The following is a 412,054-nucleotide window of genomic DNA, read 5'->3' on the forward strand; positions in this document are numbered from 1 at the left end:
CTCACAACACCATATATTCCCTGTCTGGCCCCCGCCTCCCCGCCCCCCACCCCCCCCACTCCGCCCCCCCCCCCCCCCCCCCCCCCCCATCCAGATGTCTGCCAAACTAACTAGATAGTTTAGGGATAAGTTTCGTTCAAGGCAAAACAAAAAGCCCCTCGGCTCTCTGTTGTTCCGTTTCCCTAGCCCATGTCAACTTGCACTTTAGCTTGCCATCCGCCACCATTGTTGACACCTTACAAAAGCAACTCGTCTCGATCACGACGCTGCCCACATTTCCCTTCTACCAATCAGTGTAGATCTGGTGGCAACAGTTGATATTGGCTGTGTTATTCAGGGGAGGCATAATGGTGTTGCAGGTTAACATCCTGCATTGAATATGCAGTCTGGATGGTTGGCCTGCGCTATCTGCTTCGCAAAACCAGCCAAAGCAAGAGAATTGAGTTCGGCTACACAGAGCCACGCACATCTAGAGGCTGCACTTATTTTCAATTTATTTTTGCCCACCATGCGTTTGTTTGAACAATACGGACTAAATAGCCTCTCTAGCACGGACGTAGGCTGCAGATAGAGTTGAAGAAAACGATATCTGTTCGCTGCAGGGGTCTCGTCAGTGACAGTTGGCTGTGCATCTTAACATGGGAGCTGAGTACGGGTCTGGGTTAGGTACAGTAGACGAGCACCCAGGGATATGTTGGGTGAAGGTATCACGAGCTGAAACCCAGGGCGTGTAGTGTTGGCGTTTATTCTTCCTCCATCGCTTATCGAGCTTCTAGAACTCCTCGTGCATATCGTTACAACACATTACCAGGAACATCGCAATAACGCTTACATTAAGATTAAAGCAAACCACCCTGGTCTATTAGCGCTCGACATTTGCCTCCGTTGAATTAATTCAAGAGCTAGGTACTAAAGAATTGGGGAGAGTTGATTGACACAACTTAGATCGAAGCCCAGGAAAGTAATTGTTACGACTGAATACCCCTCCAATTCATAAGTTGTGAGATATAGGACTGTATTGGTAGTTGGCCTCGACCGGTTAAATGGTGAATTGAAAGGTTTTGCTGGCAACCAGGAGGATGGGGCTTCATTCAGTGCTCTTGGCCGGACGGTTTGCGCAACGGCGATCATTGGCTCACCAAGCCGCGATGTGCTGCCGTCTTCCCCACACTTTTCAATTTCGGTAAGTTGATCTGGGGTCAAGCAAAATTATTCTGGATAGGACTGGCTGGAAAATTGCGCAGGCAGGGAAGCGGTCTAGCTAAGGTGGTGTCGTCACCCCCCAAAACTCCATGCCATTGAGAACCTGGTCTACGTACACAGCTTTATGGAAACCGATTCAACTGCGCGGGCCAGTTGCACATGACCGACGACGGCGTTTTGCCGTGCCGTGTCTGAACCGCCTCTCATGCCCGGGTGCATCTCTGTCCCGTATTACCAATGCAATTGAGACTCCGTCTGAGACCTACGAGCCGTGGTTGTCGTCGTGATTGACCATCCACCCAGGCTATGAAGCGGCACAGAAAGTCTGGGGAAAGCTAGCACCGGTGCATCTGCAATGACGGTGCAACATCAACTGCGTCTCAACATAGTCGCCGTGTGAACCGGGCCAAATCCGACGAACCTGTATATAGAGGAGGAGAGGTTACTCTCGGCAGTCGATACCTACATCTAGCGTCTCTGCATCCTACCTGTGGGAAATGCTATAGCGAGGCCTAGTTGCATGTAGGAGACGCTGCCATCGGCTTTCCATCACGTATAGTATTGCTTCTACCTGCTTGAGCACTGGCACTTCACGATGGGCGGTGAGGAAAGCGAGCCCCATTGTTGAATCCGAAATCAGCCGACGACGAATACGCGACGGCAGCCTATCGAGCTCATACATTGGAGGGAAGACTAACGGCTAGTTGGATGTTTCGCATGACACCACGTTGAAGAGATCTCGCGATCCTTCAATCATCCCACATTGCATGAACGAACCGATCTGACCGGTAAACACGACAAGCCAAATTCTGGACTCGCTGAAGCAATAAGGACGGACCTATTGGGGGCTGTAATGGCGTATATAGCATTGAAGACCACGAGGTTCTCTCGCACACATAGTCATGGCTACCCCCGTCTTCTAGAGAGTCGTGTACGTTCGGTATGGTTGCATTTGTGAGCCGCCGTTACATCGAGATGCCATGCGTTTGAGCGGAGTCCTTGACGCTTTAGGCATAGCTATGCCACACCTGTTAGTTGATCAGGGTTGAACCATGCTCTCGTGGTATTACGCGTGCTGCCTATAGTAGTGTACCTACCTCCCTCCCTCCCTACTTACCTACCTACCTACTTTAGTAGGCATATTCCTACATGTGGTAGGTATGTTCGGAGGCAACACGGTATTTTCCTTTGATTTGTCCGAGTTGTTATACCTAGCTTGGATGGTGAGAGAGCTCTCTGGCTGTCCAATTCTGCTTGGCAAGTGTCGGTGCCCGCTTGCTCGCCTGCTCGCATACGGTCAGAAGGCGAATCAGAGATAGGCTAGCCTCCCTTTCGGTCGTGGTGATCGAGATACAGCATTGCCATTAGTTAGTGTACGTTCCTCCTCGGTAACCAACCATCATCCGCCCATTTCCCTTTTCTCTCCTCGGGCATGCACGAGCACTTGTTCCGAGCTCCTAAAACGAATATGGCTTGTTGCGGAGAGCTTTTCTGGGTCTGGACTGATACAATAAGAACAAGGCCGAGTTGCGAACAAAGGGGCCGGACGGGAGCAAAAGTGCCGTTATGGCCCGGCAGGCAACGTGGCGCGCGCCATACCCCCGCAAAGCTCATAATCCGGGGCGGAGAGGGCGAGAGGGCGAGAGGCCTATAAGTCCCTCTACTATGTATCGAACGAAGCTCTAAGTTCCCGGTAGGGCCATACTATAGTATGTAGATAGCGCCTCCAGCTCGACATGTAGAGTAGGCTGTAGGGTAGATGGATGATGCTGCACTTAACGCCAATGTTTCACAGAGCGTATGCCGAGCCGAGTCGGGATGAGGGCCCGGGATAAAACTGATTGGTAGTGAAAGGTTTGATCTGCCTGGTCCTTGCAACAATCATGACCTGTCTCCGCTCCTATGCATGTCCTTTACATATTGCATATAAAGTACAGTAGCTCGAGGCACGACACCTGGCGTAAGTTAGTTACTTTGTAGATTCCTGAGTGCTTAAGTAAGGACGCCACATACAACACTTTAATATACTATACCTAACTATACGTATTTACAGTAAGTAAATAGTGAAGAGCGCCTAGAAACACACCGGGGTGGGTATGCTCCATCTTAGAGGATCGTTTGGTGTGATACCCAGGATATCTACACTACCTACCTACTTACATACATAGTTACACTATTACTAGCACAACAGACTTGTCAAGCGTACCTGGTCGACTTCGACTGTTGTTCACTAGGTGCGCTACCCTAGGACAGGAACTCATTAGTACGATGTTATGCTTCTTCGACTGCGGCCGCTAAGTGGCTAGCATATGCGTTCATGTGTTGACACGTCGTGCAGCATCTACTTACACACAGATGGGATGGTGGATGGTGGCAGTCGAGAGTAAACTGCCCACTAGTATATAATTAGAATGTACAACCAGACCCGGAGCAAGCCACAAGAGATAGTGCAGGGCGCTGTCAAACTGAAACCGCAAGTACTTACCAGTTAGATGGACGTACATACAGACAAGACAGAAAACTTACTTACACTAGTTACACTGCTTACTTACACTACACGCCGACACACACGCGCGTGAGCACAGCTACCATGGTAGAGCGAGTAAGGTAGAGTAAGTAAGTAAGCCTACCTACTTACTTACATGCGGACATATCCGCTAGTACACCTCGCTAATACATAGCACACCACATACCCGCAGTGTCGCGCAGCTGTCATGGTGAGAGTGACTTGCAGGCGGAGAGATATTGCCGTCCCTGGCCTAGCCCTTGCCCGGCGCCGGGAGCGGCCATCGAAATCGGATAGGTCGACGGTGATGCCCGCTACGCCTAGCTTCTTCTCTCGACCGGTCAACGTGGATAGTGGACCTCTGTATACAGTAAGTACAATAGTAGTACGATGATGCTGCGAGAGTGTGCCCGTAGGAAACATTTTGACACCTATGACAAAAGATCAGTCATGTTGCGACCAAGTAAAATGCACAAAACGATCAATATCTTGAAACCATTCGCGATAGCTAAGTATGTTCGGCTGTTCATCTTTGCTTCTTTGAGTCGAGATTCCTCGTTTTGTCTTTCTCTTCTTTCCGGTTCCATACCCCCTTAGGCGTCCTGTGGTACGCTAATCTTTTTTGGTGGGCATCCCGGGATGGTGAGGCAGGGGGTCTTAATCCAGCCATCTTGAAACAAATTGGCCAAGAGTCTGAAGAGCGCACTGAAACACTTGCGGCACAACGTCGGCGACGTTGGCCTCGTTGACAAGATAAGTGCCGCACCGTTTATGGAATAGTTAGAACACTTGGGAATTGATTGGGAAATGCGATGGATGACAATGATAACGATGACAGTGACAATGGCAATGGCAATAGCAACAACTGCGCTCGCTACGGAACATTGGAGTTCGGGTCTATGAATACCTACTTGCATATATCTTCCATCTTATCTTGTTTCATGGACTCGGATTGAACCGACTCAAAGCCCATTCGAAACTTATGTCAGTTCAGAGTGAACCAGGAAGAGACCCGAGTGAAAGGACAACAGCGATTGGTTGACTAATGTATAGACTATCAGCCGTGTCGCTCTCGAGATCGCCTAATAATTCCAACTACGTCTGGAGAGATCCGATTCGAAGCTCAGGTGAAGGAATCCATAATGAAGACTAGTTTACTTGTTTCGCGTTGTTGGTGTTGTATTGCAGCAGGTGAAAAGCCACTTCTTTTCTAGAAACTCGCTGCCGCCATCCCACCGTAGACCTGCTCATGCACGTCAGTTATGGCAGTAAGTAAAGTAGGACCCGCATCATCATCGCCAATGCCAATACTCGATGGCGTAGCTGTGGCTCTCTCTCCAGTAAGCTGGTGGCCACAGTCCCATGACCTGGGCAACCAGCTGAGCTCCATGGCAAGCTTTGCGATTAGGTTGACCCGGTTTGATAGTGGGCAAATACAAGCATGTTGGCTGTAAAGGGCTGATCCAACCGATCTCATCCTGGGGCAGCCCATACATTTTGGAGGGGGAGGGGAGACTACACTAATTTCCAAGAATGCAACTATTCCAACGACGTCTTCAATGTTTGGCTGGATATGCAGAATGCCTTGACGGCCTACAGCCCTCAGCAGCCTACCAAAGTCGCCGTCACAGTGCAGCACGGCATTCATGCTGGGTAACAATTACTACCATCTCTGGATTCTGGGAGCATCTGCACTGTGTAAATGAAGGAAGATAGGACAGAATAGGAATGCTAGGACGATTGGGGAAATTCCTCGCACGGTAGAACATTTTTTTGCAGTCAACCTCCCCCAGTCTTCGTCTAATTGGTGCTTCTCTTTCCGCTTTCCTGTCTCGTGGTCAAATCATGGCGCGTCGGCAAAGTGGCGTCAGCGAGTCATGTAATTCTCTTTATCAAATTCAACTGGGCTTTTCCCCTTCGCTGTCTGTTGCGGGGAGCTGTTTACATGTGCGCACCAGGAGAGGGCTTGTCTGCTCACCAGGAGTTCATATGCCGTGTCCATAATGCGCATAGATATGGAGGGGTTTTGCAATTTCTCCAGCTCATCGTTTACACGACACCGCTGCTGCATATTTGCGGTGGCATCTGCAGGTTCGATGGGCTCGGTAGCAATCAAGTCTTCATCTCAAAGAGCGACATCCATCTGTATGCATCTCAGTCAAGGCTCGGACCCTTCTTGCCAGTGGATCCTCAGTGTAGACTTGCTCTCTAGGGAAATCTCCATGCCTGGCTCATGCACTCTGGAGCCATGACCTGCTCCTATAGCAAGAAAAATAAGACGCGAAAGAGGCGACTTGTTATCAGCTCAAATTAGTCGTTCACGCACAGAGCTAGAGCTCTCTCCTACTACATGTAAGCGATCGTAGTACGGATACTCGCCGTCCATGTGCCCATCATCTGTTAGCTACAGCCGCACGTTATACGGTCGTTGGCAACAATGGCGAGTGACCAGGTGTGGAGTCGCGTGTACATACTTAGCAAAGGGTAAAACCAGTCCTTAGCATCCGAGGCATCTATCTACGGAGAGGCAAAACTAGCTACTGTAGGTAAGGACAAAGCTAGTGAAGCACGTAATCTACATAGTAGAGACCTTTGCCCCGGCGCCAGCGTACACTAACGGTAGTTCTAACTGTTGCCCGCTTCCATGTTTTTGACGTTTGTCCCGGCCGGTTAGTGTGTGCTATTATAAGAGAGGTACAACAATAACAATGTTGTTGATGTGTATTGTGGCGCATGGCCTCACAGGAAGCTTAGAAGGGGGCACGACAGTCGTCTATGTCTATACCAGGAAGCGAATATGGCCACAATCTATGCCGAACAGTTCTGGACCTATCAACGTCTAGACCAAGGTGCGTCTGTATGCTGGCAGGGCTCTGACGCTTTAACATTGTGATTTTCTAACACAGCCATAGGGACATGTGAGACATTACCAACCGACCTGCCCGTTACTGGCGTAGGATGTACCTACCTACCTAGGACACAGGTTACAACATAGCTACATATCTACGTGATAGTACGTGGTATGCCCAACTGACATATCCACCTAGAATAACACCGCGTTATTATTATCAGGGTCGCTTGGCGTCCATGTTCTCAAGCTCAGGCGAGAAACGGCCTACCTACTCTGTAACTACTGTTCAGTATACTATACTACCTACCTACCCTGCTACTTACTATATTACAATACCTAGGTAGGCAGTTCCATACCTACTACTACACTACCGTACAGAGTCAGGGTTATTTAGTTATCACTCCCCTACATAGTAATGTAGTAGTGTAAGTAACAAAGTCATAAAGTAAGTAAGTAAGTACACCTGTAGGAGTTGTGTAGATAGAGCAGACTGTAACCACCGAGAGTCATACGTGTATACCTAGCAACTGTAAGTACGTACATGTACTGACCTAGACCTTGAAACACTCATTCTCCCTAAGCGTTAAGCCCCATAGCGGACGGGCAACGCCACTCTTCATGGTGTAGGGTAGATACTTCTGCCACATCAGTAGCAGGCTAGATCTCCCTCCTCGGTAGGCATGATACCACATAAAGTACTCAGTTGAGGACTATACCACACCTGCAAAAGGGAAAGGGGATAGATACAGTACAATGCTTAGGAGGGCGATAGAAAGAAAGAAAGGCAAGTATAGACATCGTGGGCTAGGCGAGCCAGGGTCTAGTCCACACCCCTCCCAAGGGTACCTTACCTCGACCTTAGCTACTGTAAGTAAGTAGGTATCCACGCCAGACCAGGCTGGCCGGGCCGGGTACACTAAACATGCTGCTAGTGTACGCTACACTACGCTACACGCTGCGCTATACACTGCGCTACACACTTCGCTACAGCTAGCTTCGCCCACGCACATGTTACCCTTGCCGCCCCATCTTATGCTTCACTACTTATACTTACCTACTGAAGTACACTAAACGCTGGCTAACTACTCCAGTTACATAGGTAGGTAGTAGTGTAGCATACTTTATAAGGGAGGTCCTACTGTACTGTACCTAGGTAATGTCACCACATTACATTATTTGCCTACTTAGATATCCATCCGCACATATTCCGCACATGCTGGCTGTGTGCTAAGTAAAGTAAGTAGGTAAGTACTGTGGATGATGTAAATAGGTATGTTCTCTAGGTATCCTATCTTTATCGTATTCCGCCCATGACGCTGGCTGGCTCAGCTGTCTTGTGATGTACATACACATACAGGCTTTGATCTCAGTACCTACATATATGAGAAGATGGTTATGTATGTATGTATGTATGTATGGTGCAGTGTTACTAGGAGGTAGGTATGTCCATACATACTTAAGTTATATACTGACTGTACTTACTTGGGTATGTAGACCAAAGTATCTCCTCCCCTCTGCTAACTAGCTGCGGTACACGGCAGCCATGGGCATGCATATTCGAATCACCACCCTTGCCGGCGGGTTTCCATGCTTCCTGCCTCTGTCCGCTGCGACGCTGGAACGGGGTACATCCCTCCCGTCCCCTGGTCCTGGTCCTGGCCCTGGTCCTGGTCCTGGTGCTCGCCCTCTGTTGGTCTGTCTACGTTGGTCTACCGTCGTCGATGGGGTTGCCAGTCTCAGTGCCCTCTCTCTGCATCATCCCATCATGGCCGGTTTGCCTATGCTTCTGCAATGGGCGAGGTCGTCGCGGGGCCACGGCTGGCAGGGAACTAGGTTCGGACGCTGCCAGCAGAGAACATGCTCAATGCCGCAGTCTTGCGCTAGGTACGTGCTTGGTGAATCGTATCAAACTTCTTTTTGGTTCATCTCTCTGTTGAAGGTTCCGCTGCCAGCGCCGGCCTCGATGTAGGGGTCCCATCTCTTGTTTTTTTTTGGTCTTGACCTACCAAGTACGCTACGCTACTAATGTCGACCAACTCGGCACGCCCTGGACTATATGTGTACTATACTACTACTATTCCATGTGAGGAGGCATTGGTATTTTGTTCTCGTCTTATAGCTCGGGTTCCGCTCTTACTTTTACACCACATTACCACGGCCCCGCTTCATACTTCATATTTGAATCTCACAAATGCCCGTCGACCGTGGATGCTTCAGGTCCCCAACACTTCCACCCCAAGTACCGAAGCAACTCTATACTAGTAGAACTGCGGTCGATACTCGTTCGCGGTTCACGAGGGGGAAGCCCAATTCTGTTCGATATTCTGGTGTTTCCGTATAAGTCAAAGGCAAGGCCTCATCTTTTCGACTCAACAGGCTCCCTGGAGAAACGTCGTGTTGGATTCCTACATACACTCTCCGTACTCGGCAGACGCTCGTCATATACCACCAGCCAAAGAGGGCTCAAGAAAGCGACCGTTCTATCCTACCAACCCTTCGTTTCTGCCTCTTAATTGTTTTGTACGACGGCCATTTATACCCTGATATTATTGGCCCATCACGCAGCATCACATAACGACCCTGGGGATGGTCTGGACTTCTCATTAATCAAAATCTAACGTGAGACGACTTGCACGCGTCCCGACTGATAAGAGTTTAACGACATCACTCGCATCAACGTTCTAATTGACACCGACCCGGACACCACGACATCTTACGCTTTGCGCCGCCAACTTTCCTTAATGGTATGATCGCCCTGGCTGATGATCATCCACCACCAGTATTCATAGGCATCCCCGTCTCGACCCAGCAACAATTACCCTCTCCTACTCGATTCTCTTGAGCGTATATTCGTCTTAAAGCTTTCTTTGAATTCTCGGTTCGAGGAGTACAATAATCTTGGCGAGCTTATTCCATACCTTGCAGTAATCCTGTAGCCCGGTTATTACTGTGAGCTCCCCTCCCCTCCCTCGGGTTCGCATTTTAGATTGGACATCAACGATTAACTTTTCCTCAGTGGCTTTTTTGGATTGTATCTCTTTCTTAGGTCAGTACTCCAACCCCTAAATAAAAATTTTGTTGATGTCGTCTAATTGGTATGGAGATAAAAGCACAAGACAGAGTGTAATCCCAGCATCAACCAGCGCAGGCACCACCTATAGAATATAGGTGACCGTCAGTACGACTTGAATAAGTGTGTTGCACCCATGAACTTTCATTTTACAGCCCGGATTTCATTGTCTTAACAAGGCTATAACTCTGCCTTCCGTCTAGTTACACAGGAATCAGACCAAGGCTAATATGTTATAAAGCTCACCGGATCCTAGAATCGATTCCACCTTCGGTTCGGTTTTGGTACACTTTTATAGGCTAGCATATTCAGGTGTATGTCCATTCACACCATTCACCCATTTCATTGACGGTTATAGACTGCCCTGGTTCTGGCAAAGCACAGGGTGTATTTATGCCTTGAAAGTGCTGAGTACATCGAACGGGGTGTATGATCTTCTGACCGAAGATTCCTCTGTGCATGTAGCACGTCAAGCCCACATAAAGCTAACACATATAACGTAGTCAAGTACCGCGTCTCATTACATTGAGTTCCGGGACCGTCCATTCCTAGATATCTCCCACATACATACAACCAGGGGTATCTCTCATCCAGGTCGTGTGACCTCCTTTTCGAACTGTCGGATCCGATTTACCATTCGATAAACCAACTGTCACCGTCTGCGTGACTTACGGGAAGATGGAATTATTGGAACTCGTTGACAATGAGCCAACAGCTCGCCCATTCCGGTGCGACTGGAACCCCTGCGGCAAGGTATGTCCATTTACTTGCGTTGCTTTTGACCAACCTGAGCTTTATAAGTATCGCAGCTGACTAACTTAACAACTTAAAGAGCTTCAATCGCAAATCAGATTTGCAGCGCCATTATCGTATACATACAAACGATCGACCATACGAATGTACAGCTCCAGGATGCAACAAAAGTTTTATCCAACGAAGTGCTTTGACGGTGCACATTCGAACACACACTGGGGAGAAGCCTCACAAGTGCCAACACCCGGGCTGCGGGAAGCGTTTCTCGGATGTAAGTACTTCATATACTGTGGCTTAAGTAAGTCGCTAACAACGACTAGTCCTCAAGTTTAGCCCGACATCGTCGAATCCATACTGGCAAGCGACCTTATAGGTGTGCGCATGATGGCTGTTTGAAAAGGTAGAGAAGCTTCCTAGATAGGCCTTGAAGGTGACATGCTAACCTTTCTTCCTACTTAGCTTCTGCCGAAAAACAACCATGGTCAAGCACCAACGGCGATCTCATCAGAAGGGAATGCATCTCTCAGAACTCGACGACTGTTCCTCCGAGTCCGACAGCGGCGAGTCTCCTACTACTCCAACTCAAAGGGCAGAGTCATGGGCGCCTTATCATCAGTTACCGTCGCACGTATCTGGCCACCCGCTCCACCGATCTACCACTTTTGGAGACTTTGGGTCACACATGGATGAATATGCTGCCCAGGCCCATTACCCTCATCGTCACAGTATATCTACTAGCGATGGTCATGAATATCAAGAGAGTTCTGTCCCGGAGCAACACAGGGGGATGCATATGCTCAACCGCCTGCAAATACCTCCCAACCCCTATTACGTACCGGAACAGAACAATCCTGCCGTTGCCACAATGAATACAAACTCCATGCAGCAATTCCAATCTAGCCCACCACAGTCTGAGCGGCCGCCGCAAGAGATCACAGGCAACCTCAACGGACCTATGCAGAATGTGCCTAGCCATTATTCTCCCTCTGGCATGGCCCGGGCTCCTTCCTCACAAAGTGGCTACTTCCACCCGGGTCAGTCTCAGGTGGTTGATCAGCAGCTTATGGCTCAAATTCGGCAACAATTGCAGCAGCAATCTATACACTCCATATCGCCAATCCAGACTGTTCAGCCTATGCATGGGGCTCAAGAACAATTCCAACATCAACCCGGTCACCACTCTGGCCAGTGGTATAATGAAATACCATACCAAGCCCCCATGGAGGTGGCCACGATTGGTCAAATCCCGACTTACGGCTCGGTGCTCTTTGACAACTGGGAGTATAAGGCAGAAGATGATCCGACAATGCAAATGCCAAGTGCACGAATTGACAGCATGTAGTCATCGTGACTTAAGTCATAACCTGGCATGCAGCAGTCTACCCTTTCCTTTAAATCCCACTGTCAAGAGCTGCTCGGTCGGTTGAAGTCCTTGTATCATACGTTATCCCGCCGCCATCTTTCTTTTCCACGATTATGGATATGAGTATAAACCGCACGATTTTTTTTTCTCTCCTTAGCCATGCTGCGTCTCTGGATACCCTTACCTTTATCGTCTTGTTTGAACCTCCAGTACCCCTCCCACCTCATTCATTCATTGTTATCCAAATCCGACCGCCTGGCTATATCGCAACCTGAATAGGTTACCTCTCTCCAGTCGACTATTATGAGGCGGCAATCGTCACGGCGGTGTCGTCGAAACTAGCGTCTTCGTTATTCTGAGCGTCACCAATGAGAGTGTTTCGCAGCGAGACCTATATGGGGAGCCGTGACCTTGACTGGCTTGAACGCCCCTTGTCATAGGTGGTCTGTTCCTCTGATATTCGGACGTTCCGGATCGAATGCCGAGTTTGCATGTATCCAACGCACGTGTTTATCCTCTTTGTGACCGCCACGAGGTATTGGCACAGCCCTAACGAATCGGACTAAATGGATATTTCATCTCATCTCTTGATTTTCCGCCATGGAGGGATGAATCCGACGACAATGAATAGCGATCGAAGTATATAATTCTGTGTGCTTTTTATATATACACAAAATACCTGTACTTATACAGAAGAAAAAAAAAAGCAAAAAGGTTCCTGGACCGGTGGGGAGAGGAAGACGTTCGGTTATTCCCCAGCATCCCAATGCATCATGTCAGGCGCATGCGACGAGGTTTTGAAGTTTCCGAAGAGGGGTTAATGTCTGTTGAATTCCGTGGGGAAGAGAGTCGACATTGATTTGGGTAGTTTCATTCGCATGTTTCGGTGTTTCTTGTCTTCCTGTTAGAGGCGAGGTTTAACCAAGGCTCGGGGGTTGGTAGGGGAAAGGAAAGGAAAGGCTTTAGAGGAAATGGAAAGGAAGGAAGAACAAAAATATTTATCAGGGGTCGTTTAGTCCCCAACCTAATACATCTATCATATATCCATATGACAGAACAACCATCTCCCCTCCCTGCGCAGGGGGGCAGATACAATTAAAAGAAAAAGAAATTCAGCCGTCATCCTTTCTAATCTCCCATGTCATGCACGATGGTCGGGCCTAGCGAATAAGAACCAGCTCTACGTCCTTTGTTGCACGAATCTCGCATAATCCAACCTGCGATCTGATTGTCGATAGCCACCTCGTCTCGGATCCATGCAGCGTCGCGCTTTCCTTTGTGTAGCGTCATATAAGACAGGGCTCATAATCATGTATATGGTATGCATAGAGAGAACAAGATAAGACGAGTCGCACGAATTGCGCCCTGTGACTCTCACTGCTTCCGTTCAGTAGACGTGGTTTCTTAGTTGAAACGAGGGGAAGGGAAAGGAGAGAAACAAAACCCCATGGGGGGCCGGTTCGACGTTTTTAACTCTCCATCGGAAGGCGAAATAATCGGGATATGAGAATGGGGATAGATCGGCAAATATAATTACGTGTCTGTCTGTTTGGGGGGAGGGAAGGGAGGGGGGGCGAAAAGGAAAAAAAGGAAAAAAGAAAAAGATAATATTTAATTTTTATGGCGCCTGCTTGCTGCACGTCGCTTCTTTCGGGAGGCTGAGAACTCGATTGAGCGGATTGTGAATATGGAGGCTGCATTAGGTCGGTGTCGGGTGTCGGGTACGTGTAATATGCGGACGCCATGCTCGTCTTATTTTTTGCCACCGGTACTTGCGTCTTGACTTACATAACATACTTAGTTACGTATCTATATCTAGTAAGAAAAATTGGGATGCGTCGTGGTTGAAATCAGGTTGGGAGGTAAGGGCTTAGGTTAGACCTGTACGACTGAAAAGGTGTGAAATGTCTGTATTTTGCGGCGCTAACAAAAATGTCCGGAAATGAGGACCTTTACACAGAACTTTGGTATCGTGTGAGTCGACTGTGTCCTCGTATACAGGCGTGTTAGATAGAGGTAGGCAGATAGATAGACGTGTTGTGCGTTGTTGAACGTTGCTTGTTACGCATGCACGGGGTACAGAGAGGTAGGTAATCCTGACTGTCTCGGGTATTGAGCGATAAGCAGTTGACATCCTTACATCATCATCATTGGACTCCCGCTGATCGCGCAACGCGAAGAATGTCAATATTCGGCATGAAAGCCGAGCAAACAAAACAAAAACAAACAGCGATCCAGTTCCCGACAAACGCCGAACAAGTTCGGGACCCGGTCCGATCCGTGGATCAAAGGCGCCAAGGTAGTGGGGAGGAGCACTCACTGGATATTCGTGATGAATGGAATTGCGCATTGATGGAGTTGAAAAATGAAATCATGGCAGGAGTGTCGATATGGTTGGCTCCAGATATTTGCTATGGACTCACATGAGAGGTGATTGGGGCTCACGATATTGTTTTAATGCGAAGTGTCTAGAGGCGATATGGTATGATCACAATATTACGCCAAGATTCAACGTCGCAATATAGATGCCTCGGTGGAGTATGGCACGGAGATGAGGAAGATCTAGACATATACGTGGCTCGAGTATTGAAGACACTTTCTAGGTACTTGCGTTAATCATATACTCAAACCGTAATAACGATATGTAACTTTATTAGATAGATAAGATGGTATCTGACAAATCCCGAGACTGGCTATATAGCCTATCTATTTAGATGTCCCTCTTCTCCCCAAAGTGTCCGACGTGCTCAGCTTCTTCGAGCTTCTCATCAGCTAGCTTATCGGCCACGGCCTTCTCTTCGTCTGCGCTATGGCCCTGAAGGCCTACCTCAGTAGTAGAAAAGGCGTCCGCGGGGTCTCTATAAGCAGGAATGAAGTTGACAGCGACGGCGTATGTTAACGCTGCGACGAAGAACGCTAGGGGAACCACCATGGCTTTAGGAGTGCCATGAGAATCAGCCGCCACACCGGTCAGAGGCGGAACGACAGCACCACCGGCGACACCGGCAATGATCCAACCCGAACCTCTCTTAGTGTGTTTGCCCAGACCACGCATACCAAGGGCGACAATGGTAGGGAAGCAGATGGACTCGAAGAACAGCACCACGTAGAGCAGCGACATACCAGTCCAACCGTCCTGAGTGATAGAGGGTCCAATGAACACGATACAAGCGATCAAGAAAGCGAGGAAAACCCAACGAGGACGGACGAATCTCATCAGCAATGCACCAAAGAAACGACCGCCTGTGAAGGCACCCTGTGCGCCAGAGAGGAAACGCGCGGCGCTAGCGTCAGTGGACCATGGCTGTGTCTCACGAACGTAGTTGATGAAGTAGGAGGCGATGGCGATCTGCGCACCCGTGTAACAAAACTGCGCACCGGCAGCGTGGAAAAGCCGGTACTGTTTCCAGAAGGGCTTGTCGTCCGCATTGGCATGAGTCTCGCTGGCTTGGTAAGCCATGTCGGCATCCGTAATCTCGGGAATCCGTGAGATGAAGAAGGTGAAGGCGAGGAGGAAGACGAAGATGCCGATAGCCACGTATACCCACTGCACATTCTCGAGAGCAGTCTTGTCATCGAAGGTGAAGAAGACGTAAGACCCTAGCACGGGAGCGATGACAGTGCCGATTCCGTTAAAAGCCTGTGCGAGGTTGATACGCAGTTCAGAATATCTCGGTGGACCGCAGACTGAAAGCGCTCGTTGTTAGTGGTGTGTGTGATTATAGCTTATATGAATTGACCGTTTATCACTCACCAGTAATGTATGGGTTGGCAGCTGTTTCGAGAGAGCCTAGTCCGCTACCGACGATGGCAATGGCGGTACAGAAGCCTCCGAATGATTTTGCCTTGATACAGGGGATCGCAATGAAAGCACCAAGACCTGTTGTCCCATCGGTCAGCCGACTGTATCTCAAGTATCATGATCAAGCAAGGGTGAATACATACCATATAAGAAAAGACCCCACATGAAGGTCGCCCTATAGCCATAATGTCTTAAGATCCAGTTGGCATGGCCAAGAGATGCAAGAGGATAAGCGCTGAGTTGATAGTCAGTTTACCAGCAGTGTGCCGGGGGTATAGAGATGAGACGAACCCGAAGTATGCTCCTTGAAGACCAGCCGATCTCGCTTTGGTAATGTTGAGGGTGTTTTGGAAATGTTTCTATCAATGGCTAGTTAGCAAGATGACGCTGTATATGAAAGGGTTAGAGTTAGGGTTAGGGTTTACATTCAGCGTGTCTAAGAGACCATAGGAGAACCCCCAGAGGAAAACCAAAACTGTCACCAGACAAATCGGGTAGATGGACTCTCGGAGGGTAAGCTCGGCGGCCTTGGTGCGCTTGTTGTCTTTCACTTTAAGCGAGCGGTTCTTGAAGAACTCCTTGAACCCCATCTTGAAGTTGGGCAATGGGTTGATGACCGGACAGAACGAAACCAAGGATAGAGCACGTCACACTTCGACTTCAAGAGTCTTTGATGGAGTGCGATAGGCTCAGAGAGGTAGCCAATGGAGGACCCGATGCGGCAATGTTTGAACAGAGGAGATGAGGAGAATGAGGAGAAGGGGAACGAGGGGAAGATATACCTACGCGGGTAGGTAAAATGGTATAGGGCAGATAATGAAGAATTGGGGATCGCGATGCTCGGGATCTACACGCTTGCGGTTTGCCTGCATCTAAGCGTTGTCACCCTGGACACTGACGAGGGGGTCGACGGCCGGGAGCTACATATTTGTACGCTCCCTCTTCAAGTCGAGATTCTACGAGCCTATCGAACGATGCGAGCCAGGGCTGCGGTGTTGCGATTCGACGGGCTCGATAGACTAGCCGAATGACATAACCTTGACGCTAGTGAGCCAGGTTCTCGCCATCGTACTTAGTGCCTCTGCCTCAATCTCGTGGACATGTCGGGACCGGCATTCTCTCGCAAATTCCCCAGTCTGTCCCCAGTCTGTCCCCAGGTTATGCCTCATCGAGGGGGCGGATAAACGAATAACCAGGTCGGCTCGTGTCACTAAACTAGTGCTTTGGCAGCTTTGGGTAGCAGATTGCCGCCGTTGTTCGAATGGTGGATGGTTGATGGCCGCTGATTCGAGCGACTGAACGACTGGCTGGTTGATCCAAGGTTGGGGAAAGGGGGGTGAGGGGGCTGTTTGTTTCTGGGGATCGCTAACTAACTAGGGAGTTATTCTTGGGGTGTTCTTGGGGGCTTCTGGGGGAATTTCTGGGGCGTCGGTCTGGGGGGGTTTGTGGGGGAGGCCGGGGTATAGCCAGCATCTGCCACCAGTGCCAGCAGCGCCAACCCCCCCAGAACAGGGCCCAGATGCCCCATTGGGGGTAGAGAGACGCCGTAATTGCCCCGAGATAGCTCGACCGGGCTTCGAGCTACCGATGCCGCTAGCCCCTTAGCCCGGCAGTTTTTCTCCGCCGCATTGCTTCTCTTCACGTAATCCCGACAATTTATTCCAGACAAAAAAGTACGTGATGATAATTACCTCCAAGTTTAGTGGGACAACTACTTACATGTACATAGATAGGTAGGTAGTATGGAGTCGTCTGCGATATGTCTGAAATATGCCTGCACTATCAACTGCGGCTTAGTAAGAACAAAAAAGCCTCAAAAGGAACCAGAGACGACGTATGTTAAGATTCCTCATACAACCATACTCGACCAGAAGTGGTTTTATCTTGGCTACCCCTAGATATGTCACGAGACCGGTGAAAAGGCTAGAGCAGAATTCTAGTCACCGTTCTATCGTGTCTAGGTACGCTAGGTACGCAGTCTATTCATCGTCTACTATGTAAGTAAGTACGTTGATTGTGTGTTCCAGGCCTCAGGTACTAACCAATGCACTTGATCCTACGCACTGCATATACTATTAGTGCCAGACTCGCCAGATCAGCAAAATAGTATGATTCACCTTCCAAGCTAAATACTTGTAAATATTTGATCTAGCCTAGTTAGTTTAGAAATAGGAACACTACCGATGGCCGGAAGTGAGCGAAGTTGGCGCGTCATGGCCACCACTCCCGCCCTAGTGCTCGATCTCCTGATCAGCGAAATGGCGCTGCTTCAAGACTAACCTCACCATAGGCGGCGATGTGAGATGTGGGTGTGTAATAATTGTCGGTAAAGGATTCATCCCCTCCCTGGTAACCATCAGATGAGGCTACACACCCTAGCAAACTGGCGTCATTCCTCAACGACCTTACACGCTACTAGCAGATGCCTCGCCCACTTCATTCAATATAAGGTATCTGTCTTTCTTACATGTACGAGTAATGAGATCTTGGTTTCTCTGCTCGTCATCCAATGACAGCCCGTCCCAACAATATTTTAGCAGTTTGGCTAGAGTAATAAACAGCGTCGCGCCGTCATCGTTAGCTTAGAAGCTGCGCGTTTCCAATCTTTATTAGCTCGCCATTCGAATGCGAAAAGGGCCCACGTCCTCATACCAACAAGAGGCTCTCGGCTCCCCCGTATAATCTCACGTCCAGTTTATCGGTCCGATCAGCTAACATGCCAGCTCAAGATAGCCATGCACTTGTCGTTAAGCTGATACAAGCTCCAATGCTGATTGAAGATCAAGGTGCTCATGAATGACTCGAGACACAATATATCGCCGACACCGCAACTCTGCAATACTGCATTGCTCGCACAGTCTCGACCGTATGTCTACTCAATATGCTGAAGCAATTCATATTTCCTCGAGAGATTGTTGTATAGACCTACACAATCCAACTGAGCCTACGATGATCTGTATACATCCTGATTCTAGAGATGGGCGGGATCATCTGTTGATCTATACGAAATGCCCCGTCCGCATACATAATTCCCGGCAGTTTATGCAGGAAAGACCCATAGGACAGGCAATAGGCCAGAACGATATGGAACACCAAGTGTGACACAAAAATGCCGCGAATGATCACAGAGCTTGACACGCCGGGGTGAAGATGAGCAGGTATTCTCAGCATGCAAAAACCTCGTGGCAGTCTTGATGTCCTCAGAGGAACTCATGGACATCATTAATTATCTGGTCATGTTGCGATTAGACATAGCAGCTTTCAAGGGATACATTAAGTTCTCGTAAAAAAAAAAAAAACTCGCACAGTAAATCAGGGTCTGGAGGAAGGCATCTAGTTTACAAAATGAAGTGAGAAATTTGTCTGTAATTAGGTTTGTGGCGACAATTAAGTTGAGTCTTCACAATTTACTCCAGTGCCATCCCAAAATCCCATGTACCCAGAAAAGTCTCTTCTCTCTCTGTGCGTGTGTATGTCTATGTCCTTCTGTGTACGTGTGTTTATGTACACTAACTTCGCTTTTGTTAACGATCACCAAGGTTAACGAATTCTAATACACTTTCAGAGAGGTTCTCCCGCGGGCTTTGTATTTTAGGGGCTTCATCGTTAGAGTTAACATTGCTTCATTTTGTTTACTGAATGATGCCTCCGCGGAGAATAAAATCACAATGCTAGCCAAGTTCTAGCCTTGGCCAGTGCCTTGCATTAGGCTGAGCGGCTCCAAACTATCAAGGATTGGAGAATAAAGCTAGTCTCATATGTGTCACCGATATCCGGAGGGCCAAGAGACTGAGAATTGAGAGCCGTCAGTACTAAGCCGTAAAGATAATTACCTCTTAAGAGCCTCTCAACCAGGCCAAACTAATTTTATGAGCTCTTGTTAAGAGGTCGTACTAAAAGTTAGGGTTGCAAGATAATTATAACCAATTACAGATTATATAAAATAGTCTATTCGTTAATGATTGTATTGACGACACAATATTCCTACCTGTCCCAAACACATAAATTTTCATAGTCAGTATCGGTATCTGGTCCGCTATCACATCATTCTAGCTGTCTTCCTCCGCGTCAAGCGCTTAGTATCGTCCCCGGCTAATCAAATAGCCCTTTCCTTGTGCAGCTAGCTTTCGGCGCGCCCTCGGCCTCAAAGAGGAGCAGCTAAAGCAAGGCCTCCCTCACATATTTGTCAGATAAAATCGCTGCATATATATGGCCTGATGCCGGAGAATTTGTTACACGCGTATAAGCTGGATATGCAGTTCGCCTCACGCTTCGGCCGTACGGAAGGCCACTGCAGGCTGTTCATGATCTTCAAAGACATAGAGGCAATATTGGAAAGTGAGGTTGTACAGACTTCGCGTCATGAAACGAACCAACGAGGCTTAGGCGGTCAGTGTCACGGAACGACATAAGGAGTGCAGTACTATGCCATTGCGCTACCAAAAGGTAACGACGAGTTATCAAGTCGAGGGCTTGACGTCTCTGCACTCATTATATAGTACTGTACTGTAACAGTCAGGGCTGGTAGACCAGTTGTATATAGAGTCGATGCAAGCCACCAAGGTCAAAGACTCGTGCAACCCTAGTTGATCATTGTAATCTGAATAGCTTCAATTCCAAGCCTAGTTACCTGCACTTGTTATAGAATTTGAGCGTGTTATATCGCGCAACGGACTGCAGTCAAAATTTTCCATATGGATGTCTAGTGTCTCACGTTGTAATTTGCGAGCTTGCTACTTTATGAGTATGGAAGCTGAATTATTGAAGTTGAGACTTGTTCTAATCTAAAGATTACCATGTCTCTATTGTTTTGATAACAACGAACCGAAGAAGATCAAAAGTCATGAATACAGTAGAAATTATAGAGATTTGCCTAAGAATCATCCATTATCCGCCATTTCAGAATCTTTCAATACGTTGAAAACCCATCAGATTTCGTAGCTGTTGGTCTTTCATATAAACCAAAATAATTATTGTCATTAACATGTAAGCAGTTCGAGAATCTTCTGTCATGTAATCCTCTATGTACTCATTTCACACCTAGACTAAGAGTGGATACAGTAGAATCAAGTAATTATAGAGCGATGACGGTATTTACCCTTTCAAGATACATATAAGAAGGAGTTTCCATATTCTATGCTATCAAGCTCCAATCAATTGCTTTCTCGGTCCTCTCATAGATGTGTCTATTCCTGATTCATCGCACGGCATTAAACACTCACATATATATATACCAAACATCCTATACACATCTTTTGGGGTCTTTAATATCAGGTCATTGCTATTTCTTTTTTTGATCAATGTCAGGAGCAAAGAAATTGGAAATACATACTTAGAAGGGGTCCTAATACCTTCTGCCCTGATCTCCTGACTCTCACACAGCAATCAAAGTCTTACTCTATACTAATACCCCTGAACGTTTTTGAAAACAACCACCGGGTGGGTGATCCTCTCAACAAATGGCAAATGGCAGAGCTTGGACATCTAAGTTATTCACGCTACAATAGCTTGCTACGGCTGCAAAAGTCTTTGGCCATCAAATTCCTTTTGGGCCTCTAGTGCTTGACTTCGACTCTGTATAAAATTGAACTGCATATTCTGACCACTTAGGTCTCAATGATCAGTTTTATGAAGCGAAGTCTGTATAATCTCACTTTCCAATATTGCCCAATATTGCCTGCATGTCTTGAAAGATCATGAACAGCCTGCAATGGTCCTTCGTACGGCCGAAGTGCAAGGCGAACTGCATATTCAGCTGGCACAGAGGTTGCATGTGTAACAGCGCCCATATGACTGTTCTAAGTTAAACGTCTATGGATGAGGTTATTACTGGACCAATAATATGAAACGTGGTCGTGGCCGAATGTAAAGGTGAATTTATGCAGTGGTGAATGTTGTTCGTGTACATCTTTTGTATACTCGAACGGGTGCCTGTGAACTTTGCATCAAGAAACGAATAGTATGTTTGAGGTAAAATAAATTTAAGGTTTCGTGTACGAGATTGTTTGCAATGCTAATAGGACACATGGCGGCACGTTGTGATGCAGTTTGCCCAGATAGAGAGGGTGATATACACCACTCACATATTGATATGTATAGCCTGTGTCACGGAACGAGAATAGGAGTGTAGTTCCATACCGCTACGCTACCAAAAGGCAAACGACATACGTAATCGGGTCGAGACCCCGTGTCTCTACGCTCAACTATAGTACTGTAACAGCCTGCTTCATGCGAGCAAGTGGTTATTGTCTATTGTTATTACGTGCGCCACCCTTTTCAACATTGCCTGAATTGGTCAAATGAAAGTGTTTAGATGCAGCCTGGTCGAGGTGACTATGCCATTCTCCGAGTGTAACAGTAACTTGCACCTCTCACTGTGACGATTAATAGTAGAGTGCCACCATCCCGCTACCTATCAGTCACCAGGCTATATACAACTACTTTGTTGAATTACTTGGTTAAACATGAAGCAGTAAATAGCGCGGCTTCGTCCGCGCGGCAGATCGTATAGGGAACGCATTACCATCCACTTTCACATAATAGTGAAACCAGTGAAACCTTTTGATTGTGTTCTTAATCTCTGCATTTGCCTGGTGTACTAGCATGTAGTGTCAACTCATGACAAGTCTGATAGTGTGGTACACGCGTGTAATCTTGTTGTTTGGTTTTAACTACATTCACTCCTCATAACAACTCAGATATATGACCACTGCTCAAATGCTCTTTTTGATAGATATCTTAAAACCTATACGAGTGACATTTTGCTGGCTTCCAATCGATACTAGCTCTTCAAGGTTTATTGCTAGAGTAAATTTGGATTGCGTTGCCGAGGCTGTGGTAGCCGGTTATTGAAATAATGATTATCAGGCTCGGCCATAGGCAATCTGAGAAAAACTCGGGGCTGAAAATTTCATGTTGGCGGTTTTACTTGAAGCCTTATATACATAATTTATTTGGGCTCGTGACTTTGTTTATCTCTGATCGACTTTCATGAAGTGGCATTGTTCACCAAGACCATGACTTAAATCAAATAGGACAGTTTCAAACATCTACGCAGAACTTACGAAGACCAACTCAAAGTAGTGAATTTTGTCATTTTACTTGTTTTCGGTGGCCTCTGCATGCTTTTTTTTTTTTTTTTGAACATTTGAGATTGAGATCGCTTGCACTTTCTACGAAGGAGTTATTTAAACTGCTGCTATGAGAGAGCACAGCTTCAGGTCATTGATCAGCCCAAGAAACCGAATCAGACTTGGAGAAGATGTTTACACAATGATCCGATTGATGTGAGCAGCTTGGCCGTACACATGAAACAGGCGAGAAAATGGAATAATGGATTACGTGGGATTCGCACATGTGCACTTAAATCGTACGCGATTCAACTCCAACCATATGCGTTCTTACTCAAAATTTGGAGGTGGCTGAGAAGGAAGCGGCTGGGCCGGCGATGCTAAAAATGCAACCCCGCGTTTTTCGGAGGAACAACGGAGGTTCCATAAGGGTAATCGCCGAAGAAACGGCATAAAGTCCGGAGGGGTAACGTACTTTAATAAGCGATACTGTTTAGTCTATGGTGATGACGGTGGTCGCACAGAACAGCCGACGGCCTTACCGCCGAAAACGAGGATGCAGACTCCCTTGGGTCCCAAGTTACGACCCCGGGACATTACAGCGGTCTGAGCGGTGAAACTCGTTGAAGACGAAAGAAGCACCATCTGACCAATGTCAATCAGCTCTCATCATCATCATGGGGTTTGATGACTGATCCACCTCCTAAGGAACCTTGCTAGCCCCGTCTAGGTAGCTGAGTAGTGCCACGCTATGCCTCCGAAGGGATCCTGATGCTTACTCTTAACGTGGTCTTCCCAGTTTAGCATGCGTAGGTATATGTAATGCTACCCCTCCTCCTATTTACCCAGCTTCTTGAGGGGTCGTAAATGTTGTTATCTCGAGGGAGCGTTCTCGTGAAATACGGTTCGATCTGTAGATACTCAACTTTGAATCGTAACCCAATTCGCAAATTCATCATGCCGAAAGTACTTCTCACAGGTTCGTAGAGACTCCAAGAATGGTCCAACGTCCCAGTACCGCCGCACCTCATGGCGACGACTGTTTCCGTGTGAATGGTCTTCTAAGGCAAACTCAACTTTAGAAACTGGCTGACCAAATTGGATCAAAACAGGTGGATCAGGCTTCATTGCCAGTACGTGAACCAAGTCGATATGCTTGTGAAGGTTGTGTCCCCTACGTTTGGAGGCCTTAACACTAATGAGACTATGTTGAATAGCTCACATCCTCCAACTGCTTTTGAGCCGAGGCCACGAGGTCGTGACGACGGTCCGAAGCGAGGAAAAGGCGAAGATTATCCGCGATGCACACCCAGGTGCAAAGTTGACCACCGTCATTGTTCCCGATATCTCTCTGCCGGGTGCCTTCGATGAGGTAATGCAGACCCCAGGCCTCGAGTACGTGCAACACACGGCATCGCCCTTCCACTTCAAGATCACGGACCCCAAGGAGTTGCTAGACCCTGCTATCAAGGGTACGACATCGGTTCTCGAGGCGATCAAGAAGTATGCGCCGACCGTCAAGCGTGTCGTCATTACCAGCTCGTTCGCCGCCATCCTGGATGCGTCGAAGCTTGGAGACGGCGCGAAGGTATGGAGTGAGGCTGACTGGAACCCAATGACCTACGAAGATGGTATCAATGGAAATCCGGGCCAAACGTACCGCGCTTCTAAGACGTTGGCCGAGAAGGCCGCCTGGGAGTTCGTGGAGAAGGAGAAGCCCAACTTCGACCTCGTCACCATCAACCCTCCCTTTGTCTTCGGACCTGTCGTGCACCACCTCGCCTCGCTAGCCGACATTAACACAAGCAACGGCAACATGGTGGCGCTGATAGCAGGCCGATGGAAGGCCGAAATCCCGCCCACCGGCGTGTACCTCTGGGTGGACGTGCGTGACGTCGCCAAGGCCCACGTCGAGGCCCAGGACCGCCCCGAGGCCGGCGGCAACCGCTTCTTCACAACGGCAGGCCTGTTCACCAACAAGGAGATCGTGCCGATCGTCCGGAAGAACTTCCCGCAACTCGCGGACAGGCTGCCCGAGGACGGCACCCAGGGCGGCGACTACCCCGGCGGCAGCAAGGACAATATCTACAAGTACGACAACTCCAAGACTACGAAGATGCTGGGAATCGAATGGGCTACGCTCGAGAAGTCCGTTACAGACACCATTGGCAGCCTCCTTACTGTCGGTGCTAAATAGATGACCACCTGATAGTGTAAGATAAAAGTAGAAGGGGGGAAAATAAGTAAATTAGAAATAAAAATAAAAATAAATTGAAATGAAATAAGAGAAGATAGAAACAGTGACTGAAATGCGAGGAAGAGGACCTGTATTATGCGAGAATAAGACGGGCACCAAGCCGCAACCATCATAAGAAAGCATATCCCCTCCTCTTTCCTACCAGTTCCGTGCCACTACCATGCATGTATTACACCGCGGAAGCTCCGCGACCCCGCGGAATTTCTTTCCCTACTTTTCTTGCCTTTCAAGGATAGAAGTCGTATTCGTAGATAGACTGTGCCACCCGGGTTACATTCCCCTATATCTTCTCATTGGCCATCCTTCTAGTGAGTCTTCATCTTTCCAAGTTCGAGGAGAGCGATAGCCTGCTATCGCTCCTCGTTGTAACGTAAGTTCTTATTCGATGGAGACGTGCTCTAACATATATCCCAGTGTCGAATCAAATGAGCATCATGCTCAATATCGTCCACCTAACTTCTCTAAGTCTAACTTCTGCGACACTGTAACTGTCTTCGTTTCCCGTTTGTTGTCTGCAGAGCCATGATTGCCTCTGCCTTTCTTGCGACCTGGCGAAGCGACGCCTGGCCCGCCACCGCCAACTCCGCTCCAACTCCCCCAGGATTCTCTTGTCTCTCGCGCGTATGATTCGGTGAGGTCGCGTAATTCTTTGGCTGATATTGAGACTGGAGTAGCTGTAGCAATACCGTGTTGTGTGGAGACTATAGGGCCATCCCCATTGGCTAACGCAGAGGCTGGGAATGTAGGAGACCGTGGCGACGTAGGAGAGACCGAACATGAAGGTGAGTTGGGGTGAGTAGGTGGAGGTGCAGGTAGAGCGCGATTGGGGGGCGGGCCAGCAGGCGTCACGTAGTCCGGTAATTCAAGTGGCCCATCATGTGCACGTGTAAATCTCGTGGTAGATGAGGGCGGCGTGACATTTCCAACTATAGTAGCTGAGCCTGAGTGAATTGAACTTGCCTTATTGGAATCTATCGTAATGATAGAAGTGTCTGGCCCGCTGCTCGAGGAGTAGATACTACTCTGTGGGTATTGGAACGATGGGGGAGGTACCGGAACTGTCAAGATCTGACTGTTTGTTGATGTTGCTGCTGCCACTCGTTTATGTCGAGATTTAGCCTGACTTTGGATGGGGGCTCGGGCCGGTGACGGAGGAAGAGTCTTATCACCTACACCTAGTGATGCTGAGGTCTGTGAGGTTCCCTGTCTCTGCACTGGCTGTAGATATTTTCGATCACTGAGTTTCGCTGGTGGCGTCAGCGGAGCAGGTCTAGACGATGCAGGTGGAGGCGAGGTTATCAGAGGTGTCAGAGAGCCACTACGTGGTCCAGGATAGAGTCGACTGTCGTATGGTGTTAGGCGTAGTCCTAGAGAACTACTCCCTGGGCCCCTTTTTCGTCGATGAAATAGGAAAAGTAAGAGTGCAGTAATTGCTAAGATTGCTAGAACCGAGAATATGCTTATGGCTGCTGTCACTCCGCTCGACAGTCTCGATGAGTCGGTACTGGTTGAGATGGCCGAGCCTGTGCTGGCCGAGCTGCTGGGTACGGCCGGAGTTGAAGGAAGCGAGACGGAAGTTCGTGATGCTAGGCTGGCTGTATGGCTAGGCGTAACGGTATGTAATGAAGTGAAGTCCGTGGGCTTGGTCATGACAATTTGAGCAGTCGAAGGATCAAGATCCAGAGTTTGGGGTGGTAGGCTAGAATTGATTGCAGGAGTCGTAGAAGACGTACAATAATTCATCGATGGGGGCCCAGGATCTTCAATCGAGGGAAAGCCGATACTGCTTAAGATCAGTTTATACCCGATAGTGGCCTGGTGCCTTTCTCTTACTTCTGGCATTCATTAATGATTAGGTCAACATTAGCTGTCATGGATATTAGCAAGACTACATGTCGTTTGGATAGACATAAGACTCACGGCTTTGTCCAATGCCTCCAATATACACGCCACAGTTACTAGAATCGCAGCAGTATAAATCCCAGAGGTACGTCTGTCGATGTTCAGGCTGCTGTAGTTGGTGGCAAGCGTCTCGTACATTGGGAATGAACTCCTCAAAACATGCTGTCACACAAGCAGAGGCGTTCTCTCTGCCAAAATCCGCGGGATTCCTTCGCCGAGATAATGCCCCTGAGCCTCGATGTGACATCCTTTGAACGGCGCAATCTTCCGCGTCTTCCTGTCGATCCATGACAATTATCCCAATGCTGAGCTCTGTCTATGATGAGTATATCTTTATGTGAAGTAAAGATATATAGTCAATGAGAGGCATATTTTGGTATATGGTTGACTGGAGCGAAAGCGTGTGCAGTGACGCGCAATATCACAACAAAACGAGTGTGATCGAAACAAGTCCCTCCGTCTTCGGTCTCTCAGCATTAACGAGAGGATGGAGCAGGAGGCATAAAAGGTGCTGCTGCTTAAAGATGAGAAAAAAGTATGCCCATTCAATGAACGACTCAGGTCAATAAATCAGATAAGCCGTACAGATGCCTATATATCTACCCGTGCTGTCCTCCGTGAAGTGTCATCGTATACCGTAAGAGATTAGGATGATAGTTTACACAACCCAGAAGAACGATCGTCACGATTGCACAGCGTGCCCCGTGGGAAAGATCACGTCGTAGCTGAATAGTCAGCACTTGGAGATAGTGATCGTTACACTCTAGCTGCAACATTCCGCCCTGAACGATAATGGACGGATCAGGCTGTGCGACCACATTATCAGCGATGTGTCTCGTATGGAACATTTGAGAAGACTGCTTCTACCCGTTTTGTGCCTTGGAATGAACGCATGAGGATGCGACAGGTAGGCTCAGAGCGCCACAGATCAAAAGTCCACAACGCTGGACATGTAACAGCCCGCAAGCTTTTAATGGAAAGAATATTTTCTAGAACCAGAAAATTGTTCTTTTAGCAATGATGGGTACGCATTGCATACGATAGACCTTCTGTATCAGCCGAAATGTCACCGCAGGTTCAGTTTCTACATCTCATATCCGCATTCTAGCTCGGAGTTATAAGAATACGAGAATTCCATGTCAAAAGATCATATCCACTATGAAGATTTCCTTCCATGAGAACTCACTGGAGGGAATATTTCGCAGTCACTTGCGCAGCCTGAGACAAAGTGAGCATGCGAACTTGGATTATTGTGGCAAATGAGTGGCGGGAGGGTATTGCATTGTTCAGGTTGACAGGCCATCGACACCGCACCAAAACCCCCGCCAAGGTATGGTGGCCGCTTCGTGCTGCTGTGACAAGACTGGAACAATGCTTTCAAAATGGTGTTCTACACCAAGCCGCACACGGCTCGTCTTGATGCTTCGTGTCTAGAGAGCGGCAAAGCGGACCAAGGGGTGGAACGCAATCTATGGCAGCGATGGTGAAGCCGGTACACAGCAATAACGGATCGACAAGCGCCGAACACCCAATGAATGCTCCGCGTAGACGAGGACAGCAGGCTACTGTAAGACCAAAAGGCCGCTCAAGGGTTCGCCGTGTGCTACAAGTTGCGACAGAGTGTGCTGGAGTGGCCCGATAGCGCACAACGCATTGCAAATAGAGCAGTGAATTGAGCAGAGTCGCCGTCACCTAGCTGATTGTTTGTTGCGCTCTTCGCCCAGTACAACGCAGGATGACACCAAAGAATGACTGCTCATCTTAGCTCTGTGGCGACTCTCGCCGGGTTCACGGGAGCGGATGGTAGGAAATCTCACGTACTTCCCAGGCGAGCAGGCCTCCGCCCAGGTCTGTCTACAATGATCAGCCACACAGTGTACCCTTTTTTTATACCGTAGACGAAATGGCAGTTGCATCGCCACATGAAGTGTTTTACCTCGGAGCCGACACTCGTCCGATTCAAACCTAGGTTAATAGGATGGCTTTAGGTCGACATTTGGGACCTGGGGTTGATGGATGAGCTGGGTTGTTGACAGCTGAACCACTAACGGGACAAGCTCTGTAACAAAGGACTCGAGGTAGCTCATCCAGCTTCGCTCTCTGCAAAAGAGGTCCAGACGAGTATAGAAATACCAAAGCCAGCCAGCCAGTATTTTAGCAGCCCAAGTACATCTATATGATATGCCTATATGTAGGAAGTAGGCTCTCCTCGAGATGATGGCGCACTTCCCACGTGGATTTTTGGCGAAATGTATCCTTCAAACAACATATATATGTATATACTGGTATGTAGGTCAATTCGGAATTCCCGAGGTCTTGGCACTGTCTGCTTCAAACCACCTGTTCTGCCGATTACATCTCCATCGCATTCAGCATTCAAGAACAGGTGCAGTCGGATGATTACCTACTACCTACTTATGTTCGCAAGTAAGTTCATGTGTAAACACATTTCTCAATAAACAAATCATCTTCTCTTGTGAGGATCGGAATCAGAACTCAGTACCTACTGTCCACTACTATCATAGATAGGTGCCTATTATAGGCAGAAGAGTAAGTGCATTGAGAGAGGGGTATCGTCTTCAACTAAAGCGGGATTGGAGCATTATCGATAAGCGTCATCCTCCTGGGGGCTGATGCTGTAATCCCCGTCTTCGCTGTTCCATGGTGCTCTAAGTCCGATTGCCTACCATGATTACCACGACAACTTCATAGCCTTGCTCTTCAACCGTCTTAGTACCTTTGCATGTGCAATCCGAAAACTCAAGACTCAACTGATTGCCGGCGTATCTGGGAAGACACCTAGATTCTCCAGACAGGTCGACGCATGGAACGTGTTGTTGTAACATAGCTCTCTGTGTCCGTTGCTCTTATCGCGCCATCCTGTACTCTGGTTGTTTAAGTTTGGGATGACGCTCCCGAATCCTGAGCCTGTACCGCCAACTTCCACGACGAGCTCCCACCATGGACCCCAATGAGCAGCCCGAGCCCACGCTGCCTCCTGCTGAGCAGGTACGCTGTTCAATTTCAGCCCTTCTTGTACCCGGCATTTCCATGTTAATAGTTGAATAGATGCGGCAGAGGAGGCTCGCGAAGCTGGCCAGTCTGAATCCTGCTCCTGCTCCTGCCAGCCCGGCGCCTGCTTCCGAATCACAAACACCAAATCCAGCCTCTCAATCAGCATCACACTCCTCGCCCTCTCCCTCAAATCAAAGCCAACCAATTCGCATCGCCCCAAAGTCGGCACCAACAAGCTCTTCCCCCCAAAACCCCTTTTCCCAACTTGCGAGCAAGATGGCAGAGTCTGATGAAAGGGCCTCTGTTGACTCAGGTAATACTCGCAGTGCCAAAAGACCCACGACCACTGTTGACGCAGACCCATCAGAAGCCCTTCCAACGAAGAAGGCCCATGCGGCTGCGGCCGGAGAGAGCGTAGAGGACTGGGCAGATCGCGTGCTCAGCGATGTTTTTCTTGTCACTCTTGACGAGAAGAGAAAGACAGACCTGAGGGGTGCCGAGCTCACCTATCTTCCCGAATTGAAGGCAGAGCTTGAGCAGTCCGGAGAGCCCGTCAAACTCACCACATCCTCTATCGATGCCGCCCTTCTCGAAGCCGCAAAATATTGGTCAAAGAACAAAGCGCTTCTCGACTACTTGTTACCCTGCTGGAAGCGAGTAATGAGAGCGAATAGGCCCGCTCGCCGACCATCTCCTGAGAGAGAAGCCGTGTTGCACGAGGCTAAGCGTCTTTGTATGAGCAACTGTGTTTTTGCCCTTACAATGCCGGAATATTTTGGGTAAAGCCTGAGCTGCATGCTTGAATTTGTTTTATGTGCTAATCACTGCTGCTAGACGGGATGGTAACCCCAGCCACGACTCGTTGGTTCCTTACCTTCTTCGAAACCACGATAACGAGGACGGTGTATGCTTAGACTTCTTTACGGAGGCTGTTTCACGTATCAACGAAGACGATACTATCGCGCCGGTTTTCACTGAAGCACTGGCCACAATAAGTAGTCAACTGGCTAAAATGACTATGAACGATAATTATAAGCCTTATATCAACGTGAGATGAGGCTAGAACCACCACAGGTAGCGAGTGCTGATATTGCTAGTGTCTTGTGAACTATTCACGGTTTCCTCCTCTACTTGATGCGCTCGCGCAGCATCCCAACTTCCAAGTCCGGCCAAGACAAGATGCAACGAAGGAGGAATTGGCCCTGGCAACAGAGACAGACACTATTCTTGGACCTTTTTTCCGCATTTCGCCTCTTCAAACTGAGGTGACCAAAACCTACTTCGCCAATCCACGAACAATCGATCCCGGCCATGTTAAATCCTCTCAGGGAGCTTTACAGATGACACTGAAAGCTCATCAAGGGGACTTGATAGGAATCATCAATGCCTTTGTTCGTGCTAGCCCCACTGCTAAGAATAGCACACTCGATTGGTTTGCTTTCAGCTTAAATTCGAACCATAAAAGACGGGCGCTTCAGGTCAAGGCCACTGAGGTTGCCTCGGATGGCTTCATGGTGAATGTTACTGCCGTGTTAGACAAACTTTGTGAGCCTTTCATGGACGCTACGTTCTCTAAGATAAACAAAGTCGATCTCGACTACCTTCGACGAACCCCGCGAGTGGACATGAGCGATGAGACAAAACTGAACGCCGACCAAGCTACATCGGATGCTTTCTATAATAATAAGGTGGATGGATCATCGAACTTTATCTCCGAGGTTTTCTTCCTAACTCTAGCAGCGCACCACTACGGGCTTGGTGCCACAAATTCAAAACTCAAGGATCTTGATAAGGATATTAAGTACGTCGAGAAAGTGATCAAGCAGATGGAGGAGCAATTACCCAAAGTGCAGAACGTAAGCATCCTATCAGTCATTCGTCTAACTCTGGTGTCCATACTAAGCCTGCCAGGACCCCTTTCGATCCACTGTCGTCAAACAGCACATTCAGACCGCTGTAAACACCGTAGAAAAGTATATTGCCCTGAAACATGCTATTCAGGCGGTTGTCCTAGACGAGGGTATGCAGACCTTGTCATTGCAGTTCATGCGATATGTTGCTGTTTGGCTTCTGCGAACTGCGAGTAAATCGGATTATAAGCCTGGAAAGCAGATTAGCCTTCCGCTTTCAGCAGACAAACCTGAGGCTTTTAGCTGCCTACCTGAATACGCTCTACAGGACGTGGTAGAAAACTTCAAATTTGTCTTCCGGTATGTGGCATTTGAATGTTCATTGATTAACATCTAATTATTTATCAGATTCGTGCCAAATATTCTCATGTCAGCAGTTGGAGACGAAATAATTACTCTATGCATTACCTTTCTACGATCGTCAGAATACATCAAGAATCCTTACCTTAAGTCATCTCTGGTCACGCTACTCTTTGCAGGGACTTGGCCAATGTACCACTTGAGCCGTGGTGTGCTTGGAGATTCTCTGATCAGCTCAAAATTTGCTAACGAGCACTTGCTTCACTCGCTAATGAAGTTCTACATTGGTATGTCTAGATAGTCGTCATTTGATTGCTTGCGCTGATGAGTTATAGAATGTGAACACAGTGGTGTTAGCTCGGCATTTTACGACAAGTTTAACATTCGCTACGAGATCTTCCAGGTTATCAAAACGATTTGGCCTAATAATGTATATAAAGAAAAGCTCAGCCGGGAAAGCAGGTAAGTTGAATAAACTCAACAACATAATAGCCTCTAATTATTCCTCTTAGGGTCAATCGACAATTCTTCGTACAATTTGTCAATCTACTTCTTAATGACGCAACGTATTTGTTGGACGAAGCGCTGACAAAGCTTGTCAAAATACACGACTACCAGAAACAGCTCCAGAATCAGGGATTGTCCCCGGAAGAGCTCGAGAAGGTCAGAACAGATTTAGAGCAAGCCGAACAGCAGTGTCAATCGTGGATGCAACTAGTGAACGATACGATGGGGATGATGAAGCTCTTTACCGAGACACTCCGGGACTCTTTCACCATGCCTGAGATTGTTGTCCGGTTAGCGGGTATGTTGAATTACAATCTTGAGTCATTGGTCGGTCCGAAGCGTGGTCAACTCAAAGTTGAGGATGCCAAGAAATACCACTTTGACCCGAAGACACTACTGTCTGATTTTATCGATGTTTATCTCAATCTGGGTCCTAAACCTGAATTCGTCAAAGCCGTCGCTTCGGATGGTCGCTCTTACAAGCCAGCAAACTTCGAAGCAGCAGCCCGCCTACTCCAGACCAGCCTGGGGAAGCCTCCCGAAATGGTCGTCGCATGGAATGATCTTAGAAAACGGATAGCCGACGCCAAGGACGAGTTGGATCAAGCAGAGCTCGACTTAGGCGATATACCGCCAGAGTTCGAGGACCCTATTATGGGTGATCTGATGTCCGACCCGGTTATTCTACCATCGCGACATATTATGGACCGGTCCACCATTGTGCAACAACTTCTTTCAACCCCCAAGGATCCATTTTCAAATGTCCAAATGACGATCGATGATGTTGTGCCGGCAGATGACCTACGGAAACAGATTGAAGCCTGGAAAGCCGAGCGCATAGCACGCGCGAGGGAAAAGGCGAAGTTAGGTGACTCGATGGACACGAGTACTGGATGATTATAAATGCTCACCCACAAGGCTGGATCAACCCAATCTTTTGAGCATCAGCCTGACCGGAAGTCTGTCACATAATGCTGTTGCCGCTGTATAGCGATCCGGTCCCCCTGGCAGTAGAATACTAGTGTTTGGCATTGCTCTCATTATTATCCTTTAGATTAGAGTCCATTGATCATAGAACGGGACAACGGGCACATGCAGCGAGTAATTCATGAATACTCCCTAGAACTTGGCGTATATGCCACCATTGGAGCTGATATGTTCCTAAGCTTTGAATGGCTCAGGTTAGGATTACTAGCAAGATGATTAGTCAACAGTACAATATACCTGATGAGATGAAGAGACGCCTGCGAGGAGTTCACGATAATCATAGCCCGCGCAGCAATTAGCCCATAGGATGGGGCATCCTAAGCAGTAGAAAGTCTTGTTGTGGTGATGTAGTTATCTGCTACCTCTGGTCAAAGGCCCAAGGAACATATGTCGAGTACTGCTTGAGACTCAACCGTAGCCCTGTCACTCCTAACCTCACCCAAGGCTTTATCGGGTTACACAATTACTGTCTCGTTTTACATCGTGGATCCCTGTTCCCGTAATGCATATGATAGATTGTCTCCGCCCATCCCTTAATCCCACACATCTGCACTTTGTACGCTCGCATCATGCTGCCAGAGAGCAGAAGGAGCGAAGTGTTCCCATGAAAATACATGCTCGTACACTCGAGACTAGTTTTCTAACGAAAGAGAAATTGATGAAAAGAGAACATAACTCAAGGTACGTGAACCACGCATTTGTCCGACGGGTTAGAGAGTGGAGCTTTGTTGATGCCCAACTCATACTGCGTCGAGCATGAACTTCCCACGTAATGCACAGATAGTTCATTGGTCGGTTGGACTCATCCTATGTGTTTGTTTATCCTGCTGCCTTGTCTTGCGTCTTGCCTACTGGCTGGCTGATCAGATCATTTGGGAGACGTGCAGCATTGTTTGTTATGCATGGGAATGTGGGTAGGGAAATAGGTATATATATGAAAGAACGCTTCGCTGGTTCCGTGGAGCGCTCAACCTCCTTTCTTGCGGTCCTTCTCATCTGGTTATCCTACTCTTCATTCATACATGTATTGTACACTCCGATCCCGTCTATCGTAATCCGCGCTCTGGCTTTCATACTCATCATCGTGTGTCTTCTTCCAAGCCTAGTCGTTCATAATGCCGAAGTGGCCCTCTTTGGTTCCCCTTGGCCGTCGCCTGCCATTGTTTTCTTCACCAGCTGGTTGAGATACGTCTCCATCGAGCATAATTTGTCCGCCGCAGCTATGTTCGATTTGATATCTCCGCCTTGAGCGACCAGCCTTTCGGTCGCCGTGGAAGGGCCTCGGGCGAGATAATCTCTTAGCATCACGGGTCCTAACTTCCTATGACTGGCGTTAGTCACGACGGAATTACTTGCTCTTCCTTTTTCAGTCGAACTTACTTCGAAGCAGAGGTCTGTGCCATGTCGACTTTGTCTGACATTGTTTCAGTAGCCCGGATCGTATGATGACTTCTAGTTGAGATTGCTTCGTTGTTTTTCGAGTGTTGCTGTTCTCTCTCAGATTCACGCTCTTCAACTATCAGAATCCCAAACACACACACACACACACACACACACATATATATATATATTCATATCCATGTCATCTCAGTCTCATACTCAGCACTCACAACCTACCGAGCGCCTCCGCCCACATCGCATCGCGCCTGCGTCCTACCCTCAGGGCATATCGCGAGCGAACCTAGACGTCAGGCTTTCAGCCTCAACTTTGACGTCATCCTGGTGTCTCGCCAGGTGTCCTGATAGCCACGTCGCCTCCATGTAAAGTGTATGTGAGGGGCTTCACCGAAAATGTTCGCGATCACACCTGTCGAAACGCTGCGCGCAGAATCTGAAGGGACGAACTACTGTTTAAACGCTCTGGCGCATTTCTCTATTACGGCGCGATATCGGGCGCCCGTATCTACCGGTATGTCCGACTCGGGTAAGTCTCCCATGCTGTGCGCGCACCAGTCAGCCTGCTTCCACCGGGCGTTCTCCCGCTGCATGCTTGATTGGGCAGGAATCTATTCATGACCCCCGTGCGAAGCAGAGCAGAGCATAGCAGAGCAGCAGAGAGGTTTGTCCTATGTACATACGGTACGTCTCCGCATGTCAGCGCGGTATCTGCCTTGCGCAGGCGTTACGCAGGCACGTGTGCTCTGCGCCAACACCCCTCCTCCTCGAGTTTGCGCCGCTGCGCAAAACTACAATGAGGGGCAATATAAATATCCCGCGCGGGCAAGACTGCTTTCAGCATCCGGATAGCCACATTGTTCTGTTTCTTCGTACCATTGATATCTACTCGAATCCATCTGTCTGGATTTGGCACGTACCTTGACAAGGAGTATTTTGTTTTAAAATTGACGAACTCATTCTCTTGGTTTCCCCCCTTTCACTTATGGGATAAAAGTGTACCGCAATCTTCCAATCCCAGTCCTTACAGACAGATCGCATGATTACCCCTCCAAGGCTCAAGACACTCTCTAGATTCGCAGCGAACTTCACCGTGATGACTCAACGCTGCCCCTAGAACTAGGCCGTGAACTAGACTAGGAGTTTTCTAAATATCGTTGATGCATTCCCTCCCGCCTCAGAGATGCTTCAAAGACCACGTGATATACTGAAAACTGCCGACAAACTTTTACAAATCACGTCCAGTTTTCCCTCTCGGGATTATCATAATATTCCTACCTCAGGCACTCAGCTCTTTAGACGCGGTCACATACATTGCACTTTCGTGAGTCTTCCCTTTCCTGCCGTGTAGTCATTTCGTGGAACTGGGGTTCATAATTGAGCCAGAGTGTCTCATAGAGGCCTTGTTTCCTGCATCTGACATGCCATTCGAACTTGCGCAGAAGAGAGATGGCTAATAGTGAAATCTGCAGTGGGATAAAACAACAGCGCAGCTTGGGGCTAGGTGGGAGAAGACGAGTTAAGTTGAATCTCAAGTCATTCACCCTCCGTGTACCCGATGTCTAATTCCTGGGCTTGGAGTGCTAACCATAGTGGCATACAGTTGCTAAACGTCGAATCCATAGCCTCAAGCGAAGCATGGTCAAGCATTTGGCCACCGAAAAGAACGTAGTATCTTGTCCTGCTGGTTCGAAAACGAAGGCTAGCTCGACAGCGGTAAGGCATTCATTCAATATATTCAAGTGGCGAGTTGAGTTCAGCAGAGAAGAACTAATAGAGGTACAGACAACACAAGACTCGGTGTATGGCGGCGGGCCATGCCTGAGAGAGATTGGCGTATGCAAGGATAATTTCAATCAAGTGTACGTCGGGCGAGATCAGGGAAGTTCATCCGGGCTTGCTAGAAACACCGATTCTAGTAAGTATTTATTTCAAGACGATAACGCGCTGCAGTATAACGATCAATTAAACAAGGCCTTTAACGCTAGAAAGGTTGTCAAAAGACCGTGAATCAGCTAATCGAGATAGGAATTTTGCATTTCCAAACGGATTAAAGAAACGACGGGGACTACAATTACTTAGTTCTTTCTTTAATCCGTTTGGAAATGCAAAATTCCTATCTCGATTAGCTGATTCACGGTCTTTTGACAACCTTTCTAGCGTTAAAGGCCTTGTTTAATTGATCGTTATACTGTAGCGTGTTATCGTCTTGAAGTTCTTATAGGCGTAATCTGTTCGGTCGATCGTTATATCCCGATGTCTTGAGGTCTTGACGTTCTTGTAGGCATAATGGAAATGCGAAAGCTGACCACAAATGTTATAGTGGAGCGAAATAAAGGGGCTATCGCTGCTCAAAGATCCGAAAACGGCCGAGAAGACCGGGAAGGGGAGAGACGACTGACGCCAGAGGAATACATTACCCGCAGAAAACAGATTGCTGTTGAAAAGGTAATGAGTAGCTTTCAAAGGTGGCTAGACAAGAGACTCGCGATCATTTCCTACACAATTGAAACTTCCGAGGCCTCGGACGGCGCCGGCGCCGGCGCTCGTGGCGCTGGCTCACAGAACAAGGAGGCGGGCAAGAAAATGTCTGGGGGTGCGAGTAATCGACCCAAGCGCCAGTTCTGTGACGACGACAATGCAGACGACCTGCCAGGGGAGGACGACAATGGACAAGATAGGGGAGGAAACAACAAGCGCGCTAAAAAGGGTAAGTCATGTTTCCCAGGCTGCTGGCACCTGTGTGTTTTTTCGAGGTAATTAGAAAATTTCGCGACCGTCGTGCTAACTTTTACTTCGTCGAAGACACTGACCCTGAAGAGGTAAAGCTAGCCTGTCCTTTTCATAAGCACAACCCGAAAGCACATAAGAAACCTGTTTGCATGACGGGAGGATGGAAGTCAATCCATCGGCTAAAGTACGTTTATTGAAACAGAGAACGGCCTTCATTGCATTGTTGCTGATGGAGGATCTTTTGTAGGGAGCATCTATACCGAGTGCACCTGCTACCAAAACACAATTGTGCTAGATGCTGTTCCTCGTTTGCGGACGATAAGGAGCTCCAGGCACATTTGCGAGCTGATGAGCCATGCAAGAAATCGGACATAGTCCCGGAAGAAGGTATTGATCAGGATACGGAGAGAAAACTTCGGGAAAGGAAAAGGCACAACTCGAGCCAAACGGAGACTCAGCGATGGAACGAGATCTACTTACTGCTATTCCCCAGCACGGATCGTAACGCGATCCCAAGCCCATGTACGTTGACTTGGAAGATGTATGAGTGTTGTTTAATGAGAGAATGCTGACGTGTTGGAGATCCCGATTACGACGCAACTACCACACATTCCAGAAATTTCGAACGCTATAAGCGTGTGGAGAAGCGCATTAAGAAGGAGCTCCCGAAGCTCGTAAGAAAGGGAGTAGAAAGGAAATTTGAAAAAGTCGAGGACGAAATGTTGCGTGGCTTTGATGATGTTATTCGTCACTGCCTTGCTGAGTTCTTCAAGAACAACATGTCTCAGGACGAAGGATCCTCAGTGGCCACTCCCCAGACAGCATCGAGGGCCACTACACCAGGCTTGACGTCGCTCGAGGAGCCCTGTGTGCCATCATTGGAGCCAAGTTTCGAGCCTCAACTCGACATCGATTACATTTTCAACAACCCTGACATGATTTTCAGCTGTGACGTCGATCTTTTCAACTACAACCCCCAATACGGCCTAGAAAGTGGTTTAGATGAATATGGCGTAGACAAGGTATCATCTGACTCGGGGTACATGTCGACGACGCTATGATGTGTCTTCGTTGAGGATACTTCTTGGATCATGGTGTAAGACACCGGTCTATAGTTTCTTCTGTCATCAGACTCGTGGAAGCAGTTTCTCCTTTGTGCCGTACCTGTCTTTGAATAGCAAGTTCGTATTGGGGATACTCTGCCTTCAAATCTCTTGTGTTCAATCTGCACCTAGGGTCTAGGTGTCTATATTCCAGGAGTTTATAGATACGCTTCGGTTTACCTCTCGATACGTAACTAGTATAGAATCGAGTAGGGTTTATTTGAGCTTGCAAGTATTTCCATTTCACTTTGAGAGGAACTAGGTGATGATGATGAGGACACGCCATCATGAGAATGAGGGCAAATTTGCCAGTCTGGCATAAGTGATTCAATATTGACCAGAAATTCGTCGAGACAGGAGGTTGCTGTCTAGAAGAGAGTTTCGTATGTTATGCTGCTGCATCTTTTAGGTTTGTGATAAAAACAGGAGTCATTGATGCAGCACGCACATGACCCATGTTGTGGTGTAGCACTGACTGACTAAAGAAGGCAGACGGGACAAGATAAAGGGCGAGCAATGGCACCACCGGTAGGAGGGCTATAAGTGGCCTTTGATTGTCCATTACATGATGAAGGCATGGGAATTAGGATGCGGCTGTACAAATGCGCAAAGGTTGTTGGCAGACCATGTGAACAACTATGTGATGATAATACGTGGTTGTTCTGGTTGGGCGAGGGAGCCAGCTGAGAAGCAGAGAATGGTCCGTCAAGAGCGAGCACTTAGCAACATCATCATGACGGGATAGTATTTGAAGAAACGAACTCAGCCAGACATGGAAAGACACATTACTTACAGTGCCTACATGTTGGTGGATGCCGTCGGTCTGATGAAAGTGAAGTAGGTAGGTACGGTGATGGTTGTTGACCTGTTCTGGCTGGTGGCTTGGTTTGAGACATGTGGCGCAAAAAAGATGAAAAAGAAAGCATATAGGAACGCATGTGACGTACCTACATAGGTATATTCTGATCAAGTTTTAACAAGCTTGACCTACCCGTACATTATCCTTTCACATCACCTACCGTACCTACGTTGCTTCTAATGTACAAAGTAACATTGAAGGACCTTAGCAAGAGGGCATATCTTGGATAGAAAATGTGGTAGGTACCTACCTAGAATCCTTAGGTACAGTGCCGAGGTGCCTTGACGATACCTAGATAACTTATCGCGTGGTGTTTGATGAGTCCCACCACCAAATAGGTATAGACGCACTATAAAACTGCCTACTTAGGTAGCTGCTAGTGTAAAGACTTATCTACATAGGCGTAGTGCTCACCTACACACGGTATGTACTTATCTAAGTAGGTACTCTAAGTACTTTACTGTAGATACCTATGAAGTAGTGCCCCTAGCTGTGAGTAGGTTGACATACCTGTGAGTAACTAATTGCATGTATTGACAGGAAAAGGCAAAGCGTACTAATCTCAAGTAGACGACGGAAAATTACCCGATCCAAGGGATATATCCCCATAGATTTCAGGGGGCGTTTGCACCATTGGTGGGATGTCAGATCCATATATTCTCCTTTCACAGATCAGACACACTGCAGACTGCTTGCTTCAGGTACCTACCTACTTACATATACCTACCTAGATATAGATACCTAGGTATGTCAATGAGTCTTGGGTCTGTGTCGCCCAAGAGTTCAAGACTAGAACTAACTGTCTGCCCAAGTACATAAGGTAGTAGTAGGTATCTAGTACTAGGTATGTATGATTGTGATATAAAGATGAGGTACGTAAGGTACCTAAGTAGGTATATACCAACCAGGCGCTCAGATCAGTTCAGCCATGGTACGCCAACCTGGGACTAGGTAGGTAGTACGTACTAGTGCTAGTGCTGTAGTTACTGGGTAGTACCTTACATATGATACATTGCACATCCTGGTTACTGTATGGAACATCTAGTAGTTGTACCTAATGTACAATACCGTAGGTACATGGTGGTGGCTACAAACCTACATTTGCAGGTAACTATGCCATACTTACAGCTTCAATAATGTACGCTGGCCGAACCATTGGATTAGATAGGACTGCCTGCGCACGGTAGGAGACGACGGGTGCGCGATGCAGACGCAGACAGACAGGCTTGGATATATCGATGGTTTTGGTGTAGGTAAGGAGGTACATACGAAGTAGGTAGATTGGAAAAGTTGCCTACATACAGTAGAACCAACATCCCAAAAACTCGTGATATTCAATTACAGTTCGCGCCAATGTGCGCCCATCTTTAAACTTCGCCTACCGCCAACGCCTGGCTACATCGGCTACATCCTAACATCGAGCTCGATATCGACCCTCTCCCGACATACCTAACCTCTTAATCCTAATCCCTACTCCTATGTAGGTATGCTCTGAACTGCGGTCAATTCTACGTGACGGACCCTCCTGACTTGCGGCATCATTGTTTCTCAATTCGATACCCCCGCCACGTAACCCAAGAAAATAATTTTCCCTTCCTTTTCTCCCCCCTACCTTCGTCACATGTGTGACGTTATCTCGGTCTTATGAACCACCACTCCCTTAGCTAAGCTCAAGCAATCCTCAAGCAATCCGATTTGCGCACAGCCATATCGACATCAGTCGCAATACGAGGAGAATACCATAAAAGGACCTACCGATACCAATGACACCCGAGTGAGATTGACCCCACGAATTCTGTTTGGAACCCCGAGGGTGTCTCGTTTTGTTAGACAGGAAGGAATACAACCTCATCTCGAGCGATCGACATCTCGCTACTGCAGCGCGCACCACCTCGCACCACCTTGCATCGGCACACTGAACATAACACAGCATAATTACAATACAATACGCGCAACCCTACTCGCGAGCGAGCTTGCTTCAAACCACTTGACGTCGCCAACGAGAATCAAGCCGACGCCGCGGCCGCCTCTGCCTCTGCCTCTGTTCCCGTCTCCGCGCATTCCCTCCGTTGTTACCACTCGCTCGCTTGCCTGCAGAAAATACCGAGGCATAGCTTGAACGCTGTCTCCGGACTTGACGCCCGCCTGATGCGGTTGACCGACGCGCAGCCTCTGTGCGACCAACTACTCCAGCTGCCCCAATGCCCTGGCGACCCTTACCTCGTATCGCCTTCGCCGTCGCAACCTACCCCTTCGAAACTAAAGTCGAGAACGAGCTGCCCCTCGAGATTGGCGATGATCTCTATATCATCGAAGAGACACTCGATGGGGAGTGGTTGCGTGGTTACCTACTAGCGCCCCCATCCCTTCTCGCCGGCCTGACATCAGTCAAGGGCCAAACCCTCGAGGCCCGCGTCTTTTCAGGCATATTTCCTCGTAGCTGTGTGGAGATTCGTGAAGTACTAGGAGAGGGCGAAACTACTGAATTACAAAATGGCAGTGCCTTCCTTCAGAGAAGCGGGAGCGATCAGGATGCGTCACAGCGGTACAGCGACTCGGGCAAGAGTGGGATTGCTTCAACTAACGGGAAGCGAGATATAGGCGTGGACGGCAACACAGCAAAAGGCCAGAGTCAATCTCAGTTGGAAAGAGAATCTACGAAACTCACGAAGCTATCTAGGATCGTGGGCACAAATTCGGCATTCCAGAAGCCGCCTGCGCCTGTACCCTTCCTAAGGATGGGAGATGAGTCGCCAGCGTCTATTAACGAACCCCTCATTGACGAAATTGCTTCCTGTCTAAGAGAATGGCACTCTACGAATTTCCACGAATTACTCTTAACCCGACAGTATACGAAACTTGAGAGTGTGTCACAACTTATCCAGACGATCGACTTGGCCAGGCGCCAATTACTGCACAGCCTTCTTACGGATCGTGAAGCTGCTGCTCTACGAGTAAAGACTGTCTGGGACTTGGTACGCGGAAACAAATTGTGCGGCGGGGAAGTTATTGTGCGCGATCCAGCCCAGCGAGGGAAAGTCCTGGTCGGTGATGATTCTGTCATAGAAATTACTAGACTACAGTCTGCCATGAGCCTCCTCGATGAGCCACCTCTGCCTCATGTGGAGTCCATGTCCCTACACCACTTTATGGTGGATGTGAAGAGCTTTGCTGGATCCTCAAACGAGCCCGCTACTTTGGATCTTTATTTGGTGACAAAATCAGTTGGGGGCTCATTGACTACGCTTACGGAGACATTTACGGCTGAGGTGCCGTCTGGTGGCATTATCGGCTACGCGCCACGGGATTCACAAATGCGCACTTTGTTCACAGACCTTACATCGGCTGATATTGGGGAAGGGCCGTCTATGGATTCCGAATTTTATCTTGTTGTGAAGGTCCGCGCACCACAACAGATCATTGCTGGAAAGCCTTCGTCAAGGTCTGGGTCCTTTGGACAATCAACTCCATCTTTCTCCAAAGATAAGCCGCCCTCTTCCGCCGGACCAAAGACTTCTAGGAGAAGTTTGATGTGGGGTTCTACAAGATCAGCGTTCTCTAGAGGAGGACTCAAGCTTGATGCACTTTCCGAACATCCCAACGAGCGACTTCAAAGCAATGGGAATGTTTCGACGCGTGACGGTATAGCCCCTCCGAGTACCGCAGGTTCGGTCTCAGGACGCACTTCCATGGAAGGCCCGCAGCAGGTCCAAATTGCCGCCAATCGGCTGGTTGGCGTGGGCGTGCTCAATCTCAAATCCATAATGAAAGAAGGAGAAGAGTCGGAACAAGTAGTCACTATCTGGTCCCCAAGCTCAGTGGCAAGCCCGGAACCACTCGAAACATCTAAAGGGTGGGACGATCTTATCCGTGATGCACTAGATAGCGAGTCTGGCCATTACGAGAACTCACGAAGGGCAGAGCGATTGCTTATTCATTTCAAGTCTTTTGATCACCCTGATGCAGATATCCTTATTAAATCTACTCCCACGCTGCTATCTGGCATTGACAAGACCAATAAAATGGGGTTCTCAGGGGCACCGACAAAACCACGCTCTGATATCTATATTACTATCAACGAGGCTTTATTAGCTCGACAAAATCTGATATCACGGTATGGAGGTAGCGCCACTTCCATATCCAGCAATATGCTCGGAAATAACCTAGTTGTGTCAGTCAATGTGCGACGTCAGTCTGGGGAGCGAATAGATTCCTGCATATTCCCGTCTTCAAACTCACAACCTTATACAACTTGGACATCTTTTGCTGTCCAACGTGGCGAACGATGGAGCCAGACTTTACGATTATCTCTATCACCCCCTGATGTTACCACCTCCCATGTTGTGCTCACAGTATCAGAACTACCGAATACACCTTTCGCCATGGCGTATCTACCCCTTTGGGATCACCAGGCGTTCATGAGCGACGGCTTGCATTCGCTGCTGTTGTATAGAGTTGACGAGCATACACAGAGTGCGCAACCTGACTCTATGGGCCGAGGCGGATATCTGTCTCTTCCTTGGAGTGCCCGTACTGATTCCTCAGAGGTAACGGGGCCCCTTGCAGTTCTCCGTGTGGAGACGTACCTTTGCAGCACCAGATTCTCCCAAGATCGTACAGTTCTCAGTCTACTAAAATGGAGAGACGGCCCAAAAAGCGAGGTTTCCACTTTGCTACGCCAGCTGATTTTCGTTCCAGAGATCGAAGTTGTCAAACTCTTGAATGACGTCCTCGATGCTCTCTTCAGCATTCTGGTCGAATACCAAGGGAATGACGAGTTTGAGGATTTAGTTTTCACCGCATTAGTGAGGGTACTAGGAATAGTGCATGACCGGCGATTTAATGTGAGCCCTTTGGTCGACCTCTACGCAGAGAATATCTTTAATTACCCATTTGCGACACCTTGCCTCGTCAGGTCGTTTACACGATTACTGACCAAGCCCACCGAGCCAGAGACAGCCCGGAAACTTCGCGCCACACTGAAAGTTGTGCGGCACATTCTCAAGTTTATAACTCATGCACGGGGACAGCAAAAGGCCAAGGAAGCCGGAATTGGGATCACCGGTTCTACTCCTGGCTTCACTAGGCACCTGCAGAGTATTTTTAAGGCTCTCGATTCAATGATGCGTAGTACCGCACCAGTGTTAGTGGGTAGCCAGACACTCGCTGTTCAGCATTTTCACACGTGGTTGCCTGAGCTTGCAGGCTTGCTTACCACCGAGGAGATACTTCATATTGCCATTGACTTTATGGATTCCTGCGCTTTAGTCAAGGGGAAGCTGGTACTTTACAAACTTATACTAATAATTAATTACTCAAAACTGGACCTTTTCTCTCAGCCTGAGCAGCGTTCAGCCCTAAGCGCCAACACAGTCAGGTGGATTGCCCCTCATTGGGGTCAAACTGACGAGGTCACACAGCAATGGAGAGACCAGGTCAGGCTGTGCTGCTCAGTGTTGGCAAGTCAAATCCCCTACCTCAACTCAGAGATTCCTGACTACATACCGAAGATAGTGGATTCGTTCTTGGCCATCCAATCCTCTGAGCAGAAACCAAAGGATAGATTTTCGTTCCTTTTCCCCACTTCATATCCGTTCCCAAGCAAGCCCCTACCAGGAGATCCAGTGAAATTCGACGAAGCCCTAATCGAACTTTCTACCTTACTATCTGCATCATCGAGCTCACCTAATGGGATGCAGCTCGAGCTGTCTGTGGATGACATCACGGCCGTACTGAAGAATACTCTTCAAGTCCACCTGAGCATTTTACAGGGCGAAGCATTCCCCTCGAATTGGCTTAGTGTATATACCTACCACCACAAATCCACCATGAAGATGTTGCAGTACCTCGCTGGCATTCTTCTAGATTCAGCTTTACCTCATCCTGATGATGCCGAAGATTTTGACACAGAACTTTGGCGCTTATTCTTCATGACACTGCTCAAACTCGTAGGGAGTGGATGCTTAGCACTTGAGACTTTCCCAGAGCAGAAGCGAAGGGCTGTCTGGAAAATCGCCGGTGACGTTCGAGAGCATGGTGCTGAACTGCTTAGACGAACCTGGGAGGCCGTCGGCTGGGACACGAGTGCTGATGAACGGATGCGCTATGGACTCTCGAAAATGGGCGGCTACCAAGTCCAGTATGTGCCAAGCCTCGTCGGCCCAATCGTTCAGCTTTGCCTGAGTGTTCACGGGGGTCTTCGAAAAGTGGCAGTGGAGGTCCTGCAAACCATGATCGTCAGTGAATGGACTCTCAGTGAGGATTTATCTGTCATTCAGACCGAGTTGATTGACTGTCTGGATAAGTTTTTCAAAGATCAGGCAATGACCGAGAGCATTATGCAAAAGCTCTTCATTAGTGAGCTACTCGAGTGTTTCAATCCGCTGTCTCGTATTGAGAATGATCCTCTCTATGCTTCTATCAGGGAGTTGATCGACACACTTGACGTCTTCTTGGATTTGTTGGTAGCCGCTCATACTGGCGATATTAATGGAGAAGCTTCCAGCCTTATGAACCGCCTTGAATTAATGGAGTTTCTTCGAGACATGCATAAAGAAGATATTTTTATTCGATATGTGCATCACCTTGCGACATTACAACGTGGCATAGGGTATCATACAGAAGCTGGCTTGGCGCTACGCCTGCATGCAGACTTGTATGACTGGGATCCCACTACGTTAACACCTGCGTTGCCCGAGCCACCTTTCCCAGAGCAATCACATTTTGAACGCAAAGAGCACCTATACTTTGAGATGATCAAACACTTCGAAGATGGAGAAGCATGGAGCAGCGCCCTTGCTGCCTACAATGAACTACGAGAACAATATGAGAGCAATATATTCGATTTCGCGAAGTTAGCAAGGACAGAGAGAGCCATTGCCACGATTTACGAAACTCTAGCCAAGGGCAATAGGCTTTTGCCCAAATATTTCAAGGTTGTGTTCAAAGGTCTCGGCTTCCCCCCCAATATACGGGACAAAGCCTATGTTTATGAAGGTTCGCATAGGGAGCGGGCTACTGCTTTCACAGATCGCATGCAGGAGCAATATCAAGCTGCACATATTCTTACCAACGGAGACGTCGATAGTGAGGTTGAAGGACAGTACCTGATTGTCTCAGCAGTTTCCCCCCATCGCGATTTACGGCACCAAGTCTTCCAGCGCGGTCGTGTTGCACAGCCCATACGCGATTTTCTTCTTTCGAGTAATCCTCAGACATTTTCCGTATCTTCCAAGCGGAACACAAGTGGACCTGTAGAGGAACACTATGCTGAAAAGATTGTCTACACCACTAGTGAAGCATTTCCCACGATCTTGAGACGGAGTGAGATCATCGAAGTTGAGCATATCAGATTAAATGCCAAAGAGACCGCATTGGAAAGAATCGTGCGAAAAACCCAAGAGATGACGGCGGTTGAACGACAGTTGGCAGACAATGGAGGCAATAACGATCTAGCCCAGCTGATGGTTGGTGCAATTAGTGTATCTGTTTTGCCAGAATCGGAATCCAGTGTTGCTTGCTATCGAAAGCTACTGCCTGTTGTTGACTTAGAAGACCCGGACGAAATGAAACCCGAGCTGAGTAATCAGGAAAACGCAATCAGGACCGCACTGATTGATCATGCTATCATGATCAAGCGTTCTCTTACAAGCTTTGTGGGAAGCTCAAATCAGATTCTGGCTAAGGGCTACCAAGATCTGTATCCACGTAAGTAGACATAATGGTTAAATGTATCAACTCCTAATTTGAATTGCAGATTTCATATCAACCTTCGCACCAGAGATAGCCATATTTGCGCCTCCTCAACCACAGGGAGATGCTATCCCTGGGAGTTCGCTGGGCTGGCAACGATCGTCACCTACACGGGAAAGTGGGCAGTTCAAAGGAAATATACGTACTTCGTTGACCAATGGTACCGCCATTGTGGAAGAAGCGTCCACTGTGCAGCCAATAGTCATGCGACAGCACGGCTCTCGACTCAGTTTCCTAGGTGGAAAGCCAAAGAGCTCCCAGCAATCAGGTGGGGAAAACTCTGGTTCAACACTCATGGTAGGAGATGGCAGCGAATCCAATAGTCAATACAGCAAAGAAAACCTAGGCCGGGTATTACGAACGCAGTCAATTGATACCAGTTCAAGCACCAACCATCACTATAGGAGCAGTGTTGATGCTGGACCATTAGCGTCTGTCTCGGACCGTTCGCGCAAGAGTAGGGAGATAGCTGAGTTTCCCGAGGGAGATTTCAGCCGAGGAGAAGGCGGTGTTCTGAGAATCAATTCGGTGAGAAAACGACTGAGTATATTGAAGCTGGGGAAAAAGCCGAGCAGATCTAATGGGATCATGGGCGGCCTGAGCGAAGAGCAATGATCACTGAGGGCAATGCAGAGATGAGTTGTAGAATATCCCCAGCACCTGTCCGTTGATGAACCGCGACTTTAGGCTTTAGGATACCAAAGAGTTTTGATATGAGACCAGTCCAATGGGATGTATACAATAAATGCATAGGCAGCGAGTGCTCTGCTTGAAGCATGGTCGACAGGGGCCGTGTTGTTAGTCCAGGGCGAACATCAAGCACACAGATGGTCCAGTTGGAGAGCTATTGTGTAAATATTAGTGCAAATCTCTTTGTCGGTAAATTATGGCAAACCACATATTGCGCATAGGCTTGTATAACATACGAAACTATTCAAAAAGCTTAATTTGACGTGTTTGTAGAGATACATACGCACTATAGTGCCGGTTACGGTAGATAGGCAATTCTTGAACCCATTTTCTATGACACATAATATCCTTCCTTGGCAACGAAGATCTGGGTTCAGAGAACCATGACCGAGTTCGAGCGACGAGGCTAAAAAGCAAAACCGGGTTAAATAAATTGCGGCATGAAATTGCTTGCATGTATCGTCAGCAGCGGCCGTTTCTCGACAGTTTCTTATTTATTCGCACTCGTACTAAGAACTGGGATAAGCTGCTGACTGACTGACTGACTGACTGATAATCCGGGTCAGCTTGGTGTATGTTAGAAGAGACAGATCATTCAAACCCGGGCTACCGGTGTTTTTTGGATATTATCCTCTTATGCATATTTCCATATATATGTAGTAGGTTAGTGTATCTAGACCGGCGCGAATGATGCAAGTTCTACTGGGAATGACGGAAAACCGTATCGCGTCATTTGCTTCGTGTTTCACTTTTTTTCAAGAGGCGCGCTTGATTTACATTACACGGCGAGCTGAACAGGTAATCGCATTAATAGATAGTACGTAAGCACATGAGGCGAGTATCCGAGATTGACAGCTCTATATTTATATCCGCTGGTCGTGGCATTCCAAATACGGTAAGTACCTATATCTCATCGTCCTACGCTACTGTAGGTCCCTTCAGCCCTGTGGCTATAGGACGTGCTCATGAAACGTATGTTCGAGACGGGATAGTCCGGGTATAGTCTGGGTAGCTGGTGATGGTGGTGGAGCGATGGGAATAATGTGTGATGTTGGTTGAGACGCGCGGCGGTTGCGTTGGTGTTAGGGTTTGATGTGATATGCGAAGATGCGGCGACGGCGAATTTATCACGTTCCTACAATGGTCAATGATCTACTGACTTTGCTGTTCGGAGAAAAGCACGGCGTTGGTATCAATATACTGCAAACGGCGAGGAGATGCCGGATTTCAGTAGTGAATGAAATGATATAATAGTTGAGTAAGACTTTGCTTGGCTTTGCTGATATGTGGTGCCGTTTAATTAGGATGCAGGTTAGTTGAACAACAATCTAGTGCACGATGCGTGCATGTAAGAGGTAGAGAGTATTTAGTCGTCAGATAGACAGGCGAGCTACTTACTACGCGCGCAATTACATCGTAGATATATGTAAGTATGTACAAGAAAAGGGGTGAATAGGTAGCTCCATCGTCGCCGCGGTAATGCAGATCTCCCCTTTCGTCCCTATCTAAGTGGGCAGGTGAAGAAGGCATGTTGGGAAAAATGAGCCTTTTCTTCTCTATATATTTCGACCCCTCAATATCCATCCCTCTCTCTCTCAATTCTCCTCCCTAGCGCTACTATATTCAATACCTACTTCATCTTGCCGTTATTATCGATACGAAGAGATTGAATACTACTACCGGTATGACTCGTATTGAGACTTTGGAGCAATAAACCTATTCCCTGACCAATAGTAAAAGGGGTCCTCAACGACAGTCCTAACAGAGCTAACATGAGGTTTTGCTCGTTAGTGGATGGGGAACCGGCCCTCGTATCATCAGCTAGGGCTCATTGTAGAGTAGCGGCTATCCCGCGTCCCAGCCTAGTGTACCTAGTAGAATGAGCTGAGCTGGTTATTTCGATAGGCGTATTTCTGGGCTTATCATGCAGTAGCGGTCTCACGTCTTCATCACGCTGTCAGATCCCCCATGCGACTTCTCGTTCTGCGTCACTAGTGTAGCCTCAATGTGTCGTGTCGTGTTGGTCTTATCGTGGTGCTGCCAGTCCGACCTTGCTTGAAGCCTGTACTACCTGCGACGAGCGCCGTTGTAAGTAGATACTGTACGAAGTCCCCATCTATGTTGGCATGTTACGGTAGTTTACACTACGCTATCTAGCGCACAGCACAAGTCAGTCAGTCCCTGGTTCTTCATTCGCTCAAGGTGAGTGACACGGGAGGATTGGTGACCTGGTTAGCGAATGGGTGCCACTGGATTGCTGATCTACCGGCTTGGCAGGTCGGGGGTTACAGAGATAAGGTAAGCGGCCCTGAAATGCTGCAGAACGATTTGGGATGGACTTGGGCAGACTTGGTCTAACTCTAACAGAGTCTGACTTGGGAGCGAGAACGAGCACAAGGAGGATCGTCATGGCCGCTAGCGAATTCATCATAGAAGAGGTCTAAGTACAAGGGGTGGTGGTCTTCCAATCTGACACTAGCCCCAGCATGGACATAATACGCAACGGACATGGGTTCGGCGTGGGTTGTGGACATGGTGTCTTGGTTGGTCTGGTTGGTGTCTTCGTGTATTGGTGGGTGTCTGTTGGTTGCAAAGTGGGTGGTGGTGGAATAGGCAGTCCTAGCTAGTACCGAATTACGGCTCCAACAGTCGAGGGTCCAACTGAAATCTTTTTGCCGTGTCGAAATTTGATTCTTCCTCTGTTGTGGAAGCCCGGACTCTTTTATCCCCCCGTACCTATTCAACCGTGGCATGGCATTGTAGTGCAACACTCATTTGTGCCATAGACAGTGAGCTACCGTCACTTTTTCTTCTTCTCTTCTCTTGCGGCTTGTCCGCTTGCCGTTTTCTTTCTGGCTCGTCGATAGCTTGCGTAGTCTGTCTAATACCACCAAGCAGAGGCGCCCCTTTTCACCCATTCATCCGACCATCCACACACAATCCAATCCCTGCTTGTGTAGCTTGAGGGGGTTGTGTGTGATTGTGCCTGTGTCTCCGTTCTTCGAATAAGCCGACGGCACGATTCCATCGCGGCGGCCATTCGGGGCTTCTCGCTTCGGCGCGCATTCGGGGAATCGCATCCCATAACGACCCGACCAATATGCCCAGAAGAGTCTCGTTGGTCTTGAGGAGATAACAGCCACGCTGTATTATAATGCGAAGCCTTTCGAAGCGATTAATGCCCGTTTTCGGCCGCTGGGGGCCTGTGCTCCTTGCGGTCATTGTTGTCTATTATTTAATTCGAGCCCCCATATCTCTCGCTGTATCGTCCGCGCGGCTGAATCACAACGATGGCAACCGACAAAATGTCCAAGGCCCAGCCCTCGGCCCTGCTGGTGCCGCCCAGGACATTCGCGATCAAAATGCACAACAACCCATGGGCGGGCCCAGGCCATACCAAAAACACTACAAACCTGCACCTCCCCGATATCCTGCCCTAGACGACCACTTCCCGTGGTTGACGAAATCAAAAGTGGCGCCGCCCGTCCCTGAACATCACCTTCCGCCGAGCCCGCACGTCGATGAGGCCACACCTCTTTTGATAGGCTTCACGAGCAATTGGCCGCTGCTGCTCCAATGCGTGAGCAGTTATGTCGCTGCAGGTTGGCCGCCCTCTGATATTTACGTGATAGAGAATACGGGCACATTTAGCTCCAATCAGCGGGGCGAACTTTCACTTCAAAATCCTTTTTTTCTTAACCATACCGCCCTTCATCAACTGGGCGTGAACGTTATCATGACACCTACGCTGCTCAGCTTTGCTCAGCTACATAATTTCTATCTACATACAGCCTTGATGCGGCAGTGGCGCTTCTTTTTCTGGGCCCACTCGGATTCTATAGTTTTTAGTGATGAGGACGTAAGGAGGAAGGACCGTGATCACGACTGGGACCACGATCCCTTTGCCACACTGTACGAGCGCTCTATTGGCCTGATGCGCTACCTAAACGGTCCTGAGATGCCGCCATGGGCTACACATTTCTTCGCTTACGACCTTTTTACACTGGTCAACCGGGATGCTTACCTCGACGTGGGTGCTTGGGACACGCACATCCCGTACTACGCGGCTGATTGCGATATGTACCTGAGGCTTCACTGGGCTGGCTACTGGCAACCCCAAAGCGAGGCAGGCTTGGTATTCGATGTCGGTGTCCCAATGAAGGACATTGGGGCTCTATTCCGGCTGCCCGGATCGCACGCTGGCTTCGCTGGCGACCCTGTATTCAGGCCAGCGGATGAGAAGGCCCAACCCCATCGTGAAGCCGAACTTAAGCGCGAGCAGGACATGTGGGGCTGGGTCGAGAAGGAGGGTGAAGCATTCCAGCATCTTATCGAGGTCGCCGAACGCATGCAGAATGTCAAATGGGCTGGAAACAGCCTCTCCAAGGCCACCTGGCAGGGTCGCCAGACTGGTGGCCAGGGTGAGCCCTACTACCGTGACGGTCCCGGTTTCACCGCCGGAATCGAGGAGTTGACCAATGCTGGCCGCCGGGTATTCGCCGAGAAATGGGGACACCGCGGCTGTAATTTGCTCGAGCTAGGAATCGAAGGCAAGGACGAGTGGAAGCTCGACCATGATTGGGACATGACCAAGGAGAGCGGCCACGAAGGCGGCGACTGGGGCAAGGACTGGAGTAAGAATCCCTCGCAACAACTCGCCAACCTCGGTATCGCATAAGCATTGGTTTTCGTTAAAAACAAAATTGTTTTTGGTGCTTTTTATTGCTGCATTTTCTTGCCGCTGCTTTTGATTTTTTTACTCTCCGCAAGTGGGGATTGCTCTATAGAACGCGGACACTGATTCATATGGCTCTTTGCAGTGACAGAGGACCAGTAAACAGGGAGAATGGCTAACGGAAAAGAATCCCAATGGGGTTCTTGATGTGCATTGTTATGCCGAGGGGAGGTGGGAGGCGGTATCAGTCACAAGTGTTTGCACGACTCTGAACGATGAACGAATTGGTCGTTTACCTAGGTATATACCCATGTACCGGTTCTTTTGCAACCGACGATGTATCGAGACTCTGTTCCGTTCAGTGGAGACGTGGTGCGCGAGCAACACGACGGGGATATCCTGATACTCGTTGTGGTACGAGGCGAAGGTTATGGAACTACCCTTCGCAGAACTAGCTTTTTGCCATATTATCAGGTTGGATGAAATCGGGGAAGGAGGTTTCGCATTTGGGGAGTTGAAGATGTTATCCGGCGTTCGACGGTGGTCTTCCTGTGTGTTGGGTCTGTTCCGGTGATAGAATATTTGAGGATTCAAAGGGCAGAAAGAGATTTTCAACTGTATATATTGATTGTATAATTACGAACATATCCTAACTGTGTATATGTCTCACTCCTCGGCCACCGATGGGACCCAGTGCATGCAGTCTCCATAGCTTGAGGCGCCTTCTCCCCACCTGCTAGATTCCCGCGTCTTGGTAACGGGACTCTTGGCTTTCTGATATTGACATGTCACCAAATTGGTCAGCCTTGTGGCTCCGTCTAAACGTTTTGAGGACGAGGTGAAAACACTTGTTCCAATATGTCTAAGACCAATACTGAACTCGAACTAGCACGACAACTGGGAGCAAGTCATGTTCTCGTCCTTACAGGAATGTGCGATGGTGAGTGTCTTTGCTCACGGGAGCCTAATGTTCCAACTGCCTTGTGACAGACTCTTATCAGTCAGCCCATTCTCTAAATATGACCCTATATAAACATGCCGACTCTTGATGAAGCCCCGAGGACTATCACCAGTAGCTGTTTCTGCACAAAGGCTAAGCTTCGATTTTTCTCTCTTGCGACTCTCCAATGACAACAGAAGCCGTTCACAATACAATATGTGTATGTGACGCTAATTGTACTCTCCCATGTAACCATAGGCAGCTGTTTGATGTCACTCATAGAAGACCAGTTGTTGTGTCCACATGATGAGAGCGGCTCCGTATTTCCACCATTCACTCTTTCTTTCCTGCTCGAGCTCGCTTAGAATGAGTGTGCCTATCTACTAAATCAATGTAGAGTTTGCTGATATCTCACGAGTTCTGATTTACTATAGTAGAAAATTCATTTGGGCCGATTTAGACTTTAAGGTGTGTTAATGCGGCATGTAGCCCGCCCACCCCCCAAGCAAGGGGCTTGACAGGGGACCTGGCTGACAAACTTCCAGGGGCTGGCACCCAGTAATATGGGCGCTGATTTTGTTAAGGACCTACTCTACTATTTTCCCTCTGCTAACATTGAAAGCGCCCCGTCGAATGCCCAAAGTGCTCTGTCACGAAGACCAGAAGTCAACAGCGTGCCTCATATTGAAAATGTCCTCGCCCCCAAATACACAAAAGCCGTTCCTTCTCCATACCGCCGAGCGAATCCATAACACGACAGGAAAGGAACAACTGCCGCGCATATGTGTTGCCGGGTTCCTGTTAGAATGCTTCTATTGTTCAGTTATAGAGATGAGGGTTCTGAAAACGCCAGCCCCAGTTGCTAGAAAAGCCATGAAAAGTGCAGCTATACGTTGGCCACTAGTCTACGCCGTTACTAGTGCAAGTATTTATTGGGCCGCGTGGAAAGTTAAAAAGGCCGAGAGAGAAGAGGACCGAAGAGAATTCTGAACTTACGCCTCGCCATCTGCTGATACCGACCTCCTGGTTGTGTGGGTGGTTGTGGTGGGCAAGGAATAGAGGTTAAGGAAGCAAGCATAAACATAAACGTAATTCCACACCGACTCGGACACGGACATCCCACGCGCTACATAGGACTTAGCTTGTTCTATCAACGGCTATCCCCGCTGCTATAACGGTTCTACGCCCATCTCAGGCGCCGACATCTCAAACGCAATGCAGCCCGCAGGTTGCGACGATACTTCCTTGCAAACCTAACAGACTTCGTTTTCCCAGTAGCGGGGGGCCAAATCCAACAGTTAACGCTAGAATCACTGCAGAAGCGCCCGTAGAATGCGTTATGGTGCCATCAGCCCTATCGATCACGTCAACTCCAACAATCTTTACTGGCTCCACAGCGGGCTCTGTGTCAACCTGGATCCCCTATGACGATGAAATATAATGTGATATCGAACACGTACCCAGCGATGATGTGGGAAAACCCTGGAACCGTGCCCAACCGACCAATCTCCCACATGGTATATAACACACGATGAGCCCGAAAGGATTTCTCGTAGGGTGCATAATGAAACGCATTCAATCGCAGTCTAGCCTGCCGCTACTCTGTTGGCTAGGTCTGACGAAAGTGGTACCGAACAGGGCGAGGACCGGTACCGACTGGCTAAAATAGATGACGGCGAGCGTCGGGACTGAGAACTCTTGTATACACAGTATATGTCTTGGTTAATCTGAGGAATGAGAGTCCAGCGATCACAATCGTTTTATCTGTACCGGACCGGCCTTGACGTCGGGATCCGAGAAACTCTAGCTTCAGGACCACATCATAATACGCACATCCCGGATCATGCCTGATATATCCGTGTTCTTACCGTTTCCACGTCTCCCCATCGAGATCAGGCGCTTGATTTGGGCACATGCCTTGCCGAGGGGTCGAGTCCAGCTATTTGCGAAGAGCGTGCCGTGGGAAAACTGGCGTCTGCACCCGCCGTTAATTGCACATGTGTGCCACGAATCACGAGAAGTTGCCCGAGACCTCGCCGTGGTTCGCGGCTTTCCCACTGCTCGTGACAAGCATAATGAGACATGGTTCATCGGGTCCAGAGATGTTCTCGAGTTAGCCAGCGGCTATCCCTACCCGTTGTCAAATCCGGAACCCTTTTTCGCCGCAGCTGAGGCTCTTGCCATTAATGCTGGTGATTTTAGGGGCGACATCAGAGCTGTTGTCAGGGATCTGATTGGGGGCACCCGGTTTCATTCAGTCAAAGTTGTGTATCTTGTTGCCGAACAAATCAGCACAGCTTACTGGCCACGATTTCGGCCGGACCTCACAGACAAGGACAAAGGAAAGGGTACCATTCTTGATCTGTGCGACAGCGATGACCTCCAGAGCATTGCGGCATACAAAGCCTGGGCGCGAACCCAGGAAATGTCTCCTGTATTTCCCAACCGCGAAGAGGTCGAGATGATCTTGCGAGCTGCTCTCGATGAGCTCGTTGTGGAGGAGCTCAATGCATATCGGCACTACATGGCGTTGGAATCCCGAGGGGCGGCTGTGACTCAAGACGTGTCTCAGCCACACCAACCCCTCTATCGCGATGACCCTTGGATACAACAACAATGGAAACGGCTTCCGGACTTTCGCCCGGCACTTCTAGTGCTAGGGTGGTCGTAAGGGAGGAGATGCAGCATCAAAAATATATATAGCCATGATGAGCAATCTATTGGATACAGATTCCAAGGCACATCATTATTGACGCCCCCCTTCACCAACACCGCTATCCTATAAGTACCACAGCTATGGCTGCAGGTACGCTCACTCTTGAGAAATACACGTTTGGACCGTGAGGGCGAACTAGCATATAAGCTCTTTAGAGCAGTCTAAACCATATCTCATTTCCACAGATATGACAGTGAAGATTAGGTCTTTGCTATGGTAGTCGCAGAGACTTACTAGAAATTTTATAAAACTTAGGTAGAGAACGAGGATACATATTTCGAAAAGTCTGGAATGATATAAATATACACAGGGAAGCACATTTCGAGATTGCGAAACTGCGTACGCTTAGAAGCCGTCAATTCGTCGTTACTGCTTACATGGTGATATATATCTTGTAGCACCGTGTATACACACACGTACATAGGTTAGCGTAACTACCTACTTAAGTACATATGGCGTTTCTAGAATAGCGCGTGCAGGGAACCTCGGTCCTCCAAGCACCCAAGGTTAGGTACTGAGCGGATCAACTCAGAATCATAGCCCTCCTCAACTCTATCTTCATCCATTCCGAAGTGAAGAAGTGAAGAAGAACAAGAACAAGAGAAGAGGTCGATTAATTGGATTCATTGCGGCATAGAAAATGGTGCCTAATTCCCAGCAGCGCTTCTCTGGCTATCCTCGCGCACGCGAAGGTCCCCAGACAGCATCGTTATCTACCGTTGTTGAAGATCCGAACCCCGTTATAAGAGGATGGTCGTTGGTTCTTGCGGCGAACGCGTAAGTCGTTGTCATGGCCATTTTATCTGCTCAAAGCCCTGATACTCATTGTTGCTGCCAGTCTCACTAGGTTGCCGTTTTTAGCCAAGGCGGCATGGACCAATGCTAAGTTCGGCGGTATCCAGAATATCGAGAGCTTGGAGCAGTACAATTATCACCTACACGTAAGTTGCCGGAATCATAGCCCACTCTCTATTTCGTTAGTTGACAAAACGCTTAGCCTGTTGTAACCCCGCTGACAGCTGACGGCAACGAAGCGCCGAGACTGCCGATTACGCCGGAGCTCTTCCCGAGACAACCGGAGGATGCCGCCGGCCGTTTCTACTCTAGTGCCGATTACCATGCGCTTTACAAGTCTGGAAAGCTCACTCCGCTCCAAGTGGTGAAGGCCTTGATCCCTCTGATTTCTCGCGAGCAAGGCGGCAAATATGTGTCAGCATGGTCGGAGACCCGCGTAGAATCTGTTCTTGCAGCGGCGAAAGCCTCTACCGAGCGCTACCGTCAAGGGGAGCCTCTCGGGCTCTTAGATGGCGTTCCCGTAGGTGTGAAAGAGGATACCGCCGTTGAGGGATATACTTGTTATTACGGACAGCGACCAGAGCCCTCGGATACTACATTCAAGCCAGCAAATCAATCCCTCTGGCCTATAGCCCAGATGGAGGCTTCTGGTGCCATCGTCGTCGGGACGCTCGCAATGCATGAGTTAGGCTCTGATGTCACTGGCTGTAATCCGCGTCGTGGTTCGCCCAAGAACTGGTACAATACTTCGTACTACACAGGCGGCTCCTCTTCCGGCGCAGGATCTGCGTTGTCCGCTGGCCTGATACCCATTGCTATCGGGACGGACGCAGGAGGGAGCATCCGGATCCCTTCGACCTTCTGTGGCATGTACGGATTGAAACCTACCCTACACCGCACGCATACAATGAAATCATCTATCTGTGTTATTGGGCCTCTCGCAGCCACAGCTGCCGACCTTGCAATAGCATATCGATCAATGACAGCTCCCAACCCCGACGATGCCATCCAAAGTGCATTCGCGCCGTCTGTTCCGCCGTCTCCCTCAGCCAAGAAGACACTCGGCATATGCCGAGAGTGGATCGATCGCGCATCACCTGTGGTTCGCAAGAGCACCGAGCAGGCCATCGCTTACTTCGCCGAAAAGCTGGACTACAACGTAGTTGACATACAAATCCCCTACCTTCAAGAAGGCCAATGGGCTCATGGGGCTTGGGCTCTTGCCGAAGCGCTGGATCATGTGAAAACTCGGCTCAAGGGACAGTATTCTTCACTGAATCATTGCAATAAAATAGTCGTGGGGATTTCAAGTTGCACAACCGCTGCGGACATGCTTAAATACTCACAGCTGAGGGCACTTCTAATGGAACACCTCGCTTTCCTCTTCCAGAAGTATCCCGGGCTGCTCATTGTCACTCCCACAGCACCTGAGGCCGGCTGGAAAGTACACCCTGGAGACGAGGCCTACGGATTCGTAGACTCCAACCTCACGTTACGCATGATGATGTACATCTGGCTAGCTAACTCTACTGGCTGTCCTGCAGTGAGCGCACCAGTGGGCTACAGCGAGCCGGAGCAGGGAGAGGGAAAGCTCCCTATTGGTATGATGGCCATGGGAGAGTGGGGGGCAGAGGAGCAGCTCCTCTCTTGGGCGGCTGAAGCCGAGGGGTATCTGAATGATGTGGTCGATGGTGGAAGAGTGAGGCCAAAGGAGTGGGCGGACATTGCCAGCCTGGCCACCGAGGTGGACGCTGAAGCGAGTTGAGCGCCTACAGTAGTTCATCTGATGGCATTATACTCACCTCAACATATACAGTAGACGGTATATTGTAACTTGTGTATATGGCCCACCATTAAATAACTAAATTGTCTACACCATAATAATGTAATGAACGCCAGTAGTATACCACACCCCACGCTACACTGGCGACTGGGTCTGACTGGGCATGTATGTAGGTGGCGGATTCTCGTCAGGGGTTGACAGTCTGCATGACCCCTGCCAGCACAAGGTCCAGTTCGTGTGATATGCCTAGTCTCAAACATGCCAGGGACGGCCATGATTCCCGTTTGTCAACGGCACTGCATCTTGGCATATCCACCTCCTGCACGAACCCCGAGTAACGAACGCATACAGTTTGTCAGATATGACAACTGGCTACAGAAGGAAGGTCTGCTCCGATTCGCCTTGGGTTGGGAACCTTAGAACGGTGTCGACCCTCTCGCTTAATGGGCGCAGACTGATAACGGCTGGGGAAGTGACAAATCTCTTGCGTGCCAAGACATGAACGCTGGTGATGGGCTCGGTACATTGAATCGCTAAGACGGTGTGCAGCTATTGAAGAGAATGGCAATCTTTGGGTAGCCATACTCTAGATCTCTTTCCACATAAGCGAAGCGCTGCATTGCTCCCTGGTCGGGGGCGTCTTCGTCGTTCATCTATGTTAGAGGATAACTAGGGTACGAAGTTAGTGGTCTCAACTGATGTTTTGAAGTAACCTTGTTTTCGCGGCTGTTGAAGATCATGAGCCGACTCTGCTGGAGTGAACGTTAGTACCATTGTCGTCAATTCTTTGCCGGGTGAGAGGGTACCATTGCATGGTCGCCACCTATAAGGCCATCTCATGGAGCTCCGTGTTCTTGTTTGAGAGCTTGTGGTTACTCCAGGGTATAGTAAGCATCATGAAAAATGCTCCCACGATATCGCCATACGCCATAGGTTTCCATGCGAAATTTGAGTCTTTGACCAGCCATCAGTGATAACGTAGGAGAGCAGAGGTGTCTACCATCTTTTACCGCGCATTTCGTGGCTAATATTTAGCTTGTAATGGTAAGACTAAACCATAACCTTGTCTCTCCGTCCGTGGCAGTATGAGTGCTATTGACTGTGAAATCGGATCCCACCTCACTTTCCGATGTAAGTCTGCATCATGTATATCTTATCAGCAAGGTCTTCATGAATGGTAGATCCTGGCCTTAGTTGAAAATTGTATGATCAATACTGGAGAAAGATCGACGTCGTTAAAACTTCATAATGGGCCAAGCTACCAAATAAGTGCTTTGGCAGCGTACCTATATGTGTACGAGTTCTCTTGTCTTATGAACATGATACGCTTAGAACAACTCGTGGCCTGTATCCATCAAAGAAGCGACCTCCACCCCCACGATTCCTGCAAGGAAGATCTCACCTCTCATCAGCATCGTTCAGCCGCTCAAAGTAGCAATATCAACGCATTAAGGGTATCAGCCCGTGGATCCCGGTTTCTCATTTTCCAGGTCCGCCAAGAGCCGAACGATAAAAGATTGCAGCTGGAAGGCGTCTTCATCTCTTGGTATTTTAATCTAGTTCCAGTCAAGGTGCCGCCTAACCTACCTCATGCCTTCAGTCTCTCTCTGCCACTCGTTATGGTGGTTCAACTGCCAGCCGATGCCTTGGCAGCTGCTGTTGGCGTTCAAGTCTACTCGTACATCTGTCTCTTGTGCAGCTGTTTGATGATTCTCCTTGCTTACAAACATCGGGCGAAGGATAGTTGTGAGAGTTCCCGTCGACAGCTTTCCTTTGATGTCTCTGCTTACAGTGTTATACAGATATTTCGCTACTCTCGTGCACTATATTTGTTAGTGTCGCCGCCAGCATTGCGCAGCAACTACATACAATCGTACTCTGGGAAGATATCAAAACGAATCAATTTCACTACGTGCACGATCACTTGGGCAGCCCCGAGCTTGCTATTGCAGGGCCTTCGTATGGGCTTGACTTAGTACTTTTCTATATACGTACGGTATCCTGTTAATCCAGCGATTTAATTGGGAGCAGGGCTGACCATGATTCAAATGGTAGAGTACTATTGCTATAATATCGAGGGTATCTTAACCCTCTTCTGGTAAGCTAGGAGCTGTTATATAATACAATTATTGGCTAAGAAGCGAAACAGGGCGTTTTCTCTAGCAACATCTATCTTCAGTCCACTTGGAGCTACTACGCAGGACCGTATTAGTCGAAGATTGAATATATTATCAAAAGCATTGGCTTTTCTACTACCCGCGACTCAAATAGCCCTCCTCCAGATCCCAGCCATCAAGAGTTCGACTCCAGCGTTCATAACACTTGCTGACCTTCTCTGTGAGTAGTTGAATACCTTGACCCTCTATGAATGCTTGATCTAACTTGACCCAGTGGCTATCAGTCTGACCGTGGGAAGTATCCTTCTTGTAGTGATTATGTTCAAGTATATTCAAACACGGAGGAGGCTACACCGCTGGACTATTCGCTATCCTATACCCCGGAATCTCGACGAGACTGAAGGAGAAAATGGACAGAACTTGGACTGGGATTCGGACTCTGAGAATAGAATCTACGACGGCTGGTTGATCGTGCGATTTACTATCGCATTCGTCTTCCTCGAGATTTTCCAGATACTGTCAACTTTATCGGAGTTGATGCAAATTAGGGATAATAAGGAAGAAGTCTTACCAGACGAACCAGACATATCAGCTAATCGCGCACGGGATGATTTCGTTTCATTCCTACCTGGGGTTTCGGCAGGGCTCTTGGTAAGCTTCACGAGTGGCGTTTTCAATAACCTCTTACAAGACCAAATGTCTTGGACTTCGACCTTTTCAGAAGCAACTCTTGACTATTACTAATGCCACATATAGGTATTTTTGGTGTTTGGGACAACGAAAGCTAGCAAATGCACCTTATATAGGATGTTATTCCCGTGCAGGTTCCGACGAACAACATTGACGAATACCGATAATGCGCGTGCCGAGCTCGACAATCAGCTAGGGGCGTTCATAACCTCCACATCAACTAGGCCAACCTCCGAGCCAACTCCGTCGCAAATAGAGGAGCAATCATCCCTCAAAATTACTTCGTACTCAGAATTTAAGCCTGCGCCACCCCAGATCTTCCGACCGCAAGGAAAGAGCCCAACTGAAGCTTAAGAAATGGCGCCTTTTTACTCAGTGTTTCCGATGTAAACAAAATAGCTCAACAAGAAGATTCCCAAAGAGGGGCGAGATAGCTAACCCTCCCTATTCTGCGATGTATATTCAATACGACTCTCAGATAAGATGGCGTAGAATCATAAGAGTCGGCCTCATCTACTATCCTTGTTTGGGATTAATCGCATATGGTGTATGATACAGCTCTGTGAAAGAGGAGGGATAAGAGACACAACGATACAAGACTAAACAGGATCAGGAGGACCGCAGCCGTATGGACATGGGGGAAAATAGCTTGAACAGACAGTGGCACATGTATAATGGCGCAGGGTGATTCGCCGTGGACGTAGCTGGGCACCTCACGTCTCGATGGTCTGCGCCCTGTAGGATTTACATCATGAGAATTGGAAGCCTCTCCTTGCTGGCTCCCAAGGATAACGAGTGGTAATTAGGGGTTATTTGACAGGTGAATAAAACCCTAGTAAATGGGTTCCATTCGCCCGTGGCCTGCTGTTAGATAATGGATGAACTGCGTTGAGAGCTTGGTTGGAACACAGCATTTTGAAGCGACTTAAGATGATAGGTCGGTCTCCAAACTTGCTCGACCGTGACTTAAATCATCGAATCGTAGTAACTCCTTTTTTCACGCTCTTGTGCCCTCGCTAGGTGAAGGAGTCCATCAACGTGCTTTTCGGCGTTGCGGTCCGTATTTCCCTTTCCCCATATATGTACCTACCTACGTAGCCCGAATTCCTTCCCGATGCGGCCTGCGAACATGCGAATACCAATACTTAGCTTCCTACAGTTTCTAGCATCACAGTAGACCGCACCTTGATGACTTAATAAGGCTAGTCTACCGTTGAGAGCGACGATTTGAGCTAATTATTTATTTCTTATCTTGATTGGATCGCATAGCTAGACGGGTACTCCAGGTTTCTTCAGAATCTGGGGAATATGCGGGGATAGGGGCTTCAGGGAAGATTGAAAAGATCGGCGAGAACATAGTCCAAGACTGAAGTTCCCGGGCGAATTAATAATTTTCCTAAAGCTCTCCGTCATCTCAATTATTTAGCGTACGATCCATCTCCTTCAAGTCACTCGATCAGGAAAACCATCCAGGTTTAGCGAGACACCAGCTAGCTAACATGTATCACCAACCCAACACCGTTGGCTCCCCATGATCAAATACCTAATACAATTCTAACGTATCTCACCGCTGGTCTGCAGACGGTGGGACCACAGTGACTGACAAGAATGCTCTTGTAACCTGTAAAAGGCGGGAATTGCTGTTAGGACCCCCGATCAGAAGAGAGCATTGGTGGATTAACTCGACGCCCAGAGGGTGACGAGCATGGGGTAGTGATCGAACAGTTCCCCAAATTCCCCAACCTCATCCATTCTCTCGGGGACGCAAAGCTCAGACCACCATATTGAGACCGGGATCTTGACATTCGCCAGATATTGACATAGCCTTTAAAAGAGTTATAATGCGACCTTGGCCCTCCCAGAGACAGTTTGAGAAGCTGTATGGCGGCTCGCTGTACGGCTTCTACCACCTCAGGGCGACAAGGAATCCCAACTCAGCTGCTACCACTTGGCACAAATCACATCATGGCGTCAGAGGCCGAGATATCTGCCCAGAAAGTGGCTGATAGGCACCTGGAGGAGAAGCTAGGGCAGGATGCACTGTTTGAGGCGAAAAGGGCGACTGATGATGAACATGCACAGACTCTATGGCAAGCCCTACGAGAAAATCGTAAGGCTGTTATGTGGTCGGTCTTGATTTCAATGACAATTATTATGGAAGGGTAAGTTTCTCTCTCAGGGATTCAGATGATGGGGTAGGATCCCAGAGACTGACCGATGGAAGTTATGATACCATTCTTATAGGTACTTTCTTCGCGTATCCCGAGTTCAATAAGAAGTATGGATCATACTACGGACCTGAAAAGGACTGGCAAGTCCCTGGACCATGGCAGACGGGACTGAATCAGGCCAGTACAGCTGGCGCCATTGTCGGTACGTACCAAAAAATCTAAATAGCAAATACTGAACTCGATTCCGGAATCTAATATCGATTTTCTACAGGTGGTATACTTAACGGCTATATTGCCAGCAGATGGGGCTATCGGTGGGTGATGATTGGATCACTAGGGATCCTCAACTTCTTCATCCTTCTGGTTTTCTTGTTCAATAGTGTCCAAGTACTTCTAGTTGGCCAGATTCTTTGTGGTCTTTGCTGGGGTGTCTTTGCTACTCTCGCGCCGGCGTACGCTTCGGAGGTCGCTCCTACGAACCTGCGTGGATATTTGACTACCTACGTTAACCTGTGTTGGGCTATCGGCCAGTTAATCGCGGCTGGTGTGTTAACAGGTGGTCTCAATATCAAGAACGAATGGGCCTTTCGTATCCCTTTCGCTATTCAATGGGTATGAAACCCGCTAGTACGCTGATCTTAGATCATCTACTAACAAGGACATACGAAATAGGTCTGGCCAATACCCTTGATGATAGTATGCTATCTGTGCCCTGAGAGCCCATGGTGGCTTGTACGGGCCGAACGTCTGGAGGAAGCCAAGCACTCACTCCGTAGGCTGAGTGGTGGGAAGACAGAAGAACAACTTAACAATCAAATTGCGATGATGGTACATACGAACAAAGTCGAAGCCGCGGAGACTGGAGGCGCGACGTATGCCGATTGCTTTAAAGGGGCCAACCTACGCCGAACGGAGATTGTTTGTGTCACGCTGGCAGGCCAGATCCTCTCTGGTAGCACTTTTGCGTACACGCCTACGTTTTTCTTCGTGTCGGCCGGGTTACCCACAGATGCGTCTTTTTACCTAAGCCTCGGTGCTAAAGGTATTGCATTTATCGGCACAATTCTGTAAGTTGTTGAACTGAGGAGAGAACACTAAGCTTTATGCTGATATCATTTTGCAGATCTTGGATCTTGATCTCGCGATGGGGTCGACGCACACTCTATGTGGGCGGAATGGGTATCCTATCCCTCACTTTATTGATCGTTGGTATTTTAAGTGTCACTGCTGGAGCTCCGGGTCTTTGGGCCTCTGGCGGACTCTGTGTCTTCTGGCTTTTCATTTACTCGCTCACTATTGGCCCTCTTGCCGTAAGTACCGATCTCAGTCTTGGTATTATATCATTCTAAAGATGTGTACAGTACAGTATCATTTCTGAGACATCGTCTGTCCGGCTTCGCCCTTTATCAGTAGTTCTTGCTCGGGTTGCCTATCAGGTTGTCAACATTATCTCACAGTTTTTGAATACTTACATGGTTAGTGTGGTAGAGTGGAACTGGGCTGGCAAGAGCGGATTCTTCTGGGGCGGCACAGCGTTCCTCGTTTTTGTGTGGTCTTATTTCCGCCTACCTGAGATCAAAGATCGCACTTATGAAGAGTTGGATCTCTTATTCATGAGGAAAGTGTCTGCTAGGAAATTCGCGACAACACATGTCGATGCCTACGAGGCGGTACGGTCGGAGAAAGGAACATACGAATGAATCACAGGAATTGGGTGACAGCGGATGTGTAATAAGAAATGAGAATGATTGAGCAACTAGCGCGGATAGGTCAAGGAGGATCATGATTTAACGAATTTAGCCTATGTTAAATTGTCTAGACAATGAGCTAGATTTCTCACACCTTCGGGACAGCTCTAATAAACCAAATCCCAAAACTGTATTCGCTAGGCTGAACCCAACCAGCCAAACTGCAAAGATTGACAGCTTGTTACGATCTGAAATTCGATAGTACAGCCTTGAGATCAACTGTTAACAAGATATTGTTAATTATAGGCACTCAAATGCAGCCGTTGTATTACCACCTACCACTTCGTGTGTCCTAAACAAGCAGTCTTCGATCATTCTCCCCGGATATCATTGAATGTCGCGATTCATTCATTCGGTGCAGCTCGTAGAGAGATGGGGCAAGGCACGAGAGCAGCACGAGTAGTAGCACGTCAGGATCACCGCTGGCTGAGGGGTAACGTGGAATTCGGTGCACATTTATTCCGGCATTAATTAGGAAATTGGATCAGGGCAAATATAAAGTATCGGGCAGGCTGCGACGAACGCATGAAGGCTTGGTTACATATCATCTTCCAAGTGTCTGGGTTAAAGTATGATAACGAGGCCTTGGATCTTCAAGATGGCGAATCCTGCGCTGTTATGGCTGATTCTGTTATTCATGGGTACCGTTCTGTGTGCTATTGATAGGTTCGCTCAACATGTTCGTAAGTGACCCGGAATAGTAGCACTAATGAATTCGCTCTAAGACAAGGGGTTGTTTCACGGTACAATATTGTGCGCACAGCTCTTATCGACAACAATATTACACCTCTTCAAGTTGGGAACGGGAATTTCGCCTTCAATGTCGACAACACGGGGATGCAAGTAAGTGTAAATTAGATCGTAAGACGGAGAAGTTTGAGTTTACACTGCACGCAGACTTTTCTTCCCTTTAACACACTCTCCAGTTGGACCTGGCATAACGACTCTTTACCAAGCAACGGGTATGTGAAGAAATGGAGCTATACTTGCCCTTGTTCTAATAACAAAATAGAGAGGACATCAGTGATTATCATGGCGTTTCGGTTTTGACACATGGGAGAAACGTTTCATACGACCTTCCGGATTCTCATTTACCAGAAGCAAGTCACTGGATCATCAGCAATCCGAACCGCATCAATCTTGGCCGCGTGGGCCTGAGATACAATGGCTCTACGCTATCAGCAGGTCAAATCTCAGATCCTGTGCAGGAACTCGACGTCTGGAATGGCGTGATAACATCTACCTTCACGGTCGATGACGAAGCTGTCAAGGTTATCACACAAGGGGACTTTGAGAGTGATTCGGTTGCGATTCGTATCGAATCACAACTCATCGCCTCGGGACTTCTGGAAGTTGAGCTCGACTTTCCGTTCCCGCCGATCCACAGCACAAAGTACAAATATGAAGTTTTTGTGGGAGTCTATGACTTTCCGCTAAATCACACCACAGAGATTATTGGATCTGAGGATGCTAGTGAAGCACATATACAACATAAACTACAAGAGACTAGATACTTCGTAAACCTTCGCTGGGCAAGCCAAGCACCGCTTACACTCTCTAGGGACGAACCGCGAGGTTCGGCTGCGATTACCGCGCACCGTTACACCCTTTCTACAGCACGGAATCTCACAGATGGAATCCTTGAGTTCTCGGCGAACTTCTCTCCCGGAAAGCAAAAGGCTGAATTGCCAGCTGCGATTCGTAGCCGAAACGTAGAGGGATGGAATAACTACTGGAGCCACGGCGGGTTCGTAGACGTCACATCGTCTCCTAACCCCAGGGCCGACGAGCTACAGCGCCGGATCATTCTGTCGCAGTACCATGTACGTGTTAACAGCGCGGCGACCGGACAATCACCGCAGGAGAGCGGCTTGATGAACAACGGTTGGTATGGTAAGATTATGCCCCAAGTTACTTTCCTTCCGAGGAAGAGAGGCCATTGACGCAAGTATAGGCAAATTTCACATGGAACAAGTGCTCTGGCATAATGCCCACTGGTGCACCTGGGGTCGAGAAGAACACTTCGACAACGTGTTCCCGGAACTCTATGAGACATTATTGCCTTCTTCTATAGCAAGAGCCGAGGCTATGGGCTGGAACGGGGCTAGGTAATATCATTCTCAGTCCCTAAATTTATGGGAGATACTAACATTCAGCGTCTCGGTTAGGTGGCCGAAGATGACGGATATCAACACAGGAAGAAGCTCGCCTGGAGGAATCAACGGTTATCTCTTGTGGCAGCAGGTAAGCTGAGCAAGACCATATTATTTACACCAGGGATCACTTGTACTGTGCTGACCAGATTTGAAACTACAGCCTCACCCGATGTTTCTTGCTGAGCTGAGGTATCAGATCTCGCCTACAAGAGAAACGCTTGAGCGCTGGGATCGTGTGCTGACTGCGACGGCGGATTATATGGCGTCATATGCCTGGTTCAATCAAACTTCAGGGCGATATGACCTTGGCCCCCCGTGAGTGTCGATGTGAACATCTCATAGCTCCATCAATTGACACTTTCCGCAGTGCGTACGGCGTCACGGAGAATACGCCTCCTCTAGAGACACTGAACCTAGCTTACGAGGTATTCCTGTCTTCACTCTCTCGAGAAAGTAATTCATCACTTATACTGAGAGTTGCTGTAGATTGCCTACTGGCGCTATGGTCTCGACATAGCACAGACATGGAAGCAGCGCCTCGGACAACCCGCACCAGCGAAATGGACAACCGTGGCCGCGAAACTGGCCCCGCCACCACAAGCCGACGGGCTCTACGCCGTCTACGAAGGACTCAACGGCTCATGGTGGGAGGATCCCGACCTAGTAGATGACCCGCGCAGCGTCATCATGCTCCAGGGCTTCCTGCCCGACACGCCCGCGGTCGACCCGGCCGTGGGTCTCCGCACCGCCGACAAGGTCGCAGAGATTTGGACAGACGACAAGATCTTTGGCTGGGGACGCCCCGTGCTAGCTCTCAACGCGGCAAGGATTGGGAATCCCGAACGTGCAGTGGGATGTCTGACTGCTTATGATTACTGGATTTTCGACGACGCTGGCTTCGCGCAACGTGGTGGTAATGGTGAGTTTTTTTTTTTTTTTTTAATTATATGTAATTGTGGGAGACAAGAATCCCCTGCTGACGAGCCTAGGTGGCACGCCGCCGCCGTTCATGCCGGGAAATGCGGGATTCCTTTATGCTGGTAGGTATCCCTGTTCTAATAGTTTCTGATATGTGAGAATCCTGATCAGTTTAATAGTGTCGTACATGGCTGCCGGTTGGCAAGGCTCAGTAAGAGACACACCGGGTTTTCCACGGGATGGCAGTTGGATCGTAAAACACGAGGGTCTGCACAAGGCTCTATAGTTTGTTCTACGCTGGTGTTATGAAAAAGATGATATATATACATAGGATGGTCTGAACCCCTAGACTATTCTAGCTTCTATGCATGATTCAGATCTAAAACCAACAATGATGCCAATTCTAGAATCAGTACAGATCTATATCCGCTGTAATCTTCTAGTCTAAAATCCTTTTGTTCGTATAATTTCTGAAAGGGGGCGAAACAGCTCTTATCAGTTGCTCAATGTGGTGTCGAAACCAGATTGTAACTAGGATTTAATCCATTCAGGTACAACCTTTTTAACGAACTTCATGAACTTCCAGAAGCCAACAGCATGTTCAACGTTCCCATGGGGATCGGTCACGCGTTCTGGGAAAGCAATGCCAGCGCCGAATAACCCAGGCACATATTTCTTCTCATTTTCTAACTTTGCGCCATCCTGCTTAAAGAAACGCCCACTTAGGTTGTCATATTCTACCTGCAGGGACTTGGCATCGCCTCCATCTTTCTCAATGACTTCAAGACGAGGCAATGGGTTGCGAGCATAGCCCACGGCCTGGATAATGTGCGTGCATTCGGGCAACTCTTGCTTATAGACTTCTTCTTCCCTGCCGGACGTCCAGACCTTTTTGATGAACTGATTAACTGGGCTATTGGGGAATGCTTCATCATCCAGGTTTTGACGTGCCCACTCTGCTGCTTGCCCCTTTAGACCAGTGTTATCACGTAATATCCAGCCATCCATGTATTCGGCATAGCGGAGTTTATTCCGTGTAAACCACTTGATCCGTAGATGAGGATGAGATGAGCTGGCAAGGTTGACGAGATTCATGAGTACCAAAATCGCCGAATGAGAGGCACCAACGACGGCGACTGTGGTCCTGGCAGCAGGGTCAAATATTGTAACTAATGCAGACGGCATAAGAGCTACATCCAAGTCTATTGGTGATAGATTTTGAATGTTCTCAGTACCGGGTAATGTCGTGGAAACCGGCCTGGAACCTGTGCAAAGAGCTATCTTGGGTGTTTCGACAGACTGGCCATTTTCGAAGGTCACTGTCCAGGTGTCTGTGCGTTCGTCAAGAGTCGCACTCGTAACTTTGCCTTCGTGTGAATGAACCTGGGGATGCACAGTCAACCCTTTGGTGAGCATCAAGCACATATCGGCGGCATAGCTAAGACGACACCCCTTGTCCTGGGGCAGTTCTTGTAATGCTGTCAAGGCATTCGGTTTGGGGGTTGCCTCAGCGATCGTTCTGAAAGGCGAGACGTCATGTGCAAACTGCACAAATAGGCTGACTTTGGTGTTGCTAGGCACTTCTCGATAACGTAGGTTGACACGGCCGCCTTGAAATTGAGGATCAACCCACACCAACTTTCCTTGATCGGCTGAAAGTTGGGCGCTGTGCTCGAGTAGATTCCCTAATACAGTGATACCGCCTGGTCCGCCTCCCACTATAACGGCACTCGCCGATGGCAGCGAAGCGGCAGAGTAGAATCTGTATTTGCTATGACTTGCAAGACATGCCGCATGGGCACTCGAGGCTGTGGACAGGCCGCGGCTAGCATATGCTAAGCGTATCTTGAAGGTCTGTATAGAGGGTGGCATCGTTGACTGCGACGACGTTGCGAGCATCAGCGTCGCATCACAATCTTTTGATCTGCCTCGCCTCTGACAATCAGGAAAACTGAGACTGGTGGAGTAGACAAACTAAGATAGCCTAGATAATTCCATAGAGTTCTTGATTGGTCAGGAGACATTAAACTCTGGCTGCATTAGGAGAGTCAGTTGATCAAATAGGTAGGCAATAAGCACGCTATTTTTTACTGGCCATGGCGTGCTCCACTGACACCGAAACAGTGGACGCTGAGCTGCTAACTTCGAACATTTGTTCTGTTCATGAATCGTCTCCAGGGTCTTCTCCTACTGTGGATAGTGGGAAGGCGGGAAGAACAAGAGTGATCCTTGTGGCCTGCCTACACTAACAGTAAGTAAGGTACATACTTAAGTAAGTAGGTATCTGACGCATGCTATAATGACAGTGCATTGTAAGAAGGTTCCTATTATGGGTAGATATTCATGTGGGAATTAGAGTGATGACTATCCGAAGTTATAAAGAGGAATAAGTAGGTAGTGATTGCGAAAATTATATGACGTCAACTATAACTTATGCAGATCACCACTGTAGTAATCGCAGCAGTAGAAACTGCTTCTGATGCTTGTGTACACTGGAGAATCTGTTGCTGGCCAATTAATTCCCGTGACCCCGATCAAATTCATATAATTATATAGCCGATAGGTATTAGAATATTAGAATTAATTACCGGAGAGTCCGTAAATACTTCCGTAGAGCATGTCATGCTCTCGGAATACTACCGGTAGTACATAGGGAGTATATAGTACAGTAGGTACTTGTACCCAGGTACAATGTACTAGGTATTGTACCTAAGTATGTAGAGGTGTCAATTAGGGATTGGCCAATTGGCAGGCAGTTGTGGAGTGCTAGCGCCATATGTTGACGGAGCAACGAATGTCAACATTGACTGGGACCAGCCCACCGCCAGATCAGGTCAGACCGAAGCGCCCAATGACACCCTCGAGTCTGATCGCACGTAGCCAACCAGACGTGCAGATGCAACATCGAATTGACAACTCAGCAAGAGCATCATAACAAAGTCCCCAGTCTCGTCAGAGTCTAGTGTCTCTGTTTAGTATCTCTGCGGGCTTGCGCCGTATCCCTCCCTTCCTCTGCCCTACGAAGTACAGAGTCAGTACAGCAGGTGGGTAGTTTCAGCCAAAGCGCCTGTTGTGCTACAAGTAATATTGACAAGGTCAAGGGTGCCATCCATTTCTTTTTTGTTTTCCCTAATCTCTTTTCCATGCCTCGAACAAAACCGGACCTTGACTTTGAGATTCACGTCGACTCGTCCTGCCTCAACACCCCAATGGACGAAGAAATACCATCACCGAGCGGCAACGTTGAGAACCCCAGCGAAGCCCCCCGACAAACTCCCGACACAACAGACTCAAGCGATGGAGAAGTTGACCCTTCTTCAACATCCACCGAACGTACCGAGTATAGATCAGATACTGAGATGACCAAGGATACTAAGAGGGAAGCGCCACGAGGCTTGCGCCCGAGCGTTGAAGACGACGAAGACGACAGCTCAACCCACGACGAAGAAGCCGGCGAGCATTCCATGCTCAGCGAAAGAACAGATCTTTCTTTTCAACCTGACGATAGAGGACATTCGTATGTTGACCATTCTGAGTCCGAGGCCGATGCCACTCCGAGAGGGAGAGATGAGGATGAGAGCAGCTCCCAACAAGGAGGCACGGATGAGGATGTCTTCACTGACAAGAGTCCTCGCAGCTCAATGGGCTCGTACGACGCCGGCTCCGAGTCTGGCAAAGGAGTCGACATTGACAACATGACAACCATCACCCGCTCGCCTCGCATATCAGACATCTCACAATATGACAAAGAGGATTTCATTCCCACCGCACGGGGAACGCCGCGGCCACCTTTCAGAACCCCTTCCGACGTGCGCGCTATGCAGATGTCGTCGCCAGCTGGGTCTGTCGTGGGCTCGCCGCGCTCGCCACGCTCTTCCAAGAAACACTTTCCATCCGTTTCCAGGCTGGGGACTCCTTCAGGCTCTGCGCAGTACTCTCCTAAAAGGAGGTCTACGCCACCACGTTTCAAGTCCCGACAGGAAGCGCCCCTCGTGCTCCTCCATGTGACGCTACTGCCACTACGATGGATGTGGGGTGACCTAGTTAACAACCTAGACCCGGTCGAGATGAGCGAGCAGGCAAAGACACTGCGGAATTCATGGCGTATCCTGCAAGACCGCGTCGGCGACACAGTCATCGAACGAGGTATTCTACTGGGCCACCCTCAGAATGACTATGAGGTTCTTGAGGAGCGTCTGCTAGAAGCCTTAGATCTCCCTGTGCGCCGGCGCGCGAGGATCCTGGAATGTGGCCATTACCTTGGGCCCTCCAATGAGGCGACAATCGCAGAAGAGGAAGAAAGTGAAGATGAATATGGTAAGCAACAGCAACAGTCGTCTTCCATCAAGCGTCACTGGTGTAGTACCTGCAAGAGTGAGATCCGATTTGAGACTCTTGGTGGAGACAAAATATTCCGCGTCAAAGTATATGCTAGTAATGGCTTGATGCGTGCTGGCGCCTGGGAAGCCTGCTGGAAGGAGATGGAGCGCGTGGACGTGGAGCTCGAGCCGGTAGTCGAGCCTGCGGTGCAAGATGAAATCGTGCGCCTTGCCGCTGTGCAGCAGGAGCGCGAGGAGGCTGAGATCGCCAAAGAGGTGGAGATGCAATATGAAGAACAGCGACGAAGTGAAACGCGCCAGTCACGGCAGCACGCATATGCTAACATGCGATCATCCCCCCTTGCGTCACCTGCACCATCGATTATACCTGAAGCGGCTCACCAGCCCAGGTTTGAGTCAAGGGCTTCTCGCCGACGACAGCGAGACGAAGAAAGGCTGCACGAGATGTATGGGCAAAGCCCACCACAAAGCCCACCGCCACCAGAGTCTCCCGCCCGAGAACCTTCGCAGCATCCTGACCCATACGCTCGTTCGCCACCATCACCACCACCACCTCCTGCGCCAGAGTCCCAGGCAGAAAAACAGAAACAGACTCGGCCCGGTGGATATCAATCAGCAAGTTTGCCGGAGCTTCTCTGGCGGACAGTCCGGGTTCTGATGCAGGACCGTAAGAACGTCGTCATCGTCGCACTTAGCTTGTTCGTCTTGCTGCTCTCGTTACGGAGCACACCACCTGAGCCGTCTTACGAGCCTATTGTTCATAGGTTGAAGAATATGCCTGAGATACAGCGGTTTCCTACCGTCAATGACCCGCCGGCACGTCAGGAGTATCAACGACCAATGGAAGCGATCGTTCGCAGCGAGCCTTCGTACTCGAGCGCTGTTTACCATCAAGTATCACACAGTCAGTCCTCCGAGTCGAGTGTTCCAAGTGCTGAGTATCAGGAGGAAGAAAGCACCGTAGAGCCATCAGTAACGAGTGTCCCGTTTGAGGAGGTGTTGGAGTCAACTCAGGAGAGTTCCACCTCACCTACCAGTGTCTCGACAATTTACGGGCCCTGCGAGAGCCCTACGGAGGAGTCCTCTCCTGAGCAGCCTGCAGTGTCCGACATCCCGACAGTGCAAGAGACAGTTGAGGAGACCGAGACCGTCACAGAGAAGAAAGTTGTGAAAGTCATTCATACCGTGACTGAAACGCAGACCGAGATACAGACGCAGACGGAAATACAGACAGAAATGCAGACCGAAGCCGAGAGCACCACTCTTGCCGAGACAGCGACCCCTGTTGAGGAATCTGTGGTTGATGCTACTGAAACTGCACAAGCTGAGATCGAATTAGATCTCGAGGGCGAGATGGAGGAGTCACAGGATGATACAGTTTCCTCGGAGAATGCGATGCCCACTACCGAAGTCACCGAAAACGAGGAGCCTGTGCCTGAAGCAATGGAGGAATCTGTGGCCGAGCCAGAGGAAGATTCGGACGAGCTTTGAAAAATATTTTACGAACGCAGCGCCTTTTCTGTTTGCAGGCGACATGGCTAATGAGTAGGTAACAACGGCGGTTTGAAATAAGGGGTGATAGGGATGGGGATGGGGAGGGAAGGGCTCCACGATCTTTGAACATTGTCGCATTGCATGTCGAATTGATTAATGAGAAGAATGAGTTTAGTAGAAAATCAGTTGGCATGCTGACGAGTTGGCGCCCCTTCTCTGTGCCATGTCATGTTATGCCAAGTTCAATAGAACGACGATACCAGTATAGCACCTCTTTAACTTGAACATATGTCAAATACAAATCTATTATTTAACCCCATTGAGTGTATCCCGGTGAAGGTGAAGCAAATAATCAACGCGAATTGATAAATCTAGATTAGAATGTGTGTATTGTACATCTTGAGTCCTAGTCGTATATGTAGAATGGTTTATCTCATTCCATGATGACTGGTGACTTATCTGATGCCAATGTTTAAGTCTTGGTTCTATTTGACTTCAGGATGGAGTTGTAAGTAAGGGAAGTGTCTCAGCATCATTACTCACAATTCCCCATGTGCTGTTGCCATCTCCTTCCATCTCGTCAGCACAAACTGGACTCGCTCATCCATATCCTTGATCCGAGCTGGCAGCACATGATATATCAAGCCTACACCATCCAGAACTGCACAGAATTCTGCATGTGTCTGTTGCCATTCTGTGGTATCCAGCGGCATCAAACGAACGCCATCGTCTGTCAACCAGTCGACGCCAGCCTCACAAACAATGACGAGTGACTTCGCCATACGATGACTCATTTCGAGCCACTGTGGTGAGGAAGCTAGTGCCGTGGCTGCTTTTTCACTGACGTATTTCCGCGCGTAGATGATAGGGTCAACTGCAGACCGGTCTGATATGAACCAGGAGCCGGTTTCTAACTGTGATCTCTCGGCTTTAGATTGGGCTTCTATTATCAGTCTTTGCAGCTCTAGGGCTCGATCTTGCGAGTTCCGGATGTCACCCCTGTCGAAACCGTGGGCTTCGAGGACGGATCTGGCAACTTCTTTGATCGCAGTAGGCGACTTTGCGGAAGCAATTGGGTGATGCTGGAAATACTCGCATAGTGCGTTGACGAGAGTTGTTTTCCCGGTGCATTGGCTGCCGATTATGTAGATATTGGGGAGTGATGGTGGCATCTTGAGCTAGAACTGCTTGTCTAGATAGATAGATATTTGAATATGTAGGTAGAGGCTGTGAAGCCGTGATTGACGTTTCACATGCGGGGACACTGTGTAGTATCTTGGGGTGTGTGATCAAGGTGTTACCAGTACTGCCGTGAAGTAGAGATGAAGTGATCCGTCAGATGAATATACAAGAGGTCACCACGGCCCCCGCATTGCTGTATTGACTGATGCATCGGTATTCGGGCAGATTTGTGCTGTAGTCGCGTAGCACAACATTGCTGCCACATGCAGTTGCCGTCCTTGCCTAAGTAATCTTGAGTGGCCAGATGCTCAGTAGTCATATCATTTCAATATTACAGAATACAGAATTGAAGATGGGGTACTGAGCTCGCTCTCTTAATTCTGGGCAGTATGTATAACTGCCTACGGTATATCATCATATTTTGTGCACTTTGAATTACATATACGCTTATCTCAGCTATCAGATGAACCCCAATGCTTCTTCTGGTCTCGCCGCATACACCTTCATAAAGAGAGGCCAACACTAGGTATTATGCAGGTACGTAATAGGTTGTAGTGATGTGTGCCTAATTTGTGTATCTAGACGTACCTGCAAGGCGGCCAGGTGCAGGAGGCTTTGTTGCAGTGCAGACGTGCACTTGATCACATTCCTAAAGCCCTTGCTACCCCCATTCCTCCTCAAAACCTGTGGTAGCTCCCGTCCATGTCGAGCAAACATTCTATCTTTCATTCCCAACGAGGACTCCTACGATATAAGTCCCAGCGCCATGGAGAAAACGAAGCCCGGTTCTTACGAGAAGCGGCTGCAGGATATTTCGCTTTCTGACTCCCAATGGAAATACGAGGGTCCCTCGTTGAGCGGGCTGCCTAGGCCTGGCTTTCTCAACCAACACGGTTACGTCAAATCTATCAGCCTAATCTCGAGCAGCACAGATTCACCTGTTGTAACTTCATATATAGTCTTGAGGCTTCAGGAATTCAAACCCAACAGAGCCACGGAGGGTTTACATCCCAGTAACCTACTAGTTGGTAAGCTCATACGGACCTCGGCAGACAGACAGTCGCCCGACAACCAGAGTTTAATGGTTAACTCCAAGTGTTGAAGTGTCTGTCTCGGACTTCCGTCCGCGATATAATGTCGCTGACGAAAGCGGTGAACATAAGCCATGGGCGAGGAAGGAATCAGCTGGTTACATAACCAACCTCTTACGTGCAGGTGTTGAGTTACAGGGAGTTCATTACCACTTTTACGGCTACAGCAATAGCCAGCTCAAGTCCCGATCATGTCTTCTCTTGGCAGACTCAAAGGAGGCAATATCAAAACGCATCGAATCATTTGGCGACTTTAGCAAGATGAAGACTGTAGCTAAGAAGGTGAAGCGCATTGGTCTACTGTTCTCCGCAGCTGAGGTAGCTACTAAGGTAGACCCCAGCCGTTGTGAGGATATTCCAGACGTCGAGGATGATAACTACGTATTCACTGACGGTTGTGGTTTAATATCTCCGAGGTTCGCGCAGGAACTCTCGCGCCAATTGCACTTGACATTTCGCGACAGACGATATACTCCATCGGTATACCAGATTCGATACAGAGGGTACAAAGGAGTGGTGACCCTAGATCCCACTATGAAGAATCCTCAGACGCTCCTCAAGCTCAGGAAGTCCATGAAGAAGTTCTCTGGCGGTGATGACTTGTCTTTCGCCGTAGTCGAGTACTCAAAGGTCTGTCTACACTATTGATTAAAGCATGTGACAATGCTAATGGTGCTAAACATTACCTCAGCCGTACGTTTATGGCCATCTCAACGACGAAGTGGTAATTCTCCTGCATGCTCTAGGGATATCGGCAGAGACCCTATTAAGAAAACAAAATGCACACCTTAGATTTCTTGACGCGGCCACTAAGGATCCGCGAGTCGCGTTCAAATTCCTTTGTTCTATCAATAAGTTTGAACTTGCAGAAAAAGTCCTAATGGAGTCTCTGGAGACTTCTCGACCCGAAATCACGAAGTTGATTAAGGAGGAAAAGGGCAAGATGTTGAACAAGCGAAAAACTCAGAAATGTCGCATACTCGTACCCGAGTCCAGGCTACTGTATGGTGTGTGTGATGCCTGGGGGGTATTGAAACCCGGGGAGTGTCACGTCAAGATCACGACTGATGAAAACGGTTTGCCTCAAACCCTGAAGAGTGCTCACGTCCTAGTCACACGTAACCCATGTCTCCATCCCGGAGATTTGCAGAAGTTCAAGCTTGTTTATCGCCCCGAACTATCGCACCTAGTTGACTGCATCGTTTTCCCAATATGTGGCAGAAGACCTTCAGCAGATATGATGTCTGGGGGAGACCTAGATGGAGACACATGTGAGTGCAGGCCATTCTTATGATGAATAGTACAGCTGATTCAACACACTCCTTAAGTCTTCGTCTGTTGGGACAAGGAACTCATGCCAACGAAACTGTCCATTCCTGCTGAATACCCAGCTGGGCGGGAACCACTCAGCTTTAAACCTATATCAGATGATGACCGTTTGCAGTTCTTTGCTCAATATTCTAATGTCTCTTTAGGACGTGTCAAGAACCTCTACCTGGACTGGGTAAAGATCAAGGGGGCGATGGCGCCAGAATGCCAGGAATTAAATCGCCTGTTCTCGCAATGCGTCGATGGGAATCGCATCAAAGTTCCTCCGAGGTTGGAAAACGTGCCACAGCCATCCGGCGATACTCCTCCATTCATCCTCGACATACTGCACAACTCAGCGATGAGATCGCTTGATCGAATGAGTCATGAAGAAAGGGATATGGAAGGTTACGATTATGATGCGATGGAGCTACTACTAAACCGCGATGGGATTGCCGTCTCAGAATTTGAGCTCATCCAGCTAACCACAAAATGGTGTAGACGAAACGACACACCTTTCTATGATCTACTACAGTTTTTCGATTTCAATAGCCTCACAGCCGAACAGAAGGCTTGGACCGTAGGCCAGATCCCGGATCTACCTCCAGACCTCGGCATGAAAAACCTGGTCACGAACGCCCTCTGCTCGTCGGAACTAGTAAGCACTCAAGAGCTTAGCGGCTTTTCTCTGGACAATGCTCGAATCCATTGGAAACGTACATATTCGTCCCATGACAGAATGGCAACGTTCCTTGAGGAAGTTTCTCGATCGCTGGAGCTGTTCCACCGAAAGTTGATTATTCTCCGTGTCGATGAGAGGCTTACTATAGCCCTATATATACCGAAGAAGGTCGAGAGATCACAAGATTACCTTGTGGATGATCATGTGCGACTATTTGCCTTCCCGCATTCACAAGGACCGCAGCTGCAGAGCCGCTTGTGCTGTCCGACTAAGGTCAACTACCGACTATGTTGTGATGACAATTCTTTCCAGCTATTTGAAGGCAAAAGAGCGAATACATGGATTCACATTAGGCGGGGAGGGTCGGATGACAGCTCGTATCGCAACACAACAAACATAGGAGACCGACGTCGCCAGCGACAAGAGACTCTTGATAATGGTGTAAATTTCGATTTCATAGTTAGTGTTGCTCTCGACAAATTCAGCAGACCTCTACAACGACACCTTGGGAGAGTCAACAGGAACGGCGTACTTGCAGCTGTAAGTCTATCGAGCTTTTTCTATGTGTTGCCCGAGCCCGTCGAATGAACAAATTTGCTACTACATAGAGCTGGCAAAGCATTGACGCAATCTTAGGAGGTTTATGTGATTACCAATCGAGACGTTCAGTCTATGCAGGCACTTGACCTTTGGCTCAGGTACGTCGATACGGAGGAGAGAATGCCCCTATTTGACGAGGAGCCAAAGGAATATTCACTTCCGAATCTCAAGGCCCTCAATCTAGCGAATGAGAAAGAATGCATTACCCGTATCGTCAATAAGGACCTGTGTGTTCTTACAGAGGTGGAGAGCCTCGAGGATCTATCATACATATTCACATGGCTGTGGGAGCATAGCGCTAAAAATTTGCTATTTGAATCCGTAGCCTATCTTTCAGACAAGATCAAGGAGCCTGAACCTGCTGCACTCCCGTCAATAGCGATTGTTGAAGCTATCTTCGCAGCTTTGGAAAGAAATCCATTTCTTTCGATATGCTTCGGACAGATGGGAAATTGTCACGAACTACCAGAAGAGCTACCAGACAAGATCGAGAATAGGGTGCTAGACGTCATCCGAGGGTTTATTCTATCCGCCAATAACGCACAGGATCTAGTTTTAAAGCCGCTGAAAAAGGTCCTCTCCCAAGTCCAGTCCATTTCATCTACAGCATTTACTGAATTGATAGAGCTCGTGGCTCTTACTGTCCACTCACCCGATCTAGCTCTAGACATTCTATTAGAATGTTTCGAGCCTGAAAGCGCCCGCTTGGTTCAAGGAGTTGATCCACTGCTCGTGAACAATCTCACGCATAACGCGATAGGCATTGCGCTAGACCATATTGGCGAAGTTGCTGAACAGGCAAAAGAGCGGGATGATCTTTTGACACTGGAATCTAGCACCGAACAGGACGGTAGTGATGCAGTGGTTATGACATCGTTTCGGATAGACTCGTCTGGTGGGACTCCTGATCGCTGGGCTCATGTACGACTTGTAGTAGCAAGCCAGCCCACGAACTCTCCCCTCGAGAAGCCATGGTCTGTGGATGCGATGGTAATCTCTTCCGAGAAAGGGAAGGCAAAGTTCCGTTGCCTGCACCCCTTACCACCGTTTTTCAAGCAATGCTCTTGGCGGCTTATACATTGCGCCCCTTTCGTCACGGCAAAAGCCATGTTTGACGCATGCAGAAACTTCGCGATCGATCCGGAGACATGTTGCGCGATATGGATGCAGCTTTTAGGGGCTCCGTGTCTGCTGCCTCCGTCATCCATCTCTTACACCAACGAGTATCATGTCCAGACCCAGCTCAATAAGAGCCAGAATGCTGCAGTTGAAGCAGTGTTGAGAAGCCCGCTCGTGTGCCTCTGGGGCCCTCCTGGCACAGGGAAGACACAGACAATAGTTGCTGCAATTATTGCACTCGAGCGCATGCTAGAGAAGGATCGAATACTCGTTACGGCTCCTACCCACAATGCAGTCGACAATGTGATGAGAAGATACCTTGCTCTGACTAACAGTGATAGACAGTCAGTTCTGAGAGTTTCTACTGAGGTATGTGAGATTGCTTTCTTTCGTTGAAATATTATGATATTAATGCGGGACAGGTTCGCAAAGTTGCAGAAGATCTCAGGCCATATACGCTCGATGCCATGGCGGGGTTAGAGATATATTCCAGTCGAGAAACCTTGAAAGAAGCCGAGAGAAGGGTCAAGAGATGTCGCCTCGTATTTACCACGTGTATTGGGGCAGGCATAGGGCTGTTACGCAATCAGGCTTTTGAGGTAGTTATCATTGATGAGGCGTCTCAGCAAACAGAGCCCGCATCACTTGTCCCTCTGACGAAAGGCTGCCAACGAGCACTACTGGTTGGTGACCATGTTCAACTCAGGCCTACGGTACAGCAGCTTGCGAGTGCCGTTGAATTCGACGTGTCTCTTTTCGAGAGATTGTATAAGCTCCCAGCAAGTTCACAATCAGCAGATTGCGAATTAGAAATTCCTAAGCTCATGCTTGATACACAATATCGCATGCATCCTTCCATCTGCGAATTTAGCTCCCAGCAGTTCTACGAGGGCAATCTGCTCACGGGCATCGAGCATACGCATCGACCACTCAACGCTTCCATGTTTCCGTGGCCAATCGACGTGGCGGATAAACAAGATAAAGCACGAACTATTTTCATCGAATGCTCAGATCAAGAGGACAAGCTCGCCCAGCGATCCAAATCAAATGAAGGCCAGGCCCGGCTCTGTCAACGAATTTGTAAACTACTCACTACTGAAGGGAAAGCCAGCCAAATGGAAGGCGACGTCGTGAAGATGCCAGAGCAGAGCATAGCGGTATTGACACCGTACACGCTGCAACTCGAAGTGCTCAAGAAGAAACTCGCCGGAATCAAGAACATCGAGGTGTCTAGTATCGATGGCTTTCAAGGGCGCGAAGCAGACGTCGTGGTGTTCGTATCGACAAGATGCAACGCTTCTTGTAACATTGGCTTCCTGAAAGACCTGCGGCGCATGAACGTCGCTTTAACGCGCGCGAAAGCTGGGTTGATAGTGATTGGGAATAGGGCCACGTTAACTCAAGGAACAGCTGATCCTGAGAGTACAGCGATGTGGAAACGGCTATTGGGATCACTCGTCACCGTGGATATTGGCGCGGTACCTACTTGAATATCTACACTCTCTGCCGTGACGTAGTTGGATTTGGAGAGGATATATTTATTAACAGACACGACAAGCTAGACGTGAGATTGTAATAGAAACAAGCACAGGAGGCCAAATTGACCATGTCTGCCCCATACAAAGTAGATATTCACGATGTTCTGCATATGCATGTGATGTGTGTAGGTTGGTAGCGGAGTGTAGTGGAGGGGAATACTACTAAGATACCCGTGGACATGTGTCAAACACCCCACCAATGTAGGGTCCTAACCCCCCACCACTGGCTGGGTTGCAATCGGCCGCAATCGGCCGCTCCGTCGCAAAACACGGTGTTCGAGACCGTTTGCCGGGCGCAAATGAATCGGTCCTGATTGGTAATGCTCCTGACCCGAGGAAATGCCCAAATAACTGCATTACAAACTCCCGACTTTTATCTTGCTGTCTACCTACTTTCTTCTCCCCTCAATCCAAGTCAAACTCATCTTTCATTCCATTGCTCAGAACTGCCAGTGTTCGGGTTACTACTACATTTTCCTCTACTTAATCGCCCCCATTCTAGACAGACACAAAAAAGAAAAAAGAAAAAAGATACTAGCTCGACTGCCAACCACGGCAATCGTCAAAACTACCCCGCCAAAATGAGCCCTGCGCAGCGCACTCTGCTGCTTGCCCCTCCATCTATCGCCTCCCACGAGGAGACCCTCCACGATGTCTACACAACCTTCGACCGCGCGACGTCGGACTTGACCATGCTCGACCGTCTCGCCTCCGGCCTCGTCACACTACCCCCGGCCACATACGATCTCGTTGTCGTGCTCACAGACGCCGCCGGCCCCCGGCGCCAAGAGACCACTCAGATCCTCACCCGGCGCGTGTACGATGCCGTCGCCGGATCCATGAAGCCCGGTGCCATTCTACGCCCGCAGGAAGGCCCGTCACTACCCGAATCAGAGGCCATCTTAGCCGGCTTAGTATTGAGAGGGGACGGCACGTTCGAGAAGGCCGAGGAGGAGGCCCCCGTACTCCTACGGCTGGGAGGCAAGAGGAAGAACGGCGGAGCGAACGGACACAGCAGCAATGGGAACGGCAGCGTGCCTTTGGCCAAGAAACAGCCTACGGTCAGCTTGTTGCCAGGTGATGATCTAGACGGTTTGGACGACGATGACGAGTTGATCGACGAAGATACGCTCTTGACGGAGGAGGACATCAACCGGACTATTCAACCTCGTACGTCTACTCCCACCACTCTATCACGCCATCTCTCTTTCCCCATAATTCCATCCAAAATCTGGTCACAGGCTAACATTCCTTCGCCATACAGCAGCAGAATGCATCCCGAAGATCGGCAAGCGACGACGCGCCTGCAAGGACTGCACATGCGGTCTGGCAGCGAAGCTCGAGGCCGAGGACAAGGCGCGGCGCGCCAAGGCAGACGCCGACCTGGACGTTCTCAAGCTCGGCGCAGACGACCTCGACGACCTGGAGCTGGACTTCACAGTGAAGGGCAAGGTGGGCTCATGCGGCAGCTGCAGTCTCGGCGACGCGTTCCGCTGCGCCGATTGTCCCTACCTCGGGCTACCGGCCTTCAAGCCAGGTGAAGAGGTCACCATTTTGAACAACGTCGCTCAGCTATAGAAGTGTCCGCTTTCTAAACACACCATGGCGGATATATAATGTAGTGGACTCACTTATCACGAGTACCCGAATAAATACCCATATAAACTAACTACGCAAGCCCTGACATTCTGAAGCCGAAGAGGTTGAGGCATTGACTCTGCTCATGAGTGAGCTGCTCTCCAGATATGGCTATGCAAGTCGTATCAATATCAACCTGCGAGATTGATATTTGTTAGTTCGCATCCCACGTGATGGACTAGATCTTGAGAATTGGGTCTACGAAGGGAGCATCGATAACTATGGATTTTGTATGTAGTACCTATACAAGATCAATTTTTACGTATTGCAAGCCTAGAGCCAGCTCGAGGACACCACTTTGAGAATGATTGTGTTATATGAAAACACCTTGAAACTCAAGATAAAAGCCCAGTAGTTAGTAGGTATTATCTTAACGTCACATTGTTGAGGTCGGTAGGTCGGTAGATCATATGTATAATTATCATTGAAGCCGCATAATCACAATGCATCAGACATAAGAAAAAAAAAGTTGTTCGTGCAACACAAACGGTTGGTATTTGCTCTGGCTCTTTGGCACTGCATGTTTGTAAACCAAGAACTAATGCGGGAACAAACACCTTTCTCTTCTTCTCCTATGCCGTAGTGAAACTCCGGAAACCTGTGAACCCTATGAACCCAGTCCTGATGATCCAGAGCCTATCTCTTCTCTCGGGGCCGCAGAGGCACCCTACATCACGCCGAATAGGTTGGTCCATGATTTCGCCACGAAATGCAAGTCTCGTTATCGTCGTAGCGTCCGATATTTTGTATTTGTCGTTGGGGATTTTGGTTACGTTTACGCGTTTAGAAAACAAGGGCGGCACCCTTGGTCTTCTTGTCACCACTACGAAGCAAGCGATATTAGTCTCGGTCCTTTCTTCCCGCGAGTTGGAAGGGCCATACCCAAGCTCGAAGTGCTTGCATCGCTTCAGAGGAAGCTGCTTCTTGGCCTTGCATCCGTTGCACTCAAGACGTAGCACAACCTTCTTTGTGGTCTTGGCCTTCTTGTGGAAGACGGGTTTTGTTTGACCTAAGATCGTTAAAAAGGGCTTGCAAGTCCTTGCTAAGATGGAGGCTACATACCACCGTAACCGCTCTGCTTTCTGTCGTAACGTCTCTTACCCCTAAAGCAGATGTCAGTCGCTGTTATTGGCCATCAATGGTGGGAAATCGGCTTTCGGTTGCAATCGGCATATGCATCGCATCAAGGCTTCGAGATTGGGAATGCACTGGCTGAGCGGGGTGCCCAATCCAGAGTTGACGTTCACTCGGCTCTCGTCGCATTAAAGTCGGTGGTGGTGTATTGAAGTGTATAAATCAAGCGTCTCGAAGGATTCGCACGACTGGAATCGGTTTTGAGGTAAGACTTACTGGGCGAAAGGAGAAGCCTGGACGATGTAATTAGTGATTTGCCGCATGGTATAATTTACACGCGCAGACTCACCTTTCCAGCCTTGTACTGGGTTACCCTGTCTGTAAAACCCACAGGTCAATCGTTGATCATTTGCAATTACATCCGTATCGCTCCATGGTCGGCAGAGAATTCTCGTGTGGCAGAGGTGTGGCCTAGGATCGGCACTTACGAAGGGTGTGCTTGTTCTCACGAGCGCAGTCTAGATGCAGAGCTCCGTTAGCATTTTCCCACCTCGCCTTTCGATTTCTATATAGAGACACATACAGGTCTTGCGCGTCTTCGGAATGTTGACCATTTTGACGACTGGGGGTTCGTGGACGTCTACGTGTGTCGGGTGGTGATGTTGGTGATGGAGGACTTTGGCGTGGGGTCAGGTTTAACAGATTTGCTACCCAAGTAGGCACTTCTCTCCTTAGCTTTGTGGCTGGCTGGTGATTTTCCTTCAGGAAGCGAGTTTGTGTGCGATTTAGGTCACGTGGGAAGGCTGAAATGGCCTTTTAGCCACAATCTCTTGAAGCGGAACCCCATCGCTTATTACATAACCTATGCATAAGGGTTTATGATACCCGATACATCCATATCTGCTCTAGCTTCATACTCCTTCCCAGCCGGCACTTCAATACTAATCCCTACGACGATCTCTTGTTGGAAGACTAGCTTGACATCACGATGCACATACTCCTTTTTCTTTTCCTTCTCCAGTGCTAGACCTGATACCGTAGCTTCCGAAGAAACTACCTATTATACTTTCGTATTGCTCAATCAATGTCAGAAATATGTGACGACATATGAACAATGTTGTATGTCTTTTGGCTTTTATAGATCGTTGTCTAAACTGCCAAAGTTTCACTGCGTAGGTAGTCAGTCCGCATCTGAAAGTGTCGTAGGCAAGAGCTTTGTTCAATTTTATTGCATTGCCATCGTGGTTGATTACTCAATCCATCCCTTTTTGTCATGCTCTTCTCACCCCACTCTACTGCAGAGCCGGTGCCTTAGGCTATTGAGATAGGTTATCGAAACTACAGTAAGATGTTTTTGTCTACGAAACTAATTCCCGATCTGCGCCAAATGCCTATCAAAAGAAGCAATAGCAACATCATTCACACGATTTTCGGCTAGTCGTATCCGGGACAAGCCCGGTGCGGCCCGCTAGTATGAGTGCAGAAAGAAGTTTGTATCGGGCCAAGTGTGTTCTGTTGACCGAAACGGCATTACATGGTGATAGTGTTAAGTCTACGCTGGCCCCCCTATTGGCCTCAGCCCAGCCAAAGAACAGATTTTCACTCTGAGTCTTCATGCGAATAGGCGTCGGGTCGTACCTAGGGGTTGTACCTACGCAGTTGTACAGCCTCACAAGATTCTGGTTGGCTGAAAAAGTTGTATTCCATTGCAGATGAGCACACCCTTTTCCAGCTGTTAGTGTGCAAGCTGAAAACTCCACAAGTGGAGGATGAAGAGCAGAAACGTTACTGTTCTCGCTGGGGATGCTCTCTCTATCTGCATTAGTCAAATATGTACGATGAAATAAGCCGATCCAAGCCCACCTACAAATACTACAACATAAAATCCGTGTGAATTATATATACTTATCGTGGCCAGTACCCCTTCTGGCCAGGTGATGAACGCCGATACTATGATGCTTCCGCTGCTTGATTTAGATTCGTAACTTAGACGTATTCTTGTTATTAATATGGCGTTGTCGACGGCCTCTGCTCAGTATGGTCAAAGGCTATTGCCTCATATCATTGACGATATAGCAAGCAAAGATCCACAACGAACTATACTGCTCACAGCACGCTCAAGTGATCCCAGGGACGGCTGGACTCCTATGACGTTCGGCGAATATGCGAATGCAATCAACTACTGCGCACGAGATATAGTCGACAGATATGGGGAAGCCCCCGAGGGGAGTTTTCCTACAATAGCATATATCGGTCCTCAAGATGCGCGATACCTTATAACCGTAATGGCTGCCGTAAAAGCTGGCTACCAGGTAATCTAGCCTCTTTGTCCAGGAAAGGGAAAAAAGATTATATGCTAAGACCATGTAAAGGCACTGTTTATATCCCCAAGGAACTCTCAGCAAGCTCAGATCAACCTCTTCGAAGCAACCAAATGTGATATCCTTTGGTATGCGGAACCCTTCAGCCAAGCTGTCAAACCTTGGCTACAGGAGAGGAAGATGCAGACTCTACAAGTCAACTCATTGCAACAATGGTTTCCCGCAGAGCAGGTTCCTCACTTCTCTTATTCTAAAACTTTCGAACAAGCAGAATGGGAACCATTCTGTGTATTGCACACAAGTGGCAGTACTGGTCTTCCGAAGCCCGTCGTCGCTAAAACGGCAAGCGAAATACCCAGTTAACACGATCTTATAGCGTGAATACTAATAGAGTTACTAGGGTATGGTTGCTATTTCCGACGCAACCCAGGAGTTTGGTGAATGGCAGGGCTCGAAGTATTGGATGGATGAGTGTCAACAGAGGGTCAAGGGGTTGTTCATACCCGTAGGTTGACAGCGTCGGCTGGCCTCTATTGAATGCGAATATGGCTAACTGTTCAGCAGATGCCCCTATTTCATGCTGCCGCCTTATATACCTTCTTTCATATTTCTGTCTATAGGGGTGTCACTTCGATTCTGAGCATCGCGGAAAAGCCTTTATCGCTTGATTTGATTTTAGAATGCTTAGAGAATGTAAAGTTTGAGGCCACATTTCTCCCGCCTTCTGTTCTTGAAGACGCAAGTCATAGCGAAGACTCTATGACCAAGCTAAGTAAGTTAGAAATGATAATATTTGGAGGTGGTAAGTATGATACTCCCTGATCAGATGATCCCATCTTACTCACTCGTTCTTGTAGGCAACCTTGCAAGAGACGCCGGGGAGAGGTTGGTGAAACATAAAGGTACGCGCCTGCTAAGAACCCCATACGCCAAAAACCAAAGTTTCGTCTCTTGTTACCACACAACTAGCTGCCCATGAAATGCTGATTTTGAATCTCAAGTTCCAATTTTCAACTTGATAAACTGTACAGAGTGAGTAGAGAAGCAATGCAACGATGAATCCAATAAGTTAACAGTGCACAGATTTGGTAGCTTTCCGGTTTATTTCCACAACGATCACGAATCATGGGCATATTTCAAGTTCAATTCTGAACAATTTGGAGCCGATTGGCGCCCATACCATGACGATGCGTACGAACTAGTCATAGTTCGCAAGGATAAGAAACCAGGCTGGCAGGGTTTCTTTTATACCTTCCCTGAACTTGACGAGTATAGTACTAGGGACCTCTATAAACGTCATCCGACACTCCCAGACTTCTGGATATATTACGGCCGTGCAGACAACATCATCGTTTTTTCGAATGGCGAGAAGCTAAACCCTATCACCATCGAGCAGATTGTCCAGGATCATCCAAATGTTGCGGAGGCTTTGGTGATAGGTTCGAACAAATTCCAGGCTGGTCTATTAGTTGAGCCTGTGAATTACCCCGAAGACGAGGACAATAGACAAAAATTCATTGACAGTATTTGGCCGCTCGTTGAGAAAGCAAATAGCGAGACAGTAGCTCATGGGCAGATAAGCAGAGAGCTAATCACTCTTGCAAGTCCCAGCAAGCCCTTCCTCCGATCCGGAAAGAACACCGTCCAGAAGGCCGGGACGATTCGGCTTTATGGGGAAGAGATCGAAAAGCTCTATGAAGAGATTCAAGACGGTTCTCGACTATCAGCGGTAACACTCAATACGAGCTCCGAAGAATCCTTAACCACTTCAATTCTCGAACTCTTCAAGACACTAGGATGCAACACAGGCATTGGAGCGGACACAGACTTCTTTGCTGCAGGCATCGATTCATTGCAAGTAATGAATGCGTCCAGATCGCTTCAGGGTAGTCTCGGTGTTGATTTGTCTGTGATGAGCGCTCGAATCATTTATCGCAACCCCACCCCTCGCCGGCTGGCCCGGTACATCCTACACAAAACTACTAGCAACGGAGTCGTCAATGGTGTCAATGGCCACAAGGTCAATGGTCATAAGGTTAATGGCCACAAAGAGGACCATGACGTTGAGGTAGCAAAAACCCTTTACGAGAAATACACAACAGACCTCGTGTGGGGTAAAGCAGGGCGCCCTGTAGCTCCAAGTGAAGAACAGACGGTTATTCTGACAGGATCAACTGGGGGGCTCGGTTCCTACCTGTTAGACCAGCTCATTCGTAACCCAGCAGTAAAGAGGGTTGTATGTCTCAACCGAGCCGAGGATGGAGGTACCAGACAGCAAGAGAAGCAGAGAAAGGAGCGCGGACTTGTATGGGAGACGGAGCACATCACCAAAGTCGTGCATTTCCATGCCGACTTATCTAAAGACATGCTTGGCTTGTCACGAGACGTGTATGAGACACTTCTGAAGGAGGCTCATCGCATCATTCACAATGCCTGGCCAGTTAACTTCAACATATCGACCGAAACGTTTGAGCCGCAGCTGCAAGGGGTTCGAAACCTAGCCAACTTCGCCGCAACTGCCGAACATCGGGTTGCGGTTGTCTTCATCTCGTCTATTGGGACTGTGCATCAATGGGATACAAAGCAGGGCCCTGTACCAGAAGAGCGAATGGGAGATTGGACCCTTCCCGGCAACAACTATGGGCTTAGCAAAATGACTGGTAGTTTAATCCTGGATGACGCTGCCGCGGTCGGGAAGTTCCCAGTCTCGTCAATCCGCGTCGGACAGATTGCCGGACCAGAGGCTGAGGTGGGGATATGGAACAAAAATGAGTGGCTTCCGAGTATTATAGCCAGTAGCCTCTACATGGGCATCTTACCGCGAGACTTGGGGTCCAACAGTCGTATAGATTGGGTGCCTGTTGAACGCGTGGCCAGGCTAGTGCTAGACATCGCGGGAGCGGCACCTGGAAAGCGAACCGAGGCAAGGGAGGCAGCCGGTTATTTTCACGCGGTCAACGCATCTGCAACCACTTGGGAGCAGATCGCTCCAAGTGTCCAGCAGTATTACGGCAACCGGATCAAGCAGCTGGTGAGTTGGCAAGAATGGGTGGACAAGCTGGAGAGTAGCAGTTCCACAGCCGAGGCAGACATCGGCTCCAATCCTGGTTTAAAGCTCATTGAAACTTATCGTCGGATGGCGGTCGGTGCTACGCCCGTGGTTCTGGACCTGCGACGGACGAATGAAATAAGCAACGCGATGACGGAAGCCCCGATGGTTTCAGCCCAGTTGATGGTACAGTGGTGCCGGCAGTGGCAATTCTAACGATGCACTTACATATAACACGTACCCCTCTAGCTTGTGGCGAGGTGTACGATATACAGGCGTTGGATGATTATCACGGATGATGAATAATTAGTTAGGTCTAGTTAGAAATTGTAGATATAAATGAACTCGTATGATTACGAGCGAAATACGTAGGTACCTAATTACTATATTGTTACAGGTAACATACCGGTAACTCACTCGCTAGTACAAGTCATAAAAAGGGTAGAGGCGCCAGATAGCCGGAAGATCATGATCGTCATTGATCGCCGCCCTTGCACTAGTGTGCATACATGTATTTAAGTTACGATGGCTCGCCTAACTACGGATACAGCAGGTAACGAGGCATTGGCAAAAACTAGGAGAAGTGAAGGGCTACATATGTGTCCAACAAGAGAGCTGACCCGAACGTAACGGGCGCTCGCACAGCCCGAGCCTATCACGCGCAGTAGCACGCACCTAAGTAGGAAGGTTACAGCACCCATTCGGAATCGCAGTGCCGTCACCAGGCCAATCACGGCCCTGCGCGTCACACGTGTGCGAAGAGCGTGAACAGAGTTTCACACGTAGTTCTGTGATCATTCGAGCACATGCGTGCTGTTCGTACTTATGTAATGACGAACAGAATCCGTATATAATGCCGCCTGTAGACTGCTCGCCAACAGCCCTCGGCTAGCATCATCTCGAGGTTCATAGCCGCGTGTCTAGACGCCGACGTAAAGACTACCTACGTAACCAACAAACCCCCAGCGATAAGTCACCGACATGCAACTTTCCAGCGCGCTCTTCTTCGCTAGCCTCGCGGCCACTTTGGTGGCGGCCGCGGAAAAGCCCACCGTGTATTTGATCAGGCATGGTGAAAAGCCCGAGGACGACGACGTGACAGGCTTGAGCATGGAGGGCGAGCAGCGCGCGCAGTGCCTGCGGGACGTATTCGGAGCTTCATCTCAGTACAATATTGGATACATACTAGCACAGACACCGAAAGATAGTAAGTCGTCCTCGGTGCTATCGCCAGAGGGATACACACTCGAAACAAGAGCCTTGGTGCGCTGACACACAAGTTCTTCCGGTGCATTAGATGGAAAGCGATCGCGGCCGTACTTGACGGTAAAGCCGCTAGCTGATGACTTAGGGCTTACCGTAGACACGTCCTGTGACCGGGACGACGCGAAGTGTGTCAAAGATGCCGTGAAAGACTACGATGGCGAAGGAAACATCTTGATTTGGTAAGTGCTAATTGCCCCGAAGTAGTCTTCAACCTCACTTTCTCCCGCTCGAACGCTAACATGGATCCTTTCAAAGCTGGCAGCACGGCGAGCTAAGCAGCCTCGCCGAGAAATTGGGCGCCGATGATGTCGACGACTATCCCAGCGATTCTTATGATTTGATCTGGACTCAGCCCTATCCCTACAAAGAGATTACATCTGTGACATCTGAGAACTGTCCCGGCTTGGACAATTAGAACAAGCCTAGTACCGCCTATCCTGCTTATTTAGAATATACGAACATGAACCATAGATAGCCACGCCCTGAATACCTCAAATAGAAAGAAATCGACAATAATCGTGCCTACGTCAAAGTGATATATTTCAGTCTCAAAGTTAACCTTACCAGCCCCAGCTCTCAGAGAGAGAAAAGAACCCCTCAAGTATGAACTACTCATAGCGCCATGTCAAAGAACTTATCCCAGTGTTACCGTCGTCCCATCCGTACACATATCCTACATTCCAGAAGCGTTTCATCGGCCAACCTATCAAACAAAAGTCGGGATGGTGGGAGACGAGCTAACGACCACATTCAGCTTATTCATATAGTCGAGAGCAGTATCCTGATCGGCATTGAGGTCATCTTGGATCCAGACCGAGTCGAGCCCACGACGTATGGAATCCAAAGACCTGACATGCGTCTCCTCCGTTCTGCGCAACAGATCGAGGATGATCATTCTGCGCTCGTCTGTATTCGCTTCGCAGCCTAATATGAAAATGGGGAAAAGACGTTGACACGTGTGGGCCTGTTCAAGCTGGGCAAAGCTCGTGTCCAGCAGAGGCGTCAGGTCTCTATTCTCGCCAAACTTGTTCTCGCAGACCCGAGCAATGTATACAAGCACAGCCGATCGGTAGAGTTCAGTCAGACTTGCAGCTGCTTTGGCTTCCTCTTTCGTAGGCGCTATAGCTGGCTCGGGAACATTCTGGACCTTGGCCTCGAAGGCATGTATTTTCTCTTGGAGAATAACCATGGGTGTCGGCGAGTGCAGAGACTCGCTAAGAGTATCTACCATGTCCCCTAGATACCGCAGTATCGTGGGCAAAGACCCAAAATTTAACTTCAGCTAGACAAGAATAGTCAATAAAACCTCGTCCCTATGACCACAGCCAATTTAAGTACCTTCATAACAAACGAGCATAGGTCTCGCTGCCACCCCTCAGCACCAAGCTCTTTCGCAAAAACTTGGGGCACCGAGCCACGGCGCCAGTGAAGGAGGCTAAATCTGGCTAGGACATCGTGATAATACGTCCACATTACTAGCTCGCTGATGTCGTTTCTGAAAATCTGACCCTCGAGGCCGGCTGCTTTGATGATATCTCGAGCACCCATCAAGTACCACGGCCAGTGACCATGGGAGTCGGTTCCCATATGAATCTACGAACAGGGGTTAGCATAAGAGCCTGTAATCGACATACTCGGGGTGAGTTACTTCAAACGAGCAGAGAAGCATATTGGCAGCAACATGCTGAGCGGCCTCGGTGGTGGTGAGAACGCCATTTTGCGCGGATGCCGCAAGCGCGCCAACCGCCGCTGTCTTGTGTTGGGCAGCTTGAAGCTGCAAGCCGTCGCGATGGAGGGAAGAAAAGGCCAAGAGTGCGTGAAGTACGGCTCGGGATGGAATGGTGTGGTTCGCTAGCGCCATCCCGACAAGCATGTCACGAACGCCCGCCAGATCCGCGCTGAACGTAGCCAGGGTGGAGAAGGCCGTGGTCTCAACTGGCGTTTCCTCTCAGGTAAGCAAGCCATCGCAATCACTACGCAAGCCTAAGTATTCATCTATACTCACAATATCGAAGGAGTTCTAGTTCTTCCGCGTTCAGGTCAACTGGCTTTAACGGCGTGGGAGACGGCAATATCAAGTTATCTGGCAAAATCACCGCTTCGTCGCCCCTCCCTGCTGCCAATGTTATCAAGAGTTGCAACCGGGAGCGATGAGAGAGACTTGCTGTTGGAGCGGAGCTCAACCAAGTAATAGTACATTTCCATGTCAAAGAAAGAGGTGTGCACGAGTTCGATGTCGGCACAGGTGCGATAGTCCGTCGGACATCGTAACACTCCGCTGGTCATAGAGCGCTTCGTATCGCCGTCCTTGGGCCATGATAAACGCATTCCGTACCCTTGACATACCTGCTGGACCCGGGCGCAGTTCGCGCAGCTAGGTAGGCCAAGATCACATCGGACTCTACGGTCTAGATAGACGCGTCAGTTAGCAGAGCCGCACGAAGAAGCCAACACGGTTCTGCAGGTAGGTTAGTTGCCAACAACCTTTGCATGTCCAGCAGCCTCGGATTGCCTTGTTCTTGCCAGCTGTCGACATTTCGCGCCGTGGCTCGCTACAGTGGTCAACTTTCCGCGATGGCTGGGTTGGAAATGGGCTAATCCTTCGGTCTACCCGCGAGGTTTCTGTGAATGAAGGAATCTTTGGGATGACATGGTCGTGGAAAGTTGCCTCTGAGCACGCCCTCACTCCATGTGCTATTATATAATGATGTGCCGTGTGAGACAGAACCAAAGTGAGGTGATCATGGCCCCCAAAAGACTCCAAAGACCCCACCTCACCTAGCAACTTTCCGCGAGCTGTAAGACCATCCCTGGCTTGGCATTGGTCAACCCCCACTGCATCCATCGAATTAACCAGTATAAGTATGCACTGCCAGGTATAAGAGAAATGAATGCCCAGGTGCTACCCTTACATATATATATCTACGTATGGAGGGGATGTTGTATCATGTGCTGATGTGATATGACTAGCTACGTTGTCAACTTCACGACGTTTTACCTCTAGTGAATAGTGTGAGTACTAGATCTAATGCAACTAAGTAAGCTCTTCGTCACTGTGCTATCTGTCGAGCAACCACTCGTGACTGTACTTATACACATCGAGTGGCGATTTAAGATGTCTTGCTCCTGTATCTGTACTCTGATGATGGATTGGAGTGTAGCTGATAGTGATTCGCTTATTCTCTGGTGTTCTCTTTTCCAGCGGTTTGTGTAACTTCCAAGGTTACGTAATCTGCATGGAGTTGATACTAAGTCGCAAAGAGGCGAAAATTGATCCTTCATCCGATAAACTACTCAGATCACATTGTTCAGAAGTGCGCATATCCTGAGTTTTTGTCTTTGCATAGCCGAAGTAGCCCATTCTTACATATGCGCTAACTCTCCGTCAATTCCAGGCACTATCTAAATCTCACAACCGTAACCAAATCTCAGCTAGCGTGACACGGTTTTCAATCCGCTTGGATCAGCTGCTTCTCTCGTGACACCCGGTAGATGTGGGTGTCAACGTGGTCTACCGCGGGTAATGCACCCCAGCCCCGGTTGTATGCATGCTGAGCCTCACCCTGAAAAGCTGCATACAGGTGCCGAGGGTACCTCACCAAAGATGCTGCTTCTCTGGTACCCGCAAAGCCTTGTCCCGAGGTGTGACAGATCTAGCTGAGTGGACAGAGCAGATTGCGAGACAGTTGGAACGTAATGGGCAAGGGGTAAGGCAAGCTGTACATGCAGCTTATGCAACCATTATGAAAATTTCGACCACGTTGTGTTTATCGTCAGGCTATATCTGTAGAGGAGAACTTAATGGTAGAAAATATAATATACCAGAAGCTACCCGGTTCATAAGCATCTAGTTAGCAGCTACTTGGCGAGTAAATAGAGGCGGTCGCAAGATACGTCACGACGGCCTATTTTAGATTTTGAACCTAGATCTAACGGTCTATGTCTAAAACATTAGAAGACATGTAGCCTGCGTTCCTCGTCTTGCAAGTTCTACATAATACAATGGTTTTCACTTGCAACACCTCAAGGAATTCCCTGATAGTATCGGCACTCCCCTGATGTGACCAACTATACAGGATGCCATTGGGCGGCCCCCGCTGTTTACCGATATTTGAAGGCAAGAAAGCCACAGAATGACCGTTTTGCAACGAACACGACGGCGTATGATGCTCTAAAGAAGCCAAAGCAAGCTGCTCCAAATTGAGTGAAGTGTTCATCCGTGAGAACAAAGAGCTCCATGCATTCGGTCTGAAAGGATTGTTGTCCATCTCATCATCATCGCCCTGGACGATCAGTGCTATTCTAATCAAGGTCAAAACCCTCAACGAAGGGGATAAACAGTCCAAAATCTTGCAGATGTCTCGAATTGGTACTGTCATATTGCACATCTCCAATTCCTTAAGGGCTCGGAAACGGTGTTCGAACGGAGGAATTATCAATAACCTAGAATCGTTAAGGATACCCTGGGTGATTATTAGCTTTCATACACCGCAAAACCTATATAAAGTGCAACTCACTGCTCGGTAAAGAGCATGATTAGTCTCCGCTGCGGGATCGGCCGGGTCGAGGAAGATTGCAAGCAAGCCCATGATGCCGTCCACGATATGCCCTTGCCGCCGCGCCGAGATCCGCAGACTGTCCAAATTTGGTGTCTTCTCTAAGAAACTGAACAATTGGTGTTTTTCCCACTTTAAGAAACTGTTTGAACGGGTGGAGTAGCTACCAAGCGGGACTTGGACGAAACTAACAGCCAGGTACAGGGAGCGAAGATTGAATAGCACAGGATGAATGTCCTGATGAATGAACTCTGGTATGGTGAAGGCCGAGCTGGATAAACCAATATTGGGATGAAATATATCCCCCTTCAGAGTGTTTATCTGCAGCCGACTTTGAGCTAACGCTAGGATAGTCGAAGAAAAGACTATGTCAATGAAACTATCGTCGTAATTATTGAGATGTAACTCGGGGCCTGTGAAGTCTATTCCCGTTTCTCGTAAGATATAAGACCACCCATAGCTCACCAGAAGATCGCACATTCCAATACGAGCTTTTCTTCTGGGAATCTTGTGGTCTCTTATGATCAACTCTTCCAGACGAGACAGATTGCTAAAGGCTTCGCTGAGCATAAGCTGTAATTTGCCACTGCTGAGGAGAAAATCTTGCTCCCGAGTAAATGTTTCGAGCTTGTAGGGATCGATGCCAGCCTTCACCAACGTGTCACCTGGAATTGTGTGATTAAAATCATCCCAGCTGTCGGCGAAGCGAGGTAAGGCGTCAATTGTATGAAGGCGATCAAGCCCGATAGTGATGCTCGTGAGATGATGCCCTAACCGTGGGCATTGCGTTATTTCAACGAGGGTTTTCAAGCTATTGAAAGTGACCGAAAATCGTCGTTCGGTGAAGAACTCTTTGCAGAAGGAGTCAAATAGCACAGTTTCGATTCGACGGCAAACCAGGCGCAAGGCCAAAATGTCATCCACGCTTAAATATTCCCAGATCTCCAAGAACAATTCGACAGGCAGCTGAAGGAACGCTGGCCCGTTTTCAAGTGCATTAAGTTCCATGTTGTGAGTTGGTTAAACGAGATAATATGCAACAAGCGTGATCCAGTGCGGCGATTTGCATGTCGTAAATGTCCAGTTCTTATTTATATAACTGAAAAAGGGGCGTCGACCTTACGACGAGGATTTTCCTCGCGTACGATCAAATAACCTCGTTGTATCGGACTTGAAACCTAATTCTAATGAAGAAAAAGCAGGAAAGGATTGACGGCATCGACCAACATGGAGGCTCAACCAGACTAAATAGAGCATTGCAATGGCCGAGCTAGGCCTTAGAAATATGATCCATAACTTCTCTAAGTTTGGATTATTAGCAAATAACAAGCTTGTGGAAGACCGCAAAGAGTCTTGTGCCCTAGCAAACAATCTTAAGCACCGTGATCCCAAGAGTAAGAACTCCCTTGCCAAACATAGCATGAAACGAGGTACAGACACCACAGAGGTCAAGTTGACGTGGGAACGCATCAAGTATGAACACATAACACTACTGGACGCAGAAGACATGTTAGGCCGCAAGGGAGTGAGGTCAGACAAAATTCACACTATCTAGATGGTTCCGACAGATAGGTAGCGAGCCGCCGTGGACTCGTAGGATTCGTACCATCTGGACCAGGCAAGTGAACCCAACTTGGCGGGATACGTTGCTCCCTCTCGGGCATCTAATCTTGTATTAGCAAGCAAAAACGAACTCACGTGAATGGCTGGGGACCAAAACTGTTGGTGGCCTACTTGACTAAAGCACGGGCATCGTCAAGGCGGGTGGATAGTGCATATGGGTGCACGTTATGAGCCGGCCCCCCAAACGGCCGTCCTCATAGCCTACTCCCCCAGCCCTGGTACTGCCACGACCTATGAGCGGCAAAGGCAGCTGTATCTCGGGAGCCAACAGAAAACAGCCGTGCCTGATTTGCCAGCTGAATCACCCATGGTGGGTGGCACTAGATAGATAGTTGGCTGTTCGTCAACCAACAGTCCTTTAATTGTCGTTGCTTGCTATTTTCGACCTTACTCCAACAGGGGCGAAATAAGCAAAGACATGGTTGATGTGTATACGAAGGCGGTCCCTGCCAAACTAGGGATGGTGAATCGGTGTCAAGGATACCAACAAACGCGCTCTCTAAGCGAAAGCTTCTAGTTTCGCTGGAATGACCTCTAACGAAGCACACAAGGTGGCTTAACAAATGGCTGTGCGTGGGAGATGAGCTATGTCAATATGTAAGCGGTATAGTCTCGTGAGGTAAGGTGGGTGGGTTGGGAAAGGAGTACAAAGTATCGCAATTTACCAGGGAAGAATAGAGGAGATAACAGTAACAGTAAACTCCAGACCAAATGATAAGACTGCCAGAGGATTCACTAGAAACGTACTAACCCAAATTCCAAATTGACGTCACCCGATCTCGTCTTGGAATAACTTGAATCCCTTACGAGCGTGGAAACCCGCCACGGGGACGCTACCCCCATCTCCATGCCCGTGAAGCATCGACGGTTCCTGATCTCGTCAGTGAGATGGTCTCCCATGCTGCCCATGCTTGATTAATATGCGTGGAATGGCATCGTCTACAGTAACAGGCTACACTCTGGGGTGTTTAATGGCCCGTCCAGGTGGCCATGCCTTAGCAGAGGTTGCACAGATCGTAGACAACTGTAGGTAGCCGAAGGTTGCATCGAATCCGACGAAGCCCGGCAGTCAGCATGTAGGTAAGTATCCGAGTATGTATGTATGTAGATCAACTTGGTACTTAGTCTACATAACACCGTCTATTAGCGTGGTCTAAGTTCTGATAGCCCGAAAAACAGGAGTTAGGGGTAAGACAGTAGATTAGAATTGACGATACAGAAAATGCAATAACTCTCCTCGGAACGCCAAGAGCGACAGGCTTCAAGGCTGCCACAATCTGCACTACGGTATATATCTTTTACTAAGCCTTGCCACACCATCCACAGAGAATATATGAGGCTGACACCCCAGATCTTGTACGTGGAGCGGAGGACAACAGACCCTATAAGAGATCGACCACGCTGTGCCGAATCTGTTGAGCAATTTGCGCATTGATAAGACACGATTCACTGGGTACAGATACGGGAACTAGCATTCGGATGACGAAAGACCACTGGGTCCGTTTTTGTGGTGTCGAGTCTGGAAAGCTGCAGGTTACACACGACCAGACCATTGAGCCGAGGTCATATATATATAGACATCCTACCTTGACAAGATGATATAATCAAGTGTCCCATTGAACTTCCCTATAGCATCGAGTAAAAGCTGCCTGAGATCAATTCAGTAGATACATCCTTTTTATTTGCAAACTCTAACCAGACCAGGTTCAATGATATACCTTATTTGCTTGTCAAATTAGGATATAAGAGACGAAAAAGCGACGTATAGTATGGGAATGAGCGACAATTAGGGCATATTGGGACGTTTATCCTCAGTTAGAGGAAGCCCAGCATGTCTTGTTCTGCACGTTTGTTTCGAATTCACGTCGACCTTGCAATTTGTGTGGGCTCTGCCCTACGTCCGAAGCTGACTCTCATATCGTCATGACCTAGTATGCCCGCGTCGGTGAGATCTTACTGCCATGCAAACCGATGCATCTAGATCCCAGGTATAAAGAGTGAGATTATTCCGAGCCAACTTGGCCCGGAAAATCATCCATTTGTCTAGCGCCTCCGTCCCTCCGATCTATTTAGGCACCGCAGTCATATATACCGACAACCCATTATGCTCACTTAGTCCAAATGCCCGCTAAGCCATTTACCATATTCCCCCATATACGCCGTTGAGATGAAAGTATCGTGAATCTCGCGAGAAAATCATGTCTCATGCTTATCCGTTTCTAAGGCCACCCTAGCTACCTGGCCCTGAGTACATGACTTGCCGTTGCTGTTGTGGTTGTGGTTGTTGATGGTGGTACGGCAATGTAGTTGATGCACAGCTTGGACACACGCGATTCTCGGTACAGCGATCATGTTTTAGACAATGCCACTCAACACTGGAGCGGCACATTCGACACTCTGCACAGTGATCCCAGAGTTCCGCGGGCACCCATTGGCTCTGGCAAAAGCTGTATCGAAAGCCATTAAAGTCATCGGGTCTGACGGTACCCAGCCCGCCTCGTAAAAGCTCAAATTCTAGCCGCTCTTTCTCATCTTTACACTTCTTGCCCTTGCCGTCACGTGCCCTTTTCCATCGTTCTTCCCACTGTTGGAATGCCTCTGTGTATCCACGGATCTGGGCCCATGACTCATCATCTGATAAAAGCATATCGACCATTAGATCTACGTCCAACTCTTCGACATTGGGTTGATTCCTCAACCACGTCGCGAAGCACGGATTGGCGCCACACGGCTTTGGGAATGTGTCGCTGGGGCCAAAGAAGGCAGAAAGATCAGTGAATGGGTTTCCGCATGTGCCCCCACAGGAGCACGCAGGGTTACAGCTAAGACCATACTTGCTGCATCCGCAGGAAATGCAGGGTTTCTTCTTTCCTCGTCCTTTTTTACATGAACAACTTATCTCCCCTGGTTTTGATTGGTCGGTCGACGGCGTTGGTATTGATGATACAGGTCTGGACTGCTCTGGATTTGTGTATATCTAAAAGGTTAAATTGATTGAAGGTCAGATCGCGTGTTCAAACAGGCATATTTATGGGATTCCTCAGGTTGATTTGGGATCATACCTCTGCAGAATCGTCTGCCGGTTCTCCTTGGGCGTCTTCATCGTCATTCTCCGCCAAGTCTTCCGACATGTGACGGGAAACGTCGTGAGACTGGGGGGTCGGTAAAGGTGCCGGGCTATAGTGTCCAGTCACGCTGGGATCTGGATACGACGGCGACGCTGTCTGGTACTGGCCGCTATGGGTCGGCGTGTGCGTTGCGTACGCGTCTCCATAAGATGCTAGACTGTTGTGCTGTTGCTGGGTTTGTATAGTTGCCATGGCGGCATTATTTCTTTGTGACGTGGATTCAAGAATAGCCGCTGCCGTTGGATGGGGCGTAGATATAGGTGAATATGTCATCCTCGAGGCGGCTTGAGGGTTGTGAGTATGTGTCTGAGTATAGGCGCCATTCTGAATGCCGCCGAGGGCGGACTGGGCATAGTGTCCCGCATGGGGCGATAGCTGAGGGCTTGCCTGAGCGTGGGTGTACTGAGTGGCATATGGATTGGTCTGGTGCTGTGGACTGTATGAAGCGGCACCGTATGCCGCGGTTGAAGCATTATTCTGGTATCCGCCGCTTCCGTAACCGTTGTGCTGCGTTGTCACCGGACCGGCCGAGTACGAAGCGTAGGTAACGGCTTGATGATGGGCAGATTGTGCCGTTGTGGGTTGTGTAGCGGCGGTAGCATACGGCCCATTGCTGTAACCAGCTGACGTCGATGCTGTCTGGTAAAGGGCAAGGTTCCCGTTGAGGTGACTCGGGTGGCTCGGTTGGTGTCTCAGGGGAGGAGCAGTGGTTTGAGGGATTGCGTTGCTGGACTCTCTCGACGTATTCGATCGCTGTCGTTTGGTTGGCAGATACGACATGGCAATTGTGCGATTGTTCACACAAAGCGTCCAGAATGGGACGGGACAGGACGGGTCGTGGTTCGAAGTCACAGCCTTGGATACACCTCAACTCGAAGAACCCACGTGTTGGAACCTGTTGGTCGTCCTGTTGCTGTTGGTAGTGGTACTATTATTACTATTTGTTGTTGGTAGCGATGGCGATGGCGATGGCGGTAATGGCGGTGCTGCTGCTGCTGGGTTGTCCAACACTTCCGGTGATCTACATCAGCATCGATAGTGGTGAGAGCCTTTCACACTCTTTCTTTCTATTCCACACACACACTCTCTCTCTTCTCAACTCTCTCACACTCTTTCTCGCTCCGTGGTGGTGGATCAAAGCCCGATACTGCTGGATAGGTGTGTCGCGGAGAGTGTCTACCAAGGGCAGATCTGTGCTGAAAAATTAACAATTTTTTTTTGGGCAATCAAGCTCCTCGAGGTCCGCGTTCGTTCGTTACGAGAGAGAAAAAAAATGTGGCGTCCACACATCCAGGCCCCGCGCTAAGGGAAAGGCGGCCGTTGCTTGCCTCCAGGCTTGGTCAGGACTGGTCAGGACAGGCCAGGACTCGTCTACAGTCCCGGTAATGTTACCTACCTACCAGAACGGGCAATTTTGCCAGTGTAGATCTCGACATGCTCGTGCCATTGTTACGCTGTGGCTGGTGGACGGACCGATGGTGGCCCGGGAGCGCAGTGGAGCTTAGTGCCCTGTCAGATCTGCCAGATCCCCTATTGGCCTCTAAGTATTGGCCCTATTGGCCCTTGCCTCTTCCCTGGCGTCTTCCCTGGCGTCTGCCCTGTTCTGCCCTGGCTGCGTATCGCTGTCTCGTCTTAGGTGCTGCTAGGGCTTCTCTGGGCTTCCTTCTGGCTTCTCGCAACCAGAACTCTCTGGCACTTCTCAGGGGCCCCCGGCGAGAGCGCGCTAGGGAGGCACCAGGGAGGCACCTAGGCAATGCACTACAGGCATCTCACTGCATGCCGAGAATGCATTAAGGGGCGGTGCGAGGAGCACCCGTACCGCCCGTATCTCCTTTACCAGAGTCCTTACCTACCTACGTCCACTACTAGGTAGGTAGGTAGGCACTGAGAATATTTATGATTGCCATGGACTGACTGGACCGGTCCGGTCCGAAGGGAAGGTAGAAAATAGAGAGCGTACTACTTACGGAGAATAAAGGAATATGAAATTGCCCCAGATGCAAGAGAGAATTCCCCGTGAATTCAGTCATCATTTGCATTGTTTGGTAATTGACATAGGTATGCTGCTGTGCACTCTCTCACTACCTGCCTCACATCCTGCCTGCATCATGTGTTACTCCTCACACCTACGCAAACCTACACATAACTAGGTACATGTATACTGAACTGAGTACATATTTTTACTGCATCCCTTACATGGATCCAAGACTCTACACCACAGTAGTGTCCTACTGTAAGTACATAGGTAGGTAGGTATGTAAGTATGTAACCTCCGAAACAATCACTAGGATCTACCTGCATAATCCAGGCAGTGTACCGGTAACACTGCAACATCAGATTTGCAGATTCTGTTGGATTCGAATCCGAGATCGGCTAACCTGCTACTAGAGCGCACTAACCATGTCGCATCGATGGGTACCAGATCCTTACATAGAAGTATAAATATACCTACCTACTTATTTAAGGAGAGATAGATAGGGGTGACAGAAAGGGTAGGTAGCTAGAACATTTCCAGAACTCAGGAGAACTCAATGCCTCCCAACGCTCCCGTCCACGCTCCAAAAAAAAACAAAAAACAAAAACAAAAAAACACCCCCCCACAAACCCCCTGCAAAGTAGACGCTATACTAGGTAAACCACAGCAAGACGATGATCGTGTATGGAATGTAGAGAGTACTCTTCTAAGTACGGGAATAAATGTACAGTAGGTAGTAGGTAGCATCTGGTAGCATCAGGCACTTGGCACGAACTTACCCGCGATCGAACCAAGGCTGCGGGTTTGCGCGACTTAGCCCCCAAAAGTGTGCCCAGGTGTGCCGATGCGACTGCATTACCTAGCCGAGAACAGATTAATGAAGTCTTGGAGCATACGCAATTGTGACGTCCTCACCGACTTGTTCCCATCGTGCGAGCCTGCGAGCCCCGGACCAATCCTCTTCTCAATCCGCTCTCCAACGATAAGTGGCGATGGCCCTTCAGCTTGCTTTGCGGCCTTTCCCTGTCAGCCACGATAACAACGTCGATACCGGCACTCATCAGATCATTTTCGACTATGGTTTTTTAGCGTGTTATGATGATCGTCATATATAGTAATTCTCCGGATTCCGAAAGGTTTGAGATACCTACAAACGCATGATTTTTATCCAGATCACGCCTGCAGCAAAAGACTGTGGCTCGTTGTCGTCTTCTTCTTCTATTTGTTGGGGTATGATAATGCCACTGGATATACTTACCTAAGCTTATCCAACGATTGGTTCACGCCCGTGGTCATCCAAAACAAACTTCTAAGACAGACAGGAGTCGACACGAAGCAAGGTGCTTAATCAGAAGCCAAAAGGGAGCAAAACCTCATCTTGATTATTCATCTACTGGAAGGTAAACGAGGAACGGTTTTGAAGGCGAAAAAGCCATTCGACCCAGATCTCGACCGTGTGACTTATCAGCATCGATTCTAGAATCTTCTTGCCACCTCAAACCCTCATTTGAATCATGAATATAGGTAGAAGAAACGGTGCAGTCGACACATGGTAGCACCAATAAGACTCAATCCCCCTACATTACAAGCCTTGACTAGGCACCCAAATAATATCACTTCACCCTCAGATTCTCAGGAGCACGTGATCATCTTCGATGCATGCACAATATAACTACTGTGGTCCCATACACTCGTCACATATTGGTCTGGGATAATAGTACACCGAAATTTATTGCGATCTCCGAGACTTTTGCAAGACATGCAGTAGCGGTCTGAGGCGGACTATAGAGAGCACCAAGGATTCGGGCAACCGCAAAGCGCAGCGACTATGCAGAACCAATGAACCAATTGAGCAGATATCAAACGTATTTAACTATGTTCAGATATACCTGTGCTTATTCCTTATCTGGGCCATGCAATAGAGGCGCGCGGGCTGTTCAACTTGTTATATAGAAGGGCCAGATTATACATCAAGCCTACCTAAAGGACTAGAAGGAATGATACCACAATAGCTCAGCAGCTCAGTCACGTCAATATGGGTAGCTAGCAACCCCAGAGCTCATAAGACCGGTGATCAATCTTCGTGATACCATTCAAGCATCAAATCTCACCACCACGAGGAAAAGGAATATCAACTGCGAGCGCTACTTGCAAAGCACTACACTAGAGTCTGGAGTAACGAAAGCATCTGCCATATCGATTGGAGAAAGGGCGCTTGGGAGGCACTAGCAGTACTGTCGGAGTGGAATAATGAAAGCTAGGGTCCTAAAGAATCGCATCTCATGATAGCACTGAGTAGCATCACCGTCCCATCCAACTTGATAACAAGAAGCATCAAGATTCTCAATTTTACACAGCCATGCCTACAACAACGAACTCCAAGATGCCTATCTATATGCCGGGCCTGGGCGAGATAATCGACTGTTAGTTACCGGTCATGAACTCATCGCTAGGCCACATTCCTCGCCGCCAACCCCGTTATCGCCTCTGAAGTTGTTAAGCTACGTTGAACATGTGTTTCCGGGCCATACAGAGTGTCCCGGGAGTCAGGACCTCGAGAAGACGGTGAGTATGAGTAAACTGAAGATAGCTTGAAACATCCTATTGGTCTTGGCCTTGAGTTGGATTGTATGATAGGGAAGAGACTGATATCTTTCATCTAGAGGGTTTCCGTGTATGCCCCTAGGCGGTACGCATCCATAGTAACATGACATACTCGTACTCGAGCCACGCAAGACACGCTGGAGACGGTTCAATTTCGAAGGCCAACTGTCCTTTTATAATGACTTTGACAGATGTTCTATATGCCCCGTGGCCTTGATAACTCAGTCGCAGTTAACTAGCCAACCATGGATTTCTCGAAACTTATCTACTTAACCGTCCACATTTGATATTCCAAGCTTTCAACCGCTTTGAAACTTTCTACCTGGACATTAGAACAAGAGTAGAATGAGAATCCAACTAAAACCGTTTAATCTCAATATATGGGGGATTAAAGAGGAGTAACTATTCCAAGCTATTTCCTGCGTTCCTCGGACCCGATCCGATGCCGCATGTTTGTGAAAGTAAGAAGGCGCAACATATTTCAGTTCATCTGAATATCAGCAAATAACTCCCCTACGATGTTTCTTTTCAGATTGCATTCACCAAAGTCCAATCACCGAAGTCATATATCGAAACTTCTAGCTATTCACTACCTAAGCACTCCGCCTATCTACACATATGCCTACTCAATATAAACCTCTAGCTCATCACATGGGCGCCCTGTCTGGTTAAATGGAAGGAAACAAGGTTCGGATCTAGCACTCACAATTGTCTGATCGCAGAGTCGCCCGAAAGTGTCCCATGAATAAATAGCCTATTTGCGAGGTGCTTAGATAGACCTCGAGCTATGATGTTCTCGACGCTAAACAGTAAGTGTACACTGCCGCCCGAATCATCTACCTAAAGACATCTCAAGAGCCGCATGGAATATCCTCCGCGCACTTCGAAAACGACGAGGAACGAATAAAAGAAAAGAAAAGAAACGCAATCCTAGGAGATTGGTTACAGGCCTAGAATATTTCCACCGTAGTTGCTTGAAATGCAAAGCATACCTCTCCTTGCAGCTAAATCCTGTCAAATCGGATCATGCGTCTTAAGAAAAAACTTCAAGGGGCATGGTGGTTTATTAACATGGCTTAATAGCACCGGACACCTCACAGCACATGCCCGCAAACCATAAAACTAGAGTGGCAGAATTCGCAAGACCAAGTCCAAATATATATATCGTAGCGGAATTGCATCTATGCTCAGTAACGCTGTAAATACTCTTGCCAACCCTTTTATACAGACATTCTTATAGTGGCACAGCGCTCCTTGGCCCAGAAGCCCTGCTGTTACACCCACCCTTATCCAAGTAACCAGGTCACTACCTTGCATATACTATATATAAAGCGCCCAAATGCGTGAAACCGTCTGCCCAGAAACCAGCTTTGCCTCCCCCATAAGCCTGAACGCCAAACTGTAGCCTTGTACCGTGATAAGAGACGTGAAGATAAGTAGATATCGTAATCAAGCTGAATTACGAATTAACATCAAGTCGTTCCAATCGGGATATAGTAGCTGCTAGATTAGCCGCAAGCCGTTCGACGCGTCTCACAGCCCTAGTAGCTACGATGTCTTCTTCTGTAGAATCAACCAGGTCATAGCGGGCAAAGGCCTTCTCGGGCTCAATACCACCGAAGATATCAACAGCCGATAGTCCATCGGTATCAAGCTCAAGAGGGCTTGTTGATGATACACACTGATCATCATCGTCGAATATGTCTCCGTCAAGGTTTGCCACCCTTTTCTCAACAGGAATAGACTCTGCCTCGGCTTGCGGCTTCTCGAGTACGGAAGGGATAGGTGCCTCGATAGGCCCGACTTCGGTCTTATCACCATCTGACACCGTAGACTCGCCGACAAAGTTTGATGACTTGCCCATGAGAGCACCAGTGTCAATTTCGGGAAGCTCTGGGGTCTCAAGAACAGCGTAGACGTGGGGTTGTTGATAAACAAAGCCATTGGCATTTATGTTCAGCATGGACAAGTCCATGTTTTGTTCCGGAATCATGACCATGCCGATTTGTTGTTGCTGCCCCATGTTCATAGCATTGTAGGGGTTGGGGTCCTTCGATACTTGATTCGGCTCAGATTTTACTTGCCTCTGCTCTACTTGAGGTTTTGACTGAGGAATGGCAGCGGGATTCAAGCTGAGCTCGTTAAGGAAAGATGAGAAATGTGTCGATGATAGAAGCATCTGGACAAGACCCTGGTAGCGCTGGTTCTCTTCCTTAAAAGCCTGGTTCTCGGCGCGCAGATCATTGTTTTCTGAAACTTTGCTGGCAATTTCATTTTCCAGTTGAGTGATGTATTCTATGTAGATGATTAGTTAGAGATGATATAGTCATTCCCTTTTGAGGATCACCTTACCTTTTCTTCTCGAGCGAAATGCACGAGCGGATACTTTGTTTCGAAGCTGACGTCGTTCCTTGCTGCTGAGCTTCTTGCCTTCCTCACTCGCAAGCAAACGTTCGTCGTCATCCATGTCCTCGTCCTCTTTCTTTTGTCGAGGAATTTGAACTAGAGGAGAATTATCCTCAGTCTCGGTTGTATTTGCTTTTGTCCTCATTGAGCTCAACACTTGGCTGATCTTTTGTTGAATAATGGGATCCGTTGGCTCGGCAGTCTTTGATCGAGACGGTTTGTTCTGCTGTATTTTGCGGGGCTGATTCATTTGACGCTGAATCATCTCCTGCTGTTGCTGTTGCTGCTGCTGAGCCTTGGCTAGAGCGGCACGCTGGTGATAACCGGGATACATTCTCCCAATATTGCTGGTTTGGCTAGAAACCGTAGGAGACGTAGCAGTAAGTGTATGAGGGTTGATATTAGGCGTTGCCCCGTATAAGTAGTCGGCTGTGGTAGAGTCGAAATCGAGATCCATGGTATTTGAGGTCATCGAGTTCTGAGGAGAATTGAAATCAAACACCTCCTCACCAGGGCTAAGATACTCCATGTTGTACCCTGGAATATGAACGGTGCCCTCATTAATAGCCAGGGTATTAGCCAAAGCACCAGGGACAAAGGGTGTTTGTTGTTTATACTGGTCGTATTGATGGCTCGGGCCAGAGAGCATCTGATTCGTAGGCATAGTTGCGGGCGTCGTTGTCAAAGTAGGCGTAGGTCGCGCATATTGCATTTTGTTTGTAGCAGAGGGCGATATTGATGGCGACTGGTATGAGATCCCATCGTAGTCGGCCAAATCTAAGAGGTCGAGGGGATCCATAGTCGGCGACGACCCGGTCGACGCCATCTGTTGACTTGAGCCCGCCATAACAAATAGATGGCAACGAAAATGGATGTAAACAACGGTCTAAACGGCTCGGGCTCGAGACGCTGTATCAACTGAACCTGGCACTGCTGGTGTAATTGTTATCGTTGTCGTTGTTGGTGGCGTGAGTGGCCTACGGTGTTTGACCTGTGTTTGCAGGCTGAGGAATGGAACTGGAAAAAAGGATCAGGAATAGTAGGGCACGCAGATCACTCGGGGGGAGGCATGTTAAAGAATGGCGTAGCAACGGACAATCCCAGTGGAAGGAACACCGGAGACGAAGATGAGAGTACCTAGGTAGAACAGAGCGTACCGGTAGGCGGCACCATGTACTGGCCAGGTACCAAGCAACTTGGCACCAACATGGACCGGGAATGGTACCCGCTACTTACCTTTTGGTGGCTTGTGTCCTGGGCAGGCTGCTGTATTGCAGTTTAGTACAGACAGTCTGGTCCAGTCACGGACAAGCTCATGCGGGCCCTTGTTGACTGGCAGGGATGTGGCCATAGGACGCAGTGGAGGAGGGGAGGAGGACGCGTCAGCTCTTTGATAGAGACCCGACAGGGTAAGACACTGCTAGTAACAACTTGGGTGTAGCGTGCGTGCGATGGGAGACCCGAAGATGAGGACAGGTGTGGTGTTTTGTTCGGGCAGTAGTTCGGGTGTGGCTCGCCTCGCTTCGATAGTTACATATCGCCGTTCTCTAGAAAGTTCCACCGCACAGCAAAGCACCCGAGAGCTGCATGTACTCGAATGTAGAATATACTTGATACTTGGCTACTTACCTGCCCCGGTGGGTGTATAACTATGTACCTACCTACCTCCACCAACTTCTACCGCCGGCCTTCCGATGCCGATACATGAACCCGTCAATGTAGCCAGGGAGGAGAGTACGTGACGAAGCCAACTTCCTCTTCCAGCCTTCGTTACCGTCCAATAGTGTATTTATACCTGGTATAGATTACGATACACTGACTGTCTCCTCACTAAGTATGTGACATCGAAAGCATAAGTACCTACTTCAGGTAATCATGCGGCGCCCTAGTTGCCTGGCAAAAAAGGTACCTGTACTCTGACAAACGACGAAGACGACGACGATGATGATGAGGAGGCATAGATGAATAAGACATTACTAGTCTCTACTGAATCGTGGCTGGTGGGGTTTGCCGATCCTGTTCCCTTCACGACAAGCTCGTAACGGAGCATGTTTACGTTCTGCCTACCTCTGCAACCGCCATCGTGTCTAGTGTAATATTTCTGCTGAATTATATGTAAAGCCACTAGATGTTGGGGCGCCTACTATGTACATTAAACCAGTACTTCTACAGAGAACCAGTATACCTGGAAAGACAGCGTGGTTTCAATGATAGTAGATGTAATTGCATGTATTTCGGCTCTGGGGAACTTCCTTGATCCAGATGATGGAGTCGAGGGAGTATCAATACCAGCAGCCGGATGCCTGCTGGGGAAGTACCTAGGTCAGTCGGCAGGGGTATCGGGGTCAATGAGTGCTTGATGATCGGTAATACTTGTACTACAGGAACAATCCTTACCAAATCATGACCAACTCCCATCATGATATCCCACATACCACAAAGCTGTGGTATGTTTATTGCATCAGTATGCACCATACAGGTAGGTGCTCCGTAGGTGTTGACAGTCTACTTCTCACCACTATCAACATGTAAATGGGGATCACTCCATAAGGTACCTACCGAGCCTACTTACTCTACTTCGATGCCGCTGGTAACGAATAATAACAAAAATAACTCGTGATGTGGTTTGCTCTTAAATGGCAGCCTGGAAAATAAATGGACCAGAGGAGAGCTTGGGATGACACCGATACTGCGCCAATGAATAGTGCAGCCGCCAAATGACGGGTTGGAACCAACCGGATCTGCTGGACCTTGTTCACAGCCACCACTGCTTATACTTGCATGTACTGGGTTAACACCGCAGATACACATATAAGGCTTGGACAGTAGTTAAGATGAGGGATACCTTATGTGTACAATATCGGATCGGTTGAAGTCGGCGCCGTTAGTTCCGATACCCTGAGGTTCCATAGCACCATCGAAAAGGTCGGGCCATCGAATCGCAGAGTCCGAGCTGCTACAATAGTTTATATTGCACTTACTGTGCAACGAGAAATAACCTTACAGCATACACCTCGTAAATGTAATATCCCAAACCAACAGCCTAAAGACTAGCAGTGGACGGCCCCCCTTGCACCGAGTGGTACACCGTTTAGTACATTGGTGCTCAGTATTTGAAACTCGTGAAACTGATTTGGCCCTCATGCGCGGTACTCCGTCCAGTGCCAGTGCGAGGCTAGTGTGCGAAGGTAAAACATTGGGGCGGATCATCAGTCTGGCCGTTGATGTGGACAGACGATCATGGCGACGGGACGAAGAGAGGTCTCGCTCCGTTTCAGAATGAGAACCACCTGTCAAGTCGAGTAGGTAGGTCTTGTCTATGGCAATTCCTTAACGGGTCCGAAATTGTTAGTCCCCGCTTAATGTAAATGTATCATCTTCCTAGTGGCCCCCCAGCTTCTCCTCCTATGTATGTACAAAGTCAAGAAAGTATTACTGAGTACTATGTAAGTAGGAAGCGGAGATTCCGTGGCGGTGCAGAGAACAGCTCGTCTGATTGGGCCGGCTTGCGCCATTGGTCTTTGCAAAATATGGCTCTGCCCTCAACTTCAGCTTGACAGGGTCTCAGAGAAACATGGCAATCGGATAGGGGGAATGGATGGCACAGCCCTACCAAGTTTCTAACATAATCAACAGCACTGACGTTAAATTTCAGCAATCAGCAATCCTAACTCCTGGGCAACGACGGAAATGAACCGGTCAAATAACAGTAATTCCTTGTGCCCGGTGTAGTGCATCATTATCTACACCACTCAAATAGGGGAGGGCGCAAATCACATTTCGGTGGCTGAGAACGAACTAAGCAATCACACTGTCAGGGCATGTAACTAGAACTTGCGTGAATTGTAAGGTCATGGTAAGCTAAAGTTCAGTGCGCCGGTGAATCGAGCACAAAGTTTCATCGGGCTCCGGCAGTGCGGGGATAACCTCGTCCCCTTTTCGCGTGTTCCCAAGTTGTACCGGCAGTTGGTGTTATAATTAGGGTGAGGGCCAATACGACAAGCACCATGACAATAACCTCACACCTCAACACAAACACGAGCAAGGCCCCTACTTATACAAGTGTATCTAAACCCAAAAGAACCTAGTCCAGTCGGTGATCAGTGCTTACAACTCGGTTCTTATCGATATAGCACAGCCACCTACGATGGCTTTGGCGAGAGGCCTCCATGATTGAAAAGTCATCTACCTAGATCTACGATGTCAGAGAGGCGTCTACGAAGTCGTATTAGTCAAAGGTGTGCATAGATATGCATGTTCCTAAGCAATACAAGAGCCTCTCGTCTCTATCTTACAGTACCTATCATCCTCTTCGCCTGATCTACAACTAGCTCCACTAGATGTATCATGGCTACGCTACACTGTAGTAGGTAGCTGGCATGCTGTTTCATCGACAAGCACAATTCAGATATTTATAGAAACCTCATTGGAGAAAGAATTCCGAGTTTCAAACCTTTTTTCTTTTATGGTATGAAGTATCATTCTCTGGACTCTCAAGCCGGAGAACAACCTTGGATTTGTACCCATGCTAGAGTCGAGGACCCGAAAAGAGGAGAGTTACTCCTGGAAACTTTGGGGTGCCCGAGTTTCCATTTATGTGAGGTGTCAAAGTTGTTTTCTTATTGTGCAATGGACTGTGGCTATGATCACAGATCTCAATTATAACAGCCAAGCCATTTCGGGTTTCAAATTGACTATCACCACAGAGCAGACCGTACTTAGACCTCGATCAACGTTTAGCTTGCGGAAGACTATCCCAAGCTAATGAGACTCCCTGTATGTACTGGGAAGGGTTTCAATACCGCATTTCAGGCATATAAATTGATGACCAAGGTAAATCTAGAAGGAGACATTCAGCTATGTACTCTACTAAGGTTATTAATGGGCTATCTATCGGAAGCTTAGCATAAAATAAAGTCATTTTCTATTTCTCCGACTACATAGTACACAGTATAACTCCAATCACGCCATACGTGAGGATAGGTATCTAAGCTCTTGCGTCTTCGATTATCAGCCTCAAGTAATACTCTGCCAGCACACGAACTAATCATCAAAACCCGGTTCTATCAATTGCAACCACCTTGGCTGGCTCTGTTAGCGTGCCATTGACAGGGTTAGCAACTGCACCACCAGTTACTACGTAGATAATGTTCTTATCGGCCTTCGTCCGACCGAAAGCCAGAGCTGTATCTCCCGCAACAGTGAGCTCGGACGGCGAACCAAGGACAACAACACTCGGTGAGTTCCCATCGGCAACTTCCACGGTATTATCAGAGTTGGTGGCCGCCCAGAACCTCCCTTCCTCGTCAATAAGAAAGTCATCCATATTTTTGCCGTGCGTGAGCTTGGTGAGTAGCTCGGGTTCAACACCCTCGACTGCCATACCACGCTTGTCGATGGGCAATCGAAAGATGGACGCACGATTACTGTTGTCAAAATACAAGTAACCATCGCGAACATCCACTCCATTAACCCCCAATTGTAACGTGGCGTTAGCCAATGGTAGCATCTCAGGCACTTCTACCGCTATCTCGTAAGCGCCAGTGACTGTGTCGACGCGCCAGACCCGGCTCATCCCGGTATCCGCGATGAGAACAGCAGACGAGCATCTGGATATGGTAGCCACTCCATTGAGTAATCCCGCTTCAGGCATTTTTGCGACAAGTCTTGTAGTCGGTTCTTCCTTTCTGAAATCGACTTCCCACACGGCCATAGTCCCCGGAACCGCTTGAATAAATAGCATCAGTAACGACGATCCGGAATAAACTCCACGCTGACAGAGCTAGGAATTTTACGGACATCAGTCCTGCGGAAATGACTCTGGTATCTACTCACGTTCTGCAATGCCACTAAATTGGCCGCCTGCAACAATAAAGACATCTGGGGAGATCTCAGTGATACCAAGCAGACCGTTAGCACCGTCAATATTGGTGATAGATGCCTTGGGCGAGCCCGACAGCGGTTCCGAAATGGAGTAGATAGAAGCATTTGGCATCAACACTACAACCGCTGGAGTTAGTCATTACTCTTTCAAGTATAGGTTTTGGGAATTCTGCATATTCCCGAGACACACTTGTGCCCCTAATAGGCAACTATGGCCTCCGGAAGTAACTAGAACAGGAGGAAGATGACACCAGCGGCTACAGGTTAGGTACATACTGGTCACGAGGAGGTCGCCGTTCCGACGCACCGCTATATTTTCAAACCAGCTGTTAGGGAGGGTGTCGTCAAGCTGAAAGATGGTGTGTGCCGGGAGCGGTACACCTGCTGTCTGCTCTGCCGGTGCTGGTAAAGCAAAAGCGGTTTTGCTGGCTAAAGCCAGTAAAGTCAACATAGAAGCATACATCGTGAATAGATTCCGAATTGGGAAGACAGGGCCGCGCAGACTAAAGATCCAGCATGATAATCCACGAAACAATTGATTTAGTATTTATAATGTCGTGTGAAGCTAAACAAACGTCTCTATGCTTTGTAATGTGGCTTTTCATCGGCTTTACGGCGTCAAAGTTGCTGTCGGGGGGGAGTCACCGAGAGTCCTTCCCATTGTAGTGTAAAGGGAGGAACAGCCAAGGCAGCCTCAAACAGAGGCGTCCAGTTTCGAGAAATCCACCGTAATCACTACATCAATAGAATTATAAGTGGAATACCTGGTGGATTTAGTAATTGGGGGTTTGCCTTCTGGGAATGAGAGGAATAGAGTGATGTAGTGCCGTAGCGCAGCTTCTCATAGCCACTTATTGTTTACTGTAAAGCGTTGCTTGCAATCTAATATTAGAATTTGATTGGCTGTAAGCATAACTATGCTTGGTTTGGAATAGCCAATGTGCCATGATGCAACAGGATCCAGCCAGCGGCCAAAGTGGCAAATCGTCGGTATTGTCTTGATCATTGTCCCTAAATCCGGAGCATGACCGTCCCTCTAATCCCCTACACGGCAGTCTTGTCCCTTATCGCCGTTTCCTTATACATAGTTTGCAGCTTCTTCTTTGCTTCCACGCTAGCCTTCCGGGGATTATCGGCCCCGAAAATACTAAATCAAGTCAGTTCCATTCGGTTAATCGTGTGGCCTGGAATCATAACGAGGACATGAAAGAGAATTAGGAAGATGCAATTGACTCATGAGGCGTTGGCGGTCCTTGGCGAGAATGAAAGAGACCTACACATCTAGTTGTTCTAGTGTCAACCCTTTCGTCTCAACGAAGAAGAAGTATATGAATGCGAATTCAAAGGTATCCCAAAGAGCGAAGAATACATAGAACCAGTAACCTATCTGTATGCGAGGATTAGACTATCAAGTCCAGTATCTATCGTGGTCAACCGGGACTACTTACGCTCGATAAGGCAATAGGGGTAACGAAAGTATTCAGGAAACCCGCTGCGCCTGAAGTAATCTTGTAGGCACCCATCGCCTTGGCTCGCATTTTGTTAGAGACGACCTCCGCAGGATATACGGGCTGCATGGGTGTGAAAGCTTTTACTATTAGTAAATGAATTAAGGGGGTCGGGAAGCATTGACAAACCTCCCGAGAAGACAGCACCAAACACAAAGATAAACACTATGGCTAGAACAGCAGCACCAGTGTTGTTATACTCGATCTTGCCTGCACTTCCAGCGGCCACCAATGCAAGACAGATAGCCATGCCGAATGTGCTTCCCATAAACATCTACAGAGAGAGATCATCAGTCATCCATACTCCTCATGAATGATATGATGGGTCCAGGAGCAATCGCGCCGGGGTTCGGTGTTGGGATGTTCAACCCCTCAATAGTCATTTAAGAAAGTAGTGTGATTTCCTATGATCACCTACCTTCCGACGACCAACGATGTCATGTAAACGAGCGCCGCATGTAGAGAAGATCCACCCAATGACTGAATAGATGATATTCAATATCTATTCGTGATGAAGCATTAGAGACTACATGCACTATATCAGAGTAGCAATGAGAAAGAGGGGTCAGACTGAAAAGGGGTAGGGTGTTTTCTTATAGCCTTGCTCACAAGCTTGGTATTTGTATCTTTTACGCCAATTGCGTCCAGCATTACAGGGAGATAGTATGATATTATGCTAAAATCCAAAAGTTTAGTAATGGTTTTCAGAGGTAATGAGTTCTCGCCGCGGATGGCTTACTTATTTCCGCTAAATTGAGCAAACCACGAAAACGTCATATTAAGCATGAGCCTGTATCGACTTGATTTCGTTTCCACAAGCACTTTTAGATCGAATAGGTCTTTCCAAGTCGATTTAGATGTTCCCTGGATATTGCCTAGCATTTCTTTCATCTCAAATTCCACCAGCGGGTGGTTAGGGTCGTTATTTGCATGGTACTTGGTGATTATCCGCCGTGCCTGCTCTTGCTTGTCGATGAGAATAAGATAACGTGGCGACTCCGGAAAGAACTTGATCACTAGGAGAACTAAGCCTGCACAGACAGCCTGGAGCCAGATAGGGATGCGCCAATCAAGATCTCCTTGGTCTGCGAGATATTTATGGCAAGCATAGACGGAAGATGTTGCCAGGATGGAACCAACATAATAGAAGGTGTTGAATGTTCCAGCAATTGTCGCGCGTGCGCTGGCAGGTGAGATCTCTACAAGGTATAAGGGTGCCGCTGTTGTAGTTAATGTGGCAAATAAGGAAAGGAGAAACCGCCCTGCAATGAAAGTAGGCAGGCTTGTTGCTGTACCAGTAACGATGGTCCCTATTATCACACCTAGACAGCCGAAGAAGATGTGCCAGATCCGACCATACCAGTCTATGAGCCATACGAACAGAGCACCCGCAATTTGCCCAACCTGATTCCTTATTAGTCAATGTATATTTCTCTCACTTTCGCTTACATCCATACCTGAAAGATGGCAAACACAATCCCCGTTGACGCGTTTCCGTTAACAGGAAGCCCAAAATACTCAGTATAGTTTGGTAAAGCCTGCGAGCCTGCATTAGTCATCGAGGCTAAACCAGCGCGGATAACAAGCATTGCAATATTTCGAGATTAGCACACGGGATCTCACATTGATTGATCCCATGAGCGAGCTGTCGAACCCTATATTAAGATTAGATATGAGTTTTTAGATCCTGATTTATTACTCACCGCTCATGGTAGAACAAAGGAATATGGTTCCCGCGAGAAGATATAGTCTGATGTAGCCAGGACCCCAGGTATCTGGTTTATTGGTTGCCATGATGGCAGCATAATTCTCCAAAGTTGGGTCGAGGTTTTTGAGGGCATCGGAATCACCGAGCGGCTTTTCTGGGTTCGTATCTCGTTGACTCGCGCATCCTTCCAGCTGGATTCCTTTTGCCAAGCTGGGGTCAGAATTAGTACCAGTTCTCGCCATGATTGAAACAGACACCGATCTAGCTTTGAGTGATGTACATAGGTCAGCCTTCCTCTGCATGAGTGTGTAGATGAGAAGTAGACACCTCTTGACTCCCCCAGATAGCTCTCCGCGGGGTACCGTGAACAGCCGATGGCACGACCTGGACAGCCAAAGCAGAAATGATTTACTACGGGCCTGTGATAAGCATCTGCTCCAGTGTCGGAGAAAATAGAAGCCAAAGTGTCAAAGTTGGGGTCTGCATGGCAACCTTAGATCACTGCTACATTGCAAGGGTTTACCCCGCGTTGAGAAACGGTACAGTAGAGTAATACAGATATAAGCAGAGATACGTGGAAATATTCCCAATCACATGCTCCTGTAACCGTAGCCGGAGTTGGACAGTAACTGATTCAAACCAACAACTAGACATGTCGTGTTCATGTTATATGACGTGCGTGCTAGCGAACACTACATTCTCCTCCGCATGATCTCCCAGTTAATTGAGCCTCACAGAAACGAAGGAAATAGAATAAAGCCCATTAATGAACATCATAAAATAACGACTAGGAACATGTCGTTGATGTAGCGGCTAAATGCAAGTTTTGCAGGGTATCAGCCCATCCGGTGCTATACTAGTCATAATCGCGAAGAGTGTGGACAAGCATGGCTCTTTATCAACCACGCGGTAGTGCAAGCATAGAGGAGAGACTTTTGTATCATTCTCAAACCGAGTGGGCATTAGATGATTTCGATGTGACTATGCGAGGATCCCAACATAACCCTAGAAGACCATGCCCTTAACTTGTGTGACTTTCCTGACGTCAATATTCCTGATCAACAGCATCCAAATCAGACCTAGACCCATGACTCCAGTTCCTGCGGCTAACATCCTAGTTTGAGCATAGCCATATGCCTTCTGGATTGCCAATCTCGTAGCACTCCCGACAGGATAACTCAGTTGAGTCTCCAGATCTCCGTAAATATCGACTAGATTCTCGAGAGAGGATTCTGGAAGATAGCTCTCAAGCGCCTTTTCGAAAGTGTTGGTCCAGATTGCACCCGAGATTGTTGCGCCCAGTGACCCTCCCACAGTGCCTACCACGTACAGAAGGCTCAGAGCTGAAGCGACGTGCTGATGATCAACGGCGGCTAGGATAGCAAGCTGCTCGACAATGATGAAGACACTTCCTCCAATAGAAATGAGGACCTCGCAGAAGACTAGATAGCCGACCGACTGATTGGGACGCCGGAAATAGATCATCAGCCCCAAGGCAAAAATGTACAGTGGAACACCAATATATAAAAGCCACTTGAAGCGACCAGTCCTGCGAATGAGATAGCCGGTGAGTAACAGGAGGAGGCCAGAAACGACATTGAATGTATTGTTGATGTAACCGGCCTCGGCGATACCTAGGTTATTGACCACCTGAAGGAAGGATGTGAAGTAATTGTTCCAGCAGTAGTACGAAATTTGGTAGGTTGCATCTATCAAGCAGGCGCCGATGACGGTTCGGTTGGAAAGAAGTTGGAAGTTTAACATCGGAGTTGGGGCGAGGAGCGCTTCGTAAAGGACAAAGATCACGATGATCACAAGCCCAGTTACGAGCATCGCTATTATATAGGCTGTCCCCCATCCATACGGCGCCTCGGAGGCGATGTCGAAGGGGAGGAGAAAAACGACTAGCCCGGTAGAAAATAAAACCACGCCAGCGACTAGTGCTAGTTAGACTTTGAATAATGGATAAGTCTTCAAGTGTTCCAACTTACGGTCAAACTCTACGACGTAAAACCAGATTGTTTGGAGTAGTGTTCGCTTGGGCTTCCCTTCAACTAAGGTGCCTTGTACTTTGGCCTTGCGAATGTAAAATTTCAGAATGAAATACAAGGGAGCAGACACAATTGGGAAGATGATGGAAAAGGCACCGAAGCCCCAGCGCCAACCAATATTGGCATAGAACTCTGAAGATGCCTTGGGTCCCGCGAATGCTGTGATGATGTAAGGGGAGGAGGTGAAGGCGTAAGCTAGGCCTCGATTTTTGAGCTTGGAAGCATCAGCCGTGAGAACATCGACGCAGTATGTCATGCCGCTAGTTCCTATCGAGTAGAATACCTGATTGACATAGCGTTAGCATAAAAATAGCTAACTTGTTTTCAAGGGGAAGAAACATAAACAAGCGGATTTGGTGAGACCACTGCTCAGAAGACTTACATAGCCAGCAGATAGCGCAACAAGCGAGTTACTGGCTGCCATGACGACTAGACCGATTGTAGCAAACAGAATCATGAGGAGAAAGCCTTCAGCTCTACCCCAAACATCTACAATCTTAGCAAGGGGGATAAACAACGCCGCCGTTACAGCATTTGAGACGATGTAGATGACGTTCAAGAGCGAGTGTGAACCGAAGTCGCTGGCAGCGTAGGGTATCAGGTCATAGAGAATGGAAGATTGGAAAGCGTTCACAAGATATAATCCCCATATGCTGAGTCAATTGTTAGTTGAAGAAAATATTAAAAGAGACAACAGAATTGAGGGTTTTTACTTCGCAAATATGCCTATCAATGCTGTTTTAGACCAACTCAATGTAAGAGCTTCCATATCTTGGACACCACGCTGGAGCTCCTCATTAGGACGCTCCAGCTCAGGCTTTTCGAGATCATTTGCCATCTCAGGCTGCTCCGGATCATTCACGGCACCGACATCGTCGGCGGCTACCGCTTTTTCTGCCGCCATTATGGTATGTATATACGGCCAGTCGATTTATGTGCAGCGCACGGGAAACGGTTGGGTTGTTCTAAAAACGACTCATGTACACACGACTGAGCTGCGTACGGTGCTATGCTGTGTGCCAGAAGAAATATATAGGAAGAGCACAACAAGTATACATCTCAAAATTTGTTTGAGAGAAGCTATACTGTATGTACATTGCCACTAGGGACGAACGGCAAGCCCGAAGTCGGCACGTTACATGCTGAAGGACTGCTGCATATAGCGTCATGGTAAAGGCCAAATCCCAACGCGTCAGTCGACCGACGCAGCGCTGGTCTCGATTCTTTTGTAAAAAAGCTCAAATTGTTCTACACTAGAAAGACATTTCTAGACTATTGTGGGGTGTAATTGATGCACAAGCTCGTATGCCCAATATATCGCGTGATATCGTCCAAGAAAAGCGGACATTGGCTCAGTTTCTGGCAACGCTAATAGTGTTCCTAGTTAGCTGGCCTAGGCTAGAGGAGCTAAAGTTATCAGATCCGATTTTGCGTCAATGGAGCTTGACTGAAACGGGGTGAAATACACGAGGAGCCCGCTTATCAATCTATATTGACGCGATCGATTTTTAGCCCACCTCTTGAAGCCTGAACTTCTAGATAGTGTTACCGAAAGGAAGAGTTAGAGAAGTACTACTCATCATTGTGAAGACTGATAATCGTAGGGTATGAATAATTGCATGATGAGGATGCTTCCTTGTCTACGCTGTTACGTGTATATAGACAGAGGGGAGTATGAGGCATGATTTTAAACGATACCGTAAATGTACCTAGGTGGCTAAGGGGCTTCATTCACTTGCGGGCTAACGCGATAATTTTTTCTTTGAGAAAGTGACCGAGAGCTCTAGGCTAGGTTCATGTAGGCGAGTAGGAGAATCTTGCTGCTCGACTGCTACACTAGTGTAGAATTCTGTCGACTATCTATCCAACTAGTGGTCGACCAATATGGTAGTGTATGATCAATTGTGTGTCTGATAGAGACTTGTCGGAATCAAGAAGCGCAGCGCCGATCAGGAGTGGCAATGTATATTTTCAGCTTTTCGCTCTAAGAAGGGCACTTAAAAGCTTTTACTACTTGCTAAGAGCCTCAGCGCCTGCCGGACCCTAGTGTCTACTACCCAGAAATGTACTACACGTTGGTTGGTTGGGGCTCAAGTTGATGATCTTTTTGCACATGTCATAGATCAAGCCGTTCCGAAACCCTCTGGGTCCGCTCTTTTTACCGCTTTCCCAAGTATTCAAGGGTACCGGAATTTCGGTAATCGGTAAACCCCTACGCGTACGGATTCGGGGCTGTCCTTCTCACAACATTTCCACATAGCAAAAAAGAAAGTTTCATTAGAGCAACACTGAGAATGAGACGTAAGTACAATAGGGTCATGTCACAACAACAATTCATGGTATTCGCCCCTAGACAGTTGGATAAGCAATGTGTTCTACATCTGCCCCTGAAGATTTGACAACGGTCCCTCCTAACCACCCTCCTGCGGTTATTTCTGCGCTTATTCAAGATGATCCGGAATTTTCGGAACAACCGCCACTCGTATTGATCCATGATGGAGGTGGCACTACTGTTAATTACTACTACTTGGCCGATCTTGAGCGTCATGTCTGGGGAATCAGCAACGAAAAGTTAGTCGATGAGGCAGCCTGGCCGGGCGGCATAAACCAATTGGCTCAGACCTATGTCGACCTCATTCTTTCCGAACTACCCCACGGACCCCTGATCTTCGGAGGATGGTCCGTGGGGGGTCTCATCGGCTTAGAGATGGCTAAGATCTTGGCCGGAAATGACCAGACCCCTGTTCTCGGTGTTGTCATGTTAGATACATATTACCCGTCTGCCAAAGATGGCGAGCGGGATAGAGATACACCTCCTATAGAATGGGGTGAGGCAACGACAGAGGAGTCTAAAAAAGTCACTCTGAAGAACCTTGAAAATTCGGCCAAATTCTCGCAGCAGTGGGCTAAAGGTAATCAGGGTGCGATGAGTAGCGCCGAAATACCCCCAGTCATTCTTCTTCGCGCAAGCCAAAGTCACAGCATTTCCGACGCAAAATTACGCGGAGGAAGCAACGTTCTGGGTTGGGAAAATCAGCAGTCTGACTTCTTCACTCGTGTCATTGACGTGCCAGGAAACCACTACACTCTATTCAAGGACGAGAATGTAGATGGTCTGACTGAAGGACTTATTCAAGCATGCGAACTGTTAGAGGATCTGGAGGACGTTTAAGCATCATTTTATATGGCCATGATTCGACTAGTACATAGCGCTAGATTCAGTAAATAGTATGTTCTAGGGCTATCTATTGAAATATAGAATGACTTGATATACTAGGCACTGAATGATAACCGTCGGTAAAGACACGGCTTACCTACTGTATAAGTCCCTGCTAGCTACGTGGACGGCTACCGGTTCTTTAGTCCCACTAAAGTCCAATTTGTCCTCGAGATTGTATATGATTCAATTCCAGCTCACACCAGTAAGAGAAGTAGAGGAACAATACCGATGAAATAGTAGCCACGGAAAAGTCGGCCGAGAATCGGTATTGAGAGTTCGCCCATGTACCGGTCATCCGCTTGATAACCTGGTCGCCCTACTATTGACGCGACAAAGGATTACCGGCACAGGTATTAACATTTCGAGTACCACGTGAGTTCGGTTTACAACATGAGCAGCCAAGTTCGTCTTCAACGTGAGATTGAGACGTTTGTTGCTTATGGTCACTTCTTCATTGACTAGTTGTCTATACGCCACGTCAATATGCAGAAACTTAGCTTTCCATTGTTACGTACTATTGTTAATGATCATGAGATCGAGTCCGTACTGCCTTGTCCAGAGGAGCAACGTCGTGCACTAAGTTTAGTAAAGAACCATGAAGTCCACACTATCCTCTTCGAACTACAATTTGGAGGCGATATATCCATTGCTAGGTTAAGAAATGCTTGGCAGAATGTCGTTCAGCAAAGAAGAGAACTACGAACTGTCTTCGCAAGGGGCCCAGGTGCCACTGATATCTTTCAAGTAGTTTTGAAGAATTACGATGCCTTGCTTACACATGCGGATTATGAAGAAAGAGACGATATTGAGGCCAAGATCGAGCAGGACACCTTGCCAGTTCTCGTTCCGGGAGCGCCAATGCACGTTGCTCAGGCTTACACAACTGGGGGCTCTTCTTTGCTGCTCAGGGTGTGCTATAATGACATTGTCATTGACAGTGATTGTCTGGTCAGGATACAGACAGACCTACCCCGAGCTTATTATGCATTAGCTGGTCCCAAAGCAACACCTGCCACTTCCCATGAGACGCAGGTCCAGAAAGAGACACACGCTCAAGGCAATGTATTCGAGCGCATGAAGAACGCAGAACCTACAATTCTAGGCCTCGGCACGGTCGTGGCGCAGACGGCAGTAGCGGAGTACACGAATGAGACGATGCTGGGCTCCCTCGGCGAATTGCTCCTCCTTCAATGTTCAAGCCAAGGAGTTGCGCCTATAAATGCTATACAGGCACTTTGGTTGGTCTTGCTGGCGAGATATCTTCGCCTTGAACAGCCTTGCTGCGTTTATAGAATGGCACAGGATGACGTTTCATCTGAGAATAGCAGTAACCCTGGGGTTGGCCGACGAGAGTTTCTATGTACCGGCCTTTTCACGGAGGATGACCGCTTCGCAGATCTTGTCAAAAGGCTGAATGGCCAAGTACTGGAGGACATCAAAGCAAATTCGTCGACAGATTTCCCCCTTATACACGACGGTAAACGAATTTGTAACTCAAGTGTATGTTGGTATGACCTGACAGCTTCAAATGAAGCAAACCAGGTATTGAGTATGAAGCCGGTCAAAGCAAAGGGCTCCGAGGAGGTGAGTTCAGAACATGTCGCACAGTCTATCATATCTTATTAATGAGATTGGTTAGCACGACGTAGCTTTGATCGTCATTTATACCGGAGCAGAGCTTATGATCCAATTGCGGACGGGTGTCACAATCGAGACCTGGTTGGCCAAAAGCATCGCCGACATGTTCATGCAGTCTCTCGAGTATGTCTTGAGTAAGCCTGAGTGTAGAATCGAAGATATACCGTCTTGCAGTCAGAATGATATATATACGATACAGCGATGGAACGGAGGTGATCTACCGAGGCAAGAAAGCTGCATACACGAAATGATACGTGAGCAAGCTTTACTGCGTCCTGATGCTCCTGCGGTTCTCGCTCACGATGGATCGCTATCTTACGCAGGCCTCGAGGCGCTGACAACCCGAGTAGCCAACACATTCTTCACTAAGCTAGGATTCCAACATGAGGAGAAGATTATCCTACAGCTCCCCCACTCTCTCTGGGTGATTGTCGCCATGCTATCTGTCATGAAGGCTGGCTCTGCTTTCGTCTCGCTGGACGAGAACGTTCCTTTACACCGGGTTAAATCCATTGCCTTGAAGTCCAATGCACGATTTGTCCTCACTACCCAAGCGTCTACGTCTAAATACGATGAAATTGGCTTGCAAAGCATCGTTCTAGACCAGTCCTTCGCAGATAATGAAACATTGCCGACGGCAGCGAACTGGACGAACTCAAACGTGCGCCCATCTGATCTTGCATACGTGATCTTCACATCAGGCAGCACAGGTGAACCGAAGGGCTGCGCGATCGAGCACCGAGCTTTTTGCTCCTATGCGCTGACATTCGGCCCCGCGTTTCGGCTTGGACCTGACAGCCGTGTGATTCAATCCACGTCGTATTCATTCGACGTCTCGCTCAAGGAAATCTTCCTGGGGCTTCTTTCCGGATCGTGCCTCTGTATACCATCCGACTATGATATCATGAACGACATCGGTGGTGCTGCAGCGCGCATGCGCGTCAACTACGCCAATTTCACACCGTCAGTTGCCGCGCAATTGAACCTTGAGGCCGCAAATTGCATTAGAACGCTGGTCCTCGGTGGCGAGGCCTTGACTCCTGACATCATCGCTGCTTGGGTGCCCCGGGTTGATGTTCTTCTTGGTGGTTATGGACCTAGTGAAGTGTGCCCAACATCTGCTGTCGTCGGTCCATTATCTCTGCAGTCAAATTTCCGGAATATTGGCTCTCCGATAGGAAACAAAAGCTGGGTCGTGGATCCTTCGAACCACGACCGACTTATGCCTGTCGGAGCTGTGGGAGAACTTGTGCTGGAGAGCCATGCTATTGGTAGAGGATACATCGGTGACGAGGAACGAACATCTAAAGTATTCATTGAGAACCCCGCGTGGTGCGCTTGGCCCGATCTAAGTACCAAAGAACCCGGGGAGAAAAGACGCATGTACAAGACTGGAGATCTAGTCGCGCGGTGTGGCGACGGATCGCTGTTGTATTTTGGCCGCAAGGACATGCAAGTCAAATTGCGAGGCCAGCGCATAGAGCTTGGCGATATCGAGAGCAATCTGAAAGCTATCCTAGCGGTCGATTTAGCTGTAGAGGCCGGTATTCCTCGAGGAGGGGGTGTCGAAGATAAAATGCTAGTCGCCTTCATTTGTCTCGGGTCTCAGTCGTTGGTACCTACTGACTTGACCTTGGTCGACCCTCAGGTTCAGGCGAGGCTACATACTTTGCTTGCAAACTGCGAAGAAAGACTTGCAGAGAAAATAGCACGCTATATGTTGCCCTCGGCATATGTGCCGCTCCGCATGCTTCCTGTCACGACTTCAGGGAAGCGGGATCGTCGGGGATTGCAGCAGATAATTTCCTCCTTACACAAACAGGAACTTCTAGCTTGGCACAGACCAGCAGCGAAAGAATCAAAAGGCCGGCCGATTGTCACGGAAATGGGGAAACGAGTAGCCAGTTTATGGTCCAAGGTTCTGAAGATCGAGGTTGAAGATTTGAGTTTGGATGATGACTTCGTCAATAGAGGGGGTGACTCACTCGCTGCCATGAAAGTTGCAAACTTGGCTAAGGAGGCAGGGCTCAGGTTGACCTTCAGAGACATATACCGTCGTAGTCGCATCCTCGGCGATCAGATCGAGCTTTGTCTTAAAGGGGCGGCTTCTACTACTGCTACAAGGATGGCGAGAGCACCAAGATCCGGCCGCGCCCTCAAGCCTAACCAGTTCAGAGGCGAAAGTGATACTACATCACGCTTCAAACACCCTGTGGTTATAAGTTAAAATAAACTGAGCGAGGTGAAGCGAGAGCGACCGTGCCAATTGATTTCGTTATTTAGATATGTCCGAACACAGTGGCGAATCTCACATTTAGTGATTGATCAACTATCCGATCGTATTATTCTGACTAGATCTAGTATCTCTTCGAATGGCAGCGAGCTGTCGCCCAAATACATGCCACCAAATGTTCCACAGCAAATTCCTAGATAAGTCAGAGACTCTTTTTTCGTATCCGCGTCTCCATACTGGATGCCGTAGGTGATTACGCATACAGAGATAATCATTAAGCCGCGCAGGCGCCTGGTGACGTACGACCCGTTGTTAGAATGGCTTGTTGCTAGATAGACGGGAGAGAAAAGAAATGGGTGATTGGGCAAGAACAGACACATTGCCGTTTTTTTTTTTTTGCTTTGATAGCGTTTCTGTAAGAGGTAATAGAATGAAGAACAACAGGTAGCGGATAATACCTGGCCAGTGTCTTGTCCAGCGAAACAATCTCATTAGCGTGAGAAACAATAGTGTAAGCCGATTCAAGACATTTCTCTAGAGTGTCGACTAGGACGACCCGACGATCCGTTGCAGACTCAGCCCCAACATCCATATTGAGTAACGTATCGCCATCTCGAATGGGCGAAGACTGTGGCGGCGATATCGATTCTACGAGGGGTTTGAGCCACGGTGCAAATAAGAGGTAAACGCACTCGTGGTACGAGCAAAAGATTTGCAGCTTCGCTCCGGCATCTTCATCTCCACACAGCCGCTTTTCGAACCCCCGGCCTGCTGTGAGTTGCTTTGTGGGATCCGATAAACAGCCGCGCCAGCGCACCAAGTCAGAAATGCACGCTTGTAGCTCTTCTGTCGTCTTCGCTGATACTGGGCGGGTGTACACACGACTAAGACTACGCGCCAGCAATGAGGCCGCAGCGACTTGGATGATTAATGTGTCTTCCTCTGGGTGGTTAGGCTCTGTGGGAAGATGATCAATGAAGTCGGAGTGGAGTAGCTTGAGGATAACACGTCAGCGCATCATGAGACGTTGCTTATTCAATGAGACTGGCTCAGTTAGCGAAACGAGAAAAGCCACGCACCGGAGGTAAACCACGAAGGACAGAAAAAGTAGTCTCTAGGTAATACAGAACCCAAACAGAACGTTTGACGAGTCTCTGATCCTCTACGTTTGTGAAAGTCCTCCGTACAATGACTGAATTGGTATACTGTAATTCTCGGACGCAATTGACTCCTATTGACAAGATCTCGCATAGTCTGGAATCGTTGATACTGGAAGCGATGATGCTCTGGTTGGTCATCATTGATTAGCTTTACCATCGACTAATACAGGAGAGTATAGGAGACTAGCGAGGAATTGAACGTACAAGCAGGATGATTGTCTGTAATTGCACCCAAGAAAAAGGGGCGACGTGTTAGTTAACTTTCTATTTATTCGGTCATATGACGCCTTTGAGCACGTATCAGATGCAATTCACTTACTTGAAGCTTTAGGAGGCTACTTGGTAATCCCTGCAAGTTGGCGAGAGCGTCCAAGTGAGAATGGGCATATTCCTGGCTATCGATCGAGGGAAGCCCCTCTAATTCGGCGGGGTTGCGCAACACATTAAGCCCTATGGTGATGATGGCGTCGCTGAACAACGATAATAACACATCAGGATGTGAGGATTCGCGTACCTCTGAAATTTTCTTGACCACATCTGTCTTACGCAGGAATGTAGGAATTCTATTACAAGTGGTTAACGACATTTGGGAGATGAACATACATGTCTCCGTCACTACTAAGTGTAAGTGTGCGCACTTACTCAACATTATTCTTGAAACAAGCTATAGCCATTGTTTAGCAAGTGTTCTGAAGGAATGGAGAACAGGCGCCAAGATATAAAAGGGGTAAGGAGCAAAAGAACCATAATCGAGTGTTATGAGTCGCTCAAAGGGAACGTCGTACTAACCTTCGACACATCGCTGAATAATTCCATCGTGTGCATTCTTGGTAAGTGAAACTGTACCATGCATAATATTCTGCTTAGGAATATTAGCGGGAAAATGAGATTTTGTTAGGCTTCGTAATATGCGGCAGGTTTCAAGGTGTTTGCGCGAGTCCCGTTGCGGTGCAGGTAACTCTGCTAAGCCGAAGGACGTGGTCAAGCGATAGTCAATATTTGCATCTACTCGGCAATATTCTGGTAAACCCTTCAGGGGTTGTATGATCTTCATTTCCATGTTCTAGCTTTATTCTATCATGAATCGTGAAGCAATGACTCACATGATCAGCCACTTTGGTTATTCGCCGCTCAAGTGTAGTCCACGGTGAGGACAGAGTGCAGGCGCTGTCTGTGGCAGTACTTCTGCCTGTTTCAAGCTCTAGTGGCATGGTTGATGAAGATATTGCCGAGTCGTTTATGGGATATTGTGCTCCCAATATCCCCTCGGCTGCAGGGTAGTCTCTTGGTTGCGAGATGGCCAGGTCTTCGGTTGGGGTTGGAAATGAGAATGTACCAGATGGAAACAAAAAGTCTATATTCGTGTCGAGGGAGAACATCGCGGGTGACGAGCCCACAAGTGACAAGCTTTGCGGGCCACTTGTATCTTCGAGGCCGTCACTTTCCGTAGAACTCGGGGGGCGATCTCTGTCGTGTTCCGGCCTGTTCGAAACAGGTGCTGGTAGACTGAGCTCGCGCGTGTCCGAAGTTTTCCTTGATCTAGGCTCATAATGACACGTTGAGCCAATCCGCTTGCATATATCAGATCAGCTATGAGATAACAGTTGTGGGCAGCGGTCAACGTAGGGGGTGCCTTACGTCGCATGCGGAGCAAGGAGTTCCTCCGTTACCTTTCATATGCACGTATTAGTAACTGAATAAGCTTCCACAGACTCGCTCTTCTAACAACATAATCCAAGTAAAATATAAATATATGTCTACCCACAGCGAATTTTCTTATGTTTACAGCTCCTACAGGCGCCACGACGTCTTGTGATAACTTTGGGTGGCGTCTTGGGGTCGTTGTGACCACCAGATACTGAGGGTGGTTTTGACATTGTTAGGATCAAGAGTTGCGGTTTGCGTGTCGCCGGAATTCATCATCCCAGATTTTTCCGAAAGCGGGAGATAAGTAGGTAAGAAAAATGCCTATACAGGTTATGATACAGCCTCTTTTTCGATTTTCAATATAGTTGATAGAAGAGGTTTAATTGTGTCCCAGACTTCAGTGCTTGACATTGTTTTCGTAGGTTCTAAAAGCAGTCACCACCGGGTGACAACTCACATGTAGCGTATAAGCTGAATAATTCCGAGAAGTGAGAACGGGGATGCGGGGATGCGTTGGGATAGTCTAACCGGTGACGGGGGTCCTGACGCATAGGATCTTAAGTAAATCTTGATGAGGATTGTATCCCTACCAAAGGAATGCTGCTGAGAGCATCACTGGGTGATCGCTTATGGGTATAACAACCATATTCTTGTCCGTTGGTCATAGTTGTACAAGCGGCAATGACCCAAAGCCACGATTTCTAATCATCTTGCCCCTGTCATTGCATTAGGCAATAACATGTAGATTGAAGGAGCTGATTTCTTGCCCTGTCTTCGCCCGAATGGTATCGCAAGAATTACTGGTGGGCATTATATTGCATCAAATAATCTTCTAATCTATACAGTGCTTCTTACGAATGAACTCACCTGCGTACATTAGTTAGCAAGTGAGCCAACTCGCCGAGGTCAGTCTGTTGTCTGCTATGTGACGAATTGCTCCATCCATGTTCCTGGAGGTTTTATGTTCTCTTAATATTAGTAAGCCATCACGAGTACATATAGGTGAACCCCTTTCTCGCCGATTTCACATTCGGAAAGCCAAGTACGCTAAATCGGAAGCACGAACTTGATCTTTTCAACGGCGCGCTGTTGCTTTAATCTCAGAAAATGCGGAACTTCTCATAGCACTCTCGTCATGTTGTATTGAATCCTCAGCAGGCACAACCAGGCTCGACAATAAAGCTAGACATCATCTGCCGCGTCATGCACATAGACGTCAAGTTCATACTATTACGTATCGAGAATCCAATGACCTACTTAGCAAGGCGGTGTAAGAAAACAGCGAGAGACTCAACACCTCTGTGTTCAGTGCAGAGTCCCTCAGTTTTTTTTTAACCGCCTCGCTTAGTACTGTCAAGGTCCCTCGGATATTAGCTTGGATTGACGTGCTAGAAACCCTGGTAGCCACATAGGACTTGCCACACAAGATCTGCTTCATCTTGCTTGGCCTGGTAAAGCCGAGAGAAATATACCATATACCTAGGTTCAATGCGGGGAAGATATCGTGACACTTTCGGTGCCTCGGCTCTCTAACTTTCGCGATATAACCGTGTTTTCCCTCTTGCGAACACCTGCCCTGTAGCCCACGATATCATCTCTTACGGGGTCTTCGGCATTTCCAGCCCATAGTCTATTTGATCCAATCAGCTGTGCAGCGGAGATGCATGGCGCGCAATTTGTTCCTGCTTGCACCATTATCCTACTATACGTAGGTAAGCTTATATCTTACCATCCAGATCCTCTCTATTCTGTCACATCGTTCATGTGTGGGCAGATTACTATTTAAGGTATCGCCGCCCACCTTAGGTCAGTAGACTACCGGTACGTTTCCCGAGCGTGCCGAGTATACGGTGCCGAGCCTGAGGCTCTCTATACGTTGGCGTATTGTGGAGGTGATAATAGTGCTTACGTGGTACTTCAGATTCGTGGAGATAATGGGGCCGAGACGGGACGGGTTCTTACAGTAGGAGGATTCAGAACGTGAGCCTGTTGTATATTCTAAGGGGCAGTTAAAGCTTAGCAACTGTCTAGTCGAACGTGTAGCGGATCACGTCTCCTCTCCTCGCGTAACCATGTAAGCATTGTAAGCACCTTCTCATACGCTAGAAACAGTGGCTATTGTCGACATAAGTACATCCTTAGTAACAGGCTCATCATCTAAGCTACTTGTCGAGAAGCACGTCCAAAGCACAGACCTTTGGTCATGTTATGTTCGTAAAGCAAACCTAATGAACGTCACCTCGTGTCAAGGCTTGTGACAAGACTAGCGAGTTCGTCCGCTGCTTGGCATTCTCCACTAACCACAAGGGCCAGGATTGCTGCATACACATCTGCCATTTTCTGCACCTCGAGACCCGAGTGTCCCCAATTGTAGAGAGTCAGTGCGCCATCGAGGACGGCCGCATCTGGAAGCTCGTTGAAGCTAAGGATGATTTGTTGCTGCAACGTCGTGTGTGAGCAACGAGACGAACCCTCAAGGTTTGACGTTAGCGCTGTAGATCAAGACTCACCTCGTGGGGATCCTGCTTCAAGATTGACCGCAGCTTCATGACCGGTTCCGGCCCTGACCGTTTGACCTTGCGATAGTTCACGAGCGTATTGAAAAGCGGACTTTCTGGCAGTTGGAGTCCGAGGTTACGTTCGACTGCCGATAGGTCAAAGACCTTATGTGTCATGCTGTCGGTATTGTCGTCCTGTAATTTACAAATAGCTTCTTGGATCGGACTTTCCAGATCTACTTGTGCGACTAAAACTGTCAGCATTGGACCTACTATTTCGTCAGCGTCAGGAATATCAACATCCCGATCCGAAGCAAGGTGCCCAAAACAGACCGACGTCTGCCCCGTGTAAGCACTCAGCAATATGGCCCAAGCAAATTGCAATAATGTCGACACCGTGACACGCGCGTTGCGGCAGTATTGATCCACCGCGGCATCAATATCTATTCTGAATCTGACTACAGACATCGCGTCGGCCCCATGGGCGGGTTTCGCACCATGATCAGCTGACCTGGATCCTGACCCAAGAATTGTCGGTTTGGCCCGGCGCAATTTTCGGGTCCAGAACCCTGTGCTGGCTCCCAGATCTCGCGACTCTACGTCATCAAGATAACTTGCAAATCGGGGAAGACGGCCTACATCCGTGAGAAGCGATGAAGCGCCGCGATAAAACACGTCCCAATCATAGAGAACATGTGCCAGCGAAACATGGTCAATTAACATGTGGCCCATCAGCAGGTGCATGTATACTTGCTTGGTTGAGGTAACGTAGAGATCTAGCCATAGTGGAGGTGTTAGTGTTGTCGATGAGAGGCTTGATCTCACATGCTCTGTCTTCTCAATGCTCGCTTTGAGGGCCATTTCTTCTGTAGCAACCTCAAACACCCCACAGGCTGCAGCTGATTCATTCAAAATGAATTGATAAGCAGCACTGCCATCTTTGGTAAAGGGTATAGCGGTACGAAGAATAGCATGCCTCGCTACTGTTGCTTTCCAGGCGCTTAGGAGTCGTTCGGGGTCGGGATTCTTGTCGGGTAGTTGATAACCTCCTATTTCCGCGAACAAGTTGTAGAGATACGGTCTCCAAGGTAAGGTGTGAAGAGAAGAAGTTGTTCTCGACTGGAAAGGTGTGCTTTGATGTACGGATAAGATCTTGGATCTACTAGCCGGGTCGAATCCATACTCGGACAAAACTTCATCGACGGACAGCGCCTTTCTAGACCCTCTAGGTTGATTCCTCGACCGCACATCAGTAGTTAGGTCCTTTGCTTCCCAAGTCTCAAGTGCCAACGCGAGTTCCCGAATGCTGTTGCTTCTTAGTACGTCCTGAGTTTTCACAGGTGAGCCTGCTTGGCTCAAGAAGCGAGAAACGTTCATTGCTAAGACGGTTCGTTAGCAGGGCTCGACTTAGGAGAAAGTGTGACTTACCCGAGATTGAATCACCCCCAAGTGCGATGAAATGATCGTCTTTGTCGATAAGGTCTACAAAACGGGACGTATCAGTCTTCTGACGAACCTTGCTGTCTTTGGTTAAAACTTACCACCTGGGATTGCTAAAACTTGTGACCAAGCAGACCTTACCAGCTTTTCAGCTTCGGTGTCAGTCCCGGAACCTGATCCTCTTGAACTGCTCATCAATTGTCGAGTAAGTAGCAAGGTTTTTTCGTCCATTGTCTCTAGCCATTGATTCACCAGTTTCCTGTCCAATTTGAACGAAGCTAAGGTTGGTATGTCTTCTACAACGCACCAGGTATTGGGGACCATGTAAGATGGTAGTTTGGCTGAAACAAACGACCGAATTTCTTTTAAAGCTTCCGATACCGATGAATGATCGGCTTTGTTCAGTACTTCCGGGTCATTGACTAGCCGAATCGTTCGGCTCCGTGATCGAGGCGTATGACGCAGCTGAGTAAGACTTAAAACTACGACTAATCGAGATCCTAGAACGCCAGACTTTGGCTGCATCACCATAGAATGATGAATTTCGGGAGATAGATCGAGTTGGCTCTGTATCTCTCCGAGCTCAACTCGCTGACCGCGAACTTTGATTTGCGCATCTCGCCGTCCTAAAATCCTCAGCGATCCATCATCAGCATAGCGTACCAGATCTCCAGTGCGATAAACTTTCTTTGGTCTACCATCGAACCAATCCTCGATATTGGGAAAGGCCTTCTCAGTCTCAGCCGGTCGATTGAAGTAACCACGGGCGAGGATCGGCCCTTCTAGAGTCAATTCACCAATTGCTCCGATGGGCATCAATTTCTCAGGATTCTGCGGATCGGTGACTCGTCCATGACAACCGACAGGCCAACCTATGTTAGAAGGGTCAGAGAATTCGGAAAAGGCGGCCCCGACCGTGCTGGTAACCGTGCATTCGGTCGGACCGTAACTCGGGCGCATATGAACTCGTGGACTCCAAAGCCTAGTTAGTGAGGCATTCATTGCCTCGGCGTGCACTGTAATAAATTTCAAAGGAGGAACCACGTTATCTGGGTTAAGAGTTTGCAGAAATGATGGCGTCAAGGCAGCCCAATTGACGCCAGCTTCCTGAATGAAGGAGGTAAGTCTCTCTGGGCTCATCCGATCGTCGTCGGACGGTACACAAACGCAGGCGCCGACGACTAAGGCTGTAAGTATCTCCTCCATGCATGCATCAAAAACGAAGCTACTGAATTGAAGAAGGCGGGATGAAGGAAGGATCTGCAGCCAGTCTGAGTTCGCCGCCATGGCTGAGCAGAAGTTTCGATGCTCAATGACCACACCTTTCGGCTCTCCTGTGCTGCCAGAAGTGAATATGATGTAAAGGGCGTTTGACGGATCTACGCGGCTATCAATGGCAATAGATGCCGGTGGATTTGTCACATCCCCGTTTTCTGCAAGTGTATCGTGATCAACTATAAGCGTGTGTGGCACTAATGATTGTATGACCTCTCGGGTATTGGACGATACCAGTGCTAATCGAGGGTTGGTAATTCTGGTAATTTGTTGCTTTCGAGACGCCGGACTTGATGGATCAATATGGACAAATGTTGCTACATATAGGTGTTAGATTCCTACTAGTCGTTTCGTGTTGTATTACGCAGATGTTACTTACCACCAGCTTTTATGACACTGAGCATTGCCACAATACCCCAAACAGACTTCTCAAAACAGAGTGGAATGATTTCTTCAGGCTGAACAGAGAGATCAAGCAACCTCCGTGCTAGTTTGCTAGTCAAAGCCTCCAATTCACCATATGTTAAGCTACCATCCCACGAGTGAATAGCATGCTTCTCTGGCATGCTCAGTGCTGTAGCCTGGAAGAGCCGATGAACACATTCGTTCTTGGTCTGGAAATTATTGATGTCCCACTTCTGAATTTGTTCTCGGTCATTATCACCAACAAGATCTAAATCTCCGACAAGACACTCAGGGTTGGCAATAACGCTCCTAACGACTCCTGCAAATGTTGAAGCGACTGCATCTGCCATTTTAGGAGATATTAAGCCCGTCTCGTACTCCAAAGAAAGCTTGTACTGATTTTGGCTTTCCAGGACCGTCATAGCAAGCCCGTACTGGAACATGACACGTCAGCATCTACACCAGCCCTACTCGCTTTCCTGCGAAACACTCACCTCCGTAGTATCGATCGACTTTACAAATTCTATCTGAAAGTCTTCACTTGTCGGCTGGTCGATCAATCCCTCTGCCTTTTGGATATTTAGAATGGTATTAAAGCTAACAGCCCGATTCCCTTCCCTAGCCGCATGTAGGACCTGCGAAAGGGGAAGCGTCTGCCGTGATAGATGTTCAATATAGTCTGCCTGCAAACCTTTCGCCACATCGATGGTTTTCATATTCGATCGTATGTTGCTCCTCATTACGAGCATATTGGCAACTGGCCCAACGGCTTTCTGGATGCCAGCAACAGGGAGATCTCTGCCCGAGGACAACAACCCAAAGAGGATATCTTCGGAGTTCAGGTAGGTCCGTAAAACCAGTGTCCATGCAAGCTGAAAGATACTGGGAGTTGTGAGGTCATGGTTGCGGCACAACTGCTTAACATCAGCTTCGGGAGCATGTAGTTGCAAAGTTACGCTCGAGTGAGAGACCTTAGCATTAGGGTCATCGCTTGCATAGGAGAGTCTTGGAAAGTTGCATGGGGCGGCACTTCTTAGATAGCTAGCCCAGTAACTCTTTTCAAGGTCTTTATCTTGATTGGTCACGTAACGGACGTAATCGAGATAGTGATTTTGGGGTTTATCGTGCATCTCAACTCCGCCACAGCCTTGAGCCAAGTCTTGAATGAGAATTTGGGTGCTCGTGCCGTCAGTAAGAAGATGGCTCTTAGTAAGTAACATGTATGTTGATTTATCAGTTGCTTCGCATACCAGGATGCGGTGCAAAGGAACTCCGTCCAGGGGGGAGTTCAACGATTGGTTCTCGGTCTCGAACAACGTGGTTCTGAGGTCTTCAACGCTAGCGCCGTCCTTGATTTGTACGACTGGATCAGCATGATGCAGGACAACCTGCGAGTAGTCTCCTACATCAGTTTCCACAAAGATGGTTCGTAGAATTGCATGTCTTTGAACTGTCCGTCGCCAGCTCTCGACAACTTGCTCACTCTTGACCACGCTTCCTTTGGTGGGGTTGATTTTCAGGAGAAAAGTCTGATTATACGCTGAGGATGTGCCCGAATCCCTCAAGAGACTCGCCATCAACCCTTGCTGCATGGGCGAGCACGGGTACATGCTCTCAATTCCATGCGGTCGCAAGCCTAGCCCTGTAATCTTAGCTAATGTCTTCTGCCTATCGACCCCGAAGCAAATAACGTCACTTTGAGGGGCGGGCATGCTTCGTAAAGAAGAAGAAATGCGAGTTAGATCCCGGATCAGCAGCAACATATCGTCCTGAATCTTAAGTGGCCACGAGGTCAATTCGCTTTGGAATCTCATGTGCTTATTCCATTCGATCTCGACACTCAACGAGCCATTCTTAATCATGGCGACTATCGAGATCAGGCTATATCTCTCTGATTTCTTCCGCTGCTCGCGGCGCATTGCCGAAAGACCTAAAAGGAGCTCAGGATCGTTGCTACGTTTGAACGCTGAACTAGAGCGTTCGAATTGCTGGTACATTCCTAGGAAATTGACGACGATTTCTGCGTGAGCATGGCTTTCACGATATTTAGTAGACCCTTCTTGTGATAGGAAGCGGCAGGTGAAGTAATCGAGACCCTTAGATGGTGTAGCTTCCCTGAAATTCTTGATCTGGTCGAGTGTCTCTATGTCGCTCAACTCCTTATCGTGTGGTACACGCACTGCAACTGGGGCGAATGTTGTGAACCAACCCACTGTTCGAGAAAGGTCAATACTGCCACTAGGTGACTCCCTTCCATGACCTTCGACGAATATTACGGGAGAGGAACGTGTTTGGAACGTTTTCGAGAACGAGGTTGTTATTGCTGCGCATAGAACATCCACAACACTGTATTCCAATTTGTTGCATATGTCTAATAAATCTGCCGTGTCTGAACTTCCAATCTCAAATGTTGTCGTTATGGCATCTCCAAAAAGATTAGGAAGTTTCTCCATAGACCAGTAACTTATATCCACCTCGAGCTTGTCTTCGGGCAAGACTCGCGACGTTTGGATGCTCTGTGCATAAATATTCTGCACTTGACACCATGATTGAAAGGAGATCGGTTCAGGTGGGATGGAACGCTGCTCTGTGACAACGTCCTCGAGTTCTTGGAAAATGATCCTCCACGACACCATATCTACGACCAAATGATGTACACTGATGGAAATTGTGGCCGAAGAGGCAGACCGGAAGATGTCTACCCCCATCATCGGCCCCTTAATCAAGTCAATCCTTGCTTTGGTTTCAGACATAGATCTGAGCTTGAAATTGGTACTAGTGTCTTGATGAAACCGAATTATATATGCTGATCCAGTAGGGGGAATAGGTACTACACGTTGTTTCCAGACCTGAGCCCCAGCAGACGATTCTCGAATAAAGTTAGCGTGTAACATCGGATGTGACTTTACGACGGCATCGAGCGCCGCAATGATAGCTTCATCAGATATGGTTAAGCTTGTGTCGACAACCATTGTCTGTTGGTCAAAGTGGTCTCCATCGGAGTGAAACTGGAAGCTGAGCTGCTGGATTGGTGATAAATCCCACGACGTGTCGACGTCAGTCTTACCGAAGTCGACATTGCGAAATTTCGCGTCTCCGTCGTTGACAACTGTCTCTTGGATATGGACTACGATACGTTCGATATTACGCAGTCGAAGGATATCTGATGCAGGTATTTTAATAGACTCCTTTCTCAGTTCACTACTCAACATCATGGCTGAGATCGAGTCACCCCCAGAGAAGAACCAAGACGTATTCCAATTGACCGCACTTTCAGATACATTCAACACACGACACCATACACGCTTTATTGAATGTTCCAAGTCGGTGCCCGGACGGTCTTGAGTCTCTTCATCCATCCGACTGAAGAGAGCTTTGTAAGACTCCTGGCTGAGATTTTCTAGGTAGCGGAAAACCTGCTTCCTGTCTAGCTTCTTAGAAGAATTCATGGGTATGCTACGGACAAGAATAAAAAGATCAGGGATCATATAAGCTGGTAATTGGTTTGTCAACCAGTCCTGAAGACTCCTTGGGGTTTCAGTTGTTTTCACAGCTTCCACGTCTTCCAACTGTATGTCGCCGCTTGCCGGCTCGGGATGTGTGTTGCTTTCGCCGAGTTTCATCGACACAACGGCTACTAGACGATCTTTCCCAGGACCGGACTTGGGAACTACGACGACGGCATGACGAACTGAGCTTTTCTTCCTCAATTGGCTTTCTATCTCGCCGCATTCGATCCTTTGCCCCCGGATTTTAACTCTGCTGTCGGTTCTTCCCACAAAGTGTAGATCTCCAGTCTCATCGTATCGGACCAAATCTCCTGTTCGATAAAGGCGTGTCCCTGGCCGCCAGACGGCATTTGTGATAAAGGCGGAGTCCGTGACAGATTTAAGACCCAAATACCCTTGCGCAAGAATCGGACCTTCCATTAGCAACTCTCCAATGGATCCTATAGGACAGAGAATATTCGGGTTATTCACGTCAGTGATCCAAGTCGCACAGCCAGCAAAAGCCCTCCCTATGTTAGTGGGATCGCGTCGTCTAGAGACGTCAGGATTGATTGTACTTGTTACGGAACACTCGGAAGGCCCGTAGACTTGCACCAGGCGCCTCCCTGGGATTGCCCATTCCGTTACATTCTCAGTTGTCATGGCTTCGCCTCCCAGTACTACGGTCCTCAGTTTAGGCACCGAGACCGGCGGTATCATAACCATCATAGAAGGGGTGATGTGAACCCAGTTAGCGCCTGATGTATTTATAAACTCTACCAAGGCAGTGTCCCTTTCAATTTCTTTGGGAACACAGAGACAAGCGCCGACGATGAGACTTGTTAGGTGATCTTCCATGCTTGTATCAAAGGAATACGACGCAAACTGCAACACACGGGAGCTTGGATCAATCTGTATTCCGGAAGCGTGATGTCTTGATGCATGCACATAAGCGCTATGGCTAATAGTGACGCCTTTAGGGGTACCTGTAGATCCAGAAGTGAAGATGAGGTATGCTGGGTCGCTTGGATGCACGACTGGCAACAGAGCGGATATGTTTTGAGTTTGTGGTTGGGTGATCTCTGCCTGCAAACCAGTGAGACTGGGTGCTAAAATCTCTTGGCAAAGCGATCGCACTTGGTCCGACATACCCTCGGAACATATGACGAGACCAGCAGATGAGGTGATTCCTAGTTGTTCGAAGAGTTGTCGTATTCGGTCTGGTGGGCTTGAAATATCTATTGGAACAAAAGCTTTTCCCGACTTCATGACAGCTAGTAACGCAATCGAGAATATGGGCGACTTTTCGAATAACAAGGGAATAAAACTTTGCTTGTCGCTTGAAGACTTAAGTATCTGCTGGGACAGAGTGGTGGACATAGTATTCAAGTCATCATAGCTGAATGTCTCCCCCGAGAAATAGATGGCAGGCGAATTAGGCGCACGAATAGTTGCTGCCTCGATTAACCCGTGCACCGTGGCCGTAGTATTAGGATGGTATTGATCAGCCGCGTTCAAGGTTTCCGTATTCCACTCCATTACCTGTTGCAGGTCCGAAGAACTGACCTGCCCAAGTCGGCCAATCGGAACATCAACATCAGTCGCATCTAGAATATGGTCTATAATTGAGAGAAAGGTCTTCATCACTCGTTCTGCCATAATTGTAGAGAGCATCTTAGTAGGATACGTCAACTTCGTCTTTATAACGGTATCCGAATACGTAACGTGGATAGATAGGAACTCTGTCGCATTGAAGCTAGTAATCCGCCTCAATGGCATACTCTTATTTTCATCAACGAGCAATGGCGCATATTGCACAGTCAAGATTGTATTGAACATTTTCTCTGTGGTCTTGAAAAGCTGCTGTACGTGCATAAATGGGACTGACTGGTGTTGTAAAGAGTTGACATAATCCTGTTGGATTGTGTCGACCGTGCTTTTGATACTCGTGGCCTCAAGAAGGGTGGCTCGACGAAGAACGAGGTTGACGAGTGGTCCACAGATTTTATCAGCACCATCAACAGCGATGTCGCGTCCCGAGGCTGTATAGGCGAAGCAGACTTCTTCGTTTCCCGTGTAAGCTCGAAGGAGAATAGCCCATGCAGCCTGAAGGGCAGTTGACATCGTAATTTCCATCTTAGCACAAAACTCACTCAGATCTTTGTGTCTATTGAAAGGGATCTCTACAACTTGGTAGCGATCTGGGACGTTCTGCTCTGCCACCTGAGTTTCTATCGAGAGGGATGGAAAGTTACAGGACTTTATCCCATCGAGATATGACTTCCAGTAGCATAAACTCTCGTCCGAAAGCTGCGCTGACTGATTATATTTGACAACACTGCTGTATCCGGGTACTGGGCTAAGCACCGAACCATTCGCGAGGGTGCAGATCTCGTTGACTATGTTTATAAGCGATGATCCATCGCTAATCATATGATTCAAGTCTAACTGGCAAAATTGCCGGCCGTCCTCGGTGCAGTATATTGTAAGTCGATGAGGCGGGCCCTGAATGTCTTGAGGGTTGAAGCAACTCTCTTCAAAGTCGGCGATTACGGCATCATGATCACTGCACTTAATCCGTTCAACATCGCAGCGTTGCCGCCTCTTGAGAACCACGGCATCGAGTAACCTGGAGGATCCAACATCCGTGGAGGGCACAAATATTGTGCGCAAGCTCTCATGCAGGTCGACAACCGAGTGCCAAGCCGATTCCAGCTTGTCAAGTGTCATGCAGGGACCCAATTCGAAAAGCTCGTGGATTCGATAGAGTTGCTTCCCCTTGGTTTCTCTCGCCACATAGATGCTCTCTTGCATAGGGCTACATGGATACACGTTTTCGACTAGGTCTAATGCTTCCGTACTCCATATCGAATTCTGAAATCCGAGTCCCTCCAAAATCAGGTCCCAAGCGTAGTCCTGTGGCATAAGATTGAATTTTTCATGGCGTCCTTTGCCCAAGCGCGCGCGTGTCTTTTGCTTGACCTTCTTAGGGCGCTTCTGTCTGCCAGCTGGGTAAACTTGTCCCGCTGATAAGCTGGCAATGCTTTTCCGGGCTAATATTTCCCGGAGCGAGAGGCGAATGCCGAGTTGATCACATTTTCGCTTCAGCTTGATAGCTTTGAAAGAATCACCTGTGAAACCACAAGGTTAGCCTCTCACAACTTCTTATCACAGAATAAAACCTAGTGATAGATTGCTAACCGCCAAGTCCAATAAATGAATCTTCAGGACCAATCTGATCTTCAGAGATCAGGAGCACTTCTGCATACAAATTCAGCAGCAATTGCGCAACAGTGTTACTAGTATCTTCTGGTGTCATCTTGGCGCGGGCTCATATGTTATGTGCTGATAAGGGGAGGGCAATCTTTGGCATTGGCTCTATCAGCAATAGCCATGGTAGTAGCATATCTGCAAACTTAGACATCTACCACGAGACACCTATCTAAGCCTAATGAAACCCGGTCTCACTTTCATCTAGGCTCATAGCCGTGTTGCGGTTCCCGATTAGGGTGAGGTTGTAGTCTCATCCGAAACCCGCGCCGGACTCGGCGCGGTGTTGCCTGCCACATATTCCGGGGCCATTAAACTTTCTGTGCCGGTAACGCGTGGATCTTAGATCCTCTCGGTTCCGCATGGATAGATCGGCGTACATGATAGCTTTTGTGCTAAGTCAGAGGACTGTCAGTAAGAGTAAGCTTCCTGCCTCAGAAAATGACCCCTGTAAAATCGGAAAATTATCCGATTCCGAGGTAGTATCGGACCTTCGCATAAGGGTTCCGGGTCTGTGTGTAGTACGGTATTACGTAAGTGCGCTCCGTCTCTGAAATGTCCATTTTCATAACTATCCAGAATAATGTAATTACCGTTTCCCGCCCAAGTGGTTTAACGGGTCCGTCCACCCTCGAACTCCGTTAGACAACAACATCTGCTCACAATTTTCACAATTGCCAAAATGTCGTATACGCCGCTCAAGACGACAACCACCGACGAGGAAGCCATACAGGGGTTAACACAGACAGATGAAGAGGCAGAATGGCCTGTCTCATCACATGTCCCAAAATCAGCGCCCCGGCGTCTGCGCATCATAGATGTCATCAAGGGTGTCGCAATTGCTTTGCTACTCGCAGCGTTCTTTATGCTAGGCCGAATAACAACGTCTGGAAAATGGCATCATTCACTAAGTGGTAATGACACGGCGCTTGTGTCGGTCGGAAAGTGCTCACCGGACTGGAAAGAGGCGGAAGAAGCGGGATGTGTATACGATGTGGTACTGTCAACTTGGATTCACCCTCGTTGCTTTAATGAGGAGATGTATCAGAAGTACAAGATCATCTTGCAGGACATGGACTTCAAGTATTGGCTTGAGCCTGAGATGATCAACGAGATCTCCCTCGAAGCTGTCGAAACGGGGGAGCATGGCTGGGTGTGGACTGATGGGCGATACCATCATCTACACTGCGCATACGCTCTCGAGCGAATTCAAGCGGCCTTGATGAGCGACCCGATAGTCTTGGACACAATTTGTCGGAGCGAGGATCATCTTCACCACTGTTTACAGTATAACGGCAACCCTGAATGGAAGGATGTGAAAGCACCCAATACCACGAGAATCTTCAACGAGCCGTACTATGTTGATTGCCTGATTGGTTAACCCTTGTATATCACCCGTTCCGTAATGAATTGGCGCTCAGAAGAAGGTTGACGGAACAGACATGTATGTAGAATCTACACGTAGCGCCCTAGGACTGGTACAACGCCAGCCACCTTTTCCATTTGGCTGTTAGGTGAAGCGAAGGCAGATTGTAGCAACTTGCCATGACATGAGCTTTCTAGAAGCTCAAATCAATACCCATATTGGAAATTCACCTCGACACTAGTAATGTATCAGCGCTTCTTTGCGTGATCGAAGTGTAGAAACGCATGATAAAGCCGGCCCTTGGCTGATACCCGAGCAATGAAGCGAGTTTACACTACCGAACGTTATGGCCGAAATGATAACAGTGATCGTAAGATTGATAAAATAAGTAGTGCATAGATTGTGTACCGCACGCCGTGTCAGCGTGGTAGTTTATGGAGGCGGGGGGCTGGGATTACTGCGATGCAGGGGATGTACAAGCTGGGGGATCGATGTGAGGGGTTGGTAATGCAAGTATCCAGATTGGAGTAGCAATGAACGAACATTACTGCTGATCTTTCAGCTCCTAAACCGAGTAGATTCGGATCCGGATGAGGCCGGAAAATGGGAATAAGATAAGATCACGTCACGCTATGCAATGTTATGCAAGGCAGGGATCGTACCAACATTGTTCTTTGGACAAACACAGCTCAGCTCTTTAGGATGAAGGTAGCTTATCGGTCGAGCTATCCAAGCTATTTTCCAATAGGCAGCCTCATCCTTGGGCGAGTGAGGTTATGTTGCGCTGCCGATATCCCCTCATGCCATTGCAAAGAGCTCCTCCACTCAACATCATTTAGCTACGGTCGGATCAGCTCGTAGTCTGTCGTAGTTTCGCCTCCCAAGACTCATATAGTGCTGTCGGTGAACATGTCGGAAGCACAGGCAGATGTGGCTTGGTCCGATCTTCCTAACAAAGGTCAGTTGGCAATCATTTGTCTCGCCCGGTTCTCTCAGCCCGTAGTACGAACCTCAATCTCGGTATGTCTGCAGACCCCCGCCAATATGATCTTAGCTTCTGCTTGGCGGTCTTCAACACTTGGCCTCCTGGGTGAATGAATCGTCGCTAACAGGAGCATTCCATGAGCCGCGGCATAGACCTACGTATTCTATCAGTTGCAAGCACTCGACCCCTCTAAGCCATCCGACGCCATCGTCCGCGATGCCGCCCTGCTCCAGACTGTGTTCACACTTGCTCAAGGCTTTACAGCCGTGCTATGGGGTCACTTGGCCGACTCCCCGAGAGGAGGCAGGAAGATGGTGTTATTAGTAGGATTGGGCGGGTCGTTCCTAAGCACGCTGGCTTTCGGCTTCATCACCGATTTCCGCCAGGCCGTGGTCATACGGCTGATAGAAGGTGCGGTGAATGGCAACACCGCCATGATCAGGACAATGGTGTCCGAGGTCGTCAAAGAGCGCCGTTATCAAGCCAAGGCATTTATCCTCATGCCAATATGTTATAATGTTGCAGCCATTACCAGCCCAGTTGTCGCTGGACTGCTAGCCAACTACGCTAGCAGCAGCGACCTTCCCTTCTTCCGCCTATTTCCCTATTCGCTACCCGCCATTGCTAGTGCGTCTGTCGCGCTCATAGCATTCCTGTTCGTCTTTTTCAAACTCAAGGAAGTGGGTGTTCCTGTTCTTTGCCATACTGTTCGAGGTGTCATACTGATGACTGTTACTTTATTACTAGACGCATGAAGAAGCGCGCCATAAGTACGATCCAGGTCTCCATATCTCAGCCAAAGTGGCCGCCTTGTTTTCAAGGGGCTCAAAGAAGCAACCCTACTCGGTTGTTACCCAACAAGATGTAGATGAAGAAAGTATTCAGTTCGTGAGTGAAGACGTCGAAATGAATGACCTAGACAGCCCGAAGGAGGTTAAGAAAGAGGTGCTTCCACTAAGGCGGATTTTCACGAGGAACCTGTGCTTCACTCTAATTGCATATGGAATTATGGAAGGGCATGTTTCCGTCTATAACACCCTTTGGCCCAGTTTTCTCAGTGACCCAGTAGCAGCACCAGAGGACGCCCACGTACGTCTTCCTTTCAGGTTCGTCGGTGGCCTGGGCATGCCGGTGAACAAGGTTGCCATCTCGCTAGCTTTTGCTGGCATTCTAGGTATCCCGTTGCAGTTCTTCGGCTACACCCGAGTAGTGAAGAGATTGGGGATGTTGAAGACTTGGCGCTTGTTCCTGAGAGGGTTTCCGTTGGTTTATTTCATTATCCCATACCTTTCAGTAGTGCCGTCAAGCACACCTCGACCTGAACCTCGTGACGGCCCCTATGTTTGGTTAGCTATATTGTTTGCCCAGGCTGTGATGATGTTCAGCGCATCATTTGCAGTTCCATCCCAGATCGTACTAACTAACAAGTAAGTGAACCTACCCCTTTCGATTGGATCGGCCAGTACTAATACTAGTGACTACAGCGCCTCGCCGCATCCGTCGGCTCTGGGAAGGACGCATAGCACAGCTGAGATGGTGAACAGTTTCACTCGTACCGTCAGCCCCCTTGCGGCCGGCTTGTTCTACTCGTATGGATCTGCACATGGGATCGTTGGTCTCCCTTGGTGGATTATGAGCGGAGTTACTATATTTGCGTGTATCATGAGTTTATGGGTATTCGAGGGCAATGGGCATGAGATCAAACTTGACACTGACGAGAGTGATGAAGAATAACATAACAGCATACAGCTTATTCCATTTCCTGATGATAGCAGGATTGGTCACTGTTATCGGAAACACCATGTATAGAAAGGGAATTGACTTGACCATAAATCCACGTCTACATAGACAGATCTCAAAGGATTCTAGTACAGAACTGGAAGCCGATTTGTATAAGTCATAGTATACAAAATGACACTACGGTCGCTAGCAAAGATACCATAGAGCCAATAGCAAGGCTCCCTGTCATACCATTGAACATTGATTCAGTGTGCTTTTCTGATACCGTAGAAAATATGGTAGTGCATATGACGCCTGCTATGATCTGCGGAATGGTCATGGACAGATTGTTGATTCCGAGAAATAGCCCGGACGAGTTTAATCTTCTAGGCTCCCCTCCATTTTTGAGGAGAAACTCGTCCGTCAATATGGTGTATGGAATGATTTGCATGACAGCCCAAGAGAACCCAATTAAGGCGGCTAACAGGAGTGCGAACGCGGTAGATTTTGTCAGCAAGATACCGGCAACACACACTGAGTAGAGCACTTGCGATAGCCTCCATATTTGTAGCGGCTCAAAGTGAAGAAACCCCAAGGCTTTGGTTGACGGAAGAGTGTCTCTTGCGGTGTGGCTTGCTAGAAATGGTAGTGCAAAGGTTGTTATCAGATGCACGACGGATTGTAGGAATAGTGCCAGTGGCCCCAATCGCTCAGTTGTATTTCCCTCCGTGTGCCCTGATATATCATTAGCCAAAAGGCTAGTAACAGCAATGAGAAATGAAGAATTGACTGTACGCACCTTTTTCTGTAATATGCCTGAAATGAAGGTGAGTGACGATCAAGTCTGCAAGGATTTTTGGACGTACCTGCTAATGAAGAACAGATATGGAAACCATGCAAACGACGACAAAAACTGGACCGCCAGGATCTTGAACATGCGCGTAGTTACACTATCCTTCACTCGTTGGATGTAAGAACCCTCTCCTGGTGTTGCCATTGATGAGCAGGCCTTGGGAGGAGAATGAGGGAGCGACTCCCAACCTTCTACGCTCGCGATACTAATAGTGCCAACGCTGATGATGACGGATATTAGAGCCAACTCCTGCATACGTAGTTCAACTGTCGCCAATGGTGGCAGCCCATAGGACAAGATGTAATACAACACACTTGTCAAGCTGATGAGCCGACTAGCCAATGTGTTCAATTTTAGCTGCTGACTCGCTGGGCACATGTCGACCATCTTAGTACGCGTAGCGACTTGTACCGCCTGCGCAGAAGCGTATAGCATCACGACAGCAAAGATCGCCACGAACACCTTAGTCCAACATGCTGGCCATGCTCCCTGGCAGGAACCATCCAATCCGTTGGCAATCGTAGAGCTCCACGCCTGTATAATCAATGCGCAAAGTAATCCAAGACCGCCCAGCAATAGGAGCGGTTCCCGCCTACCCAGCTTCGCTTTTAATGCATCGCTCAGTATTCCAAAGAGTGGCTGGAAGGTAGCGCCACATAGTGGAGGAATAATCCAAATGGATGCAATAACGGTAGGGCTGATGCCGATGCTCATCAGATAATCCTGTATCTCGAGTCAGTGCTAGGCAACTCTAGGAGTCTGAAGCACTCACAGTCCCATCCGCAAATTGAGAGCAATAGGCCGACTGCAAGCTTTAGTCTCGTTAGTATCATACACCCACACTCCGTATATGAGGCCTTATCAACTGACCCTGCTAGGCTGAGTGTCAAGATGAGCATCTCATAATTCGATTTAGTTCGGGTTTGAGATTCCACCCCTGTTTCCTCCATGAGCAATCTATTTGAGGATTCTTCTACATTTTCTTCTGGGAGAAGATCTAATGATGATAATCGATACTCTTCGTAATGGTGTGCCATCATCACCGGATTCCATCATCTAGGTACTAAAAAGAGACAAAACGCCACAAAAGCTGAAAGTACAATTCTAGTTTCCACCTTTGTTACATTGTTCAATAATAGATACCAGCTTCGATAACGAAGTCGGTTCTACCCCGCGCCTCCAAACGGAAACTACACGGGACCACGCATAAATCACGTTCACTTAGCGACACAAGCCCCAATTAGGAAAGCCGTTGCGAAGGCTCAGGGGATCGACAGCCGACCATTATCGAGACTGATGGCTAGATAAGATAGCAGTACCGGTAGCGGGAACGAGTGCGAGTACCGGGATCAATTCCGAAGCAATACCGGTTCCGCTACAACTGTCAGCCAGATCCGATCAAATTAAGGCCCTTTTCCGTGAGGATCCTAATTGGACGGACTCATGGCTTGACAGTGTCCTCGGGGAGGCCTGGGTGAGGTAACTTGTTGTAGTCATTCAGTAGTAGTCTTGTCAATCGCTAGCCCTTCCATAACTCGTAACGCGTTCATACCGCTGCTTGCACATTCCGGGTTAAACCCTTTTCAAACCTATGGCTATTACCGCAACTCACGTCAAACCAAGGTTCATCATTCGCTAAGTGTTTACGATGGAGGCCATCAAAACAACATTTTCGCGACTTTTGGTCAAGTCGTCGTCGCGGGTAGAACCAAGTCAGCAATATGTCGATGACGAAAGCCGAGAATACGCTGAAGATGAACAAAGACAAGGCTTCCTTAAGTCCAAGGAAGAAGGCGAGCCCGTTGAGTTTGGGAACATATCCGCGAATACCGCCAACAGGCCATATTCCGTGTCCATATATCGCGTCGTGGGGATAGTCGTCACCGCCGTCATCTTGACAGCGGCTGCGTCACTCTTCTTTGCCCGGGCCTCCGTGCCACATCCCGCGAAAGTTGGTAATTACCAAGATGTTTCCGAGCACGCGACCGAGGTTCTCACGGAGCTAGTTGCGCACGCCAAACCGCCGCAGTTCCGCATGAAATCTCCGTGCGGCTCGACGCCGGAAGAGGCCAAGGCTCGAGGATGTCACTTTGACACGATATCTTTTTGTTGGCTGCCCAGCGAGTGTTACGATCGGGAATTGGTGGACTCGTTTGAGGCGACGAGAAATTGGCATTATTATGCGGATCCCGAGGTGAGTATTGAAGATTGTTTATTTCCTTTCGAGGCGTGAAAGCGTCCCTAGCACGCCTTCTTGAGAAGTTCCATTGCCAGGGGTTTTCCATGTAACCCCGCCACTCTCCCCCCGTATATGAAACGTGATTATCATTAACCTTGATTGTGACGAAAGGGAAAGCAAATCATCAGTCACGAAGAACTTGTGGGTGGTCACGGTAACCACCTTTGGGTTAGCTGGGAGTACCATTTGAGGCACTGCGCCTATATGTGGTTTAAATTCCAAAGGGCCGTGTTGGCTAGGGGCAACCCGGAATTTCCGCAGATTGACAGCTACATTGCTAGCCTCAATCATACTGTCCATTGTTCCACGATATTATTGACTGATCGCGACGTCGCCTTCCCTACTCTCAACACGGAGACCAAGGTAAAATATCCAGATTGTGGGTTAATCGGGATATAGGTATAATGATGTAAACAGTAACAGCCATGATGAAGTGGAAAGGATGCTTCGGGGGAATAGGCTATATCCCATGCTTACAAGTACAACGCGAGGCTTGCTGGTTGAAACCTATAACGATCAGCTATATCGCGGTGAGGTCAGAAATTTGTAGGTAGGACTTCGAGTTTGAAGAAGTCTAGGAAATTGGGGATTCATACCCATACATGATAATACTCAGTCACACCTTTTCACCCCGCTTTTGGCCACAACTATGCTTTTCACCTTTAGGATGGGTCGATGGAGACTTCAGTCCGCGTATCTCTTCACATGTTGATTTCCTGTGCCCACGTCTTTCGGGTCGTCCCTTCGGTAGTACTCTAAGGGGGTTGCCGAAGTTCTTCCATATCCACTTTGGAGATGACCAGATGAGTAGCCACCTTTTGTTAGAATGATAGGAAGCACGGCGACAATGTATGAAGTGTTCTTCTGAGTTTACCATCTGTTTCTTATGAAGATGATACATACTAGATTACACGTGCCACGGACTAGTAGAGTCATCTGATATTGTGTCCAGCGGGAAGAAATTGAATAGATCGGTGGTGAAGAAATTGGGGTTTTGAGACTGGATAAGGGGATCCGGTAAACTAGTAGTGCCGTTCAAGTAAATCATATGTTCTGATTCATCTACTAGGAAATCGTGTGTTACCGTGGGAATAGAACCGGCGTGTTGCTGATGAGATACATCTCCTGTGGGACTCGTCCGTTCGCCATTCCCGCCGTGTTCCAGTATCCCTTGCTCAGTTCTATTCGTCGAGAGGTGCTGTTCCACAATTCGCAGTGTTTCCGTCATTGATGATTCGGTATGTACCATCGGTTCGTCCTTGACCATCTGCTCTAAGCAGTTCAATGCTGTCCTGAGATATTCTTTATTATAAGATAGTTTGGATGGATTCCTTAACATATCGTAGCATAGCGCTTGGCTACTAGATTCAAGAAAGAAAGCATTAAAGCGAATCGTTCGACATGAATGGAAGTCATGGTAAGCTTCATTCATGTATACTATACAGTCTTGTGCAGCCTCTATAGCTATCCTACGGGCCCGTATTAACCACATCTGATTCCGATTTCTTGATGCCGAGGGTTGTTTCAGATGTAACGCAAATTCGGCAATCAGGAAAGGCCGGAATGTGAGGAGCAGAGTATGATAGTAAACTTTAGAGGTTAGCTTCCAGACAAGAAAAGGGGTTGAAGCTGCTTCACAATACGCACTATTGTGTAAAAGCAATATTGCAGTTGGAGTAAACATCGATGAGCGAGCAGCCGCAGCCGATGACGCTATCCCCAGCTCCTCCGCGCAGGCCTGGAGTCTGCCGTGTATCTTCTCTGCGGCTTGGTATAACTGCCACAATGATGCACAGGTTGACCCGTATATCGTGGCTGCACTATCTTCCGCAATTTGAGCTAATTTGCACAGGCCAACAAGAGTGGGTTGGTTGTCAGGAAAAGGCGTTCGGATGCTCGCCTTCTTGTACGTGCTCTCACGGCCCAAGAAAAGCGCATGCATGCTTAACATAATGAAGTGGCATTAGTGTGCTCGGTTCACCAACACATCGACTGAGAAAAAACTTACGTTTCATGATAATACACGCTCCAGGCCATGATGCGCCGTTTTTGTATCATATCGGGGCGAGCGTTGCCTTCAGGGCCATAGCTGTGCAACCCCATTGCGAAAATCTTCCTTGAGGCAACTCCAGTATGAAGATAGGACGAATGGGGGCGGCCTATGTTATTCTGGTATGTTGCGAGTAGTAGTGATAAATGGGTCATAGTCAAACTGACCTCGTCATCACAAGCTGCTACTTCTTGTTTCGCGCGGACGAACAACGACTCGGCAAGATAAGTATCAGATGTGTTCAAAGCTCCATTGGCCAAGATGGCCAATACTACCGCCTTTACTTGAGGCGACAGAGATGCGCTTGCTTCGCTGTTGTACACACTGTGAAGCAGATCAGTCATTTCGACTGGAGAGAAGAACGGAATCTGGAAAATATTGGTTGAGATGAAATGCCCTAAGAGTTTCTCGGCCTCATTTAGGGGGAGCCAATCACAGAGCCTGTGTTGATTAATCGATTGGGAAATAGAGCTCACGTCCACTCTGGTTGGAATTCCGAAGAATATTGCTCGTTGTTTCAAGAGACTAAGTCCTGGGCCTCCTTCTTGGACTGTGTCCGAGTTGTGATCATTGTGAATCTGTTCACCAGACTGCCATAGTATTCGATATACCTGTTGCGAGAAAGCGAAGGACGATGAGGGGCCATAGAATAACCGTGAAGTAAAGATACAGTCAGATGCATACTATGTAGGAATGTGGGTCAGTAATTAGGGACTCATACTTCGATGAAATCAGCAGGGCGTGATGGATTATCGAGTGGAATTTGATAGCTGCAGCGGCGGATAGGAGAAAGTCTTCCAAGATTCTTTTTACCTCATGGGTTGCTGCCACACTCTGGCGGTAAGGTTCTGGCTGGGCTACGTTGCGCTCAACTACTCCGCCAACTTGCTGACTGGAGTGGCTAGCAGGAGAAGTATACTCGGAGTCTTTTTGAGGCTGAGGACGGCGAGTCTGCTTCCTCACCCGAGGCCGTTCACGGTACTCACAGTCGGCTTGTCTCCCCTTGTCGACGCACCGTCGGCACGGTGTATCACCATCACATCGTAGCTTGGCTTTCCTGCATACCTCACAGGCTTTTGTGATATTTGCGGCACTACGTGTCATCCTCGGCCCACCTCCGCAGACAATATTCGAGCAAACAGCGCGAGGCCGGGAGACCGTCGAACGATTGAATAGTAGGATAATCCGAACGGAATTACGGGGAAATCGCAAATATTTTACGGCCATGTATAAGATCCACTACTTAATTCCGCAATCCCGAGATATAAGCGCAGGTATGCTAACCTAGCTTGACGCGAAGACAACTAGGTAGCATTTTAAAATCGGGAAGACTGGCCTAGTGATTCAACCTTGGTGCATACTAGACTTAGGGCGTTAGATCCGGCCTGGTTCCATTTAATGTCGTTAGCTCGGGATATACACGTGCACGATGCTACATAGAGTATATTCATGATGCGCGTATCTCAAACGACAGCCTGAAGATGCGTTGAGCAAGAGCCAGACCGAATAGTCCGTGCTCTTGTTCAACACATGGTGGGTGCTTGCTTTCTACCGTCTGTCCCACGCTGCCTAGTCTTCAGAATAGGCATCGAACAACGAGTCGTTCCTCGAGAGCGAGTACCGAGCAAAGTATTTGGCTGAGCTACTAGCGGAAGCGTTTTTGGCCCTGCCATTAGCGCAAGATGTTTACATGTGTATAGCCGCAGAATACTCAATGTGGTGTTCGTGGCTGGACATGCTCAGTTTACTTTCGGTATAGGCAATAAGTTCTCATGCAAAACCCTTCATTCGCGCTTCCCCAACGTTGCTGTATCTGTGGGCTGGGTTCCGGAGCTTGATATTTAGACCAGGTCTGCAAGACTCCAAAACAGTATTACCTCTCAGGTCACCGTATTCAGCGCCTAATATCGCTTTGGTACACCCAGTTAGAGTTCTTTCAGGACCATCAGCGCCCGAATCCTACATTTCAATTGTAGAATTATCGGAGTCGGTTGCAAGCAATGATGAAGCTGGGTGGAAGGCGATACAGTTTATCGTTCTTCGGTGCGACTCGGGAGATGGTTTTGGACGGCCAATATGATGGATGTTGGATGCGCGAAGCTAGGGAGGAGTTTCATTGTCGGCCTTGGATTGCAATACAGCGTTTTCTCGACTCAGTATTCATTATCAATGAAACAGTGGTCAGATACCACACGAGGGTTTAGTTGAGAGAGCTGGCATGTGCTCTTATCTACAATTGCACAACGTTCGTCTATGTTGTTTCCAGCAGGCCTTGATGTTTCTTGGGGATGGCGGCGTCAACCTAGCAGGGCAGTAAAGAAATTTACACCACTAAGCCTAAAAACATTTCACTTCCCTCCATCACCGTCCCGTTGCAGTGCAGTTGACCTGTCGTCGAATAACAACCAGAATGCATTGTCTCCACTGAGACCACCGAGCTCGCACTGGAACAGAATGTCACAGAGAGCAGAGCTCGTACCAAACCTTTGACTTCCCCTTCACTTATAGGTGCTCTTTATGTCTATGTCCTTGGTCCTGGTGGACCTGGCGTCACCGTGTCGGTTATTAGGAATCGAGGCCGTTCGATAAGCCTCGCTGCAATACGAGTGTACACCGGTCCAAGACTGCTTCGAACTCAGTTACTTCTCACACAATTAAGGTGGGCCGTTTTCAGTCTACCCGATATGTTGCATGGGGTCACAAATCACAAAGCCTCCAGCCAGCGAATCAATGCAAAGGCGATTCAGCCGCATCATGCTAGTGACTCTGCGAACTAATGCAGATATATTGGGTGTGAACGAATTGAAAAGATTTCACCAGTGTGCTTACGTACCGGACGAGCCGACTTGTTGCCAGCGAATGGAAGGCCAAAAATGGGGATGCTCGAAGTTGGGTGTGTCATCCTGGTAGGGATGCCCGGCCGTGAACCGAAACAGATGGTGTCTACTGTAGGAACCGGAGGTCGGCTTTGTCACTGGACGCGTTAGTCTAGGTCGGGCATCCCTGCATAGTTACGGCTTGCGGGGCGCCTATGTATTAGCCGCCGACAACCCGTAGTCAGTGAGTCATCTGAGCTTACCCCGCGTGTATGTCTGTTGGGGAAGGTATGTCAATGGGTTTCGCGTCGGCCAGCAGAAGCAGGGCGGTCTTCTATCTTGAACCCTACAACAAATACGCGTGGCAGATCGTCAACGATCCTGCCAACCGCGACCGAAGATGGGTAGATCCTAACAACCCATCAAAGCCATTCTTGCGAATCGGGCTCGACCAGCAGCTCAAAAACCCGCCATACCTGGTGCGATTCGGCCGGCGCGAACACAACGATGTGATCCTCAATAACCGCTTCTCGAGAAACGACCAATGCTATTTCGACTTTAATAAAGATACCGGAGAGCTGCTCCTACACGATATATCCGAGAAGAACGATATAGAACTCCGCGATGTCGTTGTCACCTTCCAGAACGGCCAAAAAAAAAGGAGAAGCCGGGGGCTCCCCAGATATGGAAGACCCCTCGGCAGTGCGTCGTAGTACTCAGCCCTGACCCGTATCGCAACCCCGACGGTCCTGCCGTTGAACGCCAGTGGATCTTCAAAATGCGTGACGCTGAGTTTCGCCTAATACCACGAAGAACGAGGGCCCAAGATGAAGCGAAATTCACCGAGGAGAAGCTTGCATTCGCGGGCCAACCCGACCCTGATCGGACAATCGAAGGGACCCTGCAGCGAATCTTCACCCTAGGCTTGCAGTCTCTCCAATCTGAAGGATTGACAACCACCTACAAGTCCGCGTCAACGATCACCTTCAACCCCCATAATACTCGGTTCAGGACCCAACTCGAGCCTGAGGAAGACGATGAGATCCAAATCACAAAGCTTAGACCGCTTGGGAGAGGGGGGCAAGGTGAAGTGCACAAGGTTGTTGACATGTATACCGGCGCGCACCACGCTTGCAAAATCGTCGCCGTGAAGGCGGAAGTACCTCAATGGAAGATCTATTCGGAGAGGGATTTCGGGAAAAGAGTGGAAATGGAAGTGAGCTTGGTTCAGGCATTACCGCATGTGAGCTCCCTACTCTGGATCTGCTTGCCTCACGCTAATCGTATCAGCCTCATATCGTGCCGTACACACACACCCAGGGATTCAAGATCGGACGAATTATCGAAATCTTCATGCCTATTTATGAAGGTAACCTCCACGATTTGCTGCAGCGGCTCAGACGTGAAGCGCCAGAGACAGTGGCGGACGTGACCGACATGATGCTATACCAGATGTTAAACGCACTGGATTTCGTTCACTCCCGCGATCCACCAATCATCCATCGAGACATTAAGCCTCCAAATATCCTCTACCGAGGCGACAAGTTCCTTCTGACGGACTTCGGGATTGCCAAAGTCGTCGATACATCAAATACTATCGTTGGAACACAATGGTACATGGCGCCTGAAGTTCGGGAGAACAGGGAGCAGACGCCAAAGGTTGATATATGGGGGCTTGGCGTTACTGCTGTTGAGTGTTTGGGGGGACTGCCATCTGAAAAAGACAGGCAAGAACTATCGGAGTGGAAGCAGTGGTATGAGGAACTCCAGGCGCGCCTAAATCAGCACGCACATCGCCTCGTATCTATGCTCAGAGTCGACGCCGATCGGCGTCCAACGGCTCGCAACCTCCTCAACGCCTTCGAGCAGTCCACCAACGTCGTGTTGCAAACCCCACCGACAAATGCCACCTTGGCAGGTTTGGGAGTATCACCACTAGCGAACCAGATAAATGGAACAGCAATGCTATACTCTGCAGTACCTACGCCTATGGACTGGACACAAACGGTAGCCACAGCGTTCTTCCAAGGAGAACCTCAGCCCACGCAACGCAATGAGAGCATGCAGCCGGCGCAGCCAAACCCAGTGGCGATTCCACCGCCAAACAAGCCAAGAGCCAGGCGCGGAGGGTCCGTCAAGTCTGCAAGGTCTCTAGACGATAGGCGGAGAGGTCACAAGCGTAATGGGTCATCGCAGAATGGGCGTCATGCACTCTCTCCTGCAGGGGTACCAAAACGAACATCAAGTAGAAAGCGACGACCGAAAAGCATACACAAGGCACAGGAGATTCAGGTATTGGGAATAGCTTGATGCCAACATTTCCCCGAGGTGGCTGGTCTCGCTTTAGGTCATGAGAGATTCGTTCTAGGCAGCTAAGCCTCATGTTTCGACGAGAATGCTGTGCATCCAATCATTTTTTCTGTTGGTGAAACTTCTATACACCTAAACATACCCGCTGCCAATGATTGGACCTCGGGCTTCGGCTCACGTGTGCGGGCGGCCAAGGACCGGGCGGCGAGCGGGAAAGTCCCGCATCTTGAAGGTAGTGACTCTTATGAGTCACACGATCCGGCGAGATATCGTTCTCAGGCCGTTCCCCAGAAGACATCATTGTTTCTGCGATAATGTTCGGGGGATGCTGGTGTTCTGCATGCAGGGGAACGATACAAGCTTGTGACTGTTTCGATATGCAAGAAGTCAACGGTGCACGGTAAGTCCAGGGAGGTACCACCACCGTCCTCACGAAACATAGGCATGAGGTTTCGGGACGGGTGTGCCAGCCCCTGGGCCACCCGTGCAGCCAACACAAAACACCCGAGCGAGTCGTTCTCACATGATTCCCCCTCGTCCCCCACGCCCCAGCTCAGGGAGAGTTCCTCCCACAAAGGCTCGTTAGGGACACGTGTCCATATTCCTTCTCCAGATCGACCGCAGTACTTGCTAGGACGCGCTTGGGCGCGTCCTAGCCACCACTTGGCGGTAGTCTTGATGGAGGTCTGACTCCACCGCAGTGCGCTCCTCGCGACCTATGGTGGTAAGTCACATACACCAGAACCCAGGCCTCCTCAATTTCCATCATCAGAACCCTCAAGCCAAGTGACCCTTCCGTCAAAGTGTTTGTGGAAATAACGGCCGTTTCTGGCATTCCACTCCCCAATAACTCTTTTTCTTGCTCTTTGGTCCGGAAGATTCGCGAGAGGATGCCGACGGCGACGAGGCTTTTCGTTTCTTGCCACCACTACCTGGAACGGAGTCATTCGTAGGGGGAAGGAACTTCGACGACGAGACGGGGGTTGACGTCCTGCACTGTTGAGAAGATGCGGTGGGTGTGGGCTGGCAGGGGTGCTCGACCACCTCGTAGCCGGCTTCATCTTCGTTTGCATTCATCTCCCCGAAAATGCCATCAGCAACAGGCAGAGGAGCTCCTTCGGCGATGGGTTGGAGGGCGTCGCGGCGCTGCTTCCAGTCCTCCTTCAAATGAAGTAGGTTGAATGGACACTTCTTATCACGTTCTTGTAGGAACTCTGCTAGGTAGCGTTTTGCTTGCCATGTGCCTTTAGATGTAAATCTCAGCTATTCCTCTATGTTCCCTGTCACATTCTATCCCAACTTCATACTATTCTCTATACGGCTGCTCCTGCCCTCGGACAAAAGGGATTCGATAGGTCATAAATTTCGGGAGTGCCTTCAAGGTAACCTGGCCAACACCGACCTTCCCATCCTCAAAGAAAAAGCAACTTAGCAAGGTCGCAAGTATGACAACATCCTGGACCAGGTCAATGCTTTTTTCCAGCATCGTTCGAATGTGTTCCGGCATTCCGTCGAACAGCTCCGTCCAGAAGCCCCTTTCCGCAACCTCGAATTCTTCCGGCATCCAGAACTCGCCTCCGGTGTATTCGCCGGCAATGGTGTGGATGCGGCCGAAGCCGGCCCCGAAAGGCAGCGGGGTGGATAGTTCCCAGTCGATCAAGGCGGTAACCTCGCATTTCTCGTCGATGAGCACGTTCACGTCGTTAAGATCGTAATGGGCAACCCACAGCGGGAGCTGGGCAAACTCATCAAGCCTCTTGGCGAAGCTCTCAACAGTCGCTTTATAGGGAAGGATATCTTCCAACGGCGACGCTAAAATGGCGTCCAGGTGCGGTCGAAGCTTGGTTTCGACAGCTTCACAGCTGTTGTCGGCGAGAAAGCCCTTCGAAAAGACGCGGCCTAATGACTTGTTGACGGCAATACGCCCTTCGGCTCCCTTCCCGGCAACTCCACGCAGCCACATCTTGCCGGGCATGAGGGTTAGGGAGTAAGCCCAGGCCCGCGCGCTCTCTAACTCTTCATTGCCGAGAGCTTCAGCATCCGGGACAAATGAGCCTAGCGCCGCCTTGGCGATCTTGAACGCGTTGATGTCAAGCGCTTCGGTACGAAATTGCACAACCACCTCACGGCCGTCAGCGAGGGTAACGAACAGGGTCCTGCTGAACATTCCCTGCATAGGAGGCTTGTCGATGCGCTTCGCAGCACTTTTCAGATGCTCGGCGACCAGCTTCTTTACCCATTTGACCTGCTTCGCGGGGGTGTCGAGCAACTTGGGTAAATCGGTGTCGGCGGTAACCATCGGCATTGTGGAAAGGATCCTGAGAGGATGTAGGCGAAGGAAAATGGAGGCGGAGACTGTTGAGCAGGCGTGCGTGCAGCCACGGATTTACATGTTTGTATAAGAAGTCAGAAGGCGGAAAAATCTGGCGAGACGCGGGTAGGTGTGTGTGGTGTATCGTTTCAAGGCTCGACTGAGAGAACAGGAACTTCGAGCTATCTCTGCGACTTGACAATGTATCGTTAGGTAACGTCGCTATGAACTGTGACGGCCTTGTCGAGACGAGACTCGTTGGTGGTTACTATGTAAGCTGTGATGTTACTGCCGGGCGCTAATGCAGGGGCCTGGCCGCCTAGAACCCGGTGGGCTGGTTCCAGAGCAGGGGTATGTGATGCTAAGACACTTGGGCGCCTAAGTTAGGTACCGTACCTTAGGTGCTGTAGGCAGGTAGAGTCCGGACCTATGATGCAAACTCATTCTTAGGCACGCATACAGAATACAGACACCCTTCCATTTCTGCTAAGAAGCAACGGTGCAGTCAGTCCTTGAATGTTACCATTATCAGATTTCAGAAGCCAGTAAGCTTGTACTATGGTCCTCATAGCTCAACTCAACCCAAGTCGCCACTTTAAGAACTCCTTGAAACCCCTTTCGATGGACGCCGAAAATGCCATGAAAACAAACATGTTCGAATTCTGCGCCCGAGGCACATCGCCAAAGTCCGCCTCCACCTCCACCTCTCGAAGCTTGTTCAAATTCACGAGATCGCTGACCCAATCAAGCGTATCATGGCGAATATCGACTAACAGTGCCACATCGGTTTTAGAGAGCTCACGCGGGCTGGCCCACTCCTTCTCCTTTTCCTTCTCCTTCTCCTCCTCTTCCTCCTCCCCTCCAGAGCTTGGTAGTCGACCAGCCTGGACGATGAGACGCAGGTGCTCTACGGCCGAGCTTTCGCAGAGATAAGCGCACACTTTGAGAGTCAGATTTTATATCAGAGCAAAAACATCGAGGGATTCGGCGGCCAGTCCAAGTCACACTCGCGATGAGAGGGGTTGAGAGAGAATAACTTACTAGTCTGCCACTCGCACCGATCATTCCAGCTGTCAAAAAGCCATGGGCCCCTTTTGTAGATTGCGATCCGCTTCACCAACCCACGCGTCTGAGGTGTGAGATCCGAGAGGAATGGCTTGGGGGCTTCGACATCAGCGCCGAAATCAAACTCGTGTTTTGCGTAAACCAAATGTGACGTCTCGGCCCACACGGCACGGTTGACTCGCATCAACGCTGTACAGAAGTACGCCCCCTTGTTCGCCATCCCATATGTCACCTCGACACGACGGCGGCGGAAAGACCGATCCAGAATATGGTACCGCGTACGCGGTTTAAAATCGTAGCCTCTATCGGGTGCCTGACTCTGCAACGGGGTGGGCTCCTTTCTATTTCGGATTGATATTATCTTCGACCTCTTTTTGCTGGATGTGCTGTCTGAGCCTGATTTCAAGCATCCTTCGTCCTTGCATATACTATCACCAGCCTCACCCGCATCGAAGAGGTATGAGTAGATCATCAACCTCACTTCGGCTGGAATGCGCATGAATGGGGACTCCATTTAGTCAGTGAATGCGTTCGGAACTTCCTCTTCTATCTTAGGAAAAGGGTTATGATCCTCGAGTAAGGGATGCCTTTCAAACATTCAAGGCTGCAACTGAAGCAAAAGACAACAATAAGGTGGCACTCAAGCAATTAACAACTCTTTGAATGGATTTCGATTGAGGTTAGACAAGACGGAAACTAACGCCAACGACCTCCTTGACTATTTATGGGTAAGCTATCGACTGTGGATAACGGCTACCTGTCTTGACATATGATAGGCACCATCAGGCTTGCAAGCTTGCATTTCCAATGTAAATACCACCCAACAGGTTCCATCGCCCCTTTCATCCAGGAGGTCTAGGTGAGCTCAGCCCCATCCATGCAGCTCCTAGTTTTGCCGAAAAAAAGCTTGCGCGATCATCTCAGCCATCTCTGTCGCCGGAGTTTTATCGTAGGTAAGCAAGCGGTGAAATGAAACCCCACTATCGCATAATCATAGATTCATGGGGACACCATGGCAACCAATAACCCATACCTCAGAGCCCAAAAAAAGGACATATGAAAGCGAGGAGGGAAAAAAACAAAAGAAAAACTCCGAAACACAGCGTACCCTTGTAAATTCAAGGAAGTCAGCAGCCCAGGACCTAGTCTTATCCACCACGTCGGAAGACACGAGCCAGACATATTGAAACTCATGTCGAAAAGACGATCAATGAACCCACATCCATACGACCAGCGTCCCGAAAAGAACCGATGCATCCCAAAGCATTCAGAATGTGGCCCAGACAGCAAGATCAAGCATTCTGTTATCGGCGCTAACCGCCGGCGATTCTTTCAATATCCTTTTCGCGTCCATTTCACCTCTGTAACCTCTTCGACCCAGTTTTAGATTGCAGCTACCCCTGCTAAGATCTCGCCATAATCGGTACTACTTAAAAGCCGCTACATATGTACTTACCCCCTTATCTATCCAAAGACAGCAGCTTTTTTTTTAATTGCAGCTGTCATTGCACTACTTCTAAAACACGTAAAGCTATCATATTAGGCAAAGAGAAGTGCCGAAATTTTACTACATAGTAATTTTGAACCGCTCAAAGTCCTATTGGCAGGTTACGAATTAGGAATCAACGCGAAAGGGGAAAAAAAAAAAGGTCAGCCCTCTACACTATTCCCTGCAGATCTCCGTCTCTCCGGCTACCTGATTTGGGTCTCCGGTACTCCGGACTTGCATCCGGATTAAGAAGCCTGATGCTTGCGTATCCATAATTGGTGACAAGCGTTCGAAATCACTATTCCACTACCGGATACTTATCGTGGAAGCGTCGAACGATCAGATAACGTGCGAGCAGCCTGCATTAGGTGCTATCGTGAAGCAAGTTAGCAACGTAGGAATTACATGCAGATAAGCGCCTCATGATTCATTTGTCTACAACTCCTCTGTACACTATCGTCAAGCGCCACATCTAGGTACTTGAACATTTGTCGGTGCGCAGACGGTTCTAGACGCGAACGGCCCGATGGCCAGTCCTGTTTATATCATGAGTTTGAAACGTGGTATCGCAGCCAACAGAGCCGCAGGAACCTTGCTATCATTATCGTCACCCCATAAAAATAACACGATGTCGGTGGTTTTCTATCTTTACAAACAGGTTTTTTTAATATCAGCTTGCTTTGAAATAAAACACTTTATCTCTGCCCAACGTAGTAATAGGAGCCGAAATATAAGTGAGGGTCGTCTAAAATAGATAAATAAATAAATCATCATCATCATCACACAGATCCGGTAAGTACGGCTTCCGGACTTAGACTAGGATGAGCAAGACGTGTAAGTACTGTAATTTCACATAGTACGTTGTCGGTTTTCGGTGCTTTCCGGCTTGTGTATGAGCTGATCAGGTCCCGCAACAACTCCTACTTACATGTACTTAAGTAAGTACGTGTACAGTAGCCCCGAAGTGCAAAATGTCGGTCAATTGTCAAAGGTACGAACGGGAATAAGCTGATCAGTAGAGCGCGTCAAAGCGTAGGTAGCCGACTTCAACCTATCAATCAATCAATCAATCATTTCCAAAACACTCTGCCCTCCATCAGCCGCCTCGCCGTTCGGAAGACCGTGGCAGACTCCAGTTCCGCTGAATCCGAGAATTTCCCATCAACGCCGAGGACGCCGCTCGCATGGCGTATGACTGTGGGGGACGACTCGTCACTATCCCCTTTCACTGCAGCCTCGAAGACGTTGGTGCCCTCGAGCTTCGCGGCCGCGGCTATCGCCAACGCGACCGTGACGGGGATCGCCTTGTGCGGCTGCCCGACGGACAGGGCGCGCACCTCGATGTTCGAGCGCGACGGATCAGCCGGCGGCGCGACGATGGCTATCTTCGGCACGCTCCCGGGCGTCTCGTGCTCGCTCGCCGCAAACCCCATCCTCACCGCCGCGGCGCGACGAATCGACTCCAGCGTAGACTTCAGCGTCGGGTGGTCGTCGATCTGCTGCGGCGTCAAGTCCCCCGGGACCCCGAGCTGCGCGGCAGAGACGAAGACGCACGGATTCGCCGCGTCGATGCATGTGGCCCTGATGCCATTAAACGTGTCCGTCGTAGACCCCGTAGGAAGCAATTTCCCCGTGCGCGAGCCGGCGGGCCGTATGAACTGCAGCTTCACAGGCGCCGCTGTCCCCGCGACGCCGTCGATCTCGAAGGGTCCGTAGGCAGCAGCTTCGCCGTCGACGACCGCGAAGGTCGAGTGTATGATCTTGCCCGTATTCGTATTGTGGATCCGCACAGTGACCTCGCTCTCATCCCCGTTTGAATGTCCTTCTCCCTCTGTGATGCCCGCGTCGATAGCGTAGGGGCCGACTGCGCCGAGCATATTGCCGCAATTACTTGAGTAGTCCACATTTGCGTTGTCGATGCCCAGCGACACAAAGGTGTAGTCGACGTCGGCCTCTGGGTGCGTAGATTCGCCTACCACGCACACTTTCGACAGCGACGAGATGCCACCCCCCATGCCGTCGAGCTGCCTCCAGTAGGGGTCGGGCGATCCGATGCAGCCTAGGAAGATGGGGTCCCATTGCGATTGATCCGAGGGCAGATCTTCGCGGCGTAACATGATCGCCCGCGACGTGCCTCCTCTGTAATACGACGCAGGTATCGAGTTTTGCCGTCTCAACTTCTGCACCTGCGTCATCGTGCTGAAGCGTCTCAGAGCTTGGCGCGCTGGCCGGAAGTTTGTTGTTATGCGCTTCATTGCGCCTTCTTCAATTGACGCTGTGTCTACTGCGGATCTGGTCAAAAGCCACAGCTAGAGCTGTAAAGAAGCCTGATGCTCATCTCTCACCTACCTAGTCTCCCTCGGTTCGTGACTGTATTCGCGGAGTTATCCCATCTCGTCGGATGCATCTGAGCAAAGGGGCACTAACGAGTAGACCAGCATAAGTAGACCCGAAGAGCCGAACTCCGCCTTTCAGCTTGGCGCCGATACGGCCGTGATCTATCTCTTCGGCTTTTTACCGTCGTCGCTCGGGTTACATAGCTGTCACCGAATCTGCCAAAGTTGGTACCAACTACACGTCATAACTCACCGAACTTCGTCTTGAAGAAATGTCGATTACTCCAAAATGAGCCGCGGTTTAAGATAGCCTCCAGGTTCAGGAAGTTACCACAGCTTCATTAGGTGTAGTACTTTCTATCATAGCTCACTGATCGAGCACTTAAGCTCTCCAACTTGTCACATTTCCGTGTCCATTTTTAGTGTTCATGACTACATAACTACAAAACTGAGTGCTGAGCCCAAATCTACCTTACAGTGCGTCCAGACTATTGTACATCTTGGCGACTTTCAAGCCTATGCTCACGTCTCTCAACTTCCTGTCTAATCCATTAATCGTAAAGCGCGTGCAAATCATCGCCTGTTAACGTATCATTTGTGTATGACCATATCACACAGTAGATCAATTACTGGCTCCCAAGACAGCAGTCCGTCTTTTGAAGAGCAAGTAGAATCCTATCATGATTGAATGGATTCTCTAAGCTCTGGTGGAATTTCCCACCCATGGACACGAAAGGCGCGTTCTGCGGCGCTTACGGCCTCACCTATGCTGTATTGGCTGTTGCCGCCATTCTGCATCTCCAACCGCGCGGGCTTAGATCCCGTGCTGCACATCGCTAGTCGAACTTGCAGAAACACACTTTCCATACTATTCGCTGGAGACCAGCCCGTATTTGTGAGTAATTCCATGCACATGGCGCCGCCCGAGGTTACATGCCCGCCACCACCCATTGAAAAAGGCAAGAACCGGGGTTTGATCACTCGAACGAACGGCGGGGTGACCGGGAACCCACGAAGGAATCGAATCTCTAGCACAATGCTAGTGACCCCGGCCGTTTTCATGTCTTCCGCAAGGGGCAGGATCGGGTCGAATGAGTGCAGCTCGACAATCCACTGAAACATGTTCTCGATCTTCTCGAAGTCAATGTACCAGCCGAGTTGGTGCAGAGGTGTTTCGGATTGGATCTTCTCAAGCTTCTTAAGTTCCTTTTGGATGATTTTCTGGGCAGCCCCAGTTGCGTAGGGTGGCAGAGGAAGTTGGGGTAGCTGGGAAAAGTCTAAACTTCCCGGGCGAAAATCTGTTTGACATTCCTGGTTGTCCGGGGTTGGAGGAAAGCGGCTGTCCACGCTGAGCACGTTGTGACGTGCTACATCATCTTCAAAGGTAAGAAAGTCGACGTCTTCTCTGTCCTCTTCATCGGTGTCATCGTTTTCAACCCTGTTCGAATCTGAAGACGAAGGATCGCGATGTTGTCCTCGTTGGACCGAAGGAATCGCAATCTCTGGAATAAGTACTACAGACCCGTGTCAGTATGCGAGATCCCAGTAACCATGACGCGATGGTAGGAAATAAGAATTGAGATTGCAGCACCAAACATACGTTGTTTGTTCCCTGGTCCTGTTATTGCGTATTGTGGATCTTGTTTAAACGTCTTTCTTTTATCAAGCGAGGCTGCCTCATTATTGCTCGACGTTGATTCATAAGAATTGAGAGGTCGAACAAAAAGATATCGACACTGAATCCAGTGCAGGATATCAACAACATAACAATTTTTGGTGTGCTTGAACTTCTCAGGTAAATTGACAAGCTCATTGAGGCTCATAGCACCGGTGATCTTCAAGCAGGATTGAGGCCAGATCGGAATCTGTGCAGAAAGTTAGCTGAAAGAGCCGATGGCATCGAATTGCATGCACATACATCAGCATTTGGGGGTACTATGGAACCTGCTCCAGAATAGCAGATGCTGCAATCCCATGATCGACTGAAGTAGCAGCCTTCACCAAATGCTCGGCCATTCTTGATAACTTTGAAGTTGAGACCTTCTCGAATAATCGAGTGCCAATTTCCAATGTTGCTGCCACTGATTCATGAAAGAGAAACTGTCAGCGAACTTCGTTCCAAAATTATCGCAATGCAGGACTCCGCCAGCCAAATCTTTCTTGTACACCCAGTTTATCTAACGTGGGGGTTCCTAGAAACACAAGAAAAATGGTACTTCATCTACTCACTGCCATGCGAGAATCGTGCGGTTCGGTTTTTGCACCTTGTCTAAAGCATCAAAGAAGAGTGCCTCCTTTTCCAAAGACCCTTGCGCGAATCTGAACTGAATCCAACCGTCAACTCCTGGTATCCTCTCTTGTGATCGATCGGGCCTCTTGGTTTCCCCGTCGTTTGAACTGATACCTGTATCGGCCGGATTATCCAGCTGGACAATGAAGGAACGGTTCGAGGCAATAATCCATCTTAGCAACTTCATCGATTCCAAAGGTATCCGATCCCACGTTGCCAATCGCCGAGATCGGTCAGCCATCAAATACGATCTCATTTCAGTAACAGAAGGCAAGGCACTGAGTAATAATACTAGCGACAATGCCTTTTCCGTAGGGGTCTCGAGTTCATCCAGAGATTGGTTACATAGAACTAAGTCTCCGGAAGTACAGTCCAGTGAGTCCCAATTCCATTCTCGAACATAGTTATAGGTGCTCAGTCTTAGAGGTACCGGATACCGAGAGGCAATGTGGAGGTGAAGGGTAGATCCGAATTTGTTCTCGATACGTGCATAGTGGAAAATATCCAAGGTCCCTGTATCTGGGCGAGCCGTCGGGTTCTGTACATCTCGAAGAGACGTGTTGACCTTTCGAAGATCGTGACGTGTACGGATAATTACCCAATGGCCAACGTTCAGCGCCGGATGATAAGAGTGTATTTCGTTGATAAACCTGACTTCACTGCGAGGCCAGGATATCTCGACTGCTCGTGGGTCCACTAGTATTCCAAAATCCCGGATAACCTTACCCGTGCTGGTTTGCAGAAGATATCCCTTCACACAGGGTACTTGGAGATTCAACCCTACTGGAAATTCACGTATCTGTGGTCTCTCGGAGCCATATAAGCTAGCATAACAAAAGCTAATGAGTAGGTCGACGACATATTCTTGGTTGATGATTTCGTGATCAATACTTGGGCCAAGACCTACGTTCATGTATTGAAACAAGCAGAGCGGATTACCACAGACATATGGCTTGAGTGCATCAAAATTGACGGCAAGTTTCTCATGACAGATCATGCAGTAGTCCGTGCACTTGACCAAGTAGCGCAAGGAGAATTGCATTGCGACAAGAGGAAGAGAAATAGGGCCCCTGCTTGATAGGTGGTCATCCATCAGAATTGGGGGCATATTCGTGTCCGGATTACTAGTTGGGTCAAGGCCTGGGTTTGGAATATTCATTGATGAAATATCCCGACTCTGGCTATTGAGCTCTGAACGAATTCTCTTGGCATCATCCCAAGAGACATTACACCCTATGAGTGATAAGAGTCAGCAGCTCATAATTGAATATTTAATTTCGAACCCTTCAAAGCAGACACAGATTTCCACTAAAACCATGGCTTCGAGCTCACTTACTCTTTCTCAATTTCATTATAATGATGAAGTCTGTGAGAAGGAGGTCAATGGAACCACCAATCCCAAACTCACCACAAGACACGGTTGAGTTCTCGTCGTTAGGAGGATTTTGTGTATATTGCTCGAACCCCCTTTTTCGGGAAGGCAATGAGAAGGCCGCAATGGCTTGGGCCGGTGTTGGCCGGTATCTTGAACATCTCCGGAGCTTGAATTGGTAAGGAATCTGTGCAGTGGGTTTTCCCATGGCATCCTCGAATGAAATATAGTTTCCAGTATATTTCATGAGGAGAACAAGATAGTCAGATGAGCGTAGGTTCCAAGCCATGAGGGTTTCTGGTGAAAGGCACAATTTGCTGACTTTAATGGACATCGCCGCGATGCTCTCTTCTGAGATGTGGTCGACACCACAGATTTTTCCAACTTTGAAGCCTGCATTGCGCACAGCCTTGAAGTCTCGCCGAATTCTCTGCAAGATGATATCTGAAATCGGTGTTTGTATGATGCCAGGGTCGTTAAATTCAACATCATCTCCAAAGTCAAACTGAAGTTCGTCATCACTTCCAACCGAGCTGTCTGAGCCATCAGGCTGGCTATATTCGTCCTTCATCGTAGGTTCCAAAGTGGTACAAAGCAGTCGGCTGAGAGTTTTGAGGAAATCTAATATCAACATGCCCCTTGTTGATGTCATGGCGTTATCGAGGACATTACGAATATCCTTTGGGATCTCATCATTAGCATATACAAGGAAATAATGGTTCACAGGATAATCTGTACTATCTTTTGCAACTGTTAGTTATTGACTTCCTCAAGTGATTCAGAATACTGTTCTTTAGATAGCGCGGGATGACGTCAAATTTTGGATATTTCACAAAATATATAATTAGTCCGGAGAATCAGAGAAAGAATATGCTCCCACGAACCAAAGGCAAGGGAGCTAATCTGAAACTTACCTTGGGGCGCGGCGTAAAGTTTTACCTCACCACGAGGCACCTCAGGGTGAACAAAGGTGAAAACAAATTCATCTAGAGAAGGATGAGAGAAGCAAATGTTAGCTATTATATGTGTGGACCTAGAGGTGGCTTGGGCTCAACTGTGTGTGAGGGTTGAACGTTTGAGCTTATTCTTCTACTCTCTGGCTGCGGAGTGTTCCTGAATAATGACGGTCTATTACCTTGGGCATCTCCTTTCCCTATCCCGTAAACGTGGGGGATGGTTTCATGGCTGGCAGCCTGGATGTCGGCTTGCAAGCGAGCGCGTCGCCCTCTGGGAGGCATTGTCGGGTTATGAATGACCTTGAGGAGGCCGGTGGATGGAAGTCAATAGATGGATAGGTCGGGGCTAAAGCGTCAAGAGCTCCTAAAGTGACAATACGTGAGATCTGTCCTGATTGGTGAAAGAACGGAAGAGTAGATGTCATGGAGCGGAGGTTAGATGTTGGTTCGGTGAGCATTTGCAGGTGTAGAGGAGGGTTGGTTCCTCTGAAAACAACGAGTCCAACAGTGAATCCAACAGTGAATGGATGTGCACAGTTCCGCGGCTGGAGGGCAACCCTAGTAGCTTGTGTGGTGCACTGGTGAGGACTACTCATTTCTACGGAGAATAGCAGGCAAACAGGAAAACAAGGCTGTGTCTGCTGAATTGTTGGCCTGCATAGAAGCCTAAATACTCAAAGTATGTAAGGAGCGCCTTGGATCTAGGTACCCTCCTCCCTACATACATACATACATACCTACATAGGTAGTACATAGGTCTTGTGTAGGTAGGTAGGTACAAAGAAGGCTGTCTCTGTACCTAGGTATGTACATGATGTCTACGTCACACTCCTTGAGCACCAACGCTTCTTTAAGCAAGGAATTTCCAAGAAGCGTTTGACTATGACTGAGTGCCTTTGTTTGAACTCTACCCAGGTTTGTATTCCATAATTAAGGCAACATTGAGTGAGTGTAGTTGCCTAGAGGAAGGCATCTAAACCTGATTTGGATATGGGCAAGATCAGCCTCAACTAGAGAGCTGTATCTACCAGGTAGGCTGTACTTCCAATCATGGCGAAGACACACCTCCAGCTGACCACGTCCTCCTGTAGAGGGACTCGTTGCTTTTCAACGGTATATGTATGCCCAAGCATGCATGTAGGTACATTACCAACATGTCCAACTGAGACCTGTATCCATCCACCTTAGCCGTGGACACCAGGTACCGGTATCTAACCCAGACAGTTCCAATATTTCCATTATATATAAAAATGATATATCAGAGCCACTGAACAAGCCTAGAATAGAAGGGCATTTCAATATTAAATTGGTCATATGATATACCTATTACATGTCGGTAGCTGTATGCTCAGACTGAGCGGTTAGCTACCCCACAGATACCCGGCCACCAAAGTAGGGTGGGGTAATGCTAGCGTACCTGCCTACAAGGTACCACAGTGGAGATCTACGTACATGCAGAGGAGGTACATGTATCAACCAGACCGGACCTCAAAATATAGATCCGGGTATTAACTAATGGCAAGCCCGGTGGGTGTGGAATCTTCTATTGTATAACAGCATTGAAACATTACCTGCCTAGTACCTACAATCATATTGCTAAGGTAATCTTGGAATTGCTAGGTACTTATCATCTATGTAAGGTTGGTGCATAACGTACCTGTTTGGTAGGTAGTAGCTAGTACTTACTTACCTACCTAGGCAGTGTCAGGTACCTAACATCCACATGCACCTACATACCTACTTACCAAATGTATGGACTTTGTAATACCATACTTAGGGAAATATTCAGATATCTGACATGGCCCTTATCCTGCCAAAGCTGTATCCTTGCCAGTTCTAATTCTTCTTTGCTTTTACCGCTCATCATGTCCACCAGTCGCCGGCGTCAGAACAGCACAGTCAGCTCCTCCTCTCGTGCCCTGCCACTCCATACTCGTCAGAAGTCCAAGGCGAATCCCGCGCCCAAGTCGGCCCACGTAGCCGACCCTTTCCTCCAGAGCTTTCTCGGCCCTACCTTTAACCCAGCCGAATATCTGAACTCGACCTTGCCCTCCCTCCAGACGTCATCGCGGAACAATGACCCCTCATCCGTGCCCCTCACCGAGCTCTCGGCCCAGACCCAGGCCCAGCTCTCGCAGCTCAACGCCCACACCACGCGCCTCACCAACACCCTGACACAATTGACCGACGACATTTTGCGCAACGGCAGCCGGCTCGCATACGAAGTCGAGCTGCTGCGCGGTGAGACACTGGGCTTGTCCGAGGCGCTGACGGACACGCTGCAAGATGATATCGTCAAATTTGTACCCGGCGGGCTCCAAGAACAAGTCCCCGAGACGAAAGGCGCCAATGCTGGTCTCTCACGATCTGCGTCTACGAGTCAAAGGCGCACATCAGGCACCATCACCATGCCCCCATCCATAACACCAGCTGAAGAGACTCCACCGACAGCAACGACCGACGACGTCGCGAAGAATGTCACGGATCCTGCTTTCATCAGCCAATTGCAGACCTTAACGCTCGTTCGCTCGCGCCTAGACACAGTAGTCAAGACGTTCGGCGATGCCATGGAGTTCGTGTTCCCACCCTCAGAGCTATCCGTCAGCTCCTCGTTCCTGTCCGTATCGGCGCCAGAGCCGGGCTCCCAGGACCGCAGCACGGAAGAGAAGGGGCAAAAAGTACTGAAAGAATTACGGGAGGAGATATCGAGCCTATTAAACTCGGGCTCCGAGCCCGTGGAAGGCATAGAGAAGGCGGCTCGACGGATCGAGGAGCTCAAAGAGCTGACGACCGTGTGGAAGGGCACGGCCGAGGAGAAGGGCCGCACCAAATTCATCGACAGCCTGGCTAAGATGGTCGAGGATAGACATAGGGACCTCATGCGCGAGATAGAGCAGGCCGGGCGTCGCGAGGGGGCCACGGACGGAGACGTCGGGCACAAGAGGTCTACGACCGGTAGTCTGGACGTCACCAGCGAAAGCAGGGGTTTTGGCATCATGAGCCAGCTACAGAGATTACGTACCGGCTTATAATTCATTAAAAGATACAGACCTGCCGAACGACTCTCATAATGAAATCACCCATGTTTGTCATCTAGCGGGTTAAGGAAATCCGTTCGAACTGTGTATGTAAAGCCAGTAGAGAAAAGGCATGTATATATGGACATCATACCCAGGGCCACTATAATCAAAATGGCCAAGTTCGTACTGTCCAACAAAATATACCTACAGAATATCGTTTACTCAGAGTCTATATCCTTACTCTAGATCGTGAAGCACTGGGGATTTCTTTTCCTTCATTTCATAAATAGCTGTTCCTTGTCTTTGTTTCACTCTTCACTGCTATGATGTGTGTCGCTACGTGATATGATAGCTACCTTGATGTGATTTGGTATCATATATGACGCAAGACATTTTAGTTATCTTTCAATCTGTATGAGAATATTGAGGCATTAGCGATTATTTCCCGAGCACTTGAAAGTTTCAACCACTGAATCAATAGCAGAGAGCGCCCAGATGTCAAGACGAATATACCAACGATCCAACATCATGTATGATATTCTACATTAGCTCGGTCATGGTGGCCGGGTATACGAGTCTAGTAGAGTCTCATCTAACTGACAATGTAGGCCAAAACAAAAAGACTAACGCCGTGCAGAGTGCCTGAGTTTCCGGTTCTAACTGATCATTAGAGCGTGGAATAGAGCATTACCCGTTTCAAGTCATTGATCCCTCTAGCCGGTCAACACCAGAGTACAATGTATAAGTTATAAACATGCTTTCGTCTGGGAGGGCTTAAAGCCAGATTGCGAACATCATCATCACCGCTACCAGCCCAGCAGCCATACCACTAACAAACAGTCGGTGTCAGTATCGCCATTCAAAGCGTAATTTTTGCATAGTTTGAAGCTGCGGAAAGCTTCCAAGGGAAGATATAAGGCCCGAGAAAGAGCCCTTGCGACACTAGTCGCACGAGAACAAGAAGAGGGTGGACCCTGGGGATTACTCACGTCGCCTCCTGAGAACCAGGAACCGCGTTCTCCGTCTCAGACGGGGTTGAAGCCGCGCTTGTGTCAGAGGCAGATGGTGTAGGGGAGTAGCTACTTGTGCCGAGCGATGCTCCCAGAGTGGGCACGGCCACATTTCCATCCACAAGCCAACCCTCAGCCGTGGAGGCCGGGCAAGCACGAGTCGACACAATCTTTGGGTCGTAGTCAGCCCTGGCAATGCCTGTTGGTGTGATCTGGGCCCACTGCTTGCTGAGATTATCGAAATCAGGCTTCACCGGTGTCGGGGTACCTGCACGGGTAAATCCGTCGTAAATGTTCTTGCCAGTAACAGTCGGATCAACCTTCGGCCCATAGGAAATGAGTCCATAATGGTTTTGTTCCTCGATCCACTCATAGATGATGGCACCGCTCCAATCTTTTGACATAATCGGCCCAAAAATCGACGCTTGGTCCTCGAATAGACGGGGACCGGGTTCATTGCATCCTGTTTCGCTGAAAAAGATGGGGACTGGGAAGTCCTTGGCTTGTTCTTGAAGGTTCACGTAGCCGGAACTCATGTAAGACGAAGGGTCACACCACTGGTAAGAATTGATGCCATCTATACAATATCAAGATTAGAAAGGTTAATACACGCTGATTTGATTTTTAAGTGCAGTGCCTTCGAAGCAGAGACGAGCTTCGCGAGGATTCCCGACAGAGACAAATGAAGAATAACGGGGAATTTTAAAGCACATACAGAAGTCGATATTTTCGGAAGAATTTCCACCACAAGTTAGGTAGTCTTGTAAATACGGCCGGAGCTCAGCAATGTCAGTAGCAGAGTAGCCCACGGGAATTTTGCGATAACCCTTCGCGTCCCGGTACGCCTTGAGATCTCTACTTGCAGACTTGATAAACGGGGCAGCAAGAGATTGGTTGTTAATAGCAATAATCTCGTTGCCTACGAATAGGCCAAGCAAGTTGTCATAGTCATGAAATGCGTCCATAACTTTTGAATATGCATCCAGCTGAGACTCATTCCAGTAGGGATCGTCCTACGAGTGATTCTTAGTCTTCGTTCTCTTCTAGTATAACATATCAGAGCAGACTCAAACGCACCGGAAGAATGTAAGTTGTGAAGGTGTCCATGTCAATCATGGCATAAATGCCAGCTTTAGCAAAAACTTCCATGCATCCATCGTGATCGGCATCTGGGTCCACGTGATAGACGCGAATAGTATTGACCCCTAGTTCTTCCATCAAAGCTGCATCTCGTGTACACTGAGCTGTATCAATCAAAGGGTCATCTGCAGAATGACTATGTTAGAGCTGGTAATGGCTACGCATTCTCAATACTGTCTTCAAGGACTTGCCTGGAACTAGTTGATATGCAACTCCTGGACGAAAAGTCAGTGCTTACGATTTGACGTCAATTTTAGCAGTCCATACCCTTGATGAAGAATTGGTCACCATCACTCGTGAAAAACTTGTTGCCATAAGCTTCGATGGTAGGAATTGCATAGGTTACTGCAGCACCGCAAAGCGCGGTAAGAATGGAGAGGCGCATATTGGGGCCTCGAACGACTGAATGTGCTTGAGAGTTTCCAAATGAATGTAGGATTACTTGGAGTATCTAGCCGTGTAACAGAACGATCGGTATGGCCACCCTAAGAACTGGAGCATGTACAGTCTTGATCTAGTAAAAGAGCGCCAGAGTATGATAGTGAATCAACAGCTAGTAACGAAAGTGACTGGGCTGTTTTTGGGATGGTTGCAATGTTCAACACATCAACTACAGCAATGGACGTCTGTTTTGTCCTGCGTAATGCTGTTCGACGCAACGGCCCTTACGGATGATGGTGGGTGAACCAAAACACAAACAAAGATGGAGGAAGAAACGGGTGAGCGAGGGATGGTAGGTCTCAAGAAATCAACAACGATGGAGCGGGATGACAAGACAAAGCTTGGTTAGCTTGTTCGAACGTCGGGCGGTAATTTCATGACTGCCATGGGTACCTATTCTGCTGATTTGGCCGTGGCACACAAGATCGATCGACTCGGTTTCTCGGTGGTAGGTCCGAGGCTAGCCCCGTTCCTGCTCGACCCGGCCATGAGATGTCCATCACAGAGCCGTTAGAGCCGTTGGACCTTGCTACTTGCTTGGAAGAGGAAGGGTGCCAAGCAGCTTGCACGGGTCGGGCAGATTCCCGTTCACCAACCGCTTCCCTCTGTCGGGTGCTCAAACCAGTGGTGACCTGGGAAGGAATGATACCCCATGAGAGGCAGTGGGGGCGGCGCGTCGACTCGGTTGGGTCTGAGGTGGTAGTGAGGGAGTTGCTGCGAAACACAAACGCCACCAGCAGATCTGGTTGGCTCTCAGCCAACTCCTTCCCTAGCTGTCGGGACGCCTACTTAGCGATTTGCTACGAAACATCTTAAATCAGGACCATGCCGAGCATGCAACATATTGAACGTTCCGTAGTACTGGATACGAAGAGCTTTTACTCTGCTATCGTTCACCACAGACCTAAGTACATGTGTAAGTCCTTCCCGATGTTGCGGATTAATATGCATGAGGCCAGTAATGCGCTGAGACTTGGTGCAAACGAACGAAATTACGGAGCCAACGAGATGGATCCCCTCTGATCCTACCTAGGTAACGGCTAGGATAGTTCGAGATACCTTACCTACGTGTAGATCCGTGCTAGGCTTTGCAAATACCCCAAGAAATTGTATTTTATGACGTCACCACTTCTGGTACCTCAGCGGTGAACATACCGGTATACCTAGAATACACGCATCGGAAACACATAGCGAACCTGCTTTCCTCTTTCCCGGGTTGTATGCTTGCAGTATCCTTACATATATCTGTGTCGAGGTTGTTTGGCTCTAGCTAAGTACTCGAAGTGTAGCAGAAATTGTGCTAATACGGTAGGCTGTAACACTTTAAATCATGAATGTCCTACAAACTATCTGTCACCATCCAAGCAGCTTGACGCGAAAATAAAAAGAGATAAGAAGTAGGTAGGTACCTAATATCTGAGACCACGGGCAGGGCACGGGTATGCGTATCGCGATCCAATTACTGTTACAGGCAAAGGACCTATATCAGCCCCAACCTAATCTTTACGCTACTGTAAAGCATTGCTACCAGTCTAGATCTAGATTTCCGAGTGGGAAAGCTTCAAATCTCATGGTCTGTCCTAGCAGAATCTAGTCCTGTATCTTCCTGTACCATCTAGATATGTACCCACTTATCCGTAGTCTGTCCGTATGTACCTAGGTACCTACCTGTAGCTAGCGTTTTCCGCCACATGCCCCACTCAGCCACGAACCCAAGCCTCGAAACTCTTAGCCAATTAAAATATATTTTTCAACATCGCATCTTTTCTTCGATATTTGGGAGAAGCATCGCTCAACCTATCACTAACCTCGAAAAGCTCGTGATATTTGACCATCATGGTAAGAAATTTCGAGGTCCGAAGCTTAGAGTATATACTAATCCTTCTTAGAAAATCAAAGCGTTGAGCGGCGTGGAAAGCCATCTAACGGCCGGGTCGAGTGCCCCCAAGGTTTGCCCCCTTCAACTTCACATTTATCGAAATCTCAGCTAATCAGTATCCAGGCACCGCGCAACCTCGACCCAGCCATGCATCAGTTTGAGCGAGGGCGCGAATATGTCCAGGCTTTGAATGCCACAAAGCTGGAGCGCATGTTTGCGAAGCCTTGTAAGTTCATCCAGGGGTCGTCCTCCGGATAGGCGTCCTCATGATGCCGCCCTCGTATTACAACATCTCATGTTATTTTTGTTGAGTATATTAATTTTGAGACTCTTACACTAATGAAATTATCACACAGTCATTGCTCAGCTTGGTAACGGTCATGTATGTTTTCTCACAGCATGACCTTAGGATGACGCTAATATGTTCTCAGGTGGATGGTGTATATACATTTGCCAAAGACCCTAATAATCTGTCACGATTCGCTAGTGGGTCTGGAGATGGGTGAGCAAGAACAGTATTCTATTTCAAGGAAATTAATTAACTGGTCATAGTGTAGTGAAGTGCTGGAATCTAAGTAGCCGTGAAGAGGTCTGGAAGACAACTGCAGCTGAGAACATCGTGAAGAGTTTGGCATTCACAAAAGATCATAAACTTTTAACCGCCTCGGCTGACTCAAAGATCAAAATCTTTGACCCCGAAAATACGCCAAACGAGGCACCTCCCATTCATACAATTCTCGGAAGCCATCCATATACGTCTCTATCCGTCCATCGCGACGGGCGGTCCTTTGCCGCTGCTACGGATGTAAGCCATCCTGTACCCCATTGTTTTATAAAAATCACTAACCTCGACAGTGTATTTGTGTTCATAATCTGGACCAGTATACTGCAGCCCCTGAAGTCTTAAGATGGCCCACATCTGGAGCAACCATCTCTTCTGTTGCTTTTAACCAGAGTGAAACCAGCGTTATCGCGAGCTGTTCTGGCGATCGCAATATCATCCTCTACGATCTGAGGACCTCGTCCCCTCTTGGCCGAACAACGCTCAAGTTTGGATTAAATAAGATCGTCTTCAACCCGATGGAACCTATGAATTTCGTCGTCGCAAGCGAGGATCACAACCTCTATACTTTTGACATGCGCTCAATCAACCGTGCTCTGAATATCTATAAGGGCCATGTGGCAGCTGTTCTCGATGTTGATTTTTCCCCTGACGGCCGAGGTTTAATTTCAGGAAGCTATGACCGTACCCTGAGGCTATGGAACAGGGACGAAGGCTCGTCTCGTGATATATATCACACTAAGCGGATGCAGAGGGTATTTTCTGTTTCGTGGTCGCCCGATGCCAATTACGTTCTTTCCGGGAGCGACGATGGTAACGTGCGGCTTTGGCGAGCAAATGCCTCTAAACGACAAGGCGTCAAGTCTGCCCGCCATCGACAAGCATTGGAGTACAACGATGCTCTTATCGAGCGATACGGTCATATGCCCGAGATCCGACGTATTAGAAGACATAGGCACATTCCCAAGGTTGTGAAGAAGGCAGGCGAGATCAAACAGGAAGAATTGAAGGCAATCAAGAGGCGCGACGAGAATGAACGCAAGCATACCAAAAAACAATTCGAGAAGAGACAAAGCGAAAGAGACAAGGTGGTCCTCGCCAGAGAGAAGTAATTAATCATCGGCGAGATCGAGGCTCAAATGGGTTGGAATTGCATTGGCGCGGCGTTTACAGGACTGGGAAAATACGGAATACCAAGAGGAAAATCAATGTATGCATCGCAATACCGGCGTTCGTAAATATTATGTCGATTGCTACGGCCCTGAAAGAGACAGATTGCCTCCTTAGTTATCTACCAACACAGTCCCAACGCCGTCAAGTCCCGTGAGCAATGGGCCGCTACGTAGTAGATTGAACATGTGTAGTTGTCTATAGTAGTATTTGGCCGTTGAGCCTCATCATGAACACGGTGGTATTGGAATGGTACTGTCTCGTCTGTCTATTTCTATTTGGTAATGATATTGTCATAGTCTGCGAGGCAAGATAGACGAGCTGCCAGGTACAGCACCTACTGAATTGCTGTAGGTAGCCGCCGCACATGTCTCAGTGGATATGGTCCCTGTCGCCTGCTCGGTACAAGCCGATTGGCCTACCTGAGTGCCCTAAGTGTCCGCCCACCCCTCCCCCTCTGCTCCCCTAGCAGGCCCCTAGGCGGTACAGGAGCTGCCCCCGTACCACTGTGAAACAGGTGGCCCCTAGGTCAACGTGTTTCAAGCGGAAACAGAGCACAGAAGAGACGAACATCCATCGCAAGAAACAGACCACCGACGACGGTGACAGGATTCGAGATCCTCATCCCCCTTCCTTCCTTCTAGCCAGCCACATACCGTCCTTTATTTTCATTTCTCTTGCTCTAATTATTTGGCGCGGTTGCTGGTCAACAAATCACCAATTCGACAAAGTCACCTTCCTGTGCGCACCATTTTCCAACCCACCACTACCATCACCACCGTCATGGATCGTTCGCGCGCGCCGACGAGAGACTCCTGGTTTGCGCCCATATCCGTCGATGTCTTCCTCAAAGTCCTCAACGTCACCCTCCTCCATCCTTTCGTAGCATGGATCATACCATTATGCTTTCGCGCTGAGCACCAGGCCTGGGATACACGGCCCATGACCGTCAGTATCGCATGGGCAACCTTTGTGACATTGCTGTGGATGGGGAACGTCCTGAGTCATAAGATCGCATATGGCATGCATCGCGAAGTTGATTTGCAAGAGGAGGTCATTGTTGTCACGGGAGGCTCGAGCGGACTTGGCCTGCTGATCGCAGAGGTTTACGGCATGAGGGGCGCGACGGTTGCGGTCCTCGACACCAAGCCGCTTGAGAGCACCGAAGCGCGGGGCATCACATATTACCAGTGCGACGTCAGTGACAAGGGACAGATTGCTCGCGTCGCGTCTGAAATCGAGCGTGATGTAAGTGCCATCAGGAAGGCAATGTATATTTTCTATGCTAATAGGTGCCCATTCAGCTCGGAACGCCTACCGTCCTGGTCAACAACGCCGCCATTGTCGTTGGCAAAAAACTGCTTGACATGAGCGTTGACGAAGTCGATAGGAGCCTGAAGACCAATCTCCTCTCACACTTCTACACCGTCAAGACCTTCCTCCCTGGAATGATCAACAACGAGACAGGGGGCACCATCGTCACCGTTTCGAGTGTGATCGGTCACCTCGGTGCCGCTCAGCTGTCTGACTATGCAGCGGCGAAAGCCGGTGTGACGGCCTTGCATAAGTCTCTCGCTGCTGAGCTGCAGGAATACCCTGAAATCAAGACGATCCTAGTGACGCCTGGTCAGCTCAGCACGCCCCTCTTCCATGGTGTCCGCACGCCCAACTCGTTCATCGCTCCCATTGTAGAGCCAATCGACATCGCTAAAGAGATCATCAAAGCCATCGATCTTGGTCTGAGTGACCACATTGGCATGCCGCTCTACGCCCGCTGGGTTGACTGGTACAATGTGTTACCAGTAGGCCTTCAGAAGATTGCTCGGAGTGTATCCGGTATAGATCGGAGTATGAAGACATTTATTGGTCGTAAGGCTACAGAGGACAAAGAGAAGGACGGTAGTCTGATATGATTGCAAAGGAAACATACAAACCCAGGTATTGGCCTGTATGGTCACTTGGATGCTGGCATCTATGTAACAGATAGTGTATAATGTATCAGCATAGCAGTCTGAATTGGTTCAGTTGAAGTGCATGAGCGCCGTCAACACACCCAAAGTTAATGTCCTCTTCAAGTGGATCACCGTGTTTGAGATAGATTGCACATCTTGACTTAGATGGCTACTCGATGTAACATATCTCTTCCAACATGGCCAATAAGGTAGTGTAGACTCGTACTTGAGATAGATGCACCTCAAGAATCCCTCATCCGGCAGCTCCGAAGGACAAGCGACTTTCAAGCCCCATCACCCATAATTACCTTAAAGTCGATGAGCAACCGACTAGTCAGGCCTCCAGTTCACCTGTCTGCCTTGCTCGTCAGCTTGCCAGCAAGCCTCCGCCTTCTGCCCTCTTCTCTTTGCCCGGCATTCTATTCATAGCAATGGGCCACCGTTACTAGTGAAGAAGGAAGAAAGCGGACACCTATGTAAGGCTGGATTCGGTAGCGAAACCGTTATTAGCTGCTGTGAGACGCGCATACCTGCAGTAGGGGTGCAGTGCATATACTTGGGTTGCACCACTAGCGGTAGAGCGTCAAGAACTTATCTGCCAATATGCCAGCCTCTCGCACGACTTTCTCTCGTCTCTAATGCTCTCGTCTCGCTTTCCCTGGTTTTCGAACTGCTCAGTAAGGCAGCTGCAGACCGATCCCGGTAAGGTAAGATTCGGTCAGCCATCTGTGAATGTGTGTAGGTAGTATTGCAGGTATGTATAGGGCAAGACGTCCGTGTCTGTAAAATGATACGTTCAGCTAGAATTTGCACGACTGTGGTAAGGGGTAGGCATGTAGGTATTCTGGGAGACGGCATCGCCTAATTTAATACCTATGAGATAAAGAATATTGTTCAATTTGGGGTTTAAGCAGAATATGGATGCCGGCCATCCAGTTACGAGATTCACGAATATATGGCTTCTGATTCAAGACGCAGTTCATCAGGTGGACAGAATCATCCGCCTATTATATTTTGACACCAAAGGTAGGCGAGCTACATTAGGCAGCCGTTCAGCTAGCAAGCTAACTATTTCCCCAAGCCTTTCCGCCTGTGAGGCGCAACCAAGACTCATCGTGTATTGGCTGACATACGATCTTTCTTAACAATAAGTTCGACACAAGCGCCATCCCATGATGACCTGCAGAAGAGACAGCATATGCCGTTGCATGAAACTGCACTGCCCGCCTTTATCCACTACGCGGAACGGTCCGCGGTCATCTATCAATATCGTCGCAGGCCAAATGTATCAGATCAGCCTGGAGGCGTTCGCTTCATCGTGAAGCCAAGATGAGAGCAGGTACATGTATGGAGATGCCCCTGTAAACAAACATATCTAAGTACATGTAAGTAGATATATACCTGATATGTATATCAGTAGGCAATTGAGGGGTTCACCTTCACCACAAGAAGTTAGCGTCGAGCAATAGTAGGCAGATAGATAGATAGAGAGATCTTTGCCATCATCGTTCGCTTCTCTCGTTTACTCGAGTTTAGTGTATCAAAAACCATCTCTCAAACGGGGATCTGCGCACACATCAGGAATAACAATCGTGATAAACGTTACATCATCCAGGTTGTCTGTTTCCATTATCTAATTCCGTGAGGTTAGATCAAAGCAATATGCCAGGTCAATATCGCCCGCCATTCCCTTAGACAACCCCACGATACCGTCGATTTGGATGGGCAGTGGGGGCAGTGGGGGGAAAACCTGGCGAATCTTCCCGTAGGCCAGGCTTGACTAATCGTCCCACGCATTTCGTCGTTCCGTTATCTGCCGCGTTGCTGTCATGTAGGCATACACTACTGCCTGCTAGTATACACACATGGTTTATAGTGCCGCCGCGCCTGCAGGGGCTCGCAAAGCTCCTTTATCGAGAGGGGACTCGCTATGCGAAACCTGAAGCGGAGGGCGGTAGAAGCTGAACCCAAACGAGAATGGCAACGTCTTTCCAGGCCTAGGGTCAGATCTTCGCCAGTTCGAGAAGATCATACCATGTGATTGTCTCCGGGCGCTCTGCCGGATGGGGCTTGGCAAGACTGACTTTGTACTCGGTAATACTTGGGCAAGACTCGGGCATGCTAGATGCACTATTACTGGAGGTATCTGCTCATCTGGACCCGTCCCGCATCTTATAATAATAGCTCAGGTTGAAGGTCACGGCCAGGATCCATCACCAGCCCAAGGCCAGGGTATTGTCCGTTCCCTTATCTCTTGCCAGGCTCAGCCAATGGCGTTTCGTGAACGCCGGCCGTCGTCGAATACACTTCCCCCAAGCAGCCAACGAGATGCCTCGCCCGCCATGCCAGTAGCTTAAATGTGGTCTTCTTTTTTGCTTGGCTATCTTGCTTCTGTCTACTATTGTATTGGGGTGGTGTATTGGAATGGATATTCTTCAAGGGGGGCGCGAATAACAATAAACATCCCCCGAACGGGCAGAGTTTCCCTCAATCACCTTTTCTGGCTCAATTTCTGCATCATCCTGCCGACAGTGTTACAACAAAAAGTTCCCTACATCAGGAGGCAACAAGCAGAAAGTGATAGGGTAGTTTCACGTCATATAATCCCCTGCGGAGCCACTCACGGCACCCTGCTCGTCAATAATACTCTCCCACATATCTCCTGCGCCGTGTTGCGTGTTAACTCCAAATTTGCAATAACATTGTGAGCTTGGCCCACTTCTGTCTAGAGTACTTATCTCTTGGAACCATCTGAGAGAAATGCGACCTTTCCCATCAAGTGGGAGGTGACTATGTGGTGGGATTCATCGCTCATCGAAGCCACTGTCACACGACAGTTCGTCTGCTCGCACCTTATCCCCGAGGAAATCGACCGGCTCGATCGGCCGTTGGGCTTTGGTGATGGGTTGACTGATGGTACCTACTGGGAATGGATCGAGAAGGCGAAACGGATTTTCCTCATCTTGGCAGACTTGGGAGTGCCGGATCAGATATTTGGCATCATCGACGATAGCTGGGATGATGACGACCTCCCTATTGCGCTTGACCAGGTTGCACGATTATCTCTCACCCCTGGCAAAGATGATAAACTCGCCAAGAAGTTTTACACACGGCAATTCCACTACCTCGTCCGTTACATTGACAAGGGCAAGCACGTTGTCTACCAGGACGATGATTTGATACCTGTTGTCGTAGACAAACGAGCGGGTCTAACCACCAACGCTGCTGTGGAGCGGGTCGAACTACCCAATAAGCCTGGTGAGGCATTCTTGCGTCGCCGATTTTCGATCGGAACGGGCCCCGTCAATATATCGATGGAAAACTTTTGGTTTGAGATCAACAGTATTAAAAACCTACAGAGCGGTCACTTAGCCTCATACTACGGCTCTTATGTCCATCAAGGGTGTGCGTATGTCATCTTCACAAACCCGACCGATTTCAGCCTCAAATCGCTCTTATCGACGACACCCGGCCCATGGAAATCGTTAGCAAAACAAGAACGAAGACAGCTGATGATGAATTGGATTCACTGTCTGACAGACACGTTATGTTATATTCACAGGCAGCGTCGATCTCATGGGAACATCAAGCCGTCTACGATACTATTCCGGTCTGATAATCTGATATTCTACAACAGCATGTCCCGGTTGTGCGGCGAAGCAGCTGTCAGCGCATCCGAGAAATCAGTCTTCGATAGAGAGTCGTACGACTTCGCAGCTCCGGAACAGTGGTATCGACCTTCGGTAAACTCACATCGGAAGACCCTGTTGGCGCAATCCTCGGCATCCACATCTTCAGATAGCACTACGTTCTCTATTAGTCGAGGAGGCTCGGAGACCAGCAGCAATGCCAGCTCTGCACTTCACACACCCAACCCGCTCCTCGATCCTCAGGCGGCAGACATCTTCTCGCTAGGGTGCGTGATATTGGAGTTGATTGGTCTCTTGATGAAGCGGACGGCAAAAGCATTTGCTTCTCACCGCGCAGCAAAACACAAGCTTGCCGGCAGGGGAGGCGCAGTCCCCGACTCGTCATTCCACAAGAACCTAAACCAGGTTGAGTCTTGGATGACCGGACTAGCAAAAGATGCAGCCAAGAAGGACGACCTCATCTTCAGGGGGATCGGACCAATGCTGCACATCGTAGCCCGGATGCTCTCAGTGCTGCCGAGTGAGAGGCCGACGGCTCAGGAGGTTGAGCAAGCCATGTACAAGATCCTTACAGAAAAGTGCCAGATCGCAGAGCCACATTGCGTTCACCAGTACGGGGAGCTCAGTCTAGGACTCGGGAATCTCACGATCAATCAACCGAACGGGAATTTCAGCATCGCTACGAGACCATCGAGGCCCAGCTCGAGCATCAGTGGCCATCGACGATCGGGCAGCAATCTCAATAATCTCGACAGGGGCAGGGCCACTAGCTCTACGGGAAGCAGCAGCAGTGGCCATCTTCTACTTCAGGATATACGGTCGTCGCACACGCGACCTGATTGGCAAACCCATTCCCACAGCAACAGCCCTACATATGCCGTGGGGACGTATTAACTCGACATACAAAATTTTTGATTATGATGTATATATAAAGGTTATAGCAGCTCAAATCAACACAAAAATTGTGTCCAGTAAGGGAATGGTGATATGGGCTAGCTTGGGATCTTGACGACATAGGTCTGGGTGGTCAGCAGTTCTTTTGAGGGTTATCAATGGGGGGCGTCTCTGGGATAATGGCCTTGGCATCTTATGGGTTCTGTCACCTAGTTTCCAATGCAATCAATGAATGACAAAGGGGTTACTTCATTCTATTGTGCCCAATATGCCTGAATAGCGAAGCTAGCATCGTGACATGACCTGAGCCTGGATCTTGGGCTGTCAAGCACTTCTGGATGGTGGAAAATTACCTCTAGCTCTCGATTGGCAATGAAGGCGAGTATCTATACACATGCGGGAGACATCATTAAGCAGGTTGCCGAGCATGAGATTCAAAGAATTGTTGGACGAAAGGATTGCCTAGTTAGATATTTCAACAACTTCAATTCTCTTACTATGTACACCCGGAATTTCGATGTACCGCGGCCCACACCATCACGAGTCACCCAATGACAAGCCACAAGCAGAGTCGCTAGGAGGTACCTATCTTACCTAACCAAAGAGAAGAGCTCCCAAGCCCCTGCAGGCATCGGCCAGGCACTGACCTCAGTACGTAAACGGACCCGGCCTGCACAGCTGGAGGGAGACAGACCTCATCAACCATTTAACGACGACATCCTAATCACGATCTTACGAACAATCGCGAAGAATCCGCCCTGCTGCACCTGTCGCCGTCCCTCCTAGCAATCTTCGAGCCAGCCCAGTATACCCAGACCCCACAATGACCGTAGACAAGCCCTCTGTTAAAGAGGCCCAGACCTTAGCCAGCACCGACCCGCGCAGGGCTGAAGCTATTTACAGAGACATTATCTCGACGCCCCCCTCCGTCACATCAGAAGCTGCCGTTAAGGAGTACGAGGCTGCCTTGATCAGCCTGGGAGAGTTGTATCGAGATGAAAAGTACGAACAGAGGTCCCATCTGAGCCTGCCCACCAGCGCGCAGCCGTCTAGTAGTTGCCAGCGCTGACGTATTCCCAGGAAGCCGAACGAACTCGTTGAGCTCGTGACCACTAGTAGAAATGTTCTCTCAAACTTTGCAAAGGCTAAGACTGCCAAACTAGGTATGCTTCCTTCGCTTTAATGTTCGCCCTTTTCTATTCTTTTCCCTCGGGTTGCCGTCTACTCCCAGTCTATGGGCCACATCCCTAACAGCGCCACCGCAGTCCGCCAACTCCTCGATCTCTTCGACGCTATCCCCAACACAACCGACATCCAGATCGCCGTAACAAAATCATGTATAGAATGGGCTACCTCGGAGCGACGGAGCTTCCTCCGACAAAGTCTCGAGACCCGCCTTGTCACCTTATATATGGCTAAGCAATCCTACTACGACGCCTTAACTCTCATCAACGGGCTGCTTCGAGAGTTGAAGCGTCTCGACGACAAGTTGGTATTGGTGGAGGTTCAGCTGCTAGAATCCAGGGTGTACCATGCCCTAGGGAACATCTCGAAAGCGCGAGCGGCTTTAACAAGTGCTCGTACGAGCGCAGCCTCGGTCTACACCCCACCTCTCCTACAGGCGAACCTCGATATGCAGTCAGGCATGCTCCATACAATGGACCAGGACTTTAACACAGCATATTCGTACTTCATCGAGGCGTTGGACGGTTACCACAGCCAAGAGGAAACGCCGCGGGCCACGGCCGCATTGCAGTACATGCTGCTCTGCAAGATTATGCTGAACCTCGTGGACGACGTCAACTCATTGATGGCGTCGAAGCAGGCTCAGAAGTACGCTGGCCAGAACCTAGAGGCTATGAAGGCTATCGCGCGCGCGCATTCCAACCGATCTCTCGAGGAGTACGAACAGGCACTCGCCTCCTACCGTTATGAGCTAGGCAGCGACGCCTTCATCCGGAACCATCTGCGCCGTCTGTACGACGCCATGCTTGAACAGAATCTCATCAAGGTCATTGAACCCTTCAGCCGCGTGGAGATCGATCACATTGCGCGCATGGTCGGCCTCGACAAGCAACAAGTCGAGCGCAAGCTGTCGCAGATGATTCTCGACAAGGTCATCATCGGCGTGCTGGACCAGGGAGCCGGCTGCCTCATCATCTTCGACGAGACACAGCGGGACGAGTCGTACGACGCCGCGCTGCAAACCATCGAGAAGCTGAGCAACGTTGTCGATGTTCTATACACAAACCAGGCTTCCATGTTAGAGTAAACATAAGCATCAGTGGAGATTCATATGCAGTAAGACCTGGTCGAGAGCAACGGTAGACGCTTTTACCACGGAGTAACACGGCGTTGCGCCTATAAATGCCTATATCGACCAACACACACTACGTGTATTACCAGGTAGAGCGCACAGATGAGCCAAACCCAAGGTCATCCGCTACATGATGCATTACGGTTGAAGTGTCATTCGGGAAAAAATGATATATGCATCCAATAAATAAACACTAGACCATATAATGTGCACTATATTCTAGTCCTTCATGATTGTGACATGCTTATGTTCCATGCAATGTACGCGCCATCCTTCACCCCTACATCTCATCACGGCTGTGCCGGTCATGTTACTATCTAGAACAATGCCGCCCATGCTTCCATTCAACTCCACGTACATATACAAGTAAGTAAGTGTTTGCCCACACCCATTCATTTCCACACAACCCGTGACAAAAAGCAAGATTTCAGCAATTCATACCTTGTATCCTGTGTGTGCGAAAGGGGGGTATCTCAGGCCAACCGTTTTTTTTTTATAACATCCTCGAGGATCAAACAGCAAGCCAACATTGGAATAACGCCTCTTTTGTTCCCCAACATGCAATTTCCAATCCAAAAAAAAAAAGACTTCGATTTCGTCTCCCTTGAATTTTCTTTCTCAGAATAACAACGCCCAGCCAACCTCCGAAGTTGCAAAACACGCCAATGGTATATAAAACAGAAAGGGGTGCAGACAAGAAAACTTGAGTATAAACTAACTTTACCGAACGGCGCCGGCCCGCCTCTTTTCTTCGCCGATGATGAGAGCGAACAGTCTCTTGGCGAGGACACGCTCGTCCCAGCCGCCGACCTCGAGCTTGAAGGCCTCGACGATCTCGAGATGCCATGGTTCCAGGATCAAGCGGGCATCTTGCGCCGAAACTTCCTTCCCTACCAACGCCGTCGAGCGGCGCCTGTCGCGGGGTGGGAGTGGGCACGCCTGCTGGAAGCGTAAGGGGTCACGGCGGCGGAGCTGAAGCATCTCGTCGAGACGGCACCAATGCTGTTTTGTCCACTCCATCTGGGACAACGCAAAGCTCATTGTCTTTGTCAACACTTTGGGGCGAAGGGGTTGTTGATAGTCTCGCGAGACGGTAGAGCGATCGGAATTGGTTTTATCTACAGAATTATTGTTGGCGCTTTTGATCTGTTGAGTGTGTGGATATTGTTGATTCTCCTTACCCTCGAAAGCGGGCCGAAGAGGGGGGCCCTGCGAAATAGTATTATGTGCGTTCGTGCTATTATGCATTATATTTCCTGGTTGAACCTGGGCTAGAGGACCTAAGGCACTGTTTGAGAAAGCTACGATCCGGCCTGGCGTTGTTGGCTTGAGTGGTGAGCGGAAGCATGATTTGGTAGGCGAGAGGTTTCGGTCCCATTGAGAGGGCTTCTCACTGGGAGGTACACGTTCATACTCAGAGCTTTCTGTAAGCGCAGAAGATTCTTGCTCTTCACTAGATTCTTCAAAGTCACTACTGGCTTCGCGTTGAACAGCTGAGTGGTTTGATTGCCTCGACGTGAACAGCGAACCTTTCATCTGCCCAGGCCGTGGTGTGAAATTTCGCTTTTGTTCTATTGGTGGAAACATTTGACGTTCAGGCGTTGATGGAGCAGCTGATGTCGTACGAGATCGGGAAGGCGAAGGTGAGGCTGAGGTCGAAGGTTCATACGTGTCAGCTACAGTATCAGTTGAGCGTAAAGCTGGACCTGGGGAAGATTGATCCATTCTTCGCCTAGCAATTGGGCCGGCCTCTTTTCGAGGCATCGTCGGGAATAGGCCTGTTGACCAAAATGCTTTTGGAGGTTCTTTTTGTTGCTTGGTACCCAGACTTGGTTGGGGAACTACAGCTTTATTAATAGACTCGGGAGGCTTGGATCCGGACTTATTCGTGGGCAATACTGCAGGCGATGAGAAGAATGACAGAATGTCAAATCCACCGAAAAATCCGGATTTAGTTGGAGCAGGTTTCTTCTGTTCTTGGGGTGTCTGTTTTGCCTGTTGGGCTACCATTGAATACTCAGAAGCATTCATAGATGTCTCGAAAGTTGGCGGCATGTCGAGAGCTTGTGAACGCTCGAGTTCCTGGGGCTCCTCGTGGTTTCCCCACTCCTGGAGCTCTTCATGCATTGGATTCGGTGACCTCTGGGTTTGTCCCGAGATAACTGGTGCCTCAATTTCATCTATGTCGTCAGGTTCATCCGAGTCGGCAAGTCCCGCGTAATCTTCAAAGCCACCATGACTGGGACTCGGAGAAGTATTGCTATCTAACATTTGTATATCTTCGGGCATAGAATCTGGATGCACAGGTTCTAGATCAGCCACCCTAGTCTGAGTATCCTGTTGGGACTGTGAAACCGACGGGCCTTGAGTAGGCGGAATCGTGAGATTTTGCTCAATGTCACTCTGTGAGCTCGTCTCAATTTCTATTTGAGATGAGCTTGCAATGTCATCTTTGTAGATCAGTCGTCTATTGTTCCTTCTCCATGGACTTGGGACCTTACTTCGTCTAGATGACGGCACGTCTGGTTTTCTTGTTGGTCCTGAAGTAGTTAGAGCTGACTCTGGTTTACCGGGCGATGCGCGGGATGCTTCAATATCCCAAACATCAATATCATCGCCGTCATACTCATCGTCGCCAACGTGATCATCAAATCGATCATTAAGATCCTCATCCGTGTGTTGTGCAAGTTCGTTGCAAAGATTTTGATCTCGTTCCATGTATGTGCCTAGATCAGCAGTAGCACCATAGCTCAAGCCTGTGCCATGCGTTTCGACAACGTCCGCCTCAACACTACTCGCCGCCCGAGACGATAGCTCCTGTCGACTCGTTTGCGGGGCACTATGGCCCTGTGTGGCCCTGTGTGCCTCTTCGCCCAAATCGGCCGCAACTTTCTCTGCAGGACGAGACATGAAAGACGTCTGGGACAATGCGAGAGCCTCGGGTGAATGACGCTCCGTCAAGTCCTTTAGTTGTTCGATCCTTGAACTAGCACCATTTTCTGGCATGATGGAATGCGCGACTTTATCAGAAACCTGCGACACATGCCCGGAGTTTTGATTTAGATTAGACCGAAAACTTCTGCCTAGTCGAGAGGATGAACCAGTGAGGAATTGTGAATTGTTAGAAGCTTTTTGGGCCCGAATAGACGGAGAGGATGATCCCGGGACAAGTGACTGGTGTAGGTGATCACTGCTCGCAGATCCTCTGAATGGACTCCCTAGGTTTGCTTCTCGATTATCTGGAGAGGAATTGTCAGACATAACATTTTGAAGAGTACGGCCAACTCTGACGATTGGCGAAAGAGAGGGTCGTGAGGTTCGATGTGGGGCCTCCAAAGAATGAAGCTGGCTTGGTGCAATTTTCCCGTATGGCTGCCTTTGAGGCGATGAAGACTGTTTCTCTTGCACAGTACTCAGCTCGTTTTGAAGGTTTGAATATCCAAAATCTAAAGCACGGGGTCGAGTTCTAATAGGTGGAGACGAGGGTACATCTGGATGGTGGACTGAGCCGGACTGATCCTGAGGTTCCAGTGCTGCCCCTGCGTCTTCTTCGTGGGCTTTCCTAGAGCCACCATTCGAGGATGAGGTATCTTCTGGTGTGGGAAGCCGATTTGACCCATAGTCCGGACTAGCCCTGCGAGCTGGTGGGCGAGTAATCTGGTGGCGGTCTTCATTTCCTTCCATAGATATGTGAGGTGACGATTCTACACGTCTCGCCGGCCTCGGAGTGGCAGCTTCTAGAACAGCTTCTGGTATCTCCGAGAATGAATCGTTGTAAGTGTCCGCTTGCCTAGCTTGGGATTCGTATTCGCTATCTGTCGTCTTAGCAGGAAGACGTCTTGGCGTAGCAGCATGAAGAATGCTATCTGGAATAGTGGAGAACGAATCATCGACACCTCCTCTTCCCACAAAGACCTGACGACTTAATGGTAGTAACTGTTTTGGCCTTCTTGGGCTGCTTAATAAACCTCGCCTGTCTTCCTGATTGGCCGTCGCGGAAGTCTCTTCCTGCACTTCTTCAACTTCTCCACGGTCTTCTGTTCTTTGAGTGTCATCCTGGGCCTCCGAGGCATGCGAGGCAATTTCTGTTCCAGTGCGTAAACTGTGCCGCAACGATTCTAGCGTCTGATTAATTATATGGCTTGTTTGTTCACCCATTTCATAATGATCCGAGGCGAGTTTGGTGGTATCTTCCTGCAAAGAAGCTCGAAAAGAGGCCTGAAAGGAGGGTAGAGACTCTACCGCAATCATACTAAAGTCGGAAGCGTCTGCTATTGTATCTTGACCATGATGTGTAATACCATCTTCATCATCTGTAGATTGAAGGTCACTGTGTGCTTCCGCTCCTTGATAGTCCTCGCTCATCATCATGAAATCATCATTTTCGGCAGCTAATTGATGTGATGAGGTAGGTGAAACTGAAGATCTCTCTATTCTTGTGTGATCCTGAGAAGGATTCTGTGGTGGAGATATTGTGCCAGCCCTCTGTTTGGGAAGGCTTGGTGTAGGATGAACATTGTTATCGCTGACATGGCCCCTTGGCCCCTCTGCCTCCTCCAAATTCCGCGACTTATCAGTGCCATCTTCTATATTCGCTTCTGATGGCGGCAGATCAAGTATTGTTGCATTGGTAGTCTGGGCGCTGGCTCCAGTGAGGACACCTGGTTCTTCAGATATAGGCACCTTCCGAGGTCGACCACGTTTCCTTCCAGTTGCCTTGCTAGACGCTTGCGAAGATGGGACAGGTGTATTTCCAGCCAGCTTCCTGGGTGTCTTCCGGGTCCTAGTCTTAGGTTTTGGTGTTGCCTCACCGCCATCACCATTCACATCGGCCGATGCGTCGTTGGAGATGCCAGTCTCTGATGATGGTTCATATTCTTGTCGGACCTGTTTCGAGCTTCTTTGTATTGGAGTTCCCGCTCTCTTACGCCCTCTCGGCATTGGCGTCCCATTACTAATGCGTCGTGGCCTGCCGCGCTTCTGGGGAGTGCCAACACCACCGCCTACTGGATTCGGTTCGTCATTTAGTGGCACAGTCGTTGTTGTTATCGTCTCACGGCGACGCGGACTCCTCGTGGGCGATGCTGGTGGCGGGAACAGTGTGCGATTAACTGCGCTCTGTTTCAAGCCGTCCTCGGCCTCAACAGTCACACGTATTCGCTGAGGGGATCGCTCGTCGCCGACATCAAGCTGGAAGGTCCGCTTCCGGGGTGACTGGGCACGTGAACCTCTTCGCGGGCTGCTTTGCGGTATTGAGAAGGCAGAGAGGTCGTGTTGCGACTTGGTGATGCGACGTGACGCGGGCCGTACTGAGCTGGGGACCTCGTCGGCCAAGGGGTCTGGAGACGAGAGGTCAAGGAAGTAGTCGGCGTCTGCCATTGCAAGAGCATGGGCGCGTCACGGTCCCCAAGTATAAGCTAGTTGGCGTAGATAGAGGCATGCATCAAGCTGGTAATGTAAGCTATTCTACTCTTACAGCAACGAACTCAATAGGTGAGGTTGGTGCAGTGACTGATGCTAGGGATTAGATGGTGAACACTAAAAAAAGTAGTTTGTTTACTTTGGGCTAACACGGGTCAGCGCCTTGAACTGCCCAAACAAGTAGGCGCTGTACACGCTACAGCCCCTCTACACGCCCTCGGCGCTAGGGGCCCCAGCTCTTAGCTCGAGTTGGGGTGGCGGGGGGCCGATGCGGGGCCAGCGCTTAGTACTTAGTACGTCTCTGAGCGTCAGAACTGTCGCATGTACAGTGTTCTTCACCGTGTTGAATACAGTACCCAGGCAAGAATTGTATGAAGCATGCACGAGGGCCAACAAAATCGAGTTCTTCCTTCCAATCTAGTGCAATAGTTTTCCCGGCCTTACAGCTCTAGTGTTAAGTGGGATTAGAAAGCCCTGTTTATTAATACTTCCGCGCATCTCCGATTCAAAACTCAACCCATAGGATCAAAGCCCGAATTAATTGCGATGGTAGGCCACATGGCCTAAAATTACTGACTCGGGCAGGGCACCTAGGACACGACAAAACCCCCAAGCCAGGGTTTTATTGTAACGCTGAGCCATTATAGCAGGCCAAAGGGCTTCATGTCAATGAATCTACCAGCGGTAGATCGAGGACAACAGATCTTGGATCGTTTGGATCGCATGATGGAGGAGGTGCGACAAGTCCACATTCGATTAGGGACAATGGAGACGCGGAATGCGGCTCGGTAAGTGGAAACCAGACGTCATGGTTTCTTTTCTTCTCTTTCTTTGTACGGAGTGCAAGACTAATATGAAGTGGAACGAAATAGGGACTCGAACGCGTTTGCGCGTGTGTTGAACAGTCGACAGCGGAAGCCGGAAGATCCATTGCAACCATTTCGGGCGTTGGATACGAACGAAGAGATTGTTTTATTTCCTAGGACCGTGAGGGAGATGACATCGTTATCTGGTAAGATTTTCGAAACGGAGTAGAGACAAGAGAAGGGACTAATCTGTTGAGTAGTCGAGACGGTGACGGACATTCTACAGTTGCTAGGAGAGTCGACGCAGGGGAACGTGACGCAGAAGAGACGACGGTTGAAGTTGTTTACCGGAGTCGTCACGTTGGATGTGTAACGGGCCCTGGGGGACAGGAAGGAGTGTCACACCTGTGTGCTAATGTTCTGTATTCCTCTCGTTCTCGATAGTCTATATGCGTATCTTCTTTTCACCCATGAGATGCCTTCGCTGTCATTTGCTTTCTTCCGATAAGAATGTCCACCGCCGGATATTATAAACATCTTGTGATGCTTTGTGACAGCTTACCGTCAGGTCAGGGAATTGAACAGGCGACCTGCAGGTGTGGCAGGTGCGCGGCTGGTGCATGTGCGGCAGCCAGCGCAGGCGCGGGGCAGCCCCTACAGCTGTTAGCAGGTTATGCCTACCGACGTCCTAATACGTAGTTTTAAATTGAAGCGACCGCTACCTAGGTACCTAGTGTATAATTTGGAAATAACTCAAGAGTAGATAGTATGCATCGTCTTGATTTGCTAGAAAAAGCGAGAAAACTGGGATATGGATGGAAGAATCTACACCTTAGGTAGGTAATAGACGGACGGGTAACCTAATACAAAGTTATTGATTGGTGTGTATCGCATCATCCAGCAAAAGATGTTCGTAGAATTGTATTCAAAAATAAACCATACAAGTTTTCCCATAGCAGTACCGTATTAAGCATGTCTCCACGAAATCTGTAAATTCTGATTACTTACCACACCTACCTAATAGGTAGGCACTTATAGCCGATAACGTCATTGAGGCATGCGCCAATCACAAAGGAACTCTCACATCCCCGACATTCGATTGCTTTGAAATGTGTATGTTGCTGATAAATGGCTTCCAGTCCATGGCTACTATTCCCCAAGTATATAATGACTCTTTCATCGTCACTTTGAATACTTCAGTAGAATCAATCCAGAACAGACACTACAACTTCATCATAGCTAATACAATAACTTGAACCAAACCTTTAAAACCACTGCCGTCAATCAAGTTCAATTGATTGAGAACCAACTCAAGTATCATTCCCTCCTACAAATTCAGTTTATCCTCATATCCGAAATCAAAATGGCCATCTCAGCCCCTATCACCGTCCCTCACGGTACCGTCACAGCAAAGCTTAACTTCTCTCGCCACCCTCCCGAAGGAGAAGTCGCTTTCAACTATGTAGATGCCCCACCAGCCGGCGAACCCCAGCACAACGTCGAGAAGTACTTCCAAGATGTCACAATCGAGGATGTTCGCGGACACGAGTCCGAGTTCACTCTGGACAACGATGCGTTCCAAATCATCCAAGACGTGCCAGAGTCCAAGGAGAAGGACTTTGCCGACGAAGCCTCCATCAAAGCGAACTACTATCCGGAGGTGGAGAAGCTACTGCTAGACCACATCCCGGGCAGCAACCGGATCTTCCTCTTCGACCACACGGTGCGCCGAGCGGGGCCCAACGCGAACCGTAAGGCCGTGCAGACGGTGCACATCGACCAGACGGCATACTCAACCGAGAAGCGCGTTCGTACGCACATGGGCGACGAAGCCGACAAATTGTTGCAAGGTCGCTACCGCATCGTCAACGTCTGGCGCCCGCTGAACAAGAACCCCGTCGAGTCGATGCCGCTGGGTTTCGCGTCCAGCGCAACACTAGACCAGAAGGACGTCATCCCCGTCGAGCACAGGTACCCACACGGTTACATCGGGCAGACGGCCGCCATCGCTTATAACCCGGCCCAGAAGTGGCATTACTTGAGCGGCATGGTCGGCAGCGAGCGTCTATTTCTGGAGTGCTTTGATAGCGAGAGCTTGAAGGAGGGCACGAGTGTCAAGGGCGGCCGTGTGGCGCACACTGCTTTCGAGCATCCTCAGTCGCGACCAGATGCCGAGGGCAGAGAGAGCATTGAGGTCCGCGCTCTTGTCTTCGGACCTTGAGAGGCTGGACTTTAGAGTAGTTACTGACGAAGATATGAATGGGTTCAAAATTGCATGGTCGCGCTAGCATTCCGGAGTTTTTTTATTTATATAGGTACTTAACTAGACATAATTAAATTGCATACTATACTAATTCATGGGTGGTATATTGTCTGCCTACAGCTGTACAAGTGCGCATGATTCTCAAATGTCGACGTGAAACTGTCCTTCAAGGTCTACATAGTAATATATAGGTGCACTGCACTGCCTGTCGGAGTTCCGCCGCAACCTCAGGTTAGCCAGTGCTAACCAAGTCGGACAGATAAATGTAATTTCAAACAGTCACATAAATTCGACTGATATCCGATGTCCGATCTCAAGCATCCATAGACAGGAGCGTTACACATATTAACTTCAGCACTCAAAATGACCAACTTCTCCATCAACATCGTCTCCGATCCCGTCTGCCCATGGGTAAGCACACGCCAATCCCTTTCAACCCCCTATCTCTCCATCAATTTTAACATCTCTATCCCAGTGTTACATAGGCCGCAAGCGCCTAGAACAAGCAATAACGCTCTACAAAAAAGTCTACCCCAACGGACGCCATGACGTCTTCACCGTGACCTGGGAAGCATACTATCTAGACGCCTCGGCGCCGTTACGAGGGATATCCTTCGAAGAGCGCCAGCTGCAGAAGCTGACCTCCGCGAACACCAGCGCAAGTCCCGAGGAAACAAGGGAGCTCGCAGCGCGCTTCAGGGAGCGGCTGACGAGCATCGGGAGAGAAGTAGGCGTGGCGTTCAGTTTCCGCGGCAAGATAGGCAACACTCGGTCCGCGCACCGGGCGATCAACTACAGCAGGACATGCAGCGGCGCCGTAGACGCGCAAGACCGCTTCGTGATAGCTCTGTTTGCGGCGTATTTTGAGGGCGAGGCCGATATCACAAGCCATGAGGACATAGCCGACGTTGCGGAAAGTGTACGGCTTGACCGTGCCGAGATGCTGGCGTGGTTGGATAGCGGAAAGGGCGGCGAGGAGGTTGACGAGCAGGATCGTGCAGCGAGAGATATGGGACTTAAAGGGGTGCCACACTTTACGGTGCGAGGACGCAGGGTCGATGGGGCCCAAGAAGTGCAGGATTTCTTAGAGTTGTTTGTGAAGATCAAGGAAGAGGAGCAGGAGCAGATAACGAAAACTGATGTTGGAAAGGCAGCAGGATCGGAGAGCTCGATATAAATGAGAAAGCCTCTTCGCAGAGTTAGCGTATAGGAATTCCAGCTTCTACCAGTAGAGGATTGGCATTGGACATACCTAGCACGGGCACGTGAGTGAAGGTTGGAAAACATGTTTATTCGTTCATAATCAGTTTTATTGCTAGAATGTTAAATCGCTCCATCTCGTATATCAAATTCATGGTATTGTATAAGACCTCAAAAATGTCTCCATAATAGTCCAGACCCTATGAAGCACGCAATAGGGGTATATCACTTGATTGCACAACATTTACCAACTAAAAACCACCTTCGCAATGAAAACGACAGCCTTTGCCAATCGTGTGGAACGAGACAGGTCTAGACTCATCCCTTGCGTTTACCTCTTCCGCTGCCAGTTCTGCTCATGGCCACACCGCCAAGGCTACTTTGCCGGCTCATAGGCAATCCAGCAGCCGAATTCGCGGCTGCGTTTATGGGTGCTTGGTTTACAGCTGGCTCATCTCGCACGCTAGAAGACACACCCAGAGATTCTGCAAGTGCGTCTGTAGAAGGGCGAGCACGTTGCACATATGTGACGTTTTTGTTTCTCCGCTGCGGTGTGGACATAGTCTCCAGTAAACGGCGACCGCCATTGTCGACCTCTATGTTAGAGCCTTTGCCATTCTTGGACTGAAAGTTCTTCCATATTGTCATCACAGTGATATCGTGCGCCGTATCCTCAGCCGACAGGCTCGCAGGGGTGTTAGACTCTGATTTGACATATGCTTTGACGTAATGAGATTGAATCAACGGAGGCATCCGAGGTTCTTGCGCTGCCACCTTGTTAAGGTTCCCGGGAAGCTCGAAATTTGCCAACCCTTCTAAGCCAAGCATCTTATCGTCGTAGAAGTTTTGCTGGCCACCTCTTGTGCTGCGCGTGGTATGCGAGGGTTGTCGTTCCATCGTTGCTGCTGAAAGTTCCTCTTCCTCTTCGTTGCCATCTCCATTGCTAGTGTCACTCTCTTCTGGTGAGGGAAGGACATTTCCTCTTGCGTCACGACGGGTTAGCAAGTGTTTGTGCGACGCCAGGGCCGCCGCGTTGTAGGTCATAGAGAGCTCTTTGTCGGTAAATAACTTGTCCATGCTATACACAGGGCCTGTTCCCCTTCGCAAACTCTTAAGTCTATCGCTTTGCCAGAATGGTGTTGCGTTGGAGGTGTCGCCCCTGCGAGTAGGGGCCGGTGAGCCATCATCATCGGCTGCGTGTCGTTTTCTCTTTTTATTGTCAGAGAAACCAGGCAATTCCTCCATTTCCCGTCGTAATCGAGTATTTCGCTTGCCATGGGGCCCACCAGGGCTAGCTGGGTTCGTCAAGCTGAATTGATTTGGGTGCAAGAGCAAGGCTGAGCTATCGGAGATATCAATCGCCTCCTTCTCCTTAGTGAGTCGGTACTTCTTTGACATGATGTTATTGATCAGCCGGTCTCTGAGGGTATCCGACAAAGCCTTGTGCTCTCTCTTGGCTACTTCGATTCGGTATGCATGTGTATTATGATAGTCCTGCATCTTCCGCTCGTAGTCATACTGCGAATGCGTTAGTAGGTAGCCCAGGGCAAACTAATAGTGCAAATGATAAGTTAGGACTGGGATGAAGCTTACCTTCTGAGCTGTCATGTCGTAATCACGAGTTTCTAGAAGATCTTCTACTTCGTGGATCCATTCTTGAAATGTAGGTCCGGCCATTTCTAGGAGGCTCCGGTGCGAGGCACCAGAGTTGTTGTTGGCGCCATTTGTGGCTTGGGATAGCTCTCTTTCTCTCCGCTCCCGATCGATCTCGTCAAGTGGACGGTCGGCGTAGGGATCGACTCGAGAAACAAGGTTAACGTCCACTTGAATCTTCTGTAGCTCTTCTCGGTAGTGTCTATCTTTATCGCGATTGAACTGCTCGGAAAGGGCACTCAGGCGGTCGCTCAAGACCTGGCGTTTCTTGTCTCGCTTAGATGGGGGTTGAGGAGACTGGCGAGCGATTTTGCTAGTTGCCGCTGCCGAGTGCTGCCCGGCGTCAAGGGCAGCCATCTGGAGCCAGTGGTAGGAGTTTATCACAATGTGATATTCGGTATTTATACACGGGAACGAGAAAGGTGGTGGGATATCGGTGCCTCAAGGCGAGAAATTGGAAGTAAGTAATGGTTCGATGTTGTGTACTTGGTTGTAAGAGAACGACGTGCAAAGTCAAGAGGACAGTCTCCTCGCTTTTATTTATATCTAGGACCAGATAGAAACAATCTGAGTCGATCTATATAGTCTCGTATGACTGAATGATCTGAATGGTCTGAATGGTGTTCAAAAATGGAGGAACAAGCTGAGAGAGAGAGTCTGGAGTGTGTTTATGGTGTAAAAGCAGGATGGTAGCTGGGGGCTTATAAGAAGGGAGACCCGGGGTATCGATACCAGGCAGTACCTTACAGGTACCTAGGTACTCAATGACCTCCAGCTTAGTAGTGCAGTTACATATACTGCACCCCTTCCCACTGGCCAGGCTCGCCAGGCACACAGCTGGCTCTACAGTAGTAGTAAAGAGTCTAAAAAGAGAACAGGAGCTCCACTTGCCTAAATGGGCTATAATTAAGCAGGTGTCCAGGTTTTGACCCGGGGTTACTCAACTGTCGGTCATCTGTCTCGATCAGCGATCAACGATCAACGAGATGCGTCAAGATGCATACTGTTGTCATACAATAAACTACTAGGTAGGTGCATACCGAGATGCGCAGGCGCCAGACAACCCAAAGTGATCTCTTCTGTTCCAGGAGGACGCTCGGTGTTTCTTGTCTAGGCGCTTGAACATTGAGAACTTTGCAAATCAAACACCGCTCATTCCCGGTAAACCTCGCTCCTCATTCAAGGATGTTTGCTGTTTGCTGTTTGCTTTGGTCTATTGATGAATGGATTTTGTGATCATTTCAATTGCTATTGAGGATCATACCTTATCGCCGAGGAAACCATTGCAAAACTCCCACTATTTGGTCTGTAATTGCGCTTCCTGCACCAATATTTAAATTTTCAAACTATTCAGTCAGAAGTTCTACCCTGATTAGATGACAAGATTCAAAGATACTAACTAAATCTATACCTACATCTTGCTATACACGTTCTCAAAGCAGGTACGTATAGACGAAGAAGTCTGTAATCGTTGTTAGTTACTGCTATCATAGGATTGACACCCCAAGGACTACCTAGGCAGCGAATCACAATCTCCTCTTAGTAAACGTTTCTTTTATGGTTACCAAGGTCAAATTGAGCAAGATATATGAGTGAAGGATGCACAAATCTGTTGAGCTCATTAGATGAGCGGGCAGTATATAATTACCCTCTCATCATTTACCCGAAACTTCATCCACCCGTGGGCGTATCTTCAAACTTTCCCTTCGTGAAAGTGCACACGTGTCTCAGAACAATTAGCTATACTAATTTCTCATCAAGCTAATTAACCAATTCTTCGGCAAATGCTGCCAAATGCTGCCATTAATAAACATATTGAACTGAATTGTGAAATACCCTCAAGTCATTTGGAGAGCGCCGCACAATCTCGCGGCATCATATCCCGTACATTTTCATAGCCTCCTCACTGGGCATTGTTGTCAAGGCAAATATAGCTAGAGATTGCAAAAAGTCATATATGTTTCTCTAAGAGGTTTTATGTTCGATTCAAGTATAAATGTGACATATTGCGATGGTGTCCAGGTGTTTATAACCGTAACTGTCATATCTCAGTGAAGTTTATTTTACAGCAAACAAGCAAAGGAAGTTGTTATACAATCATAAAGCAGGACTCGCAAGTATTCGCGACTACTCCAAATATTACGAAGCGTCGTCGCTGCATAATATTGATAGTATCTGCTTAAGGTATCGGAATCTTTCGAGTGGGCAGTAACGATGCCCGATTTTGCCTCACTCGACACCATTTTAATCAGGAGCTTAGCTAGCGGCCTTGAAAGAGGAAGCTACGGTAGGCAGATTCGTCGTCATGTCAGCTATCAGAAAACATCATTTCGGGGGTCTTCAAAGGCAACAGATTTGAAGCGTTGATTTCTCTGGCCATTTCCATATCTCACCAGCCTAACGGGACCAAAGCATGCCTCTATTTCTCGACCTATCACTTCCTATCAAATCCTTCAAAATTATTACTTGACCATTCCTAACAACCTATAACTATGGCTTCCAGAGACAACGACAGCACCTCTAATGTAGACCCAACAGTAGAGGCGCAACCGGTCCAAACCGAAGAAACTAATGTCGTTGAGAAGCAGAAGGGTAGCCCAGACTCTGCTGACAAACCGCAGTGCGTCAGACACCCGACACAAGGGGATAACCCCAATGAAAACAACTGGAAAGTCCGGTTCTTCTCTCGTCCTTGGCGCTCGCTCAAAGAACGTCCACGTTAGGTGTGGTGGGCGATCATAATCACAATTGTGCTTTTGCTTGGATTCATCTTGGTTGGCGTCATCTTCTCATTCTATTATGTGAGTCTCAAGGTGTTCCATTGCCTCCGCTTATGAACTTGAGGTGAGAGGGTGGGTTTTGCATCATTTCGTACTAACACATGGCCTGCGTAGTTATCAGTGTACTGGCGTATCGGCAGCTTTATTGCGAAAGGATTGGGAGGCCACGACAAGGAATTCCTGAATAATAGCACTCACTTGGAAGTGGTATCAACAGCTACGAGTGTCAACACTCATCAAACATGCACCGTCCAAGATGACGTAGACAGTGTCATCGATCCAGTGTTTGGGGGAGGCATATCCCTCGGGGATGGTCTCAGAATCCTCCATGGGGAATATCACGTATCGGCATTATCTGAGAACTACATAGCTCCAAGTGCGCACACTGTTACCGTAACTTCGAGCGTTGATGCCTTTACGGGCGCGGACACCGACGATACACACCGGTCAAATGGTCCAATGGGAATCCGACCTGGACTTGGATTTTCAAGTATTCCAATTATCGAAGTGTTTATATTGGGTGCTACGATGCTATTTGCGTGGATTGCGGCTTGGGAACACCTGTAATCAGACTCTGATGTTGAAGCTCGAAGATCGAGGATCATGGTACACAGCATGATAGACTGAGGAGTCCAACCTATCAAATATGTACAATTGACAATGCACATGATCTACGGTTACAGTACCTAGATTAATCTCCTTCCCATGCAAGGAGTATGTCAAATACTCCCATCTTGAACATTAGACATAAAGTGTACTCATGCTGTTTGCATTTGATATTGTAGATATGTCACAAGCTAGAAACAGCCAATGACAGCTTCGAGCCCGACCTCGGAGAACACTCGGTATACCTAAAACGGCAACCACAATGAAACAAGGCTAGACGCTGCCTCAGCTAAGCCGCAATAATTAGGTAACATCACGCTCTTACTCAGTATACACCCGCACGCATTTCAAGATCTCGAACACTTCCAGGCTGTAGCGCAGCGATGCTACACAGACCTGAGGTTGCGCCTGGATGATTTCCATCTTGGATAGCCTCGCGGTTTCTGTATCTTGGTTCACGCAAACAGAAGGAACAGCTAAATCAAGCGGAACGCTCCAGAATCCGCACGTTCCAAGTGATTGATCTTCCGCTCATTACCTACGAAAAGTTTGGCGACTTTGCAGTATACAGAACGGTCCGTTCTTTTAGAACACCATATATATTGATTGGAGGTATCCGTTGTCGCTATCTCCATTGGCTTCGCTAAGACGTGTGACTGTGATTGTACAACTAGACGGGAGCAAATATGACGAGCAACGCAGGTGCGCCGCTTCTTGAGCGGCAGGGCGATGAGTTAGAAGATGAGAACTGTCTGGATGACCATCATGAGCAGGCGCCGAGAAACGACACGAGACATACGGGACGGCTTGGGGTTTTCGTCTGGCTGCTGACGTTGTCCGCCGGAATCAGTGGTCTTCTATTTGGCTGTTCGTCCCATATCCCTCCATCACCGACAAGCTACAGGAGTACTAACCCATACCACGTGCAGATGACACGGGTGTTATATCAGCGACTCTTGTCTCCATTGGAACATCCCTTTCAAACCGCGAACTAACCTCTCTCGACAAGTCCATCATCACCTCCTCTACCTCGCTCTTCGCCCTCATCGCATCGCCCCTATCCTCGGTCCTTGCCGACCGTATCGGCCGCAAGCCCATCATCGTAGCAGCAGACGCCCTCTTCGTCTTCGGCGCCCTGATCCAAGCCCTTAGCATTTCCGTGCCTGTAATGGTCCTCGGCCGCTCGATCGTCGGTCTCGCCATCGGCGCCGCTAGCTTCGTGACCCCTCTCTATCTAGCTGAGCTAGCGCCAGCCGCACACCGCGGTACCGTCGTCACGATGAATGCCGTGTCTATTACCTTCGGTCAGGTCGTTGCGTACATCGTCGGCTGGTTATTCGCTGAGTATGGTAGTGCTACGACGGGCTGGCGGCTCATGGTTGGCGTAGGGGCTGCCCCAGCTGTTCTGCAGTGCATTTTGCTATTCATTATGCCTGAGACCCCACGCTGGTTAGTGAAAGCTAATCGATCAGAGGAGGCGCGCACCGTCATTCAAAAGACCTGCGGCACCGACCCTATCGCCTTGCAGATGGTTAATAACGTATTGAGAGATATCGAGGTCGAGGTCCGCGAGGAAGAAGAGAGTACAGGCCTACACAACGGCGATGGCAAGGCCAACAACAGTTTCCTGGCGGGCTGGCGGGAGTTGATACTGGTGCCGAAAAATCGTCGGGCATTGACGATTGCCTGTATGCTTCAGGGCTTCCAGCAACTTTGCGGCTTCGTAGGTATTCTTCGTATCGCGGGGGCACATCAACGTGTTCGAAAGCGAAAATGCAAAAAGCTCAGTACTAATAGTCGGTTGTAGAACTCGCTCATGTATTTCTCAGCAACGATCTTCCTCATGCTTGGCTTCACCGTGCCTACTCTGACATCGCTCTCCGTTGCCTCTACGAACTTCATCTTTACCGTCGCAGCACTACTGCTTATTGATAGAATAGGTCGGCGAGGAATCCTACTTTATTCAGTCCCGTTTATGGCTTTTGGCCTGCTCGCCACGGCTTTCGGCTTCATTATGGCCGACCTGTCCACCATTGACGCACACGGGCCAGCGTTGACTAAGTCCGCAGCTATTTTCATACTCGCAAACATCATAATCTACGTGGCTTCCTATGCGATTGGACTTGGGAACGTTCCGTGGATGCAGAGTGAACTTTTCCCACTTAATGTCCGGTCTATGGGTAGTGGACTAGCTACCGCAACGAACTGGGGAGCCAACTTCATTGTGGGCCTGACTTTCTTGCCGTTGATGGACGCCATTGGTGCGTCCTGGACATTCACGCTGTATGGTATTGTGTGCATTATCGGCTGGGTTGCAATCTGGCGAATATATCCTGAGACTGTAGGTATAAGTCTTGAAGATGTTTCGGGCTTACTTGAGCATGGATGGGGAGTGAGGTGAAGCAGAGCTTTCTTTGAAATAGTGTACATAGTATATACTAGCTAGCGTATAATAGTATCAGACAACATAAGCCTGAATGGACTGTTTAGTTTGTACTTATATGTGGCCCCAAACAGTACAGATCTTGTGAGCAGAGATGAACGGCTGGCAAGCCTAGGGGAAGAAAGAAGAGAGTCTAGGAAGAAAAATATGCACGCCTCTATACCATTCAAACTCTATCACTTCAGAGGTTTCCCAACTAGCCTAAAATATGGGAATGGAGAAGGACAATAATGTTTTGAAAGAGAAAAAAAAAAAAAAAAAAGAGTTTCTTTATTAATACAGTGACTATTAAGGTACCATATGATTGTCATATTCAGCTCTAAACTGCAGTGGTAGTAAGGAGAGTAAGTAAGAGCGTCTAGTTTTCTTAAGAATGCCCCGTCTGGGAGCCCGATCCCCAGTTTCCACTAGCACAGCAGGTTGATATTTCAGAACGTAATACGTTGGCTCGGTTGGAAGTTTACTTGGATATAAGTGTATCTAGTTCTATACAGCCACATGTTCTTCTAATTTCTTCTCAGGCTGAGGCTCTGCCCGATAGTCAACGCTCAATCTCCTACCTATCTTAAGTAAGGTAGTGCGGGCCTAAAAGAGTTGCAAACCGATGGTAAACGGTTTCCATGGTTTCTCTATTTACTTACAATAGTATCTATGAGATGGTTTTTTTTTTTCCTTAAAATCTTTTTTTTTTCGCTCCTATGCATAGATTGTTCTAGCTAGGAATATAAATTTGTGATTGGTTCGGACGATGGTGACAGCTCCGAAGCCATGTGGCTAGCTGGTGGAGAACAGGCAATGGACGGGTTTTAGCAGCTCGCCGCGCCGGCCGGGGAGTAGTTAGTGCGCACGCCGCTGCTCCTGAGTCACTGTTTATGTAGCAATGAGGTTGCGTCACGACTCGAGCGTTTCATGTACATAGTAGATGTGTGCAGCCGGGTAAGTCCATGCTCCCGATGCATGCTACCCAACTGCATGTAAGTGCTAGCTGTAGTATTGTAGATGATTGTAGATGCCAGACTATGCTAGAATCACTGGGAGGTATGCTAGATGATGACATGGTAGTGCTTGCCACGCATCGGATCGATTAACCGCCGTGAGTTGACAACAGAGTTATGAACAGCCATAGGTTGATATTATCCAGACGCATCTTTGCAAGTCCAATAGCTTCTTCGGTACACTACTTACCTACACAGTACTTGCGATCTATAGATAGAGAGTTGTATTTGTAAAGAGCTAAGCTTATCCGATCACTAATCGGGACGGGGACATCTCACGACTCAGCGGCACTTCTGTTCTGTCTGGTGTTTATTACTGTCGCTAGTTCCATGCCTTCTTCAGCCCAGTCGAGAACACACTCTCGAGCCGCTGTGCTGACAAACGGTCAACTGTTGATGTAGGCAATTATTCAGATGTAAAGCACTTATTAGAGGGGCTCGACCCATGGAGGGGTGGATGGTCCCGCCTTTGCAGCCCTTAGTACAAGTACCGGTACTTCACGGGGATCTTAAACCTTTTAAACTCCGTCCTCGTCTACCACTGCCTACCGAATCTGTGCTCGTATCCCCGAATCGGTTTGTGATGTTGGTTTGCTATTGCTAGACTCAAGTCTACCAGGCTATCACCAGACTGCACAGGGCTGTACTGCAGCTTGGTTCACAAAGTACTTCGTAGGTAGCTGACATAGTACTGTAACATACGGCGTGTAGAAGAAGCTCTCTTTCATAAGTGCCTACCTTATGTAAGTAGTGTCGTGAGTACCTAGATCTTAACAGCTTTTCAAGAAGCAAAATGTGTAGATAGTAATTTTCACCATACTGAGTCATCTTCCGAAACCTCTTCTTCTCACATAGTAGGTAGCGGATGTGAAACATAGGGTTGTGCCGATAGCTTAGCATCGGAAATCAACGACGGAGTTCGTGCCTTACCATCCGTCGCCACAGTTTCGCTTTCGCTTTATGTGAAAGGGGGGAATAAGGCAGCCCACCGGCGCCATGCTATCGGTACAACATCTACTATAAGTATGACTGGCGAATAGTACCGGGCCTACCTATTGGTTTAGATGGGACAAGACAAGCTAGCGCAAACAAAGGCTCTCGGGGCCATTATGCCCCCCTGCTGCCGCGGATCTTCCATGCCTCGGCATCTTCCCATTGCCCGTCCAGACCCGTCGTTGGCCGTTCTCAGGTCTGCTCAGGCTTTTTGGTCAGGTCTCAGGGCCGCAGCCTTTGTCTCCACACCCCCCAAAAGCAGAGAAATCAGACGAGGTATCGGTACTTGTGCCCACCGCATTCGCTTTCAGCAACCATTTCGTCATCGACCCTGATTACAAGCGCACCGCGGCCCAGAAAAAATGAAGAAGCGAAAGGCCGACGACTGACTTATTCATAACATGTCATTTTCTGGCGCTATTGACATAATTAGAAGAGCAAAAAGTGTACCTAGGTAGGTAGTTTAGCACACAGTAGCAGTCGTAGTAGCCATAGTGACCTCGGCCGTATTGGTTCCTCGCAGTTTCCCTCACTTTATAACAAGCCCATCCCCTCCTGCCCCTTCTTCGTCTCAACCCTAATGAACTCTAAGTGAATATCTCCTCTATCTCCTCAACTAGATCTGGTCTCCAGATTTCAACCGGGACCATATCTGTACATTGTCTGGTACTACGCCTCTACTTGAACCCTGACTTATTAATCGCATATCATATCGACATCCTTACTGTCCTTGCATTGGTTGGCCAGTATAGTACAGACGCACGCGGCTACTGTTCACCAGAGAACATAATCTTCGAAATTTCGAAATCACTAATAATAACTCGCATACCCCTACCGCGTTCAGAGCGAAGACTACTCAATTTTTCTGTCACCGGGTGAGGTTGTGCTTGGAAGACTGAAAAAAATGGACGAGGTCGACCGAGAGCTTCAAAGAGCCGAGAGCGATGCGCTCTCGGGAATTAGCCCCCGGCCACGAACCCGCAGACCAAGCAATGAGGTTGAGCGTGTGAACACAACATCATCAGTATCATCTAGTGAGGCTGGTGGCCTTTACCACCGCACCGTCAGCATGAGTCGAGTTCCCACATCACGCGATCTTGAGAGGCATCCCACAGAAATCAGTCGGATACACACGGCGTTAAGCCAACACAGCAGCACAGTCGGCCGTGACCCTACTTCTAGGAGTCGGAGGGACTCGAAACCACTTCCCGCTTTTGGCGGCGGAAAGCCCTTGCCACCACCGCTGCCAGATCGCGACGCCTATGTCGTTGAATTTGAGGGTCCTGATGACCCTTACCACCCCCAGAACTGGCCAATGAAGAAAAAGTAAGCTCTTATTGTTCGCGTCTACTTTAGATACAAATTGTTAACAAGAATATCTGTTAGGTTGGTAACAGCCACCATTCTTGGCTATACTACAGTGACGTCGGCATTCACGTCGAGTATCTTCTCGGCCGCAACACCTTATGTAGCAAGAGAGTTTGGTGTTAGCCAGGAAGTTGGTACACTGGGTGTGTCACTCTTCGTCCTTGGGTTCGCAACAGGGCCTACCATCTGGGCACCGTTGTCTGAGTTGAAAGGTCGACGTTTGCCAATCCTAATTTCCATGTTCGCCTTCTCCATATTCACAATCTCGTGCGCCGTGGCCAAGGACTTACAGACACTACTCATCTGTCGGTTTTTCTCTGGTTTCTTTGGAGCTGCCCCTCTTGCCGTTGTAGGTGCCGTGTTCTCCGATATGTTCAACAACGCAACTCGAGGTGTCGCCATTACTTCGTTTTCGATGGGTGTTTTCACTGGTCCCCTTCTTGCCCCTTTTATTGGAGGCTTTATCGTTGAATCCTACCTTGGCTGGCGATGGACCATGTATATCACTTCATTCATGGGCTTCCTTGCGTTTGCCCTCGACGTTCTTTTCATGAACGAGACGTATCCTCCGGTTGTTCTAGTCGAGAAGGCTGCTGAACTGCGTCGCCGTACCCTGAACTGGGGTATTCATGCCAAGCAAGAGGAGATCGAGGTTGACTTTGTAGAGCTTATCCAGAAGAACTTCACTCGGCCTATGAGACTGCTCTTCTTCGAGCCCATCGTCACCCTATTGTCCATCTATGTCGCTTTCATTTATGGTCTTCTTTACCTCTTCTTGACCGCGTACCCATTGGTTTTCCAGGGTATTCACGGCTTCAATGCAGGCCAGTCAGGTCTGGCTTTCTTGGGCATGGTCGTCGGACAGATCTTTGCGGGTATAGCCGTACTTGCCACTCAACCGTCGTATCAGCGAAAACTTGCCGCCAATAATGGTGTTCCCGTCCCTGAGTGGCGTCTGCCCATCGTCATCGTTGGTGGTATTGCATTCACTGGAGGTATTTTCGTAAGTTGCCCCTCTCTTCAAACCGACTCACACTTGTTGGGAAAGTATTTACTGACCAGCGGCCTATAGTGGTTTGGTTGGTCTGGTTATCGTGCTGATATTCACTGGATTGTGCCTACTCTTTCGGGTCTCCTTACTGGCTTTGGCTTGTTGACCATCTTCCTTCAATCACTCAACTATCTCGTCGACTCATACCTCATGTTGTAAGTTTTGTCGCATGAAGTCTGTATTGCTTTGATTCCTAGACTAATATCTTCTTCAGTGCCGCTTCAGCCATCGCTGCCAATACTTTCCTGCGTTCTCTCTTCGGTGCTGGGTTCCCGCTATTCGCGAGATATCTGTTCAACGGTCTCGGTATTCAATATGCTTCTACTCTCCTAGGAGGTATTGCCGCGCTTCTGATACCAATTCCCGTGCTGTTCTTGATCTACGGGCCTAGGATTAGAGCAAAGAGTGCCTTTGCTCCAACAGACTTCCCTGGAGCTGCCACCAAGGTTCCCAGCCCTGACTCTGGAAAGGATGTTTCGGAAGAACCCAAAGAACAGATCGATCACGCTGCTGTTTCTAATGCTCCGAGAAGATCAAGGAGCAACGCTTAAAATGCCTAAAGCATTTGGTTCTCCGAATTAAACCCATAATTTGCATTCCTGGTGTTTTTTGTTTTGTTTTTATTTCAAAAGGAAAATGAATTTGAGCATTAAAAGAGACGGAGGTAGCATGTTCATCTAAGCGAATATTATCGGTTCATGTCACTTAATATTAGAAGACAAGCCGATCCTTTGCATGGTTCGCTTTACTATACATAGATGATGAATTAATGACTATTATAATTGCCTACTGAAGTATTCGTAATAACCTGAAGTCCAGTATACTGATTCCTTGATCTTGCATTGCGAACAATCCCGGGTACACAAGAGCGTCAAGGTTCTACAATTGTGCGTGATTGTATTGCTGCGTTAGTAAGTTCGCGTTGACTAGTTAAATACGTTAGTTATCACCAACAACCAACTGGATAAATTCTTCCATGGTATATACCGGATACCGTAGCACGACCCGTGTGCCACGAAAACTTTCGGTAGTTAGCGGGAAGAATAGAGGTCTATGAAAACATCGTAAAAACCTATATACCAAAGACATGTAAATGAAAGAATCTCAGTTCTAAATGATTATTCATGTCTTCGCCATCCCTCTCTATGCACCTTCTCGTTCATATACGACCTAAGGACCTGAACGTCAGTTATAGCTTCAACGTAGATGTTCTCGACAGATCGATGCGCATTTATCTGTTTAACTCTCTATCTATCTATCTTCCTACCATACATGTGGAATTCCATATTACGTTTTCTCGTATAGAAGGAGTAACCTAGATACTTTTTATTTATTGACCGGGACAGCGTCATGACCGAAGCTGATCCTGCGGGAAGAATCAAAGTCGTTGATACTCCCGAAATGGATCTGATGGAACGATACTCCCCGTCTAATCTTATCCTTATTCACCGATCAATCGAGACAGAATTTGTCTAGAAGGATTATACCAATATACTCTACTTCCTCCACAAAGAAAGCGGATCACATTGCTACTGAACATGTACGTATGAAATGGGAAAACGAAGCCTTTCAGCATCTTCAAACGAGATGAACCATGCCAATGCATCGGACTTTTAATTAATTCACAGCACCAGACACGTCTATATGGATATGGATATAAATCAGCAAAAGGGAAATTGTTCACGCTTTCTGTCGTTTGGCGTAGAGGTTCTCCGCCGACGTGATGCAATGCATGTTTGCGCCCAGCTTGTTCATCGTCTCCATCCACTCTTCGTACTCATCCGAGTCGAAGACGATACCGCCGCCTACAAACACATCCGGCTAGTTAGTCACAACATCGCCCTGCGGGGATTGGGTCAGGGTGTGGTGGTCAGCTTACCAGCTTGGAGATACGCAACGCTGTCCTTGACCAGCATTGTACGTAGCGCTATACACGTGTCCATGGCTCCCTCCTTCTCGTTCCCCATGGCGTCTACGCTGTTGTAACCGAAATATCCGACGGCCCCGGCGTAAATCCCCCTCTTTTCTTGTTCCAATTCGGCAATCAGTTCCATGGCCCGGACTTTGGGGGCCCCGGAGACGGTGCCGGCGGGGAATATGGAGCGGAAGGCGTCGAAGCGCGTTTGGCCGGGACGCAGTACGCCTGAAACCTGTGACACGAGGTGCTGGACGTGGCTGAACTTCTCAACTACCATGAGGCGGTCGACGCGCGTTGTCAGCGGGTCACATATGCGGTTGATATCGTTTCGCGCGAGATCGACGAGCATGACATGTTCGGCGCGGTCCTTCAGCGAGGACCGTAACTCGTTGGCGAGCTGCTCGTCCTCCTCTGGTGTCTTCCCGCGCTTCACCGTCCCGGCGATGGGATGAGTGATGATACGGCCATCCTCCTCCTTGACTAACAGCTCGGGCGAGGCGCCGACGATCTGGAAGTCTCGACAATTGACGTAGAAGAGGTAGGGAGACGGGTTCACAGTGCGCAAATGGCGGTATATGTTGAAAGGATGTAAGGAGGTCGGGCGTGCGAATCGCTGTGACGGCACCGCTTGGATAATGTCGCCAACGACGATATGCTTCTTGAGCTCGGTGACATGGTTTTCATATCCTGCACGTCCAACATTGGACGTGTATTCTTGCCCTAGCTTGATAGGTTGCTGTTCAGGAATGGGTATCTCGGGGGCCGTCAGAACATCAATCAGGTCGCGAATGACGGCGGTGGCCTTTTCGTACTCGGCGGGTAGGGAGGCAAGGTCGTCGGGAATGTTAAGATATGTAATAACTTTGATGACGCCGTAGAAGCTGTCGAAAGCGACAATGGTGTCAAAGAGCATGAATAACGACTCGGGGATCTTAAGGACATCCTTCATCGGCCGGGCCGTCTTGGGCTCAAAATATCGCACGCAGTCATAGCCGACATAGCCAATAGCACCACCGGTTAGAGGCGGTAACCTGAGATCTGGTACTTCGGCGACCACTCGTTCTGCTAATACCTTTTCCAAGGTCGGCAGAGGATCTATAGCCTCCCCATGGCCCTCTCCCGTTGTGATAACCTTTCGTGGTCCAGCACCCACAAAGCTATAGCGGCCGACTCGCTCGGTGGCTGCGCTCTCGTAGAGAAATGAGAAGTCTGACTTTGAATGGGCTGATACCTTTAAATAGGCAGCCGAGGGTGTTATTAAATCGGCAGAGATCTGGCCATATAAAGGGACAATATTAGGCTTCTTGGATGTTGGGGGAGGTGGCTGTGAGAGTATTTCCTGGACCGTTTCGAGTGACGGCAAAATAACGTCCTGTCAGATACATGTACATCGTCAGCCGTCGTTTGAGTGGGAGCATTGCGCCGAAAGACTGGGTGATTGGGTGTGATGATTTCCTACTGCTTGTGCCATGATGGTTAGATTGTCCAAAATTTCCGAGCTCGTTTGACTTCCGTACACAGACGAGGCAATTCGCCTCTCCTAGGACTCTATTAATCTGGATCTATTCTTTCTGTTGACTCACCCAGTGACAACTTCAATTCCGTCGCGGCATTGATTCCAGTGTTACTCCGAAGGGCGGAGCGCGGGGCAGAGATAGGGCGTAATACAGTAATCAAGAGTGTTGATACTGTAGTCTTTGCGCTTAACTGGACGTAAAGACAGTGCGAATGACTTTGTCTGGGAGCTACATTATTTGTCTACATGTGTACCCCACCATTGTCTTGCGTAGCTACATAGTACTGTACCTAAATCATGATGAATATGACGGATGAAACTATGAATACGGTGTGGGACAGCACACAGATAATCTAGACGGCCAGCAGGTCGGTTTATTTGTCTAAGGGCCATGTGAGCAATATAGATAGTAGCTGCTCATTGCAAGAATAGGTACCTAGGTATATGACTGCAAAGATCACTTCGGTAGCTGCCTCTGTGATGTGTGTAGGGCGAATCATACCCTGTAGTTGGCTAGACATAATGCAATGATCAATTGTTCATCCGTACCTTAACAGCCCAACCATGTGATGGGAAGAGGAGACTTGGAAGAGACTGTATAGGAGTGACATATTGTTCTGTTTCATGACTCCCTCGGGTAGCCTGGCGCAGCGCGCGAGAAAGGCCATCTGCCTCCTCCAAAACAGCACCCGGTCCTAGCATCTTAAACCCAGGGGTAATTCTCCAGATGATAATATCAGAAAGTGTCTAGGCAGCCCCGCGCAGCCACGGATGCCCTGATGTTCCCGTAACGAGTTTATAGCCCCGCAACTAGCTTTCAACCGCCAACGCCTTTGCGCCGACAAGCCTAGCATTCGCGCCCTTCCCATCAGTCGTTAGGACCCAGTACTCGACTCTGGCGCCTCCTCTTGCGACTCTATAGACGCGCACATCATTTCCCTTGCCAGCCTTAGTCACCGCGTCGAGGATCGCCCTGTATTGCCCTTGCGTATCCCACTCGGCTGGGTCCTGTATTTCGATATCTGCGTTGGCGGGGTCGGGGTGGTGTATCAAGGTCGCTAGCTCCCCTGCACGCAACGATCATTCCTCGGTTAGTTTCCATATGTAGACGTAGGTGAAGCAATGCTATGGGTGGAGAAAGTAGATGGGAATAGTAGCATACCTTCATCAGGTAGTCCTTTTCCACCCTCATTCCAAGCCAGAGATACCGGTACAAAAGGTTCGTCGGAATCGCTGACATAAAAGGCGTCTTTTGTTGCTTCCTGGATGGCAGTAGGGATCTTGGCACCGTCATCTGTGGTCTTGAGTTCTGTCTTGCTGTTGCTTTGCGATGCGGCGTAGCCTTCGTTCGGGTCCCGATTGGCCTTGTCAAGGAATGCCATATAATCGTCATCCGACGCCATTTTCGCTAATTTCGTGGTTGTGAAGCTTCGAAGACCGAGACGTCTGTTAGTGTTTGGTCGACGTGATTGTCCGTCTAATCTGAGCGTAGAGAGACGGCAGGTTCGATATATGGCTGGTTTGAGCTGCGAGCTGTATTGTCTGGAGTGTAGTCCACGATTAAAGAGTTGAAACTTGTCGCAAGATGTTGCTCGTCCAAGATTATATTTCAAATGAGGTAGCATAGATGTATATGTAATTGTTGGGGAGCAAATTGAACTCCAATAAATGGGTGGGCGCATTGTCCTGAATCTGGTGTTCTGTATTGATCAGTCTCGTTACATCATTTGTCTTGCTTGTCGGGTCGGCACGCCACTGTCCCTTGGCCGCACTTTACCTAAACAGGCATTAAGCAAAAGTAGGTACGTACTCCGTGCAAGGACATAGAGATATCCAACTTGGTAAAGACGAAAGCGAGAAACACTATCCTGTTAATCCCACCAGACTATCTACACTATCTACAGCACCTGCTCAGCATGGTCTCAGCCGTAGGATGGCGGCTAACATCATGATAGCCTACTGTAAATATACGGTAAGTTATTAGAAAAGAATAAACCTGAGGTCCAATATCATATGGGCGCCAGTTATATCCAGAGGAATTTGTGTATTTGAATTACACATGCACTCTATTAGAGATTAAATCTACATGTAGTACTGAGCGAGCTATGTGGCGAATTTAGGTTCGATTCCTAATGGCGCTGTTGTTAGTATTTCTCACTTGACTGATTTATAGACAGATCTAAGAGCCCGAAGCATATGAACGTATTTTTCGAAGGCAACAACAATGTACGGTTCTTATTTTCCTTTGATATTACTCGCTAGCAGTAGGTATACGGCTTTGACAAGTTCAAGAGTATATATCGAGTCTTGGGGAACAGCTAACTCACACCTCCCAAGTTGGGTCTTAATCATAATACAGAACTCACGAGAAGAAATTATGTGCAATTGGGAATCTAAATGGGCTTTTTTTCATTCATGCAGTTTCTCATTAGCTGCAACTCATATGCCAATCCGTAAGCCCACCACGTCCATTGCAGTAGCCGAAAAGGGAACCGAGAACACCGATGCAAAGACTAAAATACGGAAATACAAAGCTGCCTTACGAGCTCTGTACCAGGTCCTTCTTGAGCGTACCCATGAACTGCTTCTTCTCGGCCGGAGTCTGGAAAGCACCGTGACCAAACTCGGATGACGTGTCGATCCACTTCAGTTGAACCTTCTCCAAGGCCTTTCTTGATGTGTGGACGAACATGGATTTGCGGAGTGTCATAACCCGCTTCTTGACACCGGGAATAGAGCCCTTAACCATGACGAAGTCGTTCTTAACGTCACCATATCGGACGAAACCACCAAGACTATTGCCGCTTAGTTAGCTCATGGTTCTAGGTAAGTAGAGGAGGGTGGGGGGAATGAAGTGGTTCTTACGGAGTGATGGTCTTCTTTGTGATATCCTGCTCAGTAGAGGCGTTACCCTCATCGTCACCCTTGCCAATACGGTAGACCTTGTGGTTGACTGATGTACGATGGTGGTAACCCATTTGACCAGCACGGGCAACAGTCCACTGGACGTGAGACGGGTGCCAGGCACCAATACAAGCAACCTTGCGGAGACCCTTGTGTGTCTTGCGCGGCAGCTTCTTGGTACCCCAACGGGCTGTGACACCGTTGAAACCGTGACCCTTGGTGACGGCAATGACATCGATCATCTCATCCTGCTCGAAGATGGAGTCGATGCTGACGGGCTTCTCAAAGAGACCGTGGCCGAAGGACACCTTGTCGGCGATGGAGCCACCGTTGACCTGGATCTCCATAAGGTGGGACTTCTTCTGCTTCAAAGGAGTCTTGCGGATCTGGGTGTGGGCAAGCACACGGACGACAGTGCAGTACTTCTTGATGCGCTCGAGCTCACGAGTGAAGGAGGAGCCGCTGCTCTCGGCGTGCTTCTTGGCGTACTTGGTGAAAGCCTTCTTCTTGCTCTTGTACCAGTTCTTGTAGAAGCGACGTTTGACCTCGTCACTCAAGTGTTCAGCCCAGACGGTGGTGAGAGATCGTAGACCCCGGGGAGTCTCGATGTAGCCCACAAGACCAACAACGATCATCTGTCACAAGATGTTAGCCATAGGCACAGAGCCAAGCGGGCTGCGTTGTTCGTACAGGTGGGGTATCAATAATGGAAACAGCCTCAACAATCTCCTTCTTATGCGACTTCGCGCCGGGTCGGTCGAGGTCACGGACGATGGTCGTCATACCGGCCTTGTAGCCCATGGCGGCGGTGAGGTGGACGGGCTTCTTGGGGTCATCCTTGGGGAAACTAGACAGTAATTGAGCGTCAGATGCCGCTGCTTTTTCAGAGGTCCCTGGACTGACGAAGTTGGTTGGGACTTACGACTTGACCTTTCCTCGGTGACGAGCAGCACGCTTTCGCGGCAAGAAAGCCAACGAACCGTGGCGAGGCGCCTCGAACTTACGGTGAGACATCTTCGATTGATTCCCTGTTGTTAGTAGAAGAAGTCAACCGGTTGGCGTGAGATGGAGGATTGAAGGAGAGGGAAAATATTCAAGGTAGAAAAAAGTTCGCTTTGCATTTGGCGGCGCACATGGCCCGATTGATTGATCGATTGTGTGTGGATCAAATCGCCGGAAAATAGCCGGTATGTGAGCTCCCCACATAGAAAGCTAAGCTAGCAACCCTTATCGATAAGAATCGAACAGAAGGATTAAAGCGAGTGCCTACCTTACTTAAGTAGACTACGGTACCTAGAAGCTCCGTAGGTATGCTTAGTACCTTTGTACTAACCTACTAATGGCCCAAGCTTCTATATATATGTAGACAGCCACCTTCAAGTTTTACTTTGTTTATGATCATCTGTTTTCAGTCTCTTGTTACAGCTGTCAATGCTTGAAGTTTAAGATAAGTGTGCACGGAAATAGTATGAGCCGATTTTGAATGTAGTTTATATTTGAGCAAGCTAGTCGTAAGGGCTAAAAAAAAAAGTGAAGAAACACTTCACAAGGCATTGCTTGATGCTCCCCACAAGGATGCATCACCTCGTGGGAGGCAAAACAGTCACCTTGCTTTTATACATAGATGAATCGATTAAGGAAAAGGGTATGTACGCAAAAGTCCAGTTCAGCCACCCCATAAACATCCCCTCCGTTGCCCAAGCCTGCGCTATTACGCAGTCTCCGTCTTAGGGGCTGGGCCCATTATACCGTTCATCCCAGCACTTGTGGGTGTCGTAGTCTTCATTTCTCCCGATGCTGACGCAGGACCAGATGTAGGACCCCCGGGTCCTACTTTCTTCTCCTCTTCGCCACTATCATCATAGTCTTCATCAACATCCATCTTACGAGCAGCACGCTCAGGCTCATTCATTTGTAGCGGAGCCGGTACAGATGGGTGCTCTAGCCTTGACCTGTCCTCTTGGCTGTACTCCTTGGATGCTGGGCTGGGCTGTGGAGGCTCATGCATGATGCCAGGCATAGGTGATGGCCCTGATTGCATGGGAGGCAAGTGATTAGGAGGCATTGAATGAGTTGGTGGGTGATGAGCTGCTTCAGATGGGTGGTAGCCCTCGTTACCATGTCTTTGGTCGTCAGCCCGTCGCATCTCTTCCGCCCGTCTCTGATCGTCCGCCCGGCGCTCCTCCATTCGGCGATCCTCGAAGCGGTGACCCTCGGGAGACCGGCGGTAAGGGTCTCGGGGTGGAGTTGATGGCCGTCTGTGGGTCACATCGTGCATGCGCGACCTGTTTTCATCACTGGCAGGTTTTTTTATCGCCGGTTCATCTTCCCACTCCCGCATTCTCTTTGCAACAGATGGTGGCCTGTCATCCCGATGCATCTCTGGACCCATCGGGCCCTTTGGCGGCATCGGACCACCATTGTCCATTCCTGGCTCTTGGTGGTGCGAGTAGGGAGGTTGATGTTGTGGGTAAGCCGACTTGGGAGACGGCATACGATTATCATGCATTGGTCTCTGCTGCTCAGACCGTGGAGAGCCCGCTCTATAAGGCATTAGAGTGTGCGGCTGAGCACCATTGGGCGGTCCATTTCCAGGGCCAATGCTAGCGGGCGTTGGAGTGTAGCTTGAGTTGATAACTCGGGCTGGACCGCCTTGAGCTGGCGGGGGTGGCTGCTGAGGGGGACCAGATAGTGGTGGTGGGCCATATTGTGATGAGGGCGCAGGTGAGGGGCCTCTTCGAATTGGTGCCGGACCGGGTCGGTTAGGCTCTCCATAAGGTCTCATCTCAGGACGGGGACTTGGCTGCCGGGGTAACGGAGGCGCTGGTCCCCGAAACGGCTCCCGCTGTTCATAAGGATTTGGTGGCTGTGGGGGACTGATATCGCTGGTTCGTTGACCCCATCCATTGGCAGCAGCAGGACCGGGTGGTGGCCTATGTGAGGCACCCGGTCCAGATTGTTGAATTGGGCCAGAACCTGGCCACGAAGGTGCTTGCGGCCCTTGAGCACCATATGACTGAGGATGGACATCAGTTGGCACTGCCTGGGGAATGTTGCTTCCCGGTGTTTGGCCTTGACGTAGAAGCTGCAATCTGGCCTTGATGTGAGGGTTGGCAGGGTCTAATTCGGCTGCCCTTTGGTACGCATCCAGAGCATCAGTGATTTGGTTGTTGCACGATTCATACTGAAAGACGATTAGCGAGTGACATGGCGCGAGGCTAAGAGCAGTGCGGACTTACCAAAGTACCGAGATCATACCAGACTTCTGAAATATATGGGTTCAAGCGTATAGCGCGCGAATACGCATCTAGTGCATCTCTGTACTGATTGATCTGGTAGTACAGAACACCGATGGAACACCAGAAAGTGGGGTTTCGACCATCACGATATACAGCTTGTTGATAAGCTTCATATGCCTTGGGGTACTTTTGCTGCGACATGTAACATCGACCAAGAAGATACCAACTCTGAGCATCGCCATTATCTAGCACGCGTTAGTATGAATAATTCAAGACTTAATACCTCCAATGAGGACTACACTCACCAGCAGCAACAGATTTTTCAAGGTATTCGATAGCTCGCTCCTGTGTTTGGAAGGAGCTACTTTGTTGGTGATGAAGCCAACCGAGCTGCTGCAGAACTTTCGCATGGTTTGGATCACGATCAAGCACTCGGCCATAGGCAGCTTTGGCACTATCATACTAAGATTTGGTCAGCAGCTATTTTCTTCGAATTACCTGTGGATGGTACTAACATCTTTCTGCTGTTCGTGTACATGACCTATCTGAAACCAGATATCTTCCTCGGTCAATGGAGGAGGCGGTGAATTCACGATGTATTTGAAACACTGAAATATGTTAGCGATGCTTGGTCGTATTGATACATACTATACATACCTCCAAGCTTTGTCCATATTTGGATTGTTGTTTATATATTATACCCAGCCTAAAGTAGATTTCGTTTGCTTTCTCGAAATCTGGTTGCATTTGCATCACTTGAGAAAATGCCTCTTCTGCGTGATCAAGAGAGCCGTAGCGGTCATAAAGTATACCTATGCCATACCACAATTTTGGCTCCTAGCTAATATTAGCGCTGGCGTCTATGAAATTTAGTGAAAGGGCCTACCTTGGGGTTCGCCAAGTTGATCAGTGCATTCTGATATGCAGCATACGCCTGCTGTAGGTCATCCATCATAAGAAAGCAATGGCCTGTCAGATATCATTAATCAGATGTTACTGGTGAATTTAGATAGGACAGGTGAAGCCTACCTAGACTGCCCCAGACTTCCCCATTTTGGCCGTCTATTTTTAGGATTGCTTGCAAGAACTCGACTGCCTTGTGAAACTCTTCGCGAGTTCGGAGGATTAGACTGATGGCGTTCATGGCTGGGACCGAGTTCGGGTTGGCGTGGAGGGCACGCTCGTAGGCTTGCATAGCATCATCAAGGTTGCCAAGCAACTCGGAGAAGCTGCCTAATCATGAATGTTAGTTACTCAACGTCGCGTCTCCTTTGCGATCCATGAAGACTATAATTACCAATTTGCATCCATAGTGATTCATTAACGGCTACCATGTGGCGCGATGGCGCCCATTGACTTCCCTGGGCAGGCCCAGCGGGAGCAGGCGGGCCATGATGCTGCATTTGCATCGCCATCTGCGGCGATGGATGGTGGTTCGCCATATTAGACGACAATTATATGGCTACGGTATCGAAGTGATGACAAGGAACTGATGATACAATCGCTAGTAATCAGCCACTAGTGCGTGAAGTGCTTCAGGATTGTGGTTCCAAAGCTATGTTCGAAATGTAGTCGAGAAGGACGCGCGACGTAGCTACGCAACGTGCCCAAAAAATCAATAAAAATAGATGCAACTGCCGACTGCGGACTTAGGCAGCGCCCCTGGCAGAGTTAGACTCGATGATACCACAAGACGTGAAGTTTTTGCGAGGTTCGTACGGCCAGCAGCTGTAGGTGCAGAAATGTGACTGCTCCTTGAACTGATGCGGGTAGGCTGCTATGCCCGTTAAGCGCATGTGCTGAACATGACCAATGAAGAAATGTTGTGGTAGGAAGTGTTGTCTAGGTGTGACGTGTAGATACAAGAAATGGAAATCGAATCTACCACGGCGTGAAGGCTGAAGACATGGAAACTCCAGTGTCGGGATGGGAAGGGGAGGGGATGACAGGCAGGCGGTGGACGACGAGAGAGACAACAAGAGATGGCCGGCTCGCCCCAGGAGTTTTCCAAAGGGCATTGCTTCACTCCATGGCTATCTACCCTTACCCACGAAAGGTGCTTTCGACAGAGAGACAACCGGCCCAGGGGCGCAAGTGGATTTGTGGAGCAAAGGGAGGGGAGGGTTCAAGTGTTCCCGGAACATGATGTCGTGAGAGCGGTTGTACACGGCCTGTACCTCTGCGGTACTTGCAACACCTGCAGCGGGCATGGGTCTGGGTGGGTAGAGCGAGGTAGCGTGTGGCAGGCGAACACAGGCAATCCCGCCAAGCGCAGGCCTGTCTGGTACGATGCATGTACACCGCAGGCTCTGGCATAAGCCGGTACACATGCAGTACTGGGCGTGGTACTGTGGGTAGCACGGTGGGGAGCGCGGTGGGTACCTGGGTACACTAGCGCCGTGGACAGGACAGGTCCTGAGGATTCTAGTGGGTCTCGGCCTAGTGTGGATCGTGTACCATCGTGTACCCGCATTTCATCGTTCCTCCTGTGCGTTATGAAACCCACGCTGGCTAAATAAATCTAATCTGGCAGGCAGTGGGCAGCAAGGCGGTAGACAGGATTGCCTTGGGCGGGTCGTGGGCGGGACATGGCGTTAAACAAGCGTACCAGTGGCGGCCCTGGGCCTTTTTCTTTTTCTTTTATTATCACCATCCAGTATTTATTATCACACAACCTATCTACCTATCTACCCTCGTTACCTACCTACGTATATGTACAGTACTTGTTTGTATAGGCATTGCATGAGGTAGGTAGGTAGCAATCCAAATCTGAAGTGTGGCCGCGTCAGTGTGTATACAGCATACAGTAGCTATAAACAAGAGAATATCAACATGCCACTATTGTCACCGACGAGATAATTGTTCAACATTGCAACAAACATACAGCGGCGCTTCTTCTCATTCTCTTCGAAACAGATGCGAATTGTTAATTTAAGTACATACTTAACACTATAGTCTATAGCAGATAAGTTTGCCTACCTGCGGATATTTTGCGCTACCTGCGCTATCCAGTTTTTTTTTTCTTTTTGAAATACTTAACTTTTGCTTCAATCCTGTTAATTACCTAGGTATGCAAAGTTGGGTTCATAAGCACATGTTGATGTAATCCGGGGGTGCATAATCTACTAAGTTAATGTTTGCTATAAAAGCCTAAGTCTCGTCATCTGCCATCCTATCGTCGAATACAGTTCGCGCGACAAGTGGTGATGTCTTCTAGGTATTCGGACGAAATGGTTGGCTTGCACTCACCGCTTCGACAGGTCATCTGGGGGGTGTTTTGTTGCACACGGTTCAGACAATGCCAATAGATAGTCCCGGCGGAGGCGGCGGCAGCCCTACCTACAGTACCTGAGTAACTTTTGGACAACTCTGTAGGTATTGTTTGAAGTTGGCGAATCCCATCCTTCGGCGTCGCTTCCCGCTTCCTCCTGAGTTTGTTGGTGGACAGGCACACGCGAAAATCTTCTGTGCGTGTGAGTGAGGTGAGTGAGAGGATGGACAGGGATTCTCATGGCTGTCCCTACATAGTACTCACCTACTTACACTGCGCAGTGACCCCAACACCGAAACTGTCGAAATCCTTGAGCACCCGCGTGATGGGGCATACCTACGGTAGCGCGAGTCATCCCGTAGCGCCTCGCTGCTGTGGACGATGATGATGATGATGATGCTGCGGTGCGGCTGGGTCCCACGTTGGGATACGTTAACCTTGATCGACTTAGACTCGCCAGGGTTCCGCCTGCCGTTCCTGATGCGACTACTGTAAGTACTAAGTAGATAGAACACGCTAGGTAGGCAGGATGTACACGTACATAAGTATATGCAGTACTTGGTACCAGTGCTCGAGTGGCGGAGAAGTCCAAGGAGGTAGAGCAAGTGTGTATCTAGGCTGAGATTTATGCAGTCGATGTACATGGCAGCTGCGGATCGCGCTACCTCGATGTACAAGGTACAGTGCCTCGCGCCACTTGCCTGCCAGTACGGGTCGCGTAGGTGTTGCAACCATTCCCAAATTTGGTTTTCTCCGCCGGGTCGCGGCTCGGACGGATTCGCTTCTCCCTTGCCGCTTGACCTGGACGAGCCCCAATAGACAATGTTTGGCGGGCTTGCGGCTTGCAGGGTTTGGCTGGGCAGAGAGCTGGGGAGGGGCGTGTCGGTGGTCATATTGCAGCGCTTGGCACTGAACCAATGCCACGCACACACTTCTCTCATTCCACTGGACCCCCAAGAAGGGACCATCTGAAATTGAGGCACGCTTATCTGACTCGGAGTATTCATCTTCATTGAATATTTGTGATTGTCCTTGCCAGCGCAGCAACAACTACCCGATGCGGCTAAGCCCTCGCTGCCCAGCCCCTTGTCTTTGATGACTGCATTTAAAAAGGCCCTACAGACAGGACAGTACAGTGGTAGTCTCGGTACAGCGTCTACACTAATAGGCAGTTCTAATCGTGCTTTGCTTCTCGCTCAACGCGTCTTGACTGTACATTGTTCTTTATATTGTGTGAAGTGGAATTGTGTGGATGCAATGCTAACTGAAGCATACTTGGTATGATTTTGACGAATCTCGGAGAAGTGGTCAAAGTGTGATCTAGACCAGGGTAGCTACTTGCTGCGTTTGTGTGCCGCGCCGTACTGTAGACGTGCGACTGTGTTGCGCTCGCTCTGTGTGCTAGGTATACTTAAGTAATGTAAGTACGCACGAGATCTCTATGCACTTGTGATGAACCAAGGCGTCGTCATATACCTACTTAGCACATACATATTCATATGTATTAGGTGGACGATCTGCTCTGCTGTGACGGGTTCATATAGCACCTCATTACATGCGTTAGATAGCTTACCTAGCGAGCCTAGTAGCTATCTAATACATAATAACGCCGGGTAGGCATATAGGTACCCAGTAATATACCTACCTACTTAATAGGTCTTGAGTGTAGTAATAGATGGTGGGCCTCGCTCGTATAAGATCAGTCCCTCCTCATTGCGCATGCCGGAATTTTCTGGCAGTGGATTCTCCCGTGCTGTAGATCACTCGGTATACTGCACGCCCCAATTCACTCCTACACAACCATGCAGTATTTAGGTAGGTATGCAACAAATTGCATAGTAGGCAGCTGAGGCACCCAGACGGACAGGGGGGCATAATCCAGCTCCAAATGAACCAGACAGTCTGTCAGTCAGATCAGCTCATCTTTGTCGCATGACAATTTCCCTTCTCTATTCAACGGCCAGCCCTACGTACAAGCAAGGTGAATCTGAGGTAATATAACGTGCTGTAGGTAACACGGTATACACCGGCCAACAGACCTAACTAGATATGAGTAGGCTTCAAACGCCCAGGGAGCATGGGAACGGAATAGAGATATGGTCGTTTTTGTTGCCCTGCGTGGGGATGACCAATCTCGTCATCTCCCGAAAAAATCTAGAAACGCCGAGCTTGTGGCACCCACACTAACAATTGTGGGCATGAGTAAGAAGGAGGGAGGGTCGAGGAATATTGGGAATTCCGAATAGCGTGGCCATGTTCTGCAGAGAAGCAACAAGGCTAAGTCGGTAAGGGTAAAAATAAAGAAGTTAGGGGGGAAGGCTACTAGTAAGTAGTAAAGTCGGGCCAAAAGCTAGTCGGCAATGGTGTTGCCCTTCAGCATCATCCAGTTCAGATGGTATATATATAGACCCGAGACTATCATGGCTCTAGAAAAGTTCACGTGTCATGCCTTTCATTGCTATTACATAGATATGCGTACTATGTATTTCCTTTACCCCATACCTTTTATCCTTACGGTCCTAGCTGTGCTTGAGTAGTTGGTATGTATGTGTTGTCGGCGAATCCTATACAATAAATGAGGTGCTCGCCTGGTAGCGAGTATGGTTTTCCATGAGTCGGCTCTTCACCATCGTGACCTACCAAGGGTTTCGCCCCGACAGCAATCAGGCCATTCGTCGCACTGGTTGCCGCCGTTGATGTTTGGGGCGTTCCGAAACGTGTTCAGCCAAGCACAGACCGCCCTGAATAACCTGCCACTGCCAACATTGGCCCTGTTCCTGTTCTCATATGAACCGAGAGGGTTCATGTGCCCTGACTTGTTTCCGTGCATCGGTACAGATTGGCTTCCACACACGCATACTCGTATAACCCTTAATGCGATGCTTGTTCATCATACCTACATGTATACCAGGTTGACTAAGGTTTAGCTCTTCGCTACTTACCTACAGCCTATTGCAGATGGGTACGGTAGACAGTTCATAGGTCTGGTAGTGACTGTGGGCTTGGGCCCAGGGAATGTACTTTCGGCTATAAGAGTGTCATCGAGCTACTTACAATGAATCTTGGCAATCTAGATTGGATGATTACTTACTCTGATAGAATTTAGGGGTACGTCGATCATCCTTAAAGGGCGTCATGCCGGCTTGCCATCAGGCCGTGTAGGGGGGAAATGCCTAATTCCTCCATCACAGCAGGCGCGCATATATCAGGCTGCGTAATCCTCCGGATGATGTGAAGACAAGACGTGGTAACAGGGAAGGAGGGGTGAGTTCGTTGAGCGGAATGCCACAGGAACGAGTTGGCCCTAGTTGCAGAGGGATAAAAAGCACATGAAAGCTACACTGGGCGATCATCAGAGGTCAGCCTGTGTGGAGGCATGAACGCAGACTCGTACATAGTCGGTATTAATAAGTCATTCGAAGTGGAAGTGGTTGGGGTTACCTGCCCACCTAGGGCAGACGTGGAAGTGACAAGAAAGGGGTGTATATATATGTAGATTCGGTAGCCTCTGGGCTTGGTCTGGGGCATTATGCAATAGGTATGCCACCAATATAGTATTCAAGTTATATATACTCGTCTATTTCTAGTGTACACACACGTGTAGAGAGCGCAAGCTTGAATCTTTGGATTATCTCCAATAGGTAGGCATGCATACCCTATCCCGCCTCTCCCCGTGTGTGTACCGTACTACTACAGGATGTATGGATATGAGGATTGTGTGTTCATGTGTTCCTATGTGTGTGTGTGTGTGTGTGTGCACGTATGCAACTTGAAGTATTAGTGTTAAGGTATGTACTTATATACTCAGTAAGGTAGGTAGGTATGTATAAATATGCGTGGTGCTTCAAGACAAGGAGGCGTTGAGTTTGTTTGGAAATTTCAAGCCAACCGGCCGAACCCATCCGGTTCGATCACCAGTCATACTGCCTGTCTCTCAGTCAGTAGACACAATACACTACTATATCCACTACACACGTAGGCATCATGTAAGTTGGGTAGGTGGTAGGTAGGTAGGTACCGCATACACTCGAAAAACTCGAACAACGCTAATAACGCCACCATGTATGTGAGTGGAGCAACTGCCATATTGGGTTAATTTGAATCTAACCGAACTAAAGTTATCTTGACCCCCTTTTAGGTACGATAATTGCTTTTTTTGATTTAGTATAAGTAGAATTCCGATTTGACCTAGTTTTTTCTATATTAACTTTGCTCCTATTATTATAATACCTATAATACCCACTTTTATCCGTATTTACTATTATTTAAATGCTTTAAATTTATTGCTGAAAATGCCTACCTTTGGAGCATTAATAAAGATAACCTGTAAGTTACTTTCAGTTTTACCTTATTATTAGGGTTAACTAGGTAATTTTAATTGATTTATCCTTTGACCCTTTAGGGTTAATTTTTATATTCGATAAGACTTACGTTCTTAAACTCCATTAGCCTTATTGTAACCCTTATTAGTTATACTATAATTAATATTATATTAGTTATCTTTAATATATAATAGTGGATTATTATAATAATTATAAAGGTATTATTAATATAAGGTATAATTCTAATTAGTAATGGATTATATAATTAAAGCTTAAAACTGTATTAATAATGCTTACTTTGACCGATCTTTAGTTTTATATAGGTAAGTTATGCTTTATAGCTTGGGGCTTGCTTTACTGGTTTTTTTATAGGCTATAAGACCCCTTAAATGCTACGATTAATAGTAGTGTGAGTAGTTTTAAAGTTGCTTTAATAGTAAACTTTATAGGGAACTTAGATATATAATTAAGGTAAAAGATTAAGGCCAAGGTTAATGAGGAAATGAAAGAGTAGGAGGTAAAGGTTTATAATAGTTATAAAAAGGGTTATTTTTAACGTTTTAAAATAAAGCAGGCTAATTAATATATATTTCTTATATTTAAATTAAATAATTAAAATAGGAGCAATAATACTTTTATTTTAATAGTAATCTTTATATAAAGTATAATATATATACTTAAATAAGTTAAAAAAAATTTAAAGGGTAAAAATCTATATAGTGGTTAATCTTTTTAAAAGTTTAATATTAATAACCTTTATATTATAGCATTAAGGTATAAATAGCTATTATATAAGAAAATATAATCTAGTATGTTTTTAATATATTTATTATAAAATAAGTATTATATAAATATTAAATAGCTTTTATTATTATTTTATAATATATAACTATTAAAAATAATACTTTTATATTTATCTTTATAAAATTAACTTTAATTTTTTTTATATTTATATAATAAGGTAAAAGTAGAATCTATTTTTAAAGATGCTATTTTAATATATTTTATATATGATCTATATCTTTTAACTATTTAATTAGTTTTGCCTTTATTTTACTACTAGGTAAGCTTTAAGAATAGTATTTTTCCTTTAATTCTGCTACCTTAAGTTACCTATAACTATTTTTTAATTAGGTTATCTTTTTTTCTTTAATACTTATATATTTATAATTTAAATTACTAATTGCTTTATTAATCTTTTTAAGCTTTATTTTAACCTTTTAATTTAGGTATTAATAATAGTTATCGGAAGTTAATTAATTAACATTAATGCTTTTAATATTAATTTTAAAATTATTATAGCTATTTAAATAAATTAAAATATTAATACTTATAAAAAGTTCTATTACTATTTTATAATTAAGTGGGGTAAAGGTTTATTTTTATATATTTATAATAATATAAATAGTTATTATTCATTTTTAATTAATCGTTTATTTTTTAAGTAACTTCCTTTCTTTTTTTAATTTATCTATATATAAATCTATTTCCTTTCGAAGCTAAATTTTAAAGGGACTATTAAAACTAATATTTAAAGGCTATAGGTAGGTTATAAGATTTAGTAGGATTATTATAGTAATAATGTTAGCCCTATAAAGGGTTACTTTAACCTTATCCATTTTATAAAAGGTAGCTATATTAATAATTAATAAACTAGGCTTCCCTTTAATATAAGTAACTAGATTATTATTAATCCAATTTTTAAATAGATTACTATTATTATATACCTTTTTATTAAATAATATATTAATACCCTTATAATATAATAGCTTTTCCTTATCTATTTTAAGGCCCTTATTATAAAAGATAATGATTAGTTTTAATTCTTTAATATATTTCCCATTTATAGTAATTATTAATATTAGTGTTACCTGCTATTTTCCTTAATTATTTTTATTTAACTTTTTATTAATGGATATATTACCTTTATAATTATATATATAATCTATTAAAAATTTAAATAGTATTGGAGTTTTATTTAGGTTAATAATCTAATAGTAGGGAAATTTATTAAAAGAAAGCCCTTTAATAGGATTCTTTATTAATATTATACTTTTTTAGGTTTAATTATTTTATGAGACCTTTTTAATGAATTATAGGAAGTTATTTATATATTTAACTATTTTTGTAGGTATTTAAGTTAAAGTATGAGTTACCTATTAATAGTTAATCTGATGGTGTTAAAGGAAGTTAAAAAACTACCTGTTTAAGAAGGTGAAGATTATGGGGTAAGTAGGGTGATGGCTATTAAAGATTGTAATAGCCTTTTATTTAAATTAGTGAATATTAATTAATTTCTTTACTTTTTTAGTTATATAAAATGTTTCCTATAATTTTAACTTTAATATTGGTTAATAAGGTTAAAAGTGCTATTTTTTCCTATTTAAAATTAACTTTTGCTACTTTTATTACTTTAGAACGAATGATCTATTGTTTAATTTAAAGTAACGGATTGTTTCTTTAAGTATAAATTTCTAAAAGCTTTTTTTAACCTTACTATTACTTATAAGGCTATAATAATATTATATTTACTTATTAATTTTATTAGTTTTTAGTAAAATTTAGTAGTTTTTTAAAAATAGTAATATATTAACCTTCCTTTATTATGAGTAATACTTTTAAAACTGTACTATTAGCTTTGGTAGGTGGTAATTAGTCTATATTAAGCTCTTCTATTTAGGGCTACACTATTTAAGTGAAGGGATTAGTGGGGTTATATTAACTAGATTAAAGGCTAAATGGGGTAATCGAAGATTAATTATTATAAAAGTAATTAAAAATAGCATTTTTAACGTTTTCTTAACATTATTAAAGAATTGGTTATAATATAATAAAAATAGCATTTTTTTAATACTATTAAAGAATTAGCTATAATATAGCAAAAATAAAGAAAATAGAAAAAACAGCAAAAATAGCAAAAATAGCAGAAACAGCGTTTTCAGCATTATTTCTACAATTCTACTACTTATCAGCTTTTTTAAGACTTGCAAAAGGGTATAAAGCCTAACTAACATCTGATAGGAGCAACTTTTAGTAGCATTCACTAATAAAGTTGCTTGCCTAATATGGATAACCTAGCAAGAGCATCCCCGCAGTGGCGTTATTAGCGTTATTCGAGTTTTTCGAGTGTATGCGGTACACCACATAAAAAGCACCGATAAATATGCGCTGCATCTCACGCATACTGCAGAAGCAGCAGTAGTATGCAGGCCGTTGAGACATTCCTATCATTCGCCAGGCCTGACACCTCATTCGGTCTGGCTCAACAGTGGCATTCCCCGGTGGATGCTCTGGAGTCTGGGGGGGGGGGGCGCCCACGTATCCTGTTCTAGATCTCACACCCTCCTTGCACGCCCGCCCACCACCCGGACGCCTCCAAGACGTGCATGTGTAGGAGTGGAGCCGCCCGATGCTGCCTGGCTGCATGCTGATGATGTGTGGGCGTGGGCGTGGGCGTCCATCGAGGGGCTCGGTTGGTCCATGGGAGGGCGGATCGTAGGCAGGCTTGTCATTCGGCCATGAGTCCATGACAGACAGTACTGTTGTACGTGCGTCGTTAGCAAGCTGTGTCACGCATCGACGACTGTTGGTAAGAATGCCTCAGGGATATTCAAGCGATATCCATCACACGTACTACCTAGAACACATCCGCGCCTCCGCATTGCAGCATGCAACAGCAGGTGGTAAGTAGGTAGGTCGCTTTGCAGCATCTAGGTGTTTGGCGTGCCGGTAGTTCACCAAGCGATCTATTATGTAGGTATGTTGAACCTAGGGTATCTATCTATCTATATACCTACCGGGAATCCATATTAGCTTTGGATGCTATGTGCATTGTCTCGTTTGGAGACCTGCCAATTGGAGGTAGTACCTACTCTACGTCTCAAAAGGTTGTCTGTGCATCCGCCACCGCTTACCTGCCACATCCTCCATCAAACTCTCGCCATCTTGTGCAAGTGGCAAGCAGCCTTAAGGCAGACGATGCCAACAACCCCCGAACGGCTATTACACAACAGTTTCGCACCCGGGGCCAACCGCAGCATGCAGCCACAAACTATACTAAAACTGTGACAATCCTTAGCCTTCTGCATCAATATCATCCCACTGGAACAGGTAAATGCAGTAGGTAGGTAGGCAGAGACGAGATGATAGGATGGCTAAGTTTGGCCTTCAGCCCCCCCTCCTGCTGCACCTTGTTGGGCAAACTTATAATTCGAGGGACGTCATGCGCAGCTTGCAAACATGAAAACCCTATATGTCGTTTCTTTTCGTCATCCAATGTATCGATTCAGAAGAAACTTAGGTGCACATGTGCCTAGGCGTTGGATACACCAAAGAACTTCGAAAGAATGCCATGTTGTTCCACCGGGGGGTGTGAGTTTGTTGGTTGATATTAATATTGGAAGCCATGAAATCACCGCACTCCTTCAAATATGGAGGTTAATTGCTTAGCTATACTTCTCGCCACTGCCACCACTCTCTTGCTTCCCACCGATCAGCTACCATAGAAATTTGGTTCTAATTCGCATGCAACCCAGGCGTCATTGCTTATGAGAGAAATGGGTGAGGGGAGGGAAAAATAAGACAACGCCTGCGCCCGCGCTGCCTTCCACTGATTGCTTTATCTTTCTTCCTATTGCTTATTTTATTTGTCCGAACCGCCACTCAGGTAGTTAGGCAGATGGCCAAATACCCGGGCATCTCTGGGAGAGCACGTCGCACAACTGGATGGAGCGTCGCAACTTGAGCGCTTCCTGTACGCCTGCGCCCAGCCGTCCCGGTTGTACTTGTTCACATAATGCAGTGAGACGGCGCCAATATGAGACAACATCTGTTGCCCGCGGATTAGGGAAAGGTACTACCGCGCCTGAAAACACTTCTCAAATCTGACACCTGCCAGCGTTGCACGCCGATGCTTAAGACCACTTTAAAACCAGTTGGGTTGCGTTTCGGGTTGGCTATCTAGTAATGTAATGTGACAAAAATGCAATATACAAATCTAACTTATAGAATACCAACGTGCAATCCAGGAAGTGGTGGTAAGATACTGACATCGCGTCTGCTTTCACTACAAGCATCTCTAATGTAAATATCTGCAGTACCTTGTATAGGTCCAGCCTGAGCCTCTTCCAATTTCTCTGCTTTGAGTAAAGGAGTATTCCCCCATGCCTACCTCTCTCGACTGAAGAGGCCAACGTATCTATACGTCGTCGACAGACTACAGAAGCTAGCCGAGCGAGATCACTCTCAAAATATCAGCCTGTCATTACCGTAGCCCTGTTTAGTTTTATGCGCCGCGCCCAAACGCGCACTCTCCCTGGCTCAAAAAATACCCAGCTGTTGAATACAAGTCCAGTTCCGGATAGAAACGTGCTCTTACAGCAATACAGGAACAGCAATCTAGACACCATGTCCATAGGACAAGGTTTCGGCAGCGCAGTTCATTATACAATATATCGAGATTGCCTCATGAATTATCCTTTTCGCCACTATCATGGTCGGGGTTGTAATGTGTCTCCCCCAGCATAGTCGCAGGCTCAGATGTCATTGCCGCCTGGACATTGGCCGCGGGTTGTGTTTGCACAGTTGGGCCGCTCGGCTGCACAGGCGGTATCGATTGGCTCCGGCTAGCCGAATTACTAGTAGCAGCATGTAGTCGTTGATCGAGCACTTTCAGGGCAAGAGCTCTCCGCCTTTCGGCTTCGGCCCTCACACCACCCGGTGCAGATCGTTGGTGGAAGTTATTGCCCTGGGCCGCAGATATATCGGACTGAGAGAATGGGGTGCATACTCGCGCAGCTACAAGTATAGCAAAAATTTGGTCCGCTAGCGCTGCGACGAACGGTTTGGCGGGAGCGGGGAAGAACTCGGAGAAGGCAAAGGTTTCGCTTGCGTCGCCTCGCATCGAGGTCGGCTGTGATGAGTCAAGGTCTGGGAAGACGGCTTTGTAAAATCGTAGATATGTCCAGCTTGTGAGGAACCCAAGAATCGCTAATGGTAGACTTGCGTCCGAAATCCAAGGCGTCAGATTAGCAACGGCAATCAGGCCAATATAAATCAAAGGAAACCGAGGCACGCGCAGTGACAATACGCCTCGGAATAGCGTCACCGTATGAGCAGGTACAAGCTGGCTGAAAGCAACGAGAAAAGATATCTGAAGTGAGGTAGTGCCGTTGATGACGGTTAGTCTGCAAGTGACTAATAGTTAGCGACCTTGGCCCTGGCTCGCGTAATCGAGTAACAGAGCAAACTTACGTCCAATACTCGCTCCGAGTGAGAGTGAATATTATAATCAAAAGTAAGAAGCATAAGAAGTTTGGGATCAGCGACACAACGAGAAGAAACTTGGCAAATTCCTTGGAGGACCATGCTCTCTCGAGGTACCGGCCCCCGTGGAATAGCGTGAGGCCGGCGATGACAAGGCTGATAATATCATGTTCGGTAAGAGTTGTCGTGAGAAATGTCCATGGATAGAAGATGGATAGCTGAGGCACCAAGTTGAGCCATTCGATGATTAGGTTAGGACGGGTTCGCTGGACGAGGAGGCTCGCTAGTGATTGCAGACCAAGTACAGCAAGGGCTATGCGAGTGACCGGTGGTATGTTGAGTCGCGGCGGCATCTTGGACAAGGCAATGGATGCATGTAGCGACTGTAGAGTTGATAGAGAAAGATATCGAATTGGGTATTAGATGGTCGATCAGCGAAAGCAAGCTGATACGCGATATGAGGCATGGGTCTACCTAGGTTGTCTCTTCTGCTTCAGCCCCGTGGGCAAGCCACAACGGGCCAGTCGCACTCCATGCATATCGTGGCTTGTGTGCTACCTAGGTACCAGATGGCGACGATATCTACGCATGCCTAGATACCTAGGTACCAAATCGGATTTTGTAGGAAGACAGCTGTTTAGAGTTTACAAATCATCAACCATCTTGCCGTTGTTTTGTTGATTAAAATATCTAACCAATACGTTCCCTATTTAACAGAGATCAGACAGATACATTACGTCGTCACATAAAGCTTGCGAAGTGGAACTGCCTACGCTGGTTCATGGGAATCATACCCATCAAACAGTACACATGTAGTTCTCGCAAGTATCGGTAAACTTCTCGGCTAAGGTGTGTGTACTTTGTCAGGATCTCCAACGCACGCACTTGAGAGTCACCGTACCTACCAGTATCCCACACGGTTGATTATGTCCCTCGTGGCCATTCCAACCCCGAAAATTAGCCAGGTCTTAACTTGCATTTCCTGGTCCACGTATGACCAGGGTGTTGATCTATATCTCCTACCTAGATCCTTCAGCACGTTCAGTAAGTACTTAGAGTGAGTGGTTCTGAAACACATCAATTAAGCAGTTAACACTTGTCCAGGCAGGCTTTGCAATCGGTACACCCAATTCATGCGATTACGCTTGTCCGCTAACTAGCCCTTGTCTTAAGGCAGACAAGATTACAGTAGTGTGTCATAAAGGACGGTTGGCTCCATCTTTAAAATTTACCATCCGAAGAGCTTGGCGTAGTGTGCATACATAGGTTGCTGAAGTTAGCCAATCACACCTTGATCACCAAGAGCACCTGGATGAGGTACCCATGTTCCTTGCTCCGGCTTCTAGCGCGCTAATGACCAATGGGGGCGGAGGCGCAGCTGTTAAGAATCTGGTGTTCTGATCCTCCCATCGCATTCCTGGTCAAATACCAGCATGCATCTTGTATTTACCGTTCGATCAGACTACCTATCTCACCTACTCACTACCCACCAGGTAGGTGTCTGCTACATAGGCAAAGTCTCATATAGTTGGATTGTTACCCAGCGTTGTCCACCCTCTGCTCTGTATGTGCGACTTCTTGTTCGAAAGCAGAGCCACTCAGATCTCTGAGGGATGACGGTCATACTACAGTATTTTGACAGCTGGTACCTGAGTAGGTGCTAATAATAAGCTGCTCACCCGCCAGGAGGAGAGTGAATCCTATTCCGGAGATTGTGGAGTTTCCTGGAGTTTGGCCAGTTTCTGTTGCTCAACAAACCAGCAAGCTGATAGGCTCAGCTGTCCTGTCGCCACCCTTGTATCAAGAAGAGGGCTGGGTGCGACGCTCACAGTAATTAGTCGTGCCGATACAACCTACCAACCTACCAGCCGAGCCCAGCTACTTACTATAGTACTTACTTACTTCGTACGTGTAGAAATACCCTGCAGAACAGAAACGCTCTACCGCGTGGGTCGGCAACACCAATCAATGCCTCACGACTGTAACCCTGCTCCACGGGCACTGTTTACGCTTCCCCTCTGGGAAAAAGCACTCAAGATGAGAGTCGTCAGCGGAATATTTCGAACACAAGTAGAGCTGTTAGTCTAATACCTCGATGTCTATTCCATTGGATACCACGAGTCATAGGTCACATCAAATCCTGTGGGCTTCTATTGGACTAGCTAGAAGAAAGAACAGCATTACTAGGTACTGAGTATAGTCGAAGGTGGAGCGTCCGGGGTGCGTACTGGCACTGTACCTACTGAAACGTCACCGGACTTGGACCCTCGTCAAATTCGTTTCTGCTTGGCGATGGGCTGCGAAAATCTGACCAAGTACTTACTTACATTCACTCAATACCATTCAGACCATCCATTCCTAAGCGAAAGACACAATGACGAGTTGATATGAGTGGTGCATTAAATCTCGAAGATCAACCTGGCCTGTCTTCGGTCTACACAGCGCAGACAGCACTACTGATGGTATCTACAAAGTTGGGGAATGATGTGTCAAGAGTGCTACGAAGTAGGTCCTGGCAGAAACATCCCTGCACCATGATGCCAATGTCAGCGCCTTCGGCCAAAGTGCGGCGGCGGTACCTCGCTACTTTCCGTTATACCTACCTAGAGTAAGTATGCTTCGGTATGATAACAGATTTGGCGCGAACCGAACTCCTCCATACTTACGCCCAGACACAAGACATCGAGTGTCACGGGCAAAGAGCACAAGTAGCAACAAAGTGCCTAATCGTTCTATAGGTACCTAGTTAGGTTACAATCACCGAGGGCCCCCGTTTGCGAAGGTTCACCATTCATTCATTCAACCAACCATTCGCTCAGCTGAAGCATGGAAATACCTTGGCAGAATCCAAAAGGTGCGTCTGGAAGGCTATTTCATTTCGATGATGCCATGTCAGTGTTGAAACAGATGGGATGATGGCAGACACTGCGCAGGGTAATGAATGGAATTGCAGATTTGAGGTAGGTGATGTAGTGTAGTGTAGAATAGTGATGTACCTACTGCCTACTCTATGTAGGTATGCATGTTAGATGTGCGTGGCAAATGGAACCGCTGGCCTAGCTACATAGTAGTAGGTACTGGAAAAGAGGGTAAGTATGTATGTAGATGTGAGACACGGTGTTAGAAAGCCACCATCGAGACAATTGACGGGCAGCAGGTACAAGGGTACTTGGAGATCTGCAAATAATCTGAATGTGGATGGCATTGGTGATGCTGGGCGATGAATTGGGCGCAACCTCGAAGCGAGCCCGGTCAGGGCCCAGGTCCAAACAGTTTACCTGCCTTACGAAGGACAGACTGGGACAGACCACGCATGTCGAATGCTGACAATGCCCTGCAATTGTGCGTACTGTCTCCAGGTACTAACTCCAGGTATCGACACCGCGGTACAATGTATCCACATCTGATCCCCGTCTCCCTTGCTCCCCTTCAGTCCAATTTTGATCCCATCTGTCGGCTATGGATGAGATCATGTTTCCGGCTCAAAGGCGTGTGTGTGGTGTGTGCTATTCGAGAGGATGTCTGTCTACCATTCCATTTGCTAAGAAGATACAGGCCACGAGACTGTCTTACAATTAAGATTCCCAAGATGGGTACATCCATCTACACCTGCCTATGCCTGTGGGTAGCACCCGTCGTGAGCTAACCCTCCAGTCAGTGTACCTAGCTGCTCACATTTACCTACTTCCAAGTACTTATAGTAGTCCCTAGCAGGCCCAGCTCGCCAGGTCTATGTCTATGTCTATGTAGGTGGTATCTGGTGGTATACCTAAGTAAGCATCAAAAATAGTGCTGTACCTGCTGGGAGGTACCTACCGGTCTCTCTCTGTAGCCCTGCACGTTGGACTAGGCTATCCCTCTTCGGAAAACAAGAGTGGACCCGCGAGACCTTTAGTTTTGGCCCCGACACAAGACATGGACCTTGGATCATTCAGGGCTCATCAACTCCCGTCTCTCTCATTATTCCTTGTCTTCAACATCTCAAAATCGAATTTCTATCGGCTGGCACGCATTGCCAGTCCTCGCCCTAGGGTCCCCGTCGCTCTTTCGCTCAAAAGTCCAAGGCTTATGTATATTGCGTGCTCCGACCGCGTCTGCTGTTGTTTCCCACTATGAAGGAGTATTTAGACTCGAACCGGGTCAATTTCTTGATTTGGAGGTACGTTGTCACCCATTTCCCTTGCCCCGTCCCGATTCTCACCTTCACTTGACGCCCTTCTCATCGAAGTGGCCTCTCTGCTACGCAGGGTCCTCTGTCACGTCCCTTTGGCTACGGCTCCATTGACTCCGATCACTAGGTATTTATTAGAAGGCAGTATGTGTCTACCTACACCCTGGTGGTCGCCCGGGTGCTTCATTCGACGCCGTAGCTGAATCCGTTGGGTTGGACGACGGTGTTGCCGTCATGCGCAGGCCAGGGAATGAGACGACGAATGAGGTTTTGTGTGTCATGCGAACTAATCTAGAGCTTGTGCAGATTATCGAGAGACAGCCGTGAAATTTCAGAAAGAGTGGCACGTTCAAGAACCCCATCGGCAACTAGAATTTGCGCCGTATGTCAAGAGCCATGCGCTAGTCAATGTTTTAAACAAAGGTCTGCTGTATCACTCGCTAGAGAGGGAGCATGCACAGATAACCAAGGTACGTAAAACCTAGAGCCAGGAAGATTCATCCTCCGTGTCCAATGTCCAATGTCACTTCTGCGAACTATGCAGCGGGTGCATCAGGCAAAAACACACGAAATCTACAACGAGAGGCGCGGTGTCCGTATACGACGGACGCCGAATTGATCTTCTCCAAATTAACGCCCAGGATCCAGCCAAATGGGCATTGGCACTGACGAATTTCTCTGTGCAGGTACCTGGTGATGCAGCAGCGCAGGCGGCAGTGGCCGAGGCGATGCAGCTAGGGGTTTTTGGTCCACTGGATGCGCACCCACCGCCTCATCAGCAGAAACCGGATGAAAGCGATGATGATGCAGACGCCGAGCCTGATCTGGACATACAGCCTACGCCAGCGCCAGTTTCCACGGCACCGCTACCGACGGCTTCATCTGGAGTCGACGTGGAAAATTCCCGGAAACGCCAGGGCGAAAAACAACAGTCTTCTCTCGCAAATGGTTCCCCGGCCAAGCGACCGCGACTGAGTAATGGGTACGAACATGGAGTGGATACAGCCACAACCCCCATGGAATTGGACGGCCAGGACCACCAGGGCGACAACCATGCTTACCCGTCCCCACTCGAGGGTGAACAGGCGCCAACGCCTCTCCCTCGCACCGATGGCCCTGAACAAGGCACTCAGGTCGACAAAGTCGAAGAGCTGGCCTGCGAAACTACGTTCATCCCCCTCGGTTCGGGTCTCGACGATGCACCCGGCGCCCTATCCAGGGTCAACAGTGACGGTGCACCAGTGCTACTGCACTGCCAATGGCACCCGCGAGATCCCTCCCTCTTGGCGGCTGCTGGAACCGATGCGCTAGCCCGCATCTGGAATATCTCGCGTGGGGCAGCAGCCGATCCTGCATCTGAAGATCACGTGAATGGCATCAGAGGTCCAGATTTCCATGATCTGGTCGAGGATGATATACCGCGCAAGTCTACTGCCACTGCTATGGCCTGGAATTGGGATGGAAGTGCCATTGCTATCGCCACCGACTCGGATTCAAAAGCTAGGCTCACACTCTGGACCCCTGATGGCAGCCACATTCATCATCTCGAAGTCTCTGAGCCGCCTATCATCAAGCTTCGTTGGAGTCCTCAAAACACCGCAATTCTGGCAATAGCACCTGATAGAGGAGGGACACTTATTACCGTTTACCATTCGCATACTCTAAACTCATTGACATACTTTCTCCCGAACCACGATTTAACCGCCGAGCCACTTGATGCGGCGTGGACAAGCGACACTGAATTCCTCTTGTGTGGTGGGGATTTACTAGTGCTGTTGAGATACTCAGAAAAGGAAATATCTGATGTGCAAAGATTTGAAACAAGAGAAGGCGATTCACTATCACAGGTTCAATATGATCCGCGTTGTTCCTTAGCTGCTACGTGTGGAGAGAAGGGTGTTGTTGATGTAAGGATACTTCTAGCTTTTACAGATTCCGTTGCTGACGAGTGGTGCAGATCTGGGATAGCTCTGGAAAGCGACGTTCGATACAAGCCCATTGCGATGCCGTAACTGCGCTAGCTTTCCAACCAGAGCAGTCACCCGGCGCTGAAAACGAAAGGCTCCTAGCATCTGGTGGTGAAGATGGAGCTATCTTCATATGGAATGCACTTGCTCCTGAAGGTCCAGCGAAGTTCACCATGACTATGGGCCCTCCTATCGTTGCTCTTGCATTCACCCCGGACGGAGCATTTCTCGCTGGAGCCACGAGTGAACGGATACTCATTTGGAAGGTTGATGATCATAGTATTCCGCGCGCGAGTTGGAGTCGCCTCCCCCATCCCGGCTGGTTGAGTCCGCGGATGAACCCTGAGTCGGATGAAGAGGATGAACATTGCTTGGGGTGGGATTCTACTGGCCACAAATTGGCATTTGGTGTGAATAGTCGAGTAAGTTATTACTGATGACTCTATCTAACTTATCCTAACCGTTTCATAGCTTGCTATCATCAACTTCCGATAATGAAACTTGAGTAGTACGACATTCGATTATTTTCACAACTATCTAGACGTGCATATTCAGTAAGCTCAGCAGGTCGCTTTTGTATGAGCCATGCGGCTTGAAGAAACATGGGTAGGATCGGGGGCTTTAAGTATTAAGCTATTCTTATCCGGCAGCCGGTAAACTCTACACTAGTAGCTCAAACCATCACTACTGGTTTAGACACCCTACCTCACAATACGTTACTTTGGTGGCCCATTGCTTGGAAGGAACAATCTAACAGCTTTTTGCGAGTTGGCGTCTAGAAGAACGCCCAATGAAATCTCAGGTTCTGAGGCCACCACAAATATGAATTCGATGTGGCTTTACTGGAGCCAATGCCACCTCACTCTACCAACTCCTCTGTTGGCTCGTCATGAGAGACGACGGAACGGTATTTCAAATGATAGATCACTCTCAGTCTGGCTTTATCTTGGAGACATAGGCGACGACCGAGATATTTGTACAACAAGCAAAACAAGCATGCAGAGAGCTTGAAGACATGAGAGTCAGACCACCGTGCAGCAGCGATTCATTTGTATACGTATTCGATTACCACGCATATAGCAGAACAATTATAAGAAGATGGGATTTTAAACAAAACGAACCCAAATAAAATAGATGCTCAAATTTGCAGGTCACATATGGCGCATCGACGATGTATACAGAGACGTCCTGTCCGACGGCCCCCTTAATCTCAACATCGAAATCCCTCCGTATCATTGATATTTACGACTGACAGGCTGACAAATCCCTAGTCATCGACCGACACGCTAGCATCTAGCCACGGTGCGCCACCTTGCAGCCGGTTTGGCTGCATCTCGCCATCGTAAGCGCCGGCACGCACATGAGCTGCCACGGTCCAACCGTGCGTGTAACGAGAGTAGTGGCCACCAGGTCGACTGCTTCACGATACCGTCCTTAGTGGTCATAAGGGGCGACATCATGTTGACGGTCTGGGCAATATTAGCCATACCGACGTACTTGCTCTAACGCACGAAGACATTTAGCCAGACGGTGATGCGGATAGCGCGCTCGGCAGCCAGCGGTGCCGTGACATTCTTGAGATGTGGTGATCGCGCGACTGTGTATATAGGCATGCTGTGCATGTCGATGACGGGCATGCAAGCCTGCAGCACGGTGTGGTCCCACGACGCCGTGCCGTCCTGTTCCCAGAGAATGAGTACGATATCCGGGTCCAGGAGACGCAACGCCTTGGCTTCGCCCTCAGGCACCTATAATAGGAGGAAAATGACCCCAGGGGTGGCATACGTGGTACGTCGCGCAGAAGTTGCCGTCGGGATACCGAATCACAGGCACGCCGAGCTCCTTCAGCGCCGAGATGACGTCCTTGCGGAAGCCGTTGGCGTCCGGAGCCGGTTACCTGGGTCATAGATGCCCCCGTAGATGTACCGGCCCATGTGTCTAACAAGGTGCTTCGGTCAGCTTCGCTGTATGTATATGATCACTTTTTCGTCTCTATTGTATTGTATGCTCTTTCTATTCCGGCTTTCGCTTCTTCTTCTCATTCCTCTCCCTTATTTACCCCTCGTCTCTCATATCCTTGATTTAGCACGTACTCTGTGAACTCGTCATATGTCATAGGAACACATCTTAGATAGCCGTTTAGCCGGGTCTACTGTCTACTTCAATAAGCGGAGACTCACCCGCACGAAGCTTAGTAAACGTCGTCATGTTTGGGGTAGCATCGAAAATGAAGATCAGAGTTTCGTATATTCTTTATGTATACCTATATATGAGGCCGAAGCACACCAGATAGTCCTTGTATAGATAGAATAGCATATCTAGTAAGCACAATTTTAGAAGAGAGAACTTGTCTTTCGATTCCCCTTTTATAATACCTTCCCCAAACCGCCAAAAAAGAAAGAGATGAACATAATAAACCCAAAAATCGCGTTATATAAGTAGACCTGTCGTTTTTCGGTATTTAGCTCCCTCCTCTGCATTGGACGGGGTGGGCGTGTTCCCTCGTCGGGGAAATTCCCGTCCGTCCCCCAACGCGGACATTGGTGCACATATAACACATCTGGAGTACCAAGGTGGTTCATCCCATTTGAGCCCACTGAGGGTGAATGCTGCAGGCAGGCAGATAGTATTCACAGCCACTATGGGGTGTGAGTGCATAAGGTTGTTTCGTCTTGTTTCCGTTTTCATTGCACGTTGTTCGGTGTAGTTTTCGTACCGGACGTTAATAGCTAAGGATAATCATACTTTTAGCAGGCATCCGGCTTTGGCTTTTCTCCCCCTTCTTCTCTAGATTCAATTGAACACGCTTTTGCATCGTGAGATGCACTGGGTAGCTCTGTTCCCTGTTTGAGTTCTGGCATTGCAGGCTAGAAATGTTGCTGGCTCTATGGTTGTTTATAAGTGCCTACCTCCTAAAACTGTACCCAGGGGTGTGCATAGGTAGAGTTTGCCTCAGGTTTCAATCATGCACGCAGCTCTTTACTTTGACTATGTGCACATATATGTATGAACTAAGTTAAAACTGTACGGTGCCATGCATGGATGCACTTGAGGATCTTAACATACCCTACCCATGCCTATGTATCTGATATGTAGATCTAGGTTAGGTTATGCTGCACAGATTCACTATCCACGTCAACCACGAAAGTCAAAAATCAAACGCGCGGCAAGTGAATTTCAACATTCCATCAGACATGTGGTAATACACCTTATTTTCTAAAGCGACATTTTCCTGAAATGCCCTCCCGTCCGTGCAGCTGCTGTACATACATTATTAATACAATGTGACCTGTAACTTTGTACCCCACATTTCATATTCACTCGCCAACGTCAGGTACCTGAAGTCAATATTTCAAGTAGGTAGTTATCCCAAACAATCAATTGTTCAATTCTATACTCCAAGGCCAAAGGGAACGATTAAAAACAAGAGAACAAGAAATAAAGAAGTAGAGCAAAAGCTGAAACGAAATAGAACTGCAGTCATAGGTGTAGCCATTAATTACCATGGCATCATCACATACAAGCAGCCCCAAGCCCGAGAGCTCAAGGCACTCGGCGGCGACGAGCACAACCTTCACACCCGAGATGCGCGATCGCCAGGCGCGTGGCAAAGACCCGTACCACTCCGACTCGGAAGACAGTGACTGGGCTCCCGGACAAGGAGATCGCGGCGGTGATGGCAGCAGGACCGGGTCTTCGCGGGGCAACGTTGGGCCTGCACGGACCGGCACGTGAGTCTCCCTCACCGTCCATGCATACATATTTATCACCGCCGAGAGCAAGCTCTATCGTTGCTATGGCCTTTTAGCTATGGCCAGATGCCGGGCTAATCACGATTGCATGGGGGAAACAGTCGTAAGAGGGATGCCGAACCTTTCGCCGCCGTCGATCGTCGGCGCATGGCTGCCCAGATCCTGAATAGTCCAGAGCTCCTCATGATGGCTGCACTACGCGACGATGAGGTGCGCATTTCACGTTTCTTTAACCATTGCCTGCCTCCTTTAGAATTACAAGGAAACATCACCCCTTGCCTTCACCTCACACTGCTCAAAAAAGGAAAGGGGGCCAGAATACCAAGCTTAGACTATTCTTCCTACCGTCTCTGCATTCCTCAACGACAACACCCCTAATTCAGCCTCTCGAGTTCGTTTTTGCTAAAACCAGTCCTTTCCCTAGAGCGTTGCAGCCACACGTCTCAAATACACCCGCATGCTTTGCGGTATGGATGAGCCGACGCGCCCAGGGATACCGCACACCGCACCAACAGAGACACAGCGCAAGCGACCTAACCAGGACCAAGGCCAGGGAACCTTTACGTGGTGATCAGGTAGGATTACGATAGGCATTCCCACTATACTTCTTGGTATCGGATCATTCTCGAGGGCTACGAAGTACGGGTATTATAACTCTTCCGCGGGAGGGGGAGGGGGCAGAGGGGCAGGTTATGAATATACACCTTTCGCGGTATGTTACGAAGAGGACAAGCTGGCGGTTGATGCCTACTACTACCCGCTCTCCAAGGCAGGTCTTTGATGCATATCGGCAAGGAGGGACCGGTGCCCGGTAGGACAAGAAGTATGTATAAGTTAATAAAGATAACAAAATCAATCTGAAGCGGCGCTGCGGCGCGTACATACGCTGTTGGACCAACGCGCGCGGCGCAGGCCAACGGGGGTACTAACATAAAAGGTGCAGTTGCCGCCCACTGAAGAGTTGTTTCAATACAACGAAACGCAAGACCTATTTCCACCATCTAGTTTCACCGCTGCAATTCTTCAACTTTTTTTTGTTTTTGCTAATTTTCTGATCGGCGACCTTGTCTGCGGCAGAGTTTCTTTTACGTTGATTATGCTAAAGTATCACATCCAATCAGAAGAGAGGGGGGGAAAAAAGGCATAACATGTATGTCATAGGGGATAACAACAGTCTGGAAGACATAAGAAAAAGGAAAAGAAAGTACATTAACTAATGCTCCGCGATCCAATGGAATTATAGTTGTCTTACGAGAAGAGAGTCATTCAAATCCCTTGACGAGATCATCACCAGACCCCTTTCTCCCTTAATAAATATCCGCCAGTAGAATCCCTTCTTGAAGTCCACTCAATAAAGTCGACGACAGTAAAAAGGCTTACAGGAGCCATATCAGATCACTAAACAGCGTACTGAGTGATTATGCTTAATCTCCTATATTCGATCCAGCAACAGACATTAGACCGGCTGCCTGATCTCTATATATGTAGCTATGTATACCTTCACTGTATCCTCATTCCAAGGACCGCCAAAAAGCCCCCAAGGCAAAGGTGTGTGTGTCTTGCGAGAATCCGAACAAGCTAAAATGCTGTACAGTTCATAACATGCCAGTGCGTTATATACGGCCTTATAAGTGGAGGCGCAGATCCTAATCCAAAACTAAACCCAAGAAGAAAAATGTCGTAATGCGCCAGATAACATATCGTCCTGAATTCAGGACTGAGACAACATAACCACCAACGCCATGCCATGGAGAATGCTAATTGATTCCTCCAGAATATTCAAAACCATTCCATGCTAGTCCCATATATCCCTCTAAACACTTATATGCCGGTCCCAGACACCTTTTGTGTTTCATGGATTGTGTAATACTATGCATATCGAGCCAGGTTCGATCTCGGCGGTGGCCCCCAAGCTTGCTGTTGCTGTCCACTCCATTGGTTCCCTCGTCGACCGTTCGCACCATAGGCCATAGGAGGAGGAGGAGGCATGCCCCAGCCGTTATTTGCAGGGACGCCACCACCAACCCAACTGCTGCTTGGCTGCCCTTTCCGTGCCAGCTTCCTGACGCGCGATCTGCGCCTTATACGGGAGCAACAACAACCTGCGATTGCGAGTACGATGAGCCCACCGACAACTGCCGCGACTGGAATTATTATATCCTTATTATCACGGAAGAAGCGCGCGACTTTATCGCTGAAGCTGGCTCCTTTGCAAGTGCCGTTATCGCAATGGCCGTCACCTTCGCAGGGTGTGCCGTCTAGAAAGTAATGCTGTATGCCTTCACATACACCCGGTGCCGAGTTTGAGCCCTTGCAGCGCACTAGGCACGTACTTCCGTCACAGGCCTTTAAGTCGTTGCTGTTCGTTAGCCCACCAACTAGGGTCTGGCATTGTAGATCGCGAGATGTGCACTGTCCAGAGGCACACTTTAGGCCTTCCCCGTCCGCGCCACAAGCCTGGCCGTCTGGAGCCTTGACGTCTGACGGGCATGTCGCCGAGGTACCGCTACAGGTTTCCTGTGGATCGCAGGTGCCGCTGCTGTCTCGACAAACTGTCCCGTTGGAAGCAAATTGACATTGTCGAGTGCAACAATCTTCATTTGCAAAGTCACATACAGAGTTGGCGGTGAATTTGCACGTGTCGGGATCGCAGCAAGAGTTCCCTGCACAGCCAGTTGCGCCACCACAATCGCAGTCTTCTCCTTGTTCTACTATACCATTGCCACACTGACTACCAGATATAGTTACCACGTTTTTGTTGTCGCTGAGGCATTGCGAATTTACACTGTTGCGATACATTGCAGAGCAAATATTACCAATGGTGCATGGCGAGAATTGCATAAGACCAGGACCTGTTGATGGATTCATGATGTATGTTCCACCTGCATCACAGGTGGAAGTAGTCAAGGGGCAACACTGGTTATCATCCCGAGTGCCGTCTACACAAGTCGTTTGCGTACAGTCGTGATAAGCGCCGAATGTGTGACCAGTCTCATGAGCGAAGACCTGCCATTCCGTATTGGTGCGTACAACAACATTGGCGCCGGCTGTAGTGTCATTCCCATTGGGTGAAGAGCCCTCGGTGCAGAGCTGGCCTAGCCATGCCAACCCCACGGCAGCGTCGGTAGCACAAGTGCTCAATAAAGTCCAATAGGCATTGCCATCTTGGAATTGGCCTCGCCATTTGGAGAAAAGGTCCAAACGATTGTTGATAGTAACACTCGGACTGCAGTCTTGATTCCACTGTGATCCGTCTGGGGGTGTCCCCGGACATTCCTTCTCACTGATGGTCAAATTTCGAATGCCCAGGCTGATATTGAACGTGGCTTCGTACACTGCTGAAGCCATATTTACCATACTGATAACATTTTGGGTCACGTTGGCCTTAGTTTCGAACTGGGCCGTGTATGTACAGTCGGTTGCGATACCGATCAAAGCGACCTTCCGAGAAGTGGGACAACCTTGAGTCGACCCAATGGTGGTGGCAAGATTGGCACTGGCACCACCACCGCCAATTTGGTCATTCTGCCGGCTAAGGAGTAAGTTCGTGTCTGTCGACATTAGGTCGCGCAGATCTATGCCCAAATTCACTGGATGGTCGAGCTGATTATTGAAATCAAGCAAGTCGGAAGAACAGACAGAGGCATTCTCAGCGAGGTCACGCTTGAGCTCTTGACCAGAGCCAAAATAATCCCCCGTGATATCGGTGTCTCTCCAGACTATCATGTAATCATCATCCGCGTGGTGGGCTTCAGGATCCTCAGCCAGGCGTGTCTGTCTATACGTCGAAGCTCGCTGGATGTGATGATAATTTCCATTGACCCTGAATGTCCCCTCGAACAGAGGATGCGGTCCATCTCGGAGGACTGCTATCCTGGCCCAGCCGGCATTGAGCCATTCCGAGTGGTGAGGGTGTTGGACAAACGCATGTCCTCTATATATCCTGTGATCTTTTCTTTCTATCTTTTCCTCGTGGGTTATCGTGCCATCAGGGCCAAGATAATGTATCGTCGCCTCATCTGACAGAACATCGTGATTTGGTTCCAGCTCAATGCGTATCCTATCTTGCTCGTTGTGCAGAAGAAAGCTTATAGCAAATGAAGAGTGTGCATGGACTCGATTCGACGGCGTGTGAAGGGTTGGCCTGTCCACTACAGAAATGTAGCTCAGAGGATTTCGTTTTACCGAGTGAGCCTCGGAATCGCGTGCTAGGGTGCATAAAAACGCAACGACAGTAGTAAGGGAGAAGTGCATGTTCAAAAAAGGATCCCGTGGCGGGATAAGGCTCGATCCTCACAACCCCATCCGCGTACGTACGCACGCCTGCTCGTTCGTTGTTGCGTTCGGAAGCGGTCGGAAAAGGCTTGCGAGGTTTTGAAGTGGCGAAGATGGCAACGGTGAATGTAAATCTATACAAAGAAAGGAAAGGGGCCAATTTCGAAGAGTCGCAAAACAACGAGCGAGTAAGGGCTTGTTGAGTAGGGAAGAGATTGTGTTCTCCCGGTGGGATTGGACGGGTCAGGAGAAGAAGTCCCAGGACCCAGGCTCACAGGAGCAAGGCCCCGGAGAGGGTGAGACGAAGGCTGTAGGGCAGTTGCCGGGGGCCGAAAGTAGGTTCACAAGTGCCCGTAATGCGCGCCTGTCAAAAGCCGCTAACAGGAGCTTGTAGTAGGTACCTATGTGGGCACAATGGTCGTTAGTGAGGCCGGCTACACGCCTACAGGTTTGCCTACAGGCTGCCTACAGGCGGGAGAGTCTGGGAGAGGTAACACTACAGCAGATGGGGTAGCAGTAGGTAGCAGTAGGCCACCTGCACCTGACCGAGAAGAGGTACCAACCTACCTAGGTAGTTTCGTATATGTGTAGAGGTACCTATATATAGGTAGGTAGCGTATACCTCGTGCCCAGTAGTGCTAAGATATGCGCTATACCGTTAGAAGAGTACGATCGCGACTCAGCAGGCTGTTCTCGATTTAGTATCTACCTAAGTAGCCTACCGACCTACAATACGACGTATTGTTGGTGTGCGACTATGGTTTTCATATGTCCTTCAGCAATCATATATAGTGCTGATCCGAGTTGATTTCCTTGACTGGCTGGCTGGTTGGTTGATGATTTTGCAACAGGCACACACACATATATATTGGGCCAATCCAGGCATAAGAAACAAAAGGCTGGACAAGGTATCCGACCCCTAGAAATTCGGTTTCACTTCAGGTCGTGATACTTACTTTATGAAGCAGCTGTACCATGCCCCGTCTTTTAAGTCTTGTTTCAGCGGTTCGGCACACAGCCACCCCATCCGATGTCCAGTTCAAAAGCCCAGCGAGCCCAGATTGTATCGGGAAGAACGGCTCAGGCGGTCACACACCACATCCACACAGCCTCTCTTGGGGGTTCTTGGCAGGAAAACGATCCATCTGCTGGTACGCAAATTGACTGACTGCGATTCCGACCCTTGCCATCCCATCCATCTGAAGGAAGGGCTGATGGGTTGCTTGCAGATGGGACGAAAAATTGCCCTATAAGAGCAATCGTAGGTATGCCATACCTACATCACCAACATAATCTCCGATTGGGGATGCCTACTTACCTAAACACCGAGAAAGCTGAACGAATACCATGCGCAGTCGGATTACCTAGGCGCTCAATAAGCACACGCAAGCGCGGTCATCATGAGATGCCTACTAACCTTGTTTTTCCTTACTGCTGACGTAGGACTCGAATGTACAAGGGCTACCCTCTGCCCATTATGCTTTTGATAGCTAGCTGTCTTGACGGCATGCGTAGTAACCTATTGCTCAAGTTGCTGCTCGCTGATTGACAAATTATACGTTCGTGTAATTAGGTCGGATTTACCCATCAATACCTAAGCACCAATACGAGATCGGGTAATTACATGCCCCTCACCGTTGTCTACTAAAAAAGGCTCATAGAGTCTTTGAATATCTTCTCGGATTTAACTTGCCGCCATAAAGGAAATACTAACCCGATTCTTCAAATGGAGTTAGTTACTTGTACAGTTTCCTACTGAGATACCCGAGGAGCTTAATAAGGTGGATGGATAGACTTATAAATACCAGGAACCTCGAAAGCTAATTAATTCTCAAAACAGAAAATCCTAAACTTGTATCCATCCAGTAGAAAGTAACAATCATGCAGACTAGGGTTACGGGAGCTACCTATCTTGAATAACACGCGAGTGCCATGTGCCTACTTAATGCATAAGTGTCTACATCCCACCACGATACGTGCGTACCCGAATCAAAATTACATAACGTGGAATAATCGTGAGTCTGCACCAAGAGCCGGAGATAGTAAGCCATGATCTCTCAACATTCCCATCTTGAGCAGTCCATCTAGATCAGATCTTGTAACATATATCCAATAGAACCCAGCCCCGTCCTCCAAGCCCCTTCGCCAAGTTAGAAGACGCGCGTACAAAGAAAGCCTTCGTCTTTTTACCTTTTGTATGTACGGTGGTGTGCTCATGATCTTCTACATTTGGAGAAAGTGGCGGTTAGCCAGCGCAGAGCGGCCGACCCAGCCGATCATATGCACTCCCGGTAGAAAAGACCGAGATCCTTGCCCAGCTGAGTCCAAGAAAGCACATCAACGTCACCATGATTGCCAAGGGAGTAGCGTGAAAACCGTCAGCCATTCCAGAGTCACACTTTCTCAGTAACAAAAGGCTAGAATGCCGGGACACTGGTTTACTTAACGCCGCCAGACCCGGAGCGCGTGCATACAAGGCTTGGTGGTAAAAGTTATACGTATATACTGAAAATGTTTCCCACTATTGTAACAATATGGTATCAAAACGGAACCCCGTCGCAAAATAGCCAACAATGACCCCCTCCTGCCCTTGCATATGTGTTATGGTGTTTTCTAGTTTTACTTCTTTCTCGCCTCGTGGACGATGGCAATGATTTTATCGACAACGGCAGGGTCGGAGAGCTATACAAACATCGGACGTCAGCAAACCATCATTTACATCTGGAATTTTCTTATGAAAACTTACCGTTGTCGTGTCGCCCAATTGATCTTCCTCGCCAGCCAGAATCTTCCTCAAGATACGGCGCATGATCTTTCCACTGCGGGTCTTGGGTAGGTCTGGTACGATGTATACCGCCTTGGGGGCGGCAAATGGTCCAATACTCCTGCGGACCTGTAAGATGAACTCCTTTCGTAACGCGTCTGTTGCCTCGTCGCCCTTGTTGATAGCAACGAAAGCATTGACAGCTTGACCCGTCAGTTCATCGGCGACACCGACGACAGCAGACTCGGCTACCGCGTGATGCTCGATAAGGGCTGCCTCGATCTCGGCCGTTGACAGACGGTGACCGCTAACATTGACGACATCGTCAACTCTTCCCCGGATCCAGTAGAAGCCTTCATGGTCGCGACCGGCTCCGTCGCCGGTGAACTGTCATTATGTCAATGCAAGGTTCCCTCATCTCAGGAGGACATACTCACGTAGTAACCCTTGTAGGGATCCAAATATGTTTCCATGTATCGCTTGTGCGCTCCCCAAACGGTGCGAGCTAGACTGGGCCATGGCTGTTTGAAAGCTAAAACACCTTCGACGTCGTTTCCATGGATCTCCTCGCCTGATACAGGGTCGATGATGGCGGGTTCGATTCCGAAGAAGGGTAACGAAGCGCTTCCGGGCTTTGTCGGTGTCACGCCGGCGAGTGGTGTGATGACGTTGGAACCAGTCTCGGTTTGCCAGTAGGTCTGTTTCGTTAGTAAGCGTTCCTTTGATGGGCGAAGGTATAACTTACGTCAACCACATGAGCCTCCTCCTTACCAACAACTTCAAAGTACCATTTCCAAATTTCGGCTGCAATGGGCTCTCCCACTGATCCCAGAACTCTTAGTTTAGGCATCCGAGCCTTCACGAAGTCATCACCCGCACGCTTTAACAATCTTAATGCGGTAGGGGCAACATAGAATTGGGTAACCTCTTGCTTGTCAATGATCTCCCAGTATCGGGAGAAGTTGGGGTATGCCGGAGTTCCCTCGAACACTACTGTGGAGACACCAAGGAGCAAGGGCGCATACACCACATAGGTGTGTCCGGTAATCCAGCCGACATCACCGCCGCAGAAGTACCGGTCGCCGTCGTGGATATCGAAAACATATTTGCCGGTCATGGCAGCGCCAAGGAGGTAGCCACCAGTGGTATGCATGACGCCCTTGGGCTTACCAGTCGACCCGGAAGTGTACAGCAGGAATAGGGGGTCCTCGGAGTTCATGACTTCAGGGCTGATGTAGGCTGGCCATTTCTGGACTTCCTCGTGCCACCACAAGTCGCGACCGGGAGTGAAGGGAACATCGGCACCGGTGCGCTTGAATACTAGTACACCAGTGACGTCGGGGCACTGCTTGAGCGCATCGTCGACGATCTTCTTGGTGCCTATGAGCTTACCACCTCGCTTACCCTCGTCCGACGTGATGACCACCTTAGACTGACTATCATTGACACGGTCGCGTAATGAGTCGGATGAGAAACCGGCAAATACAACAGAGTGGACTGCGCCAATTCGAGTAATGGCGAGCAAGGCGATTAGAGCCTCGGGTATCATGGGTAAATAGACGGCGACGGTATCTCCTTTCCGGACGCCCATGTGCTTGAGCACATAGGCGACTTTGGAAACTTCCCTGAGTAGCTCCCCGTACGTCAGGTTACGGCCCTCATCGGGCTCATCAGCTTCATAGATGATAGCGACCCTATTGGGGTCTTTGAAGGCATGTCTATCGACGCAGTTGTAGCAGGCATTGAGCTGTCCCTCGGGAAACCAAGCGACGTCACCGTTGGTCAGAGATCCTGAGCGAACAGTTTCAAAGTCACGCTGCCACGTTAAAAGTTCTCTAGCTTTCCGGCCCCAGAACTTATCGGGCTCGGTGATGGATTCCTTGTAAAGTGTTTGGTACTCCTCAAGACCTGCAGGAGGTTAGCAAAGCCGCGATTCGCTCACGTTTCCCATGTGTATACAGTAATGACTTACTAGCTATGTGTGGCTTGCTAGGATGCTCTATGCAATGTTAGATACCCTGCAGCGCATTGACGTGAATGGAGACGCGAAAGAACAAGTTGGAGCTTACTGTCGAGCATCTTCTGCGGGGGATCTATAAAATTGTGTGAGCAATAGGTCTTCTCTGTACGCGCAACAGCGCACCGAATCATGCGCGCGGTCAATGGAAGGCTGTCTTACGAAAAGTGTCGACGAGATGGGCCTCGGCGACCACAGGCGCCTTGCCTTCTTCACCCATGTTTGCGACGCTGGGGACTGATTTGAGGGTAAATTGAGAGAGCGGTTGGTTGTGAGGTGGTGGGGTCCTTTTGAGTTTCTCGGCGGGGTAGTAGGGGTCGAGGCGAAGACAGACAAACCAAATGTGTATAGTACCTAAGGTATACACGCGAGCGCTCTTACTTATATAAATAGACGAAGAGGAAATCGCAGGGCAGTCTCCGGCGATTGATTCTCTGGTGTAACGGAGGACAGGAGGGGGACAGGTCCGGTAAGGGGGAGAGCAGAGGAGAGCGACCCGGATGAGAGCGTCGCTAGCGAGGGAACTGGTCGGTTTTGTATGTTGATGGACATGCGGCAGAATTGGCATCCCTACCTACCACCTACTGAACATTACACGATGCGATACCTGACGCTACCTACTGCCTGCCTACCTCGCTACTCGCTACATCGCTCGCTACATTGCTCGCTACAGTATCGACACTACCACGGCACCACGGTGCAGCCAGATCCGTCATGGCGTCCATGTACTATGTAGGCATGTAGGCATGTAGGTACTTGCTCCGATGGACATGTACATGTAGTAGCAACAGTAGCCAACAGTCAGGGTCTCGTCCTCAGTAGGCATTTTTGTGGATGTTGTACCCTCACCACGTTATTAGCTACACCACTACTGCTACATTACCCCACACGACACCAGAGCAAGCAGCGCCGCCGTTGGGCCTAAAGAGGCATCGAGGGGCATCAGAGACATCAGAGACGCGATCGTACTTGGAGACAGGCGAGACAGGCAGGGCGGTGCTACTCTAGCCCCGGTAACCTAAGAGCTTAGCTCTGCCCTCTCCCATCCACTCTTCCATCCACTCTTCCATCCCCCTCTCCGCCGCCGCCGCCGCCGCTTACCTAAAGACCTACCCAACCTACTTACTCTACCTACCTACCTACTGTACCTAGGTAGGCCGATAGGATTGGTAGCGTGGTTACCAAGGTATCACACCGGTAATAGGGCTCGAAGGAAGAGCCCATCCCATCCCGTCCCAGCTAAGAGTCGAACGAAGTCGGGGTATTCTGGTGGGTCTTATCTTCACTTCCGCTCGACCGCGTTCCTATGTAGGTAGGCTCGGTAGCTACTGTCTATGTCATGTTGTGTTAGTCCACGCGCAGCAACACACAGTTGATAGTCTTGGCTTCATGTTGTCAGCAACGCCGGGCGCGACGCCGGCCGTCGTTTGCTGAGCCTTTTTTCCGGGGACCGATGGGTGACAAAACCCCCCATGCCGTTTCTTCCTTCTGATGATATACTTATAGTATTACTATAGGTATTACTGCCACCTCAGCTCAGCAGAAGGTAGTAGTGTTATACAACATCACCAAGATAGGAACTCGCTTACCTATCTACCAATGGGCATCTGAACCTTTGAACGGATCGCGAACCTGGGAATGGAAAGGTATCTACATACTTAGTAGTACCGTGGGAGAACAGCCTTGAATAAGCGAAGCAAATCCCTTGGTCCATTGGCTAAAACTGCACAGTTGCATGGTTGGTGCCAGCACTGTCCAGGGAACGTGGGAAATCACAACGCCTGGGGAAACCCTACCAGGTAGTTGGGTACCACAGCAAGGATAGACATCCAGACAGTTCACAGACCTGCAATAGAGTGTTCTTATAACCAGACCAAGACCTCCATACCGCATTCGAGCAAGGACCCGCGCCAATGGTTCATGCTACAACACACGACAATTCCTTGTGAGTGTGTCCGAAGGAAGCTGGGCGGTTTCGATATGGTCAGACCAATGCAACCCACACCCCGCGTTATAGAATACGATACGTAATAAGCTACAGGACGGCCGAGAGAGCCCAGGCACCGCCATGGAGAATTGTCATCATCGCCATGCCTGGGCAGTACCTGGGGATGCATCATGTGCGAAATAGAGCTGGACTGGCCTCCGACTAGGCAAGGTACTGAAGATAGCGTAGCTTAAATGGGGAGGTTATGGGGAGGTTTACTGTGCTCCCGTTACTCCATCGTGGCGGGCAGACACCAGTACCTTGCGTCGAGAGCCCAAGATCTGACGGACGGTGCGGTAATGCTAAATTAGAACCCGGGCATTGGCCCGGAGACGCGGATGGATTGAAAATGTAGCCAAGTTGGTTGGATAGCGAGTTGCTTGTCCAAGGCGTCAGTCGTCCGTCTGGATACTGTTTTGGATACCCATTCCGACCCCTCACCTGACAAACCCCGCACTTTTGGAGTGTGCCACATCCTGGTCCGGTCACCTCCAGTTCTGGCTTGGCATCCCCAATTATCATCATTGCACCCCGGCTCAGCTCAGCTGTCTGGGATAAAATTAAGCCACTTTGTCTCGTCGGTCTTTGCTTTGATGAAGGCATCATAAGAGAAAGCCTCTTCGCCCGACTCCCGACAGCCTTCTGTACTAGGACCAGGGTCTTAGTCGGCGCTCAGGTGGTACATCATGTATCGCGATCGCCTAGCGCAATGATGCTTTGGAATGTCGCTTGCCGAGAATCACCCCAGACGCGTGGGCAGAAACGCGGGGAATTCCCCTAGGTTAGTCTAATAGGGATGTGCTTAGAGCGTCCAGGTATTCAAGTACCTATCCAATTTCAACCTAGGTAATGATAAGTTGTTGCGCCGGCTACATATCATCTATACTACATAGTAGACTAGACTCGCGGTTGACTGTGTAGTATGTGCTGCTCAGATGCGGCGGAAAGGAGTTTGCGCCGGGGTAGCACACCGGGTCTCGGTTATGCTACAACCAACCTAGGATCTCAACGGCACATTGGTTCTACCGATACCGGATCCACGATTCGTGAAAGGACTTAAGTACTGAATATGATGCAACCAAAACCCATTAGCCATGGCACCCAAACGCCTCCTATGCCCATAGTGCAACAGTCCTTAACTCCGAGCGAGGTCCAGCCCATTTAGGGAAGTCCGAGCAAGTCCCCATCGCCGCTGCCTACATGTCCATGCTCATCAAGTACATCTCAATTATTCGCATGAACTTGGCGACGAAAGCCTCAAGGTGGAAGATAACCTTGGAGCCCGTTCTTATTCGGTGCTCATAGAAGGCTGACCACTTTATCACTTCCCATTTCAAGTCGTCATCGATTTGGGGGATCAGTTTGAACGTCAACGTCTTAAGGATCGTTGTAGGTGGTATGCAATGAGTAAGGAGGTCATAGAGCTTGGATCTGATCACGAGGATCTGTGCCGGTGTATGTTGATCCATCATGTCTTTGGCAATCTGTGCTATCAAAGCCTCCCAATCTGGGGGAGGAATAGGGGTTGTGTCTGTCACTTTCTCACTGCAAGCTTGTCAGTGCTATAAACTAACAATTGGACTGGTTTTGAGAGCATACTTCTGAGCATGAACCGCCTCGTACATCAACAGAGCTCGCCGCAAGTTTCTCCCGCTCTCTTCAGCTATTCTTTTATGTAGACCTTTCACAACTGGCCAACCTTCGCGCTTGGCAGAGTCGGCTAATACGTCTGAAATCTCGTCCACGGTCGGGGCGGCGACTCGGACGAGAAGTGTTCGACTCCGAATTGGGGCAATAATGTTGGCTGTGCTATTGGCGAGCAGAATCAGTCGTAAATTAGGGCTGTATTTCTCCATTGTTCTTCTCAGGGCTGCCTGAGCATCTCGCGTGAGATGATCCGCCTCGTTGATGACGACCACCTTGAATCTTTGCTTGGCTGACTGGTCAACCTGCTGTGTCTGGGCAACTTCCTTAAGCAAATCTTGGATAACGACTCGATCGTAATTGCCCACGTCGGATGGCGTAATTTCAAGATGATATACCGAAGCGACGATATTAAATTCGAGTTTTCGGTTGCTACTCGTTTGGAAGACGCGCGCATCGATCTTAATCTTTTCTACTCCTGGACCGTAAAGCTCTTTCAACGTCGCAACAATACGAGTCTTCTTCCCAGCCCCCGAGGGCCCATAGACGAGGAGATGAGGAAAGTCGCCGCTTTGTGCCTAAGACGATGAGATGTGTGAGTCCTATACCTGCAGGCTTGTCTTGGGTGTTCTTCAAGGTCATGGAGCATATACCAATGATCGCAGCCTGTCAGAGAGCTCTGAGTGGTAGGTCAGAGCATCGAGAGACCGTGGCCGATGCTTGTCGACTATGAGAGCCATCTTGATCGAATTGAAGTTGGTGCTGACTTCCAGGTGTATAGGAGAGATATTGTGGCAGAGTTGTGCCTAGCTGACTTCGACAGGTGGGTGGATGGTAGAAACCGACGCAAGACCTCTTCCAAGCTCTCTGTTGCTTCGCGACTTTGAACCTGGCAGTCGCGTTAATTGATTTCAGAACGCGCTCTCGGCAGGGCTAACCCATCTACAGAAGTACTTGGTTACATCTTGTGTCACCTTTGACCCCACCCGCAAACCAGCTGATGGACAGCTGGGCTGGGCTGTCATTGACACCCCGCCGCGGTCAGCAAAAACTGGCTTTTCCCGGACGGCATCGCCGACATGTTATATGAGGCATTCCTCATTATTTTCGTCCAGATCATGTTGTACTCGGGGGCACAGGCACCATATCACCTGTTTCAGGCAATCATAATGCTTGTTTTAATGGTTCAATTATTGAGAAAACATAATCTTCGTAATTAGGCCCCGCTTTAATGCTGTTTTCTAGTCTAGATATTGACCCGATGTCGTGGCATAGCAAACAGGAGTAGGTAGATGAATGTAGAAGGTACATGGGCAGCTATCTATCATTTCGTTTCAAGCTGATATTCGGCGTGTACGTGGCGGGTCTGGAAATGCCCATAGACAACCAAGTATTTCAGATAGTAGTGATGACTTATCGGTAACTTGTCATCGATGAAATAGTTTGAGGCGGGCGCCCAACTCGGAACGGGCAGCCCACACCAAACCCGACCCAGTCTCGCCAGTCAAAGCAATTCGCAACTCTGCACCGAAACAGCACCGACGATCCACAGCCATGACAGCGCTCCGGCGCTCTGATTTGTGCTGGCCACGGCATCCCCCACTTTATTATTCATGGGGGCATCACTGGGTAGAGCTGGTCTGAACTGGGGAGCCTCGACCACACGCTGCCCATGGGAGCGGGATGCATAATTGGGCTGCGCCTGGCGGTCGGTGGGACACGGGGGTTTGGTGATGTCTGGTTGCTCGCCGGTTGCTTTTTTCCCCTTCCCTTTGCCTCCCGCCTCGTTTCAGCTCGCAAGTAGAAAAAGCACTTGGATCAGTGCCACCTGCAACTCTGCAGATCACACTCTTCTGTTCTTTTCAGTTTTCTGTTCCCAGCGTGACCCGGTTGTTCTGCCGTCCCGTCACTCAACCGCCCAAGATACCCCCCTCGTACACCGCACGGCTGAGCTTCAGCTGATTGCCCTTTCTTTCTCCACCTAGAATTACTGCTTGCTTTGCAAACCGTCAAGATGTTCAACAATCGCAAGTTCTCTATGTAAGTCAGGGCCATCTTCACAATATAGAAACAATATCTTTGAATAAATCCATCGCCTTCTGGACAACTGACCAGGGAATTATTGCCGCCGAGGAGCCCGTGACACTAACCCCATACTTATCTAGGAACAAGAATACGGGTCTTCCCAGAAGAAGATTCAGTATCGGTGACCCTAGCGCCAATGGTATGTTTTCAAGAGCTTATTGCATGTAATTATTCTACGGCTGCACGTCTCTCCTAGACACACATACATGCCAAGAGTGACAGAGAGCCGTTCCCTTCGTTGGCCACTAAAAGAAGCAATGTTGGCGCGCCCTAAGATGATATACATCTGTGTGAGCCTTGGCTCTTGGCATTCGCCGCCTACCCTCACTTATAACCAAGATATCAAACTGTGTGGCTTTCTCTTCCCCGAGCTTTATGCTGACGACCTTACTTGGCAGAGACGAGCTCCAAAATTCACAGACAGTTCCGTGCTGCGAATCCCGGGCATCTCCCCCATGCCGGTCTCGACGCCTCCCGCGCTTCAACCGGTGTCGTCTGGTGTACCGAGCGCGCTGCCGAGCATGGGTTCATGGACGAACCTGAACTATGGGCCAATCTAGGCCAAGGTGCCCCGGAGGTTGATGATGAGATTGAAGGTTCATTCCCTCGGCCTACTCATATCGACGTCTCCGTTGCGGCTCGTGAGTATGGTCCTACCGCTGGCATCAAGCCTCTTCGGGCTGCCGTCGCTAGAATGTACAATGAGATGCACCGTCAGGGGAAGGATAGTCAATATTCTTGGGAAAATGTGGCTATTGTTCCTGGTGGCCGAGCTGGTTTGATTCGTATTGCCGCCATTCTCAACAACGCCTACGTTGGCTTCTTCATCCCCGACTACACAGCTTACAATGAGATGATGTCTCTTTTCAAGAATGTAATGTTGATCAACCAAGATACTAAAGAATATCGTGCTTACTCAAGGTCTAGTTCGCTGCTGTCCCCACGCCTCTTTCGGAAGAGGATGGTTATCACATCCACCCCGATGTCATTGCTCATGAAATTGCCCGGGGTACTTCGGTCATTCTGACCTCAAACCCTCGCAACCCCACTGGTCGCGTCGTTGCCAACCCTGAACTCGCCGAGATCCAGGACATCTGCCGTGGGCGTGCGACGCTCATTAGCGACGAATTTTACTCGGGCTACAATTACACGAGCGATTGCGATGGCTCTGTCATCTCAGCTGCTGATAATATCGAGGATGTCGATGAGGATGATGTTCTCATTATCGACGGCCTTACCAAGCGATTCCGTCTCCCTGGATGGCGAGTTGCTTGGATTCTTGGCCCCAAGGAATTCATCAAGGCGTAAGGAAAAACTCATATCTCCCATGGGCCGTGTAATTACTTATTTGAGGACTAACGCGTTTAACTATCAGTATTGGCTCTTGCGGCTCCTACCTTGACGGTGGTGCCAATGCTCCTTTCCAGGAGGCCGCCGTCCCCATGCTTGAGCCCTCACTCGTTCGCAAGGAGATGCAAGCTCTCCAGCGCCATTTCCGAGTAAGCCAAGACCCAGAGCCTCCTCAGACCAAAAATCAGCAGTTCACTAACATGGCGGATGTAAACAGGACAAGCGGGATTATGTGGTCAAGCGATTGCGTGACATGGGTTTCGTGATCAAATACGTGCCGGACAGCACATTTTACCTATGGCTCAATCTCGAGGGCCTGCCTGGCCCCATCTCTGACGGTCTCAATTTCTTCCAAGCATGTCTCGAAGAGAAGGTCATTGTCGTCCCTGGTATCTTCTTTGATCTCAATCCTGCGCGCCGTCGTGACCTGTTTGACAGTCCTTGCCATCACTGTAAGTGCTCTCTCGAACTGCCGTCTCTCGTCAACCCATCACTAACACCCACTCCTTGTAGTTGTCCGCTTTTCCTATGGACCTCGTCTGGATGAGCTGAAGCGAGGCTGTGACGGAATCGAGAAGGTTGTTCAGAAGTAAGTCTATCTTTTCTCGCTCTTTCCAGCCTATATATATCACAAAATCCAGTTCCCTGGTGCTCTTATCTGCCTGCTCGCTCAAAGCCAGGATACTGACGCAGTCATACAACAGATTCAAGAACTTCAGGGACTGAAGGCCTCCGTCTGACCTGATAGGAGTGCTTGACGTAGAAGGTGTCTGAGGAGCATATGTCAGGTGACTAATCAAAAAAGATATTACTTTGAAAACGGGCATGGACAGCTTTTAAACGTTATGGATCCAGGTTTTCCGGTTTTTCTCTTCCTAGAACCCAAATACTTTGAGTACATGTTCTAGATTAGATACATGCCAAGACTAATACAACAAATAAATTTCTCTTTACACTTCTACCAGACAGGCACCGTCCTCTATTTTATCACTTACGGTGGGTTGGCAGGTCAACACCCTGGTAGGATTATCCAAGACTATTCAAGATCAGTGTATTACTCAATTTTGTCAAAACATGTTAGTTAACCAGTCGTTCCACCATTATGAAGCAATTGTATCAGGAATATTCGCAACTAATAACCTCTTGTATTGTTACTTGGGAAAAAATACAATCTGAGTTTATGTGTACGCACTATCGATTATCCACGGACCCCAAGGAAAGCAAGAATCAAGGATTCTCGGTCAAAGCCCTTACCCTTCAGCGAAGCAAGGAGAAATAATTATCACGGCTAACTACCGACCGTCCACCTGAACCCCTAAGACCATGAGCGCTCCATCAACTGTTCATGGTTTTATCCGATGCAAACCCGCCTAACGACGTACGAACTCACTACAAATCATTAGTAGGAAGGATATAGGATATGTAATTAGTCATCTCACCGAAATCTCGTCATCCATAGCAGCGTCGCCATTAGCATTAGCGACGGCACCATTGGCGTTTTCGTTCTGGTCTCCTGAGTTGAAGTAATCTGCCATCTCGGAATCCAGTTCCTCGGCCGTCTTCTTGGCTGGGCGGCTGCTACGAGCAGGGCGTCGCTTGCGACCCCGAGCGCCAGGGCCAGCTGCTTTCCCAGCATCCTTCTTCTTGTCGTTCGCAGCAGATTTAGGCTGCGCTTTGGGTTGGGTAACACGTTCAGTAAGTGTCTTAGGCGCAGGAATGATGGATGCAGCCTTATCACCGGTAACTACTATTTCGATCTGCAGCCCCAAGTTGGTTAGTCCCTAGCAGCATATAACAGGTGATGAATAGTAAACTTTACCTTCATTGGGCGATTATCGACTAAAATGCCATTCAACTGGCTGAACGCCTTGCTAGCACCATCAGGCTTGTGGAAAGTAACGGTGGCGATACCACGGCTGACACCACCGGGGCCATATGAGAGCTCCACACGCTTGATGGGTCCAACTGAAGTGGTGAAATACTCCTATGGAGGGCACGAGTGTTAGTCTCAAGTATTCCATTCGCATTTGCGCGCGGTGATCCATTATCGAGCATCCAAGAGACCGGCAAGCGCTTCGTCCCCAAAAGAGTCCATTGGCGTGCATGTAACAACGAGCACGCAGTGAGCGTTAGGACGGACTTTAGTCCGGAGGCCGCAATACGAGAGGAACCAGTTCGTCTCATCCACTATCCGCTAACAATCTGTCATCCGGCTGGCAGAGCAAGAGCATAACCCCCTGGCCCAATTCAGTTGGAGGAACTGCTAACAAAGAGTGGCGATAAAGAAGCACGTTGCCCACACACAAGTCCCATACCCATCTCCTTAAGAAACCATCGCACTACACGCACTGTTGCTCTGCCAAGCTGAAAACATATTGATTCATCGCGTTGCTGTGTTCCCCAGGCTGTCTCTTTACCTGATAATCTGTAGTGGAAATGTCTCCAGACTCGTAGGAACAGACGCGTCTGTTGCTCACTGCAGTGCTCGCGGTTTATTCATGTTCATAACAAAATGAGAGGGTACAGTCAAAGAAAGATACCCCTGCCAGGATCAAGCCTACAAGATTGCTAGTCGGTAATGCCATAGTCTGCTCCGAATTTGCGCATTGAAGTCATTTGCGGGTGGGTGCCAAGCCATCCCGAGGACATTCAATGTATACGCATGGTAGCGAGACCTGCTCGACTTCCGACACAATGCAGCTCATGTGTATGCTTGCAGTGTTAAGGAAGGAGGCTGGGCATGTTGACAGCTCTTTAATGATGATGAAAGGCGATGCGCTGGATAGTATTCATCTCGATCGTTAAGGCTACGCGTGTGCGATTCAAGGAAGATGTCGACGAAATTCCGCGGGCAAGTGCCCTAGGAAACATACCTTAATCTGGGCTTCGTTCACATCCTTCGGCTACAGTTGATGTTAGAAACCGAGTAGATAAATCAGGTTAAGGAGCTTCTTGACTTACGAGGTTGCTAACAACAACCTTGCTTTCTCCATTACCACCGGCGGCCTTAGCGGGGGCTTGCTTCGTCGCCGCGTTGCGCGGCTGTCGAGATGTCTTCTGAACACCTCCGACGGGTGCTGCAGCGGCAGGTCGACCAGATACACGACGCTGGCTTCGGCGGCGGGCACCACCAGCAGCGCGGCGCTGGGTCGAGATGATCTCATCCAGGGGTTGGTCGAGCTTTCCGGATCCAGACATTCTGAGTTATGAGTATTGTGGCGCGAAAAGTAGTTGAAGTGTATTGATCTGAGTCGATATGGATGTGATGTGACCACCGCTAAAGGCAGCAAGAGACACTCAGAAGATATTAAATTTGTATAGATGGCGAGTCAGTTGGTCGATGGCTTGTTGCGAATATGAGCAACGACCTGTATACTTTGTTTGATAGGCGACGCAGTTCGTGATGATGGAAAAGAGAAAGCGTGACCTGCGACTGGCTGCGGAAGCGTTGCAGCTGTTTTCACGTCAAGTAGTGGTGTTGATTAAGTCAGACGGAGATGGCAAGGGAAAAAGAAAGAGAGTGCTCTGTTTGTTGTATAGTATTGACAAACAGATGCCGATGATTACAATGGATTGAAGTCGGGTGGCAAAGTGGTTGTTGTGCACAAAAAACAGTAAGAAATAGAAGGGAGTGGGTGAATGCGTGTGAATGTGAGAGATGGCGACAGTAGATGGGGGAAGTGGAAGAAGGGAACCAGGTGAGGTAAGGTAGGGCGGGTGGCTGCTGCTGGTTTTGCTTGCGCGCCTGCCTGTGGCAGAGATTGGACTGGGCTAGATTGAACTGACCCATCTGTTGATTCTCTAGGTACCTAGATACCTCTCTACAGTGCCAATTTCAGTGCTCATTGACTGCAGGCATATGCTACTTGGCCAATCAGGGAGTCCTACACGCTAATCTCAACCCCTAAGCAAGCTGTTTTCCATTGACGCGTTCAGGCAACGATTCTGCACAGCCACAGATGTGATGGGCGATTAGATGCTTAAGTAGCTATATGTACCTAGGTACAATGCGTGCTCTACTACGTAGGGACAGTGTGGATTTAGAAGTACCCATCTCAGTGAAGTACCTAGTACTCACCTGTCGAATGCACGATCCCGACATAACATGCCGATGTACCTATGTACTTATGTACTACACACTTTTAAGTTGTTGTTCTTTAAGAAAGAGAGAGAAATGTCGGTGCTAATAACGTCAAAACAATTGAACCATCGCATTCGCTCTGTAGCAGTTACTAGTCCTAAGGAGGAGTTGGTAGTATGCTTCTGGAAGGGACTAATCTTAATCGCAGCAATTACATGTCAGCCTTGCGGCATGATCTCCTTTAGCCACAAGCGCATCGAGTCTCTGGCTGTGATTAGGCCAGCGACCACTCGTTTGTCCTGTGGAACCAGCTGAGGGACGGAAACGCTGGTAATTAGGATCGTTTCAAGATTCCCTATCCACCACATCAAAACAATGCAAGCCCATATGCGCCCTTAAACTCCAGTACAGCCTTTATATGTCATCGTCATGGCTTATTTGGTAGTTGGCGCCTGTTTGGCTGCCGCTGCCGCGGGTTGCGATGGTATAACTCTGGAAGCTTTTTGGGCGAGCGCGCTATCCTCTTGTGAATTAACCTCGAAAAAATGGTACAGCACTATCAATAACATGGCTACCGAGCCAAGAAAGATAGCAAGTCTGTACAGATCGTCGTCGGAAATCATCGTGTCTCGGTCGGTGTACTGAGCTTGAATATATATAAAAGAGGTGGAGTGTGACTCGTAGAATTATCTGTATCGCTTGCAATCGTTAATACTTTAAGTGGATGTAACACTGAATCCCATCCATATAAGACTTACGAGTTGCAATTACTCGAATTGCGGTAGCATTTGCCAGACTGGTTGTTGAAGAAAAGTGCGTGGAGCAGACTCGAGAGGACAGTTTGAAGCTTTCAGTACACAGGATGGAGGTGTTGTAATCCATGAATGCTTATGGCACCCCTAGAGGTACCTAGGTAGGTAGCAGGTACCTAGCACCTACCTACCTAGCCTAGGTACTCTGGCAGGCTGAACTGCAGGGTGGCTTGTAATTGTTTTGTCGATCAGATGTGGCTGAAAAGTCCTGAGGCGCGGTAAAAAAAAAAAAAATCATGTGACGTAGTGGGATGTTTAAAATACCCCACGCTTATCTCGTCAACCACTAGCATTAACTCAAGTACTGTAGCGCCCACTGCAGGTTAGCGGAGTGCCACCTGCAATTGTCTAAACCAAAAGGCATTTACTATTCGACTTTAAAGACTATAACGACTCGCCTTTAGTCATCTGCGAAGCCGATCGACCGAAATTTTCCTCAAGGCAGGTCAGTCGGATACTTATCAGTAAGCCAATATGCCGCCAAAGAAGAAGGATGATGGGAAGGGCAAGAAGCCAGCCGCTGCCAAGGTGGCAGTAGACAAGACCTTCGGAATGAAAAATAAAAAAGGCTCCGCCGCCCAAAGACAAATTAAACAAATCGAAGCAACGGCTAAATCGGGTGGTAGCGCTGAGGAGAAGCGGAAACAAGCCGAGAAGGAGGCACGTGCCCGAGAGAAGAAGGCCGCTGAGGATGCTAAAAGGGAAACCGATGCTTTACTCGCCAAACCCAGTCAGATACAGAAAGTTCCTTTTGGAGTCGACCCCAAGACGGTTGTTTGTATTTTCTGGAAGAAGGGAAATTGTGAGAAGGGGAAAAAGTGCAAGTTTGCTCATGATCTTGCTGTGGAACGAAAGACCGAGAAGAAGAACCTATACACCGATGCGAGAGCCGAAGAAGAAGAAAAGAAGAAACAAGAGACTTCAGATGATTGGGATGAAGAAAAACTACGCAAGGTTGTTCTTTCAAAGAAGGGCAATCAACAAACCACGACCGACAAGGTCTGCAAATACTTCATCGAGGCGATCGAAGATGGCAAGTATGGTTGGTTCTGGATATGTCCCAATGGCGGTGATAAATGCAAATACAAACATGCTCTACCACCAGGGTAAGTTAAATTGCGCCACAGGGGCTCACTACGTTAGACATGGTATTGACGCTTGAAATAGATTCGTACTTAAGACTAAAGAGCAGCGTGCTGCCGAGAAAGCATTGCTTGACAAGTCTCCGTTGAAAACACTGACTTTAGAAGACTTCTTGGAATCGGAGAGGCACAAACTGACGGGCACTCTTACGCCAGTTACACCAGAATCATTTGCTAAGTGGAAGAAGGAACGTATGGACAAGAAGGCTGCCGAGGAACAGGCAAGGCAAGCCAAGGAATCAACTGGCCGTGCCCTCTTTGAAAGTGGCAACTGGAGGTTCACAGAAGATGATGATGCATCGGATGATGGAAACGATGACGTATGGAACTTAGAGAAGATGAGGGAGGAAACTCAAAAAATTCGAGACAAGAAGGAAGAAGAGCGCATAGCTGCCGGGGGCGAGGCTGATCTAGAGCCTACGGATACCGGTGATGGGTCTTGATCTGAATGTTGGAACATGCATTCAACAAGACAGAGAGATGCTCTACGCTACAGTCACCGAGATAAGTGACAAGTCAAGATTGAGAATTTGGAGATAAGGCGCCCAGAATGCTGTGTCATTCCCGTAGCAGCCGCCTCGGTGGGTTTGATCAGCTGGCCCCTCTTTGTTGAGCTGGGCAACATGGCTGGCAAAACGCCGATGATGCCGCGAGATATAATGACCATCTGGAAGGGGTTTATCTCGTGATATTGTTTCCCGGTTGGGAAACGAACGACTACGTTATTATCATGGCGCGTCTCGTTTTTAACGATACCTAGCTAAACATAGGACAAACACCATCTATTTTGGGCAATCTTCTTTCACCAGACGGCAGCTCAATTTGATGGACCCATGCATTTCACACACAAACGCAGAATTCTTGACTTGCTTTCTAGTGCAAATGATCGCATTGTTACTTGCCCTAGGTGCCGTTAAAACTTTTCCACATAGGGTCGCATATCCAATTCCTGTGTGAAAGCAGTACGAGGTTGGGTATGCAGATGCCAATAGCTCTCGGCAATCTAAGAGCAAGATCAGTAACGTGGTGGAGAGAATAATAAAAAGGATACCCACTGCTTCCGGCTTTAGTTTCCAATCCTCTACGTCCCCTTTGCCGGTGTAACCACTCGTTCGTGGTACGTCAATTATTCCGTCTATAATAGCGTGCGCGATATGAACTCCCTGAGGATGGAATTCGCGTGCTAGAGATTGAGCAAGAGCACGACGTGCAAACATGCCCGCAGCAAGTGTCCCGAATTTCGCAGAGCCACGAATAGACGAAGTGGCGCCCGTGACTAACAGTGTGGGTGAGTAGTCTGACTGAGGTACAGCGTCGAGGAGTAGGGGCATTGTCTTCTGGGCGAAGTTGAAGAGTCCCCGGCTGTATATGGGATAATATCTGTTAACTTTGATGAACGAATCTCCATCACTTACGGATATGACTGTATGGCAAATGTGAAATCGAAACCAAACCCAAGGAGAGAAAGAAAGGAGAGTGGGGATAACACACGCGCTGCCTGATAAACTGTCATCCAGATCCTCGGGCTTGAGTTCAAGGAACGGCTTTATCATATAACCAGACGAAACGTTGTAGACCGCAGCAGCCAACTTGAAGTCTGGAAGCTCTGTCTTAATGGTATGGAAGGCGGATTCCATGGACTTTGTATCCGTCACGTCGGCGCTAACACCCACGGCTTTGCCTCCTGCCTGTGTGATCTCAGATAAGGTATCTTGATACGACTCAGGTCTTCGTGCCATCAGCACAACCGGATATGTCTTTGAAAACCGGAGTGCTACGGCGCGTCCAGTTCCTGTTCACAAGTCCATGTTTAGTTAGGGTGCTTGTATCTGTTCACGTCGAATAGTTGAATTTGTGAGGATAATATGAATAGGGATCCCTAAGTTGAGAGATATACCAATACTTCTGAGGCCAACACATTTTATAGTATTTGATGCTCCGGTGTACTAACCTGTACCAGCGCCGGCGATCACAGCGAATAGTTTGGATGCCATGTTCCACAGCTTAGTGAGCTAGGATCACGAGATGAAAGTATAGGAGATCTATGAGTTTGACGCAACAATAATCAACAATGAATTTATTGAGTACCGAATATCAAACCTTCATACCCTTCATACCCTTCATACTATGTTTAGAAGGTGGCAGGGCAACGGCGTCATGTTGTCGATACTTGCTGTAGATGTATGTATCTATTACCTAGGGCAAACTCTAGCGCTAATGCTTACCTAATATGTAAGGCTTGCTGTGCAACACAGCCTTTGGCATTTAAATTCCGCTTGGTGCTTTCCCAAGTTCTGAGCTTGAACTCTTCAAAAGCAAAATGGACATTGAAATTTATGGGACACGAATGTGCATGTATACATGTTGATACTCACATACATACCTACATAGGCGAGTAGGTTACCTAGGTAGGTTGTTGTACTATTTCGAAAATAGAGGTAGGTACCAAAGCGGAGTACCTACCTAAGGTTACCTAAGGTAGTGTGGCCTAGCCCCTACAGTAACCTGCGAGGCTTAGCTTAAACCTCTCTCCCAATTTCGACTTGCTCTCTCCACTGCAACGCGCCTATCTCGCGCCTTGCAGTTGGACCTGCGATCATCTGTTTAAGCTGCACAGTAAAAGGCATATAGTCTTTTTGAATGACACGCATGCGCCTTCTAGTTTTCTCATTAATGGGAAACGAATATTTTATTGTTCTACATTTACGAGGTTGGGTGTGGATATAGAGAAGAAGATGGACATTCGCACGTTTATGCGCAGTACTAGACCGGCCGATAATCATGGAGGGGCAATTCGAGACGACGAAAATGAGGACGACCAAGAAGATGAGCTGGCCATGCCAATGGTAACCTCAGATGTTTTAAACTCATCTCAACCTAGAATTAAGAAGCCTCTTTCTTCAGTGATAAGCAACCCACAGACGCCCGCCAGCGCAAGAATGAGCCAACAACCCACAGCCCAGTCTTTACAGCCGCCCTCTCACATGCGCCTTGCGGTGCATATCAAGTCGTCTGCAGTCACACCCTTTACTCCTATCAACGCGCCATCTACTCATGAACCGCCTAACCTTCCGTCAGGGCAGGGTCGGGCTCGTGGCCAGGCATCGGTAGCACAGACAGCCAAAAGGCCACCTCCACCTGACGCTCTTGCTCTCTTGGGAACGGATCCCGAGGCGCCTAGCTCTCAGCCCAAGAAAAGAGGCCGTCCGAAAGGATGGAAGCCAGGCACGCCTTACTCGACGGATCCGAATTCTAGATATCGGAAGAGGGAGATGAAAGCAGCTGGACTGCTGACGCATGAGAAGAGCCCGGGGCAAGGCAAAAATCGAGGTCAAACTCAAGAGGTTAAACGTCGAGGCCGCCCTCCACGTCCTCCAGAGCTCTCAGTCCGAGAACAGTATCTGCAATCAAACCCATCTTACGTTTCGTTTAAGTGCGAGTGGGGTTTGTCAGAAGGCTCTCAACAAGAGCAGCCATCATTGTGCCCAGCAGAGCTACAAAACATGGACACACTACGAAGACACGTGTTCCATATCCACGGCGATATGGATCCGCTTGTCTGCCGATTTTCACATTGCAAAGACCACAAACCTCCCTTGGAGTTCAAGACTGAGGACGAATTCGAATCTCACATGGAAAAGAAGCATTTTGCAAGGTATTTGTGGCACTTTGGTGAAGGCTGCCAAAACAAGGGTATTTGGACGGTTAAGAACAAAGCCGACAAATTACCTACGTATCTATTCGATGAGAATGGCAACCAGGTCACACCTTCGGTCGCCGACCAACGGCTAGAAAGCGATCTGCAGCACAAGGAGCGCAGGCGCAAACTCCGGAATTTACTACAGCAACAGAACGAAAATGCGCCAACGGAGGAAGAATGGATGAATCAAATGTTGGGCATACTTGGACAAGGTACCTGATATTCTGACGAAGGCCTGAAGTGCAAATTGCACTAGCCAGAACAACTTCTCTTATCAAATTCAATTAGAGGCATTTGTACCGAGTACCATAGGGGCATTGGCATGCGAGATTAGGTAATCAGAGGCGCATTCCCGAATCCCAGCAGCCTTGTAGCATAGCATTCTGCATAATCAATGCTCACGGTCACCTGACAGGTACAGCAGAGCATTGATGACTACCTAGGTAGGTATACCCGCCTGAAGGCGCGAGCCGACGCGGATGACGAAGAATCAGGAAATGAAAATGCAATTTCGTATCTGGTTTAAGTTCTGAGCGACCTGCTACTACGGTTGACCCTGCGGGATAGGACTCAACCGTATACGAAATCTTGAGCATAAGTGATATATCTCTCTGCACCCTTTATGCTGCCCTGGTATATTGAGCACCGCCTCAGACGGCAGATCTTAAAAACCATCTCGGGATAGTGAACGTCGAGCACATTTTAGGTAGCTGGGTAGTAACCGTAAGACGAAGAGATTATCTTATGATGTTTACAGTTCAGGATTTATACGTCAATGCACCTGGCATCTTGGGCTTAGGCAGGCCAGTAGCATAAAGATACAGGGTACCCAAGCAGAGCATACATGTGTATTTTCGGACACGAAAGACACGATTCAAGCGTGCTGACATTGAACTCGGTACCTACATGTAGGACATGGCAGAGACATGGCTACTTCCATTCGACTGTGCGTATACTTACTTACCTGTAGACAATTTAGGTGGTAGGCTGAGGACCAAGTTACGTAGTAGGATCAAGCACAAGGCATGTATGTACATTGTCTGTAGAAGGCAGGTAGTGCCTACCAATCTATTCGAGTGGCTTATGCTGTCAGATACCAAGTAATGCGGTAGTCTGAGGTAGGTAGGATACTTCGTAGGTACCTAGACAGGCGAGAATCGCAGTAGGTGGCGGATAGTTACAATAGCGACGTTGCACTGTGGTGTAGGTACCTACCGTCAGTCCCGAACCAGCCTTGTTTCTCTCTCTTCTACCTGTTTCTCGTGTAGGTACCTACCTACCTACCTACCTACCTACCTACCTAACCTAGGTACTCGACCTAAAGAACTCGTTGTTTGTTGAATGGATTTACTGCTGTTTGTTTCTTGGTCCGTGACGACGCCGACTTATTTGTTGCTGTCCCCGCAGTGCCGAGCTCTCGCGGCAGCAAGAACCACACCAGAGCAAGAGGAGATATGATGTAGTTTGACTGGGGGGGCCAATTGATGATTATCAAGCAATGAATTCATGCTATGGACACTTCCCGCTAACCTGACGCTCCGCCACCCCATACTTTTTGCCCGTCCCAGACCGTGCCTAGCGCTACGGACTGCCCTGACCAGCATTGTCGGCCACCAATAGGCACAGCCGTTCGCTGTAAGGACTCTGTAAGGACCAACTGTATCGATGCCAAGGATCAGACACAGGACCAGCTCTCTGACCAGCCGAGCCAGCCAATCCAGACCAGCCCAGCTCGACAGGACTGCTCCAAGCCGACCAAAACCGCCCAGGCGCCCCCAGACCAACCACGCCAGGGCCATCGTCTAGCCGTGGCACTGCGTGGAGTCGTCCCGACATAGGTAGCGTCTCCGGAGAGTAGCGTACTGGTCGTGGTAGTAGCGCTGTTCGAAACAGCCGCAAGCTGCCATGATCTCCGACGATCTATCTCGTCCTCGTCCTCGTCCTCATCCCTCCTCTTCCTCATCACCACCATCGCCCCCTGCACCTCCATCGTCATCATCCCACGGCCGCCCACATCGCTTTCGACTCAAGCAGCGGCTCGCAACATGGCATCATTCGCGCCCTGATCTACGACAAGCACCCACTGACGATCAGTTCGACAACAAGTCCTCTGCTTCATCCACGATGCCTTCCCTCAAGTCACCCTCGCACCCCGGTGGTGGTAATAGCCACTTCAATCAAAAACTCAAGAACTTCTTCCGCATAAACAATCATAATGGCATGTCCGATAAAGAAAAGCTGTCCTCGGACAGTTCCTTGAAGGCTGATTCCAAGGTCCGCCAGCCAAAACGCTTTTTCACCACCGTCGGCAGACTTAGGTCCACTACTACGGCGAGCGAAGGAAACCCTCTTGACGATGTCATGAGCCCGACAGCAAGTGCGAATCCTTACTTCGCCCATCAAGGCCAGCCTGGCCTTCGTCATCATGATACAGGTTCGGTACCGCCAAGCCCACCGGATACTCCGATCTTGAGAATTGACGGTCCAGGCGGAACCAAAGAACATGCTACCAACGCGACGAAAGAAGAACTGGCACGGAAGCTTCGACGAGTTGCGAGTGCTCCTAATGCCCAGGGTCTCTTCAGCCAAAGTAAGGCCGACGGCGAGCGACCCGCCACCGCCGAGCTCGGAAAAGAGCCGCTTGTCCAGAGTGGAAATACTTCAACGCTTGGCTTGGTTGATTCTAAGCCCAACTCCCTCAGCGATGCCAGGACTCTCTCGGTTCCCGACAGAGACGGACTAGGAGCTCTCCCCCCGCCCGGTCCCAGTAGCCTGGCCTTCCGTCGAACGTATAGCGCCAACTCGATCAAAGTCCGCACCGTCGAAGTGGGGCCCTCGAGCTTTGACAAGATTAAGTTGATCGGTAAAGGTGACGTAGGGAAGGTCTACCTTGTTAGGGAGAAGAAGAGCACTAGATTATATGCCATGAAAGGTCCGTTATCATGACAACCGGTCTATGCCAAGTGAATACTGACCCAGACAGTTCTAAGCAAGAAGGAAATGATCAAACGTAATAAGATCAAACGAGCATTAGCTGAACAGGAAATCCTAGCTACAAGCAACCATCCCTTCATTGTCACACTATACCACTCTTTCCAGTCCGAGGATCATCTCTATCTATGTATGGAGTATTGTAGCGGCGGTGAGTTCTTTCGAGCATTACAGACGCGCCCCGGAAAGTGTATCCCCGAAGAAGACGCTCGCTTCTATGCCGCCGAAGTAACAGCAGCATTGGAGTATTTACATCTGATGGGCTTCATTTATCGAGACTTGAAGCCAGAGAGTAAGTCGTCGTGAATTGCCAGTCTCCTGCCTGCCACTCTAATTGTGCCATAGACATTCTTCTTCATCAATCTGGTCATATCATGCTTTCCGATTTCGATCTATCAAAACAGTCAGGCCCCGGTGGTAAGCCCACTATGATCATGGGAAAGAACGGAGCTAGTACCTCTTCGCTTCCTACGATCGACACAAAATCCTGCATAGCCAACTTCCGAACAAATTCTTTCGTTGGAACAGAGGAATATATCGCGCCTGAAGTTATCAAGGGGAGCGGCCACACAAGCGCCGTAGATTGGTGGACATTAGGTATTCTCATCTTCGAGATGCTTTATGGCACCACTCCTTTCAAGGGCAAAAATCGAAACGCCACATTTGCGAATATTCTACGTGAGGAGGTCGCTTTTCCTGAGCATTCTGGCGCGCCTCAAATCTCGAAGTAAGCTACTCTTTTGAATTAGAGAATTCGTATCTTGTATAAATACTAACGTACGCCAGTCTATGTAAATCTCTGATACGTAAATTACTTATCAAGGATGAGACCCGACGCCTTGGTGCAAGGGCAGGAGCATCAGACATCAAGACACATGCTTTCTTCCGCACTACCCAATGGGCACTCATCCGGCACATGAAGCCCCCCATTGTTCCCCATGCCGGCCGCGGCATAGATACGGTGAATTTCCGAAATGTCAAAGAGAGTGAGAGTGTTGACATCACCGCCTCGAAATCGCCTGGCTTTGTCAAGGGCGTGCCCTTAGATAGCGGGTTGGCAACTCCAGGTAACGAAGTCTCGGATCCTTTCGAAGAGTTCAACAGCGTGACTTTGCATCATGATGGAGATGAGCACTACAGTGACCACGACTCTATCCGGTAGCTCCCTAGATGATCGAATCAGCGGTATAGCGTCGTTACAACCCAAGATTGCAAGCGACCTGTGGTTATCAGACTCCATAAAATGCTTGTGTCCTCACACAACCCACATGTATGCCATCTGTGCGACTGTGGAATGTATCATAGAATTTGTCGAACAACAAGCGAGACAATTTCGTGGTAAGCTTGGTTGCTCTTTTCCTCGTAGCCAAGTTTTTACGGGCTTTGAAAGAAAGTCATGAAGGCATGTGAAAAAAACACATTGAAACTCGGTCAGATAGGTGTCATTTCTCTCTTCCATTGGCGTCAGGTGTTGGGGAGAGGAACGGAACGGCATAAGAACACCAGCATCTACAGTCGTAGTTGCAAGCCCTCATTCTTAGGTAGCATCATTCAAAACATGTTTACCTAGTCGGGTACCTGTTGAGCTGGCCCTACGCCAATGTATACACAAGAAACGTCGTTACCTGTATATCTGAATAGATTTGCTAATTAGAATGAAGGCGGATGATTTTTTCTTTTCTTTTCTTTATATCGCGCGAAATAGGACTCATAGCACAATTTAGCAAATCTTATATTTTATTTCCAATATCCCATGCGAGACTTTCTCAGCCAGGAGTCCACTAAAACCAGCATTAAGGGAATCTCTTGAGCAAAAAGTGTTCAGCAGTTTTATCTTCAAGTATCAGGTGGCCGAATTTGGGTCTCGCGTGCGACCCTGCGGACATACACTCACATGATACAAGCCGGATTCATAGGCGCCATGTGACTTGAATCACTAAACAGAGCCCTCGCTAGTATTTATTCATTAGACTTTATGTTCGATATATATCTCGCCATATCCTTCGCAAGCTTCTGTGCTATTTGCGCATTCATGCCCATTTAGTATCTAGTCTAGCTTAGCTGGCTTAGTTAGCATCGCATTTCATATTAGGAATCGTCGGCCTCGGTACTCGACTAAGTCAAATACCTACCGACTTCCCTTTTGGATGTGAAGTGGGTGGGTGACATCAGGCTGGCTGGTAGCTTTCTTCAACCAAAAAGCCGAAAATCAATTGTCCTATAAAGCACTAAGGAAGACTCCAGATGGATAGACCCTGAAACAATATTTCTTTGGTAATTTTCTTGTTTCTATTGTTACGAGAGAGTGAATAGTCTTATACTGGATCCAAAATAAAAATCTGGATGAGGAAAAAATCAAGCGACACGATGCATAGATGGAGAATTCAAGTACCACGAGATCAGTGAGGTCGGCGCCGCTCGTACCGGGATTTATGGCAACGTCAACCCCCGGATCGAACCCCGAAAACGGGGCTGGAGTATATTTACTAAAGTGGATGGGAACTAAGATTACCAAAACAAACATCGACAGCGTCGCTCAGCTACGGACATGCATTCAAGAAGACGGCGATGACAGTCGCCAACTGCTAGTCTTCCGAGGGTTGCCTGAGGACTACGAGTTGGTGTTGAGGGAGGCGACGGATATTGAGCCTTCATTTATCGATGCGCATACCGGCAGAAGAAGCTATAGGCAGCGGAAGACGAGGGTCAAAGCCACCTGGGCGCACTATGACTATCCCGAGCTTATTCGTGCCCTCAATGACAGGCGATATACCGTGACCCTTAATGACCTCGTGAGCAACCCCTCTACCTACAAGATGCCTGCCACCAGCGATAGCGTGATGCTCTGCCGGGCGTCCGTTTGGCTCTCTGAGAAAGCACACAGTGAGTTCACTTATCTTCCCCTTCTCACACACTTACTCTGGAGTCCGCATCGTTTAACGAGCATGATGTATAGTCCTCTTCCTAGATCGGGCGCCGTGGGAAGACCCGACCTTAGGAGTATCGCGGGGGCGGTATAAGGCCTACATAGGAAAGACCGTCCCGAACGAGAACGGTATACCGATAACCTGGAATGAAATGGACATTCACGGTAATATGGTACCTCTCGGGGATGAGATTCCGAGTTTCGAGACAATGCTCTGTGAAAACTTGCGGGAGGGCTGCTCAGGTCCTGAAGACCTCCTTGAACTCTTCGAAGACTTGATGTTAGACAAATGGTCCGATTTCCTTGAGGCATCAAGCCTCGATCCATCTGTTTTCTCGACGGAGATCGCGCCCCTGTTCTCGCATGCGTTAGTTTGTTTGGAGCGAAACTTGAACGTTTCGCGGCGATGGCGTGGGGCGAGACAACAAGCAGTCGATACATCTCAAGAAAGCCACTTCCTCCTAGACGCAAGACCTTACCCCGCGAAGACGGAATGGGAAGCGCTGCTCGCTCGGCTCAGCCGGCAGACACAACTCCTCAGCAATCTAACGACTATCGCAGCGAATCCGCCATCACGGAGGCTGAGCGCGATACAGGCAGCTAATGGTTTCGGTATATCGGCGGTGAAAACGAGCGAAAACAAATGCGATTGTAAATCGAAGAACAAAGATGATAATAATAACTGTAGCTACGATAACAACGCCAATGCCAACAGACACCACTCTACATCTGCGGAGAACCAACGCGCCCTGAACCGCGTGGCGTACCTGGGCGGCGTACTGCTCCCCTTTTCCGTGGTATCCGGGATCCTGGCCATCGAGGAGCCGTTCGGGCCAGGGGACGCGCAGTTCTGGATCTTCTGGGCCGTCACCGTGCCTCTGACGCTCCTAACGCTCGGGGTCATCTACGCCGACTCGATCCGCAAGGTGCAAGTGTGGGTAGAGGTCGCGGCGTCTGGAAAAGGTTCTTCGTCTGGCGGTAGTTCGCACTTGGACCTGGGCTTGGGTTCCAGCTACGAACTCCCGCAGCCCGATGTCGAGTATGCTGTGCCTGTGACGGGCAGGATGGCGGTGCCGTATAGTCTCTCGGTGAATTCTGTTCCTGCGGAAGCGGTCTTGGGGGCTGAAGGTAGGGAGGGAGAGGAGAACGACGGACATGCGGGAGGAGATGAAGACGAAGAACCGGATATGATTGTTGAGAAACGCTGGAAGAAGGACTCGCCTGCGCAACAGGTCAATTCCGGCCTAGATGGCGACGATTGGAGGAAGAAGAAGGATATCAAATGGCGCAAGGAAGAACTCGGTTGGCTCGGCGCGTGTGCAACGTTGTTTCAGGTGTATAAGCTCAAGAAAGGGGTGCCGCCTCGACATCTTCGCCATAATGATAGGAGAGATAGACTCAGGCGCGTAAGGACGAATTAATAGCTATTGAGGAGGTTAGACGACAGGGTCTCTGGTTTATTATCAGTAACCATTTATATTAGCCTTTCGTCTTCGATGGGCTTGTTGGGGGGTTCCATGATCCGGCTACTTATCGAGGTGAATAATCCTATCACCTCAGGACATAGACTACTTAATACTATCTGTCAAACAAACTAGGACAGCAGAGGACTAGGGAAAGACCCTGAGTTCTATGTTCAAATTCTGCGCCTCAGGTCGGAATTCGTCATCACGCAAGTCGCTTCAGAGCCCATTAATCGCAAGAATTACCAGGGTGCTTTTGGCTAGAAGACATGTATTGAAACGAGCGTATTCAAATAATTGCCTAAAGAATGACTCGCCTATCCAAGAAGTACTTGCAGTGTGTTTCGTTTCTTATACATTGTGTGTTCATTACCCTCAGAGTCCCGCCGCTTTAGATAGAATTCTGCTTCTGGCGAATCTCAAAGACTCGCATGACCTCCTCGGCAGCCTTGACACCTGATAGCGCCATAGCGCCAAAGGTCGGCCCCATACGGTTTGCTCCGTCAACCTCAGACAGCTCCATTCCGCCACAGATGAGACCAGGGACGACCTCGCGCGTGCCCTTAACAATGGCGTCCTCGGCTGAGTTCATGTCGAGCCCGCGCATGCCGCCGAGCTTATCGAGCGCCTGCATGCTAACCAGGCGCTTGGCACTGAACGCGCCGAACGGGCCATCGTGGCCTGTCGTGCTGATGATGACGGGCGCGTTGATAGTGCTGGGATCCATGCAGGACTGGTCGTCATGATGCATCGCGACGAGCGTCCAGTTGGTCACAACACCCGCGATGCGGATCCCGCCGGACTCATCGCGCCGGGTGATGAGGTCCTCGACAGTCGTGGCGTTGAAGAGCTTCACGTTAGGAAAGGAAAGGACCTTGGAAAGCAGGGTCGAAGTGAACAGCGCAGCATGCTTAACGACGACGTAGGACCCTTCGTCTTCGAAGGGAATGCCTAGCTCCGTCAGGAACTTGTCTGCTGGCTTGCGCATCACCATGGCGCTGAACAGTTGGCCTCCGAGCCAGGCACCACCACCTAGAGTCTATTAGCTAATATCCCGCAATATTCTATATAATATAGTCCATACCGGGCGACACGCTGGCTTCTATAATGGCAATCTTCAAGTCAGGACGGGCTTTGGCAAGAGTATATGCGGAGCTCAAACCGCAAGACCCCGCGCCCACGATGACAACGTCAGACTCGGCGTATGTGTCCAAATCGTTGAAGTATCGGCGGGCCATGGCGCGAGCGACCTGAGATTCTCTGATAGGCTCGAAGGAGAAATCCTTCCATTTCCCATCGGCGGTCTGTACGGCCTCGTTGACGCGTGGCTTGCCATTGCCGACCGGGACACCGCCCTTGTGGGGGAGGGCGGTGGGCTCAACGACGTCCATAGTCACAGCTGGTGCCATATTGAAATCAAGTTGCGTGATATATGTATTCTGATCGCAGTGTCAGCCAATCGCGCACAGTCGAGCTAAAAAGGGGTGAAACATCGAGCGCATGATCCTTTCGCTGGTATTATCCAGATCAAGTTCAACGCCGTATAATCTCAGAACGAGCTCCGTTTGGTTTAGCCCGATACCGACTACACAACCCTACCATGATGTCCCACGCCGCAAAAGGAGTGCTCAATCAATGGCAGGGATAGCGCGGTCAGTATCGGCGCCCGGAGACTCGAACACCGGCTCATGGCTCATCACCGATCTGATGTTACCTGATGACATGTTGATACTCGTTATAGCGGGCCATCGCGAAGATGGCCCCTTCACTGGATAAACCCGTCAAGGGTACATGTCCTCCGAGATGGATCTGGCCATTCGCGGCGCGTACCGATGAAGATACTGTGAGAAATGGAAAAGTCAGTGTGATCTACGTCTCCTCCTCGACCAGAACGGCGAAGGGGTCAGCGCTAGCAGCGAGGCTCACGATGTATTCGTTTTTTTCTGCGGATAACTCTACAAAATATTTTCATACGTAGGATAATCCAGTGAAGTAAAAGGGAAGAGGAGCAAGCTCTGTGAGGAATTTCATATGTTTGATATAACAGCGCTGAGGAGCGGGGTAAGGAAGAAGGTGTCGTCACGACGACCTATATCGGACTACTGTCTCCAATGAAGTGTGATGAGCGGTTTCACGCCGTTGCCCCCTAACTGTATGAGATGATAATGTCCGTGATTGTGACTGGCCCTCTCTATCGACAAGAATCGGGCTGGGTGGAGTGATTTATGGAGACACTGGTTATCTAGAGTGAGACTGAACGATTCTCACCGAGGATCAATCCATACCCGACAGTCTACGTGGACGCTGTTCGTCCGATGTCTTGCATTAGTATTCAATGTGTTTTGTGTTCACGAACAAACCCCACGGTTTCAATTGGTAAATGAGCGAATCATATATGCTAAATATTGGCCCTTTCGATAATATTCGCCGAGAACCGTTTTTCTTTCGACTGCAATGCCCCGACTTCGCCGGACCTGACTCAGGAGATTTCTGTATCATGTAACTTTACTAACAATGAAACTCACGCCCGTAGGGACTTTCGGGGTATAATCAAGATGAGCGCTCGTAATGACTAGTGTGCCTTCACAAACACGATCTCCGTCGTTACACAGGATCAATGTCTTATTGGCGTCATAGTTAGGTATCTTGCCCCCGTCTTGTTTCTTCTGGGTGTCTCCATATGTTACTGCCGCGAAAATACGTGCTCTTGCTGAGGCGGCAAGCTGCTCGACCGCAGCGTGTACCAATGCCGCCCCTTGGCTGTACCCAGAAACGACGAGCTTAGACGATGGGCACTTCTGTGCCGCGCCCGTGAGCAGTGTCGCGAAGGTTTTGGCCTCAGTTGGGTCACAGCCTCCTGGCAATAGATTAAAGAGAATGTTAGCACTGTAGTCGACCCCTTGGATTGCGACCTTGCTGGCTCCTAGAGCTGCTATGAGTCCATCCGCGGTTTGAGGACCCGGCTGGTCTCCCTGAAATTGTCCTTGTTAGCTAAAATCTCGGCAAAGTTTTCCCATGTTCTTACCATATTGCCTGGCTGAGTGCTGCCTCGGGCATAAAAGAGAATGATGTCCTTGCAACCCCCATTGACATAGTCGTTGGCAGTAGTGCCAGTAGCCTGGCTATCTAACACGGTGCCATCGGTGGTATCTAAGCTAATAGGACTCGCCGTTACGACAAAAGTTAATGCTGCGGAAATAAACCATCTTGAAATTTTCATGTCGAAGAAGAAGATCTCAAGGCAATGAAACGAAGAGCTATTGGGTATGACTTTGGAAATCGCACTTGCGCTACATTGACTCGATTGTCGAGATATCTACTACTATGACGAGACATCAGGAATGGCTATGACCATCTATTTAATCAATCTGATATTCCAGCTACACCTAGTTTCCCGCTCCAAGATGATATATGAGTAGGGGGTGTGGTCAGAGCATCAATAAGGTTTCATAGACCCAGGCGGTATTGTCCTCAGCCATTCCTGTAGACCACTCGACTGTTTACGCTAGCCTTCATGCCGAACCATATCGTAGGAAAGGCAATAGAAGCTGAAAACCGGAGTTCCATCGCAGCTCTTTATTGGACTCTTGCGTCCGATATTGCAAGAGATTGGAGTGAACCAACCTACCTTTTCTCCCTGCGATGTCACACCCCGATCTTTTAATCCAGTATGCGCAAAGAGCGGGAGTGCGGACGACTATAGCACATTCCTGTATAGGGAGGCTTTCTCCGGCCTCGACACCTCCCCGAAGTAGATTTGAGCTCTGTGCGTGAACGAAAGGCGCTCGTTGCATCACGGGATGCGGAGATAAAGTGTTTATGGAGCAGTTCCGTCTGCACGTCATGCTTGATCCAGAAACCACCCTGGTCCGGCCATGCAGACGTCTGTCAAACCATGGTGACTAATTCTCCAACCCTTCATCTTGAGTAGGTATAGTAAAGTATTGCGTGATTTCGACGGGGACGAGACTACCAGGGTAGTGTTGGCTTTGAAATGTCAGTCCTCGTGGCTGGAGCACCACTTTTGCAGCGGGTACCTGACGATCCTCGAGTACAACGATATATTCAGACCACAGCTGAAGGATCTGCCTCTCTTGCTTGAAGTCATATTTCGGAGCTTTCCGCTCACGGTGGACGTAGCTGAACCTGTTGGTCACATCGATCTTCGGATTCCGTATCGTGGCTGAAGTCTCTATCCGTCAATTGTGAAGGGGTCACATCTCCCCGCCCTACACGAGCCAACTATCTCAATATGCAGGAGACTGAGCCGCCCAGCATCGGTGAAATATTCGTATTCCGTTGACAAAGAATGCGGTGATGTTTGTGGGCTAGGATTCGCTATGCATCTTGGCCTCCTTCGCCTTACAATACAAGTCTTGAGAGGGATAGGCTGTCTACAACGTACAATCATTTCGTTCATGAATCACGAAGGTGCAAAGAGTAAACTGGGTACGTTGAACGAAAACTGTGCATTCGAGGTATGTTATAATATCCATACCCTAGTCTAATGATTGACCTTTGCCAAACAAGTATGCTCCTGCTTTCGTCGCTGAAGTCCTCTCTTCGTACTATGGAAATAACTCCTATAGTAGAGATACGTAAGGTAGTGTAAGCGATAAATTCGCCCTTCCCATTCGGTGCCCAGATGGTCCCGGTCGACAGTCCCAATGCAAATTGTCCCTATGAGATGCTGCCTGAGTCTATCAGATGTGTAAGAATGAAAACGTGCGTCTAGCCTCCGTCCTGGTATCTATGAAATCTTAATGCAAAAGCCTTCCTCATAACGCTGTATGAACGCCTGAATATTCCCTAGTCCCAAATGATAATGAAGAAAAGCCGGTAACTCGTCCATCCAGATGTGTGATGGGTGGCTGATAGTGCTGGGTATATTTGTATGAATTGTTGGTGTTGGTGACAGTCATGATTGTCATGTTGATGTTGACGCCTCTGCTTGATAGTCTAGCGAGAGTTGTAGAGCTCTCGTGGATACTGGCATTGCCAAGTAGCCCCATCGAAGCAGATTGTTCCATTACCGGATACGAGAGAGCGCTGTAAAGCCGAATCAGTTTCCGCAACAACTTTCTGAAGACTGGTAGAGTGTAACTTACGTGTGTCATTCTTGGGAGACGAAGGGCCCGAGAAGAAGAACATCAAGGCCCAGTGGACAATGGAGGCAAGGAAGAGGACAGCAACTATTCCTAGTTGAGGACCCTCGAAAATGCCCTGACCAACGGCGACGAAAAGGGCGAGCGAGCAAAGGGCCGCGATGGCAACCTCGTAGCTCGAGGAGCCCGAGTAGAGTGAGAGGACATCGATCCATTTGGAGCCGTAGAATTCGGGCGTGGCATCTTCGATCTCGAAGTGCACGCGTGTCCGACGGCCCTTCGATCCCGAGTTTGACCTAGACCGTGTTCGCTCCAGGGGAACCATGGTCTGGGTTTGGGTCATAGTCATTGTGGCAGACATCTTGAATGTTGTTTTTGAGTAACGGCTTGGTATGAAGTTCAAGACGGTAGTTGTATAAGTGTACGCAGTACAGTCCTGGCTATGTATCGTACGATGCGAGGAAAGTCTAGACTGACTGACTGGGGAAGTCGAGATGGACAAGAACAAGAAACCTGGGGTTGGAACGATGGATGGATGCCTTGTAGGACTATATATCTCACGAGAGCCAGAAATTGCCGCTGCTCATATGCCTCGAAACCAATCGGGATGATTCGGCTATCTATATAGACACTTGTTGCTCACTTATCTCTCAACCCAAGACAGTACGCCACACACACACATGGTCTTGGATGCTTGTTGTTCCTCCAAGACGGTGGTGAGACTTGGGCTACCCGGCCTAGTACATGTCGCTAACCAAGTCGAGTGGCTCACGATTTGAAATTTTGGATGGGCTCGATACGCTCACTAGAGTAGATCCATCGACAATGGTACTTCCTACATGTGATGTGCGACATAATGCTCGAAGATTTGCTGCGGCTGTCGGTATACCGCTCGGTATTGTCGACATGGCTGGCTAGTGTAGCGTAGCGATCTGAGTGGCATCGTGGATAGCCTACAGTAGTTGCATGACGAGGACCCAGTTTGCTGACAGGACCCATGCACACGCCGTCTAAAATTGAACTTGTCGGCCTTGCCTATTTGACATCTCGCCGTCGTTGGGCGAAGGAATGGGCCTAAGTCAAGTCTGCCTGTGTCTCACCTCACCCCTCTTCACAGTCTCATAGGCCCTTGGCCCAATACCCTTACCCTTGCCCTTCCGCCCATCCTTATCCTCATTCTCACCTGGGCCCCTTCCTTTACTAGCAAAGCGTAGTGTTGGCTGAGATGAATAAGCTTATTCGTAGCGTACATGTACCGTAGTCTGTCGGTAGTGTACTACCTATTGTACATACATCTCGCTGCCGCGTGATGGGCGCGATAGGCACGCACATTGACAGAACAAGAAACCCTCCGAGGCTGCTTTTGTCGTACGCCCTGTACGTCAGGATAACCATAGAAATGGCGGCAGGACCCTTTGTCTCGGCTGTTACCGAAATAGGTTATTATGTGTTCACTCCCGCCTGCATCGTGGCGTAACATTATATAAATGGCATCTGACGAGTGCGCTACCTATCCTACCTACAGTCTGTACGTCCCTACGCTGCGACAAAGCTTTTGTAAGTAGATACACTCTGCTATCGGTATCATGGAATGCTACCATTGTGAGACTGGGATGCGGTGTTTGGCCAAGCCAAGTAAGCAAGGGAGGGTCAGTAAAGGCGGCCTTGGCTGTCTTGAATCCTACAGGTTACCTACACTAGGAGAATGCCGTTGGTGGCTCCAGGAAGACCGGTCCTGATTGGCCGAGCAGAGACGCTGGCTTGATATAAAGTAGTAATTTGAAATCATGGATGGACACAACTGGGGAGTCTAAAGACTCATATTCATACACACTACTTAATTAGTCGGCGATTGAGTAGTGTTTCTAGAAGAACATGAAGGACCTAGTTAAGAACTTAGTCGGGATTCTTGTCAAGGTTTTTACTCAGTAGGTACTATAGTAGTTACAATCCATGGCTTATTAGTAATAGACTTAGTACAGCGATGGAAATGGTGACGATGATGACGATACTCAAATTATTTCTTCGTTTCAGTGTAGCGTCTGTACTAGTTAGGGAGGTATACGCACCCGGCCAGTACTGCCCGGTATCTGTAAGTGCAAATCATAAAACAATAGTTATTGTTTCTTTCCCTGCATAGGTAGTCTAATTAGATAAGAGAAACCAGAGAACTCCTCCACTATCAGGCATGTGTAGTCTTACACATGGGGTCTACTTACAGTGGTCTAAGTGGTGTATGCGCCGTTATCATCTAAACGATTTGAATTATCCACTGCCCGTGCAACTCCCGTCTGTACGTCTATAGTCTATATCGTAAAATCTCGTCCAGTCAAGAAGGCAGGTGTTGCACATGTGAATGTGTCTGAAGGTTTGCGATTGCCAACTGTATCGCACACAAAGTATTTGATTCGGGGCGCTTCGTCCCATAGGTACTAGATTGCGAATATCTAAATGACACTGTGATAGGTAGTCCTAGTATATTTGGTAAGTGATGTAATGCTATTGCTTGGACAGTCTGGACAGTATTCGCATTTTCTAGACATCATCTCGGTCCTGTCGTTTCTCCTCGATCGATCACCAACGGTCAAAGCGCTGGTTCGTGTTCAAACAATCCTCTGCACAAGACTGGTAGGTAGGTAAGCAGATAAATGGAATGGCCGACACTACAGACTCACGCTACACCTCAAGGGATTTAAAGTCTCTACTAAATAGCGTAGTTGACAGGCAGGGCTGGTAGTGTCTCCACTCTAACACCTTCATCTGAGCTTGGTTCTGAGCTGGGTGCCCTTGACCCTCTTACTCATCTTATCTTGGGCGAATATTGGAGTATTGGGGGCAGCATTGGGGTAGAACTGGGGAAAGAATAGCAAGTCGTGCCAAGCGCATGAGCATGAATCTCGACTACCGACACACATAACACAATGAGGCAGCTGGTCAAATTTGATTTGTTAAGTGTGGAATGTATCCTACCTACCGTAACCTTCGAAGGATAGTATGCAGAGTATTTGACGATGGGATACATCTTGAGTGCTGAAACGATATCATACTTGCAAGCCTACAACATTTGGGATTACCATAAGACAGATAACTAGTGTAGTGTAGCTCATGTTATTTCCACTAGGCCAGGTTATAATTACTCAGACTGGACTCCCACACTGAGCTACGGTGCGTTGCCGCGATGCCAAAGATAGCAACCGTGATTTCACGTGGTGACGATTGTTGACATGTTCGACCAAGATCAGCACGCGTAGTACAAATTCCGTGGATTATAATAATTGATCGTCCATTCCCATGTCTTCGACAGCAATGAAACGTACTGTAGATCATGCATGCATGGAGAATCCCGTTACCATTACAGAATGAGTACACCCAAAATGCGACACTCACACAGTATTCCATACAAACTCTATTATTTCACCTGGCACAGAGTGGTCAGTTAAATAGAAAAGACACATAATCAGCAGAGATATGTCTCCTGAAGCTTCTTCTATAAAAATTTTACATGTATTTAGTCATTTGATTTTGTTTGGCTATTTGGCTGGCTTTGAAGGTAGCAGAGTCGGAATTGACAATGGTATGGGGGCCTTTTTAGTGTACTCACTCTACCGCCAAATGTATCCTTGTCAGAACTTTTGAAATTTAGTGTGGGTAAAGGTGCTGTTTTGGTACACTACTTGACTTCTGGAAACAATCCTTCAACCTAGCGACTAGGTACACTATTTTTATCATCGCTTTGGGTCAGGTTCAATTTTACATATAGGTAACGCAGCTGATGAAATGATCGGCAGGCAAGGCGTGTGGCAGTGTCGCGGAGGTGAACATGATGTCAGCTGGAGCCGTCGGCCAGAAATATACTTACACTGTCGCCAGGAGTCATGGGAGGTGTACCTAAAACCTTCGCTTCAGCCTAACTTGCGAACCTGTGTATTCAACGAGACATGCTGTCATAATTCGTGTCCGAAGAATCTTGCAAACTCCCAGTACTGACACGTGTCGATAGACACCCAAAGGCCCAACATAACCTAACAATGCGAGTATGATCCTCCTCGCTGATCACCAACAACAGCTCTTCACGTGCTTCCGCTCGATCCCCCGTAGTCTGCCTGTAGCAAAAGGCTCTGACGCGCATCCTATTAGTCGACGAAACAGCCTCCGCGTTTCCCATCCACCAAAACCGCGACCGCCGCTGGGAGTCGATAGTCCTAAAACCTATCCTTCAGTCCTGGACGCAGGTAGCGGAGAGGAAGGGGGATAAGCGACAAAGGCAGGCAATATTAGGAAAGAAACTGCGAGTCTTGCTGAGCAACGCCGCAACAGCTGTCAACTGCGTAAGCCCGTACTTCTGACTTACCGACGTTTAGACGATGAAAGGTCCGAGGGGGAAAGCCGTTGCATGCGATCTTAGTTATAAAAAAAACCAATATTAAGTAGGTACTTGGGTTCCGGTCCTCCGTGATTCGTCGCCCCTGAACGTCATGATGAATCGCGCAGTAGCCAATACTATATAAAAAACGCGTATGTTAATGAAACGATGGAATGCACCTTTATTGAGAAAGACTCTGATTGTATTTACAATTCGTAAAAAGCTATATAGACAATGGTACATTAATCGATGTGGTAGTCCTCTACACGCAAGCAGTTTGAGTGTGTGCGGCACATAGCGTCACTTAAGGCGGACATCACTTCGTCCAAAAACGATATGGCATACATACACAAAAGCCCGTCGAAAAGTCGACAACAAGAGTGAAAACAATTAGACAGATTGGTGACAAGCAACCAGGGAAATATTGAATTAACACTTGGAAAGAAAGCGAAGTGGTATCTTGCAGAAAACAAACATGCTAGGCCCGAGCCCCCCTGTGCTACAAGGTTTCCCCAGTCTCGTAGACGAGTCACAAGCAAACAATATCGAACATTGAATATGAAAGGCGAAAGGCCTCTCGAATCAGCCGGATCGGCGTTCATGAAAATATACACGTGCCATCTCTCTTCAAATCATGCCCCATCGAGATCGTGAGCGATTTAGTTACTGTATGCCATTGCAAAAAGAAAGCGAATAATAAGAAAGAGAAGAAAAGTAAGGGTGAATCAGCATACGCACTGTCGTAAGTGTAACTTGTGGATCGAATTGAAACATGTGTACCACAAGTAGCTGGAGAAGACCCGCTGTCGTGACGAAGCATTGGCGGTGCGAAACGTTTGGACCACATCTAGAAGCAGTTGAGGCTGCCCTTCTTCTTTTTCTTCTGGTTGATTGCATTCATGCGTTCCTCCAGATGAGCACGAGCACGTTCAGATTCTTGCCGCTTCTTGCGCTCTTCCTCGATTTGATGAAGACTGTCTCTCCAGCGGGGATCTTGTGGCGGTTTTTCTTTGAGGTCCTTGTTCTCCACCTCTAGTTCTTGAGCCCGTTTCTTCCACGCCTCAGCATCTGCCTTGACTTTCTTGGATTGGTTTTCGAGGTCTGTCAATGCTTCTTCTAGTGTAGCAGTGAGCTGCCTCTCTGCGTTCAAATGTCTTTCAATACTCTTGATCCGGGCCTCCTGGTCCTCTCGAATCTGGGCCATGGCAAGATCGTTGCTTGCTGGTCTACCACCAGTTGGCGTAGGCGGAACCGGAGAAGTCGAACCGCCTGCTGGCAGAGGCGGCAGCGGAATTGCTGGTGGCGGTGAGGGGAGCGACACAACGGATGAAGTTTTGCGCATTTGGGACGTCATCGAATTGGTGCGCTTTGGCGCATCAGTCTCTTCGATACGAGCCTTGTAACCTTGTTAACTTCCATTACACTCGCTCTTGATGGGAAATTTTGTAGTCTTACCTGTAGGACACTCAACTCCTGTCGGATGGCATCTAAATCAGCTTCGGCCTTCATCTTAGCGGCATGCGCTTCCTCTATTTGAGCGTTACGTTCTGTCTGTAGGATCGACAGCCTATTGTTGGTGATTTGAGCCTGGTCAAAGTTGGTTTGAAGCTGGTCCTCAAGCTCTTCCACTATGCGTGACTGTTTCTTGTTCTTATTGTCGAGCTCAGTCATCTTCTTGCGAAGAGCGGCCAATTGCTCAGGAACAGACGGGTAGGGGCTCTTTAAGTCACTGCCATCCACATGTAGCATATCGTTCAGCGTTGATTTAACAGCTTCTAGATCACGCATGATCGTGTTGTTGATTGTTGATAGCTCGTTAACATGATTTTCGATCTCAGCGCTTCGTTCTTGCTCTACCCGCAGTTCGCTCTGGTAAGCAAGTAATTCTTCAATGCGCTCTGAAAGAGTATCGACTGTGACCTCAAGACCAAGGGCCTCGGAGATTTGCTTCGTCACCTTTACAAGCTCGTCGCAAGCTTCGGCAGCATCGCTCTCCAGCAGTTTTATATTTTCCGCATGCTCAGCCATCAGGATATTGAGTTGGGCATCGTAGTCCTGCTTAGAACTGGCATGGATATCCTCGATTTGACGACTATGTTCCGCGTGAAGCTCCTGCAGGTTCTTTTCATGTGACTTCAGCGCACCCTCATGCTCGGCTATTTTGGCTTCAAGCTGGCTGATCAGCTCTTTATGGCTATTCGCCTCAGCTGCTGCTAGCTCTCTTGCTTGCAATTCGCTCGTGAGCTGATCGTTGGTAGCAATATGTGCTTGTTCAAGCTCGGCAACTTTGGTATCGTGTTTCTCCATAATAGTCTTGTACTCGTTGATCTCGGCACGGAGCAGGGCAACCATGCTCTCATGCTGCGCCTCAGCCGCCTTGGCCTCAGTACCAATCTTAGTCTCCATATCTTGGGCCTCGGCGAATTTGACGTTCAAAGTAGACAGCTCAGATTCCAACGTTTGAATCGTCTCCTTCATTCGCTTCTCCGCAAGTTGCATCGCCTCCAAAACACTTTGGTGTTTGCTTTCCCAACCCGAAAGATCAGCCTCAAGTTGGGTAATTTTCCTCTCTTGTGTAGCAGCTAGTGTGTGATCCTCGATATGAGTTTCGCCGTTGATGGTTTCGGGTGGAGAGGCAGTTTTGGCCTCGGTGGCTTCTTGTGCTGCTGCACGCAAGGCTTCGACCTCGGCCTGAAGTTCCTTCTCACGGGTAGCATGGGCCTCCTGCATTATTTTGAATTGCTGTTCGTTATGCTCTAATTGATCTCTCATCGTCGCAACGACACTGATATCCATTGGACTAGATTTCAAACTGGAGCGTTCACGTGTCAGGCCGGAAATGATTGTCATTTTAGTTTCCATCTCTTTCTTGGCATTCGCAACGTCAGCTTCTAGCTCTTGAATACGCTCAGACCTCGCATGAAGTTCGTGCATGGCGGAGTTCAAGTAAACCTCAAAGTTCTGCATAGTATCAGGATCTTGTTCGAAGTTTTCAGCAGCAATGTTTCGAAGTGCAGCGAAAGAACGATGCGCACGATCAATAATCATGACGTTCTGGCTCGATTTTCGCCGAATGACAGGCGTGGCAGCGGTTCTCGGAGACGGCGGATCAGCATATCTGGCTTTCGCAATCTCGGTCTTGAGCTCCTCTACTACATCCAAGGTTTCTTGGTGTTGCTCTTCTAGTTGAGCGTAACGCTCAGCAAGCTCCTTTTCAGTAGCTTCTTTCTCGCTTGCGAGGAGCCTGAGTTTGCTCAGCTCTTCAGCCAAGGCCGCGTTGTCTTTAACTGAAGTGTCGACAGTTAGAGTTTCGCTAGACTCCGATGCTTTTGGACCTTCCGTGACAGTTTCGATAGGGCCTTCAGTATCGGTAGTATCCGTAGTAGCAGGGGATTCCATAGCTGAGGATAGCTCCGAGGAGAGCGATTGCGAAGATAAATGTGTCTCGTCTTTGCCATCGCTGAACTTCGAATCGGATAAAAAAGACGGCGGTCTTGTCTGATCTGGAGAAGTGACTGATAAAACTGAGTCGCGCTGTCTGTTGGGATGACGTGCTTCGTCGATTTGATCTTGTAATTCAGCTAAGGCTCTTAAAGATTCCTCATACTTAGCATGGAGTAAATCATATTCGTTGAGTGTAGATTCGTGCTCAACTCGGAGGTCAACAAGCTCCTGGGTAACTGTCTCAAGCTTATCGTTCACGAACTGGGTTTGAGCTGGGCTTTGAGGTGGATATTCTGAATCTGCATTTTCGGTTGTTTTGCCGGACTCATCTCCGTTTGTTGCCCTAGCTAGTTCCGCTTCAGTCGATTCCTCTTCGATCGCGTCCTTGGTCTCGACTCCCTCGGCTACTTTGGGTAGCGCTTCACGGAGACTCTGACTGGGGCGGCTTGTATGGCTCTTGCTAGAGCGCTCAGAGAAGGTACGGCGGTGCCCCATTCCTTGTGTCTGCTTGGCTTCGGTTTCGGTATTGGGGTGGTTATCATCCTCTTTGATATGATCTAATTCGTATAGTAAATTGTCGAGCTTCCCAAGACTACGTTGACGTTCAATGATTTGTTCAAGCCGGTCCATTTCGCGCTGCATTAGCTCTTGGTCTTGATCAGACTCTGCAAGGCGCTCCTCCAATGTTGATATATAGTCTTCGCAAGCTGTTTCATTCTCTCGAATCCTAGCGATTTCCTTGCGCAGCTCTTGAATGATAGCTACATTCTTCTCCTCGCCAGAAGTTTGCCCGTCGAGCTTAATCTCAAGATCATGCAGGTAGCTTTCAGTGTTAGCTTCTCGATCCATCAATTTCTGCACACGAGCTGTAAGCTGATTGTTGATGGTCTCAACGTAGGCGCACTTCGTTTCTTTCTCTAGTAAAGTAGTTTCCGTATTTGAAAGGGTGGCTCGGGTACTGGAAAGGGACTGCTCAAGCGATTGAATCGTCTTTTCGTATTCTAAGACCACTTGCTCAACAGCCTGTGCGAAGGAGTTTGATCGGTTCAGACGCTCGGTCGCACTGTCACCAAGAGTTTCATCCATATTCCGGTTTTCTGCGGCTTCGTTATCCCGGGCTTTGGCCATCTCCGCAATGAGCTTTGCATGACGCTGGCCTAACGTATTGTAGTTTTCCTGTATATCCAATAATTGGTTCTGCAGCTCGGTTTCCCGTTCGTTTTGTCGCTCGGACCTCTCGCCAACCACCACGTTCCGTCTCTCCCCCCCTCCACGCTCCGAACTCCGGATCTGTTCACGCAAAAAGGCAACCTCTGCCTTAAGACGCTCAATGATCGCTTGCTTATCTCCATCTTCCACTTGTTGAATTCTTGGCTTGCTCTGAATATCTCGGGCTCTTTGAGCATATTGCACTGTATTCAAGGTTTCACTGAGGTGGAATTCTGCTGGGGTCACGCAAGCTATCATATAAGTAATCGCGTTACCACCTAGAGAGTCCTGGAGTAGCCGTGTTAAGCGCGAGTCTCGGTATGAAACATGAGATCCTGACTGGCGGGACGAAAGCTGTGAGATCACCTTGCCTAGTGCAGCAAGACCTGCGTTGATGGAGATTCCTTCCCGAGCTCGTTCGCCCTGCGCGCCGGTATTCTTCAAACGTTCACTGCCGGCTAAATCGACGAAATGCAGCTTACTGTCCGTTGTAACCCAACCGTCGCCACCTGACATCGCCTCCAATGGTACCGAGAATCGTTTCTCCACACCCGGAGTAGCTTTTGGTTTGCGTTGAATCAAGTTCAAGGTAAACACGGCATGAGAACGTGACGATTTCGCATTAACGGCCGTCGCATCAGTCTGCCGAATGGTGGATCCAAAGTTGAGAATATTCATCAAATCATCAGCCGAATGAATATCGACTTGGCGCAGTCCCGTGAGGATAATATGACCCTTGGTATCCTCACGAATAGTAACCGTATTCCTTTCATGTGGCCCGACGGTGTCAGGGAGAAGCAAATCGCGTAACTGTTCATTGTATATTTCTACATATGTGGCCTTGAGCTGCCAGTTCTTGTCAACGGGTTTCGATGCGGGGGCCTGCATAGAGTATCGTGCAGGCGTTCGAAGCTGAGACATGGAGCCCCGGTTGAGATTTCGCGAAGTCGTAGTTGAACCCTCGAGCTTTTCAAACAACTCTGTAGCAGCGCGCGGAATAACACCTATGTACAAATTGATCAGTCATTTTAAACTAAGGATGGGCAGAGTGACCAAGAAGCGTGGAGGCTCAATCAATAAGTGTAGTATGCATGACATACCCATAGAATCAAGGTCGCCTTGTTCGGAAGGGCCCGAGGTACCCATTGTATAAGACTTTCCTGCACCGGACTGGCCATAGGCTAGTAAAGAAACATTATATCCTTGCAAAAAGGCGTTGATACTCTCGTTGAGATAATTCCAGATGCCGTCTTGACCGACCTTAGGGCTAAAGACACGATCAAAGACGAATTCTTTTTTACCCTGTGGTGACTCGATTACTACAGTTGTGTCTGAAGTAGTTTGGACCATAGATCTTTGAAATCGCTGAGGAATGAGGTCGAAACCCGGATCGGTGGGTTTTAATGGTGGTCGCACACGAACAGCTATTCAGGGCAACCGGTCAGCTTGGTGGCCGCTGATAATTTGGATTATAGTATGCATGCGAGTAGCACTTACCAACTTTGACTGCAGTACGGCCGCCATCGTCATCAGAGGCTCTACTCCCACCACCAGCCTTACTTGTCATGCTCAACCGGCTGTTACTCCTGGGTGATGGCTTCACCATAGCGCTCATCGGTCGCGCCGGCACAGGAGATCCAGGAGGCGACGCCGCCATGTTGGCAACAACGATAATCGTTTCGCGCTTCGTCTCAGTTGCGGAGTGAGGATACGATATTTTTGGCGACTACTATAGAATGTTAAGTACCGGCTCGGCAGCGCGATAAGGAAGGGGACGGGAAGGATCTGGACGGTATGTTGCTGGCCAGGGCTGAAACAGATGATTGGAAAGAAAGGATTTAAGGCATAAAACAAGATCTGACTGCGTTACCTACTTCAAGAAAGTCCAATCAAAAAGGCTGAGCATAAACAGCAACCCTGTTCGACCTGGGCAGGGCGGCTTAGAAGACCCGCGTCATGCGTCGCGAATAGTATTGGTGCAGAGGCAGTTGAACAAGTAGTGATACTAGTAATAAAAGAGGTAGTGGTTCGGCAGCGCGATTCACGAGAACATGCCTATACTGGAGGCGCAGTAATGATCGGAAAGTGAGAGACTAGTTTACAATAAAGGGATGCTGGGGAATTATGTCCTGCCCTGTCCTGTGCGTCGAGGCACCAAGGAGGGAGATGGATGGATCGAAAGGGAAAAGAAAGAACAAGATTGTAGAAAGCAGGCTGGAGTCGGAATTAGGGGGAGGAGTGAAATGCGATGAAATCCGGGGTCACGCCAGGAGGAGGGTACCGATCAGAGAGAGAGGGTAGGTAAATTAGACGCGGTTGGGTGGTTTTTTTTTTTTTTTTTTTTTTTTTTTTTTTTTTTTTTTTTTTCTTGTTCACCCTCTATCTTTTTTTTTTCTTCCTTCCTTCTTTCTCTCTTCCTATCTCTTTCCTCGTTCGCTCTTCTTGTCAGTCTTTCCTCTTTTTCTCTCAAACTACTATACTAACCCCAGCACTACCTATTTTAGTCTCACCTTACTTCCCTAGGTTGTGCATGTACAAATTGCAATGCTGTACTATGTATGATTGTCAATTTGCATGTAATTAAGCTACGCATATTAAAGTAACCTTGGAAGTAGTACATAACCTGGGCTAGGCTCCGTAGTGCATCTGGAGGTGTGTAAAGCAGACCAGACCAGACCAGACCGGAGCATCAAATCATCGAATGTGAGGAGATTTGAGGCCCTTACCAGCCCTTACCAGCCATTACTCTACTACGTAGTGTAGTCCTTAGTACCTACCTTAGGTAGTGAGATACCGTAGATGCCCAGGGCTCGCCAGGCTCGATTCGGGTACCTACTTTCCAGCCCCCTGTCACCCTGTCCCGATTCAACGGAGTGATTTAGAGTGGCAGCCAATGATGTTCTAGACTATCCACTGTGGCATGCTCGACAAGTCGTGCGCACTAGCCGAAAATTGGCCAAGTCAGGACAGAAGTCGGGACAATTTCAGCGTTGTCAGGCTCGCAAGGCCAGACTACTCGACTACCTACTTACATGATACAAGGTACGGTACCCAGTTAGGGCAGATTAGGTAGGGCACCCACGCTGCCCATCAAACCTTCAACACGCCTCTAACGCCTCTAACAGAGCTCTAACAGAGCCGCTACAGCCAGATTTGGGATATCTACAGTAGCAGAGAATCTACCTACGTAGTAGCCACAGATGATCCCACGCGTCCTGACATTAGTGTAGCCACTAACCAGCCTTAGTGTGTATCGGGTCTGATCGGGTATGGTGCGGTATCATTGCAAGTACTATGTACTAGTAGCGTGCTAATAACTCAAGTACATACATAGTAGGGGTCTGTGGAGGGGGACCGGCGCATTCCTACTTGCAAGTGCTCACATCATGATACGCAATCCTAAATACCTACATTGGCCATGCCATGATATGTTTGGCATGTGCCTTACTACGAGACCTGGACGAGCTATGTTGTGCGTATATAATCTACTACCTAGATGCAAAGATCTAAGGGAGGTCGTGCCTCGTTAAGTGCTTAGTATGTATGTGATATCTACTTACAGTACAGGCAAGCATCCATTTGCCTCAACTTGGGACTGCAGCTTTACCTAGTAACAGTTCTCGATCTTTCCGTCCAGTACAGTACCGTAGGATAGGTACTCCGCACATGTAATACAGTTTCTACGCGTATCTCGATCCTCAAGGCTGTCTGTCCTGTGGGGATTTCTCAGCCACCCGGGTGCATCTACACATCTTCGTACAGACACTGAGGTAGATATCTAACACTCCTGAAGCTCTCCTACCAGTAGAAAAGGGCTCTTCGCACGAACATCGGCAAGATCTGAGAAGCCCCATTTACGGACGCCAAACATTATGGATTTCCCTGGACCATCAGTTGTGCCACGACATCACAGCACTGCAGTAACAGGTACAGCAGAGTACAGCAGAGCACAGCGGAGCACAGCAGCGTCTGATGCATCAATGCTTTGCCTGCAACTTGTCACGTATCATGTATGCAACAAAGCTGCTGGGCACATACCAGTAGGTAGGTCATCTAATACTATCCAAGGTAGCGAGAGACGCCCTTCGGCGACTACTTACATCTGAGCCAGACCTGTACATACTTGATATGCAAGCAGGCTGTTGGTGACAGACCTGTTGTATGCATGTAGAGGTTTCGAAGTGTCGGTGACGGCCTCAGCATCATGAGCACAAGTAACGCGAGATAAACGCCGCATTAACCCATCTATGAACCTATCTGCATACCAGTAGTATGCACATCTAGACGGGTTTCATCAGTTCCTAAATTGATATCAAAGTATGGGCACTACTCTACTACTACTCTGCCTACCGTTACCTACCGACTCCCTACCTACCTGAGTATTGCTGTTCCGGGAATCAAGTTGGAGCTTCGTTGCAACGGTAAAACCTCATTCCGCCCAGCCACTTCCTGTCCCGGCATCTCAAGGCACCAACCCCCTCTCGGCATTACGCCAACGCCGTTATTTTGTCTCTCGTTTCTTGCATGCTGCAGGAACTAACTATGTGCAGGCCTTTGCAGCCCATCTCCCGAACCTGTGTTACCTAACTTTGCTAACCTCCCAGGTTGTGTGTCCTGGGTGTGACAGGGACTCCGCTGCCTGAGCGTGCATATCCATGCAGGCCTCATCACCTAACTACTGTGACAAACTGAGGAAAAGGGTTGGATCACGAGAGATCCTTCGCTCCCACATGCCGCGGTACCTACACTTTCCCCTCAGACTACGCCTGTATCCTAAGGATGAGGCCGCAATTTGTTAGACATTTGTAAGCACTCTCTTGCGAATTGGGTGATTGACGGATGCACCGGGGCCGAGCTCCTACTACTTGTATCTGCAGACATTACTTACACAACAAGATTAGTAAGAAAGGAATCGCTGATAGCTTTACCAACGATCAAGTAGACGAATACCTACATATATAGAGTATATATGTAGGTAAGAACTGAGGGATTGCTTGATCCTCTACAGCAGATACCTACTGACAGGTCTTGAAGTATCATCATCTGTCATTTTAACACACCGGCACCTGTTGTCACAATTTCAATTTGAAGGTTTATTGTTCCTTCTAACACAACACTTACCTACCTATGTAGATTACCTATACTGTACGCTACCGGTGTGAGGTACTCAGGGTACGGCTTATACAATCTGATATTACGAATCGCTGCGTACATGTAGGTAGCAATTCCCTAGGCACTTAGATGAATTTCTTATTATATGTATTGTGAATATAATATATGCAGATATTGATCGACAATGCGAACAACTTGATGCAACGTATATCACAGGTTCACATGCCTATCTACCTACCTACTACTAGGTAGTATCATCACCATCCACGCGCGTAAAAGATGGAAGTTTGCAATAAGAGGCCAATTGACACATGCATGGGTACATAGTACATGATACATAGTAGTACCTAAGCGGTCACGTGGGTCGCGTTTGTGTTTCCGGGCTTTTTGTCATTTCCACTATCGAATCGAGCCGCGTCGCGTAGCCCACCTTATCTGGAGTGCGTTGCGCTGTTGGGCCCATGAGATAGCGTGTCAAGGTACGCTTTGATTGCCTAAATCAAAGTCGCCGCCACAATGCAATTGTGATACGATACCTGCAATCTTCGACTGTTGTTGGCCTTGGAGACTACTACATTTCCACTTTGGCATTTCAAGTCTTGGTCTCGGTCCTGTCTAAATGTCTCTTTTCATTCACTGCCATCGCGCTGCGTCGTAGAAATTCAATACTACCTCGAATGCCAATATGCCAACTGAGATCATCAGTCTACTATCTTCAAGCCCTGTCAGACCATCGTCGGCATCTGTCGTAGCATCTTTCGAGCAGACGCAACGACCCAGCGTCCGCATGCCACCCAGAGCTCCCAATTACACGCAGCACGGGTTGACAGAAGCTGAATCCACCAAGACTGCGACGACCCCCTCTTTTCATACGCCATCCGAACCTCTTGCTGGAACAACGCACACTTCGAGGCACCAGGTCCGCTCCGATGACCTCGGCGCCGATGGCTTCCTCTTTCTTTCAGACGATTTCGACATAACCGGTGATTTAGAGGGCACCTTCTACAAGAAGTCTCCATCACCACGGGGCGTGTCAAATTCAAGGAAAAGGATCAGCAGCCCTCCCCTACCTCGAAAAGCGAAGGCCCTCAAGACCAAGTCCTCGGATCGAGAATCGGTCCAGCCCATTAGTCGTGAAAGAAGAACTCATCTCATCGAAGATATCGAGTTCAGTAGTTCTCCCGCCAACTTCACCTCAGACACTAGGAGAAAGGCACCCCCGATATCGTCCGATCTTTTCGTAAGCTCCCCAATAGACCAGCAGTCTACTTTTACGGCCAAGTCTCGCAGTCCTCGCCAACATCACAATAAGATTGGAGGCGAAGCAACATGGGATTGGCCAGCCGAGCTTCGTGTGAATCAGTTAGCAAACGTAGATCATGAAGCGCACCAATCTTCAAAGCAAGTCTTTATCGACCTCTCAAGCGACCCCCCGGACTCCCCACCACGCCTTAAACCACAGCCTAGTCACTCGAATTCTCGCTCGAAAGCTACGTGGGATCCTATATCGAGTTCCGCACCTGAGACTCACGATGTTCATCAATTACTCTCGAACCCGTCTTCTACTACTAGGATACCGCGTCCTCAGCCTATAGCCATACCTGAGGACGGTCCCTCTGATTCTGAAGGTCTCACAGACTTAGAAAACATTGACTTCTCCAGGACTCGAGTGAAAACTCATAGTTCCTCATCCCGTCCAACAGCTCCAAGGGCGAAACAGGCCGTCAAGAAAGTTGTTAGAGCCACTGGAGAGGAGAAGGCTCGTGGGAAGAGAGAAAAGGCAGAAGCTAGGGAAGCAGAGAAGGAACAAAAACGTATTGAAAAAGAGCGCATCAGGGAAGAGCGTGCTCTACAAAAAGAGACCGAAAAGGCATTGGCCGAGGTGAACAAACTACGGACCGATAAAAAGGTATCTACGCCAGAGATGATTGTGGATATACCTGCAAACATCAACGCTGGTCTCAAAGTGCAAATACAAACACTCCTAGGCGACTTGGATGTTAAGCACGAGATCTGGAATAGCACAGTTGAGAATGTCGTCAAATGGCGTCGCAAGGTCACAGCTCAATTCAACAAGGAGATGGGATTCTGGGAACCCACTCCAATGCGCATTCAGGAGGAGAACCATGTCTTGGTTATCGTGCAGGCCCCTGAATTTGTCAAGTTCGTTCTTGGGGGGGAGGGCCATGACTTGGAAGCTCATGTCTTACATATGAAGAGCAAGTTTCCAAGTGCTAAGACGATATACCTGATTGAGGGCTTGAACGCCTGGATGCGCAAGAATAGGAACCTCCTGAACCGTCAATTCGCCTCTGCAGTCCGCGAGTTAGGAACAAATAATGAGCCCCGGACCTCTGGCCAACGTCGTCAGCGTAATAATAATCAGACCCAAGAATATATCGATGAAGACAAAATTGAGGACGCTTTACTTTCTCTCCAAGTTTTACATGAAACTCTCGTTCACCATACTGCTCACCAGGTCGAGACGGCACAATGGGTTGCTGTCTTCACACAGCATATCAGCACCATTCCATATCGCAAAGCCCGTGATGACAGTGCGAATGCAGGGTTTTGTATGGAATCTGGCCAAGTCAGTACCGGTGATGGTGGCAAGGATACATACATACTTATGTTACAGCAAATAGCACGCGTTACGCCTGCCATCGCTTATGGTATAGCTACCAAATACGAGTCTGTGACAGATTTGATACGCGGGTTCGAGGAAGAAGGTCCGCTGGCCCTGGCGGCATGTCGGAAAAGCGCAAACAAAGATGGTGCTCTCACTGATCGTCTTGTCGGTCCAGCTGTCAGCAAAAGACTACACAAGATATTTCTAGGTCGGGACCCCACCAGTACAGACATCTAGATCGCTTCATGGTAATATGGTATTCTTCTCTAATAGATCGGTTATGCACCGTGATAGAACCCATTGTTCAATCTGATAATAGTGCAGTGCATCATGGTTGCTTGGCAGTATTTAGTATAGGAAAGGTCTCATAGCCATCAGCTGAATTTGCTTCATTGGGATTTATACACACCCAGCTTCATCTAATTTCGCCTCATTTCCCCATTAGCATATGTTACGCTATGTTAGACAAGACTGTTTGCCCTGGCTTAGCTAGTGTGCTGCGGCTGATCGAAAAAGGCCCCATCCTTTCAGACAGACCGCCAACCTTTCACAATTCAAGGTTGCTTGGCCATGAAAAATGGCTAGGATAAGTAATGCCCTTTATAGTAAACGCATTCTACCTAATTATATCACCCGTTTCTCTATCCTCCAAACGGCCTCGTTTATCGTTGATACTCTCTTCGGGCGAGTGAACAGGCTCATCACTTTCACTCTCCACATCAATCCCGCAGCCGAGAATGGAATCCAAAAGCTCGCGTTTGGAGCTACCTGGCTTCGGAAAACCTCTGACCCTGTTGTCAGAGGACCAGAAGGAAGAATTTTTCCTGCATGCGCTATCGGAGCATCGACGGTTTGCGAGTAAGGGCCTCAAACTTCGGGAGATCCGCATGATGGAATTTACGAACCAAATTACGGACAAGCCCGAATGGGATCGCAAAGTGGTTGACGAGGAAATCGTGAGCAAGTGGTGCAAGGAGGCAATGGGCCCTGAGGCGCAGGCCACACACCTCGATGGCGATGTATATATGTCTCAAAAAATGTTCGATAATGTGAGTAGCTCCGTCTCCAGCCTATGGTGTCACACATTATGCCTTAAGGGCAAGCACTCCGACCCCATGTCCCAAGATTGACGACGCAACAGTGCATTAAAGAGCTCCGCGACAAGGCCATCGAGTATCGGAATACTGGAATAGTCAGTATCCTTGATGCAGAGGTTGCAGTAGCTAAATCAGACTCGGCTATCCCGACTTCTCTGGCCGAGTTGCTGAAAGCTGCTGTGAAGCCCTTAGAGGACGTGCCAGACCATCAGAAAGATTGGCATCCCGGGTCAAACAACAAGGTCCTAGATCTACTACATCCGTCACTTTTCCCAATGGTCTACGGTACGTCGCGGGTTCTGCCATACGGCAAGGTTCCCCTTCGCGGCTGTGCGGAATTCACTGGTAGTGGCGAAACCTATGATTTGCCCTATAAAGAACCACGAAGAGGAGAACCGTGTATGTTTGGCAGCACTCAGTGGCTTCCTAGCGACATCGCTTGGTCTCCTTCAGGCGATGCCAAGATTACTAGTTACATCAACAATCTACATCCAGACGATCATAAGGAGTTATACGCAGTTCTTGAGCAGTTCGTTGCCGCCGCGGTGCCCCTTTGGGAATTATGTCTATATACATACTCATGCCCACGGATCACCCAAGAACCCCTAGGCGATGAGGAAGATTTCTACATCCCTGAAGGCGTGGTCTATGATCGTCCACCGCTTCAGGAAGACGAGGACGAGGAGGACTATTTGTATACAGATGAATACTTCGATTGGAGAAACGAGCACCACATACTTGTTGTATGTTATCCCTACAGTCACATTTCTCTTACTCAAATCGGTCGTGGGAGTAGCATATAGAGCTCCCTTAAACCGTGCTCATTACACATGTGCGTAACTACTGACTCGACCGAACTATAGTGGCCAGAGCCAGATGACTATCGTCATTCTCGCGCATGCTCTTCTCACGCACGCTCTGCAGAGATGCAGCCCAATCTCCGAACCAAGTTCCCTGATGGAATTCAAGTGATCTTCAAGCTCGCCAACATCCATCTATCGCCTTCCGATCCCAAATTCGAAGGCGGCTCTCTACACATCGAAGGCGCGCTCAATGACCGCATTGTAGCAACAGCACTCTTCTACTACGATTGTGAAAACATCACTGAAAGTGCTCTGACTTTTCACCACCCTGTGGACGCTGAGGAATTGCGCATGGTCCCCCCGCAGAACGAATACGAGTCCTTGGAACGCTGGCTGGGAATCTCAACTGATGACGCGGCGCTGCAGCTGCTTGGGAGGGTGATCACGCGGGAGGGGAGGTTCATCGCATTTCCTAATGTGCTGGCTCATCAAGTACAACCGTTCGAACTCGTCGATAAAAACCGGCCAGGCCACAGGAAGATCCTAGCTATGTTCCTTGTCGACCCGCATACGCGTGTCCTGTCGACATCCGTTGTGCCACCTCAGCGTAAAGACTGGTGGGCTCGGGAGGTTAGGAAGGTCAGTCCGCTGCGTGAATTGCCGAGGGAGATATTTGATTTGATCATTGAATTCGTCCATGGCTTCCCCATGAGCTGGGGAGACGCGCTGGCCACTCGGGAAGTCCTGATGCGCGAGCGAACCTCGATACGAGAAGAATTCGACGAAGAGATGAGGATGGTGAGTTTGCAGTTTTCTTTGTGATTCTTACGCTCCCTCCCCATGGCATAAAGATATTGGAAACTAATTTGTTGCTCTGTAGAACGTATATAACTTCTGTGAGCATTGAACAATATTTCGTATAACTAGTGGTTAAAAGAATATCAAGACACGTTATGTTATGAGCTTTTCATGCTTGCGCTTGTTTCGTACGGGGATTTCGCGAAGGTCCATCCAATATAGTGACATAGCTCGACCAATTCAAAGAGATCACAATTTGTTCAATAGAAGACATCGCGCGCCGGATCAATAAAAGATGGTATGATTTTACAAGTGAGGTCAATTAGCTGAAGAGAACATGAGATTGATAAGCCACAGCGCTCAATGTGGCCGAGGAGAATCGACGCCTCTGAAGTCGAAATGGAAATGGATATTCGGAAGCAATGTGATATTCAAGAACAAGTCCTTCTTGACTTGAACAAGGAACAAGAAGACAGCCCAGGCTATACGTATTAAGATGATGGCTGATACGAATTAAAGAGGAGCATCCTCAATTTTGCGCTACAGCCGCGGGGGCCCAGCTGTTTCTGGGAAGAACTCTCTCTAGTTCTTTCCGAGAGCATGACTTTGAATAATATAGAGCCGTGACAAACTCTGAAGAGTCTAGCACATTCATGATGCCTAGCCTCCACCGTTACACTCGTCCGAATTCAACTCGGAGTTGATAGTCCGGGGTGCTGTCCTGCGTCTCGGCACGCGATCACGTATGTAAGAACGGTCCAATAAGGTGATAATTCCAGTCACTAGTTTGAATAGTTGGTTCTCAGTCCACCAATCCACAAATATCTGTCGTGTGTGTTCTAGGTTTCCAAGCCGGATGGCAGTCAAGTATGAGGAATATGTTGCCTACATTTCCCACTAATCAGCAAAAGTCCGGTGTAAGTGACTAAGACTGAAGGATAGCATACAAATTTTATAAATATATGCTCGTCTTTACTTGAACTGTTACACGAGAGTTTCTCTCTAGAGCTGCTTTCGTCACTATATAAGTTGATAACCCCACAAAGCCCATCATGCTGTCGTCTGTTTTTTTCGTGGCCCTAGCCACCTCCATTCCTCAGTTAGCATCCGCCCACGGCTTTGTCAGTGGTGTCAAAGTCAATGGCGCCTGGACGGCAGGAGCAGACCCGGTCTGGTACTACTATCCTGCAGGCACATCTCCTGCTACAGCAGGATGGAATTCTCTGAACCAGGATCTCGGGTTCGTTGAACCAACCAGATTCGGTACCTCTGATATCGCCTGTCACAAATCGGCCACGGTTGGCCAGAATTTCATTAACGCCAAAGCTGGTGATACCATCACGTTCTTCTGGAACACGTGGCCGGATTCCCACAAGGGGCCCATTATCAACTATATTGCACCGTACGGGAGTAAGTCTGGCTGTTCATCTCTCTCCTTCAAACTCGAGTTAGCGACTGGGGCGTGGCGCTAACTATAGCAGCCTCTGCCAACAGCTTGAAGTGGAACAAAATCAGCCAGTCCAGTATCGTCAGCGGCACAACCTGGGTGACCGACTCGCTTATCGCCAACAATTTCACGTCATCCACCACCATTCCTAGGAACTTGAAGGCTGGTGACTACGTAATTCGCCACGAGATTAGTAAGAGACTCTGATTTTATTGAGTTAATATCCCATTGTCCCGTACGGCTGTCGGTTTTGTCATCAAACAAGAGTCGTAGGCTCGCTCAAGATTGCCGCTGCTAACCTACAGTGTCACAGTCGCCCTACATGGGGCCCAGAATGTAAATGGCGCTCAGAACTACCCGCAGTGTCTTAATCTTAGGGTATCCGGTAGTGGCACGGTTTCTCCTAGCGGAGGTACTGTCGGTAGTAGTCTATATAAGAGCACTGATGCGGGTATCATATTCAACTTATATGCTTCTTACAGCGGCTACACTTACCCTGGACCTGCTCTCTGGACTACTGCGAACTAATTATTTCTAGTTACTGCTCTTAATGACCACCTTGGCAACACCTGTTCTTGTGATTGAACAAGCCAAAGAGTGTCGGGCGGAATGTGTCAGAGCCCTGGGACGTGGAGAGTAGCGTGATAGTTTTCGATTTGTTCATAATCGTCTAATTTTCTGCGAAAACTCAATCCACAATATCATCCTGGTAGTGAGCTGGTACGTCTGACATTGACAATATAGCCTCCTTATGGGTGTATTAGCTATTACTTATTGGCCGAAACCAGAGTTGTCGGTGTTTTGACGTACGAAGCTCTTAGTAGTAATCGAATCCTAATTTTATTCGAAGACTTCATCTGTCTTTAGAAATCACCAAATGGTAGTTATTAGTTTGTTCAGTGACAATATTGTGAGAGTATATATACAAATTATAACTTAGATAGAATTGATTCATAACATGATGCCCATCCTGCTAGGACTATCCCAAAAAGATAGGTGTGGTCATCACTCATGAGGTGACATACTTAGCTTATAAAGGCGATCTTCTAATCGTGCTAGCTTAAGCTAACGCCAACGAAGTCTTGATTTGCACTCTTTTCTTAGTCGCTGTATATCTTGTATGCTTTAACATCTCTCCAACTCAGCCAAGGCCAGAGGGTATGGTAAAGCGAACCGCTCAAAATATGACGGCATAGTAGACATTTATAACTTCATAAACGGATATCCTCAGTTGGCTGTATTCAATATTTCCAGAGCGCTTTTTGATCTGAGAATCCGCCTCATATACTAAAAGTTTATAGAAAGAAAATATAGTAGTACCAAAGCCGCATCTTCAGTCTGTTGGCGATGAGTCATAGCTCGTGTAATCAGTATGGATCATCACAACTACAGGCAGTCGCACATTTAAGTGTCTATCGACGCTATAGGGTTTAGATAATTCAAGGCTCCCTTACGAAAAAGTTCCTCACTATCGCATAATACCCACTGCGAAAATTCCGAGTTCGAAGACTATGATAACGGATGTTATAAATTTGGGCCTCGTGGTAAGGGTGCTATATCACCAAACCACGAAGAAGCACTAGTCTTGATTTTAAGGGGTTTAAAGGTTTATTAAACAACCATTACTATATAAATTATTGTGAAATGGACGATAGAAACTACTGATATAACAAGGGCAGAAGATACTAAGCTAGGAACTGAGAATTCAGATTACAATGATCAACTAGGGCTGCATAAGTCCTTGACCAACCAACTCCTTCTAGGCTTGTTGGTGGCTTGACTCGACTCTATATACAACTGGTCTGCCAGCCCAGACCGCCTAGGTCTCTGGGGTTTGTTTCAAGAAGCGAAGTCTGTATGACCTCACTTTCCAATATTGCCCAATATTGCCTGCATGTCTTGAAAGATCATGAACAGCCTGCAATAGCCCTTCGTACGGCCGAATTACAAAGCGAACTGCATATTTAGCTGGTACGGAGGTTGCACGTGTAACAACTGATAGGTGGTTGGGTATGCTGTGATACCGAATTGATAGTTAACGTATCAACACGCCATGCCATATAAGTAGTGACCCTAAAGAACATGCGCTTGATATTGGCAAAATTATATTTGTTTAGGCAGTTTCAAAAAGACTACTACTCCATGAAAGTAAACATTTCACAACCTCATCAGTCTTTTACCTCTGTTGTAATTCAGTAATAACTCTATCAGCGTTTGCCTATAACTTCACTTTGTTGAATAGAATGAGAGCTGTCAAATTGTATCTAAAATTCAACTACGCTGTTAGTGATTCATCCATGTAATTACTTCCTTCATTACGCTTCTCGCGGAGTACGGGCATAATAATGATGGCAAAAGAGTTCCAGGGCCGGGACGAAGGATCGTTAACGAAATAGCAAGTTCCGAGATGACCCATCAACCAGTGCGTTGGGTATCTCGCTCTCTGGCCTGCATCATGAGCAAACCCTTTGGTACCGTAGGCTCTGAGCAAAGTTTCACCAAGGTTTGCGCCTTAATATTAGTAGTACCTGTTTACTTACTTACCGAGCATCTTAGAACATTTGCATCAACGTCCAGGGCATTCTAGACCGTTTGAGAAAAGAGTTTGCCTTACTGACGCGCCTTCACGTTTACACTCTTAATTTGCGATGTATCCCAGATACCCGACGCCCGGAAGCCAGTGTGGGTTGAGGATTACGAAGTAGAGTATATGTGTATTGAAACCGAACGCGACTTCAGCCAAACACTATACCTGCCTCGCCTCAAATACGACAAAACCTATATTGAAGCGCTATTGGTGTACAACTCCCAATGATTGCATGGAAGATTCCAAACCAATCATACGACCGTCGGGTAAGGTCTAGTGATATTCTCGTAGACACCAGTCCATTTTATCCTACTACCTACCCCATTAGCCAACCGACTGTGTCCGCATCATCCTTTTGCACGTCATACGTATCAATTATTCGGAGAGATGCAATTTCAGACCGCAGCATGCTTCATTCGTAGCTACGAGTCTAGTAGTGGCGAATTTCTGCTCGAATAATAGCTAAGTATGCAATTATATTGGACTCCAGAGACTAATGTTGTCAATAAACATTCTCCCCACGCGAAATCGACCCTTACGCGGGGACCTACACGCTAATAACTGCATGACATAACGCAGTGTATTCACAGTACTAGAATGACCTACCTAGATCAATAACAACTGCTAGTATAGGCGGATGTGCTTTTTAGCACCAACGGTACTGCATTGACGTAGAAGGATATCCCTTGAAGAGCGAGCGAACAACAGCCTTGATCCCCCATCTGCAGTACAGTATGAAAAGGTACTTGTGGAAAATGGGGCAGACCGTTCGAAAGAAAATAGCAAACCCCGGACGGAGTGTGGGCAAGCATTCTTTTGTTCTGGCATCCCCGGCCGAAAGCCAGAGCGCATGTCGGACGCAGGGGCAAGCTCGCGCAATTGGCCCAATAGGCTGATCCCTGATCCTCGGCACCAGCAATTGCTCGACAACGTGATGCAGGGGAGGGGTCCAAGAGGGAAGATGGGTGGCGCATAGATGGATGAGTTAGGGGTTTGCTCGTGCGACCGGATCCCAATCGGAAAAGTCAGGGCCAGCCCTGGGTTCAAGGTGAGATTGGCGTCTTCTAGTAACGCGAATCATTCTTCGAAGCCAAATTGCTATCTCATAGAAGGGCCGACGTTGGATAGGCCCGGGGTAGATGTGGGGTGGCATCGCATCCATCCACCTAACGGTTACATGTACACTACACGCTCCTTTAGACGCGTGAATACTCAGTAAATAAACCTCTATGCGAGGCGCATGTGGCACAGACAACGTGGTAGTAGTTCTCAGAGTAGCTTTTTCTACGCGAACTGAGACCGTTTTTGGTCGGCCGCGTTGGTGATAGTAAGTAAGTGGCTCGCTCACCTACTTGAACCCCTCCGTTTCATTGATGCGTGTAAGACCTTCAAGTCACAGCCCGCACTCGTTACTGTTCTTGCGAGGGTATATGCGTTATAGCCACAATAGTATGCACTACATAAGTACACTACACCAACATCTGTCAGCGGCGATCTTACACGGGTAGTGTACCGTGGATGGAGGAAAAACACGCGGAGCAGGGGCCGATGTCGCGGACCGGGGAATGTCCAGTTAGTACTATATGGTGATAATACTTTGCGTGCTTAAGTACTTGTGTGCCTTTGTTCTGGGTCGGGACCACGCATTACCTAGCGTAGACCATCATTTGGAAATGTAGTATACTGCAGTGTATTGGGTAAGTGTAGTGGAGGAATTCCGCGAGAAGCATGAAATAAGCCACCGGGGAACACACGGGTAGAATGTGATATGGAATCTAGTCGTCATCACATTCATGCACCATCATTTAAGATATAGTCTAAGAACTGTATCTTGAATTGTGGGGAAGATAAGGTGTAGACTTACGGTGAACGGCGAGATGTGAGGCATAATACTAGAGTCCTACATAGATATCGATTATCAGTTAGGTTATCCGCAATCGTCATCTCATACCTACTTCGTACTCTTAGGCGGATGATCCATGCCTTTACTACGGATTTTGTGTGCACACTGTATTATACCAGATTTGATATCATATCAGCATTATAACATAGGTAGGGGATTCCCTTTCCTAACGGGAAGGTCATACCAATTTTGTCAGTCATATGGAAACAAAACGTGCGGGGGCTTGGCAGGTAATGTGATGCTTCAAGGGGGTCAAAGCATTCATCTACTTGAGTGGTGTATACGTGCAATTGTAACCCGTCATGTTCATGCTTTGATGGCGATCAGAATCGTACTTAGGAATTCGAAAACCGGAACCATCATCACCTCAAATACCATGTTATCGTCGGAGCGCTGATACATTTAAAAGAGCTTCACTGGCATGCTACCCGACGATGGCATTAGATTAGCCTGCCTAGAGCTTATCCTGTAGAGATGATAGACCTTTTCTCAACAGCGACGTATTTATGGCTCGTAGTGTCTGCTTCCCAACATGATCCAAGCGATGTGGTTTCGGCCGGACGTCGTAAAGCAATAATAATATATTTCACGTTCTGACCCGGCTCCTTTCCTGGACTACCCTGGAGCGGAAGACTATACTGTCTGATTACATAACGCTAGGACACACACTGGATGTGCTCCTCCAGGACAGGTTTTGGAAACAATATCGCAGCTCGATGAATTAGAAGCCGATCTATTCTCATCTGTCTGAATTTTGCACGTGGCCGGACACACTATATTAAGGGATGAGACAATTCGTGTATGATTTTCAGTGCCGCTGGGCTGAGTATATTAATCTATAGCTTAGTAATGATACACAGATCAATGGTGAGGTTCGAAGATAGGATTGTTTAGTCTGGCAGTTCAACCCGCCAATTGACCTATAGCTGTATCGAAAGCAGTCAAAGTTGCGATTGCCTCGGTATTCTATCGAGGCGCAATATGCTGCCCGATATAGAAGGTCTATTGCCAAGAGTTATGTAGGACTTAGGTCAATCATCGAACTTGAAATATTCCGGATCATTCTGCTGTATCGTGATTCTCTCTAAACAAATGCCAAACTAGCTAAATGCTTGCACATGCAAATTAAGGTTATTAAATGCGGAAGATCTAGTCTATAGCTCAGATATGCAAATGGTATTCGTTCTGGGATGATTCTAGATAGTCTACGAATTCAACGCCTAAAGCGACAAGGAACCCCCCATTTGGTCTCCACGTGCCCCTGTTAGTTGGAGGACTTTAACTCTTCGCCCTCTTGTATTTAGACCATTTCAAGGAAACAGGACCGATGCGTGGCAGGTTGCGCGGAGAAAGCATTGCTATGACACTGCTGAGATGGGGTCTCATCTCCGCTGGACGCCATCGATCTATCAATGAAAACAGGATTATAGCCTCGAGCACAATGACATAAACGTACGGCAGCCCTAACCATAGCTGGCTTGACCGGAATCCGATCAGCCAGTCGACATGCACACGTGGTGTTGGTGCGCTCGTACAAATACAGGAGATATCCTCTTCGTAGATATTTGAAGAATAATAGACTGGTAGACGTCAATGAAGACGAGGTCCACCTCTTGCGTCTCCTGTTTATTGATCTCTGCCTGTTGCTATAATGAAGCGTGCCGTGAGTGTGGCTGCAGCTTTGCTGCTAGGCACGCCTGCCCAGGCTGCGACCGGCGGATCCTTCAATGTGTTGAGTATGAACGTGGCAGGGCTACCGGCCATCCTGAACAATAACGACGTCCCGGGAGAAAAGAAGACCAACTCGGGATTAATTGGCACAAAATTCGCGCAGTTGGGATATGATCTAATCCACGCACAAGAGGTTGGTAGACTCGACACACCAGCAACCCGAGTCCACGGGATCATGCAGGCGTGAAACGCAAGTAGTGGCTGATCAGGGTTATATTAGGACTTCAACTATCATGCCTACATCTACGCGGCGGACACGCACCCCTATCGCTCTGCCACATCGGGAGGCGTGCCGTTCGGATCCGGGCTCAACACTCTGTCCAACTTCGACTGGATTGACTATACGCGCGTCAAGTGGGATGAATGCAGCAATGCCTCTGAATTTGACTGCTTGACGCCGAAGGGATTTACGTTCATGCGTGTGAAGCTCTCCGACGGCGTCTACATTGATGCCTACAACCTACACACGGATGCCGGGACAAAAGACGGCGACCTCAAGGCTCGCGCATCGAACCTCCAGCAGGTTGCGGACTACATAAGCACCTGGAGCACCGGCAACGCGGTCGTCGTGTTTGGCGATACGAACAGCCGGTACACACGTGTCGGAGATATAATCCCATCCTTTCTTACGCAGGGAGGGCTCACAGATGCGCAGGTGGAGCTCATCCATGGGGGTGTTGCACCAACCGTAGAAGTGGTCTGCAGCAACCCTAGCACTACCAATGAGTGTGAAACGGTTGATAAGATCTTCTACCGCGGAAGCCCCCTGCTCGACCTCACCGCTACATACTTCTCTTATGAGAGCAACATGTTCCTCCAGCCCGACGGTAACGTCCTGTCCGATCACAACCCGATCACTACCAACTTCACGTGGGCAAGCGGGGCATCCCTGCGCCAGTCCGGCTTCTGGGGTGGCTCTAAAGGCAACTGGTTCAGCGACGTGCCGGCGCTCTCGACGAAGACAGCGCCCAAGGCGAGTGTGGTGACATTCAGGGGCGCCAGCAGACTCGATAGTGTGGCTATCACGCTGAGTGACGGGACGGCATTTTCACACGGCGGGACAGGCGGCACGGCCGGGTCGCTGATGCTGGCCAGCGACGAAACCTGGGTCAGTGCACAGCTCTGCCAAGGCCAGAAATCGGGTAACACGCGCAACTTCTACATCAAGGCCACAACGAGTGCCGGGCGGACGCTGGAGGCGGGAACGGCGACGTCGGACTGCGCGACTTTCGCAGCACCTGAGGGCTGGGCAATCGTCGGGTTCCTGGGCCAGGACGGCGATGAGATGGATCAGCTAGCGTTTGTGTATGGGCGCCAGTAGAGTTAGGGTAGAGCGCGAAGAGGAACAGAATGAGTGAATTATCTGCACATGTTTCCAGTGACTACCAGACTACTAGGTTAGGTAGTTCACAGCTGCTTGTTTGCCGTACTAATCGAGCATGTTCGTCATCATTGCCGGCGGCGAGCACAGTATCTACCACTTACTACTAGTGATCAGAGCGAGGCTACATTTGTCTCTGATCTACAATAAGTGCCGAATCCACAGTCAGTACTGAATTACTTAGTAATACGGATAGGTATGGTACCGTAGTCGAGGTAGGGAGAGCATACGTAAGTAGCTCGAGAAAATCTCGAGTCAGGCACGGATAGTAACAAGACGGATCATGGTTAGAGGAGAGATCTGCCACAGTAGGATGCGCGCGAGGCAGTACCCGACCGAACGGCAGATGGAAACGGCCTAACTAGTGTAAGACACCATCTCCGTCCATCTCAACACCTACTCCAGAGCAGGGCGACCCTTCATTATACCAAACCATCGAGATTTGAGACCGTGATAGAAAAGTGGTGTTCTAGGTTAGTCGACTATCGCTGTACACTGCCTAGGCCATGAGCTAGGGCGCTGCTTCTAGCTACCATCGGCCTAGGGATCGCTCAAGCACCCAGCTGGATCTGGTTGTAATAATAAGAGAGCTCCAATAACATCACTGCAGATCATGGCACCAAGCATGGCTATGCACTCTGAACATGTAAAACGCTCGAGAAAAAGAAGCTAATGTAGGTACGGCCGTCGGTGCGGTCTCGTTTATGTACATGTAAGAAGCATGATACCGCGTCTACTTACCTATTACTATATAGTAGACATTGTTCGCATGATACCATCATTAGGTCTACAGCTAGGCGGGTATGTAGGTACTTCGGTTTAGCAGTCCCCGCATCTTCCATTATCACGCGAGCATGCTGGTGATCGATGCGGTTCGGAGCCGTTTCAACAGCGTTTGTCAGTACGATCAGGAATAGGCAGGTAGGTAGTTGGGTATCTGTATCAGGTGTGAATACTCGGGTTCAATATTCACGGCATACATAGTAAGTATCGGTATCATCATCGTATGAATATGAGACAGAGTTGAAATAGAATGTCACCACGTGTGTTTCGCAGTGTCGATCACTTGTTCTTTCGACCTTCTCCTGTTTCTTTCTAAAACTAGATACCGTATAAAAGGCAGTGTAGTCGTATGACGGGGCCATAGGTACCGCATAATTTCGATATTGGTACTACCCTCGGGTTATCTTTCCATCTAGACTCTTCTTCTTCAGCCTTTTACTTGTCCGAAGCCCACTCGTCGCCCCAGAAACTACGCCGCCGACGCCACGGGAAGGATAGATGTCTCGTAGTCGCGTGTTATTTTGCACAGTGTTTTAGACCATCCGCTGAAGAGAACGAGGTACAATACACAGTTAAGTAGATAAAATCGAAAATTTTATTCTGGAGGTGTCTCGCCACCCCACGCCATTCGTACACCGTCGGCTTCAGTGGCGCGAGCCACGCAAACAGATGCGTTAGCTCGTTGTCGTAGATATTTGGCGATCAGTGGGAGTAGCTTCGTGTGCGGACTTGCGGACTTGCGGCAACGCGATTTCTCGCTCCCCTTTTCTTTTCCCCGTTTACTGAGTCGCAACGTGCGATAAGTAGCGTGAGACAGTCATAGAAGGAGCAGAAGAAGCGGTAAGGAATCTTGTGAAACATAGGAAATGGCATCTTGGTTCTACTAGTATATACGGACGCTACTAAATTGGCGTATGTCCTAGGTAAGATGACCATGGGGCCAAACAGCAAATTAAACCTGTATGGCGTGTATCTACCGGACTTGCAAGATGTGCGGCCAGGAAAACAATTTGTGACATCATGTCTATGACGGCAAGACACTTGCAAAAGAGTGACTTTCTTTCGCTTTACTTGATGTCAAGGGTCTGTCAAGGGTTATTGTTGAAGCGCGATGATGTTTTCTCCGCTACCTACATCGTACCATATGCAAACTTAGGTCAGACTTAGGTATAACTCTTCTCCACTGGATCTCCCTTGCATGTAACGAGGCCCATGTAGTTGGGTCAGGCCACCACCTTACCGAGTCTACCGTAATATGCGTACATGAGCAAACTAGTATGGAGTATGCATGTGCATACTTCGTACTTATCCAAAGATTCACGGGCTGGCCGATGTTTCATATTGAACGAAAAGAATTGCGCCCCTCGTAGGCTGGAACATTGACCAGGTGTTCCTCGTGGCGGTCAGTGTGGAGGCGTTGATATTGGTAGCAACGAGACTCTCTTACCTTAGTATACATAGATAGTCGAATGACCTGTCATTTACTATACAGTAGGTACTGTCCGTGGGTTGTCGTGGGGTGTAGCTCGCAAGAAGCGGTTATTCTGGGACCGTCCCGTAAAAGCGGGAAGCTGGTTTCTAGCTAGGCACTGTATACGACGTAAGACGCTACCGTAGGTAGTCGAGGTAGTCTATTACATAGAGGCTGTTTATACAGTGCACCACAAGGAGAGATCAATCTCCATGTTCAAGGTCAAGAGAGATGACTCCACCTGGGCGCAAATCCAAGAAGAGCTGAGCTGTGGAAGTGTTGGTTTTTGTCTCATCGAGTACCGTTGTGAGCCCAAGTTCGATCTGCTAATCGGTCCAAGGTATTAGATCAGCCATCTCCGACTCAATCGTTAGTAGAAAGTACATTGATCTGGACGGTTGGCAACGATCTTGATTGAGGGTTAGGATGCTTGGCTAAGTGCGCGGACGCAATAGCAAAAGACCCTTGAGATTTACAGCCCTACACGTAACAACATGAACAAGGTTCGAAATTGTTGTTATGTAGGCAGTTAATAAGGATACAAATTGCTTGTCGGGATCGGCAAGGCTCGGCTATATGGAACGGGCATAGACAGCCGGGAGGAGCAAAAGAGTTGAATCCATCGTCTGGCGCAGTGCCGTATAGTAGTTTAGGGATAACATACCCGATAGGCACGGTCCAACTGTTGTAAATCCTTCGCAACGACTACCCGGGTAGCTGTAGTCTAAATGGAAGTGCATCCTTCGGAAGGACATCGCCGTTCGGCCGGCGCACCGCTAGTGTAAGTAGGTACGCGTTACTACTATATGTATGTACTAGATAATATGCAAGCGTTGCGTCTGGATCCCGTCCTTAGAACTCTGCTTACCGTTAAATCTTGCTTACTTACATGTTATGTAAGTAGTTGCATGGTACAATATGGATGGTCTTTTACCAGAGCCTAGTTCCCTAAGTATGTAACCAGCTCATCCTACATGATATCGGTATTCTCGACATGATACGATAACCCGGTGGAGGTCTAGTGGAGGGCCGATGGGGCACGATGGGGATCCGGGTTCTGTCCGGGTCAACTTGATCATGATTAGAGCCAGGAGTGCACGCTACAACGGAGTCGGCTCCAGACTACCTACATGTAGATGGACGGCAATCCCCTTTTGCAAAGTATTTCCTCTGTATTTCCCTGTCCCACCGTCACGAGCTGCACTGGGCCTTTTGTTGCGAAAATCTCGTTACCAAGTCCCAAGCTGTCGGTTTCACTCGGGCTGTGGTTGCGCCGAGCATATGCAGTGCGAGGGGCGGGGGGAGTTTGCAGTTCCGTTCCTACAATACATATGTAGGGTGATAACGTGACATATACGAGGTGATGGTTTCTGCAGTGCCTCACTGGAGGCCTATAAGCGTAAGGGAAACGCCGTCGTCAATTTTCTGTATTGCAGTAGTCAGGGGCATATTCGGCGCCACAATGTCGGCATGACGTTGTGTGGCGGTCGATTTGGATCCGACTGGACAGTCATCCCGACACGTAATACCTCTGCGCAGACTCTGAGCTACCGGTAGGCGCTTGAACTGACAGTCGTTGTAAGCTTCACGCATTCTCCCACCTGATATCTTCTTCAGCTGTACGTTGGTGCTGTAAATCACATTTGCTGGGGACATGCTGCTGGCCGGAACTATTCCGCTAGACACCCATTGTGATGTTGGTGTCATGGGCTACCGGTATAACGCGTCGAGCTGCATACCAACACACAGGTACCGTGGACGCAAGAAGAGGTTATCGCCGACTAAATTGGCTGACCCAAACTCGCGAACTTCGGCAGTTCGTGACCGTTGGAATGTGTCTACCGAGCATCGCGCATGCCAACTGCCATTGTGTTTTAAAACACCAACTACTTCTTACCTACTACATGTGAGTCGATCGCGTGACTGAGGACCACCACAGAGTCAGAGCAGATATACGGTAGACGCGATCGCGGCATTGTCGCGTCGTGTCTGGATTCCTGGTGTGATATTCTACCCAACATAACAGAGTCTAGCCTACTAACAGCTTAGCTTGCGATGTTCCCGCGAGGTGCCATTGCTCGCGTATAAATACTTATCTGCTTACAGATCATGTACATAAAGATAGTATATAGATATACATGTATACATGTGCACTGTTGACGAGAATGCAGAGGTCTGTGTGACGACGTTGAGATTCTGCAGCGTGACCTTCTTGGCATCGCGAGGCGACTCTGAATCTGTACTCTCTCTACCTTACATACCGTAGTAGGTACTCCTAGCAGATCCTAGGAAGAATGTAAGTAGTACCATAGGCGCCGAGGTGCTGTGCGGGTGCGGGTCGGTTTCCCTGTTGCTTGCCACGGAGCGAGCAGCATATGCAGCCTTGACATGTTCCCTTCCCGGATCTGCGCGCATTACTGCCCACTGGTAATCGTCGCCACCAGCCAATACCGGTTTGCAACTCGCTGCGCAACTGGGATGGCCTGGGATGACCTGGGATAAACTGGGTTCTGAATTGGGATTGTTCATGCTGATGCAGTTCCCGAGCTCACCGGGGCTGTCCTTTTGCTTTTCCTTTGCTCCCCGCGTAGAAAACCGGCACTCCGTACCGTCAAGAATTCCGCTTCTGGGCGTCCTGGCCTCAGGTGCTCTGGCTTGGCGACCGCTTTAGGAAAATACTGAGGCCTGCAGCACAGCTGTGTCTCCTGCCCCCTCCCCGCCGTGTCTTGACTCGTAGGGCACGGCAAGCTCAGCGGGTGAAAGTGCAGGTGGCTTGCAGGAGGTCTTGATCGGGGCCCAATCCCTGCGAGGGGAACGCTCCTCTACCATCTACATGTGCAGTCTACACTACGGCTGTACGATTCCATGCGAGCTGAACACTGTAGGTAGTGTATTCCGGCTTTTCTCTACGACTCTGTACCTGATCAGCAATGCCGGGTCAATACCGGACATATCCTCCAACACATATCGCCATTGGCCAATCGCTTGCGAAGAACATGTGTGAGTGGAACTTTGTCTTCGCTCATAATTAGTCTGCATTATCCTCAAGTACTAATAGTAGGTATGTATGTGCAGTAGTAACGGTAAAAGTTAGTATGGGCATAGTATTCAGTAAGTAGATGCTAGATCTCTGCAACATAGCAACTTGCATGACTTCTTCCTGCGTGGGATAAAAGCTAAGTGGATGCAGACGACAATGCGGCTACTGTGGTTTCTCGTATTGCTGTTCACATACGTCTACATGGTATTGAACGACCCGCGGAGCGGGAGTCCGCTTGCTAATATGTGATGATGGGAAGGGTATTGACCAGGGCCGAAGAGAACCCGAATCTCAGTGATTTGTATAGTAGGTAGGTCTGCTCTGGTCTGCCCTCATGACTGAGTAAATATGTTTGTATATTGTACCTATCACCGTTTCTTGGGCCCAAGCAATCGTCGAATAAAAAGCAACGTCAGGGACAGGCATTGGCCAATGCCTGAACAACTGGGCAGGAAATATTGAATTGCTCGCCTCACTCATCGCACAGTCACAATCATCCGTGGACTATCGTAGACGAGTGGCTCCAATGATCAACGAGGAGAGCTGTCCGAAAAATTCCAAAAGCCTTGTAAGTCGTTTGACAATTATGTATTCTTTGGGGGGGCAGCGATACAACCTTGGGATAATGTTAGCCATTAGCGGCGCAACACAGAGTCCCTGTTGTTGGAGGCATCGTGAGAAAAGGTGCGTTGCATTGCATGGGCTGTTCCATCGAGGAATGTGATAAACGTGCAGGCAGTAATGAGCGAAAAAAGACAGATCTAGAGTGCAACACGCGTGGCTCAGTAGATGTAGAAGAATTTCAGAGTTGCATCCAGCAACACCCCACCCGCGATCGCTATTTCGTGACTTTCGTCGACTCGCATTTGGCACTACAGAGCGACAGTAGATAGACGTTAATCCAATTGCCGAAGGCTATTACGGGGCGGGACACCGGGTTATTGAGAAGCTGTACTTGATTGAACGGATTGGCTAGATCTAGATATGGTACGAATCGGGCGAAGATAACCTGGGGTGTCAATGTGATGGATGGGTAACAACCGGGATGTGCCTTTCAGCCTGTCTAGAGCAGAGGTTTCAACCATATGAAATTTGGGAAATCTGGGGTCTCTTCATCAGCACAACCTGGTTGGTCAATTGCATTTGAACACCTTGTACTGAAGCGAACTCGATTTGTGAGCGACCACGGCCATGGCAACCGCAATGCTAATCACACCTTGCGCCGAACATATCAACAAAGCTGGAGGCACTCTCGACACTCTGCTACCGGTGTACACGTGCAGGTCGATTGCAGCTGATAGTGACATAATTAACATCTCACTTATGTCGAGCAATCACTGATTCTAAGGCAACGGTGAAATCTAGACTTCTCTGTCGCAAAGATTATTGAATGACGGCATCTACTTTGCAGCTGCGATCTTCGAGCTAGAACATGTTGCCATTACAGAGTAGGTGACTGACTGCATTCGACGGCACCATTGGGTATCCCCTCAGCAAATACGTCGTCGTAGTAAGCTCACGCAGCTGATCCAAGTGATTGGGCCATATCAACAACTCGCTCGACGGAGGAGGGCCTTGATGTCACGATAGTTCATGGAACGTTGACAAGGTCGCCGAACGGGGCGATGTTCGCAGCAGATGATTTGTTAACCAAACCAGTAACCTTGTGTATAGAGGAATCCAACGAGGCGAGTGCATTTGAGAGCGAAGCACCTGTCAACAGAGGTCGACGTGGGAGCCAGACTGAATAGGGAGATGGGGTGCCGATCGTGTTGATTCTAGCCATTAGCGAGCTTGGTACTATTGACCGGGAAAGTCCCCCGTCGCACGACGAAGACAGGGTTGCTTCTGAGTAAGTGTGCACCCTGATCCCGATTCCCTGATCCCTGAACGGTTTCCCTCCCCGCCTTGTTGAAACCCTGGGCAGAGTTTCTGCAGGTTGCTCGCTCTGTTGGCTTGTTCGGTATTTTATCTATTTTACTGGTATGGCGTTGTTAGCTACCAACCATCTGTCGCGTCTTACTGCTAGATAGATCCAACGATCCAACAAGCAGAAACAAGGCATCTGTGCCACATGCTTGTGGACAGCAGTGGGCACTCAAAAGCTCGTTATACCTAGCATACCGAAGCTCCTAAGTCCTAAAGCAGCACATCAGACGAAGTGGGCTGCCGGAGCATTCATCACACTGGATTTCTTACATGTTTTGCTGCAGCCCAGCGGAACCGCCGCAGGCAACCCTGAAAGCCGGACCTGCCAACAGTGTGCGTTTCCAGACTATGTAGCAGCGATATCAATCACCTGTCTAGACTTGATACTATTTCCAGCGTACATATGTACGTGTACACCATTAGTCTAGCAGTCAGGCACCGGTGCATAGGAATTGTGTGTAGACTGGGTGAATTCGAAGGTCTATGGCATGTTTGTTATCGAGTCCATCTGCCTAGGTATTTGGGCAGTGATCTCAGTACAGCGTTTCCAGTCAGTACCAAGCAAAGAGTAAGTATCCATAACCGACCAGCATGTGGTCAACAGCGTGGCGTAGTCGTCGCGGAATGCGGTTGGAGACGAAAAACAGGACAGAAAAAAAAGAAGGGTACGTCATTCATCTGTTGTCAAGACAGGCTGGGAGCTCACCACAATACCTGAGCAGCAACCTGGATATGGCAGTCATCCCTCCTCCGTAGGCTACAAATGTAGCCATAAGGTTGGAAGGGATGGTCAGCGTGCCTGAGGAGTACTGTGAAGGGGGTTTGTATTGGAAATGCTGTTCCCATTATTGCACAGCATACCAGTCATCGATGCCCTGTGTTGTACACTGCAAACGATGTGCTGGCAACCACGGCATCATGGTCTGATTGTGGCCGTCAAAGGTAACACCAGATAGAAAAGTAATGACACATTGGACAAAATCCTACCGTTCTCTGATTGCTATCCATTCACTGCACTTCTCTGCGATCCTAGACACTTGGGGCAAACCACAAACCTCAGACCAGTGCGGCACAGTGTCATTCAACCCGAGATACTGTACATGTAAGCATCTATTTTAATTCTTAAAGTTGATGGCTCTCTACGGTACCTACCTAGACTTTACAGACAGGTCCATGGTGGCCTTTTCCCCATGGTTGCTGCAATACACTACTGCCTCGGTAGGTACTTAACTACTATGTATTAGTCAGTATTTAGTGCACAGCTGAGAGCTATCTTGTCATCAGCGTGAGGAGCAATTGAAGCTCGTAAAAGAAAGCTCATAGCTCGCCACAAGAGCTTGCGTGTTAGGTTTTAGTGCTCTCCATAGCTAAGTACCTACTACCCTGCCCAGTTTGGAGCTTCCATTTGCCACTTCGTTAGCAAATTGACAAATTCGTTATCGTTCCCCAAAGAAGCTAGCGCATGATGATCCACTCGCTACCTAATTAGTAGTAGCGTGAGACAGGGGACTGGACATCAACGTGTGGGACAAAATGCTAGTACGGCGCCGAGGCACCAGTAAGGTACAGAACACGCTACCTCACGACCGTTCTTTTTGCTTCTCTTCTCGGAGACATGAGCCGACAGGACTAGACCAGGGCAAAGGAGCCAGGGGGGCGGGCAACAATCTGCAAGTAGGTAGACGGGCATGGGTGTATGTACTAGGGCTACTACGTACCTAAGGTACTGTACTTAGTGTAGGCAGTCGAGGCAGTGTACATAGGTAGCGTACTGTACAGTACAGTACCTAGTACCTTAACACGCCTTGGTCATTCTTATTAGGTATTCGTTCCTACCTCCGTCTTGTTCTCCCTCATACGTACCTAACATCTAAGACACTTACACACTACATCACTTCTCGGCTTGCAGTGCTTCCCAACCGGAAAGCCCTTGTCAAGTCGGAGCTTTCACAGCACACGCAAAGAGCATACGAGGTCGATTGCGAGAAAGAAAGAGAAAGTCTGGAGGAAGAAATACACAACTACGAGGGTGAGAAAGGACGAGAGCGAGAAGACGAGAGAAAGAGAGAGAGAGAGAGCACGCCGGATAGAAGAAGACCGCACGAGAAAGAGAGGAAACAGCCCAGAGCCGCTTGATTCACTCGACGGGTAGCTACACAAGACGCACGAGGTATGCTTTTACATAGTTTTCCGGCTTTGCTGCTTTTCTGCGAACCACCTCTTCTTCAAAAAGGGTATGGGGACACAGATCATGGATCACCCCTACTGTGTCATGCGACGAGTTCTCTGCGACGGGGCTCGTCACTACGCCCGCTTCGAATCTGCAGTCTGCTCTCTTTCATATTGCATCTAATCTAGGCGACGTGGAGAGCGTTCTATCTAGGGGCATTCCCAACGTCACTAGCTGGCTTTCTTCCGTCTCAGTCCCGGATCACCACTTTGTACCTCCCTTCATTCCATCATACCTCGCTCTCTAGTCTAGTTCGCGACCATACCAGACAACGAACTAGCCCAAGCTTCCCCAAAGACTCAGTAAACTGACTATTATTCCATCTGTAGAAGTCTCCTACTATACCAACTTGGATTCGCGTTTTGTAACTGCTTTTTCTCTACTATAATAGTCTAAAGGACTGGATTATTCACGAAAATAGTAGACGAAACGATCGGACTGCCGTGCACGCGACGAACTAAAGCAAGCCGAGCTCAACTAAATTGGTTAATCGTGTCAATTGATCCCTGGGGAGGGGCTGCGTCTCGTTGCCGACACAGCTGCTACGCTGGTGTGAGCAAGTAGAACCAAGCCCCATGGTGCATCAAAATTAATTTATTCAGCAATCATGATGCTGGAAATGCAGCCTGTGCGGGCGAGCTTGCAGGTCGCACCTCTTGCAATCACGAAGAGTCGCTCTGGGTCCGTGAGCGAGGATGATGCAGCTGTCAATGCTTCTGCAAGCATCTACTCTCAATCGCAGATAACGCCACCTTCAACGCCAAATGAGTCACAAGAAGATCTCGTTTCGCAGTCGCCGCAGCCACCACACACAATATTCCATAACTATCTTCGAGCATTCTATCCATTTCAGCCTGCCTGTACGGTAACCGACTCGACCATCACTTTACCGCTCAACGAAGGCGATGTAGTGCTAGTGCACTCGATCCATACCAATGGCTGGGCTGACGGAACTCTACTGGCAACGGGTGCGAGGGGCTGGTTACCTACGAACTACTGTGAGGGTTACGATCCTGAAGAAATGAGGAATCTATTGAAAGCGCTGTTGAATTTCTGGGACCTTCTTAGGAGCACGGTCACGGACGATCAAGATATCTTTGAGAACCAAGAGTTCATGAAAGGCATCATCGCCGGAGTGCGGTATCTACTTGTAAGCTTCGCTGATGTATCGGATTGCATGGTGGCCGATTACTGAACCCCTCTAGGAACGCACGCACTGCTTGACTCGTGAAACGCCGACCATCCAGAGGAGTGAAAGTCTCAGACGGGGGCGAAAGAGTTTACTCTCCGAATTGTCTCTGCTGGTAAAAACTGCAAAGCGCTTACAAGGGATGCTTAGGTTCTCAGCGCAGTTTTCCGACCAAGCCAATGATGTTATCGATGAGATGATATTAAGAGCATTCAAGGTGGTTGTCAGGGGCGTGCGGTTTCTCGATCTTTTGGAAGAGGATCGACGTACCCGAGCGCCAGCAGTGACAGTCATGGCCACTGTTATGGAGGAGTCATTCGTTCCACCAACACCGCCCGCGGAAACAACAAGCTTTGGACAAGAAGCAGAGGAGAATAGTAACCCCGACTGTCGAATGACTGCAATCGACACGCCAACCGAGTCATCAGCTGAAGCAATGCAGGCTAGCGAACTAACACCACAGCGTTTGTCGTGCATCCAATCTCCGACAAACTTACCAGGCAACCGGGTCTCTCAAAGAACCATGCAGGCTCCTAATCGACTGTCTGCTAGCATAACACATCGGATATCCTTTGCTGGCCGCTCACCATCGACACAATCACATAATTTGGTTTCAGAACAACTCAACTCATGTCATGACGCCTTTTTATCACATCTCAGCTCCTTGATTGGTCGTTTACGCCTCCAGTCACTTTCACGATCGGAATTCGCCTTGGCCATCAGGCTCTCCACAACATCGGGCGGGGCTCTCTGGGCTGTGGTTAATGTTGTGTGCGACCACAACACCATCATCCCGGAATCTCTAGAAACCGCCCGTACAACCATGTTCGACCATATTCGTGATTTAGTGTCGTCTGCACGAGACATCTTGACGACCTGTGATGTCGAGACCGAACACATTGTCATGCCTCAAGACGACGCGCTCCAACATGCGGCTATCCACTGCGTCAAGACGGCTGGTGAGTGCGTTGCAAGGACAAAATGGGTCCTTGAGAAGATCGGGGATTTTGAGTTCGAAATCGAAGAGGCTGATCTAGGCCTTGACCTGAGCTTGTTTGAAATGGCGTCCCAGACTCGCCCTCACACACCAGAGAACACAAGTGTTGTAGAATCGAAGAAATCGCCCACTTCCCCGGTATCCACTTCGCTGTTGTTATCAATGGACAAACCGCTACCTGAAATACCACCTATAGCCGAGACAGAGACAATTGAAACAGTAGGCAGGGCTGAGGCAACCTCTCTGTTATCCCGAACACAGTCAGTCAGTGTAGATGCAAGTCCGTCAACCAGCGTATCCTCAGCGCCGTTATCACGGCCGCTAGTACAACCTCTACCAAAACTCAGCACCGCCCTTGTTTCAGAAGACTCATACAGCCCGATAGAAGTATCACATGATATTGAATTACATGGATCTTTCAGGTCCGATACTGGGACAGCAATAAGTTCGGGAACTAGCAGTTCGTATCTCAGCCGCGATTTTGAGTCCAGTGTCGTATCCCAAACATCCACACGCGCCACCACTCCTGACAGCGCTCAAGCACCCAGGACTCAGCCCTCATTGTCCGATATTAGCACCACAGGCAGTACGGCTCTCACCGAAGAAGTGGAAGAAGTGGAATCTAAGTTACTTGAGAAGACATATGTCCATGAGCTCATGTTTAACAAGGACGGCCAGGTTGTTGGGGGGACACTACAAGCACTTGTGGAGCGCCTTACAACACACGAAACAACGCCTGATGCGATGTTTGTATCTGCATTCTATCTTACTTTCCGCCTATTCTGCACACCGACCAGATTAGTTGAGGTTCTAATTGAGCGCTTTGACTATATCAGCGAATCCCCTGCTATCGCAAGCCCTGTTCAACTACGAGTCTATAATGTGCTCAAGGGTTGGCTGGAGTCTCACTGGCGAGAGCCAACAGATGGGGAGGCTCTCCCCTTGATTGCCCATTTCGCTGAGTACAAATTAGGACTCGTTATTCCTTCAGCGGGTAAACGTCTGGCAGAGTTGGTTCAGCGTGTCTCTTCTACGGAAAACTTGACATTGTCTCGCCTCGCTTCATCAGTAGCCAAACAGAATGCCTTGTCAGCTCCTTTCGTGTCTTCCGATCTTGGTTTGCCAGCTTCTATTCTTTCAAAGAGTCAACAAGGCCTTCTTACGAATTGGAAAATAGGTGGCAGCTTACCATCGATCCTTGATTTTGACCCTCTTGAGCTCGCTCGCCAGATCACTCTAAAGCAAATGTCTATATTTTCTTCCATCAAGCCCGACGAGCTTCTCGGGTCGCAGTGGATGAAAAATGGCGGCGTTGAATCGCCTAATGTTAAGGCTATGTCCGGATTATCTAACGATCTCTCTAACTTGGTTGCGGATACAATTCTTCAATACTCCGAAGTCAAGAAACGTGCTGCCATGATCAAGCAGTGGATCAAAATTGCCAACCAGTGCCTCGAGTTGAATAACTACGACGGATTGATGGCTATTGTTTGCAGTCTTAATAGCTCGATCATTAGTCGCTTGCGAAAGACTTGGGACATTATAAGTCCCAAACGTCGGGAGTTGTTTAAGACACTACAGGCCATTGTCGAGCCAGCAAACAATCACAGGGTACTTCGAGCACGCCTTCAAGGTCATGTGCCTCCTTGTCTCCCCTTTCTAGGCATGTTTCTCACAGATCTTACCTTTGTCGATATCGGCAATCCAGCTACAAAGCAACATCCAGGTATTGGTCCTCAGGGCCAAGGAATGACCGTCATCAATTTTGATAAGCATAGTCGAACAGCGAAGATCATTGGCGATCTGCAACGATTCCAGCTACCCTACAGGATGACTGAGATTCCGGATATGCAGGAATGGCTCCAAGCCCAGATTGTCCGCATGAAGGAGCTGGATCAGAGTAACGTTCAGGTTAGCTATTATAGAAAAAGTCTTCTTCTTGAGCCAAGAGAGACTGCATTGCGGACTCCAGTTGAAGGACCAACACCGTCAACTCAAACTAGCGCGAAAGCAGATCTTTTCGGTTGGATATCTCGAGATCGACATAACAACAATACCGCCGTCGCGATATAAGCACTATCGCCATGACAACGCTCCAACACTTACTTCATCGAGTGGTTAGCGAAAGGCCTTATTCACAATGCATTGCATCTTCATATTTCCTCTTCACCATATCTATGATACCCCATCCTTTCTTTATTGTATGCATGCTATTCACGAAGCATCTTGGATTTACTATACGGGCGGTCAACATAACCTATTATCTACTTATCTCGCATCAGATGTCGGCATTACAGGAGTAGAAGCGCTCCAAACAAGACCTCATACCTTTTTATCACCGACATATATTCTTCACACACTTATTAACATTTGACCACCGCGTATATCATCAACGCGTATGAGTTTTTGACCTTCGAGCTGAAGCCCCAGGTCTTGGTGATGTTTAGCATCCAACATCATACCTAGACTTGATTTCGGAGTTAATTTATCATCATCATTATCATGGGATCATAAGCATCAGCAGCTTGTGCCACGGACGGGGTTGAGTTCAACTCTCCAGAATTGAGATGGACGCATATGCATATCTCTGTATAATGTGTATTGGACTTTCTGGAACCTCTTCAGGTCACACTGTGAAACAACAAAATTGTGTTCGGGGCGGGGTGTGTCAAAAAGGAAAATCATCATAATTTTTTTTAGCTAAATGGCCCGTCATGAGGGCTGGACCTGGGTGGGAACGGGAAGGGGCGGTCTTGGTGATTTGTTCATCTCCCTCCAAGACCAAAAAGGTCTATACTCGCTTCTTTGTCGTTATGATGAACAATAGGGTGCTCAGGGATTGGGAATTCCATAACGGCAGATCATGTTTACGGCTCACGCCTCATTTGCTTAATATAGCATCTAGGAATCGGGAATGAATTGGCTAGGTTTGGATCCTGGTGTACATGCAAAGAAATAGGCAATTGAAGAATACCTTTGATGCCAAAATACAATGTCTTTGCTGCTGCTTCCCGCATGTGGGGTTATTCTGGAGGATTATCAATGGCGATGGTCTCTTAAAGTGATTATCATGGGTGCATGACATTCGCAAGATTATCGAAAATGTTTATCGAGTATACTTGGCGTTGATTATATTCACTTACATCTCGTATCAAATGATCTACCTTCCTGTCTAACATTGACACCCCTTCCATATTGACATAGATAAGCTAGGTCACTTGAGTACTTGAGTACATACCTTAACTGGTTCACTGAGGTACGAATTGATAGCCTAAGCGTACAGCTGCTTGAAGACCGGGACCCCATACTCATGTGTCTCCATCAAAGCATGTATGTAGCTAGAGGGACGTGTTTTCTCCGTGAAGAAGTAGATACATCATACAGTATCAGAATAGATAAAAGACATAAATCGCTCTTCGAATGCATTGCTCCTGATCTACTGCCCGCCTCTAAATTATTTGGTACCTAGATTAGCTGGGGTGATATACAGTCTGAGGTAAAATTGGTTGTTCGACTGATATGGCGATTAGTGGGTAGACAGACATTCTTGCGTCAGTACTACCTAAGTATGTAGGTAGGTATTTGATGAGCTGGGATGGGTATGACAGGTTTCAATACGAGCGACTTCTCGGGTTTCGTAAGGTAGAAGAAGATAGGTGTACGAAATAGAACAGAGGCAGTACGCACGTAGTACTTGGACAAACAGCGAAAGTGTAAGTACGAATATGGCGAATGTGCACGAGTGGAGGAGGGGTACGAAAGAGGGGTCGGACGAAAGCGAGACAGTCGAGCGAGGGAGGGCGAAAATGGTGTGGTGGCGGCGTTGGAAACGGCGAATGCGTCTCGGTGCTTACCTCACCTAACCAACCACTTGTTTGGCCGCGGGTGAGTGGCACAGCAGTCGGTAAGAAAAGTAACCTTAAAGAACTGTGGTCGGTCGTCATGTATAGATTACGAGCAGATAGGTATGTGCGTAGGTAAGTATCAGCAGATGGCTTGCAGCGGGCATCTGACGCTACGATGTCTTACCTCGTGTTGAGCCGTTACGCTACTGGCTTAGCATCTACAGTGGTAAGGTAGGTGAGTAGGTAGGTTGCAGCGACGATTGTAGTCGTTGCAGCAAGTTTGTCAAACGTCGCAAACCACCAACAACAAATGATGGCGTACAGCTAACATTCAAGCAAGGGAGACTTCCATCACAATAGGTACCTACCTACATAGTGCTAGGTAGTTAGTATAGGCGGGTGGGCCAGATAAGAACAAGACAACGCCGCTTGATATTCGTAACCGGTAAGCTGGAAGCGACAGGCAGCGGATTCCCATTTGATAACAACTGCAACCTTACGTTAAGGCTGGAAACATGGTGCTTTCAGCTCAAGGCGCCTCATGGCGGGTGCGAATGTAACCTGGTCTTGAGGTGCTCGAAGCAATCTCGAAGGGCTCTTGAAGAACCCGTTAAGGGGTATCTTAGTAGTAGTGTACTAAAACCGGCAATGCTTGCTCGTTACATGGAGTTCTAACCCAGGTAGGCCAGACTGGTGATAAGAGGATTGACGCATAGCAGTGATGGGATTCGAAACCTAGGTAAGATATCTGTACTATCAACAATGTCGCCAACACGTCCTACCGTATGTATATTCTATCTACTGTACTGCTACCGATCGAAGATGGACGCCCTGATGCTATATCTATGTAGACGTAGATGTTCAGTCGTGTTTATTATCTTTGTCAACCCCAGTCTTGACATGCAGAAACTGCCTATCTCGAAATGCGCCAGATCCACACCAAGGTTACTTAAGGTTGGTGGAGCGTTGCTGGTCCAGCCAGTTGGTACCTATTGCATGGCGCTTGAACTCTCTTCTCTACCATTACCAACGTAATTCATCTGGGGGCTCGTTCACTATTCTGGAAGACTTGAGCCGAGCTGAGCCGAATAATAACACCGAACGGTATTATATAGCGTTGATACTCGGCGTTGATTGTTTAATAGCTGAGCTAGGTATTATCTGACGAGGCTGCAAAGGCGAATCCTGATACTCGGATGCTACCTGTAACCTCGCTAACCCTACACGGGTCGGCTCTAGCAGAATGTCGAAGGGTAGAAGGTATGTAGCAAGGGATTATACGCATATGTAGCATGTAGATAGGCACGGAGGTTGCGAGAAGATGTCTAGGTGGGCAGTTTGTTTGCACTAGGTAGACTGCTTCGTATGTAGGGAGGAATGGTATCATGCGGTTGTCTCAAGGGCTGGGCAACGTTACATACAACAACCTACCAGTACCAGAGTACAACCCAACTACCGTACGCCACCAAACCCTGTACCTATCCTAGTGGAAGCACCGCAAGCACCGGGAGGGATTGGCCTGAATGCCTCTCTGGCCTGGCTGGCCGAGTTTGCACCCCTTCCCCGGTCGGGGCCCACTTCCGGCTCCCACCACGGGGGCCACCCCTGTCTCCTTCCTAATCGTTGGTTCTTTCTTGGGTCCTTCCCGCCAATAACAGCGCTCAAAAGCAGAATAAGCGGAGATTGATCTTGTGACTTGAAGAACAGACACCAATCACAAGTTGAGTGTCTCGAGCATATTCGGCCCGCTACTTATCTCCCGTCAGCCATGGACTGACCCCGGCTATTCGCTAACTTTCTGTATCTACTGCTACTGTAAGTAGGTATGCTAGAGTCTGCTAGAGATACCGCTAGAATACCTACAGATACCTACTTCACTACCTTGAACATGCCTCAGACATTTCGATATGCCATCGTCAATAACTACGTACTCTAAGGCTATAGGTATCTAATGAGGAACGATCTCTGGAATAGGTTGAGATGACAGTCATCACCTGAGATTCCAGAGCGCAAATTACGCAATTTATACCTAGGTGCTGCAGTGTAAGTAGTACACTATATCACCCCGGTAACTTCTGAACTCCGAACCTCTGGATCCTTAGCAGTTGGAATGGATCATGAGTGAACACGAATTCCACAGTTTGCCATCACTTCGTAAGTAGTAGCGTACAACAACGCCACCCTCTCTTTTCTCAACGGTCGATACTAACTAGGTATGCAGTCCTGTAACATTATCATGCAATCAATTTGGCACTGCACTATTCTATAGTACGCAGGCCCTCCGCTAAGCGGCTTCTGGGGCGTCCACAGGGCAGAACAGGGCTAGGTACTCAAGTAGGTAAATAAGCACCGAGCGTACTATGTACTCATGCTACCTTGGGTAACAGATTGCGTCCATCTATTTTAGGATCCTCGAAGAGATATTGAATTGCATCGTGACTGTCACGTAGCGTGGGCCACTTCGATATTTCTAGCTGCCCAACGCGTGCACGTGAAACCGCTGCCATGGGGTGCGCCCGTATTGGATCTGGGTAATCAGGTCTAATCATCGATCGACAGACGGACTCTGGACGGACCCAGGACTGCCCAGGCACATCCTTGACCCAATTCTCCATGCTGATAGCTGCTACCTACCATCCGTATACTTGTCTGGATGCGCGATGGTACCAATTGCTACCCTTTACGCCTCGGTAGTTTCCTGCAGCCTATTGACAAGATTTTGTTTGTGGTATTCGGCCAGACCCGACCCGACCATACAGGTAATAATAATACATTATTCCTTCTAGCCATCTCAGCCTAGGTATCTAGATACCTACTGTGTAGTAGATAGGTACCTGCACATAGGTACATACATATGTATGTAGGTAGCTGTAAGTGGGAGGCAGGTACCTAAAGGTTATCTACATGTACATAAGTAAGGTAAGTACATGCTCTAGCGTAACGGGCAGGCACTCCGCACTTCCTTCCTCATTCCGCTAAGAGCTACCGTCTAAGCTGGGGTAGAGTTGATTAGCTGGGTTCTGTTGGGTCCAGGGCGCCGTCTCCTACTGGCTACCCATCACCACCCATCCCAGGCTCCATGTCTTCCCTTTATCGTCGTACTAGGTAGGGTGGTATAATATCACACCCTGCCCGCGCGCATCAATCTATCTGATTCCCTTTTTCCCTCTTTTTCTTCTCGACCACCAAGGTTTATACCTCCGCATACGGTTCAAGGCTTAATTTAGCCGTCACGCGGCTCGTCCCTCGCAAGGTTAGCTACCACCTCACGCATCAACTTGAACAGACGTGCATGCGCATGCCACACCTGCACGTCTGTCGCACGTCTGTTATCTTCCCTGTGATGCGCCAATGGCTCACCAGCTGTGCTTGAGACTATCTGATTTGTTTTGCAACAGCCGAGGCTAACTAATCTCAATGTAGACACAGGTCTTTTTGAACCTTTTCCCTGCCGAAGAGTCGAGTGTGGTGTGTGTCTGTGTGACCGTCTGGACTAGCTAGAGTCCTCCAAAATGGCCGAGAAAGATTCGAACGTCGTCCGTACGGGCACCGGAACGTCTGAAGCAGACTCGCCCCACTATGTCGAAGGCGTCACCATCCCCCGCCCCGATGGATTTATTTACAAGGGCTTCAAGCTGTTTCCCGGCACCAAACAGATCTGGTATGCCTCTCCGAAGGCCCAACTCCTGATGGTATCATTCGTGTGCTTCCTGTGCCCGGGTCTATACAACGCTCTCAACGGTCTTGGTGGTGGTGGTCAGCTCAACCCTCACGTTCAGGCCAACGCTTCAACCGCGACGTACGCTGTTTTTGCTATTGTCGGTTTCTTCTCCGGTTCATTCGCAAACAAGCTCGGTATTAGAATCACCCTCGCGATAGGTGGTTTCGGTTATTCCTTGTACTCGGCCAGTTTTTTGGCCTACAATCACACCAAAAATGAGGGCTTCGTTACATTCGCCGGTGCTCTGTTGGGGTTGTGCGCTGGTTTGCTTTGGACCGCGCAGGGTGCTATCATGATGGCCTACCCTCTAGAGAAATCCAAGGGTAGATATATCAGTGTCTTCTGGATCATCTTCAACGCTGGCGGTGTCTTGGGTGCTCTGATTGTGCTCGTTCAGAACCTAAATAACCCGAGCGGAACGGTTAACGACGGCACCTATATTGCCTTCATCGTTCTCATGTTTGCCGGTGCTATTCTCGCCTTGACCCTCGTTAACGCAGACAAGGTTATTCGTGAGGATGGCTCCAAGGTCATCGTCATGAAGGAACCTACCTGGCAATCTGAGTTTTACGGCCTCTGGGAGTGCATCCAATTACAGCCATGGGTCGTGCTCCTCTTTCCCATGTTCTTTGCCTCCAACATTTTCTACACCTACCAGCAAAATGGTGTCAATGGAGCTCATTTCAACCTACAAGCGCGGTCCCTAAACTCGCTATTGTACTGGCTCGCGCAGATTCTAGGCGCTATAGTGTACGGTACTGCCCTCGACTACTCCGGGATCCGCCGTTCTGTGCGCTCAAAGATCGCTTTGGTCACCCTGATCATCCTCACCTTCGTCATTTGGGGAGGTGGTTATGCTTTCGAAAAAGATCAACCACCCCGATCCGTCACTATCCAGCAAGACTATGAGGCGCAAAAGATTGCTTACACCGAACTCCGTTATATCGGCCCGGCTTTCCTGTACATCTTTTACGGCTTCTACGATGCTTGCTGGCAGGCCTCCATTTACTGGTACGTGACTGATGCTATTGTTCTTCTGGCGGTGTTTTACTAATTCATTGTATAGGTGGATTGGCGCTCTCTCCAACTCGGGCCGTAAAACTGCCAACATGGCTGGTTTCTACAAGGGTATCCAATCAGGTGGCGCTGCTGTTTTCTGGGCTCTGGACGGACAAGGCGTCTCCTACCGTACACTTTATGCCGCAACTGTAAGTTGACATCACTCCTTCGCCGACATGTTTCCTGAGCTAATCGCCTCCATATCAGTTTGCTCTGTGTGCCGCCTCCATTTTCATTGCCGCTCCAGTCATCTGGCTTCGCATCAAGGATACCACCGACATTGAAGAGGACCTGAAGTTTAGTGATGGGACAATCGAGGAAGTTGCGCCCACTGCTGTTCTCCAGGAGAAGCGCGCAGCCATTGAAAACCATGTCTGATTTAAAAGCGAGTTATGCCCTAGGAAATTTCATGTTATGAATAAATATGCCTTTTGAAGTTTGTGAAATTGTCTTTGTAGTCCAACTAGTGTTGAACCAAGAGACATTGCTTTTGTCGTAAGCGGATGTCACAAGATTTCAGGATTGCTTTTGGGATGAGATACCAGGCGCGATTTTGTCGAAATATACAACTTAATATTGAGCCTAATACTCGCTTGGCGTATCCGTACTCGCCCAAGACTACCTCGCGTTTTGATATCCGATATACTGCGGGAAACAATGTATCAACGGGTGTCTTCTATAATAATTCACGCGAGCTACTTAGTTTAGTAGTCATGCTACTAACCGCAACATGGGAAATCTATCAACCTGATCTATTGGACTTGCCTATTGGGCGATATACTGTCGTGGTTCTCTTGGTTACGAGGGGGTTTAGAAACAAGGGGGAGAATACTTACATTTCCACAGGCGCGGTAGATCTTACCGTAGTCCTCAGCGTAGGAGGGTGAAGTCTATGGTCCGTTGTGCTGGACAATCTTGTTCAATTCGGTGTGAGGCGTGGTATGCGTCACCGCTGGTAGCCCATGACTCTTTGTCCAGCGGTTTCCCCGTTCTATCGGATGGTTAGTGAGATTCGTGACTCGATGTCAGATCTTAGAGAGAGATGGACACGTTTCTGATAGTAACAGCAGCATCCTCGAGGATATCCTCGAAGCTTTAGCCAGCCGCAACTCTCATTGGGGGTCTTGATTGTCGTGGGAACTAGGATACCACCCTATAGACCAGGGAGACGACATAACTGACGATCTATGCTGGAGGCGCAAAGATAGAAGACTTGATTTATGTGGTTTCTGGGTATTACGAATCTTGACGAAGCCGTGCCGATCTCTTTTCCTTTTCCTATTGAAGAACTCGAGGCGCCTGGCTCGTAGAATAGACTTCAACATATCTCTTCTTCTATCACCGCGAGACGGGGGTGTGGCATTCATCAAGTGTCTGTCTACCTATAATAAAGCATACTAAGTACCTGCTTAGGTAGTGTAGGCCTTAATCTACTGTCTTTATAAATGGAGTTCAAGTCACCACCTTCCGCATCGGGTCGCTCGCTGAGCTCTGGTTGGATATCAGCTTCCATGAGAGACACTTCCTCCCCTTCATCCTACGATTTTCTCATTTCCAGAGCGCCGTTATCGGGTGCTACTTTTCTCTAAGACGTGAAATTACATAATACGATGTTAATTTTAAGGCATAATGACTTACTGAATTGGACCCTTCGTAGATCGAACAGGTAGTGGAATGTATCCTTTCCAGGGGTTCGCTCCATCTTGGTAAGTCTTGGAAGTTCTTGGATGTCCTTACTTACTATTTGCGGCTCAAAAAATGGCTTCTTTACAGGTCCAAGTTGAACGCCTCCAGAAGTGCCATTTGCGCTCCAAGAAGAAAATCAAGAAAAAAAGTAAAGAAAGTTTCATTTTTTATCAGCTGGCATTCGTAGGGAGCTCCATTCACACTAAGATATTCATACTCTAACCTTCTTGTCAGATTTCTCGCAGCGCTGCGTAGGCCATCTCCTAAAGTGGTTTGCATACATTGGCATTCTGACTGTGGCAGCCATTTGATATTGGTAACCACAACATGAATTAATACCGAGGAGAATTCATTAATGCTGATTTAATGCTAGCTGTGTATTAGGTAGATAGCTGAAGAGACACTGCGGAAGCAGATAGTGGAGCATGCAGTTACCGTCGAAGGAGCAGAGTGCTTAAACAGCTTGGATCTCTATACTAAATCTACATTTGACTTTGGTGGCTTGGTACCCAAACCAAGGTTGTCGGCGCGCGCCAAAACTTTCTTCAAGCTACGTAGGTACAGACTAGCCATCTTCTGCATCTCCCATACCGCATAATACCATTATTATACTTGGTGAAGAAAACCTTGAAGCTAAAGTAATCGTGCGAATCGGGCCCGAAGGTATACTTGTTGAATCGGAAGAGCACGGGGGCTTCTAACTCTGTCTAATTTTATGTAAGTCAGCAACTTAATTTCGTGTAAGAAGTCAAGGAGTATGCTTTGTGAGATGAGTGAACTTTAGGATAAATGGGTGATATCGCCGGATCTGTATATTATCAGTTCTTATGCAGCACTAGGGAGGCTAGCGTCTTCAATGAAGATTTGAAAGAACCAAAGTACGAGAGAAGGTGAATTTAGTCATGACCCCTTCGTCTAATTTTCTTTAGCCCTGAATTTAAGTTGAGAAGGCTATTTTGACGTATAATTCGATTCCTGTAGGGTGCAGATTTTAAGCTTTGCTGGTATATGTATCTAATCTCGTCAGCTATTCATACAAGATAAAGGTTATATAGAAACTTTCCTTTTGAAGCATGCCATAACTCATTAGCGATAGTCGGTTATAAAGATGGCCCCCCCATTTCGTTGTCGTAATTATCATCAACTCAACATATACCGTCACGTCCAAAATAGCACCCTTGACGTTGTTACCCGTTCTTTCTCTGCTAAGACCCTAATTCACGATGGCCTCTCGGATACCAGATGCCGCTGAACAGAAACAACCCGAATTACTACCCTCAGAGATAATGTTGGTCGTTATCGGCTATATTGGTTATAACTGGCCGGACGTCTGGGGTAGTATGAGACTAACGAGCCACACATGGAAATTCGAGGTAGAGAATTTCGTACAAAGCAACTATCTCCCAAATATGACTATCTGGGCACGGGACAAGGAGTTCAAATTTACACACATCTCGGATCAACGTGCTGTCTTCAAGCTTCAGGGTCATGCAGACGAGCAGGTTTGGGCACAGATCCTCGAATCATTGAGACACAACGCCACTGATCGCATAATCGCACTGCCAGATCTCCGGACAGCCAACAACGCGAAAATTATTGGTCTACAAAGCAGCTATAAGGACAAAATCATCTCAATCGAGTGGCTACCAACAATCAGCGGTCTGTTCAGGGTAGAGAGTGGACTTCGAGCGATTGTCCGTGAAGAATCCGAGTACGTATTTGTCGTCGCAGTAAGACAAAGCCCCCATCCTCGCATCCTCTCGCTAACCCTCACTTTGTAGAAAGATATTTGACCAGTATTTTTCCAATACTAAATCAAAGATTCCAAGAAACATAAACCCTGTGTCAAAGGAGACCCTACACCGTAGCCTCCACAAAGACAGATGTTTCCTTAAGTGGCTCTTTTGTGTAGGCCGAGACCTATATAGGACGCCGATCGCTAAATTGCCTCGATATAAGAGCTATGTTTCTGACATGAAAGACAGCAAGCCTTTTGGATGGGATGATATTATTGACTCCCCTTTAGTCAAAATGAGGCTGGGTTGGACGTTTATGAAATGTTAATTACTGTCTTTTTAATCATTGCAAGGCTTGTTATGACTATTTGTTGCTCTTCATGCTCAGAGTTCAGCTGGTTCTTTCCATTGGCATTTCACACTGCTCAAAGCTATAAAGATCGAGTTACTGTCTCCATGAAGTATCTGCTAGGGGTCTAGAGATAGAAGAGCAAAGAGATACCTTGTATACAGCTAGAAGAAGTCGGAATGCCTTCCGACTTCTAACCCCTTTATATTTGTGCCACAATGAGAGTCTTACTGTATACCTTGTATAGCCTTCCTGGTAGTATCCAAGAGATCTAACTAATTCCAGATAGCCTCATATCACTTTGGACCTTTGCCGTGACTTTAAAAGCATTAGCATAATAGTGTCAACAAGTCTAATGTTCCATTATCTATTATCATATTGTATAGGTCTGGGATCCCAGAAGCAACAGCCATATGTACGTTGATTTTCTTTTCTTTTTCTTTGCAAGTTCGAGGTCAACTACCAATTCATCTTAGTCGTCTGGACATTATGAAATTAGGGCTCGATCTTACTCAGGTCTTGATCCCCTAAACCCTGCTTATTTGAGAACTAATATATATACCTGCATGTGCCGATACAAGGTTGAGCCGAGCGCCTATATCAAAAAACAGGGAATAGACGGCAGACGTGGCCGATGCGCAAGAAACTGAAATTCAATTACAAAGTATGTTTGTCCCGTCCTTTGGCTATTTCAAAAAGGTTTATCTACATAAACTTGACAATGGAGGCCGCTTAATGAATACAAAACTTCCAGTCCTTCACGTTAGCACGCTACGGCCGGTAACAGCACTATCGATGATGAAGAAGTGAAGCTATCGAGATCACTGTGTATTGACATATATGTGACAGCAAGTGCTCTATGTCCAAGCGAAAAATTATACATTATGTATCTAAATAAGATAGAACTCGGAGAATCAGCTAATACCGTGCATAACCTTGTCTAGGATGCTGCGCACGGCTCGGCTCGGGAGAGGCAGGCATCTCGTGATACTGCGGATCAGGCACTGTGTTGGGTCCCATGGACCATCCCATATTCTCCGTTGTGCCACCCATTTCCTGCCTACCCTCCCGAGGGCTCTCATATCCCATCATGAGTTCCGAGGGCGCAGAGGGAGAAGCACCCCGACTGCTTGGGCTAAAGTTACTTGATGGCTGATAGGCCTGGATGTTTGGGGACGAGTTAGGGTTACGCATGGCTTCCATGGAACGAGCCAATGCCGCCGCTCTCTCTGTGTACGACACTTCACGGCCGTCAAGATGAGAGTATCGAGCCGGAGGAGGTGGCGGTGTCCAAGTAGATACTGTACTCGGTGCCATCGGTGCTTGGATGTTGTCGCTGGATGTCCTGGACGTTGAACGGCCTCGCTTTCCAAGTGCGAAGAATACAAGGGCACCTAATAGAGCTAAGCCTGCCGCACCTGCGCCAGCTCCAATTCCTGCCTTTGCCCCAGTGCTCAAATCACTCTTTTTGCTTGAGGTGCTAGGTTCAGGGCTGGGAGTTGATCCGACTGTGCCACTTGTTGATGAGGTGGTGCTGACAGGTGTCTCTACCACCTGGCTACTTGCGCCTCCGGCATCAATAAATGCTGTTTCCGTAACTGGTCCGTCATCTCCCGAGTTCGTTACACCCACTACAAACGTAGTCTTAACGATAATTTGGTTCGACGTCCTCGTAATGACTGGTTCTGTTGATTTGTCCCGTGATGAAGATTCAGAAGTTGGTGTAGCATCTTCAGTCGATGTCACAACAATGGTTGACTCCACTGTTGTTGTGCTCTTCGCATCTTTGAAGACGGTGGAAATGATTGTCGAATACTCTGTAGTCATGGAATTAATTTCAGTTGCTACCGTACTTGTCTCGTATATGTCGCTCGTATAAGTGTCCCAGACGAAGACGTAGTCATATATATAGGACGTCACATCCCTCTTCGGCAATAATCCGATGTTTTCGAGGCTATCGCGTAATACTCTGAGACCTCGTGCTGCTGTAGGGCTAGGAGCAGGAGCAGGAGGCGTTGGGCGCTGTCTCCTTTCTTCGGGCTGTTCGGTCCTTTTGGCATCCTCTGGTAGGAACCGCTTCTCGATTTTTGTCGAAGTGACATAATTGGTGACGGTTGCAATTTCGATATTGTCGCGTGTGACTGTACTCGTAACGAACTCGGTCGTAACGCCAACGTTTGTGGACACGGCCGTATCATAGATAGTCGATGTGTCGTAAATAACCGATGTGAAGGTAGTAGTGACCGTTACACTCTCGATGAGAAAGGCACTTAAGTTCTCATCAGTATAAAATCCGTCTATTCCAATTGCACGGATTACGTACGGTTCGCCTACACAGCCATCCGCAGTGCACTCAGTTCCTTGGACACAACAGCCTGTAGGCGAGGTATCACAACAAAAGCTCGTGTCTTGATAGCAACAGCCCGTACTGCAGCACGCGAACCCATAAGAGCAATGAAAATCCTCATCACAACAGTTTCCGAAGTTTTCGGCGCACTAAATCACATTAGTCAGTTATGGCGACCATTTGAAGCCTAGAAGATGCTGAGATGCGACCTTGACCTCGAAGACCGAACTCCTCTCCTCAAAGATCACCAAGATCAAACCAGATTGGAGAGTTACGTACTGTACCTCCTTCACAACAGCTTCCGCATTGGTCGCACTGATAGTCTTGACAATCTACTATGCCATTATTGCATTCATCTCTAGTTCTAAAGATGTGACCTAGGATTTGTGGCACGGGAGAGGTACCGTTCGTCCCTTCGAGGTTCTTTCGGGGGCTCTTGTTGTAGCCTCCGGCTCTCATATCGAGGAATCGAGCATTGACGTCCTTGTCGAGTGAGATAGCTGTGCATCCTCCTAAGAGGATCAAAAATACGAGCCTCATTGCGTGAGAAGATTTGCGCCAACCTTATGTGAGAAAAGCGTATTGGGGGTAACGACTTGGTGGTAATAAATCATATATAGGTAGAATTTTTTAGTTAGTGCTCAGGACCCGTAGAGGAGCTCCTAGATATGTACTGGTCCGATGAAAGCAAAAGCCATTACGCATGGCGGCACATGCGGCTTTGCCGGTAGGGCTACCTATATCGAGACCATGGTGTATCCCGGGCATGCTTTGCATTTTCAATCCTATTTCGATGGCGTGAGGCCACTTCGGTTATTGGGGATGGGAATTGGCGCCTGGGAGACACCACAGCCTCAGCTGAACACCGCGATGCTAAAGCTATCAGTTTGTAGAATGAATCATCGGGTCCGAAAGGATAGAGGGCACCAGATATCCGCACGGCAGGCTGGGGAAGCCCGCCTGCGCTAGCCGAGTGTTGTATGCCAGCTGTGAGAATCGCCAGCCACGGTTGTCTAGATTTATCAGCTGAACGACGACCTGGTTGAGCTATCCAAACACGCACCATGTGGCGTCATTGCGGTTAGTCTAGGACTGGGCTTCTGATATAAAATTGCTTTTATATTGATAGGCTTCAATGAATGATGTATAGAAATTCACGAGTCGATTTCCTTGCCTTCCTGTATTCAGTAAGTAATTGCTCTACAAGTGGGCTCTGCCCTTAGTTATACAACTATCAGCGGTTCTGGATTTTGTCACATGATCAGCTGAGTATTTCTACACAATTTACATGTCAGAGTGGCGTTCGAGGCGCTCTTCTTACCGTTCGCTTCTGAGACCTGTAGGCCTAGCCCTTTTCTATTAATAGGGGGGGAAAATGAAAAGGTAATTTGAAAGAGTTTCTCTACGCCCAACAACAGGGAGTAGGAATTGAAGTGATACTATAATGGCAGCTTCCTATATGACAGATGTAGATTAAAACAGCAAGCAACCTACATAACGAGAGACGACTATTATACAGTTACAATCAATCGTATAAAACCACAAGTATGTACCCTCTGCGATACCTTCTTTCTGCCTTTGGATAGCTTATTACAGGTGGGCATTTCTACTTACAAGACTAGGCAGACTAACCGAGTTTCTTTTGTACAGACATGTGTACTAGGCGCGGATAAAAGGCTTCAGCTTAACAGTTGAGGTTGGACAAATGATAATCCTTTGCTGATTGAATTTGATAGAATCCTAACATTCTGCCGTAATCGAACGCTTAGTGTATTGTGGTATGTGAGGGATCTGTTCAGACTTCTGCGACTGCTGTTCATGCGTTACTACGGCTGCGATGCATGTATCCAAGCGCTGCAATAACCAAAACATGAGAAGTCACTGGGTTTCAATTCCGTGAACTCCAATGAGAATGATGACCGAAAGTTCCATTGAGAGGCTATAGAGGACAGACTTGACTCGCCGGTACCATGTTGATCTTGGCTTGCCGAGCAGATCTATGCGGACGGAAGAGATCCGGTATTAGCACAACTCCCGCTCTGTAACATTGGCTATTAGTTTTTCCTCTGCATATATAAATGGATATGCGTCTGAGGTAAATAGTCTTGAGGAGGTGGCCTGGCCGGTGTCGTTCTCCTCCCAGGACCCATTTTCCCGCTGATTCTACCGGTGGTGGCGGCCTTCGAGACGGCGGCACTTGCGCTCATCTTGTCTGGTGTACTTAATCAACAGACTCCCATTTCTGCGTCCCCATCATTTCCTCTCTGTCACGGACGCCGTGAATATAGCCGATATGCTCTCATACAACTTTGCAGGTTTGGTGGCGGTTGTAGCTTTCGCGCGGGATGCCTTCGCAGCATGCAATCGAACAGCACTGCTCGAGTTTGCGGACGCATATGTCTTTGCGCATGAAAATGGTCAGTGCTCAGATTCTCTTATTCTTGCCAATGATGAAAGAATGGAGAGACTACATGTCTCTTAAGTAAATAAAAGACGTTACTTGTGCTAAGCGAACAATAGGTCAAGTAAGTTATCTCGAAAATATCGCCGATAACTTCACATACGTCGAGAACAACAAGACCCGCGAGATAACTGGCGGCATCTGTAAGACGCCCTAGAATAAAAAGTCAGACGTTATCTTTGCTCTGGTAACAACGAACTGAAAGTTGTCTCCTGCAGTTTTCAATGCATTTGTGATCGACCACCGCCACACGATCGCGGACACAGTGGAATGCGCAACATACACAGAGCTGATCATCACGCGCAATGCCTCGGGCGCATCGACACCCCACGTCATCGGGACGCAGATCCGACATAACCCGACAGATATGAGCTGCTATCTCATCGACCTGATCGTATCGAGCCCAGGGTCGTGGCTCTTCAACGCCACGCAGACGCTGTATTGGGCACGGCGGGAGAACTGGTCCGTTATCGAGGAGTCGAAGCGTGACAAGCGCGAGACCCTCAAAGCGGCCGCCGACGCATACCTAGACATGTGGAGTAACAAGAGCGCTATCAACGCGGTCCCGTGGGGGACGCCATGCGCCCGTCTTGAGGGCTCCGCGTACACGGGCAACGGCGGACCGAACGATAGTTGCAAGCCTGGAATTCCCACGAACAATTCGCAGGCGCCCAACTCACATCGCCGATACGTGATTGACGAGTCGTACGGATCCATAGATGTCTTGTGCATCTTTGAGCATCTCGCGAACGCACCCGATAGCCATGAGTTTCGTCTGGAGAATGGCAAGTTGCGATACATTCATACTATCACTCTCGCTGATAGTAACGTTGTGCATCCCTGAGTTAAGTGGGATTCAATCGGTCTACCCGGTGACTGGGGTAGTATACATTGGATGAGGATCATCGTACTGATATTTACGAGATATTCCATTGACGAGCCAAATGAAGTGCACAATTGAGTATGAAGTACCTTCCAGCCGGCAGCTGAGTAGATGATGAAAATGATGCCCATATGCCCGTAGAACTATCAATACCCGTTTATAGTAATCCTGGCCTAAGCGCGAAGATCAATGGACAGCGAGAATAATCGAGGAAACAAGTTGACAAATAATTCCACATGATGTATCTACATGCGACACAAGTCGATCAACTCCTTGTTTGGCGTATTTACAGGTAAAATGATTATCCCAATGATCCAGACACCTTTTCCATGCCCAGCCGTGCGCCATTACTAATCGCATCTCGTTTCGTCGGCGGTGATTCATAAACGCACTTTACCAGCTCTTGACCTTTCTCATGCTGCCCTCCTCTTGTAGGGCCTTGTGCATATCGAAGCTGTTGAACAGCAGGTGAGGCTCGTGACCCATGCCCTTCTTTAGGCACTCATACTCGGCCTTCTCGAAGTATCCCTTTAGGATAGGCTTGTAGTCATCGTGGGCGCACTTATCGATGATGACTCTGGCGCGCTCGCGAGGGCTCAATCCTCGCACGTCGGCTAGACCAGCCTCGGTAACGACCACATCGAGATCGTGCTCAGTCTGGTCAACGTGGGTGCACATGGGCACTATGCAGCTGACACCGATAGGGTCTGTCTTCGAGGGTCTCGTAGAGGGTGTGTGCATGATACTGTACTTAGCTGAGCGCAGGAAGTCAGCCGATCCACCGAGACCGTTGAGCATGCGGCTACCCATAACGCATGTGCTGTTGGCATGGGCGTAGATATCGACCTCAACGGGCGTGTTCATTCCAATAACACCCAGGCGGCGGATGATCTCAGGTGAGTTGGAGACTTGCTGAGCACGCAGGAGCAACTTGTCGTGGTAGTTTTCCCAGTTATCGTAGAAGCGCTTGAAGCCATCAGGAGAGAATCGAATGGACGTTGCTGTGGCAAAGTCCAAACGGCCAGAGTCGAACAGATCAAGGAAGGTGTCTTGGATAACTTCTGTCCAGACCTTGAGGTTGTAGAAGTTGGACTCGCTCAGTCCACCGATGACAGCGTTGGCGATATTGCCAATACCAGATTGCAAAGGCAAAAGAGACTTAGGCATCCGCCCATGCTTGACCTCATGCTCGAAGAACTCAATGAGATGGTTAGCGATGGCTTGTGAACCTTCATCCGCCGGGGCGTTGGGTGACGTCTGATCCTGGTAATCCGACTCGATGATGCCAACGACCTTCTCGGGATCGATGGGAATCGATGTTCGCCCAATGCGATCCTCCACCTGCATGACTAGATATGGCTTTCGATGGGGAGGTAGATCTGTCATAGTGATATCGTGAAGACCTTCAAAACTCGGAATGGCTGTATTTACTTCTATTATGATCTGTATACTGTCGTCAGTTCTTATTCCTCTGGCGATCCGAGATGACGAATGAGACGAACCTTGTCAGCCATCTGGATAAGTTCCGGTGAAGCTCCAACAGAAGCTCCCGGTACGATGCTGCCATCTTCTTTGATTGCGCTAGCCTCAACAACAACAACATCTAGTCCGTTGTGTGGCTTGTCTTTTGTGTAAAAGCCCTGCTTGTGTGTTAGGCCCTGAAGGTTCACAACGGACAAATGGCTCTGATCACAGTGGCAAACTTACGTAGACTAAATCGACGGGAAACATAGACAAATGCTTGTCAAAGAAATTGATTCTTCCTTCGTTGATGCCCTTTGCGATGGACTTGCCGACTTGATGAGGCGACCGGCGTGCGATCATGTCTAGCTTGGCCCATCGATCCTCCGTCTCGGCACCGGACGAGGCTCCTACGAAAAGATCATATCGTAGCTTCCCTTGGAGATTGTTCTTCTCTACGTGGTCAGCCAAGAAGGTTGGCGTTTTCCTGATTTCTGTGTTAGTCTGGGGTGGTCACGGTAAAGCGCAGTGGTTCGTTCTGACTTACTTGGGGTACCCAACACCTGTGAAACCAGACCATCCGATCGAAGCGCCATTGGGGAAGTGGTGAAGCAGGTCTTCGGGGCGGCAGAGCTTCTTGAGGAATGAAGCTCTCTGAATGCGACCCTTAAGAGCCTGGGATGCCACGAGCGACGTCATGCTGCTGTCACCACTACGGTCCGCGATCAAAGAGTGGAGCTCAAAGGCAGTCAGTCAACGAGAGTTGGGGACAGCACAGCACAGCACAAGATGAAACAGAACAACGGCAAAGAATAAGAAGCACAAACAAGAAGATTTAGAAAGGGATGAAGGAAAGACAAGATGTTTTAAATCGACTCTAGGATGAGAAAATACTGGGCCGTCAAATCGCATGTCCGACCGTGGTGGATGATTAAGGGCCGAACCTATCGAATCATACCTTGATGCTTTATTGCCCAGATGGGGTAGCACTGTCGTAGTAGTTCCACTACCCACGAGTTTATCCACTCCCCGCGATGGACGAGTCGCTTCTGCGCGTCTGGAGACTGTGACCCTGCCCCTGGGGTAGATGCTGGGGAGCATAGAACTCTGATGTCTTGGTGTCTTGGTGTCTTGGTATTTTGGTAGCTATCAGGCAAAAATTATCCAATCGCTTCGTCTCGTCCCAAGACGTCTAGTCCATGCGCATGAGGTAGGTATTGAGAATTGACGGCAGCGGATGGCTCCCAGGCGTCAGCTAGACTACCGTGTCGCTAATGCGCCGGCCAGACCTAGGTTCCTGAAGAGATCAGCTTGCCGCGGTGGCATCAGCCTTCCTTTGGCCCGAATCGTTAGCCGGCTAGGCCCGCTGCTGCCCCTCGCGCCTAGAACTCAATTGACTTGCACCCAATTTTACTATTGTCATGATGTAAGTGCATGCGACGGCTAGCCTTAGCCCACGGATAATCACTCAGACTAGTACACTAGAGAAGTCCCTGAGAGAGGCACACCAATTAGGATCATCAGGAGAGATGGCATGACAATATCTACTGGCATTTGTTTTAAGGTCATTTTCAAGCATCTTGCCGACTGAATAGGTCGCGCCAGAACTCTTTAAGTCCATAACGGGGTGCCTTCGATTCATAGATCTTTGGCCGGGCCCCATCGTTCCCGAAACGACCTAAAATGCTACGCGACTGATTCCCAACGGCCTCCACCGGAGATTTTGGGGGTCGTGTAGCTCGAGCTCTGATTGTGTCGGCGAGCAGCGGAGCAATATCGGCATAGCAGTTATTTAACTCTCTTTCGAGGTTGAAGTAGGGCTTCTTTGCGAGTTCGGGGGCCATGAGGTTATAAGATCGCGCGAGGGTGTTCAGATTATTTATAGAAAGCTCCATATAGGACTGTTCAGTCTTTAACCATTCAGGATCTCGAAAAGGTTGCCACAAGTGTGCTGCAGATTCAACGGTATTGCTCTCCGTCGCCTGTGACGCATCTGCACTTGGTGAACTTGTGCCGATCTGCTGGCGTATCTTGACCATGACAACATCTTCAGTCATATTGGTAGGAATTGACATTTGATCAACATCGCCTTTTCGTGGATTGTGAAGTTTTTCTGCTCTTGCAAACTGCGCAGCACGTTCCATCTGAGCCTCAAGTGAGCCACCTTCACTGGCTATCGTCCTGGCCGCGTGACGTTTCCAATCATTTCGTAGCCTACTACGGAATGTGTGAGCCGCCTTAGCCAGCTCCTGTTGCTTCTCGATCCAAGGTGGAACAATGTCCTGCCGTTTGATCATGTTATTCAAGATATATTCCGTAGTGTCGATGAAAGGATTGTCGCTCCTCGTATCACGTTGTGCGGCATCCTTTCCCCGCGGTATGTTCTCAAACTGTCCCCTCGCTATTGCGTCTTCAATGCGCTGGTTTGCCAGCGCCGCGAGCCCGGTGACTGTGTTTGGTAGAGCTCGAGCTCCTGGCTGGAAACGCTCACGAAACTCCTCTCTTCTAGCGGCTTTCTCTGCATCACTGAGGCTTCCTTCAGATTCCTTGATGCCTAAACCGGCGTACATAGAAGCTCTATCTCTTGCATTCGCAGCTCTATGGCTAGGGTTCAGCTTAGCTTGCTGTCGCATGCGCATATCGACCGGTCGAAGCTCGGATATTTTGGGGCGGCCACGCAGTTCGCGCGCAAGGGGTTTGTGGGCATCGGTAAGCATTCGTAGAACGGCGTCCTCGGTAGTTTCCTCGCCTGTCCAGGGTCGGCTCGTCGCAGTAACCCGCGTGCCTGCACCTGCCGACGCTGGCATGTTTGCTTCAGATAAAGCGGCGGCATATTGCGATCGGAACTCTGCGTCTTTGACCTTGGCGAATAGCCTTTCTTTTAGCTCTTCCGAAAAGCCGGCATCTTCAACGGCACGTCGACCTGCTGTTCCGCCTGTTAGGAGAGCCTCTTCGGTCGCTTCTTGAAGGCGGCGAGACATGGCCCCCTGTTCGGTGGAACTCTCGTGGGCGGCATTGTCATTGTTGCTGCTTGTCAAATGTTGCGGCTCGTTTGTAGCTGTGGAAGAGTCGTTGCTGGGTTCGGACCTTGTCGCATAGCTCTTCCTTGAGGGTATTGTGGGCTTGGCGTGGATTTGACGGAACGGTTTTAGTGAGCACCGAGCGCACACATACGGAATCGCTGTTCTACTAGACATAGCTATCTCTAAACAGAGGTAATTGACTGGAAAGGGAAGGAAAAGAAAGTGACAATAAGAATACAGAGTGATCTTGTCGTTGAATGATGAGCAGCATGACATGGTGGCGATTGCATAGCTGCGGAGTTAGTCGACGAGTGCTGGAGATAAGCCCCACTCGGAGCCAAAACATTGAATAACTTATGCTACCTAGGTAGTTGAATCGATTATCAAATATAATATTCCATTGTACCTAGTTAGGATAAATAACAAGTCTAATCTCAAATTCAAGGCGACGTGTATATGTAGATATGACAGATATGACTTGGGAATCCTATAAGATCGGATGAGGATCTTGACGGCCTGTAGTACCTGCCAAGGACCAATGAAATAGGAATCCTCTCTCAATTGATAGCTTTCTATGTAACCTACGCGAGGGTAGTGGCGCGACCAGTTGACTCGTATTTGAACCCGTAAAGCAGTTGAATTATCTTCACAAAACGACTTGGTCGCAGTTAGACTCTAAGGCTTCTACATCGTCATTCCCATGCCTTGATACCACCAGGGCACAATGTAGCCCAAATCTGGATGTTCCTAGCGAAAGATTATTAGTACATGATTTATTTCCTGTGCAACGAGGTACGCCGACATATACGCGTGCCCTTCGAACTTACACCGTCTTCTGAAAGGTCGCTTTTTCCTGCCAAAAGCAAGTTTAGGTTACATGACAGCCAGAGTTCGTTGCATTCCATCGAGTGGCCGCATGCACCAGCCCTAGCGCAGGCTTCTTTATTCAGGTTCCGAAGACTGCCCCCCATTGGAACAGCGTTGACGACACCGCTAGTCGTCGAGGCGACTATGAGTACCTGTGCTGACTTCATTGAGGTTGAAGGATTGCGGAGAAGCTGCTGCGATTTTTCGAGGAGTCTGGCGCCCAGATCCTAGCTAGGGGAAAGCAGAAGAAGCTTACTATATCTACGAATTCTTGTCATCGAAATGTTCGACGTGGTTCTAAAAACCATATATCACTCATGAAAAATGATTGGTGCGTGTAAATGGGTTTGGGCAATTAGCCGGCTCATTCATGGAGGCAGATGCGTTCGTAGCCTCCCTTTCTCGCCTCGACAACCAGACACACGTGTGACTGTTACCTTAAGAAGTGATAAATAGTAAATATATCAGGTAGGTCTATCCTGACATAGTGCCGAACAAGTGTTCGACTGTTTCGGAACCGTTCATCAAGGTGTTTTAAGTCTTCAATTATGACTGGCCATCACGTAATTCAGCCACTAAGCTTGGGTGACCTTTGGTGGTGGAAGAAGCAAATCCTCGGCACGCCATTCAGCTCGATAGGGTCTTGGCGGGAAGTGAAAGATGTCAATCACGGATCTCAACTTCCCCGGTATTGGTATGGACGGAGCGGGCCGCATCAATAGTGCCTACCATCTAAGCTAAAGTTTCTGCTGCATGTCTGGGAGAAAGCTGAAAACTTTGTGATAGTGTCTGAGGTATAGTTTTGGGCGTATCTACCCCATTGCGAAGAGTAAATAACAGCTATAATTTACGCTGTTGATTCAGAACATGTAGAACTGTGGTGAGTCAGGTGGCTGGAGAGATTGGTTGATGCAGGATATACATCATCAAAATGCTACCATTGTGAAGATATTTTCCATGTTCGTGAGAGCCAAGCCTCTTGTAGAATTATACGCGAGACAATACGTATGAGCGGAACCATCCGAAATGTGAAATGCAGCTGGGCGGTATTTAGAGGGAGGGCCAAGTCCTTCTTCCAGAGAATAAGGTACTTGGAATCGCCTTCTTGTTTTTTTTTTTTTTTTTACCGTTTCACATCAAAAGTCAACATGGCGCGAAACGCAGCAAAGAACGCTGTCTACAACTCGGCTACTACTTATAAAGACATATCACATCAAGTAATTTCATCGTACTTCATTGGACCACAAGCCGAAAACCTTCCCTACTTCAAGGAGAATATCCATATCATTCTCGAAGAGCTAGAAAAGGCTAGAAAAAGCTACTTCCCTGAAGATGGCGTACGTATTGAGAAAAGACTGCTGCTCTTATTCCAACTACTCACTAGATTACCCGTCTACCTAGACATTTATCGATGAACAAATACAGAATACTCCTGCATTTCTAGCCTCGATGGACAAGATGACGAGAACTGTCCGCAAAGCAGCGAACATTCTAGGTCGGAGCAGCATACCTTTCTGGTCACCACGTTACGAAGCACATATGTCTGTACTCCCTTCACATCGACCTATTTCAGCGCGCTAACTGCGTCAGGTGTACTGATATGAGTGTATGATTTGCCCAAGTTACGGATGCTGATAAGTTGCTCTCTAGCTGGAACGAATTGACGCGAAATGTGAACAACTGCTGATTTGTGAAGATGGCCTCATTGTTAGGATATTTCATGACCATGCTATACAATCCAAACAATGTCGCCATCGAAGCTAGCCCTCTAACTACGGTGGCGGAGATTGAAGTCGGCGAGCAACTATGCGAGCTGTTTGGCTACAATATCGACCCAAATAACACTGAAGCGCCTACAGCATGGGGTCACGTAACCTGTGGCGGTTCGGTAGCTAATCTCGAGTCGATTTGGTAAGACAGCTGGTCAGCGTAGGACACGAGATAGGTTTCTTCTAACATCATTTTCAGGGCTGGTATGTCCCCGAGTCTCGAAACATTCTCTAGGAGAAGGCTTGGCTTACCAGTATGAAGCTCGAAACTTGAAGTTTTATCCACTATCGCTGCGTCAAGCCTTCGAGAGGGGGCAAGCCTTTGACTTCCTATCAGATAGCTTTCACGTCGAGAACTGCCAAGGTACCCGTAAACTTTTCACAGAGCTTTCGACTTGGGAGCTTCTCAACCTCAAACCATCTGACATCCTCGAACTCCCTGATCGGCTATATCAAGAACAGTAGGTCATTCATTTCAGAACTTTGTTCGAATTGACTACCTTTAAATAGCCTTGGGTCTCTATGAGAACCCCCGCGTAATGCTCAAAGCTGACTCTTAAAATTCAAACAGTGGGATATCAAACGCATTTACATCTGAGATCTTGACAAAGTTCACAATCCAATCTACAGGGAAAGACGTACTAGAACGAACCTACCAAGTCAAGCCGTGCCAATACATGCTGGCGAACACTAGGCACTACTCATGGCCCAAAGGAGCCGGTGCGTATTATAGACTGTGAGAATGGAATACGCAGCTGACATTTAACCCATTAAGCAATTGCCGGGCTCGGTTCTGATAGTGTCATTGGGATTCCTGTTGACCTGGGGGCTCGTGTTGATATGAGAGAACTCGAGAAGGCGCTTAGGAAAAGCCTTGAAGAGGAGCAACCTGTTCTCGCCGTGGTGGCAATTATAGGTTCGACGGAAGGTGTGTCAATAGCGCACTGGTCTCCAGATACGTACTAACACTCTGATTTCGCAGAGGGAGCGGTTGATCCGCTGAGCGAAATTCTCGCATTGAGAAAACAACTGCAAGCTGAAGGATTGTCTTTTTTGGTTCACGCTGATGCTGCGTGGGGTGGCTATTTTTGCTCCATGCTACCCAGAGAATATCGCCCTGGCGATGTTACCAATATTTCTACCGATATGGGCGACGGTGACGGATTTGTTCCGGATGCAAGTTTGAGAACTAAAACACAGGTCAGATTTTGTGAACTTTATATCCCATTTCCTCATCATATTTATTTTAATTTCAAACAAGAGACAACTAGTTATGAATGATGATCACTGATAATACTATTGGATAGGAGGATCTATACGCTATGCGCTACGTCGACTCCATTACTGTCGATCCCCATAAGTCCGGTTATATCCCCTATCCAGCGGGTGGCCTTTGTTATCGCGATGGACGGATGCGTTTCTTGTTAACTTGGACAGCGCCTGTGCTGTCACGTGGCTCTGTGACAAGCATTGGGATATATGGTGTTGAGGGCAGGTGAGTGACAAACTAGACTAGGTCTTTAACCTTGGCTAACATCTCATATCTTAACAGCAAGCCGGGCGCTGCGGCAATGTCGATTTGGCTAGCCAACAAGATGATCGGTCTAAATCCAGAAGGGTATGGGTCGCTTCTAGGAGAGGTGACTTGGACATGTACACGAGTATGCCAGAAAGTTCGGTTCTTACAGCAAGAGTTTCACTAATGGGAAAATATAGCTCTCTGCGGAATGGGCAGCTTTGACTGATTCGAGCAGCCCCTTTATCTGTGTCCCGTTCAACATGCTGCCATCTGAGCTCGGGTCAAATCCGACAGAGGAGAAGATCGAGGCAGAGAAACAACGCATTCGTCGGGACATCGTTAACAAGACGAATGCCGAAATCGCCAACGAGGATCGGACGCGGCCAGATGAAGTCAAAGCCATGAAGCTGATGAGAGAGTTAGGGTCGGATCTGAACATCAATGCCTTCGCGCTAAATTTTCGGTACGAAGATGGGCGGCTCAATGATGATATTGAAGAAGCCAATTATCTCATGCAACGCGTAGTGGAAACACTCTCGGTTGATAGCCCGACAGATGATCCTACTAAGATCCCTTTATATCTTACTTCGACGGAATTCTCAGATGAGCTTTACGGGAAGTGTAAAATGCACTTCATGAAAAGACTTGGCATAGAGCAGAGCACACAAAACTGTAAGCCACCCCTGCATCAGTTCTGGAATCGCAGTGAGGAAGGCGATAGCCCACTAATAGGGTCGAAGTGATGGTGCTGCGAAACGTCGTCATGTCGCCGTTCCCCACGGATGGAAATTTCACAAACGACATAGCTCAAAAATTCTTTGATATCGTCGCAGCAGAGGCTGAGGTTTGTTTTACGGACATCGTTGTCATCATTTTCTGCCCTAACGGTATATTGGTTGATAGGTTGTTCGCAAAAGGAATACACTTGCACCAGACTTCCATAACTTTCTTATTCAGGTAAGCATAGCGTCAGGGACTTTTCTACTTCAGCATGTCTTGCAATCTTCTAGACATGAAGGTGGGATCTGTTAACCACATGCTCCTCAACAGGGAACAGAAGTCATATATCTCATTCACCTGCCGATGTTCCATGTCGCCAACCATCGACAGCAGCTGATCGTCTCTGCCAAGTTTGACAAGGCATCAAAGCAAAAATATGTTGCTATGAAGCGTTCGTACCCAGCTGAGCCAATGATCCTCGTGACGCAGAACAAGACATTTCTGAAAGACGTGGTCGACAATTGCGGCAGGTTCAAAGCACAGGTCATGACTAAAGAATCGTAAGGCTTTTAATTCTTATTGTTAGTAGTCACATTAGCTCGAGTGTGAATGCTAACGCCCTAGTTATAGTGGTATCATTCTCCGAAACGTTGACGTAGTTGTTCAAAAGACGATCGTGTCTCGTCCTTTGAACTCCAAATACCGCCTGAAAGATTACCCGCTAACCTTCATGCCATTCTATCTCTACGGAAATGGTAAGTTACTAGCACCGCCTTCCTCTCTCTACCTTTGCCATTACCCGCGTGGTTGACATAAAGTACAGAAAATGAAGCCTATATCGATCATGTCATCACCCGTGCGCCGAACACCCAGCTATCGGCAGGGAGGTGCAAACTTGAATGGTATAAAGAGCAAAGCCTCGATATTTGGGAAAGACCTCTGGTTTTGTTACTAGAGAATGTTCGCGAAGCACCCATGCAGCCTCTTCCGCCCAACGGGGAGATTGGCTGCAAGTACGGCGCAGTTGTCGCGCACAGTGTTTCCCATCGAGTGGACACTCTTGTGAAACTACCATCGAGAAGCAACGGCCATGTCAAAACATTACTCGGACACAATCAGAATGGGACAGGGGGACTCGCCAGCCTAGTCGACAACTTTGTCGACGAGGTCATTAGGGTACATAGGGAAGATGAGTCAGCTAGCCCACACAAAGCCGCCAAGCTAGTGAACAGCGAGACACGCAGTGGCACCATAAAGGGGGCTAATTTCTTCTTCCGTCCCGGCGCGACATTCAAAGTCGGGGTTTGGGAAGATGGAGATCGATCCAATGAGAGCTCCCGATATGCCAGCTTCGAGCTGGGCAAGTTCATCGGGCGCGGCACGTTGACTCTCGGGGATAGTGTGTATGTCGATAGCGAGGCTATGAATTTCGATCCCTTCAAGAAGGTCGAGAAGGTAAGCGAATGGAGATACGAGTTCAATCAGATTGGAAAAGAGCTAGATTAGCGTATGGACCCGTAGGCTTCTACCATAGGTAATGAGCAATGAAGATGATCATGCTTTTATTGGCTGTGATACTAGTCCGGCGGCAAGTCCCGTGATATGAGACATTTGAGTGATAGTGACGACAATAGCTACCGGTAGATCACGGACGATTAAACCACTCGAATATCACCATGATTTGGCGTGGTAAGTAAAGTGGCGTTCCTGTCTGAGGTCAGACTGAGGAGACAGGAAGCAGAGAGATGAGATGATGTGATATTGTAGATCCGAGATACTCGGATTGCGCAGAAGCTCCGAACAAATTCTCCGAGACCAGAAGTGCATGACATCGCCATCCAATGCGGCTATAACATAAAGTAGAAAGCAAAGCGCGACTTGGAACCGAGCGCCGAAATACTCGCCGAGCTGGGATGGTTGATTCATGCCTATCGCCCGTTTTGGTAATATTTAAGTCCGAAAACATTAACACCGGTGTCCGACCACCTAACTCCCGGCATCAACGGGACAGGGACGGGCTGGAGTTAATCAACACGGCGTCGGTCTTCTCTGATGTCGCCTTTATTGAATATTCGAGGTTGTAAGATGTAGGTTGTCAGTGAATATAAAGGTCCGACCCGGGTCTGTTCGACAATTACCTCGTACAGTCATCAAATATTGTTCTTCATTGCTTAATACGAGAGTACCTATTGCTTCAGAAACCACAAGACACAGGATAGAGAAGTCAGGCGATTCTTATAAGCAAGGGAGAACCAATAAAATCAATCCAAACCTACTAGGAGATCATCCAGTTACCATGGCGGATACCAACCATGTCAAGAAGGTTGCCATCGTCGGTGTAAGTTGAGCGTTCGCCTTTTCCGATGATATCCCTTGATAGACACGTTCGAAGCCAAATTGACTCCTGAGTTAGGTCAACGGCACGGTGGGCAAGTATATTACTAAAGCACTTCTAAGTGGGGGCAAGCACGAAGTGACAGCCGTCACTCGGGGTGACGCAGAGATCCCTAAAGGCGTAAAGGTCGCCAAAGTGTCATACGACGACCCTGCAAGCTTGACAAAAGCCCTAGAGGGCCAGGATGTACTCATCATCACCATGGGAACCAGGGCTCCGAAAGACACCCAGCAGAAACTCGTCGAAGCTGCTGCAGCAGCTAATGTGGCGTTCGTGTTTCCAAACGCCTGGGGCATAGAGAGTTCTTATGGAGCCCTCGGCACTGACACACTCTTGGGGCCACCAGCTATAGCAGCGATGAGAAGGGCCGAAGAGCTGGGCAAGAGCGCATGGATCATGATGAATACCGGATACTGGTACAGCCACAGTCTGGCAACATCCTCCGCTCACGGATTCGACTTGAACAACAAGACCGTGACGTTCTACGATGAAGGGACTACGAAGATCAACAACATCGTAAGTAGCTTATGATCCCCATCGATTGAACCTATAACAGGATGCTGACGCAAGCTGTCACATAGACCTGGGAAAAGACCGGAGACGCAGTCAGAAATCTCCTATCCCTGCCCATTGAACCTGAGGGTGGTAACGGGCCGACTCTATCCGACTACAGGAACAAGCAAGTGTATATTTCCGGCTGGCTTCTGAGCCAGAAGGACATCTTCCAGCATGTTCTCCGGGTATCTGGAACCATGGAGTCGGACTGGACAATCAAGTACGAGCCCGCCGCTCAGCGGTATGAGGAGGCGAAAAAGCGGCTTTTCTCCGGCGATCGCTCCGCCTACAACCAGATGCTCTATGCCAGAACGTACTATAACAACGGCGACGGCAACTTTGAGACCAGACATGTACTGGAAAATGAGAAGTTAGGTCTTGCCCCGGAAACACCAGAGTCGCTTGACGAACAAACCAAACTCGCATTTGAGCTTGCTGCGTCCGGATATAAGTATTGAACAATAGATGATCAATAAACCTCGATTGCTGTTAGCGAGAAGAGCTCTTGAACCTAATTATAATATAGTAGTATCTTGGGAATGACATTTTCTGTTTTTCATTGAACCTATGCTACACGATACTTGGGCCGTTTTTGTTGAAGAAACGCTTCAATGGCTGCTCCACGGCGAATTTATGGGCTGTATACATTGCTCCAGCAATAGTGCTAGGGTCAGCTCCTGCCATAGACGGCCAGTCGACGAAGAACGACCATCCCATGACTAGAATCATGATGGACAAGATAGTCACTGACAGGTACACAAACACGATTTCTGCTCTTTGAACTTGAACGCCGTTGGAAGTGATGTTGCCAAGAAGAAGGGGCAGGAATTCGGAGAGTATAGCAGTAGCCGCTACAGCGCCGAGATAGATGTCGCGTCGGGACGGGATGAATGCGAGCCATAATCCCGTGAAAGGGTTTGTGGCGGGGGTTATGCTTATTGCATTCCCCTTGCTCAATCGTCTGCGCCTCAATAGCTTATATGGGCTAAGGAAGGCAACAGCTACACTAGTCAGTAAAGTCTTATACTTAGGACAAGGAGAGATAAATAGTCTTACCGTTAAAGAAGGAGCCCCAAGCGAAGACGACGAGAACCCCAGCCCCGGAAAATAAGAACCGTATGCTAGCCGCCTTCCCCGCGGGTTCCGCAGGATTGTCCGATCCCCGTACGATAATATCATAAGTCAGCACTGCTATCAGGAGCCCACTCAATGAAGATAGCATTACTATCCTCCCTGTCCAAGAAAGCATGAAGAAAGGTATAGACTCTCCGCTGGGCCAGTGGGGACGTCGCTGTCGACGAATCTCGCTTGTATCGGCGAATGTCACGGATCGTCCAGGCTTCTTCGCTGGTTTTTCCGCCAGCTCGCCGACTTGCTGAAGGAGGATCGTCACACCGCGCTTCACAGTGCCATCTTCCTCCTCCCATTCACGTAGGCCGAATATCTTCGCTCGCAATGCGTTAGCGAGTGCTGTGGCATCCACGCTATATCCGGCTCTAAAACCACGACGCAACCGTTCGAAAATTCTTCTTATGTCCGTGTGCGCAGCTAGCTGAGTCATCTCAAAGATACTCCACGGGTCACGTTCCACGCCGGTTTCCCACCGTCGGAGCAAAAGTGCAACTACAATGATGCCGATGATGATGACGATGAGCAAAGCAGAGAGAACATGGGCGTGCACGGGGAACACGCCTAGAATAACGGGGCATTCCAGTTGTTTCGTTCCGTCGGGACGACATTGCGCACCTTGGAGAATGAATGGGAATGCTGCAGTGCTGAAAGGGATAGTAAGAGCGCTGAGGACGACGAGAATACTTGTTAGTCCCAAGAGATGCTGTCCGTTCCGTAACGACCAGATCCCAAACAGGAGGCTCAAGGGGCCGGTTGTTTTCAGGCACAAGGACTCTACTGCGTTGGCACCACGATGGGATGCCAGTGCTTGGAATCCTTGGTATAGTACGACATTCCGGTTTAGAACACGGATTGGAACGAAGACTGAGATCGCTAGGAGTGTAGGAAGCATAATACCAGCAAAGTATATCCCACCAGGCTTGCGCCGAAGCTTCAAATCTAGCCCATTATCTGGACTTGACAATGCAGTCGGGGTCGGTGTAATCACTACGATCTTAGTATCGGTCACAATGGGTTTTAAGAGCGTTGTTGTTTCAGTAGGTACACCATTGGTGTCGTACAGAGTGCTAGTCACTGGCGTCTCAGGTATTGCCGTCAATACTGTGGCAGTAGGGATATGGTTATTATCATATAGAGTCGTGGTCGATTCGACATCATAGTAGTCCAAGGTAGCGGTGGGGAATCCCTGAGGGTCTCTCAAAGTCGTCTTTTGTGAGGACCTCAAGACGTGGGCAAATTTTGTTGCCGTAGCATGACTTTCAGCATCAAATTCAGTTGATGTTAAGACCGTGTCATATACTTTAAAGAAAATAGTAGCTACTGTGCCGTTTGCATAAGTGGTAGTCGTTGCGAAGTCGGATAAGGGACTCTCTAATTTGATGTGGCCGTGAATGGTTGTGGTCACTGTAATTTCAATAAAGCTTCCTTCGGTGATACTTGATGAAATGGTAAAAACAGTCGTAACTGGCCAGGATGGGGTGTCCATGTCTTGCGTCACTATGGAGGTTTGGGTCAATGACCAAAACTTGAGTTTGCTCGGTGAGGGTTCGAAGTGCAAGCAAGCGGTGAAACATAATTCCAAGTGAGTTCTTAAATGAAGAAAGTTCAAGTGAATGAATGCAAGAAGTACTCACTTGTAACGGTCGTAAATGGTTCAGAGTCTTCTGTGTCATGTTCCTCTACACTGCCAGGAAGTAGCGTCGAGGTTGATGGATGTCTTGAAGGATTGTTGGAAGTATTGATTTTGATGCCACTAGTAGCTTTCGTCTTGCTAGCAGTATTGGGGAAAGTTTGTGTCGAGGTAACTAGAGGCGGACCGTTCTGGTTTATTGGTGAAGAACTTCCATTATTATCTCCTGCACCATCGTCTGCTTCGCCTTGTGGTTGGTCTGTTGCTAGTAAGCTCGGTAAGTTTCTGCTGCCGAATTCTGGGCGGGGGAATATATGACTCGTATGCTACTTACTCATTTCTGACGAGGTTGTAACAGGACCAGAAATCGTAGGCTGCGGTAGCGGCTCATCAGTAGGGGTGAGAGGAGGCCCAGCTGTAGAGGTCTGTAGTGGAGGAGTAATAGAAGTTTGAGGTGTTGTATTAGTATGACCAGGGGTAGGCGCGGGCAAGTCTTGATCGTCATCAGTCGACGTAAGCTCCGGTCTCGACTGTGTAGAGCTAGACGGATCATTGGGGCTAGGGTCGTTTGGCTTTGGTGTTGTCGTACTCTGCTCTTGAGTAGACTGATGTTCGTTGGTTTGGGTGGGACTGTACATAGTTGTGGTTGTTACCTCCGTATTCTGACTTTGTGTCATTGAAATCTGAGTGTTTGTTACATCTGTAGCTGTATCTGTCGCTATCTCTGTTGCAGAAGATGATGTGGTCAATGGGGGAGGGTTTATAGAGGACGAAGACGTGGTGGATGAGTACATAGTAGATGGGGAGGACTGGGTGGGTGAAGGGAACTGTGCAGTCGAGGAGGGCTGTCTCGTTGAGGAGGATTCTGTAGATGATGGTAATTGTGCGCTTGAAGAAGGTTGCACAGTGGAGGAGGACTGTATAGGGGGGGAGGGTTTTGTGACGGAAGGAGACTGCGTAGGTGAGGGAACCTGAATAGTCGAGGAGGGCTGTGTAGATGACGAAGCTGTTGTTGAAGATCGCTCAGTGGAGGAGCGTGTAGTAGAAGACTCTGTAGTAGATGTGAACTGTGTAGTTGAGGAGGGTTCTATAGTAGAAGACCAAGTCGTGGACGAGGATGACCGTGTAGACGAGGTAGGCCGACCCTCGACTTTCGTAGTCGATGTAATCCACGTGAAAGTAGTAGATTCCGTATGATTGGCATATTTGATAAGGTGCTTGTAATTCCCAGCAACACCAATATAGGGGTTAGATCTCTTTCGTGCCTCGGTGACGTTCTGCAGTGCTGAATGATTCTCGTCCATATTCGATGCGTCTGGTAGTAAGTGCAAGCCAAGTTGAGTCAAGGCAAGTAAGACGACAAGACCGCCCAACAATATGAGAAGAAATCGCCACCTCAATGGCACTGGCCTGTAATTATAAAGCGAAGGATCAGAGACAGACTTGCTGATACTTCCTTCAGAGCCTCGGTAGCTAAGGTCTTGCACGCGATCATCAACATAAAGCCCGCCTGGCGAAAGAGCAAGGGGATAGCTCTGGACGTTGACCTGAAGGCCCTTCCCAGCCTTAATGCTCAGAGAGGGAGAGAGAGTAGCGCTTTTATCCACGACCCCTGGCCCGTAAAAGCCCGCGGCTTCGGCATGTATTTCATGGCCATCTGTGAGATTGACTTCGTCAAATTGTTGTATGGGTAGACGTAGATAATCTCCATTAGTAAGCGTAGAGTCCGACGAAGCTGAAGTGCTGCGTGCATCCTGGGGAGGCGCATTCTGCGATGCTGAAGTCTGCCGGAGAATCTCCTGAACAGTTCGACTGAAGCGCTCTCGTCCAGATAACCGTTGATGCTCGACCTGATCACGGCCGTAGTCATCAGTATCAGCCTGTGCAACTAGCTCGAAGCCGCGCCCGTCGGAGCGGCCCCGATCACTCGGCATTTTTCTTCCTTGTGTTTGACAGGCGGAACAGAACCTATCAGTAGCTCAGACCAGCAGCATATCTTGTCGCGAGGCGTTGTTCACCCTAATCACAGTCCTAATTTCCGAGAAGAAAAGAAGGTGAAAGAGCGAAAGGTCACAGAGGGGTCAAAAGCCTTGAATTCATTTGAAATCATTCAATTACCATCTCGACCTCTGCCGTCTTGCCCCCAAGGTCGCAACAATATATTGAAAGAGGTAGGGCTACTGGAGCCATAGCCGTGTCTTGACTAATACTTAGGCTTCCACTTAAGCTTCCTTGCCCGACTCACGCCTACATTGCGCAGCGGACTGTTGGTTTCTGCCATTTTTAAACCCGGATCGCGACACTTCCAGCGGTAAAGAAGGCTGTGTACTGCTAATAATTCAACTCGTGATTGCTTGCTATAGTCACTAAAAGAGATGTCGAGGGTAGTAGACGGACGCATGTTGGTAATATCATCGAATCAGAAGCCACTGGTATAGAGCTGTTGGGTTACATGGGGTGTTGACTGTGCATCTCGCATGCAATGCTAGCCCGTGCCGCACGCTACGTGGAGAGCATGCTCTGCAGTGATCGCTAAAAGGCGAGCACATCGGTGAATCCGTCTTCTTTCGTCTTCCTGCAGCATGTCGGTGTTCTTTTGGAGGCTGAGGTCTTCTCTTGTGGTTTTTGACATACCGTATGTGACTGGCTTGGCTGACCGTTTTCGGGCAGACGCTCGCGATATGGAACGATTGATGAGCTGCCTAGGCACCTACCGATTTAGGCCGGGATATTAGAGTAGACGAAACCAGCGCGAATTGATAGTTACCTATGCTAGACTTGGGACGTCGCGATGATACGATTAAGAAGTACTTCGTGAGTAAGACATGTGAAGTCACATACCCAAGTAGGTAAGCAGATGTTGGTTTACCCCTCACGGCGACTGCAACTCAATTGCTCCACTCGTTCTATAGAGCACTGCCATCTCACCAGGTATTCTGCTCGCAACATAACAGCGTCTTAGGCAGACGACGCTGAGATACAGGTATTACATAGTACCTACCTACCTATTGTTGGCTCTTTAAATTAATCAAGTATAGCCTGCTAACCGAGACAGACTGTGGACTATCTCGGTAGGTGCCCACCTATATGTACATAGTGTCTACCTGGGTAGGCAAGATACCCCAATAGTGTGTAGCCTCAAGTATCGCAGAGATAAATTGTTCTCATCACATCAGACGATGAAGAAGTGGAAATTATTTATAGTATGAGGTACTGTGGCGTCTTTCATGTCGGATGCACTTCCGCTGGCTTCAGTTTCCTAGTTTGCCTGATCCAGCTTCATACTTAGATTCTGGTAGCATCCTTGTCAGAAACCCAGAGGCGACCGTGTCAGAATTTCGCGATTATCTCCGCGCACCATTGAGCTGGACTCTGGTCTGTTGCGCCTAATCTTTAGAAATGCTGTCTGTTACCGAATGATTGCTGGTTATAGGAACTGCGTGACCATGGCAGACCTATGGGATGGTGAGCTGAGCTAGAGCAAAAGCCTAGTCAATCGTGCATTCAAAGTGCTATCTCCAGCCTCGGTAGGCGGAGACTCCCGAGCCTAGTCTAGCATAGCATGTGTTAATTACGCACGATTGGATGCAGTGAAGAGTATCTGATGATGTAGGTTCTTTTGGCATCTTGAGCCAAAAAGTATATACTATTTACTATATTTGAATATTTCTTCGCGCATGCATTGGGTGACTCTATGACAGTATAGACATTCGATCAAAATATGTAAGACACCTTAATGCTAAAAGATTTTGCTTCCCAAAGTCCTGATGTCCTTGGTAAGAGGTGGAAGCATTTGTGCGTATGCTCCCTAGGTATCTATCTCAATCATACTAATAGTAGTATTCGAACCCCGACTACCAGCCGGATAAGACTTGATGGATAATTCTCGGAGAAGATCGTTGATCATCAAACCATTGGCCCATAATGACTGAAATCGTAACATAAATGACGAGACAATCTCATTACTGACGTTTCTCTATTCCACATTGTACCGTGTTCCTTTTATATATGCATTGCTGGTTATCCCGACCAGCTTTCTGTCCTGGAGGCAAGGAACTTTTGCCTAGATGAGAATGTTGTATCGCGAAATCCTACCGAATCAATACGCTTACGCTCTGGCGTCATCGGGGACATCGGGGTTAGAGGGACTGGAGCTGGAGATGAGCTGACAGTCGAATAGGTCCGAGTGTGGCTGTCACTGGTAGAGGCGGAGCGCACGCTAGACGACGATGGTGAGACAACTGATCCGTCGAAGGATTGTGAATACGGTCTAGTATACAGTGGCCCAGAAGGTTCAATCTCTACAGACTCTGCAAGCGAAGAGAGTTAGCTAATATCCTCGAGTTGCAGTGCCTATAGTCCCTAGGCTATGATATAGGACTAAACTACTTGATGCAGTGTTTGATAGATGCCTTCAAAGTCGGAGAGCTAGACATGAAATGTTTTTACATACCGATCTGTGACCATGTCAAGATAGAAGGAGGCTCAGTAAGATGCTCTTCAAGAGCCTTCTCAGTCCTGCAGAGTTTATTAGTTCATTTACTACCTAACACAGTAATTGATCTGCTTCTCCTTGAATAGCAGGTTGCGGGAAATAACTCACTCTTCAACCTTAGCTTCCAACTTCTTGAGCTTAGCCTCCCAGGTACGCGACAAGCCTTTGAATTTATCGGAATCAGGTAGCACTGTCACACATCTTGTCAGTATTGTATAAATTTGCTGGGCGCAATATGGCTAAGTGTATGGTGTCGACTGATACACAAAAAAGCTGACAAGCCGGAGTGTACAGCAGGGATGACTTACTCTTCACTTGTCGTTGCAGCTTTTCAATCACCGAGCTACCACGATTGACATCGTGCGACAGCAGGGTTACTTGGCCGTCCGCTGTGTTTAGGTTATCCTCTGCAGCTTCGAGTCGTTGGCTCAGAGCCTTAGCGCGGCTGTCAATAACCCGCACGCTATCATCAATGGCTTCAATCCTTTGTGAGGAAGCCCTAGCTTTGGCATCGACGTTCTTGAGCCCTTCCTCCACTGTGTCAAGACGTTGGCCAAGAGTCAGCTGAGCGATGCTGTTCGCTTCTTGATCGAGTTGTTTGGCGTCGATAGTTTGAACGAAACCCTCAAAGGCTTCCATGCGCTCACTTAGAGCGCGGTGAACGTCATTCAAGGCCTCCTGATCCAGCTTTATCCTAACTTCAAGCTCCTCGGCGCGCTTGTTGAAAATCTTGCGGACATGCTCCTCGATGGCCTCTGACTGCTCACTGAGCACCTTCTGGAACCGCTCCTCAAGAGCTGTGAGTTGCTGCTTTAGAGCCTGGTCATGTTGCTTCTCCAATGCTTCCGTCCTCTGCGCAAAGTCCTTTTTAATAGCATCAAGGATTTCTTCTTGGTCGCCCAAGGGTTGCGGGAGAGTAGTGGGCGTAGTGGGCGCAGTGGGCGCAGGGACCCTCTTCCTCCGACCGAACAAGAGCCAAAGAAAAAGCGACCCCAAAACAATGGCAGCAATTGTGAACTGGTCGTTTTTTGCGCTGTCGAGAATTGCGCCCAAATGGGCAGCACCTGGAAGCGCGGTAATATGAGAGCCCACAGTTTCCGGAACCACAGTCTCAGGGATTGAATGTTCGGAATTGATGAACTGAGGGACTATATCCTCCGGAATCTCGTTCTCATGAAAGGCATTCTTGGACTCTGGATGCCCTGAATGTGACGCGTCTCGCCCGGGATTCGACGCGCCCTTTTGTTGATGGCGAGGTTCAATCTCTGGAGACGACCCGAATAGCAGGCTGTTCCAATCTACAAATGCCGGCATCCCGTAACCCCCGCGAGACTAAGAATGCTGAAGTGAAGCGCAAAACGCAGAACGATGGCAAGACAAGACAAGACAAACTAAAATAAGACAAAAAGGGAACAAATAAAACAAAATTTATGACAGGCCCCACCGTTCAAGAAGGAATTGGATGCTTGCTTGATGAGATTAGTAGGTAGATGTTGCCGGATTTATCGGTGGCACGGAATAGGCAAGTCAAATCACCCACCCACTCACTCACTTATTACCTACTTACTCCCAAGCTTCTAAGCACTTGCTACGTTCGCTCACTGAGAGCTCAATAGGCAGTGGGAGAATGATGGTTTGATGGCAGGATGTCCGTGGCTGGGGGGTGTCTTGTTTGGGTCGTCTTCCACCCTTCCCACCCCCCCCTTATTTCCCGTTTTAGCAGCACCTTAGGCCTGAGCAGTTGGCGCAGGTTACCGCCAATGTTACGCCGGGGGTCCTGATTCAGAGCTGTCGGGCCCTGTTTTTACCGTAACGGGCATCGCGGGGCATCGCGGGCTATCGCAGCGTAGCGCTTTCGTCCAAGTGTGTCCAAGTCTCGACCCCACCCGCTCTCTCTTCCGACGAGTCTGTGACGAGCACCGGCTCTGACCGCCTCTCGTTTGTCAACTTATTTTGATAGCGTCTGTACACGTGTAGAGATTGGATTACTAGTGTCGGTGTGCGTGTTCAAAGAATGCAGACGACCATGCGACCATGCGGGTCATCGCAGTTCCTACACAGTACCTAACCTAGATATCTATGTAGGTATGTAAGTATGCAAGCATCGGCGACTCGACCGATCGCGGTCTTGAAGTGAGTATCAATGTCAATACGGTAGCTATGTAGGTACCCGTTGACGAACACTCCCGTCACACCGCTTGCTTAGTGTCGATTTCACTACATAGCAAAGCAGATGGCGTGCGACACTTGTACAACAATGGGATAGGCGTGTCTTGTAACAAAATCTAGGTACCTACAGCTAGGTAAGTAACAAACACATCCTCCCGAGAGCACCATTGGTGTCTACTCCCTTCCTTCACGTCATTTTAACTACATACTATTGGTTACAGATTTTGTCATCTATTTACTACGGTACGCCAAAGTTGGGGAAACTCAATACTTAATAGGTGCGTATCACCTAGGTGGACTATTAGATGACAAGTAAAAACCTGCAGTACTATAATCATAGGTAGTACTTTAGCGACTATTGAACATTGCCATTGGTAAATAATTCGTTGGTTGCATTTCCATAGTGACGCCCTTGGCATTAGGTATGGGGCATTGGCCCTCTAAGTGGCATCAAATCGACTGAGCCCTTCATAATACTCACCATCGCAAAGATGACTGCAATGCCCTGGTCGCGTTGTGTAATGGAGGGTAAGTTTGTTGATTTGGACCAGCCACTCGCCTGGGTCTGTATCATTCACCACCAGCCCGCAACCGGTAGAGAATCAAGACACAGGCGAGATGAAGCCGAACATGGACCCGCATGTATGGCTGTCTGAAAGGTGTCGCTAGCTTTGCAACTATACCACCGATGTTGTGTTCTACGAACAGGCTAGGTGTATTATGCAGTCATGACTTATTAAATGGTCCAGTCATTGTATGCGAAGGGAAAATTTGCTTCGTCGTCGAGCTAGCTTGCATTCCATTCAATCATCCGATCTATACCTACGATCGATTGTTCATTCGTCCTCGTCGTCAGGAGGTGGAGGTTTCCGTGGCCAGTCGCGTGCAATGTCGATTTGGTCCTTAGGCCACCACCATTCGCAAAAGATGAATATCAAGTAGTCAATGACTACACAGAGGCAAAACAGCTTGCCGGCCCACACGCCGCACCCGTAATATCGTTTCAAGCGATCAATGAGAGCGAAGTTGCGCACCCTGGTAGCACCCCAATGGGAGGCGTTGCCCATGTCCGACCCATAGAATTCGTCTTCGCTGATGTCACCTGATATACCCCTATAAACCCGTTCGGCTCGTTTGGCTACATTAGTCCAGGAATACATAGTCTTCACTTGTTCATGGAATCTTTCGGTGCGAATTTTATTCGCACGAAGGGCTGCAATCGCCCTTCCTGTAGCAGCCACAAGGTCATTTTCTTCGGGCTTTGCGAAGACTGTCATGTGGGAAGGCAGCACTTCGGGAATGCCGCCGACGGCTGTGCAAACCACGTATAGACCGCAACTTGCAGCTTCAACTATCACAGTACCAAATGCCTCCGTCAAGCTAGGATGAAGATAGATATGACCTCTGACCATTATATCTCGCACATTTTCATGCCGTACAGATCCCAGCATCTCGACTTTGTCCTGCAGGACATTCTGCTCAATCATCTGCTGTAGATCAATAGCTTTGGGCCCTGAACCAGCAATTATAAAGCGAGTATTCGGATGGTTTTCGAGGACACGGGGAATGGCAGCGGTAAGGAGATCCGTCCCTTTGTTATAGAAAAGGCGGCTGACTACCACAATGGTGATAGTGTCATTTGGTCCAAGAGGATGGGCTGGTAAGGGATGCTGAGCGAATGGTAAGCTTCCCTGTTCGGGCCGCGGTAGAGGTTTGAAGTCGTCAGATACGAGAGCATTAGGGATAACGGAAACCATCAAAGGGTCGAGAGCGGCTCTCAGAACGGTGTTCTCTTTGCTTTAGAGGGGTTTAGCACTTTGAGCCCAACGTCATGCCGAGAACTCGGGAAAATCAATAAAAAGCACAAGAGGATTTGACTCACCCGGTGTGGCTAACGCAAATGGTATGGTCAACATCACTCAACGTAAACTTAAGCAATTTATTGGTAAGAATGCTACCAGCGTCGGCGAAGCCAACCAGAGAATGATCTGTAAAAACAGTGCGAAGACCCATAGTTCGACCATGAAGGATCGCTTCTTGACACAAAGCGCTCATGGTGGCGTGACCGTGGACGATCTCTATGCGCTCTCGAATCATGATATTGCGGAATAGAGGGAAGAATGAGAACACGGTAGGAAAGCTTGTGGATCGGTAGATGATGGCAAAAGGAACATGGAAGACTTTAACGCCATTAGTCAAATATCGAATACCCTTTCGACTCTCATAGGCGTGGGTAATGACGATAACTTTATGACCTCGGTCAATCAGCTTGGTCGCGAGTTGGTATATGTGACTTTCAACTCCTCCGGGCTGAGGATAGAAGAAATCGCACACCATGGCGATATTGTACGTGCGACGAGGCATTGTTACAGCTTAGGTCGATGGCGACGAGTAGCGACAAGGTCTCCTGGATAATGCGGCTGAGAAAGAATTACTATTATCGACGAGTAAATAGAACTGCTAAAGCTGGGCGAATAGCTATGTCGTGCGGTCGATAAACATGGGCTTGAAGGATGAGCTCAAGTTGAAGTTATGAATAGTCAAGTCACTGGCTAGGAGCGCGACCTTGTCGCTTGCAGCCATGCTGCCGACCTGTTTGAGTTTGCGAATAGAGGAAGCGTGATAGTTGTCTATTCCTACTAGGCGGAGGGTACAGGTAAAGCATACTGTGCCTACATATGTAGGTTTGTGTTTTAGATCTGGAAAGGCGTGAATGGATGATGTAGCGGAACGATGTTGCGATAGCTGTGTACAGTTCTAGGTACCTACATCCTAGTAGGTTCCCGATCTAAATTGGCACAGACACATACGTACCGTAGTACTATGTACATACATGTATGTACTTACGCACCCTGCTGTGGGACACGCCCAACCCAATATCTACCTAGGTATCCCTAACAAACCATAATTCTCAAGTACAGGTGTTAGGTAAGGCTAAGAGAAACCTTCTGTGAGAGTTTTCTGGGAAAGTAACTGAGGGCTAAAAAGAAGTATCGTGTTTTTACTTGGCCAGAAGTACCTACATACCTCCAGTTAGTAGTAGGTTTCAATATGTACCAGGTAAGTATGTACAAAACCCTGATAGATCGAAGTGGTACACAATAGTGGGGTACTTGATAAGATAAAGCTACCTAGCTTAGATTGTATAATAATAAGGAAGGCGGTCAATTTTCTGCGATGGCAGAATTCAATGCTCTTGAAACCTCAATGTATTTTGGGAACGAGAGAAGCTCCTAGGACTAGGCTTGTCAAGCGCCTAGCATAACTATACCTCCAATATTGAGATAACGCTGAGATGTACTCCCGCTATATACCACCACCCAGGGGAACCTCAAATTCCCTAAATACGGAGCCACTCGCTGTTACTCCTCAGCCCTCTCAAACCCCCTCCAAACCACAACCGACTGCCTACGCCCGATATGTTCCACCACCGAAATCCAGTCAACCGACGTCGGTTAATACCACATCTTCTCAACATGTCCGGTTTGATGAGGATGACACCAACCGGGCAGATTCACCTGCTAAGAGGGTCAAACTAGTACAGGACAATACTGCTGCCCAAACTTCAGACCAGGAAAGATCCAAGTCGAAAAAGAAAAAGCGCAAGTCCATACAACTGAGTGGCCAATCTGATGACACTGACCATGCTGAAAATGGTGCTATTGAAGCATCGGAAGTGCAAATCGGAGAGGAGAGAGATGAAGCCAATGCTTTAAATGATGGAGAAACGCTACACACGCGGGAGGATGTGACACAGAAAACTAGAGAATCACCTCCTCCTATAGATACAAAGGCCGATGAATCTGGAAAGCGAAAAGCCAAGAAGAAAAAGAAGAAAATCGAGGATGCGAGCCAAACTCTAGACCAAACCGAAGATTATATTCCCCACCGCTTTCAAGCTATCTTGAACAAGAAAACAAAGTCTATACAAATAGCTACAGAACACCAGCAAGACGATACTACTATAGATGGAGCAGGACTAGTGGCCAGCGACGAGTCATCCCAGCAGAAGGCACCCGAGGTCGAACTGCATGGTCTAGAACCCATTCCTCAACCAGAGCCAGTGGCACTGGACACAAGCACCCCTTCATATGAAACGTTACCACCTTGGTTGGCATCACCAATCCGAGTTTCTATGGATGCATCTGCGCCATTCACCAGCTTTGGTTCAACTCCGGATTTAGGCATTACCCCTGAAATTGCTGAACGGTTAGCCTCGAAAGGCTATAAGCAGGCATTCGCGATACAAACGGGAGTCATACCGCTTCTGCTCCCTCATCATTGCAAAACGAGGCAAGGAGATGTACTAGTATCTGCTGCTACTGGCTCAGGAAAGACCCTTGCCTACACATTACCTGTTATTCGTGATATCAGTCAAGGCAGTCGGTATGTTACCAGGCTACGGGCGTTGATCGTAGTTCCTACACGCGAATTGGTGAGACAGGTGCACCAGGTTTGCGAAGATTGTGCTAGCATTTTCGCTCTCGATGGGGCAAAACGGCGCCCCAGGATTGCGATGGCTATGGGAAGCCAGTCGTTTGAGCACGAACAAGCTTCCCTTATAGAGAGAGAAGAGGTGTATGACCCTGAAGCATACCAGCGAAGGCTGAAGCGCTTAGGTCGTTCAAGTGCGTCTGGTCAGGATAGCGATCACGATGAAGACTCTGGCTATAATACTGAAGACGAGGAGCGAGATGCAATACGAAGAAGAGAAGACAAAATAAAGACTTTGCCTAATTACGTCGTCGCATACAAATCGAAGGTTGATATTCTGATTTGTACTCCGGGCAGACTAGTCGAACACATAAAATTCACACCGGGATTCTGCTTGGATTTCGTCCGCTGGCTTGTTGTCGATGAAGCCGATAAGCTACTCGGTCAAAACTTCCAGCAGTGGCTAGACATCGTCGTTCCCAAGCTACAAACTCAGAATCAAATGGGCTCTCGGCACCACAAGCAGTCGAATCTTTGCCGTGTGCGTAAGGTTATCCTTAGTGCTACAATGACCCGCGACCTCGACCAATTGGAAGGTCTCAAGCTTCACCGACCAAAGCTGGTTGTGCTGGAGGGCTCCAAGACCCGGGATGATGTCGCAGATGATGTTCATCAGGCGGAGCACGTACTGCCTCGAATGCTTGGGGAAGCCGCTCTTAAAGTTAGTGATCCTAATCTTAAGCCACTATTTCTTATAGATCTGCTTCGAAGTCGTCATGTCCTTCACACAGTCAACGGTACCGAAGGAGGCATATCAGATGATGATGATACCTCTTCATCTGGATCAGACTCGGACTCAGATGACGATCTCAATGGCTCGAAGAAATCTGTGACCCCTCTCAACAATTACTCGAAAGCGCAAAACATGCCTACTGTATTGATATTTACCAAGTCGAATGAGACAACCCTGCGTCTATCGCGTTTATTGGTGCTACTAGCGCCCACGTTTGATGCCTTAATTGGTACTCTGACCTCAACTACGCCCTACGCGACCCGCCGTGACACACTGCGGTCCTTCAATGCTGGGAAACTTCGAATTCTAGTCGCATCTGATCTCGTGGCTCGTGGCATTGACCTGCCTTCACTTGATCACGTCATCAACTATGATATGCCATCAAGTATAGCTTCATATGTTCACCGCGTTGGGCGTACAGCGCGTGCTGGGAATGCAGGCAAAGCTTGGACGCTCTTCACAAATCCAGAGGCAAGATGGTTCTGGAACGAAATTGCAAGCGGGAAGGTAATAGAACGAAGTAAACCTGTCGAGCGAGTCAGAGTTACAGAGGAGAAGGAAGAGGCGTTCGATGATAAAGTGACTGCGTATGAGGCAGCCTTGGAAAAGCTCGGCCAGGAAGCAGGACAGCCGCGTTATAATGATAGAAAGGAGTAGCAACTTGGGCTTGTATAACATAGCGTATGAAAGAGGACATGCATGATCGAACCCCAAAGTAATATGTATAGTCATTAGACTTCTGGATCATTCCTCGAGAGTCCAATCGTTCCCCTTTCTAGCTCTGTTTTCTGCCTCTTCCTCATTCTCTCGTCCTTCCTCTATGATTAACATTCTATGCGCCGAAAGATGTCCAAAGCTCATCTCTGGTGGATGTATAAGTCGATCTCGCTAAGTTTTGCGGGGAACCCTCGTAGGTACCTACAGTAGGTAACTAGGCATTGTTTTGGGTAAGTGCCCGCTCTCTTATAAACTGGGCTTACTTACGAAGTACATGTAACAAAACAGAACGCAGAGCAACCCCAAAAGACATTTACTCCCTGATCTCAGTCCAGGCTGACCCTTCTTTTCGCCACAGCGCCCGAAATCGTTCGAAAGGCTTTTCGGACTGGTCATTAACACAGGGTACTCGGGTGCTGGTAGAAACAGGCGGGTTGTAGGACACAGGAACAGGGGGTCTCTTACTAGTAGACCAGATTAGCCTTCGAATAACTAGTCACGCATCGTTCTGTCTCACTGTTATACAAGACTTAGATGAAACCGAAGATAACAGCTGAAGCTCATCCTTTTACTCTCACTGCCAAACTACCTGAGAGGGGCGGGCGGCTGCCCTCGTCGAAGCTACTGCACGCACCGCCCACAAGGCAATAAAAGACCAAGCACAAATATTATATGTGTACACCATTCAGAAGAATCTACCGAAATGCCACTACTTCCAGACGGAACAGTGGTGAGGAGTATCTCTCGTGTACACCACCAAGAGCCGATAGGAGAAGCTTTGCACGAAACTCCACCAAGCTATGAGGTAGCACCCATCGAAGATGTCACGAGGGTTGTTGAAGGACTCAGCACTACTATTACATTCACGTTCAAGGCCGTGGAAGGAGAGACGTTGCAGCCTTCCAGTCCCTCTGAATCTGGCTGCTTGATTTTGTGTGCAGAAGACAATCGGGTTAATCAAAGGGTATGGTGCCTCGTATGAGATGCATGCTGCTGCTTCAAGTGTCAACTTATTTCTACTACAATCGCTGACATGCCGCGGAGGTAGCTGCTCGGTAAAATGCTTGGCAAGTTTGGACAAGATTTTGTGATGACGGAGAACGGTCAGCAAGCTGTTGAGGTCTACAAGTCAAGCCCGGACCGGTTTCCCGTTATCTTCATGGGTAAGTGGACATATTGTCTGAATATCCCGCCGATACTTTTCAATGTCCAATGACATAGCAGCTAAGACATATGAATAAAGACCTTGCCATGCCCGTCATGGGTGGCAATGAGGCTACTAGTCTGATTCGTACCTTCGAGGCCAGCCGGCAGGGTCGCCGTAGTCTCATAGTCGGATTAGTGGCGTTTTCCACTCTTTTGCCTGCAAATTCATCCTACTACTCGTTGCCGGGCTTCGATATTCTATTACACAAACCAGTGCGGATAAGTGAGCTATACGAGATGTTCCTCGGTGGCTCCCAGACAAATCTTATCATGCTGTACGGTAGCCTTACGGAGGAAGAGAAGAGTGTATACCCGCGACTTGTGGAAAAGGATGCGGTGCTTGGGGACGATCCCCGGTCCAACGCTATCAGAGACGAACTCGAGAGGATCAAGGCTGATGATGCTAAGTATTTCAAAGAGGATATTGTCATTATACCTTTCACTAAGGTCGTTGTGAAAGTGATATAAGCTACGGTAGTGAAGATGAGAAGAGCAGAGAATACCTAGGGTAGTGTTTTCTATTCATGGCGTGCTTACATAAACTATATTAACCACGAAGTAGCGGCGGATACGCTCATCAATCATTTATCATCTTCACTCCGTTCCCAGCTGAATGGAGTTATCGATTTGAGGTCACGGGCAGGACAACTTCTCCCCCATCTCCATTTCGTCTTGACGAGTAGGTACCTACTATAGCTATAGGCTATAGCGCCGGAGACGGAGTTTTGGCCTGCCCGCGTGACGATACCTAACTAAGCCATATCAGGTAACAATCGGTACTCGGTACTTACGATAAGAGGCACCAAGCTGACCCTTACATACTTCCAGTCGATGTCATTTGTGGCTTGGCGAGAATTTCTTCGCGCCCATTCATCCCAACCAACTCGCCCAAGCATGCGCGCGATGTGAGACAGGCAGCGCTATTGTTTACAATACGTGTCCCGGTTAAGTATTCGCAGCCAGCCGGCTTCAAATACGCCTTTCTATCCCTTTTTCCCGTTGTGCGCTTCTTGGTCTGCTCCATTTACCGGGCCTTCCGTCGGTTCTTCGAGCCCTGTCCGGCACGGGCACATGCCACCCACTTGTAATATTACCTCATCACAACCGAGGCGGCTTACAGTGACCCCGAGAACAGCACAATGCGGCGGAGCCTCTCTCTGCTGCATCACCGCCGTCTTTCAATCTGGATTCGATAGCACTCCTCGCTTCCCTCCTCGCCAAACCCTTCTCAACCGCCACAGGTGAATCGAGGAGGGATAGCCATCCCATCCTCAACTCTGCCTACTGGCCCTTACGATTTTACGACTTACGACGCATCTTCACCGGCACTATTCTTGCGCCCGCTCTTCCTCCGTATCCGTTCCTCATGTCTTCTCGCCCTAGACGGGGAGTTCCCGCCACGCCTCGAGTCATTTCACCGAGCCCTACCCCATCCGATTCCACCGCACGCTCCCAAGATGGTGATGGTTACTCGGGTCCCGTGACGCGATCTGCCGCTCGGCGCCGCCAAACTGGTAGCGTAACACCGCAGCTTCCCATTCAAGAGACCTCTGGTGAGGAGTCGGACCCTGACCTTTGGAGAGCCAGGACTCGGTCGCGTAGCCCCATAAAAGCACGCAAGATACAAAATCTCACGAAGGTGAAGGCTGAGAATGAACCTGCCTTGGAATCGGCAGTCGGTGATGGAAACCTTGCAAACGGCGCGACAAAATCACCCAACGGTCTTTTGGCTCCGCCACCCCTCGCGACCGGCTCTTCTATTGGATGGAACTGGCGTGACTTCAGCCGTAGCCCTAGTCCTCTTGGCCTTATTCCGATTCATCGCCATTTCCAAACCTTGATCCACAAGCATGAAGTGCCGAGGAAAGCCCTTCATGTTTCAATAGGGTTTTTCGTGTACTGGCTTTATGTTACGGGCACGCAGACCTCCTCGGTGCCTCCTTACTTGATGACCGCCCTCATCCCTATCGCAAGTGTTGACTATCTGCGTCATAAGTATCCCGCATTAAACCAATTCTATGTGAAGTATCTTGGTGCTCTGATGCGTGAGACCGAATATCAAGGTTGGAATGGCGTCGTATTCTATCTTTTGGGGGCGTGGATAGTCTTGCGTTTTTTCCCGAAAGACGTGTCAGTCGTCGCAGTCATGCTTTTGAGCTGGTGTGATACAGCAGCTAGCACATTTGGGCGGCTTTATGGGCGATACACGCCCAGAATCCGTCGTGGCAAATCTTTGGCAGGATCGTTTGCTGCCTTTGCCGTGGGAGTTGCGACTGCTGGCTGGTTTTGGGGAGTTTTGGCGCCCCGGACTGGCCCCTTTCCTGGGGATGATCAACATCCATTTATGTTTCAGGGTGTGCTACGGATGCCTACTCTCATAGCCAATATGCTTGACTTTGATGAATCTGCCGTCTTGAGGGGGCATGCTGCGGTAGGAGTTATGAGTTTATGGTCGGGATTGGTAGCGGCTGGGAGCGAAGTGGTTGATTTATTTGGGTGGGATGACAACTTAACGATACCGGTGCTCAGCGGCCTGGGCATATGGGGTTTTTTGAAACTTTTCGGTTAGAATGAAAGGCATAACAAGTTAGAGCGCAATCATTTTCACAAAGCAGTAGCTCGCCAGGCGAGTAGACGATCAACCAGCTCCGAGGACGACGCCAACATTTTTGGTATATAGCTTGGTGGCTGGCTCGGGGAGTTCTATCTAGACATCGCAACTGTACGGGCACATTCAGCATACACGTTATTGGCAGTTTGCATGTGTTATTGTCCCTAGGCTTGACATAGGTTGTCACTCGCCGAGGAGCATAACCAATCCTCCACTCAGATCTAACCGGGCTCGGAAAGTCCACAATTCTGCAGCAGGTGATATGTTAAGATTCATTACGCGTCATTGAATCGTATCGGCATGCCATAAGCGTGCTCAAACAGTCTCAGTACGTATCAGTATAACAAGACCTGCACCTCGGGGCCAACGGCGCGGCCGCTTGTTATGTAGTCATGAAATCCACGGCATACGCGACCCATTATGCCAGCCGTCTTAGCCAGCGACTGCAACAACCGGGACGGACTACCACTTGCTATAAATGGCAAAGTCCAGAATCCATCTCCCTGCATTACACATACATACGCACCCTGTCTAAGCATTTCTTATAACAAAAACCTAGGTACATCGGCTGCCGGTTGCATCCGCCACGTCCACCACAAACCATCCCGGGTCTATCAAGGCCAGCGCTGTTGTATTTGGCCTGTGATGGGAAAATACTCCATCAGACTGCATGCAAAACGGTATGGCCTTCCGAGGTTAGGTATGTGACTTCTAAACGGTCAACATCCCCCTTGTCCACTCAGAATATTGTCTAGTCATCGACCTCCCCAAGTTTATTTGCCGTGGCACTCGCTCGTGACTCTATTACAGATCCATCAACAACTTATCATTCTGCCTAATACACAGCATGTGTTCTGATAACTTGTGTATTGCCACCATTCCGACTCAAGACTTCCTAGATCAGGTGTCTGACAGCCGAGGCAACAAGCATCTCTCTCTTGTCCTACGATGAACCTTTATCATGAACACCCACTCTTCCAAACCTTTTGCATAACGCAAATTATAGCCACGATTTTAGAACAGTTACAAGATCACCTACTATAGGCACCGTTGGTGTATAGGCGTGAACCTACTGCAGATTATATCATTTATCGAATGGACAAATTGCCGGGTTGCTTAATGTTATCTTCCTCTCCTTTGCCGGATCACAAGCCATTCTCCACCGCACTGTTCAAAGTGTCCTTGGGCGACATTTTGCAGGAGATCTAGACATGGTCAAGATCTGGCTTATGCATTGATCTACTTTTTCGGTGAAGCTAGGCTGTCCGTTTTGCTGGAATACTGCCATCCGCACAACCAGGGGACTCTTTATCCTTATTGGCAATTCCCCCGGACCTCGTTAGATGATACTGTAATTGTCAGCAACGCAAGAGAGCGCATCAGCATGATAACCATACCCACCATCACCACTACCATCAACCCCAATATACAGGATGTGTATGAAAAGCAGGCTACAACAAACTAGCGGTCGAGACGTCTAGTGGCGCCTTACTAAACTAATGGGTACCCTGTCGACGGTTGTTGCTGGTTGGCCCTTGTGTGGATGCGATTTACAAACCGTTTGATATGGTTTTACTATTTCGCAATGCCGGCACTACAAAACGTGAATTCAGTTCAGATACCCTGCCACGTCAATATCTAAACACCGACCAGTTCTGGTGACCTCGCGAGTGTCCGGCCCAGATGTCCGGCCTGCAGTTCTCCTTGCTTGTGGCCGAATGTGGACTAGACGGAGGGCAATCGATGCTTGACGGCCAATCAGTGTTGGACCGTCCAAAACAGATTCCGAAGGAAGAAAAAAAAATCACAAGCGTTAGCATACTGTACCGCACATTACTCCGTAGACAGGTCAAAGATGCCGCAGCCAGAGTACCTTTCGTGTACATTGCTCGTGCACCCATGCGGTTAACACGAGCAAGAGTTTATTTGTAAAGTCGTAAGGCGTCGGATACCGAGGAACACTCCGTTGCGAGAGTACAAACTCGAAGTTCTTGTACCATAAAATCATAGCCATTGGCGAGGCCAGATATTCACATGTCCGCTGCATGTATTGTAACAGGCGAAACACATGATCCCGAATCTATGGGCTGCTGAGATGAGCGCCGTACAACCCGTGCGATACCTAATAACTTGGGGAACTTCTTAGACGGTGGGGCAGCCTGCTTACCTACGCCCAGGACATCATGTCGTAAGGAGGGGTCAAAGAAGAAGTACCGAGTTGGGCGGGTGGCAAGGCAGAGCTCATGAACGATGTGGTGGCTTATTAACTTAGTTGAAATCTTTTATTTTCATTAATTATATCTCTTTTAATATTTCCTCCCCTCTATTCACGGGCCTGCGGATCTGCACCGGCAAACTTGTCTACCCTCTTTGGGTGTGGAATTTCTTCCATTTTGGACCAATCAGAAAATTGTTCTGGTGGGCATTCTTGGAATTTTCCACACGTTGGGTCAGACTCAGCCGAAGCACGATCTCACATCCCTGCTGGATCAAGGGATGGATGTATGTAGGTATTTTGAAAACCTCCTCTCCATGAAGGACAAGGGACAGCGGCCGGTCTTATCTGCGTTGAGAATACTTGTCTGGGCTATCGATGGGTAATCAATCCGCGCAGAAAGGCAATTCCGAATAACTAATGAATACACCTAGTTGGCGGGCTGTCTCATGGGCCTGACAACACATCATGACACAAAACGCCCAACATGCTGCACCTCTGCCTGACCTGACCAGTAACCGGCGGCATTGGCAATCGAGATACCCATTCTGACGTCTAATGGCTTAATTGCCTCCCTCTCCCACGCCGTCTTCGACGCAACCTGCAATGGGGCCTCGGCCTATTCAGTAATAGCACGGAGAGCTATTTGATTCTCACACCCCCCCTCCTTCAAGTCACCGTGAGAAAACTTGCCGCTGCTTTTGCGTCCGCATCTGGAGTCCTTAGCGTCAGCGCGCTTGTTGCGCATCACCGGGCCCGCTCCATTCTAGACGAGACGTGAGTGGGTGCTGCCGAGCCGGTGGAATCTTGATGTAGGCGTTATCGACCTGCTTGTCCTTTCACTCACCCACACACTGCCTCACACATAAAACCCTCTCGTGGATACCGATTTCAGAGCAAATCCCGACATCGCCCATAGTTACACTCTCAGGTTAAGCAAGTACCACGTGGTAATCCGTTGAAAGTTACAGCTGTCCTCCTGGCAGACAACCCTGTATGTGATACTGCTGGTTCAACCTCGTAATCCGCCCTCCCCCCCCCTTCCGGAGGTACTTTGGACATCTCGAGTTGGGGGCAGGCTTCCCATATTCGGCTCGCGCTCTTGATAGTTCTCTGTAAACCGTTTATCCACTTTCCCGAGCATATCTCATTCGCCGACCTCCACATCAGATACCCACCGGAAACTCCGTCGTTGAAATTCCCCGTGTACCTCGATATACAGACCGTCGCCCATATCCAGTTCCCGTATCTATCACCCCCTCCCCCCGATCGCCGTTCCACGACCCTTGAGTGCTTATGCAGCTTTCCCCCCAAGTCTAATCACATCACTGATAGCTGTACACCCCCTCCATCCCTCTTCCCATATAGGCAAGTTCTGCCTTTGTACCATGTCCACAGAGAATGCCCAAGGCAGAACGAACATGACGTTGGCTTGTTCACATGGGTCAGTGAACTACATGTCGACGAAACAAGCTCGGAATAACCGAACAGGAATCTAAGCAACTCCTCACACCTAGTAAGATGGTGTGTGTACTTACTAAACTAGGGTGACTTGACATACATATATTGATACTCTAGTCGTAACGCTCCCCAATATTCACAGCAACATAGCTTTGAAATTTTACCTCCCGAGGGGCACACTGAGGGCAGAAGCAGCGTATCACGGAAAGTATTCCCACGTGCCACCCCATAGCCCGAGAGAATCGGGTAGGCAATATCGAAACCAAACCTAGTGATGTCGAAGACATGCCGTTGGTAGCCACACGCCTACCCCATATACCTATCCAACTACTTGCCCCTATACTCACTCATGTGAAGCACGCACACGCACATACACACATACCTACACTTAGATATACCTCCAAACGAAAATCCCGTTGCCAAGTAAAGTAGTTTATGGAACCTCATGCAAGAAGTACCTAGGACAGACCAGGGTATTCCGAACCAAACTGCAGCTTTTCGTGGGTTTGAAGCTCGCTCGTACCCCGTACTTCATGTCTTGTCACGTCAAATCTATCAAAGTATCTACCATCCTACCCACCCATACCTTGTCACTATGACTCTCGCCCCGGTCACTCTCTTTCCTGTCACACTCCTCGGCTATTATATCCTTGGACCCGAGTACGCGGTACAAGAAATCCATGTCTATCTGTCCGCCTATACGCGAGAGGAAAGGAAAGGAAAAAAAAAAAAAAGAGAGAGAGTAGATCTGTTCTTCCCCGGTTCTCTCGTTTGCCGATTCGTCCCCGTTTCTGCCCCATGACCATGTACATATGTATGTATCATGTACCCTAAGATCCTCTTCTTGACTACCTACTAGTTTCTATACTATTTCGCCCTTACACGTAGAGCATGTACGCGTGTGTACCTATCAAATCTATAGCTTTGTTTTTTTTTTTTTTTTTACTCATGTCTCCTTCCCCCCTTACGTATTTCTCGCCCACCCTTCTCTAGTAGACAGACCTACAACGTATCTAAATGTCATCACACGTTGCTTTTCCTCTTGACCTAGGTAGGTACTGTATTCGTACCAAGGACCAGGGTATAGTCAGCGAGCGAGGAAGCAAGCTAAAGGGGCGAAAGGAGGGGGGGAAGGGAGTTCTAGAGCACATACCAATATCCGATCCGTCCTATCTCTGTTACATCCCCATCTTCATCCCATGCCGTTCCTTGTTCGGACGAATAGGACGGCGGGAGATGGTGTATGTCGTCTTTGAGGTAGGTATGTAGTAAGGTATAGGCATTGCCCTCTTGCCCTCGACAGTAGTTCAAGTCGACGGTGCCTGTTGCAAAAAAAGTATAAAAGGATGAGTTCTCGACAGGTTGAGATGATTTCTTTCTTCTTTCTTCTTCATCACTTTCCTCCTCCTCACACAAGCAACTCAAAACCTCCTTGATCTCTCTTCAGAGCCACATCGTCAGAAGCATCTCGACTTCAGTCTTAGCCAAGTTCCTCCAACACACAAGACATACACACAAGACACACACACACACATACCCTATACACAAAGACTCTTAAGTCTTACACCTCATACACCTTGATATTATCTTGCTACCTAGTGCATACTTTGCAGTACTAGCATCAACTTAACCCACACTCGTCCAAACCCAAATCTCCACCTTCTCGCCTATCTACACACTAAAGTACAAACACAATTCCTAAAATGGCTGCCTACTCCTCTCACTACTACGCCAGCGGGGTGCCCATCCCATCCAAGGATGCAAACGCCTCGTACACATACCCCTACGGATACAGCAACGCCTCGTACGGTGTCTCACCCCCAGAGACGACAGACCCATCTGTTGTGTCATCCGGGGGAGCGACCTACTCGTACGGCGGCAGCAGTGCTGCCACTGCCTCATCGGGGCCTTCAGCCATGGCAGGCGGTGACAACTGCTACTACTATGGCAGCGACAGCACTGCATCTGCCAGCGGCGTTGACTTCAACGAGTACATGCAAGACCGCTTCGCAAATGCCTTCGATCCTCTGCCATTAGACCGAAGCCTAGTTACACAGGCACAGACGTGAGTTTTCCCTCATGCCAGGTTCATTGAGATCAAGAAATCACTAACTAATGCGGAATTATTAGTTCTGGTACTCTCAATGCCAAGCATCGTGAGCTCCTGGAGCTACAAGCGAAGGCGCAGGCACGTCTAGCCAAGTCGCGCGCCCGCTTTGCAGATGGCGTGCGAGATGCACAGGAGGTGCGAACGAATCTCGAGTGGACGTCGAAGAAAGTATCGTAAGTTACTAGATCAGAGTGTCTGGTAGAAATGATGTACAGTTTTTGCTAATCTCAAAACCAGATCTATGAAGAAGAAGGCCGAGAAGAAGCACTCGAAAGAGTACCAGAAGGCGCGGAATCGATACCCGTCCCCTGAGTACTAGTTCTACACATCAGTGCTATGGTATGCAATCTCTACAAACTACAAACGTAGAGATTTTGAGCCGCACAGCAGAGCCGCAAGAAACGGGGAAGCTGAACGTGCGACCTACCAAAAAGTTTATCTTTCTACTTTGTCGTTTGACTACAACGGTGGGGTTTGATTTCCTAGCGGCGTTTCTGGGGTCTATCAGGAAAACAAATGGGCACTAATGCAAAGGGCGGGCGGGTGAACCATGCAAGATCTCAATATGCGAGATCAGCCGCGTGCGCCATTGTACTGCTTTTACCACGTGTGTGGGAGATGTTTTGAATGCACCCCCCCTCCTTTCGAGAGCGGTATCTCCCAGGTTCCTGCCGTTTTCGGATCTGCACACGCCCTCCACTGCGCTTAGTTGGGTGGGAATGTATTGTGGATGGTCGATTTGTGCGGTAGCGCGGCAAATAGACGCCCATCCATCGCTGCTTTACATAGTGGCAGTGGTGTGGTACCTCACCAGGTGTGTGGGCAGTGACAGCAGCAGGGGACAGGAGCGCCGTGTCTGTTCCTGCATTCGGCTCGGGTTTCTCCCCACGTGGAGGGAAGTCAGACATGCGCTGACGTACAGCGACCAGGCTAGAGGCGTTAATGTGGACAGGGAAACGGTTTTGACGAGATTATGACTTATGATTGGGTAGCTTGGGGTGTTTTCCGGTGGGCTACACGGGCTAAATGTACATGATATGGATAACTAGTTGGTGTAGGCACGTATGCGAGACAGCATGACATGCGTGCGACCGGTGTGGTGTCTAGGGCTGCGCTTGGGTTACCGGTAGCCGGACAAACCATAGCTGGCACGCAAGTAAGATCCCGATGGTGGGAGGGTGTCTTAAAGACACACTCGGGGCAAACGATGGACAAGGTATTCTTGTAACTAAGTCATGCCTACCGCCCAGACGGATAGGACCACTCCTTCCCTCTTCTGGGATTATGGGCTTCCCTATTTCGTATGGGCCACGACAGTGTGGACGATGGTGGCCATAGGCTGTTGGAGATTTTTCTTAGGATTCCTGTGATTGGATAGAGACGATATTGCTTCCGGCGGTAGTAATACACTGATTCCCCTTTGGCGGCATGACCGGACGTAGCTTCGATGTACCCTCACTGTAGACAACCTGAGTGTACCTATACCTTCAAATATGCTCCCCAGCTCTTAACAAGGGTAGGGGTGCATGTAGGGATCGTACTATCCATGCATAGGCGCGGAGGTCACCCAACCGTATGTGGAGTGATGCGCTATCGTATGTGTTGAAGGTGATCACGTGATCGTGCGATGTGATGTCCAAAGGAGGAATATAGTATTGTGTCTATCAGCTGGGTCGAATGGCAATCAAGCACGTGGAGTACTCAGACGCAGCCTTAGTGGGGCGAATAGAGATTGGTAAGTCGGTTCGTCAAGTTGTGCTCATGACCGGTTCAATACTTGACTCACTGTATGCCAAGTCCGGGGGTCTTAATATTTGCGGGCAAAATAGTGACCGAAACTGAGCTGGAAGCGGAATAAAGGGCTTATGTTCGTGCCGCCTTCGCATCTTCCCAAGATATCCAGGTTCCACGAGGCTCCAAACCATGAACCTTCTCGAGTTCATCCCAAGGGTTCATGATGAAGGTGGGATCATAATAGTCCTCCCACCACTTCGGGCCTGACCGACCATCTCGGTTCATATTGTGCTGGCGTCCGCCGTGACTGGCTTGACTTGAATACCCGCCGCTGGCCACGTAAGTTGGTGGCAGCTGTGGAGCAGTATATATCTCCTTCGAACTCCCGACTATGGCATCAATCTTGGACTGGAGAGGGTCGGCGGGGTCAGCAATGACAGGTGCTGACGGGCGCGAGGTGTCGATGTACTGAGGTTCAGGGTCCTCGTCATCCGCCGTGGCTGGTTGGGTCGTTTGACCGGTTGATGGAAGTTGTTCTACAACATCGTCATCATCAAGATCAATTTCGTCCATATTCTTCTTCCTAACGCCCAGAGGAACCGTGTTGGAGCCAGTAGTTGCTGTGTGGCCGTTGCCTTCATTATGCTGATGGAAGTGAAGGGCGGAATTGGAAGTGGAGGTGACGGACGAGCTCGGAGCGACAAAAGCGTCCGTGTTGGGATTGAACTTGCGGCGCTTGTTAGGCTGTTGGGCACCGAAGCTGGAAAATCCCATTGCCGCAGCCATGGCGGTGGCGTTGTCTGGGTCTTCGGCGTCGCTCATTTCCGAGAGTAGATAGATAGGAAGAAAAGGGAAGGCAAACGGGGAGGTAAACAGGGAAGCCGAAAAAAACACAAAAAACTGCAACGGGCGGCTTGGATGTAGACGGCGAACGGACGCGCACTATGGGATTCCAAGAGGTCGGCGGCACGTCAATTGCCAGGGACCGGATGCGACGCTGGCGGTGGCAGTCCGGCGAGATTGAAGTAACCCCAGAGCCCTTGTGACAGCACAGCACAGCACAGCAACGCAACCCTCCTGCGGTGGTAGGTATGCTAGGTTAACAAAAACCCGAGGTTGTACAGGCGGTGAGTCATGGCAGTGATCCGAATTGCGACGGTGATGTGTGTAGAGCCTGAGCGATAGCCTAACTAAAGCATTGTACCTACGTAGGTAGACTGGGATTTCAAATTGAAATAATTGTATCTGTATCTGTACAATAGACAGGTAGACAGATAGATAGACAAAAATCTGGTGCATTGACAGCAAACCTCAAATCGGCCTCTCGCACCAATTGGGCGGCAGTTGCCCCGGAAAGATCTGTGCCTACCTAAGTAACCCATCTAAGTACACTGCTTAAGCAAGAGGTACCTACCGTCAATGCACAGAATCCCCATCTTTTAGTATGAGATAGCGTTAGATTTAGGCAAGTACAAGAGAGCCAAGGACAGGGTCTGGACAGGGGGTGCTATCCGGGGAAAAAGAAGGGGGCCATCGAATTGTGGCTACCTAGGCGATAGATAAGTACCTAGGTACTCAGTAGCATGATGCAGGTGAATTCAAACATTTCTCTACATTTCTATTTTCTGTCTAGTACCTGTAAATCTCACAAGGCATGATTGGGATATATGTAATTAGCTACTTATATACATAGGTAGTGTAGATTTAATAGGGTACAGTACCTACAACAATAATACCAGCACTTACTTATAGTACAAGTGTGACATCATAGGCCCTTAGGAGGTGATGCTAATAGTGAAATAATACAATACGAATGAATTGGATCAAGAAGATATTAATATCTGTCTTAACTATTATGTATAACCTAAAACTTTCAACTAATATGTTCATTATCCTTTATTCAATTGTCATATATTAAGGACTATGAATCATCTATTCATCTGTCGTGACAAGCCATCGCTACTTATAAAATGAACCACATCCATCGCAATTTCTATAGGATAGCTATAAACAACGTATACCTAGGCTCTTCTCCTAACTACCCTTTCCCCTAGGCATCATACACTAGGCCTCAACCTCCCGGTTCAGATATACCTAATTGGGGTTGCTGTTATTTTCGATTATAACTAGGTACCCTCCGCTTATACTACAACCGGTATTTAGGTGTCCGCAGGGTTTTTGAACACTTGCTCAACTGCGAGCATTTGTTTCTGCAACTCATCCAACCCTAGGCAAAGTGCATACCGCCCATATGGCTTTGCCCGCCTCCCCCATATTCGGTAGTCGTTGACGACGAACATCATTAATACATGCTGCATTGTATACATTGCACGATACCAAGGAGGTCCAACTTGGCCCCCGTTCGACCTCTCTATGCATATGTAAGCGCCGACCTTATAGGGTACGCTCAAGAGATATAAGCAACGACGAATACATACCGTGAACGCTAAACCGATAGCGCGTAGGACCACTATCGAATTGCTCCTCATCCAAACCCAGCTGTTTTATGAAACCAACAAGTGTATCTTCAAACAATTCGATTGACTTCACAATTTCTTGCTGTTTAGCTGGGTTGGGGGGGATGAAATGTATATCCTCGCCTATTGCGAGTAGGTAGTAACTGATCCCACTGGTGGAAAAGCTAATGATTGGGATATGGCGCACAACTCTTGACTGGAATAACATGTTAGCCCTTTTATGCTTGCAAAAACCAAGGGAGACAGACAAAACGACAGATCGCCACCCTATACTGCGACGAGGGAAATAAACAGCAGGAGATACAAATCGAACGGCGATATGATCTGAATATTGAATCACCGCCTGAACATGCATACCTGGATCTCGACTCCGGATTGAACAGTGCTTCCCATGACCTTCATAGTAATGGTTGGCACATGCAAACCCTGTCACTTCTTGGTGATCTGCACGTAAAGGTACGATGCCACCGATAAACTTCCCATTGCCGGCTAAACAACCACTGCACATTGTTTCGGACTCTTTGCCCGTAATTTAGATAAGAGCAGCGTTGATCTGACTGGCCTTCTGCTTCCCGAGTTGAATATCGGCAGCCATTACCAAGGGTCTCATGGGTACACAGCCGCCTAATTCCAGGCCGATACTAGATATCTGTCCAACATCAACAATCCCATCGCTATCAGCTTTTAGCTAATCCAAGGCCGTATCCATCAACCTATGTTCCTGACGCTTCCACCTCAAGCGCTGCGATCTTCCACGTCACCCATTGACCCCCCTTCGAAACTACGCGCTCTCTTGCCCGACCAACACTCTTCACCCACCAGTCGCGCAATTTCCATACTCGTCGACGGAGGTCACAATCCACACGGGAGAGTCTCTATAGCGATAAAGTATATATCGTAAATCCACACGGAAAAGGAATAATAGAACTCACGGAAACGGCAATAAGGAAGGGTCCGTTTGCACATTGCACTCTCGAAGCCACAAAGGATCGGAAACACGCCTTCACGTGACTCACGACCAAAGAGCAAATAGGGCACATACCAGCCAATAGCCGGGTAGAACCAGGTATCTGTGTACCTACCCCTATCCGAACCCCCGGCCAGAATCACCCTCCTTTATTGCTTCATTTATAGGTAGGGCCACAGATCGCGTCAGACAATACCTAAGACTGACTGGATGGACGGGTATGTTACATGAGCGAGCTCTCATACTTATTTAGGATGCTGCATAGGTACTTACCTAAACGAGCCTAGGTACCTACTACGTAAGCAAGTACTATAATTTAGGTAGCTTGAAACAACTACTCCGGATGCTTGGCCTTCCGACAAGCTTGTGAGAGCTTGGATCGCTTGGATCCGGGCAAAATACCACACCTACCAGGTGGCAGCATTCTATTGCTTTTAAAGACTCTCCTCAAGTCCAACTCATGCTTTAATTCCTGTCGCGTGTACATACTGCAAACAATGGCGGACGACACGGCAACAGCACCAGCGCCAACCACTGCTGCCGAGGGCGTAGCGAACCCCATCAGTCTACGTGCGCCGTCCAGATATCTCGCGGACCCTTCGAAAGCCTCGACAACCTCTAACGAGCCATTCGTCACCCCTCCCAACGAATGGCTCTACGGTACCTGGACAGTAACGCACTCGACCTTGTCAATGTGGTGCTCGGCGCGGAATGTACGAATCACATACACACCTCGCCAACCCCAACCCGCCTCGACCACCTCCGCTCCCACCGACAACAACAGCCCAACCGTGAACGACAACATTGTAGAATATGAGAAGAAGAACGGCAAAGGGAGCGTAAAAAGCGTGCTCGGCACTGAGAAGCCGGACCCCGTCATTCCGGGTGCTTGGAACTGGCGCGGCAAAGGCTGGCTTGTCATCGCGAGCAGCCACTGGGAGATTCTCGGCTGGGGCGAGCGGCCGTTATCAAGTGGCGAAGGCGTCGAGCGCTGGGCTGTGACCTGGTTTGCGCCAACACTGTTTACCGAGGAAGGTGTCGACCTCTACAGCGATCGAAAGGAAGGGCTGCAGAAAGAGACAGCAGACAGCATCATCAAGGCCCTCAAGCAGCTCCAGGCTCCCAAATTAGTAGAGCTTGTTGAGAAGAAGATGGCGGAGGTTGCTATCAGTCTACCGTGGAAGGAGAACTAGGAATGGTTTCATTGCAAGATACCCCGTGCTTTGTCATTGCTACAGAACTGCAGAGGCAGTCGATGTTGGAGGCGGCTATGATACCCGTTAAACCATAATTTTACCCATAGATACAACATCCCTTAATAATTCATCTTCCATTGCCTTTTGGGAATTCTCCAGGGGTATATAATGCTCTGTTCGCCTAACACCGTGCTGCAAAGTCATACAAATCTAATAATGATCCGTTTTGGCCAAGTGTCGTCGCCCGTGTCCTTTTGACTGCCTCTCCTCATCATCGCGGGTCCTTCTAGAATGACTTCTATGACGATCATCCTCATGTTGGTGGGGGCGTTCGCGGTAGTCGTCATGATCTGATCTGCGGCGATGTCGGTGCCTATCCCGTTCATCGCGATCCCGTGATCTTGATCGATGTTCACGGTGCCCACGCCCCCGTTTCCTATCATCATCATCTACAGCTTGCGCGTCAAGGCTGAAGCCCTCAAGATCATCGACGTCCCGATTTCTCCGTCTCTTCTCGTGCCGCTTCTCCTCTCTGCGTAGCTGCTTAAGCTCCTTAGCCTTATCCTCGTTCACGGCTCGCCTTTCCCGCTCTACATCACGGACTTTGGCCGCACCCTTCTTCATCATCGCCAGAGGATCGTTGGCAACTACCCTCGCGGCGTCTCGCGCCTTACGCTTCAGGTCCTCGTTGCCCCAGACATCTTTGCCCGGTTTCCCGGCCTCTGCCAACTCACGCACTTCGGGAGCGTCTTTAGACGTGTACCAAGGTCCAGAGCTAGTAACGCCGACGCCATCCCGCCCAGCCGCGTTCGAAAATCGCATCGTGTATTGGTCCTCGAAATCTTGACGCTTCTTTGCCGCCTCGCGCTCTGCCTCCTCGTTCTTCTGGTTTGCCGGGCGCTCTCCTCGGGTATCCTCTTCAGGGAAAAGTGATATGTGGCCTCTAGAATCTACAATCGGGGCGTTGCTCTTCTTGGTGGAGGTGCTCAGTCGGGCGATAGTGTTCGTGGCAGCGGCATCCGTGCGTTCCCTCGCCACGCGCATCTCGAAATCCGTGTCGTCTTCTCCAAAGCGCTTGCGCTTCCTGCGCTCTCCCCTAACCCGCCCTGCAGAATCATCGTCCTGGCTGTGCTTCCGGTGCGTCTTAGACCCGGAGGATGGCTCTGTTGTCGATGCGGGTGGTGGTGGTGAGGGCGGGGCTTCGCCACGTAAGATCGCAAGTCGTCGCTCTGCTTCGAATTCTTGCTGTCGCTTTTGTTCGGCTTCAGCGCGGGCCTCCGCTTCGGCCTCGTCGCGCTTCACGCGCGCGATGTTGGCGGGATTGTAAACATTCCACGATTTCTTGCCGAGTAGGTGGCTGTTGTGTTGATGGTCGTTAGTCTATCGAGTCATTTCACAGAGCAGTTAAACATGCTTACAGAGGCATGGCTCATTCTAGATCATGTCATATATCGTGTTCAAGGTAGGGAAAAGCAAATAGGCTGAGGCTTCATATAGCCTTGAGGTCGGTTGTTGAAGATTGTTGTTGGGTTGTTCAGGTTAGCTGACACCGCCATCCCTACCTTTAGCTTTCCTGGCTCGCCCGTGGTGGTTATGGAGGGGCAGCTCCAGGGCAGCTCCTTGTTGGGTGAACTTTGTTCTTACGTAAACCTTGCTAATATCCTCGTGCATGTGCCTTGGCATCTCCGGAGAGCTTTCAGAAATACTTGTTAAGGCTGGTACTAACGGTAATCATCTGCTGATACGGTTTCATTTGATATTATACAATATACATGGGGCTGTCGTCAGACACAACGACATACCCTGGCAGGGTGCCACTAGAAATTGTGGCAATGCTCTGGACCATATCTTCATGAAGTCTTCAAATAGATCTTGATGTTTTTCTCAGCACCGCACACAGTCGAGGCATCGGCCGCTATGCTAGTAGCATCAGACTGCCAAATTGCAGATATAGTCTCTGGGTTATCAAGTCCTAAACCGTCAGCCATCATTCGACCGCGAGACTTTGTTGAAGACAACTCGGCCTCGAAAGAGGATACTGAAATCACTCGACATTAATAAATGTTTCTCACAAGAGGGAAATAAGCATGTGAAACAGCTTACTTCTGCACCCAAACCTATGCCTAGGAGTCCACACCAGAACCCAAGTCACAGGTAAACATTCATAGAGTTTCGGACACCACTAGACGTAGTTATTATTGTTACAAGTTAAAAGAGTGTTGAAGCACACGTCAACACGTCTAGGTCTTAAGCGATGCGCAGCAGAGAATAGCAGGGGTCTCTTCGTAGGGCGGCCCTTGCTTCTTTATTGGGAGGAGACGGGAATCACTGAAAAGTTCATATATCCTACCGTGACAACAATAACGATTGCCAGCTTCAGGTCGTAACCCTTTTTACGGCCATGTCTATCGGCTAGAAAGCCGAAGAATATGGCAACAACGATGGTACCGATGAGGGTTGTCAGGGTGATAATCAAAGAACTCCCCGATGTGCTGGATGGACAATCCGAACCTAGATAAACATAGTTTAAGGCTGGTCTAATTACATTGACAGCGAAGATGCTATAAGATGTTGTGAAGAAACCCGATGCTGCAATCCACCATACCCGCCATTGAATGCCGTCTAAGCCACGGCCATCTATGACCGATTAAATTGCAGCATCTAGATTTTAAGGGTTCTATAATAATCTGCGTCAGTATAGGCAGCTTGTCAGCCACACATAGCATGTTACTGACATATTCGATCTCATCGTTAACCCGCTGTGCTCTTGTATTGAGATCTGAAGAATAGCTATTCATTGTTTATAATGGCGAGTGAAAATGTCGACTGTCAATAAATTCCAATATTGATATACCCTACGAAAGCTGTTGTGTCCCCCCTCTAGGGTCTCATGTATATACGCCCATAATGATTGAGCCGCTTAGCCTTCTTCCACATAGAAAGTGTATTGTCATTTGCCTTGGTAGTAGTAGCTTGCTTCGATGCTTCCTTGCCGTTATAAAAAGGCAAGCCAGACTTCGTATTGCTTCCTTAAATGACACATGGGGACTCCAGGGCTTGTCTGCTTCAACTCCACACATTATTCTTACGTACCCAGTGCAACATTGGTAGTATATTGGCATTTATAGTAGTGTATGGAATGGTTTTCTTGCGGTTCCCACATTACTAGCACTAAAAAGACTATCTGGTATGGAGGCCGGAATAGAATTAGAGATTTTCTAACTCCCTGTGTCCGTTATTAACTAGAACGTGGCATAGCTTTGGAATTCGTTGCGCCTGAAGGAGCTCATAAGAAGCTGAAATGTCTCAATACTCGTCTTCAGGTACTGAATACTTTTCTTGAGGAGGCCCTCGAATAATCTAGCTCTCCAGACACACTCTCAACTACTTAACGCCCGGGGTCTGGATCCATTGCAAATACACTCAGAGAATATAAATCGTTCCTCGAACAGTATTAGTCTCTCTTATCAGAGAAACCCCGGGCTTAGTGCAACTGCGCAATGAGTACTACTCCTTGTTGGACCAGATACATCCCGAATCGATGAGCTCCACAAGAAGATCGATCAGCATTTTGTTGTCGTTGAGCAGTGACATATAGGTGGCTTAAGCGATAGAATACACAACCTACAAGTGCTGTAAGTTTAGAAACCAGAAAGATAAATCATCGAAAACGTGGCTAGAACAAAGATATAGGATCACTTTCGTTCGAGACTCCCTCTCAGTTCCTTCCACGAACTTCCCCCGCCGCGATATTACCAAATGTCGACTATGCGATTGGCCGGAGCCACCAATATGACAGATACAGTGTCACTACCGAAAGCGGTAACGCTACCGGTGTAATTGACAGGCAGAGACAAGGCTTGTGCCAACTCGAACATCCATACCAACGTTGTATGGGGCCATCATCTGGGTCGTTTGCAATACTGTTTTTCCTGTCACTTGCAACGATACTTTTCTGTCACTGATATTTGAGGCAGAGCATTCGTGTCAGATGGGTTGGTCCCGGAGTGAGTAGAAGGTCAGTCACAGTCAAGTAGGCAGGTAGAAGGGATAGTATAGGCGTCAATAATCATTGAATCCTGAACCCTCCAACCCTCGAAGGGGGGGCCAACACCCCTTTATATAGCCAGTAGGTCTAATACAGCCACCCCTAGGGTCTATGTGACTATATCACCTGACAATTCGGGAGTGGAGATATATTCCAATTCAGTCCCAACGATTATGAAGTTTGCGAGACTGAAATGGGCCAGATAATCGATTGGTGTAGGTCTACAATACGAATTCGGCACTTCCGTAAGTACGGGACTTTACTGATGTAAAGGAAATATTGATTTATGCAATTAGTTCCATCGAGGACTAGGCGAATTCATTACACAAAGCCTAATGACTCTAAGATGGAAGTTACCATTCTTTGTGGTTCAAAACATCGCTTCCAGACTACACGGGTTGCCGGCTCCGAGAACAGACACGAGGCATTTGGGTATCAGCTTACACACAAGGTAGACCATGAAAGATTTCAAGCTCAGGTTGCCACAGCATCATTTACGTTAAGTCAATCATCGAATGACCAGTCGTCGCTCGCCTTTAGGAGCACATATGAGAACCTGTTGCTCCGCCGCTCACTCTATAGAAGGGCTGGGTTTATCTTAGGCGAGGGCGATCTCTTAATTAAAATGTCTGAATGACTCCTATCTATGCTACGATAGACCATCGCCTCTCGCTCGTCCCTCCTCCCACCCAACCCGTTCGAAGCAAATCAATTCGATCCGTAGTTAAACTATTTGCATCGAATGCCACGACGTCATCTTCCGCCCTCAAAGTGCCTGCCGCTAGTATGGGTTCGGTAGGGTCGCATCTATGCAGGTTCCCATTCAGCTGAGATGACCGTCCTCGAATGGGCGGCGACGGAGTATACTTGCGACAAACGGCCCCCAGTGGCGGTAGCTAGGCTCCCCCAAAACACCGATATGATTCGCTTCTATGTCTTTTAAAATCTTATAAGGCGCCCTTCATTCGCCTTGTTGTTTAAGATGACCACCTATTGCCCCTTGTGCAGCCCCAAAAATAGCAAGCAAAGGACTTAGCAAGACGGGAAAATATAGGTTCCAACTAGATGCTGAGCGGCTTAGCACAATTTGGTGGCACAGATTACATACTCACGCATGAAACTGCCTCGTCTTATTCAAAACCGCCCCATGCTGGTGTAGTGATACAAGAGTGATGAGCACTACGAAGACTAGGTCTAATATGCACATTTCCTCTCATTATAAAAACAGCACCCCCGGGGGCTTTCGCACATGAAAGTCTGAACAAGAGGATGATTCACAAAAGTTAAGATCATGGGGCCTGTCATAACAAGCCGGATAGAGCCACTGGCTGATGAGAACATCGCATATGGTCAGGATCAGTCGGTGCTCTTTGAACAGTCGCTAGTCGACACCATCTCACCTTCACAGACATTTCGTCCACCATCGCAAAATGCTGCCACCCGGCGCTGGCGACCAATTTACCTACGTCGATCTGTTTTGTTTGGGTTCATCTTAGTGTTCATTCTTATTATTGTCACCATTGAAGTTCTTCTTTCCATTTCCAATCGGAACCAGGGGCTTGCTACGAGTACGTCTGCTCAGCATTATCTTTGGACGTATGGGCCGACCGCTTTTCTGACAGGTGTGGCCACCCTCTGGGCACGCACCGAGTATCAGAGCAAGCTGATAGCTCCTTGGCTCCGTCTATCCCAAAACCCTGCTCCTGCTTCTCGAACACTTCTTTTGGATTACGTATCTCAGTTTTCTTTTTTCGCTATATTTACATCTTTGAAAAACCGAGATTTCACTGTCGCCATCTCAACTACCGTATCAATTATCCTCAAGCTCTTAATTATCATATCAACTAGCTTGATATCTCTTTCGTGGACTACGCTTCACCAAGACTCCTATCCCATGTCTCTCCGCGATAAATTCGTCGATAATACCGCTAAGCTTTCCACCACCGGTGATCTTGCCGTATACATAGTCCAAGGCGCGCGAGATCAGAACCTCACACTGCCTGAGGGTATATCCAGCGAATACGCATTTCAATCTGTGCAAACGAACTTGCCTGATGAAGTAGAGACAACCGTCGTCGTAGATGGACTGGTTAACTCGCTTCGGTGCCATCCTGCGAACGTAACCTTACTCAAGTCTGAAATCTCAGGAGGAGAAGCAGGCTTTAGGCAAGAGCCCTTGAACTTGCGTATTTCGTCACCTCGATGCAATGTGGCACTTGCACGGCTCCCTGACGTCGAGATATATGGTAATTCGTCGCTTTTCGCGAGATTCCAACAGATCCAATGCGATGAAATTTCCGACGACCCCGGAAAGCGAGTTATAGTGATGTTTGGCAACATAACCAAACCTCCCGCCATCTCCTCCAGGAGTCTATCAAACACTAATAGCGCAATACAGTCTCGCATTGTCGGTTACACCACATCAATACTCAGTAGATCGACAAGTCTGCTCTGCACACCACAATACGCTATTGACAAAGTCCGAGTGACTCGAAACAGTACCCGGACTAGATCCGTAAGCCGTGTGATAGGAAAACCTCGAACGACGCTTGACTCTGTCACCGCCTGGAATATAATGGAAGCGCAGTTTGAAGCTGGCAGAGCGGACCTGAACTACGTTGGCCCTTATTCAGATGCCATCAATGTCTCGACAACGCCTGTCAACGTAGATCCTTACATGTTTACAGCGCTGAAATCTCAGTTGGAGCCGGGATCGCGAGTCACGGACCTTTTCGAGATCGAGGTTTTACAGAAAGTTGCTACCAACTATTATCAAGCAATAGGCGCGGTTATCGCCAAACAATCTTTAATGGTCCCGACTTCAGTGGGGATTACAGGCTCCGCCACTTTAAACAAAAGTCGTCTCATTGTGCGTTCTTGGATCGCGCAGTGGATGGTCGCCTTGGCTGGTTTCTGTATTATTTTAATATCCATCTCGCTCTTCCTGGTTCCAGCAAAAGGATTCTTGCCATGTAGTCCGACTACTTTTCCAAATTTGATATCGACCCTAGTGCAAAGCCGGCAGCTCGCGGCCCAGCTACGGTTTGCTGGAGCGTCAGATACTAAACACCTTGTGGACTTCCTGAGAAAGTCAACATTTCAATCAGAATTTATATATGATCCCACACTTGACGAGAAAAGGTTCTGCATCGTCGATACAGATTGTGATGGAAATGACAGGCCTAATCCTCAAGTCAGTGCAAAGCTCTTGCATCCGACCATTCTTCATCCCACTTCTCGCTCTCTGCTCTGTGTTAGCGTGGTAGGCTTGATAATTTCTTTGGAACTATTGCTGCACAAGTCTGCTACTCAGAATGGCCTTGGAGACGTTAGTTATGACACCTATATACATTATATATGGACCGCGATCCCAGCACTCCTTTTTGGTACGCTTTCTATAACTTTTGCTGCCATGGACTTCCAAATAAGAACTCTAGCACCATATATGGCCTTAAGGAAGTATATTTCAATAGGTGTATTCGAACGGCTTGAGCTTCTTGATATGACAACACCAATAGCGATTCTTGAAGAGTACAGGCTCGGGACTCTTTGGGCTCTATTTACAACCGCCGGATTTCTTCTTGCTTCATTGTTCACCACTTTTTCAGCAGGCTTGTTCCAAGAGCTAAATCTACCCGCAACAGTACCCCTCACTCTTCAGCCAAGCCGTTCTTTTGATTCACCGTCCGATGAACCATTCCATATCACCAACACTGAGATTCCTTCCTTAATTTTCGAGGGCAATTTCACTTTCCCTCGCTTTACATACATGGACCTTGCCTTCGTAGAGCTTAAGCCTACTACGGTCATACCGCCCAATTTCGATAAATCTACTGTTTCAATCTCGGCTGTGGTTCCAGCAGTGCGTAGTAAAATGGATTGCGTTTTATATGAGGCCCCCCAATTGCGTGTAAATAACACCGCACTACAGGTCGACGGCCTGATCGAGGTCTCAACCGACAGTCAAATCGATTTTCCAGTTCTCAATTATAATATGGATAGGGTTAATACCAATTCCACCTATGCTGGCATATCATACTCGTTCCACCCCGGTTCTGATGTACTTTACTTTTGGGCTAAGTTGGATTTTGGCGCAACACCTGTGGTACAGCATGCAGCTGCGCTGGCGTGTAATCTGACATTCGAAGCCTTGGATGTCAATACAACCTTTAGGAATACCGCCTTCGACTTAGATCTGCACGAACACCCACGCCCCCTTGAGGATACGGTACGGAACACATCTATCAACGACTGGAACTTGGCATTTCACGACGACTTCGATAATCTTGCTACTATAGATCTTAGCCCACAGTTCATGGACTCTTTTTTCTCAATGGTTGTAACTTCCCCATGGGCAGTCCCTATGTCAGCTCTTGGCGACCCAGCCGCGAATGATGATGTTATAGACGCCATTAAACTCCACAGTCGCATCATACTGGCACAAGAAGTGACAGCTATACGAGGTCCTGCTAGCGAGTCGAATGCTACCATTACGGAACCTATTGGTCCTGGAGACAATGACGCCCAGCGTACCATCAACGCTACAGTTACCAATACTGCTGGTAGACGTCGCATTGTCCAGGACGAAGCATCTACACATATCTTGGTTGCCCTACTAGCAACCACACTGGTTTTATTTATCGTAGGCTGGGTCACTAGCCCTAGGACTGATGTGTTACCTCGCAACCCAACGACCATCGCATCCGTCCTAGCACTATTGGCAGGTGGGAATATATTTGATAGATTGCCAGCAGATAAATCGGTTCTATCTCCCGAGGAAATCCTTTCTGTCCTTGGCAATTCTGAAACACGATTCTGGATGGGATGGGGAAATCTGGCGGACGAAGAGGGCATACAGTATGGCGGAGAAAACGAAGGTGGCGTCAGCCAGTTTGGGATCTTTGCTGTTGATAAGGACGATATGGATCAGGATTAGTGGGCTCTAGGGGTATTCAGAAAGGATGGACGATGCCTCTTGTTAAAGTCATCCGTTGATACCTACGATTTCCCCAGATCCTGACGCTCTTCATACCAAGGCGGTGGGAGTCAATGAAGTTGGCGGGGATAACGATTAATAGATTGTTTGCGCTTTTTCTTTCGTTCGATAGCAGAACAAATGAAATAAATGAGAGGATTCCTTGTTGATGAAAAACAAGCCCTTGAGACCCAGGCAGTTTCGGCTGGTAGACCAGTTGTATATAGAGTCAAGTTAAGCCACCAAAGCCAAGATGGAATTGGTTGGCCAAGGACTCATGCAGCCGTAGTTGATCATTGTAATCTAAATAGCATCAAGTTCCAAGCCTAGATCTCTGCCCTTGTTATATACGGCATGCACTAACTCGTATTGCGGGTATCAAAGAGAGAATTTTCGAGGCCCGAGAAGGTCAGCTTCTGAATTTTAGAGCGCGAGATTGCAAGTATGTTATAATCTGCCTGCCTACTTAGTAGCCATAGAAGTATGATACTACGGATACGTAAATGGTTGGCCACAATTGGAAGCATCACTGTGTTCGCCCATTACATTCTTCTAAATAAGCCGTCGCAATCTGAAAGCTAGTATGGCAGGAAGCTGCGTGTAATTCGAAGAAGCCTCAAGGCGTTCGGGCATGGCGTCCTCGGAAGTGAATGCTGGCTCCTCCATAGCATCCATCACAAGACCAGTCTTGAAAAACGTGGAAAAGAGCTCGTGCAGCGGGCGGTGATAATAGATCTATTATAGTTAACAATCCCTGACGTCTACATGGAGATTGAACTAGGTGGACAGTAAAGAGGTGTGGGATGTAAGGCCATGGGGATTTTTTACCTGCTGTGCTGGCTGTCCATATAATGCAACGCCATGATATGGTGGTACATCGAGATACTTCTCAATAATTTTCGTACGTATAATCTCAGGGTAGCCGTCGGGCCCGCCGTCCGCAATCTGGATGTTGCGTCGCGCGCCGCATGTAAAGAAGACGGGGTGTAATAAGGTAGCGACAAAGCTGAAAGAAGAACGAAGATGTCAGAAGCAACCGCATACATGAAGGAACGATATCTCCCTTACATGCCATCCTTCTTGAGAAATTTCGGAAGCGCGGCAGCGAGCGGCTCGATAGTAGAAATATCCATAATCGCCATGTTCATGACAACGACATCGAAACCACCGGCCTAGAAAGCTCGGAGTATGATTTCAGCTTCTTTCCAACAAGGGTTATGTTATATGCAATGCCTGGTTTCATGATTTGCTTCTTATTTAGAAGTTTGGATAGCCAGCTGTGGTTAACTTACGGTGGCATGCTCATCGGCAAGCGCACCTAACGCCTCCGGATTCGTGGCATCCAGTTGTCGATAAGCAATCTTCCCCTCGTGATGAGGCTTCTCACGGCGTCTCGCGAAGTCTAACATCTCGGTGCTTACATCCGTAGCTAGAACCGACGCACCTTGATCCACAAGCCAGCGAGCCACAAGACCATTCCCCGTGGCCAGTTCGAGCACCCGCGCCTCGGCCAGAGGCCGGAATGCAATCATACGCGTGAGTGCAGGTTCCTGTAGGCGGTTCCAGTACTTGTTACCTTCCTGGATGCCGTTATCCCAATAAGCGGCATTTGCCTTCCAGGAAGCGACAGCCTCTTCATGGGTGGATATAGGGGCGGACATGATAACTCCTCGTCTTGGTCTTTGCGGCGCAGCACACCAATATCATCAATATTGGAATGCCCTTCATGACAAGGCGTCTCGCAAAGCTCTACATACTTATACCTGAAGACGTTTCACACACAGATAGGCATTACAGTTCTGATGCACAAGCTGCTGGCGTGTGGGGTCGTCCCCCAGAAGCCATCGCCGGTGAGTCAGCCCGACTGATGTACATCCTCTTAGGTGGTATAGAACCGCGGCTTGGCCACGACAGCCAGCAGTGAGCGCATTGAGTCCTCCGCACACCCTCAGTTCATGCATTAGAATGTATAAGTGTAGATGTAATTATATCTACCTGCGCAGACAAGCGTCGAAGTCTTGATAGGTTTGTTCTGTTTGTCTATTAAGCTATCTGCACAGAAGCTACACAAGGCCTGATTGGCCAAGTGTCTGATATAAGTGGGCTCCTAAGCAGAGCTAAGATAGCATATGAGTAGATAAGCGCATACTGCCGCTATCCACCGCCTAAATTTTCCCTGGACGATGATGAGGTACCACCTATTCATCGCGCCTCGGTGCTCGCAGCTGAGAAGAGCGTATCGGATTAATCTCGCTTGAATGCATATGTAATCGAAGAAGCTGGATCGGATATTGAAAAGCGAAGATAATAAATGATTTAATGTATTCTTTTGTTTAATTTTGAGAGATGCCGTCCGAAACGAAGACACCCAAGAGTGACCCCCGAGCCTGGAGCTCACTAGGCTTTCCAGATTGGTCTCAAGATGCCGTTTCAGCAATGGGATTTGCCCGGGCTACGCCTGTCCAAGCCAGTATGCCAACCACCGCTCATCACTATGGAACTGTGTACTCATACTTGTTTTAATAGGTGTATGGCCATTGATGGGTACGGGACATAAGGATGTGGTTTGTGACCCCTCTCCCCCTGGATTTGTCTTTGAATTGTGCTGGGCACACGCATATTCATGGAACATTGGACATTGACAATAGTAGGTCGTCGAGGCAGTAACAGGCAGCGGCAAGACACTTGCCTTCTTGATTCCTTTGGTACATCGCATACTCCGTCTTGAAGAGCCAACGAAAAAGCACCACATAGCTGGCATAGTGATTGCGCCAACTCGCGAACTCGCCATTCAGATTCACAAGACTCTCACTGATTTGGTCGCGTTCCATCCTGTTTCTGCTGAAGTAGCCCCGTATCTTTCATCCGATGAAGAGAAACGGCCCAGTAAGTTTCTGTCACGACTTCAGATCTCAAGCCACGGTCTCTAATTGGCGATTGCTTAAAGGCACAAGTTCTCCAGCTATAGTTCCACAACTGCTCTCAGGCGGCAGAGGCAGCAGCATATCACCTGCTCAGGTAACCCGGACCGCGCCACCAATTCTCGCATCCCTTTTAGCTAATTGAAAACTCAGGATTTAAGTTTCTTTCTAAAACATTCGCCCAACGTCATCATTTCAACACCTGGACGACTTAATGATTTCCTCTCTTCACCTCATGTTCACTGTCCCCAGTCAAGTTTCGAAATGCTTGTGTTAGACGAGGCAGGGTATGTATCAACGCATGTCTAATTCTACCCTCTTGAGTAAATTACATCGGCGATGTCCTGAGTCTCTTACTGACTTCTATAGTGAGTAAATCTTAGTAATTCGTCTTCTACCTACCAAGGCTCGCTTTTCAAGTTCATCGATATAACGCCTGCAAATTCACATCTTGCTGATTCATAGCAGATCGTTTGCTAGATTTAGGGTTCAAGGCGGACCTTCAGGGGATCCTTTCACGGTTACCGAAACAAAGACGGACTGGTCTCTTCTCTGCAAGCGTCGGTGAAGCAGTTTCTGAAATCATTCGCGTCGGTCTAAGGAATCCCGTGAAAATTTCCGTCAGGGTGAAGACAAAATCAGGAGATGTTATCGAGGAGCGCAAGACCCCTGCAAGCCTTCAAATGACCTACCTTCTTACTGAATCCCATAAAAAGCTTCCATCGGTCGTTCGATTACTTCAACATCTGGAGCCCAGGCCCCTAAGGAGTATTATATTCTTATCGACTTGCGCCGCAGTTGATTATTTCTCCCATATACTTCCAGCGCTATTACCCGAAGGCTTTCAACTAAACATATTGCACGGGAAGCAAGAGGCAAAAGTACGGGAAAAGGGAGTTTCAAGATTCTTAAACGCCACGTCGCCGTCTATACTTCTGACTACCGATGTTGCAGCAAGAGGTTAGAAATCCTTATCTCGTTGATAACCCAAGTACTGCGCTGTTGGTTTACCGCAGCCTACGCTCCTAACTTCGAGTCGCTGAGAAAATCCTATACATCTATTTTATGCTGGGCATCAATGGCTAACTGTTGGCGCGTCTAGGACTGGATTTCCCTGCTGTAGATTTCGTATTACAGATCGATCCCCCAACAGGTTCGTGCCCTAAGTCATTTAATTTGAATTCGGTTGCTTTAACGGGAACCATGACCCTGTTGGATCAACGATCTCTCGCTTCTATTTCTTAGTATTCTGCTATAGTTGCCACCGCCTGTCGCTAACTCTCACTTTGTGAATAGACCCTAAAACATTCTTGCATAGGTGTGGACGAGCAGGCCGTGCAGGGAGAAGAGGGCTTTCAGTTGGTTAGTCTATCTCCACCTCAATTATCCCTTTCTGTCTCTTGACAAATGTCGACGAAGGATAACGAATATTGACCATATCCTCAGTTCTCATACAGCCGAACGAGAGCGATTATGTCACGTTCTTAGATGTTAGGAAAACGCCGATAACGCCATTTGCGCAATTTGATGTCGAAGTTTCAGACTCTGATGCGAACCAAATGACTACAAGAATACGAAATATGGCGAAGAAGGACAGAGCGTTATATGATAAAGCACAAAAGGCTTTTGTTAGTTGGGTTAGAAGGTTAGTGAATTCTGCGTAGGCGATAGACAAGAGCAAACGCTAGCTTTTTCCGTGCCTTCCCACTCCCTATGAACTTCAATCTACAAGGCTAACATCTGAATTAGTTATAGCAAGCACACAGCTAGCAGGTAACTTTTCTTCATCTCGCCTAGAGTTGAAGACCGAATTGCTGATTTCGACAATAGTATCTTTCGCATAGGTGACCTTGACTGGGCGGCGCTAGGTAACGGATGGGGGTAGGTTCAGACCCAAGATAACATTTCTCCTAAGCGGTGTAATGACTAACCTGATCTAAAACTAAAAGATTACTTCGACTTCCCAAAATGCCCGAAGCTCGTCATTTTAAAGGAGATCGCTCCCTGGGCTGTGACATAGACTGGGATACCTTTGCATACCAGAACAAAACTAGAGAAAACCAGCGTTTAGAGGCACTAAACGCCGAAGCTCCCAGTGCAGCAGACGCAGAGGCACATCAGGCGAAGCGTAAACGCAACGCTGAGGCCTGGAGCGGTAAGCAAGAACAGGAGGAGACAAGGGTCGCACGCCGTGACAAGAGACAGCGGAAGCGAGAGGCGGAGCGCCGAGAGAAGATGACGGACGAGGAGAAGGCGCGTGATATGGATCTCGTGCAGCTACTTGCCGCCGTCCGCAAGAAAAATCAAGAAAGGCTTGCCGAGAACGCGCAGAGCGAGACCAATGGTGGTGATGATTTCGAGGGCTTCGATTAGATACTGGACTAAGACGTTTTTTTTTTTTTTCAATAACAGTGTATATATTGCATTAATACCTACGATGTGCGTGATGCGAGGTCTCGGAGAGAGAAATGGGTATGGAAAGAATAGTGAACTAACTACTCAACCCAGTTGTCTTTGAAATACCTATCAACCTGACCAATTTCCAGCTTACTAGTCAGAATATGCACAGTAGAGACACGCAAGGCAAAATTTTACAATTTCGTTATATTATAGCACTGGAACCTAAAGGTACGATAACATAAGGCCCGAATGACATTCCTCCACCCAGTCATCGCCTTCCTCTGCTAACGAGCGATTTTGGGTATCCATGAGATAGAGTATGGGTATCCGTGAATGCGATACAAAAACAAGGGTATTATAATCCGACCGCCATAAGTCCAGTTCCAGAAATCAAGAAATCATCAAACTGCGAGCGAAGCTCGGCGCCCTTCGGCCATGTAATTTTTTTGTTGCTTTTTTTTTTTTTTACTTCAATTATTGGGGCGGCAGTCGGCAAGGCAATCTTGGAGGCGTTGAAAGTCACGGTGAAATCAGAGCCTTAAATGTTCTCAATAACTCGAGCATGCATGGCCTGTTGGAAGCCATCATCATTGGATTTGTCAAAGTCGCCTTCACCCTCGGCAAAACTCTTGCTGGTCTCGGCTATGGCAGCGTTGAAAGCCGACGTGCTAGGCATGGTTTGATTGGCAGCGGGCAGGAAGATGACCTTTGAGTTGGCTGTCTTGGCCATAGCCTGCATGGCCTCGAGGTAGCGGATTTGCATGGCGGGAGCAGAGCTTAGAATGTCGGCAGCCTGTCTCATGAGACGGGCAGATTCCACCTCGGCCTTAGCAGCAATGATCTTGCTTTCACCGATACGCTTGCTCTGGGCAGCCATGGACAGTGATCCCTGGAGTTCGGCGCTGAAGACGATGTCTTTGACCAGCATGCTTTCTACCTGGACACCCCAGCCCGACGCGACGTCCTCAATAATCTCCCCAATGCTCTGGGCGATCTCTTCGCGACGCTCGATGACGTCCTGTAGCACACGGGCGCCGACGACATGGCGTAGAGTGGTCTGCGTACGCTCAACTAGAGCCTGTTTCACGTTTTGGATACCGAATGCGACTTTGTGGGGTCGTGTGACGTGGTAGTAGATGACGGAAGTAAGGTCGACGGTAACATTATCCTTGGTCATACAGACTTGTCTGGGAACCTCTGTGGAATGCGACTGTCAGCCTCAACTTACCAGATAGTGCGGGTTACATAGGAACAAGTCGGGACATACCAACAACCTGGATCTTGACATCGACCTGGATGAGACGTTCACTGAGAGGGTTGATCTTGACTAGACCGGGATCGACGGCCTTGTAGAACTTGCCGAACTTGGTGACCAGGCCAACGTTGCCTTGGTGGACCTGCTTGTAGGGGTTCGGGCAGCAGATGCAGCAGGGGACGGCACCGAGGGTTCCAATGCAGGCGCCAAAGGCGTTGATCATGGAACCGTACCAGTTGTCCGGGTTGGCATTGGCGTCGACGATTTGAGCGTAGCTCTGCTGCAAGTCTTCCTGGCGCGGGGGCTCGACTTTCATGGCGGGTTGTGGGCGGAAGGCGGGCGCGGTGGACGAGGAGCCGTTTGTCTGGCCCTTGTCTGGGATCTTGCCAGCAGCGTTGGTGGACATTGTGCTGGTCTCGGTGTGGGTGTCCATGTCGATCAGGCGGGTGAAGCTATTGGCAGCCAGCGTGGGGTTGTGTGACGATGGAAGCAATATTCAGATAGATTGACTGGATTGATTGATTGATTGAGTAGGTAGTAAAAGACGAGTAGCGGGAGCGCGGGTTTGGTACGAGTATATAGACGGGATCTTGGAATGCCGGGAACAGTGGCGCGGGTGAAACAATGGAGTACGTGTGGAAGAGTAAGTAAGTATAGTACTAGAAAGGCACGAGGGGGGAGGGGGGACGTCTTCTATTTGTATTTGAGTTTCGAGCATGTATCTTGAGACGGCAGCTACGGCTGCTGCAAGTAGATTCGGTACATCATCATCACAGCTTCATCGCATATGCATCTTGACATCCTACCACTTACATAAGTACGTTTAGGTAGTATTTGGGTAGGTAGGCAGTACATGGACTGACTCCCAACCTTACCTCGACAGACCCTGACAGACCCTCGCAGACCCAGAGTCTGCCAGAGCTACAATCATTCTACCCAGATAGCTTCGTATTGCTAGCTTCGATACGATCTGTTGGCGTGATGTAATGAGATGCAGCACAGCCGCGATGGGGGACCCATCTCTGCCCATCCTACCCATCCTACCCATCCCCGGTACCCCGGAGTGGGACCACTTTGGCCTTGAACAGACCTTGAACACACTCGACACACTCGAAAGGAAGCTGGTGAGCTGGTTGAAGTGCTACTTAAGGGAGAGCTAAGGGATGCCGCATGCAGCTTCACTCTGCCCGCCGAGCCAATGATGCCTCTGACACGCCTGCGCTAGCGGGGGTCTGTGCAGACCGAGAGGCTTGTTGATGAGGGGATTTATTCTACTACTTACGTATCTTGCCCGTTCAGACACGTTGTTGCTGACGGACGGGACTTTGGTCATGACACTTGAACGCGAGATACGGCCCGATAGGTAATAATGATGATGATGAGGAGGAGGAGGAGGAGGAGGAGGATAATTGCGCCCCGTTGGGCTGATTAAAAGGCACTGAAAGCTTTCAGAATTAGGTCCTACCTATCTAAGTACCTGCTTTAGCTAAGTAGCCAGGGACTTGCGATGATACGAATCAAAAATTCCAATGATATACTCCGTGCCACTACTTATGGTAGATGGTCAGATCGAGGTAAAACTAAGTAATTACCTACCATAGTCAATTAAGTAGGTACACAGCGGAATCCAAAAGCGAGAGATGGGTACCTCTCTCGCCTCTGTAACCGGCTCCATACGAATTTAGCGTGCCTATACAGGCAGGGCTTAATCCCAGATGGTGGTGCCGCTTTGCCGATATGGCGATTGTTACGCAAACAAAACATTACATCCCTCTTCAGCTTCGCAGCATCTCGACTATTCTGTCTCATGCGTCTTATTGCTTACCTAGGTAGGCTATTCAAATGTAGTTTACTTATGTGATTATGACATAGTTGATTTCTGTTTGGTGTTATGAAGTCGATAAGTCTCTAAATCTGCCATTCCCGGCACCAGAGATGTCCCACGCTCCCGTCTCCACCAAAGGATTGGGTGCCCAAACGGGCATGCCAAGTCAGATTAAAAAGACCGCTTCCAAACTAAACACTTGTAGCCGAAGCTATTCCCAGCCGCGTGATTTCTACACTGCCCCAGACGTGCCACTCATTGTCTGGGTCTGTCTGGGTCTGTCTGGGTATCAACCGACGCCCGGCTAGTGTGGCAATCCCTTTACAAACATTCAAGTTAACCTGGACTATTCCTGCCGCTCTGCGGCGTAGGTACACTAACTACCGCAGCGCCTCAAAGTGCAATTCAAAATATTCTTGGCATAACTTGGTTCTAAGAGTCTATAGACTATGGGTTATGGGCTATGGGCAGAGCGGTTTCCCCATCCAGTAATCCATGACGATGATACGGTGAGAGCAGTGTAACGGTGAGCAACTGCACCTCGAGGTCAGCTGTCCAACATGGTTTGCGCAAGGTTGTTCCAAGCCACCAGTGTGTCATCGAATTCCACTTCTCTTCTAGAACATTGCCAAACTAGGAATGACGCGCCAAGCTCAATATTGCACTATTCTGCGAAGTTTTCGTTTCCGCCATGATCCCTTCACCATTGTTCTCTTGCCCGCCGCCGAATTTTTCCGCGTTCCCTTACCACAAGTATATTCATTTCGCCCTTGCAAACTAATGAAACTAGTCTGCCGGCAGGCGGTACTAAAATGCCAATACACCGTATTTAGACGAGGCTTAAACTTTGCGCTCAGCCTCAGTCTCGAAGGAATATCGCTAGTTAGCCAGAGACTAAAAGACCCTGTATTAAGTTTGTCAGTCACATATTGAAGCATGTTATCTCTGGTTTTAACCTTGAGCTTCCTAAGAATTCTCGCCTCTTGTGCCGGCGCGAAGTGGGAGGGGATTTTCATTCAAAATCGATCTATAATAAATTCCAGGTCCGTCATTTAGCAGAGCGTAAGAGCTTACATGTGACGTGGATCTTGACGCCAGGAATATCAACATTTATTAATGCAAGGGGTACCGGAATTGATTGTCATGTTCTAGGCAGTCGTCTTGAGTTCCGTTTGCTCATGGACACGACTAGTTTAAGGAGGCTAGTGCAGCAAACAGATACCTAGTTTCCTATGAGTCAAACCTAGGGACTACGACGAGCACCCCCAGGCGGGATTCGTGGCTGTGTCTTTTCGTTGCATTATTACATAGAGGACAGAGTATAATGGCACTGCCTCGGGCTTCAATTCATACGCCGCATCAACGGTGCCTCGCATATTTAATTATCCCAAGTTGTTAATCACATATCAACTCTTGGTTTTTCGTCCTTGGTTTCTATCGTGAAAGCTCAGTGTTCAAAGATGGGACGTGAATTGATCCAAACTTCTACACGCAGCTGTAGCAGAACGGGTTGAAGACAATGAGAAACTGTACATCTAATGATGGGTGGTGATACAATGCCAACGCCTCTATTGTAACTCATAATACGCTGTAACCTATTTACATGTTTCCTTATATTGTCGTCAAATACAGTCGTATCGTGATTGATGATTGATTGGATTCAAACTGAGTGTCTAAGCCCTTCCCACGCTGAAATGGGAAATGACATTCCTTAGTGCTTGTCTTGGACATCCGACAACTCATTCTAGATTTTCACAAGGCGCAGCCTCCCAGCTAGCACAGCCATCTTAGGCATAACATACCTCGGGCGACCGAGACCTTGAGGCAAATACGTCTCCCTAGGTAGCTAGTGATGAATTAAGTTTCTGCTTCCACCCTCGGGCACTAATCACAAGAACTACTTGTACCTATATAGAGTACATCGGTTAAAGATCAGCGAAGCTCCAATGTGATGCAATACGGTTCCTTTTCGGGGCGCTGAGAACTTTGTAATTTTCTTGGGTGCTTCACTATGGACCTAGTACGATAACTTTCAGTGATTCGATATTTGAAGTTTCCGCTAAGAGATATAGTTTATAATTTAGAGTGCAATCAACATGGACACATGATCACCATGTCTAGCATCAGTGGTTTAGTGGTATAAACCACGAGTGCAACGACATCCTTTCTACTTCCGGACTCGTCGAATTCGAGATACTGAGAGATACCTCACATTACAGCAGATTGTGGCCAAGGTACCACAAGATACTTGAGGTCCAGATATGGAATACAGCATTCGTGCCGACTTTCGAGCATTTAAGAGTTCCTTCCCTATCCAAAACCTGAACATGGCTCCTACGCGCAGCGCAAATCCGAAACTGGCTCACCAAGGCCTCAAGCGTATTCATCCTCGAACTGAGGATGCCTGAGGAAGCAAATCAGGCTCCTGGAGCCGATACCGCGTCGAGACCTGCATCGCATTTCGACTCTGGTATAAATTAGCGAACCGGCAGATCAGAGACACTTATTCTTCGATGATCCATTCGCCAGGCTCCCCTACCAGAGAAGTGGTCTTGATTCTCTTTTTCGCTACACTATGGTTCGACGAAAGATCTCGGCTAGCGTATATCTCGAGAGCTGTTTAGGCGCTTAAGGGCTTGCGCTAAAAGTTGCCCTCCCTTTGAAACCAGATGGAACCTTTAATAAGGAGACTTCATTGGGTAAAAAGGGGCGGTATGGACGGAGCAGGATCAAAAATATCTGGGAAGAGTAAGTGCTACGCATTCCTATATTACAAGTTTCGCAGATCAACTCACGCTGTGGTAGGTATTTAGCGTGCTTCCCCTGGAGTCGAATCTCAGAGCCACGGACTTTGATGCAGTTCATGAGAACTATCGGTCATGGCATGAGGCCTCGAGTATCTCGGAGAAAAAGACTTCGAGGTAAAAATACCGGCCCAGCCACCAGTTCTCTGATGCAATATTTTGATCTCCTCCAATGCATACTTGTGGAGTAAGGTGCCCCCATTGATACGAAGGTTGCAGAGCAAGTCCGATTGGTGAGAACTTTATTCGGCATCGTGACGGGCAGTTGTACTTATTTTCGTTTGTACTAGTACATACAGAACGAACTGCGAGCGGAGCTCAATTTTCCGTTGCGTGTGCGGCCAAGGCGATGGCCACGAAGACAACACTTTACCTACCTGATGGAGCAGCCTTTAGAGAAGGACTGGACGATTTCCCCAGTACTTGCTAGGACTTCAAGCGCCATTTGATGGACTTTCACTGTCCGCCACATGGACTCTGGTCCCCTAGATCCACGCTTCGTCCTTTCGGGGATATCGACGAGGATGGAGTCGAGCAGTCTTTAGTAGCAGGGGTGGTCGATGTTGAAGACAGAAATGATCCAAAACCCAAGAAACTGCCGCCGCCACCACCACCCCCTCGCAAGTCCACCTCTCAACTAATGGTTGCACAGTATAGTTATGATGCCTCACAGAACGATGAACTCTCATTTCAGAAGGGTGATCGTATACTTCTTTTGAAACGGACGGAATCAGATGACGAATGGTGGTTCGGAGAATTAAACGGCAAGAGAGGAAGTTTCCCTGCCAGCTACTGCATACCTGCAATTTGACAATACATTTTGCTTAATATCAGACCATTATACCACGTCAATCTGGAGTCCCCATAGTTCGCTTCGGTCGTGGGACCTGATCGGCCTGCTGATTTAAGGGGCGGCATCACGGCCGCTCAATTCTTCGAGTGGAATCCCGCCGTCTCCTCTGATTGTGTGAACGGATTCTGGGCTGACGAGGCTTACTGTATCGGGAGGGCTTCGGTCTCAGGTGGAACGACGACAACGACGACGACGAAGGCCACAACCACAACATTGTCGCCGACCTCTCCTACGCCGCCGGCGCCGACACAAGATGGTCAGCCATCGAACTGCAATGCATGGTATGTACCCGTGCCTGGCGATGACTGCGGCGTCGTCGAGACCAAGTATCAGATTACGGATGCGCAGTTCCCGGCTGTGTCGTCGGGTTGTTTAAGTGGCTTCTGGGTGGGAGAGGCGTATTGTGTTGGGCTCGCGTCCTAATATCAGTGATTTCTTGTACGATACAAATTGTTGTTATCCATTAGTATTATCTCATAGCCACGTCCATCGCCCGAATGAGGTCCAACTGAAAGGGTGCAGTCTTTGACACCTACTGAGTCTGAGGGGGCAACATCTCGAGACCCTCAACCAGATACTACCGAGGATTTTGTAGCAATATGCCCAATAGTCTCTATATAAACATCAAGCACAGCATACTAATCAGTTACCCCGGGAACGTCGATTTTTACAAACGTGCCGAAATACCGCGAGCTCAAATCATGTGTTAGGAACATTCTTTGTTTCCTAAGTAACGTGCTATTGCCTGAGGGGGAAGTAGCGTTAGTATATAAAATACGATACCAGTGCACCATGTCAGCGAAGTAGCTACCTCCCTGGACCTGCCTGCATTATTACGGAATGGTTCTCATCACCAGCAACAACAATCAGCAACTTCAGAAACTTCGCTTTTTGCAAACGCGCTAAGAGACCGCGGATTCGAAACGCGTGTTAGTTTAGTTACACTTTTTTTACTCCATAAACTAAGGCTTTTGAAAAGGAACGGAGATGAGAGCTTACCTTAGGTAGGTAGGTATTATTCAAATTGTCGGAGACGAATGTCGCCCATGATGATATGCATTTCCAATCGAAAGGGTGTGAAATGAAAGTGTTGCAATGATGACTTCTCACCTCACTCTCGCCTCTGTCTCACCTCTAACTTTAAAACAGCTACCTGGCGACATTTAAATGGCAAGGTGTTAACCGCAACCATATCTTGATCTCCCGCAATTCGGCTGCCCATCCCGGTCTTGCGGTGGCTTCTTTCTGAGTGCCCACGGCTATATATGCTCGGTCGTCTTTGCGCACAATCGCATCAGCTCAACACCGTCTGTTGAAGCACCGTGCACGGCCTACTACAAAAGTCATGGGACGTACCCCTCAGCACCTACGACGGGGCATGCTCCCAGCAGAAGCCAGCGGAATCACTGTGACGCGGCGCGTCTCAGACAGCGACCCATCAGTCTCTCTCATCAGCACATTCCGCAACACCTGGCTCTACCGCACCTACCACAACAACTCCGACCCGCAAACTGGCATCACACGCGCCCACCCAAGTGGGATTCCGCGCCCGCGCGTTTCCCTCCAGATCTACTACACCGGCGCCAGGCCTCCGACCCAGACCATCTCGAGCGCGTGGCACGTGCTCTAGAGTCGGTGATCCTACATGACAGAAACGACACGCGTGACGAATACGAGAGGGACAGACTTGACGTATACGGGCTGCCAGGAGCCTCCGTCGAACGCTGCATTTCGCACCAGAGCAGCGAGATCGCCGCGCGCGAGGCACAAGCCTCCAAGGAATGGCATATCCAACGGTATGACATCGGCGGATCGAGCTGGCGCAGCGCTCTGGTCGTTGTCCGAGATGTGGATCTGGAGAACACGGAGAACCACGTGGTTGGGCTATCGACCGTCTACTTCGACCGTGTGAGGGAGGATGGGGAGCGTCCTGGTGAGCCGTACTGGGAACGACAGGCGGAGAATCTCAATGATCAGTGGGTGCTGATTCATGAGCTCAAGCATATGCTTAACTGGCAGCATAGTGCTTCGCAGTTTGATGGTGAGGGTGAGCGGTATTATGATCAGGGAGAGGGTTAGCGGTAGATAGATACCCGAGTAGACTCATGGCGACTTTGCTCATAGTGACTGAAATGATGAACATGGCTCATGATTGAGTAGGAGGGCAGTAGTGAAGAATGACAGGAGTCAAAATATTTGCATCTCTCGAAGGCTGGGCAGTAAAGGGGAGATCGCGCCCAGCTCCTTGACGGCCGGTGTCGTCCTTTGACTACATGTAGGTACAGCGATCGTTATCATCCAAACTTCCATCAGGAAAGTACGTCTTGATCATATGTCTTGATCGACTTTGCCCGGTGGCGCCGGGACTCATAAAAGACTTCATTGCCAGCAAGTCAATATTCAAGCCTGGAGGAATCTATCAAGTCACAATAGTCACCGTAAAGTCGAGTGAAGTGCCTGACAAACATCTCTATTGGTCAATACTAAGATGAGCATCTAGGATCAGCTACTACTACTTAATCCGGACTCGAACTACATCGCGTCGTCAGCCTAGGCTAGGCCTTATTCAACTACCGAAATGCTTGGGTGCTAGGTAGATATACGTCCAACAGATGAAGCTAGACTCGACGGATATGTGTAGGTACTTAAACTATGTCTCAGGACTCCGGTAGAGTCTCACATCAACTCCCGTAAAAGATGATAGCGACATGATGATATGGGCTGCGACAAGATAGTCGGTACAATGTTCGATGAACTGTCGTGCGAGTCTGCTAGGCGACGATGGTGTTGAGTAGCGCGAACAAAAGACCTATCACTAATCCAGCATATTGAGCCAATTCAGAACCATCATCGCCTTGAGGACGTCTGGACGTATACTTGGAAGCGTCCCTACAGAGAAGAGAAGGCCTTCAGGGATTGCCTGTGCGAGCCGGTGGGGCACCATTGTCGACAACGTTACCCGCGGGCCGTGCGCCTGCGATATATATAGGTAGTCGACAAGCGCTAATCTGTCATTTTTAGCATGCCTTTCCCGGTAATGTGACGTCTCCAGTTCAACTCCAAAAATGCCCCCGCTCCATCGGCATCAATTATCACTTGAAGGAATACTCGACTTTTCCTCGACTGAGGGACTCAGTACAATCCAACGAGCTGACGCCAAGCGCCGGTTCTACCGCATCGTCAATCATTTTCTCCCCGACTCCGAAATCGACAGCAGCGCTCGTAGCCAAACCTACAGTCCGCCTCGACTTATCAGCCTCACATACCAATATGCCCTCTCTGACGAAGCCCGCGACAATTTCCTACGGGCTTTTTTTCTCTCTGTCGATCTCCCCATCGTGAGGGACGGCACCGGCGACGACGGCGATCCCGAGGCCTTGCGCTCCTCCGTTTTTGCCTTTGCCGACTACCTCATGGATCAGTTCTTCCTTCCTTGTAAGTCCGTTCACTTGTTGACTCTGTACGTAACCCTTTAGCATCAAGGCTAATGCATTCTGTCATGTTTCTAGTAAAAGCCTCGATCAAGAAGACGCCACAGCCCTCGCCCGTTTTTCATTCCGCAATAGAGAAAGTACAAGGCGGACCGCGAACCTTTGCCGGTACACCGGATCGGCTGTCCGCTTTGCGGGGAGCCTGTCTTATTCGCGACCACCACCGCTGTGTCATATCGCATAGCTTCGACAGTTCTGAAGCACAAGCCCGAATGGACAAGGCTGGCGAGACAAACGCTCTGGATGATGATGGCAATCTGCTTTACCAGGATCCAAACCGCCCCGGGCCGTTGGAGGTGGCGCATATCATTCCCCATTCACTGATGAAGGTTGACGCAAATCACGAGCTTAGCCCCTCTAAGAAAGCGGCTCTCGCAATTCTGAACATGTTCGATACCGGAGTTGTACACCTAATTGAAGCCGGTGACATCGACAGGCCACGGAATGCCCTCACGCTTACCCGACCTTTCCATGTCCACTTTGGCGAGTTCAAAATATTCTTCGAGCCCGTTGCCGACTCGCAGCCGCATACCTATCGCATTGACTCATTCTTGTCCCGCTACATTCTACCAGAGTTTCCCCTCACCCGAACGCTCTACCTAAGCGAAAATAGGACCATAGACCCCCCATCGGCTCGACTGCTTGCCCTCCACCGCGCAATTGCTCACATTATTCACTTTTCCGCGGCTGCCGAGTACATTGATAAACTGCTCCGCGAAATGGAGGGGCAGGGCGTTTGCGCGGCGGATGGTTCAACGGAGATAGATCGCCTATTGACGCTTGGATTACGCGGATGGTCCGTTAGTACCTAGACTATTTTGATTTTCCAAGGCGGCAAGGGTTCATCGGTTAATCCTTGGGAAGGGCATCAAGTACCATATCCCTGTCTTCAGCTGTTTTCGCCTTCCGGTTATGAATTTTGGCTTGTGGCTGAAAGGTAATAGGTCTTGAGCAATCTTCCGATATTCCGTACCGAGGCCTGCGATGAGAAGAGCCTTTTCGCTGTCCTCGTGGTCTCTGAACCTCCCCGTTATCATCAAGCGCCCGGGTTATCGTGTAGCCGCCAGTTCCGGAACTTCGCCGAGCCCCGCGTGACCAACATGGGCAGCATCACCACTCTCGATCGGCGGAAGCGATAAGAAACAATAGTACTGTTCTAAAGGCCTTTCAAAAACACTTTAAATCAATTTTCGATGCCGTCGTCGCCTTTGCTACCCACAGACCCCTCCAGAGCCCATGATAAGTCATGTTTCGGTGTTGGTGGTATACAAACGGATGACACACTTATTCGTGCAACCAACACTTTCTCTCAACTTGAAGAAGACGAGCTTCAGAAGGCAAGCCTTACAGCTTGGCCCCGTACACAACTAGGCATCCAACAACCCCTTGATTTCAACGGCAGCACAATAAACTCCTACAACACAACTGCCTCATGGTCACACAGAAAACTCAAGGCAAACGACTAGCTATTATCTTTACAATTGCTGAAGATCGCAAGCAATCATACGTGTATTGACATCATGGCATTACGAGAATCATACGAAAGCCAAGAGATCAGCGAGATCCGTATCGCCTTAGAGAATACGGGCTTGGGGACTCAATACTCTTTCGTCATGCAGTTCACTTGACACGGGATGGTGGACCCACTCCGTGTTAGTGAGATCATAAGTATGTGACGGTCGGGCGGAAACATATGGGTGGCCGGTGAGCAGGGGGGAAATAAAGGAAGACATAGAAGAAGAAGAAGAGAAAAGAAACATTCACCATCATGTCAAAGCCCATGCAGAGGGTGGTGTCGGTAAGGACTGTATTCAAGGTCAGGTAATACTGCAACTACTCATAATGTCTTTTCCCCAATACCCTTTCATTCACGCCCCTAGGTCAAAAGAAGACAAGATAAACTTGCGCGCAAACAGCTAAAATTTGTCGAGCTTATAGCAAGACCAGCACATAAGCCCTCGGCGCTGTATCCGTAACTAGTAGAGAAAACCCCTGCCGGACGCTGCCTTTACAAGGTTATACGCTGCTTCGAGACCTTTGACCGAGGAGTACGCTTAATCCGTCAATGTTGCAATAGAACCTTTTGGCAACTGACTAATTTATTAATTAAAGAGATCTCACTAGGAGCTATGAATCTTTCACAAGCATGACTAGCGTATGGCATCACCTAATATAAGGTCCGAAAACGATTAAGGAAGCATAAAGCGAGAAGTTGTCTAGTGGCGTGTAAGGAATCCAACGCAATCTCGTCTTGTCCCCTATCCCTATCCTGAACCCTTCAACACCTTTAGCGCAGCCTCGAAGTTGGCAATGTTGCGACTTAGCTTCTCTCGATGCTATTGAACATGTGCCTCCTTGCCCGCGATCGTATTAAGCTGCTCTTCGGTTAGGCTGAGAACTATCTGCGTATTAAAAACCTTAAGCGGGCTATACTTACCTGCAAGAAGGTAATAGTTTACAGCGTACTAGCAGACAATATCGACAAAGCGTTTTGGCAAAACTTTGTAGTAGCTATGCAGTACGTCATATATATATTTGCAAACGTATATCAAGTTCGCTTTATTAATGACCAGGTTCAATAGCGCAGACTTCTTAATTCGGATTATATTGTTGTTAGAAGTATCAGAACTCTCTATAGGAGGGTCATAATCACAGGGGCTGCATTCTTTAGAAATTCCCATTTCTTCTATTACACGTACCAGTCTTTTACCCTATGCTTATTACAGATTGTTATTAAAATAGTGATTTTTCGCGGCTGCTCAGGTCCCACTGTGGAAACATCAACCATGATCGCGCCAATAATTTATTTTTAAAATATTCCTCTTACTCCCTTAACATCTTCACGTGCGCAAATTGCCAAATCTTATCTCTCCCACATATGCGACATATCTGAGAGAATGCTGAAGGGGAGGGTAGGTAGTAAACATGTATGTATGAAGATACACTCAGCATCTGGTTTTTATCGTAGTGGCTGTAAATGGAGATTTGGTATCGTTGAAAGTCCCAGCTATACACTTTTTTCTTTTTAACAATTCTGCTATGAGAAGTCGTTGAGATTCCCCAGAATGTCACTATTGTAGAAAAGGACATTCGAAGTTTCCCACACTCCTGATATAATGGCTTCCATGGATAGGTCCGTGGAGAACCCCATACTGGAGTCACCGTCAAGCGTCGTGTCACAAGGCTGAATTTCTCTATTGAAGGAAATAACGCTACTGTTTTGACACATTTCGGTTTCCTGAGGTTCGCCTAAAGCGTCTTGGCCCTGCATGAGAGGCTCTAGATCCAGTCCTCCCGCAGAGTTTGAATTCTGGGTCAAGGTAATATCTCTCTGCTTGTACGACATCAGCATATGCGCATCATGTGGGTGGAAAGTATTTGTCTTACGCCGTAAGGGACTCTCTCTTCATCTGGCGACGGTGGGTATGTGCAAGGCTGACTCCGAGTAGCACCAAGTGAGATCACACGGGAGTGGACTTTCTCCATCGCATCCTCCAGATTGTCCAGATTCTGCACCAGAACGGACGAGGTATTCCAAAAGTCCCTGTGCTGGATCAGGGTCAGACGTAGCAGGTCGAGGTTGGATTGCGCCACCAGCCTCTCTGATTTCATCTCTGCGAATGTCGCCTGGATGATCTGGATAGCAGCGACCATCCAAAAAGTGTTTGCTAGAAGAGGATCGCCATCGCTAATATGATTTGGCGTGGCATTGCGCACAGTGCTGATCACTTGCTCTGCAGCGTGGAGGTATTTAGGCGAGAGGGCATTGAGAAGGGTTGTGGCTTCGTCAACAGGACGAGGTGCTCCGCGCATCGAGCTCGAGGAGGAACGGTCTGCCTCTTCGGTCTGAGAGCCGCCACCCGAACGTTCGTCTCGGAAGCAGTCGTTGTGCAGAATCATGAGTTTTGCAAGCTGAGTCATGACATATATCGCTTGTATGTCGGAGCCTCTCTTTCGCGTCGTCGAATCACAGGAGGTCGTTTCGTTTGAAGATGATAAATATGGCCGATACTGCAGTTGCTTAGGCAGTGCCATGGAAAAACATGAGACGCAGTTCTCGAGGACCACTAGTCGGGGACCAATATCTGCAGAGCGGGAGTGCCGCTGGGCACCTGAAGGCTGGCCGCGACCGAAGGTAACACCCTGGGGCACGGAAGGGTTGGCCAGGGAGTGCGCATCGCACATGAACGAGTTGACGAGGATAAACCACGCCCTGCCATTTTCATTGCCGCTCTTCTGCAGGTTCTTCCACCGAAGCGTTGGGTCAGCGTCAAGAAAACAGCTTGGCGCTTTCTTCCCCTCAAACCAGAAAGTGTCCTCGACTGGCAGAAGTGTGGCATGCTGACTCTGGTCCATGCCAATTGGACATCTTCGTATGGTGGTAGCGAATACTTCGAGCTCCCATATGGTCCACCACACCCTGCGGCGTTCCTCCTTGGCAATCCACACCTCGACAGACTCCGAGCCATCTTTTCTCGTTGATCTGGATGGCAAGTCCACCAAGTGAAGTCCCATTTCGTAGGCTATCCGGATAACGAGCCCCAGGGATCTCCACGCCAATCCTCGAACGCCAATCACGAGCTCATTGTAAGTCGTTAACACGAGAGCCTGTAGGAGAAATAGCGGTGGAAGCTTATCTCCGCAATTCTGGAGTTGCTTGTGGGTGGCGTCCGACGCGATCTCGTAGAAGCGTTCAGGAAGGAGCGCCCCGGTGCCTTCGTATCGGTTGAGATCGCTGGTGTCGCCTGACTGAGCGTACCTTGCGGCCAGGCAAAACATGGAAGCCAGCAGTGTGCTCGCTTGCTCGGGCATAAGCTCTACATAGACGCGTCTCTCGAACGTAGGGCGGTGAAACAGTGAGACGGATGTGATGTGAAGGAAATATAGATCAGTCCTGTCATCGAGACGGAGTCAGCCTATGTCGCTTCTCATTCGCCTGTAAAAGGGATTTCAGGACGCTTACAGTCGAGATAACTGACTCTGCTCCAAGCCCAAAATATGACATATGCAGGCAGCGTTATTCTGCTGAACCATTTCCGGTAAGGTGGGCAGGAAGTGAGCCTCGGGTGAAGGAGAGACTTTTCGACTGCTCTCGCCATCATCTCGATAAGCCTGCCTCTCGTGGAAGTGATGAAGTATCCAGTTGGATATGCTACTAGCCTTGGTCTTCAGTGCCTGCTGCTGGCGTTCTGGCCTGCTCGTTCCAGTGCTGGCGCAGTCTGACGGCTGGTCTCGACGGCTAGCGCGGCACTCCCTATCGGGGGTGGGGAGTTGGGAATTCGAGGCTTTTCGCTTTCGATAGCTCCCTGGCGGCGTTCAAAGTCAGCCGGCGAACACAGGCGTGGCGGTGCACGCGCGGACATATGCTGGACAACGGAGGTGAGAGGCGGCTCATACCCAGCTTTGGGCCTGGTCTCTGTGCGGTAGATGGGTAATGGCAGTCTTTCATATGGCGAAAGCATATCCGGCATGAAGGAGTCGTCTTGTCGCTAGAAGCAACCGAGAGGCCTACGTGTCAGTGAATTGATCGGGAATCGCGCAGAGGGATACGCATACCATTTGACTTTTCTCCTGGACTCGGAGTTAGTGTACCGGGGGAAAAGAGAGAACCGGGGCAGTGAATCAAGGGTCGACCTGTTTGACTTACCTCCTGCACTGATAGCACGCCCACGGCGACGAATTGGGGCTCTTGAGCACGCCGTCCTGCGCACGCCGCGCCTGCTGCCGCACTTGCTCTGAGGCGCTTTTCGGCTGGCTCGCAGTGTCGTCTTCCTGATCCATGTCGAGCGTTGGATCCGGAGAACCTGATGAATGTGCCCAGCAGTAAAGAGAAAACGTGCAGTCGGACTGAACCAGACTGTTTCCGCTGCGCAGTTGTGTGGCTGCTACTGACCGGCAGTTGGGCTTCTCGGCCATGCGTTCTCCAACCTCCCCCAGTCGTTTCTCCAATCGTGCTTGGAAATGCGCACCCTCTCGGCTGACCTACTTCATTGCCCCGGCGTCGAGACTGCCTCCACCTCCCCAGCCTCTTCCAGGAGGGTGGCGGGCATCGCATGTGGGCCCGTCGGGCCAACTCCCTCCTAATTCGAGCGAAAACACACCGACGTTGTCGCTTGTCTCAGCCGACTGGCGCTTCAGGCTGCGCGATGCTGCGCGCGTCCGGTCTCGAGCCAGTCTCAATTTGTTGGCTTCAAGCGGTCATCTCCACTACAACCTGTCGGGCCAAACGACTAGTTGCGAGAACGGACGGTTAGCTCGTTCCATCCGCGTTACTTAAGAGGCCATCTCAGTTCATTGCCGTGGAAGCATCTATCTCGATATCTGATTCCCAGCCTTTCCACGTTAATTCATCAATCATGGCTAAAGTTAACCTCAACCGAATCTCCCACGTGTACTACACGTACAAGGATCTCGACACAGCGCACCTGTTTTTGCTCGACTTCGGCCTTCTTGAAGTTGAGCGAAGGGCTCGTAGAATCTTCTATAGAGGATACGGTTCTAAACATTTGTTTTTTTTTGCGCCCAAAAGGATGACAATGACGTATTTGGCAGTGCCGCGTTCGCAGTAGAGGCTCTCCAGGACTTGGAGCGCGCCTCTGGTCTTCCCGGCGCCACTCCGATCAGGGATCTCGACGGTCCCGGATGGGGCAAGGTTGTGACTCTACGAGAACCTGTCAACGATTTCCCCTTTCATTTCGTTTATATCGAAAGCCAGGGCTCATGGGAGCCGGGTAAGGAGCATCGTGGAACTCAGCCACTCAACTACGTAATCCTCTTCTTCAATAATACCCCTCCTGTTTGATGATCCTCAATGCTGAATAATGCCCAACCCTTAGCCGATCGACAAGAGTCGAGAGCATAGTCAATTCCAAGGGCTCGAAAAGGGTATTTTCACGCGCGGAATTCTCCTCTAGGGTGGGCCACTACCACAAAGTGCGAAAATAAAAAAATCAGGTTAAGTGCGGGGTAAAACTTATTTTCCAACTTTACCTAAGGGATTTAAAA

General features: G+C 48.6%; 111 protein-coding genes across 111 annotated transcripts; 60 read left to right on the forward strand and 51 right to left on the reverse strand.

Annotated features, from left to right (window-relative positions):
* Nucleotides 1-10,308: 10,308 nt before the first annotated feature.
* On the forward strand, nt 10,309-11,725 carry F5B22DRAFT_635934 (uncharacterized protein; the record flags this gene model as incomplete). The annotated part of the gene is made up of 4 exons (XM_047977215.1): nt 10,309-10,383; nt 10,463-10,654; nt 10,704-10,783; nt 10,843-11,725. 4 exons carry the CDS (start codon nt 10,309-10,311, stop codon nt 11,723-11,725), a joined length of 1,230 nt encoding a protein of 409 aa, XP_047831420.1.
* Nucleotides 11,726-14,276: 2,551 nt separating this feature from the next.
* On the reverse strand, nt 14,277-16,352 carry F5B22DRAFT_117467 (MFS general substrate transporter). Its single transcript, XM_047968860.1, has 5 exons — nt 15,974-16,352; nt 15,840-15,907; nt 15,692-15,783; nt 15,501-15,626; nt 14,277-15,433 (listed from the first exon to the last, which is right to left on the reverse strand). The coding sequence occupies exons 1-5, from the start codon at nt 16,136-16,138 to the stop codon at nt 14,457-14,459; spliced, it is 1,428 nt and encodes a 475-aa protein (XP_047831421.1). The 5' UTR covers nt 16,139-16,352; the 3' UTR covers nt 14,277-14,456.
* Nucleotides 16,353-23,575: 7,223 nt separating this feature from the next.
* F5B22DRAFT_645951 (NAD dependent epimerase/dehydratase) lies at nt 23,576-24,815 on the forward strand (the record flags this gene model as incomplete). The annotated part of the gene is made up of 3 exons (XM_047978665.1): nt 23,576-23,597; nt 23,731-23,751; nt 23,836-24,815. 3 exons carry the CDS (start codon nt 23,576-23,578, stop codon nt 24,813-24,815), a joined length of 1,023 nt encoding a protein of 340 aa, XP_047831422.1.
* A 249-nt stretch (nt 24,816-25,064) lies between these two features.
* Nucleotides 25,065-27,221, reverse strand: F5B22DRAFT_117592 (uncharacterized protein). Its single transcript, XM_047968861.1, has 3 exons — nt 26,796-27,221; nt 26,709-26,742; nt 25,065-26,658 (listed from the first exon to the last, which is right to left on the reverse strand). The coding sequence occupies exons 1-3, from the start codon at nt 27,064-27,066 to the stop codon at nt 25,314-25,316; spliced, it is 1,650 nt and encodes a 549-aa protein (XP_047831423.1). The 5' UTR covers nt 27,067-27,221; the 3' UTR covers nt 25,065-25,313.
* A 2,237-nt stretch (nt 27,222-29,458) lies between these two features.
* On the forward strand, nt 29,459-33,800 carry F5B22DRAFT_604140 (ubiquitin fusion degradation protein 2). The gene is made up of 8 exons (XM_047974779.1): nt 29,459-29,786; nt 29,847-30,571; nt 30,627-30,840; nt 30,890-31,648; nt 31,704-32,002; nt 32,051-32,289; nt 32,338-32,464; nt 32,515-33,800. Exons 1-8 carry the CDS (start codon nt 29,739-29,741, stop codon nt 33,404-33,406), a joined length of 3,303 nt encoding a protein of 1,100 aa, XP_047831424.1. The 5' UTR covers nt 29,459-29,738; the 3' UTR covers nt 33,407-33,800.
* On the forward strand, nt 33,801-35,079 carry F5B22DRAFT_604151 (uncharacterized protein). The gene is made up of 2 exons (XM_047974780.1): nt 33,801-34,817; nt 34,877-35,079. The coding sequence occupies exon 1, from the start codon at nt 34,395-34,397 to the stop codon at nt 34,743-34,745; it is 351 nt and encodes a 116-aa protein (XP_047831425.1). The 5' UTR covers nt 33,801-34,394; the 3' UTR covers nt 34,746-34,817; nt 34,877-35,079.
* A 1,450-nt stretch (nt 35,080-36,529) lies between these two features.
* F5B22DRAFT_635938 (uncharacterized protein) lies at nt 36,530-38,685 on the forward strand (the record flags this gene model as incomplete). The annotated part of the gene is made up of 6 exons (XM_047977216.1): nt 36,530-36,607; nt 36,677-36,809; nt 37,215-37,601; nt 37,697-37,808; nt 37,872-38,146; nt 38,207-38,685. The coding sequence occupies 6 exons, from the start codon at nt 36,530-36,532 to the stop codon at nt 38,683-38,685; spliced, it is 1,464 nt and encodes a 487-aa protein (XP_047831426.1).
* A 2,650-nt stretch (nt 38,686-41,335) lies between these two features.
* On the forward strand, nt 41,336-48,111 carry F5B22DRAFT_118218 (SH3 domain-containing protein). Its single transcript, XM_047968863.1, has 3 exons — nt 41,336-41,360; nt 41,517-47,293; nt 47,343-48,111. Exons 2-3 carry the CDS (start codon nt 41,788-41,790, stop codon nt 47,951-47,953), a joined length of 6,117 nt encoding a protein of 2,038 aa, XP_047831427.1. The 5' UTR covers nt 41,336-41,360; nt 41,517-41,787; the 3' UTR covers nt 47,954-48,111.
* Nucleotides 48,112-50,710: 2,599 nt separating this feature from the next.
* F5B22DRAFT_604179 (uncharacterized protein) lies at nt 50,711-53,372 on the forward strand. The gene has a single exon (XM_047974781.1). The coding sequence runs from the start codon at nt 51,183-51,185 to the stop codon at nt 52,704-52,706; it is 1,524 nt and encodes a 507-aa protein (XP_047831428.1). The 5' UTR covers nt 50,711-51,182; the 3' UTR covers nt 52,707-53,372.
* A 1,688-nt stretch (nt 53,373-55,060) lies between these two features.
* On the forward strand, nt 55,061-56,462 carry F5B22DRAFT_118364 (uncharacterized protein). The gene has a single exon (XM_047968864.1). The coding sequence runs from the start codon at nt 55,487-55,489 to the stop codon at nt 56,312-56,314; it is 828 nt and encodes a 275-aa protein (XP_047831429.1). The 5' UTR covers nt 55,061-55,486; the 3' UTR covers nt 56,315-56,462.
* Nucleotides 56,463-56,890: 428 nt separating this feature from the next.
* On the forward strand, nt 56,891-58,938 carry F5B22DRAFT_118366 (amidase signature domain-containing protein). Its single transcript, XM_047968865.1, has 3 exons — nt 56,891-57,136; nt 57,198-57,300; nt 57,357-58,938. Exons 1-3 carry the CDS (start codon nt 57,000-57,002, stop codon nt 58,917-58,919), a joined length of 1,803 nt encoding a protein of 600 aa, XP_047831430.1. The 5' UTR covers nt 56,891-56,999; the 3' UTR covers nt 58,920-58,938.
* A 1,318-nt stretch (nt 58,939-60,256) lies between these two features.
* On the forward strand, nt 60,257-62,098 carry F5B22DRAFT_645961 (uncharacterized protein; the record flags this gene model as incomplete). Its single annotated transcript, XM_047978666.1, has 6 exons — nt 60,257-60,683; nt 60,740-60,928; nt 60,993-61,035; nt 61,087-61,274; nt 61,329-61,705; nt 61,811-62,098. 6 exons carry the CDS (start codon nt 60,257-60,259, stop codon nt 62,096-62,098), a joined length of 1,512 nt encoding a protein of 503 aa, XP_047831431.1.
* Nucleotides 62,099-63,709: 1,611 nt separating this feature from the next.
* On the forward strand, nt 63,710-65,839 carry F5B22DRAFT_655004 (general substrate transporter; the record flags this gene model as incomplete). Its single annotated transcript, XM_047979858.1, has 6 exons — nt 63,710-63,906; nt 63,969-64,117; nt 64,187-64,527; nt 64,588-64,982; nt 65,039-65,225; nt 65,277-65,839. The coding sequence occupies 6 exons, from the start codon at nt 63,710-63,712 to the stop codon at nt 65,613-65,615; spliced, it is 1,608 nt and encodes a 535-aa protein (XP_047831432.1). The 3' UTR covers nt 65,616-65,839.
* A 356-nt stretch (nt 65,840-66,195) lies between these two features.
* Nucleotides 66,196-69,146, forward strand: F5B22DRAFT_118595 (Six-hairpin glycosidase-like protein). The gene is made up of 11 exons (XM_047968869.1): nt 66,196-66,329; nt 66,389-66,506; nt 66,561-66,625; nt 66,676-67,556; nt 67,618-67,771; nt 67,832-67,907; nt 67,980-68,134; nt 68,187-68,244; nt 68,306-68,738; nt 68,809-68,859; nt 68,917-69,146. The coding sequence occupies exons 1-11, from the start codon at nt 66,235-66,237 to the stop codon at nt 69,021-69,023; spliced, it is 2,193 nt and encodes a 730-aa protein (XP_047831433.1). The 5' UTR covers nt 66,196-66,234; the 3' UTR covers nt 69,024-69,146.
* A 122-nt stretch (nt 69,147-69,268) lies between these two features.
* Nucleotides 69,269-70,609, reverse strand: F5B22DRAFT_635946 (uncharacterized protein; the record flags this gene model as incomplete). The annotated part of the gene is made up of 1 exon (XM_047977217.1): nt 69,269-70,609. One exon carries the CDS (start codon nt 70,607-70,609, stop codon nt 69,269-69,271), a length of 1,341 nt encoding a protein of 446 aa, XP_047831434.1.
* Nucleotides 70,610-71,544: 935 nt separating this feature from the next.
* Nucleotides 71,545-74,839, forward strand: F5B22DRAFT_118496 (uncharacterized protein). Its single transcript, XM_047968867.1, has one exon. The coding sequence runs from the start codon at nt 71,881-71,883 to the stop codon at nt 74,566-74,568; it is 2,688 nt and encodes an 895-aa protein (XP_047831435.1). The 5' UTR covers nt 71,545-71,880; the 3' UTR covers nt 74,569-74,839.
* On the reverse strand, nt 74,840-76,131 carry F5B22DRAFT_118495 (AAA domain-containing protein). The gene has a single exon (XM_047968866.1). It carries the CDS (start codon nt 75,741-75,743, stop codon nt 75,111-75,113), a length of 633 nt encoding a protein of 210 aa, XP_047831436.1. The 5' UTR covers nt 75,744-76,131; the 3' UTR covers nt 74,840-75,110.
* Nucleotides 76,132-79,748, forward strand: F5B22DRAFT_118591 (RdRP-domain-containing protein). Its single transcript, XM_047968868.1, has 6 exons — nt 76,132-76,781; nt 76,858-77,474; nt 77,536-78,115; nt 78,173-79,374; nt 79,471-79,532; nt 79,606-79,748. Exons 1-6 carry the CDS (start codon nt 76,520-76,522, stop codon nt 79,616-79,618), a joined length of 2,736 nt encoding a protein of 911 aa, XP_047831437.1. The 5' UTR covers nt 76,132-76,519; the 3' UTR covers nt 79,619-79,748.
* Nucleotides 79,749-82,346: 2,598 nt separating this feature from the next.
* Nucleotides 82,347-84,006, forward strand: F5B22DRAFT_604209 (cytokine-induced anti-apoptosis inhibitor 1, Fe-S biogenesis-domain-containing protein). The gene is made up of 2 exons (XM_047974782.1): nt 82,347-83,261; nt 83,356-84,006. The coding sequence occupies exons 1-2, from the start codon at nt 82,412-82,414 to the stop codon at nt 83,667-83,669; spliced, it is 1,164 nt and encodes a 387-aa protein (XP_047831438.1). The 5' UTR covers nt 82,347-82,411; the 3' UTR covers nt 83,670-84,006.
* A 58-nt stretch (nt 84,007-84,064) lies between these two features.
* On the reverse strand, nt 84,065-85,578 carry F5B22DRAFT_604214 (60S ribosomal protein L42). The gene is made up of 7 exons (XM_047974783.1): nt 85,387-85,578; nt 85,292-85,321; nt 85,153-85,181; nt 85,080-85,096; nt 84,792-84,832; nt 84,612-84,738; nt 84,065-84,552 (listed from the first exon to the last, which is right to left on the reverse strand). The coding sequence occupies exons 1-7, from the start codon at nt 85,415-85,417 to the stop codon at nt 84,513-84,515; spliced, it is 315 nt and encodes a 104-aa protein (XP_047831439.1). The 5' UTR covers nt 85,418-85,578; the 3' UTR covers nt 84,065-84,512.
* A 1,234-nt stretch (nt 85,579-86,812) lies between these two features.
* Nucleotides 86,813-90,603, forward strand: F5B22DRAFT_655018 (male sterility protein-domain-containing protein; the record flags this gene model as incomplete). The annotated part of the gene is made up of 7 exons (XM_047979859.1): nt 86,813-87,115; nt 87,176-87,412; nt 87,525-87,629; nt 87,689-87,896; nt 87,982-88,026; nt 88,126-88,156; nt 88,208-90,603. The coding sequence occupies 7 exons, from the start codon at nt 86,813-86,815 to the stop codon at nt 90,387-90,389; spliced, it is 3,111 nt and encodes a 1,036-aa protein (XP_047831440.1). The 3' UTR covers nt 90,390-90,603.
* Nucleotides 90,604-91,014: 411 nt separating this feature from the next.
* On the forward strand, nt 91,015-92,000 carry F5B22DRAFT_118778 (putative phosphoglycerate mutase family protein). Its single transcript, XM_047968871.1, has 3 exons — nt 91,015-91,380; nt 91,471-91,618; nt 91,695-92,000. Exons 1-3 carry the CDS (start codon nt 91,155-91,157, stop codon nt 91,852-91,854), a joined length of 534 nt encoding a protein of 177 aa, XP_047831441.1. The 5' UTR covers nt 91,015-91,154; the 3' UTR covers nt 91,855-92,000.
* F5B22DRAFT_118745 (fungal-specific transcription factor domain-containing protein) lies at nt 91,796-94,304 on the reverse strand. The gene is made up of 5 exons (XM_047968870.1): nt 93,601-94,304; nt 93,445-93,548; nt 93,088-93,374; nt 92,778-93,032; nt 91,796-92,721 (listed from the first exon to the last, which is right to left on the reverse strand). Exons 1-5 carry the CDS (start codon nt 93,765-93,767, stop codon nt 92,146-92,148), a joined length of 1,389 nt encoding a protein of 462 aa, XP_047831442.1. The 5' UTR covers nt 93,768-94,304; the 3' UTR covers nt 91,796-92,145.
* Nucleotides 94,305-95,329: 1,025 nt separating this feature from the next.
* On the reverse strand, nt 95,330-97,129 carry F5B22DRAFT_118799 (uncharacterized protein). Its single transcript, XM_047968873.1, has 2 exons — nt 95,957-97,129; nt 95,330-95,902 (listed from the first exon to the last, which is right to left on the reverse strand). The coding sequence occupies exons 1-2, from the start codon at nt 97,001-97,003 to the stop codon at nt 95,369-95,371; spliced, it is 1,581 nt and encodes a 526-aa protein (XP_047831443.1). The 5' UTR covers nt 97,004-97,129; the 3' UTR covers nt 95,330-95,368.
* Nucleotides 97,130-99,187: 2,058 nt separating this feature from the next.
* F5B22DRAFT_118796 (uncharacterized protein) lies at nt 99,188-101,853 on the reverse strand. The gene is made up of 2 exons (XM_047968872.1): nt 100,681-101,853; nt 99,188-100,595 (listed from the first exon to the last, which is right to left on the reverse strand). The coding sequence occupies exons 1-2, from the start codon at nt 101,524-101,526 to the stop codon at nt 99,849-99,851; spliced, it is 1,593 nt and encodes a 530-aa protein (XP_047831444.1). The 5' UTR covers nt 101,527-101,853; the 3' UTR covers nt 99,188-99,848.
* A 4,229-nt stretch (nt 101,854-106,082) lies between these two features.
* F5B22DRAFT_118992 (uncharacterized protein) lies at nt 106,083-108,793 on the reverse strand. The gene is made up of 2 exons (XM_047968874.1): nt 107,678-108,793; nt 106,083-107,620 (listed from the first exon to the last, which is right to left on the reverse strand). Exons 1-2 carry the CDS (start codon nt 108,576-108,578, stop codon nt 106,785-106,787), a joined length of 1,737 nt encoding a protein of 578 aa, XP_047831445.1. The 5' UTR covers nt 108,579-108,793; the 3' UTR covers nt 106,083-106,784.
* A 3,845-nt stretch (nt 108,794-112,638) lies between these two features.
* Nucleotides 112,639-114,537, reverse strand: F5B22DRAFT_119084 (uncharacterized protein). Its single transcript, XM_047968875.1, has 3 exons — nt 113,891-114,537; nt 113,567-113,731; nt 112,639-113,458 (listed from the first exon to the last, which is right to left on the reverse strand). The coding sequence occupies exons 1-3, from the start codon at nt 114,075-114,077 to the stop codon at nt 112,782-112,784; spliced, it is 1,029 nt and encodes a 342-aa protein (XP_047831446.1). The 5' UTR covers nt 114,078-114,537; the 3' UTR covers nt 112,639-112,781.
* Nucleotides 114,538-114,658: 121 nt separating this feature from the next.
* Nucleotides 114,659-117,072, reverse strand: F5B22DRAFT_645978 (lactose permease; the record flags this gene model as incomplete). Its single annotated transcript, XM_047978667.1, has 10 exons — nt 114,659-114,761; nt 114,892-115,001; nt 115,063-115,202; nt 115,252-115,396; nt 115,541-115,624; nt 115,732-115,798; nt 115,862-116,526; nt 116,580-116,660; nt 116,746-116,777; nt 116,826-117,072. 10 exons carry the CDS (start codon nt 117,070-117,072, stop codon nt 114,659-114,661), a joined length of 1,674 nt encoding a protein of 557 aa, XP_047831447.1.
* Nucleotides 117,073-117,675: 603 nt separating this feature from the next.
* Nucleotides 117,676-120,270, reverse strand: F5B22DRAFT_604291 (major facilitator superfamily domain-containing protein). The gene is made up of 4 exons (XM_047974784.1): nt 119,595-120,270; nt 119,264-119,534; nt 118,822-119,164; nt 117,676-118,767 (listed from the first exon to the last, which is right to left on the reverse strand). The coding sequence occupies exons 1-4, from the start codon at nt 119,783-119,785 to the stop codon at nt 117,836-117,838; spliced, it is 1,737 nt and encodes a 578-aa protein (XP_047831448.1). The 5' UTR covers nt 119,786-120,270; the 3' UTR covers nt 117,676-117,835.
* Nucleotides 120,271-121,069: 799 nt separating this feature from the next.
* F5B22DRAFT_604294 (Alpha/Beta hydrolase protein) lies at nt 121,070-122,133 on the forward strand. The gene has a single exon (XM_047974785.1). The coding sequence runs from the start codon at nt 121,250-121,252 to the stop codon at nt 122,051-122,053; it is 804 nt and encodes a 267-aa protein (XP_047831449.1). The 5' UTR covers nt 121,070-121,249; the 3' UTR covers nt 122,054-122,133.
* Nucleotides 122,134-122,532: 399 nt separating this feature from the next.
* F5B22DRAFT_655026 (acetyl-CoA synthetase-like protein) lies at nt 122,533-126,133 on the forward strand. The gene is made up of 2 exons (XM_047979860.1): nt 122,533-123,685; nt 123,741-126,133. Exons 1-2 carry the CDS (start codon nt 122,585-122,587, stop codon nt 125,964-125,966), a joined length of 3,327 nt encoding a protein of 1,108 aa, XP_047831450.1. The 5' UTR covers nt 122,533-122,584; the 3' UTR covers nt 125,967-126,133.
* F5B22DRAFT_119234 (uncharacterized protein) lies at nt 126,016-129,696 on the reverse strand. Its single transcript, XM_047968876.1, has 10 exons — nt 128,898-129,696; nt 128,771-128,802; nt 128,236-128,703; nt 127,922-128,180; nt 127,775-127,796; nt 127,452-127,695; nt 127,337-127,351; nt 127,052-127,258; nt 126,431-126,966; nt 126,016-126,263 (listed from the first exon to the last, which is right to left on the reverse strand). The coding sequence occupies exons 1-10, from the start codon at nt 129,007-129,009 to the stop codon at nt 126,065-126,067; spliced, it is 2,094 nt and encodes a 697-aa protein (XP_047831451.1). The 5' UTR covers nt 129,010-129,696; the 3' UTR covers nt 126,016-126,064.
* Nucleotides 129,697-131,014: 1,318 nt separating this feature from the next.
* Nucleotides 131,015-141,204, reverse strand: F5B22DRAFT_645983 (peptide synthetase; the record flags this gene model as incomplete). Its single annotated transcript, XM_047978668.1, has 7 exons — nt 131,015-131,218; nt 131,290-132,656; nt 132,706-132,759; nt 132,819-134,309; nt 134,372-134,831; nt 134,892-141,016; nt 141,087-141,204. The coding sequence occupies 7 exons, from the start codon at nt 141,202-141,204 to the stop codon at nt 131,015-131,017; spliced, it is 9,819 nt and encodes a 3,272-aa protein (XP_047831452.1).
* Nucleotides 141,205-141,837: 633 nt separating this feature from the next.
* F5B22DRAFT_645984 (uncharacterized protein) lies at nt 141,838-142,536 on the forward strand (the record flags this gene model as incomplete). The annotated part of the gene is made up of 1 exon (XM_047978669.1): nt 141,838-142,536. One exon carries the CDS (start codon nt 141,838-141,840, stop codon nt 142,534-142,536), a length of 699 nt encoding a protein of 232 aa, XP_047831453.1.
* A 447-nt stretch (nt 142,537-142,983) lies between these two features.
* On the forward strand, nt 142,984-145,322 carry F5B22DRAFT_119727 (major facilitator superfamily domain-containing protein). The gene is made up of 4 exons (XM_047968880.1): nt 142,984-143,541; nt 143,659-144,186; nt 144,254-144,933; nt 144,991-145,322. Exons 1-4 carry the CDS (start codon nt 143,431-143,433, stop codon nt 145,238-145,240), a joined length of 1,569 nt encoding a protein of 522 aa, XP_047831454.1. The 5' UTR covers nt 142,984-143,430; the 3' UTR covers nt 145,241-145,322.
* F5B22DRAFT_119347 (major facilitator superfamily domain-containing protein) lies at nt 145,171-147,422 on the reverse strand. The gene is made up of 5 exons (XM_047968879.1): nt 146,949-147,422; nt 146,851-146,890; nt 146,092-146,801; nt 146,025-146,041; nt 145,171-145,960 (listed from the first exon to the last, which is right to left on the reverse strand). The coding sequence occupies exons 1-5, from the start codon at nt 147,116-147,118 to the stop codon at nt 145,404-145,406; spliced, it is 1,494 nt and encodes a 497-aa protein (XP_047831455.1). The 5' UTR covers nt 147,119-147,422; the 3' UTR covers nt 145,171-145,403.
* Nucleotides 147,423-147,726: 304 nt separating this feature from the next.
* Nucleotides 147,727-148,716, forward strand: F5B22DRAFT_645987 (uncharacterized protein; the record flags this gene model as incomplete). Its single annotated transcript, XM_047978670.1, has 2 exons — nt 147,727-148,272; nt 148,429-148,716. The coding sequence occupies 2 exons, from the start codon at nt 147,727-147,729 to the stop codon at nt 148,714-148,716; spliced, it is 834 nt and encodes a 277-aa protein (XP_047831456.1).
* Nucleotides 148,717-149,224: 508 nt separating this feature from the next.
* F5B22DRAFT_635958 (uncharacterized protein) lies at nt 149,225-151,471 on the reverse strand (the record flags this gene model as incomplete). Its single annotated transcript, XM_047977218.1, has 4 exons — nt 149,225-149,907; nt 149,965-150,260; nt 150,326-151,050; nt 151,181-151,471. The coding sequence occupies 4 exons, from the start codon at nt 151,469-151,471 to the stop codon at nt 149,225-149,227; spliced, it is 1,995 nt and encodes a 664-aa protein (XP_047831457.1).
* A 1,769-nt stretch (nt 151,472-153,240) lies between these two features.
* F5B22DRAFT_635959 (kinase-like protein) lies at nt 153,241-155,493 on the forward strand (the record flags this gene model as incomplete). Its single annotated transcript, XM_047977219.1, has 4 exons — nt 153,241-153,260; nt 153,503-153,815; nt 153,845-154,426; nt 154,474-155,493. The coding sequence occupies 4 exons, from the start codon at nt 153,241-153,243 to the stop codon at nt 155,491-155,493; spliced, it is 1,935 nt and encodes a 644-aa protein (XP_047831458.1).
* Nucleotides 155,494-156,682: 1,189 nt separating this feature from the next.
* Nucleotides 156,683-158,087, reverse strand: F5B22DRAFT_119286 (uncharacterized protein). The gene has a single exon (XM_047968878.1). It carries the CDS (start codon nt 157,796-157,798, stop codon nt 156,800-156,802), a length of 999 nt encoding a protein of 332 aa, XP_047831459.1. The 5' UTR covers nt 157,799-158,087; the 3' UTR covers nt 156,683-156,799.
* F5B22DRAFT_119285 (uncharacterized protein) lies at nt 158,088-159,625 on the reverse strand. Its single transcript, XM_047968877.1, has 2 exons — nt 158,846-159,625; nt 158,088-158,744 (listed from the first exon to the last, which is right to left on the reverse strand). Exons 1-2 carry the CDS (start codon nt 159,381-159,383, stop codon nt 158,377-158,379), a joined length of 906 nt encoding a protein of 301 aa, XP_047831460.1. The 5' UTR covers nt 159,384-159,625; the 3' UTR covers nt 158,088-158,376.
* Nucleotides 159,626-161,270: 1,645 nt separating this feature from the next.
* Nucleotides 161,271-162,997, reverse strand: F5B22DRAFT_120046 (DUF453 domain protein). The gene has a single exon (XM_047968882.1). The coding sequence runs from the start codon at nt 162,611-162,613 to the stop codon at nt 161,429-161,431; it is 1,185 nt and encodes a 394-aa protein (XP_047831461.1). The 5' UTR covers nt 162,614-162,997; the 3' UTR covers nt 161,271-161,428.
* Nucleotides 162,998-163,372: 375 nt separating this feature from the next.
* On the reverse strand, nt 163,373-167,594 carry F5B22DRAFT_645993 (uncharacterized protein; the record flags this gene model as incomplete). Its single annotated transcript, XM_047978671.1, has 7 exons — nt 163,373-164,208; nt 164,295-164,559; nt 164,613-164,775; nt 164,924-166,217; nt 166,321-167,097; nt 167,271-167,342; nt 167,492-167,594. The coding sequence occupies 7 exons, from the start codon at nt 167,592-167,594 to the stop codon at nt 163,373-163,375; spliced, it is 3,510 nt and encodes a 1,169-aa protein (XP_047831462.1).
* A 1,583-nt stretch (nt 167,595-169,177) lies between these two features.
* F5B22DRAFT_645994 (uncharacterized protein) lies at nt 169,178-170,344 on the forward strand (the record flags this gene model as incomplete). The annotated part of the gene is made up of 1 exon (XM_047978672.1): nt 169,178-170,344. One exon carries the CDS (start codon nt 169,178-169,180, stop codon nt 170,342-170,344), a length of 1,167 nt encoding a protein of 388 aa, XP_047831463.1.
* Nucleotides 170,345-170,607: 263 nt separating this feature from the next.
* On the reverse strand, nt 170,608-173,141 carry F5B22DRAFT_120808 (Glucanosyltransferase-domain-containing protein). Its single transcript, XM_047968884.1, has 6 exons — nt 172,750-173,141; nt 172,674-172,697; nt 172,420-172,607; nt 172,058-172,355; nt 171,322-171,919; nt 170,608-171,161 (listed from the first exon to the last, which is right to left on the reverse strand). Exons 1-6 carry the CDS (start codon nt 172,865-172,867, stop codon nt 171,107-171,109), a joined length of 1,281 nt encoding a protein of 426 aa, XP_047831464.1. The 5' UTR covers nt 172,868-173,141; the 3' UTR covers nt 170,608-171,106.
* A 1,547-nt stretch (nt 173,142-174,688) lies between these two features.
* On the forward strand, nt 174,689-176,994 carry F5B22DRAFT_120871 (WD40-repeat-containing domain protein). Its single transcript, XM_047968886.1, has 7 exons — nt 174,689-174,762; nt 174,813-174,872; nt 174,926-175,028; nt 175,159-175,184; nt 175,234-175,304; nt 175,355-175,607; nt 175,658-176,994. The coding sequence occupies exons 1-7, from the start codon at nt 174,760-174,762 to the stop codon at nt 176,474-176,476; spliced, it is 1,335 nt and encodes a 444-aa protein (XP_047831465.1). The 5' UTR covers nt 174,689-174,759; the 3' UTR covers nt 176,477-176,994.
* A 1-nt stretch (nt 176,995) lies between these two features.
* F5B22DRAFT_120865 (short-chain dehydrogenase) lies at nt 176,996-178,925 on the forward strand. Its single transcript, XM_047968885.1, has 2 exons — nt 176,996-177,782; nt 177,839-178,925. The coding sequence occupies exons 1-2, from the start codon at nt 177,318-177,320 to the stop codon at nt 178,445-178,447; spliced, it is 1,074 nt and encodes a 357-aa protein (XP_047831466.1). The 5' UTR covers nt 176,996-177,317; the 3' UTR covers nt 178,448-178,925.
* A 2,353-nt stretch (nt 178,926-181,278) lies between these two features.
* Nucleotides 181,279-183,030, forward strand: F5B22DRAFT_645998 (protein kinase; the record flags this gene model as incomplete). Its single annotated transcript, XM_047978673.1, has 1 exon — nt 181,279-183,030. The coding sequence occupies one exon, from the start codon at nt 181,279-181,281 to the stop codon at nt 183,028-183,030; it is 1,752 nt and encodes a 583-aa protein (XP_047831467.1).
* A 634-nt stretch (nt 183,031-183,664) lies between these two features.
* Nucleotides 183,665-185,546, forward strand: F5B22DRAFT_604322 (PCI domain-containing protein). Its single transcript, XM_047974786.1, has 3 exons — nt 183,665-184,032; nt 184,111-184,193; nt 184,296-185,546. Exons 1-3 carry the CDS (start codon nt 183,854-183,856, stop codon nt 185,300-185,302), a joined length of 1,269 nt encoding a protein of 422 aa, XP_047831468.1. The 5' UTR covers nt 183,665-183,853; the 3' UTR covers nt 185,303-185,546.
* On the reverse strand, nt 185,547-191,109 carry F5B22DRAFT_604323 (uncharacterized protein). Its single transcript, XM_047974787.1, has one exon. It carries the CDS (start codon nt 190,724-190,726, stop codon nt 186,068-186,070), a length of 4,659 nt encoding a protein of 1,552 aa, XP_047831469.1. The 5' UTR covers nt 190,727-191,109; the 3' UTR covers nt 185,547-186,067.
* On the forward strand, nt 191,110-192,526 carry F5B22DRAFT_604325 (uncharacterized protein). Its single transcript, XM_047974788.1, has 3 exons — nt 191,110-191,556; nt 191,641-191,780; nt 191,835-192,526. Exons 1-3 carry the CDS (start codon nt 191,432-191,434, stop codon nt 191,945-191,947), a joined length of 378 nt encoding a protein of 125 aa, XP_047831470.1. The 5' UTR covers nt 191,110-191,431; the 3' UTR covers nt 191,948-192,526.
* On the forward strand, nt 192,526-193,968 carry F5B22DRAFT_604327 (uncharacterized protein). Its single transcript, XM_047974789.1, has one exon. It carries the CDS (start codon nt 192,938-192,940, stop codon nt 193,793-193,795), a length of 858 nt encoding a protein of 285 aa, XP_047831471.1. The 5' UTR covers nt 192,526-192,937; the 3' UTR covers nt 193,796-193,968.
* A 3-nt stretch (nt 193,969-193,971) lies between these two features.
* F5B22DRAFT_121279 (putative thioredoxin) lies at nt 193,972-195,185 on the forward strand. Its single transcript, XM_047968887.1, has 2 exons — nt 193,972-194,248; nt 194,313-195,185. Exons 1-2 carry the CDS (start codon nt 194,201-194,203, stop codon nt 195,012-195,014), a joined length of 750 nt encoding a protein of 249 aa, XP_047831472.1. The 5' UTR covers nt 193,972-194,200; the 3' UTR covers nt 195,015-195,185.
* Nucleotides 195,186-195,355: 170 nt separating this feature from the next.
* F5B22DRAFT_635971 (Sds3-like-domain-containing protein) lies at nt 195,356-197,047 on the reverse strand (the record flags this gene model as incomplete). The annotated part of the gene is made up of 2 exons (XM_047977220.1): nt 195,356-196,555; nt 196,631-197,047. The coding sequence occupies 2 exons, from the start codon at nt 197,045-197,047 to the stop codon at nt 195,356-195,358; spliced, it is 1,617 nt and encodes a 538-aa protein (XP_047831473.1).
* Nucleotides 197,048-200,390: 3,343 nt separating this feature from the next.
* On the forward strand, nt 200,391-202,742 carry F5B22DRAFT_604333 (putative MFS myo-inositol transporter). Its single transcript, XM_047974790.1, has 3 exons — nt 200,391-200,943; nt 201,006-201,799; nt 201,884-202,742. Exons 1-3 carry the CDS (start codon nt 200,763-200,765, stop codon nt 202,475-202,477), a joined length of 1,569 nt encoding a protein of 522 aa, XP_047831474.1. The 5' UTR covers nt 200,391-200,762; the 3' UTR covers nt 202,478-202,742.
* Nucleotides 202,743-204,740: 1,998 nt separating this feature from the next.
* F5B22DRAFT_604336 (polyamine transporter 1) lies at nt 204,741-207,720 on the forward strand. The gene is made up of 4 exons (XM_047974791.1): nt 204,741-205,833; nt 205,894-206,878; nt 206,948-207,081; nt 207,141-207,720. The coding sequence occupies exons 1-4, from the start codon at nt 205,412-205,414 to the stop codon at nt 207,475-207,477; spliced, it is 1,878 nt and encodes a 625-aa protein (XP_047831475.1). The 5' UTR covers nt 204,741-205,411; the 3' UTR covers nt 207,478-207,720.
* A 225-nt stretch (nt 207,721-207,945) lies between these two features.
* On the reverse strand, nt 207,946-210,529 carry F5B22DRAFT_604339 (anthranilate synthase component 1). The gene is made up of 3 exons (XM_047974792.1): nt 210,304-210,529; nt 208,806-210,216; nt 207,946-208,731 (listed from the first exon to the last, which is right to left on the reverse strand). The coding sequence occupies exons 1-3, from the start codon at nt 210,313-210,315 to the stop codon at nt 208,607-208,609; spliced, it is 1,548 nt and encodes a 515-aa protein (XP_047831476.1). The 5' UTR covers nt 210,316-210,529; the 3' UTR covers nt 207,946-208,606.
* A 123-nt stretch (nt 210,530-210,652) lies between these two features.
* Nucleotides 210,653-212,220, reverse strand: F5B22DRAFT_604342 (uncharacterized protein). Its single transcript, XM_047974793.1, has 3 exons — nt 212,171-212,220; nt 211,523-212,060; nt 210,653-211,427 (listed from the first exon to the last, which is right to left on the reverse strand). The coding sequence occupies exons 1-3, from the start codon at nt 212,183-212,185 to the stop codon at nt 211,171-211,173; spliced, it is 810 nt and encodes a 269-aa protein (XP_047831477.1). The 5' UTR covers nt 212,186-212,220; the 3' UTR covers nt 210,653-211,170.
* Nucleotides 212,221-212,565: 345 nt separating this feature from the next.
* F5B22DRAFT_604343 (ribosomal protein L3-domain-containing protein) lies at nt 212,566-214,425 on the reverse strand. The gene is made up of 4 exons (XM_047974794.1): nt 214,187-214,425; nt 213,955-214,111; nt 213,226-213,899; nt 212,566-213,155 (listed from the first exon to the last, which is right to left on the reverse strand). Exons 1-4 carry the CDS (start codon nt 214,276-214,278, stop codon nt 212,900-212,902), a joined length of 1,179 nt encoding a protein of 392 aa, XP_047831478.1. The 5' UTR covers nt 214,279-214,425; the 3' UTR covers nt 212,566-212,899.
* A 232-nt stretch (nt 214,426-214,657) lies between these two features.
* On the reverse strand, nt 214,658-218,565 carry F5B22DRAFT_604349 (uncharacterized protein). Its single transcript, XM_047974795.1, has 8 exons — nt 217,801-218,565; nt 217,533-217,736; nt 217,390-217,472; nt 217,161-217,340; nt 217,019-217,111; nt 216,809-216,965; nt 216,504-216,748; nt 214,658-216,448 (listed from the first exon to the last, which is right to left on the reverse strand). Exons 1-8 carry the CDS (start codon nt 217,943-217,945, stop codon nt 214,976-214,978), a joined length of 2,580 nt encoding a protein of 859 aa, XP_047831479.1. The 5' UTR covers nt 217,946-218,565; the 3' UTR covers nt 214,658-214,975.
* A 10,995-nt stretch (nt 218,566-229,560) lies between these two features.
* F5B22DRAFT_635977 (eukaryotic integral membrane protein-domain-containing protein) lies at nt 229,561-230,713 on the reverse strand (the record flags this gene model as incomplete). The annotated part of the gene is made up of 2 exons (XM_047977221.1): nt 229,561-230,281; nt 230,349-230,713. 2 exons carry the CDS (start codon nt 230,711-230,713, stop codon nt 229,561-229,563), a joined length of 1,086 nt encoding a protein of 361 aa, XP_047831480.1.
* Nucleotides 230,714-234,107: 3,394 nt separating this feature from the next.
* On the forward strand, nt 234,108-237,157 carry F5B22DRAFT_655070 (WD40 repeat-like protein). The gene is made up of 5 exons (XM_047979861.1): nt 234,108-234,519; nt 234,827-235,001; nt 235,218-236,438; nt 236,489-236,920; nt 236,970-237,157. Exons 1-5 carry the CDS (start codon nt 234,473-234,475, stop codon nt 236,991-236,993), a joined length of 1,899 nt encoding a protein of 632 aa, XP_047831481.1. The 5' UTR covers nt 234,108-234,472; the 3' UTR covers nt 236,994-237,157.
* Nucleotides 237,158-238,000: 843 nt separating this feature from the next.
* On the reverse strand, nt 238,001-238,607 carry F5B22DRAFT_646015 (uncharacterized protein; the record flags this gene model as incomplete). Its single annotated transcript, XM_047978674.1, has 3 exons — nt 238,001-238,246; nt 238,318-238,436; nt 238,592-238,607. 3 exons carry the CDS (start codon nt 238,605-238,607, stop codon nt 238,001-238,003), a joined length of 381 nt encoding a protein of 126 aa, XP_047831482.1.
* Nucleotides 238,608-239,862: 1,255 nt separating this feature from the next.
* F5B22DRAFT_122321 (uncharacterized protein) lies at nt 239,863-241,429 on the forward strand. The gene is made up of 3 exons (XM_047968892.1): nt 239,863-240,229; nt 240,352-240,460; nt 240,675-241,429. Exons 1-3 carry the CDS (start codon nt 240,003-240,005, stop codon nt 240,819-240,821), a joined length of 483 nt encoding a protein of 160 aa, XP_047831483.1. The 5' UTR covers nt 239,863-240,002; the 3' UTR covers nt 240,822-241,429.
* Nucleotides 241,430-241,727: 298 nt separating this feature from the next.
* F5B22DRAFT_122442 (zinc metalloprotease mde10) lies at nt 241,728-244,721 on the reverse strand. The gene has a single exon (XM_047968893.1). The coding sequence runs from the start codon at nt 244,502-244,504 to the stop codon at nt 242,120-242,122; it is 2,385 nt and encodes a 794-aa protein (XP_047831484.1). The 5' UTR covers nt 244,505-244,721; the 3' UTR covers nt 241,728-242,119.
* Nucleotides 244,722-247,144: 2,423 nt separating this feature from the next.
* Nucleotides 247,145-249,526, reverse strand: F5B22DRAFT_646018 (uncharacterized protein; the record flags this gene model as incomplete). Its single annotated transcript, XM_047978675.1, has 7 exons — nt 247,145-247,207; nt 247,272-247,676; nt 247,727-247,987; nt 248,035-249,197; nt 249,262-249,288; nt 249,359-249,382; nt 249,469-249,526. 7 exons carry the CDS (start codon nt 249,524-249,526, stop codon nt 247,145-247,147), a joined length of 2,001 nt encoding a protein of 666 aa, XP_047831485.1.
* Nucleotides 249,527-252,194: 2,668 nt separating this feature from the next.
* On the reverse strand, nt 252,195-254,173 carry F5B22DRAFT_121854 (P-loop containing nucleoside triphosphate hydrolase protein). The gene is made up of 3 exons (XM_047968888.1): nt 253,591-254,173; nt 252,893-253,515; nt 252,195-252,838 (listed from the first exon to the last, which is right to left on the reverse strand). The coding sequence occupies exons 1-3, from the start codon at nt 253,675-253,677 to the stop codon at nt 252,490-252,492; spliced, it is 1,059 nt and encodes a 352-aa protein (XP_047831486.1). The 5' UTR covers nt 253,678-254,173; the 3' UTR covers nt 252,195-252,489.
* Nucleotides 254,174-254,742: 569 nt separating this feature from the next.
* Nucleotides 254,743-257,286, forward strand: F5B22DRAFT_121947 (pyridoxal phosphate-dependent transferase). Its single transcript, XM_047968890.1, has 8 exons — nt 254,743-254,977; nt 255,103-255,161; nt 255,421-255,896; nt 255,950-256,326; nt 256,398-256,521; nt 256,590-256,824; nt 256,886-256,961; nt 257,077-257,286. Exons 1-8 carry the CDS (start codon nt 254,952-254,954, stop codon nt 257,096-257,098), a joined length of 1,395 nt encoding a protein of 464 aa, XP_047831487.1. The 5' UTR covers nt 254,743-254,951; the 3' UTR covers nt 257,099-257,286.
* A 418-nt stretch (nt 257,287-257,704) lies between these two features.
* F5B22DRAFT_121869 (uncharacterized protein) lies at nt 257,705-259,714 on the reverse strand. The gene is made up of 5 exons (XM_047968889.1): nt 259,334-259,714; nt 259,246-259,275; nt 258,192-258,356; nt 257,812-258,129; nt 257,705-257,761 (listed from the first exon to the last, which is right to left on the reverse strand). Exons 1-5 carry the CDS (start codon nt 259,568-259,570, stop codon nt 257,759-257,761), a joined length of 753 nt encoding a protein of 250 aa, XP_047831488.1. The 5' UTR covers nt 259,571-259,714; the 3' UTR covers nt 257,705-257,758.
* Nucleotides 259,715-261,739: 2,025 nt separating this feature from the next.
* F5B22DRAFT_655080 (uncharacterized protein) lies at nt 261,740-263,192 on the forward strand (the record flags this gene model as incomplete). The annotated part of the gene is made up of 2 exons (XM_047979862.1): nt 261,740-262,371; nt 262,433-263,192. 2 exons carry the CDS (start codon nt 261,740-261,742, stop codon nt 262,848-262,850), a joined length of 1,050 nt encoding a protein of 349 aa, XP_047831489.1. The 3' UTR covers nt 262,851-263,192.
* A 5-nt stretch (nt 263,193-263,197) lies between these two features.
* Nucleotides 263,198-264,578, reverse strand: F5B22DRAFT_123125 (NAD(P)-binding protein). The gene is made up of 4 exons (XM_047968894.1): nt 264,359-264,578; nt 263,899-264,199; nt 263,463-263,769; nt 263,198-263,410 (listed from the first exon to the last, which is right to left on the reverse strand). Exons 1-4 carry the CDS (start codon nt 264,399-264,401, stop codon nt 263,321-263,323), a joined length of 741 nt encoding a protein of 246 aa, XP_047831490.1. The 5' UTR covers nt 264,402-264,578; the 3' UTR covers nt 263,198-263,320.
* A 371-nt stretch (nt 264,579-264,949) lies between these two features.
* On the forward strand, nt 264,950-267,074 carry F5B22DRAFT_604422 (uncharacterized protein). Its single transcript, XM_047974796.1, has one exon. The coding sequence runs from the start codon at nt 265,143-265,145 to the stop codon at nt 266,325-266,327; it is 1,185 nt and encodes a 394-aa protein (XP_047831491.1). The 5' UTR covers nt 264,950-265,142; the 3' UTR covers nt 266,328-267,074.
* A 302-nt stretch (nt 267,075-267,376) lies between these two features.
* On the forward strand, nt 267,377-270,924 carry F5B22DRAFT_604423 (Pkinase-domain-containing protein). The gene is made up of 4 exons (XM_047974797.1): nt 267,377-269,039; nt 269,091-269,390; nt 269,444-269,825; nt 269,885-270,924. Exons 1-4 carry the CDS (start codon nt 268,013-268,015, stop codon nt 270,258-270,260), a joined length of 2,085 nt encoding a protein of 694 aa, XP_047831492.1. The 5' UTR covers nt 267,377-268,012; the 3' UTR covers nt 270,261-270,924.
* Nucleotides 270,925-271,035: 111 nt separating this feature from the next.
* F5B22DRAFT_604425 (uncharacterized protein) lies at nt 271,036-273,716 on the forward strand. The gene is made up of 2 exons (XM_047974798.1): nt 271,036-271,981; nt 272,055-273,716. The coding sequence occupies exons 1-2, from the start codon at nt 271,474-271,476 to the stop codon at nt 273,443-273,445; spliced, it is 1,899 nt and encodes a 632-aa protein (XP_047831493.1). The 5' UTR covers nt 271,036-271,473; the 3' UTR covers nt 273,446-273,716.
* Nucleotides 273,717-274,592, reverse strand: F5B22DRAFT_604427 (Thi4 family-domain-containing protein). The gene has a single exon (XM_047974799.1). The coding sequence runs from the start codon at nt 274,479-274,481 to the stop codon at nt 273,879-273,881; it is 603 nt and encodes a 200-aa protein (XP_047831494.1). The 5' UTR covers nt 274,482-274,592; the 3' UTR covers nt 273,717-273,878.
* Nucleotides 274,593-275,505: 913 nt separating this feature from the next.
* Nucleotides 275,506-276,853, reverse strand: F5B22DRAFT_123213 (carbohydrate esterase family 5 protein). Its single transcript, XM_047968895.1, has 2 exons — nt 276,513-276,853; nt 275,506-276,459 (listed from the first exon to the last, which is right to left on the reverse strand). The coding sequence occupies exons 1-2, from the start codon at nt 276,705-276,707 to the stop codon at nt 275,983-275,985; spliced, it is 672 nt and encodes a 223-aa protein (XP_047831495.1). The 5' UTR covers nt 276,708-276,853; the 3' UTR covers nt 275,506-275,982.
* Nucleotides 276,854-278,177: 1,324 nt separating this feature from the next.
* F5B22DRAFT_123324 (uncharacterized protein) lies at nt 278,178-279,157 on the reverse strand. Its single transcript, XM_047968896.1, has one exon. It carries the CDS (start codon nt 278,951-278,953, stop codon nt 278,447-278,449), a length of 507 nt encoding a protein of 168 aa, XP_047831496.1. The 5' UTR covers nt 278,954-279,157; the 3' UTR covers nt 278,178-278,446.
* Nucleotides 279,158-283,679: 4,522 nt separating this feature from the next.
* F5B22DRAFT_123342 (uncharacterized protein) lies at nt 283,680-289,571 on the reverse strand. Its single transcript, XM_047968897.1, has 5 exons — nt 289,483-289,571; nt 289,106-289,337; nt 288,709-289,032; nt 284,411-288,612; nt 283,680-284,351 (listed from the first exon to the last, which is right to left on the reverse strand). The coding sequence occupies exons 2-5, from the start codon at nt 289,263-289,265 to the stop codon at nt 283,803-283,805; spliced, it is 5,235 nt and encodes a 1,744-aa protein (XP_047831497.1). The 5' UTR covers nt 289,266-289,337; nt 289,483-289,571; the 3' UTR covers nt 283,680-283,802.
* A 3,588-nt stretch (nt 289,572-293,159) lies between these two features.
* Nucleotides 293,160-295,836, forward strand: F5B22DRAFT_123414 (ERCC4 domain-containing protein). The gene has a single exon (XM_047968898.1). The coding sequence runs from the start codon at nt 293,406-293,408 to the stop codon at nt 295,584-295,586; it is 2,181 nt and encodes a 726-aa protein (XP_047831498.1). The 5' UTR covers nt 293,160-293,405; the 3' UTR covers nt 295,587-295,836.
* On the forward strand, nt 295,743-298,305 carry F5B22DRAFT_123433 (uncharacterized protein). The gene is made up of 3 exons (XM_047968899.1): nt 295,743-296,398; nt 296,491-297,189; nt 297,310-298,305. Exons 1-3 carry the CDS (start codon nt 296,087-296,089, stop codon nt 298,069-298,071), a joined length of 1,773 nt encoding a protein of 590 aa, XP_047831499.1. The 5' UTR covers nt 295,743-296,086; the 3' UTR covers nt 298,072-298,305.
* A 726-nt stretch (nt 298,306-299,031) lies between these two features.
* Nucleotides 299,032-300,185, forward strand: F5B22DRAFT_123449 (endoglucanase-4). Its single transcript, XM_047968900.1, has 3 exons — nt 299,032-299,457; nt 299,529-299,687; nt 299,808-300,185. The coding sequence occupies exons 1-3, from the start codon at nt 299,100-299,102 to the stop codon at nt 300,020-300,022; spliced, it is 732 nt and encodes a 243-aa protein (XP_047831500.1). The 5' UTR covers nt 299,032-299,099; the 3' UTR covers nt 300,023-300,185.
* A 5,360-nt stretch (nt 300,186-305,545) lies between these two features.
* F5B22DRAFT_123476 (endonuclease/Exonuclease/phosphatase) lies at nt 305,546-307,367 on the forward strand. The gene is made up of 2 exons (XM_047968901.1): nt 305,546-305,848; nt 305,936-307,367. Exons 1-2 carry the CDS (start codon nt 305,636-305,638, stop codon nt 307,034-307,036), a joined length of 1,314 nt encoding a protein of 437 aa, XP_047831501.1. The 5' UTR covers nt 305,546-305,635; the 3' UTR covers nt 307,037-307,367.
* Nucleotides 307,368-317,156: 9,789 nt separating this feature from the next.
* F5B22DRAFT_646035 (ras guanine nucleotide exchange factor domain-containing protein) lies at nt 317,157-320,808 on the forward strand (the record flags this gene model as incomplete). Its single annotated transcript, XM_047978676.1, has 2 exons — nt 317,157-317,699; nt 317,755-320,808. The coding sequence occupies 2 exons, from the start codon at nt 317,157-317,159 to the stop codon at nt 320,806-320,808; spliced, it is 3,597 nt and encodes a 1,198-aa protein (XP_047831502.1).
* Nucleotides 320,809-326,092: 5,284 nt separating this feature from the next.
* Nucleotides 326,093-327,738, forward strand: F5B22DRAFT_635996 (MFS general substrate transporter; the record flags this gene model as incomplete). The annotated part of the gene is made up of 3 exons (XM_047977222.1): nt 326,093-327,312; nt 327,368-327,509; nt 327,568-327,738. The coding sequence occupies 3 exons, from the start codon at nt 326,093-326,095 to the stop codon at nt 327,736-327,738; spliced, it is 1,533 nt and encodes a 510-aa protein (XP_047831503.1).
* A 2,531-nt stretch (nt 327,739-330,269) lies between these two features.
* Nucleotides 330,270-330,839, forward strand: F5B22DRAFT_646037 (uncharacterized protein; the record flags this gene model as incomplete). The annotated part of the gene is made up of 2 exons (XM_047978677.1): nt 330,270-330,776; nt 330,828-330,839. The coding sequence occupies 2 exons, from the start codon at nt 330,270-330,272 to the stop codon at nt 330,837-330,839; spliced, it is 519 nt and encodes a 172-aa protein (XP_047831504.1).
* Nucleotides 330,840-331,956: 1,117 nt separating this feature from the next.
* F5B22DRAFT_123741 (uncharacterized protein) lies at nt 331,957-334,114 on the reverse strand. The gene is made up of 3 exons (XM_047968902.1): nt 333,758-334,114; nt 333,455-333,627; nt 331,957-333,400 (listed from the first exon to the last, which is right to left on the reverse strand). The coding sequence occupies exons 1-3, from the start codon at nt 334,016-334,018 to the stop codon at nt 332,050-332,052; spliced, it is 1,785 nt and encodes a 594-aa protein (XP_047831505.1). The 5' UTR covers nt 334,019-334,114; the 3' UTR covers nt 331,957-332,049.
* Nucleotides 334,115-335,771: 1,657 nt separating this feature from the next.
* Nucleotides 335,772-336,783, forward strand: F5B22DRAFT_646039 (uncharacterized protein; the record flags this gene model as incomplete). The annotated part of the gene is made up of 3 exons (XM_047978678.1): nt 335,772-335,895; nt 335,999-336,082; nt 336,158-336,783. The coding sequence occupies 3 exons, from the start codon at nt 335,772-335,774 to the stop codon at nt 336,781-336,783; spliced, it is 834 nt and encodes a 277-aa protein (XP_047831506.1).
* Nucleotides 336,784-336,999: 216 nt separating this feature from the next.
* Nucleotides 337,000-339,251, reverse strand: F5B22DRAFT_123759 (uncharacterized protein). The gene is made up of 4 exons (XM_047968903.1): nt 338,831-339,251; nt 338,530-338,770; nt 338,325-338,462; nt 337,000-338,265 (listed from the first exon to the last, which is right to left on the reverse strand). The coding sequence occupies exons 1-4, from the start codon at nt 338,980-338,982 to the stop codon at nt 337,216-337,218; spliced, it is 1,581 nt and encodes a 526-aa protein (XP_047831507.1). The 5' UTR covers nt 338,983-339,251; the 3' UTR covers nt 337,000-337,215.
* A 603-nt stretch (nt 339,252-339,854) lies between these two features.
* On the reverse strand, nt 339,855-341,480 carry F5B22DRAFT_636001 (uncharacterized protein; the record flags this gene model as incomplete). Its single annotated transcript, XM_047977223.1, has 1 exon — nt 339,855-341,480. The coding sequence occupies one exon, from the start codon at nt 341,478-341,480 to the stop codon at nt 339,855-339,857; it is 1,626 nt and encodes a 541-aa protein (XP_047831508.1).
* A 1,837-nt stretch (nt 341,481-343,317) lies between these two features.
* On the forward strand, nt 343,318-347,687 carry F5B22DRAFT_655090 (pyridoxal-dependent decarboxylase domain-containing protein; the record flags this gene model as incomplete). Its single annotated transcript, XM_047979863.1, has 16 exons — nt 343,318-343,510; nt 343,575-343,714; nt 343,764-343,779; nt 343,870-344,056; nt 344,142-344,403; nt 344,514-344,662; nt 344,718-344,870; nt 344,925-345,142; nt 345,250-345,437; nt 345,495-345,603; nt 345,659-346,133; nt 346,202-346,305; nt 346,365-346,418; nt 346,512-346,741; nt 346,812-346,936; nt 347,005-347,687. Exons 1-16 carry the CDS (start codon nt 343,322-343,324, stop codon nt 347,685-347,687), a joined length of 3,282 nt encoding a protein of 1,093 aa, XP_047831509.1. The 5' UTR covers nt 343,318-343,321.
* Nucleotides 347,688-348,292: 605 nt separating this feature from the next.
* On the forward strand, nt 348,293-349,786 carry F5B22DRAFT_123975 (putative oxidoreductase CipA). Its single transcript, XM_047968905.1, has 3 exons — nt 348,293-348,519; nt 348,595-349,092; nt 349,158-349,786. Exons 1-3 carry the CDS (start codon nt 348,478-348,480, stop codon nt 349,587-349,589), a joined length of 972 nt encoding a protein of 323 aa, XP_047831510.1. The 5' UTR covers nt 348,293-348,477; the 3' UTR covers nt 349,590-349,786.
* Nucleotides 349,787-351,778: 1,992 nt separating this feature from the next.
* Nucleotides 351,779-353,960, reverse strand: F5B22DRAFT_123873 (uncharacterized protein). The gene is made up of 2 exons (XM_047968904.1): nt 352,227-353,960; nt 351,779-352,157 (listed from the first exon to the last, which is right to left on the reverse strand). Exons 1-2 carry the CDS (start codon nt 353,824-353,826, stop codon nt 351,868-351,870), a joined length of 1,890 nt encoding a protein of 629 aa, XP_047831511.1. The 5' UTR covers nt 353,827-353,960; the 3' UTR covers nt 351,779-351,867.
* Nucleotides 353,961-355,912: 1,952 nt separating this feature from the next.
* On the reverse strand, nt 355,913-357,701 carry F5B22DRAFT_646045 (uncharacterized protein; the record flags this gene model as incomplete). The annotated part of the gene is made up of 4 exons (XM_047978679.1): nt 355,913-356,202; nt 356,346-356,410; nt 356,496-356,577; nt 356,696-357,701. The coding sequence occupies 4 exons, from the start codon at nt 357,699-357,701 to the stop codon at nt 355,913-355,915; spliced, it is 1,443 nt and encodes a 480-aa protein (XP_047831512.1).
* A 1,691-nt stretch (nt 357,702-359,392) lies between these two features.
* On the reverse strand, nt 359,393-360,920 carry F5B22DRAFT_636006 (glycosyltransferase family 4 protein; the record flags this gene model as incomplete). Its single annotated transcript, XM_047977224.1, has 2 exons — nt 359,393-360,353; nt 360,439-360,920. 2 exons carry the CDS (start codon nt 360,918-360,920, stop codon nt 359,393-359,395), a joined length of 1,443 nt encoding a protein of 480 aa, XP_047831513.1.
* An 821-nt stretch (nt 360,921-361,741) lies between these two features.
* Nucleotides 361,742-364,722, forward strand: F5B22DRAFT_604521 (P-loop containing nucleoside triphosphate hydrolase protein). Its single transcript, XM_047974800.1, has one exon. The coding sequence runs from the start codon at nt 361,852-361,854 to the stop codon at nt 364,438-364,440; it is 2,589 nt and encodes an 862-aa protein (XP_047831514.1). The 5' UTR covers nt 361,742-361,851; the 3' UTR covers nt 364,441-364,722.
* A 719-nt stretch (nt 364,723-365,441) lies between these two features.
* On the forward strand, nt 365,442-365,765 carry F5B22DRAFT_604539 (uncharacterized protein). Its single transcript, XM_047974801.1, has one exon. The coding sequence runs from the start codon at nt 365,561-365,563 to the stop codon at nt 365,714-365,716; it is 156 nt and encodes a 51-aa protein (XP_047831515.1). The 5' UTR covers nt 365,442-365,560; the 3' UTR covers nt 365,717-365,765.
* Nucleotides 365,752-368,275, forward strand: F5B22DRAFT_636009 (uncharacterized protein; the record flags this gene model as incomplete). The annotated part of the gene is made up of 2 exons (XM_047977225.1): nt 365,752-366,165; nt 366,842-368,275. The coding sequence occupies 2 exons, from the start codon at nt 365,752-365,754 to the stop codon at nt 368,273-368,275; spliced, it is 1,848 nt and encodes a 615-aa protein (XP_047831516.1).
* Nucleotides 368,276-373,696: 5,421 nt separating this feature from the next.
* F5B22DRAFT_636010 (uncharacterized protein) lies at nt 373,697-374,280 on the forward strand (the record flags this gene model as incomplete). Its single annotated transcript, XM_047977226.1, has 2 exons — nt 373,697-374,058; nt 374,124-374,280. 2 exons carry the CDS (start codon nt 373,697-373,699, stop codon nt 374,278-374,280), a joined length of 519 nt encoding a protein of 172 aa, XP_047831517.1.
* A 1,557-nt stretch (nt 374,281-375,837) lies between these two features.
* Nucleotides 375,838-376,843, reverse strand: F5B22DRAFT_124188 (uncharacterized protein). The gene has a single exon (XM_047968906.1). The coding sequence runs from the start codon at nt 376,657-376,659 to the stop codon at nt 375,967-375,969; it is 693 nt and encodes a 230-aa protein (XP_047831518.1). The 5' UTR covers nt 376,660-376,843; the 3' UTR covers nt 375,838-375,966.
* A 1,060-nt stretch (nt 376,844-377,903) lies between these two features.
* Nucleotides 377,904-379,005, reverse strand: F5B22DRAFT_124487 (uncharacterized protein). The gene is made up of 3 exons (XM_047968908.1): nt 378,655-379,005; nt 378,276-378,510; nt 377,904-378,208 (listed from the first exon to the last, which is right to left on the reverse strand). The coding sequence occupies exons 1-3, from the start codon at nt 378,820-378,822 to the stop codon at nt 377,997-377,999; spliced, it is 615 nt and encodes a 204-aa protein (XP_047831519.1). The 5' UTR covers nt 378,823-379,005; the 3' UTR covers nt 377,904-377,996.
* Nucleotides 379,006-379,465: 460 nt separating this feature from the next.
* Nucleotides 379,466-380,581, forward strand: F5B22DRAFT_124493 (uncharacterized protein). The gene is made up of 2 exons (XM_047968909.1): nt 379,466-379,499; nt 379,564-380,581. The coding sequence occupies exon 2, from the start codon at nt 379,779-379,781 to the stop codon at nt 380,472-380,474; it is 696 nt and encodes a 231-aa protein (XP_047831520.1). The 5' UTR covers nt 379,466-379,499; nt 379,564-379,778; the 3' UTR covers nt 380,475-380,581.
* Nucleotides 380,581-382,203, reverse strand: F5B22DRAFT_124455 (uncharacterized protein). Its single transcript, XM_047968907.1, has 2 exons — nt 381,896-382,203; nt 380,581-381,834 (listed from the first exon to the last, which is right to left on the reverse strand). The coding sequence occupies exons 1-2, from the start codon at nt 381,901-381,903 to the stop codon at nt 380,688-380,690; spliced, it is 1,155 nt and encodes a 384-aa protein (XP_047831521.1). The 5' UTR covers nt 381,904-382,203; the 3' UTR covers nt 380,581-380,687.
* Nucleotides 382,204-385,586: 3,383 nt separating this feature from the next.
* On the forward strand, nt 385,587-389,556 carry F5B22DRAFT_124526 (uncharacterized protein). The gene has a single exon (XM_047968911.1). It carries the CDS (start codon nt 385,817-385,819, stop codon nt 389,459-389,461), a length of 3,645 nt encoding a protein of 1,214 aa, XP_047831522.1. The 5' UTR covers nt 385,587-385,816; the 3' UTR covers nt 389,462-389,556.
* A 385-nt stretch (nt 389,557-389,941) lies between these two features.
* On the reverse strand, nt 389,942-391,525 carry F5B22DRAFT_124507 (S-adenosyl-L-methionine-dependent methyltransferase). The gene is made up of 4 exons (XM_047968910.1): nt 390,793-391,525; nt 390,569-390,672; nt 390,329-390,506; nt 389,942-390,235 (listed from the first exon to the last, which is right to left on the reverse strand). Exons 1-4 carry the CDS (start codon nt 391,159-391,161, stop codon nt 390,053-390,055), a joined length of 834 nt encoding a protein of 277 aa, XP_047831523.1. The 5' UTR covers nt 391,162-391,525; the 3' UTR covers nt 389,942-390,052.
* A 156-nt stretch (nt 391,526-391,681) lies between these two features.
* On the forward strand, nt 391,682-394,957 carry F5B22DRAFT_604557 (ATP-dependent rRNA helicase SPB4). The gene is made up of 12 exons (XM_047974802.1): nt 391,682-391,970; nt 392,027-392,064; nt 392,152-392,386; nt 392,448-392,518; nt 392,575-392,703; nt 392,886-393,381; nt 393,524-393,574; nt 393,718-393,783; nt 393,868-394,066; nt 394,171-394,194; nt 394,252-394,302; nt 394,371-394,957. Exons 1-12 carry the CDS (start codon nt 391,847-391,849, stop codon nt 394,792-394,794), a joined length of 1,908 nt encoding a protein of 635 aa, XP_047831524.1. The 5' UTR covers nt 391,682-391,846; the 3' UTR covers nt 394,795-394,957.
* Nucleotides 394,958-395,211: 254 nt separating this feature from the next.
* On the reverse strand, nt 395,212-396,728 carry F5B22DRAFT_124586 (stomatin family protein). The gene is made up of 2 exons (XM_047968912.1): nt 396,089-396,728; nt 395,212-396,018 (listed from the first exon to the last, which is right to left on the reverse strand). The coding sequence occupies exons 1-2, from the start codon at nt 396,507-396,509 to the stop codon at nt 395,360-395,362; spliced, it is 1,080 nt and encodes a 359-aa protein (XP_047831525.1). The 5' UTR covers nt 396,510-396,728; the 3' UTR covers nt 395,212-395,359.
* A 6,175-nt stretch (nt 396,729-402,903) lies between these two features.
* Nucleotides 402,904-403,637, forward strand: F5B22DRAFT_636017 (uncharacterized protein; the record flags this gene model as incomplete). The annotated part of the gene is made up of 2 exons (XM_047977227.1): nt 402,904-403,113; nt 403,146-403,637. The coding sequence occupies 2 exons, from the start codon at nt 402,904-402,906 to the stop codon at nt 403,635-403,637; spliced, it is 702 nt and encodes a 233-aa protein (XP_047831526.1).
* A 938-nt stretch (nt 403,638-404,575) lies between these two features.
* Nucleotides 404,576-406,052, forward strand: F5B22DRAFT_124758 (uncharacterized protein). The gene is made up of 2 exons (XM_047968915.1): nt 404,576-404,993; nt 405,068-406,052. The coding sequence occupies exons 1-2, from the start codon at nt 404,624-404,626 to the stop codon at nt 405,859-405,861; spliced, it is 1,164 nt and encodes a 387-aa protein (XP_047831527.1). The 5' UTR covers nt 404,576-404,623; the 3' UTR covers nt 405,862-406,052.
* Nucleotides 406,053-408,266: 2,214 nt separating this feature from the next.
* F5B22DRAFT_124624 (fungal-specific transcription factor domain-containing protein) lies at nt 408,267-410,323 on the reverse strand. Its single transcript, XM_047968913.1, has 2 exons — nt 410,013-410,323; nt 408,267-409,943 (listed from the first exon to the last, which is right to left on the reverse strand). The coding sequence occupies exons 1-2, from the start codon at nt 410,081-410,083 to the stop codon at nt 408,395-408,397; spliced, it is 1,620 nt and encodes a 539-aa protein (XP_047831528.1). The 5' UTR covers nt 410,084-410,323; the 3' UTR covers nt 408,267-408,394.
* Nucleotides 410,136-411,254, reverse strand: F5B22DRAFT_124636 (uncharacterized protein). The gene is made up of 3 exons (XM_047968914.1): nt 410,697-411,254; nt 410,606-410,620; nt 410,136-410,538 (listed from the first exon to the last, which is right to left on the reverse strand). The coding sequence occupies exons 1-3, from the start codon at nt 411,102-411,104 to the stop codon at nt 410,218-410,220; spliced, it is 744 nt and encodes a 247-aa protein (XP_047831529.1). The 5' UTR covers nt 411,105-411,254; the 3' UTR covers nt 410,136-410,217.
* A 151-nt stretch (nt 411,255-411,405) lies between these two features.
* F5B22DRAFT_646060 (uncharacterized protein) lies at nt 411,406-411,851 on the forward strand (the record flags this gene model as incomplete). The annotated part of the gene is made up of 2 exons (XM_047978680.1): nt 411,406-411,504; nt 411,579-411,851. The coding sequence occupies 2 exons, from the start codon at nt 411,406-411,408 to the stop codon at nt 411,849-411,851; spliced, it is 372 nt and encodes a 123-aa protein (XP_047831530.1).
* Nucleotides 411,852-412,054: the final 203 nt, after the last annotated feature.

The sequence above is a fragment of the Xylaria bambusicola genome (genome assembly GCF_022495145.1).
Source record: "Xylaria bambusicola strain CBS 139988 unplaced genomic scaffold F5B22scaffold_17, whole genome shotgun sequence".
Classification (NCBI taxonomy): Eukaryota; Fungi; Ascomycota; class Sordariomycetes; order Xylariales; family Xylariaceae; genus Xylaria; species Xylaria bambusicola.

Excerpts from the sequence above, each read along its gene's own strand:
- F5B22DRAFT_124586 (XM_047968912.1), bottom strand. The coding sequence starts at position 396,509 with ATGGACACCCACACCGAGACCAGCACAATGTCCACCAACGCTGCTGGC. Across the intron at positions 396,019-396,088 it reads TGTCAAGATCCAGGTTGTTG|AGGTTCCCAGACAAGTCTGT; the intron begins GTATGTCCCGAC and ends CGCATTCCACAG.
- F5B22DRAFT_124507 (XM_047968910.1), bottom strand. The coding sequence starts at position 391,161 with ATGTCCGCCCCTATATCCACCCATGAAGAGGCTGTCGCTTCCTGGAAG. Across the intron at positions 390,673-390,792 it reads TTGCCGATGAGCATGCCACC|GCCGGTGGTTTCGATGTCGT; the intron begins GTAAGTTAACCA and ends CGAGCTTTCTAG. Across the intron at positions 390,507-390,568 it reads TTTCTCAAGAAGGATGGCAT|CTTTGTCGCTACCTTATTAC; the intron begins GTAAGGGAGATA and ends TTCTTCTTTCAG.
- F5B22DRAFT_118745 (XM_047968870.1), bottom strand. The coding sequence starts at position 93,767 with ATGCGTTTATCATGGCCCAAGGACGGCGATACGAAGCGCTCTATGACC. Across the intron at positions 93,549-93,600 it reads GAGCTCCGCTCCAACAGCAA|GGGCGACGAAGCGGTGATTT; the intron begins GTCTCTCTCATC and ends GGCAGCAGGGAG. Across the intron at positions 93,375-93,444 it reads ACTAGAACTCCTTCGATATT|TTGAGACCACGGCCTTCTCC; the intron begins GTGAGTATAGAT and ends AGGAAACGCCAG.
- F5B22DRAFT_604521 (XM_047974800.1), top strand. The coding sequence starts at position 361,852 with ATGTACTCCCGCTATATACCACCACCCAGGGGAACCTCAAATTCCCTA.
- F5B22DRAFT_123476 (XM_047968901.1), top strand. The coding sequence starts at position 305,636 with ATGAAGCGTGCCGTGAGTGTGGCTGCAGCTTTGCTGCTAGGCACGCCT. Across the intron at positions 305,849-305,935 it reads ATCTAATCCACGCACAAGAG|GACTTCAACTATCATGCCTA; the intron begins GTTGGTAGACTC and ends GGGTTATATTAG.
- F5B22DRAFT_604339 (XM_047974792.1), bottom strand. Across the intron at positions 208,732-208,805 it reads CGTTGCGTATCTCCAAGCTG|GCGGCGGTATCGTCTTCGAC; the intron begins GTAAGCTGACCA and ends ATGTGTTTGTAG.
- F5B22DRAFT_604140 (XM_047974779.1), top strand. The coding sequence starts at position 29,739 with ATGGACCCCAATGAGCAGCCCGAGCCCACGCTGCCTCCTGCTGAGCAG. Across the intron at positions 30,572-30,626 it reads ACAATGCCGGAATATTTTGG|ACGGGATGGTAACCCCAGCC; the intron begins GTAAAGCCTGAG and ends CACTGCTGCTAG. Across the intron at positions 30,841-30,889 it reads ATTATAAGCCTTATATCAAC|TGTCTTGTGAACTATTCACG; the intron begins GTGAGATGAGGC and ends TGATATTGCTAG.
- F5B22DRAFT_118218 (XM_047968863.1), top strand. The coding sequence starts at position 41,788 with ATGCCCTGGCGACCCTTACCTCGTATCGCCTTCGCCGTCGCAACCTAC. Across the intron at positions 47,294-47,342 it reads CTACCAAGATCTGTATCCAC|ATTTCATATCAACCTTCGCA; the intron begins GTAAGTAGACAT and ends TTTGAATTGCAG.
- F5B22DRAFT_655026 (XM_047979860.1), top strand. The coding sequence starts at position 122,585 with ATGCAGAAACTTAGCTTTCCATTGTTACGTACTATTGTTAATGATCAT. Across the intron at positions 123,686-123,740 it reads AAGCAAAGGGCTCCGAGGAG|CACGACGTAGCTTTGATCGT; the intron begins GTGAGTTCAGAA and ends GAGATTGGTTAG.
- F5B22DRAFT_119286 (XM_047968878.1), bottom strand. The coding sequence starts at position 157,798 with ATGCCGATGGTTACCGCCGACACCGATTTACCCAAGTTGCTCGACACC.
- F5B22DRAFT_124636 (XM_047968914.1), bottom strand. The coding sequence starts at position 411,104 with ATGCGATGCCCGCCACCCTCCTGGAAGAGGCTGGGGAGGTGGAGGCAG.
- F5B22DRAFT_119727 (XM_047968880.1), top strand. The coding sequence starts at position 143,431 with ATGTCGGAAGCACAGGCAGATGTGGCTTGGTCCGATCTTCCTAACAAA. Across the intron at positions 144,187-144,253 it reads TCTTTTTCAAACTCAAGGAA|ACGCATGAAGAAGCGCGCCA; the intron begins GTGGGTGTTCCT and ends CTTTATTACTAG. Across the intron at positions 144,934-144,990 it reads CAGATCGTACTAACTAACAA|CGCCTCGCCGCATCCGTCGG; the intron begins GTAAGTGAACCT and ends TAGTGACTACAG.
- F5B22DRAFT_604349 (XM_047974795.1), bottom strand. The coding sequence starts at position 217,945 with ATGGCGAACCACCATCCATCGCCGCAGATGGCGATGCAAATGCAGCAT. Across the intron at positions 217,473-217,532 it reads GGAAGTCTGGGGCAGTCTAG|GCCATTGCTTTCTTATGATG; the intron begins GTAGGCTTCACC and ends GATATCTGACAG. Across the intron at positions 216,749-216,808 it reads TGAAAAATCTGTTGCTGCTG|ATAATGGCGATGCTCAGAGT; the intron begins GTGAGTGTAGTC and ends AACGCGTGCTAG.
- F5B22DRAFT_119347 (XM_047968879.1), bottom strand. The coding sequence starts at position 147,118 with ATGATGGCACACCATTACGAAGAGTATCGATTATCATCATTAGATCTT. Across the intron at positions 146,891-146,948 it reads TTGACACTCAGCCTAGCAGG|CTTGCAGTCGGCCTATTGCT; the intron begins GTCAGTTGATAA and ends ACGAGACTAAAG. Across the intron at positions 146,802-146,850 it reads CTCAATTTGCGGATGGGACT|GATTATCTGATGAGCATCGG; the intron begins GTGAGTGCTTCA and ends CTCGAGATACAG.
- F5B22DRAFT_118595 (XM_047968869.1), top strand. The coding sequence starts at position 66,235 with ATGATAACGAGGCCTTGGATCTTCAAGATGGCGAATCCTGCGCTGTTA. Across the intron at positions 66,626-66,675 it reads GACTCTTTACCAAGCAACGG|AGAGGACATCAGTGATTATC; the intron begins GTATGTGAAGAA and ends ATAACAAAATAG. Across the intron at positions 68,739-68,808 it reads CGCGCAACGTGGTGGTAATG|GTGGCACGCCGCCGCCGTTC; the intron begins GTGAGTTTTTTT and ends TGACGAGCCTAG.
- F5B22DRAFT_604342 (XM_047974793.1), bottom strand. Across the intron at positions 211,428-211,522 it reads AAAAGGACTACCTGATGAAG|GGGAGCTAGCGACCTTGATA; the intron begins GTATGCTACTAT and ends CGTTGCGTGCAG.
- F5B22DRAFT_604323 (XM_047974787.1), bottom strand. The coding sequence starts at position 190,726 with ATGGCAGACGCCGACTACTTCCTTGACCTCTCGTCTCCAGACCCCTTG.
- F5B22DRAFT_118591 (XM_047968868.1), top strand. The coding sequence starts at position 76,520 with ATGGAGAAAACGAAGCCCGGTTCTTACGAGAAGCGGCTGCAGGATATT. Across the intron at positions 76,782-76,857 it reads TCCCAGTAACCTACTAGTTG|TGTCTGTCTCGGACTTCCGT; the intron begins GTAAGCTCATAC and ends CAAGTGTTGAAG. Across the intron at positions 78,116-78,172 it reads AGACCTAGATGGAGACACAT|TCTTCGTCTGTTGGGACAAG; the intron begins GTGAGTGCAGGC and ends ACACTCCTTAAG.
- F5B22DRAFT_604539 (XM_047974801.1), top strand. The coding sequence starts at position 365,561 with ATGCTTGGCAAGTTTGGACAAGATTTTGTGATGACGGAGAACGGTCAG.
- F5B22DRAFT_604343 (XM_047974794.1), bottom strand. The coding sequence starts at position 214,278 with ATGTCTCACCGTAAGTTCGAGGCGCCTCGCCACGGTTCGTTGGCTTTC. Across the intron at positions 213,900-213,954 it reads CCATTATTGATACCCCACCT|ATGATCGTTGTTGGTCTTGT; the intron begins GTACGAACAACG and ends ATCTTGTGACAG. Across the intron at positions 213,156-213,225 it reads ACAAAGAAGACCATCACTCC|TCTTGGTGGTTTCGTCCGAT; the intron begins GTAAGAACCACT and ends AAGCGGCAATAG.
- F5B22DRAFT_604214 (XM_047974783.1), bottom strand. The coding sequence starts at position 85,417 with ATGGTCAACATTCCGAAGACGCGCAAGACCT. Across the intron at positions 85,182-85,291 it reads TGAGAACAAGCACACCCTTC|ACAGGGTAACCCAGTACAAG; the intron begins GTAAGTGCCGAT and ends TGGGTTTTACAG. Across the intron at positions 84,739-84,791 it reads AAAGCAGAGCGGTTACGGTG|GTCAAACAAAACCCGTCTTC; the intron begins GTATGTAGCCTC and ends TAACGATCTTAG.
- F5B22DRAFT_604422 (XM_047974796.1), top strand. The coding sequence starts at position 265,143 with ATGGACATTCGCACGTTTATGCGCAGTACTAGACCGGCCGATAATCAT.
- F5B22DRAFT_123975 (XM_047968905.1), top strand. The coding sequence starts at position 348,478 with ATGGCGGATACCAACCATGTCAAGAAGGTTGCCATCGTCGGT. Across the intron at positions 348,520-348,594 it reads AGAAGGTTGCCATCGTCGGT|GTCAACGGCACGGTGGGCAA; the intron begins GTAAGTTGAGCG and ends CTCCTGAGTTAG. Across the intron at positions 349,093-349,157 it reads CTACGAAGATCAACAACATC|ACCTGGGAAAAGACCGGAGA; the intron begins GTAAGTAGCTTA and ends GCTGTCACATAG.
- F5B22DRAFT_123125 (XM_047968894.1), bottom strand. The coding sequence starts at position 264,401 with ATGGCATCCAAACTATTCGCTGTGATCGCCGGCGCTGGTACAG. Across the intron at positions 264,200-264,358 it reads GATCGCCGGCGCTGGTACAG|GAACTGGACGCGCCGTAGCA; the intron begins GTTAGTACACCG and ends ACTTGTGAACAG. Across the intron at positions 263,411-263,462 it reads GGAAACTAAAGCCGGAAGCA|ATTGCCGAGAGCTATTGGCA; the intron begins GTGGGTATCCTT and ends TCTTGCTCTTAG.
- F5B22DRAFT_120046 (XM_047968882.1), bottom strand. The coding sequence starts at position 162,613 with ATGAAGCGCATAACAACAAACTTCCGGCCAGCGCGCCAAGCTCTGAGA.
- F5B22DRAFT_119084 (XM_047968875.1), bottom strand. The coding sequence starts at position 114,077 with ATGTATGCTTCTATGTTGACTTTACTGGCTTTAGCCAGCAAAACCGCT. Across the intron at positions 113,732-113,890 it reads CGGCGACCTCCTCGTGACCA|TGTTGATGCCAAATGCTTCT; the intron begins GTATGTACCTAA and ends CAGCGGTTGTAG. Across the intron at positions 113,459-113,566 it reads ATTTAGTGGCATTGCAGAAC|CGGTTCCGGGGACTATGGCC; the intron begins GTGAGTAGATAC and ends TATTTATTCAAG.
- F5B22DRAFT_118992 (XM_047968874.1), bottom strand. The coding sequence starts at position 108,578 with ATGGCGGGCTCAAGTCAACAGATGGCGTCGACCGGGTCGTCGCCGACT. Across the intron at positions 107,621-107,677 it reads ATTTCGCTCGAGAAGAAAAG|AATACATCACTCAACTGGAA; the intron begins GTAAGGTGATCC and ends TCATCTACATAG.
- F5B22DRAFT_123759 (XM_047968903.1), bottom strand. The coding sequence starts at position 338,982 with ATGACGTCGCTCGTGGCATCCCAGGCTCTTAAGGGTCGCATTCAGAGA. Across the intron at positions 338,771-338,830 it reads ACAGGTGTTGGGTACCCCAA|GAAAACGCCAACCTTCTTGG; the intron begins GTAAGTCAGAAC and ends CACAGAAATCAG. Across the intron at positions 338,266-338,324 it reads TTATCCAGATGGCTGACAAG|ATCATAATAGAAGTAAATAC; the intron begins GTTCGTCTCATT and ends GACAGTATACAG.
- F5B22DRAFT_604423 (XM_047974797.1), top strand. The coding sequence starts at position 268,013 with ATGATCTCCGACGATCTATCTCGTCCTCGTCCTCGTCCTCATCCCTCC. Across the intron at positions 269,040-269,090 it reads TAGATTATATGCCATGAAAG|TTCTAAGCAAGAAGGAAATG; the intron begins GTCCGTTATCAT and ends TGACCCAGACAG. Across the intron at positions 269,391-269,443 it reads TCGAGACTTGAAGCCAGAGA|ACATTCTTCTTCATCAATCT; the intron begins GTAAGTCGTCGT and ends ATTGTGCCATAG.
- F5B22DRAFT_124624 (XM_047968913.1), bottom strand. The coding sequence starts at position 410,083 with ATGGTTCAGCAGAATAACGCTGCCTGCATATGTCATATTTTGGGCTTG. Across the intron at positions 409,944-410,012 it reads CAGAGTCAGTTATCTCGACT|GACTGATCTATATTTCCTTC; the intron begins GTAAGCGTCCTG and ends TCTCGATGACAG.
- F5B22DRAFT_124526 (XM_047968911.1), top strand. The coding sequence starts at position 385,817 with ATGGGGCCTGTCATAACAAGCCGGATAGAGCCACTGGCTGATGAGAAC.
- F5B22DRAFT_604322 (XM_047974786.1), top strand. The coding sequence starts at position 183,854 with ATGACCGTAGACAAGCCCTCTGTTAAAGAGGCCCAGACCTTAGCCAGC. Across the intron at positions 184,033-184,110 it reads GAGTTGTATCGAGATGAAAA|GAAGCCGAACGAACTCGTTG; the intron begins GTACGAACAGAG and ends ACGTATTCCCAG. Across the intron at positions 184,194-184,295 it reads GGCTAAGACTGCCAAACTAG|TCCGCCAACTCCTCGATCTC; the intron begins GTATGCTTCCTT and ends GCGCCACCGCAG.
- F5B22DRAFT_604179 (XM_047974781.1), top strand. The coding sequence starts at position 51,183 with ATGCGAAGCCTTTCGAAGCGATTAATGCCCGTTTTCGGCCGCTGGGGG.
- F5B22DRAFT_604294 (XM_047974785.1), top strand. The coding sequence starts at position 121,250 with ATGTGTTCTACATCTGCCCCTGAAGATTTGACAACGGTCCCTCCTAAC.
- F5B22DRAFT_117592 (XM_047968861.1), bottom strand. The coding sequence starts at position 27,066 with ATGGATCGACAGGAAGACGCGGAAGATTGCGCCGTTCAAAGGATGTCA. Across the intron at positions 26,743-26,795 it reads TGGAGGCATTGGACAAAGCC|CTAATGTTGACCTAATCATT; the intron begins GTGAGTCTTATG and ends TATCCATGACAG. Across the intron at positions 26,659-26,708 it reads ATCATTAATGAATGCCAGAA|TATCGGCTTTCCCTCGATTG; the intron begins GTAAGAGAAAGG and ends GATCTTAAGCAG.
- F5B22DRAFT_123324 (XM_047968896.1), bottom strand. The coding sequence starts at position 278,953 with ATGTCTGCCACAATGACTATGACCCAAACCCAGACCATGGTTCCCCTG.
- F5B22DRAFT_119285 (XM_047968877.1), bottom strand. The coding sequence starts at position 159,383 with ATGGAGTCCCCATTCATGCGCATTCCAGCCGAAGTGAGGTTGATGATC. Across the intron at positions 158,745-158,845 it reads TCGGTGCGAGTGGCAGACTA|TGTGCGCTTATCTCTGCGAA; the intron begins GTAAGTTATTCT and ends TGACTCTCAAAG.
- F5B22DRAFT_124493 (XM_047968909.1), top strand. The coding sequence starts at position 379,779 with ATGGCGGACGACACGGCAACAGCACCAGCGCCAACCACTGCTGCCGAG.
- F5B22DRAFT_122442 (XM_047968893.1), bottom strand. The coding sequence starts at position 244,504 with ATGCACTTCTCCCTTACTACTGTCGTTGCGTTTTTATGCACCCTAGCA.
- F5B22DRAFT_120871 (XM_047968886.1), top strand. Across the intron at positions 175,185-175,233 it reads CTCAGCTTGGTAACGGTCAT|GTGGATGGTGTATATACATT; the intron begins GTATGTTTTCTC and ends ATATGTTCTCAG. Across the intron at positions 175,608-175,657 it reads CCTTTGCCGCTGCTACGGAT|TGTATTTGTGTTCATAATCT; the intron begins GTAAGCCATCCT and ends TAACCTCGACAG.
- F5B22DRAFT_604425 (XM_047974798.1), top strand. The coding sequence starts at position 271,474 with ATGGAGAATTCAAGTACCACGAGATCAGTGAGGTCGGCGCCGCTCGTA. Across the intron at positions 271,982-272,054 it reads GCTCTCTGAGAAAGCACACA|TCCTCTTCCTAGATCGGGCG; the intron begins GTGAGTTCACTT and ends CATGATGTATAG.
- F5B22DRAFT_121869 (XM_047968889.1), bottom strand. The coding sequence starts at position 259,570 with ATGTCTGGATCCGGAAAGCTCGACCAACCCCTGGATGAGATCATCTCG. Across the intron at positions 258,357-259,245 it reads TGAACGAAGCCCAGATTAAG|GAGTATTTCACCACTTCAGT; the intron begins GTATGTTTCCTA and ends TGCCCTCCATAG. Across the intron at positions 258,130-258,191 it reads TCGATAATCGCCCAATGAAG|ATCGAAATAGTAGTTACCGG; the intron begins GTAAAGTTTACT and ends TTGGGGCTGCAG.
- F5B22DRAFT_604333 (XM_047974790.1), top strand. The coding sequence starts at position 200,763 with ATGACGAGCAACGCAGGTGCGCCGCTTCTTGAGCGGCAGGGCGATGAG. Across the intron at positions 200,944-201,005 it reads CAGTGGTCTTCTATTTGGCT|ATGACACGGGTGTTATATCA; the intron begins GTTCGTCCCATA and ends TACCACGTGCAG. Across the intron at positions 201,800-201,883 it reads TCCAGCAACTTTGCGGCTTC|AACTCGCTCATGTATTTCTC; the intron begins GTAGGTATTCTT and ends AGTCGGTTGTAG.
- F5B22DRAFT_604209 (XM_047974782.1), top strand. The coding sequence starts at position 82,412 with ATGCTCCTGACCCGAGGAAATGCCCAAATAACTGCATTACAAACTCCC. Across the intron at positions 83,262-83,355 it reads CAACCGGACTATTCAACCTC|CAGCAGAATGCATCCCGAAG; the intron begins GTACGTCTACTC and ends TTCGCCATACAG.
- F5B22DRAFT_604336 (XM_047974791.1), top strand. The coding sequence starts at position 205,412 with ATGGACGAGGTCGACCGAGAGCTTCAAAGAGCCGAGAGCGATGCGCTC. Across the intron at positions 206,879-206,947 it reads CATTCACTGGAGGTATTTTC|TGGTTTGGTTGGTCTGGTTA; the intron begins GTAAGTTGCCCC and ends AGCGGCCTATAG. Across the intron at positions 207,082-207,140 it reads GTCGACTCATACCTCATGTT|TGCCGCTTCAGCCATCGCTG; the intron begins GTAAGTTTTGTC and ends TATCTTCTTCAG.
- F5B22DRAFT_655070 (XM_047979861.1), top strand. The coding sequence starts at position 234,473 with ATGAAGGAGTATTTAGACTCGAACCGGGTCAATTTCTTGATTTGGAG. Across the intron at positions 234,520-234,826 it reads GTCAATTTCTTGATTTGGAG|AGCTTGTGCAGATTATCGAG; the intron begins GTACGTTGTCAC and ends GAACTAATCTAG. Across the intron at positions 235,002-235,217 it reads AGCATGCACAGATAACCAAG|GTACCTGGTGATGCAGCAGC; the intron begins GTACGTAAAACC and ends TTCTCTGTGCAG.
- F5B22DRAFT_123741 (XM_047968902.1), bottom strand. The coding sequence starts at position 334,018 with ATGAGGCTCGTATTTTTGATCCTCTTAGGAGGATGCACAGCTATCTCA. Across the intron at positions 333,628-333,757 it reads GCTGTTGTGAAGGAGGTACA|TGCGCCGAAAACTTCGGAAA; the intron begins GTACGTAACTCT and ends AATGTGATTTAG. Across the intron at positions 333,401-333,454 it reads GATGGCTGTGTAGGCGAACC|TGCCTTTCTCATCGAGAGTG; the intron begins GTACGTAATCCG and ends TGAGAACTTAAG.
- F5B22DRAFT_124487 (XM_047968908.1), bottom strand. The coding sequence starts at position 378,822 with ATGTGCAGTGGTTGTTTAGCCGGCAATGGGAAGTTTATCGGTGGCATC. Across the intron at positions 378,511-378,654 it reads CAGGTATGCATGTTCAGGCG|TCAAGAGTTGTGCGCCATAT; the intron begins GTGATTCAATAT and ends ATGTTATTCCAG. Across the intron at positions 378,209-378,275 it reads CTATCGGTTTAGCGTTCACG|AGAGGTCGAACGGGGGCCAA; the intron begins GTATGTATTCGT and ends ACATATGCATAG.
- F5B22DRAFT_124758 (XM_047968915.1), top strand. The coding sequence starts at position 404,624 with ATGCCCCCGCTCCATCGGCATCAATTATCACTTGAAGGAATACTCGAC. Across the intron at positions 404,994-405,067 it reads GGATCAGTTCTTCCTTCCTT|TAAAAGCCTCGATCAAGAAG; the intron begins GTAAGTCCGTTC and ends TCATGTTTCTAG.
- F5B22DRAFT_118364 (XM_047968864.1), top strand. The coding sequence starts at position 55,487 with ATGCCTGATATATCCGTGTTCTTACCGTTTCCACGTCTCCCCATCGAG.
- F5B22DRAFT_123213 (XM_047968895.1), bottom strand. The coding sequence starts at position 276,707 with ATGAAAATTTCAAGATGGTTTATTTCCGCAGCATTAACTTTTGTCGTA. Across the intron at positions 276,460-276,512 it reads GCACTCAGCCAGGCAATATG|GGAGACCAGCCGGGTCCTCA; the intron begins GTAAGAACATGG and ends GGACAATTTCAG.
- F5B22DRAFT_118496 (XM_047968867.1), top strand. The coding sequence starts at position 71,881 with ATGCCTCGAACAAAACCGGACCTTGACTTTGAGATTCACGTCGACTCG.
- F5B22DRAFT_123414 (XM_047968898.1), top strand. The coding sequence starts at position 293,406 with ATGCCAACTGAGATCATCAGTCTACTATCTTCAAGCCCTGTCAGACCA.
- F5B22DRAFT_121854 (XM_047968888.1), bottom strand. The coding sequence starts at position 253,677 with ATGGCTCTCATAGTCGACAAGCATCGGCCACGGTCTCTCGATGCTCTG. Across the intron at positions 253,516-253,590 it reads CTGACAGGCTGCGATCATTG|GCACAAAGCGGCGACTTTCC; the intron begins GTATATGCTCCA and ends TCATCGTCTTAG. Across the intron at positions 252,839-252,892 it reads GAGGCGGTTCATGCTCAGAA|TGAGAAAGTGACAGACACAA; the intron begins GTATGCTCTCAA and ends ACAAGCTTGCAG.
- F5B22DRAFT_124188 (XM_047968906.1), bottom strand. The coding sequence starts at position 376,659 with ATGAGCGACGCCGAAGACCCAGACAACGCCACCGCCATGGCTGCGGCA.
- F5B22DRAFT_119234 (XM_047968876.1), bottom strand. The coding sequence starts at position 129,009 with ATGTCAAAACCACCCTCAGTATCTGGTGGTCACAACGACCCCAAGACG. Across the intron at positions 127,696-127,774 it reads TGTTTCAAGAATAATGTTGA|AATTCCTACATTCCTGCGTA; the intron begins GTAAGTGCGCAC and ends CACTTGTAATAG. Across the intron at positions 126,264-126,430 it reads CTGGACAAGACACTGGCCAG|GCGCCTGCGCGGCTTAATGA; the intron begins GTATTATCCGCT and ends GTACGTCACCAG.
- F5B22DRAFT_118799 (XM_047968873.1), bottom strand. The coding sequence starts at position 97,003 with ATGGAACTTAATGCACTTGAAAACGGGCCAGCGTTCCTTCAGCTGCCT. Across the intron at positions 95,903-95,956 it reads ATCATGCTCTTTACCGAGCA|GGTATCCTTAACGATTCTAG; the intron begins GTGAGTTGCACT and ends ATAATCACCCAG.
- F5B22DRAFT_121279 (XM_047968887.1), top strand. The coding sequence starts at position 194,201 with ATGACCAACTTCTCCATCAACATCGTCTCCGATCCCGTCTGCCCATGG. Across the intron at positions 194,249-194,312 it reads CCGATCCCGTCTGCCCATGG|TGTTACATAGGCCGCAAGCG; the intron begins GTAAGCACACGC and ends TCTCTATCCCAG.
- F5B22DRAFT_118366 (XM_047968865.1), top strand. The coding sequence starts at position 57,000 with ATGGTGCCTAATTCCCAGCAGCGCTTCTCTGGCTATCCTCGCGCACGC. Across the intron at positions 57,137-57,197 it reads TTGGTTCTTGCGGCGAACGC|TCTCACTAGGTTGCCGTTTT; the intron begins GTAAGTCGTTGT and ends TGTTGCTGCCAG. Across the intron at positions 57,301-57,356 it reads AGTACAATTATCACCTACAC|CCTGTTGTAACCCCGCTGAC; the intron begins GTAAGTTGCCGG and ends CAAAACGCTTAG.
- F5B22DRAFT_123433 (XM_047968899.1), top strand. The coding sequence starts at position 296,087 with ATGGAATCCAAAAGCTCGCGTTTGGAGCTACCTGGCTTCGGAAAACCT. Across the intron at positions 296,399-296,490 it reads CTCAAAAAATGTTCGATAAT|TGCATTAAAGAGCTCCGCGA; the intron begins GTGAGTAGCTCC and ends ACGACGCAACAG. Across the intron at positions 297,190-297,309 it reads ACGAGCACCACATACTTGTT|TGGCCAGAGCCAGATGACTA; the intron begins GTATGTTATCCC and ends ACCGAACTATAG.
- F5B22DRAFT_604557 (XM_047974802.1), top strand. The coding sequence starts at position 391,847 with ATGCCGTCCGAAACGAAGACACCCAAGAGTGACCCCCGAGCCTGGAGC. Across the intron at positions 392,065-392,151 it reads GTACGGGACATAAGGATGTG|GTCGTCGAGGCAGTAACAGG; the intron begins GTTTGTGACCCC and ends TGACAATAGTAG. Across the intron at positions 392,519-392,574 it reads GCAGCATATCACCTGCTCAG|GATTTAAGTTTCTTTCTAAA; the intron begins GTAACCCGGACC and ends TTGAAAACTCAG.
- F5B22DRAFT_604291 (XM_047974784.1), bottom strand. The coding sequence starts at position 119,785 with ATGGCGGCAGAAAAAGCGGTAGCCGCCGACGATGTCGGTGCCGTGAAT. Across the intron at positions 119,165-119,263 it reads TTGCGCTATCTGCTGGCTAT|GTATTCTACTCGATAGGAAC; the intron begins GTAAGTCTTCTG and ends TATGTCAATCAG. Across the intron at positions 118,768-118,821 it reads TTACGTCGTAGAGTTTGACC|TCGCTGGCGTGGTTTTATTT; the intron begins GTAAGTTGGAAC and ends AACTAGCACTAG.
- F5B22DRAFT_604325 (XM_047974788.1), top strand. The coding sequence starts at position 191,432 with ATGTCAATGAATCTACCAGCGGTAGATCGAGGACAACAGATCTTGGAT. Across the intron at positions 191,557-191,640 it reads GAGACGCGGAATGCGGCTCG|GGACTCGAACGCGTTTGCGC; the intron begins GTAAGTGGAAAC and ends GGAACGAAATAG. Across the intron at positions 191,781-191,834 it reads GGAGATGACATCGTTATCTG|TCGAGACGGTGACGGACATT; the intron begins GTAAGATTTTCG and ends TCTGTTGAGTAG.
- F5B22DRAFT_118778 (XM_047968871.1), top strand. The coding sequence starts at position 91,155 with ATGCAACTTTCCAGCGCGCTCTTCTTCGCTAGCCTCGCGGCCACTTTG. Across the intron at positions 91,381-91,470 it reads AGCACAGACACCGAAAGATA|ATGGAAAGCGATCGCGGCCG; the intron begins GTAAGTCGTCCT and ends CCGGTGCATTAG. Across the intron at positions 91,619-91,694 it reads GAAGGAAACATCTTGATTTG|CTGGCAGCACGGCGAGCTAA; the intron begins GTAAGTGCTAAT and ends ATCCTTTCAAAG.
- F5B22DRAFT_122321 (XM_047968892.1), top strand. The coding sequence starts at position 240,003 with ATGGCATCATCACATACAAGCAGCCCCAAGCCCGAGAGCTCAAGGCAC. Across the intron at positions 240,230-240,351 it reads GGGCCTGCACGGACCGGCAC|TCGTAAGAGGGATGCCGAAC; the intron begins GTGAGTCTCCCT and ends TGGGGGAAACAG. Across the intron at positions 240,461-240,674 it reads CTGCACTACGCGACGATGAG|AGCGTTGCAGCCACACGTCT; the intron begins GTGCGCATTTCA and ends TCCTTTCCCTAG.
- F5B22DRAFT_123873 (XM_047968904.1), bottom strand. The coding sequence starts at position 353,826 with ATGCCGAGTGATCGGGGCCGCTCCGACGGGCGCGGCTTCGAGCTAGTT. Across the intron at positions 352,158-352,226 it reads TACAACCTCGTCAGAAATGA|CAACAGACCAACCACAAGGC; the intron begins GTAAGTAGCATA and ends CGAGCTTACTAG.
- F5B22DRAFT_117467 (XM_047968860.1), bottom strand. The coding sequence starts at position 16,138 with ATGGGGTTCAAGGAGTTCTTCAAGAACCGCTCGCTTAAAGTGAAAGAC. Across the intron at positions 15,784-15,839 it reads CTTCAAGGAGCATACTTCGG|CGCTTATCCTCTTGCATCTC; the intron begins GTTCGTCTCATC and ends CTATCAACTCAG. Across the intron at positions 15,434-15,500 it reads TGCCAACCCATACATTACTG|TCTGCGGTCCACCGAGATAT; the intron begins GTGAGTGATAAA and ends GAGCGCTTTCAG.
- F5B22DRAFT_118796 (XM_047968872.1), bottom strand. The coding sequence starts at position 101,526 with ATGTCGTATCTGCCAACCAAACGACAGCGATCGAATACGTCGAGAGAG. Across the intron at positions 100,596-100,680 it reads CGGCAGACGATTCTGCAGAG|ATATACACAAATCCAGAGCA; the intron begins GTATGATCCCAA and ends TTAACCTTTTAG.
- F5B22DRAFT_123342 (XM_047968897.1), bottom strand. The coding sequence starts at position 289,265 with ATGGCGGCGTCGCCTCCTGGATCTCCTGTGCCGGCGCGACCGATGAGC. Across the intron at positions 288,613-288,708 it reads AGGCGACCTTGATTCTATGG|GTGTTATTCCGCGCGCTGCT; the intron begins GTATGTCATGCA and ends ATTTGTACATAG. Across the intron at positions 284,352-284,410 it reads AGGAGTTGAGTGTCCTACAG|GCTCGTATCGAAGAGACTGA; the intron begins GTAAGACTACAA and ends CAAGGTTACAAG.
- F5B22DRAFT_120865 (XM_047968885.1), top strand. The coding sequence starts at position 177,318 with ATGGATCGTTCGCGCGCGCCGACGAGAGACTCCTGGTTTGCGCCCATA. Across the intron at positions 177,783-177,838 it reads CGTCTGAAATCGAGCGTGAT|CTCGGAACGCCTACCGTCCT; the intron begins GTAAGTGCCATC and ends GTGCCCATTCAG.
- F5B22DRAFT_604327 (XM_047974789.1), top strand. The coding sequence starts at position 192,938 with ATGGCCATCTCAGCCCCTATCACCGTCCCTCACGGTACCGTCACAGCA.
- F5B22DRAFT_118495 (XM_047968866.1), bottom strand. The coding sequence starts at position 75,743 with ATGCCACCATCACTCCCCAATATCTACATAATCGGCAGCCAATGCACC.
- F5B22DRAFT_123449 (XM_047968900.1), top strand. The coding sequence starts at position 299,100 with ATGCTGTCGTCTGTTTTTTTCGTGGCCCTAGCCACCTCCATTCCTCAG. Across the intron at positions 299,458-299,528 it reads CTATATTGCACCGTACGGGA|CCTCTGCCAACAGCTTGAAG; the intron begins GTAAGTCTGGCT and ends TAACTATAGCAG. Across the intron at positions 299,688-299,807 it reads CGTAATTCGCCACGAGATTA|TCGCCCTACATGGGGCCCAG; the intron begins GTAAGAGACTCT and ends ACAGTGTCACAG.
- F5B22DRAFT_121947 (XM_047968890.1), top strand. The coding sequence starts at position 254,952 with ATGTTCAACAATCGCAAGTTCTCTAT. Across the intron at positions 255,162-255,420 it reads CGGTGACCCTAGCGCCAATG|AGACGAGCTCCAAAATTCAC; the intron begins GTATGTTTTCAA and ends CTTACTTGGCAG. Across the intron at positions 256,522-256,589 it reads CTCTCCAGCGCCATTTCCGA|GACAAGCGGGATTATGTGGT; the intron begins GTAAGCCAAGAC and ends GGATGTAAACAG.
- F5B22DRAFT_120808 (XM_047968884.1), bottom strand. The coding sequence starts at position 172,867 with ATGCGCCTCTCCATTCTTACCGCGCTTTGCGGTGCTGCAGTAACCTAT. Across the intron at positions 171,920-172,057 it reads TTCCGAAAATATCGACTTCT|ATGGCATCAATTCTTACCAG; the intron begins GTATGTGCTTTA and ends GATATTGTATAG. Across the intron at positions 171,162-171,321 it reads CCTGGTTCTCAGGAGGCGAC|TGGTATGGCTGCTGGGCTGG; the intron begins GTGAGTAATCCC and ends ACTGTTTGTTAG.
- F5B22DRAFT_604151 (XM_047974780.1), top strand. The coding sequence starts at position 34,395 with ATGCATGGGAATGTGGGTAGGGAAATAGGTATATATATGAAAGAACGC.
- F5B22DRAFT_604427 (XM_047974799.1), bottom strand. The coding sequence starts at position 274,481 with ATGGTGATGCGCAAGCCAGCAGACAAGTTCCTGACGGAGCTAGGCATT.